Source organism: Sus scrofa, chromosome 2, assembly GCF_000003025.6.
Source record: "Sus scrofa isolate TJ Tabasco breed Duroc chromosome 2, Sscrofa11.1, whole genome shotgun sequence".
NCBI classification, from domain to species: Eukaryota; Metazoa; Chordata; class Mammalia; order Artiodactyla; family Suidae; genus Sus; species Sus scrofa.
The window spans coordinates 71,576,447-72,149,888 of NC_010444.4; the positions used below are offsets into that span (position 1 = coordinate 71,576,447).

Here is a 573,442-nt window from a genome sequence, read left to right on the forward strand (position 1 = left end):
TGGTTGGAAAACTCAAGAGGCCCAGGTAAGGCTGGAGTCTGGTGAAAGTAACACCTGATGAGGCACATACTCCAGCAGCCCCATTTCACAAGAGAAGCGACTGATGCTCAGAGGTTCAGTAACACATCTGAGGCCACCGCTGAGTGGTCAGACTGGGTTTCACCTCCAGGCAGCTTGGCTGTACAGTCTAAGCTCTTAACCAACATGCTGAGACAGTGAGAGAGGGTCCCTGGGGACAGGTCGCGGCACACGGTAAGGACTGGCTCATTCTGTGTGACTTCAGCAAAGCACACAGTAGGGGATTTCCTGGGAGCTTCCCAAGCCCCATGTGTGTGTACATGTGCAAGTGTATAGGGGGTCATCCTTTGGGAACCAAGCTCAGGAGTGCACGCAGTGGGAATACACAGAACACATGGAGTACCTGTGCACAGTAGGACCAGTTGAGGGGCAGGAGCTGTGGTAACCTAGTTCAGAAAATGAGGAGTACCAGAATGGGCATCTGTGATCGCCAGGGGGTGCACATGGCATTTGGAGACCCTGGCACATGGCAGGTCTACAGCCTGCGCTGAGTGGGACTACAGGTGATTTCTGAGATGGCCACTAACAGTGGGGGAGCACAGGTCATTGTGACAAGCTCAAGGCTATTTTAGACCCCAGCCATCCTGAGCAGGAAGCTGGGGCCAGGTGCCCCCTGAACCCAAAGATGACATAAGGCCACTTCCGAGAGGGGAAGGTTTATTGGAGTGACTGACCAAGGTCATCAGTGCAACACGACCCTCCCTTGGGGGACAGGGCAGTTCAGTGTGTGGGCCCTGGGGGCTGGGGGGGCCAAAGGGGACCCAGAAGGGGTGTCACAGGCATAGCAGCAGGCAGAGGGTGAGTGAGCCACCTCCACAGGACTCACCCCTAGTTCAGCCCCAGCCCCTCCCACCCACCGAGGTCCTCAGGCATCCGCAGCTGAGCTGGGGGGGTCCTGCGGCAGACAGCGCCGGTGCCGCAAAATCGACTTCTCCTCCTCCTGCAGGGACAGGAGTGCCCCCCATCACGTGTCACACAGCCCAGGACACTGCCACATGTCAGCCTAGTCTCCCCACCCCACGGGGGGCCCCAGGCCACCCACTCTCACCATCTCGGAGGCGGTGCTGGGGCTCGCGCCCTCGGGAGAGCCGCCTTCATCCCGTGAGCAATCAGGTCCTGCATCCTCCTCGTACTCTGTCAGGCAGTCCGACTCCTCTCCTGGAATGGCAGCAGCAATGGGTGAGGCGAAGAAGGCTTGGCTGGTCTGACTTCTCCCCACTCAGGGGTACCCTCGGCCCCTCACCATCAGCACAGCCATCAGAAACGTAGCTGGTGGGGGGCTCGATCCGGGACACGATCTCAGCCAAGTCGGTGAAGCCGGAGCTGGGGAAGGCGAGTACCTGCAGGGGGCGTGGGTGAGGCTCTGGGGGTGGGAGGGAAGTCCGCAGGGGCCTGAGGGGTGGGGGCTGGTAGTGTCCTGGGGTCTCAAAGACCCTGGGTGAGAGCCCTCTGGTCTAAGGGGCTCAGCAAAACCAGGGGAGGCCTGGGGTCACCTGAAGGAGAGACCCAGAGCGGCCCGCTGGAAGAGGAGGTCACAGGCTTACATCTGCACGGCGGCTCTCATTAAGGTCAGCAGATCGCTGGTCCGTGAGCATCTTTTCAATGATGTCGCCGCGGCTCCAGCCCCCAAAGACCGCCTTCCCGTATTGGTAGCCCACATCCTGGGGGAAACAAGGAGGCTGAGGCCATGTCTGCAACCTCCCTGATGTTCTTCTCTGCCTCTTACTTGCTGCTTATTCCCACCCTGCCTGCCCTTTCCCTGGTCCCTCAAAAGGTTGATGCTCTGGAGCAGCTGGCATTTGAGGCTACACCGATTTCAGAGTCAGCCTGTATGTAGCACACTCACCCCAAGTGCTCTGTCCTGTGCCCCTGCCAGACATTACCAATCGCTCTTTGCACATTCTTTCCCACTCAGGCCCATGCAGTGTGCCAAGTACTAAGTGATATAAGAGGGCTGTACACAAGCTTATTTCAAAGTCTGCAAATATGCAGTATACACGTATATATCACCACCTCCCATGCCTATAACAGGCATCACGAATCTGCCATGGCATGACTTCCCAATGAGCCCAGAAAGGGCACCAGACATTTTTACTCAGGGCTCTGGTAGCAGCTATGATCCTTTTCAGTTGGCACAGACTATGACACATTTTCCTGGGTCAGTGGTACACTACACACTGCTCCATTCAATGTATTCCAGACTTGTGGCAGACATCACTAGTTGATCACGGTTCTCATTCCCACCAACACACAAATGGCATTAGAAACCTCTACATAGTGCTTCAGGCAGTGCAGCTGGCACATAATAAGAACCTTAGTTCATACATGGCACATGCACAGAAACCTCCCCTTGCCACACTCACTGCAGACATCACTAATTGATTACTGTTCTATTCCCCATGGATCCCAAATGGAGCCCTAGAATCCTTCCCTTCATGTTGCTCTGGGCTTTCAGCAGTAAAGCTCTGCTGGCCCACTACACTGGCACCAAGTAGCTCCCAACCACTCACATAGATCTGGTCAAACTTCCCGAAGTCCATGGTCTTGAAGCAGTCAATGGGTGGGCGCAGGTACTCGCAATAGGAGCTAGACTTCACGACCTCCAGCTGCCGCACGCAGGACACATAGGCCAGGCGAGACTGGATCTCAGCCATGTCTGGAACCTTGATCTTGTCTGCCCAGGGGTTCAGCCGCTTCCACAGCAGCCACCAGCCAGACAGGCTGTCCCCGTAGGTGCTGAGGTCTGTTTCATCCTGGCTCCCCACGTCAATGGCGATGACTGTCTTGGCACCCATGCTGCGGGCAATGTCCGCTGTGGGGCCGGGGGATCAGTGAGCCGTTCCCAACCAGGACTGGGATGGGGAAGTTCAACCCAGACCCACAAATGCCATCATGCAGAGGGTCACGCCAAAAAAAAAAAAAAAAAACAAAAAAAAAACCCAAAAACAAACAAACAAACAAAAAAAACCATGCAAAGGACACACTGGCATGCAAAGGGCAGAGACGTAGATGCCAGTGATGTGAAGGAGGTGGGGTCGGGTATTGGAGCTTGGTGGTCTGGGGAACCAGGACCAGAGGGATGGAGAAAATGGAGGCAGAGGGACAAAGTTGCTGGAGAAAGAGACAGGAGGTCAGATACGTGGGGGACAGAGATGTGGAAGAAGAGTGACACAGAGAGCCAGAGGAAGGACACCAGGAAACAGAGATGAAGGGATCAGACTCACAGAAACAAGCAGAGGATCAGAGATGCTGGGAGACTGAGGTGTGAGGAAAGTGACAGTGAGAATAAAGACACCAGGTGACAGAGCTATGGGGAGAGCAACAGAGCTTTGTGGGAGAGAAAGCTGTCAGGGGCCAGAGATGTGGAAGGAAAGGGCATCTGGAAGGAAGGACCTCAAGACTGAGACAAAGGCCAGAGAGCAAAGAGCTCATTGGAGATGCAGGCGAGCAGGACGGATGGGGTGAAGGGTGAGGGGATGGCCCAGTGAGGAGGGCGCTGTGGCCATGGGTCCGCGTGCCTAAAAGACCTGAGTTTCCATCAGACTTAGCCTGTATCCCTCACAGGTGTGTGTGTGTGTGTGTGTGTGTGCGCGCGTGCGTGTGTGTGCTGTACGCACCCCTATCAGGCATGTGCATCTCCTGTCTATGCATCTGTGAACACATCCACTTCTGGGTGTGCTTTGCCTCTGTACACACACCCAGGCCTGTGTTCCTTTTAGTCCACATGTACCTGGATCAACGTCTCTGTATGCTTCCCTGTGTGTCCAAGTGTACCGGTCCACCTGTGAGTTCATGCACACCTGCTCACACCCATGGGGTCGTGTGAGTGTGTATATCTGTACGGAACACCTGTGCAGGAGTTTGGCAAATTGTAAAGGGCTAGAGGAAAAAGAACTTTGGCTTTGCGAGTTGCAACTATTCAGCTCTGCTGCAGACACAGCCACGGTCAGCTGTGGCTTTGTGCCAATGGAACTTTATTTACAAAATCAGGCAGGGGGCCAGATTTGGTGTGTGGGGTGTTGTTTGCTGATCCCTTGGCATGTGGGAACTCAAGCATCTGTGTAGCTGGCAAAGGTGTCTACTTGTGTTTGCATGCTTCTGGGTATGATTTTTTTTTTTTTTTTTTTTGGCCTCGCCTGCAGCATGCAGAAGTTCCTAGGCCAGGGATCAAACCCATATCACAGCAGTGACTTGACTCCCAGCAGTAAAACACCAGCTCCTTAACCACTAGACCACCAGGGAACTCCCAGGATGTGTGGAATTTTAAGTTGCAAACCCTGCTGCCTCTTATCCACATGCTTCAGATGTGTGAAAGAAAGCTGGTGGTGGGAGTTCCCGTCGTGGCGCAGTGGTTAACAAATCAGACTAGGAACCATGAGGTTGCGGGTTCAATCCCTACCCTTGCTCACTGGGTTAACGATCTGGCGTTGCCGTGAGCTGTGGTGTAGGTTGCAGACGCGGCTCGGATCCCGCGTTGCTGTGGCTCTGGCGTAGGCCGGCGGCTACAGCTCCGATTCAACCCCTAGCCTGGGAACCTCCATATGCCGAGGGAGCGGCCCAAGAAATAGCAAAAAGACAAAAAAAAAAAAAAGCTGGTGGTGGAGGTGGCCCACCCATCTGGGTGTGTCCACGCGGGTGTGTTTGAGAGGGTGTGCAGGGCCCATGCAGATAGCCTGGAGTGGAAGGACCTGTGCCCTGTCTCATCAACACCTCTGTTCATCTGTGTGCACGTGTGTGAGTGCCACACCTGCCATGTGAGCATCTGAGGGAATGTGTGTGTGAGCACATGTACCTGGCGTACATGACTCAGGGTGATCGAGGCTGGCTGCACATTTCCTGCCCCATGTGTGTTTGCGTGTGTGTCTAATATAGCACGTAGTGTGACTTTCACCCGTGCACCCCCGTATCTGCCATGAGTCCGCCATGTGTCTGTGCAAGAGGATGAGTGGGCGGCTACTTGCCTGGCAGGTTGTTGATGTAGCCGCCGTCCATGAGGAGGTGCCCGTCCTTGGGGTCGCACAGTGGCGGCAGGTAGCCTGAGAGGGTCATGCTGGCACGCACGTATCGCCACAAGGAGCCTGCCCAGCGGGACACACAGACACAGACACGCACAGGCACACTCAGACACACTGGGAGGCCTGGCCAGCCCTGTGGGCTCGCTGACCTGGCACGTTGTTGACATAGCACCCGTCCACCAGCAGGTGCCCGTCCCTGGGGTCACAGAGTGGGGGCAGGTAGGGGCAGTAGGAGGCACTGGCCCGGACATAGCGCCACACGCAGCCTGCGGGGATGGTGTGAGGGGATGAGGCACCCAACAAGCCTCCTGGTCCCCCACCCCCAAGGACAGACATACCTGGGGCCTCTGGGGCATTAGTGGGTGACGGTTAGTGCTCAGCAATCAGGCCAGGATGGATGGTCACTCATGTTAACAATGTCCCCGACGCTCGGCTGCCCTCCCTGCACCCACTCCCTACGTGGCCACAGTAGTTGCCGTGGGGCCGGCTGGGGGCACCCACCATCTTTGTGGACACGCATGGCTGAGGAGGTGATGTCTGTGGTGACGTTGAAGTATGGCAGCCACAGATCCTACGGGGATAGGGACCAAGGTCCAGGAGGGGTGGGGACTCCTGCGGGGAGGGGCGGTGGAAGGGCGGGCGTGAGGGGAGGGTGCACCTCGATTTGCTTGTCCTGGAAGACCCGGTGGACACTGCGGTTGAAGGCTGACCCCGTGAACATGGAGGTGACGGGGTAGGTGAGGTCCAGCATGGGCTCCAGCACCGAAGTCATGCTCTAGGGGCGAGGTGCCAGTCGGGATCAAAGAGGAGTCACTTGGGGTCACTGACTAGGTAGTCCCTCAGGGTTCTGATTGCTCTAGCTGGGAACTAGGGGCTAAGGTCACTTGCCAGGAGATGACAGGGGGTCATTCAAGGTTCTGGAAGTATCTCCCTCTATGGATCCAGGTGGCGGTCACAGATTCTAAGTCAGAAGGGTCAGGAGAAGCCCAGAAGCTCCCCCCCACCCCGGGGGCAGGATGCTCCTAGGGTGGGGGAACCCCTTTCCACAACACACACCTTGGCCCACTCCCGGGCACGCTGCTTAGTGCGGCTCGCGCTCCGCTCCTCCGCATACAGGGCCCCGATGAAAGAGCCGATGGACGTGCCGCCCACCAGGTCGACAGGGACCCCCGCCTCCTCCAATGCCTTCAGCACCCCAATATGTGAGCAGCCCCTGCAAGGTAAAGAAAACTCAGTGACCTGCTGGGGATTCCCTAACCATCCCCCCCATCTCCCATAACACCAACCAGCAAGGAACATGGTGTCAGCCGTCAGCCGGGCCCCTGTGGGATCCCACCCATTGAATAAGCCCTCAGGCACTCTAGCCCCGCCCCTGCCAGCATTGACCCCCACCTCTCACCTGGCTCCGCCCCCACCCAGCACAAGGGCGATGGTGTTGCCTGTGAGCACTCGCGCCAGGCGAGAGAAGTCGCTGTGCCGGTCCGCGCGCCTCGAGAAAACCTTCTCGTAGAGCTCATGCTGGTGTCGGGGGAGAGACGCGTGGCTCAGGAGGATGGGGGTGTAGGAGGCGGTGTGTGCACTTCCAGGACGCTGCCCCAGGCCCTGTGGTCTGTCCCTAAGCCACGCCCCTCCAGTAGTCATGCTCCTGAAAGGTCCCCAGAGCCAGCTGTCCCCAGGAAGCTCACCAGCTTGGCAGGGCTGCGGCGCGAGAAAAGGCGGCGCGGACAGCGCAGATGCAGGTGCCCTGAGCACCAGCTGCGCATGTTGAGCCACTCCACTGTGCGCGTGGGGCCCGGGCCTTCCTCACGGTGCAGCAGGACCAGCTGCTTGAGGGCGCGCACGGCCGTATTCTCCAGCATCTGCTCCAGCTGTGGGGGGCGGGGAGGAAAGAAGCTACTATCACGGGTGGTTTCTTCCCAACCCCCACACCTGGCTGAGTTTGGGTCTCCGGGTCATCTAGACCCACCAGTGAGGGTGCAAGTGGCCTCGCACAGGTACTGGGGTGTAGGGGTGGGGCGCGCGGGTGGCGGGATCCTAGAGATGGGGTCATTGCAAGTGGGTGTCCAGACCTGGCCGAGTGTGGGTTCCTGGTCGCCCAGGCCCACGATGAGGATGCAGTCGGCCTGGCGCAAGCAACGCACGGTCCAGGGCGTCAGCGATGTGTCTGTCTGGTAGAGCACGATGCGGTGCGTGTCCTCCTGCTGGGCCAGCCATCCTGACAGCCGGAATTCTTGGATGCTAGGGTGGGGGTCGGGGAGCATCATCCCAGGGCTGGTCAGGAATCCCATGCCCCCAGATACCATGTAGCTTCTTTGCTGAGGGGAGAGGGGGCTTGGACATCCAAGCTCCCACATGTCTATGCCCTCCAGAGGTGTATTCACTCCAATGTCTCCCCAGTGACCAAAAGAATAGGGACCCATGCTCCTTGTTTCATAGCCTAGAACTCAAATGAGATCTGAAAGAATCCTAGGCTGCAAGCTTATCCCTTTCTCCCCAACCTCCCCCAATCTCCTGCAGCCCCAATACACACCTGTCCAGTGCAGAAGCCCCCAGGCGCGCCCGGATGATGTCACTGTTGAGGAGGAGTGTAGGGCCTGAGGGTGGGTGAGGAAGCCAGTTTAGGAACCCAGGTCAACAGAGTCTTGAGACTGTCTCATAAGAGAATACCGTCCACTCCATCCCCATGGCCCTGTTCCAACTCCCTGCCCCGACTTCTGACCCACCCAGGGGTCTCCACTCATTGGCCAATGCCCCCAGCCAAATGCACCTTGCCCCACATAAACCAGAGGCCTGCACTTGCCCATGCCCCATCCCACGACTGACCGATGGCTTGTAGAGCATGCTGCAGCTCCAGCATGAAGGCCACCATGGGCACCTCGGCACACACAGGCAACACTGCCACCGTTGCCAGGTTGCTGGCTGGGTTGGTGAGCTCCGAGTGAGGGGGGACACCAAGTCCCGAGCCTGTTGAAACCCCAAAGAATGGTATTTGCTGTGCCTTCCTCTGTCTGGAAAGGTTGACTTCCTTCCATCTTCTCAGAAATCCCTGCCCCTGTCCCTCAGCCAAGGCTTAGTGATGCCATAGCGAAGGTCATGGCCCCAAACCTAAGCCCACAGCCTCGACCACTGTCCTTGATAATACCTGGCTAACTAACCTTCAGTTCTGGCCCAGTCTCCTCGATGAGATCCATTACACAACTCTATTTCTGCCTAAGTGGATTGACCCAAGCCCCTAGCCCATTCTGGCTTTGGTGCCTCTGTCCACTAAAGGAACTCAAACACAAATACACAGAAACAAATGTTTCTGACCCACCCATTACTTTTCTGCTTCTCCATTTACTCTTTTTTTTTTTCTTTTTCCCTTTTTGCCTGCTCTAGGGCCACTCCCACGGCATATGGAGGTTCCCAGGCTAGGGGTCTAATTGGAGCTATAGCCGCCGGCCTACGCCACAGCCACAGTCTCAGCAACACTGGATCCGAGCCGCATCTGTGACCTACACCACAGCTCACGGCAATGCCAGATCCTTAACCCACTGAGCAAGGCCAGAGATCGAACCTGCAACCTCATGGTTCCTAGTCAGATTTGTTACCCACTGGGCACAATGGGAACTCCTCCATTTACTCCTTAAATCAAGCCATTGACCCCCATCTCTTGACTGGACCTCTCACTGCCTCCTCACCTCCAACTCTTTCCATAACAGTCTGAATAACTTCAAATGCCTTTCCACGGCCCCCAGCCCCCACATGACCTGCCCCTGCCCCCATTCCTTGCTCATGCTCCTCCTTGAAGTGTTTCAATACCACCAAACCTTGCATGTGTCTGACCCCATCTCATTTACCAAGTTTCAGCCCACTGTCCTCAGAAAAGCCTTCCTCCCTCCGCTAGTCATATTCCATCAAGACCATCTTTTGTTTCCTTCCCAGTACCTTATCTGACACTGCACTCTTTCTTTGTATTTTAAAAACTGTTTTGCCTTTCAAGTTGTCAACCCCTCTAGGGGGCCTTGTCTGTCTTGTGCCCTCTCCCACCCCTGTGCCCAGCATAGTGCAAGCACACACCAAGTGCTCACCAAAAAATTCTCTTTTGCAAAGCATCAATAATGACATTCTTCAGGGTCTGCCATCCTAAAGTCCCTGCCCCCATAGCTGCCCTGGAATCACACCCAGGGTGGCCCTGGCAGCTGGGTGGGAGTGAACAGGTATTTGTATGCATGGTGTGGGACTAAGGGAAGTCTGTTGGGAAAGACCCTGGGCATGGAGGAAGTTCTTGGCTAAGGCTTACCCTCAACCCACCCCGGGGGGGACCCAGGTGTCAGGGCTGATAGGGCAGAGGCCCCTGAGGGAAAAAGGAGAGTAGGGATTGCTGGTCTGGTCCAGGGTCAAGTCACCATAACGTAGAAACTCCGGCCTGTATTTCTGCACACCTTGAATCTAACTCCATTTCCCAGTGTATCCTAGCTGATAAAAACTACATCTCCCAGCATGCCCTGAGAAGGGACCCACACCTACCAGCCTGCCCTAGGATGGGGAACCACATCTCCCACCATACCAGTAAACTATGAAGCCACTTCCCAACATGCCCTGCGCCCCCCAACCACCAACCTATATACTACATTTTCCAGCACACTTTAGTCTAGGACTCCCCTTCCCAGTAAGTGGGCTCCATCCCCCAGCAAGCCCTGACACCCAGAACCAAGCTTGTCCCTAAAGACTTGGCGTCTCAGCACGAACGATGCTTTATATTCCATTAACAAGCAGACCCCGGGTCCAGAACTCCGTTTCTCCACATGCCCAAGAATCGGAAGTCCATCCCCCAACATGCCGGAACTCGGATTCCCACTTCTTGCTTCAAGCCCCACCTACAGCGATTTACACACTGGACTCCATTTCCCAGCATGCCTTGGGTTCCATGGCTCCCTCTCCAGGCATGTTCTGGGCATCGGACTACATCTCCCAGCATTCCTTGGGGCCCGAGAGGCTCTCACCTGGAAAGGGTCCTTGCAGCTGCTGCAAATTCCCCAGAATTTTCTGGCTCAAAAGGTGGATAAGGCGAGTCACGACCTGTGATGTGGGAGGTCAGTAGCCCAGTGAGACTGGAGGAGCAACTCTGCGGTTGCCACTTCTTCCTCTATCAGGGCGCCTGGGTCCCCGTTACCTGGGCCCCATCCCAAAAGCCCCGCCCTCACGTGGAGGCCTCACCTCCTCCCTAGGGCTCCACCCACGCCCGAAACCCTCCCCACCTGTTTGGCCCTGCCTCCTCAGCGGCCCCGCCCCCACTCCCATCTGTCCCGCCCCATTGGGAGAACAGCCTGTAAACCTGCTAGCTGCACCTGTGGGTATCGACGTTTGATGTGGCCCAGAGTGCCCTCAGGGAGTTTGGCCAACTCCGTGTCACGCACTGCGTGCACCGTCGTGGCGCGTGGCTGCCTTGTCAGTGCTTCCACCTAAGGGACCACATGCATGACCACGACTGCTTGAGCCAAGAGGCTGAGAGATAAAGGGGAGGCCAATCATGGCTACAGAGAGGATGTGGTACCGAGTCCTCCATCCAACTTGGGGGTGGAGTGAGCCAAGCCTCGCTACCCATTTCGGGGCTCCAGAGAAAGGGAGAGAACAGGGATCCCCACCAGGCAGGGGTCCCCACTTCTGATGGAGAGAGGTCTGGAGATTGAGTCAGATGGGACTCACCACCCTGATAAGGATGTCCCCATTCCCCCGGCCCACGGAAAGGAGCTGGGGAAAGTGGATTGCTTGAGGTCAGAGGTGGGGGAGGGCATGTTCACCTCTCCATCAGGTTACCCAGGATGAAGTGTATGTTGGGGTTGAGGGGAAACGAGGCTGGGAGAGGTTAGAGGCCAGTGGGTTGGGGAGGGCGCTCACCACTCCTATGAGATCCCCGCGGCCATACTCGCCCACCAGCTCCTTCTTGCCGCTGCCACGCTGGATGACACTACGCAGCCGACCATTGAGCACGATGTAGGTGCAGTCAGAACGGTCTCCCTGCCTGGGATGGGGGCGGGTCAGACAGAGTAGGGGCTGTCATTGGCTTGGGCTTGAGGGGAGATGTGGGGGCCGGGCTGTACCTGTACAGAGCACGTCCTGCCTCCACTGCCGTCCAGTCGATGGCGAAGTCCATCTGGCGCACGAAGGGTGACATCCTCGCAGCCACAGTGTGCGCAGCGCTCAGCACCACACTGGGCTGTGCACGCATGATCCTATAGGTGAAGGGCACGGGGGAATGGGCCGGGGGCGCCCTGGAACCGCCCTTAGGGAGTGGAGAGGGCAGGTGATGGCCTGGAGGTGGGATAGGAAGGGTTCAGAGTTGCCCTGGAAAAGTGTGGGTGTTCAGAGATGGCTTCACTGAGGGTGGAATGGAATTGGCTGGGGGCCCTCTGAGTGCCACCCCCACCCCAACATTGGGCCCAGTCGTACTCATAGAAATCAGACTTGGAGATCCTCAGGAAGGTGCAGTCGCGCTGGGCTCGCAGTGTAAAGATAAGGGGTTCACCAGTGAGCACAGCCAGCTGCCCCACCAGTTCCCCAGGCTGTGCGACGAACAAGCACACGTCCTCAGCCTTGTTGATCATGCGCTGGTAGACGTGCAGGCAGCCCCAGAGCACAAAATGCAGGCTCACATCCTGTGGGGCAAGGGCCAGAGATGGGCACAGGGGAAACACTGCACTCACAGCTCAGGTCAGTACGCACCATAGGAAAGGTTAAGGAAGGAAAAGCTAGAGGGAGTGAAGGCTTTCTGTAACACTGAGCTGAGCAGCATATGTATCTATATTTCCATTCAGCACCCAGAGCAGACATTACTAATGGATCACCCAGCTCAGCCCAGATTAAGGCCCATGAATTCTTTTCAACAGAGCCAGCAAGAGGAACAAACCTGAGCCACATAGGAGCATACTGAGCTTAGATCCTCTTTGCTTGTGGCTTTGTTGGCTACTGCATAGCCACGTGGAAAAGAATAAGGTTGGATCCTCATCTTACATCATATTTCAATGGATCAAAGACAGGAATATGAGAGCGTAAACTGTAAAACACTTAGAAGAAATTATAGGAGTCAATCTTGGTCACCCTGATTTTGGCAGTGGATTCTTGGATATGAACTAAAAGCATAAGTAACAAAAGTAGATAAACTGAACTTTATCAAAATTAAAAAACTTTCTCTCTCTCTCTCTCTTTTTTTTTTTTTTTTTTTTTTTTTTGCATTTTAGGGCATATGGAAATTCCCAGGCTAGGGGTCCAATCAGAGCTACAGCTCCCAGCCTACACCACAGCCACAGCAATGCAGGATCCAAGCCATGTCTGCAATCTACACCACAGCTCACAACAATGCCAGATCCTTAACCAAATGAGCGAGGCCAGGGATTGAACCTGCAATCTTGTGGTTCCTAGTTGGATTTGTTTCTGCTGCGCCACGATGGGAACTCCAAAATTAAAAACTTTTTTTTTTTTTTGCCTTTTCTAGGGCTGCTCCCACAGCATATGGAGGTTCCCAGACTAGGGGTCTAATCAGAGCTGTTGTTGCCGGCCTAGGCCACAGCCACAACAACGTGGGATCCGAGCTGTGTGTGAGACCTACACCACAGCTCATGGCAATGCCAGATCCTTAACCCACTGAGCAAGGCCAGGGATCAAACCCAAAACCTCATGGTTTCTAGTCGGATTCGTTAACCACTGAGCCACGATGGGAAGTCCCAAAATTAAAAACCTTTGATCTTCAAAGAATACTATCAAGAAAGGACAACCAGAGAGTTCCCGTTGTGGCTCAGTGGTTAATGAATCCAACTAAAATCCATGAGGATGAGGGTTCGATCCCTGGCCTCACTTAGTGGGTTGAGTGAGGATCTGGTGTCGCCGTGAGCTGTGGTGTAGGTAGCAGACGCAGCTTGGATCCTGCATTGCTGTGGCTGTGGCATAGGGCGGCAGCTGTAGCTCCAGTTCGACCCCTGGCCTGGGAACTTCCACATGCCATGGGTGTGGCTCTAACAAAACAAAAAAGCAAAAGAAAAAAGAAATGAAAGGACAACTCACAGTCTGAGAGAAACTATTTGCAAATCATGTATCTGCTAAGGGTCTAGTATCCAGAATATGCAAAGAATTCTTACAACTCAATAATAAAGACAAGTAACTCAAAATATGGGTGGAGGGGAGTTCCTGCTGTGGTGCAATGGGTTAAGAATCCAACTGCAGCTGCTCGGATGGCTGTGGCGGCACTGTGTGGCTCTCAGATGCAGCTCGGATTCAATCCCTGGCCTGGGAATGTCCATGTGCCACAAGTGCAACCATTAAAAAAAAAAAAAAATGGGTGAAGGCTCTCAATAGACATTTCTCCAAAGGAAATATATGAATGACAAGTAAGCTCATGAAAAGATGCTCAACATCATGTATCATTAGGGAAATGCAAATCGCAACCACAATGAGATGCCACATCACACCCACTAGGATGCTAGAATCAAAAAGTGTTAGAGGGAGTTCCTGCCATGGCTCAGTGGTTAACGAATCCACCTAGGAACCATGAGGTTGCGGGTTTGATCCCTGGCCTCGCTCAGTGGGTTAAGAATCCAGCGTTGCCATGAGCTGTGGTGTAGGTTGCAGACATGGCTCGGATCCAGCGTTGCTGTGAGCTGTGGTGTAGGCCGGTGGCTACAGTTCCGATTGGACCCCTAGCCTGGGAACCTCCATATGCCACGGGAGCGGCCCTAGAAAAGGCAAAAAGACAAAAAAAAAAAAAAAAAAAAAAAAAAAAGCGTTAGAGAGGATATAAGAAATCGGAATCCTTATATACTGCTGGCAGGGATGTAAAATGGTGCAGCCACTGGGAAACAGTCTGGCAAAAGAATTTAAAACAGTCTTCAAAGAATTAAAAATAGAGTTGCAGAATGACCCTGCAACTCGACGCCTAGGTATCTACCCAACAGAAGTGAAAACATGCCACACAGACACTTGTACCTAACTGTACACCACATTATGCATGCTAGCCAAAAGGTGGAAATAACCCAATGTCCATCCACTGATGAACCAAGAAACAATATGGGGCCCATTCATATGATGGATAGTATAATAGAATGAGGCATCGACACACACAACATGGCTGAACCTTGAAAACATCATACTAAGTGAAAGAAGCCCAGACATAAAAGGCCATGTATTGTGTGATTCTACTGATATAAAGTGCTTACAACAGGCAAATCTACAGAAGCATAAGATTAGTAGTTGCTTAGGGCTGTGACTAGTTATGTGGTAGGAGATTGATGGCTTAAGGGTGTGGGGTTTCTTTTTAAAGTGATGTTCCAAAATTGACAGTGGTGATGGTTGCACAACTCTGATTACATTAAAAACCACTGAACTGTACTTTTTTTTCTTTTTCTTTTTACGGCCACACCATGGCATATGGATGTTCCCAGGCTAGGGGTGGAATCAGAGCTACAGCTGCCAGCCACAGCCACAGCAACAGCAATGCCAGATCCGAGCAGCGCCTGCAACCTACACCACAGCTCTCAGCAACGCTGGACCTTTAACCCAATGAGCAAGGCCAGGGATCGAACCACAACCTCATGGTTCCTAGTTGGATTCACTTTCACTGAGCCATGACGGGAACTCCTAAACTGTACTCTTTAAATGGGTGAATTGGATAATGTGTAGATTACATCTCAATAAAACTATCACACACACACACACACAAAATCCCCTTTGCTCTCAGTTCCCTTGTTCCACTCTATCCCTGTTGACTTCCCTTTGTTTCCTAGATATAGAATATCTCTACCCCAGGACATTTGCACAAACTGTAGCCTCTGCCTAGAATGCTCTTTTTTTCCTTTCGCACCTAGTAATTTCTCCCCACCCTTCCTCCTTCCTTGGAGGTCACTTCCTCAAAGACACTGCCTAGACTAACCAGATTCTGCAGAGCTGAGAACATCTTTGTTGCATTAGGCACATACGATTCAGCAATAACTTGTGTAATCCTTTGAGTGTAATGACTGTCAGAACTGTGAGCTTCCTAAGGGTGGGGGGCCCTGCTGGTGTTTCTGGCTTCTGTAACAGGCAGCACAGGGTCTGGGATATCAGCAAACACTCAGTAAACAGGTACCCTCTACCCTCTGGTTAGCCTGCCCAGCTAACACTCTCTGTACCACTTTTTTTTTTTTTTTTTTTTTTTTTTTGCCTTTTTAGGGCCACACCTGAGGCATATGGAGGTTCCTAGGCTAGGGGTCTAATCAGAGCTGTTGCTGCTGGCCTTCACATCTAAGCTGCATCCTCGACCTACACCACAGCTCACGGCAATGCTGGATCCTTAACCCACTGAGTGAGGCCAGGGATCGAACCCACAACCTCATGGTTCCTAGTCAGATTTGTTTCCACTGTGTCATCATGGGAACTCCTGTGCCACCATTTTAAATAAGGGACTGAGGAGTCTCCATTGTGGCTTAGTGGTAACGAAACTGACTAGTATCCATGAGGATGCCATTTGTCCTCGGATTGGGAAGCTTTTTTTTTTTTTTTTGTCTTTTGAGGGCCACACCCACAGCATATGGAGGTTCCCAGGCTAGGGGTCTAATCGGAGCTGTAGCTGCCAACCTATACCACAACTCACAGCAACGCCAGATCCTTAACCCACTGAGCAAGGTCAGGGATTGAACCCGCAGCCTCATGGTTCCTAATCAGACTTGTTAACCACTGAGCCACAACAGGAACTCCTAAATCTTTTGTGTGTGTGTGTGTGCATGTGTGTGTGTGTGTGTGGAGCATGTTTTTTTTACTATAGGACTTCTCAGAGCCTTGAATATACTAATGAGGTTCACTGGGAGCATCCAAGATGGGATAAAATAGCCATTTCCCCAAACCTATTTCGCATAGATTCCCCTCCCCCCCCTTTTTTTTCAGGCTGCACCTGTGGCATATGGAAGTTCCCAGGTTGCATCTGCAACCTACACCACAGCTCACGGCAACACTGGATCCTTAACCTACTGAGCAAGGCCAGGGACTGAACCTGCATCCAACGGCTACCAGTCAGATTCTTAGCCCACGGAGGGCAAGTCCAACACACAGATCCCTTTTGATATGGGTGTTCCCCAAAATACACTTGGGGAAATGATTGTGTAAAGTAGGGTTTCTCAACCTTGACACTACTGACATTTTGGGCTGGATAATTCTGTCACAGGGGGTGGGGTGGGGCTGGCCTGTGCCCTCTTGCATCCTTGGTCTCTGCTTACTAAGTGCTGGTGGCTCCCTCCCCCGTCGATCAAAAATGTCTTGATACCATCAAATCTTTCCTGGGGGGACCGAATTGGTATAAAGTTTTGGAGGAGGACAGAGCAGACCAGCTTTGTCCCTAGTGAAGTCCTGAAGCCTGTGTCAGCAGGCTGGGGCTGGGGCTGGGGCTGGGGTGGGTGGAGCCCAGCAGAGGCTTCCAGATAAGTGGGGCCCAGGAGCCTCTGTGAGAGCCATGGTGTAACCACACTTCCTCAGCTGAACTCAAGAAGCTGGCACCAAAATTCCTCTGCAGAAAGGCGCCCACCCTGCAATGGGCAGCTTATGGGGAAAACTGAGTTACCCGATCGAGTGAAAAAACAACCCAGCTCGCTAACGGAGGAAGCCAGCACCCCTCCCCTCCCAGCTGGGGCCCTCCCTCCCCTGAGCCTGGGGTGGTGCTGCGGTCTCAACACCTAAGTCATGTTACCCCCAGTGTCACCCTCCCACCCCCCACGAGCTATTGCTCCAACCCTACTCTGGCTGGTCACCCGTGCAAACCTTAGCAACTTTGTACTGAGTATTTCCTCTTTCATTCTCACCATATTGACAGATAGTGACTGTTATGACCCTATTTCACTGGTGAGGAAGATAAGAAGTTTCTAGAAGATTCTCCCAAGGTCACACAGGAAGTAAGGACAGAGTGCAGATTTCCTCTGGCTCTCTCCTTAACCCTCCTTCTCAGTGCTCCTGGCCTGTGACATCGCGATGGGTCTCAGTTTCCCAATGGGGGAAGGGAGGCATGATCAGGGTACAGTTCCCTCCACCTCCTGTGTGTCACGGGGAGGCACTGGAAGCCAGCTCGTGGGGCTGGACCTCGACCTCCAGGTCCAGAGTCTGATCTGTACCTGTTTACTGAGCGCCCAGCCCCGTATGGACCCAGGATGAGAACTAGAGCTACAGAGTCATGTTGTAGAGTTGAAAGGTCAGGAAGTAGAGGTTGCAGGGAAGGCCAGGCAGGTAAGAGACATCTTGGGCTGAGGGTCTTAGTGTAAAAAGTTCAGGGCTTGGAGGTGAAAGTCAGCAGGTCCAGAGGACATGGGGGGGGAAGGCTGAGGGTCAGAGTCATAGGATCCAAAGGTCAGGGGTGGAAATCATTAACTGAGAGGTCTACACACAAGGTGAAAAGGCAAGGGTCAGAGGTCATAGAAAGGTCAGGGGTCAACCTCACCTGGTCCCCCTGGCGGGCAATGATGGTACCAGCTTTGGCGTGATGCAGCAAGACTCGGCTATTGAGAAGGGCGGGGTCCTGGGGAAAAAAGGGGGCTGTCAAGACTGGCCTAGCCAGGCCTCCCTTCTTCATCTTGTCCCCCAGACCCTCTTGGCTGCCCACCTCAATCCGCATCAGCTTGGCCAGCTCCTGCTTTGCTGCCTCAAAGATGCTGCTTGTCTGGCGGCCCTGGTAGGGCCCGAAGGGGCACCTGCCGGTGGCCGACTCATCCTCGCAGTAGCTGTACTCGCAGGCACCTGCCGGCTGCTCCCGCAGCTCCTGAGTAGGGGTCTGCATGGGGCAGGGCCTGTGACTTCCATGCTCCCGCCACACTTTCCTCCTGGGGGGACCCCCACCTTTGGCCAGACCATGGTCCTAGGAGGGAGCTGGGGTGGGGGAGAAGGCAGGGCCTTACCCTAGCAGGGGCTGCCTGAATCACCCCTGAGGTCTCTTCCTGCAAGGACATGGAGATCCGGCCACGCTCATATGCCATGTCAAAGTCTGAGCGGGGGCCACCCTGCAAGCCTGCAGTGAGCAGGGAGCAAGAAATGCAACAGAGATGAATGTGACCATAGCTGGAGTCTAAGCAAGCACTACCTACTGGACCCCAGGCAACAGCTGTGCAGACATGGCTAATCGATTACGGCTCTCTCTCCCTCAAAACCCTCTTCACCAGTTGGTAAGACACCATCTCAATGAGTATCTCCCAAAAAAACGCATGAGGAAGTGCTGCCAATATTCCCACTTTGCAAATAATAAAAGCCAAGATGAGGAGTTCCCACTGTGGTGCAATGGAAATGAATCTGACTAGTATCCGTAAGGATGTGGCTTTGATCCCTGGCATCACTCAGTGGGTTGGGGATCTAGCGTTGCCATAAGCTGTGGTGTAGGTCACAGATGCAGCTCAGATCCTGAGTTGCTGTGGCTGTGGTCTACACCAGCAGCCGTCGCTCCAATTCGACCCCTAGCTTGGGAACTTCCATGTGCTGCAGGGGAGGCCCTAAAAAAGGCAAAAAAAAAAAGAAAGAAAGAAAGGAAGAAAGAAAGAAAGAAAGAAAGAAAGAGCCAAAACCAAAAAATAAAAACAAACAAAAAACAACAAAAAGAAAAGCCAAGACTGGCAGGCCTGCGTCCAACCCAGAAGCTCGATGGTCCCCCCACCTCCACCTGGTGCCTCAAACCTGAGATGTCCACTGGCATGGAGATGCAGCGACTCAGCAAGGGGGCCGAGGGGGCTTCCAGGGACGTGGGCTTCACCAGCTCCCCTGGGGGAGAAGCATGGTCAGGGTCCTGCCCCTTGGAGCCCCCAGGTCTAGAGCTAGGACCAGGGCAGGGAACTGATGGGATCCTGGGGAGGGGTCAGCTCAGAGTCCCTGGAGACTAGGAACAGTGATTCCAATGGGCCCATGGGACTGAGGCCAGGGGTCCTGGAGGAGCAGACAGGAGTCAGACCTGGGTGCCTAGCTCAGGGGTCCCTGGGGGGCTGGGCAAGTCAGGTGGGAGTCTCTGAGGAACTGAGAAAAGGATTGTGGGGCAGAGGGAGTGGACTGGGCCAGCCTAGTGTTCCTGAGAGCCAAGCAGCGGTCATCATGGGTACCTGGAGGTCCAGGCAGTGGGGCCCCAGTGGGGTCAGGCGGCCGGCCAGGAGTCTCCCTGGGCTCATCAGCAGCTGATGTGCTGATCACCCGCTTGGAGCCACGCACAGGGCTGGTGCGGGCTGGGAGCCCCGGGCTGGGGAATAGGCGCAGGGGCTGGATCTCCTGGGGGCAGAGAAGATCCTTGTGGCATATGCATGGCGGGGGGAGGGGGGCAGGCGCCATGAGCCCCTCCTGCCCTAGCTGCCCTTCCATGCAACTCACGTGGCTGAAGAGCTCATTGGTCAGACCCAGGTAGTTGTGAAGCGCCAGAAAAGTGACCCGTTGCAGCCTGACCATGATGATCTGCAGGGGCGTGGTCAGCGGCGGCGGGGGCGGGGGGGGGGGGGAGGAAAAGAGGGTGAGCCTCAGGAGCAAGGTGGGACCTAGTAGCACTAAGGGGGTGGGGCCAAAGATGGGGAGAAGATGGAGTGAAGGTCAAGGTCAGGAGCAGTAAGGGGCAGGGTGGGGCCAGAGGAGCCAGGGAGAAATCCACAATCAGGCAGAAGTCGCCTGGGGAGAAGAGGCAGAGCCCGGGAGGTGCAGGGGCATGGGCGAGGGCTGGCTGCTCAGGGCCGATAAGCAAAGCCTGAGCGCCCTTGGTTGCTGGGTCCCAGACCACAGGGGCCTGTGACAGGCAGGCGGCGGTTAGTGGAAGGAAGTGGACCGCCTGCTGACCTGCACCACCCGCACCAGGCTCTCAGGGTACTTGGTGAAGACTGCAGAGAAGGCTTCAACCGGCAGGCGCAGCACTGTGGAGTCTCGGGCCGCCCGGGCAGACACAGTCCGCTGGGGGTGCTGGTGACCCTGGGGACGCCAGGGTCAGGGGCAGGGGGGACGTGAGAAGGATCCAGGTCAAGGGCTGAGCCCCCTCCCTGCTCCCCCAACCCTTCCCAATACCAGTGCTTTGTAGGACCAACATTAGGAAGGTACCAGAGATAGGGACCCTCAGGATGATCCTTTCCAGCCCAGCCCAGCAGCTGTGTCCTCCTACCCAGCTACCCCACCCCGCTCCGCACTGGTCACTCACGGTGATGACATCCAGGATGCTAAGGAGGCTGTTAACACTGTCTCCAGGAACCACCTCCTTCACCACACACTCCTTCCCATCCTGAGACACATGGGGGAAGGAGGGAGACTGACCAGTGCTGTGCCCGCCCTGCCAGCCCAAATTCCATTCCAACCATGCCACTGGCCCTCATTCTTTTTTGCTTTTCTTTTCTTTTCTGGCCTCCCTGCAGCATACGGAGTTCCCAGGCCCAGGATCAGATCCAAGCCACAGTTGCAGGAACACTGAATCCTTTAACCCACTAGCCAGGGATCGAACCTGTGTTCCGGCACTGCAGAGACATGACCAATCCCATTGTGCCACAGCAGGAACTCCACGGGCCCTCATTCTCACTCAGCCCAGTAATCACTGACACCTCAATCCCAAATGAACCTTCCGACCGACATCCACCATTACCCATAACCGCTGACCGTGTGGACCACCCCACACACCTTTGGGCATCTGCTCCCAACTCCGCCAGCACACCCCAGAAGACTACCAACCCTGCTGACCCAAAGCAGTGCCTGTCCCCAGTGACCACTGCCTCACTGCCCAACCTGCGGTCCAGCACCCTGTGGTGCCCCCGGGGGAGCCCACTCACAGGTCCCGGCAGACAGAGCTCCAGCAGCCCGTCCTGTACCACGTAGATGCTGGCATCAGGCTGGCCCGGCCGGAAGACGTAGTCACCCTGGCCGAGCCGCTGGAAGACCATGTGCCGGCACAGCTCCAGGAAGAGCGGCTTCTCAAAGTGGCCCAGCACCCTGTTGGGTAGGAGGGGATGCGGAGAGATGCAGGAGGTCAGGTCAGCCCAGGGTCGGGCAGCCCCACCCTGCTGCCTGCACCTTGACACTGACCGGACGTTCTTGAGCATGTAGAGCACCTCAGAGGGCAGGTGGGAGTTGGCCAGGTCCCCCTCTGTCAGGTCAGCCTCCAGCACGCGGGTGGGGGCTCCTTCCGCTGCAGTGTTGGCGCCTCTTTCTGGATGCGCAGGATCCTGGTGGGAGGAGAGCGATGCAAGGATCAGGGGAAGCAGGAAGAGGGCTCAGGCAGACCCGAGACCCCCACAGAGACTTTCCTGAGGGTTACTAGAGCGGGGGCCAGCAAACTCTGGCCCCCTGGCCAAATCAGGCCAGCCACCTCCTTTAGTAAATAAAGTTTTATTGACACACAGCTCCATTTGTTCTTTTGCATCCTGTCTGTAGCTGCTTTAATGCTATGACAGCAGCGTAAGCAGACTGCTAAGCCCAAGTTGTGGCTCTATAAAGAGAAAACGTGGAGTTCCCATCCTGGCTCAGCAGTAAGGAACCCAACTAGTATCCATGAGGATGTAGGTTTGATCCCTGGCCTCGCTCAGTGGGTTAAGGATCCGGCATTGCCGTGAGCTGTGGTGTAGGTTGCAGACACAGCTTGGATCCCACAGCATTGCTATGGCTATGGCGTAGGCTGCCAGTTGTAGCTCCGATTTAACCACTAGCCTGGGAACTTCCATATGCCACAGGTATGGTCCTAAAAAGCAAAAATAAATAAATAAAAATAAATTAATAAATTAATTAAAAAAAGAAAAAACTTGCTGACCCCTGTTGTAAAACCCTGAGATCACCCTTCACTAGTCTCAGACCCCTTAGATGGCCCCTCTAGTGAGGCAGACCCCTGACATAGCTTCCAAGATACAGGCAGACCCCAGAAAAAGCACCTCTGTTCATCATGGGACCCCAGAGTGAGCCTTTACGGCAGTCACAGAATAGACTCCTGATGAGCCTCCATACGTAGGCAGATTCCTAGCGTAGCTTATACCAGGAGACCCCTGATACAGCATTTCTGCTCATTGCAAAGATCGCTGAGGAGTTCCTGCTGCGGCCCAATGGGATCAGCAGTATCTGGGGAGCACTGGAATGCAGGTTGGATCCCCAAACCAGCAAAGTGGGTTAAGGATCCGGCGTTGATGCAGCGTCAGTTGCAACTGCAGCTCGGATCTGATCCCTGGCCTGGGAACTCCATATGCTGTGGGGTAGCCAAAAAAGAAAAAACAAAGACCCCTGAGATAGCCTTTCTTCCCAAGTCGCAGACAGCCCTGAGACAGTTCCTCTGATGGTCACAGAGAGCCTGAGATCACCTTCATTACATGTGGAGAATTCAGATACACACCCTCTGCTAATCATGGACCTGGGAGAGCTCTTCCCTGCAAGCCACAGTTATTACTGAGACAGACCTTCCACTGTCACAAGATACTCAAAAGATAGACCCTCTAGTATGAGTGGAACCCTGAGTTAAACTCCATATTACAGAGTTCCCTTCTCTACTCTTTCTCCTCTTCTCCCTCTCCCTTCCCTTCTTCTCCTTTTTTTTAGGGGTGCACCTGCGGCATACGGAAGTTTCCAGGCTAGGGGTAAAATCAGAGCAGAAGCTGCTGGCTTTCGCCACAGCAACACAGGATCTGAGCCACATCTGAGACCTACACCACAACTCCCAGCAATGCCAGATCCTTAACCCACTGAGCAGCGCCAAGGATCAAACCTGAATCCTCATGGATACTAGTAGGTTTCGTTACTGCTAAGCCACAACAGGAAAACGCTCCTCCTTCTTCTTCTTCTTGGTCCCACCCACAGCACTCAGAAGTTCCTGTTCTGAGCCACAGCACTGACAACATCGAATCCTTAACTGTGAGGCCACCAGGGAACTCTTCCGATTAAGAATACTTGGGCTAGCCCTTGCCCAGGTCATGAAAAGCTGAGATAGCCCTCTGAAGGTCCGCAAGGCTGTACAGACACTGAGGCTGCCCCCCCATTGGAGGTAGAGAGACTCTCAACCTATCATGGAATATCTAGAAATAGCCCTTCTACTCATCATAGAAAACCTTGGAACAGCACACCTGTTGATCATAGATAGCCTTGGAATAGACCCTTGTGTGTAGAAACACTTGAGACAGACCTTCAAAGAGACCCTATGCAAGGACCTACTGTTCTGCACAAGGTCAACTATTCAATACTGTGTAATAACCTATATAGGAGAAGCATCTGAAAATGAGTGGGTATATGTATATATACAACTGATCTACTTTGATGTACACGTGAAACCAACACAACTTTGTAAGTCAATTATACTCCCCAAAAAATTTAAAAAGAGAGAGAGAGAGAGACCCTATGATGTCAAGAGACCCCAAAGCCAGCTCCCAACTCAGAAGGATCACTGGGAAAACCTTTCTCAGAGACCCTGAAGTAGCCCTTTGCTGATGACATATCCTAAGATACCCTTCCTCTGTCTCCAGCACAAAAATATTCTTGTGATAACTCCTGAGGAACAGAAACCCCTAATAGAGCCTCTGCAGTGTACGAAGAACTCCAAGGGAGGTGCCGTAGAGAGATGCTTTCTGATGGAGAGAGACTGATGAGATCAACCCGAGAAAACAAAAACTAGAGACAGCTCATCCAGCAGGTCCTAGAAACACCTGAGATGACCCCAATGAAACACCCTGGAATAAACTGTCTCATGTGGGAAGACCCCAGATTTGACCCCTAAGTGTAAGACAAGACATCCGAGATAGCTATTGGGGATTAAATAATTCACAGATACCACTGTGGCAGGGAAACATCACTCAGAGAGCCCTCAGGAGACAGAGACAGCCTGTCTAGTGCAGGAGAGCTCTGAAATAGTCCCTCTGATGTGAGAAGACTCCTAAGACCAGGCCCTGGGGTTCAAAGCAGCCTGAGATACGCCTTTCGTTGTGGGCTGACCACTCAAAAATCCCCGGATTTAGCCCCCAGCGCCAGGTGCCCACAGCATAGCCTTACTTCTTGGCGATGTTGAGCATCTTAAGTTTTTTCTTCATTCGTGGCCGGGAAGCGGTGGAGACCGAGGCGTCCACCAGGGAAGAAGTGGATTGTGATACCTGGGAGGGTTAAGCGGTGTGGGGGAGAGAGATGGGTCAACTGCCAATTCAGACCCTAGGGAAGGTGGGGCGGGGCGGGGGTGGGGCGGATCCAGAGGCCCTAGATCAAGGAGGGCGGCGGGCTAAGAAGTATTAACTAGACAAAAGGCGGGACCTCCGTGTGGCCAGTGGGAGCCCTAGGGGGTCCCAGACTCACCTTCCGCATAATCTTCCGGCCATAGAAAAGTACTTTGTCTCTCTTCCGGAATCGATACCTCGGGCCATCCGGGGCTGGGGTTTCTAGGGAAAAGTGCGGAGAGGGGCATTCTGAGCTCTACGCATACTCCGCCCAGGCAGTGATGGGAACACGGCGCGAAAACTCCAGCAAATCCTATCTCTACAGTCTCAGGGACCCAGGCGTTTCAGCTTCCCATCCCTCAGCACCCCCAGAAGGCCCTCCGGGTCCTCACTCGGCACTCGAAGCCTCCGCACCAGCAGGAGGATGAGCACGGCCGTGACCAGCACCGCGACTCCAGCCCCGATCATCACGCCCAGCACCTGAGGGACGAAAGGCACTGGCTGCGCATCGCATATACGACCTGCCGGGCCTCCCTCAAGGACCGAGACGCCCGAGACCCCATTCCACTGAGCCAGTTCAGGTCCCGAAACCACAGGCGATGCGGGCCTTGATGACCCCATCTGCAAAATGGGCAAGCGCAGCTCCCTTCTCTGGGGGTCAACTCTTTTTGCGGCTCAGCGGCCCGCAGTGCACGCCGGGAAACGTAGTTCCGCCTGAACAGACAGTCTGGTTATCGCGGGACCGCGATGATAAGCGCTGAGCACGTCGGGAATTGTAGTTCCCGCAGCGCAGCACTCCAACCTTACCACTCCGGTTTGCAGAGGGGCCTCCATCAGTTGCCTCTGGCTGGGCGTCAGGTCTGGTAATCTGAAGTCCTGAGGAATAAAAAGCAGGAGGAACCAGTGCAAATCCTCACTTTGGGCCCTCCCCTCCCCTGCTGAAAGCCCTGCCCCCTTTGTACTACAGCCCGGCTGGCTGCCAACTGGGGGACAGACAGCTCGAAGGGCGCTGCGGAACACAAGGGTGGGGCAAATTGATCTCAGGGCCCGAGCCAGGGAGTGAGGTAGGTCCCCGGCTCACAGCCAGGCTCCTCTTACCTATGCACTAGGCGGACCTCATGCCACACTTACCCAGCTCCACCCAGGGGCCAAAGGGCAGTCAGCTCGGCACTCACTGTCCGCAGCCAGTGAACAGGTCCCTGAAGGACACCGCTCCCTCCAGCAGGTGGCCCCATCCCCAGCCTCTGCGGAACTGATCAATCGTGACCCACCGAGCCCTAGGCCGCACCCCTGCGCCCCCTGCGAAGACTGGATGCCCTCCCTCAGGAAAATAGGACCGACGAGTCTTGGGGTTGGGGAGATGCCTGGCTCCAGGGAAGTACGGGAGCTGGAGCACAGCGGGAGTGCTGCTGGGAGCAGCCACACAAGGGGTCGTAGGGCAGTGTCAAGCGCTCGGAAGGACAGTGGGACGCTCGGAGTTGGGTGGGCTCTTAAAGTGTTACTGGTTGATGCTGGAGATTTACTGTCACATAACAGTAAAGTTACCGGGTCTTTGACGGTGCAGAGCATCATTGAGATTCTGCGAGCGATGCTGGCGCCATTGCTGGGATACGTAACCAGGGACGCTGGAATTACTCGTGATCGCTGGAAAGTTACTAAGATTCTGAGGACCACAGGACTATTACTGGGAAGACCGGAACCTGAATGGGCACGTCTCTGGAGTCATTCAAGCATGATACCGACGAATACTGTAATATTACTGAGAGTTTTCTGGGAGGCTGAGGCTGCTTCTGGAGTATTAATAGAAATTTGGGAGTCACTTGGCCCTTGAGACACTACCTGGAAAATTTGCGGGGGTCTAGTCCCCTTCTACTGTGGGGCGCACCTGGCTACCGATGCGAAAACACTTGTCGGGAGCTGGGGGGATGGGAGCGTCAGAACATCAAGGGCTACTGGGAATCGGTGGACAGATCTTGGGAATGCCAAGGACTCGCTAACGACCCCCGAAGGGACGCCACTGCGGGGGACGAAGGAAACCCGGACTCACCCAGGGGCTGCAGCCGGGGTCCACTCTGCGCCAACTCCACTAGCGTTCCGCCCAGCGCCGCCGGCGCGGCCCCTTTAAATTATTCACCGCAGGGCGCCCCGCAGCCCCGCCCCCTGCCATGCTTGGAAGGTCGCGTGGAGCGGGCCAAGCAGAATGTGGCGATGCCTTAAAGGGACCGAGACCAGGTGGCACAGGGAACGCCCCTCCCGCTAGAAATGAGAACAAGTTTATTTTCCCGTTTATTTAACACTCACCCTACCCCAGTCCCACTCTAATGTCCGACCCGACTGTCCCAGGCCCTCACAGGGCACAGTCGGGGGCCGATCCTTAAAAGCAAAGGCTAAAAATAAATAAGCATGGGTCTCCGCAGTCCGGGGGCTAATGTCCAGCTGCAGTCTGGTCCCAGTCAATTCACCAGCAGCGAATGCTCCTCCGAAGCATCTCTGGAGGAAAGGCAGTGTCAGCGGAGGCGGAAGGCATCAGTTCCCTCTGGCGCGCTTCCCTTCCCTCAGCCAATCCCAAACCCGAGCCAACCCAGTCTCTAACCGGCCGCAGCAGCAGAGGAGGCTGCAGGCAGAGCCGCTCCCGCGACGGAATTTGCCGGAGGTGGGGCTGTCCTGGCACTGTGCAATGTAGGCCTGGAGTTCACTCTCCTCCGCGCCTGTTCCGCCCGGGTGCTGGGGAGAGATGCCCGGTGGCCCGGCATGAAAGTGGCCTCGGACTTCCCAGGCTCTTAACATAGGCCCTCATCTACCCCTCCTCTCCAGTCTCTGGTTCCTCCCGGCCCTCTCACGTCTGCGCCTTGGCACTGGCGCCCTCCACCTGCTGTTCATGGTTTGCTTTGCTGACCACTGATTGTAGGCATACCCCTGACTCTCCGTCACCTGGTGCCTTCTGCTGTGACTCCAACACCGAGAGCCATACCTGACCCAATCTAGGTGCTTGACAACCATCTACTGACTTGGGAACACACAGCGGGAGCAAAGTCTGGGCTTGTACACCCAGCACTGACACACGTGTGTGATTTTTTTTTTTTTTTAAGTGTGTGATCTTTAAGTGCTAGACCAAGATCTGCTCCTTGAGCCTGGGTGACAGAAGCGTCCTGTGGGCTGGCTGTATCCAGGCATCTGCATCCCCGGTTCCAGTAAATGTTCTGACAATGTTATCCCAAGCTCATGGGGTCAGGGGCCACTCTCACTTCTCCAAGTCCTTTCTGGCTACAACAAAGGCTTGGCTTTGGCTATTCCTTCTCCCTGCTGCGTGCTCTCTCTACCCCCCCCCCCACCCCAGGGCTCCTGTCTCATCAATTTAGTTCTGACATGATGAAAATGTTCACTATCTCTGCTGTCCATATATGGTAGCTACTAGCCACATTGGCTTTGGGGCGCTTGCTATGGAGATGGTGTCAGTGAGGAACTGAATTCAGAACTGTATTTCATTTTCATTAGAATCAGATTTTTTTTTTTTTTTTTTTTTTTGTCTTTTTAGGCCCTCACTCAAGGCATATGGAAGTTCCCAGGCTAGGTAGGGGCTGAATCAGAGCTGTAGCTGCCAGCCCACACCACAGCCACAGCAAGGCCAGATCCTCATGGCAACGCCAGATCCTTAACCCACTGAGCCAGGCCAGGGATCGAACTCCAAACCTCATGGTTCCTCGTCGGATTTCGTTTCCACCTGAGCCATGATGGGAATTCCACAGAATCAGATTTTAAATAGTCACAAGTAGCTAAAGACCCGTGTTGGACAGCACATTCTAAAAACTTTCCTGGATTCACCCCAATACCAGAGTAAAGCAGGGGTCCTCTGTAACCTTCCATACCTCCTTTACGGTTGTCTTACTCCTGCTTGTGCATGATCCATCCTGCCCACGGTCTTGGACAGACCGTGTACGTCTGCTTTCCTAGAGGCCCAGTGCCCGGCACAAGGCTTGGCACACCAACAGCCCCTGGAACATGTTGGTTAAAAGATTCTATCTGCCACGCCCATGATCTACTCCGACCCCTGCAGCCTGCAGGATGACTGCTGGGTCCCTGGATCCAAGCAGCTCCCATAGGACAGAGGGGATGGGAGCAGGGCTTCCAGATCAGACAGTCCTGCACTGAGCCAGGTTCCACCGTGTGCTTTGTAGGTGACCTTGGGCAAGACACTGAAATTCTATGACTTGGTTTCCCTGTGGGTAAAAGCAGATGTAGGAGCCCTACCTGGCCTGGGCCCCACACTTTAATAAAACAGCATGTGGCGCCTATGACAGGGACGGTTATCAGCCCTTCCTGGGCCCCCCAATTCTGAGCCGCCCTCTCCTTTGGCCTCATAAAATCGACCACGTTCCCTCCCTGGGTCCTTCTCTCCACACCCAGCCATGGCCAATTGCAAGGAACTCAGAGTGTGGGGCTGTGTGTGCACACGTGTGGGTCGCCCCACCCCCTCCAGGGAGGCAGGCCAGGAAGAGGCGCGTGGGCAGGCAGCTGACCTTGATGGTGTCGTAGGCCCCAGTGATGAGCGCGATGAAGAGGCTAAGCACCATGTAGATGAAGAGGCTGATGAAGGAGTACAGGTAGAGCTGGGAGAAGAGCCAGACCAGGCTGCTGCGACCCTGCTGGGCCTGCATCGCTGCAAATGTCACGAACATGTCGTCCCCGTTGATGAGTGAAAACAGGCACTCGGACACCATGGACAGCGAGCGGAACTGCAAGGGGTTAGGGGGTCAGAGGGAGTTGTTGGCGTGGCTAGGGTGGGGGTTTGGGGGGGGATGGAAGGGTCAGTGGGGACAGAGTACCAGGAGCTGTGGGTGAGACTGGGGGTGAAGGGGGATTGGGGGTCAGAAGGGGCAGTGGGGAAGTTCCCGTTGTGGGACAGTGGAAACAAATCCAACTAGGAACCATGAGGTTTTGGGTTCGATCCCTGGCCTTGCTCAGTGGGTTAAGGATCCGGCGTTGCCGTGAGCTGTGGTGTAGGTTGCAGACGCAGCTCAGATCTGGTGTTGCTGTGGCTGTGGTGTAGGCCGGCAGTTATAACTCTAGCCTGGGAGACGCCTAGCCTGGGAACCTCCATATGCTGTGGGTGTGGCCCTAAAAAGACAAACCAAAAAAAAGTGGGGACAGGAGTCACGATGGGGCCACTTGGGAGGGTAGGTCACTGAAAAATGACAAGGCCATAGGGTCAAGGCCAAGGTCATTGGTGGTTAGAGGGGACAGTGGGCAGAACTGCTGAAGATTTGCTGGTAAGGTATCAGGGGTCAAGGTGAGTTGCTCAGTGTCACCAAGTCAACAATAGATAGACCAGGAGTCAGAGGGCTCAGGAGGTAGGAAGGGGAGCCAGAGACCCCTTGGCTATGGGTCATGAGTGCCATCCGCGGGTCCTGGCCAGCCCCTACCTTCACATGGTAGGGCCCCAACACGATCCAGCCACAGAAGCAATAGCCCAGGTAGATGACAGCCACACAGCAGCAGAAGCGCATGACGCTGGGCAGGGCCACTCGCAGTGTGGCGATGAGGATCTGTGGAGGGGCAGACAGGGGACTGCAGTGAGGGCACAGCCACAACCCAGGCAGGCTGTGAGCAGGATGGAGTGAAGCCCACCCAAGGGCATGCTGGGTGACCAAAATGGGGGAGCCTCCGAAGGAGCAGGATAACATGAGAAAGAGTATATATATGGAGTTCCCGTCGTGGCGCAATGGTTAACGAATCCGACTAGGAACCATGAGGTTGAGGGTTTGGTCCCTGCCCTTGCTCAGAGGGTTAACGATCCGGCATTGCCGTGAGCTGTGGTGTAGGTCGCAGATGCAGCTCGGATCCCGCGTTGCTGTGGCTCTGGCGTAGGCTAGTGGCTACAGCTCCGATTCGACCCCTAGCCGGGAACCTCCATATGCCGCAGGAGCGGCCCAAGAAATAGCAACAACAACAACAACAACAACAAAAAGACACAAGACAAAAAAAAAAAAAAAAGTATATATATGTGTGATTGGGTCATTTTGCTGCACAGGAGAAATTAACAAAACACTGTAAATCAACTATAATAAAAAAAAAAAAAAAGAAGAAGGGGCAGGATGGTGCTGAGAGGGCACCCATGGCTTGGGTATGAGAGCAGGCTCACATGGCCCAGGAGTAGTGACAGGTAGGCCTGGGGTGGGCAGGTTACTGGAGGAAGAGGCTCACGGTTCTGGGTCACCGGCAGGAGCTGGTGACTGAAATGCATGTGTGAATTGATTTGGGGATGGGGGTGGGAATGCAGGAACATGCGGCGCCACCTAGAGGGCCCTGCCTGTGTGTCTGAGGCTTACATTGTACTTATGGAAGAAGGTCAGGTAGCGGATGACGCCGACCCAGACGAGCAGTGTCGAGGTGCCCAGGAGGATGCTGCAGACATCGTAACTTGCCAGGTTCTAAGGGCGGGAGCAGCGTCAAACCCATCAGACCTGGCCCTTCCCTGGGGACGTGGTGCCAGGCAGGCATCCTGGGGGTGGAACAGAGGACCAGGGTCTGGAAGGAGATGAGGGGGGGCTCCGGGCAGGGCATGGGCAGGACCCACCTTAGCTTCGATGCCAATCTTCATGATGGTGCCTGAGATGGTGAGCACATCACTAGTGACCAGCAAGATGTACCAGCCGTTGACAAATTCCAGCCGCTCCCACAGGCTGACGACCCGACCCCGCTTCCGCCTGATGAACCTGACAAACTCCTGTGGGGGGAGGTTACGGGGGGGGGGGGGAGAAGGGTGGTCAGGTCCTGGGTACAGGTTATCCCAGAGCTGGGTGAGGATAGGGGTGTCTCTCACGTTCTGCAGCAGGAAGCCTCGGAGCAGCGAGCGGGCACACAGCAGGAAGGAGAAGGAGCAGGTGAGGATAACGACGACATCAAACAGGAGCCGGAAGCTGTTGTCTCCTGCGGGGAGGGGGCCCCAGGCAAGGCCAGGTGAGGCAGCTGGACCAAGCCTGAGGGGCTTCAGGGCTGGTTTTGGCTGGTCAGTGGGCTCATGGGTTTCTCTGGGTGAGTCAGGAGCTTGGCCCCTGCTGGTCTGGGGCTTAGGGATTCCTGGGCAAGTCAGGACCCCTGGTCAGTGCTGGCCTGGGGTATGGGGGCTCACCATGGCCGAAGACGCTGGGGTGCTTACACTCCTGGATGTGGGCCTGGGTCTCCAGGCTGATGGGGACACGCCCACTGTGTGCCTTATTGTCAAATGTGATCTGCAGGGGTGCGGGGGAGACAGGACAAGGCAGAGTAAACCTTGGCAGACCTAGGCTCCTAGACCCTCACGACGGATAGTCTCTCCAGCCCCAGCCTCCAACAGCACATCCTCACTGCCCTTGGTCAAGAGTCCCCAGGTCCAGGAGTTCCCATCATGGCACAGTGGTTAACGAATCCGACAAGGAACCATGAGGTTTCGGGTTCCATCCCTGGCCTCGCTCAGTGGGTTAAGGATCCGGTGTTGCCGTGAGCTGTGGTGTAGGTCACAGATGTGGCTCAGATTCAGTGTTGCTGTGGCTGTGGCGTACGCCAGTGGCTACAGCTCTGATTAGACCCCTAGCCTGGGAACCTCCATATGCCGCAGAAGTGGCCCTAGAAAAGGCAAAAAAAAAACAACAACAAGGAGTTCCCGTCGTGGCGCAGTGGTTAACGAATCCGACTAGGAACCATGACGTTGCGGGTTCGGTCCCTGCCCTTGCTCAGTGGGTTAACGATCCGGCGTTGCCGTGAGCTGTGGTGTAGGTTGCAGACGCGGCTCGGATCCTGCGTTGCTGTGCCTCTGGCGTAGGCTGGTGGCTACAGCTCCGATTCAACCCCTAGCCTGGGAACCTCCATATGCCGCGGGAACGGCCCAAGAAATAGCAACAACAACAAAAGACAAAAAGACAAAAGACAAAAAAAAAAAAAAAACAAACAACAAGAGTCCCCAGGTCCAGAGCTCAGGAGCCCTGTGCCCCATCACCCCACCACTGGCCCAGTCTGTCACCGCCCCCCCACCCCGCCCCGCCCCACCCCCGGCACTGCGGGCTTACCAGGATGCTGAAGGTGTAGCAGTCAGGGATTTCATTGTTGATCAGGCTCTGGAGGTTAATGGTCTTCAGCTGGAAGTGGATGGTGACGTTGATCAGCCTGGGGGGAGGCTTGGGTGAGGGGGAGGGGGCTCTGCCTGACCCTGCAGCCCCCAAGGGCCAGCCCTCAGCCCCGTGCTGACTCTGCAGCTGGCAGAGGAAGTGCTCACTTGGCAGCATCAGCGAGGCCGACCCTGCCCCCGCCTGTGGGGAAGTGGCCGCCCTTGGGAAGGGGGGGGTGATCCTGCCCCACTGAAGGTGCCTGTGGTCCTGCCTCCCCCCACCCTCCACCCCCTTGATTGGGCAGTACTTGTGGAATTTGAGCGTGAGGTTCTTGTAACTGGTGCTGCCATCCGAGAGGCCAAGATCATCACTGGGGGGCACAGGGGGTCTCTCGGGGGGGTCCACCCGGATACAATCTGAGGACAGGGAGTCAGGGAAGGGACACTGGGGGAGGCACAGGCAGGTCTCCCCAGAATCCCCAACAGCCCCCTTCCCTGCTTCCCTTCCCCCTTTGTATTTATTATTTTTAATTAAATGGTTTTTTTGTCTCTTTCCTGCAGCATGTGTAAGTTCCCAGGCCGAGGTCGAATCGGAAGTGTGGCTGCCAGCCTATGCCACAGCCACAGCTACTCGGGATCCGAGCCGCATCTGCAACCTCTGCTGCAGCTTGTGGCAACGCCAGATCCTTAACCCACCGAACAAGGCTAGGACGTCGTACATCCTCACGGAAACTATGTTGGGCTCTTAACCCGCCGAGCCACAACAGGAACTCCCCCCTTTGTATTTAAACATTTGCCATTTGTTCCTCTGTCTCCCCAACAGGGAAGAGCCTGGTCTGTTTCATTCCCTGCACAGACCCTAGGACCTGGTGCTCAGTGGGCTTCAAGTGTTTAGTGAATGAAAGACACTGACGTGTAACACTCAACTCTTTCCACGTGCCAAGGACTCTACTAATCATCAAATGCTTAATGATCACAACCACCCCATCTCCCGGAGGAACAGGAGGCAGACTGGGCTTTTAACCCCAGTAGCCGGGGCTCCCAAAGGCGCAGCCCTGCCCGGTCCACTCACCAGTGACGACCATCGGGTCGATGTCAAAGGTGTCGTTGGCTGGGTCCACATGGCCTCGGTGGTAGTAGCACTGGCAGAGGGCCAGGGCCGAGCCATTGGCCCAGGGGCCACCCCCGCCCCGCACATAGGCATACCGGCCCAGTGACATGTCAGGGAGCAGCAGGTACTGTGGGTGAAGAAGGGGAGGGTCCATCAGCCCCGCCCCCTCTGCCCCGCAGGCCCACCTGCCCACCTGCTCCTGGCTGTCCGCACCTGGTCCACGGCATAGAAGATGGACTGGTACAGCTGCTCCCGTGTGTAGGCTGCGAAGGTGTCATCAGCCCCGTCCGAGTAGCCCAGCAGGAAGAGGTGCCGGAAGGCGATGGTGTTCTCCTCTCGGAAGGTCACTGCCAGCTGGTTGCTGAGCCCAAACAGGATGAGCTGGCAGGAGGGACAGGGAGGATTGGCACTGCCACTGGGATGGGGTCTCTCACAGTGAATGAGTGGAGGAAGAAGAGAGGGCCACCCCCCCAACCCCTGGCCCCAGGACATGCCAGCCATGGGGAGCACATGGTGGCCATTCACCCACGGAACTCCTGGCAACTGCTAATGTTCATTAAATGTTTGCTGGCTGCTGGGTTGGGTGCTAAACCCAAACCTCCAGGGTAAGTACCACCACTGGGCCCCTTTGCCAAGGGGAGAATTAGAGGCCTGGTAACATGTCCAAAGTCAGAGCACTAGACCAGAAGCTCCTCAAAGCCAGGGCTGGGTCTGATTCATCCTGGAGTCTTTCGAGCCCAGCAGTTGTGGGCAGGGGCACCTCTATTCAACCACCGGGCCAGTTCTCTTTGAGAGTCTGTATGCCATCAGACTGCCAAGGTCCAAGTGACACTCCGAGTGTTCAGTGGCTGTGTGACTCTGAACAAGTCCCTGAACCTCTCTGAGCCTCAGTTATCTCATCTATAAAAAGAGGCAAAAGCGGTTGCCAGAACCTCAGAGGGCATTTGTGAGGTTTAAAGAAGCCGCTCCCGGAGTTCCCGTCGTGGCGCAGTGGTTAACGAATCCGACTAGGAACCATGAGGTTTCGGGTGCAATCCCTGCCCTTGCTCAGTGGGTTAAGGATCCGGCGTTGCCATGAGCTGTGGTGTAGGTTGCAGACGCGGCTCGGATCCCGCGTTGCTGTGGCTCTGGCGTAGACCAGAGGCTACAGCTCCGATTCAACCCCTAGCCTGGGAACCTCCATATGCTGCGGCACTGGCCCAAGAAATAGCAAAAAAAAAGAAAAAGACAATAAAGAAGCCGCCGCTCCCACGCAGATCCCACAGGACTTCCTGATTGATTCGTGCTACTATCACTTTCAATATGCTGCTGTGGGGTCAGGACTAGGCTTCAACTCCAAGACCCTCTTTCAGGGCACACATCGGCCCCAGGGGGCGTTCCAGGGGGCGTTCTATTGCGGCCCCTGAAGGTCTCACCTGCACAGTGACCACCAAGATCTTCACCACTTGCAGCATGAGCTTGAAGGGCTTGCGGCCCTTGGCCCGAAATTTGTCACAGGGACTCATGAAGAAGTACTTGAGCCGCCGGCGGAGGTCTTCCTCTTCTGGAGGGGTCTCAGGGGCTGGGGAAGCTCCCGCTTGGGTCCCATACCCAGGGCTGGGTGTCAGGAGGTGCTCAGTCTCTGTGGGATGGGAGAGGGCAGTGGGGACCAGACCTAGGCAGGGCCATCTGCCAACAGGGGAGGCAGATCCCAAGCTTCTGCCGAGAAAGAACTCTGGAGATCTAAGAAAAACCAAAAAATTCACAGCATTTTCTGGACACATGCAGCAGTGCTGCTCAGAGGTTACAGGTTACTCAAAAGGTCCTGAGTTGATTCCTGCCCCTGTCCCAGGGCACTCAGCCTCCCTGAGCCTCAGTCTCCTCCTCTGCAAAATGGGGCATTAATATCTCTCACCAGGAGGCTAAGGATCAGATCTTTACAATGCATTCAGTTTTTGAGCTTCAAAAGTTTCTCCACGAGTAGAGGTTGTTCTAAGAACTGCTTATTCCCTTCAATCCTGACCAGCCCAAGAGGAAAGTCCAAATTTTCAGCACCTGCTGGGGTCACAGCCAGTCATGGCAGCCAAGAACTGTCCCTGACACACCCCACCACCCCTACTTGGAGAACCCTGCTTCTTTCCAGGGCCTGGCTGGCCCCCTGCCTGGCACAGCCACCAGGATGAACATGGGCACTGTCAGAACCTGTCCTGCAAGGAGGGCCAGATCCTGGCTGGTTCCTTTGGAGCTCAGATGCTGTTGTAGTTTACAAAGCGGCTGGATGAGAAGCCGGAGGGCCAGCTGCCTCCCTGGCTGGGATCACAGCTAAGCCACCCAGACTCTAACAGCCAGGACACTTCTTAGATGTCTCCAGCTAGCTTACGAAGGGAAGATCGGGTGTTCCTGTCGTGGCTCAGCGGTTAACAAACCCGACTAGCATCCATGAGGATGCAGGTTCCATCCCTGGCTTTGTTCAATGGGCTACGGATCCAGCGTTGCCATGAGCTGTGGTGTGGGTGGCTCAGCAGTTAACAAACCCGACTAGCATCCATGAGGATGCAGGTTCCATCCCTGGCCTTGTTCAGTGGGTTAAGGATCCAGCGTTGCCATGAGCTGTGGTGTAGGTGGCAGACTCGGCACGGATCCTGTGTTGCTGTGGCTGTGGTGTAGGTAAAACTACAGCTCCGATTAGACCCTAGCCAGGGAAGCTCCATATGCCTCAGGTGCAGCCCTAAAAGGACAAATAAATAAATAAATGAATAAGTAACAACAACAACAAAACAAAAAACGAAGGGAAGACCAATGCAATCGGCCTTCCTCTAGGGTCCCCTATGAGAGGCTACTGAGGTCAGGAAAGCTGAGCTTCCATTAGTTTGGTGATCTGAAATTGAGTTAGGCACCTAGGTTTCAGGAGGCAATGACCAACACTCCTCTCTGGGTTTAGAGAAGCTGAACATTTGCCTCCTGATTTGGGGAAGGAAAATCTGAGATCTCACATGCAACTGGGGTTGTCTGAGTTCTGGCAGAGCTGAGCAATCCGAATCTAGACTCAGAATGCAAACCCTGGGACCCTGACCGCCAGGAGTCGCCTGAGTTGAGGCACGCTGAGCACAGCCTAGGTTCAGGAAGGGCGGTCGGGAGTCCTGCCACTCCAAGGTCGCAAAGCTAGTGCCCACCCGCCGCCCAGGTAATAGGAGCCGTCAGCCCGTATCGCCACCACGGGGAAGCTTGAGAGGTCAGCACCGGCGCTGAGGAATGAGAAACCCGGGGCTCCGCCGCCCTAGGTCGGAGAAGTCGGCCGCCGGCCCGCCGCCTGCGTTCGGCGACCCGCAGGGCCGCCTGCGCCCTCACCTGAGCCGCGCGGGCCTACGGGGACTGCCATGCCGGAGCGAGTAGCACCGGACGCGGGCGAGCGCCGCGGCGCAGCCGGGGTCCGAACGCCCGCCGCTGTCACTGCGGCCTCGCTCCCTCGCGGTGCAGCTTCAAACCCTCCCGCATCAGCTGACTCGCGCCCCCAGTCACGTGACCCACACGGTTCAAAAAGCAATCGACGCGATCCGGTCCCGCCCTCTGCGCCACGACGCCCCCTGCAGGAGCTGCACGCATGCGTGACTCAGCTGGCGATTTACAGCCCTTAGACGGCCGTGCGGTCCTAGCGCCGACGGGCGAAAAATGAATGTGCTGGGGGATGGGCTGGCTGTGAGGGAGCCAACTTTGCCCTGGCTGGGTCCTGGCTCCCTATCATGCCCGCGTGCAATGCCAACCTCTTGACTTCCATGTCCAGTGCTTGACCCCCTTACCCTCCACAGACTCTGGTGATGATCCCACATTTTATCTCAAGACTGCCCTGCTTCCTACCCCCCAGAAACCCCGCATTCCTCTTAAACCCCTCTCATCTGAACTACCATCAAACCCTCTATAATTTCGTAATTATATCCCAAACAGGACTACTTTTCCCCACTCCTATGGCTATCAGCCCAGAGTCCCTCAACACCCTGGCCCCTGCCATTGTACCAACGTCCCTGATCTTAGGCTCCCATTCTTTTTTTTTTTTTTTTTTCCATTTTATGGCTGCACATATGGCTAGGGGTCAAATTGGAGCTGCAGCTGTTGGCCTACACTACAGCCCCAGCAACACCAGATCAGAGCTGCATCTGTGACCTAAGCCACAGCTTGTGGCAACTCCGATGGATCCTTTTTTTTTTTTTTGTCTTTTGTCCTTTTAGGGCCACACCCTTGGCATATGGAGGTTCCCAGGCTAGGGGTCTAATCAGAGCTGTTGCTGCCAGCCTATGCCAGAGCCGAAGCAACACCAGATCTGAGCCACGTCCATGACCTACACCACAGCTCACAGCAATGCTGGATCCTTAACCCACTGAGTGAGGCCAGGGATCAAACCCACAACCTCATGGTTCCTAGTTGGATTCGTTTCCACTGCACCATGATGGGAGCTCCCCAACAGATCCTTAACTCACTGAGCAAAGCCAAAGATGGAACCCCCAACTTCATGGATGCTAGTCCAGTTCTTAACCTGATGAGCCACAACAGGAACTCCCTTAGGTTCCCATTCTTGATCTCCCCATTCCACTCTTCATCCAGCAGCTAGAAGGAGCTTCAAAAGATTATTCATATTAGTCCTCTGTCAGAACCTACTAATGTCTTCCTATTTCTCCAGGATGTCAAGCAAGCTCCCCACTTCAGTCTACCCGGCCCTTTGTTCCATGCCCCACCCACTCCTACCTCCTCCCCAGGCTCATCTCTCAGTAGCCCCAGGGCCTTTGCACAATCTTGTCCTAGAGCATAAAGGTTAACAACCCAGGCTCTGGAAGGCAGACAAAAGGAGCTTCGACCTAGGAAACTTCTGTGTCTTCCAAAAAGTCACTTAAACTCCATGTACCTCAGTTTACTCATTTGCAAAATGGCGTAACTTCGTCAAAGTTACCTGCCTCATGGAGCTGTTGAGAGAATTAAATGAGAAAATGCAAGAGCATAGCACATCTCAGGGCAAATAGCACTGATGATTAGAGATTAGTGGGATTATAAAGTCCTTCCTTAAGGAAGCTGTCCCCCATCTAAATCAGAAGTCTTGTTATGCTTCTTCTGGAATGTACCATACTGTAATTACTTTTTAAAACTTTCTGAACTGAGTCTCTGTGAGCTCTGTGAGGGCCAAGGCCATGCTTATCTTGCCCCCTGCTGAGACCGGAGCAATCAACAGATGTTTGTTAAATGCATAAATGAGGGACTCTTTTGTCCCACTGTGTATGCAGGCTTTGAAGGGCAAGGGTTAAGTTAGGGGAGCAGATGGGGCAGGGCTGCCCACATGGTTTCACATCAGCTTCCATTACCAGCCTGTTAGATGGTCCACATGACAGAAATCCCACCTTTTGTGGGAAAGCCAAGTCCAAGAGGAAATGATGCTGCTTATGCACCTGCAGGGTGTGGCTGCACCTGACTGGGGTGGCCAGATCTGGGAGAGCAGAGAGTGGTGACTGCTAGGATGGACCAGTGTGAGACTTGGTAGGGGAAGCTGGGAAGCCTGGAGGATGTTGGAGGGAAAGCCAGGACATGGAGGTTCCATTATGCATGGCTGGCTCAGGCCATACCCTCCCAGCTCCCAAGGAAGAGGCCGTGTATTAGAGGAAAAAAGAGCAACAGGAGAACCATGACACAGAGCCAGGAGGCAGTGGGAAGATTTTACTAACTGCACGACACACAACTTTCCCAGGCCCCTGTGGGTTCTCGCATGCCCTTCAGCCATCAGGCCCCAGCAGTGCCCCTTGCTCCTGCACCCACTCGGGGCTCTCGCCAGTAGGGAGGGCTGGGCTGACAGTGTCACGGGTGGGAGAGGTAGGGTCAGGGTGGGACTTGGAGTTGGGGTCAGGGCTGGGCACAGGATCCGGACCTGGGCTGGGACCAGATCCACGGTCAGGGTTGGCCACAAGGTCAGAGCTGGCATTGCGCCCAGGCTTAGGGTCAGAAGATTTGACAGAATCAGAGGTGGGGGTAGATCCAGAGCCAGGGAGGGGTTTGGGGCTGGGTTTGGGGAGGGAGCCCAGCACAGAGCCAGGGTCAGGGTCAAGGCTGGAGCTGGGGCCTGGGCTGAGGCCCAGGCCAGAGCCAAGCACAGAGACAGCATCAGGACCCAGGAGAGAGACCTGCCCCGGCCTCAACATTGAAGCAGGGCTAAGGCCCAGGCCAGCAGCGGCAGCTGCAGCTGCAGCCGCTGCAGCGGCCGCACCTTCATGCACCCTCTTGTGCTTGGTGAGGCTGGAGGCTTGGCCGAAGGCCTTGCCACAGAGCTGGCAGCGGTAAGGGCGCTCGCCCGAATGCACGTGCAGGTGCTGGAGCAGCGCCGAGCTCTGCCCGAAAGCCTTGGAGCAGTGGGGGCAGGCGTAGGGCCGCTCGCCCGTATGGATGCGCAGGTGGTGCTGCAGGTTGGAGCTCTGGCCGAAGGCCTTGCCGCAGTGGGGACAGCGGTACGGGCGCTCGGCCGTGTGCGTGCGCTGGTGCTGAAGCAGAGCCGAACTCTGCCCGAAGGCCTTACCGCACTGCGGGCAGGGGTACGGCCGCTCGCCGGTGTGTGTGCGTAGGTGCTTGAGCAGCGCTGAACCCTGCCCGAAGCCCTTGGCGCACACGGGGCACTTGTGCGGCCGCGGCCCACCGTGCGTACGCAGGTGCTGCGCCAGCAGCGAGCCGTGGCCAAAGGCTTTGCCGCACACGGGGCAGTGGTGCGGCTTCTCGCCGCTGTGGCTGCTGCGGTGCTTCAGCAGCGTGGAGCGCCAGCCAAAGGCCTTGCCGCACGCCGCGCACTGGTAGGGCCGGGCACCGGTGTGGATGCCGCGGTGCTGGGCCAACGTAGCGCCGTGGCTGAACGACTTGCCGCAGTCGGGGCAGCGGTAGGGCTTCTCGCCACTGTGGGTGCGGCGGTGCTGGCTCAGCCCCGAGCTGCGGCGGAAGGCTCGCCCACAATCAGGGCAGGAGAAGGCCGGGGCGGGCTGGCAGGTGCAGGGAGCACTGCGGGGCTGGTGGCCAGGACCTCGGGGGTGGCAGTAAGGTCGGATGAGAGGGGGTCCAGGTCTGGGGCGGCAGAGGGGCTGAGGGTGTCGCTGTTAGGGTCGAGAACCAAGGGGACAGGGCCAATGACGTCTGGGTCGTCGAAACTTGAAGACATGGGGTCGAGATCTTGGGGATCCGAGTCACGGGTGCCCGAGATGGAGCTTGGAGCTTCCACATCGGGATCCAGATCCTCAGAGACAGGCTCCAGATCTTCATAGCTGGGGTCCACATCTTCAGAGACAGTGTTGAGGTCTTCCGGGTCAGGCTCTGGGTTTCCAGAAACTGGGTCCAGCTCTTCTGAGTTGGGGTCTAGGTCTTCCGAGTCGGAGTCAAGCTCTTTATAGGCGGGCCGCAGGCCTTTGTGGCCTGGGTTCCTGACCAGGACAGAGCGCCGCATCCCCGGTGTGGAAGTGCCAGCCGTTTCTGGGGCAGGATCTAGAGGATGAGGACAGAGGGTAGGTGAAGGTAGGTTCTGGGGAAACGGGGGTCTCTTTAGGCACCTGGGTTGGGAAGGGAGCGATGTGGGGGGGCTGGGCCATGCCCCAGATTCACTCCAGGAAACATACACATGGATCCTTCTCTTGTCTCATACTGCAGGGAGACTCTGCACTCTTCCCCGCCAGGGCAGGGAGAAGAGGGACCCCAGTGGAACACGGGGGCCCCTCCCTTCTCAGCCCCACACCGGGAGAGAAAGCATGGGACCCGGCACTGGAGGTCTCCAGTACCCAGCTCCATGGCTCTGCCCCTCTCTCCATCCTGGGTTCCTCCTCTCGTGGGAAGCTTGGGTCCTGTGGAGGAGAGAGAGTCCTAGATGCCTATCCCCTTGATCATGGCCCCTTCATAGGGAAGACAGTGGCTGTCAGGGTTCCTGTGCTTGCTCCTAAGTACACAGCCTAAATTCTAGTCCTGTAGTTGGGGGTGGCATATGTGGGGGTTCCTGGGAAGGAGGGGGACCCTTGGCTCACCTCCTTGAAAGGAAGCAGCCTGATCTCTGAAGCCTCTATCTGGAGCGCAGAGGGCAAACAACATCTGGTACTCCTCCTGGGGGAACGCGGGGAGACCCCTGGCTTGCTTCCTGGGGAAGAGACCATGTGAATTCTAAATCTCACAGTTCTAGGGTAGGACTAAATGTCAGAACCCCTGCTGTCTATTGGAGAGAAAGGATCCTGAATGCAGATTTCTTTTCTTTTTTTTTTTTCTTTTAGGGCCACACCTGCAGTATATTCCAGGCTATGGGTGGAATTGGAGCTGCAGCTGCTGGTGCAGCCACAGCAACACAGGATCCAAGCCACATCTGCAGTCGCAGCTCATCTACACCGCAGCTCACGGCAATGCCAGATCCTTATCCCACCGAGCAAGGCCAGGGATCAAACCCACATCCTCATGGGTACCAGTCAGGTTCTTAATCCACTAAGGCACAACGGGAACTCCATGAATGCAGATTTCTAAAGCTAGAGAGAGGGTGGGGATATAAGATGTGGAACCCCAGGAAGGAGCAGGGACCCATTAGCCAGGAGGGTAGGAACAGATGTCTGTATACCCAAAGCAGATAATAGTTTGCTCAATTGGATAGAAGATCCCTAATTCCAACTCCTAGCTGGGAGGATGGGCAAAATAATACCTGGGGCTGTTCTTGGGGTAATAGGGGGGACCCCAGATCATCTCTTAGGAAGAATCCTGAGTGGTTGACCCCATGGCTGAGGTATGGTGGTGGTGTCAGGACCCTTTGGTCCCCTTCTGGAAGAAAGCTCCTGAATTCTAGCTCCATGGCTGGAGGTAGGGAGGGGGGCAGAGAAGCAATAGCTAGGACCCCTTCTGGGAAGAAGGGGGGAGCTCAGGATTCCCTGAAGGGGAGGTGGTGCTTAGAGCTACCCACCCTATGGCTAGGCCTTGGGGGGCAAACAACAAATAGATCTGTTCCTGGGAGTCAGGCTTTCCTGGGAGTCAGGTGGAGATTCAGCTCTCCTGCCGGGGAGGGGAACCACAGGAGCCACAACCCAGAACTGGGAGTGGGTTTGAAAACAGGGCTCAGTTCCTAGATTGCCTGCTCGCATCTCTTGAGGATGGGTAGGGGGACAGTGCTGGGTCCCTCCTGAATTCCTGGGGGCAGGGGGACCCTTAGACTGGCTCCTGAATGCCCATCTCAGAGCTGGAAGCAGTGAGGAGAAATAATTGGGGTCTTTCCTGAGCTCCTGGAGGGCAGGTGGGACCTTGGATCACATCCTGGGGAAGGGGCTTCCAGAACTCTGGACCCCAAGAGGGAAACAATAACTGGGGTACTGGGGGGACAGAAGAAACAGAATCAGGGCAGATTTTACCTGAAGACACACATCACTGGGAAGAGGCAATGAAATACAGCCTGGATCCCCCGCTTGAGGAAGGGCCTCCTGAACTCCCCACCCCAGGCTGGAGGGTGGGGAGAACAATACCTGGCGCCCCTCTTAGGTTTCTGGGGGGAGGGGGGTCTGGATCGCCTCCAGAAGAGGGGGCGTCCTGGACTCCCGCCCCCTATCTCAGCTGAGAGGTGCCCCCCATACCTCCCGATGGACGGCGCCGAGTTCGGGCCGGGCCCTCCCCTGGGGCCGAGCGGCCGAATAAGCGCGCTAGGCCCCCGGGTGGCACGGCCCCCTCCCATCGTGCCCACGGCCCCGCTCTCCCGGGCCGGGGCGGGCGGCGAGAGGGGCGGGGGTTGGTGGACAGAGGTCTCCCCGGGCCGCGCCCCGCGCCGGGGGCCCCCCGCCCGCCCCCCATCGCGGCCCCCGCCCGCCCGGCCCTCTCGCGGGGACACTCACCCGGCGCCCCTCGCCCCTGCCCGGCCCGCCGCGCCCGCCGCGCCCGCCGGCGCCCCCGGGGCCCGCAGGAAGCCCCCCGCCCGCCAGCCCCGCCGGCGGCCCCCTCGGCCCAGCGGCCCCGCCAGGCGCTCCCGGGGAGCGAGAGGGGCCGGCCGAGGGCCGCAGCGGGAGCTGCTGGGACTTGTAGTTCGCCCGCGCCCGCCTCGGCCGTCGCCATCGCTGCCCCCGCCCCCCGGGCCAGCCTTTGTCCCGGCCCGGCCACCCGGCCGCGCGGCCGCGCCTTTGTCTGCGCCGCGCTCCGCCCGCGCTGTCCCCGCCGCGGCCTCTCCTGTTCTGGGTCTATCTCAGGCGCTCCCGGTCCCTCACCGCCCCTTCTCTCTATCTGCCGAGGTCTGGGTCTCTCCCCGTTTCAATCTCTTTGCCTCTCTTCCTGTCACTTTTTCTTCCTCTCTCCCCCTGTCTCTGCCTCTTGCCCATGTCTCTGATTCTGTCTTGGTTCAAGAAACGCCAAACATCCTGTCTCTTTCCCTAGCCAAGTGGCAATGCACATCAGCATGGTCTAGCCGCTGAGAATTTACAAACTTGTGTATCTTTGCTCAGTCCAGCGTTTCCCTTTAAGACTCCTCCTCCAAGGAAAAGAGTTGGGGATACTGAGTGTTTCCTCCTCCTCCTCCTCGGTCACGGTCACTCACTGCTGTCACTGGTGAACTCCCCCTGTCTGATGCTCTTTCTGAAGCCTGAGCCAGGCCTGGGAAGCACTCAGGGCAGATTCTACCTGAAAACACATATCACTGGGAAGAGGGAATGAAATACAGCCAGGGCAGCCGGCAGCTGGGCTTCGATGTTCTTCCTGGAACATAAACAACAGTCACAGAATATAAACAGTGGTCACACAAGGCCGCTCTGTGGCCACATCTGAGTCCAAGAGAGAGACAAGGACGCTCTACAATCAAAAAATGAATACACATTCCCCCTCTGGATGACCATCGTGTCTTCCCAATGACTGCCCCACATCCATCCCTCCATCTCGGAGGTAGGAATCACCAAAATGCCTGATCATCAATCTGCTCCCTGCTTCCTGACAGCACCAGGCTAGAATTGCTTCTACTTTCAACACCTTAGAACTACCCAGCTTAAACCTGAATCATATAAGTTGCCCTCCTGTCCCCCCAAATCTCTCTTTTAGAGATGTTCCATGGTTCCCCTGCTCTGGGGATCTACGTTGCTGGAGCAAGCTAAAAAAAAAATAAAGCAAAACAAAATTAAAAAAAAAAAACAAAAGAATTTTGTTGACTACAGGTGTGCTTTGCTGGTCTTTGGCTGAATTTGGAGTGAATATTGACACCACTTACCCTCAAATGCCTCACTCTTCCTTCCCGAACCTTCTATATCTGCACTGAACTTATATCCTGAGACCTGCTTTCCACCCCTCTATGAAGAAGCCCGCAGCAGATCTGAGACTGCAATTGGATTATCTCTCTGGTTCCTCATCCTGCCACCTTCTGGATGATCCCATTACAAATAATACTTGTAAAGACAGCTGTCGTTTCTGTCTGCCCAGTATTTCTTTTTTTTTTTTTTTTCTGTCTTTCTTTTTTGGCTGCCCCTCGGTATATGGAGTTCCTAGGCAAGGGATCAGATCTGAGCTGCAGTTGTGACTTAAGCCACAGCTGTGGCAACACCAAATCCTTAACCCACTGTGCCTGGCGGGAGATCGAATCTGTATCCCAGTGCTCCCAAGACACCACCAATCCCATTGCACTACAGTGGAAACTCTGAGTCTGCCCAGTATTTCTATTAGCACTTTGTTTTCCCTTTATAGGTTGCCATCCTTGAGATGGATTCGTGTCTAACGTAGCCCCAAATACCATGTGATTTAAACTTACCAATCTGAGAACCCAACCCCGTGGCTACAAGAATGAGGTCTGGGATGAAGCCATGAAGTTGGAAGATCTCTTTCTTCCTCTGGGATCATGAGCTGTCTATAAGGTCCCATCTGCCAGCACTGGCCTTTCTCAGCTGTCTGGAAGAATAGTCTGCATCCTAAAGCCAATCTATACCAGGAGTTAGAGGTGAGAGTCAGAGAGTTGGTTCTGGCTATATTGGTTGAGCTCCTGGATATAGCTATACCTGAAGCCAAAAGTTCTAAGTCTTTCCCATACCAGGAGCTGAAAAATTTCCTGGGTATTTGAACTAGTTTAGTGGGTTTCTGTCTCTTGCAGCCATGACAGTCTTGATTAATTTAGAAATTTGTTTCCTAAAAAGGGAAGAGCATTAAAGGAAATAACTTAAAATGTGAAAATGGCTGAATAAAGGTGAGGTAGAGAGCCAGGGCCACCACATATGTATTCATTATAAAGTGAATAGGGCTTTAAATTAGTGCAGTGCACAACGTTTCCTGATGTATGCGGCAGCTCTATAGAAAAACCTCCCTCAGGAAACCAGAAATCTGTTATGTGGAAGAAAAAGAGCTGATTAAATTGTTGCTTATTTTATCTTGGCCCTCAGACAGTTTGTCACCTGTGGCTTGAGTGGTTTTGGAGGAAAATATCAAGATATTGGAATATGTGGGAATATTCATGAAATCTTCAACAAGGTCTTTTAAGACAGACACATGCTCCCTTTATATGTTTCTTCTTCTTCTTTTTTTTTTTTTTTTTTTTTTTTTTTTTTGTCTTTTTGCCTTTTCTAGGGCCGCTTCTGTGGCATATGGTGGTTCCCAGGCTAGGGGTCTAATCGGAGCTGTTGCCGCTGGCCACAGCCACAGCAACGCTGGATCTGAGCCGTGTCTGCAACCTGCACCACAGCTCATGGCAACGGTGAATCCTTAACCCACTGAGCAAGGCCAGGGATTGAACCTGCAACCTCATGGTTCCTAGTCGGATTTGTTAACCACTGCACCATGACGGGAACTGCACGTGTTTCTTCTTAAAGCAGAGACTAGCACCCGCTCATTTTTGTGAGCTTGCCAGAGCTAAATTCTCTACCTCAAAATAAAAGAGGAATTTAGTAATGAAGATTGGGATTATCCGAGGTCTGGTGGCCACTTGATGCCTCAGCCTGCTTTCAAACATTGAACACCAACACAGCCTGTCTATAAAGGCACAATTACCCTCATTAGGAAGAACCTATTGGCTGAGTCTTCACTCTCTGGATTGTAACCTGGAGAGAGATAGATGCTATGGTGACTGTCAGGCACAGGTCTGTTGCTAGGAGACATGATTCATCAAGATTGGACTCCAGACTCCAAGATCCTGGGGGAGGTTTGGGGAACCAGATCAACCAGGCATCCAATCACAGCATTCCACCCCTCTGGGCCCTGTGGTTGGTTCACCAGCTGGGCATGTGACTCAAACGGCCAATCAGAGTATTCCTTAAATTCCAATGTGAGGAGGTCAGGGTGAAGACCCCCCACCCCTTCCTTTGGGACTTTAATGGTATGGATTTGGGCTTTTTTCTTTTTGCTACTGCTCAGAAAGATGCAGGACTGAGAGGTGGTGAGGGAGAGAGCATGCCTGATGTGGAATCAGCATGCTTGATGTTATACCTGGTCACAGACTTTCTCATCTCTAAGTCAATAAACTCCCTTTCTGCTTAAGCGGATAGAGCTGGGTTTCTGTCACATGCAACAAAAATAACCTAAGATGTTAACAAAATTTAGGCACCATTCAGTGAGCTGCAGCCAAGTGCTGAGCCCTGTTTGAAGAATGGCACATGCACATGTTACTTACTCCTTGTAACCCCTCTATGAAGGAGGAACTGCTGCCGTCCCCATTTTACAGATGAGGAAAATGAGGGTGAAAGCATGACATCACTTGCTCAAGGACAGAAAGAGATAAGGCTGCTGCTTGGTGAAGATTACCGCTGACAAAATGTTTTCCTTTACAAATTCATCTGTTTTCCTAGGTTCAGTCATATTTTATTCAACTAATTTCATAAGCCTTTTTGGTTTTTGTAGTTCATATGAAAAGCCTTCTCTGGGGGGTAAGTGGGATATAGCAAGGATAGACATAAAAACCATAAAATACCTCCAGAATCATTATCTTTCTGGCAAACCATCCCGGGACAGGTCAGTTCCACTGTTAGAAAATGAACTTCAAGTTGTGCCCATATCTGCCTCCTTGTAACTCCTACTCATCATTTATCATCTGGTTTCTGGGTTGCTTTAAACCATTCCTAGAACCAGAGTAGAACACATAATCCTGAAGCTGGGGCTACATGGAACCAAAGCAAGCTTTCTGAGCTTCCTGGCAGTCAAGGAAACAAGGAAACGCCTTTTTGTACATGTAGTCTGGTCAAGAAGCAGAACGGTTACCAGGAGAGCCTGGTTTTATCCTGGGAATCACTATAGGATGAGTTTATTGCAGTGGTTCTCAACTCGGGGCATTCTTCCCACCCCCACCCCCACCCCCTGGCTCCCCAGAGGACATTTGCAATGTCTGGAGATGTTTTTGGTTGTCACAATTGGAGGGGTGGCTGCTGTTGGTGTCTAGTGGGTAGAGGTCAGGGATGCTGCTAAACATCCTACAACACACAAGACAGCTGCCAACCACAAAGAATGTTCCTATTCAGAATGTCAGTAGTGCCGAGATTGAGAAAGCCGGCTTTATGATGAGGTAATTCAGAAGAGTGTCAGCTACGTCTTTAGTGGGAGCAAGCAGAAGAGGTATTCTGCAGCCCGCAGACCCTCTCATAGTCAACACAGATACCATGACTACAGCCAAAAGAGCCCTCTTGTCCCCAAAGGATCCCAAACTGGACTCCTTTTCTTCCTGTGGAAATGGCAAGCTGGTCTCATAGAATTGCTGCCCATGGGGAAAAGGCTCCTGGCCAGGTTTGAGCTTGGCTCTTAATGGCCTATCGGATTGGGGCGGGGGGGGCGGTCGGTCTCTGAAGGTCTGACGGTGGAGTCAGGGAGCGGTGTTCATTCCTTGAAACCAGATTCTCAACAGCTGACAGATACGGGGCCCAGGCATGGCCACCAAGGCCCATCTTCTCGTCCCAGATGGAACTGGCTTCTTATTGCTGATCTCACAGGACCCCAAGTGCTTCAAAATGGGGGTGCTGTCCAAGGTACTAGTCCTTGACGTGCTTGCTACACCCTGTCACCCACCAGCTTCAGGGCTCCACCCCATCATCCTCTTTTCCACCCTTTCTCTTTTTTTTTTCCTTTTTAGGGCCGCGCCTGCAACATATGGAGGTTCCCAGGCTAGGGGTCAAATCGGAGGTACAGCTGCCGGCCTACGCCAGAGCCACAGCAACGCCAGATCTGAGCCATGTCTGTGACCTACACCACAGCTCATGGCAACGCCGGATCCTTAACCTGCTGAGTGAGGCCAGGGATCAAACCCGCATCCTTATGGTGCCTAGATGGATTCGTTTCCACTGCACCCTGACGGGAACTCCTCCACCCTTTCATTCTGTCTTTGCTGGACACCTCTCCCCTTGGACCTGATCACATCCTGATGATTTTTATTAATTTGCCTCTGGACCTGGCTGTCACTTGGGGGCCAGTTTCCCAGCCAGCCAGTGCACCAACCAGTCAACTTCCAGCCTCTGCTCACAGTAGGGGACATTGCTGGCTAGGCCATTCTGAGCATGTTCACCCCTCCATGCCCAGTGTCTCAACAGCAGAAAGCTCCATCCTCTACCATCATCTTCCTTCCCTCTCCTTACCTTCATCTTTGAAATGGAAGCTCTACCTTCTGGAGCCCCAGCCACACACACACACACACACACACACACACACACACACACACACACACACACAGAGAGAGACTAGGGTGTACATTTCTCATTTATAACAATCTAGTAAGGGAGAGTTATTATTTCTCTCCATTTCACTGATGAACAAAATAGAGGTTCAGAGGGGTTCAGTGACCCACCCAAGGCTACTTTCCAGGGAGTTCCTATTTGTGGCTCAGTGGTAATGAACCTGACTAGTATCCATGAGGATGTGGGTTTGATCCCTGACCTCCCTCAGGGGGCTAAATGATCCGGTGTTGCCATGACCTGTGGTGAAGGTCACAGATGAGGCTCAGATCTGGCATTTCTGTGGCTATGGCGTAGGCCAGCGACTACAGCTCTGATTCAACCCCTAGCCTGGGAATGTTCATATGCTGCGAATGCAGCCCTAAAAAGACAATAATATAAAATAAAGAAGACTACTTTCCAGGACATGGAAGAGTCAAGACTTGGACTCCATTCATTCAGCCCCAGAAGCGTGCATTCCTCACCCCTTGCCACACTGCCTCTGTTTCACACCAGAACTCCATCCTCCCCCACCATTCAGAACTTGTCCCTGCCCCCAAACACCTTCCACAAAGTCTGACCACTGAGCCTTGATCCAAGCTGGGATGGCCTCCCTGCCCAGACAGTGGGGTAACCCAGGGTCTGCAGAAGTGTCTGCTCAGGGCTTCTCCATGGAATCTTTCTCTCCTGTTTAGCCCCCTGCCCCATAAACACCCCATCTTCTTTCAGGATTGATGGATAGAAAGTGGTGGGACGTTACCAGAGCAGTGTTTATTGCTGGCTTCGGCATGGGTAGACAGGGCCCTGGGGGGCCCGAGGGTCTCCCTTCCCAGCTCCACAGCCCCAGTGATGAAGGGAGCCCAGTGGCAAGTGACTCTCCTGGAAGTTGTCCCTTCTCAACACGACTGGGCCCTGGTATTTGAAGGCAAACTTGTCCTTATTTAGGGTTGAGAAGAAGCGCTGTCTGCCCAGCGGGGGCTCCAAGTGGCTATCCTTGCACTGTGGAGTCAGGGTGGGGAGCCTGGTAGGGCAGCCCAGAGGATGGCTGATCCACCCAGGCCACCCTGTGGAACCTGCATCACCTTGGGAACATCAAAGAGTTGGGAGAGGTTCCGGCCAGTTTGGCTGATGACTGGGCCCTGGGGAGGTGGGTGAAGAGGGGTCCCAGATTGGGTTGCCCCAGGAGCTGGATGAGAAGCTGGAGAGAAGCCAGGGCAGACCCCCTGGAATGACCCCAAGGCTGGGTTGAGACTGGGGGACACTTGAACTGACCCTCTGTTTGGGGTATAACTGTGGCTGGTGTGATGATGTCCCTGAGCTGATCCTGACATGACCCTGGGGCTGAGCTAGGGATCATCTGAGGCTGAGACGACATTGAGGTGACCTTGAGCCTGGGGAGAACCAAGACGGCTCCTGAGCGGACTTGTTGCTAATTCTGAGCCTGAGGTGAGGTATAATCTTCCTGAGAGAACTCTACACTGATTTGGGGGGGGGTTACCTGATCGGAGGGTTACCCTCTTCCCCTCCCTCACCCGCTGTAGCATCTCCTCAGTCACGGCAGCAGGAGCTGTTCTGTGAGGCTTCAGCATCTTCTGATTCATGGTTAAGAAATCTGGTTCTGGAGATTTGGGTGGAGTGGCTGAAATGAGGGCTGGAGGGAGGATAGGCAGGGCCCAGGGGGAAGGGATGTGTGAGACTAAGGATGGGTGGGTTCAAGGGAGATGCCAGGCTAAGCATGGAAAATGTCACGGGAGGAGGATGGATTAGGAGGCAGGGAGGATGGAGAGCCAGGATGGGGCTCAGGAGGCCAGGGGCAGGGCAAGAGCAGGCGGGGATGTGGGGTTGGAGGGGCAAGAAGAGTAGGCTGCTGGTCAGGGGGCGGAGTCAGAGTCTTGCTGAGGAGGAGGGGTAAGTCAGGGGTGGGTGGATATGGAGAGGGGCGGGGCCATACCAGAGGGGCGGAGTCATGCATGTGGTCGCGGCCATGGCTGGTTGGGGATGGGGCTGGGAGTAGTTCAGGGGCGGAGTTAGGGCCCTAGTCCTTGGGGTGAGATCTGGTCGATCAAGAGGCGGAGCCAGAGTTTGGGCAGTGGGCGGGGGCTGGATTGACCCCGGCAGGGCAAAATCTATGGCAAGAGCGGAGCTTTTCGAGGGAAGATGGGGTCGCGCTCACCGCCGGTACCCTCGGGCAGGTTGCTCCGCTGCCAGTGGAGGTTGGGCGCTTTCTTTGGCTTTTGCATCCCAGCGGGGTAATAATCTGTGCCCATGGTGGTTTGGAAAAACTGCCCTAGTAGCGACGGCTCCCCTAGGGTTATATGACTCGGCAGTTCTTCATGAGGCACGTGGCGGCTGGGTTGCTTGGTCACCGGCAGCGGCTGTAGGATCATATGACATCTGGGGAGCTCCCCGGGTCAGGGATGTCCCAAGGCCGCGATTGAGGGAAGATGTGGATGCTGTGTGGCCTTGGATGGCTCACACACTTTCCATCCCACGTAACAGCGCAAGGGGTTGGTACTGTTATCTCATTTTACAGACAGAACCATTGAGGTTGGGAGTGGTTAAGGGATTTAGCCTACATCATGCAAATAGATCCAGGAGATCCCCTCACACATGCCAAGCTCACTCCCACCTCAGGGCCTTTGCTATTACCCATTCTGCTTGGGAAGCCCTTTTCCCCGAAGAACCCTGCCACTTTCTTCCGCTTCCTGCTGACCTGGCCGTGGAAAAAGTGCATGGAGGTGGTGAGGCTGCCTGGGCCCGGGCATCCGTTTCCTTCCAGGATGTGCGACTCCGGAGTCTGGTCGTGGTGAAGAACCAAAGGCTCTGCCGGGGTGGCAGAGGGGGTCCTGAGCAGCTCCGGGAGGCTGCTGTGGGAGTGAGGGGGCAGGGCCAAGCAGCAAGCTCTCACCTGGCTCCCGGGCATAGAAGTATTCTCCCATGGTGGTGCTGTCATGGAAGAGGCCATCTCCAGGACAAATATTCACACAGTGGATGTGGGCTGATGCCTGGGCTTTGTCATACCTGCAGATAAAAGAGGGGAGGGGGATCTATGCGATCTGAGCCCTTGCAACTCCCAGGAAAAGGAAGAGAAGCAGGCTTACCAATGGCCATGCTGTGGGGAGGTGTGGCCTAATAGTGGGCCTTGCCTGTGGGTGATAGGGACCCAAAGGCACAGTATTGGCCCTAGAGCCTTAGGTGGTACACCCCACATGTGGCTGAGAGCCCTTTTGCCTCATCTTGGTAGAAGGCCATGATCCCCTTGTACCTGTCCGGGGGCAGAACCTGGGGCCTGTAGGCTTGTTTCTGCTCTGCGCACATGGGCCCATAGCCAATCTTGAGGTCTCCAAGTTCGATGCTGGAGGAAGCCTGTGGGCAGACAGGCATGAGAAGGGCAAGACCACCCAGCCCCTATTACTGCTCACCCCCACCCCTACCCCCACCAGCTGCATCAATTTACCCTCTTACACATCAAGGCTGGTGGGCCTGGCAGGGCCCGGAACTGTGTCTGGTAGGAAGTCGTGTCAACCTCTCTCCTTTGGTCCCACTTGAGAGGACTGGGGCCCCCTGAGGACGAACAAGAGGAAAGAGAGAATGGGGTTGATTCCAGGTAGCCTTGGGCACGCTGGGATTTGATTCCTCTCCTGGGAAAGCAAAGTGGGAAGTCCTGACTAGCTTAGCCTCAGGCTTGTCTGGAAAAGAAAAAACGTAATTTAAAAAATAATAAGAACAAGGAGTTCCTGTCACGGCGCAGTGGTTAACGAATCCGACTAGGAACCATGAGGTCGCGGGTTCGGTCCCTGCCCTTGCTCAGTGGGTTACGGATCTGGCGTTGCCGTGAGCTGTGGTGTAGGTTGCAGACGTGGCTCGGATCTCATGTTGCTATGGCTCTGGTGCAGGTCGGTGGCTACAGCTCCGATTCAACCCCTAGCCTGGAAACCTCCACATGCCGTCGGAGAGGCCCTAGAAAAGGCAAAAAGACAAAAAAAAAAAAAAAAAAAAAAAAAAAAAGACTTGGCTCAGATTCTGCATTGCTGTGGCTGTGGTGTAGGCCCGTGGCTACAGTACTGATTAGACCCCTAGCAGGGGAACCTCCATATACCGCAGGTGTGGCCCTAAAAAAAAAAAAAAAAAGATTGCTACCAAGGAGTTTCCATGTGGTGCAGTGGGTTAAGGAGCCAGCATTATCACTGCTGTGGCTCACGAGTTCCTGGGTCCTGGCCTGGGAGCTTCCACATGCTGCGGGTGGGGCCAAAAAAAAAAAAGAAGTTACTACCAAGCACTGAGCCAGGTACCTAAGTTAAGGGTTTGCACCTCATTTGGGGGACTGGTATTATCCCCTCCTCACTTTATAACCTCCTTGAAGATTAGAGAGGTCAAATAACTTGCCAGAAATCATAGAAATTCAGAACCAGAACAGAGTCAATCCTGAGAGCCCAGCTTGGAGAGTCTCTGACTAGTGATGTCCACCAGAAGGTCCCCTGGAGTCACAGAAGTGGAAAATCACATTAATGACAGCGAACTTTTTTTGAGTGCTCACTATATGGCAAACGCACCATGCACTCTGGGCTCTTTCGGCTTCACCAGCAACTATAAAGTGAGAGCCTTGTTGCACCCACTTTGCAGATGAGGAAACTGAGGCTTGGAGAGGTCGACTGGCTCAGAGTCACACAACTACCAAGTTGTCCAGATTAGGGTGGTGGTGAGCGGGACCCTAGGCACATTTGTCTGACCCCAAGCCAGCCTTCATGACTTCCGCCCACCCGGAAGAGTTTCAGGAGATTTGCCCATCCCTTGGATGCAGAAACTGAGACTCCAAGAGGTTCCAAGTTTTCTCAGCCTCTGCACTACTATCATTTGGGGCTGGATAATTCATTGCTGTGGTGGTGCTGTACTATGTGTGGTAGGATTTTTTTTTTTTTTTTGTCTTTTTTGTCTTTTTTGCTATTTCTTTGGGCCGCTCCCGCGGCATATGGAGGTTCCCAGGCTAGGGGTCGAATCGGAGCTGCAGCCCCCGGCCTACGCCAGAGCCACAGCAACGCGGGATCCGAGCCGCGTCTGCAACCTACACCACAGCTCACGGCAACGCCGGATCGTTAACCCACTGAGCAAGGAAAGGGGTCGAATCCGCAACCTCATGGTTCCTAGTGGGATTCGTTAACCACTGCGCCACGACGGGAACTCCGTGGTAGGATGTTTAACAGCATCCCTGACCTCTACTCTATCCAATCCCTCTCCCCCGGATCGTAAAGACAGACCAAAAAAAAAAAAAGAAAGAAAGAAAGAAAAAAGAAAAACAAAATAAAACGGCGACAACAACAACAAAACCGACTCCCAAACGTTGCCAAATGTCCACGGGGGGAGGCCGCAGAATCCTTGCTCAATCCAGGAGAACCTCTGGGTTGGGCGAATCGCCTAGGGCGTCCGGGCGCGTGCTCACCGAGGTTGTAGCTGAGGTACCGGGGCTTCAGGCAAACGTCGCGGAGCGGGAAGAACTCCTGGTAAGTGGTGGACGGGAGGCGCAGCTTAGCTCGGTCGCCCGGAGGCACCGAATCGCGGTCGAAGATGAGGCGGGCGCCGCGGATCTGCTCGCTGGCACGTGCCGGCGGCTCAGGCCAGCCAAAGTCTGAGCGCATGGTGGAGAGGCCGGTGCGGGAGCGAGCGTCCGCATGCACGTGCAGGTGGGTGGCCTGCATGGTGAGCGTGCGCTCCCGCGTCAGTTCCCGCTCCAGCTCTCTCGCCGGCGGCGCTGACGGGGGCGCGTACCTGCAGTGCGTCTCCGACACGTGCTCCTGGCCTCCCCCGCGCGTGTCTCGTTGGAAGAGGGACGCGCAGGGCGGCGGCTGGCACAGCGGCCCGGGGGTAACGCCGGGGTAGGCGGGAAAGTCCCGGTGCGAAGTGGATTGCGTGGCGCCCACTTGCAGCCGCGGGTCGGGCCCCAGAGCGAAGTGCGAGGCCTTCAGGAAGTCCAGCCGGGACATTGGGCACGGAAGGAGGGCGCCTGTGGCCAACGCGGAACCCAGCGCCACCTGCGAGGGGGCGGAGACAGGACTGAGAAAGTGCCCCCAGGGGACAATGCTGCCTTTTATTCCTTTCTTTGTGCCAGGCATTGGGCTAGGGACATCATAAGAAACAGGTGCAGCCCCAGTGCCTGTCCCCCGAAATTACTCATGTGGCACGTATAGTGTGCCAGGCATGTTGTAGGCCCTCCGAGAGGGTCCGTTATTAACAGACCAAGAGCCTGCCTTTGTGGAGATCATAATGGGGCCCTGAGGAGACAGACAATAATGAATGAATGTAATCACATGAATTGCAGAGTAAGTTACAAGGTGATAAGTGCTGTGGGGGGAAGAAAAGTCACACAGGGTAGAAGGATGGGGTTTACGGTGGAAGGGTTTAAATAGTTAGGGAAGGCATTGCTGACGTGATAGTTGAGCAACGACCTGAAAGGGGGGATAGCAGGGCATTTAGGTGTTTGGGGGAATAGCATTCTGGGCAGAAGAATCAGCAGTGCAAAGGCCCTGAGGCTGGCGCAGAGGAAAAGAGAGAACTGCAGCATTAAGTACTGCAGTCTGTCTGTTACCAGAACCCACTATCCTCACTCTCAGTGGTCAAGGCCAGGCTCTGCTCCCTTTGATGTCTGGGAAAACACTTGTCTTTCTGTCTAACTCTGGCCACTGTCCCATTTCACCACCCCTCTTCACTAATCTTCCTGCCCTCTGCAGTTGTCCTGGGCTCTGACTTTTCTTCCTGTTCTCAAGCCGTCTGTGGTTTCCACACCCCCCACTCATTTCTCTGACCTTCAGCTCTGGGCTCCCAGCACCCCACTTAGCCAGCTAGAACCTTCTGACCTTTGCTCAGAGCTGAGTTGTCCCCCTCTCCCTCCTCTCTGCCCCTCAGACAGCAGACCCTCAGATGCCACCAACACCACTGGTTCAGGCTCAGCTCTTGCAGGAAGACCTCCCAGACCACTTTAGCCTACAACTGTTTGCTCATGTCAATGCATCATGCATTTTAACGAAACCACAGTTTGGGGAGTTTTTTTTGTTTTGGGGGGTTTTGTTTTTTGTTTTGCTTTTTCAATCATTTCAACCCCTAAACTAGCTGTGGGTCCGGAAGATTTCACATAGTTTATGGGAGAATCTGACAACTGAAATTGCCAGCTGTGTCCCCTTGGAATAAGTAACTGGGCTCCTGGGAGCTTCATTTTGTTTCCTCATCGGGAAGGAGAAGAGCGTACATACCTCGGGGGGGGGGGGCATGGGACCTAATGAGTCTTAGAAAACGTGTTTGGCATGGGCCTGACCCTTCAGACTCTCTCTGTCTCCAGTCTCCCAGAGGATGCTCAGATGTTCCATCCAAGGCCGCATCCAAGTGTGGTCCACCTCTGCCCATTGTGACCCAGAGAGCTGCCCCAGATAATGCTGTCACAATGGTCTCCCAGCAAACTCCAGTTTTAGCTGGGAGGAAAATCAACAATGAGGCCGGCAGAGTCCTTGTCCTGAGAGCTTCAGGGAGCCAGTGACTTGACTTCTCAAAGTCTTGCTTTGTTCATCTGGAAAATGGGGCTGAAAGTGGCAACCATTTCAGTGCTGAGTCACTGCACAGATGAATGCCGCTCCAGGGAGCCTTAGAGGCATCTGTGCTTCCCATCTCCAGCCCCATGACCACCAGGAACACAGTAGTTGAACACATAGGGCTTGTTCCTTGATGCAGTGGGGAGAACGCATTCCACGGACACATCAGCTTGGTTTTGTATTAGATGCTTCTGAGGAGGTTTAAGAAGTAGGGTTTTTGGAGTTTCTGCTGTGGCAGAGAGGGTTAAGGATCTGGCGTTGTCACTGCAGCAACTCAGTTTAGTGCTGTGGTGTGAGTCTGATCCCTGGCCTAGGAACTTCCACATGCTGTGGGTGCACCAAAAAACAAACAAACAAAAAAAAACAAAAAGAAAGAAAGGGAAGTGGGTTTTGCACTGTGTTGGAGACTTGACTTCATTTTTTGAGGTGTTCTGACAAATAAAAATAATATTGAGGAGTTCCCACTGTGGCTCAGCAGAAACAAGTCTGACTAGTATCCATGAGGACGCAGGTTCAATCCCTGGTCTCACTCAGTGGGTTAAGGATCTGGTGTTGCTATGGGCTGTGGTGTAGGTTGAAGATGCAGCTTGGATCTGGCATTGCTGTGGCTGTGGCGTAGGGCAGTGGCTAAAGCTCTGATCCGACCCCTAGCCTGGGAACCTCCATATGCCATGGGTGTGGCCCTAAAGAGACAAAAATAAATAAATAAATAAATAAAATAAATAAAAAATAATATTGAAAAACACAACAGGATGGGGGGATGGGAAGTTGATGCTTAATGGGGCAGAGTTTCAGTCTGGGAAGAGGAAGTTCTAGAGGTGGATGGTGGGGATGGTTGTACAAGAACGTGAACACGCTTAACGCTTAATGCTGAATACTTAAAGACGATTAAATGGTCAATTTTATTTTATGCATATTTTACCACAATACAACAATTTTTAAAAAGAGAAAGCAATTTAAAAAAAAGATGATATAAAGATATAAGGGTGGTAAACCTGTACTGGTTCATGATGTCCCAAATCACCTACTGAACAGGATTTTTTTTTTGTCTTTTCAGGGCTGCACCTGCGGCATATGGAGGTTCCCAGGCTAGGGGTCCAATTGAAGCTACAGCTGCCGGCCTACACCACAGCCACAGCAACGTCACGTCTGAGCCACATCTTTGAACTATACCACAGCTCGCAGCAATGCTGGATCATTAACCCACTGAGCAAGGCCAGGGATTGAACCCGCAACCTCATGGTTCCTAGTTGGATTCATTTCCACTGCACCACGACAGGAACTCTGGGATTTTTTTTTTTTTTCATTTTTGAAAGTTTTCTTGAAGTCCAGGTGATGTACAAGGATGTGCAAAGTTGTGATAATTTCTGTTGTACGACAAAGTGATTCAGTTATACGTGTTCACACATCCATTCTCTTTCAGATTCTTCTCCCAGATAGACTTTCACAGAATATTGGGTAGAGGTCTCTGTGCTATACAGCAGGTCCCTGTTGGCCAATCATTCCATATACCTCAGTGTGCATATGCCAGTCCCAACCCTCCAGTCCACCTCCCACTCCCACCCCCCACCCTCCTCCCTGTCCTCTTTGGTAACCATAAGTTTTTCAAAGATAATGAAATGGGATCTTTCTTTTCTTTTTTCTTCCTTTCTCCATCTCCCCCTCCATCCTGCCCTTCCTTCCTTTTTAAAATTTTTTTATTTTTTTATTATTATTTTTTTATTAGGGCTGCACCCACTGCATATGGAAGTTCCCAGTCTAGGGGTGGAATCAGAGCTACAGCCACCAGCCAACACCACAGCCACAGCAATGCCAGATCCGAGCTGAATCTGCAACCTACATACAACACAGCTCACAGCAACGCCAGGTCCTTAACCCACTGAGCAAGGCCAGGGGTCGAACCCTCATCCTCATGGACACTGGTTGGGTTCATTACCTGCTGAGCCATAGTGGTAATTTTTCATTCCTTCCTTTCTTCCTTCCATCCTTTCTTTCTTTCCTTCTTTCTTTCTCTCAATATAGTTGACATATAACATAGTGTAAGTTTAAGGTGTACAACCTATCGATTTGATACATTTATATTGCAACAGGGTTGCTATTGTAGTCTTTTTTTAAATCTACCTGACATTTATTTTATTTATTTATTTTTAGGGCCACACCCTTGGCATATGAAAGTTCCCAGGCTAAGGGTCGAATTGGAGCTACAGCTGCCGGCCTATGCCACAGCCACAGTAACTCGGGATCCAAGCTGCATCTGTGACCTACACCACAACTCATGGCAGCTCCGGATCCTTAACCCACTGAGCAAGGCCGGGGATCGAACCTGCATCCTCATGGATACTAGTTGGATTCGTTTCCACTGGGCCACAATGGGACCTCCTGCTATTGCAGCCTTAACCAATACCTCTATGGCATGGCATAACTATCATTTCTTCTGTTGTCTGGAACGATTAACATCCAGTCTCTTGGCAAGATTAATGCTTATAATACAGTCTTGTGGTCTGTAATTTGTACTTTGAACTAGAGCTCCAGGACTTATGTACTGAGTGGATTCCTTTTCACTCAGTTCAAGCAAATTGTTACTTTGTCCACTAGGTTGAGGTCCCCTGACCAGCTTCCCAGCCTGGAGCCCAGCGGGGAACTTTAGCTCAGCCAAGTTCATGGAAATCGACCTTGTCTGTGCTGCTGGGAAAAGGAGGACCCAGAGGTGGATCTTGGATGCTATCAGGAAGCAAGGGGACGAGGTAACGCTCTCCTGGGGAGAACTGAATGAATACTTTTGATCCAGACATCTAAGGAGTGAAGCAAGATTAAAGCCATGATTGGTAAAGGAACGGCAGTTCGCAGATTAGCTGGGAAATGTCTGGTCGCTCTTGTGGTTCATGTTTTGTCTTATTTCACCATGGTCACAGAGTGGCCTTGTCCGAGGTAGGCATTCTGTGAAATCATTTGTGTCCAGTGAGAGAGAACACCAGTGCCTGGCTGTGATCGCCTGGCCAGCTCCCAGCACCAACAAGGCCAGCTGTGAATGCCAGGCTTGTTCCTGTCTCTTGTCCAAAGGTCAGGCTCAGCTTTAACCAGATGATAGAGAATGCTGGGAGGGCTGGGATCTGCCAATGAGGCTCACTGCTGGCTTCCTGGTGCTTTAGAATCCATTCTAAGCACCTGCCTGGTGCTCAGCAGGCAGGCAGAGAATGCATTGTGCTCTTTCTTACAAGGCCCTTGCGGACAGTACAGGCTCAAGAGAAGGGACCTAGCTACTCATGCAGAGGCAGACTGCAGCCTGAAGCCCTTCTCCCTCTGCAGGCCTTGGGCTTGGCTTGGATTTTTTTTTTTTTTTCCTTTGTAGGGCCTCGTCTGTGCCATATGGAAGTTCCCAGGCTAGGGGTCAAATCAGAGCTACAGCTGTCAACATATGCCCCAGCCACAGCAACACTAGATCAGAGACGAGTCTGTGACATACACCCCAGCTCATGGCAGCACTGGATCCTTAACCCACTGAGCGAGGCCAGTGATCAAACCCGCATCCTCAGGTACACGATGTCAGGTTCTTAACCTGCTAAGCCACAATGGGAACTCCTTCAAGGGACATTTGGTGGCTGTTGGGACATGGAAAGCATGTGTGGTGGGAAAGAAGTGAGGGTGATGTCCAGGTCTATGGCTGGTGATGGGCAGGGGCAGGGGATGGGGGCTGAGACAGGGGTTCGGAAGGAAAGATGTTTGAGAATGATGCTAATGTCAGTCTGGGCCTTGCAGAGTGTGAGGGGCTTAAGGGATCAGCAGGGGAAATGCAGGGGGTGGGTGGGGACAGGAGACAGGGCAGCATGGGAGAGAGATGGGGCAGAGGCCAGAGAAAGGGTGGCTAGGGAAATCACTCGAGTGGGCAGGACCTTGCAGGACAATGTGGATAGAGCATGAACAGAGAGCTTTGGATGGGGGTGCTGAGCTCTGCAGGCAGCACCGCTTATTGAAATCTGTTTTGTGCCAGGCCCTGCGGATACAGCTGTGACCAAGACAGATTAAAATCCCTGCCCTGGTGGAGTTCACATTCCGTTGAGGAGAGACAAATAACCAGATAACTATAACAAGATGACTAGGTTAAGAAGCAGAGTATCCAGTTACATTAGATAGTGTTACATGCTAAGAAGAAAAATCAGGCAGCAAGGATTGTGGGTAGGAAGTGCCCAGGATGGTGTGTGTGCCAGGGAGGCCTCATGAGAGGATGACATTTGAGGAAACAGGAGGAGGAGGTGAGAGAGGGAGCCACGTGGATCTCTGGAGAGGGAGCCTTATAGGCAGAGGGAATAGCACATGCAAAGGTCCTGGGGCAGGTGGGCACTGCAGCTGCAAAGAACAAGATGAAGGAAATGTGGTTGGTTAGGAGTGAATGAGGCTGGAAGAGTAATAGGAGTCAAAATCAAGAGGAGTTGTTTTTGTGGGATTTTCCTGGTGGCCTAGAGCTTAAGGATCTGGCCTTGTCATTGCCGTGATGTGGGTTTGATCCCTGGGCTGGGAACTTCTGCATGCTGCATGCGTGACCAACAAAAAAAAAAAAAAAAAAAAAAAAAAAAGAGGAAATGTGCATTTATTTGTTTACTTATGTATGTATGTATGTATGTCTTTTTAGGGCTGCACCTGCAGCCTGTGGAAATTCCCAGGCTAGGGGTTGAATCGGAGCTGTAGCTGCCAGCCTACGCCACAACCACAGCAACGCTGGAACCTTAACCCACTGAGTGAGGCCGGGGATCAAATCCACGGCCTCCTGGATACTGGTCGGGTTCATTACTGCTGAGCCACAAGGGAAATTTTTTTTTTTTTTAAAGGAAATCAGTTGAGTGTCTGCTTCGATGCAGTGAGTTAAGAATTTGACTGCAGTGGCTCAGGTCACTGTGGAGGTGCAGGTTTGACCCCCAGCCCCACACAGTGGGTTAAAGGATCTGGAGTTGCTGCAGTTGCTGCAATTGGGTCACCATGGCTCAGATTCAGCCCCTGGCCTGGGAACTTCCGTATGCCATGGGTGTGGCCATAAAAAAAGAAAATGCATTGGATGTTATTAAAATTTGGAATTCCCTGGTGGCCTAGCTGGTTAAGGGTCCAGCATTGTCACTGCTGCTGCTCAGGTTCGATCCCTGACCTGGGAACTTCTCCAAGGATAATTCAAGTGTTGGCAAGAATATGGAGAAACTTTTTGTGCATTGCTGGTGGGAACCGAAAATGTCGTAGCCATTGTGTGGCGAAGGCGGGCAGCTGCATCTCAGATTTGACTTCTAGCCTGGGAACTTCCACATGCCACAGGTGCAGCCCTAAAAAGAAAGAAAAAAAGAGTGAACATTTAATCTCTTCCTAGTGACACCTAAAGAATGTGGCTTGTCATCTGGCTCTACAAGGATTGAGTCATTGGCTACTGCAGTTGCTGATCTTCACATACCCTGAAAGGAGTTCGGGGTGGAGATCAGGAATAAGTCTCTTGGTGTTCTGGGAGAAGTGGCAGGACAGGTTTTCAGTTAGGTATTTTCAGGACAAATTTTTTTATAAGCCTGGATTTTGGCCTCTAGGAAAAGCACTAAAACCCTTATCTGAGCTATCTGTTCCCAGTGACCAGCAGCAACCTTCTACTGAGATGTGTGCTCGATTACACATAATCTTCTCCAAAATCATGTTATGTACTGACCTCCCTCCCCCCATCTTTTCTGAGCAGCTCCTCAGAGCTGAGAGGCTGTCTCTTGGGCTATCGTCCTCAGTAAGTCCACAAGTAAAACTGAAACTGAGAGCTCTCACGGATGTGGGTTTATATTTCACTCAACACCAACCACCCAGTTTTCCTCTCAGGTGCCACTCTGCTAGGGAACTGTTGACTCTTGTCTATTCTTCTAGACTGATTCTGTAGCGTTTCCCTAACTTTCTAAAAATGTCTTATGTGAAAGGACAACAACAACCCATGCTCCCTATAGACAAACAGACAATGCGGAAAGGGGGAAGCAGAAAAATTAAAAAAAGAAAACTCCCTTCCTGGACCACAGCAAACACGTCGATGCTCTTGTTTGGATTTTTTTTCCTTTTTTTAATGTGTGTGTGTGGTTGGTTAACGTGGAAAACACGGGTTGCCTGGGGGCGGGCAGACGACAACGAGCTCCGAGGGCCGCCAGGGTGCACAAACCCGGAGAAGCGCGCACGTGCCAGCCCCAGAACTGCAAACCCTGTCTCTCCCAGAAACAGACAAAGGGCCGGTTCCGGAACAAAGAGTCGCAACCGCGTCTGCGCAGAACGTTCCGGGAGCGCGGCCTCGCGCTGAGTCCGCCCCCTGGCGCGCCGCGCAGACGTCACGGTGACGTCACAGCGGAGGCACCATGGCGGCCCTGAGCGGTCTGGCGTCGGCGCTGGAGTCGTATAGGGGCCGCGACCGCCTGGTGAGGCTGGGGTGGAACGCGGCCAGAGGTCCCGGAGTCGGATCAAAGCTCAGAGACTGGGAAACTGAAGCCAGAGAGGGAGCGGGGTCACTCAAGGTCCCCCATGGCAGAGGCCCTGTCGGAGCTGGGCTCCAACCCTGTCCCTTAGCGGTGGACATTTAGATTGTTCCGGCCGTCCCGTCGTGACTGGTCGGTTACAGTATCAACCAGATCCTGACGTTTGCACATTGGGATCCTACCAGATCACTGCAGTAGTTTGCATCCAAACAATATCATATGATTGAGGGTGTTGCAGGGCTCCCCCTATGGCTGGTCATTTGGGTTCTGACCAAACCCCCTTATAGTTGGACACTTAGGTTGTTCTGGCAGATTCAACCTGGCTGGACATTTCCATGCCAAACAGGCCTATGTTTTAGGATCTGACTAGGCCACTGTAGCTTTTCCCATGGTTATCCAAACAATCTCATATAGGAGAGTTCCCTGGTGGTCTAGTGGCTAAGGGTTTAGCATTGTCACTGCTGTGGCTGGGTTCAGTCCCTGGCCTGGGAACTTCCACATGCTGCGGGCACGGCCAAAATAATAAAATCTCACATAGGGATCTAAGATTTTGCAGGCCTTTCCCTGTGGCTGGATATTGAGGTTTGACCACATGACCTCTGGTTGGGCTTTTTAAAATTTATTTATTTATTTTGTCTTTTTGCCATTTTTTGGGCTGCTCCCGCGGTATATGGAGGTTCCCAGGCTAGGGGTCCAATCGGAGCTGTAGCCACCAGCCTACGCCGGAGCCACAGCAACTCAGGATCCGAGCCACGTCTGCGGCCTACACCACAGCTCACAGCAGTGCCAGATCCTTAACCCACTAATCAAGGCCAGGGATCAAACCTGCAACCTCTGTGGATTCGTTAACCACAGAGCCGCGACGGGAACTCCTGGTTGGGCATTTAGATTGTTTCTCCCAGGCCCCGAGGTCAGACTCTGAGCTCATCCCAATCAGTCTCCGGGAATGTACCAGTGGCAGGTATTTAGGTTCTAGTCAAATCCCCTATGAGTGGGTATTCAGGTTTTAAATGCCCCCAGGCTGGACATTTAAATTGCAACATTTTGCCATAACAAGGGTGCTGAAAAGGAATTATATGTGAAAATAATATATAGAACAATTAAAAAAGCAACTTCTAAAAGATGAGAGAGTTCTGTTGTGGCTCAGTGGTGATGAGCCCATGAACCCGACTAGTATACATGAGGATGCGGGTTGGATCCCTGGCCTCACTCAGAGGGTTAAGGATCCAGTGTTGCTGTGAGCTGTGGTGTAGGTTGCATATGCGGCTCAGATCCTGAGTTGTTGGCTGTGGTATAGGCCGGCAGTTGTAGCTCTGATTCAACCCCTAGCCTGAGAACTTCCATATGCCATGGGTGCAGCCCTAAAAAGCTAAAAATAAATAAATAAAAGCAGATGAGGAACTCCCCCGGTGCAATGGGATTAACGGCATCTTGGGAGCGCTGGGACACATGTTCAATCCCCAGCCCGGCACACTGGGTTGAGGATCTGACATTGCCGCAGCTGCAGCTTAGGTAGAGACTGTGGCTCCGATCTGATCCCTGGTCTGGGAACTCCATGTGCCACAGGGCAGCCAAAAATGAAAAAAAAGAAAAAAGCAGATGAAGTAAAGATATAAGGGTGGACACAGTTCACAATGCCCCAAATCATCCACTAAGTGGCTTCCTTCTCACTAAAGTAATAGCAGGTTATCCTTTTGTCCATTGGGTTAGGCCCGGTCACCTCCCCAATCCCCAGTCCAGCCGTGGATGTTGGTCCAGCCAGGCAAATACAAATATATATCCATTTCCACATAGACCTCTTGTCCGCTGGGAAAAGGAGGATCTAGGAGGTGGGAAATGGGGGTTTCTTTTTCTTGTCCCCATCACATATGTCTCCAAAGGCTGTGCCCCTCAGCAAACATGGGCCAGCCCTCTGTTAGCCTCCACAGTGCCTTTTAGCCAGTCATGTCATGTTTCTCCATTTGGCCCACCTACAAGTATCTTTTTAAACTTTTGGCTTTTACCAGAAGTTTGTTGATGTAGACTCTTCCTCCCACTTGATCCCACAGGGCCCAGGTCAGGGGTGATCCAAATCAGTCTTGCAGCACGGCCATGCTGACGACTTCTGGTTTCCCACAGATCCGAACGCTGGGTTACTGCTGCCAGCTGGTGGGCGGGGTCCTGGTGGAGCAGCGTGCTACCAGGTCAGAAGTGGGGACGCGCCTGCTGGTACTGTCCTCCCAACTCAGCCACTGCAGGACCATCCTGCGACTCTTTGATGACCTGGCCATGTTTGTCTACACTAAGCAGTACGGCCTTGGGGCAGAGGTAACAGGGGGCGTGGGGTTGTTGGGAGGGGGTGTGGACCCTGTGAAGTTGGCGTCTTATGGTCTGGTCTTTATGAGCATTTTATGATTATTTTCAATTTTACTTTTTTTGGAGGGGGAGACATGTTCTCATTTCAGTTTCAATTAAAAAATTAGCTGTGGAATTCCTGTTGTGGCTCAGTGGGTTAAGAACCCAACTAGTATCCGTGAAGATGCGAGTTCAGTCCCTGCCCTCCCTCAGTGGGTTAAGGATCCCACATTGCCACAAGCTGCAGCATAGGTTGCAGATGCAGCTTGAATTGGGCATCGCTGTGGCTGTGGGGTAGGCCTCAGCTGCAGCTCTAATTCGACCCCTAGCCTGGGAACTTCCACATGCCTCAGGTTCGGCCCGAAAAAGAAAAAGAAAAATAGCTGACTTCCCTGGTGGCTCAGCGGATTAAGGATCTGGCCTTATCACTGCTATGGCTCTGGCTACTGCTGTGGTGCGGGTTTGATCCCTGACTGGGGAACTTGTGCATGCCATGGGTGCAGCCAGAATCAGTCAATCAATAGTTAATACATTTGCACATCCAGAAGACTATAATAAAAAAAGTCTTTCCCTCCCAATTCCCATGGCCACCAGTTTTCTTCCTCAGAGGCAGCCACAATTTTCACCTCTTGTGTTTCTTTCATGAGATCCCCTTAGCTCCTCAGGCAGATATGCATTGCTCACATAAATAGTTGTATGCCATTTACACTCTTCTGCCACTTGCTTTTTTCACTTAAGAGTACAACTTAGAGGTCATTCCATATCAATCCGAAAGGAACTCTTCTTTAGGGCCACGTAATACTCTGCCATGTCGCTGTATGGTGATTTATGTAACTGATCCCCTGTTGGACATGGTGATTATTTACAACATTCTGCTGTTAGAACTGCATCCTTCCACAGGAGTGCTGGTGGGTCTACAGCAGTGTTCCTCCTGTGGTGTGTGTGTGGGGGGGGCAGGTGGTGCAGTCTTGTCCCCTCCCCCAGGGGATGAGAAGCTGCCCTGGGCCAGCATGGCTGAGTCACACCTGCTTCCTGGGCTGCCCTGCCCCATTCCCCCTGTTTTCCTGGGGTGTCTTCTCAGCCATTGGCTCAGATGCTCTCCCGTTCTGCCCCAGCCCCATGGCTCGATCATCCCAAATCTCAAGGGTTTCCTTGAACCCTCCTGTTTTGACACCCTTCTCTTCGGCCTCTTCTTTTTTTTTTTTTTTTTTTTTTTTTTTTTTTTTTTTTCAATCCAAGAAGATTTATTTATTTTTTTTTTTTTAATTTTATTTTCCCACTGTACAGCAAGGCGGCCTCTTCTTTGATTAGGGTATGCTTCCTGTGCATCCCCAGAGGATCTCCTGCCACTCCCCATCTCTGTGAAAACTCTCCCTAGTCCCCAGGCAAGGGGTGGGGGGCTCTTTGCATCTTGTATATCCCTTGGCCAGACAAGAACCTCTTTTGTTGGGTCTTCTCTTTATATGTCTATACCCCCCCAACCCCCATGGGATTCTCCTCCTCCCCCATTTAGGGTATGGACCTTGATGCTTCTCAGAAAACAGCGGACGAATGAGCACACTGGGGTGGGGGTGGAGGCCTATGGTCATGGAGGGGTGAAGTGTGCCAGAACACCCCAGGCAGGATGGGGGAGCTGGAGTGAGGTTCCAAACCCAATGGAAGGCTGGCCAGTAGGAAAAAAGGGGGGAAGCAAGCATTGGTGGGCCTTGGGAGGATTCCTGGGAAGACGGAGGTAAAGGCAGGGAAGTGAGGGCCTTGGCTGGGGACTCAACCAGCTTTGCGGCCTGGAGGGGGCTTGGCCCTGAGGGGCGGAGCCCAGGGAAGAGGCCCCTGCTGCCTCAATTGGCCTTGCCTTGCTGGCTACAGGCCAGGTTCAGAACTCAGGGTTGGAGAGTGTGGGATTTGCAGTTCAGTGCCCTGAGGCCCATCCCTGGATGAGATGGGGCAGGTGGCAGCTCACCCTAAGTGCCTCAGTTTGCCTATTTATGGGGCTGATTTGGGGGAGGTGACCTAAGCCTTGCAGCATAGTAGCTGCTTGGAGTTGGTACCCCAGTCTGCCTGGTCAAGCTTTGCTGCAGGGCTGGGTCCCCTGCTCCCCACTCAGGGTCCTGTACCAGAGAGCTTTGCCTGGAGACCCTGCACAGGAACTAGGAAGGCTCTGATGGAGGACGTCCCACGCTGTCCTATGCGAGAGTCATCTGGGAACTTAAAAAATAATTCCTGGAGTTCCTGCTGTGGCCCAGTGGGTTAATGATCTGGCTTGTCTCTGTGGAGGCTCGGATTCCACCCTTGGCCTGGGAACTTCCATATGCCATGGCAATGGCTGAAGAAGGAAAATTAAAAAAAAAAAAGACTTCCTGGAGTTCCCATCTTGATGCAGAGGAAATGAATCCAACTAGGAATCATGAAGTTGTGGGTTTGATCCCTGGCCTTGCTCAAGGGGTTAAAGATCCAGCGTTGCTGTGAGCTGTGGTGTAGGTTGCAGATGCAGCTTTTGTCCTGCTTTGCTGTGGCTGTGGTATAGGCCGGCAGCTGTAGCTCTGATTCCATTCCTAGCCTGGGCACCTCTGTATGCTGCGGCGATGGTCCTAAAAAGTGAAAAAAAAAAAAGAGACTTCCCAATGCCAGGGTGTACCCCAGCTCTGTTGAGGAATCTGGGGCTGGGGGCTGGGTGTGGGGTTTTTCGAACTCCCCGGCGGCTCCACTGTGTGGCTGAATTGAGACCCACTGCTCCAGTGGGCAATGTCGCCCCAACTGCTGAGAAGTCAGGCCTCTCTTCTCTTGTGGTGTCAGCCCTGGGCCAGCCTGCCAGGCCTAGGCATTGCCTTGGGACTGCCTCCTGGCATGGCCTGACTGCCCCTCCAAATGGGCGGTGGGTAGGTCCAACCCCAGGCCCTCCCGCCTCTCTCCTGGCCCCGCAGGAGGAGGACGTCTTTGTCCGCTGTGTGTCTGTTCTGGGCAACCTGGCCGACCAGCTCTACTACCCCTGTGAGCACGTTGCTTGGGCTGCTGATGCCAAAATCCTCCACGTGGACTCTGCCCGGTGGTGGACACTGAGCACAACCTTCTGGGGCCTCTCCCTGCTCCTAGGGATTGCTAGGTAAGCAGTGTCGCCGCCCAGCCCTCCAGGAGCCTGGAAGGGAACCCCCGAGATCCCCCAGGGCTGTCAGACATGCTGGAGGCACATGTGTCTTTGTCTCTTCTGCTTTTTCCAATTCCTGTCACCATCCCATTGTATTTGTTCCCCTATTGCTGTTGAAACATTTCCACGGACTTAGTGGCTTTAAGCAACACACATTTGATCATCTTAACAGTTCTGGAGGTTGGAAGACCAAAATGGGTCTCACTAGGCTAAAATCAAGGTGTGGGCAGGGCTTGTGTTCCTTCTAGAGGCTCCAGAGAGAAGCACCGGGCTTTTTCAGCTTCTAGGGACTGCCTGCCTTCCTTGCTGCCTGGTCCCCTCCCCTTATCTCTGAAGCACCTCACTCCAGCCTCTGCTTCTGCTGTCACATCTCCTTCTCTGACTCTGAGCCTCCTGCCTCCTTCTTTTTTTTTTTTTTTTTTTTTGTCTTTTTGCTATTTCTTTGGGCCACTCCTGCGGCATATGGAGGTTCCCAGGCTAGGGGTCGAATCGGAGCTGTAGCCACTAGCCTACGCCAGAGCCACAGCAACGCGGGATCCGAGCCGCGTCTGCGACCTACACCACAGCTCACGGCAAAGCCGGATCGTTAACCCACTGAGCAAGGGCAGGGACCGAACCCGAAACCTCATGGTTCCTAGTCGGATTCGTTAACCACTGCGCCACGACGGGAACTCCTCCTGCCTCCTTCTTATGAGGGTCCTTGTGATGACACTGAGCCCACCCAGATAACCTCCCATCTCCAGACCTTAACAATTTGGAAAGTCTTTTTTTTTTTTTTTTTTTTTTTTTTTTTTTTGCCATGTAAGGGAATTCACATCATAATCGTGGAGATAGGATGTGGACATTAAAAAAAAAAAAAAAAAGTTCCTGCTATGGCTCAGTGGTTAATGAACCTGACTAGTATCCATGAGGACTTGGGTTCAATGACTGGCCCTGTCAGTGGGTTAAGGATCAGGCATTGCTGTGAGCTGTGGTGTAGGTCGCAAACTCGGCTCTGATCTGGTATTGCTGTGCCTGTAGTGTAGGCTGGCAGCTGCAGCTCTGATTCAGCCCCTACCCCGGGAACTTCCTTATGCTGAGGGTATGACCCTAAAAAAAAAAAAAAAAAAAAAAGTGGACATCTTTGTGGGGCCATGATTGTGCCGGTCAAACCCAGGAAATAACTCTGGAGCCTGAACGGAAGTAGCTGGTGTGGCTGCCTTTACCCCAGTCCCTAAGTTCTGCTTGCACTGTCATCAGCAAACATCCTCGGATAAAACAGCCAGGAGTCTCCAGACTGGCCCCGGCTTCCAAAAACTGTAAGGTTTCTAGAATTTAAAAAAATAATGGTTTCCTCCCATTTTCTCCTCTGCAAACTTGCTGAGTTCAGAGTCTCCTGTCCCAGAAAGCAAGGGCAAAGCAGGGCCCCTCCAGTGCCCGTGTTTCATGGCAGCAAAGGTCTCTCAGCTCCTCGAAGGGAGGTGAGGCCACCCCTGACCTCCGGGTGTGGCGGGGCAGCGCTCCTGTCTGCTGTCACTTGTCCCTTGGCATACACTGACCTCCAGTAGCCCTTGTCTCCCCCATGCCCCCAATTATTTGTTTATCGGAGATGGCCTGGAAAATGACCAAACCCCAGGGTGGAAGATTCTGATTGCCCGCAGTCCCACCCAGAGACCCCCACTCTTTATACTCTGGTGATTCTTCCCAGCCTTTGATTTTTGATGCTCCGCCGACACATTTCTTGTTTCTGCTCTCCTGTTTCACAGACGTGGCTCCTGCCTGTTGTGAGCTCCCCTCTCCATGCCTGTCTGTGGAGTGAGGCCTGTGGCTCTTGGCATCGTCCTTCTCTGTGAGGTCCAGAGCCGGGGCTGGATGCGCTGAGGCCAGACCTCCTGGGGGCCACAGCTCATGGCCTCTCCTTAGGGTGCCTTGTGACTTCCTGTTCCTGCTTCAGGGGCATTCTTGGTTCCATTAATTAATTAATTATTTTTGGCTGTGCCCGCGGCATGCAGGAGTTCTGGGGCTAGACATCAAACCTGCGCCAGAGCAGTACCCTGAGCCACGGTAGTGACAACACTGAATCCTTAACCCACTGAGCCACTGGGGAACTGCCTCTGTTAAATTTTTTTGATAGAGACTTTATTTTTTTAGAGCAGTTTTAGATTCACAGCAAAATTGAGCCGGAAGTAAAGCGGGTGTCCACATATCGCCTGTACACGCACAGCTTCCCCCACCGTCAACGTGGCACCAGATCAATTTGTTACAGGCCAGTCAATGAACTGACACTGACACTATTATCACCCCAAGTCCATAGTTAACCTTAGGGTTCACTCTTTGTGTTGCATGTTTTATGAATTTGGACAAATGAATGATGACATGATTCACCACTGCGGCATCACACAGAGTATTTTCACCACCTTCAAAAGCGTATTTTTAGGATGAATATGTCCTACCTATTATTCCATTTATTTTTCGAGCATCTAGAAAAGACAGCCTTTCTCAGTATTTGGCATGAGCAGGGGCGTGGGGGTCGGGGAGCATTTGGTGTGTGCTCGTCATGACCAGGTATCCCTAAGACCCCAGGGTGCCAGAGAGTCACCTGGGAGGCCTTTGAAATATAGGTGCCCGGCACTCAGCGGTTCTGATTCTTTGGGTCCAGGGAATCCCGGGAATCATCATTTTGCCCGAGTCCCCAGGTGGTTCTGATACAGATCCACTGTCCTATATACCCTCAGGGGACATGTCACCCAGTGGGGGGGCACACAGTGGCCAGGGAGGTGGACCCCAGTCAGGAAGTCTGACCCAGGCCAGCACACCCAGGCTGCAGGGCGCAAGGGCCAGGCACAGCAGCCGGGGTGGACAGACACCATGCGGGCCCCCCAGAAACCCCAGGGAACACTAGGGTATGCCCGTCTGGTGGCCACCACCTCAGGCTGCAGTCACCAGCTCTCACACAGAGAAGGTCATTTAGCCTCACCTTAGACAGGTTCAGCCAGTGTCAGGGGTGCACGTGTGGGAGGGGAAGCAGCTTTCTCAGGCCAGTCCAGGTGGGGGCCTGCCTCAGTGTCCTTATCTGTAGAGGAGTGGCCTGTGGGATGGGCCATAAACACTGCATGTGGCCCAGTATTTCTTTGAGCTGTGGTTCTGGGCCAGTGGTTTGCAGAGGCTGGGCTGGAGCCTGGCTGGCTGGAAGCACTGGATATACCTGGGCAGATGGGGGAGGAGAGGTCTGCATTCAGAACAAGTCCCCAGCAGCCCGGGGCTCCAGGAGGGTGCGGGATGGTTGGAACCACCTGTTCAGCAAAGTTTATAGGGAACCTGAGGCCCAGTGGCAGGCGGGGAGCCCCCCTGGGCTTGAGCCCCCAGCCTGCTCTTCCCACCCCATCCTCTGCGGTGTTGCAGGTCCCTGTGGATGGTCCTGAAGCTGAGACGGAGGCTGAGGAGCCCCCAGGTAGCCTCCCTAAGGTATGATGTCCAGGGTTTTGCCCCAGTTTTAGAAAGGCCGACTTCCTGCAGGCTGGGGTCCCCCGTGGGTTTTCCAGCCAGGGAGTGTCCAGAGTCACCAGTGGTCAACCCTGCCCTGTGCAGGCCCTGTGCTGGGGTGTGATGTGGGCAAGATTGAGGGGCCTCAGGGCAACCTTGGGTGGATGATAGCACCTTTACAGATGGGGCACCCAAGGCCAGCTGGAGGCCTCACAGACAGGAAATGCAGAGCCACGACTCGAGGGTTGAGCCTTCGCGGCCGGATCCCCATCAGGGAGGATGAGCAGAGGTAGAGTCTGTCTTGAGGACCAAGGTTGGTCCTGTCTCATCCTGGGAAAGAACACGGGCTAGGGCGGCAATGGGTGTAGGCCCTGGAGCTGCCTGCCTCCAGAAGGTCGGGGGGCGGGGGTGGAGGTGGGTTAGGGGGGTTGGATCCGAGGCTCAGGCTGTGGGCCCTCTTCCTCCCAAGCACTCATTGCCCTACACGAGTGCCATCTCTCCTCCCACAGCTGGTGGCCCCGGGGCAAGCAGAGGGCCGTGGAGGCCCAGATCCGGTCGGAGGTGCTGACCCTGCTGAGCAACTTGGCTGACCTAGCCAACGCAGTGCACTGGCTACCCCCGGGCATCCTGTGGTCTGGCTGCTTGCCCCCGTGGGTGGTGGGCCTCCTGGGTACCATCTCCTCCCTCCTCAGCGTGTACCAGGCAGTCCAGGCCGGTGGCCAGGCCAACGCTGACCCCTGATGGGACCCAGGTGCCCATGGACTCGGCTGGAAGCCCAATGAGGGTCCCTTCCCAAGGGCAACGATGGCCCGGGTGGGAGCTGGGTCTTTCATGGAGCAAATCAAGGCCAGGTGCACCTGTGGCCCCCCAGGACCAGCGTCCTCTGGGTAGGCTTCTCTCCGGGGCAGAGCGGAAAGATCCCACGAGTCTGTGCAGAGAATAAGGGCACCGCAGGCTGGAGTACTGAATCCAGTAAAGGCGAGCGGGGGAGCAGGGACAGGTGGCCTGCACCAGGGGGTGCGTGAGGAAGGTCTGAATGAGAGTCAATTAAATGCTGTGGGGCTGCTGCAGGCTGGGTGTGAGCTTATTCCCGAACTCTGGGCCCTCCTGTCTGTGGCCACTTGCTCTTTCTCTGCAGAGGGGCCGGGGCGCCCCTGTGCCTTATCTTAGGGAGGCTGTGCAGGGGCTCCTCTGGACATGGCAACAAGCTGGGGTCCAGCTTCCCATGGGCTGGAGCTCTGGTAGGAAGTCATGCCTCCCCTTCTGCCTTCTGGAACATCCTTGGCCAGCACATTCGCTTCGCCTCTGCCAGCAGGCTCCTGCCCTGGGCGGTTCAACAGGTTGGCGTTCCTGTGGGCCTGGGACGGGGAGGGGCTGGACCCAGGGCTGCCATTGTCCATTCAGGGCCCGTCTGAGCAAGTCTTAGGCTCTGAGCATCCCTGGAGATGCCTGAGCTCCATCTCCCAGCCCATGGGGAGCACGGCAGGACCAGGCAAGCTTGTTATCCAGTCTGATGTTTGAGAATGCCGCGGGTCGGCAGGTGGTGGCCCACTCACGCCCACCCCTTGCTCTTGACCTGTCCTGTAACTCTCCACATCCCATCAGAGAACTGGCAGCAGAGGGAAGGGTGCCCCTCCCTCATGGCTCACAACACTCAGAAGAGCCAATGTAAAAGGCCATGTTTACAGTTCCTGAAGCCTCCTGTGGTTTCAACTGCGTTTTGTTCTTTTACTAGGAAGCTACCTGGTGGGGACAGCTGGATTGGAGGGCTGCTGGAGGCAGCATAGGATGCAGGGACCTCACCTGGTGCCTGGCTGGAGCCCCTTGCCCCATCCACCTGTCAGGGGGGCTCCCTCTGGGCTGAGTCGGTGGTGGGAATGTGCTCTGGCTTCCCATCACCCAGGGGCACTGGTGGGATGAGGGTGGGGTCACAGCACTGCCTGCCTGTCTGGAGGCCCGGTGACTTACACCTGGATCACAGGTACCCCACCCGACAGGTTGGCAGCCCTGTAGGCACTGGCTCTACCTGTCATGTGATCAGACCCCCTGCCCAGTGCCCCTCCCTGGGCTGCCTCTTCAGGTTGCGGGGGAGGGCAGGACCATTCCAGGGGACCAGGCCCCAAAGGATCTCTGGCTGTTAAGGAGGACTTGCTTGGGAAGCAAAGAGGCTGGTGGGCCCTGGAGCACCCAGAAGCCAGCAGGGCTCCCCCCCTTACTGAGGATGCTGACATCCCAGGACCACAGGGACTGGGCTAAATGGGACGGAACCCAGCCAGGGCTGGTTGGCTATGTACTCTGCACCTTGGCTTCCCCTGGGGGCCACTTTGGTCTCCGTGAGGAAGCCCCAGGCAGTGATTATATCTGGATGCTGACTAGATATAATCACTGCCTGGGGCTTCCTCACGGAGACCAAAGCAGGCCCTGGGCTCTCTGCGAGATGGCTCCAATCACCAGTCTGAGTTGGTGGTAAGTGGGGGGGCGGGCGCTGTGTCACTTGCCTGGGAGGTGTTCCCAATTCCCCACCCTAGCCTTGGGGCAGGGGGAGCAGTGCACTCAGCAGGAGAGGTGACCTGGGCCCACCCAGGAGGGATGGGACAGCATAGCCTGGCTGTCAGGCAGGCCCTGGGCCTGGGGTCCCAGGGGACCCCTACCCGCACATAGCAGTACAGCACCAACTCTTGGGCAGATGATTCTAAAACAAAAACCCAAAGAACAGCCGCTTCAGTATGCTCATCTTGGACACTTTATTGCTAGAGTCAGGTCTTAAGTTCTAGGGCGGTTCTGCAATGCCCTGCAGTGAGGAGATGCTGCAATCACTGGAAAAACAATTGTGGGTGGACTAAGATCACAGTCACGATGAACAAAAACGTGTACAGATCCCTCAGAAACAGGAACATCGGCCCCCAACTTGACAAATAAGACTGGGCTCTACCCATGAGTGACCTCTGGGTCCTGGTGAGGTGCCCAGGGCACCGCCCTGCTGCTGGCACCACCCAGAAACCTCCTCAGATGGCTTCCACCCCGTGGCCTTGAACTGCTTATCACCCGGGGAGTCATCTTGGAGGGTCTGCACAGAGCCCATGGGTGGAGGTGCACGGTCCCAGAAGCTCCTCTTCATGACAGGACAGGAACTTAAAGTCAAGTCAACTTTTCTAAAGTGCTCCAGTGAATCTCAGTCTCAGTACAAAACACAAACACTGATCACAGACATGGCACAGATAGTCCGGACGTGCACGGGGCGGGGCGCTGCTCCTTGCTCTCTGCTGGGGCCAAAGGCCGGTGGCCAAGGGTGAGGTCAGGGCGGTTCCCGAGGAGGCAGAGCCCAGCTCGGGAGACGCCGGGCACCACTGTCAGCTCCCTGTCACCGGCTGGCTGTGTCGCCCAGGACCCAGACCTCCCACCAATGCTTCTGGAGATACTGGGTTCCAAGTCCCATGAGGGGCTTGGGGTGCCCCTTCCCCACCCTGGCACCCAGCCTTGCTTTTGGCCAGGGCAGAACATGGGTCTGACTCCACTGCCACACCAGGCTGTTCCTGGACATGTGACACCATTCCAGACACCCATGGCTGAGCAGCTGGACTGGTGGCCCTTGCCCTCCTGGGGTGGGGTGGGGTAGGGTGGACAATATGGTTCGACAACCCACTGGACATGAGGTGCCCTCATGGCAGCCATCTGTGCGCTCACTGGCAACAGCCACCAACCAGGCCACATGTGGTCCCTCTAGTGTTCCACCCCACCTCTGGAGTTGTTATAACATCTGCCCCTGTCCTGGGACACCAGCCCTGGGGGCTACCCCCTAGTGACCCTGGAAAAACTGGCCTATCTCATAGGCACTGAGCACCCTCCACCTGGGGTTGGGACCCTCTAGAGGGTGTGCTGCCCTGGCTGAAGCTCTAGACTTGGCTTCCCTGGTGCCCAGTGTCCAAGAGGCCCGTGGAACCATGCCACCTTGGTAAGGCCCCTCGGGAAAGCACCGAGTGTGACAATAGCAGGTTTTGAAAACCTTCACAAGATGAAAATGAGTTGCAGTCAGTCCCTTCCAGATCAGCCCCTTTCACAGCGAGTGTCTGCTTCTACAGGGCCTGCAGAGCTAGCCAGCGAGCCACTGGCTGGACTCTCCAGCCGCCCTGCCCTGGGACGCTCTGTCCTGGGAGAGCTGTGTGCTGCCCCTTGCCTGGGCTCGCGTCCTGGCCTTGAAGTTCACCACGAACCCACGCAAGTCTCTGCTTTGGAAGTCCATTCTGCCTGATTCTGTGGACAAACAGAGCCAACATCACCAGGCCCCGTCTGGTACCACAGTGACATGCTCCAGTGTCTCCTAGTGGCTGTAGTGCCTGACCTGGGGGGCAGCACCTCCTCAGGTCAGGGTCTGGCCTGTCACTGTGCTCGTTGTGGAACCACCACACTCGGTCACTATCTTGGAAAGACAGTCTGGTGTTGGTCTCTCCTCTCCCCACGGGGGCGCTGCGATTACAGCTCTGTGGGTTAGCTCCGGTTCAGCTTCAATTAAAACCTTTTCTTTTTGTATTAAAAAATAGGTTTTCAAAGTTGCCCAGGCACCACTGCTAATCCTACAGATGGCAGGCCAGCCCCAGCCCAGTAGTTGGTGGCAGAGGCCTGTTTGGGAAGGGGAGAGGGATAGTGGCACAGGTCCCCAGAGAGCACGATGGTCGACAACACAGGGAGGGGTCTGCACCTTGAGCCACAGCCTCTAGAAGAAAATGACATCTTCCTTGCCGGCTTCTTCCTTGTCCAGTGGTGTGGAGGACAGGGCCACTGGTGGGAAGGCTGCCCCCCAGGCCTTGACAGAGAAGTACTCGGCGGGGACGTCAGCCGGGGCTGGGTTTGGGGCTGGGAGGCAGGGGTCTGGAAGAGAGAGGGGGGTTGTGGGGGTCAGCAGCTGCTGGGCACCGTTCGTGGCCCTGCGGCCGGGGGAGGCCTGGCTCACCTGAGGGGGGTGTGGAGCTGAGCAGGACAGGACTCAGTGAGCGGCGGTTCCGAGACGTGTTCTCCTCTTTGCCCATGAGCTTGTTGAAAAGCAGCGGCTGCTTCAAGTCAAAAGAGGCTGAAAGAGGGCAGAAGGCGCAGCCTGGGCACTCGACCTGGCTCCAGGTACAAGAGTACCCCGATCTCGGCTGGGGGCCTCGCCTGCTCCTCCACACATCCCCCAGCGCCCAGTGTGTCCTCTGTGGAGTGAGGACACCAGTGGACCCACTGAACGTGGACCAGCGCAGAGTGGAGCTCAGTGGGGGTGCGCTGGCATCAGTTGATGTGACTCCCCGCCCACGGCACCTGACTCCCCAAGTATTTCCAAGGCCCCTTTCTGAATCACCAAGATGCCCCCTTGTCCTGGATCCCACTTTTGAGGGCCAAGGCAGGAAAAGGAGCACGGAATTGAGGTTTCTATTTTGCCTTCTGAAGTGAAAGACCTCCCCGTGGGGGGTGGGCAGCCTCAGCCACAACACCAGCTGCGCCTTGAGGTTTCTTCCCAGCGCCACCTCCAGAGGCGAGGAGCCGGGGCAGTCCGACTCACCTGAGCTCTCCCAGCGCTGCGAGCCCCGGCTCTTGCTGCCCTTGTCCTTGCCACCCTTGGTGGAGGCGGCCAGCTTGGTGGGGATCTGCTGCTGCACGGCTGCCTGCCTCTGGATCTGGTTGGTGGCACTGAGCAGCTGGATGGGCACGTCACTCTTGGCTGGCCGGCCCTCAGCTGGGGCACTATCCCTGCGGGCGACCTCCGGGCGATCCAGGTACTCTGGCCCAGCGCCAGACAGCAGCGTGCTCACTCGGGGCCCTGGCGCTTTGGTTAGGGCTGCGGGCCCTTCCAGCCCTTCCCCGTTGAAGCTGGGAGAGTGGCTTGGGGGCTGGGCCTGAAAGATGGAGAGAAGACACATCCCAATGCCATTGTACCTGCTGGAAGCCCTCAGCGGGGTCCAAAGAGCCATGCCCCCCAGCAGATTTGCACGATGAAGCCACTGGCCAGCCTCGCCCTGCATCTGCAGGCTCCCGGCTGGGGCGGGGCCTCTGGAGATGGATGGACCTGACCTGCTCGGTGACTTAAGCCTCTTAGCTGGGAGGGTCCCATCTGGCTACAGAGCCACCATTCATTGCCTATCCCCAAAACGCAGATATACACACCCACACACATCCTCATACATTTTTACGGTAAGACTGTCACGTTCATGCGCACACCCACAACTCACACTCATCTACATGAACGCACTCACCTCTGCCAGGGCCTCAGGCGGCAGCGCCCCAGGCACCGTGTTCTGCTTCTTGAGCCTGCGCAGCAGCTCTAGCCGCTCGCGCTCCCGCTCCACCGAGCGCTGGGCCTCGCGCAGCCGCTCCAGGTCGTGCTGGTAGGCCTCCCGCTGGCGCTCCAGCTCCTCGCGCTCCTGGCTCAGCCGCTCCTGCAGCTGTCGCGATTCGCTCTCGCGCTGCTGCAGGCGCGCCGAGGCCAGGTCCAGCTCCCGGCGCTGGTGCTCCCGCTCGCGCTCCCAGCGCTGCTGCTCCAGGCGCAGCTGGCCCTGCAGCTTCTGCACGCCCGCCAGCTCCTCCCGTTGCTTCTCGAAGTTGCGCTGCCGCTCCTGCTCCAGCAGCAGGTTCCCTCGGGTCGACTGCAGCCGGAACTGCTTCTCACGTTCCTGGATGGTGGCCCTCTGCATCTCCACGTAGCTGTCCTGCTGGGCAATGACGGCCTGGGGGAGCAGAGGGCCGGTGTGAGGAAGAGCCTGGCCTCCTGCCCCTCTCTAAATTTTTGGGGGCTCGCCACGCTCCCCAAAGGTGTGATACCTGGAGGCTGAGGAGCAGCTGGGACAGCGTCTGGATCCGATGGACAAGCTACAGAGAGGAAAGGGGCACTAGCTCTCTGCACAACGCCCTACTGGGTGTGTGTGCCATCTGGGGCAGGGGGCAGGGGGTAGGGGGTGACAATGGACATCCATGCAGAAGCCCTGAGTTTACCTCTGACTCCACGACAGCAGGCAGCCGGGGCCCAGGCTCTGCACCTGGCACCTCTCCCTGTGGAGACAGCATCAATACAAAGGGAGTTTCTAAGGATCAGTCCACCTGAAGTCAGACCTGCTTACTTTTGCTAAGATGTCTCCTCAGCATGGGACAGGCCGTGCCTGCTCATCTGCTTGTGCCAGTCTCGGTGTCTGGAAACGAGGGCTCAAGGTGGCCACAGTGAGATGTGAGGGTTGCTGGCGTGGGCCTGCCCTGTGGGAGCCTCGGAGGAGCTCAGGCCTCAGAGGTGGCCAGAGGCAGTGTGCCTCTGACTCCTGAGGCCTGGCAGGGGTGGGCCTCCTGAGTGAAAGGGGAGGGACCGGCCGGTGACACCGGCATCTGTGGGCCTGAGGACCCCTGTGCAGACTGAAAGCTGTGGTCCCTGTCTAGTGTCTCTCATCCGTTGATGAGGCCCTGGCTGCTGCCCTATGCCTGCCCCTCCCCTGCCTCCCTCCTGGACACCACCCACCCTCCCGGGGCCTGCCGGAGAAACCGGGAGGATCACCGGCCCACCTGTCACTCTGCATATTAACTACCATGCACTGTAAAATGAGATGGTGCTGCTCAATATTTGCTGCAACACAGAGAAACTAGATACGCCAAGCACAGGCTGTTCTCCCTCACTGACGATGATTTAAAGGACTTGGGCTGACTGTGCACTGAGTCCAGAAACATCCCAAGGAAGCAGCGTACCGCCTGCGGCGCTTCCTCCGAGGCCCCTGGGGTGTCGCCGAGCTTCCAGTCTGGGCTGCCCGCGGGGCCCTGTGGGTCTCGGGGACCTGGGTCACTGCTGCAGACTTTCTTCTGATAACTGCCATCTGAAACCCAAGCCAGGTGCGTGAGATGCTGCGGGTCCCCTGGGGTCTGGACTCCAAGGGTGGCATCTGGGATTCAGAGACCAGCAGGAACTGGTCTGAGCGCTGCTGTGAGGACATGACTGATCACCCTGGGAAGCTCCAGAGCCCTAACCCTGGAGAGTTTATAGGTTGAGGGAAAACAGTAAGAGAGATGCTGAACAGCAAGCGTCCAGGCTCTGCCAAGGACCCCAGGGGAAGGGAACGTTCTGAGAAACTGCTGGTCTCCCCACCGCCTCTGACCTCCCCGGGTCCTGAAAAGCTCTGACCCCGGGAGGCAGCACCACTCACTCTTGCCGGGGTTGCCCGCGCTGTCGTGGCCCCCGGAGCTCTCCACTCTCCGGGCCAGGACCCCACAGCCACTCCCGTCTTCCGTGCTGCCAAGCTGCCGGCAGATCAGGCTCTGGATGTCCTCGACTGCGGAAAGAGATGGAAGGGGGACCAAGTCACCCTGAGGGCCCACCGTGGGCTTGGAGCAGGGCGCCAGGTCCCTCTCTGACCCGGTGCACTCCCTGCACAGGTAATGCACACAGGACATGCCAGTTTGAGTCTACAGAAGGTCAGGGCTGGTCACACAAGGTGCTCAAGGACAATATGGCTTCGGCCAGGTGAGGAGGTGGGAGAACATTCTAGCCCGAGGCACGGGACATGAGAGGGTCTCTGAGGCCCAAGAACAGTGGTGATTGGAGACACAGGAGGAAGAATGTCCGTGTGGCCAGAGGGAGACTGAGCACAAGCAGCGTCCACAAGGGAGCCCTCTGGCCTGGGTTCTCTTCACTCCGATGGAAAGTTCTGAAGGGAAGGCTACGTCTGTCTCATCTGCCATGGAAAGAGGAGTCCTGGCCATCCTGCTGGGCTGGATGAGCACTGGTCACCAGGCCTGGCGCAGGACTCGGCGGCTGCATGGAAGCTGCCAGGGTCTCCGCAAGGACCCTGACTGTGCTTACTGGCCAGGAACCCCTGAAATGACTGGTCAAATGCATATGTGTGCATTTTTCCGGAGGTGACCCACGTATTAGAAAGAAGAGGAACTGTCTCAGCTGGAGAACCTGGGGCCTAGCATGAAGCCTCACGTGTGGCAGGCCTTGGGAATGTTTGTTGAGTGAGTGTGAGACAGTACTTTAAGTTTGCAGAGAGGGGCTGGCACCTGATTGTGTCCTTCCAACTCTAGGAGAACAGAGGCAGATGGGAGCGCCTGGATAGGGTGATGTGAGGGCCTGGCCTCGAGGAGCCCACCAGGGGGGAGGGGGCTTGGGGGCCGCACCTGGCCTCAGTGCTGTGGCTACTCACTCTCGCTCATAGCTGACTTGAGAATCAGCTCCCCCTGCAGGTTCCCAGGGGGGTCTCCTCCCCGGAAGAGGAGCCGCGGCTGGGCAAGGTCCTCGAGGCCACTCATCTCGGCCATCTCCAGGTAGATCTGTTGCTTCTCGCTGAGGCTCTGTGCGATCTGCTGGTCTTTCACGTTCAGTTGCTCTGCAAAGTGGGGGTGGGGGTGGGGGTTGGGGTTGGCCTCCTCTGGGGTGGTCTCCCTGGAGAGGGGCTGGGGGTGGGGTGAGGATGCCTGGCAGGGCCCCGCTGACCCACGCCCTATCCAGAGGTGGACCTCTGCCTTTGTCTAACATTCCCAAGAGGCAGGTGCCAGTGTGGCCCTATCTCCTGGTTGACTCCAGTGATTAAAATCAAACACACTGGAGGTGTGGGGGAGGACCATAATGGGCTGATTTTTATTAGTCTGGGACAAATTGAGAGCCTGATACAGAGTTTTCTAATCTCGAAAGCCTTCTTACAAGTCTCTGGGTTTTATAACCTTTTTTGCTGCCATGACTATGACTTACTATCTTAGACTTTCGCACTGATTGCTAGTACATATACATTCATCCTGTTCCACTAAATTAGTGAGCTTACTTTACCATTTCCAATAGGTTTCCAGTTGAGTGTACTGATTTTTCTGGGCAAATAATCATGTCACCTGCAAACAATAATTCTGCCGCCTCCCTTCCAATCATGGTCTCTTCCTTCTGTTTCTTCCCTTATTACCCTGGCTGGAACTTCCACGGTGAAGATAATAATGGGGAGAGTCAGGGGCCCTGCCTCACTCCTGACTTTGATGGGAGTGCCCCTGACTTTCCAATGTGAAAGATGAGGTTGGCTTTTGGTCCAAGAGAGGAAAGAAGATCTTAATGAAGAAAACTCTATTTCTTTAGGGGTTCTTTTTTGGGGGGGGGGCGCCTGTGGCTTATGGAAGTACCCAGGCCAAGGATTGAACCTGTGCCACAGCAGTGACAATGCCAGATCCTTAACCACTAGGCCACGAGGGAACTCTGAAAATATCTTTCTTCCCTTTATTTTCTTTTTTCTTTTTAGGGCCGCACCTGTGGCATATGGAAGTCCCCAGGCTGGGGGTTGAATCAAGAGCTGCAGCCACCGGCCTATGCCACAGCCATAGCAGCAGAGGAACCGAGCCACATATATGACCTACCCCACAGCTTGCGGCAATGCTGGATCCCAGACCCACTAAGCAAGGCCAGGGATCACACCTGCGTCCTCATGGATACTAGCTGATGGATACTAGTTGGATTCATTTCCAACGCATCACAATGGTAACTCCGAAAAACATCAATTTCTAATTCACTAAGACTTGCTAGGAATGGTTGATGGAGAGAGATGACTGTCTGGCTCTGTGGTGGCCATGGAGATGTGTCTGTGCAGGTCATGTATTTTCCTACCATCAGGTAGAAGTAAGTGAAGAGGATGAAATGAATACTATTGAATTTATATGACTACTACGTTAGCATTATACTTTCAGGGGTCAGTGGGATTTTGGGTGTTTTTATCCCTTCACACCTTCAAACGTGCACTCTCTCCACAAAGAGAAATAAAATACACATCACCTAATTTTATGTACTGATTGCTTAAATGTTACCTAATTCAAAAATAAAGATGGTGGTGAGTGAAAGAGAAGAGGGGAGCTGATTGAGACTGCAAAGTACTAGGACTTTTACTCTTGGCAATGACCTCCCTGAAATCTCATGGGAACCTGTTAAAACTGGGGAGGAGAATGGATAAGCACAAGGTGGTCCATCCATACAACAGAATATTATTCTGCCTCAAAAAAAGGAGGGAAATTCTGCCATATGCTGCCACTTGGATGAACCTTGAAAATATCATGCTCAGTGAAATAAGCCAGTGATGAAGGGCTAAATGACCCCACTTATATGAGGTGTCTGGAACAGGTCAAGTCATAGACAGTAGAAAAGGGGTTCCCAGAGGCTGCGGGAGGAGGGAACAGGAGTGACCGCTGATGGGGATGGGGTTTCTTTTTTGAGGTGATGAGAACAGCCTGTGTTGGCTGTTGGCTGTGGGGATGGCTGCATAACCTTGTGTTGGATACTGAGAGCCCCCGCGTGGCCCACTTTAAATGGGTGACCTGGGGAGTTCCCTAGGGGCCTAGAAGTTAGGATTCCTCACTTGCACTGCTGCAGCCTGGCTTCAATCCCTGGTCTAGGGACTGAGATCCCACATCAAGCCACTGCACGCCTTGGCCAAAAAAAGAAAAAAAAAGGTATGTATGGTATGTGAATCTTATCTCAATAACATAGTTTCAAGAAAAAAATCCAAATGGAGGAGGAAGCCTGTGTCACTGGTTGCAAAGCCAGGATGGTCTGGGTCTGCTTGGCTCCAGAAGGAAGTTGTGGGGTCCCGGGCTACTACCAGGCTCCCTGGGGTTTGATGCACATGAACTGGGGCATCCAGGTGGAGGCCCAGCAGGCGTCTGGGGAAGGGACAGTGTGTGTCCGGAAGGGGCTCAGGGACCCTGGCAACCCCTCTCCCTTTCCCCCACGTCCTCTGGAAGAGCACTACAAACTGTTCTTGTGTCCTGTGCAGGACACAGGACAGCCCACAGCCAAATTCCTGGTCACCTGGATGGTGATCTGCTCCAAGGCCAGTCCCGATGGGACGGAACACAAATGCCACTGCTGGGCCCACGAGGGCTCCAGGGGCCCTGTCACCTGACGAGGGACCACACGGTGGGCACAGAGGTCGGACTGATGCCCCCTTACCTTGGAATTCCCTCAGCCTCATGGCGCGGGCCTCGCTGAAGGGCCCCTCCTCCTCGTCCGGACAGCTGTAGGGAGAAGGGACAGACAGCCTGCCGCCTCTGAAACAGCACTGAGGGGTCTGCCTGAAGACCCAGCTGCAGAGCATCCCTGGTGTGGTGGAGATTTAGCCTGCCACAGGTTAACCGTGCTGGAGAGAAACACAGCCCATCGAACTAGGGACCAAACCCCAGCCACAGCAGTGGCAACACTGGATCCTTAACCGCTAGGCCACCAAGGGAACTCCATGGTCACAAGTTTCAAATGCTTGGCTGAAACTTGGGAGGGGAAAAGGGGCAGTTCATTCCCTGGGGACCTCCCAGGGACAGGAGGCTGCCAGCCCAACAGAGCTGGAGTTGAGTATCAAGGGAGCTCCGAGCAGACTGAGGCTTCGGGAGGCTTCTAGGCATTAAGGGAGGGAGCAGCAGGCTGGGGGCAGGTGCTGGACCACAGGCCCCATCTGCCAGTGGACCAGAAGCCAAGCATCACAGAGCCACAGGGCTGGGGTCCTGAGGGATCCCCTGGCCTCGTGAGAACGGACAGCCCACCATGTCAGGTGGATACCCCACTGACACAGAAGGTATCACCTCTCCCGGCCAGAGACATCGGGCCTTTTTGGCCATTGTTGGAAGGAGCCGGAATGGCACTGTCTGGGCCCCCTTAGATGAGGGGATGGACAGAGCACTGATGTGGAATGAAAGGCCAAGGGACCTCCTGACCCCCTGCCTGCAATCCCCTGCACCCCTGCAAGCTCTCTAAGGTCAGTGCTGATTTGCCTGCCATCAAAGCCAAGGGCCAGGGTTCCCGTCATGGCTCAGTGGTTAACAAATTTGACTAGGAACCATGAGGTTGCAGGTTCGATCCCTGGCCTTGCTCAGTGGCTAAGGATCCGGCATTGCCGTGAGCTGTGGTGTAGGTCACAGACGCAGCTTGGATCCTGCATTGCTGTGGTTGTGTTGTAGGCCAGCAGCTATAGCTCCAGTTCGACCCCTAGCCTGGGAACCACCATATGCTGCAAGCGCGTCCCTAAAAGACCAAAAAAAAAAAAAAAAAAGAAAAAAAAGAAAAAACACACACACACAAAACAAGCCAAGGGCAAAGCCATCGGGGGTATAGGGGGAAGGCCCACACGGCCCCTCACCTCTCCACGGCCCTTCGGATGTGGGCCATCCACGTGTTCCTCTCCTCCTTGGAGCTGGTGTAAATCTCGTACATCTCAGGCCCGTGCAGGGAGGCGCTGATGAGAAACATGGCTTTCTCCTCGTTGGCCACTTCCCTCACGATGAGCTTTTGCAGCGAGATGACGGGGCGCTTGGAGTCCTGCATGGGTGGGATGGGGGGGTCACCCTATACCTGCCGCACCCCAAAAGCCCAGAGCCATAAGCCAGAGGGGAAGGGGACTGGAGGCGGGTACTGTGCATCCTGCTATTCTCAAACAATTCAAAGCAGAAAGATTTTACCATCTGGGGAAAAAAAGCCACTGGTACAGTGATATCCTCACATCCTCTTAATATGTCTGTTCGACATGCTTAACAGAGGTTTTAGAATCACTAACGCACGTACACTGTACACAACTCATACAAGAGGAGGTTGTCTAGACGACACAAGAATCTTCCTCCCAATCCTGTGCCCAGACACCCAGAGCCAACCAGTATACCCAATCTGCAGTGGATCCTCCAAGAGGTAAACGCTCTGACCGACCAGGAAAAGGCACCTTTTTAATTGGTTGTTATGTGCAGTATTGTTCCCCTGCCCCAACTCCCCAAGCTAAGGGCCTAACCTCAGAAGGTAACCGTGTTTGGAGAGAGGGTCTTTATGAAGAGGTGACTATAAAATGAGGTCATCAGGGTGGGCCCTAATCCCACGTGACCAGTGTCTTTATGGGAGAAGCGAGCAGGATGCAGACATGTGTGGGGTAGGGGGTGGGAGGCCCAGAGCAGGTGGCACAGCGGATTAGAGACGGCCCATTGTGCTCACGAGAGTGAACATGCAGCACGCACGAGACGTGCTGGAGTCAGGGCGAGACAACCGTTTGGCAAAACAGCTTGACCAGTTCCGGAAACTTCTTGAGAAGCTAGTTGCGACTCTGGGAAAGGGATGTAAAGCCACCTTCCTCTCCAGGTGAACCCGGAGGTGAATAGGCTCTCTGACCCCTTGGCGGTGGGTACCTGCGGACCACACAGATGAGCAGGGGAGGAAGCCAAGGTACTGGTGGACGTGGCCCAGGCAGGATGGATGGAGCCCCAGCCTGACGCCAGGTTAGGCTGACTCAGCCCTTGCCTGAACTCATGGCCTGCTTGGCTCCTGTGATGCGGGTGTTCTGGGACCAGCGGGCTATGGGGCCAACGTGGTCATAGCTCACAGGGCAGTGGCTGCCTGAGCACGCATCCTCAGGGAGGAGTTAGATCCCAGGGAGGAGAGGGCCATGGAGATACAGGGAACTGGCCCGGATGTTGGCACAACTCTGAAGCCCAGGATGGGGCAACGTGGATGTGCTTTTCCAGCCACCTTGCTCTCCAGCTGTCTGTCCCCTGCCTTGGCACTGGCCACCGCCTGCATTCAGTCACCTCAAACAAGCAGCCCTTTGTGTGAAGGGATAGGACACGTACCACAGAAGCAAAGACGTATTTTTGATCCTTTTCTTGTAGCAGCAGAAGCACGTCCGTCAAGAGGACGGCAAGGACATCTAAGGGGACAAGAGAGAAGGAAATGTCTTATGGCTCCCGTGGCTGCGTGGGTCCTGCTGGGCAGATGTGGAATCCCAGGCAGGCCTCAGCCCGCACCACAATGCTTCTGCAGGAGCCCGGGGGTGTTTTTTTTGTTTTGTTTTGTTTTGTTTTTTTTGTCTTTTTGCCATTTCTTGGGCTGCTCCCGCGGCATGTGGAGGTTCCCAGGCTAGGGGTTGAATTGGAGCTGTAGCCGCTGGCCTACACACAGCCACAGCAACGCGGGATCCAAGCCGATTCTACAACCTACACCACAGCTCACGGCAATGACGGATCCTTAACCCACTGAGCAAGGCTAGGGATCGAACCCACAATCTCACGGTTCCAAGTCGGATTCGTTAACCACTGAGCCACAACAGGAACTCCCCAAGGGGTGCTCTTTGACCTCAGTCCCTTTCCATCACCCTCCTGGTTTCAACTTTTTTGTTTTGTGGGTTTGTTTGTTTGTTTTTGTTTTGTTTTGGCTGTGTCTGCAGCATGCAGAAATTCCCAGGCCAGAGATTGAACCCACGCCACAGCAGTGACAACACCGGATCTCTAACCACTGAGCCACCAGGGAACTCACTAGTATCAACGTTTAATACCGATGCATGGCAGGAAGCCACAGCGGACTGAGCACGGCTGGGACCCACTCTCTCTGATTTCCCAAATGGGAACTAACCCCTATGTCCTTCCCGCTTCTGAGTCACACTTGCACCTCCTTCCACAGCAACGCTCTTATCCCCGAATGTCTGAGCATTCTGGTGGCAGTAGGCTCAGTGCCTTATCACTGTAGGGACATCGTGCAGCAACCTGCATGAACCAGCTGGTGCACATCCTGAACCGTGTTTCCGACAGGAGCACTCATGATGCAGGAAACACAAACACTGCCTTCTCGGGGAGCTGTTCACGTACCCCATCTCAACCAGGAGCCTTCTCCTCCCAGAATTCTCAGGCGAAGCAGTCTGTTGGGTTTCTCTAAAGCACATGCTGCACTTTTCACTAGTTTCCTGTTTACTTCTCTGCCTATGGACTGGAGCCCCATAAGGGCAGGGCATTCACCAGCCACCTCGGGGCCTGGCACATAGCAGGTGCTTAACTGTTTAACTCTATCTTTGGGTGGCTCCCCTGCTCAAGTTAGGGACAGAGTCTGTCATTTGGCCGCCTGCAACACTCCCCCAAAGATACCATCTGTAAAGGTTAGGACGGTTCTAGAGGCTCATGAAATGGACAGGAAACTCTGGGATCAGTCCCAAGTGCCCTCTTGCCTGGAACTGCACCACAGAGCTTGAAGGGAGGGCTTGGAGCTCGCCCTGAGCAGCCGGTGGGATGCTGTGGGACACTGAGGTCTGTAGCCTGGGTGGCATCCTCTAGCCCCACGGGGCCCTCACTGCTGTTTAGAACCCCGGGGTCTTTGCTAAACCTGGGGTGTCATGATACCTGGGGCTTTTGCTCACAAGACAATGACTCGGTGTGCCCCCTCCACCTGGCGGCCCTGCCTGTGTGAACCACACCATCTTAATCCCTTGAGAAAGAGGGTGCTGGTTCGACCACCTCCCTCTTGCTGTAATTCTGCTACAACTGCTTGTCCTGAATCAGTATGGTACCTTTTCTCAGCCATGAAGCGGCTGGGCTGCAGTGGCTCTGTGTCAGCTGGCACCCAGCAATCCAAAATGGCCCTCACAGATCCAAGAAGGCCCCCAAGACTCCAAGAGGGTGCCAATGATCCCAGATGGTGCCACCTTTCCAGGATGGTGTCCACCACTCCAAGATGGCACCTCCCAACTCAAGATGGTGCCCACCAGAGGTGACCAGGGACAGGCTTTACCTTTCAGGCGCCCTGACGTGGTCTTCCAGCACAGCGTGCCCTCCAGGTGGAGCTGCCGCTGCAGCATGTCCTCCTTGCGGAAGGTCAGCCCATTCTTGAGCTTGCTGGATGACTTCAGGTCCATCTTCCCTGTGATCTCCTTGAGGCGCTGGCCCTTCTCACACTCGCTGACCCTGGCGTCCACTTGTGAGATGATGTCTCTGATGAGGTTCAGGGCCTGGGTCAGGTCTTTGTTTTCCTCGGAGCCAGCTGCCACACACAGCAGAGTTAGCGCTTTCCTTTGCGGTCACAAACACAGTGGAGGTGGACATGCTACGGGGCCGAGGAGGTATGTCCCAAGGCCACTGCTCGGGGGGCCCTCAAGAATCACCTTACATCTCGAATCTCCTGAGATGTAAATGTTTTCTGTTTCTGTTTTGTTTGTTTTTTAGCCAAAGACAGTGCTTCTGTAGAAGGCAGAAGCTAAGGTGCAAATCAAGCTACAAAAAAGGCCCTGCACAGCATCGCTGGCCCCTCTTGGGTACAGAGACTCCCCCGTGCCGTCCAGCTCTCCGTAAGACTCCCTCCTCCTGCCATTACCAGGGCTGGCTCCTCCCACTCCAAGGACTCCACTCTTTTGTGGCGGGGAGCTTTGGTCATTCTCCCTCGGCCCAAATCCCTGCAGATGAGGGAGGTGTGGTCAGCACTGCCCTGGCCTCCGGGATCCCCTCACCGGGCTGCAGGCTCTCTGCCCTTCACGGCTGCAGGTGTGCGACACAGAGGTCATCCCAAGAGTGATCTTAGCAGGGGTTCTACCTCCATCCTTTCACCCCCTCTCCAATACGAACTGAGGGCTGCTCCAGCCCAGCCTGCGCAGGGACTGGCTGGAACAGCAGGCAGGTAAGACCAGGCATCCCGTCTTTCTTGAGTTGGAAACCCCAAGCATGGGGGGGTCCACCAGGTGGCAGCTCAGTTAGTGATCCCCGAGCCCAGCTGAGTCCGGAGCACCAGGACAGACGGCAGAGTGGACTGTCTAACCCACGGCTAGAACAGGGGGCTGGGAGAAAGAGACCACTCCCCAAGCACCGATGAGCAAGGCGGGAGAGCTACCGTACCTTCTGTGTTCTGAATAATGCGCTCCACCAGCACGGGGTACTTGGTTATGCGCTGGGTGACCAGAAGAATACACTCCTGCACGCCAAGCCTCCTCACGATGGAAAAGTTGCCGATTTTCTACAAAATGGAGAGAACAAAGCCACACCCTGTGGATACCTTATCACCTGCCAAACCACTTGGCAGTGGGACAGCAGGACTGTGGGTTCCTTCCTTTTTCAGCTCAGGGGGACCTTTTTTTCCGCCTCTGCCAGATACTTGAAAGCAGAGACCACCCGCTGTATACAGAAAAGCAGAGGCAGCTTCACCTGCTGGAAACGAGGGCTCCTGCAAAATCCACTATGGAGAAGCCAGCCTGGGGGGCAGGGGTGGCTACGGGTATCACCTGGAGATCTGGCCCACACACACGTGCACGTGCACAGACCCTAACCTTCCAGACCCCAATGGGCCTGTGTCTCTGGACTGGCTCTCTGGTGGCTGCTGGGAGGGTGCATGCTTCTAGCTAAGAGCCCGAGAACTGGTCACTTGAGGCCACTTCTTGGGGGAGGCTAAGGGCCTCTTCCTGTGCTCTCCAGAGCATACTGCACATTCTGCTTTCCTGTCCCCGCTGCTCTGGTGTTTGGTTCAGGAAGGTACTGATCACAGAGGGCCACTTTTTTTTTTTTTTAATAAATCCATTTATTTCACAGTTTACTCTTTTTTTTTTTTTTTTTGGCCTTTGTAGGGCCACACCCACGGCATATGGAGGTTCCCAGGCTAGGGGTCGAATCAGAGCTACAGCTGCTGGCCTACGCCACAACCACAGCATCACAGAATCCAAACTGTGTTTGTGACCTATACCACAGTTCATGCCAATGCCAGATTCTCATCCTCTGAGTAGGCCAGGGATTGAACCTGCATCCTCATGGATCCTCGCTGGCTTCTTCACCTGCTCAGCCACAACAGGAACTACAAGGGCCCCTTTTAAAGGGGACCCAAGGAGGCACTGGGATTTGTGAGATTCCAGGGGCAGAGAGCTGCCTGCTTCCTTCTATCTCATTGGAAACCTCCCACTATCCAGCTGTTTCTGGTTCATGATGACAGATGGTTTGTCCCTCTGCTTATCACCAAGAGACCCCCTCCCTTTCAGGTCCATCCACGGCCAGGACCATGGACTGAAATTTAAAAACCCATCATCCTGATCTCTAGACTGCTGGGTATCACTTCAGAATTAAGGCCTTGGGGTCCAGGCAACAGGAGGTGGAGCTGTTTGGGGATGAAGTGGGCCGGCTGCTGCAGAGTTTGCCTTCTTTTCTTTTTTAAATGATTTTTATTTTTTCCATTATAACTAGTTTACAGCTCCTGGACTTGACCAGGAGCAACTCCCAGGAAGTGGGAGGTGGAGCCTTACCCAACCTGCTGACTCAGCTTCTGGGCCCTGAGCACCTGTTCACTGTTGGGCAGAAGACAGGAGTGGGTCATTCCACCTTCGGCAGGGACAAATGGGGACCAGACGGGAGGAGGCAAGGGAGGGGCAAAAGCTTAGAGAAATGCAGGTCTTGCACCTGCCAGAGCATCTGAGGCAGAGGAGGTAGCTCCGGAAGGCTGGTTCCTGGGACAGGGAAGCCTCTCGTAGTGACACTTATGTCACCTCCACAGTCTGAGCAATGAGGGCCATCCACTGGGGCGGGGGTGGGTCATCTAAGGGCCTCCCTGGGATGAACAAAGCCCAAGGTTTGCTTTGCTTTCTTTTCTTTTAAATGAGTTTTATTTTTTCCATTATAGCTGGTTTACAGTGTTCTGTCAATTTTCTACTGTACAGCTTTGCTTTATTTTCCACCTTGGGCTTCTCCACAGATCCCACTGCCCTGTTGTAAATGGATTTGTGGTTAAAAACAAAACAGAAACTTGAAAATCACTGCTTTATGACTAGTCATTTATAATCCCAAGCTCTCCAAAAGCTTACAGTTCTGTGTGGAGGGGGAACACTCCAAAACATATCACGAAGTTGAGGAGTTCCTGTTATGGTTCTGTGGTAATGAACCCGACTAGTATCTATGAGCTCAGGTTCGATCCATAGGCCTCCCTCAGTGGGTTAAGGATCTGGTGTTGCTGTGGCTGTGCATAGGCCAGCAGCTGCAGCTCCGATTTAACCCCTAGCCTAGGAACTTCCATACGCTGCAGGTGCATCCCTGAAAAAAAAAAAAAAAAAAAAAAAAGAAGACAAAAAGCCTTACAAAAACCTTATCTTTGAATTTCCCATTGTGGCTCAGTGGTAATGAACCCAACTAGTATCCGTGGGACGTGAGTTCGATCCCTGGCCCTGCTCAGTGGGTTAAGGATCCAGCGTTGCCTTGAGTTTCGGTGTAGTGTAGGTTGCAGATATGGCTTGGATCTGGTGTGGCTGTGGCGTAGGTCGATTTGACCCCTAGCCTGGGAACTTCCATGTGCCATGGGCGCAGCCCTAAAAAGACAAAATAACAGCAACAACAAAGCCCCCCCAAAACAATGACTTTTTTAACTTTAAAAAAATTATTTTTTTTACCTTGATCAAGTTTTGAAATTTCTTGTTTTGTTGCAGCAGCAACTTGTAGTGATTGACGGCTTCGTTGTGGCCACTACAAAAGACACCGTATTTTTCTTTCATTCTCTCCCCAATTTCACCTGAAAACTGAAGAAAGGCCATGAAGATGTTACTAGAAGGAAACACGAAAACTGCCAGGGGAATGCTTTTATCTCGGTCACCTGGCTCTGCTAAAACACGGGCTGACCTTACTCGGGATTTCGCTTTCTTGTCTAGCTCGCTCTCAAGGAGAGAAACGGTTCAGGACGTGTGCCTCGTCACCAGGTGCAAAAGGGGAAAAGCAGAAAACTTTTACATGCCCCAAGTGCTTCGGAAAGCTTCCTGAAATCCCAGGAAGAGAATGAATGTAAGCCAAAGAATGTTAGAAGGATTCAAAGGCAAAAGGGGGCTTCCAACGAATCCTAGCAAGCTGACTTAGGATGCTCGGGGCTCTCTGAGGGCACACGGTCCCTTCTGTCAAGCTGGCCTCAAAAGAAGTCAGCACGGGGTCAAGAGACCTGCCACAGATGGCATCAGTCCAAAAACACAGCCAGCAAGACCAAAAAGTAGGGAGCTTCCTGGTGGCGCAGCACGTTAAGGATCCAGCATTGTCACTACTGTGGTGTGGGTTTGATCCCTGGCCGGGGAACTTGCACTGGCCAGAGGTGCGGCCAAAAAAAAAAAAAAAAAAAAATTCAGCCAAGCAAACAAATGAAAGCCCAGAACACACAGTGGACAGTGTTTGGACTGATGTTTGGGCCTGTTTCTAGACTGCTGGCTGTGTGCTTGGCTCTAAGGGGCCAGGATGGCTATCCTTGGGAGCATGTTCTTACAGTAAGGAAAGTGACAGGGCGGGGGCTGGTCCCGGCTGCGCCCACCTGCTGTACTAGGAGGTCCCCGATTTTCTGAATGATGTAGTTGCGGTCACTGCCCTCCTCCAGGGACTCCTGGCGGCGCTCCTTCAGCCGAGACAGGAAGTGGCTGTGCAGCTCCAGCAGGTCGTCCGCGCCAGGGAAGAGGTGGCTGACGGCCTTGGGGCTGAACTGCAGCTCCTCGCGCAGGGCCCGGGAGTAGACCTTCAGCATGATCTTGAGCGTGCGCACGTGGTGGGCCTCCGTCTGCATCAGCTCTGGGGGGACATGCAGGCAGGACTTACTGGTGCGGGGTGGACGCCCGGCTTGGCGTGCTGCCTGCCTGCTGTGTGCTAGGCCCGCTTCTCGGTTTCTGTGAAGCCTTCCCACCCTGGTGGTCTTACTGCACAGGGGCCAGGCCTCCTGGCCCTCCCAGCCCTGCTGGGGTCCCAGCTTAAGATGGCAGCGAGGGGAGAAGAGACAGCAGGAAACAGAGGACCCGGATGTACACTGGGACCTCATGATTCACAGGAGGGTTTCATGCCTTGAGTCAATCGAAGATGTTTCCGGGCTGTTTTATGCAAGAAGATTGTTCTGATGAACACCCCTCCCTGGGATGCAAAATGTACACATTTGTGCACATTAGTGACCAGACTACAACTGACAGAAAAAGCAGAGCTCAAGTGAGGATGTGAATTCACTCTTAAAGGTCAAAAGGATGAGATTTTTTTTTTTCTTTTAAGGGCCACACCCAGGGCATATGGAAGTTCCCAAGCTAGGGGCCGAATTGGAGCTACAGCTGCTGGCCTACACCACAGCCACAGCAACACTAGATCCGAGCCACGCCTGCGACCTGCACCACAGCTCACGGCAATGCCAGATATTTACCCACTGAGTGAGGGCTGGGATTGAACCTTCATCCTCATAGATACTATTTGGGTTTGTAAACCACTGAGCCACAAGAGTAACTCCAAGATAGATTAGATTTTGTAAGGGAGTTTTTCTGCCATTTAAGGCAAGGCCTCAAAGCTGTTAGGTACAAAAGTCAACAGCGCTGGCCAGGCCCAGGGCTGTCTGTGCTTGTCTAGCAAAGGGCTGTCCAGATGGCAGCAGTGGACTAGTCCCTCCTGGCCCTCTCTGCAGGGTCCCTAGCTGGGCTGGGGCTCTTCTGCCTACTCTTCTGCTTCCCCACACCCTGACCTGCTCTGGCCCTGACAGGGAGCTCAGTCTTTGAACTGTGGAAGGAGTGGGTGTCTACTGGTGAGTGGGGCAGGGGAGCTGGAGGGACTCACAGGGGGACTCAGGGTGGTACCCAGCCCAGGATGGGCAATGTCTGGGAGCTGTGGTTTCCATGGTGACTACAATATGCCGCCTCAAGGCAGTGGCTGCCCATGGCTAGGTTCTCTGGTCGCCAGTGGGAAGAGGCACCCACCTATGAGCCAGTGTATGGTCACGTGCAGAGAGAAAGACATGCCTCTGGAACCCCTACTACGGCCACACCTGGGCCTGTCTGTGGTCACCAGAGACGGCTAGGATGGGCCCTGGGAGGGTGGGAGGGGGTCTTCCCTCTCTAGGTCACCAGCAAGGTAAGGATGAGTCAGGACTGAGCACTCAGCCACCTGTCCCTGTGGGCAGGTTCTCACAAAGCCCGCCCCAGCCACCTCCTCCCTGGCCTGGAAGGCAGCACTGCCCTGGGGTGAGGAGTGGGGCAGGTGGAGTAGGCCACGCAGTCTCAGGGAGGGTTGGTAGGGGAGCCCAGGGTCCTAGATGGAATTAACTTATTTAAAAAAAAAAAAAAAAAAAAAAAAGGAGGAAAAGAAGAAGTAAAAGGAGGTGAAGGGCCTGTGTGGCAGGCAGTGCAGGCCTCCTTACCGTAAAGCACATCCTGCCTCTTCACCACCTCCCTCTTCTGTTTCTTCATGTATGCTGGGTCCACCGAGAGGCTCCAGGACTCGGCCTCGAACTCGTGGGCGTCTGCTTCAACCTCACTCTTCAGCGAGGCAGTGTAGGGGTCTGAGGGGAGAACAGGAGGCCACCGCTCTGGTGCTGGAGACCAGCTGGCCAGCTGGAGATCAGGGCCACCCCCACCCATGGACTCTGGGATGTGGGTCTGACCCCGCCCCATGGATGGAGACCCCGTGACACCCGCAAAGACGCGAGGGGACTGTACCTTCTACAAAAATGGACTCGGCATTCGAAGATGTAAGTGAAACAGAGTCATCAGCTGCCTGCTTAAATTTTAGAAACGCAGAGTCGGCTTCATCCATCTCTCCTGTGACTGGTCTGAGTACAAATCATGAAACCGATTATTTAGAAAAGTTGAATTATTCCCACCCACACCCACACACACACATTCTACAAAGGCAAATCAGGTTGTTACTCAATCTGATTAGATACTATTTGAGAACTTTCTGGATATTAAGACAAGCTTTAACTCTGTCACAGATCAGTTTTGAAAATGAGGAGACTATGTCAATGATACATCAGGGTTTGTTCCATCAAAGCTAACTTTTTTGGGGGAGGAGGGGTTATAGCTGACGTCCGATATTACAGAGGTTTCAGGTGGACAATATGGTGATTCACAATTTTTAAAGGTTATGTCCACTGATAGTTATTATAAAATATTGGCTGTATTCCCTGTGTTGTACAATATATCCCTATAGCTTATTTACTTTCTACAAGCAGTTTGTACCTCTTAATCCCCTGCCCCTATCCCACCCTTCCCCACTTCCTTCTCTCCACTGGCAACCACAAGTGTGTTCTCTATATCTGCCATCGAAACTCACTTTAATCTAATGTTCAAGTACGTTCTAAGGGTGTTAGTTACAAGCTTCCTTCACTGGCCAGCGGAGCCCACTGGGACCCCAGGATTCTTTCTAGACAGAGTAGGGCGGATGCAGCCTCCCTCCCAGTCCAGGGTGGAGGAAGAATCTTTTCTAGAGGAAAAAGACGATCAGCTCCTCTCCCCACCAACTAACGCAAGGACCCCTGCAGTGACTTTTTTTTTTTAAACATGAGGTTTTCTACCCGAACGTTGGTAGATGCAATACTACGAGAACCACCTTGAAGTCCTAGGAAAGCCAGACTGAGGCATAAATAAGAGGACCCCTACTCTGTGGCAACCTCAGCGGACTTCCAGTCTCATCTGGAGGACAGAAAGGAGCCCAGTCTAAGGGGCTTTACAGGAGCGTGAAGCGAACTGGCTCCAAATGGCGGTGGACATCCAGAACCCATCATTTTTGATAAAGGAAAAGGACTAAATCTCCAAAGCAGGTGTTAATGGGAATCTTGCCGCTCAGCTGGGGGTCCCCGAGGCACTACACCCCCGCTCCTTCCCTTCGCCCGCCCCTGATGGCAGAAGGAGGACCCCACTTACCCGAGTCTCGTCCCTGTTCCCGCCAGGCTGGGTGCTGGCTGTGGACCCCCCTTCTGCGAGACCGTCATGCCGACATTCCTGGATAGGCCCGGGCTGCCATCGGACAGGAGGGTGGCCCTTGGGTGCTCCTTCAGGGATGCTGCGACGGAGGCAAAGACGGAGTTGGTGCTGAGGAAGTGGGCCGGGTAGCGGAGGTGGCCCGGCCGCAGGCCCCGCTCCGACTGTGGCCGCAGCACGGACAAGATCTTGGAGGTCAGCAGCTCGTTATCCAGAAAAACGTTCTCGCTCCACTTTCTGGGAAGGGAGCCGTAGAACGAGAGCTCAGGGCAGCCTCGCAGAGCGCCGTCCCTGTCCCCGCTTTTGGAATGTGCGTTCCCCATGCTCATGCGCTTGGGGCTCCGAGACCCGGCGCTGCCGGGCTGTGCCGTTTTTATACCCCTGGGTGATCCTTCTAGAAATGTAGAGCTGCTTCTCTTACTGTATTGGCTGAAGCAGCGGGTCTGAAGGGCAGGAAATTGGTCCCCACTGTGACTGGTTAGTGTGGAAATCGCACAGTATTTTCTCCTTTGGTAAAACACCACCACCACCACCACCACAATAATGCCCCCAACCCATCTGTCTTAGCAGTGGGGTGAAGAGCAGAGAGCCATTTACACCCACTGCAAAGAATCTTCAGATCACGGAACAGGGAGCTCGTGCTGACATTACACGTGATCATGATGAATCTGAGATTGGCTGTCAGGATGATTCTAAGGCAGAGCGCACAGGGTTTCTGATGTTTAGCCACACGCGCCACTGTTCGTAATTGCTCGAATAGAATTTGAACCTCAAGGTGGACGAGAGGCTCTGATCCTATTTTATAAGGTGATCGTAAGATGACCTCACACGCGACAGGGCCTCCGAAGGGTTGTTCGCACTCATCTGCTCATTAACTTAAGGGCTGCAATACTGGGATGCGTTGTACACACTGACACCTTCCCCATGATGGGAAGACACCGCTCCTATTAAGCCAGGCTGTCGTTAATTAGGACGATGTTCCCCCCCCCCCCAACCCCCGTTTAAGTCAAGCCGAGTTGAGATGGGCTGCTTGGCTAATTCACTTATTCTTGGGGTGAAAGCCACATCTGAAAGCTCTGCTCTAAGCAAACAGCAGCACTGAAGAGAAATCTGCCCGGTGGCCTTTCCTACTTGGCTCCTGGGTTCCCAGAGCCCCATACCCATGGGTTTCTCTATGTCGTGTGAAGGAAGCAGCTGGGACTCTGGTGCTGAGCATCGGAGAGACTGTGCCCTTTGGGATGGGCTCAGTCTTCAAGGAAAATGCCATCTTTTCTGGGGGAGTGGGATTTAGCATGCTCAGTGAGTTTTAACTTGGGTGGAAATGGGGGGGTCACCAATGTGCAGGTGGGTCTGTTTGGGGAGAAAGCATCTGGTAGAGGAGTAAGAAGAAAGCTTGTAAACTGAGACTGAACCACTAAGTGGTGTGACGCCATCTGGTCAGTGACCTCAGACATCCCGACATCATGATCACGAATGGCAAAGGATGACTATTATCAGAGTGGACTAGGTGACAAGGCTGTCAGTCACATGCCAACACCCCTTTGCAATGATGAAAATCATAAATTGAGGCCTCCGTGGTCCAGAGCAGGCACTTCCTGGCATTTCTATACCCATTAAGCTCCACCCAGGCAATTATGATCTGCACGTACAAATATGGGACAAATGCTGAAATGAATCCTTTGCCTAAAGTCAGAGGATTCTGCTTTCATTCAACAGCCCATGGAAGAAAAGGTCACCACAAACACCCTCTAAGAATCACTAGTTCCTGAGAAATTTTAAAAAGTGATTAGAAAGGAGTTCCCATTGTGGCACAGCGGAAATGAATCTGACTAGGATCCATGGGACGCAGGTTTGATCCCTGGCCTTGCTCAGGGGGTTAAGGATCTGGCGTTGCTGTGATTTGTGGTGTAGGTCACAGACGTGGCTAAGATCTGGTGTTGCTGTGGCTACAGCTCCACTTCGACCCCTAGCCTGGGAACCTCCATATGTGGTGGGTGTGGCCCTAAAAAGCAAAAAAAAAAAAAAAAAAAAAAAAAAGTGATCAGGGAGTACCCCGGTGGCCTAGTGCTTTAAGAACCCAGTATCGTCACTCCTGTAGCTCAGGTTCGATCCCTGGCAGGAACTTCCAAATGCTATAGGCATGGCCAAAAAACAAAACAAAAGAAAATAGTGCAGGTAACAACTAGCATTAGATTGTGATGATCACCATACAACTATAAACATAATAAATTCATTGAGTAATTAAAAAAAAAACAACTAGCAAAACAACCAGCAAACAGCAAAGCTCTGTCCCTGTGTTGATAATTATCATCTCAATATCAGTGTCTTGGATTTGACATTGGACTATAGTTTGTGAGATGTGACAGGTGGGGAGTGCTCAGTGGAGTTCTATGTCTTGAACTATTCCAGAATAAAAAGCTGCAGTCCATTCTCATTTGTGGTGGTGATGTTCTGCAATCCCCCCTCCCATTTTTTCTTCGCTTATTTCCCAAAACAACATTATCTTTAATGTTATCTTTTTTATCTTTTAAGCAGATTAAATCTTTACAGAAAAAAGTGAATCCTGTCTTTTCAGATCCAAAAATATTAGCACACGGATATTTTGCTATGATTACATCTTAAATAACCACTTACCCTTTAAAAAAAATTTTTTTTTTTTTTTTTTTTGTCTTTTGAGGGCTGCACCTGTGGCATATGGAGGTTCCCAGGTTAGGGGTTGAATTGGAGCTGTAGCCACTGGCCTACACCACAGCCATAGCAACACCAGATCCAAGCCACATCTGCGACCTACACCACAGCTCACGGCTAATGCCAGATCCTTAACCCACTGAGCGAGGTCAGGGATCGAACCCACAACCTCGTGGTTCCTAGTCGAATTCATTTCCACTGCGCCACGACGGGAACTCCAAAAAAAAATTTTTTTTTGGCTATGCCCGTGGCATGTGAAAGTTCCCAGGCCAGGGATTGAAACCACGCCACAGCAGCAACCCAAGCTGCTGCAGCAACCACGCCAGATCCTTAACTTGCTGCACCACAAGAGAATTCATACCGCTTTATATCCGACTCATATCTTGATTTTTACTATCACATATGAATGAAGCCCTTACATCTTCTTTTGTTTATCTAACATTGTATCATACTCTTTGAAAATTGAGGTTGCTGGTCTTGAAAGATAGAAGGGAAAAGATGAAAGAAAGTTGTCTGTCTCCTGATTGCTTAGAAAGTACTTCCATAGTCAACAATGCAGTAAATTAGCTCACACAGCTACGAACCACGGCTCCCAAGGGAAAAACAAATGTAGGTTCCTGGAAGCTTTGGCCTACACTTTTGCCAACATCACTTGTTTCATGTGTGTTTCTATTCAAAGACGCCTTATTTAGCACATACTGTTGATTCATTAAATTGAACTCCTCCTGGCCAACAGCACCAGGATGAATGAAGCTCCTCTAAAATAGATTTTCTCTGTAAGGTGTGGGGCAGCCTCCCTGTGCTCAGGACCACTGGACTACACTTAAGCCCTATACCTGGGGGCCCCTTTCAAGAGACAAACCACCAACAAAAAGCCAACTCCCCCCAAAAAAAACCCAAAACCCAAAAAAACGTGGCACAAAATACACCGCCAAAAAGGACACGTGTTTACAGTAACCGAAGCAAGGAGGCAGGGTGTGGCCTGTTCAGCCTCAGCTGAGAATGTGTGTGTTGAGTGACTCACATTTTTCCCTGCACCTGTCTCTGCAAGTGACTGTGAAAACCCCCACGAGTACTGACTGAAAAGTTATAGATACATTTTAGCCAGTAGGTACATTTGCAAATTTGGAATCTGAGAGTAATGCCGTCCATCCGTCCACTGGAACAGTAGTCAGTCAAAGATGTAATGAGATGCTGAAGCATACCACAATATGGATGGCCTCGGGGAATACCACACTAAGGGAAAGAGGCCAGGCACACAGGACCACACGTGTGAGAGTCCATCTATAGGAAGAGTACGCAAATCCACAAAGAAAGTAGGTTAATAGGTACCTAGGACTGGGGGAGGTTGGAAGGTGACAGCTATGCAGTTTCTTTTGGGGTGGGGGAGGGTTCTAAAATTGACTGCAGTGACTCTGAATACACTCGAAGCCATTGCACGGAGCACTTAAATGGATGGGTCGTATGAAATGTGAATTGTATCTCAGTTAAACCTGTTCAACAGAATTCCTGTGAGGAAGAGCCATCTTTTGGCAGGAAAACAACTTGAGTGATCTGTGGGTTCGACACACAGTATGGGTTAATCAAGCTGCCCCAGATCTACGGAGAGAGGAAGATGTATTTATCTCGCCAGTGTGTTTTCCTAAACTAGATAGCGTGTTTTCCTAAACTAGACAGTTTTCCTAAACTAAACAGGGCAGACAGGCAGTGGCCGGGCACTGGGACCCAGGCCGAGAAGCCAACGGGATCAGTGCTCAGCCTCACACAGTCTGCACCGCCACTGAAGCCACTCTGGAGCCTAATTAGCACTGTCTGCCCACCGCTGGGAGGTGACATCGATCAGCGTGCTTCCGGCCCACCGTGGTGACCATCCACAGCACAGGGCACCCAGAGGAGAGGTGGGGATGACAATGAAAAGTGAACGATGAAAATGGAAAAAGGGCTTGGCCCAGAGGGAAAAACACCCCATTCCCAGCCACAGCCACAGACAGCAGCCTGTTCTGAATTTTTTTTTTTTTTAAAGCCTGTTTTGTCTTGGTTTCTTGAATTGAAGAGAGGTCTCCATAAACAAATTAGATGACTAAGCTGGTGTGACAGCTGTCAAGATTCCACAGGTGTGACTTTATTTGGATAAAGTCCATACTATGAAGTTAGGGTTAATGTGCTAATTTCTAGTGTACTTAGGCTCCCGAGTGACCCGCAGCCTATAAATTCTGATACACAAGCCCAACCCCTTCAGCTCTTGCAGGAAGCATGAGGGCCTGTGAGGAAAGCCCATGAACAAAACTTAATAGCCACAAACCTGTTGAAAGTCATTTTTTTTTCCCCTTTTTTTTTGGCTGCCCTGTGGCATATGGAGTTCCTGGGCCTGGGATCAGATCTGAGCCACAGCTGTGGCAACACTGGATCCTTAACCCACTATGCTAGGCCGGGGATTGAAATGTGCCCCAGAGCCACAGAGATGCTGCTGAACCCATTGTACCACAGCAGGAACTCCTGAAAGTCGTCTTTTTTTCCTGTCTTTTTAGGGCTGCACCTGAGGTATATGGAAGTTCCCGGGCTAGGGGTTGAATCAGAGCTACAGCTACCGGCCTATACCACAGCCACAGCCACTCAGGATCCAAGCCATGTCTGCACCTACACCACAGCTCAAGGCAATGCTCAGATCCTTAACCCACTGGGCAAGGCCAGGGACTGAATCTGAATCTTCATGGATACTAACCGGGTTCGTTACCACTGAGCCACTACAGGAACTCCCTGAAAGTCATTTTTGAAGGAAATCCATTATGACATATTAGGTGACCATCTTAATCAGGCTTGAATTCTGAAGCACCCTGGCTTCTAGAAATATTGACTTCCAACTAAGAAATTTACATTCAAAATGACAGATGCCTCTTGCTGCTAGATGGGAAAGCAACTGGAAACATCTTAGGAAGGCAGCTAGGAATTCTGTGGCGAAGTGAGTTAAGGAAGGATCTGGCACGGTCACTACAGCGGCTTACGTCACTGATGTGGCGTGGGTTCAATCTCAGCCCCAGAACTTCCACATGCCACTAGAGTGGCAAAAAAAAAAGAGAAAAAAAAAAAAGAAAGAAAGAAAAAAGGAAGGCAGCCCAGCCTGGGCACAGAGGTCCCTTCTTTTTTTCCTTTTTAGCCATGGCTGCGGCATGAGAAGTTCCTGGTCCTGGGATCGAACTTGCACCATAGCAGCCACCAGAGCCACAGCAGTGACGACGCTGGATCCTTAACCCACTGAGCCACAAGAGTCCCCAGAAGTCCCTGCAGGTTTCAGCAAAAGGGCACACAGATGGACCAGACTGGGGGTATCTTTAGGTGGGAACAGCCTTCCCCAACCTCCTAGCAGTTCTAAAAGCTTCAAAACAGCTGTCCCTTTCCTCCTATTTGGTGGGGTCTTGGGTCCCTGTCCCTGCCCCCATTCTTTGTGTGGGCGAAGACTTTTCGGCTGAGGGTATCGCCTGTCTCTGGAGAGTTCTAGCAAGCAAGGGCCCTGGGCGAGTGTTCGAGAGACAATTAAGAAAATCTGAGACAAAATGAAGTTTTCAGTTCACAGTTCCTGGCTTTGTGGCTACCTGAGAATAGACTCAATCGATTCCCAGACAACTCATTGATTTCTCTACCCTGCTCCGGTTTGATGTTACACAAGCAAGACAGCACAAAAAAGAATAAAAATATAGGGGAAAAAAAAAAAAGAACCCAAACACCCGAATCTTAACTCCGTGCCTCAGAGGGCAAAGACAAAAAAAGGTGGGGGGGCATGTGGGGCTTATCAGTGTAAGCCAGAAAGAAGACCCCTTGTGAACTGGAAACTACCCAATTAAAAACACACACACACACACAAGCCCCCCACTCCCAAATTACGTCAAACCCAGCAAACACCATTTAAATTTTTTTTTCAATACCCTCTTGACTGTGTGTGTAGAAAACTTAAAAATCATGAAATGGTGTAAAAGAAGAAATAATCCATAATGCCACCACCTACGATTAATTGTTCCTGGAACGAAGATAAGTTGAGAAATAATGTTTAATGAGAGATCCAGAGATCTGTGTGGAAAATCCTTCGCATATAGCAAAAGAAATATATGGTAGCAAATATACGTTTTCTGCATAAATATCATACAGGGGACATATGATTTATGCCAACAAAGCTATATGCTTGCAAATCATGATACTACAAAGTATTTTTTTTTTTTTGCCTTTTCTAGGGCCGTTCCCTTGGCATATGGAGGTTCCCAGGCTAGGGGTCTAATTGGAGCTGTAGCCACGGGCCTACGCCACAGCCACAGCAACTTGGGATCCAAGCTGTGTCTGTGACCTACACCACAGCTCACAGCCACGCCAGATCCTTAACCCACTGAGCAAGGCCAGGGATCGAACCTGCAACCTCATGGCTCCTAGTCGGATTTGTTAACCTTTGTGCCACGATGGGAACTCCACTACAAAATATTTTGTATCATTTTATGGATAATTCTGGCAGTTAAAGTAGAAAGGACAACTGTCCATATCCACAGGCATAAAAATGAATCTCAAACGAAACGTCATGCTTTTCATAAGAACTCACAATGGACTTCAAATTTAAATGGAAAATATAAAACTATGAGGCTTTTCATAGCTACTGTAGGAGAAAATCTTCAGGAACTGGAGCTTGAGTGGTTCTTTGCTATGGACACCAGAAGTCTGATCCACAAAAGGAAAAAAAAAAATCTTTAAATTGACTTCATCATAATTAAAAACATTTGCTGGTAGAAGACCTGTTAGGAGGATGAAAAAGATAAGCTACAGAGTGGGAGGTAATACTCACAAACCATTTATCTGACAAAGGACCAGAATTTATGAGTTTCCTGGTGGCCTAGTGATTAAGGATCTGGTGTTGGCACTTCTGTAGCTGGGGTAACTGCTATGGTGTGGGTCTGATCTCTGGCCTGGAAACTTCCACATGTCCTCCAAGAAGACAAGCATTTAGAATGTATAATAAATGAGCTCTTATAATCCAATGGTGAAAACACAAACAATCCGTTTAGAAAATGAGCAAAAGATAAGAGTTACTATTGTGGCTCAGCAGAAATGAACCTGACTAGTATCCATGAAGATGCAAGTTTGATTCCTGGCCCCAATCAGTGGTTTAAGGATCCAGCGTTGCTGTTAGCTGTGGTGCAGGCTACAGACATGGTTTGGATCCTGTGTTGCTGCAGTGTAGGCCTGCAGCTGTAGCTCCAGTTCAGCTCCTAGTCTGGGAACTTCCATATGCCTTGGGTGCAGCCCTAAAAAGACAAAAAAAAAAAAAAAAAAAAAAAAAAAAAGAGATACAAAGGGTAAAAAAAATAAATAAATAAAAAAGCACAGGATATGATGTTCAACAGAGAAATGCAAATTAGACCACCACGAGCCATCATAACCAGAATGGCTAAAATAAAAAACAGTGATGAAGCTAAATGCCGGCAAAGATGTAAAGAAATTGGATGATGCATACGCTGCTGGTGGGAATGTAAAAGGGTGCAGCCGTTCTGAAAAACAGCTGAGCCATTTGTAATGAAAATGAAGTAACTGCACTTCTGGGTAGGTATTTACCTAAAGAGAAATACAAAACTTACGTCCAGACAAAAACCCATACAGGACTATTCGCAGATGCTTAAAGCCAAAATTGGAAACAATAGTAATGTCCTTCACTGAGTAAATGGTGAGACAACTGTGGTCGATCTATGCCATGGAATACTAATTGGTAAGGAAAAGGAACCGGTGATAACCTGCGACTAGGGTGGACCTCATGGGCATTATACGGATACAAAAAAGCCAATCTCAAAAGGTCACCATACGATTCCATTTATGTAACATTCTTGAAATAACAAAATTAGAGAGATGGAGTAGAAGTTGCTGGGGTTAATGGTGGCACAGAGCAGAAGAGTGGATGCGTCTAACACGGAAGTTGGTGACAGAATAGTCCTGGATCTTAAAAGGGGTAGTGGTTGTGGGAATCTGCACATGTAATAAAATGGCTTAGGACTAGACTCACATGTTGTCTAGATGACAATTTCCTGGTTTTGATACCCTATCATAGTTACAAAGAAGTAACTGGTGGGGAAACACCTGACCTCTATACCAACTTGGCAATTTACTGGGAGTCTGCAATGATTTCAAAAGAAAAAGTCTGAAACAAACAAAAGCAACCACCACCACCACCACCAAAAAAAAAAAAAAAAAAAAAAAAAAAAGGAGTTCCCGTCGTGGCACAGTGGTTAACGAATCCGACTAGGAACCATGAGGTTGCGGGTTCGGTCCCTGCCCTTGCTCAGTGGGTTAACAATCCGGCGTTGCCGTGAGCTGTGGTGTAGGTTGCAGACTCGGCTCGGATCCCGCATTGCTGTGGCTGTGGCGTAGGCCGGTGGCTACAGCTCCGATTCAACCCCTAGCCTGGGAACCTCCATATGCCGCGGGAGCGGCCCAAGAAATAGCAACAACAACAACAACAACAACAACAAAAAAGAACACTCATGCCCAAAGTCCTAGTCAGCTTGGGCTGCCATAATAAAATTATATAGACTGGGTGGTTTAAACAATACAAACTTGTCTTACAGTCCTGGGGGCTGGGAAGTCCAAGACCCAGGTGCCAGTAGATGTGGCCCTTGCTGAGGGCTTGCTTTCTGGCTTGCAGATGGCTACCTTCTCCCTGTGTCTTCACAAGCTAACTGGTGTCTCTTCTTAAAAGGGCACTAATCCCATCATGGGGCCCCCATTTTCATGCCCTCGTTGAATCTAATTATCTCGAAAAGGCACCACCTACCTTTTCATTTGGTTTTGTTTTGGCTCCACCTCCTAATACCCTCATGCTGAGAGTTAGGGCTTCAACATGGTCATTTGGCGGGGAACACAATTCAGCCCTGAGCACAGTGAAAAAAAGAAGCTCTGTTTTCTGAGAACTCATTAAATTCCAGACCTTCTCTTCTCCCTCACTGGACACCTCTGCAGAAAGAAAGAGCAAGCAGCCTTCCTCTTCTCTCCTTCCCTTCACCTCCCAGAGCGAAGGCCAAAGGGCACAGCCTCTTAAGAAGACTTGCTGCAGGAGGTGACAGACAATGGAAACCTCAGAAAGCAGTTCTGGTGGCCAAGGAGGAGGCTAGGAACAGTTTTTTATAAGTAAGCAGGCTTTGAGATGTTCAGAGAGGGTTACCGTGAAAAGGAGAAATGCCCAAGGGCCTCATGACATACTACTTTATTTGGGAAACGACTGTGACAAGTATAAAAAAAGATGAGAGGAGTTCCCGTCATGGCTTCGTGGTTACCGAATCCAACTAAGAACCATGAGGTTGCAGGTTCGATCCCTGGCCTTGCTCAGTGGGTTAACGATCCGGCATTGCTGTGAGTTGTGGTGTAGGTTGCAGACGTGGCTTGGATCCCGTGTTGCTGTAGTGTAGGCTGGCAGCTACAGCTCCGATTAGACCCCTAGCCTGGGAACCTCCATATGCCGTGGGAGTGGCCCTAGAAACGGCAAAAAGACAAAAAAAAAAAAAAAAAAAAAAAGATGAGAAACAAGGAATGACAAACAGTGCAGCCCCACGGGATGTGGAGCTGCTTTGTTGGGAGCTGGTTAAACGCAAAGCCTTGTCCTGGGGACTCTGTGCAGAAGCCCCCTGGGGGTCATGGTGGAAAAGAGGAATGGGCAAAGGTGTGGCTAGGAAGAAATGATACCTGGCTGAGAGAGTGGCCAGTTGGCCATGGGTCAGCAGTCCCCTCCTATCCTCAATCTCATGGGAGAATGTGGCCTTAATGAGCCAACTTGCAAGGCAAAAACAAATTCTGTCACTAGCATGAATGTTAAATACGGTCGTTCCCTTGGTATCCAAGGGGGATTGGTCCCAGATCACAGGATGCTCAAGTCCCATATATGAAGTGGTGGAGTATATACAGTTGACCCTGAACAATACGGGTTTGAACTGCACAGGACCACTTATAGCAGATGTGTTTCACTAAATATGTGCTATAGTGCTATACAATCCGTGGTTGGTTGAATCTGAGGAAGCTGAGCTGCAGATATGAAGGGCTAACTAGAAAGTTATGCTTGGATTTTCTGACTGCCCAGAGGGTCAGTGCTCCTCCTGCCCCCCTGCCCCCCACACTGTTCAGCGGTCACCTGTATCTGCATATAACCTATGCACATCCTCAGGTATACTTAAGTCATCTCCAGGCTACTTACAGTACCTAATACAACGCAAATGCCAGGTAAACAGTTGCCTACGAGCAGCAAATTCAAGTTTTGCTTTTTGCAACTTTCTGGAATACTTTTCCCCAGTTTTGATCCTTGGTTGGTTGAATCAAGGATGTGGAACACGTGAATATAGAGGGCCCACTGTAACCTTGTCTGCTCAGCTAGAGAACTGCGTCCAAGTCACCGTCTGCTTGTGTCTAGAGAAGAGGAAACCATGTGATCCTTTACGTGAATCTGGTCAAAAATTAATCTTGATAAAATATTTCTTTGACAGCTCAGGTCTGAAATTACATTTCACTGGATAAGCCTGACATTTTGTGAATGTTACCTTACTGAATGAGGGAGGCTTGCAACTTAGGAAGCATACATGCCTTCAAATGGAGACAAAACCAAACAGTAACAAAAATGAATGGCCAAGAAGGGTCCATGTCTGAAATGGGGTAGATGGCAGATAACTCAGAGGAAACATTCTCCCCACCCCCTTCAGCATTTTCCTTTTCTACAATGATATCAAATTCATATGCTGATACCAAAATGCGATAATGTTTTATAATGAGTAGATGCTCGCCTATTGTTATTATAGATAATTCCTCCTTTGGCCTATCGTTTAAGAGTTTACTTTTGAGGGAAGAAAAGAGGGGTTTATTTCAAAGACCTGATACTGGAGAGTAAAGGGGGAAGAGAGGGTCTTAAAAATTCAGGAAAATGAAGTTCTCTTAGTGGCGCAGCGGAAACAAATCTGACTAGCATCTATGAGGATTCGGATTCAATCCCTGGCCTTGCTCAGTGGGTCGGGGATCCGGCACTGCCGTGAGCTATGGTGTAGGTGGCAGACTCCGCTCGGATCCCGAGTTGCTGTGGCTGTGATGTAGGCCAGTGACTGGGTCTAGGCCAGCAGCTGCAGCTCCGATTCAGCCCCTAACCTGGGAACTTCCATATGCCGCAGGTGCAGCCCTTAAAAAAAAAAAAAAAAAAAAAAATCGGGAAAATGATTTCATCAAGAATCATCAGGAGTAAGGAAAGGGGGTGGGATCTGAAGGAGGAGCGTGAGGTGCTGCCACAGGATGACTACTGAGTCCAGATTCTCAAAGACTTAGGACCAGACAGCACATAATTGTAATGGATGCTAACAGCAAGGAGGTAGCTCAAGAGTGAAATTCAGGAAGTGCAATGTGGGGTCCTGGGCTGGATCCTGGAACAGGGTGTGGTGAAATCTGAGTGCAGTATGGAGTTTAGTCAAAAGTAATGCACACATCAGGGGAAACTGAGCTGGGAGGATATGGAAACCCAGAGGTCTCTTTGAAAACTTTTTTTTTTTTTTGGCTGCACCCAAGGCATACAGAAGTTCTCAGGGAAAAAAAAAAAAAAAAAAAACTCTCAGGCCAGGACCAGAACCCTCTCCACAGCAGTGACAATGCAGGATCCTTAACCCACTGAGCCACCAGGGAACCCCTCTTTGCAAATTTGTTAATAAATTGAAATCTATTCCCAAACAAAAGACTCCCCCCCCCCTTTTTTTGAGGGCTGCACCTGTGGCATATGGAGGTTCTCAGGCTAGGTGTTGAATCGAGAGCTGCAGATGCCAGCCTGCACCACAGCCACAGCCACAGCCACACCAGATCTGAGTCACGTCTGAGACCTACACGACAGCTCATGGCAATGTCAGATCCTTAACCCACTGAGTAAGGCCAGGGATTGAACCCGCATCCTCATGGATACTGGTCAGGTTTGTCACTGCTAAGCCGCAACAGGAACTCCTCAATTTTAAGTTCTGGGAGTTCCCTGGTGGTCGGCCTACTAGGTTTAGGATCCAATATTGTCACTGCTGTGGAATGGGTTTGATCTCTGACCCAGGAACTTCTGCATGCTGTGGGAGCAGCAAAAAAAAAACAAAAAAAACAAAAAAAAACAAGTTAAGTTTGGGAGGAACTGAGCCTCGTTAAAAACAACAGATTTTTTGGGGGGGGGGACTCCAAGGTGTGCAACAGCTTGATGTGGGATCTCTGTTCCCAGCCTATGTACTGAATCCAGGCTGCAGAGGTCAAAGCATTGAGTCCTAATCTCTAGACCACCAGGGAACTCCCCAAAAGAATAATTTTTGGAAAGGTATGTGTGTGGGTGCTCTGAGGTGTGTTTAAAAAGAATAAGAATAGGCCAGGCCCCTACTGGGGCAGAGAGAAGGGGCTGACAAATAATTGGAAATATTTAGGGACACCCATATTCACAGCAGCATTATTCACATTAGGCAGAGGTGGAAGCAGCCGAAGTATCTACTGATGGATGACTGGATACACAAATGTGGTCCACCCACAACACTGGAATATTACTCAGCCTTAAAAAGGAAGGAAATTCTGACACTCCCTGCAACAAGGATAGACCTTGAGGACATGATGCTAAATGAAACAAGCCAGACACAGAAGCACAAATACTGTCTGATTCCACTTAACATGAGAGACCCCGAGTATCAAAGTCCTAGAGACAGAAGGTGAGATGGTGGAAGTCAGGGGCTGGCGGAGGGGCTGGGGAGGTGAGTGTTTCATGGGACAGGGGTGCCGTTCAGGAAGAGAAAGTTCTGGAGATGGATGGTGGGTATGGTTGCACAACAGTGTGAGTGTATTCACTGCCACTGAATCATGCACTTAAGGTGGCGAAGGTGATAAATTTGATGTATATTTTACCACTATTATAAAGAAAAAAATTAGGGACCCAGAGTGTGGGAAGAAAGAAGGCAACTCCTTAACTATGGTTTTCTGCTGTCTCTCCTGCTGGTGAGACAGCCCTTTGACCAGGAAGGGTCAGAGAAAACACATTGAGAAGGGTGTAGAAATTCAAGGTGGGACGAGGGATGTGTAGCTGACCTCAGCTTCCCAGTGCCTGGCACATGGCAGCCCAGGGGCACAGGCTGCACCAACTAAAGTCACCAGATCCGATGACATTCATGTCAGACACGGAGACAAGTGGTAGGGAGACGGGCTGAGCCTGTGTGGAGCACCTCTGGGGAGCTGTGGAGGGCAGGACACCAGAAATGACAGAAGGGCAAGGCGACCCTGCTTCCCGGGAGGAGGAAAGAAGTTACTCTTACAATCTTGATGTTTATCTGCGGCCAAAAATGGCTGATAAGCTGTGAGCATGGCAAACAGGCTGTGAATCCCAGGTTTCCTGTTTCCTTGATAAAATCAAGACTCAGCTCTGAGGAGTTCTCGTCATGGCTCAGCAGAAACAAACCCAACTAGTATCCATGAGGATGTGGGTTCGATCCCTGGCCTCGCTCAGTGGGTTAAGGATCCATTGTTGGCATGGCTGTGGCGTAGGCCGGAGCAGCAGCCCCGATTCGATGCCTAGCCTGGGAACTACCACGGGCTGTACCTGTGGCCCTTAAAAAAAAAAAAAAAAAAGACTCAGCTCTAGGAGGTGTGCTTTGCAGCCCTGGAGTGGAGTGACTAGAGAAGGCGTTTATAGCCACTACAGTGAATGGATGATCCTGGGTGGCTCTGGGCATAGTGGGAGACAATAGCTATGAACAACGGCAAGGTGCTGGCTGAATCCCTCGTGACATCCCTGTAAATTAATTTGAGGGGGAAATTAGGGACCAATGATTGCAGGTTGGGTGACTAAAATTTACCATGCATTCACCCTCAATCTTGGTGATGGACTGATCTTAAGGAGAAAAGGGGTCTCTAGTGGAATGCCAAAGGGCTCTGTCCTCAGTCTTGCCTGAGATGAGACAACAGGAGGCTCACTTATCAAATTCACAGATGACACGGAGCAGAGGAGCTGCCTCAAATTTTGTTTGGAAAATAGAGAGAGATGAGTGAACAAAAAACCATCCTGATCGGCTGCTATGAAGGCCATATCAAGAGATTCAGCAACGGTGGGGGCGGAGGGGTGCCCCACCTGGAGCAGCAGCATAGGTGGAAAAAACCAAGGGAGTTCTGGGTGCCTGTCAGCAGGCTCAGTAAATCAACAGTGTGGTGCATACAGGGCTGGGTCATCATCTTAGGTCACGTCTCTATGAGCGCGACAACCAGAGTCAGGAGGGCCGGGTTCCTGGCCGGCCAAGCCTGCCCTGGAGTTTCTCTCGGGCCTGAGTTCAAGGGAGTTCAGTGAGTTCATCAGCAGGAAGCAGCCCCCAGGAAGTCGTGTTCTAACGGGAACTTTGGAGGGTGAGATGCAGGCAGACTGAGGCCCGTCAAGGGCCAACTCCGGTGAGCGGGGCACATCCAGAGGGTGGACAGAACCCCGGAAGGCTCCCAGGCATGGTAAAAGGCGGTCCCATGAAGGACTGGCCCAGAGGCAGGTATGGGAGCAGGTATTGGGGGGGGGCTCCGTGATGCAGCAGGTGATGTGAATGCAGGTGAGGAATTTCCAGTTTTCTGTAATTATTAAACAGCAACCACCCAGGATTTCACAAACCAGACAGAACCACAACTCCTATTTGAGCGCATTCCTTTCCATTCTATTTCTGTTCAACAAGTCACGCTGTCGCTGGCCACCGACCATTTCTGACCTACAGAAACCATTTCATGCGGTTTGACCTTTTATGTGGGTGAGCTCCCGCTGAACTTACGATTGTACACCCTGCCTTTCCTTCTGCTTAAGATGTGTCACAAACATTCTGCCATGCTTTAAGACATACTGCGGAAACCTTTACAACTGCTTTCTTCTGCAAGGGCTATAACATCACTTATCAAAAGTGGACATTGCTCTAATGCAGGGTTCCTGGGGGTACTTGCAACATTTCTTGGGGTTATCCATTAAACTGTGAGGGACATCTACGTGACAGATTTTCATCAGCAACGGACACTCTCTAGGGATAAATTCATGTGATTAGCTGGGTCCCCTTGCCGACATTTCCACAGTCCAATGTTCCCCCAGCACAGCATGGACTGTCCAGAAGCTTTCTGAGAGAAGGCTGGTGGCTGTTCAGGCACTGTACCCTCAGCTGCTGGGGGGCATGCTGGGTTGCGCTCTGCAAGCATAGTGGAGGGTCTGGATTTGCGGATCCTTCAGATCCACACAAAAGATCTCTGCTGAGTGCTGTGGTGAGTTAGGAGCAAGGTCCCTCCGCCACCGGGGAATTTGAACTTGACACACGCCTCAGGAGGGGCAGCCTCCCTGCCGTACACACTCTTTCTCTCTCCCTCTGTCCCCAGGGCCCCTCCCCAGGCTCTTCTGGAGCCTCCTCCTCTCTGTGCAGGGCCCTCCCTCTGCCAATGGGACAAGCCCTGGCCATTTAGCCAAGGCTGCAACCTTCTTGGGTGGCTGCCTGTCCAGACTTGCACCTGCTGCCTGAGTGGCTCTCCATACACCTGATCAGCGTCCCCATGGCTTTGATATAAAGTCCTAACTCCCTGGCCTGGTTGTGCCAGACTCTCCAGGGTACAGGCCCCTCCCAAGCCTCACCTCTTGCCACCATTTGCACCCTATACCCCAAGCACACTGTCATGCAGCACCGGGGGGATGGGGAGGGCCCTGTGCCCAGGCGCCCCTTTGCTCCACCTGCTTTGAGGCAGGGCCAGAGTCCCTCTAGGCCACCCCGCCCTGCTCCCCACCCTCATGGCCCAGGCCTTCCTTTGTGCTTCCTTTAACCCCATGCACACCGCTTTCATTGCACTGCCTCAGCCCTCATCAAACCTTGACCTTCTTTGAGGGGGGCAGGGTCAGGAGTCACTCATCTCTGTGCTCAAGGTACACGGACAGACCTCATCCCTGCCAGAAAGGTCAAGGGCAGACACCCAAAAGTGAGGCCTGCAGAGGGCCAGGTATAAGCCACTTCCGGTCTATCTCACTTTAAAGACAAACTGCCACCTTCCCACTTAAAAAACCAACCAAACAAAAACTCCATGTAACAGATCGGGCTCTGCTGGAAGGGAGAAGGGGAAGGACATAGTCAGAAAATGAGGGACTGTCAATCCTCATGGCTCGTGTCTTAATGAACCCCCGGCCCCTTGGATCCTTATGCACTTTTTCACCCACACTCTCCCTGAAAGCCATTCGAAGCTGCTTTTCCTTACGGGAGTCAGGGATACTGCACTGCACAAAATACATATGCAGCTAACTGGAAATATTAATGTGAGAACTTTATCCCGGCAGAAGCAGGCCGTCCTGTCCCTATGCTCCAGCAAGCAGTACAGCATCATTTCAGTGAGGCGATGTATAGGAAAATATTACTTTGATTTTGCAGAAGGGGAAAAATGAGGTTGAGATGCTAGATTTTAGTGCCCAAATCACTAGATGTTGATTGAGTAGCTGGTACACTGTCTGGGAGTGAATTAGCATTCTTTCTTTTTTTCTTTCCATTTTTGGCCACCCCCTTGGCATATGGAGTTCCTGGGCCAGATCCGAGGCACAGCTGCAACCCAAACCTCAGCTGCAGCAACGCTGGATCCTTAACCCACTGTGCCAGACCAGGGATCGAATGCTGGATCTTTAACCCACTGTGCCAGTCTCAGGGCTTCCAAGACGCCGCTGATCCCAGTGTGCTGTAGCGTGAGCTCCAACATTCTTAACAAACCTTAGCCTCAAAGAGTTTTTTTCTTTGCAGGGGGGAGACAGGCTTGATTATTCCATCCATGAATAAGGCATGTCTCTAAATTAATATCTAATGCCAAGATGGCGTTTCTCTAAATTATTCTTGTTTAGTAAAGGTAAGAACTAACTAAGGCAAACTGCTACAGGTGAGTCATCTTGGGGTGGGGGAAGAATAAAGTGGAACATTCTTGGGCATAAATCCAGCTGGCTGTGTATTATGATCCCGAAGAACAAATGTGGTACAAACTCTTCACCTGCAAAGATTCCTGACTGATAAGAAATGGCCCTCACGAAACACTGATAAGGGCGCATGAAAAAAAAGGCCACTTATGTCACTGTTACCTGAATTTGATCCCTCAATAGTACAAGAGTGAACTTAAAATTTTGTTAAAGCTGCAACCTAAGCTTCAGGAGAAATTAAAATTAAAATCAACCAATATACTTGCCATCATTGAAATGACTCTGTGCCCTGATCTTTATTTGCCTGGGTGTATACACTGACAGTTATTGTCACAGCAAATATGAAATGTTCCACATTTTTCATGCTGCTATGTCGTTCTAAGCATCATTTTAATCACCTTCCTGGGTCAGACACTCCATGCATTCCAATCACATTCCAGCGGTCAAAGTGACAGAATCACAGAGGCAATGTTGGAAGTGCTTTACGGTTTTAGGTATGCATCACCAAACTGCTTTTCCAAAAGACTGTACCGATGAGGACAACCTTGCAGGAAAATAGGTATAAAGAAAGAAAATCCCGGGAGGTGACACACAAAATGACAATGAATTGTAGTTGCAAGGGATTATGTGGGTTTCTCCTCATGTTGCTATTTTACAAATTTCCTGCGATGGTTGTATGGCTTTTATAATCCCAAAAAAAAGGTTGGAGTTCCTGTTGTGGCTCAGCGGAAACGAACCCAACTAGTATCCAGTTCAATCCCTGGCCTTGCTCAGTGGGTTAAGGATCTATTGTTGCCAAGAGCTGTGGGCTGGTAGCTGCAGCTCTGATCCGACCCCTAGCCTGGGAATGTCCACATGCTATGGGTGTGGCTCTAAAAAAAGGACCAAAAAAAAAAAAGGTAAGCTTAGGAGGAAGCCAGGTGCAAGGTGTGTGGGAATTCTCTGCATGGTTTTGTGTTGTTTTTTTTTTGTTGTTGTTGTTCGGCTGAGCCCATCCCATGGCATGCAAAAGTTCCTGGGCCAGGGATCAAATCCCTGCCATAGCAGTGACAATGCTGGATCCTTAACCTGCTGAGCTACCAGGGAACTCCAACATGAGCTTTAAAAAAACTCTTTGTGGAGTTCCCGTCGTGGCGTAGTGGTTAACGAATCCGACTAGGAACCATGAGGTTGCGGGTTCGGTCCCTGCCCTTGCTCAGTGGGTTAACAATCCGGCGTTGCCGTGAGCTGTGGTGTAGGTTGCAGACGCGGCTCGGATCCCGCGTTGCTGTGGCTCTGGCGTAGGCTGGTGGCTCCAGCTCCGATTCGACCCCTAGCCTGGGAACCTCCATATGCTGCGGGAGCGGCCCAAGAAATAGCAACAACAACAACAAAAGACAAAAGACAAAAGACAAAAAAAAAAAAAAAAAACTCTTTGTAAATCGAAAACTATTTCAAAGGATTTGGCATTTGGATGGCTGGAAGTTTCTTTAAACTCTGACTAAATGGAAAATTAGAGAGCAGAATCTATACCACAGGTCCGATTTTAAGCAAGAAATGATGACTTTCCATGAAAAGGGAAGGCTGCTGGATCTACACCCAAAAAATGGCCAATAAAAGTACAATTTATCTACTTTAAGTGAAATACAGTATTGAAGGCATATGACTTAAAAATAACTGCTGGCCTTTTTTCATGAGTTGATCATCTCCAGTGCTCACAGGCTGGAGGGGAGGCCTTGGGCTGAGCTCAAGGGTCCTGTGGCAGCCACCCACTGCGGAGCTGAAAAAGCAAAGGCCACCTGGGCAGGCTGTGTCCCAGACTCCCCATGTGACAAACTGATGCCCTACAAGAACCTGTCCTTAAGCTGGCTGGCCTGGGGCACATGGAAGAATGCCCCAGGGGCCAGAATCCAGAATGAAGTGGTTACAAGCTGGTGGCTCCTTGGAATGAGGAGTTCCCAGTGAAAAGGGGTTTGGAGGAGGGAGGGTTGGAAGGTAAGACAGGGAGACAGATGCCTGTCCTGCAGCAGGCCTGGGAGAGGCATAGGCCTCCAAGTGAGGCCTGCTTCTGAGACAGGCTGGGGATGGGGAGGGCCCTTTGTGGAGGGTGGGGCTCTTCAGGGTGCAAGTAAGCCTGGGGTGCAGGGGACAAACGTGATTGGAGAGAAGACACTCCTGCAATGCAGAAGGGAAGGGAAAGGTCAAGGAGGCCCAAGCTGGGAGGTCTCTCCATCCACTTGGGCAGTAGTCACGTCTCTATAGTCACATCTATAAAGTTCCTATGCACGATGAGTTAGTGGATCTGAGCTGTTGCTTCTAGGGGAAATCTGGGGTTAGGTTCCACGAGCCTCTAGTCATATTTTTGTCAACCCATTAATATAGGACCTTGTGTGATGTATATTTCTGTTGAAAAGTGCCTTACTGAACATTGACGCATTGAAACTGAACTCGTGGCCAACAGCTCTAACTCACACCTGAACAGAGGTCTCATAACACGGACTGTTTTCCCTGCACAGCCTCCCTGCATTTAGGATACTAGACAGCGCTTCCCTGGGCCTAGGGGCCATTTAACAGTGAAACTCCCACTGGAAAGCATAAGGATACAGAAAATATGGTACTAAATACACCGCAAAAAGGATGCTAGTTTACAGAACAAGCTGAGATGGGAAAGGCAGACTGCCCCTCATCCAGTCTCAGCTAGGAATGGGCACAGGGGCGACTCAGGAGTGTTCTGCCACTCTGTGTGGCCAAGAAAGCTCTGTGAGCACTGGCTTGGGGCATTAGAGATAAACTTTTGCCAGGAGGTGAATCCGTGAACCTGGAATCCACAGATCATGAGAAAGGAACAGCATTTTCATGTTTACTTAGAGAGGAAACGCCAGAAACTGGGGAGGGGCGGGGGTAGGAAGACACTACACAACTAGACTCTGTGTTGTCAGCATGGGGCCTGGGGCAGGATGGATGCTCGACAAACATTTGCTGAAGGGGGAGAGGGAGGGATGTCTGGGAGGCACCCGGTGTGGGGTTCAAGAGGAGAGACAAGTGAGGGGAGGGGCAGGGTGGAGGGAATGCTTGGCGTGCAAAGGGTCCGTTGTGGGCTTTAGCAGCACCTGGGGTTTACGCTTTATTCTTTTTTTTTTTTTTTTTTTTTTTTTTTGCTTTGTAGGGTCACACCTTCGGCATATGAAGTTCTCAGGCTAGGGGTGGAATCAGAGCTGCAGCTGCTGACCTTTAACACAGGCACAGCAACATGGGATCTGAGTCATACCTGCGACCTGCAACACAGCTCATGGCAACACCGGATCCTTAACCCACTGAGCGAGGCCAGGGATCAAACCCACATCCTCATGGACACAAGCTGGGTTCATAACTCATTGAGCCACAACAGGAACTCCCACACTTTATTCTTGACACTGAGGCCACAACAAGATTTATGCACGAGGGTATAAGATCAGATTTGCTTCTGGAAGCAGCAGGTGCGACTGGGAACAGACTAGAAGGGATTGAGGGTGGCTGTAGGGAGACAGAAGAGGAGAGCCAAGGGTAGAGGGTGCCAGGACCTGACCCGGGTGACAGGAAGGGCACATTTGGGGCTGGGAGGGGGAGAGGAGGCAAGTTCAACTCTGAGTGGGAGTCACCTCAGCTGTTGGGGTGATGGCAGACACAGGCCCTAGGGGTAAAGGGCTAGAAAAGGGATGGAGATTTGGGCAAAGGACGGTATCTGAAGCCAAGGGGTGGATGAGATTCCAGGGCTAGGGAGACTGGTTTGCAGAGCTGCCTGGGGACTGAATGGGACAAGGCAGGGAAATGACTGACTTTAGGGTCCCTGCTTTATTTCAAGTAGCACCAGAACATGGGAGGGTGGGGGTGGGGTGGGAGAGTAGTTCCTCTCAGAACCACGGGTTCAAACTATTATTATGACTATCACCTGAAATCTCTAAGTTGTTTTCTCACAGGCTGTCACTTGGTCCCATTTCCCCACCCTATGTTTCCATAGCTGCTTATTTATTTAGACCAGTGGTGCTCACCTGGGGGTGATTCTCTCCCCTGGGGGGCGTTTGGTAGCATCTGGAAACATTTGTGATCCCTACTCCTGGAAGGGGTGTGTGTGTGCTCCTGACACGGAGTGGGTCACTGCCAAGGATGCTGCTTGGCGTCCCACAACCACAGAGAATCCCTCGGCCCCACACACGCCTGGCGCCCAGGCTGGAAGTGCGGGGAATCCGGAAACACTCCTGCCCTGAGATCCATCTTGCTGGCTTCAGCCAAATGCTTCAGTAGCTGAGTGGGGCCCTGATTCTACGACACAAGAGGTGAAGGCCACCCCTCCAGCTTTGATTTGAGAACATCCCACATCTCTGTCTTCCAAAATTACATGGCGAATGACGAGGCAGGACAGAGCAGAGGCTGGAACGGAGGTGGGGGGGTGTCAAACTCTAAGAAGTCAACACTCATGAATTACCGCACTTTGGAAAAACTTTGATTCAACTAGTTATAAGCGCGGTAATGGGTGATTAGCTCAGGACTGTCTTAACATCTCCATGTGCGTCTCACTTCTGCCCCTAAGAGTGCTGTCCAGGAAGTGATCTGACGCTTCCCACCTCCCCACACCCCACCCGGTCTTTCTGGTCTACCGGACTAGATGGTCACCTGCCAGAAGAGGAAATAAGGCTGGTGTGACACCATTTTCCCTAATGATTCAGCTTGGCCCTAAGGCTCATGACGGCAGCTCCTCTTTACTAACCCACCCTGCAGGGTGATGGGGATGAATCTTGAGGACGTCATGTTCCATGAAACAAGCCAGTCACAAAAGGACAAATACTGCATGATTTTATATAGATGAAGGATTCGATGTAGTCACATTCTTAGATATAGAAAGCAGAATGGCACCTGCCAGGGGCTGGGGAATTAGCGTTGAATGGGAACAGAGTTTGTTTGGGAAGATGAGAAAGTTCAGGAGATGGATGGTGGGGGGATGGTTGCAAAACAATGTGAGTCTACACTTAAAAATGGTTAAAATGTTTTCAGGAAAAAAAAAGGCACAGTTTGTGCTGCAGGAAACTTGACTTTCAGAGTAAGCATCTGTTCCTCAACCATCACGGATTAGGACTTTCTCCCGTGAACTTGAGATCCCCAGGACAGAAGGCAGATGCAAGCAGCACTTAAGAACTTCTTCCCGGAGTTCCCCGTTGTGCCTCAGCGGTTAATGAATCTGACTAGCATCCATGAAGGCACAGATTCGATCCCTGGCCTTGCTCTGTGGGTTAAGGATCCAGCGTTGCCATGAGCTGTGGTGTAGGTTGCAGACGTGGCTCGGATCCCAAGTTGCTGTGACTGAGGCGTAGGCCAGCAGCTACAGCTCCAATTCGACCCCTAGCCTGGGAACCTCCATAGGCCACGAGTGTGGCCCTTAAAAAAAAAAAAAAGAACTTCTTCCCGCTTTCTCTACTGACAGATGTCTTGCATAATGGACGGGACCCTGAGAGCTTCATGAAGTGACTGGTTCCGACATCCAGGAAACCCCACAGGGTTCTAAGAGGCCTGGAAGGTCCTTGCTGCCCTTTTCACTCACTCCTCCAAGCTCCCCTAGCATTTAACAAGGACGGTTCATGGAAATACAGGAACAAAACCACTCGGTTTGGCGTTCTGAGTTATTCTGATGAACAAGTTTAACCACTGCAGGGCGTCCCTGGAGCTTTTTGCCAAGAGTGAACCAGTAATTATCATATGATCCTGCATTCCTACTCTTGGGCATATATCCAGAGAAAACTCCAATACAAAAAGATTCATGTGCCCCAATGTTCATAGCAGCACTATTTACAATAGCTAAGACCTGGCAGTCTAAGTGTCCATCAAAAATGAATAATAAAGACGATATGATACACACCCACCCACCCACCCACAGAGGAATATTACTCAGGTATAAAAAAGAATGAAATAATGCCATTTGCAGCAACATGGATGGACCTAGAGATTATCATATTAAGTGCAAATAGGAAGAGAAAGACAAATACCATAATTACATCACTTATATGTGCAATCTAAAATAATGATACAAATGATCTTGCTTATAAAACAGAAACAGACTCACAGACATAGAAGGCAAACTTATGGTTACCAAAGGGGAGAGTGAGGTGTGGGGGGGAGTTAATCAGGAGTTTGGGATTAACACATACACACTACCATGTAAACAGCAAGGACCTACTATATAGCACAAGGAACTATACTCAACAGCTTGTAATAACCTATAATAGAAAAGAATCTGAAAAAATATGTGTGTATAACTGAATCACTTTGCTGTACACTTAAAACTAACACAACATTGTAAATTAACTATACTTCAATTTTTTAAACAAATTCTATAGTGCTTAAAAAAAAAAAGAGAGAGTAAACTAGTAAGAATCACTCCTAAAGGATGACATCAACCACCAATGGAAACAGTCTTTCCACGGGAGGTTGAAAAGGGGCAAACCTGGGTGTTCCTTTGTGGGGCAGCTGGTGAAGGATCCTGCACTGTCACTGTGGCGGCTCAGTCTGCTGCTGTGGCTTGGGTTCGATCTCTAATCCGGGAACGACTACATGCCGTGGGAGTGGCCAAAAAAAGGAAAAAAGAAAAGGGGCAAATCTGGTCTGGACGCTAGAGGTGTGACCTCGACGCTTCAATATCAGCACGGTTGGGAAAGAATGTGAGCGAGGCGCCCCTGCACTGTCCAGGCTTGTTCTAGAGCGTCGCCGCTCCCCTTTGCTCCATTTCATGCTACTTTCTGGCATCAGGAGGAGGCACCTTCAGCCTTATCCAGAGGGAGGTCAGACCCTGAAAAAGCATATGCCTTGTGAACGGGCATTCCTAGTCCCTCCCCGTAAGAGGCCAGATGCTGAACTGCAGGGACCCCAGCAAAACAACTGCATCCCTTGAGGCCTCGCCAGGAAGGGCAGCCGGCTTCCTCGTTGGCAAGTTTTAAACAATTACGTTAATCCACCTGACTGTCCAGAAATCAAAGTGACGTGACTGAAAAACACTTGAATGAAAACCAATGATTTTCAAAAGATTAATTCAGGTGCAGCTACTACACATGTGAAATCTTCCAGAAAACCACAACTGGCCTTATTATTATTATTTTGAAAAACTTTAATGTGGGAAATGAAGAGCAAATATGAGCAGAGGTGGCTGTAAGGAGGGCAGAGGAAATCAAACACTTGATGGAGGCCAGTGGGTTTCTCTTTCAGCAGATAAAAAGCATTCTGTTAAAGGCAGGAAAGAAAAATACACGCGTCCATTGCCAGAAAAAAACCTATTTGCTTGCACTGGCCTGGGGAACTATTCAAGGGCACTGCATTGCTGTCAAAAGACAACTGAAATGGTGGCAGGAGGTGGGGATGGTGAGGGGTGGGAGAGGCTTAGAAAGACCCTCCACAGGGAGTTCCCAGGGCAAAGTCACACCTGCGAGGAACTCCTGTCCCCTGCACCAAACTGATATGATCGGAGTCCTGGCCCTAGAAAGAGAACTGTTAAAAGCACAAGTCTATTGGAGGGGTTGGCAGACCCCAGCCCACAGGCCAGCAACATGTTTTTGTAAATAAAGTTTTATTGGCCCCTAGCCATGCCCACTGGTTTCCATGTCATCTGGGGCTGCTTCAGCAGGTACATTAGCTGTGACCCAAGCTGCGTGACCTGCAAAAACTATGATATTTGCTATTGGGCTCTTTATAGAAAAAGTCTGCTCAGGTTGTACAACTATAAATTAAAAAAAAAAAAAAAAAAGCCTGCTGAACCCTGTTCTACCTTATCTAATTGGTTTGTTTTGGAAAGGAGGGCCTATTCCCAGCAATCGAAATGCACCCAGCAAGGCTCATGGAACATGGGAAGCTCCCATTTTTAACCCCTGGCATGCAAGAGGGGATGGAATAAAGGAAGCCAAGTGGCTTAACTTTGTGGGGTCATTTCTGAATTCCAGGGCCCCGAAAGCACCGATGCTGTTAGCAGACAGGTGGAATGAGGTGGGTTTCTGGGCATTTCAAGGTCCCACCATCCCGAGAAGGCCGGCTTGAGCTGTTAAGTCGGCAAGCAGCTCCAATGTTAGGAAAATTCCACAACCTTGCAAAACCTTCATTAGTATTCCTTTCAGTACCACAACGGTGTGAGCTTGAATATATTTTAATATAGCTCATGTCTCAAGGTCAGGAAAAAAAACATTTTCGTGTACTTATGTAAGTTAGGTGCAGGACTAGGCAGACAGAACATTTTTTTTTCCTCTCTAAATCAACAAGACTTTTTTGTTTTTGTTTTTTGTTTTTTTTGGGCTGTGCCTATGGCATGCTAAAGTTCCCAGCCAGGGATCGAACCCATGCCACAGAGGTGACAATGCCAGGTCCTTAACCCGACAGGCTGCCAGGGAACTCCCAAGACTTTTGAATTTGATGGGGGGGTATCTGAAAGGATGGGAAGGTAGTAGATTTGTACAGAGTACAGGCAAACAGCCAAACATTCGACCCACTGTAATATATTGGGCACCTATTTGCACTTGATAGCAAATTACATTCACAGAGGATCGAGATTTAGAAGCTTTCCAAGTGAGAAACCAGTTCTTCTTAAGATCTGCCCTGGAGTTCCTGTCATGGCTCAGAGGTTAATGAACCTGACTAGGATCCATGAGGATGTGGGTTCGATTCCTGGCCTTGCTCAGTGGGTTAAGGATCCAGTGTTGCTGTGAGCTGTGGTGCAGGTCACAGACATGGCTCAGATCCTGAGTTGCTGGGCTGTGGTGTAGGTCGGCAGCTGTGGCTCCAATATAACCCCTAGCCTGGGAACTTCCATATGCTGTGGTGCAGACACAAGACAAAAAATAAAAAAAAGATCTGTCCTTTCTTCTCCTCACTTATGGTTCCCGAGAGTGAGCTGACGCTCAACACTGATTTTAACTTTAAATATCTGAAAATGATGATGTGTTCTAAAGCATGAAAGAATTAAGTACTAATGACTACTATAAACTTGTTCTCATTTACAAGTCACTGGAAACAGAAAGTTCCTGAGGTAAGTGGCATAAGGTCCCCCGCAAATTCAGGTCCTCCCAGAACCTCAGAATGTGGCCTTATTTGGAAACAGGGTCTTTGCAGATGTAATCAAGTCCAGGATCTCAAGATGAGGTCATCCTGAATTTGGGGTGGGCCCTGGATCCACAGGACAGTGTCTTTATAAGGAAGAGGGAGATACGGATGCACAGATACAGACACAGACAGACACACAGAAGGCAAGGCCAAAAGAAGATGGAGGAAGAGACTGGAGTGATGCCGCCAAAGCCAAGGACTGCCTAGGGCCACCTTCTAGAAGCTGGCAGATGCGAGGAAGGACCCTTCCCTAGAGCCTTCCGGGGGAGCGTGGCTCTGCAGACACCTTGATTTCAGACTTCTGGTCTCCAAAGCCATGACAGAATGTGTTTCTGTTCTTTTAAGCCACCTGCTTTGCAGTCATTTGTTACAGTAGCCCTAGAAAGCTAATATGTTCCTCAAAAGTCATAGCTGCTAATGTGTCACCAAGTGCTTCATCCTTTTCTAAACATTTCCCTACCATCTGGTATACCGGGACCCTGAGGTGGCATTCTGACATTGAGGACTGGTCCCATTTGTGAGTTGGGAAAAGAGTTTATGATAAAATAGAAAATACCAGAGTAAAACTTTGGATCCCATGGTGTGTGTTTGTGTGTGCATGCACACGCCTACAGAGTCACTGTGTAAAATGTTAGTTTTCATCATGGTCATGGTCAAAACCAAACACACGACAGTGTCCCAGAAGCCCCCATCTTCAAGCCTATCTACAAGGTGAACTTCCAGACCAAAGAAAAGCCAGTTTTTAAAATCTCCAGGAACAGTGTTAATTTAGGAGTTCCTGTTGTGGGTTAAGAATCTGACATAGTATCCCTAAGGATAGGGGTCTGATCCCTGGCCTTGCTCATTACGTTAAGGTTCTGGCTTTGCTGCAAGTTGCAGCATAGGTTGCACATGTGGCTAGGACCTGGTGTTGCTGTGGCCGTGGCATGGGCTCCGATTTGACCCCTAGCCTGGAAACTTTCATATGCCGCAGGTGCACTTAAAAAACAAAAACAAAAACAAAAACAAAAACAAAAACAAAAACATCTAGAAGGCCTTCAGATTTCACATTAACTCCATTTCTGCTTACTCTGACTGGTGATCAGTTGTCCAAGTCACTAAGTATTTATGGGACAGTGTGGCAGGCAGCCAGATGTAGAGGAGCCTTACCAGAGAGAGGACAGGAAACTAATCAATACCCGCAAGAGGACGCTGTCAGGTCAACTGACTGAAATGGGACGCTGCCCTGGGGCAGCCTGTGCACACCTCTGGCGTGGCCCATGTCCCTATTCCTTTAATGCTTGTGTTACACATTAAAAACAGCTAGACTTGGGCTACAACATGGATGAAACTTGAGAACGCTATGCTAAGAAGCCACATGCAAAAGGCTACATATTATTATTTTGTTTATATGAAATATCCAGCCAGAATAGGCAAATCCAAAGATGGGAAGTAGGTTTCTGTTTGGGGACAGGAAAATGGGGAGTGACTGCTAATGGGTAAGAGATTTTCTTTTGATGATGATGAGAATGTTCTAGAATGAGACAGTGGTGATGGCTGCACAACTCTGTGACTATATTAAAAACCAATGAACCATACTCTTTCGAAGAGTTATGGTATATGAAATGACAATACCCCATTTCAAAAAGCAGAAGCTGAATGGCCGACCCTGTGGATGGCGGAGCTCTCCCCAGCAGACGGGAAAGCTGGGGGCCTTCCCCTTCGATCAGAGCTCTGGGAACATTCTAGAAGAGGAAGGAACACCACAAGGAAGGTTTCAGCTTCCTGATTATGGGACAAGAGGGGGCTACTGACAAATTAGAAGCACTGAATTACCAGATGGGACTTACAATTGTTTCCCGGAATTTCTGGGGCAGACCACTGTAGTTGCATTTCATTTAAAAAAATGCACACACACACACACTCTCACACACACTCTTTCACACACACACACACACACACACACAATTTTGAAAGAAGTTATTATTTTTTTTTAAGGCCACACCTGCGGCATGTGGAGGTTCCCAGGCTAGGGCTCTAGTCAGAGCTGTAGCTGCCGGCCTACACCACAGCCACAGCAACATGGGATCTGAGCCACATCTGTGATCTGTACCACAGCTCACAGCAATGCTGAATCCACTGAGCAAGGCCAGGGATCAAACCTGCATCCTCGTAGATGCTAGTCAGATTCATTTCCACTGAGCAATGACGGGACCTCCTATTTCTTTATTTTTAATTAAAAAAAAAATTTCCCCCCTTTTTGATCATACCTTCAGCATATGGCAGTTTCTGGGCCAGGGATCAAATTTGAGCTGTAGCTGCAACCTATGTCACAGCTGCAGCCACGCCAGATCCTTAACCCACTGAACTGTTCTGGGGATCGAACCCAGGCCACTGTAGAGATAACGCCAGATCCTTAGCCTACTGTACCACAGTGGGAACTCCAAGAAGTTTTTTCCGGTTTTTTTAACGAAAGAAATAAAAGAGAGAGAGAGCAAAGTTGTGTTCACTGCTGCAACCCCAGTACCTGGTTCACAGCAGGTGCCAGGTAATAATCTGCTAAATGAATGACTGAACTAACGAACAAACACATCCAAATACCCAAACACTGTGAGCACCCCACAACCCTATGAAATAAGGAGTGTTACTATTTTCTAATGTGATGGACAGGAAACTGAGGATTAGAGAGTTGAAGCCACACCTCCAACACCACAAAAGCAGGCCTGAAAGGGAGGGGAGGCGGGGCAGGTGTGTATATGGTGGGGGGGGGGGCTCCCAAGTCAAATGAGAAGGTTGAGTTTCCAAGCAAAGGGGAAGGAAAACCAGGTGTGCAAGTTGCCTATGGCTTCTATATCAAACTACCACAGACAGTGGCTGAGAATGACCTAAATTTATCCTCTTCTGGTTCTGGAGGTCCAAATGGGTTGGCAAGGTCGGAGTCCTTCTGGGGGCTCTGGGGGAAAATGTTTCCTTCCCTTCTTCAGCTTCTAGAGGCTGCCTGCCTTCCTTGGCTTGTGGCGTCTTCCTCTGTCTTCTGAGTCAGCATCTTCTAACCTCTGTCTGACCTCTGTTTCCATCATCACATCTCCTTCTCTGACCCAGGCTCTCCCATCTCCCTCTCACAAGGCCCCTTGCAGTGACCCTGGGCCCATCCAGATAATCCAGGAGCATCCCCCCACCTCCAGATCCTTAACTTAATTGCACCTGCCAAGTTCCTTTTGGCCATGGAAGGCCACATACTTGAAGAACTTGGGGGTTAGGATGTGGGCATCTCTGGATGATATTTTCACAAGACTAATGTGGTGATAGTGGCCAGCTATAATTCCAGAACAGAGGGGAGACGCAGGTGTCCATGCATAACACACTGGGCGGGTGGGGGGAGGCTGATGTCTGCTGGGAATGGCCAGAAAAGCCCTAAAACTGCAAGGACGGGAAACCACTGAGGTGACTCCTGAGGCTTCGGCTGCTGGTTACATAAGCACAGTAACCAGATCACTCTTCTGCTATCAGATTTCATTTCTGATGGATTTTGCATCACTTAGCTACTGGGTTCTCAGCCTCTCTCCTCCCTCTTTCTCCCACCAACCCCTTGCTCCCAGTGACTGCTCTCTTTTTTTCCTCTTTTTAGGACCACACCCACAGCATATGGAAGTTCCCAGGCTAGGGGTTGAATCAGAACTGCAGGTGACGGCCTACACCACAGCCACAGCAACCAGGATCCGAGCCATATCTGTGACCTATACGCAGCTCACAGTAAAGCTGATCCTTTAACCCACGGAGAGGGGCCAGGGATCGAACCCACATCTCATGGATACTAGTCAGGTCTGTTACTACTGAGCCATAACAGGAACTCCAGTGACTGCTTTTCTTAATAGACACTGAGCACTATCCTGCCCTGCTCCCACTCCATCCCAAAGAGCTACAACCTCAGGGTCCCTGATGGTCTACGAAGGGCAACTCTTCCCTGTTCTCGGGTGGAGATGGGGGATGGGGGGAGACACCCTTGATCTGAGGGCAGGGGACACAGCCTGCCCCTCTCCAATGCAAGACAAGCTTCGAGAGGGGTCCAAAACTGGTCATACCAATGAGTGTCATCTGCTAACTGCATGTGCCCAGGATGTGTAACAGAGACCTCAGGGCCCATCATTGACCCCATCACCTCTGTCACACTCTCTCCCACACCGCAGGCACATTTATCTTTTTCGTTTGCTTATTTTTGTTTTTGGCCACACGCATGGCATGCAAAGTTCTCGAGCCAGGGATCAAACCCACACCACAGCCGTGTCCCAAGCCACAGCCAGATCCTTAACCTGCTGAGCCACCAGGGCACTCATCTATCTACCCTTGAAGTCTGTCCTCTTTCCACCATCTGTTTTGGGTCCAAAGCATCTCCCAACTTGCCACCGTATTGCCAGCCTCTGCCCTTTCCAAACCATCTTCCACCCACAGGTAGAAACAGCCAGTGAGTCCTCCACAGGCTCAGCTCAGCAGATAAAATGTCTGTTTCGGCTCTAGTCAACGGATAGCACGTGGTTTCCTGACTCTGAGCCTTGTACATGCTGTTCCCCCTCTGCTAATAGCCGCTGAGGCTCATCCCAGCCACCACCCCTCAGGAGAAAGGGCTTTCCAACCTGTGCCTGGGCTACAACCGCAGTGACATTCTGACCCTCACGTGCCTGTCACCATGGATGACGCCGAGGACTCTGTAACCATCTCCCACTCGGCAGGGACCCGAGTCTGTAATCAACTTTAGGAGAATGAGAATCTACTAATGTCAGTAATCCAGCCTCGCATCACTGGTATTAGTGAGTCATTCCCTTTTTCTTTATGCTGCAGCTGCAGCCAACGCCAGATCCTTTAACCCACTGAGCCAGGCTGAGGATCAAACCCAGGCTTCAGTGACCCAAGCTGCCGTGGTCAGATCCTTAATCCACGGTACTACAACGGGAACTCCCTGTTCTCCTTCCTCCTTAAAATTTTTACAGCCGCACCTGCGGCATAGGGACCACCTGCGGCAATAGGGACGTTCCCAGAACAGAGACTGAATCCAAGCCCAAGCTGCCACCTACACCACAATAGCAGCAACACTGGATCCTTATCCCACTGTGCCACAGCTGCAACTCCAAAAAAGGGTTAATTTTACAGTATTATTATTATTATTTTTTGGCCACACCTGTGGCATGTAGAAGTCCCCGCCCAGGGCCAGAACTAGAATCTGCACCACAGCAGGGACCCAAGCTGCTGCAGTGACTGCCAGATCCTTAACATGTTGTGCCACAAGCAGGTTAATACACTCTCATGGTTGTATTAAAAAAGAAAAAAAGTGACATGCATTTAAAATATACCACTCACAATGTATTAAAATAATATGAATGGGAGGTGGGAGGAGGTAGGAAGGATGGGAGTTTGGGGTTGGTAGATGCAAGCTATTACATTTAGAATGGATAAGCATGAAGTCCTGCTATATAGCACAGGGAATTCTATCCAATTACTTGCGACAGAACATGATGGAAGATAGTATGAGAAAAAGAATGTAGGAGGAGTTCCCATCGTGCCACAGTGGTTAACGAATCCGACTAGGAACCATGAGGTTGCAGGTTCGATCCCTGGCCTTGCTCAGTGGGTTGAGGATCTGGCGTTGCCGTGGGCTGTGGTGTAGGTCGCAGACACGGCTTGGATCCCACTTTGCTGTAGGCAGCTGTAGCTCTGATTTGATCCCTAGCCTGGGAACCTCCATATGCCTCAGTGCAGCCCTAAAAAAAAAAGCATCGATATATATGTATGACTAGTTCACTATGCTGTATAGCAGAAATTGACACAACACTGTAAATCAACTATACTTTAATTTAAAAAAAAGTACATGAGGGAACTCCTTAGTTAAACCTTTACAATATCTATCTCAACAAATGGTGGTAAATCAGCTGTGCATTTGCTACTTTGAACAATACCCAGCTGCAACTTTAAATCTTACAAATCTGCCTAAGAAAAAAAAGCAGAGACCAAGCACACAGGTTGAATTTAGTTTACACCCAAGGCAATTTTACCCACACTCTTTAAAAACTGAGCAAAGCTGCAGGGGTCCTCTCTATGAGACCTCCCCGAGGACATTATTTTAAACAGTTTGCTCCCCCCCTCCCCCCCACAGCCACATTCCTCCAAAAAATTCCTACAGGCTGCTCCGGAGCTGGGGCTGGAATTGTTTTGCACCACGAGAGAGGGTTTTCAAAACACAGCAGCTCTTCACCACTTTCAGGGGAAAAGTAAAGTTTAACTAACAAATAACAAAGAAACACTGATTGGCTGACCCAACAAAGGTCTCTGGGTTTTAAATTACTTAAGAGTGACGAGATGAAAAATGTTTAAAAAGTCATCGATGGAATTTGAGGAAGTGGAAACAGGATCCAGGATGAGGGAGGAAAAACGAAGGAGACCTTGACACCAGGAGCAGAAATATGCTAAACATGTGGAAGGTAAACACCAGGGAGGCACAGCTGGTGACCACAGCCCCAGTCCCAGCGGCTGGTGACAAGGGCAAAGGCCTTGCAGCTGTAATTGCTACTGTGTGACAAGAATGAAAATTATACCAGTTTCTGCCAGAAACAATGTATGTGCCACCACAACTTTCAACGTGGGGGCATTCTCAAATCAACCTAAGATAAAAGGTGAAAGAAAAGAATCCAAGGATGCCCTTTTCCCCTTTCTCTCATGTCTGCTGTTTAAAAGGAAAGTAAGCTACACAAAACCCAAACAAATTACATTTACAAGAATGAAACTTAGCATGCCTACTGGCTGTATGCTCTTACTTTAGAACAACTCCCCCCACCCCCCAAAAACGCTTGACCCATAGAAACAGCAAACTATTGACAGCGAAGTAAACGTTTTGAGATGCTTAGATTTTCCAGACTCTTTTATTACTTGGGACGTCAACTCAAAAATACAGGCCTGGGATTTTTAAAAAATGAAATAATGCCATTTGCAGCAATGCGGATTTTGAGATGCTTAGATTTTCCAGGCTCTTTATTATTTGGGACGTCAACTTAAAAATACAGGACTGGGATTTTTAAAAAATGAAATAATGCCATTTGCAGCAATGCGGATGGACCTAGAGATTATCATATTAAGTGAAGTCAGAGAAAGACAAATATCATATGATAACACATATATGGAAACTAAAAAAATGACACAAAGGAACTTATTTACAAAACAGACTCAGACACAGAAAACGAACTTGTGGTTATCAAAGGGGATAACAGGGGTCGGGGTCGGGGTGGGGGGAGATAAACTGGGAGTTTGGGGATTAACAAACACACAGATAAACAACAAGGACCTACTGCATAGCACAGGGAACGATTCTTAATATCCTGTAATAACTATAATAGAAAAGAATCTGAAAAAGAATATGTATGTATAACTGAATCACTTTGCTGTATACCTGAAACTAACACAACATTGTAAATCAACTATACTTCAATACAATAAAACTTTAAAAAAATACAGACCTGGGAGCATACCATATGCACAGAATATGTAGCATTCATTGAGCATTCACCATATGCCAGGCACTCTGCTATGCACCTTACACATATGATCTTATCAAATCCCCAAACAATCCTTATTCCCAGTTTAAAGGTAGGGAGACTGAGGCTTGGAGGTGAAAACTGGGACCAGAACCCAGATCTGAGCTGACACTCAAACCTGAGCTCTTGACACGTCTCCATACAGCTCCAGAATTAATCATTCACCAGGATACCTGCAAAATCATCCTCAAATCGCCCTTGGCCATAGGGCTGTTCACCTGTCCTGAACTCTCTCTAGTCAACAAGAAGAGACCGGCCCTTCAACACTCCTGGCTGGAGTTCCACTCTCCTGGAAAGGAAGCAAGGCGTGGGGGAGCTGTTTTCTCCATTTCCGTGGTAAAACTTCACGAATGCTTTTTACCCCCATGGCCAGCCATCTCTTCTACCTCTTCGATCTCAAGCACCAAAGCACCAGGTATAAAGGACAAGGGGAGGACGGCTACAGCAAACCATGAGAGGACCACAGGCCGCTCAGAGCTGCCCGCAAGGAAAGCAGCACCGCACCATCTAAATTCCTCCCCAAGAGAGAAACTACACACACACACACACACACACACACACACACACACACACACACGCCGCACCATCTAGATTCCTCCCCAAGAGAGAAACTACACCCCCCCCCACATACACACACCCCTACACACTTTGTGTGGTTTTGTTACCACAACGATCAACTTCTCCAAGGAAAGAGTTCTGCCCGGAGGCTTCAAGTACCCCAGCGCTGGAAATTGTTATGGTTATCACCACATCCCAAGTCCTGCCCCGGGCGCTCCCGAAACTGGAACCCACGTCCTTTCCTCCCTGAACAGGGGCGGCTGCACTGCCCGAAAGCTGGAGCTCGGACGGGGCCGGTGGGCAACGTCCGCACTCTGCATTCGCCAAACAGAGCCATGTGCACTAAAAGGGCAGCCTGCACAGCAGGACCCGCCAGCCAGCTCGGAGGAGACCAAGGGGGCCTGGCCTGAGGCCGAGGCAGCCCCGGGGGTCTCTCGCCGGAGGCCGCTCCTGAGGCTAGACGGCGCCTCTCCTGGGCCCCAGCCATCTCTGGAGGTCCTTTCTCCTCAGGCCCGCCCCGCCGCCCTCACCTGGGTCCCCCGCGGGCCGCTTACCGTCCGCAACTCTCCGCTAGCGTCCCTGAGTCCGCTGCCGCCCGGCCTCCCGGGATCCACCGCCGCCCACTGCGCGGAGCCGGAAGCGGGAAGCCTCACGGAGGAATTGCGCACGTGCAGCCCCGCCTCCGAGGGTGGGTCAGAGGGTGTGAGCCCGGAAGGGGGCGGGGCCTTGAGGATCCGAGGGTCCGGGGAACCCCGGACTCCGAACCAGAGCTTTGCCGCAAGCCGTGGTCTTTGTCTGGGGCTTCGGCGGGACGAGGGGTCAGAGGGGGAGGGCGATCCTTGAGGGGCGGGTCAGTGGAGCATGCGCGCGCCTAGAGGAGATCCTGAGGGAAAATCAGTGGGGTTGAGGGGCGTTTTTGGGTTAGAGGTCAACGGGGCTCTGGGGTATCTGCGGGATTGGCGGGGGGGCGCTTAGGGAGAGGTCCTAAGGAGAGGTCAGCGGGGTTGGGAGGCGTTTTGTGGGGTCAAAGGGGGCCTGGGTGAATAGCGGGGCTGGAAGGGGCTTCCGGGGATAGGATGATGGGGCTGGGGGGCGGCTTGGGGAATTAGAGGTTCAGGAGGCAGGCGGGGGGATACAGCAGAAGCCTGGGGTCGGGTAAGAGGCATGAGTCCGAGGCCGAAAAGTGTGAGAAGGGAAAGTACAAGAAATGGAGAGAACAGGTCTGTCACCTGCGAAAAAGGGGCAACATAGATTACAGGAAGTGTAGATTTACACATCTTGGAAAAAGGAGTCATACATTTATTTATCAAGTGTTCGCACACACCCCAACATAGGTACCACAGGTACCCCAAACGCACCAGACACCAGGCAGATGTCATCAGGTCCTCAAAACTCATTTTCAGGCACCCCAAAATAGGTCAGACACCCCACCCAAGTCTGTCAAATATCCCCAAACTCTTCAGAATCTGAAAAAACAACTGTCCCCAAAGCAGCAGACACCTTCATCTAGGAGACATCACATAGCCCCAAACATACCAGAGACCCCACATGGAAACTTTCAGATATCCTTCAAAATCTACACCAGATACCCTCAACACAGATGCTATCAAATACCCCCAAACAGGCGTTCAGAGTGTGAAATACATGCTAGACACCTCCACACAGGTGTTTTTAGACACCTACAGACATGCTAGATGCCTCTCCCAAGTGCCAGCACCCCTCAGGTGCCACCAGACTGTCCAGTCCTGTGGCTTCTTGTCTATTCCATCTCCCCCCTAGGTGGAAGGCATGGGCAGGAACCGGGAGAGGACCCAGGCGTCTTTTCCTAAGGTCCGAGCTGATCAACCAAATCAAGATAGCCCCAAACCAAACTCACTTCAAAACATAGAGTCAGCGTGTTGGGAGCTCTCAGTCCAGAAATTGGGTGGCAGAGTCCCCCAGGTGACCTGCCTTCAAATAAGTGCAGTGATCATGATCAAGAGAGGGAGCGTGTCCAGGGAACTGGAGGGTCCAGAAGTGCAAGGACATACTTCATCAGACACCCCACCCCAGTGGAGGTCTAAAGCCCAGACACAAATACTTTCGAGGTCTCAGCAGATCCATAAATGTTCACTCTCTGAATTGCTGTGACTTTTGGACTTTATTCTGAAGGCAATGGGGAGCCATTGAAGATTTTAAGCAGGAAGAGTGGCAGGATTCTCATTTCTATAGCCACTTTGGTTAAACTCTGTAGGTGGGCACGGTTCTCCCCTAAATGTAGGGACCAATTTTTCCAAGTGTCTGTCAAGGAAAGAGAGGTATTTCTGTTCTTGCCTTTATCCATGCAACCATCCTGCTTTTCTTTAGTTCTTATCATGGGCCAAGGACTCTGCTAAGAGCCAAAGAGTTTCCATCTATAGCAGCATTACTCAGTCTTGGTACTAATGAACAGTTGGAGCTGGATAATTCATCAGGGGCTTCTGTGCATTGGAAGTTATTCAACAGCAATCCCCGGCCTCTACTCTGGGGGTCAGGAGCACCCTCAGTCCTGACAACCAAAAATATCTTCGGGCATTGTCAAATGTTCCCTGGGGTGCCAAATGGCCCTTGGCTGGCAGCCATTGGCCTTTGAGACACTCAGAAATTAAAGTCACCTTATGCAGGCTTCCTGGGGGAGGTGGCCCTGCGCTTTGTCTGGGAGGGTGAGTAAGGGTTAGGTGGTGGAGGAAATTCAGGAACAGCCCTGAATGAACAAGACTCAGGTGATGGGCACGGGGAAGCCATGAGACCTCAGGGTGACAGGGCCACAGATCCTGATGGCTGAGCATTGGGAGAGTGGGATGGAAGGGCAGGCAGAGTCAGACCACAGAGGGGCCTCAAAGATCAAGGGCAGGAACGGGGCTGTCTGGAATGGCATTCCAGCAGCAGGGCTGGTCTCTAGGAAAGCATCTCAGCTTTACCCTGGAAATGCACCTTCCATAATTACCTGGAGCATGACTCATTCCCTGTTCTGTTTAACTTAACTGTGGGGCCGTTTCCTTAAGGTAACTTGTGGCTTTGAAGACCTCTGATGGTAGGTAGGCTTGTGGCGAGTTACACCTGGGCAGTGCCTGCTCTCAGCCTTCTGGGAGTGGGACCTGGCTGTTCTGGCCCCATATGCTTCCTTAGGTGTGGGGCTGTGGTCAAAGCCCAGGGTCAGGGTCTATGATTTAGATGCTGGCTTTGCCTCAATAACAACAAGGAATAGTAATGATAATGACAAGGTGTCACCATTGCCCCTGTGTACCAGGCACCATGCTGAAAGCTAGCCCCATCATTTCTTTTATACAAACTTCAATCTTCCTTGATCTCAAAGCGTTGTCCTGAAAGTCAAATGATGTCTCCAGGAGGTGGAATTGATCCCTCCCCTCCCTAAAGTAGGCTGGATTGAGTGACTCGCTTCTGAAGAATAGAATAGGGAACAGGAAAATTGGGAACCTGGTAGGCATTACCTTAACCAGGTGATACAAGTTAACCTGTCATGACAACAGCACTTACCCTCAGGAAGGTTCCCCAGACCTATAACCCCTTTCTAATTTTAAGAAAAATCAGACAAACCCAGATTAAAGGACAGCATACAAGATACCTTTCTCAAGACTGTCAAGGTCATGAACAATAAGAAGAGACAGAGAAATGCTCACGGACCAGAAAGACCAGGGAGACAGGGTGGTTGAAGATAGTGTGTAACGGAATTGGATCCTAAAACAGAGGGAGATCACTAATGGAAAACAAAAAACTTGGTGGAGTTCCCTGGTGGCTCAGTGGGTTGAGGACCTGGTGTTTTCACCACTGTGGCTTTGTTTAGTGCTGCGTGCAGGTTCAATCTGAGTAGTCTAGAATTTAGTTAATGGTACTGTACCAGTGTTGGTTCCAAAGTTGTGACAAATGTAGTGTGGTTATATAAGATATTAACATGAAAGGAATTTGGGTGAATGTTAGAAAGGGGTCCTCTGCTCTCTGCACTTTTCTATAAATCTGAAATGAAAAGTTTCAGGGAGCAAAGGGGTCTCCCCCACCAGTGGAGGGGTGGAGAGTCCTCAGATCATTGTACACTTGTAGGGTATAATGCCACAAGGTAGCAAAAAAAAAAAAATTCCAGTGCCAAGTTACAGATATTTTTGAAGTCTGATCCTTTGGTTTCCTATAATGTTGAAATTCCTAAGTAGGTGTTAGTTTCTCTAGAGTATTAGCAGTAGATTTTTCTTGAAACAAACAAAACATTGTTATCCCTCCTGCCTATTTTGCATCATACTCTCCACTTGGTTACTTGTTGGTTTATGCTAGCCACAGAAAGCAATCCCCAACAGTTTCATGCTTACACCAAAAATTAAATCTCATCCCTTAGTATCTGGTATTTTGGCCATAAGTCGACTGATAAGAGATTATCGGAAGCTAGTTATAGAATCTGAAAATAAACTCTGGTCTCTTCTTTGCTATTTTAAGGTTTTCATAGAAGCCAAGGACTCTGCCAAACATTTTTGCAAGTGGGACTGCTTAATATTTCATGCAGGAACAATACATTTTTGCCTGGTTTAAAATTACTGGTAGCTTATTTTAAAGTGAGAGAAAAACAACTGAGCACATGCTTGCTGTCTTTAGAAGAGTTTGCAAACATTCAGTACAAAAGTGTTTTCACAGACTCACAGACATAGAGAAAAGACTTGTGGTTGCAAGGAGTGGGATGGACTGGGTGTTTGGGGTTGGTAGATGCAAGCTATTACATTTAGAAGGGATGCGCAATGAAGTCCTGCTTTACAGCACAGGGGACTATATCCAGTCTCTGGGGCTAGAACATGTGTTCTATCTGTGTGCTGGGTCACTATGCTGTACAGCAGAAACTGACACAACACTATAAATCTATTATACTTTAATGAAAATGTTTTTCATTTTCCTGTTATTTTAAAAATTATTACACAGAGCTATTATTGATGCCATCGTGGGGTGGGAAACTCTCAAAAATTGCCCCGAATATTGACATTAAGGACATCGAACAGCAAAGTGTCTTTGATAAATGAAACTTCTGCTTTTCATGTATCTGTAATTTGATTTTCTTAAAATAGAAAATTTTGCCTTTGGCACAACTACAAAAAATTAAAAGCTTATTTTATTAAAAAAAACAGTGGCGTGATATGGCAGTGGATTGGCTATCAGGGCCTCAGGTTCTGAGTTCAAATATTGCTGTGTGACCATGAGCAAGAACTTAACTCCTCTGGGCCTCAGTTTCCTCATCTGTAGAAAGGGGGAGTACTAGTGCCTTACAGAGTTACTGTGAGGGTGTGGTTTTGTTTTGCTTTTTAGGGCCGCACCTGTGGCATGTGGAAGTTCCTGGTCTAGGGGTTGAATGGAAGCTGCAGCTGCCAGCCTATGCCACAGCCACGGCAAGGCAGATTGGAGCTGGGTCTGCAACCTACACAACAGCTCATGGCAACACCAGATCCTTAACCCACTGAGCAGGGCCAGGGATTGAACCCGCAACCTCATGGGTAGTCAGGTTGGTTACTCTGAGCCACAATGGGAACTCCCTTGTTTTGGTTTTTTGGGCTGCATCCTCGGCATGTGGAATTTCCCTGATCAGGGATTGAACCTGCACCGTAGCAGCAACCAGAGCCCCTGCCATGACAATGCACGATCCTTAACCTGCTGCACACAAAGGAACTCCCCCATTACTCTTATTATTTGTGCAAAGTCTTCTGTGATTGTCAAGTGACATTCAGAAAATCAGTCCCTGTCTATACCCTCGTCTTCAAGGTCAGATGTGTTTACTGATCTGCCAGCTACTATTAAGTCACTTCCTGGAGTCCTCCTTGCTGCTGGGAAACCTAGCTCAGGGGGTTAGCAAATTTTGGCTGTAAAGAGCTGTACGGTAAATAGTTTCAGCTTTGAGAGCATGCTGCAAAATACGCAGCTTTGCTGTGGCAGCATAGAGGCAGCCATTCATTTCTGTATTGCCCATGTATTCCAGATCTTTGACCTCACCCTTCCTTCTGCCAACCTCTCACTTGCCCTTTGAATTTGATACCCAGGTGGGCTGGATCCTGGCTCTCCAGGAAGGTCCCTGTATCCAGCAGACCTCAGCCTCCAAAGAAGAAGAAGGAATTAGGAAGTCAGCTGCTGTTTAAAAGGATGCTGAAGACTTTGCAAAGCCTGAGGTTGGAGACTGCTTGCTGGTGTGGCAGATAGTGTGGGTTGGAGATCTTCCAATGGAGAGAAAGCTCCAAACAGGCCAGCAGCTGCTAAGAGCCCCATTGCCAGCAACACGATGCTCCGGAAAGAGAGGGGAATGAGGAAGAAGGAAAATGCTCACGTGCGGGGCCAGGAAAGGAAGAAATGCAAAAGGTGTGGCTCAGGGCACGTGGAGGGAGGGCGCTCACCGCGCAGCCCACCCTGGGGCCAGGGTGGGCCAGTTCTCCATCTTCCTAGCCCGTTGGTGCTCAGCAGGGTGATCCTGGCCAGTCACCTGACCAGTCTAGAAACATTTTTGCTGTGGGATGGGTGTTAATAGCATCTGGTGGGTGGAGACCCGGGATGCTGCTCAAAATCTTCCTCAACAAGGCACGAAACAGCCCTCCCCCTCCCCCCAAGAATGACCAGACCTCAAATATTGATAGTGTCAAGGTCAAGGAACCCCACCCTAGCCCAAATTTGCTGGCCACAGAGTACTGCTGATTTTTCGCTGTAAACCGCACATCTCTTTTCTAACAAACAAGTCGCTGCTGCCTCCTCTCCATGTCTTACCGAGTGGGGCTTATTTTCAAAAAAGGCCAAGTGCTAAATCTTAGAAAAGACCAACGTCATCTCCCTCTATGGCCTCTGGAACCCAGTACTCTTTCCTTTTTATTTATTTATTTATTTAGGCCGTGCCCGCAGCACTCGGAAGTGCCTGTGCCAGGGATTGAACCTGTGTCACAGCAGTGACCGAGGCGGCTGCAGTAACAATGCTGGATACTTAACCCGCTGTGCAACAAGAGAACTCTGCAGTATTCTTTTGTGAGCAGAAACCCTTGTCCCTCAGAGTGCCCTGGGAGGCAGGAAATTGCCTCTTAGGGGCTGAATTGTGCCCCCACCACCTCCAATTTGTATGTTCCAGTGACAATCCCCCTCAATCCATCAGAAGGTGGTTTTGTTTGGAAATAGTGTCATTGCCAATGTCTGATGTATTTAGTTCAACGAGGTCATACGTCGTTAGGATCAGCCCAAATACAAGTTCTTAGAAAAAGGGGAGTTTGAGAGGTAGACATGCGCACAGGGACAAAACCACCTTAAAAGCTCAGTCCTGCTGCCAGAAGCAGCTGGATTTCCAGAAGCCAGGAGGGAGTCCTGGAGTGGACCCTCCCTTCCCGCCTTCAGAGGGAGCCCAGTCCTGCTGACACCTTGATCCTGGACTTCACCGGAACTGGGAAACAATGCCTCTCTGCGTTTAAATCCAACCAGATGATGATACTTTGTTATGCAGCCCCAGCTAACTAATACACTCACTAGCCTGAGTTGGGGTTTTGCCAAAGGATTTTTTTTTTTTTTTGGTCTTTTTGCCTTTTCTTGGGCTGCTCCTGCAGCATATGGAGGTTCCCAGGCTAGGGGTTGAATCGGAGCTGTAGCCACCGGCCTATGCCAGAGCCACAGCAACAGGTGATCCGAGCCACATCTGCAACCTACACCACAGCTCACGGCAATGCCAGATCCTTAACCCACTGAGCAAGGCCGGGGATCGAACCCACAACCTCATGGTTCCTAGTCGGATTTGTTAACTACTGTGCCACAACGGGAACTCCCTTTTTTTTTTTTTTAAGGGCTGTCCCCTTAGCATACGGAATTTCCCAGGCTAGGAGTCAAATTTGAGCTGCAGCTGCCAACCTACACTGCAGCCAGATCCGAGCCACATGTGCAACCTACACCACAGCTCACGGTGATGCCAGATCCTTAACTCACTGAGTGGGGCCAGGTATTTAACCCACATTCTCATGGATACTAGTCAGGTTCATAACCTGCTGAGCCACAATGGGAACTCCTGCCAAAGGAGTTTTGCAATGACAGAAGCTGAGACTTAAAGGGAATGTTGGGGGCCCTAACCAACCATATGGTCTCTGCTCTTGGGATGGATCCCTAGTGACTTCCAGGGAGCCAGGGGCGGCCATCACTGAGAAAGGGTGAAATGGGACAAGGATGCAAAGATCAAAGGAGGCTATGAGAGTAATTTAGGGGACATAAAGGAGAGCAAGTAACTGCCATCCAGGAGGATGGGCTGGGCCACCAGACTTACCAGAGCTCAGAAAAGGTTTGCCACACAGGGGGCAGCTGGAGTGGCCAAAGACGGTTCCTCGAGCCAGCTGGTGCCCGTTGACACATTCCTTCCTCTCTCGAGCATCCTGACTCTTGTCCTTCAGAAGCACTGGGCTCTTGCCCTGTTTGGGACAGAGGGAGGCATGAGGATGCCCTGCGCATCCAGTTCTACCTCAAACCCAGGGCTCTGGGGCCAGGCGCACCCTAACAAGCTGAAGATGGCAGAGGGGGTCCCCCAACCCCACACCATGACCCGGCCCCCTGACCTTCTCCTTCTGCCTGGTGACTCGACAGCGGAGAGAGCTCAGTCTGCGCTTCACCCTGGTGCCCCTGTCACTCCTCTCCGTCTTCCCCACGCTGTCCTCACTCCTAAGGGGAAGAAACTTGGGTGAGGAGGGCACAGCAGCCAGTCCTTCAGGTCGATCTTGGGACCCACCTGGAATCTGTCTCTCTGGGGTCCCCTCATCCTGTTTCAACTCCACTGTGGTCCCCAACTCTCTCCCTCCTCTCACGTACTTATTCACTCAACAAACATTTACAGAGGTTTGCAAAACTCCATGCATCTTGAGGACTGGGTTTGCAGAGATGAATATAACAGGGTCTCAAGCTTGAGGACCCTGGATGGGCCTTGTCCATCTCTGCCTCCTCCCTGTGATTCATGTCCCTTTCATACCTTTTTTTTCTCCCTGTCTTTTTAGGGCCGCACCCTCAGCATATGGAAGTTCCCAGGCTAGGGGTCGAATCGGAGCTGCAGCTGCCAGCCTACACCACAACCACAGCAATGCGGGATCTGAGTCGCTTCTACGACCCACATCACGGCTCACAGCAACACCGGATCTTCAATCCACTGAGTGAGGCCGGAGATGGAACCCGTGTCTTCAGGGATACCAATCAGGTTCTGAACTTGCTGAGCCACAATGGGAGCTCCCCCGCTTCATATCTGACCAGACTAAAATGCTTCCCATTCTTCCTATAGGATCTCTCTCAAACCCTGCTCCCTTCTTCCCACCCAACATTCCAGCCCCAGATCGCAGTCATGACCCTCCTGGATGACCAGTGCAAACTCATTTAACAAATACATACTAAGTCATTGCCAACCAAATGCAGCCCCTGCAGAATCTGTTCCCTGGAGGAAGATTCCACACCTCCAGTCTGCACCCCAACCCTTACTGTGCTTCTTTGCTGCCCAGAGGGATCTCACCTCTGCTAACTCCTCTTTCCTCCCCTCCTCCTGGCCCCACCCTGACACCGGTGCCCAGAAGTCACCTATTTCTTCCTCATCTCTGCATATTGGCAAACTCCTACTCTTCCACCGGAACCCAGCTTGAGTGGTCACCTCCTCCAAAAAGTCTTTCTCTGCCCTCCCAGGGCATGTGAAGACCGCTTCCCACCTGCCGCCCTCATCATTCTCCTGGTGCTTCTAGTGAAAAAGATGGGGGCCCCAACTCCTCCCTCCTCCCCCCTTCCCCCGGCTTAGGGTCGCGAACAGAGGGCCAGGGGTGAAGGCTTGTGGGAATCCAGTGCCAACCCCACCCAAGCTCTGCATACTCACTCAGACAGGAACTCAAACCAGGTGAGGTTCGAATGGGTCCCTCTGGGGCTGACTGACAAGCGAGCCCTCTGCCGGGCCCTGCAGGATCAGAGGGGATGGACATCTGGGTTGGCAGCCCTTCCACCCTCCCTCTTCCCCCAGCTGCCCCTTCTCCTGCCCCTCTCCTTCTGGGCTCCCATGGATAGGTGTGCACCCTGAGCTGAGACTCCCACCATCCCTCCATTTGTGGGCTTGTATACATGGTCAAAGTGATGGGTTTTCTTTTTTCCTTCTTCTTTTTTCTTTAATGGCTGCACCTGAGGCATATGGACGTTCCCAGGCTAGGAGCTGAATTGGAGCTACAGCTGCTGGCCATAGCAGTGGCCAAGGCCAAACCAGATCCAAGCCACATCTGCAACCTATGCTGCAGCCTGGGGCAACACCTTATCCTTAACCCACTGAGCAAGGCCAGGGATCAAACCCGCATCCTCATGGACATACGTTAGGTTCTTAACCCGCTGAACCACAGCAGGAATTCTGGTGATGAGATTTCCAGCAGAGGGTGGTAACAGGTCTTAGTTGGACAAAATCAGCATGTCAGGAAGATTTTCAAACAGATGGCGGTATTCTGGGCAAGAGGCACCTTTTCCCGTTTGTACAAAGGTACCCCGTGGGCTGGTGGCGGCTTGCAGCTGTACTTTGTCCTTTTCCACATCTGTGCCTCCTCCCAGTTTACCTGTCACTGTTTTCCTCCCATTTCTACCTGTCTTCACAACTGTCCCCCATACCTGTCCTCCTATACCTGTTCCCTGACACTCCCCCCACCTGCCCTTCCACACCTGTTCCATCATACTTAGTCCCCCTTCCCACTTACCCATGGTACTCTCGGAGTTCTTGAAGCACCTGCTGGACAATCAACCTGGGGTGGGGGATAAAAAGAGCCTATGGTTGCCCCTGATGACAGGTGTTCCCCAAGATGAGCTGTGATGGCCCAACCTGGTCCTGGGTCCTAACCCAGAGCCTCAATCCCTCACTCGATGTGGAGACCCTTTCTGAGGGCGCCCGGGTCCCTTGCTTGGGAGAAGGGTGCTGTGGGAGAGAAGATCAAGGTCATAGAGGAACTGGGAGGGACCGTGGCTGGCCCTGTCACTTAACTGCCAGCGAGGCTACACCCTGTACCCCTCTTCCCCAAGTCTCGAACCCTTGGCTGTCCACTGGGGTCCCTCTCCCATCAGTGGGCAGACACTCACACGTGATCCGGCTCCACGTGGTCTTTTTCCATGCACTCCAGCACCGGTGGAGCCAAGCCTGGAAGCAGCCCCATCCCAAGAGGCACAGGTATGAGGGGGGCTCTGGGGCAGGACCAGCTCAGCAATGCGCCCCCTGACCCCACCGCTGCAGAACTGGAGACTTTCTGGATGGGGCTTGCCACTCTTAGGAAGGAGAGGTGTAAGGAGGGCAGAGAGCCCAGGATGGAAGTGTCCCCCACATGTCACGAGTGCCTCTCATGCGCTAAGCACTTTACACAAACACACTCAGGGATCCCTCTAAGCCACCCTAAGGAAATACACTAATCATCCCATTCTTATAGAGAAAGCCGAGGAGGCTCAGAGACAGCCTGGAAAGTGGTAGATTCCAGTTTGACCTGTGGGTCTGTCTGATACGAGAGGGAGGCAAGCTCTCTTCAGTTAGCAATTCAGAGACAAAGAAGGAGATAAAGAGACAGAGTCAGAGTGAGAAGAAAGAGCCCTAGGGTCATTGCGATGGTGTGTCCACCCTGGACTAAGGCACCAGGGGAGGGGGAGGGGCAGGGGCTGGAGGAGCCACGCGCCCCCCCCCCCGCCCCCGCATTCTTCCCAGTTCCTGATCAGGGGACCCTGAGCACCCACCACCAGTGCCATGGGGTTGGGGGGGACCTCCAGGGGTTTGAATGAAGGAAATCCCCAGGCTGGGCTACCTTGAACAGCTGGAGCAGGCACTTCCAAAGCGGGAAAGATTTCTAGGGAGTTGATCTCATCGAAGGACATGGGAACTGACCGTGATCTCACTCTTTTCTCAGGGCTGTCACATTCCTGCTGGGAATAAGCATCACACTAAGCTTGGAGACTGCCTGGGCTGCAGGCAGGCTCACCAGGTGGAGGGTGCCTGGCCTCCAGCTGCAGACAGAGGCTACCCCCATGCCCCCAGCCACACAGATGGGTCTCCATAGCAGCTGAGGGCTAGAGCCATACCCTCCACAGCAGTCCGGCCAAGGCCCCCACCCCCCACCAGCTGTGGGCTAGAGCTCTGGCATTCTGAGCCACAAATTTCAGCCATGGCCAGGAACTTTCCCCCCAAGTTATGGTCATGGCTAAGATGCCCCAGGGGCAGGCCATCGCCCTGAGCATGCATTCCCCAGCTTTGGGCTATAATCCCAGACCGGAGAGATGAACCCTCCCCTAGTTGCAAACTCCAGTCATAGATGGGACTTCCTTCCAGCTGCAAAGATGTGGAGACACCCCCCAGCCCCCAACCCCTGCTCTCCAGGCCATGGCTTGCACTGGGAGTCAAGGATCCCCTATTGTGGACTCCACCCTAGCAAAGGACCCTCAGGCCTGGGCTGGAGTCTCAGGACTCAGAGACTCCCCAGTCAAGGGCTACACCTGCCACAACAGGCTCTGGGTAAGGCAGTTCCTTCCCACTGGCTGAACCAACTCCTGTGCCCACAGGTGTGTTATCTTCTGGGCGTGGCTGTGAGCTGCACCCACCTTGCTCGGTTGCTCTATGGGGGTGCTGCCCCCAGGCAGACACGCTTGGGTCCAAGCCTGTAGGCCCTCTTCTGGCAAGTTCAGGGCCAGGCTGGCCAGTGTCCTGGGGAGACAGGACCCCTGGGTCTCAGCTGAGGCATCAAGGCTGAGCCTGGTGGAGGAAGGTAGGGAGTCAAGTCTCTGCCACCTGGTTGCCGCCCTGACTCCAGCGTGCGAGGCATGGGGGGCCTGGGAGAACCCAAGGGTGCTCTTTGCGGGGGCGGGCAGAGACAGGTGCAGATTTCCCAATTCCAGAGGGGTGGGTGAGGACGCTGGTTGTGGAATTTGCTACTGAAGCTTCATTTGCATTGCAGGCCTGTTTTTTACACAGACTGGATTTATATTTGGGGGGAACTATGAGGAGCAGAGGGAACTGGGGTGAGCAGCTAAAGCATCCTTCTCCCCTGTTTAGGGCTTGCCACTGTGGTGTGTGGGTGGCACTGAGCACACAGTTTGTTTTGTTTGGTTTTTGGAAGTTCCCAGGCCATGGATGAACCTGCACCACAGCAGCACCAGATCCTTAACCTGCTGCACTGCAAGGGAACTCCATGCACCTGTTTGTTGTTTGTTTTTTTTGGTCTTTTTTCGGTCGCACCTGCAACATATGAGGTTCCCAGGCTGGGAGTCCAACTGGAGCTGCAGCTGCTGGCCTACACCCCAGCCATAGCCTCATCTGTGACCTATGCTGCAGCTCATGGCAACGCCAGATCCTTAACCCACTGAGTGAGGCCAGGGATCAAAACTGAGACCTCATGGATACTAGTTGGGTACATTTCCACTGAGCCACAATGAGAACTTCATCATGAAACTGTGTTTTGATCACAACTGCCTTGGTGGCTTTGTGCATGTGTGTATGAGGGACATGTTTCGGCTTCTCTGTTTGGGTTTGGGGGGTGGGGTTTGTGTACCCAGAGTGCGAGAGTGAGTGTGCACATCTGGGTCCAGCTGTGCCTGCAGGGTTCCCTTAGCCATCAGTTTGGCTGTCTTCTGACAGTGCAGACACCTCTGGTGGCCCTTGAGCTAGGTGACACAGAGGCGGGGGGTGGGGGGAAGGCAGTGTGGCCTTGCCACCCTGGGGGTGTGTCCTGGAAGGCATCAATGGGGATGGGGGAGTGAAGGGGGGTGGGGGTGGCGCTGACCTCTGCCAGGTTTCAGAGCAGCTCCGTGACCTCTCCCAGCTGCGTCTCCGCTGCAGGCCCTGGGATCCAGCCGAGGAGGAGAAGGGTGAGTCTGTTCCAACTTCTTTGCTAGGGGTGCCGCTGCCCCCGGCTCCTCCAGGTTGGCTGGGTGAAGGGACCTCCAGGCCCAGGTCCTGGAGATACACGCTGCCCTGAAGGGCCCCCAGATCCAGGCTGAGGTCCTCTGCACTCTTGCCGAGCGGCCCTGGAATTCCATCCTCCTGGAGGGCAGTGGGGAGAAGGAACTGACCAGGCTGCCGAGGCCCCCTGACACCCAGCCCCTGCCCATCCTCCTCCCATCCCGTCCAACCTGAGCTCAGCACCTATCTGGTGGCAGGCGGGGAAGACTGGGGGGTGGTCACCCAGCCCCACCCAGGCTAGGTCTAACCTAGGTCCTCAAGGTCTTATCTCCCCTTGAAAAGGGGCTGAAAATCTGGGCTCCCAGACCTGATTCTACCTCCCTGGTTTTCGGTCTGATTATCTTAGGAAACTGGCAAATTAACCTCTGTCTTGTCAGCTCAGCCGGCTTTTTTTTTTTTTTTTTTTGTTTTTTTGCCTTTTCTAGGGCCGCTTCCCGTGGCATATGGAGGTTCCCAGGCTAGGGGTCAAATCAGAGCTGTAGCCACCAGCCTATGCCACAGCCACAGCAATGTGGGATCCAAACCACATCTGCGACCCACATGACAGCTCACGGCAATGCTGGATCATTAACCCACTGAGCAAGGCCAGGGATCGAACCCGCAACCTCATGGTTCCTAGTCGGATTTGTTAACCACTGCGCCATGATGGGAACTCCAAGCTGGCTTGTTTTAAGCCTCATGGTCTGTGAATGCAATTTGTAAAAGCACGGAGCTGAGTTCTCCTGGTAGAACTTCAGGTGCTGTCAGGGCTTCTAGTTTTTTCCCTGGGCTGCTTAGACGTGTCTCCTTATGCATCTCCTGGACACTAAGTCTCCCTCCCAGGCTAGGACGAGGGTGAGGTAAGAGTGGCACTTGCCCGAGGCACAAAATTGAAAGTGGGGTGCCCCCCCAAATTCAGGAACCAAGAAAAACATACTTTAAGACCGACTTTTAAAAAAGCCTCAGAGTTCCCGTTGTGGCGCAGCAGAAATGAATCCAACTAGGAACCATTAGGTTGCGGGTTCGATCCCTGGCCTTGCTCAGTGGGTTAAGTATCTGGCATTGCCTAGCAGGTGCAGCTCTGAGTCAACCCTAGCCAGAGAAGTTCCATATGCTGCTAAAACAAACAAACAAAACCCCCCAAAACCCTCAATATAGTGCAAAGAGATCTACAATGAATAAATGATCAGAAGGTTAGTACCTGAGAGGATTGGACTCGGCACCTCGTTCACCTCCCTCTACTTCCGGCCCTGCTCAGTCCTAGTAGAGTATATACCCTGGAACCTCTGAGCTCCTAAATCCCCTGCAATACCTTCCCTTCCCCCACGGCAGAAGCCTGAGCTCACCACCGCCAGCACAGTACAAAGGGCACCAGCTCGGCTGCCTCCTGCTTCTGGCCCCTCAAACCCTCATGTTTCCACCCACGCACGAGGCAGCGACATGCCAAGTGCTCTCAGACAGAAAAGATACACAGAGGTGGACAATGATGTAACATCCAAACGCACCAACCCGTAGCCGCGCGGAACTACCAAGGCGTTATCCCTGATCCCACTGAAGCTCCACTAGGGGGCGTTGTCACCCCACTTTCCAGATGAGGAGACTGAGGCGCCGGGAGCAGAAAGGACGATGCAGTCCTGGGCCACACAGTCGGTAAACTGCAGAGCTAGACTCAAACTCAATAAACTCAGATGTGTCTAGGTCCAAGCTCTATGTTCCTTCTTACTTTTTTTCCCTCCTATATTTCTTTCTTTCTTTTTGTCTTTTTTAGGCCACACCCATGGCTACATGAAGGTTCCCAGGCTAGGGGCTGATTCAGAGATGTAGCCACTAGCCAATGTCACAGCCACAGCAATGCCACATCCGAGCCGAGTCTGCAACCAAAACCACAGCTCACGGCAACACCAGATCCTTAACCCACTGAGTGATGCTAGGGATCAAACCTGAGTCCTCAGGGATGGTAGTCAGATTCGTTTTCGCTGAGCCACGATGGGAACTCCTCCTCTATTTCTTTTTTCCTCTGCTTCCTTTGCCCTTCTCCTCTCTCTCCCTCCCGGTCATTCTATTTGTCTTTTTCTCCTCCCCCCCCCCATTCCAGGGCACCTGTTTTTTCCTCTCTTTGGGGACCCTCCTCTTCCAGGCCACCCACAGACAGCCTGGTGAACTCCTACTCATCCTTCAAAACCCAGCTTGGCATGCCTTCCAGGCATCCTTCCTGACTCCTCCAGTCTAGATGAGATATCCCTCCTTTGGGTTGTCAGGATCAGCAGGACAAGGTCAGTCCCTTTCCAGGACTTTTTAGCACTGTCTTCAGATGGTGACAGTATTCACACCTGCCTTGGAATGAGGGCAGGAGAGCTATGCAGGATCTAGCATTTTCTCTGATTGCCCCTGCTTGGAGCTCTTCATAGTTTTAACTCCTTCCTTCTTCTTATCATAGTAAAACATACATAATATAAAATTGACCATTTGAACCATTTTATGGGGCTGTGCCAATGGCACGTGAGAGTTACCGAGACAGGGATTGAACCCACACCATAGCAGTGACCCAAACCACTGCAGTGACAATGCCAGATCCTTAATCCATTGTGCCACAAAGGAACTCCTTAACCATTTTTAAAGGTACAGTTCAGTGACATTAAGTACACTCTCATTGCTGTGCGGCCATCACCACCATTCATCTCCAGAACTTTTTTTTTTTTAAATTTTCTGTTCCAGACCTGTTAAACAGTAACTCTTGGTTCTCACTTCCTCAACCCCTGGTAACCTCGAATCTGCTGTGTCTTATTGAATTTGCCTATTCTAGGGACCTCCTAAAGTGGAACGGTGCAGTATTTGTCCTCTTGGAGTTCCCATTGTGGCTCGGTGGGTTAAGAACCTGACAAGTATCCATGAGGATTTGGGTTCAATCCCTGGTCTTGCTCAGTGGGCTAAGGATCTGGTGATGTGGTGGGTTGCTGTGTAGGTTGCAGATGCAGCTTAGATCCCGAGTTGCTGTGGCTGTGGTTTAGGGCAGCAGCTGCAGCTCTGATTCTACTCCTAGACTGGGAACTTCCATATGCTGTGGGTGCACCCCTAAAAAGAAAAAAAAATTGTCTTCTTGTGTGTAGTTTTTCACCTAGCATAACTTTTTCAAGTTCATCTGTGTCATGCGTCAGAATGTCCTTCCTTTTTTAAGGCTGGATAACAGTTCATTGTGTGGATGGGCTACATTGTATGGATGGAAACAAAACTACGTTTCATTTGTCTAGTCTTTTTTTTTTTTTCCCTTTTTTCATGCCCCAAGGCATATGGAATTCCCTGGCCAGAGATCAGATCCGAGCCACACTCCTGATCTATGCTGCAGGGGTGGCAATGCCAGGTCCTTTAACCCACCGTGCCAGGCCACAGATTGAATCTGCATCCTGGTGCTGCAGAGAAGCTGCTGATCCCATTGTGCCACTGTGGGAACTCCCATCTAGCCAGTCTTTGATGGACATTTGGGTTCCTTCCACCTCTTGGCTCTTGTGGATAATGCTGCTATGAACATGGGTGTGCAAGTATCTGTTTGAGTCCCTGCTTTCACTTCTTTTGGGTAGATCTGCAGAAGCTGGGTTGCCAGACCATACAGTAATTTTCTGATTGACTTTTGGGACTCCCACCATACTATTTTACACAGCTTCCTATTTTATATTTTTTTGGGGGGCACAGCCTTGTCATTTGGACATTCAAGAGCCAGGAATTGAACCCGCACCACAGCGATGACCCAGGCCGCTGCAGTAACAATGCCTTAACCTGCTGAGCCACCAGGGAACTCCCACAGCCTTCTTTCTTGAATCTCTCCTTTGTATCCACTAATCTTGTCTCTCTCCCACCTCCCTGGCTGCTCCTTCTCTGCCTGCTGCTTCCTCCCTGGGTCCTTCATACTCCAGGGTCCCTCTTCTTCAGCCTGTGTCCCCAAACGCCACACCTCTGGCCCTGGCTGGTCTGGGTCCCCCTGGCCGTCCTGTGACTTCAGCAGCGGTCTCCCCTTTGTGGCTCTGATTCCCCTCCCTGGTGCCTGGACAACCTCTACCTACTCCTGTCTCCTCTGCCACAGCCCCAAAGATTTCCTTGTGTCTCTGGTTTTCATCCTCCTATATATATAAACACATTAGGACAGCCTCTTGGCCAGGATGGCGCCCCCCCAACCTCCGCCACCGCCTCACCCCCCGCCCCATCCCTCTCCTGCATCTGGCCTCCCTCTCAGGAGGCAGAAATGGGAGCCGGGCCAGAGCTGTGGGTAGAGGGGGTGGTGGGCAGCTACGGTACAGACTGTCCTAACCCCCTGCAGCAGGTACAGCGAGGGGTGGGGAGAGGCAGGGGGCTTCATCCTTTGCTTGAAAACCTTGTGTCTTTCTTCCAACATTTCCTGGGTGAGAAATGGGAGCCGGCCCAATGGGGGCGTTTCTGGGCATTTGACCAAACATTGTATGCTGGCCCCTACACCCCACAGAAGATGCAATAAATCCAGGCTTGGCTCCCTGGACCCTGGAGAGCTTTGGGGGATGGGTCCCTTCCCCCCGCCCCAGCAGATCCAGAGGCAAGATGTCTCAGGAATCCCCACTCCAGAAGGGTTTACTGGATGCAGATTCAGATAGTCCATGGATCAACTGCTTTTAAAGAAATGTAAATAGTTATTTATCTCCCTATATTGGGGGAAAAAATAGCACACCCAAGCAACCTCAAGTCTCTTGTTTCTCTGGTTCCATTTCATCATGTATAAAAGGGAACTGGTTTCAAACAAAACTGCAAATAAGGAGTTCCCGTTGTGGCGCAGCAGAAACTAATCCAACTAGTATCTGTGAGGATGTGGTTCCATCCCTGGCCTTGCTCAGCAGATTAAGGATCAGGCGTTGCCGTGAGCTGTGGTATAGGTCGAAGATGCAGCTCATCCTGTGTTGCTGTGGCTGTGGCTGAGGCCAGCAGCTGCAGCTCCCATTGAACCCCTAGCCTGGGAACCTCCATATGCCACAGGAGTGGCCCTAAAAGGTAAACAAACAAACAAACAAAAAAAACCAACAACAACAAAAAAAACCCAAAACCACGTAAATAACAGGTGAAGATGGTTTTTGGGTTTTCAAATGCTTGAGTTTTTGAATGGCTCAAGTTGTCAAGAGCCCTTCTTCAATGTCTGCATTCTTGGATGGCTTTTATGAGCTCAGTGTGACCTCAGTCAAGTTTCTAACCCTCTTAAGGCCTGGGTTCTCATCTCTTGTCTTTTTTTTTTTTTTTTTTTTTTTTTGCCATTTCTTGGGCCACTCCTGCAGCATATGGAGGTTCCCAGACTAGGGGTCGAATCAGAACTGTAGCCACTGGCCTACACCAGAGCCACAGCAACGCGGGATCCGAGCCGCGTCTGCAACCTACACCACAGCTCACGGCAATGCCGGATCCTTAACCCACTGAGTGAGGGCAGGGATCAAACCCGCAACCTCATGGTTCCTAGTCGGATTCGTTAACCACTGCGCCACGATGGGAACTCCCAGTTTTCTCATCTCTTAAGTGGGTGTTTTCTTGGAGGATTGCTGTGCAGGTAAAATAAGATAATGTTTACACACGGCAAGGCCTCCATCAATGGAAACAGATATTATGGTTGTTTTTATTTTTTTTCTTTTTAGGATTGCACCTGTGGCATGTGGAGGTTCCTGGGCTAGGGGTCGAATCGGAGCTGCAGCTGCCTGCCTACACCACAGCCACAGCAACGTGGGATCCAAGCCGCATCTGTGACCTACTGTGATCCAGCTCACGGTAATGCTGGATCCTTAACCCACTGAGCAAGGCCGGGGATTGAACCCACATCCTCATGGACACTAGTGGGGTTCTTAACCCACTGAGCCACAACAGGAACTCTGGTTGTTATTGTTTTTCCACTTTAGGAGTCAGTGCCATTCCTCGGAGAAAGTTGATGACCTGCCAGCTGAAGGCACACAGTCAATCCCCTGCCGTCCTGGGGCTAATTGGAGCAGACTGATGACTAAACCCAGGAGTTATAATCAAGTATGATCAAAAGTTCTAGAAAGTGAGCCAGAGAAATGAGTGGGGGCCGCTGACCTTGTCTGGAGGACAGGTATTCTGGGTTGGAGTTTTACTTAGAAACTAATAGCATTTATTGTTATTATTTTTTAAAATTTAAATTAAAATTAAAAAAAAATTTTTTGGCTGTGCCTGTGGCATGGGGAATTCCTGGGGCCAGGGACTGAACCCAAGCCACAGCAGTGACCAGGCCAGATCCTTAACTGCTAGGCCACGGAGAACTCCCTTATTTTATTTTATTTTATCTTATTTTGTCATATTTTATTTTTTGGAGTTCCCAGGCCAGGGATCAGATCTGAGCTGCAGTTTCAACTTTCACTGCAGCTGCAGCAACACTGGATCTTTAACCCACTATCCTGGCCTGGGGATCAAACCTGCAACCCTGCGCTCCAGAGGTGCCACTAATCCTGTTGTGCCACTGTGGGAACTCCTAATTTTAATTTTTTTGAGTTTGAAAAATAAGGTTTATTCTAAGCTAGATCATATAGAAAAATCTTTTTTTTTTCTTTAAGTACAAACCCTGGGATAATCATTGGTATGAAAAATCTACTAAGGGGAACTTCGGAAAGATTAGACAATCTTTAGGCAACTTCCACAGTCAAAATAAAACCAACCCTGCCCCGTTTCCAACTACGTAAATAGTCTGCATGACATGCAAATGACTTCTCGACTGGCTATATAGTTTAGGTTGCATATATTTTAAAATAATCAACATCTTACCAGTGTATATATAAATTTCAGTAGAAAGTCCTACTAGGAGTTTCCTGGTGGCTCAGTGGGTAAAGTGGTAAAGTGAGTCACTGCCACTGCTGTGGTGCGGGTTTGATCCCTGGCCCAGGAACTTCTACATGCCTTGGGTAGGGCCAAAAAATAAATAAAGTCCTGGTGAAAAAAAAAAAAAAAAAAAAAGAAGGAAAGAAATCAGGGAGATGTTCCTGGAGGAGGTGACAGTTAGGGAAGCCCTGAAGAATGAGTAGCAGTTAAGTCAGCAGAGGCTCCCAATGAGGGCATTCTGGGCATGAAGAGAACAGGATGTTTGGAAGCCTATGAGCTTGAAAGCTCATGGTGCCTTTCCCAAACTGGCAAGATTTTCTTGTGGCTGGAGGGTGTGTGTGTGTGTGTGTGTGTGTGTGTGTGTGTGTGTGTGTGTAGGGTGGAATGGGGCTAGATCAGCAGGCCTGGTAGGCCAAGGAAGGATTTAATCTCTTAAGTTCCAAAAAGTGATAATAGGGAGGGCAGGGGGCTCTGATCTGTCTTCAGAAAGATTATGCAGGATGCAGAGCCCAGGGGGGTTTGGATTGGGGGGGCAAGGCTTTGGGAATAGCAAGGACATCTGTGCAAATTATCTGGGGAAGCGATTACAGGTGCCTCCACCAGGACGCTGGAGAAGCGGGGAGAGATGCGGACAGACTTGACAGTTGTGCAGGTGGAGAGCTCACAGGGCTTGGGGAGGGAAGAGGCAAAGACATTGCCTTCTGCTGCCTCCAGCTCTGGAGACCAATCACATGAGGACAGGGACAGAGGTGGAGGCGCTTATTTGTTGGTGGTGGTGTAGAGGCTCCCTGCCTCCCCAGACGCAAGGTTTTTTCCCCGCCATTCTTTCTGTCCAACAGTTGCTATTCCAAGAGATCCAGAAGCCTAGAAGGATCCAGAGCTAAACTCCAGTCCCAGTACTATCTTTGTTTACCCTGTCTTCTCCCTGACACCTAGGCCCATTCTTTCCCTGCCTAGACCCCAGTGTGCTCTTCTATAAAATGCCAGGGGCAGATACACAGAACGCCCTATATAGTTTAACTGTAACAGAGTCTCCTTCCTTAGCGTGATGGGTGGTGTAAACTGCCACTCAGACCCTCCTTCAGTGAGCATGTGCTGTCCTAGATGCTGGGGAGGGGGCTGTCAGCAGATGCTGTCAAACGGTAGCCCCCCTCTGGAAAGTCACACCTCTTCCTGGGCAGCCCACAGGCCAAGACTGATTGATGTGGGGACGTAATGACTTGGCCACCTCAGCCTGATTTGGGACCCCTCCGCAGGGCTGTTCTAGCTCAGAGCTCCTGTGGGAGCTTTTCCTTCCCTTTTTATTCATCCATCTACTCACCCATGCATCCGTCTACCCATTCTTCCCTCCTATCTCCTTTCCTTCTTTCCCTCCATTAAAAAAAATTTTTTTTGGTCTTTTTGCCTTTTCTAGGGCCGTTCCCACGGCATATGGAGGTTCCCAGGCTAGGGGTCGAATCAGAGCTGCAGCCACCGGCCTGCACCAGAGCCACAGCTACGCAGGATCTAAGCCGCGTCTGCGACCTACACCACAGCTCACGGCAACGCCAGATCCTTAACCCACTGAGTGAGGGCAGGGATCAAACCCGCAACCTCATGGTTCCTAGTCGGATTTGTTAACCACTGTGCCACCACGGGAACTCCCCCTCCATTCTTTTTACATCATCCATCCATCCATCCATCCATCCCTTCCTTCCTTCCATCCCCATCCATCCCTTCTGTCAATCCTCCTTTCGTTCCTTTCTTCTCTCCATTCATCAACCCACCGCTCTATGCATCCCACCTTCGCTCTTCCTGTTCCAGAAAGGATTCATTTCCTTATCTGTAGAGTGGGAAAATAACTGCTTGGCCATGTTTTAATGAGAGCTCCCTGAATTAATGCACACAAAATGCCTTCTAAAATGCAGGTGTCAAACAAAGGGTACTTGCTGCCACTGACGGCATCAGCTCCTGCTCGTCTCAGGAGTCAGACACCTGCCTGCTCATCCCCCATGGCAGAGAAGTCTGGGCACTCTGGCCTCCAGCGTCCACTGCTGCTCTTGGTGGCGGAGTCTGCAGCTCCAGAGTCAAAGGGCTGGGCACATGGCTTGGACTCAGATCCTGTGAGGAAAGGAGAGACAATGTCAGGGCTAATCTGGGAGGCCTGAGGAGTCAGGGTCTGGGTTCTGCATCTGGGCCTCAGTTTTCTCATCTACAAAGTGGGGTGGTGGGGGAGGGTGGGCTCAATGATCTTGAAGCTAACACTCACACACACCACCACTTCCCACCACTCATCCTGAGCCTGGAGCAGACATTTCTGTTCAGTCACAGGGCTTTTTCCTGCTGAGTCATCATCCCCACGGAATTCTTCCCAGTGCACCTTATTTATTTATTTATGTCTTTTCTAGGGCCACACCCGTGGCATATGGAGGTTCCCAGGCTAGGGGTTGAATTGTAGCTGTAGCCGCTGGCCTACGCCACAGCAATGCCAGATCCGAGCCGCATCTGTGACCTACACCACAGCTCATGGCAATGCCGGATCCTTAACCCACTGAGCGAGGCCAGGGATTGAACCGGCAACCTCATGGTTCCTAGTCGGATTCGTTAACCACTGAGCCACGACGGGAACTCCTCCAGAGCACCATTTTTGTAAGCCATCCTCCAGCTGACCTGAGTTGGCTCATGATACAGAATCGATTTGTTTTGCCTGCTCTGGCAACAAGCCCTCATTTGATAGAATGGCTCCCTAAGACCAAATGCAAGTACCCAGCACCCACATTTTGGAGGATCTCTAACGGTGGAACTTCAGGCTGCCTCTGTCCCTATGTTGTACTTTGAGTTCTGGGGACTGCTGGGTGGCTCGGTAGAGAGGAGAAAACAAGGGCTTTGGGGTCAACCAGACTGTGTCCTTGCCTGGACCTGCCACTAATGGCTGCACGCCCTTGCGGCAGGCGCCTCTCCGAGCCTGTTTTCTCACCAGGGAGGTGGGTGTGATGGTGCTCACCTTTCAGAGCACAATCATGGGGTGCTTGGCCAAACTGGGCCACCTTCCTTGCCCTCCAGGTCAGGAGGGTGTCCTGACTTGACCTTGAGTCTTGGAGTGAGCCTTTTGCTGTGGGAGAAACAGATGCCCATGAACTCTCTCCCTGGGCCCCTCACACAGTAGCTGGAACACGTCACCCTTGCCTCTTGGAATTCCCACAGAGGTTCCCCACTGCCTGCAGGAAGAAGGTCGAATGTCTTGGCCCAGCCACTGATGTCCACCAGGATGTTCCTTCTGTGCCTTGTCCCTGTCCCTGCAGGGCCCAATGCCTAAGGGCCCCCCATTCTTGTCTAGGGCCACCTGCCTGAAGACCTCATCCTTTCTGCTCCAGAAATCTATGTCCACCTCCCACCTGTGGTGTCTCTCTTCTGTGCATTTCATCATTGCATTGCACTGCACTGCACTGATTTGCATCACACTGCATTGAATTGCACCAATTTGCATTGCTCTGCACTGATTTGCCTGACACCCTACTGCACTGCACTGATTCACATTGCACTCCATTGCATTGCCTTGACACCTGGACTCCCTTCGGTCCTCCGTGCCCCCTGCAAAGACACCACAGGTTCTGCTAAAATCAGGGAGGTGAGGGAAAAGTGCTTGGAGGTGAGGCTGGATGGGGTGGGGGAAAGTGGAAGTGAGGAGACCAGTGAGGGTGATACCTGGAGAGATGGACCAGCACGTTTTCCGTAAGAGCAATAGCAGCTTCAGGAGGGGTGGGGGTGGGGGTGGGGAGTGGGACAGCGATGCCTTTGGACAGTGCCAGTTAGGTCACCATTCACTCCTTAGCTTGGGTCCCTGGTGGCTGGGCCACCCCATGCCCCGATGTGCTGGGGACAGTCCCGGTTTATGCTACTGAGTCAATTTACAGTACAGTGTTACAGTACCCCTTTACCCCCTCCAAAGGATACGGGTGGGGCGATCCATTTTGGGGCTCCCCTGCCTATAAACGTTGCAGCTGGCAGAGGGAAGGGGTGATGTTGTCCTTCTCCATCCTGATGTGGGGTGATCTATGTTCTTCCCTGCCCAGCTGCGAAGATATAAACGTGGTCCCAAGGTTTTTTTGGAGGGAGGGGTGTTGATGCTTGTACAATTGGGGGAGGGGCCTTCCTTAAGAAAAAGAACACAAGATTATGAATGCAAAATTGTTGGGGCCTTTGGGAGGTAACCAGAACAGTGGAACATAGCTAAGGCAGACATCAACACATTTCATAAATAGATGAATGGAAGGGGGTTACATGGGCATAAAAAACACAAGAAGATGGGGAAACATTTTGGCAGCTCCTCAAATAAGCAGAGTTAGCATGCGACCTGCCATTCTGCTTCCAGGTCTATACCCAAGAGAATGGAAAACTTTAGGTCCACCCAAAACTTGTACATGGCTGTTTATGACAGTATTCTTTTTTTTTTTTTTTCTGGCTGCCCCCATGGCATATGGAAATTCCCAGGCTAGGGATGGAATCTGAGCCACAGCTGCGACCTATGCCCCAGCTGTTGCAATTCCAGGTCCTAAACCCACTGTGCCAGGTTGGGGATTGAACCTGTGCCTCATCAGGGACTTGAGCTGCCATGGAGACAATGCTGGATCCTTCACCTGTTGCACCCACAGCAGGAAATCCATGGCAGAATTATTCTAAATAGCTAAAAGTTGGAAACAGCCCAAATGCCCATAAATGGATGAATGGGTGCACAAAATGTGGTCCATCAGTACAACGGAATATTATTCAGCTGCAGTAAAGAATGGCGTTCTGATACCCCTACGATATGATTGAAACTTGACGACATTATGTGAGCCAGTTACCAAAGACCACATGTTAAATAATTCCATATATATGAAATGTCCAGAATAGGTGAATCTATAGAGACAGAAAGTAGGTTAGTGATGGTGTAAGGCTGGAGAGAAAAGGGAAACTTTGGGGTGATGGCTACAGGATACTATTTCAGAAGTTCCCTTGTGGCACAGGGGGTTAGGGATCCAGCATTGCCGCAGCTGTGGCACAGGTTCCATCCCTGGCCTGGGAACTTCCACATACCACGCATGCAGAAAAAAAAAAATCGGGGATACACATTTCTTTGGGGGTGGATGAAAATGTTCTAAAATTGATTGCTGGGAGTTCCCATCGTGGCTCAGTGGTTAACCCAACTAGCACCATGAGGATGCAGTTTCGATCCCTGGCCTTGCTTAGTGGGTTAAGGATTGGTGTTGCCGGGAGCTGTGGTGTAGTTCACAGATGCAGCTCAGATCCCTCCTTGCTGTGGCTCTGACATAGGCCGGCGGCTATAGCTCCAACTGGACCCCTAGTTTGGGACCCTCCATATGCCACAGGTGCAGCCCTAAAAAGACAAAAAATAAAAAATAAAATTGTTCGTGGTGATGGTTGCATAAGGCTGTGAATATTCTAAAAGCCATTGAATTGGATACTTTATTTATGTTTTTGTGGCCACACCCACAAAAGATGGAAGTTCCTGGGCCAGGGCCTGAATCTGAGCTGCAGTTGAGACCTATGCCATAGCTGCGGCAATGCCAGATCCTTAACCCACCGCCCCAGGCCAGGGATCAAACCTGCACCTCCGAGGCAACCAGAGTTGCTGCAGCTGATTCTTAATCCACTGCACCAGGGCAGGAACTCCTGAGTCATATACTTTAAATGGCTGAGTTGTATGGTGTGTGAATCATATCAATAAAATTGCTACCAAAAAAAAAAAAAAAAAAATCCCTGGAGCCCCTTGCAGAGCTCTGTTTGTTTGGTTTTGGCTGTGCCCATGGCATACAGGAGTTTCCAGGCCAGGGATCAAACCCATATCACAACAGTGACAACGCCGGATATTTAACTGACTGAGCCACCAGGGAGTTTTGATGGGGCAGGTGTATGTGGGGCTTCAGTTCCACCCACTTCAAGGTAAGTGAGGCTAGATGCCCTTGGCCAGCTTCAGTGCCTGGCAAGGCCATGGTTTCCACTGTCTCTGTTTTCCCAGCTGCCCTCCCAGGCTGGCGAAGGGCCTCTCTGTTCCACTGCCCTCATTCAGCCTTGCATCTCCCACCTTCCTCGCCCAGGAGCCTAGGCAGCATCTATGACTCCGGGAAATACAGGAACAAAACAAGCAAGCTTTGAAGGAAGAGAAAAGCCAGATGTGTGTGTGTGGGTGGGTGGAGCCCAGGAGGGGACAGGGAGCCACCCATCCCTCGGCCAAGTTCCCGGGGTGGTGGTGGGGGCTCAGGAGAGGCTGCAGGGTCTGCCTGCTTTCCTGGGTGGGGGCTGTATGGAGGCCTGGGGCCTCCCACAGTATGTAGACGCCAAAGGCAGAACTCCAGCCCCTGCATTTGAGACCCCAAAGGTCAGGGATCCAAAGGCTAAAGGTGAAAGGCCAGGGCTGAGTTTATTCTTTACACGTAAGCTTCTGACCCAGGAACAGGCCAAGTTTGACCCTGATGACAGATTTGATTCTGATCCCTGTGTCACATGTTGAGTCTCAAATTTTGTGTCACAGACTGAGCCCCTCTTCCAGCATCATAGAATGGATTTCAATCCTGGTGTTATAGACTGAGCCTCATCTTGACTCAGTCCCAATTGTGATGTCATTGAGTGAGCCTCAATACTAGTGTCATTGACTGTACCTCATCCTGGTGTCATGGACTGAGCCCTGAGCCTGGTGGCATTGACTGAGCCCTGATCCTGGTGTCATATACTAGGCCTTGATCCTGGTGGCATTGACTGAGCCCTGATCCTGGTGTCATAGACTGAGCCCTGATCCTGGTGTCACTGACTGAATTCCCATCCTAGAGCTGCAAGCTGAACCTCAACCCTCAACATACCTTGACCCCAGGCACAGACTGAGCCCTGATTCTGGTGACAGATTATCTCCCCCAAGCTCCAGACTTTGTCTACAGTGGCCTCTGGTCATGCTTGATATTCTCACCCACAATCCAACCTCAAGCCATCAAGACCAAACTCATTGTTTTCCTTCCTCCTCTGTGTCCCCGTATAAGTGTGACTGCACCGTCTTCCCAGTGACCCCATCAGAAACCTGGAAATGAGCCTTGTCTTCTCACTACCCCTCAGGACACCAGGCTCTGGCAATTTCAACCCCATGACATCTCTCCACTCCATCCTCTCTTCTTGCTGTCCCTGCCACTGTCTTTTTTTTTTTTTTTTTTTTTTTTTTTTAAGCCAGACCCATAGCATATGGAAGTTTCTGGGTCAGTGATTGAACTCGAGCTGCTGTTGGGACCTACGCCACAGCTGTAGCATACCAGATCTTTAATGCAGTGTGCCATAGTGGGAACTCCTTTTTTTTTTTAAACTTAATTTCTTGGATTAAATTTTCTAGTCCACTAAAATCTTTTTTAATTTTTATTATTATTTTTGGTCTTTTTACCTTTTTAGGGCCACACCAGCAGCATATGGAGGTTCCCAGGCTAGGGTCCAATTGGAGCTACAGCTGCCGGGCTACAGCTGCTGGTCTACACCACGGCCTCAGCCACAGCCACAGCCTCAGCCACGCCAAGATCCAAGCAACATCTGTGACCTACACCACAGTTCACAGAAACACTGGATCCTTAACCCCCTGGGTGAGGCCAGGGATTGAATCTGCATCCTCATGGATGCTAGTCAGGTTTGTTAGCCACTGAGCCATGATGGGAACTCCTTACTTTTTACATTTTACTTTTTTTTTTTTTTTTGCCTTTTTCGGGCCACACTTGCAGCATATGGAAATTCCCAGGCTAGGGGTCCAATCGGAACTGTAGCCACCAGCCTATACCACAGCCACAGCAACATGAGATCCAAGCCACATCTGCGATCTACACTACAGCTCATAGCAGTGCCAGATCCTTAACCCACTGAGCGAGACCAGGGCTCGAACCCGCATCCTTATGGGTGTTAGTCAGGTTCGTTAAGCCCTGAGCCATGACGGGAACTCCCTAAAGTGGTAAAATCTTATGCGTGCTGATCAATTCCAAGATGCCTAGCCTGGTGCTAAGGCTGTCATCTACTTTGCATCCTTCTATCTTCACAACAATCCTCTGAGTCCCCATATTATGGAAGGGGAAACTGATGCTCAGAGAGATATACTGACTTGCTCAAGGGCAAACCAGAATGGCAAGAAATAGTTGGGATGTGAACTTAGGTATTTCTTACTCCAAAGCAAGGGCTCACAATCACAAAGCTATTCGGCAGTGAGCTGATGAATGAAGAGATGGGTGAATAAATTGTTGGATGGAAGGGTAGATGGTTGGATGGGTGAATGAATGGATCGTTGGATAGATGGATAGATGGTTGGCTAGCTGGCTGGCTGGCTGAAAGGAAAGTTGTCTGACTAGATGGTTGGATGAATGAATGTTTATATGGATGGATGGTTACATGAATGGATGTGTGGGTGGTTAGATGGATGGAAGGATTTATGCATGAATGGCTAGTTGGCTGGCTGGCAGCTTGGATGGGTGGGTGGATGTTTAAATGGATGAATAATTAGATAGATAGGTGGATAGTTGGGTAGGTGGTTAGATGGACAGATGGTTGGATGGATGTTTAGATGGATGGATGGATGTTTAGATGGATGGATGGATAGATGGGTAGATAGTTGGTTAGTTGGCTGGTTGGATGGATGAAGGAGTGGATGTTATGTAGATGGATGGATAGTTGGGTTAAGTGGTGTGGCAGTGTCCAAGGGCAGTGATGCTTTACAGTCAGGAAATGACATTCTGAGAGGATGAAGAGGGGAGAGATATATAGGAAAGAAGAAAGGAGACAGAATCATGGCAGAGAAGCCAGACAAGAAGGAAACCAAGTCAAGACACAGAATGCACTCATTATGTACCACTTATGTGCTAGGGAATGAGTCAAAAAGTACGGTCAGTTTGTATTATGGGTAATTGGAGCAACTAAGGGGAAGGCACAGTGGAGCCCTGCCCCAGGGACTGTCACTGCAGGTCCCAACCCCCCTTCTTCAGCCTTGTCTGTCTCCCCAGACCGACTCCATTATTTTCCCAGGAGGTCCCATCAGGTGCCCAGACAGCCAGTTACAGAGATTAAGAGGGGCACCAAAAGGCTAAAGGCTAGAAGGATGCAGTTAGGCAGTCCCTCTCTTCTTCCTGCCTCCATGCTCCCCTCTAAAGAGCCGCCTATCAGCCTGCATTCAAGTTCTAGGCAGCCTCTTTCACCAGCAGCCCCCACAGCACCAGCCATAAAAGGATTTAAGAGTTGCCACCAGTTCCCACAGCTCACTCCCCCACCTTCCAGCCTATAAATCACAGCTTCAGCCTACCCGGGGCCGGGAGGACTGGGCGGACAGAGGGAGGTAGATCTGCATAAGAACCTAGGTTCCAGGTGGGCACCTTGGTGGTCTGTGACCATTGCTCTAATTTTCTAGCATTGCCATCCACTGATGGATGAAAAAATCCCTCCCCAAGCCCTCCAGCTGTCCACACGGGCAGCTTTGTTCACTGATCAGAATACACGGCAAAAGTGGTCTTGGAACAGAACCGCTTCCAAAATCCTGCCTCCTTCAACCCGTACTTGCTGTATGACTTTGAGCTCGTCACTCATCCTCTCTGACTTCACAAGGGCTCAGTAGCTGACAGCCGTTTCCAGCATTATGACTGACTGTCTATTGTATCTCAGTCCCCAGACCACCCTTTCTCTGTCTCCAGCCCCAGCCCCAGGTTTCCTGATATTTTGATCTCCTTCAGGATTGTGCCTGGCACACAACAGGTCCTCAATCTGAATGCATGTAATGAACAAGCTAGTGAAGCTGCTCATGGGCTCCTCCCCACCCCACCCCGCCTGGAAACTCACTCATGAACAAGTATTCAGTTAAGGGAGAAGGGACAGGGCTTGGGGGGGGGCAGGGAGGGGCTTCTATTTCCCTTCGCCCCAAGCCCCTTCGCCCTGGACAACATCTGGTTATCTTCCAGGACTAAATAGTTTGCTGAGATTTAAGAAGTGACTTTTTTTTCTTTTCTTTTTCGGCCACGCCAAGGCCTATAGAAGTTACCAGTCCAGGGCTCAGATCTGAGCCGCAGTTGTGACCTAAGCTGCAGCTGCGGCAAGGCTGGATCTTTAATCCACTTCGCCAGGCTGGAGATGGAACCTGCGTCCCAGTGCTCCCAAGATGCCACCGATCCCATGGTGCCAACATGGGAACTCTAAGAAGTGACTTTTTGCAAAAGCAATTCACCCAGATCTTGGGGGAGATGATCCAAAGGTATCTCCATCCCCCACAGAAATAAGCCGAGGCCCTGGGACCCAGGGGGCTACCAGCCTGTGTGTGTGTGTGTGTATGGGTGTGTATTCAAGGGAGGTGGCCACCAAGATCTCTGGAAATCTCAAACCTCCTTCCTTTTGCCGCCTCCCTGAACTTCTGACCTGCAGTCAGCCAGGAGCAAACAGCATCAGAACCCCTCTCCCCCCAGGAAGCTACCAGGCCGCCCCAGTTCTAAGGTGGATTCTTCTTCCACAAACTTAACCTCCCGAGATGACGTCATGGCTGAGTCTGGGGAGACGTTTCTTCTGAGACAAGAGGGAACCCACAAGTCCGGCATGTCCCAGGGGGGCCCTTGGGGAACCAGAGATCCTGGAAGTTGGGGCTGGCTCAGGCAGAGTCTGTGCCCCGGGCGGAGGGAAGGCTTCCGGCTGGGATGGTGGACAGGCTGTCCGGGGAGCCCTGCCTGCAGGGCCGGGGCCTGCTGCTTCCTGCCTGCCACCCCCACACCCCCTTACCTCTCTTGAAGGCCCACCGCTTCGGCCAGAACTTGGAGAGGGCTGGCCAGGAGTGGTTGAGGGCTGAGCTAGCCATGGGGCCGTGCGTGCGTGCGTGTGTGCGTGCGAGAGTGTGAGTGAACAGCAGGCTGAAGAAGGCGATCGGCTGGGAATCCCTGCCAGGATGGGGCTGCCAGCAAGAGGGGCGGAGACTGTCCTCAGGGGCTGCCAGATCCATCAGCTGATGGGAGCTGGGGGCTGGGGCAGGGGGAGCCCGGGGACCCCGTGGGACTCCCCTCCACCTCCCCTGCCCTATAAGCCTCTCACCCTGGCTGGACAAGACATTCTCAGAAAGAGCTGAGGAGTGCCGTGAGGGGTCTTCAGAGAAACAAGGACAGACCAGGGGGTGAGGTGGACCTGGGTATGCACGAATGTCTGAGTGTTTGTGTGTGTGTGTCATTGTCTCTGAGTGTTCATGTGTGTGTCATTGTCTCTGCGCCTTTTTTTTTTTTTTCCTTTTTAGGGATGCACATGTAGCATATGGAAGTTCCCAGGCTACAGTCGAATTGGAGCCGCACCTGCCAGCCTACGCCACAGCCACAGCAACGCCAGATCTGAGCAGCCTCAGTGACCTACACCACAGCTCATGGCAACGCCGGATCCTTAACCCACTGAGCAAGGCCAGGGATGGAACCCACATCCTCATGGTTACAAACCAGGTTCATTACCGCTGAGCCACAACAGGAACTGCCTCTCTGTGCTTTTGATAGGGCGTATGTGTGTCAGGGCATAGAGGGTGTTTCCAAATATTGAGTGTCAACGTGGCCACGAGGGGGGGTGTATATAAGCATTTGCGTGCTTTGCCCCAGTTTTCTTGAGATATAATTGACATCCAGCTCTGTATAAATTTAAGGTGTACAGCATGAGGACTTGACTGACATAAATTGTGAAATATTACCACATTAAGTTTCGTTAATATCATCTCATATAGATTCGAAAGAAAAAGAAGAAAAAGAAAAATGGGTTTTTGTTATTGGTCTGATGAGAACTCTTAAGATTTACTTTCTTAGCAACTTTCTTTCTTTCTTTCTTTCTTTCTTTCTTTCTTTCTTTCTTTCTTTCTTTCTTTCTTTCTTTCTTTCTCTCTCTCTCTCTCTCTTTCCCTTTCTTTCTTTCTTTCTTTCTTTCTTTCTTTCTTTCTTTCTTTCTTTCTTTCTTTCCTTCTTTCTCTTTTCCTTCCTCCCTTCCTTCCTTCCTTCAGAATTGAGTCTGACCCAGAGCTGTGACCTATGCCACAGCTGCGGCAATGCCGTATCCTTAACCCGCTGAGCCACAGTGGGAACTCTCTTAGCAATTTTCAAATATACCACACAGCAGCGTTAACTAAAATCATCCTGTACATTGTATCCCCAGAATTTATGCATCTTATTACTGGAAGTTTGTGCCTTTTTGACTACCTTCATCCAATTCCCCCACCCCCACCCCTGGCCTCTGGTAACCACACATCAGATCTCTTTCTCTATGAGCTTGGTTATCGCAGTTTTTTTTCTTCCAGATTCCACATATCAATATCACATAGTATTTGTCTTTCTCTGTCTGACTTATTTCACTTAGCATAATGCCCTCAAAGTCTATGGGAAGACTTTGCAAATGGCAATATTTCCATCTTTTTTTAATGGCTGAATATTATCTAGGTAGTTTTTAAAAAACCTCTGTGATCCAGGAGTTCCTGTTGTGGCTCAGTGGAAACAAATCCAACTAGTATCCATAATGATGTGGGTTCAATCCCTGGTTCACTTAGTGGATTAAGGATCTGGTGTCTCAGTGAGCGCTGATGTAGTTTGAAGACCTGGCTCAGATCTGGCGTTGCTATAGCTACAGGCCAGCAGCTGTAGCTCCGATTAGACCCCTAGCCCAGGAACTTCTATATGCCATGGGTGCGGTCTTAAAAAAAAAGAGTGGATGCTCATCAGCATCTGCAGTGTTGCATCTACATGACTCACCTGGGACTTGGGGAGATCCACTTTTGGTTTTTGTGAGGGGGTTTTGCCCTCTGCCTGGGTTTTTTGTGTCTGTCTGCATGTTTGAGTCTTTATTGCTGTGTGCATCTGTGCGGGTGCCAGCCAGCGCCTGTCCAATACAAGTGCTGCCTCCTGGTGGTGGAAGCCTCATTACTTGCATTTTCACTAATGTCTGAAAAATTCCTGGCTGTCCCTTCTCCCTTCAGCAACCTCTCAGCTTCCACCTTCCCTTCTCAAAGAGTTACCCACACTTCTGTGGGTAACTGCACACACCTGCTCAACTCTAGTGCTCTTATTCCACCCCCCTTCCAGTCTTCTAACTCTCTCCGGGGCTAAATCAAATGGGTACTTTTTAGTCTCACCTATACTGGACACTTTCTTCTTGAAATTCATTTCTCTTATGCTTTCTTTTTGCTTTTAAGGGCCACACCTATGGCATATGGAAGTTCCCAGGCTAGGGATCAAATCAGAGCTGCAGCTGCTAGCCCATGCCACAGCCACAGCAACACGGGATCTGAGATGAGTCTGCCACCTACACCACAGCTCACCACAACGCTGGATCCTTAACCCACTGAGCAAGGCCAGGGATCAAATCCGCATCCTCATGGATACTAGTTGGATTCATAACCCGCTGAGCCACAATGGGAACTCCCCTTCTTATGCTTTTTCTAACTCTGTCTGCTTCTTCTCTCTCTCCATTCCTGACTGACTCCTCCTCCTTTCTCTGCCTGACCTTTATTTATTTATTTATTTAGGTTTTTTTTTTGGTCTTTTTCTAGGGCCACACCCACGGCATATGGAGGTTCCCAGGCTAGGGGTCGAATCGAAGCTATAGCCACCAGCCTACACCAGAGCCACAGCAATGCAGGATCCGAGCCCCGTCTGCAACCCACACCACAGCTCACGGCAACGCTGGATCCTTAACCCACTGAGCAAGGCCAGGGATCAAACCCGCAACCTCATGGTTCCTAGTCAGATTCATTAACCACTGTGACACAATGGGAACTCCTCTGCCTTACCTTTAAACTCTGTGTTCCCTGGGGTCTGTCCTTGGCCACTTCATGTTCTCCCCACTGGCCCTGGTGATCCCATTTGCGCCTCCCTCACCACTTCTGCTAACCTATTATGGGGAGGTGGCCCCCAAATCCCTCAGTCACAGAAAGACATAAAAGCACACACGCCATACATCAGCACACACCCAGCACACTCTCCAGCACCTGTGGACAATGCCAGACATACACACGTGAATACTCAGACCCATATTCTCTCTCTCTCTCACACACACACATACACACAAGCCGTTATACACAAACAACCAAACACATAGATAGAAATCCAGAGACTAGCTCAAAGAGATTTTTTAAAAAATCACCTCTTGTGCCACACTCTAGATTCTAATTCCTCTTTTCCCACCACACACCTTTTCCTGGACAGGCTGCAAATGCCTCTAGGATCTTCCAGACCTCTGGGCAGAGAGCAGATATAAGAACTTCGGGGAAATCTAAGGCAGTGAGAAGCCAGGAGGGGCCTCCATCCAACTGATGACACCAAAAGCAGGGACCCAGGAGCCCAGAAACAGAGAAACACAGGGAGTTGAGCAGAGTTAGCAATGGAGGCTGGCTGAAAATCCTACATTAAAAATACAACATGGAGGCGTTCCTGTGGGGGAACAGTGGCTTAATGGTCCAGCTTGTCTCTGGGGAGATGCTGTTTTGATCCCCAGCCCCAGGGCAGTGGGTTAAGGATCCAGTGTTGCTGTAACTGTGGTATAGTTTACAGCTGCAGCTAGGATTCGATCCCTGGCCTAGGAAATTCCATATGTTGTGGGGGTGGCCAAAAAGGAAAAAAGAAATACAATGGGAATATAGATTTCTAGCTTATTGCATCTATTGCTAGCTTGTTGCAGATTTACCCTTCTGCCAAGAACAGTTTTAACAAAAACTGGATAAAATCAAAAGAAAAAAAACACCTTTGATTTGAAGGCGTTGACAGTCAGGGTTTGAGGTTTCAGGATCCTAGAGAGGTGAGATAAACATAATGCAGTGGTTTGTTTTTTTTTCTCACACGCAAGTTGTTGCTATAAATGTGGTCTGCAAAGCAGACCAGAAAGAGGCTGAGAAGCTGAGCATAGCTTCTGGCAATCTTCTGGGGCTGGCGAGAAACAGACCCTGGAATTCAGGGCTCACAAAGAGGAGAGAGTTGGATCGACAAAGACCACAGCCTAGGACCAGGAAGAGACCAGAAAGAGACCAACCCTCATCAAGACCCAAATCCAGCTCGAGTCAACTGAAGCCCTCATCAGCTGACGCCCTCTCACGCTCTGCCAGAAGCAAGAGTAAACCCTCTCCGAAAGGAAATAACACCATGAAGGGCCACCAATGTTCTCTAACGGTTTTTCAAAAACAATATCTGGCAGTCGATCAAAAGATCGAAACTCGTGACCTGAAACCAGAAGAAAACGAGACAATAGCAACACTCACAGAAGATATAGATACCGCGATTAAAAGTAGAGTTCTCGTTGTGGCTCAGTGGTGACAAACCCGACTAGTATCCATGAAGATACAGGTTTGATCCCTGGCCTCGCTCAGTGGGTTAAGGATTCAGGGTTGCCGTGAGCTGTGGCATAGGTCACAGATGTGGTTCAGATCCCATGTGGCTGTGGCTGTGGCTGTGGCATAGGCTGGCAGCTGCAGCTCCCATTCAACCCCTTGCCTGGGAACTTCCATATGCTGCGGGTTCAGCCCTAAAAAGCAAAAAAAAAAAAAAAAAAAAAAAAAAAAAAAAAAGTACAGCAGAATGTGGCACAGGGATGGGCTGGTACAAAATGTCACGGAAAAGGGAGATTTCCAGGTATCCCCTCCAGGGGCAGAAGCAAGGGTACCCACTTAGTGGAACTTCTTTTTTTGTTGTTGTTATTTTCCCAATACAATTTTTTTTTCAGCTGTACAGCATAGTGACCCAGTTACACATACATGTATACATTCTTTTTTCTCCCATTATCATGCTCCATCATAAGTGATTAGACATAGTTCTCAATGCTACACAGCAGGCTCTCATTGCTAACCCACTCCAAAATGGAATGTCTTTGATACAGAGCCATCCCTTGGTATCCACGTAGGACTGGTTCCAGGATGTGCTGTGAACACCAAAAACCTCAGATGCTCACGTCCCATTGGTTGTCCTCCACATTTGTGGATTCAACCAAGCCCAGATCATAAACACAGCACATGATCTGCCGTTAGCTGAATCCACAGATGCAGAACCCGTGGATACGGAGGGCTGAATGTATACAGCAAGTGGTGGAGGAGGGTGGTACTGTGGCTCCACCACCCAATCTCTCTTATTTCACCAGGACCAGAGTTGACCATGGTGGTGTTGCCAGAGTACTGGGTTGGGAACAACTGGTCCCAACCCTGAGGTGTTGGGCTGATCGTGAAGTCATTGGGAGGAGGAAGCCTGGGTGGATTTGCATGGGCGGGAGTCCATGAAGTGACCTTGAATGTCTCAGGTTAAAGTGTTCTGATTTGTCTGGGACCCAGAAAGAGATCCCAATGACCTTTGCCACTTGGGTTGTCTCCTCTCATCGGATGCCAGGCACTGTCAGTTGAAAATAAGCCTTTGGCCTGTCCAAGGGCAGTCCTTTGGTCTTGGCTGTTAATAGGTAGTAGAAAGAGCTTGTGGGGAGTCTGAATGGAGGGTATGAAATGTGTTCCACCCTGATAGAAGTATTTTCCATCTTGCTGGGGATGGGAGATAGCCTCCATGTTGGTGAGGGCATCTATTATCTTGGTGAGGGTCCCTGCCACTTTGGTGAGGTCATTTACCATTTTGTGGATGGTGATGCCATCTTGGTAAGGGTACTCCCTCTTGACACAATGGTGCCCTGACCCCTAGAAATGGCAGATTCCAGAGAAGGGTGCCGTGAATCTATGAGTGAGCCCAGCAGAGATTTACCGAGTGACCAAGGCCAAAAGAACCACCCAGCTGAACCAACGAATCATGAGATAAAAAATCGAATGGAGGCAGTCAAAAGATACAAACTTTAGCTATTAAGATAAATAAGGACTAGGGATATAATGTGCAACATGATAAATATAATTAATACTGTTGTATGTTATACTTGAATATTGTTCAGAGAGTCAATCTTTTTTCTTTTTGTGGTTGCAACTACAGATATGGAAGTTCCCAGGCCAGGGGTCTAATCAGATCGGCAGCTACCGGCCTATACCACACCCATAGCAATGCCAGATCCTTGCCACATCCTCACCACATTCTCGACCTATGCCACAGCTTGTGGCAATGCCAGATCCTTAACCCACTGAGTGAGGCCAGGAACTGAACTTGCATCCTTATGGATACTAGTCGGGTTCATTACCGCTGAGCCATCTTGCAGTCGGATTATTAACTTGGCTACATCACAGGGGGAACTCCTACCCCACATGTCTGATAGACACTGAGACCCACTATCTGTCCCTCTTCCTAAATGTGGCACAGAAATTTTCTAAGGATGCACCCATGTGGCACGGATGGGGACGGCTCAGGGAAGCCAGGCTTTGGGACGGGGACAGAATAGGAGAGAATGGGCAAGGCTGACAATATTTTCTGAGTGCCTATGGCGCACCGGGTTTCAAACACAAAGTCTACAACATGTCTTTTGCAGAGGAGCAAACGGAAGGCCAAAGAGGTGAAGTCATTTGCCTATAGCCGCACAGAGGCAGGGGAGTGGGGATTTGAAACCACAAAAGGTTGGCATATCCACACGATCACCTGCAACAACAGTATTGAGGGCCAGCCAGTATCCAGCCCTGTATCTGGGGCTGGGGTCGGGGGTCAGGGGGCATGCAGGGAATGGCCCAGACCCGATACCCTGATGGGTGTGCCGTTGACCATTCACAGGTGTTTCAAGGTCCAGTGAAAAGCCAGCCTCTGCCAGGAAGCCCTCCCAGAGTGACTTGCTCACGCTGGTGGTGAGGGAGCCCAAAGGTGGCTGACAGTAGGGGCAGTGCCTTTGGCTGCTCTTGGTTGGCAAGCCCTTTTCTCAGAACCACAGGCAACTTGGCCAGTTGAGCTCCATGGAGTGTCAACGCTCAGAGTGTAGCATTCAGATCTTCCCTGATGTGCCCCAGCCTAACCCCACCACGTCCCCCCCTCCCTGGCCCCAGCCTGTCCACTCCAAATTCACCCCCTCCTGGCCGCTCCCCGGCCACCTTCAGACCCCAGAGGGCCTGAAATCTGCCTGAGGGCCGTCTTGGTACCAGTGGGGGCGCCCCCCGGCACCCCACCCAGAGGAAGCAGCCGGCCTGGGTGTGCCTTGCAGAAACCGCAGCCTTCCTCCTCCCCAGGCCCCACCCCAGGCAGGCAGCGGGGTGTGTGAAGGTTCCTGTGGGGGGCCACGGTGGGAATGGGGGCGCATGCATGCGGGGTGGGGGTGGGGGTGCGTGCCTCCCCACGGGGAAGGAGCATACAATCTGGAGGGCTGCCTGGTGGAGGGTCCATCTCCTTGGATGACCTTGGAAGATGGGGTGAGGCCCTCCTGGGGACTGGCTCTTAGGCATCAGAGCCAAAGTGGGGGTTTGCTTTAAAAATCAGACTTCCAGTCCCCCTCCTCGAAATTCTGCTTCGGGGAGGTTTTGTGACCCCCACCTCCCATCCCAAACCTCTAGTTTTGGAAGCCAAGCATCCTGGGCAACTCTGCCATAGGGAGCCTAAGCAGCCCCCCCATTCGCCCCCTGGCCCTGGTCCCCCAGGCAGACTTTGGCTGCAAGGGGCTCCATTCTTCTGTCTCTCTGTTGCCTATCATGGTCCTCAGCCCCCACAGGGCAACCTCTTAGGACCACAGATCTTTGCAGAACAAACACGGGGTGTGGGGGGAGAGGGGCAAACAGCCTCCTCCACCCACTCTAGGAAGCACACTGACCAGAAGGGGGAGGGCAACTGTGGATGGTCTGCCTGCCTGCCAACCCACAGTGCCACCCCTCCCCCGGGCCCCCCTGCCGCTCTGTCCCTGTGGGTTCATCTGTCCCCCACACCCCCATAATGGTCACTCACCAGAAGGAGCGTCGTCGTTGTCGTTGTCGTGGCTGTGGTGGGTACCCAGTTCGGCCACTTAACTCCCACAGCCCCCACAGCCCATGGTTAGGGTTCTGAGCTGGCCCCGCGGAGGGGAGCATCTGTGGGCCAGAGCCCAGGGTAACCGCAGGGTGACCCAACTCTGCCCTGACTTCCTCTTCCTCAATTGCCTGCCTGCCCCCACAGGCAGGCGCCTCCACCCCCAGCCTCCGGCGAGGCAGGGGTCTGAGCACAGCCCAGGATGGGTTTTAGAAGATGAGGGAGCCCTCCCCACCTGCTCAGCCCCGAGCATGCAGGTGCCTTGAGGAGGTGGGGGAGGGCATGCAGGGGGGGAGCCTCGGCACCTTCACCGCCCCCCCAGTTCCAACGGCTTCCTGCGGAACCAGTTGCTAAAGAGGGCCTGGGTGCTGGGGCCTCACCGGAGCACGTGGGTACACACACAGATGCACAGGGACCCACCAGTCACATGTATCCACTTACACACACCCAGGAACACGCACGGGCGTGGGGGTGCACACATGGGTACGTGGGACACACGGAGGCGCCCCGGTCCCAATGGTGTGCTGGTAAAGGTTGGACAACCACTTCTCTCTCTCTCTCCCTCTAGCTTTTTTCTTTTTCATTTTTGGCCACCCCATGGCATATGGAGTTGCCGGGGCCAAGGAGCAGATCCGAGCTGCAGCTGTGACCTAAGCTGCAGCTGCAGCTGCACCAGATCCTTAACCCACTGTGCCGGGCAGGGATAGCACCCAAGATACCACCAATCCCGTTGTGCCACAGCAGGAACTCCAATAACCACCTCTTTTGACTTTGACCACAAAAAAAAAAAAAAAAAAAGAAAGAAAAGAAAGACCTGATGTGTAGCATTTGCTGATTCCTGTGATACAAATCCTCCCCCACGGTGGATTTCAACAGCCAACCTGATGTTCCAGGTGGAATTAAGAAGAAAGGCTTGGCTCCAGGATTGCCAAGGAGAGGGTACCTGGGCACATGGGTTCTTGCTGAGGCACACAGGTCTCCCAGCTTGCAGGTGTCTGAGGACATGGGGTCTGAGGACAGAGCTCTCCGCCTGCAGACACACCTGGGTGCAGGCAAGCCACACCTGGGAACCACATGCTTGGGACACACTCCTGGATGCCAAGGCCAGAGGGAGCCAGTGAGGGGACAGGAAGACAAACAGGGCCAGCTGCTCCCCCTCCCCAAGAGCCTATAGTTAAAAGTTTAGGAATTTCAGAAGTTCCTGTTGTGGCTCAGCGGAAATGAACCCAACTAGTATCCATGAGGATGCAGGTCGCACTCAATGGGTTAAGGATCTGGCATTGCTGTGAGCTGTGGTGTAGGTCGCAGACATGACTCTGATCTGGGTGTAGGCTGGCAGATTTGACCCCTACCTAGCCTGGGAAGTCATGAGCTTCATCTGTGGCCCTAAAAAAAAAAAAGGAAAAAATGGTTAATCTGGTAAATTTTGTGTTTACCATAATAAAATGAAAAAGAAATTCACCACTTCCTAATTATTTTCCAGTTTCTTTTTCTCTTATTCATGGTCCTGAGTTTATTTATGAATTTTTTGGTGGAAATAGTACATAAAGGCATTACATACTATTCCATATCTATATGTCTATATAGATTTCTCTATCATCTATCAAGATATATATTTATTTATGGAACTATACCTTTGCAATTCTGTGTTCGGTGTCATCACATTGGTACTTTGATATGGACCATGGTGAGGATTTTTATACCATGCAAATGGGCAAATGCTACAAATCAGTGCCCTTCACCTGAGAGCCAGCTGTTAACCATTTGCCAGCCCACCACTGCACAGCGGGCACATACCTGCACATGTGACACCAAGTATATGAATGTGGGAGCCTCCAGAGGCACACACAGGGCACCAGAGACACACACACAGGCACAACAGGCCCCTGGACCCCTGGAAACATGAACTTGCAGAGATGCACCCAAAGAGGGGCAGGCAAGGAGACATTAGCACAGACCCATGTGCTCATGGGCACGGGGGCATAGACGAGCCCATGCCATCATGTGGACACAGGATGGATGTGAAGATATGCACACATCAAACATCCACGGACATACATGGAGCCTCACAAGGATTCAAACACACACATACACGCAAAGGCAGATGCTAGGCATCCATGAAAACACACCTGGAAACAGGGACATATTGGTTGCCCAGTGATATCCCACAAAGCCACAAATACACAGGCCCAGGAGCCCTTCAACACAAACCCTCACTGACCCAGAACTCCACGCTTATCCTCAGGGATTCACACCGGACCATCCACAGAAATGTACAAATGCAAGGCACACTCAGGATACAAGGAGATAAAAAAGCACGCAGATTCACATGCACGACACATTCTGCAGCCAGTTGATGATGTTTCATGCCGCACACATTGGCTGAGCACCTTTTGCATGAAATGTACAAATGCAAGGCACACCCAGGACACAAGGAGACACGAAAGCACAGATTCACATGCATGACACTTTCTGTAACCAGTTGATCTGTTTCATGCCACACACATTGGTTGAGCACCTCTGTATGCCGGGCACTTTTGTAGGCATGGAATTACAGTGAACAAGACAGACATAGTCCCTTCTTCTGGGGAAGCTCACAGAAAAGTGGGGAAGACACACCTTGAACTAGGAACCAGACACACTGAGGTAACTTCAGATGGTGTTAATTGCCTTGACAGGAAGTAAACATTGTGATGTGACAGAGAATGGGTGGGGAGGGTGGCTGATTTAGCAGCGGGGAGGGGACAGGGAAGGTCACGGAAGCTGAGTGCCCAGGAGCCAGGCACGCAAATTAAGATCTGGGGAAAGGGCATTCTGAGTGGCAGGAAGTACGGGGACAAAGGCTAGGAGGCAGGACTGAGATTGATGTGTTTGCGGACTGGAGTTGCTGATGGGGACAGGGGCGGTGAGGCTGGTGGGGCTCAGATTTGCAGGACCCGAGGCACCAGTGGAGGCTTTAAGCAAGGAGTGAATGGGCAGAGGGGTCAAGATGACTCAGAGGGTGCAGGAGCCCCAGAGACCCACAAGGACACCCATGCAGACTCAGAGTGGCGCTGGGAGGGTGGGAAGGTAGGTTTAGGTTCCTATGTCCACCTGGGAGGGGCTGCTCTCTGCCTCTGTCTCTCACTTCATCGTTATCACTGTCTCCCCCCCCCACCCCGCATCTTGCTTTTCTTTCCATCCCTCTTCTTACTCCCCCCTTGTAGGGCTCCCCCTCCCCCAGAATTTAAACTCTCCCTGATTTAGCTTCTCCCCTGATTCCACTGCCCCCTCCCTGCCTCCCAGTCCTGCTTCTCCCTCTTAGAATGCAAGTGCTTGAGAAGGTTGTTTAGACACAGTCCAGGCTTCCTAACCCGCTGCACCTTGACCTCCATCCCTACTGCCCCATCGGCTTCCTGCTGAGGTCCCCACTGGCCTCCTGGAGGCAGATCCCACAGCCATGTGTGCCTGGCTCCCCTCTGCCCACCCACTACCCCGTCTCACCCCCACAAGCCTCTCCCCCTCGCCTGCAGTGCCTTTTCCTGCTTTCCCTGGTGGTGAAATCATGTAAGATTGACCATTCTAGTCATTTTTAAGTGCACAGCTCAGTAGCACAAAGGCCCTTCCCCTTGTTGTATAACAGTCCCCACAATCCATCTCCAGTACTTTCTCAACTTCCCAAACTGGAACTAGGTCCCCATGAAACACTGACTTCCCATTCCCTCCCCCAGCCCCTGGTGACATCACTTCAACTTTCTGTCTCTATGAATCTGCCTATTCTATGGGCCTTGCATAAGTGGAATCAAACAGTATTTGTCCTTTCGTGTCTGGTGTATTTCATTGATTGTAACCTCTTCAGGGTTAGGGTTAGGGTTGTAGCCTGCGTTGACATTTCCTTCCTTTTTAAGGCTGAATACTACTCCCCTGTGCAGATGGACTGTAACGTGTCCATTCATCTGCTGATGGATGCCTGAGTTGTTTCCACCTTTGCCTATTGGGAAAATGCTGCCATGAACATAAGTGTAAAAATATCTGTTTGAATCTGTAATCTGAGTGTTTGTGGGTATCTGCTGCTGGAGAGTTTGAAGCCGAGGCTTGTGAACAGATCCAGCTTTTAGCTTAAGAGATGGCTTTTTCTTCCAATTGTAACTGCTATCACTTTGGTAGCCACTAGAGGGCAGTGCTTTCCCGAGGCTTCCCTGGCGAAGCAAAGGCAGGTGGACATTGGGTTTACCTTTCTCCCATTGTTCATAGAGATGTGGTTGAACTAAATATTGCTGTGCTTCAGAAAAAAAAAAAAATCCGGAAAGGCTAAAGACAAAATGTAAAACAAAACCTCCCAAACCCAATACATGTCATAGAAAGAATTTCAAGTCTTCTTGTACAATGTGGGGTTAAAAATCTGCTTTTGGCTTTTTTTTTTAGGGTCGCACCCGGGGCATATGGAACTTCCCAGGCTAGGGGGTCAAATCAGAGCTGCAGCTGCTGCTGGCCTAAGACACAGCCATAGCAACAACGGATCCAAGCCACATTTGTGACCTACTACACAGCAGCTTGCAGAAACGGAGGATCCTTAACCCACTGAGCTGAGGCCAGGGGTCAAACCTGCATCTTCATGTATACTATTTGGGTTCTTAACCTGCTGAGCCACAATGGGAACTCCTGTTTTTGCTTTAAAAAGAAAACGAAACAAAACAGGAAACTAGGAAGGCATGAATGAAAGGCAGAAATGTGTGATTATATATATCTACAAAATTTTAGGGAAAATAATACCATAAACAAAACCAATAAGTAAAGCTCAATTAGCTGTATGAGAAGGGTTGGTACCTTCTCATAGAAATATAAGGAGTTTCGGAGTTCCCGTCGTGGCACAGTGGTTGACGAATCCGACTAGGAACCATGACGTTGCGGGTTCGGTCCCTGGCCTTGCTCAGTGGGTTGAAGATCCGGCGTTGCCGTGAGCTGTGGTGTAGGTTGCAGACGCGGCTCGGATCCCGCGGTGCTGTGGCTCTGGCGTAGGCCGGTGGCTGCGGCTCCGATTGGACCCCTAGCCTGGGAACCTCCATATGCTGCGGGAGAGGCCCAAGAAATAGCAAAAGACAAAAAAAAAAAAAAAAAAAAAAAGAGAAAAGAAAAGAAATATAAGGAATTTCCAAAAAAAAAAAAAAAAAAAAAAAAGGAGTTCCCATCATGGCTTAATGGTTACTGAACCCGACTAGGAACGAGGAGGTTGTTGGTTTGATCCCTGGCCTTACTCAGTGGGTTTAGGATCCAGCATTGCTGTGAGTGTGCTGTAGGTTACGGACCTGGCTCGGATATGGCATTGCTGTGGCTCTGGCATAGGCTGGCAGCTACAGCTCTGATTTGACCTGAAGGCTAGAAACCTCCATATGCCGCAGGTGCGGCCCTAAAAAGACAAAAGGCAAAAAAAAAAAAAAGAAAAAAGAAAGAAAGAAAGAAAAAGAAATATGAGGAGTTTGTAGACAAACAGCCTTTCCAGTGGTGACGATGTCCTTACAAGAACATGCCTCTTGCAAAGGATCTCTTTCATCCCTCTCCGGAAGAGAAGAGGGAACACATGAAGAAGTGCCTGGTGCAGGGCCCAATGCCTATTTCATGGATGTGAAATGCCCAGGACGCTATAAATATCACCATTATCTTTAGCCACGCACAATGATTCATTTTGTGTGTTTGCTGCTCTACTGTCCTTTGCCAGCCCAGAGGAGGAAAAGCAAGGCTTACAGAGGATGCTCCTTCTGATGGAAGCTCCCTTTTTTTTTTTTTTCTAATTTTTGATTTTCTATTAAAGTATAGTTGATTTACAATGTTGTGCCAATTTCTGCTGCATAAATTTGCATTTTATTTATGTATTTGTTTATTTTTGTCTTTTTAGGGCTGCACCCGAGGCATATGGAGGTTCCCAGGCTAAGGGTAGCATTGGAGCTGTAGCCGCTGGGCTATGCCACAGCCACAGCAACACCCCATCTGAGCCGCGTCTGCGACCTACACCACAGCTCACGGCAACGCCAGATCCTTAATCCCTGAGCGAGACCAGGGATCAAACCTGCATCCTCATGGATGCTAGTCAGATTCATTTCCACTGAGCCACGATGGGAACTCCTCAATTTGTATTTTAAAGGCGAAATAGCACCTACCCCCATTACAAAAATAGACCTACCTATATGCAAGACACATTATTTATGCAGACAAGAGTCCCTAGCACATCTGTGGCCTCAGGGTTGCCAGAGAAGACATAGACAACTGGGCATCTTATATTGTTATTTGCTAATGGTGGCAACCCTACTCAGGGACCATTTGGGGGGACTTTTGGATACCCCCCTCTCCGGGGCGGGGCTGGTCTCCAAACTCAGCAACATGAGGTGGGGGGAGGCTGGGCCCCTTCTCATGCCCACTTGTTACTCAGGACCCACTGCTTCCCCTGCTGCTGAGCCCCCAGAGGAACCGCAGAGGACTTGAGAGGCTGCAACAGGAAAACCGCATCTTAATATAACACAAGAACGCAACGTTCTCACAACAAAGATGCCCCCAGAAGCACAGTGGCATTTCCTGACAGACCTGGGGCCTTCCATTTGTAAACTGTGTCCAGAAGTGGCTTCCAAGGGCTGGTTAGGAATCATAAAGGGGAGTCACCATGCTTGGAGGGCTCCCAATGTGCACTTTTCATCTTCGCCGCTATCCCAGGAAGTGGGTCCCAATGGTCCCATTTTGCAAAGGCCACATTTTGCAGAGGAAGCGGAGCCAGCGGTTGGGGCCATAAAAAGAAAAAAATACATGCACAACCTAGAAGTTGCGAGTTCCATGATATTCGGTGGACAAACCTGAGAACTTAAGCCTGGGACACCGGATGGCAGATAATTCAGACAGACTGCTCTAAGGAGGCCAGGCAACAGGGAGGGTAGGATATGTAGGAGTTTTTGCAACAAAAGGCGGGTAGTCAGATCAAAAGATTACTGCTGATAACAGAAGACTAAATATCACAAGTTAAGGAATTTAGTGCTTTTCTTTGTATGGGAAGATGCGAAGGTCTGGGCTCACTGCAATCATTCCTTTGATAGACATCTCAGCTCTCTGGGGCCAGTAGCCTGTGTTTCCACGCCCTGAGTTTCCAAAGGCTCACCCCCTGGGGAGTGGCTGCAGTCCATAGGCTGCTAGATGGCAGGTCTTCTTTGTTTCCTTCCTGAGTTCCCTCAGGGCTCCCTCCTCCCCATGGGAGGTGGCTACAATCTTCCATGAAGGTGACATCTTTTGTTTACTGATATTGATAGGGATGGAGTAGGCTATTTACATGGGTAGTTGTACTACAAGTCCCAATAAGGGATCATTGGGTAGAGAGGGAAACCCAGGGAATGTTGCGAGACCAGTGTAAGTTAATAATTGCTCAAGAAAGCCATCAGAATTTCACAGGATTTCCATCCTATAACCTGAGCACAAAATCCTGTGAAATTGGATTGTTGTGATCATTATATGACTACAGATGTGATAAATTCATTTGAGTAATAATAATAAAAAAAAGAAGCCATCAGAACAAAACAGGCTTGCTTAACTGCAAAACCATAAATGACAAAGGCATGAGCTATGCCTCAGATCATTAAGTGAAAGAGAAAGTGAGGCCTGCATTCAAGTTCAGCAGGATAAGGATCCTTGGGAGCAAGGACAGGCGTTTAAGAGAGAGATGACCTTCCAAAGTAGGAGACCCTCATTATACAGAACCCTGAGATGATGCAACGTATTTTAGCCTCTGTGACCCCACTTCTGCTGATTTGAGTAAGTACCGTGACGGTCCTAGATTTACTTCATAGGGTCAAATACTCTCTTACCAGATACGAAGGAGGAGCTAGTGATGTCAGCCTGACGTCTACGCAAAGACTTAGGAAGAAGGTGGTCTTTGCCCACTTTCCTTGGATCATAAAACTGCAGCCCACCTAATCCTCAGGGCAGAGCCTCCTTGCCTGCCTGCTTGTATCTCTCACAAGCATCCTATCCTAATAAATCTATTTCTTGCCCATCACTTTGTCTCTCACTGAATTTCTTCTGTACTGAGATGCAAAGAAACTGAGCCTCAGTAAGTCCGGACACCAGATGAGTGATTCTAATGAAAAAACATGGCTTTGAGTCCCAATCTTGGTTTATCTACTTTTTTTTTTTTTTTTTGGCCTCCCAGAGGCACAAGGAGTTCCCAGGCCAGGGATCAGATCCGAGCCACAGATGCAACCTAAGCCACAGCTGAGGTAACGCCAGCTCCTTAACCCACTGTGCCAGGGATTGACCCTGTGTCCCAGTGCTCCCAAGATGCTGCCTGTACCTGTGGCACCACAGTGGGAACTCCAAAGACAATGTTTTGTTTCTCAGGTAAGAAGAAGACAAAATGATGTGTGCTCTAGTCAGAGTCCAGGCGAACTTGGACCCAGGAGTCCAGGAAGGCATCTTCAAGAAGAAATGCTTGGAGCTCCTGTTGTGGCCCTGTGGAAACGAATCTGACTAGGAACCATGAGGTTGTGGGTTCGATCCCTGGCCTCGCTCAGTGGGTTAAGGATCCAGCATTGCCATGAGCTGTGGTGTAGGTTGCAGACTTGGCTCGGATCTGGTGTTGCTGTGGCTGTGGTGTAGGCCAGCAGCTGTAGCTCCAATTCGACCCCTAGCCTGGGAACCTCCATATGCTGCGGGTGTGGCCCTAAAGACAAAAGACAAAAAATAAATAAATAAATAAATAAATAAAAAAGAAGAAATGCTTAACAGACACTTAAAGGATGTGGGAGGCTGAGGGCTTGTGACAAGTTGCAGAGGTACCAAAAGTGAGGGCAGAACCATTAGGGGAGAGGCCATAATGAAGGGGGCTAGACACAGAGACTATGGCGCGCTGAGTTGGAGGACGTGGGTTTGGAAAGTTTAGGCTTTGCTTTCAGGGCAATGGGGAGCCATGGGAGGCTTTATGTGGGGGGGGCAGGTGTCAAGGTCTGGGGTATGTATTATTATTATTTGATTTTATTTTTTTTGCTTTTTAGGTCCACACCTGCAGCATATGGAAGTTCCCAGGCTTGAGGTTGAATCAGAGCTATGACCGTCACCACAGCCATAGCAATGCAGGATCCCAGGCATGTCTGCGAACTATACTGAAGCTTGTGGCAACATGGGATCCTTTAATACACTGAACGAGGTCAGGGATCAACACGCATCCTCGTGGATACTAGTCGGGTTCAGGTTTGCAACCCGCTGAGCCACAGTGGCCACTCTCTGTGGTGTGTTCTAGAAAGATCCTTCTGTCTGGGTGGGGGCAGGATGGAGAGAGGGTACAGCCAGGAGAATAGAAAGCAAGTTAGGGGGGAGTTCTGTTATCTGGGGTGGAAGGGTGGTTGCTTAGCGCAGACACAGTGGGAGAGAAGTGGGTGGCTTTGAGGGAGATTCAGGAGGCAGATTGTGACAGATTTGGTATAGACATGTATGTGGGGCGGGGGCAGGGAGTAAGGCCGCCTCCTGGCTCTCAGCCTGGTTCCTTAGCATACAGGTCCTGGGGGAGGCTCCAGGGTCAGCAGTTTGAATCCAATTCCCGCCCGCCTAGGGGTGTAACGTCCCTGCGAGCTTCCCGACATTTGCCCGTTTGCATTTCCAATGCCTGGAATTGTCCAGCAAGCCCTGTGGTCACCCTGGAAGGGAGGGGGCTGGGAAGAAGGTCTCCCCACCCCAGCAGCTGGCCCATCCCACAAGGCAGAGGCTGCCCCCAGCTGACGCTCTTCCTTTTCCTGCGGGGCAGCCCGTGGCAGGGCGTCTGGGAACCCTGGAGGAAGGGCAGGGCGTCTCAGCCAAGGGGGCCTCTCTTCCCACGCCCTTGCAGACTCAGGGGTCAAGGAACCCCAGGGGCAGGGGCGCTGGTTATCCCGACACATGTATGCCTGGTGCCCTGGGGCTGTGTATTGTCCACTGGAGCTTGAGCAACTGCTGGGTTCCATCCTTCCTTCTTTCATTTGCCCATCACAGTTGGAAAAGCAGCAACAGCACCAGCCAGACTTAAATTTGCCCTCTCACCTCTCTCAGCTACTCTGCCACCCTCCAAACCCCCCTTCTTATATTTTCTCTAACATCTGTATTCTTTTGCCACTCTCTGAAATCCTTTCTTGCTTGACACATGTTGATCTGCCTTCTGCTTTGGATTGCAAAATTTGGGGGAGCAAGGATTTTTTCCATGTAATCAGCTTTTTTACTATTATTTTTTATTTTTCTTTTAAAATTATAGTTGGGAGCTCCCACTGTGGCTCAGCTGTAAGGAACCTGACAGTGTCCATGGAGATGCAGTTTAGATCCCTGGTCTCGCCCAGTGGGTTAAGGAACCCAAGCTGCCACAGAGCTGCAGTGTAGGTTGCAATGGGGCTGGGGCTGTGCCGTAGGCCAGCAGCTGTCGCTCTGATTCGACACCTAACCTGGGAACCTCCACGTGCTACAGGTGAGGCCATAAAAAGAAAAAAAAAGTATAGTTAATGTACTGGGTTGTGTCTATTTCTGCTGTAGAGCAGAGTGACCCAGTCACACACATATATACATTCTTTTTGTCAAGCGACCGTCCATCATGTTCTCTCCCAAGAGACTGGATATAGTTCCCTGTGCTATACAGTAAGACCTCATTCCTTATCCATTCTAAATGGAAGAGTTTGCATTTACCAACCCCAAATTCCCAGTCCATCCCACTCCCTCTCACGAGCAAGGATTTTTGAACATTTCTTCTGCCTGTTAGGTGCGTGTGCGCGCGCGCACACACACACACGTGCGTGCACAAACACAGAGTAGTTGTTCAATAAACTTTTTTGTTTTTGTTTTTTTGTTTTGCATTTTAGGGCCACACCCTCAGCATATGGAAGTTCCCAGGCTAGGGGTGGAACTGGAGATGCAGCTGCCAGCCTATGCCACAGCCACAGCCACAACAGGATTTGAGCTGTGTCTGTGACCTACACCACAGCTCACAGCAACGCCAGCCACAACAGGGACTCCCTAATAAACGTTTGTTAAAAGAAAGGAGAAAGACCCTGTCCACAGGGGAGTGACAGACAAATAAAGGTTATCAACAGCAACAACAATGTCTAAGATTTACCCAGCTTTAAGGAAGATTTATGGAGTACCTACTGTGAACCCACATCCTTTGGACAGGGACACCAGCAGAGCAGGAAGCCCAACAGACACCCTTGTTTGGAATGACCTTTCAAATGGTGGGGGACATAGAATAAAAATGAAAACCAAAGAAGGTTAAGGGAGTGAGACTGAATATCAGCAAGAAGAGAGGTCTGGATAGAGGGAACAGCCTGTGCAAATGTCCTGGGGCAGCACTGTGCCTACCTTGTTGGAGGAACAGCAAGGAGACCCATGCATTGGGAGCAGAGCAAGCCAGAGGGAGAGGAAGGAGGTGAGGGCTGGAGCAGGGCATGCAGGGTCTTTTGGGCCAAGGTGGAGGGACTCTGGAGGGCTGTGGGCTGAGGAGGAGCAGGACTTGACTCAAGGGCTTACAGGCGCCCTCTGGGGGCTGCTGCCCAGAGGATGGACTATGAGGGCACGGGCAGAAGGGACTGGGCTGGCCCAGGTGAGTGACGCTGGGGCCATCAGATGTGGCAGCAGGGGAAGGGGAAGTGGTTGGATTCTGGGTAAATTTTGAAAACTGAGCCAGTGTTAAGACTTGAGATTGGTTACAGTCCAAGACCGAGGACAGACTGTGGGGGGAGAACGACAGCTTGGGGGCAATGATGACCCTGAGGGTTTTGGCTTGAGCATGTGGGATGCTGGGGCTGCCCATCAACTGAGAAGATGCAGTAGCAGCTGGCGCTGCGGAGAAGGTCAGACCCTGAGTGTGAGCCTATTGGGTGCCAGATACTCCTGGGGCACTGAGGAGGCGGGAGATCCCAGGAGCTGGAGGCCCTGGGAGAGGCCTGGAGGTGCTTCTCTGTGAGTCATCTGCTCCACTCAAGTTCTTCCAGGCTTCTTCTGTTACATAGGGGATACATAGTATGCTGGGGTGGAGGATGCAGAGGGACCAGGGAGGTAGGGGTGCAAAGGGGTGTGTGTGCCTTCCAGCATGTGCACGTATCCCCAGGGTGGCATGCTGAGTGTGTTGGCAAACCACACTATTTGTCCAAGTCTCACTCTGACATCACCTTTCCTGACTCCCAAATCGAGTTAGGGTGTCCCCTGTCCCGCCCCCACCCCACTGCCTCGGTGGACCTCTTGGAACCCATGTGTCCCCCAGGCTCTTCTCCCCGGTTCAGGTCTGTTTGGGGGTGGTGGTGACTGGATTTGAGCTTGGGGTTCCCCTCTGGTCTTTGCACTCCTACAGGACAAGACTGACTTTTTCTTTCTTCCTTCCTTCCTTCCTTTCTTTCATTGAAGTATAGGTGATTTATAATGTGTTAGCTTCAGGTGTACAGCAAAGTGATTCAGTTATCTATTTTCTGATTCTTTTCCATTGTAGGTTAGTACAAGATATTGAATATAGTTCTCTATGCTTTAAGGAGGTCCTTGTTGTTTATCTATTTTATATACAGTAGTGTGTATCTGTTAATCCCAAACTCCTAATTTATCCTTACCACCCCTTTCCCCTCTGGTAACTCTAAGTTTGTTTTCTATGTCCGGGAGTCTCTTTCTGTTTTGTAAGTAAGTTCATTTATATCATATTTTATTTATTTATTTTTTGCTTTTTTTAGGGGGCTGCACCTGTGGTATGTGGAGGCTCCCAGGCTAGGGGTTGAATTGGAGCTGTAGCTGCCGGCCTACACACAGCCACAGCAGCAGAGGATCTGAGCTGCATCTGTGACCTACACCACAGCTTACAGCAATGTCGGATCCTTAACCCACTGAGCAAGGGATTGAACCTGCATCCTCATGGATACTAACCAGGTTCATTACCGCTGAGCCACAATGGAAACTCTCTGTGTCATATTTTAGATTCCACATATAAGAGGTATTACATGGTATTTGTCTTCCTCTGTCAGACTTAATTCATTCAGTATGATTATCTCTAAGTCCATCAATGTTGCTTTCCAAGGCAATATTTCATTCTTTTTAATGACTGAATAATATATATGTATATTATATAATAATATATGCACATACACACACACACATATATTTTTTCTGATCAGGCAGAGTAGCCCTGTGCAGCCTCAGGACCAGGCTTAGGGCTCACGTGCTTCCTACCTGAAGGAGGAACCTAGTTCAAAGGTCATAATTCAGGATTTTAAGTCCTTGGCTGGCATGAGCATCCATTAAAATGTCAATCAATGCTTTGGCTTAAGAACCTGCACTAATCAGCAGTCATTGCGGTGTGTTTTAAATATAGTTGATACCCACAAGTATTTTGAATAAAGATGTGTTTTGAACAAAGTTCTTCCTTCCTTTTTTTTTCTTTCTCTCCTCCTTCCTTCCTCTTTTTTTTTTTTTTTTTTTTTTTGGTCTTTTTGCCATTTCTAGGGCCGTTCCTGTGGCATATGGAGGTTCCCAGGCTAGGAGTTGAATCAGAGCCGTAGCCTCCAGCCTACACCACAGCCACAGCAACTCAGGATCCGAGCCGCATCTGCAACCTACACCACAGCTCACAGCAATGCCGGATCCTTAACCCACTGAGCAAGGCCAGGGATCGAACCCTCAACTTCATGTTTTCTAGTCGGATTCATTAACCGCTGAGCCACGACGGGAACTCCTCCTTTTTCTTTTTCCTTCTTTTTCTCCTCCTCCCCCTCCCACACTCCCCCCCTTCTTTTACTTCTTTTTGGTTGTTCCTTTCCTGGGTTTCACTATTGTCTAAAAGAGAGTCACTGACCTCTGACAGAGCTGTCTTGGGAGAGTGGGAAGCTGCTGCTGCCTCTGCAGCCCTGTTCCCGGCAGGTGGGTGGGGACCAGAGGAAGGATGCTGCACGGAGTGGTCAAGGCCTTCCCAGGCAGGGTCTTCCTGAGCCAGCTCCTGGAGAAGTTCCCACGGCTTCTACCTTGGCCACACCTAAAGGCCAGGGAACTTCCCAAAGCTCAGCCTCCAGGCAACAAAGGCGGTTCCCATCTTTCTGCCAGCATAACAATTGTTACACTTATTGAGTGTGGGCTGTGTGCCAGGCCCAGGGCTGAGATGCTATAAAGGCTGTTTTATATTTTGCTTCCTGCAAATCGGACCCCTTTCCTTAGGGCCCTCCAGCCACATTGGCTGCCTTTTGGTCCTTCAGACAGACCTCTCTCCAGCCCCAGGGCCTTTGCCCATGCTGTTATTTCTCCCTGGTACTCTTTTCCCTCCTAGATCTTCATGGCTGGTCCCTTCTCATTCTCTGAGTCTTAGGTCAAGTCTTAACTGTCCTTCCCAAAGTGGAAACCCCCCATCCCATTAGTCACTATCACATCATTTGATTTGATTTTATTACATTTATGGCACTCACTGAGTTTATTGTTATTGGGCTTATTCTTCTTCTCTCTGCAGTTGGAATGGAGGCTTTGAGTGGTCAGGGTCCTGTGTGGTCTATTTCAAACTGAATCTCAAATTCCACTGCTCACTATCCATGTGGATAAGCAATTGAACATTTCTTTTTTTTCTTTTTCTTTTGTCTTTTTGCCTTTTCTAGGGCCGCTCCCGCGGCATATGGAGGTTCCCAGGCTAGGGGTCTAATCGGAGCTGTAGCCTCCGGCCTACACCACAGCCACAGAAACGTGGGATCTGAGCCATGTCTGTGACCTACACCACAGCTCATGGCAACACCGGATCCTTAACCCACTGAGCAAGGCCTGGGATCGAACCCGTGACCTCATGGTTCCTAGTTGGATTCGTTAACCACTGAGCCATAAAGGGAACTCCCGATTGAACATTTCTGTGCCTCCTTTTTCTGGTCTATAGAATGGATATAATATTTCTTTTTTCCCCCCTGTACCCTCAGCATGTGGAAGTTTCCGGGCCAGGGACTGAACTTGCGCTACAGCAGCAACGTGAGCTGCTGCAGTGACATGCCATATCCTTAAATGAGCTAAGTCACCAGGGGACTCTTGATAATGTTTCTTAATTCAGAGTAAATCCATGGGAACTGATGAGAATGTGGTGTCTGATGTACATGTGTTAAAAAGTTATCTGTTATTATTATTTTGCTTTTTAGGGCCGCACCCAAGGTACATGGAAGTTCCCAGGCTAGGTGTCAAATCGGAGTTACAGCTGCCAGCCTACACCACAGCCAAGCAATGCCAGATCCTAGCTGTGTCTGCGTCCTATACCACAGCTCTCTTAACCCACTGAGCAAGGCCAGGGCTTGAACCTACATCCTCATGGATACCAGTCGGGCTCTTTACCCGCTGAGCCACAACGGGAACTTCCAAGTTATCCATTATTATTCTTACCAAGTACCTAAAAATATCTTCTGGAAGGAAGCAAGGAAGAGAGGGAGGGATACTCTCTAGTCAAATATCTCCGTTAATGCAGATTCATTCATTCCACAAATGTTTGTTGAGATCCTGCTATGTGTCAACTACAAAAGATCAGTAAGTTCACGCTGGAGAGGCTGAAGTTAAAAACAAAAACAAAAACATGATAACAGTGAGTATTTGCTGGGCACATACTATGAGCCAATCTCACTGAATCTTTTTCTTTTTGGACACACCCACGGCATGAGGAGATTCCCAGGCTAGGGGTCGAATTGGAGCTGCAGCTGCTAGCCTATGCCACAGCCACAGCAACGTGGGATCCAAGCCATGACTGAGAACTACACCACAGCTCATGGCAACCTCGGATCCTTAAGCCACTGAGTGAGGCCAGGGATCAAACCCTAATCCTCATAGATGCTAGTCAGATTCTTAACCTGCTGAGCCACAACAGGAAATCCTCATTGAATCATTATTCTCTCCTTGGGAGGTATTTTCATTACCAGGTGAGGCAGCTGAGGCTCAGAAAAGGTAGGTAGTTCCCACCATCATAGTCTGTAAGTGGCTTGAATCCTCTCTACTTGAACCCCTTCTGATGTGGTATTTTCCCTTGTCAACTAAGATTTGTTTAGAAAACAAATAAAAATAATATGACGATCAGGAGTTCCCTTGTGGCTCAGTGGGTTAAGGATCTGGCGTTGTCCCTGCAGTGGCTTGGGTCACTGCTGTGGAGCAGGCTCAACCCCTGGCCCAGGAACGTCCACATTTTGTAGGTTTGGCCAAAAAAACCCCAGTATGACAATTTGATTTTTAAAAATGGGTATAGAAACTAAATAGACATTTTCCTGAAGAAGACATCCAGATGGTCAAACCTGAAAAGATGCTTGGTTTCACTAATCATCAGGGAAAATGCAAATCCCTGTGACCGAGTGGGGCCCTGTGGGGCTTCTGGGCACAAAAGCCTTTCTGTGTTTCCCGTTTCATGTTTTTAGGAAATGGGCCTCATTCAGCTATCATAGCCTTCTCCAAGTTCCCAGGGGCAGGTTTAGACAGTGGCTGATCAGAGAAGGAAGGTGATGCAGAGACAGGGGAGGAAGAGTCAAGAAACAATAGTACAGCCTTGGGGCAGGAGCCTGGTTCCCTCTCGAGGGACTCACATAATAACACAGGCATCTTATACACCTAAGAGAAAAGTTATACTCCTGATGCTTCTCTTATTTATTTATTTTAGTCTTTTTGCCTTTTCTAGGGCCGCTCCCATGGCATATAGAGGTTCCCAGGCTAGGGGTCGAATTGGAGTTATAGCCGCCGGCCTACACCATAGCCAACGCAACGCAGGATCTGAACTGCATCTGCAACCTACACCACAGCTCATGGCAACGCTGGATCCTTAACCCACTGAGCAAGGCCAGGGATCGAACCCACAACCTCATGGTTCCTAGTCGGATTCGTGAACCACTGAGACACGATGGGAACTCCCTACTTATGCTTCTTTTAGAAATGAATACTTTAAAATTGAACAGCTTAGAGTCCTTCCTTGTCCTTCTCCCTGGCTTAGTTGCACCCTAAACACAATCACCCATAAGATGAAGATGGGGCACCCTGAGCACAACTGCCTCTGGGTTAAAGATTATTAGCACATGATGGTTTTCAGGGACTTTCCTAGTTTGTCCTAATCTCTGATCAATTTGGCCTTTTCACAAGTACTATTTTTCTAGGCAATAACCCAGAAGACCACCATCATAATCATGCTGTGATCTCCTGATGTCAGCTTTGGTGATTAAGATTCCCCCAAAGAAAGAAGAATACAGCTCTGCCCCCATCCTGATTCCCATCTGAAAACCTGGTTTTCTTCTTTTTACTATAAAACTCCCCACAATTCTTCCCAATGGAGGGCACAACCTTTAAGGCATCAGCCTGCTATAGCCTCCTTTGCCTGGCAAAGCAATAAAGTATTTATTTCTCCTTCACCCACAACTCTGTCTCTTGGTTCCTCTTCAGCACCGGTAGACAGAGGCCAACTTTTGGTAACAAAACCACAGTGAAATCATCTCACACCTGTCAGAATGACCATTATCAGAAAGACAGAGATAACAAGTGACGATGAGGATGTGGGGAAAAGGAACCCTCTTGCTCTGTTGGTAGGAATATTAATTGATGCAGCCACTGCAGAAAACTGTATGGAGGGGCCTCAAAGAGTTAAAAGTAGAACTTCCATATGATACACCAATTCCACTTCTGGGTAGAGACCCAAAGGAAATGAAAACAAAATACAAAAGAGATAACATGTGGCTGTGGTATAGGCTGGCAACCACAGCTGCGATTCAACAATACGCCACAGGTGTGGCCCTAAAAAGACCAAAAAAAAAAAAGGGAGAGAGAGAGAGAGATCTGCATTCCCACTTTTTTTTTGTTTTAGGGCCACAGCCACATGGTATCCAATCCCGGCTGCAGCCTACACCAGAGCTCATGGCAATGCTGGATCCTTAACCCCACTGAGCAAGGTCAGGGATCGAACCTGCATCCTCACGGATGCTAATCAGATTCATTTCCACTGAGCCATGATGTGAATGCCTGTTTTGTTTTGTTTGTCTTTCTAGGGCTACACTAGTGGCATATGGAGGTTCCCAGGCTAGGGGTTGAATCAGAGCCTACGTCACACCCATAGCAATGCCAGATCCAAGCCGTGTCTTCTATCTACAGCTCACGGCAATGCCAGATCCTTTAACCCACTGCACAAGGCCAGGGATTGAACCTACATCCTCATAGATGTTAGTCAGATTTGTTTCCGCTGAGCCATGGCGGGAACTCCTGCATCCTCATGTTTACTGCAGCACTGTTCACAATAGCCAAGATATGGAAACAACCTGAGTGCCCACATGGATAAATGGATAAAAAAGACATGGCATAAAAAGACTCCATTCCTCCATGAGAAAGAACATTTGGTCATTTACCACAACACGGAAAGGATCCTTGAGCACATTATGCTAAATGAGATAAATCAGAGAAAGACGAGTACTGTATGACAGTACTTCTGTGTGAAATCTAAGAAAGCCAAATTAGGAGTTCCCGTCGTGGCACAGTGGTTAACGAATCCGACTAGGAACCATGAGGTTGTGGGTTCGGTCCCTGCCCTTGCTCAGTGGGTTAAGGATCCGGCGTTGCCGTGAGCTGTGGTGTAGGTTGCAGACGCGGCTCGGATCCAGCGTTGCTGTGGCTCTGGCATAGGCCGGTGGCTACAGCTCTGATTCAACCCCTAGCCTGGGAACCTCCATATGCCGCAGAAGCTGCCCAAGAAATAGCAACAACAACAACAACAACAACAAAAGACAAAAAGACAAAAAAATATATATAAATAAATAAAAAAGCCAAATTAGTGCAAACAGAGTGTCAAGCCTTAATCACCTGGGGGAGGGGTGGGCTGGGAGGATAGGACAGATACCATTAAAGGGCACAAACTTGGAACTGAAATTGACAGCACTAATGGCTTGAACCTAGCCAGAACCCAGATTGGGACTTGAAGCCACGGTTTTAAAATTTTTAAAAATTATTTTATTTTGTCTTTTTGCTATTTCTAGGGCCGCTCCCGCGGCATATGAAGGTTCATAGGCTAGGGGTCTAATCAGAGGTGTAGCCGACGGCTTACGCCACAGCCACAGCAATGGGATCCGAGCCGCGTCTGCCACCTACACCACAGCTCATGGCAACGCTGGATCCTTAACCCACTGAGCAATCCCATGGTTCCTAGTCGGATTTATGAACCACTGAGCCACGACGAGAACTCCCTGAGGCCACGGTTTTAAATTAAAATCACTCACCAGTGTCTGGACTCACTAAGGTTCAGGTTTTTCATGCCTCCGCACAGAAGGAATTCAGCAAGACACAAAGTGATAGGCAAGAGAGGACGCTTGTGAGAGACACAAGCGAGCAAGCAAGGAGGCTCTGCCCCCAGAATTCAGTGGGCTACTGTTTTATCCTCCAAGGGGCGTGGGTGCTGGAAAAGCCCACCTCTTCCTTTCCGGGAGTAGTAGCTCCTCCTTAGTATCCAATAAGGTGTGTATTCAAATCAGCAGAAGGGCGGTCCTCACGCTCCCCCCTCCCCCACCCCCGGCCCCAGTCTGAATCTGAAGGCAGGCATGGTCCAATCCCCCACCCAACAACCTGAGGCAATTCTCCAGCACCTTCCCTAGGCAAGCAAGCCTGCCTTATTCTGATGGCTTTGTTGAGCAAGTATTAACTTACACAGATCCCCCAGCGTCCCCTATTTGTCCCTGTCTATCTATGGTCCCTTATTGGGACTTCTACAGCTACCTGTGCCTCCCTCCCTATCACAGTGAGTAATAAGTAAAAATCTAGGGACCTAATGCACAGCACAGTCAATATAAACAATATTATTATCATTATCATTATTTTTTTTTTTAGTGCCACATCTGTGGCATACAGAAGCTCCCAGACTAAGGGTCAAATCAGAGCTGTGGCTGCAGCCTATGCCATAGCCACAGCAACACCAGATCTGAGCCACATTTGTGACCAGCAGCAATGCTGGATCCTTAACCCACTGAGCAAGGCTGGGGATGGAACCTGAATCCTCACAGATATTATGTTGGGTTCTTAACCCAATGAGCCACAACAGGAACTCTGACAATAATGCTGGTAACCTAAAACCATTTAGATTTACACATTCACAATAGCCAAAAGGTGGAAGCAACCCAAGTGTCCACCGATGGATGAATGGATACGCAAAATATGATACCCATACAATGGCATAATATTGCCTTTTTTTTTTTTTTTTTTTTTTTTTGCTTTTCAGGGCCGCTACCTTGGCACATGGAGGGTCCCAGGCTAGGGGTTGAATTGGAGCGGCTGCAGCTGCCAGCCTATACCATAGCCACAGCAACGCCAGATCCTTAACCCTCTGAGCGAGGCCAGGGATCGAAACTGCATTGTCATGGATGCTTGTCAGATTTGTTTCTGCTGAGCCATGACGGGAACTCGTTTTTTTTTTTTTTTTTAATTCTGTCTTGAAAAGGAAGGACATTCTGACTGTGATACCTGCTGCGACATGGCTGAACCTTGAAGACATGATGCTCCGTGAAAATGGCCAGTGGCAAAACAAATACTGTGTGATTCCTCTTACACAAAGTCATGAGAGGAGCCAGATTCATAGTGACAGGAAGTAGATGGTGGGGCCAGGGGCTCGGGGAGGGGCTGCCGAGTCAGAGTTTCATGGCCACAGTTCCAGTTTGGGGAGATGAGAAAGTCCGCTGATGGACGGACAGGATGGTTGCACAACAATGTGAATGTCCTTAACACCCCTGAACTGTACACTTAAAAGTGGCTGAAATGGTAAATTTTGTGTTTTGTTTGTTTGTTTTTTCTTTTTACAGCTGCATCTGTGGTATACGGAACTTCCCAGGCCAGGGGGTGAATCGGAGTTGCAGCTGCCAGCCTACGCCACAGCCACAGCAATCCAGGATCCTTAACCCACTGAACGAGGCCAGGGATTGAACCCGCATCCTCAGAGAGACAGCATCAGGTCCTTAACCTGTCGCGCCACAATGGGAACTCCTGTTAGGTGTATATTTACCAGAATTAAAAAACAGAACAAAACAGAATGAGGAGGCATTCTGGTTCAGGTTCCTGGCTCTGCCCTCATCAGGAAGCTTCCTTGAATCTCATTCTGGCAAGTGACCTGAGTCTGAGGTTGCATACATGAAGGGCTTTGCTGGATGTATAAGGTTGGAGCTAATTTCATATGGAATCCCCCCAGCCTATGTCTAGGAAGGGCTGGAAGCCAAATCAAAACTGGGACACTGGGGTGAGCTTAGGAATGTGGTTCTCAGAGTCCCCACAGGGTCACTGCATGTACAGAGGAGGGACAGGGGAAGCAGAGAGAGGAAAAGCCTTTTAGAGCCTCTCAGGAGGGTCTGGGCTCAGCTCAGAAGGTGCTAGTTAGCACTTCTTCTCCCTACTGGTGGGAGAGACACTGGGCATCTGGGGAGGCTTCCTGGAGGAGGAAGCTACAAGTGGACCAGCCTGGGGTAGCACATTGTGATTTTGTGGTTTATAATAAGAAATATATATATGTATATGTGTGTGTGTGTATATATGTTTGGAGTTCCGATGTTGCTCAGTGGGTTAAGAATCCAACGAGTATCCATGAGGATGCGGGCTCAATCCCGGGCCTTGCTCAGTGTATTAAGGATCCAGTGTGGCCACAAGCTTTGGTGTAGGTCACAGATGGGGCTCAGATCCTCCTGCATTGCTGTGACTCTACTGTAGGCCGACAAATGCAGCTCTGATTCAACGCCTAGCCTGGGACCTTCCATATGCCATGGGTGTGGCCCTAAAAAGAAAAAAAAAAAAAAAGAAATATATATTTAGTCTTCATCCTATTTCTGATACAGAGCTCCTAAAATTCTGGGAATTTCCCAGCTCTTGAGAGCACAAAGGTGTCTTTTGTCATGTCCATGAGATGGCTTTGGGAAAGCCCCAGGTCACCTAAGGAGGGGGACAAGTCACCAGGGGAGCCAACTATGTGATGAGAAGGTTGGACCTTTCAGTCTCACCCCCCTGACCCCTGGGGAGGAGAGAGGGGGCTGGAGGTTGAATCAATCACCAACGGGCGATGATGTCGTCAATCTATGCCTCTGTAATGAAGTCTCCATGGTAACCTAGACGGATGGGGTTCAGAGAGCTTCCAGGCTGGTGAAGACACGGAGGTGCCAGGAGGTAGTGCACCTGGAGACGGCACAGAAGCTCCACCCCCTTCCCATGCTTTGCCTTGTGCATTGTTTCCATCTGGCTGCTCCTGACTTATTTCCTTTTCTCCCCCCCCCTTTTTTCATAATAAATCAGTAAGTAAAGCGAGTTCCTGTCGTGGCTCAGCGGTTAACAAAACCGACTACCATCCATGAGGACACAGGTTCAATCCCTGGCCTCGCTCAGTGGGTTAAGGATTGGTGTTGCTGCTGTGGTGTAGGTCGAAGACACGGCTCGGATCCCGTGCTGCTGTGGCTCTGGCGTAGGCCGGCAGCAACAACTCCAATAGGACCCCTAGCCTGGGAACCTCCATATGCCACGGGTGCGGCCCCAAAAAGACAAAAAGACAAAACAAAACAAAGAAACAACCAGTAAGTAAAATGTTTCTCTGAGTTCTGTGAGGGGCTCTAGCAAATTAATCGAACCCAAGGAGGGGGTCCTGGGAACCTTCGATCTATGAGTGGATGGGTCAGAAGCTCAGGTGACAACCTGGGCTTGCAATTGGCATCTGAAGTTGGCAGTGGCGGGTGGTGGGGAGTGGCAGTTTTGTGGGATGGAGCCCTTCACTTGTGGGATCTGATGCTGTCTCTGGGGAAATGGTGTCAGAATTGAGTTGAATTGTAGGACACCCAGCTGCCATCCGAGAATTGCTTGAGAGCAAAAAAACCAAAAAACAAAAAAACAAACAAAAATAAACACCCCACACTTTGGGATTGGTGTCAGAATCAGATGTATGTACATTTCAGGCTTGGCTGTATTTCTGAGCTGTGTGTTCTCAGGCTCCCCATAACGTTCCGATGTTCCCAGCCATAATCTCCAATGGAATGTCTTGGCTGCTGTGTCTGAGATTCTTAGCTGAAATGGGTTTGAAGCAGTGATCTGATTTATAGAGGCAAACAGACTCTCAATGGACACCCTCCTCCCCATGAAATGACCGCCTTCTGGGATTCACACCCCTGTGTAAGCCCCTCTTTTGAGTGGGAACTGGGTCAGTGACTTGTTTCTCACCATCCATACATGAGGCTTGTTTTAAGCTGCTAAGTGTGTGGTAATGACGTTATGTAGCAATAGAAAACTAACACCAAAGCTTACTCTCGCTGTGGTGCAGGGAACAGATTTTAGGGGCATGGGGTTTACTATCCATGGAGATGGTAAGGGCAGAAGAGAAGAACTATTGAAAATTTGTGCTCACTTGTTCTTTAAGGAAATGATGGTTTATGCTCAGTTCTTTAAAAAAATTTTTTTATTATAGTATAGTTGATTTACAATGTTATGTCAATTTCTGTTGTATAGCAAAGTAATCCAGTTATACGTATAGATACATTCTTTTTTTAAAAAAATTCTTATTATCGTTGATTTACAGTGTTGAGTCAATTATTGCTGCACAGCAGCGTGACCCAGTCATGCATATATATACATTCTTTTTCTCATATTATCTTCCATCATATTCTATCACAAAAGACTGGATATAGTTCCCTGTGCTATACAGCAGGACCTCATTTCTCATCCATTCTAAATGTAACAGTTTGCATCTACTGACCCCAAACTCCCAGCCCATCCCACTCCCTCCCTCCTTCCCCTTGGCAACCACAAGTCTGCCCTCTGTGAGTCCATTTCTGTTTTGTAGATAGGTTCATTTGTGCCATATTTTAGCTTCCACATATAAGTGGTGTCCTATAGTATTTGTCTTTCTCTTTCTGATTGACTTCACTCAGTATGAGAATCTCTAGTTGCTTCCATGTTGTGCATAGTCACAGTTCTTAGGGCTTGGATGGACTTGTCTCACAAAATTAATGATTTGGGACAGCAAACACACCATTTATCACTTTGGATTTTTTGTCAAGACAATATCTGTCCAAAGACTGACTTTGTACCTGGCACATAGTAGATGCTTTATGGGGGAAAAATAAACTCACAAGGTGAGCTGACGAGACCAAGCTTCATGCAAGGTCATACTGGCTTCTGTTTTTTTCTTATAACACTGTAAAAAAAATTGTATCTGGATATTTATTGTGAAAAAATACAATTGTACATAAAAGGAATAACATAAAGCCAGTTGTGATTTTGGGTTAACATTTTGATATACACGTCCAGAGTTTACCTACGTGTATATGGTAAATGTTTGAACCGTCTTTAAAAACTTATTTTGTAAAGGAGTTTCTGATGTGGCTTAATGGGTTAAGAACCGCAAGTATTCCATGAGGATGTGGGTTGGATTCCCGGCCTTGCTCAGTAGGTTAAGGATCTGGCGTTGCCACAGGCTCTGTGTGTGGTGGTAGATCAAAGATGCAGGTAGGATCCCATGTTGCTGTAGTTGTGGTGCAGGCTGGCAGCTGCAACTCTGATTCAAACCCTAGCCTGGGATCTTCTATATGCCATGGAGGCAGCCCTAAAAAGACAAAAAAAAAAAAAAAAAAAAAAAAAAAAAAACCAAAACAACAAAAAAACCCAAAACCAATTATTTTGTAAGTAATTTTAGATTTACAGAAAAGTGGTAAAAGCAGCACCATATATGCTGCACCCAGCTTCTCCTAAAGTTTAACCATGGTATTTTTATCAAAACTAAAAAATTGGCATTAGTATTAACTAAACTACAAACTTTATTTGGATTTCATCAGTTTTTCCACTAATGTCCTGTTTCTGTTCCAGGAACTCAATCCAGGACTCCATATGGATATTCCATGGTCTACTGTGTCAAACCTTGGTTATTATTTAGTTAGATTGTTCTAAATGATTCATTATTATGTATTGTGCTATGACAACCATCCATATGCTATGACAACCGGCCACAATTCTCCGCAAATATTCTTTCTTAGATGATTCTTTTTATTTTGTACTTTAATATTATTTAATATTAATAAAGTTTATTTTACTTCTGCCCACCCCTGCGGCATATGAAAATTCCCAGGCCAGGGATTGAACCTGTTCCACAAGCGGTGACCTGAGCCACAGCAATGACAACGCTGGATCCTTCACCTGCTGAGACACCAGGGAAACTCCAAGATGATTCTTTTAAAAATTATAGGTTTATTGAGATACAGTTTATACACAATAAGGTTCTCCCAGTTCACTCTATAATTTCGTGAGTTTTGACGGATACCTGCAGCATATAACCACCACTATAATCAAGATACCGAATATTCTGCCAACCATCCAAATTCCTGCAGGCTCTTTTGCCTTCGGTTTCTTTTCTCCACCCATGTCTCTGGAAACCACTGCTCTGAGGTCCATCACTACAGTTTTGCTTTTTCCATAATGTCGTATACATGGAATTATGCAATGTTGAACTTTTTGAACTTAGCGTCTCTCACTCAGCAACATGCATTTGAGATTTATCCTTGTGTGTATCTGCCATTTGTTCCTTTGGCTTGTTGAGAAGTATGCTAGTGTGTGGATTATGCTGTCTATCTATTCATCTGTAGAAAGACATTCTGGTTGTTTCTAGTTTCTGGCAATTATAAATAAAGCTACTGTACACAGTAGAATACATGAGGTTTTTTTGGCGAACATAGTTTTCATTTCTTTTGAGTGACTACCTACTGCTGGGTCACAGAGATAAATCTTTAGAAGACTTCAGGGTAGAACAGTATTTATGTTTTATATCTAAAGTGAAGTTGACCTCAAAAAAGATGCACCACATTTATTCTCTCATATGCAGTATATAACGTTCCCCACATGCTCACCAGCACTGGGTTTTATTATGTTTTGCTAAACTGATAGACAAATATTGCATCTCATTTTAATCTGTAGCATTTTGAAACCTAATGAAGTTGAGTATTTTATAATGTGTCTCTTGGCTGTGAATCTTTCATCTTTTCCTTATTGATTTCTAAGATTTCTTACATATAAAATATCCACTGGCAAACATGTTTCAAATAAGCCGTTTTTAGTTTCTCCTTTCTCTTTTAATTTCTTCTTCTTCTTTTTTTTTGTCCTTTTAGGGCCACACCCGAGGCATATGGAGGTTCCCAGGCTAGGGGTCAAATTGGAGCTGTAGCTGTCAGCCTGTGCCTCAGCCACAGAAATTCTAGATCTGAGCCACGTCTGTGACCTATGCCACAGCTCACGGCAATGCTGGATCCTTAACCCATGGAGTGAGGCCAGGGATCAAACCTGCATCCTCACGGATGCTAGTCAGTTTCGTTTCTGCTGAGCCATAACAGGAACTCCTCTCTTTTAACTTGGAAATAGTTTTGGCCCCAAGAATGTACAAAAATTTATCTAGTCAAATTTCTCAGTCTTTTCCTTTATTATTTACACCTTTGGTGAATATTCATGCTGTATTTTCTTTAGTAGTGTGTTATTGCAATATTTTTTTTACATTTAACTTCCCTATCCATCTAGAATTTATTTGGTTGTGAGGGTTGAAATGAAGGTCAAATGTAATTTTCCCCCAAATGTTTACTCAGTTGTCCCAGATCCATTTTATTGAGTGAGTAGCTGTTTGCAATCTGATTTCAAGTTCCTCACCTATAAATACCAAATAATCACCTATATTTAGGTCTGTTTAAGAATTTGCTTTTCTACGGAGTTCCCGTCATGGTGCAGTGGTTAACGAATTCGATTAGGAACCATGAGGTTGAGGGTTTGATCCCTGGCCTCGCTCAGTAGGTTAAGGATCCGGTGTTGCTGTGAGCTGTGGTGTAGGTCGAAGACGCGGTTCGGATCCCGCGTTGCTGTGGCTCTGGCATAGGCCAGTGGCTACAGCTCCGCTTGGACCCCTAGTCTGGGAACATCTATATGCCGCAGGAGCGGCCCAAGAAAAGGCAAAAAGACAAAAAAAAAAAAAAAGAATTTGCTTTTCTATAAATCTGTTTTTTTTTTTCTATAACTCAGTAGGTCTTCATAATATTCTTGCAGGAATATTTATTTGTTCAGGAATACTTATTTGTTTAGTTTTTTTTTTTTTTTGGTCTTTTTGCCATTTTCTAGGGCCACTCCCGCCGCATATGGAGGTTCCTAGGCTAGGGGTCCAATCGGAGCTGTAGCTGCCAGCCTACACCAGAGCCACAGCAACTCGGGATCCGAGCCGTGTCTGCGACCTACACCACAGCTCACAGCAACACCAGATCCTTAACCCACTGAGCAAGGCCAGGGATCGAACCTGCAACCTCATGGTTCCTAGTCAGATTCGTTAACCACTGAGCCACGATGGGAACTCCATGTTTAGTTTTATATTCCTTAAAATTTTAGTGATTTCATTCACATTAGCCCTGTACAGTTATTATCAAATTTGTTTCTAGATTATACATATTTTGTATAATCACTTAAAAAGAGCCATTTTTGGAGTTCCCACTCTGGTGCAATGAGTTAAGAATCCAACTGCGGTGGCTCAGGTCTATGTGGAGGTGTGGGTTCCATCCCTGGCCAGCACAGTGGGTTAAAGGATCCAGTGTTGCTGCAGCTGCAGCTTGGATTTGATCCCTCACCCAGGAACTTCTGTATGCTGTAAAAAATAAAATAGAGTCATTTTCACAGTATATTTTTGGTAATGTTTGGTCTCTAGGAAAGCGACGACTATTTATGTATTTTTTTGGTGCACTGTTGCCTTGCTGACTCAAATAGTTTTCAGCTAAATTTTCTAGAGCAAATAAGATTATTACCTGTAAGAGGATTATTTGTTCTATTTCCTCTTGATACTTATTTTTTCTTATTTCATTGTGCTGGTTAGAATATCCAAATATTAACTAGTAATTAACTAGTAACTAGTACATTCGCTCCTTAGTTGTAACAAGAAAGCTTGCATTTCTCTGTTAAAAGTAACAGACTGCTTGAAAAACTATTCCTTATCGGGAAAGTATTACTTTTTCATATTTAAAAATTAATAGCGATAACTACTATTGACTGGGTTATTACTGGTTGCTGACCACCTTTCCAAGTTTCATACCACTGTTTCCTTTTTTTTTTTGGCCACACTCACAGTATGTGGAAGTTCCCAGGCCAGGATTCAAACCCATATCATAGCAGTGACAATGCCGGATCCTTAATCACTAGGTTGCTAACTCCCTTTTCTTTCTTTCTTTCTTTCTTTCTTTCTTTCTTTCTTTCTTTCTTTCTTTCTTTCTTTCTTTCTTTCTTTCTTTCTTTCCTTCCTTCCTTCTTTCCTTCTTTCCTTCTTTCCTTTTCTTTCTTTCTTTCTTTCTTTCTTTCTTTCTTTCTTTCTTTCTTTCTTTCTTTCTTTCTTTCTTTCTTTCCTTCCTTCTTTCCTTCTTTCCTTCTTTCCTTCTTTCCTTTTCTTCCTCCCTCCTCTTCTTTTTCTTTTTTGATGAGCTTAGTCTTTAAACATTTTTTTCTGGGTTGTTAGGTTTTTCTATCAGGGTTGGGCTGTTTACAGAATGATTAGGAAAATTTCCATCTAGTTTAGAAATCTTTACCTGTTTCTTCACTTTTGAAGGTTGAGTGGCATAACCATTTGAGATTGACCTTCAGGGAGGGATTATTTTTGATAATATCTTTAGTTTTTCCCCATTCTTATTTGCTTATTCACTCAGGTGTTTTACTCCTTCTTGAGTTAGTGTTGGTAATGCATATATTTGTGGAAAGCTCAGTTTCACTGAGGGTTTCAAATTTTTCAGCATAGAATTTGTCATAATCTTTTTTTTTTTAAAGCTTTTTTTAAAACCTGGTTTTAGGTAATTGCATTTGTTTTCTTTCTCTGTTTCTTGAATAAATTGGCTAGAGAGATGGCTCTTCAGTTCCTGAATTCCTTTCTGTAGTGTTTTTATGTGTTCTCACTGATGAAGATCTACTTTGTCACTCTGTTATGTTATTCCTTCCCCAGCTTGTTTTGTTTCTCTCTGACTTATTCAATTAAAAGCTTCCGCTGATCATTTATCTCCACTGTAGCACAATGGAGGGAAGGTGTTCATCTCATGAAGTGTGGGAGAGAGAAATGAACTTTAAGCTGGGCTTTGATGGATGAATAGGAGTTTTCTAGATGGAGAAGAGGTTTTTCCCAGTCGACACCAGTCACAGGGGATGGAATACGAGCTGTGTTCCAGAACTGATCACTGACATGGTTCAATTGAATAGATAAATCAATAGCACTTTCAATGATTTATTATGTTTATAATATAATATGATTAATATATTTATATACTCCAACATATTGATATATTTATTTGAGTGGTTATTTGATTCAACTGTAAGCTCCATGAGGGCAGAGACCACTGTTTTCTAGTGCCAACCTGAGGACCTGGTCCAAAGTGGGATTTAGGGAGGAAACAATATATCCCAGGATGCCTGCTATATCCAATTATCCAACTCTGCTGTTGTAGGGCAAAAGCCATCATAGATGATCTAGAGATGAATGGGCATGACTTTGTGCCAATAAAGCCTTGTTTACAAAAAACCAACCCTTCTTCCATGGCTTGAGTGTTCTTTAGTGTTGATTTCCCCAATGCTGTTGGATTGTTCCTTCCCTACTCTCCCATCACCACCCTGCCTTTCAAGGGATGCTGCTGCAAATGTACAGATATTGCAGGGGTGGCAGAGGCACAAGATGGAAGGGGACTACAGCCCTGAATCATTATCCATCAATCCAGAACACCCATTTTAGAGATGTGGAAACTGAGGTCTAGAGACATTCACATAACCAAGCAAGGAAGAACTAAAATATTGGGGTTTATTTGTTATAGCCCCTGGTATTATCCTGATCCAGTGGTTCTCACCTGGTGGTCATTTTGCCTCCCAGAGGACATCGGGCAGTACCTGGTGACATTGCTGTCACAGCTGGGGAGGAGGGTGCTACTGCCATCTGGTGGGTGGAGGCCAGTATTGCTGCTAAACACCCTACAATGCCCAGGACAGGCTCCATCCACCACAAAGAATTATTTTACCCCAGATATTGACAGAAACCCTCTCCTAATTGAATGAACACCCCATTTGGAATCACTTTTTTTTTTTTTATTGTTTCCCATGCCCTTGAGCATTTTCATTTTTCTCAGCCAAGGAGAGAGGAGCGTTGTTTCTATTCAGGGCAAGGCAGGGCAGGGCTGGTGTGGGAATTTAGAATAGAGTCAGGTGATCAGCTTGCTTTGGGCTTGCCTGATGGATGGAGGGAGGAGGATGGACTTCAAGATTGACCTTTGGGTTTCCCTGGGATGGACACATGCCCTGAGTTCTCAGATGGACCCAGTTCTTGGCCTCAGAGGTCACTTGGAGAACAGTAAAGCTGAGGCTGACTTCCAGGAGTGTTCTTGGCTGTTGGCAATCTGGTGGTGTTGGTGGCACGTTACTTTATGACTGGGGCTATTTAGGATGGTCCATTTTCCAATGCAGTTTACACAAGCTGCCATTTTATTTTCTGTTGATGGTCTCGAGAAATAATCCTTGGCTGGAGTTTGCTGAACATCTGCTCTGTGCCAGGCTCTGTGTGATGGTGCATAGCCTGTACCAACTCATTTAATCCCCATGATGACCCGGGAGTCAGATCCGAAGTCCTTACCAGAGGCTATGAGAACCCGGGGGATCAAGAGTATCACTCCTTAACCTGTCTGATGTATCTGCTCTCACTCATTCACACTCGCTCTGCTTCAGCCACGCCAGTCTCCTGCTGTTCCTCCAACGTGCTGGGCACTATCCTGCCTCAGGGCTTTTGCACTGGCTCTTTTCTCTTTTTTGAATGCCCTTCCTCCAGATACCCACACAACACACAACACCCTCCCTCACTCTTCTTTTTTCCTTTTTTTTTTTTGAACAGTTGCATCCGCAGCACATGGAAGTTCTCAGGTTAGGGACTGAATTGAAGCTACAGCCACAGCAGTGCAGGATCCGAGCCACATATGCAACCTATGCTGCAGCTTACACAATGCTAGAGCCTTAACTCACTGAGTGAGGCCAGGGATCAAACCCACATCCTCAGAGACACTATGTCAGGTTCTTCTGAGCCACAATGGGAACTCCTCTCCCTCACTCCCTTTGATCTCTGCTCAAATCTATCACACCAGAGAAGGCGTGAGTTCCCGTCCTGGCTCAGTGGTTAACGAATTCGATTAGGAACCATGAGGTTGAGGGTTTGATCCCTGGCCTTGCTCAGTGGGTTAAGGATCCGGTGTTGGCATGAGCTGTGTTGTAGGTAGTAGACGTGGTTCTGATCCTGCATTGCTGTGGCTGTGGCGAAGGCCAGCAGCTACAACTCTGATTTGACCCCTAGCCTGGGAACCTCCATATGCGGTGGGCGCAGCCCTAAAAGACAGAAAAAAAAAAAAAAACGGAAAAAATTTCCCCTTCTACACACCCACTGGCACCTTCTACCCCTCTCTTTCTCTACACAGCATCCACTCTGGTCTGACAGAGTTTGTATATGTCATTCACACAGTTTATTGTGTTCTTCCCTCTGGTGCTGCCTGAGAAAAGGGAGTTTTAGCTGCTTTATATTCACCTCTAGATGTCCAGTCTTGGCCCACAGTCGGCACTTAATATTTGCAGAATGAATGTACAAGGTAGGTGCCATTTTATTTTACTTTACTTTATTTTTGGCCTATTTCCCCTGTGCTATGCAATAGATCCTTGTACCCTTTATAGTTATTTTTGATTTAAATTAAAAAAAATATATTTATTTAAAAAATTTTTGTTAAAGCGTAGTTGATTTACAATGCTGTGTCAATTTCTGCTGTACAGCAGTGTGACCCAGTCATACACAGAGATACATTTTTTTTCTCATATTATCTTCCATCATGTTCTATCACAAGAGACCGGATATAGTTCCTGTGCTGAACAGTAGGACCTCTTTGCTTATCCATTCTAAATGTAATAGTGTGCATCTACTATTTTATTTTATTTTTCTTTTTTCTTTTTTCTTTTCAGGGCTGCACTCATGGCACATGGAGTTTCCCAGGCTAGGGATCAAATCAGAGCTGTAGCTGCCAGCCTACACCACAGTCACAGCAATGCAGGATCTGAGCCACATCTGTGAACTACACCACAGCTCACGGTAACACTGGATCCTTTTTCTTTAAAAAATAAAACATAGGAGTTCCTGTTGTGGCTCAGTGGTTAACAAACCTGACTAGGATCCATGAGGATGCAGGTTGGATCCCTGGCCTCACTCAGTGGGTTAAGGATCCGGTGTTGCTGTGAGCGGTGGTGTAGGTCGGTAGGCTCCGCAGGTGCAGCCCTGAAAAGTAAAACAAAAACAAAGCAAGAATGCAGATGTTCCAGGGCTAGTGGAACACACAGCATCAACCCAAGCCACAGCAAGAACAATGCCAGATCCTTAACCTGCCAAGCCACCAGGGAACTCCTAGGTGCCATTTTAAAGATGAGGTTATAGCATAACTGAGGTCCTGCGATGTGAAGGGACTTGTCCAGGATCAGACTCAAATAAATGGCACAGTGGACTTGAACGACGCCTCTCCCTCCCCCATGCTTTCTTGCTAAGAGCTCACACCAGTGCCTTCAACACTGCCTTGGGTTCTGGAGGGTCTCTCCAGGAGGTGAGCCAGAGCGTCTGGAAGCCTCCTCCCCTCCTCCCCTGTTGTAGCCCATAGCTAATGACTGACTGATGCAGAGATGCAAAGCCCAGAAAATGGAACAATTTTTTTGTTTGTTTGTTTAAGGCCATACCTGTGGCATGTGGAAGTTCCCAGGCTAGGGGTCAATCTGAGCAGCTGCCCACCTACTCCACAGCCACAGCAACGCAGGCTCCAAGCTGTGTCTGCAACCTACACCACAGTTCACAGCAAAGCCAGATCCTTAACCCACTGATTGGGGTCTGGGATCAAACCCACATTCTCACAGATACTAGTCGGTTTCATTGCTGAGACACAACGGGAACTCCCGGAACAAATTCTGAGATGCAATTCACACTCCTAAGCCCCCCACCGGATCAGGCTGAGGCCAGGCTGGGACTTCATACAGAATCACTGCCTAACTTGCGTCCCCTTCTCTAATCTGCCTCCTTCACCCCCTTTGGGCTTTGAGCTCTTCTTAAATAAATCCTTGCATGCAAAGCCTTGGCCAGAAGGTGCTTCCTCTCCCTGGGGACCCCTGAATTCTCAAACCCCCGCTAGGGCTGGGCATGTTGTGTGAGCTTCCTGAATGTGGGTGTGTCAGGTGCTTCTGCCTCAAGGGCAAAGACAACTTCTCACTCCACACACCTTCCCACAGATGAAAAAGTGAAACGTAGAAAAAAATCTGGATTTTTTTGGTCTTTTAGGGCTATACTTGCAGCATATGGAGGTTCCCAGGCTAGGGGTCAAATCGGAGCTGTAGCTGTTGGCCTACACCCCAGCCACAGCAATAGGAGTGCCAGATGTGAGCCACATCTGTGACCTACACCACAGCTCATGGCAATGCCGGATCCTTTAACCCACGGAGCGAGGCCAGGGATGGAACCCGAACCTCATGGAGATTATGTTGAGTTCTTAACCTGCAGAGTCACATTGGGCACTCCTGAAGCTTATGACACAGTACTGTTGACTAATATCATTGTGCTGTGCATTAAGTCTCTAATTTATTTATATACTATATATAAGTTTAAAGTTTGTACCTTTAAACCACATCTCCCCGATTCCCCCATCTCACAGCCTCTGGAAAGCACCATGATGCTGTTTTCACAGCTTTTTAAAGATCCCACATATAAGTGAGATCATACAGTATCTGTCCCTTAAGATCTGAGTCACTTCCAGCTGGGGTCTCTAAGACTTGCAGCTGTTAGCATCTTAACTAATGCATGTCTCTGCTCTCAGCTTGCAAGCCCAGTGGAGATGCTAACAAAAGCACTAACAGAAAAAAACAAAAACAAGCTTGGGCAGAGGTAAGCACTGGGCATTGCAAGAGCAGAGAGGCACCTAACTGAGCTTTGCATTCAGGGAGGGTCAGGGGAGTTTTAACACAAAAGGTTCGAATTCACAGACATGTAAGAGTTAGCTGGGCTGAAGGAGATCGGTTTGTAGGCGGATGAAACAGCACGCGCAAAGGCTAGGAGGCTGGAAAAAGTTTGTTGCATTCACCTCTGTAAAAAGTCAGGAATATGAGGCAAAGGGTGCCAGTGCAGGGTGGAGAAGTAAAAATAAGATTCTAAGCTAACCAGGAGCCTTGAATGCCGAGCTAGGGATTCAGCCTTGGGGTTTTCAGCCTGAGGGTTAGCAGAGAGCCACAGAAGGTTTCCAGCTGGGGAGTGAGAAGGTCGGAGCCCCCCTGGAAGAGGCCATAACTTAATTGACTCACCTGCAGAATTGGGATAATAATAATAGCATCTGTCACATATGGAGGTTGGGAGGAATACATACGTTAATACGTGCAAAGGATTTAACGATGCATAGCACATAGGAAGCCCTCAATAGCTTTCAGGATGAGTGTAATATTTTCTCCACTTGACCAAATCTATTTTTACCTTCTTATTGTGGCAAAATATACATAGCATAACATTTACCATTTTTTTGGCCAAGCCCTCAGCATGCATGAGGTTCCTGGGCCAGGGATTGAACCCACGCCACCACAGTAACAAGAGCCACAGCAATGACAATGACAGATCCATAATTTGATGAGCTACCAGGGAACTCTGAAAATGTACCTTTTAAAATTTTTATTTTTTATTTATTTGTATTATTTATTTATTTATCTTTTTAGGGCATATGAAGGGTCCCAGACTAGGGGCCCAATCGGAGCTGTAGCTTCCAGCCTACACCACAGCAACATGGGATCCAAGCTACGTCTGCGACCTATACCACAGCTCACTGCAACGCTGGATCCTTAACCTACTGAGTGAGGCCAAGGATTGAACCTACATCCTCATGTAAAAAGTCAGGAATATGAGGCTGGATCCCAGTCAGATTCGTTACTGTTGAGCCACTATGGGAACTCCTTATTTTTAAAAAAATTTTTAAAAGTTTTACTGAAGTATAGTTGATTTACAATGTCATGATAATTTCTGTTGTACAACAAAGTGCTTCAATTATACACGTACACACATATATTCTTTTTCAGATTCTTTTCCCACGTAGGCTATCATGGAATATTGGGTAGTGTTCCCTGTGCTGTACAGCAGGTGAAATTTTACCATTTTAACCATTATTAAGTGCACAGTTCAGGAGTTCCCGCTGTGACTCAGTGAGTTAAGGATCCAGAATTGCTGCAGCTGTGAAGTGATTAGGTCGCAGCTGTGGCTCAGATCCTGTGTTGCTGTGGTGTAGGCTGGCAGCTACAGCTCCAAGTGGGCCCCTTGCCTGGGGCCCTTCATATGCCCTAAAAAGATAAATAAATAAATAATACAAATAAATAAAAAATAAAAATTTAAAAAGGTGCATTTTCAGAGTGTCCTCGTGGCTCATCGAATTATGGATCCATCATTGTCACTGCTGTGGCTCTTGTTACTGTGGTGGCGTGGGTTCAGTCCCTGGCCCAGACACCTCCATATATCTCAGGTGTGGCAAAAAAAAAAAAAAAGTGCACAATTTGGTGGCATTAAGTGCATTCACATTTGTGCTACCATCCCCACCATCTATCTCTGGGACTTTTTCAACTTTTGCAACTCAATCTCTGTCCTCATTAAATACCAGCTCCTCATTCCCTCTCTCCCAGCCCCTGGTCCCCACCATCTTTCTGTCGCTATAAATCTGACTCCTCTAGGGACCTCCTACGAGTGGAATCATGGAATGTTTGGTAGTGGTTTTCATTAAGCATCATGTCCTCCAGGTTCATCCATGTTGTAGCAGGTGTTGAAATTCTCCTCCTTTCCACGGCTGGAAAATGCTGCAGTGGATGGAGGTCCATGTTCTGCTTATCTATTCAGCTATTGACAGACTTTTGATTCGTTTCCACCCTTTGGCAGTTGCGAATCACGCTGCCATGACTATAGGTGTACAAATATCTGAAACTCTACTTTCGGTTCTTTTGCGAACAAACCCAGATGTGGAATCACTATATCATAGGATACGTCTAGGTTCAACTTTTTGAAGAACCACCAAACTGTTTTCTATAAGGACTGCACCATTTTACCCCCGATTTCACTCTCACCCCATCATGCATTCTTCACCAACAGCCAAAGTGATCTTAGGATAGAAACCATCCATTCCTCCATCTCGTGAATGCTTCTTATTCGCCAACTATACTCCGAGGTTAATGAGGCTTGACTAGGGGCAGAATCTCACGCCTCTTATGCCAGAGAGGAGGGAGCCAGGCAACAAACGGTAAACATACAAAATTGATGGCATGTTCAGATGTCATCAACAAGGAGAGACACAGAGGGAGGGGGATGGAAACCGTTAGGGGTGAGGGTGTGATGCAGATTTTAAATAGGGTGGTTAGAGAAGTCCACACTGAGAGGTCAACGTTTGAGTTGAGGTGAACGGGGAGAAAGGGGGCCAGGGGGCTCTGGTGGCAAGAGTGTTCCAGGCGGAAGGAACAGTTGGTGCAAAGGTTTTGAAGTAGGACTGTGCCTGAGTCGTTGGAGGAAGAGGGAGGGGGCTGGAACAAGAGCCAGTGGGAGAGAGGGTAGAGGCAAGCTCAGGGAGAGGATGACGACAGGTCCCAAAGGGACTCCTGGGCCATGGGGAGGACTTGGACTTTTTACCCTTAAGGGAGATGGGAGCGCTGGAGGGCTGTGGACCCAGGAGGGGCGGGGCCTGACGCATGTGCTCCCACGCGCCCTCTGGTGGTCGAGGGCGGGATAACAGACTGTGAGGGTGGTGGGCCTAAGCTTGGGGACCAGGGTGGAGGGACTGCGCGGGTCCAGGTTGGGGGAGTGTTCAGATGGTGGTGGGTGGATGTTGCAGGTGGAGTCAACGGGATCTTCTGAAGGATTAGACGTGAGTGATAAGGTGTCTCCAATGCCTGTTTTGGTCTGTGCCGTGGAAAGGGAGGAACCCTCCGTTGGCCAGGATGGGAAAGAAGATGGAGGAGAAGGTGGGTGTGTTCCATTTCTTTCTTTCTCAAGCCCTCCCACTGCTGCCTTCCCATCACATTCAGGATTGACTTCAAACTTCTCCCTGTCGGACTTCATAGGCTGGAGGTCCCTTTTGCATCTCCTCACCTAAGTAGGGCTCCAACACCCACTTCCTGAAGCTCTTGCAGGCCAGCCCCCTCTTTACTACCCGCCCCCGCCCAGGGCCGAACCCATGGAACATGGAAGTTCCCAGGCTAGGGGTCCGATCGTAGCTGCAGCTGCCGCCTACGCCACAGCCACAGCCAGGCCAGATCTGAGCGGAGTCTGCGACCTACGCTACAGCTCGCGGCAATGCCGGATTCCCAACCTACTGAGTGAAGCCAGAGATTGAACCTGCATCCCCGTGGACACTAGTCCGGTTCACTGCCGCTGAGCCACATGGGAACTCCCCAGCCTCCTCCTTAAACCTCAAATGTTATGCCTATGCATTGCCTCCCCTCCTCCACCTTGGGGGACTTGCACCTGCTCCTAACTATGCCCCACTCCACCCATAGCTGTGTAACTTTTATTTGGATTTTCATTGAGCTATTCTGTAACTAGAGATGCCGTATCAAAGCTGATATATTGTTATGAGTCATGGTGTTTTCTTTTTCCAGCTAGTGGTAGTGGCATTAATGTAAAAGCAGGGTACAGATTAGCCTTCTTTTCAGGACACTGTCACATCATCAGATGGTCTCTAGCAGTATTGCCCCTGGCCTCTTCCTTAACCCTCCAGCATGTAGTATTTTTGTGACTTCTTATGCGATCCCATTGTTTTATTTTGTTCACAGCTTCCGTTGCTCTCTGCAATCATCTTTATTATTGCTTCCACCTCCCCATTTTATGGCTTGTTTTCTACCACTAGACTGTCAGCTCTACAAACAAGGGCAGAGATCTTGTTTGTTTTACTTGAGGCCACATGCACAATATGGTAGGCAGACGAAAGGCCCCTCCAAATATGTCCACTTCCTTATCTAACCTGTGAATATGTTAGGTTACATGGCAAAAGGGAATTAAGGTTGTTAATCACCTGATCTTCAGATGGGGAGATAATTCTGGATTATCTGGATGAACCCAGTGTAATCACAAGTGTCCTTTAAAAAAATATTATATATATATTATATATACATAATATATATATGTAGAGTTTTTTTGTTTTTGTTTTTTGTTTTTTTCTTTTTTGCTTTTTTGGGCTGCACCTGTGGCATATGGAGGTTCCCAGGCTAGGGGTTGAGTTGCAGCTACAGCTGCCGGCCACAGCCACGGCCAGAGCCACAGCAGCCCAGGATCCAAGCCAAATATGTGACCCATACCACAGTTTATGGCAACACCGGATCCTTAACCCAGTGAGTGAGGCCAGGGATCGAACACGTATCCTCATGGATACTAGTTGGGTTTGATACCAATGAGCCACACGGGAACTCCACAAGTGTCTTTAAATGTGGGAGAGAGAGATGGGAGAGAAAGAACTAGAGAGTTGGCTGCATGAGGACATGGCCTGATGTTGCCGGCTTTGAAGACAGTGTAGTGATTTGTGGGCCAAAGAATGCAGGTGGCCTCCAGAAGCCGGGAAAGGCAAAGAAGTGTCTTTTCTAGAAACTTCGGAAGGAAGGCCACCCTGCCAACCCCCTGTTTTTTGCTTAGTGAGACAATTTTGGCCATCTGACCTCCAGAACTGTAAGATAATGTTGTTGTAAGCTCCCGGGTGTGTGGCAGTTACAGGAGCAAGAGGAAACAGATCCACTCGGCCTGACACCTAGTCAATGCTCAGTAAATATTTGTCAAATGAATGGTAGGAGGAGTGGCCTCGGGACTCAGAACTGGAGACAATACAGCAGAGCTTAAGTTAAAGGAGCTGAAAAGTTGCCAGGAGTGCAGTGGGGATCTTGGGGTCAACGTGGGCTGCCTGGGTCAGTCCCGCCCCAGGTAAACCTGTGCTTGAGGGCATCTGGAGTTCAGCACCCTTCATGGGAACAGTTCAGAAACAGGAAAAGGAGTTCCCCTTGTGGCGCAGTAGAAAGAAATCTGACCAGAAACCATGAGGTTGCGGGTTTGATCCCTGGCCTCACTCATTGGGTTAAGGATCCAGCATGTCCATGAGCTGTGGTGTAGGTCACAGACGCAGCTCAGATCTGGTATTGCTGTGGCTGTGGTGTTGGCCGGCAGTTGTAGCTCCGATTGGACCCCTAGCCTGGGAACTTCCATATGCTGAGAGTGTGGCCTTAAAAAGACAAAAAAAGAAAAGAAACAGGAAAGGGTTTTTAAAATATTTATTCTTTCCCATTATAGTTTATTACAAGTTGTTGAATATGGTTCCCTGTGCTACACAGTAGGTCCTTGCTGGTGATCTATTTTATGTGTAGTGATGTGCATATGTTAATCCCCAACTCCTAATTTATCCCTCCCTCTTTCCCCTTTGGTAGGATACATTTGTTTTCTATGTCTGCAAGTCTGTTTCTGTTTTGCAAATAAGTTTATTTGTATCATATTTTAGATTGTACATATACATCGTATCATATGACACTTGTCCTTCTCTGTCTTGCTTCACTTTGATAATCTCTAGGTCCATCCATGTTGCTACAGATGACATGATTTCATTCTTTTATTTATGGCTGAGTAATAGTCCATTGTATATATGTACCAAATCTTCTTTATCTATTCCTCTGTCAATGGACATTTAGGTTGTTTCCATGTCTTGGCTGTTGCACATTGTGCTGCAGTGAACATTGGGGTGCATGTCTCTTTTCGAATTGGAGTTTTCTCCAGATAGATGCTTAGGAATGAGATTGCTGGATCACATGGAAACTCTCTTTTCAGTTTTTAAAGGAAACTCCATACAGTGTTCCATAGTGGCTGCACCAATTTACATTCCCATCCACAGTGTAAGAGGGTTCCAGGAAAGGGTTGGTTTTTTGTTTGTTTGTTTCCTTTTGTCTTTTTTTTTTTTTTTTGGTCCTTTTAGGGCTGCACCCAAGGCATATGGAGCCTCCCAGGCTAGGGGTCTAATCAGAGCTACAGCTGCCAGCCTACATCACAGCCACAGCAACGCCAGATCTGAGCCTCGTCTTTGACCTACACCACAGCTCACGGCAATGCTGGATCCTTAACCCATTGAGCCAGGCCAGGGGTCGAACCTGAAACCTCATGGTTCCTAGTCAGATTCCTTTCCAATGTGCCACTATGGGAACTCCCAGGAAAGGGTTTTTTGATCAACCCTCCACCCCAACTGCTATTTTCCTTGCATGCCATTGATGCTAGCTGGGAGTCTGATATGTTATTCTATGTTCTTTTAAAAATATTTTAAAATTTAAAATAATTTTATTCTAAAATTTTTTTAATAGGGAAGTTTTAGGTTTACAGAAAAATTGAGCAGAAAATAGAGTTCCTATGTACTTTCTTTCCCCCACCCCTCAGTTTCTCTTATTTTTTAACATCTTGCTTTAGTGTGTTATGTTTGTTACAACTGATGAGCCAGCATTGAACTGGAGTTGATTGTATGCACAGGGTTCACTCTTGATGTTGCCTTTTTTTTTTTTTTTTTTTTGTCTTTTTTAGGGCCACACCCAAGGCATACAGCAGAAGTTCCCGGGCTAGGGGTAGAATCAGAGCTGCAGCTGCCACCTACGCAACAGCCACAGCAATGCCAGATCTGAGCCGTGTCTGCAGCCTACACCATAGCTCCCGGCAACACTGGATCCTTAACCTACTGGGCAAGGCCAGGGATCCATCAAACCTGCAGCCCTGTGCGGGTTTGTTGCTGCAGCGCTACCACAGGGACTTCATTGTTATTGTACCTTCTTTGATTTTAGCACAAATTCATCATTATAGCATTATATAGCATAGTGTCGCAGCCTTAAAAAGCCCCTGCATGCTGCATGTTCACCCCTGTCTCCTTCCCTCCACTCTAACCCCCAACGCCCTGGAAATCACCAATCTTTTTTCAATCTTTGTAATTTTCCCTTTTGCAGAATATTGCATGGTTGGAATCACATGTTGCCATTTCAGACTGACTTCTTTCTCTCAAGGCTGTCTATGCATGGAAGCATTCTTTTAAAAAATATAGTAAAGTATACATAATGTGAAATCTACCATTTTAACAATGTCTAAGTGTACAGCTCAGTAGCTTAAACACACCCACGATATGGCGCAAACCGTCACCAAGCTCCATCTGCAGAACTTTTGTTTTCCAGCTTTATTGACCCGTATAATGGACACATAAAACTGTATACATTTTAAGACTACAATGTGATTTGTCGTATGTACACTTTGTGAAATGATTGCCATAATCTGATGAACACATCCATCATGTCACATGTTACTGTGTGTGTGTGTGTGTGTGTGTGTGTGTGTGTTGAGAACGTTTACTCCTCCTCTCTTGGCAAATTCCTAGAAGTTAAAAAAAAAAAAAAATCCCAAACGCTGTACAGCTAAACAATTTCTCGTTATCCCCTCCCTCCAGTCCCTGATAACCTCCAATATACTTTCTACGTGTGATGTTAACTACCATGGATACTTTGTAGAAATGAAATCATATAATATTTGTCCTTTTGCATCTGGCTTATTTCACTTAGTACAGAATCTTCAAGTTTCATCCATGCCGTAGCCTGTGCCAGAATTTTTTTTAAGCTTGACTGGTAGTCTATCATATATATAGACTGCATTTTGTTTATCCATTCACCACCTGGTGGATTGTTTGTCCCTTTTGGATATTGTGAATAATGCTGCCATAAACGTCGGTTTACAAGCATGTGTTTGAGTACCTGCCTCCAATTCTTTGGTAGGTATATACCTAGCAGTGAAATTGCTGGATCATACAGTACTCTCTGGGTCGTTTTTTTTTTTTTTTTTTTTAATGTCCGAACCTGCAGCATACAGAAGTTCCCTGGCCAGGGATTGAATCTGAGCCACAGCGGCAACGTATGCTGCAGATGCAGCAAAGCTGGATCCTTTAAACTACCGCACTGGCTTTTGTACTTCCACAGCGACCCAAGCTGCTGCAGTCTGGTTCTCAACCTACTGCCCCACAGGGGAACTCCTTTGTGTCCTATTCTTAAGCTGGTGAATTTCATTGGTGAATGACGGCACCCACATAAATTGTTTTCACTCGTGTTTCTTTGTTTAAGTGTAAACCTGAACCCTTGAATCCTTGGCAGTTTTATTTTCTCTTGGAAACCGTCCCTTTGGACCATTTGCTTTTTATTTGGTAGGATCTGTTTCTTTCCCCCTTATCAACTTGTAAACACCCTTTATTGAATGCAGCTATGGACCTCATTTGCGTCATGCTTGTTGAATATATTTTCCCACTCTGCCACTTCTGTTTTCATTTTGGTCATTTCTTTTTGGAAATGTCAACATTTTAATTTTCCTGGGGTGACATCTTGAACTTTTATCATCATGTTCTGGGTGACTTTTGCTTAACAAGTGCTCTCTGAGAGGATTGATATACACCAAGTTCTAGATGCTTCGTGTTTGTTCTCGAAGAATAGGACAAGTTAAAATTCTCAGTTAAGCAAATTACATTTAAATGCACTTTTAGATCTAGGCTTTAACTCCTTTCATTAAAGACTCTATAGGGTTCCTTCTCACAGTACCAAACAATTATACCACCCTTTTTCTTGAATGATGATGTTGAAATGTTTCTCTTTCTAGCTGACTGGGAGTTCCCTTTAAAAATAAGTGATTAAAAATGGGGGTATGTTTCTAGATTAGTCCTTCTGATAAACAAATGCCTATGCTTGTGTTTTTAAAAATTTAGTTCAGCTTTGTCAGCTTTTAATATTTTAATATCTGAGTGTTCCTGCCTGTCTCAATTCCTCTTCTTTTCCAGATTTTTCTTCTCAATGCTGATTTAATTGTTCTTTTTGACCATGGTTCTTGGTCAGGATTTTGCATCTCAGGGGACATGCGCCAATATCTGGAGACATTTTTGGTTGTCATAGCTGAGGCAGCATCCCTGGGATGCTGCTAAACATCCTAAAATACATACATAGCACAGCCCCCATGACAAATAATTATCTGGCCTTAAATGCCTGTAGTTAAGGTTGAGAAATCCTTCTCTAGAGGGATTTCAGAATAATTTTCCTATATTCTTATAGGTACAGATTTTGATTTGAATTGGATTTTTAAATTTTTTTGGGGGGGAGGGATATTATTGTACAATAATCTGTTTTCTTAGCCAGAGATAAGGTATTTTCTTTCTTTACTCAAGTCATTTTATGTCCCCTTATAATTTTTTTTAATGGGTCAGAGCTCTTGCTATTCAAATTTTTCTTCTGTATCTTATTCTATTTTGCTTTGTAGTTATGGTGATGCTATTCTGAAAAATGTCTCTGTCTTACGCTGATTTTTAAGAGGAAATTAAACATACATGGTGAAAAAATCCAAAAAGACCAAAAAAAAAAAAAAAAAGATTTCCTGTGTCTTCTTGGAGAATATTTCATGAATTTAGAAACATTTGTGAATGTGTAGATGTTAATCCATGTTGCTATGCCTCTGCTTGCCCTTTTAAAATGCAAATGATTATATTCTGTTTACACTGTTCATCATTTAATTTTTTTTTTTTTTGGTGTAATGAAATATGTCTTGGAGATTTTGTCAGTAGCTTTAACTCATTCTTTTCTTAAAAGATCACAGACTGCCCCCAAACATCTTCTCATTATTTATTTACGTTAGAAAACAGTTTTCTTTGCATTGTAATTTTTACGGAATATTTTCTTCCTCACCCAGATTCAGGTAATTGTCACTCTCAGCCAGTGGGAAAGAGTCCTGAGCGTTGCAACAATGAAAGGAAATGCTTTTGAGAAATAAAAATATTTTCCATGAGTTCCATCATGTCTCTCATCTTTCTTGAAAACTACAGTGGGGAGAGGGAGAAAGATTGAGAGGTAAACAGCACAGCGGCCATACTTTCAAATAAGTTGGCTGTACTCCCTTAATAATTTTGTCTTATTCAGGTACAAATCATTCACCCTGGGAGCTTTTTCATCTCCTAGGCATTTTATTTGTTAAGTCCGGTCACAATCTAAATACTCTGAAACCAGTTAAGATGAAGCCCCAGTATTGGCAATGACCCCAACATCAGAAACCAGGAGAAGCCCATCAGTCAGAAAACCCCATAGGTTGCAAATTCAGCTACCACTGCAGGCTTCAGGAAGGGTGGGCTCAAGGGTAGGTGGCCAGATGGGATCCTGGAGCTGGTCTGATGATTCAAAATCCAATAGCTAAAGAATGTCATTCAGCCATAAAAAAGAATGAAGTCCCGTCCATGCTCCAAGATGGATGTATCTTGAAAACATTATGCTAAGCAGTGAAAGTAACCAGTCACAAAATGTCACATAGTACATGATTCCATTTATATAAAATGTCCAGAATAGGCAAATCCGTACAGACAGAAAATAGATTAGCACTTGCCAGGGGCTAGGGGAGGGAGAAGTGATTGCTTAATGGCTATGGAGTTTCCGTTTGGGGCGATGAAAAAATTTTGGAACCAGATAGTGGTAAAAGTTGCACAACTTTGTACTGAATGTCACTGAATTGTCCACTTTAAGATGGTTTCAATGGTACCTTTGACCTTACATGTATTTTATCACAATAAAAAAAAATGAAAACAATACCCAGTGTATTTGAATAAAGGTCAGAAATGGAGGTTTTACGAGTAACAGAACTATGTGCAAGTGTTGAAATAACCCCCAAGAGAAGAGGATGGGCAGACATCAAGCTGTGTCAGTAGAAGATGTCCTTTTTCTTATATCAACTTCACATGCTGCCTTTATAGCCTCCAAATTCCCCCCAAGGAAAAATAAAACCCAGGAAAAAAATCAGGAGAATAGTGCAAGTTTTCTTGCAAGAGAATATTGCAAATCTAACTTGTCCACACAAATCCTATATGAGTGGCATCAGAGAAGAAAGAAAAGGGAGGGAGAGACAGAAAAAGGAAACTTGGAAATATTTGGGTTTTTAAAGTTTTTTTTTTATTATAGTTGATTTACAATATTCTGTCAATTTCTGCTGTACAGCAAGGAAATATTTGAATTAAGGAAGCATTTTGAGGAGAATGTAGAGGTTTCCCTGTTTCTTGGGGGAAAAGTTATTTAGGTGGATTCCAGGCAAGGCTGCTATGAATATCTTTGAATATCTTCTTTTTACATCCATGAGAGGATATTTGTGCAGTGGTGTATAGTTTTCTAGAAGTGAGACCAGTGGGAAAGAGCATCCGTGCAGTTTCCATGTGGAAAGTCATTGCCAGATCCCCTCCCATTGGTTGCTGAACTCATTTATGCTCATTTATACTTGACGAGAGTGTATTTTTGCAAAACTTCACGTTGTATTGCCTGTTTTCCAGGTCTTTGGCAAACTCAGTGAAAACAGCAAGGGCATATCGCTAACTACGAGGAAATCTGAACATCCTTCTTTAAATATGTTTGACTATGTTTTGTATTCCTTCTTTTTTTCTTTCCAGTGGTCTGTTTCTACGAGTGGCCTCTTCCTGTCTTTTGCCATTTTTATTTTGGCAAATAAGAGCGTGGTTTTTTTTTTCCTCCCCTCTTGGACAAAATGAATCCTCTGTTTTATATTTATATCACATCATGTTACGCATTCCCTTCATCTGTCACTTAAGTTGCATATATTTTTCTTACCTTTAAAAATCTGATGTTCGCCACTTGCTTCATGGATTTTTTTTTTTTTGCCATTCATAGAACTTAATTTTTTAAATTACTCAAGGAATTTTAGTACATTTATAGTTGGATAACAATCATCACAACCAAATTTTATAGCATTTCCATCCCAAAGCCTCAGTGCCTCTCCCCACCCCCCAACCTGTCTCATTTAGAAACCATAAGTTTTTCAAAGTCTGTGAATCAGTCTCTGTCATAGAACTTAATTTTTACACAGCCAGATTTGTTATCTTTCGATTTTTCGATGTGGGATTTGGGACTCGCTGAAAGAGATGTTCCCTGCTTGGCATTTAGAAAACAAAATCCCCACATCCTGGAGTCTTATGGTTTCATGTATGAATGCTTATGGAATTTATCAGACACCAGGGGTTGCTTGTGTGCCTTCTGGCCGTGGATCTATGAATACAATGATCTCAATGGCCAACTTTCCTAGCACTGAATCATTTTTGCCTTCCTGGCCCAGGTTCCACTGGATCCGATGTAGGTGTGGTGTGGTTTTAATCTTCTGCCTGGTTCTGTTTGTCAATTCTTGACGCTGGGTTTTCACACTGTTACTCACAAGTAAAATCAGTTTTTGTTTTTGTTTTTGTTTTTCATCCTTCCTACTCCTAAATGTCATGTATGAATGAAGCGCTCCATGACAACCTAGGAGTCAGGATTTACAGTTGGTTTTCTGTTTTAATTAAACCACCTCTCTCTCTCTCTCTCTCTCTAGATGATGTCTTCAAAGTCCAATGTGCTTAAATGTCAAACCAGAGCCAATCTAAGAAAAAAACAATGCAAAACAAAAAGTCCCAAATGGCTTTTCCAAACTTTTAAAACTTAATGCTACAATGTCAGACTTCTAGAAATAGGGCAATCAATCCTTATGTAGACACTTTCAAAAAAACCAGATTTACCAATTCTATCATACTTTCTATCATATCTGCTTTGTTCCCTCTTCCTCTCCTTTTTTTCTTCTTTTTTTGAACACTGGAGAATAAGTTGCAGATAGTATGTTCCTTATCCCTACACACTTCCTTCTGTGTGGATTTCCAAGAGCCGGGGACATGCTCTCCCATCGCATCAGTGCACCGATTAAAATGAATACTGATGCTGGACCGTTATTGAATTGACAGACATTTTTTTAGTTTCCCCCAACTGTCCCAGTTAAAGTCTTTTATTACAAAAGAATATCCAGGAACAATACTTTTTTTTTTTTCTTTTTTAAGCCTGCACTCATATGGAGGTATGGAGGTTCCCAGGTTAGAGTCAAATCAGAGCAGCAGTAGCCCGTCTACGCTGCACCCACAGCAACATGGGATCCAAGCCCCATCTGCGACCTACACTCCTTAACCCACTGAGCCAGGCCAGGGATAGAACCTGCATCCTCTTCAAGCATACTAGTTGGGTTCTTAACCTGCAGAGCCAAAACCGGGAACTCCCTCCAGGTGCAACCTTGATCAGTTAGTTAAGGTGATGACTGCCAGCTTTCTCCTCTGGGCGAAGGTACTATTTTCCCTTTCTTTTATTATTGACCAGCACCCTGCAGGGAGATGCTTGCAGACTGTGGGAATACCTTGTTACTTTTCAAACTTCCAACCATTGGTTTTAACATTCTGGGGTGGCTCTGGCCAGAATCGATCATTTTGGAGATTAGCACATAATGATTTTCGACTTCCATTCCAATGATTTGAATAAAAGGCAGAGGTTGATTTTCAATTTTTAGGGCAGCTGTGTGTCTGTGTGGGTTTTTTTGGGGGGGGCGGTTTACAAAAGAAACTGAGTTTTTTTGGGGGAAATGATGGTTCTTCATTTTCTCCAAGCAAGTCACAACTGCAATGATTCTTTTGACTTTATACCCAGCATGGAAGTCTTGTGTCCTGAACGATTTCCAGAGGGTAGCACATCCCCTGGAATTTCGACACCTGATGCCTGCCTGGAATTGTTGGTGGTTTGGGGGGCTCCCATGGAATTCAGAGGGAAGCCCCCCCCAAAGAAGGGGAACAACATGGATCAGATGTACTTTTCTTTTTTTGGCCACCCTACTCGGCATATGGAGCTCCCAGGTCAGGGATCAGATCCGAGCCTCATTTGCCACCTAAGCCACAGCTGTGGCAACTCTGGATCCATAGCCCACTGTGCTGGGCCAGGGCCAGAATTGAACCTGCATCCCGGAGCTTCCAAGACGCTGCCAATCCCCTTGCGCCACAGCAGGAACTCCAGATGCAAAATTTTTGATACTTTGGAAAGGCAGCTGCCTCTTCTTTGTTCTCTGTGGGTCTTTTTTTTTTTTTAAACAGCTAGACTTATTCTTTTATTAAGTTAATCTCACTTGCATACTCTATGGCATTGTTTATGTAGGGGTTTTTTGGGGGGAGGGTGCAGAGGCACACAGAAGTTCGTGGGCCAGGGATCAAACCCAAGCCACTGCAGCGACCTGACAAGGCTGGATCCCTAACCCACCTCAGGAATGCTATTCCTGCCCCCTTGTTGACAGGGAGATATTATTAGAAAGAAAACCTGATTATGTTAACCCTTTGGTGTAATAAACCCTCTAGTGTCTCTTTGTTGCTTTTAGTGTAAAAGCAGTGGTGGAGAGAACCCTTTACATTGCAAAGCCACTGTTCTACCCCTTCTAGCAGCCAGCAGCCCAGCTTCCCCTCTTCCCTTCCTGTTCCAGCTGCAGTGCCTGGTTCAGTTGTGTGAACACTAGCCTGTCCTCTGGGCCTTAGCACATGCTATTCCCACCCCCTGGAGCCACCCCTTGGCTGGCTCCCCCTCCGTCTCAGATTTCAGTTCAAAAATCACATCTTCAGAGGATTCTTCCCTGTCTCCCGTCCCACCTTATCACCCACATGATATTTAGTTCATAGCCCTCTCCCCAACTAGACACTGAGGTCTACAAGGAAATGGATTGGATTTCTTTGACTTATTGTAAATCCTCACTCCTTATTGCATGTTGATTCTTCCCTTCAACAAATATTTATTAAGCAATGGATATGTCAGGCACCGAGTGTAAAACAGGGAACAAGACAGACGGGATTTCTGCCTTCATGGGGAGGGGCCAACACACACAAAAATAAGGCAGCATTTCAAGAAGACACACTGGTGTGATGTAAGCAACAGCGATGAGAAAAAAAGGGAGGAGGTATGGGGGGGCAGCATTTGCAAAGCATGGTCAAGGAAGGTTCACGGGAAAAAAAAAAAAAGAGGAAGGTTCATGGGAGCTGAGAGGTGGAGCCAGACCTTGGAGGTTCAAGCAGGGGGACCAGCCAGGGTAAAGGCCTGGAGGCAGGAGTAGGTGTGGGTTAGAAGGACAGTGCAAACTTCTATTTGTTTAATAGAGAAAGAATGAACACGCTCAACCAAGAGTGATGCTGGTGGCTTTCTCGTGCTTCCCCCCGCCCCAGCAACTCCCCACATCTGCCACGCAGGTATTATTACAGGCATCTTCCTGGTGAGGCCAATCCAGAGAGCAGTTACTCATTGGAGACCACACTGGAAGTGAAGGCAGAGGGAGCCTGATTCCCACTCCATTAGGAACGTCCCCTCTCCCCTCTCCAGCAAGGTGCTTTGATCACTATCATACCGAATTCGTGAATGACTTTTGCCAGACATTCAAAACACACGTGGACTCTAGGTCTGTGTACTGAAAATTGGGTGTGTCTACCTGTGCTTTAGCCAAGATCTCCAGCGCCTGCTTTGTATTTTGTCGAGGTTCTGGACATCGCCTCAAGGGTCAGTTCTCCAACTTGAATCACAGGCCGAGCCGGAGAGTGCCTGCCCACTGAGTACTTTGAGCTCCTGGGGCGAGCTTGCACGTGGCTGTCCCCAGGGGCCTGGTGTGGGGCAGGGGCGAGCTCCCCGTAGGACAGCTGGGGCGCCCGCGCGCGCTCTGGGACCAGCTTCCCCGAGCAGGACGGGAACGAGGGCGAGGCGAGCGTAACATTTAAAGGAGTACCCAAAAACCGTGGAGCCAAGATAAATAATATTTTAATGCATTTTTTTTAAACATCAAAACGAATCCTCCAAAGTCTACGGTGAACAAAATAGCAAAACGTTACTCGCGGGATAGGGCATCTGCAGCGCCCCCAGGCTCTGAGACGAGAGTCGCGGGGCTGTACGGGGCGCTCCGGCTGGGCAGGGACCTGGGGCGCCCCCTCGGCTAGGGCGCGCCGGGGGCCTCCAGCGCGGGGCCCTCCTGCGCGGGGCCCAGGATAGGGAGGCTGGCTGGCGGGCGGGCGGGCGGGGTGGTGCCTCCGCCCCCCGGCCCGTCCTCCCTCCACCCCTCTCGGGCCTCTCCCCGGCGCCGAGTCCCTTCCGAGTCCGGATCCGCGCCGTCTTTTGCGGCGGCCCGCACGGGGCCCAGCTGACGGGCCGCGTTGTTTACGGGCCGAGCAGCCCTCGCTCCCGCCGCCCGCCCGCCACCCGCCAGCCCAGGTGCCCGCCCGCCTGTCCGCACGTCCGTTTGTCTGCGCGTCCGTTTGTTGGCGCGTCCGAAGACCTCAGCCCCCGAGCGCTCGGGGCCGAGAGCCGGGAGGCAGGGGCGCAGCGCGGGGCTCCGAGCCCTGAGATCGCGGGACGGGGCCCGGCCGCGGTGGCCCGGAGTCGGGGCCGCCTCCACCGGGCCGCGCCACCGGATTTGTAGCGGCAGAGGCCGCGCTCCCCTCCTGGGGCTGTTTCGAGGGCCCTCCCGGGGCTGTTTGAGGGCCCTCCCGGGCGGAGTCTGTGGCCAGTGGTCCGCCGGCGTAGAAGAGAAGGACGTGCGGCCCCAAGTGCCTCTCGGGCGGCCGCTTTGGAGCATGCACCCCGCGGGCCAGCGCCGCGCGCTCTGATCCTCCCGGACCCCGCGCTCCCACAGCTATGGGCGCTGGGGGCAGGCGGGGGGCGGCGGCCCTGCCGCTGCTGGTGGCCGTTGCCGCGCTGCTGGTGAGCGCCGCGGGCCACCTGTACCCTGGAGAGGGTGAGTCTGGGGGTCTGGGAGTGGGCGGGAAGCAGCGCGTTGGGGAGGGGACCCTTTGCCAAAATGGAACCCCCGCTGTGGCCTGAGAACCCTCCTCTGTGGGAGGGCTGGTAGCCGGGACAGTCGCTCCAGCTCCGCGGCGGGGAGGGGGGGCTCGGGAAGCCGCTGACCTTGGCCTTTGCCCGCCCGGGCTCGCAGCTCCACGCCCCGCGTGCGGGCACCGGGCTGGAGGAACCTTGCCCCAGTGCCTGCCTCTCCGCGGGCCCCTCTGCGGAGCGCTCCTCGAACCCGTGCCTGGACCTCCAGGAGCCCAACTGGCTCCGGAGACGGCCACGCGTCCTCTCTGGGTCGCCTCCCAGAAGTGGAGGGTCACTGGATAGCCTCAGGCAGCCAAATGCCCGGGACGCACACGGTTTGGAGCCAGAGTGGAGAGTGACCGACTTGGGGTGGGGGGGCCCCTTGGGGGTCCCAGCTGGTAGGTGATGCGACCCAGGGCCGGTAATTGTAGCATCTACCCCTTTCTTCCTGGTGTCTGTAGACTCAGGGCTACTCCTGACTTCAGGTCCGTGTTTCCACTTTTGGGTTCTGTTTCCAGATGTCGGGAGGCAAACTCTAGCGCCTTGGCAACAGCACAGTTGCAGTGGCAGAATGGTGTTGCTTTTATGATTCTTCTGGTTAGTGTCACCAGATGCCTCTGGCTGGTGGGTATTACCTCCCTGGACCCCTGAAGCGAGCCCCTCGAGGCTGATACTGTTGTTAGTCCATTTCACAGAGGAATAAACTGAGGCTCAGGGAGGATACTAACTCCCTGGCCCCAAAGTCAGTGCCAGAGGGAGGACTTGAACCTCTCCAGTGACTCTGGCCCAAGGCTCTGTACTGCTGCCTATGCCCCATGTCTCTGATAACCTCCTTCTTCCAGCTCTGCCCTTTTACCTGTCAACCCCCTGGGGGTCTCTAAGCTGTGGTCAGCCAAGCCCCAGGAGCTTGGCTCCTGGGTGTCCTTGGATGGGCAGCCTGCCAAGACAAACCCCAGCATCTTTCTTGAGCTTGAAGGCAGGTCTGCGGGTCAAGGACAGGAGAAACGTGTAAGAGAATATAGCTGAGGTTTCATACCACGTATGGCTGAGGTCCTGCTTTCAAGCTCTTTGTTGGGTTACTTCTTCAGATTTCTCCATAAAAGGAAATCAGTCGTGATGAGGAAGGGGTCAGGGAGGGAAAGAGCAGAAGCTCCTGAGTTCCCTGACCATGGGTGAGGTGATGAGAAAGTACACGCAGGGTTGTGAGTTGACAAACCGGGTTTGCTGAGCACCTTGGCCAATTAGGCAATGTCTCCAGGCACTCGAGTGCGTGGTATACAGTGGGTGTTCTGTGAAGGGAGGGTGGCAGTTGGTTTGAGTTCTTGTTAAAAATAAGAAACTCAAGACCCGTTGTTAGACCTATGTCAGGTTTTGTGTATGTGTGGTTCCCTGCTCCTCTGTTCCTTGTAGCTTTGGTAATTCATTGTGGATTTGTGCCTAGGCTTTCAAGGGTTACTACATAGATTTACCACTTCTTACATGTTTACATTTTCCACAAGGGTAGAGGCTTATGTTTCTTTTGCTCACTGCTACCTTTCCATAGCCTAGGAGGTGTTTGATAAATATCTGTTCTTCTTTTTTTTTTGGCCACACCCTCAGCATATGGAAGTTGCCACTGCCAGGAATTGAATCCTAGCCGCAGCTTCGGCAACCCCAGATCCTTTAACCCACTTCGCTGGGCTGGGGATTGAACCCACACCTCTGCAGCCTCCTAAGCTGCTGCAATGCGATTGTTAACCCACTGCGCCACAGCAGGAATTCCTGTTCTTTTTAATATTTCCTTTTTTAATTTTTTTTTTTTTTTTTTTTTTTTTTTTTTTTTTGCCACAGTATCCAGTGGCTTGATGTGGGATCTTAGCTCAGGGATTGAACCTGGACCGCAACAGTGAAAGTGCCGAGTCCTACCCACTAGACCACCAGGGAACTCCCTTATAAATATTTGTCCTTCACTCCTATCCTTCCTGGTCTTGCCAGTAATCCAAGTCATCGCTCCTTAATGCTCTAGATAACACCTAACTCACAAGAAGAGGAGTAAACACTCTGCGGGTGCTATTCTGAGCACTTTACGTATGTAATCTAAGTCGTTTCCTCACCGCTGTGCTGTGGGATAAGGTTCATTGTCTCTTTCAAAGGTGAGGAGATGTGATGAGGTGGCAGAGCTGAGATTCAAACTGCAGCTCATCTAGCTGCAGAGCACCTGTTTCTTAATTAAAGTGTCTTCTTTTGGATCTGACCCTTCGCACTCCAACCCGGTGGTCAAGGTTAACGGAATATGATGGAATAAATGACACGTGATGTCCTTTGGAGGTTTGGGGCGGACAGGGGAAACTTTACAAATGGTTAATCCCCAACATCAGCTGGTACGGCAGTTTGGCTGGGTGGAAGGAAATCAGTGGGATTTTTAAGGAATGAGGAGCCTCTCGGAGACATCACGTGGGATGTACCACCCCCACCGTCTCGTCCGGTGGAGTCTCTGTTGCTCGGCTGAACTGGGCATTGGCTTTCCCGTCCATTTCTACTCCAGTGGACCCACTCTGAGATGACCTGGGGCCATCGCAAAGTCCGAGCATGAAGGCAAGGGGGGATTCATTGCAGTGAAAACCCAGAGTTCTTTTTTGTGGGGAGGAGGTGTCCGGCAAGTTGCTTCGTTGAGACATGAGAATGTTCCTTTCGGATCCCCCTCATTTCTCGAGGGCGGCCCCCAGGTGATTTTCTTGTGCATTCTCTTTTGCACCCCGGGACCCTCAAAGCAGAACTGCTGCTCGCTGGGTCACCTCCCCCGGGGTTGTTCCTAGTCTTTGCTTCCCTCCTGGTGACCCACTCCTTGTCCCTGCCCTACTCACTTGTAGAGGTCACTGGGGTGAGCCCCCTAGAGCTCCTGCCTCACCCCACTCGGTCCTTGATGTCCATTCCTTTCTCGTGCGAGCAAAACCTCTCAATTTTTGTGCTCTCGACACTTGGGGTTCTGTGTTCTTAGTTGCAGGGGGCTGTCCCGTGTACTGTAAGAGACTGAGCACCGTCCCTGGTCCCTACCAGTCCCGTAACACCTCCTGTCTCCAAGTCATGACCACCCAGAGTGTCCCTGGACATTGCCAACTGTCCTGAGTTGAGAACCACTGCATTTGGGGAGATAACATTTGCCTTGTCTAGGACACTGACCCCCTGGGCACCCCCCCCCAGTCCACTCTTTTTGTTCAGGGATCTTCGTCCACCCAGGAGCCTTTTCCTTTTCAGCCTGTGAACACTCAAGACTCCCCTGACCCCATCACCCACCACCTTGCCTTCCCTGGACAAGCCCCTCCCCTAGACCGGTCCTCACCACCCTCGCTCTTTCACCTTTCACCCACTGCTCTGCCCACGGCGTCTGGCTTGTGTCTCCATCACTCTGCTGATGGCTCTAGAAGAGGTCATCCCTCACCTCCCCATTGCCACCTCACCCCAGGTGACTTCTCTGGGCTTGCTTGCTGCCCTTCCCTCCCACTGGATGGCGCTCTCTCCTGGTGTGTTTCCACCCGCGCCTGGCTGTCCCTGTCCCCTGTCTTCCTTTCCTGGGCTAAAGTAAGAGATTAGCCCTCGCCTTCATAGAGGGCCATTCCCTACACTGACTCTCTCTCATTCACTTTTTAATTTATATGTGGCCAAATGCCTTTATCTAGAACAGGGGCCAAATCCTGCCCGCCCACTCCTGTTTTCGTAAATAAAGTTTTACTGGCACGTAGCCATGCCCCTTCCTTCATGCATCATCTATGGCTGCTTTTGTGCCTTAAGGGCAGAGTTGAATAGTTGCGATCGCGTGGCTCCCAACAATATTTACACTTGAGCCCTTTTTCAGAGAGAGTTTGCTGACTCCTGCTTGAGAAAAACTCCTGGAGCATGGTGATGACTTGCCTAATAGCCTGTGGGGTCACCACTTTGAATGAATCACATTCAATGCAATGCCCAGGGAGGCTGTTTTTCCCTTTTCAGAGCAAGCCCTGGTCAAGATATTTATACCATTTGCTCTCCTGAATGCATGGGTTCTGATGGTGAGAAAATAATAGTCATGTTCCCTTCTTATGGGTGTGTGTGCGTGTGGTCTTAGGATTTATTTGTTCAAACAGTCTTCTTGACATTGAATGGGGATTCCGTGCTATCAGCTCTGTCTCTAGTACCAAAACGAAGTGGTATCTGCCATGCACTGCTCTCTTGTGACCGCTCCTTATGTTAATTTCTATTAAGGACCCATCGGGGTGGCTTGGTTTATGTTTTGCTATTGGACCATACTTATGATTTTTAAGTTAAAATAATAACAGGTGGTGCATTCTCATTGCATAAAAAATTACAAAAGTATAGAGAGGAGAAAAACAAAAAATCCCTCTTTGTCCCTAAAATTGTTACATTTCTGTCCTGGGAGGGGACTATCAATTTAAGCAATTTATTTTATATTTTGGCCATGGCGTGCAGCAACATGATGTGGGATCTCAGTTCCCAGGCCAGGGACTGAACTCGGGCCAAGCAATGAAAGCATTGAGTCCTAACCACTAGACTACCAGGGAACTCTCTAAACATTTTATTTTTAAAATGGTCATACACTAAAATTGACTTCTCTCTCTCTCTCCCTTTTATTTTTTGGCCACCCTGTGGCCTATGGAGTTCCTGGGCCAGGGATCAGATCTGAACCCCAGTTGTGACCTATGCTGCAGCTGTGGCAACACTGGATCCTTAACCCACTGCTGGGCCCGGGATGAAACTTTCATCCTAGTGCTGCAGAGATGACGTTGATCCCATTGCACCACAGCGGGAACTTCAGAATGACTCTTTTTCTTTGGTGCACAGTTTCTGCATTTTAACCCCTGCATAGAGTTGTGTGGCCACTCTATCCATCCCCACCCAAACTCCTTCTGGCCATCCCAAGTCTTTACACTATCTCGCCTTGAAGCCCTGGCAACACCGATCTTTCTCCATCTCTAGACTTCAAAAAGTATCTTATAATTGGGTCAGTATTCTTTTTTATTTTGGCTGCCCCTGTGGCCTATGGAAGTTCCTGAGACAGGGATCAAATATGAGCAGCCACTGTGACCTCTGCCACAGCTGCAGCAATGCCAGACCCTTAACCCATTGTGCCATAGTGGGAACTCCTCAATATTCTTAAAATTGAAAACTTAAAAGTACTCATAAGAGATTCTCATTATTCCTGGATTCTGTATTCATGAATTCCCTTATTCGCTAAAATTTGTCACTCCAAAATAAACACTCAGTCCTTCAATGGTTATTCCCGGATATGCACTGAGCAGCGAAAAATTGGAATCACTTGACATAAGTGTTCCAGCTCAGATCAGACAATGTGACACCCTGCCTCTTGTTGCATCTCTCCTAAAGTAGATTCATAAATCCCCAAAGGTTAGGACAAGTATCCTTTAAACATTTTTTTCACAAGCCTACCCTTTATCGTTGTATTCAAGGAACATGAATTCGTCCAGTTGCTATACAAGTTTAAAAAAATTTTTTTTGAATTGACGTATAATTAATTTACAGTGTTATGTTGGTTCTGGTACATAGCAAAGTGATTCGGATATATATATATATATACACACACACACATATATGTTATATATAAACACATACACATATGTATAAAACATTACTTTCATAAACAAAGAGAATTTGCTGTAGGTGGTTTCCTATCACTGTGGTTTAAAATCTGTGAATTTGGCTTTGTCAACGCCCGTGTAGAAACCTTTGGAATGCATATCCCTTTTTTGTCATATTTTCATCCAGGCACAGATCCTTGGTTACCCCTTAGAAAGTTTATGAGATGGCACAAAACCCCTGGTCTGTGTTTCAAGGAGGGGTGTCTTGTGTTCTGCTGACCCTGGTGCTGGGGGAGTGCCCCAGTAGTTTTGGGGGGTTTTAGAAACATATTTTTGTTTTTTTGGCAGAGCAAGATTTCCTGCCTTGTGTTGCCAAACGCAGACTGGATATGAGTTCCAGTTGGAGTTCAAGGCGGACTGGCGAGGATTAAACTTTGATTTCATATCTGGATTTTCCTTCCAGTCCCTTAAGGGTATAGTGTCATAGTGGGTTTATAGGGTAACTTCTGTTTTCTGTTCAGGGATAGCAGCCTGTTACCAGGAGATTCTTGCTTCTGTCCTGTGCCTTGGTGGGAATGTGGAAAACACAGGTACTTTCCAAAAACTGCATTCGTTAACAGTGCAGAAAAAGGTAGTGGTTGGACACAAAGGCATTAAGAGAGCAGGTCTGCACCTGCTTTCTGATGGCCTTTCTATGATTTCTTGTTGCTCATCTGTTTTTGAAGCTGTCTTATTTCCTTGCAGAAGATCAGAAAAAGGGATGAGTGCTTACTGGGATGTTCCTTCCTAATTATATCCAGTTACACTGTTTCGAAGACATCTGTCACTTCTGTGTTCTTGCAAGACTTTTCTTGATTTTCTTTCTGGTGTCCTCTGTGGCGCTATCCATCCTTATCTGTATACATGAGGAGGTAGGACTCCTGAAATGGCACGGAAGCCCCTTTTTATCCTATGGTTTGATGTGTGGTGTCCTTGGGATTACAGAACGAGGGAATGGAGTGGAGGAATGAGCCTAGATGTTCCAGAGCCTTCCGACAGGCTCATAGAAGGTGTTGGTGTCAGGGTAGCTGTGGGTCTTTGGTCCTCTCTCTGGTTCCCTGTCCTTGAATATTATGCTCTCCAGACTTCTCTCCCCCTCTTCCATCTTTTTCTCCTCTCGGTTGCCTTGACCCCTCCTGATTATATCACCGACTGTCGTCACTTCTGCCAGCACCTGCCACTCTTCTCAAGCTCCAGGTCCACTTTTTCCCAGTGCCCACTGGACCCATATCTGGGAGCATCCCAAAGACCCCATAGACTCAGCATACCACAAACTGAGCCTGTTGTCCTTGCCCCCCTAAACTGGTCCTGTCTGGTCCTCTCCAGGTTCATCAATTACGATCCCTTACTTCTCCCCCATCGACTCCACCTCCCTGGGGACCAAGTCCCATTGATGCGAATTCCCTAGTGTTGCTATGGTCTCACCTGCTTTCTTGTACCCACTCCCATGACAAGCCCTTTACACTGTGCTGTAGAGGTGGTTCCAGAGTGTCCCATCCTGTACCTTTTCCTCCCTGCTGCCAGAGAGATGTTTCTACTTCCTCCTCCAGCTTTTCAGTAGCTGCCAGCTCAATCCATTCCCTTGGAAGCTGAGCCTGGCCTCAGCTGGATGGTGTGCAATCTCACTTCCCCAAGCTCACAGCTGTAGTTCCTTGGGGTTCCCTGTTGGTCGCGTGCTTATGTTTGCTTCCTGTGTCCCAAACATCCTTTTTCCCCCTTTTCACCCATGGATGCCTGCTGCTTCCTCATGGAACCAGGTCAGAGGCCCCCTTCCTGCCCTCTCTGGCTTCATCACCACCCCATTCTCCCTCCTTTTTAATATAGACCAGGTGTATCTGCCTGGGTCCTCGTAGACATTGGTCTGCCCATTGGAGGTGCATTCTGGTGAAATGTTGACTACACGGATAAATGAAGCCATACTCTTAAGTGTATGAGCTTGATACACATTTGTCCAAAGCAGGAAGCAAAGTGTAGCCTAGAGGAGGCAGGTTCTAGAGAAGATAGGATGGCTTGAAGTTGGGAGCAGAAGATTTAGCTGGAGGAAGGAAGTTCCTGTTGTGGCTCAGCTGTAATGACCCTGACTAGTATCCATTAGGACGAGGGTTCAGTCTCTGGCCCCACTCAGTGGGTTAAGGATCCAGTGTTGCCTTGAGCTGTGCTGTAGGTCACAGATGTGGCTCGGATCTGGCATTACTGTAGCTGTGGTGTAGGTCAGCGGCTGCAGCTCCGATTCAACCCCTAGCCTGGAAACTTCCATATGCTGCAGGTGTGGCCCTGAAAAGCAAGGGGGGAAAAAAAAGCAAAAAAGAAAGAAAAAGATTTGGCTGGAAAAGAACTGCTATGGTCTGAATTGCTACCTCCCTCCCCTTTTATGGGTTGAAACCTTAGCCCCCAACATAATCTGTGTTTGGAGAGAGAGAGCTTTTAGGAGGTAATTAAAGTTAAATTAGGTCATTAGAGAAGGGTCCCAAAATGATAGGACTAAGTGGCCTTAAAAGGAGGAGAGAGAGACCGCTCCCTTTCTGTACACATGCACCAAGGAAATGCCATGTGAGGACGCCATCAGCAAGCCAGGAAGAGAGCGCTCAACAGAAACTGACCACGCTGGCTACCTTGATCTTGGACTTCCAGCCTCCCAGCTGTGAGAAGTAAATGTCTGCTGTGTAAGCCAACCAGTTAATGGTATCTTGTGGCAGCCTGAGCTGACCAAGAAAAGAACTGAGGTCAGAAGTGGCTTTGAAAGACAGCAGCTAGGAACTCAGGCTGGGTGTGGGTTCAGCTTCCTTTGAAATTCATGGGGGCCAGTTCACCATGCTTAGGGGGTTCCCTCTAGCAAAAATCAACTGCCCCCACGAAGGTGTCTGATGACATTGATCCTGCAGCAAAGTGATCAGGGAATGAATGGGTGGGACAGAAGAATGAGGGCTGGAGAGGGCCCCTGCTGGAGAGATGACCCTGGTTGGGTAGACAGTATGCAGTATGTCTGTCCTACCCAAGTGCTTACCATATCCTTGGGGACTTTGTGTGCGTGTGTGTGTGTGTGTGTGTGTGTGTGTGTGTCTTTTTAGGGCCACACCTGAGGTATAGGGAGGTTCCCAGGCTAGGGGGTCTAATCGGAGCCGTAGCTACTGGCTTACGCCACAGCCACAGCAACTCGGGATTCTAGCCAAGTCTTCTACCTACACCACAGCTCACAGCAATGACGGATCCTCAACCCACTGAGCGAGGCCAGGGATCGAACCTGCATCCTCATGGATGCTCGTCAGATGTGTCTCCATTGAGCCACAATGGGAACGCCTTGGGGACCTCTTTTAAAAAGCAGATTCTTGGGTGGGCCTGGCTCAAAGAGGTATTGATTCATTTGGTCTAGAGCTGGGCCCAGGAATATGAATTTTAAAATACACCTCCCTCCTCCCCCCTCTGCTGCTTCCTCAGGTGATTCTGATGCTGGTGGTCCCAGAGCACACTTTGAGAAACCCTGTGTGATAGCTATGAATGGTGATCAAGGTAAAATGAGATAATTTAGGGTGGGCTCTAATCCAATAAGACTGGTGTCCTTATAAGAAGAGGAGATTAGGACACAGACACACCCAGAGGGAAGACCAGGCAAGGATGCCAAAAATACGGCTGTCTATAAGCCAAAGAGGGAGGCCTCAGAAGGAATCAGTCCTACCGATCGATCCCTTGATCTTGGACTTCTAGCCTCCAGAATTAGGAGAAAATAAATGTATCTTGTTTAAGCCACCTGGCCTGTGGTCCTTTTTTAGGGTAGCCCCACTGGACTAACTCACTGGGTTTAAATCCCAGCTCTGTCTTGTCCTTGCTTTGTGACCTTGAGGAGGACATGTTCTTCCCTGAGCCTCCATTTCTTTCCTCTTCTCTCTTGGTGACTGTGTCTTGCCTGTTGCCCACATTCCAACCTTGTGCATCTCACTTCTGGGGATATTTACTGCCCTTCCATGTCTAGCAGCTTCCACCGGAGTCCATCTCTCATGTTCTGGCTGAAGTCAATGTTAAGAGCTCATCTCGCAGGCGGGTGGAATCTTAAGAGTACCTGGTACCTGAATATGCCCACCTTCCAATTTCTGAAGGGAATACATCTGGGAACTTGTTCCACGTAACTTGGAATCGAGAACTAGTGCATAAACCTGGCCAGACCCCAGTTTCTCCTCAATTCTTCATACGTTGAATCATGCGATCATCATCATTCACAGGTGAGATTGGGTGCAAGGCTCAGGATTCTGCAGCTGGCAGGTGCCAGTGCTGGAGTGCCCTGAAACTGATGTGAGTGGTGGCCTGACACCTGAACTCAGGGCTTGTTGGCCAGGACTCCTGACATTTGGAGGAAGCAGTGTTAAGACTGGAAGGAGTGCAGGGAGGAACCTGTGGCCCCAGAATAGGTCACCAGGGAGCGTTTGAAGAACGTGGAGACTAAGGAATGAGTGCATTCAGGCTCGAAAGCAGAAAGTATAAAACTCTTGGAGTTCCCGTTGTGGCGCAGTGGTTCACGAATCTGACTAGGAACCATGAGGTTGTGGGTTCGGTCCCTGCCCTTGCTCAGTGGGTTAACGATCCGGCGTTGCTGTGAGCTGTGGTGTAGGTTGCAGACGCGCCTCGCATCCGGCATTGCTATGTCTCTGGCGTAGGCCGGCGGCTACAGCTTGGATTCGACCCCTAGCCTGGGAACCTCCATATGCCGTGGGAGCGGCCCAAGAAATGGCAAAAAAGACAAAAAAACAAAACAAAACAAAAAATAAAAATAGAAAGTATAAAACTCTGAGCGTTGTAAAGGAGTTTCAAAATCTCTATAGCTTCTTCCCAGCGCCTCAGGACTTCTCCTTTGCTGTTTTCGGGGTGGAGAGAAAACCAGGGGAGAGGGGATATTTTCTAAGACAAATGTCATGTCGGTCTTCTCTCCTTCTGGAAAGTTCTCAGATTCCTCTGGCCGAGGAGAAAATTCTAGAACAGCGCTGTCCAACAGGACGTTGTGCTTGGATGGAAATGGTCTGTAGCTGCCCTATCCAATATGGCGGCCACTGTCCACATGGGGCGCTTGAAATTGTGGCTGGGGTGACTACCTTTTTCACTTTTATTTAATTCATTGAAATGTAAATGTGAAACATGTGAATGTAAAGTTTGATTTAGCTTTAGTTGATTGAAATGTCAAAAAAAAAATCAATCCTTGATTCTGTTATTGAAAAACTCTTTAGTCTGTTGGGAACAACTTGGCGATACAAAGAACCTACATATTCAGTGATTCATTTTATGAAATCTGCCTACACAGATCGAGTATTTCGGATCAAAATTTAGCATCTGAATCGAAACATGGTGCAAGTGTGTAAAACACATGACATTTCGGAGGCATAGTGCGAAAAAAAATCCTGTAGATTTTTTTAGTTTAGCCTACGCGCTGAAGTGAAGTTTTGGAATAGATTGGATTAAATTACATATATTTCATTTCATTGTTTCTTTTGTACCTTTTTAGAGAAAAATTGAAATGAAAGTCCATATATGGCTCATATTGTTTCTGTCAGACAGAGCCCACACACCTTGGTGACCCATAAGGATGACCCATAGGGATGATGGGTGACCCATAGGGATCACCCATAGGGATGGCTAGTTTGCCATTGCCCTGACCTAACAGTGAAGTAGGCAGAACTGAATAATTCCTATTGCACTATTTGTGTAGGTTTTAGTCCTGGCATCTCCTCCTCCAGGAAGCCCTCCAATTGTCCCAGACTAGTCAGATGATTTGTTTTTAGGATCTCGTCTGGACCTTGAAGCTGTCCTTGAAGGTATCTTCCTCAGTTTTTCAGTTGATTTGGGTAGTTAATAGCAACTAGTAGTCTGTGAGATCAGGCAGCCTCTGTCCTATTCCTTGAAGCACTTCTAGTACCTGGAACAGCAGAAACAGGTCCTCAGCTGATAGTTGAAGGAGTGAAGGAAGCCAAGTGTGTTTAACAAGCTTCCTCCCTGTTATCACTGCATGAAAATGATTTCTGGGAGTTCCCGTTGTGGCTCAGTGGTTAATGAACCTGACTGGCATCCATGAAGACATGGGTTTGATCCTTGGCCTTGCTCAATGGGTTAAGGATCTGGCATTGCCGTGAGCTGTGGTGTAGGTTGCAGACGCAGCTCGGATCCTGCGTTGCTGTGGCTGTGGTGTAGGCCGGCGGCTACAGCTCCGATTGGACCCCTAGCTTGGGAACTTCCATATGTTGCGGGTGCTGCCCTAAAAAGACAATAAACAAAAACAAAAACAAAAAAGAAAATTATTTCAGGAGTTCCCATTGTGGTTCATCAGGTTAAGGATCCAATGTCTCCATGAGAATGTGGATTTGATCCCTGGCCGTGCTCAATGCATTTTGGATCTGGCTAGGTCACCAGTGCAGCTTGGATCTGATGTTTCTGGCTGTAGTGTAAGCCTCAGCTGCAGCTCTGATTGGTTTCTAGCCCAGGAACTTCTATATGCCATAGGTGCAACTATAAAAAGAAAAAAAAAATCCTTATTTTCTTATTCACCTGCTTTTTTCTTAGGTATGTTTTTGAAAGAACAAAGGTGGTGACACTGTAACAGAACATAAACCTGGCATTTGCTTGCTGGATTGGAATCCTAGTGTTACCACTTAAAACTCAGCTTGTGTGTCTTGATGTGCTCATCACAAAAATGGGTGTGAAAAAAATGGCATGTTCTCAGGGATTATTTTTAGAATTCAGCAAGAGACCATGGCTGGGAGTTCCCGTGTAGCACAGTGGTTAAGAACCTGACTGCAGAAGCGTGGGTCACTGTGGAGATTTGGTTTTGATCCCCAGCTGGTGCAGTGGGTTAAAGGATCCAGCATTGCCGTAGCTGCAGCTTAGGTTGCAGCTGCAGCTCGGATTCAGTCCCTGGCCTGGGAACTTCCATATGCTTTGTGCACGCCCATTAAAAAAAAAGAGAGAAAGTGCCTGCCAGAATGTGGCCAAGTGCTTTACATAGTAAGTGTATTAGCTGTCACTAGGACCCCCCCCTTTCCCCCATCCTCACTGACCTTCCCTACCTGTGTATAGAATGGCAATTAGCCAGGTGCCACTTGTTAAGACCCAGAAGCATCCTTCCATTCCCACCCAGAGGTAGTAAAAGCCAGTGGCAAGGTCTGACATCAGTTGCTGGCACCATTTGTAACATCCTCTGGATATTTTCTGTCCTAACATTAAATTGCTCTATTGTCTCAGGCTAATAGGGGCACATACGGCTGTAATGAGTTGCGTTAAGAGTCACTGGAGGTTTTTTTATTTTATTTTATTTTTTTATTTTTGTCTTTTTGCCATTTCTTGGGCCGCTCCCACGGCACATGGAGGTTCCCAGGCTAGGGGTCGAATCGAGGCTATAGCCGCCGGCCTACGCCAGAGCCACAGCAACGTGGGATCCGAGCTGTGTCTGCAACCCACACCACAGCTCACGGCAACGCCAGGGCCAGGGATCGAACCCGCAACCTCATGGTTCCCAGTCGGATTCGTTAACTACTGAGCCACGACGGGGACTCCCAGTTTTTTAAAAAAAGCAATTCTTTGTTGTCCCCTACAATTATAATCGTTTAACTTTTTAACAACAACTTCATTGAGATCTAAGTCAATACCATACAATTCACTCATTTAAAGTTTACAATTCGGTGGTTCTTAGTCCGTTAATCCATTCACAGCATTGTGCAACCCTCGCTACAATCAATTTTAGAATGTTTTCATCACCCGAGAGGAAATCCCATGCTTTTTAGCTGTCACTCCTCATTCCCCCCCCCACCCCGCCCCCAAGCCCCTGGAAACCACGAATATGCTTTCTGTGTCTGCGCATTGGCCTCTTCTGGACGTTTCATGTACATGGAATCATGGCTCATGCGGTCTTTTGTGACTGGCTTCTTTCACTGAGCATCATGTTTTCAAGGTTCCTCCCTGTTGCAGCAAGTGTTAGTGCTTCCTCCCTTGTTATTGATGAATAATCTTCCTTTGTATGGACATGCCATGTTTTCTTTATTCATTTATCAAGTTCATGGACATTTGGCTTGGTTCCACCTTTTTTGCTATCACGAATAATGCCGCCATGGGCATTTGTACACATATTTCTATGTGGACTTGAGTTTCCTTTCTCTTGGGTATCTACCTAGGAGTAAAGTTGCTGGGTGATACTCTTTGCTTAACCTTTTGAAGGATGGCTAGACTCTTTACCACCACAGCATCTGCTCCATTTTCCATTCCTATCAGTAACATAGGAGGATTTTGATTTCTCTATGTCCTTGTCAACACTTGTCGTTGTCTTGTCTTTTAAATTTTAGCCATCCCGGTGGGAGTAATGTGGTATCTCACTGTGGTTTGGATTTGCACTTCCCTGACACCCCTCAGCTGGTTAATCTTTGAATGCACTTTCATATATGGTTTTGGTCCTGCCATGGCTTGGGGAGGATGGTGAGCCAGTGTTCTATGCACCGGCACCAGTTTCACAGGTGTTTGTATGTGTGTGTGTTTGTATAACAAGAATATGAAGCTCAGGCTTGAGAAACCCAGATCTGTGGCCAATTCTAAACAGTGCATTGCTAGATATAATATAGGACACCAAGTTACATTTGAGTTTCATATAAACAATGAGTCATTTTAAGGATAAGTATATCCCAAACGTTGTATGGGATATACTTATCCTAAAAAGTACTTGTTGCTTATATGAAATTCAAATGTAACTGCATATCCTGCATTTTTGCTTGTTAAATTTGGCAACCCTGAATGTTACTGGTGGGCCATATGTCCTTGGGTGATTGGCTTTGCCTCTCAGAGATCTGTTGGGTGTGGATGGAACTTTTTGGGCACCGTCAGTGGTGCCTGTTCAGACCTCTGTATGTAGATGTTGCTGCTGTGACTGAAGTTGGAAGCCTTGGATAAGACTTGGGTGGCATGAGTGTGTGCGGCTGGAACTGGCATCCTGGTCCCCTTAAAGCTACCTCCCAACTTCTGAGTGAGTGAGTGTGTGTGTGTGTGTGTGTGTGTGTGTGTGTGTGTTTTGGCAAGGAGAGACTGTCTGAAGAATTCAGTTCTGAGGAATGTTAACTCCAGTATAAGGAGCACAGGAGGAGGGGAAGATCCAAATAAGTGTTTGGAGGAAAAGAGATCAAATAAGGCTGCCTGGAGGAGGGGGCATTTGAACGGCATCTTGAAGGATAATGAACTGGATTTAGAAATAGGGAGCAATGGAGTTCCCATTGTGGCTCAGCAGGTTAAGAACCCAGCATAGTGTCCAGGAGGATGTGGGTTTGACCCCTGGTCTTGCTCAGTGGGTTAAGGATCTGGCATTGCCACAAGCTGCAGTGTAGGTTGCAGATGTGGCTCAGATCCCATGTTGCTGTGGCTGGGTTGTGGGCTGGGAGCTGTGGCTCTGATTCCACCCCTGGCCTGGGAACTTCCATATGCCATGGGCACAGCCCTAAAAAGAAAAAAAAAAAAAGAAATATGGAGCTGAGGTATTAAGGACTTTGACAACCAAAGGGCATAGGGCTACTCTGTACAGTTGCCACTAGCCACATATGTCTATTTCCAATTAAACTAGCTAAAGTTAAATCAAATATTCAGTTCCTCAGTCTTACATTAGCCACCTTTCAAGTGCTTGACAGCCACAAATGGCTGATGGCCTCCATTGTGGCCAGTGCATGTATAGAACACCTTTAGCATGGGACTTTGTTGGACTAAGGCAAGGGTCACTAAACCTCAGGGGAAAACAGCAGCCCACAGCCTGCTTTTTAAATAAAGTTTTATTGGAACACAGTCATACGCACTTGCTCTCTCTGGCTGCTTTTGAGCTCTAACAGCAGAGTGGAGTAGTCTAGCTGGAGACTGTCTGACCGCAAAGCTGAAAACATTTACTATCTGAGCCCTTATAGGAAAGATTTGCCCACGCCGGTTTAGGGGCATGAGGGCACAGAGCCTCGAGGTGAGCATGATATGTTTGGGAGAAATAAACCACGACAAAATAAATAGCGGATGTTAATCCAGCCCCTCCTATGTGCCACCCCTTGTTCGGGTGCCTGCATTATTGCACCCACTCCTCTTTGTAGGTCACGTGCCAGGGAAGGCAACAGAGCCTTGGAACCTGTGTGAGAGTGGCACATGGGGATGGAAGGAGCATGACAGGAAAGTGCAGGGTCATGGGGAGCCATGGAGGGTGTTGGAGCACAGGAGGGACCACCTGCAGGAGAGTGTTTTGTCCCAGGGAGAGCAGGAAGCCCTTGCTACACCAAGGTGAATGGTCATGAGATCTCTGCTGTCTGCCTGGAAGACAGATTGGGAAAGAAAGGTGGGAGGGTTGACAAAACAGTCAGCTCTCCTTGCCCCATTTCTGATGTGGGCACCTCCATCCCCATAAATCTATTTCTTGAAGCTCTTCCACATTGACTCACTGGGGCCGGCTCCCTTTTCCCCTTCAGCACCTGCTGCATTACTCAATCCTCTGTAACCCCAGTGTCTTCATTGCATCACCTTGGATGTGATGCTTTTAAGGCTTCTAAACAGGAACTGCCAAAGGAATCATCATCACCATCATTATTTTTTTGCCTCTTAAGAGTAATTTCTTAGGCACAGACACTTTCCAGAGAGAGCCATTCATCAGGGCTGGCTCTGAATTTGGGGGTGGGGGGCGCACCCAAGGCAGAATGAAACCTTTGGGCCCCTGGCTCAAAAATGATTGAGGGAGTTCCCATCGTGGCGCAGCAGAAACGAATCTGACTAGGAACCATGAGGTTGCAGGTTTGATCCCTGGCCTCGCTCAGTGGGTTAAGGGTCCGGCGTTGCCATGAGCTGTGGTGTAGGTCGCAGACGCAGCTTGGATCTCGCATTGCTGTGGCTGTGGTGTAGGCCAGCGGCTACAGCTCCGATTAGACCCCTAGCTTGGGAACCTTCATATGCCAAGAGTGTGGCCCTAAAAAGACAAAAAGACAAAAAAAAAAAAAAAAAAAGATTGAGGATTTTAGAGTTCCCGTTGTGGCTCAGTGGTAATGAACCCCGCTAGTATCCATGAGGATTGGGGTTTGATCCCTGGCCCTATCTGGCATTGCCTCAGCTGTGGTATAGGTCTCAGACACACTCAGATCTGGCTGTTGCTGTGGCTGTGGCATAGGCTGGTGACTGCAGCTCCGATTGTACCCTTAGCATGGAAACTTCCATATGCCGGGTGCAGCCCTAAAAAAAAGAAACAAGATTGAGGATTTCAAGACGGAGAGAAGAGCCTTAGGCCAAGGGGAGGGCCCTTCTGAGTGGGCATGGGACCCAAGTCTCATGCCCCCTCTCTGGGATGGGGGGTGGGGGGCTGGCCCTGCCACTAACTCTGATAAACCTTCTTGGGGTGTTCACTTACCTGTCTTTTGCTCTCTGCTTGTTTGTACTTCTAGTGTGCCCAGGGATGGATATCCGGAATAACCTTACACGGCTGCACGAGTTGGCCAACTGCTCGGTCATCGAAGGACATTTGCAGATCCTGTTGATGTTCAAAACGCGGCCCGAGGATTTCCGAGACCTCAGTTTCCCCAAACTCATCATGATCACTGATTACTTGCTGCTCTTCCGGGTCTACGGGCTGGAGAGCCTGAAGGACCTGTTCCCCAACCTCACCGTCATCCGGGGCTCACGCCTCTTCTTTAACTATGCGCTGGTCATCTTTGAGATGGTTCACTTGAAGGAGCTTGGCCTCTACAATTTGATGAACATCACCAGGGGTGCTGTCCGCATCGAGAAGAACAATGAGCTCTGCTACCTGGCGACCATTGACTGGTCGCGCATCCTGGACTCTGTGGAGGATAATTACATTGTGCTGAACAAAGACGACAACGAGGAGTGTGGGGACATTTGCCCAGGCACTGCGAAGGGCAAGACCAATTGCCCTGCCACCGTCATCAATGGGCAATTTGTCGAGCGGTGTTGGACGCACAGTCACTGCCAGAAAGGTACGTCCGCGTTCGCGGAGTTAGCTGTTGCCTTGTTTATTCCAAAGAAGCTGCAAGCATTCCTTAGCTCAGGTGGTGGCAAACCTTTTCTGCAAAGGCTCGGGCGTTAAATCCTTTGCACTTGGCCACCTCTGTGGGCTCTTAGTGCAACTACTCAGCCCTGCCATTGGAGCCGGAAAGCTGCCAAGCGCCCTGTGCAATAAACAGGTGGGCGTGGCTATGTGTCAATAAAACTTTATTAACAAAACCAAGTGGCGGTCCAGACCGACAATTCCTGAGCTAGACAGTTGAATGTTCCTTTTGCTGGAGAGAGCAGATGAGTGTGGGCCTTGTTGTTGGAAACAGATTTATTTCTTATCGGATAATAGAAGTGAGATTGTTCATGGTAGATGTTTGGAGAAAGAAACGTGTTAAGGGAAAAACACAAAAGCAAAAACAAACCAGCAGCCTTTCTTTCTTTTTTTTTTTTAACTCCATGAATTTTATTATATTTATAGTCGTACAACCATTATCACATTTTACATTTCCATCCCAAACCCCCAGCCCATCCCTCTCCACTCAGCCTTTGGTAACCATAAGTTTTTCAAAGACTGTGAGTTAGTTTCTGTTCTGCAAATAAGTTCATTATATCCTTTTTTTAGATTCCACATATAAGTGATAGCATATGATGTTTGTGTCTCACAGTCTGACAAACTTCACTTAGCATGATAATTTCTAGGTCCATCCATGTTATTACAAATACCAATATTGCATTCCTTTTAATGGCTGAGTAATATTCCATTGTGTATATGTACCACATCTTCTTTATCCACTTCTCTGTTGGTGGATATTTAGGTTGCTTCCATGTCTTGGCTATTGTGTATCGTGCTGCCATGAATATTGGGGTCCATGTATCTTTTTGAGTCATGGTTTTCTCTGGATAGATGCCCAAGGAGTGACAAACCAGCAACCTTAATTCCACCATTACTTGGGGATACTTCCTGCTAGTGGCTCTGTTGTGTCTTAATTAACTTGACTTGTCATTGGGCATTTAGATTATTTCTCATTTACACTTTTCATCCCTCAATATTCAAGAGGGATGAATATTTTGGTGTCAAAGCTTTATCAAACCTTTTTTTTCCCCCTGCGGGTTTTGCTTTTCCAGAAGTGAAATTTCTGGGTCAAAGTTTCTTGATACCGATTGCCAAATGGCTTTCCGGAAATGTTGTACCAACAGGCACTCCTAGCATTGGCTGGGAGGGAACACCTTGGCCAGCTTCTAGTGTTGTTTGAAAAATCTTTCCTAATTTACTGAAGGGAGGAGCTGATATTTGCATTTCTTTGATCGCTATCAGGGTTGAACCTTTTACAACGTGTTTATTTATCACTGGGGTTTTCTCTTCCTGTTCATATCCTTTGTCCATGTATATTTTAGTACCTTAGTGGTTTTTGAAATATTAATCTGCGTGCAGTTCTCATAGATGAAGCCTGCTAACTCTATGCCAAGTACTCTGACGTTTTTGTTCTATGGTGAAAATACTCTGGCTGTCAGTTGTCAGAGAAACTTAAAATGTTGATGGTGTTCGGAGCTGGATTTTCACATGCTTCTCATATTATTTTATGCTCAGAAGGTCCCTTTCTATCCATAAAGTGAGTGTTTTTTCCTCCAAGCTTTCTATCTTAACTTTAATTACTATCATTAAAAAAATTTTTTGTCCTGGGCATTTGGGGTCTGTTTGTATTTCTGAATCAAAAACGGTATCCATTTTCTCCTGAATAACCAGTTGGGGTCTCAGTGCCATTTATTGCAGAAATTTACCCCTTTGTCATTGATTTGGGGTCCTGTTCTGGGTATCCACACTATGTCTGCCTTTCCTTGCACTGAGGCTCTTACTAATCTACTCGCTGTCATTTCATAATGTTTTGATATCTTGGAAGGCTAGTTCCACAGACACACTCGTTACAGGTTTATTGTTTTATTGACTCTTTCACACATTGTGCAAGTCCCCAGGGAAGAGTTAGGGAATGTGAGATGGAGAAAGTGAGAGGATGCCTTAAGGGTTATATCACAAAAGATGAGGGAAGAGAGAGAAAGGAGGGTCTTCTTACCTGAGCGTGAAGCTACGGGGAAGCCACACAGGGTGAGTCCTGAGCAAAATCCATGGACTCAGCAGGGCGGACTCCTTGGAGCTCTGGGGAGGAGTCCTTCTATGCCAGAGATGTTGGATGAGATGAAACAGGAGGTGAGAGAGCGGGAACCTCTCTTTTCAGAGCTTGGTCAGCAAAGGGAACGAGAACTTGGAAGTTTGGGAATGGGGGAGGGAACGATGGTTAGTATATTGTGGAAAAAAATCTTGAGGATGTCGGCAGGTCAGGGTCACAGAGAAACCAAATATGACTGAGAAGGAGGATCAAAGCTAGGGCAAAGTCTTGGCAGAAGTAGAGGACCACCCGTGGGTTTGGAATTTCTTAGAAGAATAGAGACTTTGGAGGTGGGGGTGGGGTGGGGGTGAATAAGTGGGGTGGGAGAGACCATCCAGGTGAATTTGGAGGTTGGGCAGTGGCATTCTCTGATGGTGAGGGGAAGAGAAGCTGTGTCAGACCTGCCTTATCAGGAGGACTCAAGGCTGGGCTGTGAGGGGAGTTCTTTTATCCTTGTTTTAGAGACCAGAGAGGTTACTTAACTTGTCTAGGGCCACACAGCTGGTAAAAGGCATCTGGGGTTTGCAGCACTTCTGAGACACAAAAACAGCGTGTGTGTGTGTGTGTGTGTGTGTGTGTGCGTGTGTGTATTTTATTGGGGGGGGCCTCTGTTTAGAGATGGGTGAGCTGCTTATAGTGGGGGCACCAGGGAAAACGGTGACCAGCCTTTTAAGCCAGTGCTCCTTTCTGCAAATTCTCGTCGTTTGAAATGCTCCAGGCCTCACACGTCTTGAGATATAATTTAAGACATTCCTCTAGGGATTTATTTTTGTACCCATTTTAGTCAAAATATCCAGGACAGTATTACCTGCAAAAATGTCCCTGATGTTTCCAGCAGGGTTTAGTTTTGTTTTAATCTTGTGTTTTTGAGAACAGGGCTTGTTTTTCCAGCACTGGGGGGTTTTGTCACCGGGAAAGGTGTGGCTTTGCATGTATGGCTTGGCTGAGACCTGCCAGGTATGAGGTCCCTGCATCTGGTATCGACGTCAGCTGCTCCTGGTTCGTAGTCAGTAGTGGGGTCCCTTAGGGGAGGCACTGTCCTTGTCGTGGTAACAGGTGTTGAGAAATGATTCTGTTTTGAACCAACACTCTTGTCTGTTGAATACAACTCAGCTCTGGCTTTTCTTTCTCCTTTGATTTCTTTAATTGTGCTTTTATATATATATAAAAACATAAAATTTGCCGTCTTAAGCATTTTTTATTTTTTTCCATTTTGGCTGCCCCGCAGCATATGGAGTTCCTGGGCCAGGGATTGAATCCAAGCCGTAGCTGTGACCTATGCCACGGCTGTGGCAACACCGGATCCTAAACCCACTGTACAGGGCTGGGAATTAAACCTGTGCCCTGGCCCTACAGAGATGCCACTGATCGCATTGTGCCACAGTGGGAACTCCTTAACCATTTTTGTCTTTTTTTTTTTTTTTTTTTTTTTAAATAGAGGTTCCCAGGCTAGGGGTCTAATCAGAGCTGCTGCTGCCGGCCACAGCCACAGCCACAGCAACGCGGGATCCAAGCCACCTCTGCGACCTACACCACAGCTCACGGCAACGCCGGACCCTTAACCCACTGAGCGAGGCCAGGGATGGAACCCACAACCTCATGGTTCCTAGTCGGATTTGTTTCTGCTGCGCCATGAAGGGAACTCCCACTGTGATATGTTTTGAGCTGCTTCCTTTCCATCCCTCTGTGGTGTGATATTTGGGGTGGAGATGCCAGCAGAGGTTAAATGCAAGGAGTCCTGGATGAGCTGAGTGGAGATGGAATCTAAGTAAAACCAGTCACGAAATGTGTTTATCGTGCACCTACTATGTGACAGGTTTGGGACGGGGGGGAGCGGCCGTTGCCTCCATGGAGAGGGCCTTTTGGTGGCAAATAAAGACACTGAATATGTAATTTGTTGGGGTGGGGGGGAAGTTACAAGAGGAAGATTGGGGGGTAGGAACATGGGGTGAAGCCCTGTGGTGTGTCATGAAGAGCCTGAAGGTCCGCCTCACTGAACCTGTTTCCCACTGGTTACAAGGGTGGTCCAGAGTCCTGTTCTGCTGTTTGGTACTCCTGAGCTGGACCAAACCCACGTTTCCCCATCTGTAGAGTGGCGATCCTTATAGGCGTTGCTCATCAGGGTTGCAGTTTGGGAGGTTAAATGAAATGATACATGGGGTGCGCTTAGCCCAGCCCCTGGCACTTTGTCAATGTTCTGGAAGCTTCTCCTTGGCACCCTGAGTCCACCACCCTGCCGGGGCAGACCAGCCGCTGGGTGAGTGCCTGCCAAAGCTTGGCTCCATTTCTTGACGTTGGTCTTGGAGCCGGCAGAGGAGAGCCTACTGTGTGATCGGCTGATGAGGGCTGGGGGCCCGGTCCTACAGCCCTGAGGGGAGGAGCATTCCGGTGCCCTGGGGACCTCAAGCTCTGGGCTTTTGAGGGGACCAGAGGCCAGAGGGCTTGCTGGACCAGCTGCACTTGCCAAACCCACTGGCCTTCCCCCACCCGCAGAGGCCACCCCAGCTGCTTGCTGCCAGTCAGAGGGGTGGGTGAGCCTGGGGCATGCTGGGTGCCAGGAAGCTGGTTGGTGATACCACATACGGACATGAGCAAGAAAGCAGGAGCAGAAGGCAGAGGGAGGCGGGTCTCTCCTTCCTGGAGTTTGCTCTTCCATTCGTGTTTGAAAGCTGGGGGGGGGGGCTCTCTTTACATTAAACACTAGATCTTTACATGCATGCAAGTCACTCTTGAAGGGTTCGCTTTTAGGCAGAGCTTTGAGCTTCATATTGAAACTTTTCCTCCTTTCTTCCATTTTTTAACTTTGCCTTTGATATTGTCACAATCAGAATCTTCTTGGCAGCAAATGCTTATTTTGTGCCAGATACTGTTTTAAGTGCTTTTTGGGGGGGAGGGTACAGCTAAAATATTTCTTTTTTTAAGAAAAAATTTCTTTTATTGAAGTATACTTGATTTACAATGCTGTGTTAGTTTCTGGTGTATAGCACAGTGAGATATATTATATATATATTCATATTCTTTTCCATTATGGTTTATTACAAGCTATCAAATGTAGTTCCCTGTTCTGTATGATAAGGCCACCCTATCATTTTATCCATTTTATATATAATAGTTTGCATTGCTAATCCCAAACACCCACTCCATCCCTCCCCCTTGGCAACCACAGAACTGTTCTCTATGTCTGTGAGTCTGTTTCTGTTTTGTAGATAAGTTCATTTGTGTCATATTTTATTTATTTTTATTTGCTTACTTTTTTTGGGCCATGCCTGTGGCATGCAGAAGTTCCTAGGCCAGGGATCAAACCCTCGCCACAGTAGTGACCTGGGCTGCTGCAGTGACAATGCCAGATCCTTAACCCACTTTGCCACAAGAGAACTCCCATTTATGTCATGTTTTAGATTCCACACATAAGTGATATCATGTGATATTTGTCTTTCTTTTTCTGACTTATTTCACTTAGTATGAGAATCCCTAGGTCCATCCACAGATGGCATTATTTCATTCTTTTTTAATGGCTGAGTAGTCTTCCACTGTATATATGGAATATACATGTCTTCTTTATCCAAATGTCCAAATGATGGACATTTAGGTTGCTTCCATGTCTTGGCCATTGTGAACAGTGCTGCTGTGAACATAGGGGTGCATGTATCTTTTCAAATTATACTTTTGTCTGGACATAGACCCAGGACTGGCATTACTGGATCCCATGGTAACTCTACTTTTAGTTTTCGGAGGACTCTCCATAGGGTTTTCCACAGTTGCTGCACCAATGCACATCCCACCAACAATGTAGGAGGGTCCTCTTTTCTCTGTACCTCTCCAGCAGGTATTCTTTGTAGACTTTTTAATGATGGCCATGCCGACCAATCTAAGGGCTCTGCTTAGGATACCACAGCAAGTTTTCCCAGCGATTCCTCCTTACAGATGAGGCCTCGGAAAGTGAAGCCACTTGCCCTCGGTCCCATCACTAGTAAGTAGTAGAAATGGGATTTGAACCCGAAACCCAGGTATTCTGACTTGGAATCTGAGCTCTTGACCAGTGTGCTTTCCTGCCCTCATTGTGGAACATTGGGGAACTGCAGAGAACAAAGAAACCTGGGGCAGGGAGATACCCTAGAACTTGCCTCTGCCAGCATGCTGGCTGCCTCCTCTTAGGACCCTTCTCATCCTACGTCAGCTGCCTCCCCAGACTACATTCCCTGGAAGACAGGACCATGGCATTTATTGCCGTGTTGCTAGCACCTGTCATGTAGATAAACAATGACATCTTTGACCACTCATTAGTAGCTCATGTGTATTGAGGACATACTATGTGCTAAGCCCTGGCTAAGCATTTGATAAGCTCTGCCTCATGGAATCTTCACCATAGCCTGTGAAAAGACCTGCCTCCCATTTTGCAGAAGGCTTGGGTAGCAGTTGAGAAACTTCCTCTAGGAGATCTTTCCTGGATGGGGTTGGACCTCAGTCTTGTCTGGTATAAAGCCCTTGCCCAGAGGTCAGCAAACTGTGACCCAAGGGCCAGTTTAGCCCTCTAGAGATTTTTGTATGGCCTGTGAGCTAAGAATGCTTTTTATACTTAAAAAACAAGTTGAGGGGACAGACAGAGAGAACAGACTTGGGTTGCCAAGGGAGGGGAGGGGGATGGAGAGGGATGGGGTGGGAGTTTGGGATTAGCAGATGCAAACTATTATATATAGAATGGATAAACCACTAGGTCCTACTGTATAGCACAGGGAACCATATTCAATATTCTGTGATGGGAGTTCCCATTGTGGCTCAGCGGGTTAAGAACCCGACATAATGTCCGTGAGGATGCAGGTTCGATCCCTGGCCTTGCTCAGGGGGTTAAGGATCCAGCATTGCTGCAAGCTGTGGCATGGGTGGCAACTCGGATCCTGCGTTGCCGTGGCTGTGGCGCAGGCCACAGCTGCAGTGGCTCCGATTAAACCCCTAGCCTGGGAACTTCCATATGCCGCATGTGCAGCCCTAAAAAAAAAAATATGGGATGAACCATAATGGAAAAGAGTCTGGAAAATAATCTGAAAAAGAGTATATACATGTATAACAGAATCCCTTTGCTGTACAGCAGAAATTAACACAACATTGTAAATCAACTGCACTTCAATCAAATAAATCAAAAAAAATAAAAACATTGAGGGGGAACTCTAAAGAATAGGATTTCAGGAGAAGTGGCAATCATATGTGATTAACATTTTGCTGTCCCCCCATAAAGTGTCATTAGAATGCAGACTTGCTCAGTCGTTTATTCCTTTATGTCTTGCCCATGTGGCTGCTGTAGTAACAGACCGTATGGCTCTCAAAAGAAAAAAGAAAGTGCCAACATTGGTTCTTGGCTGTGTGCCTTATAAAGGGGCACCTTTTAGGGTCAAGACTGTTTGTGGTGGAAGCTGGGAACAGCTCAGCATCAGGCCAGCAGGGTCCCTCTGCTCCTTGCTGACCCTGAGGGGAGGGGGCTGCAAAGTCAGGAGCTCTCAGTGTGGCTGGTGAGTTAAAGCCCAGCCAGCAGGAGATGTCACAAGGCAAGCTAGACCCCCCCCCTTTCCCCTCTAAGTGAGTCATCAGACCAGTGGTTCTAGACACGTTTGGTGGCGGGGCACCCAGAAAACATCATGTTCTCTAGATAACACTGCAGAATATTGACAAATTCAGTTCCTTTGTGGCTACGTCATTGTAGTGCATGCAGAAAGCAGACGAGGCCAACAAGTGCACGGGATCTTGAATAATAATAATTACTAGAAAAAGGCGGCAGATCGTGTAGCACCATTTGGGTGTTTTGTTCATGTTTATCCCTTTTTTGTTTTGTCAGAGATGGCTTTCAAAATCTAGGAGAGAATTTAAAGCCCTCTACAGAAAGAATTTTGTGGGTTTTGTCATTTCTCTGTCACTGAGATGATTGGAAATTTTTTTTTCTTTTCTTTTTACAGCTGCACCTGCAGCATGTGGAAGTTCCCAGGCCAGTGGTCACATCGAAATTGCAGCTGCTGGCCTACACCACAGCCACAGCAACACTGGATCTGAGCTGCATCTGTGACCTACACCACAGCTGGCAGCAACGTAAGATCCTTAACCCACTGAGCGAGGCCAGGGATTGAACCCGAATCCTCAGGGACACCATGCTGGGTTGTTAACCTACTCAGCCACATCGCAACTCCTGGAATTTTTGAAATGAACTTTCAGTTTGGGAGATGATTGGATTTTGTAGAGCAGGAAAGAATGAGAGCTCTAGCGGGTATGTTTCAGAACCTCTCCTCCCTTCCCGAGGATTGACAATAAGTTGCCACTGGCATTTGCAGCAGGAGAGAAGTTGTCCCACATTGGGATGGTTGAAAAGATGTGTTTTGGGAGTTCTCCTATGGCACAGAGGGTTAAGGATCCGGTGTTCTCACCTGCAGTAGCTTGGGTCACTGCTGTGGAGGGGATTCCATCCCTGGCCTGGGAACTTCCACGTGCTGTGGGCACGGCCAGTAAAAAAAGATGTGCTTTGGTTTGGGAGGAAAAGGATGCTTAGAAAGAGGGTAAGAGAGAAGGGTGTTCCAGATGGATGGAGAGAGAGGCAATGACAAAACACAGAGGTCTTGGCATCCCCTGTGGCTCAGACGGTTAAGGATCTGGTGTTGTCACTGCTGTGACTCTGGTTATAGCTGTGGGATGGGTTTGATCTCTGGCCCGGGAACTTCTGCATGCTATGGGTGCAGCAAAAACAAACAAACAAACAAACAAAAAACCCACAGCGGTCTTGTGGGCAAAAGTAAGGGAGGCTGCCTCGTGCTGTGAAGAGAGGCTTAGACCAGCATGTGCTCTGAACGCTGGAAGTTTGCGGGGCAGGTGTGATGGGGAGATGCTGGAGGTCACGTTTGGGGCCATATGCAGGTTGGGTTGTTCCCATTGTTCTTGAGTGGACAGCTGTGAGGAGCCAGGAATGTTGCTGGGACCCCAGAATCCTTGCTGAGTCTGGGAGAGGGTCAAAGAAATACCTATATGGAAACAAGCTAGGTAGGCAGAAAGTGTTTTGGGAGCTCAGGGATGCACCAAAGAGAGGTCGACCAGTTGGCTGCAGAATCACCTGGCATCCTGGGGACAGTGCTGTCCAAAAATTTATTCGTAGAGATCCAGACTTGACAGTTCTAGCACATGCTCGGTTTTCTGGAGGGAGCTTAGGCATACCCATGGATCTGCCATTTCACTTAGAGAAATAAATTGGCTCAATCCTTTGGCAGAAGGTAGGGTCGCGTTAAACACATAGTTATGGAAAGGTGCCTGTCTGGTAACTTGGTAACTGGTCTAATGAGTTTTTCTTTTTCTCCCTCCTACTTGACAAAATTCATTGACCAGTTCTTTCCCACCGTGTCGTCAGACCCTTTGTCAGAGTTCAGATCTGTTCTTTGTGGCTGAACACCTGAAGTGCCCCAGGGAGAACCATGGGGACCTCAGCGCCTGTCAGGCTGGGAGCCCAAGTGCTCCTTAGGTCAGCACTTCTCTCTCCACCCACCTGCGCCTGATGTAACATCCCCTTTCCCAGTAAAAGGGAATGGATGTGGGTGGTGGGGCAACATTGCTTGACCTCCTGTCTCTCTCATCATTGCCTCACCCTCCCCTTGACCCCTTTCTCCATTCCCCCTACCCACCCCCCCACCTCCCCTTCCTTCCTCTGCTGCTTTTCTTGGGCTTTTAGTTGGGCTTAGGGTCCGTGCTTGCTCAAGCTAAATGCCCACATTGAGAGATAGATAATGTCAAGAGTGGGAAACAAAGAGAACTGATTCCCATTGGGCCCCCGTCATCCATCATGGATGGGGCCATAAGAGCCACAGTACATCGGGCTCCTTTCCTCCAATGCCAGGTTTGGAAAGTGGACTCTAATCTCCCAACCCAGACTCAAGCCACAGGCCATGGAGGCACGGGTGGGGGGTGGGGGTGGGGGTGGTCATCACATTGGCTTTGGGGAGCACCTGGCAGATGAAGCCCACAGTTGTCAAGTGCCTGGAGGGCTTTTGGGTAGAGGATCATTTCACATTTTTACTATAGAAGTTTTGTATTCTTTCTTTTTATGGCTGCCTCTGTGGAATATGGAAGTTCCTGGGCCAGGGGTGGAATTGGAGCTGCAGCTGTGGCCTATGCCACAGCCATGGTAACACTGGATCCCAGCCACATCTGTGACCTGTGCTACAGTTTATGGCAGCAATGGATCCTTAACCCACTGAACGTGGCCAGGGATTGAACACGCATCCTCACAGAGCCAATGGCAGGTCCCTAACCCACTGAGCCACAGCGGGAACTCCAGAAGTTCAGTTTTGTTTTTTGCTTCTTGTTTGGTTTCGTCAGGGAGTTCTTGGGTCTTGAATGATGGCTGCAGTGTAGAAGGGGAGTTTGATTGACAGGCTTTACCTATGGTGTGTTTCCAAGTGCTCACCTCTGAAGGAAACTGTTCTCTTTGGAAAATCTGATCACGACAGTGTTTCATGTCCTGGCACTTAGTCACATTGGCACCGAGTGTGTGCAGCAGCGGCATTGTTTATTGACCACCTGCAATGCTTGTCCATAGGGAGTGGGACTCCTGTCACAGGTACTTTATTACTGGTGACAAGGTTAAGGGGTTTCACATGTGCAAAGAAATTGGCTATCAGAACAGGAGATATGCAAAGCAGGCTTGACCTGAAGCATTCAAAATTTCTTTTTTTTACATCACTGATATGTGGAATCTAAAATATGGCACAGACAAACCTACCTACAAAACAAACAGACTCACAGACATAAAGGACAGACTTGTGGTTGCCAAGGGGGAGGAGGAGGGAGTGGGAGGGACTGGGAGTTGGAGGTTAGTAGATGCAAACTATACATTTAGAATGGATAAGCAACGAGGTCCTGCTGTATAGGATATAGCAGGGAACTATATCCAATTTCGTGGGATAGAACACGATGGGAGATAATATGAGAAAAGAATGTATAAGAATTCCCGTTGTGGCTCAGCAGTAATGAACCTGACTAGTATCCATGAGGATGAGGGTTCAATCCCTGGCCTTGCTCAGTGGGTTAAGGACCTGGTGTTGCCTTGAGGTGTGGTGTAGGTCAAAGATGTGGCTCAGATCTTGCGTTGCTGCGGCTGTGGCGTAGGCCAACAGCTGCAGCTCCTATTTGACCCCTAGCCTGGGAACTTCCATACGCTGCAGGTGCAGCCCTAAAAGACAGAAAAAAAAGAAAGAAAGAAAAAAGAAAAAGAATGTATATGTGTGTATGACTGGATCTCCGCTGTACAACAGAAAATGGCACATTATAAACCAACTATACTTTAATAAAAAAATATATACATATAAAAAATAATTAGATTAAAAAGATTAAAAAAATCTGTTTCACTGTAGTAAAACACACATAAGACTTACATTAGTGACATTTAACACATTTATAGCGCAACCATCACCACAATCTAGTTCCAGAACTTTTCATCACCCCACAAAGAAACTCTGTGCTATTAGCTGTCACCCTCATCCCCCTCCCACCAGCCCCCGGCAGCCATTCATCTACTTTCTGTCTCTGCGGATGTACCTCATCTGCGTGTCTCATATCAATAGAATAATACAAATGGCTTCTTATGTCTTTCTTCTTTCACTGCACATGGATCGAAGGTTTATCCACATGGTAGCAGATACCAGGACTTCATTCCTTTTTCTTGCTGAGTGATATTCCATTATCTGGCTATACCATGTCTTATGTATCCATTTACCACCTGCGGACACTTGAGTCATTTCCACCTCTTGGCTAATGTGAAGAGTGCTGCTCCTGACATTTGTGTACCAGCTTTGGTCTGAATCCCGATTTTTCAGCAGAATTGCTGGGCCATTTGGTAGGACTATGTTTCAGTTGTTCTGTGTTCTTGGGTAGAGTCAAAGTTTCTTTCTTTTTTGCTTTCCTTTTTTTCTAAACATCATTTTATTATCAAAGAACACACAGATTCAGAGAACCACACAAAACGAATGCACAGTCTAATGAATTTCTCCAAGGTGAACAACCTAATAACCCCTCACCCTGGTTGAGCAATAATTCTTTGCCAGCAACTCTGCCTCCAAAGACCCTTCATGGTATTCATCCCAAACACAGCCCCCCTCTCCCCCTGCAGTGGCCACTGTCCTGTCTTTTATAGGGATCGCTCCCTTCTTTCCGCCTAGTTCTATCACTCGAGTGTGAATCTCTAGACAATATAGTCTTGCCCATTAAAAAAAAAAAATGGATATGTCATTTGGGGTCTATAACCAGTGATTCTCAACTGGGAATGCTTTTGTCCCCAAGGGGACACTTGGCAATGTTGAAAGACAATTTTATTTGTCGAAAGTTGCAGGGAGGGGGTGCTGCTGGGGTCGAGTGGGTGGAGGCTAGGGTTTTGCCCCCAACCCTGCAATACATGGATGGCCCTTGCCACCTAGAATGATCCGGCTGCAAATGTCTGTAATGCTAAGGTTGAGAAACCCTAGTTTATAGGGCCACCCCTCAGCCCTTTCTTTCCCTTCTACTCTCCCTGTTGGAGAACAGGCTCTTCCAGCTGGAGCATGTCACCTGGTCTGAGTGTTGTTGACTGCCCTCTCATGGCATAGTTCAGCATGGCCCTCTGTCCTCTGGACCCAGAGCCAGGGTCAGACTCAGGTTCCATTCCTTTGGCAGAACTATTTGCAACAGACTTTTTTTTTTTTTTTTTTTTTTTTTTTTTCCTTAGGGCCACACCTGTGGCACATGGAAGTTCCCAGGCTAGGGGTTGAATTGGAGCTGCAGCTGCTGGCACCACAGCCACAGCCACGTGGGATCTGAGCTGCATCTGCGACCTACACCACAGCTCACGGCAATGCCAGATCCTTAACCCACTGAGCAAGGCCAGGGATCAAACCTGCATCCTCGCAGAGACAATGTTGGGTTCTTAACCCGCTGAGCCACAACGGGAACTCTGCAACAGGCCTTTCCGAGAGGTGATCATTCTGACCACTCTTCCCGTAGTCCAGGTCTTTTTCAGTCCTCTGACAATTGTGTTATGCAGTCAAAGAGTGCTCATTAGCCTCCCTTTTTTTAGTTTACGATAAACAAGGCACAGACTGAACTTGGTTAACAAAACGTTGTGTTCTTTACCAAGGCAAGTTTTGCTATGAAAATTATTTTTATAAGCAAGGGAGGTATGAAGGTTATTTGCAAAGGAATTTTACAAGGGCGAGGGGAAAAAAAAAAACACCCAATGAGTTGATCTTAGGGTTCGTGGTTGGACAGAAGACAGTGTCGACAAAAGACCTTGAAGCCTAAGTCCGAAGGAAAACAACAGTTAAATCAGAGAAAGGAAAGATATCCTAAGTGGGGATGAAAACGATAAAGAAAAGGTTGGAGAATTTGTCTTAAGGATGCCCATGTGGTTCGGATGAGGGCATCATTCTTCGCAGATGTTCACAGTTTTGAAAGGATGTCTTTGAGACCCACAAACCTGGAGCTCTGCCTGATCTGATCTGGGGACTTCTGGCCATTGGGGACTTTTGATTTACACATGTCTCCAATTGGAGATTGTGAATACCAACAACGGGCATTTGGCAGAGTGAAAAATAGCAACTGAGGGACAGCGGACAAGTGGAGGACACGTTGGTATGGTGGCCCTGAGGTCTTGGAAGGAAGGATGAAGAAAGCTTCTGACTCAGGTCATAAGAGTTAGAAAGTCAGAATCAGGAGTTCCCATCGTGGCTCAGCCATAACGATCCCGACTGGTATCCATGAGGACTTGGGTTTGATCCCTGGCCTCCTTCAGTGGGTTAAGGAGCCAGCATTGCTGTGAATTCTGGTGTAGATCACAGATGTGGCTTGGATCCTGTGTTGCTGTGGCTGTGGCGTAGGCCTGCAGCTGCAGCTCTCATTCAACCCCTAGCCTGGGAACTCAGGGGCAGCCCTAAAAAGACCAAAAAAAAAAAAAAAATTCAGAAAAGAAAATCATGAACTTGAAGAACAGACTTGTGGTTGCCAAGCGGAAAGGAATGGAGTGGGATGGATTTGGAATTTGGGGTTAATAGATGCAAACTATTGCCTTTGGAATGGATAAGCAATGGGATCCTGCTGTATAGCACTGGGAACTGTATCTAGTCACTTATGATGGAGCATGATAATGGGAGAAAAAAGAATGTATATATGTATGTGTGACTGGGTCACCTTGCTGTACAGTAGAAAATTGACAGACCACTGTAAACCAGCTATCATGGACAAAAATAAGAATCATATTAAAAAAAATTTCAGAATCAAAGAAGTCAAAAAGGACTTCAATTCTTTCTCTCCTGGAGGCAAAGTGCAGATGTTGCCTACACAGAGGCAAACACCTGCCTAAGTTTTCCCTGATGCCGTGAAGAAGTTCTAGAAAGGAGTCCAGCCAGCCAAGAGTGGATAGTGGGAATCAGTTCTTCAAGACCTGTTCTTGCCAACTGAATAAGTGTATCATGGCATTTGCGGTCTGTTTTGTTTTATTTTAGAGCACGTTGGAATATGTACAGAGGGTTTTGCTAGGCTTGGTTGTAACCCATTTCCCTCCTGCTCTTTTCCTTTGAAAGCGTCTTTCAGTGGCTACTTCTCCAGGGTGGGTGACTGGGACTCAGTAGGGTAAGGGTGTTGAGGGGTGCCATCTTTGATGGTGGTGTGGAACCAACTTGGTGATGTCCCATAACCCTGTCCGATAAGGTAGGCCTGCTAGCCACTAAAATGAGTGACAATGAAATCAAATGAAGTGTTTCTCCCTTGGGCGCACTCACCACATTTGGGCAGCGTAGATGTAGGATGTTGCCATCACCGCAAGAAGTTTTATTGGGCAGCGCTTTCCTGCTGCATTTCATTCCAGGTTGAACGTGGCCCTGGAGTCAGAGTCACCTGGTTTTGAGTCCTGAGTCTATTGTGTGACCTTGGACAAGTTGTCTAGCTCTTCTCAGCCTCTGTTTTCCCATCTATAGTGAGGAAATGGTAAGGGAACATGTCTCAATTAAAAAAAATTTTTTTTTAAATTAAAGTATTGTTGATTTACAGTATTGTGTCAATTTCTGCTATATACACCAAAGTCATAGATAGAAAAAAAATTTTTTATGGCTGAATCTGAGGCATATGGAAGTTCTCGGGCCAGGCATTGAATCCAAGCTGTAGCTTTGACCTACGCTGCAGCTGTGGCAACACTGGATCTTTAAACCCACTGTACCAGGCCGGGGATAGAACCTGAGCCTCTGCAGCAGCCTGGGCCACTGCAGTTGGATTCTTAACCTGCTGCACTACAGCAGGAGCTCTAAGTCTCTCTCTTTTTTTTTAAACTTTAAACTGATATCCCTTCTTTTGATAACAATAAAAACCGCATTCCTCTTCTCTATTTAGAGTTTGATTTTTTTTTTTCCCCTTCTTAAACTTAAAATATAGCAACGCATTTTTTTTGTCAATCTTTGTAAGGCCTTGAGAGTCCCTGGAATAGAGGAGGAAGTGGCTTGGGAAAGTTGAACACGATAAAGAGGCTATTTTAGGGACCACTGAGCGAGAAGAGGAACAAGGAACGGGTAGGTGTGTCAACTGGGGCTGAGCGTGTCATCATGTCTCTGGGTGAGGAAGAGTGGGAATGTGTCAGCTCCTTCCTGGCTTCCCCTCTTTCCCTGGGGAACAGAGGGCTTTTCAGCATAAGCAGAATAGTATGGGTGTGGGTAGAGGGGAAATAGCCTCAGGATGGGTGAGGGACTGAGGGAGAGGACCTCGGCCCAGTTTGTCTCCCTGGCTCAGCCTTGAGTGTCAAAGTCAACTCATGATTGCAGGTGATGGGAATCTACTGGGACTAACTTAAACCACAAGGGGGCAGTTTACTGGGAGGATATAGGGTCTTTCCTTGCAACTTGTATCAGCTAGCTTTTGCTGCGTAACAGACCTCCCCACAACATAATGGCTTTGCACAACTGTCATTTATTTGGCTCATGATTCTGCGAGTTAGGTTGTCTAAATGGGTTTTCTGGGCTGGATCTCTCCTCCCCTGCATCACCTCTCACTTCCCGACTCTGCCCCAGGCAATCACAGACACGGCTTGGCTGTCTTCCCTATGTGGGATCAGTTGGGGAAATGGCTGGTAGCTAGATGGTCTAGTTTGGCCTCACTCATGAGGCTGGTAGTTGGTGCTGGCTGTCAGTGTGGATGCTTGGGTTTTTCTCCCTGGGATCACTCATCATCCTGTAGGAGCCTAGCTTAGATTTGGATCCTGTGATGGTCTTAAGATTCCAAGAGATCAATCCCCAGTGCTCAAGTACTTTTCATATCTCTTTTTGCATCACATGTGCTAATGTCCCACTGGTCAAAGCAAGTCACATGGCTAAGACAAGCTTGAAGGAAGACAATGGACATGGAGGGGAAGCATTTGTGGCTATTTTTTGGCCATCTCCCACAGAGTCCCAGGGTGGACTCTTCACACGTTTTTAGCCAGGACTTAGAGCTTGATCCAACACCCAAGACTGTGTATGGTATGACTGAGAATCTAAAATGATTTTCCTGAGTAGTTGGTTAATTTCCTGAATTCCAAGTGTTGAATAATCAGTTCTTTTCCCAAAGATTTTTTTTGAGCTTCTTATATCAAAATCAGCCTTTATTTAAAAACACATTGATCCCTAAACATAATTTTAGACAGGAAAAGTAATTGCTGCTACAAATATAGGAAAATGACTATAATAAATGATGTAACATTGTCTGATGCTTATCAACAGTGGGATAATCAAACCACCTTTTTATTCCTCAAAGATTTTTGATGCTTTCTTTGTCAGTTATTAAATTCAACCAAACACCGGGATCTGCTTCAGAGATGTCAATTCTATTTCCTTCACCTGTGTCTGTTCTTACCCCAGTACCATGCTGGTTTAATTATAGATTTAGAACATGTTTTATCAGTGGTAGATCTAGTTTTTTCCTCTTACAGTTCTTCAGTGTTTTTGTTCTTCTTGTTGAACTCGAGAATCTCCAAATCTACCTCTTGTAGTACATGTAAAAGCCATTGCAATTTTCTGTGGTAGGTTATATGGAGGAAAAATCTGAAAAGAGAATGGATATGTATGTATTTAATGGCTGATTCACTTTGCTATACACCTGAAACCAACACACCATTGTAAGTCATCTAATACTCCAATAAAATTTATTTTAAAAATTGAAATTTTGATTAAAAATGGTTAACACTGTAAATTAACTTGAGCAATTGATACCTTAATATTTTCCCTTTTCATACAGGCATACGATTAGTTTCTGTTTGTTCAAATCTTTTCATATCGTGCTTTTAAAAATATTTATCCCATATATTTCTTGCTGTGATGATTCCTGATTCCTGTAACATAGAGTTTTTTCATTAATTGTTGCTATTGTGAATAACTATATTTATCCTGAATCCAGATCCTTCAGTGAAATTGATTAGTAGGTTTTTTAAAAAATATTTTTATTCATTATGTGCAATTTTATTCTCCACAAAATTAAAAAAAATTGTCTTGATTTGTACCTCTCATTTCACTTTAAATCTTTTTCTGTTGCTCAGGGCTTCAAGACTAATATTAAATATTTAACAATGGCATTACCTGGCAATCGTGTTTAATAGATTTCCTAATATAAAATCACCCCTGCTTTCCTGTGTGGTAAACCCTCCTCGGTTGTGATGAATTATTCTTTTAGTATAATGTTGAATTTGATTTGCTAAATTTGCTTTTGTTTTGTTTTTATGGATCTTGGCCACCTGGGTTCATGAGTGAAACCGTGTTATGTTTTTGCTCTGTTTTATTTTGCAATCTCTTCATCAGGTTTTATTATCTGATATCTTAGCCACACAAAATGAACCAGGCAAGTTTCCATTTTCAGTGTTTTAGAATTACGGCATCGGGACTAACACTTCCTTGAGAAACCAATTATTTGTTGGAAAAAGTCATGTGGTACAATAACCTTTGAGGGAAGTCAGTCTTTAACAATTAAAAAAATTTATACTCGCTTGTTGTAGAATTTTTTTGTGTGTGTCTTTTTATGGCCACACTTGTAGCATATGGAAGTTTCCCAGGCTAGGGGTCAGATCAGAGCTGCAGCTGCTGGCCTACGCCACAGCCACAGCAACACCAGATCCAAGCTGCAGCTGTGACCCACACCACAGCTCATGGCAACGCCGGATCCTTAATCCACTGAGCAAGGCCAGGGATCGAACCTGCATCCTCGTGGATGCCAGTCAGATTCGTTTCTGCTGAGCCACGACGGGAACTCCTTGATTGGTTATTTTTAATCATTATTATCATGAAAGTTACTATTGAGTGCCTACTGTCTTCTTAATCCCTTTATATACATGAGCTCCTTCTTTTTCATAGTCACCCTAAGAATTAAATTTGTTTTACAGCCTGCTTTGAGAGCTTCAGAGGAGGTCAAGTGACTTGCCCAAGGTCACACAGATAATGGGATGGAGGCAGGGCAGGACTGGAATTTAAGTTCATGGTCTGTTTTGATTCTAAACCACGTGCCTTTTTGACTATGCTACACTGGCTCTCCAGTTGAGTGAGTTTTAATCACTTGTAGTTAGGGTTTTTAAAAAAAATTAACTCTTCCTTTTAATGGGTTGTCTCAATCTCCAGTTGGTGGGGTTTAAAAAAAATTTAACTTGTCCTGATCTGTAGTGTTTCTGCATTTTATACTTGCTTGGGGCCTCTTGGTAGCCGAATGGCTGTTCAGTCTGGTTTCTGCAAACGTTGGACAGAAGCTGGAAGAGTCGGTGAATGTGGGATCAGAGCTTAGAATCTACAGTTCCACAAGGAAACTTGCGACCCACATGCACGTGGAGTGTGAAAATAAAGGCTTCACTTCAACTGGCAAAATGTCTCTGTCCTCCCAGAGTTAGGGCTTTTTTCTGGAGAGTTCTTCTTCCAGGCAACCTCTGTTATCCCAGCTGCTCTGCTTCCCAAGACAGCTGGAACTAGTTTTTCCAAACACTTTCTCTCGCCTTGCCTCATCATGTGCTTACGGCTTTGTGATGCTGGCTTGAAAGAGCAAGGGCTGGGCCAGGGCCGAACCTGACCTGTGGGCTGACCTGCCATTTGGCCCTTGTTTCTATTTCTGGGTCTTGCTCTCAGCAGGAGGATGCTGCAGGCCATTGTGACTTGCTATGACGTAATGCAGTCGAACCTTTCTTTTTAAATGGCCGTGATTCATCTTTATTTTTATGGGACTATATCACGTTCGAAGTATTACAGTAGGAGTTTTCATTTGAAATCTAATAAAGGTTGTAATCTGCCATCTGGAATCTGTATTGCTTACTCTTTTTTTTTTTTTATTATTGTTCATGACTAAGTGTGGTGTTGGGGAGGGTGGGTTTGGCGATAGCCTTAATATCCACCCAGAGGACCAGTTCTTTCCTCCAAAACCTCATTTTTTTGTGTCTTGGCTACAGCCGGAGACTAAGGATGGGTTACTGATCCTACAGGAGTCCTCCCTTATATTTCTTTTCCTTTCCTTTTTCTTTTTAGACCCAAACCTTTTATTCTCAATAGCTCTTGAGGCATACTCTCTGCGGTGTTTTCAGTATAGATTTTACATTACACATTTTGTTTTATTTCTTAGAGATTCTTATGCTCAGTGAAGTAAGTCAGACAAATACCCTATGATATTTATATGTGGCATCTAAACTATGACACGGATGGACTTATCTATGAAACAGAAATGGACTCATAGACAGGAGAACAGACCTGTGTTTGCTGTGGGGGAGGGATGGATTAGGAGTTTGGGATTAGCAGGTGCAAACTATTCTATAGAGAATGAGTAAACAACAGTGTCCTACCGTATAGCATGGGGAACTCTATTCAATATCCTATGATAAACCATAGTGGAAAACAATATGAAACGTTTATACATACATATATATGTATAACTGGGTTGCTTTGCTATACAGCACAAGGAAAAGTGTCAAATCACCCCAACATCCACAGCCCCAAAGCTATGACTTCTTAATTCTTTTTTTTTTTTTTTTGGTCTTTTTTTGTCTTTTTGTTGTTGTTGTTGTTGTTGCTATTTCTTGGGCCGCTCCCGCGGCATATGGAGGTTCCCAGGCTAGGGGTCGAATCGGAGCTGTAGCCACCGGCCTACGCCAGAGCCACAGCAACGCGGGATCCGAGCCGTATCTGCAACCTACACCACAGCTCACGGCAACGCCGGATCGTTAACCCACTGAGCGAGGGCAGGGACCGAACTCGCAACCTCATGGTTCCTAGTCAGATTCGTTAACCGCTGCGCCACGACGGGAACTCCTTAATTCTTTTTTTTAATGGTACACCCATGACATACGGAAGCTCCTAGACCAGGGATTGAATCCAAGCCACAGCTGGGACCTATGCTGCACCTGCGGCAATGCCAGATCCCTTCACTCACTGCACCAGGCTGGGGATTGAACCTACACCTCCACAGCAACCATAGCTGTTGGATTCTTAACCCATTGCACCACAGTGGGAACTCCCCTATGACTTAATTTTGATGCACAATCTTCCGTAACTGTCTCTGCAAACATATATGTGTCATTTGGGATCCTGCTATGCATGAAAGAAGATGAGATGGTATGATGCCATGCGATACCAATGTGGCCTCTTAGATCTATTAAAACTCCTTCCATGTAAATACATCACCTTTTTTTTTTTTTTTTTTTTTTTGTCTTTTTGCTATTTCTTGGGCCGCTCCTGCGGCATATGGAGGTTCCCAGGCTAGGGGTCGAATCTGAGCTGTAGCCACCGGCCTACACCAGAGCCACAGGGGATCCGAGCCGCGTCTGCAACCTACACCACAGCTCACGGCAACGATGGATCGTTAACCCACTGAGTAAGGGCAGGGACCGAACCCGCAACCTCATGGTTCCTAGTCGGATTCGTTAACCACTGCGCCACGATGGGAACTCCTACATCACCTTTTTTAAACTTTATTTTTTTAAATTAAAGCATAGTTGAGGAGTTCCTGTTGTGGCTCAATTGTTAACAAATCCCACTAAGAACCATGAGGTTGCACGTTCGATCCCTGGCCTCACTCAGTGCGTCAAGGATCCAGCGTTGCCGTGAGCTGTGGTGTAGGTCGCAGATGCAGGTTGGATCTGGTGTTGCTGTGGCTGTGGCGTAGGCTGGTGGCTATAGCTCTGATTAGATCCCTAGCCTGGGAACCTCCATATGCCTTGGGTGCTGCCCTGGGAAAAAAAAAAGACAAAAAGACGAAAAAAACCACAAGATAGTTGATTTGCAGTGTTGTGCCAATTTCTCTTGTACAGCAAAGTGCCTCAGTCATCCATATGCATATATGTATACATTATTTTTTAAAAATATTATTTTCCATCATGGTCTATCCCAGGGGACTGGATATAGTTCCCTGTGCTATGCGGCAGGACCTCATTGCTTGTCCATTTTAAATGTAAAAGTTTGCATCTATTAACCACAAACTCCCAGTCCATTCCACTTCCTTCTTCTCCCCCTTGGCAACCACAAGTCTGTCCATGTCTGTAAGTCTGTTTCTGTTCTATAGATAGATTTATGTGTGCCATATTTTAGATTCCACATATAAGTGCTATCATATGGTAATTATCCTTGTCTTTCAGACTTCCTTCACTTAATATGAGAATCTCTAGTTGCTACAAATGGCACTAGTTCATTCTTTTGTATGGATGTGTAGTATTCCATTGTGTGTATGTATCACATCTGCTTAATCCATTCCTCTGTTGATGGACATTTAGATTGTTTCCCTGTCTTGGCTATTGTGAATAGTGCTGCCATGAACATAGGCGTGCATGTATCTTTTTGAATTATAGTTTTGTCTAGATAGATGCCCAGGAGTGGGATTGCTGGATCATGTGGTAGTTCTATTTCTAGTTTTTTGAGGAACCTTCTACTGTTTTCCATGGTGGTTGTACCAATTTACAGTCCCAACAACAGTGTAGGAGGGCTTCCTTTTTCACACCCTCTCCAGCATTTGTTATTTGTAGATTTTTAAAATGATGGCCATTCTGATATGTCACACCTTTAATTCCTGTGTTGGTGGGCTTTTTGAAGTTGTTTCCAGTTTGTCATTGCCGTGGAAGAATGCTGTGACAACAGTTTATGTATTTATTTTTGTTGACTTTTCTGATTGTTTCCGACTTCTATTTTTTCCTATCTTCATTGAGATGTAATTCAAACAATAAAATGCACACCTTTGAAGAATATGGTTCAAAGAGTTTTGAGGAAAGTATGTGCCTGTGGAACTTCCATCCTGATCAAGATAGAGATTCCTTCCCTCACCACTGAAAGTTCTCTTGTGTCCACCCTCCCACCCCCCAGGCCTTGGCAATCCCCCACTTCAGGAAGACCTGGCTTATCTTGAACGACACCCCTTCTCTGCCGCCCTGTGGGCACAGATGCCCCTTGACATGGGCCCGCAATCTCCCTCTGAGGCATTTCTTACATTTCCAACCTCTCTTCCCCAATGCACTGCACATCATGTTTCCTTCTTATAGGTCTTTGGAGGCTTTCATTTTCTTCAGGTTTGCCTCAGATCTGGATATAAAACTTGCCTTATTCTGGCAGTCCACATTTCCCGGGTGCTTACTCTATGCCCAACACTCTTCTCAGGGCTTTACAGGCAGACCTCAGCAATATTGTGGGTTCTGTTCCAGACCCTGCAACAAAGCAAATATCCTAAAAAAGCCAGTCACATGGATTTTTGGTTTCCCAGTGCATAGAAATTGACGTTTAGGCTAGACTCTAGTCTCTTAAGCATGCAATAGCATTATGTCTAAAAAAACAATGTACATGATTTTAAAACGCTTTATTGCTACAGAATGCTAACCATCACCTGAGCTTTCAGCCAGTGCTAGTGGTTACATCAAAGATCACTGACTGCAGATAATCATAACAAATATAATCATGATGAAAAAGTTTGAAATATTGTGAGAATTACCAAAACGTGACCCCGAGACACAAAGGGAGCAAATGCTGTCCGAAAGAAATGGTACCAATAGACTTGCTTGGTGCAGGGTTGCTGCGGATCTTTAATTCATTAAAAAATATACAGTAAAGCAAATCATGATAAAGCAAAGCACAATAAGATGAGCTATGTCTGTATATGAACTGCGGCATTTCATCTTCTCAACGAACCAAAGCCAATGCTGCTGTTATTCCCATTCTACAGATGGGGAAACTGAGCACAGAGAGACTAAGTAGCTTACCCAGGGTCACACAGCCAATACCTGGAGTTTATTACCTTTATGCTCCCCTGGTTCTAACATTCTGTAAAATAGGATAGCGCTACACCTTCATAAACCTGCTGTTAAGGTCCACTGGTCTTATAGGTGGTACCCGGCATTTAGTCTGTAACCCTTCAGTTCCCAACTTGAACCATCTCACCATCTGAAAGCTCCGTGCGCCACCAGCCCCCACTTCATTCCAATCCCAAATACCCCCATTAGACGGTCCCTGAGCATTTCTGCTTTAAGCATCAATTCCCACCCTGGGTTTCATCTTCAAGAGCAATTCCCGGTAGTCACCCACTGCCTTTAGCCAGTTTGAGCTGGAGGCTGGCTGATTCTCCTCTGCAGCCTCTCCCTCCCCTCAGCCTGATTTGGGGCTAGGCGTTCCATGGGAACCCCTTGAATTTTGCAAGGAACCAGCAACTGGGTGTTTTTCCACTCAGGGCACTGATGGAGGTAGGTCAGATACTGATTCCACTTGTTGATCCCTGGCAAGGTAACTTAGGGGGTTAACTTTGCTTCCTTCTGTTTTGTAAGACTTCTTCCCATGATTAGTGAGGCTTTGGGGATTTGAAGGATTTGTATAGCATTTGAAGTTAGAAGGAAGAACCACAGCAACAGGATTCAAAGCGCTGCCATTTATCCGATCCTTTCTATGTGCTCATAAGGGTGCTTATCCTCAGAACAGCCCTCTGAGGGAGAAGAGTTCAGTCTCCCCATTTTTTTTATGGGCACACCTGCGACGTACAGAAATTCCTGGGCTAGGGGTTGAATCGGAGCTGCAGCTGCCGGCTTATGCCACAGCCACATCATCACAGGATCTGAGTCTCATCTGTGACCTACACCTCAGCTCATGGCAATGCCGGATCCTTAACTCACTGAGCAAGGCCAGGAATCAAACCTGTGTCCTCATGGATCCTAGTCGGGTTCGTTAACTGCTGAGCCACAACGGGAACTCCTGGTTCAGTGAATTTTAGCAAGTGTATACACCACTTATTTTTACCACCATCACAAACAAGATGCCATCACCCCAAGTGTGCCCTCATTCCCCTTTCCAATGAATTCCTTGTCACTCAGACTTCTCATACCAGGCTTTTCATGGCCAAGCCTGAGATGCAGCCTAAGAAAAGTTTGGAAAAGTTTGAGGGATGTTGGCAGATTGTGGCTGATGGAATTCACTGCCATAACACATTAGGATTTGAAGGACCAAGAATTTGGTGGGTGTTGGGGAGGGGAAGATGTGCGGCAGATTGCTGGGTGGCAGGCATATAGATGCAGACTCCCGGTGACTTTGAACTTTATCAAGACAACAGGAAGCGCCTGGACCAGAGCTGTGCTTGCAGAAGCAATTTCAGGATCAGAAACGATTCTCCACCCCACCCCCGCCCCTTTGCTAAACAGCCAGAATGTTCCACGGAGCTTTTTCAGTTTCCTCGGCAGAGGCCGTGCAGATTATGTGGGCAATTCTGCGTTTCTGCAATTCAGCAGGCTGGTGTGGCTTGTGGCTCCTGGCTCGTGCTCTGGAGGCCGCCTAAGGTCTTGGACCAGCCAAGGCAGTGAGTGCCCTGAGCCAGGCGAGGAAGCTGGAGGCTTTTAAAGGCCACAGCTCCGGCTGTAGACACGTGTTCCTTTGGCATTAGCTTTGTTGAAAACACATTCCCTAGATAGTTTCTCGTCTGCACAGACCTCTGGGGTTCTTGGGCGTGCAAGAATTGCCTGATTTAATCTCTCTTAGGGGAGGCCGTGAACTAATATTGATGGAGGGCCGTGGGTTGTTCTGTAGCCTGGACCCTTTGTGCAAAGTATCTCACCAACTCTTTGGTGACTCCTTGAACTGGACACCATTAGCATTCCCATATTATTAATAATAAATTATTATCATCATGGTCATCATTATTATTTTATCTGCACCTGCAGCATGCGGAGGTTCTGGGGCTACAGATCGAACCCTCGCTGTGGCAGCGACCTGAGCCACAGCAGCAACAACGCCAATCCTTAACCTGCTGAGCCACCAAGGAACCCCCATCACTCCCATTTTAGAAAGGAAGAAATTGAGGCTTAGAGAAAAATCAAGGAGACCCAGCCGCTACTGAGATGGGCTGCTGCTCTGCCCCTTCCCCACCCCATCCCTTCCCCATCTGACCTGGGCCAGGAGCTAGAAACCCTTGTCTCCCTTATCCTTCTACCTGATCAGTCATTGAAGCCCATTTCTTTTCTTTTTCTTTCTTTTTTTTTTTTTTTTTGGTCTTTTTGCCATTTCTTGGGCTGCTCCTGTGGCATATGGAGGTTCCCAGGCTAGGGGTCTAATTGGAGCTGTAGCCACCAGCCTACACCACAGCTCATGGCAACACCGGATCCTGAACCCACTAAGCAAGGCCAGGGATCGAACCCGCAACCTCATGGTTCCTAGTCGGATTCGTTAACCACGGAGCCGTGACGGGAACTCCGAAGCCCATTTCTTTAACTCCTTAAATGTCCTTTGAATCCATCTTCCCTGCCCATCCATTCATTGACTTTGGCTTTCAATCCATCTGCTAAGTGCCAGTTACTGTTTTAGGCTCTGAGGTTGTGGCTGGGATCAGGAGTGATGAGAGTTCTTATTCTCGTGAGGCTGACATTCCACCGGGGAAATGATGGATGACATTGATAAGCTGTAGGCCAATGAGCTGCCACTCCCCACCCATTAGGATGGCTACTATCAAATGCACAGACAATAGCAAGTGTTGGTGAGGATGTGGAGAAACTGGAACCCTTGTGCACTGCTGGCATGAATGTAGTTTATATTTTTAAATTTTTTTATTCATTTATTTTGGCTGCACCTGTGGCATGTGAAAGTTCCCAGGCCAGGGATCGAACCTGTGCCTCTCTTGCAATGCGGTCCACAGCTGTGGCAACGCCAGATCCTTAACCTGCTGTGCTACAAGAGAACTCCTGCTCTTTCCATCTTTTATGTCTATAGTATTCATGGCAGTGGCTGTAATGTGGCAAGCAGCAGTGACATTCTGTGGATGAAGGAGGGAGAAATTTGAGTCTGTTGGGGGAAGGTCATAGGTTCTATTTAGTGTGCTCAGGTTAGGGGAGGGGCACTGGTGGGCTGGATGTGGTCCAGAGTTGGCATCTGCTGTAACCTTGGACCCTATCTGCCACGATGGTCCCAAAGGGCTCCGTTCCAGGTTAGATTGTGCCACCCCCCCCCCAAATGCCATGTTGGAGTCTTAATCCCCAGGACCTCAGACTGTGACCTTATTTGGAAGTAGATGTTTTAGAGAAGCAGTCAGGTCAAAATGAGGTCATGAGGGTGGGTCCCCATGGAATATGACTGGTGTCCTTATAAGAAAAGGAAATTTGGACACAGAGACCAGTACATACAGGAAGGTGATATGAAGAAGGATAGAGAGGAGACAGAACTAGGAGATGATACATTTCTGATGTTTTAGCCACTCGGTCTAGGGTACTTTGTTACAGCAGCTTTAGCAAACTGATACAGGCTCCATCTCTGAAAATAAGTAGGTTGGACCTTCAAGAGGTTCATGTGATCAGGTCTGGACTTTATGTTCTCATTTCTTAAGTCTCCTAAATTTGGAGCTGGGTTCCTGCCAGCTCTCCAAGCAGTGGTTCTGCCATTGTGTCTATTCTGAAAAGTTTTTTCTTGTAATGTGTGTATGAAACATCTGGGGTCTACTGTATCTTTGCTCAGAGATGAGGATGTGACATACATTTATATAGCAATGGTCCACCTCACGGGCAGGCATGTCACATGTCCTCTATCTTTTTTTTGGGGGGTGGGGGTGCTGCGTATTTACATAGCAGGACCTGTTGTTTTTTATTTAATTTGATTTAACTTAATATTTATTTCTTAATGTTTTATTGAAGTATAGTTGATTTACAATGTGCTAATTTCTGCTGTACAACAGTGATTCAGTTGTACATGTACACATATCCATTCAGGAATCTGTTTTGGGGGCCACTTATTCAATTTTTTTTTTTTTTTGGTCTTTTTGTCTTTGTTGTTGTTGCTATTTCTTGGGCCGCTCCCGCGGCATATGGAGGTTCCCAGGCTAGGGGTCGAATCGGAGCTGTAGCCACCGGCCTACGCCAGAGCCACAGCACCGCGGGATCCGAGCCGTGTCTGCAACCTACACCACAGCTCACGGCAACACCGGATCGCCAACCCACTGAGCAAGGGCAGGGACCAAACCCGCAACCTCATGGTTCCTAGTCGGATTCGTTAACCACTGCGCCACAACAGGAACTCCCACTTATTCAATTTTTTTTAATTGAAGTATAGTTGATTTACAGCGTTGTGTTAATTTCTGCTTATAGCAAAGTGGTTCAGTTATACATATGTATTCTTTTCCCTTGTGATTTATCACAAGATACTGAATATAGTTCCCTGTGCTGCATAGTAAAACCTTGCTGTTCATCTATTCTATGTATAATAGTTTGCATCTGCTAATCCTAGATTCTCAATCTGTACCTCCTCCATCCTCCCTCCCCCTTGGCAACCACAAGTCTGTTATCTATGTCTGCGAATCTGTTTCTGTTTCACAGGTAAGTTAGTTGGTGTCATATTTTAGATTCCACATAAAAGTGATTTCATATGGTGTTTGTCTTTCTCTTTCTTACTTCACGTAGTATGATAATCTCTAGGTCCACTCATGCAAATGGCATTATTTCATTCTTTTTTATGGCTGAGTAATATTCCATTGTAGGTATGTACCACATCTTCCTAATTCATTCCTCTGTTGATGGACATTTAGATTTCTTCCATGTCTTGGCTACTGTAAATAGTATAGATCCATGTATGCCAAACCATCAATTTTTGCATTCTTTTTGGCCCTCATATCCCAATGAAAATGGTTGTAAAAATGATCCTAAAAGTATCTTTCAGGTAATTCTTCCTTCCCATTTTTGGAAAGCACCCTAACCTTGGTTTATTCTTCTTCAAATGTAGAGAATGTAACCAAGTTCCAAGAAAGAAAAAGGAGAGAAAATAAGAGGGAAAAGCAGACCCAGAGGCCCTTGGAGGGTTTTCTTGTGGGATATTAAGCATATATAAGTTGATTCGGTAGAAATGACATTTTGACCATATTTTCTTGTGCCTCTCGGTTTCCCAGGGGCTCTTTCTATTCTTAGAAATTGTTTTGTGATTTTTCTTCAGACAGAATCTACTTCTATGAGTATTGTTCGTAGGTTGGCTGGCTTTCTATATATCCGTCCATCCATCTGTCTGCCACCTACTCATATACCTATTATCCACCCATTCTTTCATTCAGTCATCCATCTACATACTTCTCTATCTATCTATTGATCGATCCATCTATTGATCCATCATTTATTTAGTGTGGGAGAGATATTTTTCAAAAAAGCCTTCAATGAAATAATGCCATTTGCAGCAACATGGATGGACCTAGAGGTTGTCATACTAAATGAAATAAGTTAGACAGAGAAAGACAAATATCATATGATATTGCTTATGTGTAGAATCTAAAAAAAATGATACAAATGAACTTATTTATAAAACAGAAACAGATTCACAGACATAGAAAACAAACTTACGGTTTCCAAAGGGGAAGGGGGGGAGGGATAAATTAGAGGCTTGGGATGATACACACTACTAGATATAAAATAGATAAACAACAAGGTCTTACTATATTATAGCACAAGGAACTATATCCAATATCTTGGAATAACGTATAATAGGTAAGAAGCTGAAAAAGGATAAATGTATAGGAGTTCCCATCTTGGCTCAGCACGCTGAGAACCTGACTAGTATCCTTGAGGATGTGGGTTTGATCCCTGGCGTTGCTCAGTGAGTTAAAAATCTGGCATTGCTGTGAGCTGTGGTGTAGGTCACTGACACTGCTCAGATCTGGCATTGCTGTGGCTGTGGCGTAGGCCAGGAGCTGCAGCTCTGATTAGACTTCTAGCCTGGGAACTTCCATAAACTGCAGGGGCGGCCCTAAAAAAGAAGAAGAAGAAGAAAAAAGAACATATATATAACTGAATCACTTTGCTGTGCATCCGAAATGAACACAACATTATAAATCAACTACACTTTAAAAAAAAATCAGTTCGTATCTCAAGAAAAAAGCATTCAAAGTGGTAATTTTTCATCATATGGGACAGGGATTGTGTTTTCTCTTTTCACTGCTACCTTTATTAAGTGCTTATTCATTCTAAAGGCCGTACAGTTGGTTCCCTTCAATTTTCCAACTCTATAACCACAGCACCTGCAGATAAAGGATGATTTGCTGCCCTTTGCCAATAATGATGTCGGTTATGGCTGTTAACCTTGTCAGGGCAGGAACTTTCGGAACAGTGCTAAATGGCAGATTTGAATGTGGTCAGCCCAGGCCCGCTTCTAAATGGCATGGAATGCTGCAATTGTTTTACTGCAGAGGATAATTATATAATTGTTAAGACTCTTGACCTGTTTTTAGCCTCGCTCAGTAAATGGGATGCAATAACGAACTCTCGACTGTCTCATATATCCAAGAGATACAAATGGCATTTGTCCATTTATAAGGACAGAAGATTGAATGTGTTAAGCTGTGAAAATAGCCTTTAAACCCCGTCCCCAGTTTCTGAGCAGAGTGAAGTGTTGGTTTGTCACCTCCTGCCAAAGGGTTCCATCTCTTCTGGGGCAGCTCTCCAAGGTGGGTGGGCTCCAGGCCTGGGAACTCTTGGGACACTGTGTCCTCATTAAAGTTGGGTGGGTTTCCGAGCTGCCCTGCACAGTGGCGGCCAGGGAAAAGCTGCCTTTGTGAGCGGGACCTCTTGGGGTACTTCACCATGATTTCCGATGCCCTGAGAGAGGCCCTAGGCTTAGGTTGGTCTCATCCAGATTCGTCGGCGTTTTTTTCTAAGTGATGCTACTCTAATTCCGGCATTGAAATAGGATCTTTATGTGAAGGTCCAGGTCTTGGGCTACCTTGATCCAGGTATGTTAAAAAACAGAAAACCACCTTTCAGGATCTTATTAGCAACTATTAGCATAGTTGGCAATACATGTAGATTTGCAGGGAAGAAAACGGAACAAAACCCAATCAGGGAGTTTCCGTCATGGTGCAGCGGAAACAAATCCGACTAGGAACCATGAGGTTGTGGGTTCGATCTGTGGCCAAGATCAGTGGGTTAAGGATCGGGCATTGCCATGAACTGTGGTGTAGGTTGCAGACGTGGCTCGGAACTGGCATTGCTGTGGCTCTGGCTGTGGCCGGCAGCTGTAGCTCCGATTCGACTCCTAGCCCGGGAACCTCCCTATGTTGAGGGTGTGGCCCTCAAAATAAAAAACAAAACCAAAAACAACCCCCCCCCCAAAGAAAAACCCCAATCAGTCCTGCTGTTGCTGTGGTTATCATGGAGGTGGGCTGCTTTTCTGATCCATAGCCCAGTGTGGCTCCATGGAGAAACTATTGTGTAACTTGCAAGAGCAGCAGCCCTCTTGGTGAAAGGGGAGACTAATGTCCGGAATTGTTCTGAGCCAGCTAGAATTGCTCCGAAACTCCATGTGCTTTGGAAAACACAAGATGGGAAAGCAATGAAGTGGCCATTTAACACCCAGCTCACTTTGTTCCAGAGGGGCCAGGTAGAAGCCAACGGTGAATGCGTTCATTTTCTAATCTTTCACACCCAAGCCTCTCGAAAATAAACGGAGAAATATGTGTGCTAGGAAAGGCTTGCCGTTCTAGAAGCATCCATGTTGACCACCTCAAGAGCAAAAGTCACAGAAGGTCTAATGCTTAAGCAAGGAGAGGAAAGCCTTCCGCATGGCCCTGTGGCTAGCTTTCCCTTTTTCATGGGTTTCCAAGGTAAGATTTGAACTATTTACTAAAGGAAATTAGCGTAATAAGTTTCCTCTGGCATAATTTCCAGTGCCCAAGTGGAACTGCTGAGATGGTTCAGAGCAGCAGAAGAGGGAGGCACATTATGTCAGCTTAAGGGATTCTTTGTCTTTAATTTTTTTTTAATTGAAGTATAGTTGATTTACAATGCTGTGCCACTTTCTATAGTACAGCCAAGTGACCCAGTCATACATATACACACATTCCCTTTCTTATATTATCTTCCATCATGGTCTATCCCAAGGAACTGGATAGAGTTCCCTGTGCTGTACAATACGACTTCATTGCTTATCCATCCTAAATGTAATAGTTTGTATCTATGCACCAGATTTTTTTTTTTTTAAATCAGTGTTTTTGCAATTTGGAAAGCTGTTTGGAGTAGGGGTAAAATCGGGCTGGTTTCTAGGATTTACCTTTTCTTTCAGGATTTTTTTTTTTTTTTTTTTTTTTTTTTATGGTGGCACCTGCAGCACATGGAAATTCCTGTGTCAGAGACTGAATCCTAGCCTCGGCTGCATCCTACACCTCAGGAGTGGCAATGCCATATCCTTAACCCACTATGGGCTGGGGAATCAGATCTGCACCTCTGCAGCAATCTGATCCCCTGCAGTGGGATTCTTAACCCACCGCACCAAGGCGGCACCTCCAGGCTTTTTTTTTTTTTTTTTTTAAGCGTAGCAGCCAGCCCTTTGCAAGACACGAACTTTCCACCTAAGCTTGTTGCAGAGTTGGAAACGTTGATGCAGTTGAGAAGAGATCTTCTAACCCTCCGACAGAATTTCTCCACCTGGGCACTTAGGATGTTCACGGCAGGATAATTCTCCGTGGCGGGGACTGTCCTGTGCATGTCAGTGTGTTGAGAGACATCTTTGATCACCACCCTTTCAATGCCAGGAGCGCCCCTCCCCCAAGCTGTGAACCACAGATGCTTGCAGACGTTGTCAATGTTCCTGGGGGAAGGGGGGTCAGGCTCACCCCTACTCGAGGACCATTAAATGAAAATGATGGAATCTGGGGGGGAGAGGGCACTCTGCTCTTGTTTTCTGCCCCTTTTCACAGCAAAATGGAAAGCAGAAGCCAGTTGTCAGCCACGTGTGTGTAGAATCAGTGGTTTGGCATGGCCGTGCTGCCTGCTGACAAAAACCACATCTCCACCCATGGGGGACCAAGGAATCTGAGGAAATGTGCTTACAGTCCAGTGTGGGTGGGTGTATGGATTCCCCAGGTGCCGTGATGGGGGCAGGGAGGCCATGGGGGCAGGGAGGACATGGTGGCGGGGAGCAAAACAAGCAGGTGCCCGCCCTCTTGGAAGCCAGCCGTGAAACATCTGATCAGTGACATCGTAGACTAGAAAAGCCCAGGGTGCAAGTCAAGTTTATTTGGTTCAGGGGAGGTGCTGGGAACTTGAGCGCCCCTGCACTGATCTGAAGGGAGAGTCAGGGAAGGGAACTTTTAGCCATTTCCCCTGAGTGCATCAAACACAGTTGGGCAGAATAAAAAGGAATGATCTTGCAGAGTTCCTGCTGTGGCAAGATGGGTTAAGGATCAGACTGCAGTGGCTCGGGTCACTGTGGAGGCACAGGTTTCAGTGGGTTAAAGGATCCAGCTTTGCTGCAGTTGTGGCTCGGAGTCAATCCCTGACCCAGGAACTTCTATATGCTGCAGGTACGGCCATTAAAAAAAAAAAAAAGAAATCATTTCACACCTATGATGGCAACTGGTTCATGGCAACATTGTGTCTGACGGTGGCTCATTCGCTGTGTGACCATGGGCAGTACTTAACCTCTCTGTGCATCTTTTCTCATCTGTAAAAAGGGTGAAAACGGTCGTGCCTAAGGTTGTTGGGAGGAATAAAGGGTGGACAGTCAGAACAGTGCTTGGCACGTAGGAAACCCTGAGTTTTAGGCAACGCCTGGGGATGGGTTCTCCTTTCCCATGTTGCTTTGATGGGGCGATCACCTCTCTCCCCATGGTCCTCTTTTCTCTCCTCTGTCAGTTGTGTCCTCCCCACCCCCACTCATGTCCCCAAACCTTGCTGCTTCTCCCTCTCTCCCCACCCCATCTTTCTCAGCCAACCAACTTAGAGATAAACATAACCTGCATATTTAATGGAGTTTAGAATCTTCCACATGGGCCCCATTCCCTTGTGTAAAAGGCCCTGGTTTATTCGTGCCAAAGCCCATCTGCAATTGGTTAGCCTGGACCAGCTCCACTTTTGAACACGAGCTTCATCAAAATGCTCCCTGAAGGGTTCCCGCTGTGGCGCAGGGGTAAGGAACCAGGCTTGTATCCATGAGGATGTGGGTTCAATCCCTAGCCTCGCTCGGTAGGTTAAGGATCTGGCGTTGCTGTGAGCTGTGGCATAGGTTGAAGATGAGGCTCGGATCCTGCGTTGCTATGGCTGTGCATAGGCTGGCAGCTGCAGTGTCCATTTGACCTCTAGCCTGGGAACTGCCATATGCCGCGGGTGTGGCACTAAAAAAAAAAAGCTCCCTGCTCTATTTAAGTATGTCCTTCTGCCTCTTTGCCCCTTGCTGTGGACTGCCTAAGACCTCCGACCTCCGGCCGCGACACTGTCTTTGTGCATTTTTGCTCCTTTGGTCCAGGTGTGGCTTGGTGGCCTAGGAGCGGGGCCATCGGCAAATCTCCTCGATTTCATGGAGGCTCCTTGTCCCCACGGCTACAGACTCTTGCTGCATTCTCAGGCTGTCCGACACCTTGGAGCTGCCCATGAATGGGTTTTCAGAGCTCCTCTTGTTTACTTCGCTGCACGCCTCTCTGTGGGCTCTTGTGAAATCATTGGAGGAGGGAAAGCCAAGTGAAAAACAGCCCTGCTTGGTATCAGGGCTGGAGAGTGATGAGGAAAGACCGAAATGGAGATTTGCATTAACTGGTTCGCACATGTTACAAGATTTTATCTTTTTTTTTTTTTCCCTAATTGTGTGCTGTTTCCTAATGTGTTCCGGTGGTTCAGGGAAAGGAAGATGAGGAATTCCAGGTCTAATAGAGGGCAAGGGCAGCTAACAGACACAGCATGTTAAGGGCTCCAAAGCACCTGGGAACATTCACAAACCAGTATTTATTAAGCATCATCTACCAAGTTCATGGCCCTCATAATGATCTTTTTATGGACCTAGGATTTGAATCTAGAGTCTGGCTCCAGACCCTCAGCTTTTCCTGCCTTGTAGAGGAATGGTCCTTTTGCACTGGGTTCTGAAGGGCAAATAGGAGTTTGCTAAAGAAGAACCATATCCTGTACTGACTTTGGCCTCCTGCTTCCTCTAAAACTGGCCAGAGGCCAATACCTTGAAGCCAGAGTTAGGTCACTAGAGTGACCAAATTGTCAACTGGGACTTTCTTTTTTTTTTCTTTTTTCTTTTTTTGTCTTTTAGGGCCACACATGTGGCATATGGAGGTTCCCAGGCTAGGAGTCAAATCCGAGCTGTAGCTGCTGGCCTACACCAGAGCCACAGCAACGCAGAATCCAAGCCGAATCTGCGACCTACACCACAGCTCACGGCAATGCCAGATCCTTAATCCGCTGAGCGAGGCCAGGGATTGAACCCGTGTCCTCATGGATGTTAGTTGGGTTTGTTAACCACTGATTCACAATGGGAACTCTGGGACTTTTTAGTTTTAGTACTAAAAGCCCTGCTTCTTGGAAAACCCATCAGTGCCAGACAAACCAGAACAGTTGGTCACCCTAGGTTTCACCCAGCAGCAGACTCACACACCAGAGCCTAGAGACCTGTTGAATTCTCTTTGACTCACACCAAATAATGGTCATCTCCACAAATGCCCCGTGTATCTTGACGCTGGGCTTCTTTCTCTAGACCGTTGTATTTCTTGGTTTAGTCGTTGTTGGACAGTGACCTTCCTCTTTGCCCTGCATGGGAGCTGGCACCCCTGTCTCCGGAGTGAGCAGGCTTTCTTGCAGCGTAATTCCTCCAGCCTGGCCCTCCCCAAGGACACGGCTGCCTCCCTGCAAGAATGGGGGGTTGAGCATAATCACCATCACTCGGGAATTCGCATGTGTCAAGTGTCAGGACTCAGCAGAGTAAATAGGAAACAGGGTTAGGATTCAGGGCCAAGACAGCTCAAGGTCATCAGAGGCCAGGGATCTGAGTGTGGGCTGCAGCCCAAAGGCTCACCCTGGGTCAGATGTTGGTCCCTTCTCCTTCTCAGCCTTGCTGCCACTTTTCCTTTCCCAGAGCTGCTCAGCTGAGCACCGGGGACCCTGCTGCTTTTTTTTTTTTTTTATTTCTTAGTATTTTTTTAAAATTGAGGTGTACTTGATGTACAATGTTATATAAGTTTTGGGGGTGCAACCTGGTGATTTACAGTTTGCAAAGGTTATGTCTGAGCCATGAGCTCCTACTGCAAAACACCCTGCTGGGTTGTCGTTTTTTTGTTTTTTTTTGTTTTTTTGTTTTGTTTTGTTTTGTTTTTTACAGTCTCATCTGCAGCATATGGAAGTTCCCCAGTTAGGTGTTGAATCTGAGCTGCAGCCGATGGCCTATTCCACAGCCACAGCAACGCCGGATCCCAGCTGCATCTGTGACCTACACCACAGCTTGTGGCAACGCCAGATCCTTAACCCACTGAGCGAGGCCAGGGATCAAACCCACATCCTCATGGACACTATGTTGGGTTCTTAACCCACAACGGGAACTCTATCCTGATGGTTTTTTGAGGATGTGCCCTCCAGCCTTCAAGCCACCTGGACTCTGATGCAGCCTTTCCTAAGTGACATGCAGAAGAGCGAGGACTGTTTCTTGGGCGCTTTGCCTATGTGCCGGGTCACAGGTGAGAAAAAGTCATTTTTTCCTAACCTGAGTAAGCCCATCGGAGAGGAACAAAAAGACCTCAGGCCAGGTTAGGGACCTGGCTCCTTGACCTTGGGGAGGCTTTTAACTTTTAACAGGAGTGCATATGACTGGTTCCCTCCGGTCAGGCGGCTGGCGACCAATGTCTTGAGGTTTCTGTTGCCTCCCATCCATTGGTTTATTTGTTCAGTAAGTGTTGATGGAGGGCGGGCACAGCGGAAATCTGACCCAGGCCCCCGGGGAAGGGGTGGGGAGTCCAAGGGATTTTTCCTCTCTTACCTGGTTTGCTTCTTAGACTAAGTTTCCCATGTTGGATGCATCATTTAATTCCAATAAGAAAACACGTTCACCAGGTTGCCATCCTGAAATGGAGCTGATTTCATATAATGTTTGGCGAGGCTGATAGCCAGCTGGCCTAGGTCTTAGGAAGTTCAAGTTCCTCTAGCCTATGTATTAGCCATTGTTTTCTTTTCTTTTTTCTTTCTTTCTTTTTTTTTTTTTTTTTTTTTTTGGTTTTTAGAGCCGTTACCCCCGGCATATGGAGGCTTCCAGGCTAGGGATCTAATCGGAGCTGTAGCTGCTGGCCTATGTCAGAGCCACAGCAATTCGGACTCCAAGCCGAGTCTGTGACCTACACCACAGCTCACAGCAACGCCGGATCCTTAACCCACTGAGCAGGGCCAAGGATCGAACCTCATGGCTCTTAGTCAGATTCCTTTATGACGGGAACTCCAGCCATTATTTTCTTTAAATACTCCTATTTGGAGTTCCCACTGTGGCTCAGTGGGTTACAAACCCGACTAGTATCCATGAGGATATGGTTTCGATCCCTGCCTGGCCTCCATCAGTGGGTTAAGGATCTGGTGTTGCCACAAGCTGTGGTGTAGGTGGCAGACGCAGCTCTGATCCTGTGTTGCTGTGGCTGTGGTGTGGGCCTCAGCTGCAGCTTTGGTTCGACCCCTAGGCTGGGAACTTCCATGTGCCCCAGGTGTGGCCCTAACAAGAAAATAAATAAATAAAAATAAAAACCCCTTTTCACATGCACCTCTTCCAGAACTCTGTCTCTGAGTCCCATTTGAGTTCGTAGCTTTCTCCTCTTGATCAGAACTAGGATTGTTAGGTTTTTTTTTTTGGTCTTTTTAGGGCTGACTCATGGCACATGGAGGTTCCCAGGCTAGGGGTCAAATCGGAGCTATAGCCGCTGGTCTATGCCACAGCCACAGCAATGCCAGATCCGAGCCGTGTATGCGACCTACACCCCAGCTCACAGCAACTCAGGATCCTTAACCCACTGAGCAAGGCCAGGAATTGAACCTGCGTCCTCATGGATGCTAGTCAGATTCGTTTTTGCTGAGCCGTGACAGGACCGCCAAGATTTTTAATTGTGTAATATGATATGTGACAGTAGCATCTGTTGCTGACCGAGGGTTTCTGATTTTTCTAGGACCTGGGCAAGTTGTTTTCCATGGTTACACATGTTTCATTTTCTACACAGTTGCTCTGTAGGGAGGGTTATTCATTTACCTTGTTTGACAGATGGGGAAACTGAGGCTTAAGACTTGTAGGACCTCACCTGAGGACAGGTGGAGTTGGTTATGAACTTGGGTCTGTTGGTTGGTTCTGTCCGGCTCTCCACTGGGCTGGGAGCCCCTTTAGGCCCTCCTGTGCATCCCCACAGCCCAGCTCAAGGTCCATTGAACTTGAGAAGGAGCGTGTGTGGTCTGGCTGGGGGTCCTGTGATTGTCATGATTCCCATGTGTAGTCTAGGTGGTCACGGGCAGAAAGGCAGCAGTTGGAGATTCATGCAAGGAAGTGGGAGGAATTTGCTGGAAGGCAGGGGGTATTGGCAGCCTTAAGAATCAGGAAGCCTGCCTTTGAAGTTGCTACAACATGGGCTTTAAATGTTCTAACATTGGGAGTTCCCACTGTGGCTCAGTGGGTTAAGAGCCTGACTAGTATCCATAGGATGTAGGTTTGATCCCCGGTCTCGCTCTGTGGGTTAAGGATTTCCCGTTGCCACAAGCTGCTGTGGAGATTCTTGGATCTGGTGTTGCTGTGGCTGTGGTGTAGGCCGGCAGCTGCAGCTCCGATTTGACCCCTAGCCTGGGAACTTCCATATGCCCCAGATGTGGCCTTAAAAAGCCAAAAAAAAAAAAAAAAAAAAAAAAAAGTTCCAGCTCTGGAGTCAGACTGCCTGTGTTCAAATCTTGGCTCTATCTGCCATGACCTTGATGTATGACCTTGAACAAATGACTAACCTTCTGTTTCCTCATTTACAAAGGAGGATAATTTTGTACCTGATGTGGTGAATGAGAGGATGCAATGCCTGGCATGTCATTACTGTTCTTTGAGTTTTTTGTTTTTTAATTGTGGTGAAAGATATATAATGTGCAATTTATCATTTTAACCATTTGAAGTGCATAGTTCACTGGCATTAAGTCCATTTACATGATTATGCAACTGTCCCCACCATCCTTCTCCAGAACTGTCTCATCTTCCCAAACTGAAACTCTGTCCCCATTAAACACTAACTCCCCAGCCCCACCATCTACCTTCTGTCTCCCCAGCCCCACCATCTACCTTCTGACCCCTCTGGGACCTCATATAAGTGGAATCAGACAATATTTGTCTTTTTGTGTCTGACTTCTTTCACGGGGCATCATGTCCTCAAAGCTCATCCCTGTTGTAGCAGATGTCAGACTCCTTCTTTTTTATTTTTAATAAAAAATGTATTTGGCTGTACCCATGACATATGGAAGTTCCTGGGCCAGGGAGGATAGAATCAGAGCTGTAGCTGTGACCTGAGCCAGTCCAGAGACAATGCTGGATCCTTAACCTGCTGCACCACAGTGGGAGCTCCTCTTTCCTTTTAAAGGCTGTATAATATTCCCCTGCGTGGATGGTCCCCTACCGTGTTTATCCAGTCATCTGTCGATGGTGCTCCTTGGGTTTTAAAACCCAGCTTCTCACTAACATCTTGCACATGTGTGCCCAGGCTGTCGGTAGCTAGTAGATTTTCGACCACATGCCAGTAAGTATAGGATAAAGCCCTGCTCTTCCACCCCACTGGCTGTGTGTGCCCTCACTCAGGTCTCTATGAGACATGAGAAAACCCAATCCACTTTACAAGATGGCCTTGGGGAACAGAATGAAACAAGGTGTATGAAATTGCTCAGAAATGTCTAATCAGTGGGGACTCAAAGCTCCTGATGTCATCTGACATCACTTATATGTGGAATCCAAAAAAAAAAAAAAAAAGATACAAATGAACTTATTTACAAAACAGAAACAGACTCACAGGCTTCAAAAACAAACTTATGGTTACCAAAGGGGAAAGGAGGGGAGGGATAAATTTGGAGTTTGGGATTAACATATGCACACTACTGTATATAAAAGAGAGAAACAAGGACCTGCTGTGTAGCACAGGGGACTCTACTCGATATCTGTGTACAGTTTTTTCTTTTGGCCACGCATGTAGCAGCCTGATGTGGGATCTCCGTTCCACACCAAGGATCAAACTTGCACCACAGCGGTGAAAGCACCAAGTCCTAATCACTAGCGCACCAGGGAACTCCCCAATATCCTGTAATAAACTATCTGGGAAAAGAATCTGAAAAAGAATGCAGATGTATATATATCTGAATCACTTTGCTGTACACCTGAAACTAACACAATCTTGTAAGTCAATCATACTCCAATATAACATAAAAATTAAATTAAAGGACTTCCCTTGTGGCCTGTAGCATAACTACATAACATTGTTCTGGCAATGGTTCTGGTTCGATCCCTGGCCCTGGATCTTTTATATGCCACGGATGCCGCCGAACACTTAAAAAAATAAGTAAATTTTAAAAACCACACCTATTTCCTCCCACATCAAGCAGTGACTATTTGACTTTTTGACTTTTTCTGTCAGAAGCCTTTCCCTACTGGATTTGGGTTGCTGATGGTGTGTTTTCCCTCGTGAGTAATTTTAGCAGCCCATGCACTAGAGTAAGGATTATCTGACTTTAAAAGCGTGCAAATGGGAGTTCCCCTCATGGCTCAGTGGTTAATGAACCTGACTAGTTTCCATGCGGACTCGGGTTCGATCCCTGGCCTTGCTCGGTGGGTTAAGGATCTGGGTGTTGTCATGAGCTGTGGTGTAGGTTTCAGATACCACTCGGATCCCACATTGTTATGACTGTGGCTGTGGCTGTGACTGGCAGCTGTAGCTCCAATTCGACCCCTAGCCTGGGAACTTCCATAAGCCACAGGTGCAGCCCTAAAAAGCAAAAAAAAAGAAAAAAAGAAAAAGAAAAAAAAGTGCAAATTGAGTTCCCTGGTGGTCTAGTGGTTAGTATTAGCATTCAGAACTTTAACTGCCATGGTCCAGGTTCAATCCCTGGTCTGGGAACTGAGATCCCATATCAAGCTGCTGCATGCTGGGCAGCCCCCCTGCCCCCACCAAAAAAAAGTGTGCAAATGATTTGCATGCTTTATTTCTGAAATCATCCTCTCCAAGATACTCTTTTTCTCAATGAGTTAAAAACCCATAAAGGAGAATTTATCCTGAGTATTCCCCGATGAGAGAAGCTAAAGGAAAACAGATGCTTAATAATAATTCTTTGCATACTTCATCCCAGGTGGTTTCTTGCCGTGGTCTGTAGTAGTTTGAAGAATCCTCAGTGCTTGTTCCATGCCTTACTTTTCCTTGTTTGTTTTTTCCAAACATGTGGCTGCACCTGCAGCCTATGGATGTTCCCAGGGCCAGGGATCGAACCAGAGCCACTGCAGAGACAATGCCTAGTAGTTATGATGTGAGTCACAGGGGAAGTCCCATGCCTTAAGTTTTTGTTTTGTTTTGTTTTGTTTTTTTTAAGAAAGCTGACTTCTTTATTTTATTTTATCTTTTTGTCTTTTCTAGGGCCGCACACACAGCATATGGAGGTTCCCAGACTAGGGGTCTAACTGGAGCTGTAGCTGCTGGCCTACGCCAGAGCCACAGCAATGCCAGATCTGAGCCATGTCTGCGACCTACATCACAGCTCATGGCAACGCCAGATCCTTAACCCACTGAGTGAGGCCAGGGATCCAACCTGTAACTTCATGGTTCCTAGTCGAATTCGTTAACCACAGTGCCGCAGCGGGAACTCTGCATGCCTTAAGTTTTAAACATAGCTGAGAAAAGGAACCTCCCTGCTGGCCTGGGACCACCCTGCCCCCGCCGAGGGCCTGGGGCTGCTAGGGGTCTGGCAGAGGTGGCCAAGGGTGGCACAAAAGCAGGTAGAAATTTCTCTCAGACTCTGCCTGCCAGCTGGGCTGGAAGCATCACAAGGGCAGTGGCAACAGGACACCCTTGGTCTAGCATGTGTCTGGCTCTCAGGAAAATCCTGACAGGTGGATGGTGCTTCTACTCCCGTGTGCCAGTGGGGCCCTGAGCTGGAGCTCCAAGATTTGAGGTGTGGGGACAACCAGAAACTGTGGTGCAACTGCAGGAAGCCTGGGGGAGGGGTGCTGCAGCCTCTGAAGCTGTAACTCAGGACTGGATGGACAGATGGACAAGCTCAGCCCTTTCAGCCCCATCTGCTTTTACAAGAAATCTGTCCTTGCCATGGGCAATGCTCTAAGTCAGTGGTTCTTACCCAAGGGTGAGTCTGGCAATGTCTGGAGACCTTGGGGTGGGGGCATCTGGAGGGTGGGGGCCAGGGATGCTGCCCAGGACGCCCCCCTCTCCCATCACGAAGAATGATCCAGGAGTTCCCATCGTGGCTCAGTGGTTAACGAATCCGACTAGGAACCATGAGGTTGCGGGTTCGATCCCTGGCCTCGCTCCGTGGGTTAAGGATCCGGCGTTGCTGTGAGCTGTGGTATAGGTTGCAGATGCAGCTTGGATCTGGCGTTGTTGTGGTGTAGGCCAGCAGCTACAGCTCTGATTCGAACCCTAGCCTGGGAACCTCCATATGCCACAGGAGTGGCCCTAGAAAAGACAAAAAATAAATAAGTAAATAAACCAAAACCAAAAACAAAGAATGATCCATCCTCACCTCCCCCTCCCTCTATGTCAACAGTTGAGAAACTGAACCTAAGGCACAGTGATATCAGATCTTTCCAGGTCCTAGTGTGGGACTTGAGAAAGCACCCCCAGAGTCTCCAGGTGTGGAACTGGTTAAGATAAAGGGAGAGGGAGGGAGCAGGGGTCCTGTCTGCCAATAGTACCCCCCCACCAGCCTTGATTGGCAGAACATGGGTTTGATGGGTTTGTGGCCTCTCGACCCCGGCACCTCCCTTGATAAGCTGTGTGCGCTGTTCCATTTCTTGTTCATGGGGACAGCCTCCTACCCCTGTGGCTGTCCACCCCACAACTCGCCATCAGCCATCCACCCTCCGTGGGAGAGGAGGCAGCTGCTTGGCTTGTAACTTGGTCCCTGTGTCAATGTGCTTGTGCATATTTGGGTTCAGAGGGTCACTGGGTTGTGTGCTTTGCTTTTGTTGTTGGTTGATTTAATTTGTTCCTACTAATAAAATCTGGAACTTACCTGGTCGTGGAGCCACAGGTCATGGAGAAAAGCTTGGAACGCGCCTCCTCCAAGGCTGGCTTTGGGCAAAGCAGAGGACAGGGTAAAATTCTTGCCTGGAACAGAGGGGCTGGCGCTTTGAAGGATAGAGACTCAGCTCCTAAAAACGAAATTTAGCTTATGGCTCGATAAAGCAACACCTTGACCCCAGGGAGTCAATTTTTCTAGAATTACCTGGCTGTATCAAGTGCAAATTGACTAAAGTCTCTGAATAGGGACCCTGGGGCACAAAATAGAAGGCAGCACCTCCCCTCCCCGCCAAAAAAAAAAAAAAAACAAAAAAAAACCCTCAGTGTTTTTTTTTAAACCCTCAGTATTTTAATGCAGTATTTTCTTTCCTACCCCCCACCCACCGCCCCGCCAAATAAACCTCTGAAAGATGAAGATGCTATTAATGTGGATGTTTTGTGGGGGGTATTAATGCTTTTTTTTTTTTTGTCTTTTTAGGGCTGCATCTGCGGCATATGGAAGTTCCTGGACTATAGGTCGCACCCACAGCCACAGCCACACTGGATCCGAGCCACATCTGGAACCTATACCTTGGCTTGTGGCAAAGCCAGATCCTTCATCCATTGACCGAGACCAGGGATAGAACCTGCTTCCTCATGGACACTGTGTCGTGTTCTTAACCTGCTGAGCCACAATGGGAACTCCTTTCCTTTTTAAAAAAAAATTTATTGAAGTATATGTACAATATCATATCAGCTACAGGTATACAATTCAGTGATGCACAATTTTTTAAAGCTCATACTCCATTCAAAGTTATTATAAAATATTGGCTACATCCCCTGTTTTGTTCAATATATCCTTGTAGCTTATTTTATACACAATACTTTGGACCTTTTAATCCCCTACCCCATATACTGCCACCCCCTCTTCCATCCATTCAACCCTTTTGGGGGGGGGGTGCACACCCATAGCATGTGGATGTTCCCTGGCCAGGGATTGAACCCAAGCCACAGCAGTGACAACTTTAACCTGCTGGGCCAGCAGGGAACAACACCATGTAATACTTTTTAAAAAGACTATAATATGCAATGATCGAAATCATTTTAAAGAGATTTACAAGAAAAAGTAAGCCCTTCCCGCATCCCTCCTCTCCCTAGCAGCAAACACAATCCTGAGTTTCTTGTTCACCCCAGAGAGGAATTTTCTGTATACACGGGTGCGGATGTGCCACACACATCTGCCTGCCTCCTCCCCTACTTTTGCACAAATGCACTTTGCCTGTTGCCCTGTGCCGCGGTTTTCTCTCTTAATAACATTTCTTGGAAGTCATCTGAATCTTTTTCTTCGGTGGCCATGGCCACTGGTAATGTTTTTAATCCAACCCAAAATCAATGGACGTTTCCAGCCCTTTGTTGTTATCAGCGGTCAAGCAGCTGAGTGTCCTTGGACTTGAAATGCATAGGATTTTTGTTTGGAGGCTGCCAGGGGCATCTAGACATTGCCCTGGGACTGGAGAAGTGCGAGCAAAGTAGTTAGTATTCAAAGATGGGGAGATGCAGAACATTCTGAATTTTTTAATCTGTGTGTTATTCACGCATTCTTTTTATCCGCAACCCCTCTCAGCTCTTTTTAAAAATATTTTAAAATTAAAGTATAGTTGATTTACAATGTCGTGCCAATTTCTGCTGTACACCAAAGTGCCCCAGTCATACATATGTATACACTTTCCCTGTCTTATATCATCTTCCATCACGGTCTATCCCAAGAGATTGGATATAGTTCCCTGTGCTAAACAGCAGGACCTCATTGCTTATCCATCCTAAATGTAGTAGTTCTCAAGGTTCTTTTATGGGGTAAAAATACACTTTTTTTTTTTTTTTTTAGCTTTTTCAGGGCTGCAGCTGTGGCATATGGAGGTTCCCAGGCTAGGGATCAAATCGGAGCTGCAGCTGCTGGCCTACACCACGGCCACAGCAACACTGGATCCGAGCCGCATCTTCGACCTACACTTAGAGTTCATGGCAACACCAGATCCTTAACCCACTGAGGGAGGCCAGGGACTGAACGCGCATCCTCATGGATCCTAGCTGGGTTCATTTCCTCTGAGCCACAGGGGGAACTCCTCGACTTCTGCAGAGTTGATCTCAACCTTTGCGAACATTTAAGAGCGGAAGCTGGAGACTCCAAATGAATGTCTGGCTCTGCAGGCTGCTGGGCTGAGATATGTACACATCCATGACGCTCTGCAAGGCGTGCTTGGAGGAATTAAGCCTTCATTATTATGGTGATGCCAGGCTTGTGCTGAGACCCACACCAGCCTTGGGTGGGTCGTGCATCTAAGCTGCAGGTGGGGGCTGTTAGCCTCAACACTCCTACCGACTCTGAGTTATTGCCGAGCTTGTACAGTCAGCTCTGCTCTAAGGGTTGATGGATTGGAAGACTGGAATTTGAGCACGCTGGAGATTTCAAGTTTGCACAGTCTTGTCTCTGAGAAGCACTAGGTGAGCTGAACTCTGAAAACTGCACCCAGCCAGCACAAAAGGCGGGCGGGCATCTTGGTGCCCCTTGTGGGGTACCAGTCGCTACCATCCACATCTGAGTTTCCAACTTTGCATCCAATTTCAGACAAACCACCATCTCTTTGTGATCACGCACACGCTACAACCTCTGACACCCACTTCTGCACAAGCAAACATCAGACCCTTTTAAGGTCACCTTACTTAAACCTTGTAGTTTTGTATTTCTTAACTATTTAACATGCAATTGCAACTAGAGATTCTCCTACTAAATGAAGTAAGTCAGAAAGAGAAAGACAAATACCATATGATATCACTTATATGTGGAATCTAAACTATGGCACAAATGAACCCATCTACAGAACAGAAACAGACTCACAGACATGGAGAACAGACTTGTGGTTGCCAAGGCGGAGGGGGAGGGAGTGGGAGTTTGGGGTTAGTAGGTGCAAACTATTACATGTAGAATGGGTGAGAAATGAGGTCCTGATGTACAGCACAGGGAATTATATCCAATCTCCTGGGACAGAACATGATGGAAAAAAATATGTAAAAAGAATGTATGGATATGAATGACGGTGTCACTTTGCTGTGACACAACATTATAAATCAACTATAACTTTTTTAAAAAGCAGCAGCTACTGTTTGTGCAGCTTTCAATCTGTGTTGGGCTCTGGGGTCTGGCAGTGAATTAAAAAATGCAAGGGGGAGTTCCCGTCGTGGTGCAGTGGTTAACAAATCTGACTAGGAATCATGAGGTTGCGGGTTCGATCTCTGGCCTTGCTCAGTGGGTTAAGGATCTGGCGTTGCCATGAGCTGTGGTGTAGGCTGCAGACTCGGCTCGGATCCCACGTTGCTGTGGCCCTGGCATAGGCCAGTGGCTACAGCTCTGATTTGACCCCTAGCCTGGGAATCTCAATATGCCGCGGGAGTGGCCCTATAAAAGGAAAAAAGACCCCCCCCTCCAAAAAAAAAAAAAAAAAAAAAGGCAAGGGGCCTGCTTTCCTGCAGCCCACACTCCAGGGTGCCTGGCAGCAATAAACAGTCCACAGATACATGGATAAGAAAATTTCAAGTGGCAATGAGTCTTGGAAGGAACTCTATCAGGGTGACAAGATGGGATGCAGTGAGAGGGCTCTGCTTTAGTTATAGAGACTGAGGCTAATGTTTGAGCTGAAACCAGAAGGATGAAGGGGAAGCTGCCATGGGAGGAACTGGGGTGGGGGGCAGAGTGAATTCTAGGTGGTCAAAATAGCATGTGCAGGAGTTCCCATTGTGGCTCAGTGGTAACGAACCCAACTAGTATCCATGAGGATGCAGGGTCAATCCCCAGCCCTGCTCAGTGGGTTAAGGATCTGGCACTGCTGTGAGCTGAGGTGTAGCTGGAAGGTGCGGCTCGGTTCCCATGTGGCTGTGGCTGTGGTATAGGCCGGCAGCTGCAGCTCTGATTCGACCCCTAGCCTGGGAACTTCCATATGCTGCACCTGTGGCCCTAAAAATAAAACTAAATAAAAAATTTAAAAACAGCATGCTTAAAGGCCCTGGGGTTATCTGGGCTTATTGAAGGATCAGGTTTTTATTGCTGGGTTATTCCATGCTGCACCCGAGGCACAGAATGGACCTTACGGCAGCTCTACAAAGTGGGTGGCCTGATGAGCTTCCATTTCACAAAAGGGGAAACCGAGGCTCAGAGAAACTAAGACACTTGCCCAAGAGCCCAGAGTCAGGAGTGGCAGAGCCCACCTTTTTTTTTTTTTTTTTTTTTGCTTTTTAGGGCCGCACCCGCGCCATATGGAGATTCTTAGGCTAGGGGTCTAATCAGAGCTACTGCTGCTGGCCTACACCACAGCCACAGCCACAGCCACGCCAGATCTGAGCCGCTTCTGCAACCTATCCCACAGCTCACAGCAGTGCCAGATCCTCAACCCACTGAGCAAGGGCAGGGATCAAACCTGCAACCTCATGGTTCCTAGTTTCCGCTGAGCCACTACGGGAACTCCTTGTTCTCTGGCCTTATTTCTAACCACTGGCACATCCGACCTGAAAATGGAAACCCAGTGGGGTGTAAAGACAGCTTTGCTTCACACCCCTCCTTGGCTCCAGCACCAGTGGACCAGTGCTTACCTGCTGCGCCCCCCACCCTCTGTTTCCATGGCTCTGGCCCTTGGTTTCTCAAAGCCGTGAGACTTGTCCTCTGAAGCTGGTCAAGGTTATGACGTCTGCATATGCGTGTACGTGTGTGTGTGTGTCTGACCCCAGTTCTGAGGCAGAGTTGCTCTTGGGTATCTGCTGTTTAATTTTCCAAGGTTGTTTTCTTTCTTTCTTTTTTTTTTTGCTAAGGAAAAGTGCATTACATTTGATCTTTGCATCCTGTGGAACTCTGTGAATAATGGGCAGCTGGGGTGGGGGGTGAGGACTGCCAAGGAAACAGATAGGAAGGAAATTCCGGGTGGGGGGAATGTCTATTTGAGAATTAAAAGGCACTTTTGATCTTCAGATTTCAAAGTGGGAAAGTCAAGGTGAGGTGATGGGGGGCGGTTAGGATTTTAGGGCAAACTTAGGCAGGCCAGAAGCCCAGATCCTCCTAGTGGCCACACACGCTTTATGTGGCACAGGATCTGTGAGATCTTGGTGTGTGTGTATTGGGGGGGGGGGGGTGCTGTCTTTGCCTTCTGTTCCAAGAAGCAGAAGTCTGTGAGCCAAACATGAGGTGCTTTCCTGGGGGTACAAGGGCAAGAAGCAGGAGGGGGCAGGTCTTTATCATAAGTCTCTTTCTACGGCCAAGGCAAAACTCCTTGGAAAGCTCTTTTCCTTAGTCAGGGTGGGGACAAAACAAAACCTTGTTTTGTTTTCTGTTTTTTTCTCTTGTTTTTAGGACCACACCTGCGACATATGGAAGTTCCAGGCTAGGGGTCAGATTGGAGCTGCAGCTGCCGGTCTACCCTGCAGCTCATAGCAACACAGGATCCTTAACCCACTGAGCGAGGCCAGGGATCGAATTTACGTCCTTATGGATACTAGTCGGGTTCTTAACCACAACAGGAACTCCCTGGTTTTTGTTTTCTTTTTTGGCTGTACCTTTGGCATGCAGAAGTTCTTGGACCAGGGGATCGAACCGAGCCATAGAAGCAACCGAGCCACTGCAGTGACAATGCCAGATCCTTAACCTGCTGTGCCACAAGGGAACTCGCAGACCAGTGTTTTAGTTGAGGTTGTGGCTTCATTTCTCTGCGCGAGAATGCCTTCCTTTCCAGTCTCCTTTGTGCCTCGTCTCAGTGTCTGCGTGAAGGGATTCAGCTACACCTCTTGCTTTGGGTCAGACTCATTCCAGTTTGAGCCCAGAGTTGCTCATGGGCCAAATTCCCAACCTTTCCCGTCGTTCCATAATCACAGGCCTCGGGGAGGAATGCGCCCCATGGCCCTCCAATTATGGTTTCCTTAGGAGGCTATTAAATCTTGATTTCTGAGAGGAAAATTGGGCATCTTGTGTTTTCCCTTTCAGCCCCCAGTGTTCTGCTACTGTGGGCGAGCCCTTCTAGAAACTTCCAAGTGGTTTCAGAGGCCATTTAGATATCGTTGGGAAGCGCGGTTTATTTTACGATGTAGCTGGGCTTTGGAAAGAGCACGCCGAGTGTTTTATTTAGAGTCCTGGGCTGTTGCCTTTGGAGAAAGAGGTCAGCGTGGGGTTGATGGGAACGTGGAGAGATGGTGGATTCAGATCCAAATGGACAGGCGGGACCTTTCTGAGCTCAGTTGCGGGAATCCTGGAAGGCAGGGACAGCCCAGTCGTTGAGTCTGTTCTTGCCCTTCTTAATGGATAAAAATTGACAAGAGGCTAGGAATTCAGGCAAGGCTTTATCCTAGTTCCTGCTGTAGCAGGAGGGAGCAAAAACAAATAACAGGTTCCCTTTCTCACTCCTGAAGTAGGAGAGAGCCGGTTCCTTATGTGGGGTAAGGTCCAGGGGTCCCGCCAGAGGGATGGCTTAGGTGGTCTGCCCAACCCCCTTGGGTGGGGCCGTGTGCAGGGTGCATGTGCAGCATCCTGCTTTTGCTCTTGGCTCCTCAGAAGTGGCAGTTGGGGTTTTTGGCCCTTTTGTGTCTTGTTGTCCATAACGTGCCCCAACCGCGCATGCATGCAGCTATTTTCAGTCCTTTCCAGTGTTTTGTTTCTGTTTTTGGATTGTGTTGCTCAAGGAGACATTTGTCCAGATGCAAGCACTGTGGCAAAGGGCCCCAGGTCCCAGGTCCCAGCCTGTCTCACTGCCTCCTGTTTTGGGACTGGGGCTGCCTGGCCCAGAGCCGGTTTGTTGATTGGATGGAGCTCTGTGATGAGCTGGACTTGTGATAGACCAAGTCTCAGTCGCCCCCGCAGCACCCCACTACTCTCCACCCCCACCCCCGACCTGGCAGATTTGAGAAACAGCTTGCCAAAGTGAGGGTGAGCACGATTTCCCCAAGAACACCTCAAGGGGAAGGAAACGCATGTTTCTAGAGGCATGGTTTAAATTTGATTATTTAATCCACCCAATGCACCCCCTGCCCCACAGACGGTCAGAGATTGTTATAGCTATTTTACGGAGGAGGCTGAGAGGAGATGCCTGAAGTTATTGCTGGTGCCGATGACACCTTTGAAAATGCTGCAAGCTGCCAGATGCTGGGCTGAGCACACTTTATGCATCATTTCATTTGATGCTAAAGACACCCTACAGTACTTTTACTGTACTCATGGGGAACCAAGGCACAGAAAGTGGAGTCCTATGCCCAGGAAGTGGCTGTGTCCCCTCCAGATGCAGGACTACCCAGCTCCATACTTCTTTGTCCTCCACACTTGGGTGATAGGAAGCGGTGGATCCCAGGTCTGATGGGAGAGCTTCGAGAGAGCAGATTTGGACAATCTGAGCCCATCACACCTTCCTCACCCCAGACCTGGAGGTTGAGGGACTGGATGTGATGTCTGTCCGTCCATCAGCTTGATCACATGGCAGAGGGATACTGGCGGGGACTAAAGCAAGGCTGAGGGTTCAGCCAAAGATGACATTTGGCTTTCTGGCTGTTCAGTGCAAGAAAAAAACACTTGGAGTTCCCGTCGTGGCTCAGCAGAAACGAATCTGACTAGCATCCATGAGGATGCATGTTCAATCCCTGGCCTCGCTCAGTGGGTTAAGGATCCAGCATTGCCCTGAGCTGTGGTGTAGGTCAAAGACGAGGCTTGGATCTGGTGTTGCTGTGGCTGTGGTGTAGGCCAGCAGTTGCAGCTCCAGTTCGATCTCTAGCTTGGGAACCTCTATATGCTGAGTGTGAGGCCCTAAAACAAACAAACCACAACAAAAAAGAAAGAAACACCTTAGCTTTTACCGATTAACTTGAGGAAATGAACAGGTTAGAGCCGTTACAGCTGCCCTGTGGAGCATCATCATGATTTGTACCTCAATGTTCTGGTGCTGGTGGGCTGATTTCTGCCCGTCTCCCCAGGAGGTGGTGGAACTGTGTCCTCTCTGTTTGTCAGCTTGTGTGCAGAGCTCAGGATGGTGCCAGCCACCCCGTAGGTGCTCAGAGCAGTTGATCAAGGCATCGAGAAGGAAGACGGTAATGGGATTGGCACCCAGATGCATTTTGCTGCCCTGTCAACTTTTTAATTAAGAAACTAAGAGTTCAGAGTAGGAGAGCCCCTATCCATAAAGGTCAAAGGGGTTTCTAGGGCATCTCCATGGTGCAGAAAACAATCCACCTGTGAATAAATATTGGCCACAGAGTGAGGGTGTGGATGTTGTTGATCCTGGTGGGGAAACAAAATTCCTCTGTGGTCGAAGTCGGCATGTGAAAGAGGCTTTTTTTTTTTTTTAAACCAGTAAGTGTTTTCCCCATCACTTTGGTGGCTTAATTTGGACATTGAAATGCTATCCATCCTTCTTACAACTTTCTTGGATGATACCTTGCGTCCAGTCGGATGGGAAAGCATTTGCACAGCTTTAAATTTCCTTCATGCATTTCCCCCACGCGGGTGCCAGGGCTTAGCATCGTAAATAGAAGCGGAGCCAGGAAGTTCCAGGTGTACAGGCTGTTTACTTAGGTAGATGGAGGGCTGCAAAGTGAATCCTAAGAGCCAGTAAAGTCTGAGGATCCAGGGGGCAAAGGGACAAACTCATTCTTTTTTTTTTTTTAAAGTCAAAATAAACAGGGGCAGGAAATGGGTGCCCCCCCAACCCCATCAGGGAACTCATCTTTTTCTAATAGAAGAGCAGTGTCTGAAGTATACACACGGAAATGTCTTAAGAACAGCCATGGGGCTCCTGGAAGGGACACACCACACGGAGCTCCTCATTTCTTCTAGATGGAAAATAAAGCAGCCAGACTGGCTTTCTCAGTAAGGAAATAAGCAGAAAGTTGTCTCTCTTTGGTAATGATGGAGTTGAAAATAAGTTGTTTTTTTTTTTCATTCTGACACATGATTCCATCACATGCAGAAGTGTGACACCTTCGACTCTTTACTCTGGTCCTTTAGGAGGTGAGGACATTTTCTCCATTCCCTGTCATTGTTCCTAAACTCGGCCAGCCTGTGCGTATAGCAGCTCCTGGGAAACTGGTTTCTGTTGACCTGTACACTTTTCAAGACTACTGTGTCCTTGTTATCAAAAAGCCAGCGGTCTTGTGAGCAGCCCGATTTAAAAAACCTTTTTAAAATTATAGTTGATTTACAATGTTCTGTCAATTTCTGCTATACAGCAAAGTGACCCAGCCATACATATAAGTCAATTCTTTTTCTCACACTATCTTCTATCATGCTCTATCACAAGAAGTTGGATGCAGTTCATGTGCTGTACAGCAGGACCTCATTGCTTATCCATTCTAAGTGGAATAGTTTGCATCTGTTAACCCCAAACTCCCAGTCCATCTCACGCCCGCCCCCTTTCCCTTGGCAACCACAAGTCTGTTCTCTGTGTCTGTGAGTCTGTTTCTATTCTGCAGATATGTTCCTCTGTGCCATATTTTAGATTCCACATATAAATGATATCATACGGTATTTGTCTCGTTCTGATTTACTTCACTTCGTGTGAGAGTCTCTAGTTCCATCCATGTTGCTGCAAATGGCAGTATTCTGCTCTTTTTAATGGCTGAGTAGTATTCCATTGTATATATGTACCACATCTTCATAATCTTTTCATCTATCATGGACATTTAGGTTGTTTCCATGCCTTGGCTATTGTGAATATTGCTGTGACGAACATAGGGGGTGCATGTATCCTTCTGATGTATAGGTTTGTCCATATAGATGCCCAGAAGTGGGGTTACTGGATCCTATAGTAGTTCTATATTTAGTTTTCTGAGGAAACGTCATACCATTTTCCATAGTGGTTGTGCCAATTTACGTTCCTACCAGCAGTGTAGGAGGGTTCCCTTTTCTGCACACCCTCTCCAGCATTTGTTATTTGTAGACTTATTCATGATAATGGCCCTTTATTTATGGTTGAGATTGTCCCCAGGGAAACACTCCTTGCGATTTAGACCTTCCACAGCGATAGATTTCAGACTCTGACATTTCCCATTCTCACTTCCTCGTTGTCGTGGAGGCTGCGGTTCTGAGTCTCTGTCTCTCTCTCCCTCTCATCTCCCTGCCACTAGAAAACGGTCATATCTAATTCCAAAAACGACACGGAAAGCTTCAATGTGTGAGCGCATAGGAACAAGAAAAATATGCAAAGAATTCCAGGCAGAAGGCGTTATCAGGGAGAAAAGGAAAAAGTTTTCATGGTGGGTGAAGGGACGGTCCTTAACGAAGGTCAAGTATGCCTAGAGCCAATTTTAGAAAACAAATTGTAGGAAATACAGGGAGAATTGAGAAGCCTCAAGGGAGACACAAACACAGCCTTGATTGCGTAGATAAACCTCAATTAGGCAACAAGGAGTTTGAATAATATGGTTAATAAGATTGTGGTAACAGATATGGACTGAACTTTGTATTCTGCAAACAGTACACATTTTAAAGTGCTCTTGAAATATTTCGAAGAACTAATCATCTGTTAAATCTCAAAAAAAAAAAACCCCAAAAACAAAACCAATACATTCCAAAAAGCAGACATTGAACTACTGCAAGTAAACATAACTGGAAATTAATTTTTAAAAGCTTAACCAAACAAGCAAGACGAACTCCCACCATGTGATAATTAAAAACAAAACATAACTGTTAACTTTGGTCAAAGGTGAATGTCAAGGTGGCAAGAATAGATGTTTTAGAAGATGGGAGGAGTTCCTGCTGTGATGCAACGGGTTAAGGATCTTGCATTGCGCAGCTGTGGTATATGTCACAGCTGTGGCTCGGCTTTGATCTCTGTCCTGGGAACTTCCATATGCCTTGGGTGTGGGCAAAAAAGGAAAAAAAAGAAGAAAGAGAAGGAGAAGAAGAACAAGAAGGAGAAGACAGGGATGTGTGGACGCAGAGGCAAAGGCAGAGACATAAATGAGTATATTGAGAAATCACCAAAATGAAACAATAATGAAACACATCTACACAGGAAGAAGGAATTAGTAAGTTAGCAGGGACTAACTGATTAGAAAACTCATAGAACCGACCAATCCAGGAGCTGGATCTTTTCGAACTTCATTGTGCACCAGGGTAGCCACTAGCCACAGGGAAATAAATTCAGTTTCTCAGTCATTCTAGACAATTTCCAGCACTTGGTGACTATATATGGCTAGTGACTACCAAATCGGATAGCACATATGGAAGGTCCCAGGCTAGGGGCCGAATTGGAGCAGCAGCTGCTGGCCTATGCCACAGCCACTGCAACGCCAGATCCGAGATGCATCTGGGACCTATACCACAGCTCACGGCAAAGCTGGATCCTTAACCCAATGAGTGAGGTCAGGGATTGAACCTTCATCCTCATGGATTCTAGTCGGGTTTGTTACCAAGGAGCCACGATGGGAACGCCTCAAAGCAGACAGTTTATGGGACAGTGCTGTTTTAGCAGGAAGATTCTACAGTGTGCAACCAAGCAAAAAAGGGCATGGGAAAAACATATATAAAGTGAAGAACGAAGATGGAGATGTAACTTAAAATCTGTGAAAAAAATTATAAAGACACCTCTAGTAATAAATACATTGAGAAATAGTATTAAAATAACTTTCTTTACTGCTTTAAATGCCTATTTTATTTAGGCTACTCATTTCCTTTTGCAAGAAAGTAAGGCTCCGAATTTGCCCCTGAGAACGGCTATGTGTTTGTAAGTTGTGCTCTATGTATACTATTAATTTCTAAACAGCCTGTAAATTTTACATTGGCCCAAGAGGCAGAAAACATGAATAGGCTAAACCTCACCTTTTAAAAAGGTACTGCTATAGTTAATTGCCTAAAATATGTATGTAGTACATACATAAATGAGAGAAAACTTTAAAACTGTCCATAACAAACAAAGGCCCATGCACTCTAGGGAGAGTAGTTTTCAGAAGCGGACTGGGGTGATTTGAGGCATGACTTAGGAACCATGATGACACAACAATCAGTCATGTGCAGAAGTCCCAACATCCTAGACTCCACACCTCCAACCCAAATCATCCCAGTTTGAGCACCCGGCTTCTTAGGTTGTGGTTCTTTTTTTTTGTCTTCTTAGGGCCATATGGAAGTACCCGTGGCATATGGAGGTTCCCAGGCTAGGGATCAAATCGGAGCTGTAAGGATCCAGGCCGGGCCATGTCTGCAACCTACACCACAGCTCACAGCAACACCGGATCCTTAGCCCACTGGGCGAGGCCAGGGATCAAACCTGCATCTTCATGGATTCTAGTCGGGTTCGCCAGTCTGTGGTTCTTTTTGTGAGTCCTGTGCACCTGCCCAAAGTGGAAACTTGGGAGTCATCCACGTGATAAGTCTTGATGACCTCACCTCCCTAACGGCTTCAGAAGCCAAGCCTCTTCCTCTCTGTTCCCTCTGCCATTGCCTTCTTCAGCCATCCACCAGAGAGTCAGAAAAGTGGCCCCAAATGTGGATCTGGTGGTGTCTTTTCTGGTTGAAGCCCTCCTGTGGCTCCTCCTGTGATGGCAGAGTCCAAGCCCCTAGGGTTCCCAAACGGTCCTGTCTGGCCTGATGTCCCACACCTTTTCCTCTGTACTTTGCCCTGTTTATAGTTAAAGGCAGCCCTGATGATTCACCCATTCTCACGTACTGACCCTCTCCAGCTGGGATAAAGGCAGTCACCTGATTCTCTCTCCAGCTGGGATAAAGGCAGTCACCTGATTCCCCTCACCATTTTTTTTTTCTTTCCTATGAGCTTTATTGTGCACCTACTGTGTGTTCATGGCACTGGGACACAGCCATATGACAGATGTAGTAAGAAGCCTCCCTTTCACAGGGCTTGTCCATCTCTCTTGTGCCTATGGGGAGAGTAGAGCTGGGATCTCTAGACGTTTTTGGCATCTCAGTGCCAGGAAGGGGCCAAATCCAAGTGGGCCAGGATGGGAAACACTATGAATTAAACCCACAGTGTAAGCCCAGCCTCTCTGGGAGACCTGGGTTCCAGTTTCTGCTGGCATTAGCAAAGCAATCCTTTTGTGCTTCAGTGTCTCCATCTGTAATGGAGATGGTTGTTTGAGTAATAGGGTTATTAATAAGAGCTTTATTAACCGATGTGGGTTGAATGTTGTATTCTGCAAACGGAATATACATTTTAAAGTGTATTTCTGCGGGGGAGAGGGAGGCGTTAGAGAATGTCCATTCGTATGCCTCGGTCTTGGAACTGGCAGTTTAGGTGGACTTTTTCAAATACAGGAGGAACGTTGGCTGCAGGGCACCCCGAAATGAAACCCTGTAAGTTTTCGTAAGAATGTAATTTATGAGTATGGTTCTTGGTATTCTGGGCGAGTGGTGGGTGGAACATTGAGGGTTGGGTCCAAGAGAACACGGTCTCCGGGTGCGGACTCTTCTCTTGCCACACCCCCTTCGCCCCCAATTTGGGAGATTTTGCTGTATGACCTTGGCGGGCAGCTGCCCCTCTCTGGGCTCCTCCCGAATGAGGCCTGGAGCCACGGTGCCCCTCGGCCGTCCCGGGCGCTGCCTGCCACGCGGTGACCTGATCTGGGCACACGCCCAGCTCCGCGCACGGCCCAAGCCGCCCGGTGTTTGCTGAGGAAGCCCGCACACTCGCTTTCTCCTTTACTTTAACTTCCAAAGCTCCATTCTTTGCGGGCCCGCCCTGCAAGGTCTGCACCCTCGAGAGGCCCTCCCGGGGCTCGGGGAGCGGACCGACCAGCGACGGTCAGGGATCCAGCGCCAGTCGGGCGAGCTGAGCCCCGCGCGCCCGGGGGCGGGGCCAGCGCCCCGGCAGCACGCCCGCCCATTGGCCGAGCGCGAGGGCGGCGCTGCGGCTGCCGCCACTGCCGGGCATGGATTTCACGGAGCGGAGCGCGCCACGGGCTTTGTGCTTCGCGGGCGCTGGTGGCTCGCGGGGGCGGGGCTTAGCCCGCCCTGGATCCACCTTTCTTGAACACGCACATAGATGCCTGAAACTGACCAATCCTGAGGCTGTTTTAGTGGGGGGCAGGGCCCTCTTCCCCGCCCCCTGGGGGGCTCCACCTCTATTCTGGCTGGCCTGAGCCGTATTTCCCCGAAGAGCTCCGCAACTCCAAACGCATCTGGGAAGAGAATCTGAACGCGCGCGGGGGCAGCATTATTGGGGAAGGAAAGGGGGAGCTTCCTTGCTTCAAAGATGTGAACTCCTGTGGTCGCCACTTCTTGGGGGGACCGCACTCTCAAAAGGGCGTCTGTGTACCACCTGTCAAAAGTTCACCCAGCCCCCCACCCCACCATTCAATCAACCATATTCCAAAGGGAGGAATTTCCCGACAATTTGCTGCCCGCGCCCCGGGGGCTCCGGGGACTCGAACCTACGTTGTCAGGGTTTGGGGCGGGTGCGGCCCAGAAAGTCTTTGGATGGAAACAGAGTAAATAATTTTAAGGAGTTTATAAAATTCACACTTTCAGGGAGAGCCACGGGGCCCTGTGGTGAATGTGTCTGCAGCCTCATGACGCAACTGTTCCCTTTGGAAATTTCTGGAAAGCAGTACTTTTTGGAATAATAAATCTTGAGGTTTTTTTTTTTTTTTTTTTAGCTACAGGCTTTGGAAAGGAATGTAGCAAAATGTTATTAACATATGTCGTGCTATGGAAACATTTAATAGGGGGTTTTGAAAAAAAGTTTTTTTACCATGTAGCTTTTTTACCATGTAGCTTCTTTTTACCATGTAGCTTTTTAATTGAGAAAGACCAAATTGATTTGAACTTTAAAAGGCAAAGAATCAAAAAGTGGCTGTATTTTGTAAGCATGTTATTTACCGGGCTGCACTGCCTTTGTTTCTATTTCAGCTAGTACTCTTACCTGTATATAAATTGGTAACTTAATTTTGATGTCTTTTGCAAGTTTACAGAAAAGTTAGAAGAATTGTACCTAGATATTCATCAGTTATTTACATTACCCAATTTTTAAAATTATCTCTCTGACATATTTATATACACACATTATATACTTTTTTCCCCCTGAGTCATCAGAGAGTCAGATGTTCCTGTGCCTTTAATTCTTTGGGGGTTATTTTCTAAGAATAAGAAAATGAGGATGTTAACACTGAAGCAATATTTGAATCCACAGTCTCTTATATAAATCTCATCTGTTGTCTCTGTGTTGTCTATCATCACTAATATTTCTTCCTGGTCCAGGTTCCAATCTAGTAACCCACTTGGTATTTAGTTACTTTGACTGCTGATTTTGTACCAAGGCAGGAAATATCTTAAGAGAAACTTTTTAAAGTCATTGATACTGGTCAGCTATTCTGACACGGTCTCTACCGGAATATTAGGGGGTAGGATGATATAATTGATCAAAAACATTTATTAATCTTCTAAGAGTTTTTTTAATGTATGGAAGTGTAGTTAATTTACAATGCTATGTTAGTTTCAAGTGTACAGCAACATGATTCAGTTATGCTAAAAATGTGTTTTTAAATAGACGTCAGCTTTAGACCAGTAGCACACATACGAGTAAAAAAGAAAGAAAGAAAAAAAAAATCAAGTTGAGTTGATAGGTAATGGTGCCTCTCCTTACCCTTTCCTCCATCCTCGTCCCCTCCCCACAGGCAGTCATGGGGCACATTTCTTGTATCCCTTCCAGAGGGACACGTGTCCTGTTTGTCTTCCCCCCCCCCCATTTTTAAGATGTAATTTACACACGGCAGAATTCACCTGCTTTGGTGTATGTTCTGTGAGTTTTGACGGATATATATGGTCAGGTAACCATCACCACAGTCAAGATCTGAAATGATTCCTTTATGGCCCAAATTTCTCTGCACCTCCTGCAGTCAGTGCTTCCCCAGTTCCAGCCCCTGGTGACCATTAATGTGTCCACCATCCCTATAATTTTGCTTTTTCCAGGGTGTCATATAAATGGCATCGTAACAGTGTGTAGCTTTGGAGACCAGCTTCTTAAGCTCAATACGGTGCATCCGAAATCCATCCACATGTTATGAGAATCAGCACTTCATTCTTTTTTTTGACTGCTCAGCAGCATTCATTGTGTGAAGGTACAATGTTTATCCCTTCCCTGGTTGAGGGACTTTTAGATTGTTTCCAGTTTGGGGTGATTACAACTGTCGCCACTGTAAACATTCACAGACAGGAATTTGAGACAACATAAGTGTTTTGGTTTTGTTTTTCCATTTCTCCTGGGTAAACCCCTAGGTCCTGTGGTTCAGATCAGAAGTGTATGTTTACCCCTGCAAGAAATGATCAAACTCTTTACCGAACTAGCTGTCCATTTTGTTTTCCAACCAGGTATACCTCTCTTCCTTTTCCCCAAAACAAGTTATGTTCTTTAGACACTTTTTTACCTTCCTTTTTTTTTCTCTTTTTATTTATTTAATATGTATATTTACATTTTTATTATAGTTGATTTACAGTGTTCTGTCGATTTCTGCTGTACAGCAAAGTGACCCAGTCCTACATATGTATATATATATATATGTATTATATATATGTATATATTCTTTTTCTCATATTATCTTCTATCAAATTCTATCACAAGTGATTGGATATAGTTCTCTGTGCTGTACAGCAGGACCTCATTGACTATCCATGCTAAATGTAACAATTTGCATCTACTAACCCCAAACTGCTGGTCCATCCCACCCACCCCCCTCCTTGGTAACCACAAGTTTGTTCTCTTATGCTTGTGAGTCTGTTTCTGTTTTGTAGATAGTTTCGTCTGTGCCATATTTTAGATTGCACATGTAAGTGATATCCTATGTTATTTGTCTTTCTCTTTCTGATTTACTTCACTTAGTGTGAGGATCTCTAGTGGTGTCCATGTTGCCACTTTTTTTTTTCTTTTTCTTTCTTTCTTTCTCTTTTTTGGCTGCCCTGCAGCCAAAAATGGAGTTTCCAGGCCAGGGATCAGATACAAGCTGCAGTTGCAACCTAAGCTGCAGGTGTGGCAATGCCAGATCCTTAACCCACTGTGCTGGGGCCAGGAGTCGAACCCACATCCCAGCGCTCCCAAGACATTGTAGGTCCTGTTGCACCACAGTGGGAACTCCACCACTTTCTTTTTCTTAGTGCTATTTTGGAAGTGACTCCAACATCACAGTACACAGAACTGGCTCCCGTTTTACCGCTTCATACTATTCTATCTCCTTGATTCACAGTAATTTATTTACACAGTCTCTTGCTCGGACCTTTAGGTTGTTAATAGCCGTTTGCTGTTAAAGACCCAAATGGTTAATATCCTGTAGGGTAAAGAAGATCCTTGTCCAGGGCTAAGTGCCCATATGCTCTTTTGTCTGCAGGATAAATCCTGACAGTAGAAATGCGGGGGTCAAACTGCACCTTCCCTCTTTGCTTTACCGCATCTCTCTTAAACCAGTTGGCGTTCCTGTAGACCCCTCTGGGGAAAGCATCCTTTGGTGAAGAGCATGCCACTTACTTCAGAGAGTACCACCATAGGATTCTTTCTGCACTGCCGCCTAATATTGAGAGTTCAGTTTTTCCATCGGGGTGTAGGGACGAAGCCACTGGAGGTGAAAGTTTCAGGAGGGGGTGGCAGCTTCTGCTGGTGTAACTGGAAGCCAGGGGCTTTAGGAAATTTTAGGGAGAACTGGGAAGAAATTGGGGCCAGCAGCCCAAGGCAGCTTGGGGTGGGGGTGGGGGTGGGGGTTGGGTGATGGATGGACAAGGAACTTGTGTGTTTTTAGGGGGAGAGGTGGTCTCTGAGAGGACTAGGTGGATGGGCCCTACCTACAGGGAGGGCATGCACCTGTCCTGGGTAGGTCAGTAGCTCCCAGACTGCTTGGAGTTTTTCTCTAGTTTTATCGAAAAGGCTGCTGTCCTCTCAGGCAGAAACAGCCTCGAGGGGTCATCCCCTGAGCCAGCGCTGCTGGGAGGTAGTGGCTGGATTCAATATGCACCCCCCCCTCCAGGGGAGGTAAAGGTGGGGAGGGGGAGAGAGGGAGGTGGGTACTCCCAGTGGCATTTCTATTAAATAAGATAAAGTACTTGGAAACAGAGTGGGAGCCACCCAGAGGTGGCTTATCATTATCAAAGGAGAGTCTTCAAAAGTTTAAAAAAAAAAAACAAGCCCATCCACCTCTTATGCAAAAGAAGCAAACAAACAAAAAACACCAAAGAACACCTGTCAACACTTTTAACCCTTTGGTGAGGGCCACCAGTTGGATGGTAAAGCCAAAGTGTTTATCATCCCTGAAATAGGATTGCAGAGTTAGATACAGAGATGCTTAATGTCCCAGGGGCAGAAAACCTGTCATTCTTGGAGGTTATTGCTTCTACGGGATAAAAATGACTTACAGCATATCCATTTATCTGTTGATATCTGGCTTCCCAGAGTTGAGGCCCTAATAGAAATAGTAAGTCCATCACAGGTAAGTTTCAGTGGGGGAGAAGTTGTCGAAAGATCTTTGGTCAATAAAGTTTTATTGACACAATGTGCTTGGGTCCAAACGTTTGCCCTGGGATCTTCTACCTCCCCCCTCCCCCCAAAAAGGAAAATTGGTCAGCTCCTGCTCTGGAGAATGAAACCATTCTCAGATGGGCCTCTGAGGCAGGGCTCTGGAGGACTGAACAGCCCTGTCCCTAGGCTTTGGCCTTGTTTGCGAGTGTTGGATCATTTTTCTTAGCATTGTCTGGGCGGAAGGCTTATGTGTTTGGGAAGTTTTTGTTGGGTCTTTGCTGACCCCTCTTTTGAACTCAAGGGCTGATGCTCAGATGTGGCCCTAGCCCAGGAAACAGGCGTCTTCCTGTTCTCACATGTTCCTTCCCAGAGGCGGAGACTTCACAAGCCCTAGAAAATTCTCTGCCTCCTATATTGCTTCCTGCCATTGATTCCCAACCCTTGGAATGATCCAACAGGTTATTCATAATGATGGTAACAATTCTAAGGCCCTCAGAGCTGATTTATATCAAAGCTACGATGTGTTTAGCAAAGAACTCTACCCACATCTCACTGACAGGTGTGAGAAGGAGTCCAGAGGTTATTGTCAGTTGCCATTGTTCAGGCAAGAAAACTCAGGCTGTCTCTGGTCTTTTAGAGAACGCTTCCTGGCGTGCTTGTGGCGTGGAAAGCTGTGTGCATGTCACACACACACACACACACACACCCAGCTAGGTGGACCCTGTGGACAGCCGTGACCTTCTTTGGGCCCAGGAATGTCGGGTTCAGAGCCAGAAGATCAAAGTTCTGGTTGTGGCCCCGTGGCGTCTCAGCCGAGGAGAGGCGTCTCGTTCCCTGGCAGGGTCTTTGTTAGAATTAAGTAAGAATCTAAAAGGAGGAGTTCCCATCGTGGCTCAGTGGTTAACCAACCCGACTAGTATCCATGAAGATGTGGATTCGATCCCTGGCCTCGCTCAGTGGATTAAGGATCCGGCATTGCCGTGAGCTGTGGTGTAGGTTGCAGATGCGGCTCGGATCCCGCATTGCTGTGGCTGTGGTGTAGGCCGGCAGCTATAGCTCTGATTCAACCCCTAGCCTGGGAACCTCTGTATACTGTGGGTGAGGCCCTAAAAAGTCAAAAGACAAAAAGAAAAAAAAATAGACCTAAGGGGAAGGAGGTATATAAACTGTAAAAAGCTGACACCAACATTGGTAGGTTAACCCCAGCCTGCTCTGATGAACAACTTCTTCCTTCTTTTTGGATCCATGTAGAGAATCAGAATATGCACCTATGCATAGGTGCTCCAAAATTTCCCTGTAATTTTGCATGGTGTTTGTGGAGCTCCTGCAACTGAGAGTTCTTGGGTCAATTCCTGAGCCCCTGGCTAAACACTGGGGACCTAGAACAGCCCCAAAGGCCTTTCTCTGGCTTCCTCTCTGTCTATTTGGACATGGTTCTGCTGAATCCCTGCTGGGTGCAAGGCCCTGTCCTAGGAGTGTGTGTAAATGGAGCCATCGTGGCCCTGGCCCCTAGCTTCGTAGACAGACAGTCAACAAGCGCCCCAGATAACTTTCAAGAGTGATAATGTGCTGAAGGAAAAATGTTATAAGCTCATGTGTTCAAAGTGGTTTTGAGAAGGCGAGAGTGACTTCCAAGGGAGGTCAGGGGAGGTCTTTCTAAGGGGTTGAGACCTGAAGGTCGAGGAGGATATGGGAATAAGCCAGAGCAGCAGATGCAAACGTCCTGAGGTAGGGCTGAGGCTGGCTGTGGGAGGGCCAGGAAGGAGGCTGGAGTGGCTGCTGCCTGGGGCTGCGAGGAGGACTCAGAGAGGCCAGCAGGCACAAGACACATGACACCTGTAGCTTTGGTAAGGAGTTTATTTGTATTCTCTAAGCCTCTGCTGTGCTATTCTAAAACCAGTAGCCAGCCGTGGCTAATAAGATTAAAACTGAGGAGTTCCCGCTGTGGCGCAATGGGATGAGCAGGATCTCTGCAGCACTGAAATGAAAGTTCGATACCCCATCCAGCACAGTGGGCTAAGGATCCTGTGTTGCTGCAGCTGCCTAAGACGCAGCTGTGGCTCAACTCTGATCCCTGGCCTGGGAACTCCATATGCCACAAGGCGGCCCCAAAAGAAAGATAAAAAAATTAAAAGTGAAAGGCCGTTGAAAGTTTGGTTCCTCAGTAGAAATTGGAGCCTCGTGTATACTTGGCATGTAAAATGGCACAGCGGCTATGGAAAATGGGATGGTGGTTCCTCAAAAAAATTAAAAAGAGAAATCCCAGGAGTTCCCGCTGTGGCACAGTGGGTTAAGAACCTGACGGCGGCAGCTCGAGTTGATGTGGAGGTGCAGGTTCCATCCCCAGCTCGGCGCAGTGGGTGGCATTCAGCATTGCCACAGCTGTGGTGTAAGTTGCAGCTGCAGCTCAGATTCAGTTCCTGGACCAGGAACCTCCATATGCTTCTGTTGCGGCCATTGAAGAAGAAAAAAAAAGAAAAGAGAAGAAAAGAAAAAGAAAGTGCAGAAAGCTTCAGTTACAAAATTTGGGGAAATAATATCTGCATTTGGGGGCACAAATTACCACACAGCCTCTTCTCCCCACTGGCATTTTTCATGCTGTAATAACTAACATGATCACCCCAGAGATAAAAGAAAAGCCAACATTATCTGGATTTTATGAAAAATAATGGCCATCAAAATCTTACAAGATATGATTTGGCCGAAATCCAGGCAGGTCGACCAGATGATTCCCTTTTTAAACCTGTACAGGCGTTCCGTTGTGGCTTAGTGGAAAGGCACCTGAGTAGTATCCATGAGGACTTGGGTTCAATTCCTGGCCTTGCTCAATAGGTTAAGGATCTGGCATTGCTGTGAGCTCTGGTGTAGGTCACAGACATGGCTTATATCTGGAATTGCTGTGGCTGTGGCGTAGGTCAGCAGCTGCAGCTCTATTTGACCCCTAGCCTGGGAACTTCCATATGCTGCAGGTGTGGCCCTAAAAAAAAAAAAAAAAAAAAAAAAAAAAGAATTGAAAGTGGACATTTCGTACACCCATGATCACAGCAGCATTATTCACAATAGGCAAATGGTTTAAGTAACCTGTCAGTTGACTAGATAAACAAAATGTGGTATATACACACAATGAAACAGTATTAAGCCTTAAAAGGAAAGAAATTTTTTAAAATGGCAAAACCGTATCTCTTTATTAATCACTATTTGCACATTTCACATCTTTTATTCAATAGTACCCCCCCACCAGCCCAGCCCAACACTTTTGGATCATGAAAAGCTTGGAGATAGTTAAAATTCCAGAAAAAAAAAAAAAAACATGTTTGGGACCATGCCAGTGGCATGTAGAAGTTCTAGGGCCAGGGATCGAACCCTCCCCACAACAGTGACCTGAGCTGCAGCAGTAACGACGACAAAGTCTTAACCCGCTGCACCACCAGAGAACTCCAAAGCTCCTAGAAAATTTTGCGGAAGAATTTTTGCAAAGCTTGGATTCTCCCCTTCTTGACGTATGTGATTGACTTTCATTGAATAAATGTAAGCAGTTACAAGAATTCAAGCTTATTATTCATCTGATTGTGTATATAAGTTTTCCTCCTTATCAAGATATAGTCAAGTGCCCATCAATGATATTGCCAACAGGAATTCTGTCATTCTTCAAAAGGAACTTCTGACACCTGCTACCTTGTGGATGAACCTTGAGGATATGATGCTCAGTGAAATCAGCCAGACACAAAAGGACAAATACTATCTGATTCCACTTTAGCAGGTCCGTAGAGGAGTCAGATCTACAGAGACAGGACCTAGATGTCGGGGCCAGGGGGTGGGGGAGTCCGTGTTTCACCAGCACGGAGTTTCAGCTTGGGAAGATCAGAAGGTCCTAGAGGTGGATGGTAGGGATGGTTATACCACATGGTGAATGTGCTTAATGCCACTGAGCTGTGGACTTGAAAATGGTTAAGATGGTCAGTTTCACGCTATGCATATTTTGTCGCAATTGAAAAAAAAAAAAAAAAAGTTTGGTTCCTCGTTGCATGAACCACACTCAACAGCCACCAGGGAGAAGTGGCTACTGTGTTGGACAGCACAGATCGAGACCATTTCCATCCTTGCAGAAAGTTCCATCAGACTGTTCATGTGGGAATGTGGCTTAAGAAGCCGCTTCAGTTCCTTGGGTCCAGTCAATGGTTCCACATGGACTGTCATATTGACAGCAGCAAATCAAAGGGCCTGAAGATGTGGGGTGAAGAACACTCCCCGGTCTCCAAACCGTGTTCCCAGCTATATCTGGAGGAAGCAAAGAAGGGGCCCCTGGGAACAACCTCTGCTCTGGCCGAGATCTTTCCAGCCTCGGGGAAGCCATCTGTTCAGGGACAAATTTCCCTGGCAGCCTGGGAAGGGAGGGCTGGTCCTCGAGATCCAGGGCCAGATGTTGAGGCACCAAAGTCCAGGGGAATCAGGAAGTGATGATTGGTGAGATGTTGGGAGAAAGCGGGGGTGTAAAAGGTGCTGGAGGGGAGTTCCCATTGTGGCTCAGTGGGCTAAGAACCCAACATTGTCTTCGTGAGGATGTGGGTTCAATCCCTGTCCTCACTTAGTGGGTTAAGAATCTGGCATTGCTGCAAGCCGCAGCATAGGCTCGGATCCTGAATTGCTCTGGCTGTGGTGTAGACTGGCGGTTGCAGCTCCAATTTGACCCCTAGCCTGGGAACTTCCATATGCTGCAGGTGCAGTCATTAAAAAAATAAAAGCGGGGGGCTGGAGGAAATCAGGGTGGTGTCCAGCCGTTAGTGGACAAGTTCAGTTGCATCAAACAAGAAACCCACGAAATCCGTGCACAACCTCTGCCTCTCCATGTACATAGCCCTCTTCTTCCCCATCTGTAATCACCCACAGGTCACAGCAGAAATGCCACCTCCGCTTACCTCCATCTCGATGCTTGCTGTGTAGGTAGTTGTGCTTTTAAATAATGAATCTCTCTCCTCCATTAGACCAGGTGGTCCTGAAGGCAGGGTTTTTGGCCACTGTGTTCCCATGGTGGCTGCAGTATCTCGATCAGTGCAAGCAGATGTCTGTTGAAGCAGTAAATGAACTTTGGGCTATTTGCTTAACCTCCTTGTGCCTCAGTTTCCCCATTGGTAAAGTGGAGGAAGGAGAGATCGGGATGTATCTGCTTATCTACGGATATATATCTGCATGCTGGAGCTGGCTTGCTAGAGCCAACTGTGTAATTTTCAGGAAATGTGTAGACTGGTTCTTAAACAAGCTGTTATTAAAATTTAAATGATATCAATTTACAGTGAAACAAATTATGTTAAAAGAACCAAGGTAGGAGTTCCCTAGTGGCTCAGCCCATTAAGGATCTGGCGTTGTCATTGCTGTGGCTTGGGTCACTGCTGTGGTGAGGTTCAGTCCCTGACCTGGGAACTTGTGCCTGCTTGGGCATTGCCAAAACAAAACAAAACAAAACAAAAACGAAAGCAATCAATACTCAAAACTCATTTCTTAATATCTCCTTACATTGTTCTACTAGATATGCCTTTGAGGATTCTTGCTACTATTGTATCTATGTGATAGAGGTATGGTTTAATGCTGTGCTAATATGTATCTCTTACTGGCTCCACATGCAGTAACTTTAGGTGTGGGTAGCTTGAAAGGGACCATGATGGGGGTATTTATTTACACCAGGGTAATTGGCAAATGCTATAAAGCAGAACCTCTCTGCCCGACCCCCATCACTGAGGACATTATTAAACATTGGCAAGCACATCACTGGTTTGGGGGCTGAAGTGAGTTAATGGTTGTGCCTGGCGCAAAGCAAGTGCTGTTATTATTTTGTTTGGCTCACACGCCCTCATCCAGAATTGCCGTCGTGCAGACAGGAATTGGGCAAAGCCACTGACCAGCTGTTTTGCTTCTCCCTCTAGTGTGCCCGACCATCTGTAAGTCGCACGGCTGCACTGCTGAGGGCCTCTGCTGTCACAGCGAGTGTTTGGGCAACTGCTCTGAGCCAGACGACCCCACCAAGTGCGTGGCCTGCCGCAACTTCTACCTGGACGGCAGATGCGTGGAGACCTGCCCGCCCCCCTACTACCACTTCCAAGACTGGCGCTGCGTGAACTTCAGCTTCTGCCAGGACCTGCACAACAAATGCAAGAACTCAAGGAGGCAGGGCTGCCACCAGTACGTCATTCACAACAACAAGTGTATCCCTGAGTGCCCCTCAGGGTACACGATGAATTCCAGCAAGTGAGTCCGGGGTATGGGTTCTGGGGCTGAGGTGGGGCCGGGTAGCCAAGAGGGGAAGGAACTTGGGGTTGGTGTTGGGAGTGTTGCCTGTGAAAACTGTGTGAAAACCTAGAGTTAAGTGGCTATGAGTGAGGGAACCACCAGTGACTAGCGGTAGGCTTGGGTCTCTTGGGTGCCATTCCTGCTACCTGTGTTTGGCCCTGGCTTTTGGAGCAGACGTTGACAAAACTTCTTCTTGCAAAGGGCCAGAGGGTACATATTTTTGGCATATCGCATACCATTTTTCAAGCTTTCTGTGCTTAGCATCGGAAATAGAAGGCCTTGGTTTTGGATTCGGTCCTTTATATGGTCTGATGGTCCCCATGAATGTCTCTGTCTATCACAATCAAGATCAGAACTCGGGGAGTTCGCATTATGGCCAAATATTTAGCAGGGGAGATTACCAGCCCAGCACAGTGGGTTTAGGATCCAGCGTTGCCACACCTGTGGTGTAGCAGATTCAACCCCTGGCCCGGGAACTCCATATACCCCTGGGGAGCCAAAAAACAAAAGAAAGAAAAAAGAATCAGAACTCAGATTTTTAAATTAAAAAAATTTTTTTTTCCATTTTTTTATGGCCACACCTGCAGCATATGGAAGTTCCTGGGCTGGGGGGTCTAATCAGAGCTGCAGCTGCCGGCCTTCGCCACAGCCACAGCAATGTGGTATCAAAATGGCATCTGTGTTCTATGTCACAGCTTGTGGCAACAACGCTCGATCCTTAACCCCCTGAGCAAGGCCAGAGATCAAACCCGCATCCTTATGGATACGAGTGAGGTTCTTAACCCACTGAGTCAAAGTGGGAACTCCCAGATTTTTAAAAAATGTTTTCTCCAAGCTGGAGCTGGAAGGTGTCCTGAGATTAGCTCAGAATGCAAGGAGGAAGGACTCAATTCTAAGATTTTCCTCAAGGCTTTACTGCATTTTGACGACAGTACAAGGGAGCCATTTCCGACTATTTGGGTGAGAAAGAGCAGATTTTTCGGTCCCAGGGGTGAGTCAGATTTCCTACGCACTTCTCAGACTTTTTATTCACACTGTTAGCGTCTCAGATGAGCTATTCCGGTGTCTCAGGGCTGTAACCGAGTTTTAAAAAATCTGTTTCCTGGTTTTTGTGTGGAGGTCTGAAAAAGAAAACAACCCACGAAACGACACAAAAACAAACCAGAAGCAGACGCACCTCGAGGGGCCTTGAGCTGACCTGCTTACGTAAAAAAATCTTCCTCTTCAGACTTGAAAATTAGCCAAGCGAGAGTGTTCTGGTGGGAAATTTTATTTCCCTGGGTGGGGAGGGTGGGAAGGAAAACAATCTTTATTCCGGGTCCTAGGGACCTCTCTTTGAGTGTTTGTGAACCTGTAAGTACAGTGTGTTTTGTTTTGTTCATTTTTGATAAAACCTATCAAGTGACTTTGTTGACCAAAAATAGGCTTCTATAAATCACCTTGGCACACCAGACAGAGCTTTTTTTTTTCTGTTTTTTCTTTTTTGGGGGCCGGTTTATCAGTAAGTTTGGGAAAATGACCATATTCTTTTTGATTTATTTCTGTTTTTTTTTTTTCCTGTTGGAAATAAAGCATGGATATGAATATCTTCCGGTGAGAAGTTAGTCAAAAAGACATCGCCTTGCAGTAAAAGCTATTTTTTTCGGCTCATAAGTAATGTTGGAAAAATAGAGCAACCTCTTTTGATGGCAGTGGCCCAGGGATTGAAGCCCGAGGATACTGACACTTTGTCCTGTGGTGCTTGGGACCTTGACTGAGTGAACGACAAAAGTGAAGGGTGTTGATTGTGACCTGGGGTGGCGGAATTTTGCTTTATAGGTTTGCATTTCTTTTCCCCTTCTGAAGCTTTTCTTTTCTTGTGTGAAAGACTTGAGTGCCATTGAGTTTTCTAATGTGGTTTGCTATCAAGGAGGGCCAGATGTGTTTTCTTCCATTCTTGTGGCTTTATCTGGGAAGCAGTTCTTGAAGTTTTTGCTGCACAGGTCTGGGAACCCACAGGCGTTCATTAAGAGGCCTGCCCTCTGTCTACGGCCACACTGTGCTCCCTCACGGGGTGATCTTGCATGAGAAGGATTGGATATTTGGGGTGTGTGTTAAGGGTGGATGGGTGTGGAGCATCCCAATCCCCGCCCCCATGCTCTGCCCTTTGATCTTTGCATGGCTGGCTTCTCTTTGTCATCCAGGTCACAGCTTAAAGTCATTTCCTTTGAGAATCCTTCCCTGAGTGACTACCCTGTTTGAATTTGCCATCCAGCTCCTCTTGGGCACATCCCCCCATTGGAACTCTTTTCATGGCATTTTCATCATTTCATTTTCATGATATATACATTGTGATTTCATGATTATATATATATAATTTTATATATAATTATATATATTATATGAATATATATAATTATATATATGAGATCTAATGTTATATATATAATTTTTTCCTTCTCTTTATGGTTGCACCTGTGGCATATGGAAGTTCCCCGGCTAGGGGCTGAACTGGAGCTGCAGCTGTGACCTATGCCCCAGCTTGCAGCAACACCAAATCCTTAATACACTGAGTGAGGCCAGGAGTTGAACCCGAGTCCTCACAGAGACAATATTGGGTTCTTAACCCGCTGAACTACAATGGGAACTCCTTAAGCTTTACAGAGTTATCCCATAAAACCCTAGACATTCCACCCTCAGATCCTAATAAAAGCAGACTCCCAGGTGTTCCCCTCTTTCTCTCTCTCTCCCCCACAACGGGAACTCCACTAGTTGAGATATATATATTGTTTTTTAGGGCTGTACCTGAGGCACATGGAAGTTCCTAGACTAGGGGTCAGATCAGAGCTGCAGCTGCTGGCCTACACCACAGCCACAGCAACGTGGGATCTGAGCTGTGTCTGCAACCTACACCACAGCTCATGGCAACACCAGATCTTTAACCCACTGAGCAGGGCCAGGGATTGAACCCGAATCTTCAAGGATACTAGTTGGTTTCATTACCACTGAGCTACTATGGAAACTCTGTCAACTGGCTGATATTTTAATTGTCAACATATTAATTTGCCCCAATAAGACTAAACACTTCACAAGCATATCAGCTAGCTCTTGCTGTGTAACAAACCACCCCGCATTTAGTAAAACAATGCCCATTTAGGGCTTCTCATTATTTTGTGGGTTAACTGGCAGTTTTTCTGGCTCAGGCTGGGTCAGCTCTGACTGTACAGGACAGGCTAGCCTCTCATATCCTGCATGGGTGGCTGGGGCCCTGCTCCACGTGTAGCTGGGATGGGCATGCTTTAATGTGGAAGTACTTTTTCAGCCTTGGCTGTAGCGCATTTGCTAATGTCCCATTGGCGAAAGCAATTCATCAGGCCAAGCCCCGATTCACTGGATGAGGAAGCCGGTTCTGCTTCTTGGTGGGAAGGACTGAATAGAACATGTGGATTTCCCACAGGGAAAGCTGGTCGTTTGTTCACTCGTGTGTGCCTGTAGTTTACAACTGGCTTTGGCAGAAAGCCAGATAGTAAACATTTTCAGTTCTGGGGGCCATATGGTCCCTGTGGCAGCTATTCTTCTCTGGCCTTAGAGTAGCCATGGATGATATGCAAGCCATGGGTGTGGCTGGGTTCCCATATAGCGCTATTTACAGCAGGTGGCCAGCTGGAGTTGGCCCACTGGGCTGTAGTTTGCTTACCCCTGGTTCAGAGGATCCCCTATCACATGATTAGTGCTCAGTGAATATTTGTAGACCCAACAAAGGAACTCAAATATTCGGTCACTCTTCAGGTTCCATCCCAGCTGCTCTGACACCAGCTGGATGTCCTGCAGTCAAATTCAACATCACCAGCTCCCTGGAGTTAGCATCAGACCTGCAAGTGAAAGGCTTGGTCCTCCACCAGACTGGCTTTCCTTCAGATGCCAGACATAATCTGGGGGAATGCTAGACACAATCTGGGGGGGCCCCTGCCACCCCCACTTCTGATTGGCTGGCTATAAATTTGGGAGCTCCTACAAACCCTCAGGATTCAAGAATTTGCTAGGACAACTCATAAGGCTGAGGGAAAAAAAAGACTCTACTGTTCTGTTGGTCCAAGTGTCTCAGGGTTAGGGATGCCCGCAGAGTTCCCCAGGACACACAGCACTTGTGGTGAGGTCTGCAGATGTTTCTCCTCCAGGAGGAGGGCCCCTATTTATGGCTGGGGCGGCTCTTGTTGTTCTTACTCTGACCCTAGGATGCACTTTATCAAGGAACCATCAGGAAACTTGGAGGAACAAGATCTGTTACGGGAGAGGCACATAGTGAGGTGCTGGGGAGATGGAGACAGGAGAGAAGGGAGGGAGGGAGGAAGAGAGGCAGAGAGGGAGGGAAGGAGAAAAGGAGAGAGAGAGAGAGGGAGGGAGGGAGAGAGAAAGAGAAAGAGAGGAACACATGGGGGGCTGCTTTTATTAGGATCCTGGGGTGGGATGTCTAGGGTTTTATGGATTCACCCTTAAGGAGTTCCCGTTGTGGCTCAGCAGGTTAAGGAGTCAGTGTTGCCTCTGTTAATGATGTGGGTTCCATCCTCGGCCTTGCCCAGTGGGTTAAGGATCCTGTGTCACCACAAGCTTCAGCCTAGGTTGCAGATATGACTCAGATCCCTCGTTGCTCTGGCTGTGGTGTAGACCTGCAGCTGCAGCTCCAATTCAACCCCTGGCCTGGGAACTTCCACATGCCACAGGGTGTAGCCTTAAAATAAACAGGGGGTGGGCGAGCTTAAGAGCAGAAATTAGGGCACAGGAAGGGAAAAGCGGGGTCCATCAAGGGTTTGGTTATCTAGGTTTCCTAGGGTTTCTGAAAGAAACCTGGGTGGGGGCCACCTGATTCCTTATCTGGTTGTTTTGCTAGTGACTGTGACATAGAGCTGGCTTTACATTTATTCAAGATGGGTGTCTTTTGAAATAGATGCCTTGGCTGTCCCAAAGCTTCATGCCTGGCCCTTAGGACGACAGCTTTAGGAATTCCTGTTGTGGCTCAGCGGTAACGAAGCCAACTAGTATCCATGAGGAAACGGGTTTGATCCCCGGCCCCACCCAGCAACTGCAGCTCTGATTCGACCCCTAGCTTGGGAATCTTCATATGCTGCAGAAGTGGCCCTAAAAAAGACAAAAACAAACAAAAAGAGTGCACAGGGAGTGAGGGCTGGGGGTTCCAGGCTCAGGGCTCCCATCCCCTCGTGGGATCAGACATCAGCCTTTCAGTACCTCAGTGGTTCACCAGCCAGAATAATTGACTGAGTTGGTGGTGTCCAAGGTTTTCATTGGGGTTTTATTACATCGATGTGATGGCCTGAACCACTGGCCACAGGTTTGAACTCCAGCCCCCCTCTCCTCCGGAGGGCATATGGTTGAGGAAACTCTCCAGTCACACATCTAGTCTTTCTGGTGACCAGCCCCATCCTGAAGCAAGCGGCGCCCCCCACCCCCTCCAACCCCTCCCCCCTCAAGCAAAGTCACCTCATTAGCAAAACAAAGATGCTGCTGTCACTCAGGAAATTCCAAGGGCTTTTGAAGCTCTGTGCCAGGACCTGGGGCAAAGACCGGATGTGTTCTTTATTATACCAAATAATAAAAGACCTTTCTGAAGAATCGAATAGAATATGCAGGGGTGTGGAAATAACAGCAGGAGCATCAATGATATCATTAGTAAAACATGATCATCATAGCCAAAGACAAACAATTTTTGTTTTCTCTGTGCCTAGTGCTTTAGGTGGTGGATATCATTTCGTCCTCATCACCACCTGCCCTGTGAGGCAGGTACTCTTATTGTTTCTCTTTCACAGAGGAGGACGCAGACCTTGAGAATGTATCAGTTGGGAATATTGAGGTTTCATGCACCAGAATCCCAGTTCAAACTGGCTTGAGCAATATTAAAGGAGTTTATTGGTGATTGTAACCAAAGAGTTTAGGAAAGAGCCTCAGGTATAGCTGTACCAGGAGCTCAAGGGATGAACACGATCATTTTCTTTGCACCCCAAACTTTATTTTTCTCTCTGTCATTTTGTTCTCAGACAGCCTCTCCCTCACGCCTTGCCCCATGTTAGTAGTATAGCAATACCCTCTTAGGTACTCCAGAAGGAGGACAATTTCTCCTTTCAGGAAGTTCTAGCAAAACCTTCCCTGGATGAACTTGTGCCCACCTCTGACTCCCACGGGGATGGAAGATGTTGCTCAGCCTGGCCTGGATTTTGCGTCCTGCCTGGACCTAGGAGGGCTGTGCCAGTCAAGAACTGACCTCAGAGACCCTGTGTAGGGGAGGGCTGATTTCCAAAGGACTCCTTGGGGCTACACATTTGAGAACATTAGGCTGCGAGAAGGCAAAGCCAGTCTGCCTCCGGCCACCCACTGTCAAATGTGAGGTTGTAGTTATAGCTCATAGGTTGTATAGTCTCATATATAGTTGTGTGGCCATGTCAAGCCCCACACAAAAGAGCAAATGCCCCATCATCTCACAGTAGCTGCCCAAGTTCCACCAGTGTGTTGTGTGGGGGGGCAACAGCATCAGCTCAGCCACTTTCACGTAGCGACAGAATGGGTCCTACGTGACGTCCATAAGTTCTGCATCATCCCCGTCACCATGGTAATCAGGCATCCCTTGGGTTCCAGGTGATGCTATGAGTCCTACCTCTGTTACCCAACTCAGGTTCAACTGCTTGCCACTCAAAAGCCAATAATTCGAGAGGCAAGTTTCAGTAGAAAGGAAGGTGACAATCTGGGGAGAAGGTGGACTCATGTCCAGAGACCAACTCTGAAGATTCTGCTCAGCCATGGCAGTTTGTAAAGGGGGGTTGTCGGGTGTGGAAATCTCAGTGAACCATGGAGGCAGGAGGTTGGGTTCTGCATTTTTCTCCGTGGCATGTAGACTGGCTGACTCTCTCTTCAGATGTTATCTTGCCTGCATGATCTGCCTGCAGGATCACTAAGAGGGCTTTTGGGGGTAGACATCTAGTTATTTTTAAACTGCTTAACTCTTCATTCTTACTTCTTCTTCTTTTTTTTTTTTTTTTTTTTTTTGCTTTTTAGGGCTGTACCAACAGCATGTGGAGGTTCCCAGGCTAGGGGTTGATTTGGAGCTGCAGCTGCCGGCCTACACCACAGCCACAGCAATGTGGGATCTGAGCTGTATCTGCAACCTACACCACAGCTCATGGCAACGCCGGATCCTTAACCCACTGAACGAGGCCAGGGATCGAACCTGCATCCTCATGGATCCTAGTTGGGTTTGTTAACCACTGAGCCATGATGGGAACTCCCCATTCGTACCTCTTTTGATCTAGCAAAAGAATCCACAGGTTGGGCAAGGCATGATGTGCATTTAGGAGAGTGTAAGTCGGGTCAAACTGCCTGTGGATCACATTCCTATAATTAAGTTCTTTTAAGGTCAGAGGGGAATGGAAATGGGCAAACAGGGAAGGGGGGAAGGTTGATTTCATGTCTATGGGGTAGAAAGTGATTCTCCACAGGATGCAGAGTGGATCACTGTGGGGGTTAGGCAGGAGCCCTATCATTTTGAGGTAAAGGCATGAGTTCCCTGACTTCAGGGTGAAGCTAGAGACCTGCCACCACAAGAAATGCCATAACCTATCATGACCTGGGGGTCATTTGCCCCTCCCCACCCCACCAGGAGACAATGTTTGGAGATGTTTTTGACTGTCCTGCCTTGGGTGGCAGGTGCTGCTGGCAAGGAGCTTGCGGAGCCCAGGGATGCTGCTCGAAATCGCTAATGGGCAGGACAGCTCCCCACCTAAGGGAGAATTCTCCTGCCCAAATGTCAACAGTGCTGTGGTTGAAGCACCCTGACTTATGGCCACTTGGGACCCTGTGCAGCACATTCTCTGCTCTGTGTGTGTGTGTGTCTGTGTGTGTGTGTGTGTGTGAGAGAGAGAGAGAGAGCGCTCCTGGGTGCCCTGACCTCTCTCTCTCTCCACTCCTTCTGCAGCTTGATGTGCACTCCGTGCCTAGGCCCCTGTCCCAAAGTGTGTCACCTCCTGGAAGGCGAGAAGACCATCGACTCAGTGACATCCGCCCAGGAGCTCCGAGGCTGCACCATTATCAACGGGAGCCTAATCATCAACATTCGAGGAGGCAGTGAGTGCTCTTGGGTGGGGGTGGGGGGCACCTGCCACGATCCCAGGGAGCAGAGAAGGAGAACAGCCTTAATACCCACAAGTGGAGTCACGCACGGAGTTTGCTTCCAAACCTGAAGTTCACAGCTCAGTCTGCTCACCCCCCACCCCTCCACCTCCTCTGATCTTTCCAAGCTGGGAGCTGGCACATCAGGAATTTGCTTTTTTTTTTTCTTTTTTGGCCACCCCGTGGCATATGGAGTTCCCAGGCCAGGGGCCAGATCTGAGCCCCAGTTATGACCTACACCACAGCTGTGACAATGCTGGATCCTTTAACCCACTGTGCCCGGCTGGAGATCGAATCTGAGTCCTGGTGCTCCAGAGACCCTGCTGATCTTGTTGCATCACGGTGGGAACTCCAGGAATTTGAATTTGTAACAGGCAGGCAATGCACCCTCTTGCAGGTCTGAGGGCCTTGTTTCCAGAAATTCCGCCACAGGCTAAAAGGCATTCCTCTGGTTGTTTATTCTGGGAACATTTATTGAATACTCGTGGCTAAGGAGGCAAACTTTGTTTGTGGTGGATTTTGCAAATAAACAAATTAACATATAATGTAAACCCAGGCAGGGGTCCAGGCTCAGAAAGAAAAGCAAAGCAGGGTGACAGAAGGATCAAGGGTCAGCAAGTTTTTCTTCAGAAGGGCCTTATGAGAAATACAATCAGCTTTGCAGGCAGCCCGGTCTCCATCATAACTACTCAACTCTGCCTCTTAGGTGTATTTTGAGCAGAACGTGTCAAAATCATTTTCAGCTGGGAGGTTAACTCTTCACTGTGGGGAATTATGGGAAAGGTAAAATATTTTGGTAGAAACGCACTGGGTCCTCTCTCCTTTCCTTAGACAACCTGGCAGCCGAACTAGAGGCCAACCTTGGACTCATTGAGGAGATTTCAGGGTACCTGAAAATCCGCCGATCCTATGCCCTCGTGTCACTTTCCTTCTTCCGGAAGTTGCGTCTGATCCGAGGGGAGACGTTGGAAATTGGGTATGTGGGCCTGATGCTCTATCTGTGGCCTCACTAGGAAGTCTGTGAGTTAGAAAAACCAAGGGATTTTTGCCAAGATATGGAAAGAAACTAAGTGTCCTTCAGTGGGTGCATGGGTATAGAAAATGTGGTGTATATATATTTATCTAGTAATAAATGAATTTCATATTTATTTAATAATATGTACATATTATTTAGCCATAAAGCTGCCTTTTTTTTTTTTTTTTTGGCTCAGACCTTTTATTTAGATTGTTGCAAGACCTCTTTGCTGTTCGACAGAAACATAATGCAAGTTGTAGAGACTTTCAATTTTCTTTTCTTTTCTTTTTTTTTTTTTTGTCTTTTTGTTTTTAGTTGTTGTTGTTGTTGCTATTTCTTGGGCCGATCCCGCGGCATATGGAGGTTCCCAGGCTATGGGTTGAATCGGAGCTGTAGCCACCGGCCTATGCCAGAGCCACAGCAACTTGGGATCCAAGCCGTGTCTGCAACCTACACCACAGCTCACGGCAACGCCGGATCGTTAACCCACTGAGCAAGGGCAGGGACCAAACCCGCAACCTCATGGTTCCTAGTCGGATTCGTTAACCACTGCGCCACGACGGGAACTCCGAGACTTTCAATTTTCTAGTAGCCACATCTAAAAAACTTTAAAAGAGATAGGTGAAAGGAATTTTCATAATGCATTTTACTGAACCCATTACATCTAAAATGTTATTTTGACATGGACTTAATAGTAAAAAAAAAAGTATAAAGGTTTTTTACATTTTTTTCTTTGGCATGCCAAGTCTTTGTATTTCTGGTACAGTTCTGAATGGTCACATTTCAGGTGCCCAAACTAGAAGTGGCTAGTGGTTTCTGTATTGGATAACACAGGTCTAGACACAGCCCTTTTCCCGTTCATCATGTGCTGGTGGCCCACTAATAGTTCTAAGGCACAAGTTGAATTGACTTACTGAGTTATAAAACCTTCAGTGGTTACCTCCCCTTCCCACCCCCACGGTGAAAGGTCACGTGTCCTTGGTCTTGGTCTGGCATGCAGTATACTAGAGGGTTTGGCCCATTGCAGCTCTTCAGCCTTGCCCGGCCTCTCTTGGCCAGAGAAGGCTACTCTCTTCTTCCCCTGGGCCCAGTTCAAGTGTCTTCAGGTTTTCCCCTTTGCCAAACCCATATTGCAAACCATCACAGTCCTACCTTCCTTCCCACCAAGACAAAGCTCAGATATCTTCCCGTGAAGGCCATGAAGACTTCCTTCACTTCCCCTGTCCCTCCTACCCTCCATTCAAATTACGACAAGTATGTGTCAAGCGAGTGGTTAGGACAGGGGGCGGAGCCCTGAATGAGACCAGCTTGAGCAACAGTGCTGCCATCTTGGAGTTGCAGATGACCAGGTGATGAATGATTCGGTATGTGTGTATGTTTCCATAGGAACTATTCTTTCTATGCCTTGGACAACCAGAACCTAAGGCAACTGTGGGACTGGAGCAAACACAACCTCACCATCACTCAGGGGAAACTCTTCTTCCATTATAATCCCAAACTCTGCTTGTCGGAAATTCACAAGATGGAGGAAGTTTCTGGAACCAAGGGGCGCCAGGAGAGAAATGATATTGCCCTGAAGACCAATGGGGACCAGGCGTCCTGTAAGTGGCCAGGCCCCGATCAGATAACATGGCTGCCCTCCTCATCCCCCACCACACTGGGGCCCCAGGGGGAGTGTCACTTCCCCCCTCAATGAGCTGAAACAACTCTGTGGGTGATAGGCTTTCTGAAATACTAAGGACAGTTGTTATACATCTGATCTCTTTGCTAAATACCAAATATAGTGCCTCATCCTAGAAGATGCCACATAAGCATCAAATGAATGAATGAATGGCACCTGCTTTTTTTTTTTTTTTTTTTTTTTTTTGCTTTTTAGGGCTGCACCCACAGCATATGGAAGTTCCTAGGCTAGAGGTCAAATCAGAGCTGCAGCTGCCGGCCTACACCACAGCCACCGTAACATAGGATCCGAGCCACATCTGCCACCTGCCACCTATATCATACATAGCTCATGGAGACACCAGATTCTTAACCCACTGAGTGTGAGACAAGGGATGGAACCAGAATCCCCCTAGTTGGATTCATTTCTGCTGCACCACAATGGGAACTCTTCACCTGCCTTCTATATAGCCTTGGGCTCAAATGCTTCAGCAGCTTCTGCAGTTACTACCATTGGAGACTGTTGGCTGACTGCCCTCCTCAGACAGGGTTTCTCTGGAAGGGATAGCTGAGCACTGAGGTGCCATGGCTTCCATGATACCTTCCTGGGAAGTTTGTTCCTTATGGAACAACATGGCCCAAGCTGTGGGTATTCAGGGGAGGGAGAGACCAGGGTTGGGGTGGAGCTTAAGGGAGGGCTTATATTCCAGGCAGAGGGAATTATTCTCTCCAAGGCTCCGTCTCTCCAAGGAAGTGTCACTCTAAGGCATAATGGTCCGTCCACTCTCCAAACCCACTTGGCTTGTGTCCATTTGTACTGGAGGCATGAAAGTTACCATACAAGACAAAATTGTTTCAGGACAAATGTTACCCTTGAAAGTCCCTTTCTCCAGGAACTGTTGGCCATTTGTCCTTCTGGTGCTGGTGCTGACTGAGGTTCTCCAGTTGAGCATCTGGTCAAGTAATTGGCTTGCATGTCCTTTTTTGCCTGTTTTTTTTTTTTTTTTTTTTTTTTTTTTGCCACACTCAAGGCATATGGAAGTTCCTGGGTCAGGGATCAGATCTGAGCTGCAGCTGCCACCTACGCCACAGCTGCGGCATCGCTGGATTCTTTTAACCTACTGCACTGGGCCACACCGCTGCCACAGAGACAATGCCAGGTCCTTAACCCCCTAGGCTGCAGCAGGAACTCCCTACTCTTGCCTCTGAACACTGGGAGAGGCAGGTGGAAATGGGACCTCTCAAGGGAATAGCATGTGGCCATCTGACTCCTCAATAGATATTCCTGGAAGTCCAGGCTCTCCTGATTTGGGCTGAAGCAAATTATTCCATTCTGATATTGGGTGTGTTTTTTTGCTTTGTTTTTTAATATTTCTAGGTGAAAATGAGTTACTTAAATTTTCTTACATTCGGACATCTTATGACAAGATCTTGCTGAAGTGGGAGCCGTATTGGCCCCCCGACTTCCGAGACCTCCTGGGGTTCATGCTCTTCTACAAAGAGGCGTAAGTAGGAGAGGAAAGAGGTGTGTTGGGTGCCTGTGTGCTCAGAAGTTCCCCTATGGAGTTCCTCTCTGTCTCCTTCTTACTCTCGGAATAAATATCGGAGGTTCCTTTGGGGGGATCTCACCCAGTGGATGGTGAACGATGTCAGTAACATTCCTTTTGTGGAAAGCCAGGAATAGAAGCAGGCAGATTTCCTCTGGAGGTCCAGATCGGGCAGTTTCCTAGAGCAATATGCCATGTTGGTTCTGCTCTAGACAGCTTGCCAGACATCCTCAACCAAAAGCCACTCTGTCCACTTGGTGTTTCAAAGTTGATTTTTTAAAAAAATCTATTCTGTATTTTTTTCCCCAACCTTTAAAGAATTGTGATAAAACAAATCACATAAAATTGACCATGTCAGCTCTGTTCACGTGCACAGCTCAGTGGCATTAAGTACATTCGTGATGCTGTGCCACTGTCCTCACCGTCCAGAATTGATTCACCATCCCACATTGAAACTCTGTCCCCTCTGAGTAACACCTAGTCCTGCTGAATATACAACAGTGCTGAAATTTTATTTTATTTTTATTATTTTTTTTTATTTTTAGGGCACACCTGCAGCATATGGAAGTTCCCAGGCTAGGGGTCAAATCACAGCTACAGCGGCCAGCCTACGCCACAGCCACAGCAACGCAGGATCCAAGCTGCAGCTGTGACCCACACCGCAGCTCATGGCAACCGGATCCTTAACCCACTGAGCAAGGCCAGGGATCGAACCTGAGTCCTCATGGATGCTAGTCAGATTTGCTAACTGCTGAGCCATGATGGGAACTCCTGTGCTGAAATTTTAAAGGGAGACAATGGAAGTGGTGATCATATTAATATGAATAATTTTTCTATCACTCGAGGTGTATTATGGGATGAGAATTCATATACCTCCTCTCGTGTACACTTATCTGTCACTCCAGTAGTTGGTATTATCATCATTATCATGATTCTTACTGGGAAAGTGAGAAGAGATTCCCTTTTTGATTTGTTTGTTTGTTTTTTAGGGCCGTACCTACAGCATATGGAAGTTCCCAGGCGAGGGGCCAAATCAGAGCTGCAGCTGCCAGCCTATGTCACAGCCATGGCCATGCGGAATCCGAGCCACATCTTCGACCCACACCGAAACTTGTGTCAACACCAGATCCTTAACCCACTGAGTGGAGCCAGGGATCGAACCTGCATCCTCATGGATGCTAGTCGGTTAATTACTGCTGAGCCTCCATGCGAACTCTGAGAATAGATTCTTGCTATTACTGGGAAAGTAAGGGAAGAGGTCTCTTTTCCTTTGGCTGTCCCGGAGTCCTTTCTCCTTGTGGCAGAAGATCTTGGTGAACAGGATGCAACCCCGTGGGAGGTAACTTCCCCCCCGCCACATCTCTTTGCTCTGCAGAGCTCTAGTTGAGAAATGGTAACTGCCTTTTCTTATTTCGTTGTGAAAGCCCTTATCAGAACGTGACGGAGTTTGACGGGCAGGATGCGTGTGGCTCCAACAGCTGGACGGTGGTGGACATTGACCCGCCTACGAGGTCCAATGACCCCAAGTCCCAGAACCATCCTGGGTGGCTGATGCGTGGTCTCAAGCCCTGGACCCAGTATGCCATCTTTGTCAAGACTTTGGTCACCTTTTCTGATGAACGACGCACCTATGGAGCCAAGAGTGACATCATCTACGTCCAGACAGATGCCACAAGTAAGCATGTCTTGTGGATACAAATTTGTGTGTGACCCAGACGTCTTGCCTTGAACAGGCTGACCTGGTGATGTCATAAGAAATGCTTTTTTTTTTTTTTTCTTTTTTAACTTTTTGCATGGTTTTTAGCTTTTAAAAGAGCTGGGCCTGGAGGTTTATCATATCAGACGATGAAGCACTAGCAAAAAGATGCCAGAGGGAACACATTTCTTCTTCTCATTGTGGAAAATTTTCAAATATTTACAAAAGGAGGAAAAAAAGACACCCTCCCCCCACGTGCCCATCTAGCAGCTTCGATTTCAATATTTTGCCATTTGTGTTTCACCCCTGCACTGCTTCCCTCCATTTTACTGGAGTATTTGACAGCAATTTCGTTATATTTTCATAAAACACAGGTCCTGTCCAACCAATGTCATAGAAGATGGTGGTAAATGGGGACATTTTTGGTTTTCATGACTGGGGAGGTGGGGCTACTGGTGCCTAGAGGATGGGAACCAGGGATCCTGGTCAACATATGACAAGGGACAGGACGGTCCCCACAGCGGAGACCTCTTTAGCCCCACAAGTCGATAGTGCTGAGAGTAAGAAATCCTGTTGTATAGGATAGAGTCCAAAATTTATGACTCAGCCCCAACTTTTTCAGCTGCTTTCCTCTGGTCCTGTATCCTCTGGCACTTCCAGAGGACTTAGAGTTTCCAGAAACTTCCAACTTCCTGGCTTTTGTACACACTGGATCCTCTGCCTCAAGACCCTCCACCCCCACCTCTCACCAACCTCCTCAGCCACCTCCACTCTCGAAGGGAAGGTTTTGTGGAGCCCAAAGATGGTGCATTTTGAGGGATGTTCGATGGGCTTCCAGCTCAGTGACAGGACTGAATGACATCCTACTGCCAAAATCTCCCCCCTGACCGGATTCGGTTTGAGGCAAATGTTAACTGGAAAATGCAACTTTGTCCATTCCTACCATGCCCCTCCAGTGCCCAGACCAGAGAAAGGTTGATGTTGAGTTGGAGCGTGGTAACGTTTGTTGCAAAAATGGTGAAACATGAAACCTCCCTATGGTCCGCCTGAATTGGAATTTTGTAACCCATGCTGGTCCTGGGCAGGCGTTCCACAGCTCTCCAGTTTCCTCGGGTGTTAAATAGCACTGCAGAGAACATCTTCAGGATTCCTCTAGCTTGGGTGTTCCCTCTCACTCTCAGCCGAAGGCTCACACCCTCCTCCTCACGGTGGACCTTCTGGTCTCCTTTCTCCTTTCAGATCCTTCCGTCCCCCTGGATCCCATCTCGGTTTCTAATTCCTCGTCCCAGATCATTCTGAAGTGGAAGCCCCCCTCTGACCCCAACGGCAACATCACACACTACCTGGTGTTCTGGGAGAGGCAGGCGGAGGACAGTGAGCTGTATGAACTGGATTATTGCCTCAAAGGTGAGTGCAGGCAGAGGCGGGGGGAGGGACCGTTTTTACGCACATTTGATCTGCTTTTGCCCCCCCACCTGAGATACTTTTTTTCTATTTTTTAACTGAAGTATAGTTGATTCACAATGTTGCGTGTGTTTCAGGTATACAGCAAAGTGATTCAGTTATATGTACATGCATATTCTTTTCTATTCTTTTTTCTCTTCTTTTAAATTGCAGGATAGTTCATTTACGGTGCTGTGTTAGTTTCAAGTGCAGAGCAAAGTGATTCAGTTACACAGACCTATATTCTTTTTTTTCTCTTCTTTTAAATTGAAGCATAGTTAATTTACAGTGTTGTATTAGTTTCAGGGGTATAGCAAAAAAAAGTGATTCGGTTATACATACGTTACATTTAAAAAATGTTTTCTTGGAGTAGAGTTGACTTACAATGTTGTGTTCGTTTTAGGTGTACAGCAAAGTGAATCAGTTATGCGTGTAAGGATATCCATTCTTTTTTTTTCTGTACAGGTTTTTACACACTGTTGAGTAGATTTTCCTGTGCTATCCAATAGGTTCTTATTAATCATCTATTTTACGTAGTAGTAGAACACAACATTTTCAATCAATATTTCTATAAAAAGTAAAGAAGAAATCTAGTCTTAAAGAACAATGTACAGATCTTAACTAAAGAATATTTTATTGCTAAGAAATGCCCACACCATTACAATAATAACGGCTGAGATCGCTAAACACACATCACCGGTAACAAATGGAGTAAAAACAAAGACATTTGAAATAGTGCAAGAATCACCAAGTCGTGACCCAGAGATGTGGGCAAATGCTGATGGCAAAACGGCACTAGTGATCTGCTTCACGCAGGGTCGCCCCAAACTTTTGATTGGTAAAAACAGCACTGTACCTGCAAAGCACGAAAAGAAGAGGTCTGCCTGTCTGCAAGTTCACGGTTCTCACCCTCCCAGCGTGAGGACACGCTCTGAAGACTCCCGATGAAACCAGACACTCCCCATATCTTGGCACTATTGCCTTCTGGAATTTTCTTCTCCTCCCCTTCCTCCTCCCCTCTCCCCCTGGTGAGGGAGGGTGTAGCCGTGTTAACCCACGCAAGGCTTCAGGGCTGAGCTGGAAACCCGCCCAGCGTGTGGAGTGGGATTTGAGCACATCAGGGAAATTGTGCTGGACCCCAGTCCCAGATCCTACAAGTTCAAGGTTAGAGACAGCAAAGAACAGACCATCTCTGCCTGGGACTGCCATGAACCACTTACACTAATGACCTGTCTTCTTCCAGTCTTTTATCTCCTTTACTTCATGGGCTGCTTTCCCTCGACAGAAAAGTGGAAAAATATTTGAAGCCTCAAACGAGTGTCTATAAATTAGTTTAAGATGATTTTATAAACCTGCTTTCAAAACAGCCCATCAAACGGGAGAAACAGAAGTCATTTTTGTTTCAACAAAACCCCTTCTGTCGTTTTGTTGTTGTTGTCGGGTGGTGGGTCTGTATTTATGTTTCTTTGGCTTTCTTGGGTGAGTGGTGTCCTCAGGCCTTGGGGCTGCCGGCGAGGTAGGGCTGAGGTCTGTAGGGCTTTGGGCAAGTCACCGAGCTTGTCACCGGCTGCCTCCTTTTGGGGAGAAGGGGCGGGAAGCCAGATGATCTCTGGGAGCTGTCCCAGCTCTAGAATCATGTGCTATATGTATGCCTATGACCTCATTCCCTGCCTAGGCAGAGTGTTGCAAACGTGATTTATCTCCTTGGAGGCTTTATATAACTCGAGAGCAAGCGAAGTCATCGGTTCCGTTGTGAGCTGTTGGCCCTGACTTCGAGTAACCCAAACCGCCAGCTAGAACTGCCACCACCAGCAGCAGGGCAGGCAGTGTTTTTCTCTTCCTTCCCCCCTCCCTCCCTCCCTCTCTCTCTCTTTCTTTCTTTCCAACAACTTTTATTCTAAAGTCTAAGTCTATCATTACAACGTGACTATTTCAACATGGTTTTCTTTGTAATGATGCCAAATTTTCTGTAATTAAAAAAAAAAACTTACTAAGGATGGATATTGGATGATGCTACCCATAGGAGGTCCCTGAAGGAGTCAGATCCATAGAGGCAGAAGGTAGATGGTGGGGCCAGGGGCTGGGGCAGGGGGCTGGGGAGCCAGGGCCTAATTCGGGCAGCGCTGCAGTTTGGGAAGATGAGAGAGAGAGTCCTGGAGATGCATGGCCTGGATGGCTGCACAACAGGGTGGGCGTGCTTCATGCCGCTGAGCTGTACACTTCCTGGTTAAGATGGCAAATGTTTTGTTGTGTGCATTTTGCCGCAATTAAAAAGCCCAGATAAACACAGAAATAAATCAACTTTCTAATGCACAAAAGATAAATTATTTATTGATCGTGACCAGTCGTAGCTTCCTGTAGTGTCATGAGTGGGTTGGTTTTTTTTTTTTTTCAGCTTTACTCAGGTGAAATTGACAAGTAAACTTGTAACATACTTAAAGCGTAAATGGTGATGATTTTATATACATACATCCTATGAAAGGATTCCTCCCGTCTAGTTAATTAATACATCTATCTCCTTACATGTTTATGGCTTTTTTTTTTTTTTTTTTGGTGAGAACTTTTAGCTTCTCCGATACTGAATTGTATATTTAAATTATATAGTACAATCTTATCAACTATATGCCTTTAAAATTGTAACATATACATAACATACAGTTTACCATTTGAACCCCTGTCGGTGTACAGCTCACTGGCATGAAGCACCTTCACCCTGTTGGGCAGCCATCCCTTCCATCTGTCTCCAGAATGTTCTCACCTTCCCAAACCGCAACACCGTCTGCATTAGACACTGATTCCCCCCCCCTCGCCCCGCCCCTGGTCCCCACCATCGACTTTATCTCTATGGATTTGACTGTCCTAGATACCTCCCTACCCTTTATAATCACGGAAAATCCAGGGGGCCCCAAGTGTCACGAAGAAAGGCTGGCCGGGGTCAGGAGTTTTGTCTGTGCCTGATCATAAGCCCCTTTCTCTCCAGGGGAAAAAAAAAAAAGTATTGGGAGTCTTCCCCCCCCACACTGAGGAAATCCTAAGATTTTTTAAATTTTCCATCCATAATGACAACCATAGCCCCTCCGGTGGCCAGCCCATAGGGGTTACTACTCCACATCCATTCATACATGTAAGAAGTCTTTTTAAAGACTTGCCAAGCTTCCGAGTGGCTACTCACCATTCACAGGAAGATACTTGGGGCTCATTGTCTACTGCAATCATTAAAAGAGAGAGGAAGGGATGGAATTTCCCCTGCTCAACAGACCCTAGCAGGCACCTACCGTGGAGGTGCACTGCTTTCGCTTTAAGGAGTAGCCTGCATCCTCAAGTTTGTACCAGAAGCGAAAAGGCAGCAAGCATCATTGGGACTGGACCTTGGCGATCCAGACACACCAGCTGTAGCACTTTAAAAAAAAGTGTGTGTGTGTGTGTTTTCTTTTTCTTTTTTGACTGCCTGGGGCGTATGGTGTTCCCAGGCCAGGGGTCAGATCCGAGCTGCAGTCGTGACCTAAGCTGCAGCTATGGCAACATTGGATCCTTAAACTCACTGTGCCAGGCCAGGAGGGGATCAAACCTGCATCCTGGCGCTACAGAGATGCCACTCATCCCGTGATGCCACATCAGACATTCCAAAAGTGTGGTATTTTTAGGAGTGGTGACTTGAGAAGTTGTGGGCCCCCCCATACCTTGAAAAATACTCCCTTCTCTATGTTTCTTTGAGAACTTTCTTCCCCCAATTTCCTCTCATGTCTTTAGTCCTGGGTTTCTCTCCTCATCACTGTTGACTTTTGGGGCTGGATCATTCTTTGCAGGGGGGCTGTCCTCTGTAAGGTAGGGTGCTGAGCAATAACCCTGGCCAACACCCATTACAGGGCTGTAGTCCCCTCCTCTCCCCAACAGTCCCAATACCCCAAATGTCTCTAGACCATGCCTGATGTCCTGGGGGAGGGGCAGTGCAGAATCACTGCCCTTCTGGTGAGAACCACTGCTCTGCTCTGGTTACAGACTCTAACCATGGTGTCTGTAAGTCAGACCCCTTAGAATTCCATGTGAAATTTTGTTGTGCCCCCTTGTCCCTTTATCTTTACCTGGTTGATTGATGAGCCATCCATCCATGCATCTATTTAACTGTGACTTGGCCCCAGTCCTTTTCTAATCCCACCTCCCATCATTCTCTCCCTTATCCCCTTCTAGCTACACTGGGTCCTTGGTGTCTTCTGACATGCTAAGGAGATTCCTACCTCAGGGCCTTTGCACTTGCTTTTTGCTGTCTGAATTGCTTTCCCAAGATACGTGCACAGCTCATTCTTCTACGTCATTGGGAATCGCATAGTGGTTACTTTCTCTGAGACATTCCTTCCACCTCCAGACACCCTCTGTCCTTTCATCCCAACATTTGAGCCACGGCATCTGTATTTATCAGTTTATTGTGTATTCCTCTCACCCCCACATACCTTGTCCACTAGAATGTAAGTTCCATGAGGGCAGAGACATGCCTGGTTACCTGCAGTCTCCAGCCCTGGGGAAATTATGGTGTCTGACAGTTTCCCGTTGCATGTTAACAGGCACCTTCTCCATGGACAGGACTCAGATCTTATTTTTCCCAGTAGAGCTTGAACCCAGATCCCGGCCCCAAGCTCTGTCTTGTGTGCCCAGTGGCTCTGAGAAGGTCCCCCTGGCTCTGTGTGTGTGTGTGTGTGTGGCATTGGGGGGCGGGGAGGGACTTGAACCCACCTTCCCTGTCTCTCCCCAGGGTTGAAGCTGCCCTCCCGGACCTGGTCCCCACCATTCGAGACTGAGGGGTCCCAGAAGCACAATCAGAGTGAGTACGAGGAATCCTCTGGGGAATGCTGCTCCTGCCCAAAGACCGACTCACAGATCCTCAAGGAGCTGGAGGAATCATCATTCAGGAAAACGTTTGAAGATTACCTACACAATGTGGTATTCATCCCCAGGTGAGGGTTTTGTCATCGGCTTGGGGTTGGGGGACTCTTACTCAAGGAGTGAGATGAAGTGGGGATACAGAGGATGGGCAGGGTCCATGCTGAGCCGCTTCCCTGGAGAGAGGAAGAGACCATTCGGGTTCAACCAGTACCTTACCAGGAAGACAGAACAATGGTCAAAAAGTAGGGGTGGGGGAAAACGTTTAAACAAACACACACCTCAACCTTTGCTTTCTGATGTCTTTTGAACGCTTCACCCCAGCCTCCAGTGCCAATCTGAGTTCTGAAACAAACTCCACTAGATGATCGATTATTGATTATTATCTAATAGATGATGATAGATAATAATCAATAATCAATCCATCTGATTATTAGAAATGCCTGCCTTGCTCCATGCTTCATCTGTGGCTGAGTCTCATGCTCAGTGCATTCTTTTTCTTTTTTTTCAATCTATGGAAGCTTCTCCTCCTTCCAGAACTTCCAATGGCCTCTTGGAAACCCTAGAGGCTTCTCCTACTTAAATATGTTTCCCCTCGTGAATGAAGGGCCGTGCTTGCGGAGGTACCTCTGATCTACAGAGAGGCTTTGCAGTAAATATGACTCCAGGTTTTTCATGCATCTTTACTTTTCCTGCAAGCAGACACTTAGGTAAAAGGCAAGTTTCTGTGGGTTACGGGTTATTTCACCTCTCTTGGTGAAAACTTCAATTTATTCATCTGAAGAGTGGAGATAAAAGTGGTTCCTCATTTTTTAGGATAATGAGATTACCGTCTCTGGGGTGGGACGGTCCTGTACCTTGTAGGATGTTGAGCAGCATCCCTGGCCTCCAGCCACTAGATGGCGATTAAGCACTGCCTAAATCTTACGGGTTCATGAATTTTTCCAGTAACCCACTGAAGCAGTTACTATCTCCTTCGCTGCCAACCCCCCCTTAGCCTGTGTTTTTTGCTGACTCTGCCCAGGTTTTTGAAGCAAACATGTGCTGTGGACTTTCAGCTGCCCCCCGCCCCAGACATCACCAGGTGGCTACCCAGAAATGTCCAATACAATTGGCTGTTTGCAAAGTGGATCACCCCCCCCCCCAAAAAAAAGTTTACATTGGGATAAAATAAGATTCTAAAACGAGTCTCGTCAAAGGCCTGGCTTAGCTCCTGGTAGATGTTTCCCCAGAATTATCAATATATAACATTTCTTCTTTTGTCGCTTGCATTCTTATCCCTGACCCTGAGTCCAGAAGAACACTAAATGGCCCAGCGCAGGCACTGAGCCAGTTACTGTTTTACCTGTTAAAACACTGCCAGACTTAAGAAAGGAGCTGAGTCAGCTGTGAGGTTTAAAGGTGGTCAACTGTGACATCTCACAGGAACCTCAGGTGCCCATGTCTCTGGGTGGGGGGTGTTTTCTCTGATCATCCCCCTACTCCCACTGCTGCCACCACACACACACCCGCTTGCTGTGTTCACCGCACCTGCTGGAGAGGATGTGGTTCAAGTGACGGGGAGAAAGTGGTCCATGGCCAAGGGCAAGGCGCCCTTGGGCTGCTGGCATAGAATGTGGCTACCAGAGTGTCAGAAGCAAGAGGTCTCTCCAAGTTCTGTCTGTCCTCAAAGCGGCTGGTTTTGTTTTTACAGAAAATCCTCTTCAGGCCCTGCTGCCGAGGACGCTAGGTATGACTCACCTGTGGGACGACCGAGTGGCCCCTGGTGGCCACACAGCACGGTGGCCCGTGGGCCAGCAAGCATGTTGTGCTCCCTTGAGACCTCAGGGGCTTCTGTGGTTTGATGCATGCATGGTGCTGGTCTGCGGAGATGGGATGCTTCACAAATCCACACGTTAAATGCCTTTACCCTGAAACGGGGTCTGGGCATGAACGTGGGGGGAAAACATCTTAACTAACACACTCTTACTAAAACATAGAACCAAGGGAATACTTTCTAGGCACCTCCTAGATGCCACCCATTTTCTTCCATGCATTTCACTCACGACATTTATTTATCGATGCCCACCGTGTGTGCAGAACTGTACCTGGCACCCAGCGTGGACACCACGCCCTGCAGGTGGTAGGGAAGGCTGATCTGGGAGCTGACCCTTTTTATTTGGGGCGACAAGTTCAGGACGACAGCTGTGAGAACAGGTGTGCCGAAACCCTGAATTATACTGACAGCAGTCACGGAGGCTCCCCTTTCACCTGTGTCTTAAAGGCCTGTCCAGGCGAGAGAGCTTGGGAACAGGCAAGAGGGCAGAAAGAATCCTGGAGTCTGGGGAGGAACCGAAGAGGAGACTGGAAAGGCGGGGTGGGGGGGAACCATGCGGAGGGATTTTATTCTTTCAGCGGAGGGTTTATTTATTTCAGGCCGTGTGCGGCCCGGATCTGCCCTCTACTGGCCGCGTGGAGTATAATCTGTAGTAAAGAAAGGTCTAGAAATTTGATCCAGGCAAGGGTTTCTCAGCCTCGGACCTTTTGCCATTTGGGGGCCATATCCTTCTCAGTTGTGGGGATTGGCCTGCATATTGTAGAATGTTGAGCGACACCTCTGGGTCTCTGACTCCTTGGAAGCCAGTAGCACACCGTCCCAACCAAAATTCCTTCCAGACAGGCCAGATGTGCCCTCAGTGGTAGGGTCGAGGGCAGAATCACTCCTGGTTGGAGAACCACTGGTCTAGTGGGATTATGAGATAATAAAATGCTGAATGCGTGGGAGAGATTAGTTGATGCTTTGTCGTGGGGGGTCTTTTATGACCAAGGAGTGGTCTTTGGGGGTAAAATCCTCCAGGTGTATGTATATTTGGTCTATTTGAGACCATTTATGTTTCCCTTTGTTGAGATCAGTTTCTCAGTAGTTACTCATGAGGCACAAGTGTCTCCATCGTTTTTGGAAGGCCTGTTTGTATGTGTATAGACACGTGCTGAATCTTGCTAATTCAAGGGGTGTAGCTTTGGTTTAATAGGTTTGGTTCCCATTCAAAAATGTCATTGGTCTTTTCAGACAAAAAGACCACAAAGAAAATCTTAGGACCCCCTAAATAGGATTTGATTTCTGACTACAGGGCAATAAAAACTAAAGATAAAGTCGGAAGTTTGAACAAAAGACTCTACTGCCTGGTGATTAAAAGCGAGCCACTTACATTATCTATTGGGTGAAAGTTGAAATGAAAACTGGTTAAAATCTACTTGGAATATAACAGAAATGTGAATATCACGTACCCTCACTTGTAGAATATGGCCAAAGCTGAACTTCATTGCAAATTATTAGACTTAAATGGTTTCGTAACCATTTAAGAAAAAAAAAAAAAAACTTAGAATGTAAAATATAATATTTTGGGGAGGGAGGGAAAAGTCAATATAGCTAAATTTTTGGTAAATATAATCAAAGGGAAATACCCACAAGTAACTAGAAGTAAAGAAAGTGACATAAAACTTGTAATATGTTGAATTTTCTAGATAACCATGAGCTATTCAATTGGAAACTTTCAGAGAGGTGGGAAATATTAACTTTTCTAAGCTAATTCAAGAAGAAGTTCCCTTGTGGTGCAGTGGGTTAAGGATCTGGCTTTGCTGCTGTTGTGTTGCAGGTCACAACTGTGGTATGGGTTCAGTCACTGGCCCAGGAATTTCCACATGCCTTGGGGGCAGCCAAAACCCCCACAAAACCCCCAAAACACAAACAAGAAGGGGCAGAAAGATCAAATATCTTAATAACTTTGGGAAAAGACAAAAAAAAAAGTGTCAGTTAATTTCCTCAAAAAAGGCTTGGAGAGTTTTACAGATGAGTTCTTTCACACTCTCAAAAGAACAATTATTTTCTGTAATATAGAAACTTTTCCAGAGCATAGAAATCCATGGACACCTCCCCAATACATTTTATAAAAGTAACATAGCACCTCTTAGAGATCCCAACAAAGATGCCACATTGAAAGAAAACCCAGGTAATATGGGATTTTTAGATCCAAATGACCTTGATAAAACCTACTCTACTGACAATAGCATTTATTTCTTAAGTGCAAGGATGGTTCAAGATCAGGAGTTCTGGGAAGTTCTGGGAATTCTGTGGCACAATGGGGTCCGACATTGTCACTGCTGTGGCTTGGGTCACTGCCATGATGCAGGTTGGATCCCTGGCCCTGAGATCTTCACATTTCCCAGTGCTCAGGGTGCGGGGGAGGAAAAAAAAAGAGATAGAGAGGGAGCTCATCAAGAGGCTCAGTAAGGAAAATCATAGCATTTTATTAAATTGTTAATAAATCTCATTTAATAACAGTTTATTGAACTCATTTTAATAGCATTTATTAAAAATTACTAACTTAGAGAAAGGGGTGGGGAGGGGAGATCTTTTATAAATTACTAAGAACAGAGAACTTCTACAACCAAGATAAATATTACCTAGATGAGACTAACAGCCAAGCTGCCATCTTTCTTAAAACTATTCCTGTTAGAGTTGGAAGGAAGCCAGTCTCATCATTACTAATTAACATTACTCTGGGTGTCTAGCCAATGCAGTAATACAGAAAGTAAAATTGTAAAGAATGGATTGTGGGAAATAAAAATCATTGATTATTTTCAGATATTCTAGTGCAGAGACTACTTGTTTTTGTCAATCAAGTTTTATTGGAATGTAGCCACATTCATTTGTTTACCTTGTGTCTTTTTAGCTGCAATGGCTTGAAAGCCATTGGTTGAATACTAACTATCTAGCAGTTATTGGAAAAGGTTGCTGACCCTTTTTTCTAGTGTGTTCGTTGAAAACCTAAGAAATGCAACCTTGAAATTCTTAGAATGAGAGTTCAGGAAAGTAGTTACAATAAACATAAATGAAAAGCCGGTAAATATAGGAGCAACAATTAAAATGTAAGTCGGGAAAGATCTCTTTCCTAATTGCCCCCAAACCTCAGTAATCTCATCTAGAATTACCCGTAAAGGAGAAAAAAATGTAATTGCCGAGATACTAACTTTTACAGAGAAATGTGAGCAATTGTTTCCAGTCATTTGAAGAAAACTCACTGGCACACAGCCAGTGATAAAGGGCTAGTTAATGCCCTTTGTGAATGAGCAGCACAGGAATATGGATGAGGAAGGCCCTAGAACTTCCTGGAAACAATTGACAAGGGACAAGGAAACACAAAAGCGTCAATAAAGGGAAACGAAGTTCAGGAGTTCCTGTCGTGGTGCAGTGGTTCACGACTCCGACTAGGGACCATGAGATTGCGGGTTCGATCCCTGGCCTTGCTCAGTGGGTTAAGGAGCTGGCCTTGCCGTGAGCTGTGTTGTAGGTTGCAGACGCGGCTTGGATCCCGCGTTGCTGTGGCTCTGGCGTAGGCTGGCAGCTACAGCTCTGATTCGACCTCTAGCCTGGGAACCTCCATATGCCGAGGGAGCAGCCCTAGAAAAGGCAAAAAGACCAAAAAAAAAAAAAAAAAAGGAAAAAGGACTTCGTATGCAACAGACCGTGGAGGTGCAAATAAAGATCCAAAAAGGAAAAAAACAAAACAAAACACAATTAAAGCTCATTTTAACCCTCAGTGTGGCTGAGATTATCCTGAGACAGACCCCAAATCAGTACAAAGGGTCGAGAGGGCAGCAGTTTAGCCATACGTACTAAGAAGCCTAACTTAGTGATTTCTTTTCTCAGAATCCCTTTTGACGAATGAGCAAAACAATCAGACAATGATCAAAGGAATATTTATAAGAGGAAAAAATTGGGAATACGCTTATATTAAGAAAATAGGAGGACAGAGTTCCCTGGTGGCTCAATGGGTTAAGGATCTGGCTTTGTTGCTGCCGTGGCTCTGGTTACAGCTGTGGCTCTGGTTCAATCCTCGGCCCAGGAACTTCCGCATGCCACGGATGCGGCCATAAAGAATAAAAAAAATAGGAAGATGACTGACTAAATTATGGCTCATGCATTAGATGACATATCCTACAGTTTTCCAAGTTTTCTGCCATGAGTATATGGTACTTTTATAATGAGGAGGGAGAACGCTCATGGTGAAAAAGAAAAAAAAAAAAGTAAATTCTGTCCTACTTAAGATGTTACATTTTAAGGAAAATATTTGAGAATGCTTTCAATACAATTGAACCAAGTGGATTAGAAACCTAGCTTGATCCCCATCATACCCATACAGAAAAACTTACAGGAAAAAAAAAGTTCCAAAGGACACAGTGGGTGGTGGAATGTTGCGTAAATCAGATTTTCTTTATTACCCTTTCTTGGTTGTTTATCTTTTTTTAGGCTATTAACATTTTTATTCATCTATCTCTCCCCCCCCCCCCTCCGCTTTTTTGGCCACCCTGAGGCATATGGAAGTTCCTGGGCCAAGGATCAGATCCGAGCTGCAGATGCAGCCTATGCTACAGTTGCAGCAACGCTGGATCCTTTAACCCACTGTGCCAGGCCGGGGTTTAAACCTGTGTCCTGGCACAGCAGAAATGTTGCGGATCCCATTGCACCACAGCAGGAACTCCTCATCTTATTAAGGGGGGGAATGTGCCAATCACATAGGCATTTTTTGGAGGTACCCTCAGCAACCTTAGTGATAGATTCTTTTACCAAGAATTGATTTAATTAATCCCTTAGATTATGCAGGTGTGCTAAAGAGTCATAAGAATCAAAGGATGCCTTTCTCTTGCTTGAACTGGTGATGCTGTCCAGTAGCTTGGGCCATTTGGCAGGGCTTCCTGAAAAGCTAGACTCTTACACGCTTTGGGCATCTTATTTTTAACACGGACCCGGGTGGACTATTAATCTGCAAAATGAAAATCTGAAATCAAGCATGTTGAGGGTAATCTCGGTGTATCTCCTACTCTGGATGGTCCTGGAGCACCTGACATGATGCTTATCAAGGCATCTTGAAAGCTGCTGTGGATTGTAATTCCTGGAAATTTACATTGTAATCTACACACCCCCTTGAATCTGATTGCCCCACCATCTTTGGTTTTAAGCCTTTTGCTCTCTAGCAGCACTTTTTAAAAAGGTGGTGATTGTGTGACCGTGGGTGTCCGACTGTCATCCTACAGGCCATCCAGGAAACGCAGGGCCCTTGGTGACGTGGGGAACATAACGGCGGCCGTGCCCACCATTCCGGGTTTCTCCAACACCTCCTCCACCAGCACTCCCACGAGCTCAGAGGAGCACAGACCCTTTGAGAAGGTGGTGAACAGAGAGTCACTGGTCATCTCTGGCCTGCGTCACTTCACTGGCTATCGCATTGAGCTGCAGGCTTGCAACCAAGATGCCCCCGAAGAGAGGTGCAGTGTGGCTGCGTATGTCAGCGCCAGGACCATGCCTGAAGGTGGGTTGGCTCATCATGGGGCTAAGAGACCCAGGCTGACCAAGGAGAATCCACCTACCCTCTCTCTAGGCAGCGTATTTGTGACCTTAAATTATTTGCCTTAATTATTTTCCCCCAGCTTGATTGAGATGCAGTGGACATATAACATTGGGTAAATTTGAGGCATGCAGTGTGTTAATTTGGTACACTTGCATATTGTGAAATCATCACCACTATAACAGTAACATTAGCTCACTAGCTCACACCTCCTTCATGTCGCATGATTACCATTTCTTATTTAGGGATGAGAACACTTAAGACCTCCTCTCGGAGTTCCATTGTGGCTCAGGGATAACGAATCCGACTAGTATCCACGAGGATGCAGGTTCTATCACTAGCCTCACTTAGTGGGTTCAGGATCAGGCCTTGCCATGAGCTGCAGGTGTAGGTCGCAGACACAGCTCAGACCCTGTGTTGCCTTGAGCTGTGGTGTGGGCCGGCAGCTGTAGCTCTTATTCGACCCCTAGCCTGGAAACTTCCATGTACTGTGGGTGTGGCCCTAAAAATACAAAAACAAAAAACAAAACAAAACAAAAACCTCATCTCTTTGCAGTTTTCAAGTATATGACACAGTATTGTTAGCTATAGTCTCCAGGCTGTACATTAAATCCTGAGAACTTATTCTTTTTTTTTTTTTTTTTGTCTTTTTGCCTTTTCTAGGGCTGCTCCCTTGGCATATGGAGGTTCCCAGGCTAGGGGTCTAATCGGAGCTGTAGCTGCCGGCCTACGCCAGAGCCACAGCAACACGGGATCTGAGCTGCGTCTGCAACCTACACCATAGCTCACCACAATGCTGGATCCTTAACCCACTGAGCAAGGCCAGGGATCGAACCCTCAACCTCATGGTTCCTAGTCGGATTCATTAACTGCTGCACCACGACGGGAACTCTGTCATCTTATAACCAGATGTTTTTACCCCTTGACCAATATCCCCCCATTTCCCTCATCCCAAGCCCCTGGAAACCACCATTCTACTCTCTGTTTCTATGAGTTCGGCTGTTTTATAATCCACATAGGAGTGAGATCATACAGTGTTATCTTGTTCAGTCTGGCTTATTTCACTTAACCTAATGCCCTCAAGGTCACTCATGTTTACCTATATTATTTTTAATTCCATGAGTCATGTGTTGCATTATTTAAACCTTAGAAAGTATATGCAAACCATAAAAAAAATAGAGTTGAAATTAGGAAATACATATATGTAGTGTGTTGGAGTTCTCCAGAGAAAAAGAGCCAGCAGGATGTGGGATCGATTGATCAATTGATTGATCGACAGATAGACAGGCAGATGATAGACAGACAGAGACATAAACGTGTAGAGAATTCCAGGAGGCGACTTTTATATGTCCATTCTCCATTAAGGGAAACGGAACACAGGAAATTTATATAACCAGCTCAAGTCACTCAGCCACTAAGTAGCAGAGGTGGGGTTTGATCCAAGGATTGAGTCCCTGCCTCTAACCATTGCTCCTTACAGCCAAGGCAGATGATATCATTGGCCCTGTGACCCATGAAATCTTCGAGAACAACGTCGTTCACTTGATGTGGCAGGAGCCGAAGGAACCCAATGGTCTGATTGTGCTGTACGAAGTGAGTTACCGACGATACGGTGATGAGGTAAGATCCTTGACGCCCAACGCCCAGGCATGTGCCTTCAAGGTGGTCATTGATGCCTCCTTCCTCTTCTTAAACTCTGACCCTCATGCTTTTCTCCTTAGATGCTTTGTCCTGAGGACTCAAAACCTTGATATATGACTTGCCAGGGAGATGGGTCAGAAATGCCAACCTACACATTTTCTTTCTCTCCTCATTTTCTCATGGTGCATTTCCACCTTATCCTACAAGAGGAATGATGGCTGGCTGCATTCGTGTCCCTTCTGATGTGACAGGAGACTCATTTCATGTAGGCTTATTTCAAGAGAGTAGGAATGAATCGCTTAAAACCTTAATAAGTGGTTTTTCTGTTGGATGCTTCTCTTTACCACTGGACACTGTGCAAGGTGATGGCTAACCCAGAGGTGCACATAATGGAATCAAAGAACAACAACAACAAAAAAAATAGCTAAACTATCCCCAGGGCTTACCATGTGCCCCATGCTAAATGCTTTACACAAAGTATCTTGCGTATCCTATTTTACCTTATCAAAGATGTGGTAAAAGACCCTATTATTCTTAGGGACCTTGAAGAAAGAAAACGGTCCTGCCAATTCTAATTTTAAGATGCATTTCAAATTTCAGAAATGTTAAAATGTGAAAATAATATGTCTCCTGGGACCAGTGAAGTGCAATAAATCCTCAGAATAAACCAATGAGCTTGGTACTGAGGCATCCAGAATTTAAGTCGCATCCAAGCTGTATTAGAACAAAGTCAGGGTTCAAATCCCAGACTTAATGTTCTAATCCAGGGGTTGGTGATTTTTTTCTGTCAAGGGCCAGATAGGAAACACCTTTGGCTTTGTGATCAGTCTTTGATGCAAATACTCAACTCTGCCCTGGCATCATGAAAGCTGTCTTGTGTACCATATGTAAATGAAGGGGTCTGGTTGTGTGCCAGTAAAACTGTATTTGTAAAAACAGGCAGCAATCAGACTGGATTTGATGGCCCCTGTTCTCAATCGGTAACCACTGTGGGGCAGCTCTCTATCCCCAGAGAGGCCTTGGGGTCCACACCAAGCAAAGGCACTGCTGGGGCTTGGACCTGACTGGAGACAATTCTCCAATCCGGTGACTGGGTGACTTGAGGCAGATAAGTCAGGTCACCCCCCCCCCCCCGGTCTGACCCAGAGGTGTATCTTGCCCTCCCTTGAGCCATTTACACCTCACAATGACCTACAAGGTGGAAAATACTAGTGTCACCATTTACAGCTAAGAGAATGGAAACCCAAGAGTTGAATAGATTTGCTCAGGGTCACACATCCAACCCTTGAACCCAAACTGTTGGGCTCTGGCGCTTGCCACCTGCAATTGTGGGTGATCATGTGGGTCAGAGATCATTTTCTACAAGGGGCCAGAGAGTCAATATTTTCAGCTTTGGGAACTATACAGTCTCTGGATCAACTGCTCAACTTGGCCGTTCCAGCTCCAGAGTGGACGCAGACAATAGGAAAACACATGGGAGCAGCTGCGTGCCAATAAAACTTTATTTACAAAAGCAAAGGCTGGATTTAGCCTTTGGGCCGTGGTTTTCCAACCTGTAACAAAAGATGTAGCGAAACTGCCTGGTTTACTGGAGCTTTGGGGGAGAGTCATCCTGTAACCAAGTGGGTACAGTGTGGCTTCCCCAAGCCAGAGAGGACAGATGCCTTTGTGGATCCCTCTTGGGACCACCATCTGTTCTGGATGCCCAAATAGTCAGCTTTATTTTTCTGTACAAAAGTAATCGTATTCACAAATTTATTGTTCTCAAGTTGATATTTCAGTATTTTATATATTATTTATGTAAAACATTTTTGTTAGGGACTTCCCATTGTGTCTCAGTGGGTTATGAACCCCACTAGTATCCATAAGGATGTGGGTTTGATCCCTGGCCTCACTCAGTGGGTCAAAGGTCTGGTGCTGCAGTGAGCTATAGAGTAGGCTGGCAGCTGCAGCTCTGATTGGACCCCAGGCCTGGGAACTTCATGCTGCAGGTGCGGTCCTAAAAAAAAAACAGCAGAAAAGAAATGTTTTTTTAAATTAAAGTATAGTTTGTTTACAATGTTGTGATAATTTCTGCTGTAGAGCAAAGTGACTCAGTCATATCTATATTTACATTTCCTTTCTTATATTCTTTTCCATCATGGTCTATCCCAGGAGGTTGGATATAGTTCCCTGTGCTGTAGAGTAGGACCTCATTGCTTATCCATTCTAAATATAGTAGTCTGCATCAACTAACCTCAAACTCCCAGTCCATCCCACTCCCTCCCTCCTCCCCCTTGGCAACTACAAGTCTGTTCTCTAGTCTATGAGACTGTTTCTACTTTGTAGATCGGTTCATTTGTGCCATATTTTAGATTCCACATATAAGTGATATCATATGGTATTTGTCTTTCTCTTTCTGACTTACTTCACTGAGTATGAGAATCTCTATTTGTATCCATGTTGCTGCAAATAACATTATTTAATTCATTTTTAATGGTTAAGTAGTATTCCATCGTGTATATATACCACATCTTCTTAATCCATTCATCTGTCTTGGACCTTTAGGTTGTTCCATGTCTTGGCTATTGTGAATAGTGCTGCAATAAATATAGGGGTGCATGTATCTTTTGCTTTATAGTTTTGTCTGGATAGATGCCCAGGAATGGGATTGCTGGCTCATATAGCAACTCTATGTTTAATTTTTTGAGAAACCTCCATACTGTTTTCCGTAGTGGCTGCACCAATTCGCATTCCCACCAACAGTGTTAGAGGGTTCCCTTTCCCCAACACCCTCTCCAGCATTTATTATTTGTAGACTTTTTAATGATGGCCATTCTGACTGGTGTGAAGTGGCACCTCACTGTAGTTTTGATTTGCATTTCTCTAATAATTAGTGATGAGCATCTCTTCATGTGCCTATTGGCTCTCTGTGTGTCTATTTTGGTCTTCTGCCCATTTGTCAATTGGGTTGTTTGTTTTTTTTTTTTTTTTTGTTGTTGTTGTTGCCAAATATTCAGCTTTGATAGTTTAGATTTGATAATTTAGAATTGAAATCAGCAAACTGTGACTGATCGGCCAAATTTGGCCCTTGGCCTGTTTTTCTAGTTCTTGCAGAGCTGTTAAAAGAAACAAGAGGGAATGTGCACCAATGTGAGTCCAGTGGCCAAGTCCAGAATCAGTAGGAGGGGAGGGGAGTCTTCAGGGGTGTATAAACAGAGGCATGACTCATAGGGGCCCATTATTGCAGTTGATTAATGTCTTACCCTGTGTATATTAATCCCATATGTTCTAAAGCAATAATTCAGATTTGGGGTGTTGACAAATCTTGATGCATAAGATATTCATCACTAGCGCAAGCCACTGGGTGTCTGTCCATTGGAGAATGGATACATAGAAGGTGGTATAACCATAAAACAGGTGGACGTACAGCTTTTAAAAATGATGTTTGGGGAGTTCCCGTTGTGGCGCAGTGGTTAACGAATCCGACTAGGAACCATGAGGTTGCGGGTTCGGTCCCTGCCCTTGCTCAGTGGGTTAACGATCCAGTGTTGCCGTGAGCTGTGGTGTAGGTTGCAGACACGGCTTGGATCCCGCGTTGCTGTGGCTCTGGCGTAGGCCGGTGGCTACAGCTCCGATTGGACCCCTAACCTGGGAACCTCCATATGCCGCGGTAGCGGCCCAAGAAATAGCAACAACAACAACAACAAAAAAAGACAAAAGACAAAAAAAAAAAAAAAAATGATGTTTGGGAGTTCCCACTGTGGCTCAGTGGAAACGAACTGATGACCACTATCCATGAAGACGCAGGTTTGATCCCTGGCTCGCTCAGCGGGTTAAGGATCCGGCATTGCTGTGAGCTGTGGTGTATGTTATACATGTGGCTCAGATCTGGCATTGCTGTGGCTGTAGTGTAGGCCAGCGGCTATAGCTCTGGTTCGATTCCTAGCCTGGGAACCTCTATATGCCACGTGTGTGGCCTTAAAAAGTCGGAAAAAAAAAAAAAGATGTTTGGGGAGTTCCCACTGTGGTGTGGTGGGTTAAGGATCTGGCATTGCTACAGCTATGGCGTAGGTTGCAGTTCCAGCTCAGATTCGATTCCTGGCCCAGGAACTTCCATTATGCTGAAGGGGTGGCCAAAAAAAAAAAAAAAAAAAAAAAAAAATGACGTTTGGGTGACTTTGGTCCAGTATAATGTAGAGGCTGAGATCATAGACTCTGGATTTTAGATCCTCCAAGCTGTTATTCTCCATCTTCCACCAGCAGATAAGAAACACCCCCACCCAACTAGCTTGTGATAAAAGGGAAGCTTATTAGCTCCCATAAACTGAACAGTTGAAGGACTTCAGGCATAGCTGGATCCAGAATTCCTTCTGATTCATTGCATCTTAAGGGTCCTTGCCGTGAGTCCAGCAACTCCTGGCTGTCCTGTGATTTCAGTAGTTCCAATACTCATACCCTCTGAGACCAAGCTTGGAGGAAGGGAAAGTCTGTGTCCCCGCATTTTCAGCCAGGCTGAGGTCACGTGACACCCAGTGGCCAATCATTATGACAGTCAGTGCTGTGTGGTGATTGGCTGAGGCATGAAGGTTTTTTAATAACAGCTTAATTGAGATACTTTCACGGACCACAGATACATGCATTTAACATGCACAATTCAGTGGTCTTTAATCACTGAGTTATACAGCCATCACCACAATTTCAGACTATTTTCATCACCCTCTAAAGAAAATGTACCCCTCCTAGCCATCACCCCCCCCCCCCAATCCCTCATGCTTCCTCTCCCTCCAGCTCCTGGCAATCACTCATCTTCTTTCTGTCTCTATGGAGACAAGCCTCTGCTCCCGTGGACCAACTCATCCCTATTTGCCTGGAACTTCCCAGGTTTGAGCACTGAAGTCCTGCATCCCAAGATAACCTGCGTCAACTGGAACAGTCATAACCCCATCGGCATTGGACTCAACCCTAACTTCTCCCAGCCTGCCTGCCTCTCTCCTCCCTGGAGCCCAGGGGTCACCAGTACAAATCTCCCTCATTACCTCTGCCCTGCCAGCCTGGCCTGATCCCAGACAGGCCAGCCCTGTCTGCCCTTCAGGGAAACAGAGAGATGGAGGGAAAATTAGGAGCGAATGAGAGGTTATAATCACCTTTAGAAAAGACCTTTTCAGAAACAAGACTGATTATCGCCAGCATTTTTCTTACTTGGCTAGCTTCACTTTGATAAAATAAAAAGTAATGTGAAAAAAATTTTTATACCATTTTTATGATCGGGGTATGATTTTGCCAATTTTACAAAATTCTCTCCAGCATTTGGTGGGAGGTAATTCCCCCCCCCCCTTATTTGCTACTTTAATAGCCCCTATCATTCCTAGCTTCTTTGCTTTTGAGTCCCTCTCTCCTTGAACTTCACTTTAGAATCACTTATTCCCTCATCTCTTCCTCTCCCCCCCTGGGAGACCCTGGTCCTGGAGACCAGTCCCTCCCTGGAAAAAGCATTGATTTTTCCCTTTTTTTTTTTTTTTTGTACTTATATCCTTGGCTTCAGTATGTTTTTGAAGTTTTGAGCTATTTCTTCTTCTTTGCTTTTTAGGGCTGCATGTGCAGCATATGGAAGTTCCCAAGCTAGGGGTCCAATGGAGCTACCGGCTTATGCCACAGTCACAGCAACACAGGATCCAAGCCTTGTCTCTGACCTACACCGCAGGTTGGGTTTGTTACTGCTGAGCCACAACAGAACTCCTGTAATTGGCTTCTTTGCTCTTGATCAAGTCTGCTTCTTGCTTTGCCTTTTTTTTTTTTTTTTTTCCGGCTGCCCCTGGAGCATATGGAAGTTCCTGGGCCAGGAAGTGAATCTGAGCTGGAGCTGTGACCCAAACCACAGCTTCAGCCACGCTGGATCCTTAGTCCACTTTGCCACAGAGGAAACTCCTTGTTTTACTTTTTGGTTTGTTGGTTTGTTTGTTTGTTTTGCTGTCTATGGGGAGAGCTGCATCTGATTCCTTCTGTCATGCTTCCTTCTCTGCCCCCACCGCCCAAGGGTATCGGGGTACCTGGCCAGCATCAGAAGATGCATTTCCCCTTTATCCCCCATGACAGCTACCTTTGGTTTCTATATTTGCTTATTTGTCCCTTTCCCCTTGGTGACTCATCCTCCTTGGAAGAACCTTTGGACTAGACTTCCCCACCCCTGCCGCCAGCCCGATCTGTTTTCTTGCTGTTGTTGTCACATGATAAGCACGGGAGTTTTTGACGTTGTTCTCTCTCCCCACTGCCCCCTCTGAAATTTTCCAGTCCAGTTCCCTGAGTGCACGATTAGCTCAGAGCTGTTTTGGAAAGTGTTCAAAATTTGGCCAAGGCTCGCAGGTTTCGTGGTCATATTTCCCAAAGAGCCTCTCCAAACAAGCTCTGGGTTTCTCCTTTTTACATATTTATTGCTGGGGGATGTGCCCTTTACTTATTTCCTCTCTTCTTGCCAGATATTTAAGTAGATCCCAGCTCTTCGAATGACAGGAACATAATCAAATCAAAAGGCTGCACCACGGAGAGGAAGGAGTTTAAAAGCTTGTCCTGAAGCCATTAAGCCCACGCAGCCCTTGGCTCATGGGTGATTTAGTGGGTCTGGGCCCCTTCTTTCCTGCCCTTCTGGAGTCCTGGTGAAAATACCCTGTGACGGTCTCAAGGAAGAATTTTGGAGCCAGACCAGTTCTGGGTTCAAGGGCTGCCCCACCACTTACCAGTTGTGAGATCGGGAACAAATCATTTCAGCTCCCCCTCCAGGGGAGGGCAAACTGTTTATGTAAGCCTGTTTTTGTACAGCTCGTGAGCTAAGAATCACTTTTCACATCTAAAGATGGTTGAAAAAGAAATCCAGAGAAGAAGAGCATCTTATGACACATGTATATTTTTGCGAAGTTCAGCTTTCATCACCCGTGTGTGGTGGGCTTGCAGCCATGCTCATTTGTTTATGGATGTTATGGATTTGGGATTCAGGATTTGGGAATCTGGCTGCTTTGGAGCTATGATGGCAGGATTGGGTTAGTGACACTGATCATCTAGCCCCTTGAAGTGAAAATATTTACTGTCTTGCCCTTCACTGCAAAGGTTCTCTGCCTTCTGCCCTAAGCATCAGTTTCCTTGTCTCTGGCATGAGGCTCAGCACAAGGTTGTTTTAAGGATTAAATGACACCATCCAGGCCACGCGCTCGGCTGTGCTTTGGGAGGAATGACTTTACCAACAGTGATAACCTCTGCAGCTGTGCCTTATCCGTGGAGCTAAGGTTCTGTAATATCAGGAATTTCAAATTCACTCGGCTGTCACAGCCTGCATGTCTCACTCCCTCCGAGTCATTTTCTTTTCTTTTCTTTTCTTTTCTTTTCCTTTGTCTTTTTAGGGCCGCACCCACCGCATGTGGAAGTTCCTAGGCTAGGGGTGGAATCGGAGCTGTAGCTGCTGGCCTACACCACACCACAGCAGTGCCAGGTCCAAGCCGTGTCTGCAACCTACACCATAGCTCATGGCAAAGCTTGATCCTTAACACACTGAGCAAGGCCAGGGATCAAACCTGCGTCCTCATGGATCCTAGTCAGATTCATTTCTGCTGAGCCACGACGGGAACTCTCCTCTGTGTCGTTTCTGAGCAGGATCCTTGTCTTCCAGGAGCTGCATCTCTGCGTCTCCCGCAGGCATTTTGCTCTGGAGCGAGGCTGCAGGCTACGCGGGCTGCCACCTGGGAATTACAGCGTTCGAGTTCGGGCCACCTCCCTGGCGGGTAATGGCTCCTGGACAGAGGCCACCTATTTCTACGTGACAGACTATTGTAAGTCCGCAAGGTCACTTTGAATGGTAGGGTCTGTGCTTGGTGCTGGGCACAGCAGAGCATTTCTGAAGATGGTTGAGGAAGCATGGAGGCTATGGGTACTGGCCCTGTCTTGACCTCTGGATCCACTGGCTGCTGCTGTGTGACCAGGGCAAGGTGTGTGCCCTCTCTGAGCCTGAGCTTTCTCATCTGTCCATGGGTAAAATAATAGGACCACCTCTGAAGGTGAGATTTCAATGACATCATGAATGTCAAATGGCTGACACGGGGCACATCTGATAAACACATTAGCTCCTGTTACTGGTGTCTCAATCTTTGTTTTTAGCTGAGCCATGCCCTCCGAGGGGGGACCTGGGGGCTTAGCTACCCAGTCTTGGTGTGCTCTTGACTTGCAGGCAGTAAGTGCTGCTATTGGATGAGCTGGGCACAATGTAGACAGTAAGGTCAGGAGAGGTGGGAAGAGCTGAGCTGGTCAGGGAGCACTTCCTGGAGGTGGTGACCTCTTGGTGAGAACCTGAAAGAATGTTTGAATGTGGGCAAAAGATGATATTCAGCCCGACATGTGGTAGGAAACCAGAACTTGGATGAATGAACAAATGCCTGACTTGTAAGAGGAGGAAATTCTAGACTAGGAGGCGTGGGAATAAGGAGGCAAGCAAGATACCAAAGGTGCAAAATTAAAAGAGACACCTCAGGGGCCAACTCTGCCCTGGTCTGGTCCAGAGCAAATGTTCCTCTCAAATTTTGCACCCTGAGTGTTTTCCTTCCCTCACCCTAGCTTTGGCAGCCACTAGAATCTGAAGAGTGAGCAGTACAGTGGGGTCTGAGAAGCAGAGATGGGATGTGGGGTGCAGTGTGGCTCTCAGATTCTGTCCTGAGACATGCTGAGTCCTGACCACTTGATACCTCCAGCTTCCCCCCACCTCCACCAAAGGATGGGGAGGAGGGACATTACCGACCACTGCACTTGACCAAATAGTTTCCATTTCTCAAGTCCCATTCAATCATCAAATATTTATGGATGCCTTCTGGTGCCAGGAACCATCAGAGGTGGGAGGAGGCATTTTGCTGTCAATTCAGGGAGGTCTGGGAGGAAGGAACGTCTCAGGATGGAGCTGGCCACCAAACGCAGCATGGAGTGGTGGTCAAGAACTCTCTCAGATTGCCTGGGTTCAAAACCCTGCTCCAGAGATCAGCTCTGGAACTTGGGCAAGACCCCTCACCTCTCTGAGCCTCTGTTTCCCAAATCTGTTCTTGGCATAGGTCATAGCATCTCCCACTTTGGCTTATGAGATGATTAATTAAGTTCTCCCAGGCAAAACACTTCATCCAGTGCCTGGTGTGTTCGTAAGCATTCAGTAAACTGCTATTATTAAAGACCCAAAGGGCGAGGTAGGTTCCTTCTCTGACTTCCCAGAACTCACTTTCTTCCTTGGCTTGGAAGAGTCTGAATACATGGGTGTGTGTGTAATTTTAGACAATCCAGCCTTGCATATGAATTTAAAAAAAAAATAAAGGCAGGAGTTCCCTGGTGGCTCAGTGGGTTTAGGATCCAGCACTGTCACTGCTATGGCTCTAGTTACAGCTGTGGTGTGGGTTTGATCCCTGGCCTGGGAACTTCTGCATGCTGGGGGTGTGGCCAGAAAAAAATGCTGCATAACACTTCTTCAGTTGGCTTAAAAGGGCTTTTAGGGTGAATTTTCCATCTTCCAGGGTTGCTGTTGGGATTAAAATAAGCTATTTAGTGTGCAGAGCTCAGTGCAAGGTGAAAATGCAGGGCCCTTTGTTTGAAAATAATTAAGACTTTCAAACAGCGGCTGCAGGGTGTTAAACCGAGAGCAGGGCCTTCTGAGCATGGGGCTTAGATTGCATGCCTGTGAAGTTGGCCTTGGGTAGTGAAGCGAGAAAGCTGTAGTAGTGGTCTGGGGTCACCACAGGAGAGGCTCCAGGACTAGAGAAGGGGAACAGAAGTTCATGTGGCGCACTGTTAGACGTATATAGATGTGCTTTCTGATGTGACCTTAGATGCGAACACATTTTGATGTGAAATCTATATTTTCTTATTCTATTTCAGTAGACGTCCCATCAAATATTGCAAAAATTATCATTGGCCCCCTCATCTTTGTCTTTCTCTTCAGTGTTGTGATTGGAAGCATTTATCTATTCCTGAGGAAGAGGTGAGTGTGGGTGTGTGCTTGTAAATGGTTAATAACTGGCTCTCTGGAGGAACAAGATGCCTGCGTGTAGATAGAGCTATATCTAAATTTACTGTAAATTTTACTGATCTAAAGGATGCATAGCATGCAAGTTACAGATAATGATCATAATGCAATGTCCAATATTCATTATCACACATTCCCTCTAGCCAGTTGATTCTCATCAAATGCTTTTGTCATTTTCCCCCAAATCCTTTGTATCTATAACCAACTTATGGTTGCACTTGATGAATGTTAATTGATATTTTGTTTACATTAAAGAGCAAGACAGGACCCTGGTGGCTCAGTGGGTTAGGGACCTAGCATTGTTACTGCTGTGGCACAGGTTCAGTCCCTGACCCCGGAACTTCCTCATGCTACAGGCATGGCCAAAAAAACAAACAAACAAACAAAAAAGACCAGACAAAAATGAAACAAGACATGTATGTTCACTGACAATGGGAGTGACTTTGCAGAATCAGATAATAATCCTTAAATACTGAAAGCATATTTTCTTATGTTTTTGGTGCCATTTGCAATGTCATGGCGACAGAGATGACACACACGTTTAAATTTAATCTGCATTATCAATGTTTCCATCATCACTTTCTCAAGCCTAGACATAAAGCAGGACAACAAATCAGTCTCGGTTGGTAGTATTTGCCTATTTCCACAGCATGAATATTCCCACTGTGGCCAGTTTCATGCTGCAGACATGATGTCACTGGGCACAGAGTTGGGAAGAGATATGCAATCACTCACCGTCATATAGTATTTCTGCCACACAAATGTACCCATATAAATAAATGAGGTGACATAGATGGGCTCGAGAGTACTGACCGGAGAAAGAAGTAGCACTATAATTAGGAAGGAGTGGGTTTTGAGTATCTGTTACCCTTGCTTTGAGTATAATTTATGTAATTATAAGCCTACGTGATTTGACTTAAAGGGACTGTTGTATTTAACAACCAGCTTGCAAAATTCCATGCACATGGAACAGTTGTTTCTCATAAGCTGGAACAAGATGATTCCAGAACAGCAGTGGGCAAGTGGTTTTTTAGGTGTTAAAAGGACAACCGTAAGTTACAGTTTGTGGGGTGAGTTCCATGGTGATGCCCCCTGGAGAGCTGCTGCTAAAAAAAAACAAGGCTCCCCCATCCTCACCCCAGACGGTCTCCAGGATTACATGGGTGCTGCTACTAAGGGTGGTCATCTGCATCAGGGAGGCTGTCACCTCCTGCTAGTGACCCACAGAGTCTGGTGAGGATAACAAGCTGGAATGCTTCCATTTTTCTCATCCAGGCAGCCGGATGGGCCACTGGGACCATTGTATGCTTCTTCGAACCCCGAGTACCTCAGTGCCAGCGATGGTAAGTGCTGTCTCCTTTTCCGGGGTGACCAGAAGCCTGCTGTTCAGTTTCATTTGCCCTCCCCATCAAGTGACAGTCAGGGGTGGATGCCCTGGGGGAGGCTGCGATGAATTCTCTTGCTCCCTTGAGCTTGCAGAACTGCTCCTGGCTACAGAAACCCTGTTACTGGGAGCAGTCACACACCTGCCCTCTGGCATTGGTTTGGATGGACTGACCCAGCTAGTCTGGGACCTGTGTGTGAGCTGCACTCAGAGGCCAGGCAACTGGGGCCCCAGCTGTGAGGGCATGGAGCCTTGGGGCCTGTGCCAGAGAGATTGCTGAGGAGGGTCAGAGCCAGGAAGCGTTGACCAGACCCGCCATCTAAGCTGGGAGGTGGGAATCAGAGGCCAAGATGGGGGACTGGGGATCAGGGATGATGAAGACAAGAAGCAGGGGGAAGATGGGGAAGCGGGGGGAGGTCAGATGTATACCAGGGACACATTTGCTCTTGGTGGTCACTGAACATGGCTGTGATGCTGATGCTGGAGGCATGATGTAGCACCATTGCCCATATTCCCTTTGGTCGTACCAAAGGGCATTGGGCAATGAGAGACCCCTGTAGATAAGGCTTGGATATTGCATTTCAAGCTTCCAAAATGCTTCAAGCGGCAAGCATCAAAAAGTGACTTTGAGGAGTTTCCATTGTGGCTCAGTGGGTTAAGAACCTGACATCATGTCTATGAGGATGCAGGTTTGATCCCTGGCCTTGCTCAGTGGGTTAAGGATCCGGTATTGCCACAAGCTATGGTGTAGTTCGCAGATGCGGCTTGGATTCCATGTTGCTGTTGCTGTGGTGTAGGCCGGCAGCTGCAGCTCTGATTTGACCTCTAGCCTCGGAACTTCCATATGCCATAGGTGAGGCCTTGAAAATTAAAAAATCGACTTTGAAGGCATTAAACACCCTTGCTTGCAGGATGCTGCCTTGGGATACAGAGGAGGTGTTTTTAAGGGTACCTAGGATTTGTTTTAAATGAGTAGGACATGCAGACACAGAAGTGACTGTCACGAGGAAGATGTTTATACGCAGAGATCTCTAGAAACAGGAGGCTGGGCAACACGGGCTAGCACCAGGGTCAGTCAGGAGGCAGAGGGAGTGAGGGGCAAACGTGGGCAAGGGCCGTCATTGTGTTTTCCACGGGAAAGGCAGGGTAAGATGTATACTGGGCTAGTTTGAGCTATTTCAGCCAGGTCTAGGGCAGGGAGCTCTCCCTGGTGGTCTGCTACCTGGCCCTGGGGTTATCAGGGCAGGGAGCGGAGGGCCTAGAGTGTGAGAGCCTGATCGCAGAGAGGGGGTTGGGATGTGGGCTCTGGATCGGTTGATTTGCATATGATCAGAATAGAGAGCGTCAGAATAGAGAGACTAGACAGGGGGTTATTCCAGGTGGGATGATGCACAGAGCCCAGGAGCAGAAGTAGGGGAATGTTGACCTGGGGCCGCCTCTCCCTGTTTGGGAATGGCCTTGGTAAATGGCATCAGAGGTGGCGGAGCTTCCCTTGGGCAGGGTGAAGCCAGGCTGTCTGCTTAGGGCTACCTCTACACTCTACTGTCCTGCTTTATTCTGGGAATGCAGCAATGGCGTGGGGCCTGGGGTCACTCAGGGAAGGCTGCACATTGGAGCTTAAGGGACTTTGAGGCCAGGAACATCTGGGCTGAGGGATACATACAGGGAAAGGCCAGGCTCAGGGTCCAGGGGGGCAGGGTGCCCCCTGGGGACAGTCTGTGAGTTCATTTGGGTATAGAGCCCTTGTCTGATCCTGAGTCATTGCAAGAACCACTGGTGATTGTGCTGTGTCTGCTCAGGCTGCTGTCACCAAGTGCCAGAGACTGGGTGGCTTAGAAAACAATTTGATTTCCTCACAGTCCCAGAGGCTGGAATTCTGAGATGAAGGTGTCAGTGGGCTTGGTTTTCCTGAGCCCTCTCTCTTTGGCTCGTAGACTGCCACCTTCTCCCTGTGTCCTCTGTGTGTAGTGAGTTTCTGTTGTGGCTCAGTGGTAACAAACCCAACTAGTATCCATGAGCATGCGGGTTCAATCCTTGGCCCCACTCCGTGGGTTAAGCATCCAGCGTTGCCATGAGCTGCAGTGCAGGTCACAGATGCAGCTAGGATCTAGCATTGCTGTGGCTGTGGTGTAGGCCAGCAGCTGCATCCAATTCACAACCCCTAGCCTGGGAACTTCCATATGCGGCAGGTGCGGCCCTAAAAAGAAAAACAAAAAAAAGACTGGATTAGAGCCCACTTGAATGACCTCACTTAACCTTGATCACCTCTGTAAAGACCTGGTCTTCAAATCCAGTCGCATCCTGAGATAACCAGGTTAGGGCATTGTCAACATATAAATTTGTGGGAGACACTGTTCAGCCCACAGCAGGAGCAGAGGGGGGCAGGAAGCATCTTGGCTTTTTTTGTGAGGACTTGGTGCATTTGTCTGCAAATCATTTGCTGTGTAACAAAACAAACCACCCCGAGCTTCATGGCTCAAAACAAGTACCACACTACTATCTATTAGCTCACAGTTTGCTGGGTTTGCCACCGGGGCAGTGCTTGGCTGGGGGGGGGGGTTCTTCTGGTCTCATGGGGTTGCAGCTCATCTGCAGATCCACTGGACTGGGTGGTCCTGGGTGGACTGAGTCACCTATCTGATGGCTGGCAGGTTAGGTGTCCACCATCCTCCTGGCACTTTGCAAAAACAGCCAACAGGCTTAGATGGGAAGTAGCACGATTTGGTAGCAGGGCTCTCAAATCAGAGACAAAGGGTGGGGGATGCCGGCTCGGCTTGGGCACTTAACAGGGACCTGGACCGGTTGTGGCTGCTTCCTGAGCCTCTGCCTGTCTTGTTCTTGGCTCTGTGCCCACTGCCCTGGATCAAAGGAGTCCCTTCGTGAACATTTGCAGGGCAACGGTGGAGGGGCGGGGGCGGGAGGCGGCCTGGGACCCCCAGGGATCCGGAGGCTGCTGTGTAGATAAGTGAGGCGTAGTATTTCCATGTTCTGTGTACGTGCCGGACGAGTGGGAGGTGCCTCGGGAGAAGATCACGCTCCTGCGCGAGCTGGGGCAGGGCTCCTTCGGCATGGTGTACGAGGGAAACGCCAGGGACATCGTCAAGGGTGAGCCGGAGACCCGTGTGGCGGTGAAGACGGTCAACGAGTCGGCCAGCCTGCGAGAGCGGATCGAGTTTCTCAACGAGGCCTCCGTCATGAAGGGCTTCACCTGCCACCATGTGGTGAGTCTCCCTTCTGCCCACCCTTGCCTCCCCCGGGAGCAGACAAAGGCATCCTTTCCTACCAGTTACCTCGGTCCCCTCTTCCATCCTTCCTCCTACCGCGCAGGCAGAGCCTGAGGATGCTGGGTGTGGCTCCCCCTGCCCAGCCCCCACTCTGCTGAGCCTCCTGAAGCTGGTCCCTCCCTTCTTCATTCTCCAGCCCCATCCTCCCCCACCCCACCCAGAGCCAGATCCTTTCACTGTGCCATTGCTTTCTGGAATCTTCTCTCTCTTCCCTCTTCCTGCCTTCCTTTGTAACCTTTATTTGCCTTAAAAGTTTTTTTTTTTTTTTAAACTTTCTTGACATTACTTGTATTTTTTACAATTTATTTTCTGGACACATAAGTGATTTGCAGCAGTGTGTTCATTTCTCCTGTACAGCAAAGTGATTCCGTTTTTTTCTCACATTTTATATAAATGGAATAAAGGATGCATATTTTTACATTTTTCGCTCAGCATCATTATTTCGAGAGGATGTAAAATTTATCAGTGATTCATTCCACTTCGTGGATGAGTCATAGTCTGTATTCTATTATGTAGCGATAACAATTTGCTTTTGTTTCGTTGGGCCGACCCGCGACACAGGGAGTTCCCAGGGCCAGGGATCAGATCTGAACCACAGCTGCAGCAACGCTGGATCCTTAACCCACTGTGCCAGGCCGGGGATTGAACCCTTGTCCCAGCACTCCCAAGATGCTGTCGATCCCATTGTGCCACAGTGGGAACTCCAACAGTGTGCTTATTAATTCACCTAATAGACATTGGGTTGTTTCCAGCTTTCGTCTATAATAGCTGGAAACAACCCAATGTTTATTTCATATATATTTCATATTCTTTTCCATTACGGTTTATCATGGGATATTGAATATCCCGTGATATCCAGTGGGACCTTGGTGTTCATCCGTTCTATATATAATAGTTTGCATCTACTAACTCCAAACTCCCACTCTGTCCCTTTCTCCCTCTCCCCTTTGGCAACCACAAGTGTGTTCTCCATGTCCGTGAGTCTCTTTCTGTTTCATAGATAAGTTCCTTTGTGTCATATTTTAGATTCCACAGATAAGTGATAGCATATGGGATTTGTCTGTCTCTGTCTGACTTACTTCACATTGCAATGCAAATAGCATTATTTCATTCTTTCTTTGTAATCTTTCGACACCCTGGGATCCACCTCTCAAGTCAGCACAGACTCTCCCTGCCTTTCTGCTTCCACCATGGTCCCTTGGTTTCTCCTTAAGCCTGTGGCCTTTCACCCTTAGCCCACACCTATTCACAGAGCACCTGCTCTGTACTAAGCTCCATTCTCCTCTCGGATGCAGCAAATATCCGGTTTGCCTTCCCAGGGCTCCCAAACCAGCAGATGGAGACAGAATCTAAACCCAGTAGCCTGATGATGTGGTCCTTGAGCAGATGCCACCATGGCAACACAGGGAAGGAGGGCAAACCTGGGGAATTGGGAATGCAGCAGTGGCGAAAGTAAATTTGAGCCGACTTAAGGGTGTAGGGACTAAGCTGTATGGACAGGTGAGGGAATAGCAGGTCGGGCAGAGGGAATGGCTAATGCAGATTCCCGGAGATGGGCACTTGCCTGGTGTGCTCAGAGGTGCAGGGGCGTGCCTTGGCATGTTGCTGTGTATGAGCAGGTCCGTTTGCACTGCCCCCCATCCTTCAGATTGAGTCCTGAGGTCTCCCTCCCTCCCCCTCCCCCCATCCAGCAAGGCATGGACCCTGGTCTTTCAGCTGGACAGACCAGGGCTTCCCACAGTCCACTCAGGCCCAGGGTCCTATGTGTGATGTTCGTAACAGCCAGGGAGATGCAGCTGAATCAACATCTTCCCATAAACTCTCATCCAAGAACCCCCTCCTCCTTGCCTTGCAGGTCCGCCTCCTGGGGGTGGTGTCCAAAGGCCAGCCAACACTGGTGGTGATGGAGTTGATGGCTCACGGAGACTTAAAGAGTTACCTGCGTTCCCTGCGGCCGGAGGCTGAGGTGAGCTGCCGCTAGGTACCTGGCGAAGCAACTGCTCCCCAGCCCTTGGCACCTGTGTCGCTGAACACGACCCCATGTTTCGATTTTAGAATAACCCCGGCCGCCCTCCCCCTACCCTGCAAGAGATGATTCAGATGGCAGCAGAGATTGCTGATGGGATGGCATACCTGAACGCCAAGAAGTTTGTACACCGGGACCTCGCCGCACGAAATTGCATGGTCGCCCATGATTTTACCGTCAAAATCGGAGGTGCGTCTGGCTTGCTGCTTTGAAATGCATGACCCGGGGCTTTTGATTTCAGAAGGCGTTTCAATCTTTTCTTTCTTTCTTTCTTTTTTTTATTTGTCTTTTTGCCATTTCTTGGGCCGCTCCCGCGGCATATGGAGGTTCCCAGGCTAGGGGTCGAATCAGAGCTGTAGCCACCGGCCTATGCCAGAGCCACAGCAACGTGGGATCTGAGCCGCGTCTGCAGCCTACACCACAGCTCACAGCAATGCCGGATCCTTAATCCACTGAGCAAGGCCAGGGATCGAACCTGCAACCTCATGGTTCCTAGTCGGATTTGTTAACCACTGCGCCACGACGGGAACTCCCCAATCTTTTCTAATAGTGGAAAAGGGGCAGGGTTTGGGATGGGGGCCCTATCCCCACACAGTCATTTCATTGCATCTGTTCATTAATTCACTCATTCATTTCTTTATTTTTTATGTTTTTTTTCTTTGATGGCCATCGCTTGGCATACAGAATTCCCAGGCCAGGGATCAGATCCGAGCTGCAGTTGTGACCTATGCAGCAGCTGCGGCAACGCTGGATCCTTTAGCCCACTGTGCTGGGCCGGGGATTGAACCTGCATCCTGGCACTGCAGGGGCACTGCCCTTCCTGTTGGGCCACAGCAGGAACTCCACTCATTCACTATTTTTTTTTTTTTTTTATCTGTTTGCCATTTCTTTGGCCACTCCTGCGACATATGGAGGTTCCCAGGCTAGGGGTCAAATTGGAGCTGTAGCCGCCGGCTTACGCCAGAGCCATAGCAATGTGGGATCTGAGCTGCGTCTGCCACTTACACCACAGCTCACGGCAATGCCGGATCCTTAGCCCACTGAGCAAGGCCAGGGATCAAACCCCCAACCTCATGGTTCCTAGTCAGATTCGTTAACCACTGAGCCACGACGGGAACTCCCCTCATTCACTTCTTTAAGTTGTATTTGTGCCAGTTGCTGCAGGAGGCGCTCCAGGTGCAAGGCTGAATAAGTCACTATGATTTTTCTGCCCTTGTGCAGCTTGCAGTCTTTATCTGCACCAGCCACAGGAGGCCATTTATGTTCACATTAAATTCCGTAACGTAAACGTCAGTCACCCTGGGCACCTTGAACAATACTGGACAGGGGATGTAGACCACGTTCATCATCACAGAAAGTTCTACTCAGCAGAGCTGTTCTGGGTGCACAGTGAAATAGTTGACACATAGGTAAAGAAGATGATGGAGATGGGGAAAAGGACCCAGAAAGAAAAGAGGAGTTCAGTTCCATAATAGAGGAAAAGCCCCTCTCATTGTAGGGAGGCAATGGTTTAACCAAGGCTTGCAGGATTAGAAGTTGACCTGGGGAGTTCCCGCCATGGCTTCGTGGTTAGGACCCAACATTGTTTCTGTGAGGTTTTGGGTTCAATCCCTGGTCTCACTCAGTGGCTTAAGGATCTGGTGTTGCCATGGCTGTGGCATAGGCCAGCAGCTGCAGCTCTGATTTGCCCCCTAGCCTGGGACCCTTCATATGTTGCAGACGCAGATGTAAAAAGAAAAGAAAAAGTTGACCCAAAAGGCAGCCTCCTAGGGGAAGTGACAGGGCACACAGAGGCCGTGGGGTTGGAGGGATGGCTGATGTGAATAAAATTCATGATGAGGAGAGCAAAGCAGCATTGAGATGTGAGAGTAAAGGAGGGAGGCAGGAACCAGATACTGAAAGGCCTTGCAAGTCACGGAACATTATCTAGGCATTGCCCGATATAGCCGGTGCGCAGCAGCAGGAAGTGACACGGATTGATTTCTGATCCCCAAAGGCCTTATCCTACATGAGCCAGGGAAGCAGGATGTGATGTGATCCTATGTATGTAGCTTCTCTCGGGCAGTCGGGATGGAGGGAGGGTCCTGCAGGTGAGAGAGAGTGCTGGATCTGGGTGGGTCCAGGGCTGTGGAGAGGAAGAGATTACATTGGGGGCGGGGGAGGGGGAGGATGTGGAAGGTGAGTGGCTAGACTCACCCCTGTTGACGGTGGGGTGTGAGGAAAGGGAGGACCCAACCCTGGGTTTCTGGCGGGGTAGCTGAGTGGCTGGTGTGGCCACAGCCAATGGGGACGAGTAGTGTTGGCTACAGGGAGTGGAAGATTCAGTTTGGAATGCCTGTGAGGTCATCGTGGGTGGCAAGGCAGCGTTGAGAAGGCGCTTCCCCCTCTGCAGGCCAGAATGTCGCTTCTTTGCTACGTGGTGGTTCCTTTTCTTTCTCTTTAACTGGTGGCCCATGCTCCCCCTCCACGTCCCCGTGAGCGCCCTCAGAATCCACTCCCACTGGATTTGGCGCACACACCTGGGGCAGGTGAGCCCATCTGGGGCAGTAAAGACGGCAGCCAGCTGGGCCCCAGGCTGAAGGCTAAGCGCATGTGAATTGTTTGTTATCAGACTTTGGAATGACCAGAGACATCTACGAAACGGATTACTACCGGAAAGGGGGCAAGGGTCTACTGCCCGTGCGATGGATGGCACCCGAATCCCTGAAGGACGGGGTCTTTACCACTTCTTCCGACATGTGGTGAGTCGCGGGTGGGTTGGTGGACAGAACCCTGGGCTTGAATTCCCTGTTGCTCCACTAGGGGGACCAGCGAGAGGGGTCATTGAAAACCGCCTTCCTCATGGCCTTTCCACCAAGAAAGGGAAGAGGATGTCATGCTGGGGACCCTTGCGCAGCTACCAATGGAGACTAGTCTTAGAGTTTTATTTCTGAACTGCAACATGAATTGTTTTTTGGGTTTGTTTGTTTGTTTTTTGTTTTTTTTTTTGTTTTTTTTTTTGTTTTTTTTTTTTTTTTTTTTTTTTGCTTTTTAAGACCCAACCCTGTGGCATATGAAGTTCCCAGTCTAGGGGTCCACTCAGAGCTACAGCTGCCAACCTACACCACAGCCACAGCCACATGGGATCCAAGCCGCATCTTCGACCTACACCACAACTCACGGCAATACTGGATCCTTTATCCCCTGAGCAAGGCCAGGGATTGAACCCAGGTCCTCATGGATACTAGTCGGGTTCGTTAACTGCTGAGCCACGAAGGGAACTCCTGAATTTTTTTTCTTTTAATAATTTTTTTTTGCTTTTTTGCTTTTTAAGACCGTACCTAAGGCATATGGATGTTCCCAGGCTAGGGGTGGAATCGGAGCTATAGCTGCCAGCCTACACCACAGCCATAGCAACGCAGGATCCAAGCTGCATCTGCGACCTACACCATGGCTCACAGCAATGCCAGATCCTTAAGCCACTGAGCGAGGGCAGGGATCAAACCTGCATCCTCGTGGTTACTAGTTAGGTTTTTAAACCTGCTGAGCCACAGTGGGAACTTCAATGAATTGCAACATGAATTGTTTTAATGAACTGGCTGACCAGGTTCTAATAAACCAAGAAGGTGTGTGTGTGTGTGTGTGTGTGTGTGTGTGTGTGTGTGTATGTGTGTGTGTGTGTGTGTTTTGTGTTGTGTGTATTTTAATGGCATCTCTGTTCTACTCCCAACTGTCATTGACAGGTCCTTTGGCGTCGTCCTTTGGGAAATTACCAGCTTGGCAGAACAGCCTTACCAAGGCCTTTCAAACGAGCAGGTGTTGAAATTTGTCATGGATGGAGGCTATCTGGATCAACCTGACAATTGTCCAGAGAGAGTGTAAGTGTAGAAAGGAGGTTCGGTGTGTGGGGTGCTCATGCAAAAGTATTTGTCCTTTGCATGGATACTTGCATTTGAACATGATATATCTGCTTGGTTTGTGTTTGCAAATTTTATCTCTGCATGCACACTTGTATTTTTATATGATGCCTATATATGTGCTTGTGTTTGCATATTACGTCTTTTTTTTTTTTTTGGCCGCCCTGTGGTATATGGAATTCCCGGGCCAGGGATCAGATCTCAGATCCCAGCTGCAGTTGTGACCCATGCCACATGTATGGCAATGCTGGATCCTTGATCAACTGCACCTGGCTGGGATTGAACTTTCATCCCAGGGCTCCAGAGACACCACTGATCCTGTTGCACCATAGTGGGAACTCCTGCATATTATTTCTTTCTTTCTTTCTTTCTTTCTTTTTTTTTGTCCTTTTAGGGCCACACCCACGGCATTTGGAGGTTCCCAGGCTAGGGGTCGAATGGGAGTTGTAGCTGCTGGCCTACGCCACAACCACAGCAACACAGGATCAGAGCTGTGTCTTTGATCTACATCACATCCTGTGGCAACGCTGGATCCTTAACCCCCTGAGCAAGGCCAGGGATCGAACCCACATCCTCAAGGATACTAGTCGGGTTGGTTAACCACTGAGCCACGATGAGAACTCCCTGCATGTTATTTCCTAACATGTGTGCTTGTGTTTGCTAATTACATCTCTGCATGCGCACTTGTGTTTGCATAGCATGTCTATGTTCATGTTTGTGTTGTGTATTGTACCTTTACATGTATGCTTTACTGCATTTCATATCTGTGGAAGGTTGTCCAGGAAACCCCACAGCAGTGGTTACTTTGGGAAGGGAGCCAGGAGCTGGGGTGGGAGAATATTTAACCATTTATTCTTTATACACCTAACATTTTTTAAATTTATTTATGTATTTATGTGTGTATTTATTTATTTATGTATTATAGCTGTGGCCAGGCTAAAGGATTGAATCCAAGCCACAGCTGCAACCTACACCACAGCTTGGGCCACACTAGATCTTATAACCCACTGCACCACAGCAGGGATCAAACCCAAGCCTCTGCGGTGATCCAAGCTGCTGTAGTCAGATTCTTAACCCACTGTGCTACAGCAGGAACTCCTGTACACTCAGCTTTTTGTCAGGAAAAGAATACAGTGGTATATGCCAATTATATAGCTCATTAAAAGTGGAAAAAAGAAGTCACTAAGCATAAACACTAAAAGAAATTTGTCAGGGAATCTGTCTGACAGATCCCCAATGCTGATCTTTTTTTTTTTTTTTTTTTGTATTTTTGTCATTTCTAGGGCTTCTCCTGCAGCACATGGAGGTTCCCAGGCTAGGGGTCAAATTCGAGCTGTAGCCGCTGGCCTGCATCAGAGCCATAGCAACACAGGATCCGAGCCACGTCTGTAGCCTACACCACAGCTCACGGCAACGCCAGATCCTTAACCCACTGAGCAAGGCCAGGGACCAAACCCACAACCTCATGGTTCCTAGTCGGATTCGTTAACCACTGAGCCACAATGGGAACTCCCCAATACTGATCTTAAACAGGAGCAAATAGACCACACACACACCATGTGCCCATCATGAAACGCTTGCAAAAGTGTCCACCTTCGCAATAGTCCAATAAACATACAGGGAAATAAAGAGAAGTACCATCTTCCTAAATTAGCAATAAAAGGAAGAGAGAATTTTAATATTCATTGCTATCCAACGGTAAGCCCTGGTAAGACTCAGTAATCATTCTTACCACCTTGTTGTCATAGCCACTCAGAGCAACATTATTTAAAGTCTCAAGAAAAGAATTCTTGCTGTGGCTCAAGGGCATCAGCAGCGTCTCTGCCACACCAGAACGCAGGTTCGATCCTGGCTGGTACAGTATGTTAAAGCTGTAGTGTAGGTTGCAACAGAGGCTGAGATCTGATTCCTGACTGGGAAGCTCCATACACTGCAGGGCAGCCCAGAAAAAAAGTCTTAAAAAAAATGGAAATGATCTAAACAGCCACTTGCCCCTCTGTCCCGCAGCACCGACCTGATGCGCATGTGCTGGCAGTTCAACCCCAAGATGCGGCCGACCTTCCTGGAGATTGTTGACCTGCTCAAGGACGACCTGCACCCCAGCTTTCCCGAAGTCTCCTTCTTCCACAGCGAGGAGAACAAAGCACCCGAGAGCGAGGAGCTGGAGATGGAGTTTGAGGACATGGAGAGCGTCCCCCTGGACCGGTCCTCACACTCGCAGAGGGAGGAGGCCGGGGGTCGGGATGGAGGGTCCGCGCTGGGGCTAAAGAGGAACTATGAGGAGCACATCTCCTACACCCACATGAACGGAGGCAAGAAAAATGGCCGGATTCTGACTCTGCCCCGGTCAAATCCTTCCTAACAGGCCCTGCTCAGGACCGAGGGTTTCCTGTCTTCGCTTTCCTCTGGTTTGAAGGCCTTCAGACAACTCAGGATTTTCGCTGGACTCTGCCACAGTGTCACACGGAGCTCAGAGATCATTATTATCCATTTCTGCTCATCTTCTGACTTCAAACACATTGGTTCAATTGCCAATTTGACTAGTCATCTGAGAAGTTAACTGTGAACCTAGAGGGGAAAGGGGTCTCTACCGCTGCTGTCCTTTGGGGCCACTGCGGTTACTTTTTCTTCCCCTGGTAGATTGAAAGAAAGCACCTGTTTTTACAAATAATTTTTTTTTCTCTTCTTTTTTCTTTTTCCTTTTTTTTTTTTTTTTTTTTTTTTTTTGCTGGTGTCTGAGCTACAATATAAAACATAAATCTTGTTTGTGGAACAAAATTTGGAAAGAAAGAAAGGAAAGAAAAAAAAAAAAACCTCCAACCCTGTTCTGGTAGAATTCCACACTTGATGGAGTGGGCTTCAGGAAAGGTTTTCTCAAGCAGGTGGAAGGAGTTTTTTTTTTTTTCCAGCACAAAATCAGTTCCTCAAATTGACCAATAGCTGCTGCTTTTGTACTTTTGATATGGATCTGCAGTCCCGGCGTGTGGCTCACGTGTGTACTCTGTGTGTGTGTGCGCGCGCGCGCACGCGCGCCTGTGCTTATGTGTGTGTTCAAATTATGCGTGCCGAGTTGACTCTTTGGGGATCAGCCCAGGAAGGTTCTGCTCTTCAGGAGTGTGTGAGCCTCTGATCCCCTCCGCCTCCTTCTTATCTGCTGGGAGACTGTGCCCTCAATAGATCCTTCTTCTGTCCCATAGCCTCAGGAGTCTTCTCTCCCTACACTTTGATGAAAAATGTTTTCTGGGAGCCAAGGGAGTCATTTGGAGTGATCATGGATCTTTTCAAGACCAAACAAAGCCAGGACATTAAAAAAAAAAAAAAAGAAAGAAAAGAAAAAAAAAGAGAAGAAAGAAAGAAAAATGAAAAAAAAAAAAAAAAAGAACTGAGATGACAAGAGTTTTGAGAATATATTTGTAACGTATTTAATTTTTAAAAAAATCTCCAGCATCAGCCTCGTAAGTTATTGACCAAGTCCTGGGGGAGGGAGGGGGGCAGAATATGTGTGGGGGTAGGGGGGTAGGGCTTGTGAATTGGCCTGCTTGTGGGGGGAGGGGAAGCAAGGAACCCATGGCCCCTCAGCTTGGTCTTCAGAGGCATCCATTTTTTCTGGGACTGAAGCCACGTTAGCTGCTAACCCTGCCGGCTGTCATCATGAGGCCACACTGAGGGTGTGGGTGGTTGGTTGTGATGGAGGGTTTGGTGTGTGCTCTGGTTAAGCCGAGCCCTGCCTGTGAACCCACTCGGAGCTCCTGGATCTTCTGGTTCCCTGTACGTACCTCCCACACTCCCTCCACTGGGGGGTTCCTGGTCTCCCGTGACAGTGCAAACACAACACCATCAAGCCCCAGAGGGGGACGGCACCTACGGACCTTGAGAACACTAGCAATATGAAGATGTGCCTGTCGGTCCCCTCTGTCCTCAGGGCATCCGACTGTCCTCAGAACTGACTTCCCAGAAGCTGCTCTGCACCCAGTGACCTCAGCTGGGCCAGGGGTGGGGCCTGAGCTAAACTCTCAGGTACTCATGACATTGCAGCCTGAAGGCAGTAAAGAGGAGAAGAAACTGCTGGGAACCCACACTGCAGAGAACTTCCAGATCAGGCTCCAAGCCAGTTTCTTCTTGTGGGGGAAGAACCTACAGCTGCTCAAAGAACACGGGGAACTCATCGCTTTGGTTCATCCAAATCCTCACCCGAGGGTCATCCATTTCTTGCACCTTTTTGATGGCTTCCTTCTCTTCTTCTCTTAAGAGTCGTGGGCTTAGGAGCAGGATAGAGATGCAATGGTAACCTCCGCACCTTCTCAGTTCTTGCAGAAGGACCCAGGTAGACACACCTCCCAGTTGCCTATGGCGATCTTATTGATGTGATTTGAGAAATGACAGCATGTAAAAATATCTCTGGGGAGCCTCAGTGTTTGGGTACAAGGAGCACAGAAATTATTTTCGCCAAATTGATTTTGTACATAGAAGAAGGGTCCGGATATAAATTAAAACACATAGCTCTAGGTATTTCGTTCTTTTCGTAGGAAATTTGTAGTGGCCACGTGCTACACTAGCAGCAATTTTCACATTTTTCTAATTCAGAAAGGTTTTCTTATATTAGGGGAAAATTATTTATTTTAATATATAAAAGAATCACTGTACAAATCGCTTTCGTAAGAAATGGAGTGCATGTAAATTTTTTTTCAACGAAAAATAAACAGGTGAATGTGGGGTAATAATTTTTTTCCAGCACAGTCTACCTCAGTGTATTGTTAGGATGTGGTTCAATAATGGATATCTTTTGAGACTTCAGAATTCTGCCTGGATCCAATCTGAATCAGGAAAAATTCACATCAGCTGATTCTGAATGCCAGGGACCAGTAAGAATTTTGAGGGAGGGAGTCGGGCTGAAGTATGGCTTTCATGTGAGCATAGATACTTTTTTTCTGGCTGATAAGAGTCTCCTGAATTTAATCTTTTTTTTTTTCTTTTTTTGGGGATCCTCCATCCATTGATACCATGGCCCCCAAGCATGAACCAGGTTTCAGGCCATCATGGTATATCTGATGGGGGGGGGCATTCAGTTATGAAATACCCTCCACTGGAGAGGGACACTTCCTCCTCAGGGAGGCAAACACAGGCTTTGATATAGACCTAGCATCCTTACTGTCCCACTGCATTCTCGTGGTGTGAATGCCTAGGTGCCCTGGGCTCTCCATGGCTTATTTCCACTCCTTTGAGGCAGAGATGTTTTTTGGGAGTGGAACAAAGAACTTTCATGATCACCTCACACTCACCCCATGCAGGCTCTTTTTTATTCTCTGAGTGGGAAGGAGACCTGTTGAGAAATTTCTACCCCAAACCCATCAACATGCTCAACACATGTTTTAGCAGCAAAATCTTAGACCCCTGTATCTTGGATTGGTTGACCTCAAGCTGATAGTAGTTGACCTTGGGGGACTTTGAAAACCCATGTGTAAGTCTGAGCAAGGCCGGCAGGAAAGCTGTCATACTCACCAAATCTTGCTGCCCTTCCCATGCCTATAGGCACCACTGTTGCAGACTGACTTCTCCAGTTGCCCTGGTGGGGTACTGTAGAGTGCTGGGTCAGCCCTATGTAAATGGGACTTCCCTGACTTCATTTGACTGTCTCTGCTGCTACTGCAGTGAAAGAGCAAGTAGGCTGAGGTCACAGCCTCGTTTTGCATCAGGTAACATTGACTCTGTATCAACAGAGCTTTCATCCTAGAAAGTCAAGGGTGTCCTGGAGGGTTGTCGTGATGGGTTACCAAAAAAGCAACCAAGCCAACTTCTGTTGACACTTTTTGCTGTTTGTTTTTAAAGGCATCTCACTGTTTTAAAAAACAAAAAACTTTTTATTCGTGTGGCAAAATCCACATGGTAGTTTCTCCCTGGACCAGTGATGTCAAATACACATCTGAGAATGTTCGTATACTGGGAGCTGTCCTGGGTCCTTTTTTTTTTTTTTTTTTTTTTTTTTTTTTTTTTTTGGTCATTTTAAGCTAGTAGGAAGGGAGAAATGCTGCTGGTTCTCTGGATAGATGTTGCGCACAACTGAAAGAAAATGTGGGAATTGATGCAAAGGGCTGCATAAACTATTGGAACCTGCTTGCAACTGATGACCAGATCTTCCACTCTTTCCAGCCAGAGCGGACAGTCTGCCATGACGTATGCTCATTGGGTTGGGAGGTGTGTATTTGTAGCTGCCGTAACATTAGTCAATGGGCAGGAACACCATCAGGGCTTGGTCCATGCTCACCATCCAGGTACATGATTGAATGTGCTGTGGATCCCAAACAACAGTCTTTTTCTACTTTGTCATGGGTGGACGATTGGGGTTTGGATGCTGCTTGACACCTGAGACTCTTTAGAAATCGTGGTTTCATTGGGATTGGGGCATGGGGAAATGCTGATTGTATATATGTGATGCATATAGAATGGTGTTCTTTCAGAAAATGTTCTAGAGTGTTCTTCAGAATATCAGTGTACACCAGAGCCAAGACTGGGAATAGAAAGAACATTCATTCTTTCAAAACACATGTGAGAATGCAATGGATGTTCAGAGGCTATATCTGCAGGGGAATGTTTCCCTAGGGGTTCCCCCAGGAACAGAGGAAACAATGACTTTTTGAGCTCACTCCCAAGTTCTCTTACTAGGCAGGGTCCACAACTAGCCTCCAGTCACATTTTCCTTTGGGCATGAGCCCTAAAAACCCTCATTAAAACTCAGATCAGGAACCTGGGGCTCTCGGTCCCATTTGAGAAGAAGGAACAGCGCCCCCCACCCCCCACAAAGGGTGTGCATCCACGCACCCATTCAGGAATGGCTTGTTTACTCTCTACCTTGTGTGCCTGGGGTGGGAGGGGAGGGGGTCCAGGCCCTGCATATCAGCAGCAGACACCTCCCACCCGCTGACAGGTAGCAGGATCAAACGTGCCTCAGCCTAACACGGAAAACAACTCAACTCGGAGACACAAAACCCACCCAAAGCTCGATTCTTTTTTTTTTTTTTTTTCCAATATTTTCCTGCAAGAGCCAAGTAGCACCATGTACAGAATATGCCTTTTTTTTTTTTTTGGAATATCAAAATTGCTCTGCATGTAAAATATGGGATAATTACTTGTTTATATGAAAATTCGGAATAAATTATCTGAGAATACTCTTGTGTCTGTGTGGTATCTGGGCCGGGTCCTGTGAGCTGGGTGGGGCTATGACTATGAGGTGGGCTTCATTATGAGAGGAGACAAACCCCTGGCTTCTTCATTACAGGGAAGCAAGAGGTTACATAGTGCTGCCAGCAGGGCTGAAGCACCACTGGGTACACACCTGCACAGCTGAACCAGTGCTTTACGCATTGAACTATTTCTCTACAACTTGGTAAGTAACTGCTACCTCAAGGACCCCAGACCTCCCTGGGGATCCAAACAGTTAAGTGGTTCTGTACAAGTTCCAGGGATGCTCCAGGACCTTGTTCCAGTCCAACATAAATATTTGAAATGTCACCCTGGAAGTTCCCATTGTAGCGCAGCAAAAATGAATCCAACTAGTATCCATGAGGTTGCGTGTTCCATCCCTGGCCTTACTCAGTGGGTCAGGGATCCAACGTTGCAGTGAGTTGTGGTTTAGGTCACAGACGTGGCTCTGATCCCACGTTGCTGTGGCTCTGGTGTAGGCCAGCAGCTGTAGCTCTGATTGGACCCCTAGCCTGGGAACTTCCTTATGCCACAGGTGTGGCCCTAAAAAAGCAAAAATAAATAGATAGATAGATAAATAAATAAATAAATAAATATCACTCTGGGACAGGATAGGAGGCCCGTGTGGTGTTTGCTACCATCCTGTTGCCCAAAGTAAGTCACGCCAACAAGCCCGGAGTCAGCCTGGGGGGCGGGGAAAGGAGGACTGGCCGAAGGTGTAGATCCAGGGAGATGGGAACCAACTGAGAGTCAGACCTGCAAAATTCACCCTTCTCACTTTACCCTCCATGATTGAAGACAGTCAACCTTCCTTCATATGACCCTAATGTGAATCAAAGGAAGCAACGTCTATCCTCCGTCCCTCCAGGATGCCCCTCCCCCACCCCCAAATCCTTCCAAGTTCTCTGTCCTCCAAGAAATTGATGCCACTGCTAGGTGGCAGCCTGAATTGTGTCTCCCTGGCTTGGTGGACTTCAACAGAAGCCTCCAGGAAAATGGAAAATGCTTTTCTCCCCAGGAAAGAATCTCGGGGAAGCTTCGGTCTCATATGGGCAGGTGGGAGGGTGGTCTCTCTGCCCAGAGGGGCTATTCGGACGCCTCAAACTCCTGGCCAAGTGATGTCAGTGCAGCTTAGCAGAGGCCCTAAGGTCCTGGCTCTGGTTCCCACCAGTGTTGAAGGAGAAAGTTGTCACCAGCCTAGTGACAAGCCAGAGGAGACAGTTGTCACCAGCCTGGTGACAAGCAAGAGAAAGCCTGGAGAAGGTTTGGTATCGCCAAGATTCTCCATGGAACAGGGAAACGATATTCTTAACAGGGACCACAGGGTTGGCGGGCGGTCTAGACCCTGTGTGTTGAGATCCAAGTTTTCTAGCTGTTGCTCTCCAACCTCCATGGAGCGTTCCACCTCCTGAAGCTGACTGTGCTGCCTGGGATTGTGTCCTCAAGGTGATTTCCCCAGAATCTTCCACCCCCAGCTCCTCTAAAGCCCTTGTCACAATCAGAGACTCATGGACGCCACTTCGGTGGCCCGCTGTTGTCCGAACCACCCAGACCACCTCTTCAGAACGCAGGTGCTCACACTTCCAGCTGCCAGGGGGCCCACACCTGAGTCCCTTTGCCAGAACTTTCCTAAGCTTAAAGGACATGCTTTGTCCAAGGTTATGTCCCCTCCCTGGGGGAAGCCATATCTGAGCACTGGCCAGGGGGTACAAATGCCTGTCCCTTGTGGCTAAATGCATGTTATGGCTTCATTTGCGTCTCCCCCCCCCACAAAAAAAAACACAAAGAAATATGTTTTGGAGTTCTGCTATAAGGCAACGGTGTCAGTGGTGTCTCTGGAGCCCGGGAATGCAGGTTCGATCCCTGCCCAGCACTGTGGGTTAAGGATCCAGCATCGCCACAGGTGCAGCTTAGGTTGCACCTGTGGCTCATATCTGATTCCTGGCCTGGGAACTCCATATGTCACAGGGCAGCCAAAAAAGAAAAAAAAAAAAAAGATGGAGCATGATAATGCGAGAAAAAAGAATAGATACATATATGTGTGACTGGGTCACCTTGCTGTGCAGCAGAAAATTGACAGAACACTGTAAATCAGCTATAATGGAAAAAATAAAAAGCATTATATATTAAAAAAAGATATGTTCAATCCTAACTTCTACCTGGTACCTCAGCATGTGATCTTATTTGGAAATCGAGTCATTTGTAGATGTCATTTGTTCAGTTAAGGAAGTCATCCTGGAGTAGTTGGGCCCTTATCTGATATGACGAGTCCTTATAAAAGGGGGACATTTGGACACAGATGTGCACACAGGAAGAACACCATGTGAAGATGAAGGCAGAACCTGGGAAGACGCGTCTGCCAGCCAAGGGATGCCAAAGATTGCCTTCCAACAAGCTAGGAGAGAAGCAAGGAACAGGGTCCCCCTCCCAGCCCCCAAGAGGACCCAACACTGCCAACACTTTGGTCTTGGACATCCCGCCTCCAGCACTGCAAGAGAATAGACATCTGCTGTTGAAGTCCCCCCTCCGCCCCCCAGTCTGTGGGCTTTGTTACAGCAGCCCTAGTAAACGAGTACAATGTGGGACAACTCTAAAAAATCACCAGTCTTGGGAGTTCCCCTTGTGGCTCAGTGGTGACGAACCCAGCTAGGATCTATCTGTGAGGACTCAGGTTCCACCCCTGGCCTCGATCAGCGGGTTAAGGATCCAGTGTTGCGGTGAGCTATGGTGTAGGTCGCAAATGCATCTCGGATCCAGCGTTGCTGTCACCAGTCTCTGTGGGATCAGGTACGGTTTTGGTTGCAGCTGCTTTGAAGTTTAATCTCTCCTTTGTTCAGATGAACTTCCCTTACAGATGTTGAGGTTATCCCAGATAAACCTCTTCCTCTAAACCTCCCTCTCTGTTTACTGTTGTGTAACAAACACTCCGATACTTAGTGGCTTAAAACAAGCAATGGTGATTTCTTTCTCACTATGCCATGAACCAGTCAAGCTGTTCTTTTAGCCCAGGCTGGCATGTTTGATCTTTTGGGTCAGCTGATGTCGTGGTTAAAAATGATGGCAAGGGGAGTTCCCTTCGTGGCTCAGTGGTTAATGAGCCCGACTTGGATCCATGAGAATGTGGGTTTGATCCCTGGCCTCACTCAGTGGGTTAAGGATCTGGCGTTGCCATGAGCTGTGGTGTAGGTCGAAGAGGTAGCTCAGATCTTATATTGCTGTGGCTGTGGTGTAGGCCAGCAGTTATAGCTCTGATTGGATCCCCTATCCTGGGAACTTCCACATGTCCCTGGTGTGGCCCTAAAAAGCAAAAAAAAAAAAAAAATTATGGCAAGGTAAAAGAGCTCAGAGTCTTTTTCTCAGGGAGCCCAATCTACCACACATGTTGGGACCCCAAGGAGCCTCTCCTTGGCAGATTTAGAAATTGAAACAGAGAAGGACAGTGAATGCCCAAAGGTCACACAGCAAGTTGCTTTGTCTCACCCTGTGTTCTGTTTGATACACACAGGTACACTTGAAATTCCAGCATTAGAGCAACAAAGAGCTGCTTCTGTAGGGTTTCCGAGCACAGCCCCTCCATGGATGCCCTGGGGAGTATGAAAGGCTGACCTGTAACCCAAAGAGGAAGGGGAAGGAAGGGTTACCATGGTTAAAGGTATCATGGAGTATGGGAGTTTCCATCGTGGCACAGCAGAAGTGAATCCAACTAGGAACCATGAGGTTGTGGGTTCGATACCTGGCTTCACTTAGTGGGTTAAGGATTGGGCATTGCCATGAGCTGTGGTGTAGGTCTCAGACTGGCTTGGATCCTATGTTGCTGTGGCTGTAGTGTAGGCCGGTAGCTATAACTCCAATTCAACCCCTAGCCTGGGAACCTCCATATGCTGCGGGTACAGCCCTAGAAAAGACAAAAAGACAAACGTATATATATATAATATAATGTAACATAATATAATATAATATAAAATAATATAATCATATATATAATATAATTCCCATCTGTCAACATACAGTTACATTTTTTTCTCCTGATGAAAACTTTTAAGATTCACTCTCTTAACTTTCAGGTATGAGTCATTGATATCATTAATACAGCATCATTAATATCACTAACTATAGTCATCATGCTGTGCATGACATCCCCAGGATTTATTTATTTTACAGCTGGAAGTCTGTCCCTTTTGACCCCCTTCATCCGTTTTGTCCGCCCCAACCTCTGGTATCCACCAATCTGTTCTCTGTGTCTATGAGCTTGTTTTTTGTTTTGTTTTTTTTTCATTTGTTTTAGATTCCACATATATAAGTGAGAACATACGGTATTTGTCTTTCCCTGTCTGACTTCACTTAGCATAATGCCCTCGGGGTCCATTAATATTGTCACAAATGGCAAGATCTTGTTGTTTTTTATGTCTGAATCATATTCCATTGTCAATGTGTAGCACATTGTATGTTCGTGTATCACATTTTCTTTATCCATTCATCCATCAATGGACACTTGGGTTGTTTCCATATCTTGGCTACTGTTAAGTAATATTGCAGTGAACATGGGGGTCCCTGTGCCAGTCTTACTCCTTCTGCTGTTTCCCACGCCTCAGAGTGGCCCAAAGGTGCAGAATGTTACATGTGCAAAGTGCCAAAGCGCCTGCCTCTGGTCATTCCCAGCACTTGTCCCCTAAAGTCTTAAAAACAAAGCCCTCAGTAGACGTGCAAGGCTCTGAGGCCAACACTCTAGCTATAGCCTCATTTGACAAATAATGTTTTTCTAGAAATTTGCCCCCTTCGTGTCATTTCCGCAATTGGGGGGCTGAGGTTCAAAATAATCTCTCGTCATCTTTTTACATCAGTATTTTCCATGAATAATTTTGGGGGGGGGAGGGTGGCAGTTTTTCTTACCTAATCCGTCATGTTAGAAGCCCATGGATTTCATGAGTTATTTTCAGGGTCCACATTAACTTTCATCTTTGTTAGCCCCTCTATGGTACCTTTGTTTTAAATTTGGTTGCTGTGTGGTCTTTACTACTACGTTCATTCTACTCATTTATCATGTTGTTCTGTTTATAATTTCTTAAGCTGGATATTGGTCTCATTTGTTTTCAGCTTTTTTTTCTTTTCTTTTCAATCCATTTTAGGCATCTCAGGTTGTACATTTCTGACTATTAAAAAAAAAGTCAATTTTATGCAGTATGTTCGGAGTGATCTGTGCTAGGAGGAGAAAAATTCAGGGAAAGTGGGCAGGGAGGGTATTAATTTGCTAGGGCTGCCATAACAAAATGCCACCGGTGCAGCTTTAAAAAGAAAAAAAAAAGAAAAAAGTTGCAGAGCAGAGAATAACATCTGTTCTGTTGGAGGATTACAGGAATGTCATGACCTGGTCACTTGGACACCTGGTGACCTTGGACACTTGGTGACCTTGGGCAGCTACAAGAACAAAGGATTTCTACCCCCAGATGTTTGCAACAACTAACCACTTCCCTTCCCCTTCCAGTGTAAAAGGAGCCTGAATTCTGACTGAGGAGAGATAGTTCTTTGAGACGTTAGTCTGCCATCTTGGTCTGCTGGCTTTCCAAATAAAGTCATTCTTCCCTGCTCTAACTATGCATCTCCTGATTTACTGGCCTGTCATGCATCCAGAAGAGTGAGCTTGGACTTGGTAACAAGGTTTCAACATATGCATTCTGGGGGCACCTATTCAACCTGCTACAGGGAGGGCTAAGAGGTGTCATTTTCATTTATTTTAATTTGATTTTTTCCATTTTTCAAAGTTTTATTGAAGTATATAGTTGATTTACAAGGTTGTTTGGGGGGGTGCCATTTTAAGTAAGATGACCACAGAAACAGTGACTATTGAGCAAGTGATCATGATTTCCATGAATGCTGTGGCTATAACTTTTGTGATGTTTAAGAGATTTCCCTGGAGTTCCCGTCCTGGCGCAATGGTTTGGGAATCCGACTAGGAATCATGAGGTTGTGGGTTTGATCCCTGGCCTTGCTCAGTGGGTTAAGGATCTGGTGTTGCCATGAGCTGTGGTGTAAGGTCACAGACATGGCTTGGATCCTGCAGTTGCTGTGGCTCTGGCATAGGCCGGCGGCTACAACTCCGATTAGACCCCTAGCCTGGGAACCTTCATATGCCACAGGAAGTGGACCTAGAAAAAGGCAGAAAGTCAGGGGGGAAAAAAAAGAGAGAGAGAGAGATTTTCCTTGTCCAGAGTGAATCATTTTATAGTTGGATTCTAGAAGATCAATGTATGGCTCTTAAGGGGAGTATGGAAGAACTCAAGTGCTTGGTGGCTTAAATGTCTAATTCGTGGTGATGGGTTTCCAAAGATGGACCCATGTTAACCATCAGGAGAGTCATTGTAATAAGAACTTGAAGTCACAGAGAGCTGAAAATATGATTCCGCGGCCAGCGCCAACAGACAGTTCACTGCAATCATTAACTGTCTTTTGTTCTGTTATCTGGATTGTAAACAAAGAAGTAGACCTGAAATGTAGAGGCTTCCCATACATCGTAATCAGTTTTCAAGGTTGATGATCTGGTTTGTTTTTCAGTCATCCCACACCCATAGAACCATCTGAACCAAAACAAATGCAAGTGCACAGCCCTCATACTGATGAGTATAGGAAACATTCCTATTTCTTGCTTTTGTTTTGTTGCTCTTTGTTAAAAATCACAATGATTACTCTGGTGCTCAGAGCGATGAGGGGGATGGGAATTTTATTTGGCAGTTTGTCGATCTGGGTTTGGGTCTTTTGGTTAGTTGATACATATGTTGAAAGTGAAAGAAGATTCTCCCTGGGCTAGTTAACCAGTATGTGTGTTATAATCAAGTATCTGCAGGTTACAAAACAAAGTACTACCTCACTGGTTGCTACCCTTCTAGAGTGTCAAAACACTGCCATCTACAGGGCATATTTGGTAATGAAAAAGGACACTGGAGGGGTTTTCTTAGCCTTTGGAAAAATGGTTCAAATTCAACACTTAGATGTCATGATGGACATTTTGCTTCTACAAGTTTCTTCTCAAAAGTCATCATTAATCTTATTGTTTCTCCTTTGAAAGTAATGTGTCTTTTCCTTGGTTGCTTTGAGGCTTTGCAGTTTGTTCTTCATTTTTTACAATTTGTCAATGTTTCCTCCGTATATAGATATTTATATTATATATTTATATATAATATATACTAGTTATTCTGATGTGCTTGTCTGCTAACCCCCAACTCCTGGATTGTTTCTGGGTCAGCTCTGTTGCTTGATATAATGGGTAACTTCTTGCTTCCTTGCATGTCTGGGGATTTTTTTTATTGTGTGCTAGATATGGTTAAAGATAGTTTGTGGAATCTCTCCATTATGCTGTCTTCTTCTAAAGATTAAGTTTTGTGGTGGCAGGCAGTTATTAAACTAATGGATCACCTTGAGTACATGAAAGCTCGGTTTTACACGTTTTAAGAACAGGTCTACAGGCATACCTGGTTTTATTATGCTTTGCAGCTACAGTGATTTTGACAAATTGAAGTTCTTTGGCAACCCTGGGCCAGGCAGGTCTCCCAGTGCCCTCAATGCACACTCAGTAGTCAGCACTATGGTATAAACATAACTTTTTCATGGTGCTTTTGAAGGTGTGGACTTCCTAGGAGCTGAACTTGCCAGCGAGTGAGTTTTCTCGAGGTCACTCTTCTGCGGATGAGTCCAGAAAGCCATCCATCCATTTCCAGCATGTGTGTCTCTGAAATTTCTCCAGAACTCTGCAGCTTTCGGGAGATACTCTCTTCTAAGTCTCCTGGTGTCATCCTTGATAGATGCACAGTTTAGGTTATTCTATAACCCAAGGAAAAATTTTAGGCAGATTTTGGGGGGCTTCTTCTCTGTAGCTCCTTCTTTAGAGGATCCTTTAGGTTAACACCTGAGCTATTCCAACAAGAATGATTCACTTCTTCTTCTATTTTGCTTTTTAGGGCCTCTCCCTTGGCATATGGAAGTTCCCAGGCTACGAATCCAATCAGAGCTGTAGCTGATGGCCACGGCCACAGCAAAGTGGGATTGGAGCCACTTCTGAGAACTACATCACAGCTCATGGCAATGCCAGATCCTTAACTCACTGAGTGAGGCCAAAGATTGAACCCACATCCTCATGGGTACTATTTGGATTCATTTCCACTGCGCCACAACAGGAACTCCCAGAACCATTCACTTCTGTTTGGAACATTTCCTAATTTTATTATTATTTTTTGTCTTTTTGCCTTTTCTAGGGCTGCTCCCGCAGCATATGGAGGTTCCCAGCCTAGGGGTCAAATTGGAGCTGTAGCCACCGGCCTACACCAGAGCCACAGCAACTCGGGATCCGAGCCACGTCTGCGACCTACGCCACAGCTCACGGCAATGCTGGATCCTTAGCCCACTGAGCAAGGCCAGGGATCGAACCCACAACCTCATGGTTCCTAGTCAGATTCATTAACCACTTTGCCATGATGGGAACTCCACGTTTCCTAACTTTAATGCAGCTACTGTGTTACAGTCTTAGACCTGGTACCAACCACTGCTCCAGTGATCCTGGTCCTTACGCTCTATAGTCTTAGAAGGTGAACTGGGGGATCACTTGCTGTGCTTCCATCCTCTCTAGTTTTGGGGGATCCATTCAATGAGATTTTAAAAACATTATCCTTTTAAAAATGTTAGATTTCTATTGAAGTTATCAAACTATACAGGGTTTTTTTTTTATGGTCAATACTCAATTGATATTTCCTCACTTTTGATGTTTCCTGCTGATCTCCATTCAGTGCAAACGTTTTCTATTTCTTCTTTTGTCTTTTGTCTTTTGTCTATTTAGGGCCGCACCCACAACATATGCAGGTTCCCAGGCTAGGGGTCTAATCGGAGCTACAGCTGCCAGCCTACACCACAGCCACAGCAAACTCCAGATCTCAGCCACATCTGCGACCTACACCAGAGCTCACAGTAATGCCAGATCCTTAACCCATTGAGGGAGGCTAGGGATCGAACCTGCAACCTCATGGTGCCTAGTCAAATTGGTTTCCATTGTGCCACAATGGGAACTCCAAGTTTCCCATTTCTACATGGAATCATCTTCCAGCCTGAAGAACTCTTTTTAGTGTGTTTTGAAGGGCAGTTCTGCTGATGATTAGTTTTGTCAGCTCTCTCGCTCTCTCTCTCTCTTTTTAAGACCACTTTGGCAAACACCTTTATTTCCTTTTCATTGTAAAGAATACTTTGTCAAGGTAAACAACATTAGATTAATTCTCGTTAATTCAGATTTTATAAACTTAACTCTTTAGATGTCATTCTTGTCTTTGTGCTTCTATAAACTCTTCTAAAAGTTGTAATTAGTCTTTTTATTTTTCTGAAGCCTATAATAAATAACATGTTATTTAATGGGCCTTTTTTTCATGTTGAGGATAAAAAATGGAAATCTCTGCACTCTGGTACTGGTCCTTCACCTTTGCATTTTCCTTTGGCATAAGTAAAAGAAATAATTTTCCTCAGCAGTACTATATTGGATAGAGGTTTACCCTTAAATGCTAATCAAGTCAAGCATCTATTGATATGAAGAGTGGTGACAACGCAAATAAATATCCCATAGTGTTAGCCACAACAAAGCATGAATCTGTTTTCATTTATTATTATTATTATTTGCTTTTTAGGGCCATACCCATGGCATATGGAAGTTCCCAGGCTAGGAGTCAAATCGGAGCTGCCGCTGCCAGACTACTGCACAGCCACAGCAATGTGGGATCCAAGTCATGTCTGTGACCTACACCACAGCTCATGGCAATGCCAGATCCTTAACCCATTGAGGGAGGCAGGGATTGAACCTGCATCCTCAATGATTCTGGTTGGGTTCATTAACCAATGAGTCACAAAGGGAACTTCCACAAATGTGTCTTTGAAAATCACATCAGGAGTTCCTGTCGTGGCTCAGCAGTTAACAAACCTGACCAGTATCCATGAGGATGTGGGTTCAATCCCTGGTCTTGCTCAGTGGGTTGAGGCTCCCCTTTGCATTGCCGTGAGCTGTGGTGTAGGTTGCAGACACGGCTTGGATCCCGCGTTGCTGTGACTGTGGTGTGGGCCAGCAGCTGCAGCTCCGATTTGACCCCTAGCCTGGGAACCTCCATATGCTGTGGGTGTGGCCCTAAAGAGACAAAAAAAAAAGATCACATCAAGTTTAAACATCCTTATGAAGACTCTAATGTACACCTGCCCTCTGCTACAAATCATAGCTGTGAATTTGGCAGAGTCCCCAGCAGGGGCCATGCACTGCACACTTCTAATCTTCTAGTCCTACAATACTATTTGTCACACCTGCACCTGTCCTGTACATAGTAGATTCACTTTAACACATTTTCAAAATATATATAGTGCATTTTAAAAAAATTACCTTTTTGGAGTATAGTTGACTTACAATGTTGTATTAACTTTATGTGCACAGCAAAGTGAATCAGTCACACATATAAATATATCCATTCTTTTTCCTATATCGCTTATTACAAAGGATTGAGTAAATGTCCCTGTGCTAGACAGTAGGCTCTAGTAAATCAGCTATTTGATACAGCCGTGTGTATGTGTTATTGCCACTCTCCCAATTATTCCCTCCCTAGAACAGTTTTCACCATGGTAACCATACAATGGGTTTTGAAATCTGTGCATTTGTTTCTTTTTTGTACATAAGTTCTTTTGCGTCATTTTTATTAGAATCTACATATAAGCGATACCATATGGTATTTGTCTTTCTCTGTCTGACTTTCTTCACTGAGCATGAGAATCTCTAGGTCCATCCATGTGGCTGCACATGGTACCATTTCCTTCTAAAAAAGTCCTAATTTGTTTTATTGTTGCTCCTTTGAAAAAAATGTGTCTCACAGAGAACAGACTTGCGGTTGCCAAGGGGAGGGGAAGGAGTGGAATGGACCAGGTGTTTTTTTAGGGTTAGGAGATGCAAACTTTTGCATAGAGAACGGATGTACAACAAGGAGAAATCTGTAACCCAGAGAACTATATCCAAACAGGGGGGACAGCCTGTGAGATGGAAAAGAATATAAAAAAAGAGTGGGTATATATGTATAACCGAGTCACTTTGCTGTATAGCAGAATGTGGCACGATATTGTAATCAACTCTACTTGGAGAAAGTTTAAAAAGGTAACATGTCTCTTTTCCTTGGTTGCTTTGAAGCTTTGCAATTTGTTCTTCATTTTCCACAATTTGTCCGTGATACTTCTCTTTAAAGAAAAGGGTATATTTCATACTTATTTTGACAGGCTTGTCTGCTAACTCCAACCTCTACATTGTGTCTATGTCAGGTCTGTTTATTGATATACTCATAATGGGTAACTTGCTTGCTTCTTTGCATGCCTAGGAATTTTTTTTTCTTTTTCTTTTTTGGGCTGCACCCGCGGCATATGGAGGTTCCCAGGCTAGGGGTCCAATCAGAGCTACAGCTGCAGCAACACCAGATCCAAGCCGCGTCTGCAACCTACACCACAGCTCACCGCAATGCTGGATTCTTAACCCAATGACTGAGGCCAGGGATCAAACCTGCAACCTCATGGTTCCTAGTCGGATCTGTTTCTGTTGCACCACTACGAGAACTCCATCTAGGGATTTTTTTTTTAAATTTTTTATTGTGTGCTGGATATGGTTAAAGATATTTTTGGAAACTCTTCATTAAACCTTCTTAAGCTTTGTGATGGCAGGCAGTTTTTGAACTAATGGATCACCTTGAGCCCATGAAAACTCAGTATTCCATTTTATGTAAAATGGCAGGTCTCCAGGCACACTTGCTTTTATTGTGCTTTGCACCTATTGTGTTTTTCACAAATCGAAGTTCTGCAGCAACCCTGAACCAGGCAAGCCTCCCAGAGCCCTCAGCGCCCACTCCATAGATGGCGTGATGGTGTAAACATGAATTTTACATGTACCAGGAAACCAACAAATTTGTTTGATTCGCTTTTTGTGGTATTGACATAATTGCTGTGGTCTGGAACTAAACCTGTGGTGTCTTAAAAGCATGCCTGTGATTTGGTTTTCCACTTCGTCCCTGGGCATATTCCTCTCTCTCAGCTCACTGTGCTTAGGAGGGTGTGACCTTCCTCAGATCTGAACTTTCCAGCCAGCCGGTCTTCCCAAGGTCATTCTTCTCCGGATGAGTCCAGAAAGCCATCATCCATTCCCAGCACGTGTGTCCTCAGAAATTTCTCCAGACTCTTCCGCTTTCAGGAGCTATTCTCTTCTGAGTCTCCCAGTGTTGCCCCTGATAGATGGGCAGTTTAGGTTATGCCAGAACCCAGAGGAAATTTTTAGGCTGAATTTTGGGGGCTTCTCTGTGGCTCCTTTTACTCCTTTAAAAGATCCTTGGCACCTGTGCTTGGGAGGTTGGACAGCATGCTCGAAACCCCACCTCCAAAAAAAAAAAAAAAAAAAAAAAAAAAAAAAAGAAAGACAGACAAAGAAAAGAAAAACAACAAATGCTTTCTCCTGATAACCCAATCACAAGATTCTTATGGCACTGATCTGTTTAAAATGCATACCTGATTTACAATGCTGTGTTAATTTCTGCTGTACAACGAAGTAATTCAGTTACACACATATTCTGTCTTTTTCAGATTCTTTTCCCATATAGGTTATCACAGAATATTGAGTAGCGTTCCCTGTGCTGTACAGCTGGTCCCTGTTGACCATCCATTCCATACACAAAAGTGTGCACATGCCATTCGCAGACTCCTAATCCATCCCTCCTCTCCACCTTTCCCCTTCGCTAACCATAAATTTGCTTTCAAAGTCTGGGAGTTCATTTCCATTTTGTAAAATATGTCCATTAGTGTAATTTTTAAAAAAATTTCCACATACATCTCTTTAACGTTTCAGTCCTTCATTTTTTTTTTTTTGTCTTCAGCAGATATTTACCCAGGTGTCCTATTCGCATTACTATCGATACCCTCTTTATTCCCCTGTATATTGCAGTTTGGAGAGAAAATTATCTGGTCACCCTATTTTTTTTTTTTTTTAACAGTTGCATCTGGAGCATATGGAAGTTCCCAGACTAGAGGTCCAATCGGCCATTACCACGGCCACAGCAAAGCCGATACTTAACCCACTGAATCAGGCCAGGGATTGAACCCACATCCTCCCATTAAGCCACCATAGGAATTCCCGGACACGCTGTGTATAGGGCACCCACTGTGTGCAAAGCTCTGGTACAAAGCTTGTGATCCAGAAAGAAACTAAACTGACTCACTGCTCCTGTGTGATTTAATCTCTATGAGAGGAAAAGAGATCATAACTAGAGCAAAGAATTTATAACTGGGCACACAGAAATAACTGCTATGATCAATAGCAGAGAGAGTGTTAGCTTGAACATGTGTCTATTCATTTTAAGTGTGTTTTTTTGGGTGTGTTCCTGTGGGATGGATTACCTCCTTCTGGGGTGTGGGGGAAACTCCTCCCATGCCTTAGAAATTTTCCTTCAGGTGCACTTTTTTTGGGGGGGAACTTTATTCGTATGTATCATTCAGGGTTCTCTAGAGAAACAGAACCAATGGGAGATAAAGCATATAGAATAAGAGATCTATTTAGGTTATGAGGCAGAGGAGCCCCTCAATCTACCATCTGCAAGCTGGAGGAGCAGAAAAGCCAGTGGCATAATTCAGTCCAAGTCTGAAGTCCTGAGAACTAGGAGCTCTGAGTCCAAGGGAGTGAAAAATGGATCCCAAGTCAGGAAGAAAGAGTGAATTCACTCTTCCTTCACCTCTCCCCCCACCCCTCCAATTTGGGCCCTCAGCTAATTAGATAAGCCCCACCCACGCTGGGGAGGATAAATTTCTTAACTTAGTCTGTGTCAAATGCTCATCTCTTCCAGACTCACCCTCAGGAACACCCAGAAATGATGCTGAACCAGCTAACTGGGCAGCCCTGAGCCCAGTCACGTTGCCACATATAATTAAACATCAGACATTATATTATCCACCCAACACCATAGCAATAGAATAACGTAACCTATGTAATATTACATTTTGTAGAACACACTAAAGAAAGTGAACACACACAAGGGAACACTTCTCTTTAGCTGAAGAAATCAAAATAATCCCACTTCAAAATGTAGTCCACATCAGCACGAAGAACAAAGAAGCTATCTCCTTATCTTCTGTCTCAGTCTTGAAATACAGTGTTTTCCGATTAAAGTGCATTCTCAGTCCAAAAGCTAAATTTGATCCATTATACTTCGTCTGTTTGGAGAGTTCATAAGATTTACAATTGTGAGAGAATTCATGCAGACTATTTATCAATTTTTATGGACTCCCTATACTAGAATTTGACCCTTTTTCCTAGGGCTTTCAGCATTTTGTTTCATTCGAAAGAACTAATGTCGTTGCATAATTTAGCTTGCTGTACTTTATCAGACATACGAAACACAAATCTTTTCTCCCACTCAGGTTTTCCACCCTCTCTGTCTTACTGGCGAATTCTGATGAATTCTGACTCCTGTTACATCTTAATGTGATCCACATTATAATTTTCTCCTGAGTTTTACTGTATCAAAAGGAATAGAATCTCATCATGAAGCTGCTCTTTCTTTTTTAGAAAATTAAAGCTATCGATTGTGTTTAGATTAGAACTTGGGGCGTTCCCGTTCCCGTCGTGGCTCAGTGGTTAACAAATCTGACTGGGAACCATGAGGTTTCGGGTTTGATCCCTGGCCTCGCTCAGTGTGTTGGGGATCCGGCGTTGCCATGAGCTGTGGTGTAGGTCAAAGATGCGGCTTGGATCCCGGGTTGCTCTGGCATAGGCCAGCAGCTACAGCTCTGATTCGACCCTTAGCCTGGGAACCTCCATATGCCGTGGGAGCAGCCCTAGAATAGGGAAAAAGATCAAAAAAAAAAAAAAAAGATTAGAACTGAATATAAGAAACTAAGTAATTAAGAAGGTTTTGATCCCAAGAAAAGCCTGGTTTACTAAGCTACGAGGCAGTGGAAGTGCAAATATCCCAACAAAAGCATCGAATGGAAAATATTATAAAGCTTAGGGTAGAGTTGAAAGAGAAGTGGGATGTGATTAAAAGGGGAGCAGAGAGAAGGTGGGGGAGGAAGTGATATCACAAGTGGATGAAAGACATCAACCCAGAGATGCAATTAACTGGACATTCTTTAAGCAAAGCAAATACGCAGGAAACAATAATGAGTGTAAAGATGGCCTAAAGAACAAAGTCCATGTAAAAAGAATTTTAGCAAATACAGAGGCTAAAAAGCATGAAATGGCTCATCAGTGAGGTCTAGACATAAATTAAAAATAAATTAAGATAGATATCAACAGGGCACCTATTTAAAGTGCTAAAAAAATCTCACATGGGGGAGGGGGAGGGAGTGGGGTAGACAGGGAGTTTGGGATTGGTAGATGCCAACTATTCCATTTAGAATGGATAAGCAATGAGGTCCTACTGTACAGCACAGGGAATTATATCCAGCCTCTTGGGATAGAACACAATGGAGGATAGTATGAGAAAAAGAATGTGTATGTGTGTATATCTATATATGACCGGGTCACTATGCTGTAAAGAAGAAATTGGCATCACATTGTAAATCAAGTATACTTTAATTTAAAAAAAAAATCTCACATCAAGCCAGAATTCTATATCCAGCATCAATACTGTCCTAATTAAAGCTGATTTTCAAAATTTGGTAGAGACGACAAATACCCCTGCCCAAGTATTGAATTTTAAAATCTCTAACAGTAGCTGAGATGTCAGGGGTCTCAGATTCCTGTGTGTGCGTGTGTGTATAAAAATGTAGGAACCTCTCTAATCCCTTCAATCTGAGATAGGGCGTCTCCTCTCCTCACAGATTGGGTTATCCACACTCTTCCTCTATAAAAGGGGAATCAGAGGCAGAAGTCACTGAACTTTCCAGCAAGCCTCAGGCTGTCTGCAGCTCAGGAGTGGGTCCAGCTGTGGAAGATTGGACAACCTGAAAGGACCTGTTTTCCCAGTCTAGCTCTTCTGGTGAGTGTGGAATTCATATTGGGGGCAAGAGAGTGTTCATATAACATACTTTTTTCTTTTGTGAAATCTCTTTCAGTTAGCAGAGAGTAGCTCTTAATACAAGAAGTTCTCTTGTAGTTAATGGTCAAGGTTTTGTCTATTTTTGTATCATGAAGCTTTCTTCTGCTAAGAAGCCAGTTTATTTGTTTTGTTTTAAATCACTGTTGGGAGTTCAGGTTGGGGCACAGCAGAAACCACCCAACTAGTATCCATGAGGATTCGGGTTTGATCCCTGGCCTCAATAAGCAGGTCAAGGATCTAGCGGATCTGTGATGTAGGTCACAGACACGGCTGGGCTCTGGCGTTGCTGTGGCTGTAGTGTAGGCCGGCAGCTGGAGCTCCAATTTAACCCCTAGCCTGGGAACTTCCATATGCCACGGGTGTGGCCCTAAAAGGCCAAAAACAAAAATCCCGCTATGAAGTAGTAGTTTTTGATCTTGCTCTGAAAAGGGTTTTACCTACAATGTGCTCAGTCCTTTTTTCTTTCTTTTAAAAAATTCAGGGAGTTCCCTCTGTGGCTCAGTGGTTCCTAACGAATCCAATTAGGAACCATGAGGTTGAGGATTCGATCCCTGGCCTTTCTTAGTGGGTTAAGGATCCGGCATTGCCATGGCGTCTCAGATCCCGCATTGCTGTGGCTCTGGTGTGGGCCGGTGGCTACAGCTCTGATTAGACCCCTAGCCTGGGAACCTTCATATGCCTCGGGAGCGGCCCTAGAAAAGACAAAAAGACCAAAAAAAAAAAAAAAATACTCAGTTCTCTGCTTTATACGTGTCATCACTTTGGCCTTCCCCAATCTTTTCATCATCAATAATTGTCATCAGTGTTTTCCCCCTTCTTACATCTCCTCCTGCTCCATCTCCCCCTGCTCCTCTGTCTCTGTGTGGGCCTGATTGATTATCAGAGCACTTAATCATTCTTAACACTACAGGGGACGTTCTTTAGCCTATAACCCTATTCTCACCAAGATTAAACTGGAGCAATGCCTTTGTTAAGTGAAATTCTGAATTACGGCTTGTAGTCAGAGTAGGTGCTCTGTAAACAGGAGGATCACGGAATTTTCCCTCCAAACCGGGACATCTTAAGTAATGTAAGTGGTAGAAGTAATAATAATTACCGCAGGGCAAAAGAAATAAAATAATAGGTCTAGTTTCTCCCTTTAAAAATACCTCCTGAAGACAACAGATTGAACAGAAGGGGTGCACTGATCAGGTTTACATTTTAAACAGATTCTTGAGATGAGAGTTTGACTGGGATTACAGAGAAAGGATGTGACATAGTGACAACTAGCTGCACCCTACCGGAGAACTTATACCATACCCTTGTATGACTGTAGTGGAGTGGAGAATTTATTAGAAAAATTTACAAGGTAGTTTTTTTGGTTTTGGCACTTGAATAGTTTCTTTCAAAAAATTTATCTGAGCACCTTCTAAGGGCAAAGCGAATGCATATGTCCGTGTGAAACATTCAAGTCCATATCAGCCAACTCTTCATTGAGTATCCAACTTAGTGGGAAAAAGCCGTATAAAGGGATGACACGCAATTACACAGTGGAAAAATTAAAGGAGAAAATGCAATATGGATTTTTAATGACTGGATCAGGAAAGGTCACCCTGTGAAAATGGTGTTTTGCAGGAAAACTGAAAGGCGCTCAAGATTGATTCAAGGGCCGCAGCCACTCCAGAGGCAGTAGCAGTAGCAGCATCGCCAGGTCCCCTGCGGAGGTGCCCCTGGAGGGGCTGTTCCTGCAGCAGCGCAGGCTTTCAGCAGGTTTTCACTGCAGGGCCGGGACCGGTCCAGGTCTGCACTCATCCCTGAGATCTCTCACATCTTCCTCAGCAGTAGGAAATCAAGCTGAAGCAACTGACTGAGTCCGCAATGGAGAAAACTTCAAAATCTGTTCCCTTGAAGAAGAAAAAGAGGGAAAGCGAGCAATTCCGTAAACTCTTTATTGGTGGCTTGTGCTCCGAAACCAAAGAAGAAAGTCTGAGGAACTACTACCAGCAATGGGGAAAACTTACAGACTGTGTGGTCATAAGGGATCCTTCAAGCCAAAGATCGAGAGGATTCGGGTTTGTCATCTTTTCATCCGTGGCCGAGGTTGATGCTGCCATGGCGGCCAGACCTCATTCCATTGATGGAAGAGTGGTGGCCTCCAAACGCGTTGTCCCAAGAGAGGAATCTGGAAAGCCCGGGGCTTGTGTCACCACCAAGAAGCTGTTTGTTGGCGGAATTAAGGAAGACACCACGGAACGTCATCTCAGAGATTACTTTGAGAGATATGGGACTATTGACGCTATTGAGATCATTAGGCAGTCTGGGAGGAAAACAGCCTTTGGGTTTGTTACCTTTGACGACCATGATCCCGTGGACAAGATCGTGTTGCAGAAGTACCACACCATCAATGGTCATCATGCACAACTAGAAAAGGCTTTGTCTAGACAAGGAATGCAGGAAGTCCAAAGTTCTAGACGTGGAAGAGGACGCCACGTTGGTTTTGGAGATATTCCTAGTGGTGGTGGTGGTGGTGGTGGTGGTGGAAATTTTGGAGCAGGACCAGGAAGGAATTTCAGAGGAGGATCTGAGGGTTATGCAAGAGGCCCTGTTTTGGGGGATGGCTATTATGAGTATGGAGGAGGACCTGCAGGTGGCAGTTTTGGAGGTTGCCCTGGTTATGGAGGAGGATATGGTGATAGAGGAGCTGGATACAGCAACCTGAGTAGCGGCTTTGGCGACGGTTATGGCAACTATGGAGGAGGAGATTATGGAGAAGGAAATTACAATGCCTTTGGAAATTATAACCAGGACCCTTCTAACTATGGTCCAGTGAAGAATGGAAACTTTGGTGAGAGCAGGCACATGGTGGCTCCGTATGGTGGAGGAGACTATGGTCCAGGAGGCAGTGGAGGAAATGAGGGGTATAGGGAGGCCAGACCATATTGAGCTTCTTCCTATTTTCCATGGTCTTCACTGTATAAGTAGAGGATGAGAACTGAGAGGAAACAGAACAGCTTCAGGTTATCGAAATAAGAATGTTACACTCTTTTCGGTGATGCATAAATGTGCAGTGACGTAGAGAAGACATTGGAACAGATGCAGAGAAACAGTTTCTTAACTTTTTAGTTGCTTCTTTCTAGTGGTCTTTGTAAGAGTGTGGAAGTATTCCTTCTTTGACTATTACATTTGTAAGTTTCAGGTGTCGCGTGGGGAAGCGGTTGTATATTTGTGATTTAATAAAATAACTCTAAAGAAAAGAAAATCATGGACTTGGAGAAGAGACTTGTGGCTGCCTGATGGGAGGGGGAGGGAGTGGGAGGGATCGGGGGAAGCTTGGGCTTATCAGACACAGCTTGGAATAGATTTACAAGGAGATCCTGCTGAATAGCATTGAGAACTTTGTCTAGATACTCATGTTGCAACAGAAGAAAGGCTGGGGGAAAAATGTAATGTATACATGTAAGGATAACCTGACCCCCTTGCTGTACAGTGGGAAAATAAAAAAAAAAAAAACTCTAAAGGAAAAAGAGTTGTCGTTTGTCCTCTTTCACTTATAACCTTTCTGCACTTTTCGTTTTTATCTTGTAAATATTTTCTTCTAGTTTTATGAGATCATTGACATACAGTGCTATAGGTGTTTAAAGTATATATAGCATAATGGTATGACAGATACCACAAAATAAAGATTACAAAAATCACTTTAACATCCATTATCTCATATAGTTTATTATTATTGTTATTATTTTTTTGACTTTTTGCCATTTCTTGGGCCCATCCCGTGGCACATGGAGGTTCCCAGGCTATGGGTCGAACTGGAGCCATAGCCACCGGCCTACACCAGAGCCATAGCAACGCAGGATCCGAGCCGCGTCTGTGACCTACACTACAGCTCACAGCAACACCGGATAGTTAACCCACTGAGCAAGGGCAGGGATCGAACCTGCAACCTCGTGTTCCTAGTCGGATTCGTTAATCACTGCGCCACGATGGGAACTCCACCCATTATCTCATATAGTTTAAAAAGTGGCGTTCTTTGGTCTTTTTAGGGCCACACCCATGGCATATGGAGGTTCCCAGGCTAGGGGTTGAATCAGAGCTGTAGCTGCAGGCCTACACCACAGCCACAGCAACGCAGGATCTGAGCCGCATCTGTGACCTACACCACAGCTCAAAGCAATGCCAGATTCTTAACCCACTGATCGAGGCCAGGGATAGGACCCCACATCCTCACGGATACCAGTCAGGTTGGTTAACCACTGAGCTACGACAGGAACTCCCAAAAGGTTTTTTTTCTTGTGAGAATTCTTGGGATTTATTCTCTGAACATCTTTCACATACATCACACAGTAGTGTTCACTAGAGTCATGTTATACATTCCACCTTTTGTCCTTATTTTTCTTATAACTGGGAGTTTGTACCTTTTGACAACCTTCATCCTATTTCTCCTCCCACCCCCGGTCTCTGCCTTGGGTAACCATGACCTCTTTTTCTGTGCATTCATTTTGAATGTTTAAAAGAAATTTTTATTTTATCAAAGTATATAGTTGATGCACAATATAACAATGTTCCAGGTGTATAATATATTGATTCATAATTTTTAAAGGTTATACTCCATTTATAACTATTATAAAATATTGGCTTTATTCCCTGTAGCTTCTTTGATACATAACAGTTTGTATCTCTTAATCCCCATCCCTGTACTGCCCCTCCCCCTTCCCCCTCTCCACTGGCACCACTTGTTGTCTAGTTGTCAGTGCGGCTGCAATTACTTCAGTAATTTTATAACAGATCTGAATCACTACTTTTCATAAAGCTGCATTTGAGTGGTGAAACCTTAGTTTCTGAACAAGGAAGAATGTTTTTCTTTGGTCTGCATGTAAAGGCGTTTTTCCACAGTAGATAAGTGTGTGTTTGTTGCAAGGTATAGCAAAGAAATTTCAGACACAGTGTTCTCTCAGGAAAAGGAAGGTACCATCAGTTGCTAAGACATGTGATGAATTGTAAAGCAGACCTGTAGCCCTAGTCCTGCTAAAGCTACGCTGAAGTGGCAGAAAGCCTAGCCTTCAAAGAGGAAAAGGACGTAGCTTCCTCGTGGTTTGCATGTAAAGACTTGTTCCAACTTAGATATATGATGTTTCTGACCAGCTACATGAAAGAAATGTGGGGCACAGTGTTCTTTCAGTAAAAGGAAGTCACGCATGCTGAGTCACGCACACCTGCAGTGAGCTGCGTTAGGGACCTGCACCACGGCTGCTTCTAAGGCCACACTGAAGTTGGGAAAAGCCAAGTTCTCTCTTTTTTTCCCCCCTAGACATGGAGAACAGACTTGTGGTTGCCAAGTGGGAGGGAGGAAGGGGTGGGATGGACCAGGAGTTTGGGCTTGGCCAATGCGAGCTATTGCATTTAGAATGGATAAGCAGTGAGGTCCTACTGTATAGCACAGGGAACCATATCCAGTCTCTTGGGATAGAACATAATGGAAGGTAGTATGAGAAAAAAGAATGTATATATATGTATGACTGGGTCACTATGCTGTATAGCAGAAATTGGTACAACATTGTGAAGCAAGTATACTTTAATACAAAAATTTAAAAAAGGATTGAGTCTACTTTCATAACCTAGGAAGAATGCTTTCAGCTACAGGCAAGACAAAACACAGTCAGCCTGGACCTTCAGCATATGGTGGGTCTAGGTTGGCTCATCCTGGGGCTCAGCAATGTCACCAAGGGCATGGATTCTTCCCCACTCTTTCCCTACTGTCCCCAATGGCTTCCTCATGCTAAGTATTCTGCTGCCGTGGTTTCTGTAATTTTCCTGGTGAAATCAAAGATTTCCTTTACAATGGAATATGACTCAGCCATAAAAAAAGAAAATGCCATTTGCAGCAAAATGGACGCACCTAGAGATTCTCATGCTAAGTGAAATAAGAAAGAGAAGGACAAATACCATACGCTATCAATTATATGTGGAATCTAAAATATGGCATAAGTGAACCTATCTACAAAACAGAAACAGACCCACAGATATGAAGAACAGACTGTGGTTGCTAAGGTGGAGGGGGGGGAGAGTGGGATGGACCAGGAGCGTGGGGTTTGTAGATGCAAACCATTACATTTAGAATGGATAAGCAGTGAAGTCCTACTGTATAGCACAGAAAACTATATCCAATCTTTTGGGATAGACCGTGATGGAAGATAGTACGAGATGAGAAAAAGAATGTGTGTGTGTATATATATAAATATATATATAATATGACTGGGTCACTATGTTGTACGGCAGAAAGTCACACTAAATCAAGCGCACTTTAAAAGAATAAAATTTTGGAGTTTCCGTCGTGGCGCAGTGGTTAACGAATCCAACTAGGAACCATGAAGTTGCGGGTTCGATCCCTGGCTTGCTCAGTGGGTTAAAGATCCGGCGTTGCTGTGAGCTCTGGTGTAGGTTGCAGACTCAGCTCAGATCCTGCATTGCTGTGGCTCTGGCATAGGCCAGCGGCTACAGCTCCAATTAGACCCCTAGCCTGGGAACCTCCATATGCCATGGGAGCGGCCCAAAGAAATAGCAAAAAGACAAAAAAAAAAAAAAAAAAAAAAAAAAGAATAACATTTAAAAAGATTTCCTTGTTCATGCTCCTATGGGGCAAGAAACTTCACCTAATCTTCCTGGGGCATCCTCTTTTATCATTTCCCTAATTTCTGCTGGTTGCTCTGGTATCTAACTTGGTTCCTGGTAGAACAAACCTTTCCTCATTTTACCTTGTCAATTTCCTGTGACCATTCTTGTACAATTTTCCCATATAACTGTTGGAAATAGTTTGATGGAGTTGAAATAATTTGGATTTGGAATGGATCTGTGTTGCTGGTACCCAGGTATGGGACGGAGAGATACTGTAATCACTGAAGACTAAGGCGAGCTTTAAAATTTTTCCATTCATGTACACACCTTGAAGCATGGTTAATCTTTTTTGGTAAAGTGGCAGGTAGTAAATAGTTTCAGCTTCTCAGGCCATATAGTTTCTGTGGCACATATTCATCTTGGCTGCTACAGCATAAAATCCGTCCCAGACAATATGTAAGTTAATGGGCATGGCTGTGTTTTGATTCCATTTTATTTATAAAAATAGGCGATAGGAGTTCCTGCTGTGGTACGATGAGATGGGTGGTATTTCTGCAGTGCCAGGACCCAGGTTCAATCCTTGGCTCAGTGCAGTGGGCGAACGGATTCAGCTGCCTTGCCACAGTGGCAGCCGTGTAGGTCACAACGGCAGCGTGGATCTGATCCCTGGCCTGGGAAAGCCACATGCCCCATGGTGGCCAGAAAAGAAAAATCAATCCACCAATCAATCAAAAATTATTTAAAAAAATTTCTTGCCTACTCCTCCATTAAAGATCCTATTATTTTTCGGAGTTCCTGTTGTAGCTCAACAGTAACGAGCTGACTAGTATCCATGAGGGCTTGGGTTTGATCCCTGGCCTCACTCAGTGGATTAAGGATCCACCACAAGCTGCATCACGAGTCACCGATGTGGCTGTGGCATAGGCTTTGTGGCACTAGCTCTGATTGGACCCCTAACCTGGAAACTTCCATATGCCACAAGTGTGGACCTAAAAAGTTAAAAAAAAAAAAAAGACGAAGGAGAAGGAGAGAAAGAGAGAAAGAAAGAAAGAAAGAAAGAAAGAAAGAAAGAAAGAAAGAAAGAAAGGAAGGAAGGAAGGAAGGAAGGAAGGAAGGAAGGAAGGAAGGAAGGAAGGAAGAAAGGAAGGAAGGAAGGAAGGAAGAAAGAAAGAAAAGAGAGCCTCTTTGCACTCTGCCTGGATGATTCTATAGGTTATATTTTATGGCAGACTTCAGCCCGGTCCATGATGAGACTTCAGAGTGAGACTGTCCATTGGAATCAGTGCCACAGTGGAGCCTGATTGGAAGAGCACAGGCAGACAAGAGATTACCCATAACTGGGAAACAACAGTGATTGTAATATGGATTAGTTATATGTTTCCTACTTGTCTGATTGGAAATTTCTCTCCCTGGGCAAAAAACACAAAGGAAGCAGCAGATGGGCTTTCCTTCCTCTGGAATTTTCCTGAGTCCTGGAACACAGCTCTGGCTGCACACGGAGTGAGGGTCTGAGGGGGCAAAGAGAATCACTGGTCATAATTTTACACACCCTGAGCATCTCTGAGAGCACAACTGTATTTTTTGCCTCATTAGAGAGCACTTTAATTTTTAGGAGAAAGTTATCACTGGGTCTCCCCCAACCTCCACCCTTGACATGATGTAGACCCTCAATTATATGTCACTCTGGTTATCATTCCCCTTCTTAAAGGGTTTGCCAAATATTTTTGAGACATCAAATCCGTTTTACTTCATTCGTCAATGACAACATCCCCCTGGGGTTTTCTCTCCTTTATGATGCACTTTATCCAGGATCTTTCCAATGCAGGTTTCTATGTAGTGATGATTTTGAGAACTTCTATGTCTGATGACATTCTTTTTGTTTTGTTTTGTTTTGTTTTGTTTTTTTAGAGCGGCACCCACAGCGCATGGAGGTTCCCAGGCTAGGGGTCAAATCTGAGCTGCAGCTGCCAGCCTACACCACAGCCACACCAGATCTGAACTGTGACTCTGACCTACACCACAGGTCCTGGCAATGCCGGATCCTTTAACCTACTGATCGAGGCCAGGGATCGAACCTGCATCCTCATGGATGATAGTCAGATTCTTAATTTGCTGAGCCACAACAGGAACTCGCTGAATATATGTCTTGATCCCACTCAGAGACATACGAAAAGCTTGTTAAAAAGCACTGATCATTTCTGTATTTCTGACAGTCACAGAAAATTAGGAACACATCAAAAGTCCAAAAGTGGGTGAACAAGGCTTGACAAATCCAGGTGAAATGACATCTGACAGGCATAGAAATAAAATGTAAAGATACATTTAGTTACATGAAACTATGTTCAGGGTATACTGTTAGGTATGAGCAGTCCATTTCCAGAATGAAGTTGGCAGCCCTTCCCCCACTGTAACTTCCACAAATCTAAGGATAGGAAATCCCATGGTTTGATAACCACGTGATGCTTACACCAAAGATGCAAAGAGCTGCTGTTCTTTGTGGTGGAATTTGGGCTTTGTTTTCTCTCCTTTGCATGAGGACCTCTTCTGCCCCAAATGGAGGTGCCAGAAACTTCCCTGGCTGGAGGGCAGGAAATCGAGTGCACAATTTGGCTTCTCGTTCTGTGCATGACCACTCTCACTCCTCACCCCACACTGGCCTCATGGATAAGACAGGTTCTCGCTTTCCCCAGAGATTGAGGGCTCCACAACCCCTCAATTGCACCTCCTGTCATCCCAGCCCATCCCAGCCTTCAGAGGGTGAAACTATCAGTAGAGGACACCAAGGCAGAGAATGCATGCAATTGTTGCTGTAAAATCCTTTACTCCCTATTTGGGCTAATGATAGAGAAAGAGAAAAAGGGGGAAGGAAACTCGAAATGAAACAGCCAGAAGGGACAAATACTGGGCAGGGAGAGGTCCTCACATAAAGGAGAGAAAACAAAGCCCAAATTCCACCACAAAGATCAGCAGCTCTGCTGTCACCTTTCTCCAAGGCAAGGGCACCTGCTGAAGTGACAATGTTAACGTCAAACATTAACTGCTAAGGATAGAGATGCCCATGGAAACAAGTTGCAAAGTGCCTACCCCTCTTTTCAGGACATGGACAAGGTGATAACGCTTTAGAAGCACCGTCTGACTCGCCAAGTACTACATTTTTCTGTATATTAATCTTGAATTCCGTAACTTTCTGAATTTATTTATTAGTTCTAATAGTCTTTTTGTGGTGACTTTAGGTTTATCTATACAAAAGATCATGTCATCTTCAAATCATGACAATTTTATTTCTTTTTCAAGTCTTATTTCTTTTTCTTGCATGATTGCTATGTCTCAGACTTCCAATACCAAATTAAATAGCAATAGTAAGAGTGGGCATCCTTGTGTTCTTCCTGATTTTAAAGCTCTCAGTTTTTTTTTTTCTTTTCGACTATTGAGCAGAGTGTTAGCTGTAGGTTTATCATAAATGACCTTTATTATGTTGAGATATGTTCCCTCTATACCAACTTTGTTGAGAGTTTTAATCACGAATGGGTATTAAATTTTGTCAGATGCTTGTTCTGCATCTATCGAGATGATTATGTGCTTTTTATTTGTTTTAACATGGTGAGTCACACTGATTTGCGAATATGGCACTAACCTTCCATCTTCAGAATAACTCCCACTTGATCTTGGTGTGTGATCCATTGAATGCCTTGCTGAATCTGATTAAGAAATCTCTCAAATCTCATTGATGAGATGGATTGGATTGTCTACTTTCCATCTATTGATGGATCTATTATCCACATTCATCTATGGATGAGATGGATTGGCTCATCCAGGATGGATTGGATTATGTACTGATTGGATTATCCACTCCCTCTATATAAGGGGAAGCAGAGGCAGAAGCCAGTGTATTCTCCAGCAAACCACAGGCCGTCTGCATCTCAGCAGTGGGTCAGAAAACAACTCAGTGGTGTGGAAGATGGAGAACCTTGCATCCACTAGCTTTAGAAGCCGGCATCATCGTCTGGTGAGTGTGGAATCCATATCGAGGGTAAAATGTTCATTTGTATCCTTTCTCCTTTTGTAAAATCTCTTTTAAATTAGCGAACACTAGCTCTTAAAATAAGAAGTTACCTTGTTGAAGGTTATTTCCTTTGTGTTCGTATCAAAACTTCTTTGGGATTTGTATACTTTTTGTATAATAAGAACTAGGATATGAAGTCTAGGATAGTAGACAAAATGTATCTTTCTTTTTAACTAAAATCGCTGGAAAGTGGAAGTAGTTTTTGGTCCTACGGTATTTGGTCCTACTTTAAATTGTTTTCCTCTCTGGGAAATTCTTTACCCATAATGTATTTAAAATTCAGTTCTTTGCTCAAACATGTCCTTAGTTATTTAGGGCTTCCCTAACCTCCTCGTCCTCATTGGTAATTGCTGTTAGCCTTTCACCCTTTAACCCTTCTGACCTCTCTTTCTCCAGCTTTTTCCTCTCTTCTTCCACATCTTCTTCTTTCCCCCTGTCTTTGAGTTGGTCTTATTGTCATCACAGCATTAAATCAACCTAATACTCTTAAACATGCATTACTGTTATTTCCTCTCACCAAGATTAAAATAAACTGGGACAATGATTTTGTTGAGCGAAATTCTGGGTCACAGGTTTGGATATAACAACTTGGTATATTATAAGAGCTGCAGCAATTGAAAGATCAAGTAATTTTCCCACCAAAATGAGACACCTTGAGTAATAAAAAGGGCATTAATAGTTATGGCATGACAAAAGGAAAGATTTAAATGAGATACGGTTTCCTTCTTTTCGCGCCTTTTAGGGCCGCACCCGGGGCAAATGGAAGTTCCCAGGCTAGGGGTCCAATCTGGAACTGTAGCTGCCGAATCGGAACTGTAGCTGCCCCGACCTATACCACAGCCACTGTGGCAATGCCAGATCCAAGCTGAGTCTACAAACTACATACACCACAGCTCATAGCAACTCCAGATCCTTAACCCACTGAGCAAGGCCAGGGATGGAACCTGACTCCTCATGGATACTAGTCAGGTTCATTACCCACTGAGCCGAGCCACAACGGGTTTAGGTTTATGGTTTCCCTTTTTAAAAGATCTTCTAAAGAGAAATGAGGGATTTAAAAAGGAACTATACACTTATTATACAGTTTAAACAGATTAATGTGATTAGAGTCTTATGATGGATTACAGAGACAAAGGGTTTAAAATCTTAGTGACCATTTATTGCAAAAAGAGATTATGTCATTGTATACCTGAAGTTGGGCGAATTTATTTGAAAATTTATATATATATTTTTTGGTCTTTTTGCCTTTTCTAGGGCTGCACCCCTGCCATATGGAGGTTCCCAGGCTAGGGGTCTAATTGGAGCTGTAGCCGCTGGCCTACGCCAGAGCCACAGAAAAATGGGATCTAAGCCGCGTCTGTGACCTACACCACAGCTCACGGCAATGCCGGATCCTTAACCCACTGAGCAAGGCCAGGGATCGAACCCACAGTCTCATGGTTCTTAGTCAGCTTCGTTAACCACTGAGACACGACAGGAACTCCAAAAATCTAGAAAGTTTTTATGACTTTAAATCAGTTGCTTTCATCAAAGGTATCTGAGCACCTTCAAAGGACAAAGCGATACATAAATAGGGCATGGCAGAACCTTCAGTTTCCCATAGTCCTCTCTTCACTGAGTATCCAATTTAGTGAGAAAAACTACATGGAAAAAATTAACACAGAGTAAGGTAACCCTGTGGAAATGGTATTCTGAGGATTGAACGATGCTCACAAGTTATTCCAAAGTTGAAAAATTTAGGTGGATTCAGGATGGAAAGTGGACGGTTATGTGATAGGGGTGGCAGGGCGTCCAGAACGATGCTCAAGGGCAGATGGAGTTTTAGTTAGGATCACTGAGTTTAGCAGACGCTGAGATAAGGGTGGTTTATTTGGAAAAATAACTGGTTCAACTTGGGACCCAGCCACCCTGAGCTGAGTCATTGATATGATCACTGATGTGGTGTGTGGGCAAATGAGTATCTGGGTCTCAGATTTGAAACCAGCTCAGGCATTTGGGGAGATTTTCTAATTCATTAACAACGAATGTTGAAGTCAGGGAAGTGGATGGGATTGCCTAGAAGAAGGTGTGGATATAGAGAAGATGTGAGATCAGACCCACTTCTAAAAAGCATCCATTTCAGGTTCTTGTGGCTCAGCTCTGCATTGTGGCTCACTGGGTTAAGAACCTGACATAATGTCCGTGAAGATGCAGGTTATATCCCTGGCCTTGCTTGGTGGGTTAAGGATCTGGCATTGCTGTAAGTTGTGGTGTAGGCTGCAGATCCTGAGTTGCCGTGCCTGTGGTGTAGGCTGGCAGCTGAAGCTCTGATTCGACCCTTAGCCTGGGAAATTTCACATGCCACGGGCGGCCCTAAAAATCAAAAAAAAAAAAAAAAAAAAGAAAAAAAAAGAAAAGAAAAGAAAGAAAACAGTTTTATGTCTTGGGATCCTGGGATCCCCATGTCCAAAAGGTGGTGTGTTAGGGGTGCCAGCATATGTGTAGTTGGCAGTGAGAGGGATGGGAAGAGGAAAGCAGCTCCAAAGGAGGATGGTGGAGGGGAAGAGTCTGGAATTGGTGCTGGATAATGACCTTGACCTTTCTGTCCTTGACTTACATCTGCTGGATGTCCCAGGATCCAGTTCTCAGTGTGTGATGCCGGTACCAGCAGCATCAGCTGGGAACACTAAGGAATGCAAATTGTTGTTTCCATCCCGGACACTTGGGTGGAGATCCAGAAATATGAGTTTTAACAACCCTCTAAGAGATGGTGATACAGTGTCACTGGAGACCCATTTCTCCAGGGAAAAAGGAGGGTGGTTCTCCAAATGAGCCAAGAACATTCTCCATGAGGGATGGAGGTTTCATCTGCCCTTGTCTTCAAATTTCACATTTCCTTTTGTTTTCCAAGGAGAAGCTCAAGAGAAATATGATGCCCCAGGCACTGGAGGAGAAAAGACAAGTCCACTTAGCCAGGACCAAGCAGAGACATCGTGACAGATCCGGCCTTCCTCTAAGGCTCACCAGCTGCATTTTCAAGAGGCCAGTCACAAAGACAACTGCTCATCCTGGCAACAAGGTCAGGCGCAGTCAACAAGAGGAGACCCTGAAGAAGCCCCAGCAAGTCTGTGCATTCAGGAGACTGCAGGGGCTCCAGGCCTGCAGTCCAGAAGGAGACCTTTTCAGTACCTTGGACAGCGCAAAAGTAGTCCGCGACATTGCCCCTGGTGGTGCAGTTGAATCCAACAGCCTTGCTGGTGCAAGGTCACTGCACCCCAGCACCAAGGCCATCCCTGCCCAGTCTTCAGATGGGGCAGAGATGATCCCGGGATTGGGGCTCTTCCTCCCCGAGTCCCTCTGCAAACAACCAGTAATAACATATGGCCATATTCGCCGGCAGGCTCAGAAAGTGAAGAAAGCAAGAGAGAGGCTGGCTATGGCCTTGAGGGCAGACAAGCTGGCCAGGGAGGCAGAGAGAGCCAGGGGTCTCGGGAACTTAGGCGTGTCCTGAAGAAGCCAAGGAGTGGCGTGGCCCTTGGGACGTGGTCACTATGTGACAGCCCCCTACCCTTGTTCTCCTTGCCTTTGTGAATGTTAACCCTGTTTCTTGCTCTGGACTGAGATGCTTTGTTATATTAATATTGTCATCTATTAAACTCTTGTTTGACAAATATGTAAAGAGTAAGTGGTTTTGTGGATGAGAGATTGGGTTTTGGGGGAAGGGCAAGAAAAAGGACCTCTGCTTGTCCTTGTGCACCTTAATTTCTGTTTACTCTGATTTATTTATTGACTTTTATATGGAATTCTATAGAGGTAATATAGCCTGAGGGATTATTTCATTTTTAAAATATTTTCTGGTATTAGTTACACTCAAGGAAGAAATGACACTTGGAAGAGATTTTATTTTTAATGTGAAATTAGCTCCATAAACATCTTACTTTCTTCAGCTTGCTTTTACATATTGTTCTAACATATTCCATTTTTTTTTCTATTTTTGTGCTGAATGCTAAATAAGTCCTTTTTCTGTAGTTCACTACATGTTAAACCACTACATGTTATGTCCTTATCTGTTACCTAAAAATTAAGGGGGAGTTTTTGTCTTTTTAGGGCTGCACCCATGGCACATGGATGTTCCCAGGCTAGGGGTCAAATCAGAGCTGCGGCTGCCGGCCTACATCACAGCCACAGCAATGACAGATCTGAGTCACATCTGTGACCTATGCCACAGCTTCCAGCAACGCCATATCCTTTAACCCACTGAGTGAGGCCAGGGACCCAACCTCCATCTTCAAGGATACCAGTCTGGTTCTTAACCTTAGCCACAATGGAACCTCCGGGAATTTTTAAAAATTAGACTTTAACTTTCAATTCTTTTTTTCTTTTTTTTTTTTTTTTGGCTGAACTGACAGCACATAGAAGTTCCCAGGCCAGGGATCGTACCCAAGCCACAGCAGTGATATCCCTGGATCCTTATCCTGCTATGCTACCAGGGAACTTCTAACCTTCAAGTCTTAGGAAGGAACATGGTCTTTGGAAATAGTTTAGGCTGACAATGACTTGCTAGCAAGCTTATTGCCTTTGCACAGAAACACGTCCTCAGTCACTAAAATTTGCCCAGCTCACCGTGTGGGGCACATTGTAATCTGTAATATTCTATAAATAATTATTCAATAAACAAGTCATTTTCCTCATAAACAACTTATTCAGTAAACGTAATTATTTGTAAACACATAAAAAGTGGAATAAAAATATCACGCTACAGAAGTCAGAGGGGAAGACTGTTTCACTAGGTCAGAAGGAAAATGACCGATGTGGGTTTGGAAGGCATTTTCTGGACTTCCTTGGACCCCTTTGGTGGAGTAGTTTTTGTCACTGGTAGAAATGGAAGTCTGAGTACAGAGGGCCAAAGAGTGACTGAGAAACGGGGAGGGCAGAAGGCGAGTTAAGGTGGGCGGCCAGGCTTGTGCTTCCACAACAGGCTCTAGATTGAAATTGGGACGAATTCTCTCCCAGAGCCCACAGCTTTCATGGCGGGTGGGTTACTGGGGAGGGGGCAGCTGTCACCACCCTAGGACTAGGGCAGATCCTCACTTTTTTTTCTTTTTAGGGCCACACCTGTGGCATATGGACATTCCCAGGCTAGGGATCCAGTCAGAGCTAGTGCTACAAAGCCTGTGCCACAGCCACATCTGTGACTTGCAATGCAGTTTGTGGTGGATCTTTAACCCACTGAGCAAGGCCAGGGATTGAACCCTCATGGACACTATGCCGGGTTCTTAACCCACTGAGCCGCAACGGGAACTCCAGATTCTAACTCTTCAGCGTGAGATAAAAATCTGCATATTCCAATCATCTAGGGTTCTGGGAATGAGAGGTGTCACACGGCCTTTTCTGGCCCATCAGGTAGGTACCAGGCACATGATCCGTTAGGGAACGGAGGTGGAGACAGGTATATGCATGGTTATTTTTAAAAATTTTTATTGAAGTAGAGTTGATTTACAATGTTGTGTTAATTTCTGCTATACAGAAAACCTATTTCATATGAAGTCTCATTCTGAGGTTCTAGGAGGGCAGGAATTTTTAGTGACCACTCAATCCACTACATCTTCTATTCATGTTAGGGGTGGGGAAGTCTATCTTGGAGGTGAGGGTCCTGTGTTTGGTGACAAGTGGTTATGTTAGCATTGGACATACAAAGGATCCAGAGAGCCTTCATGACGCAGTCACATCTGAGTGGTAGCAATACTGCAGGGGTTGTTTCTTTAAAAGGACTTGATTCCAGACTTCCCATTGTGGCTTCATGGGTTAAGAACCCAACATAGTGTCTGCGAGGATATAGGTTCGATCTCTGGCCTCACTCAATGTGCTAAGTATCTGGCCTTTCTGTGGCTGTGCTGTAGGCTCACAGCTGCAGCTCCAATTCAACCCCTAGCCCAGGAACCTCCATATGCTGCAGGTGCAGCCCTAAAAAAGACAAAAAAAAAAAAAAAAAGAAAAGAAAAGAAAAAGAAAAGATTGGGGTGGATAACTATTTCACCTCATTTCATAGAGACAAACAGAAAGTTAAACAAAACTACAAGACTGAGGAATATGTTTCAAAGGCAAGAACAAGACAAAGCCTCTGGGAAAGAAACCTAATGAAACAGAGACAATTTATCTGATAAGGCGATCAAAGCCAAAGTAATAAGAATGCTAACTAAACTTGGGAAAGAATAGATGAACACAGAGAGAACTTCAAATAAAAAATCTTGAAAATATAGAAGAACTCAAGGCGGAAGAATACAATAACTGAAAGGAAAAATACACCGGAAGGAATGAAGAGCAGTTTAACTGGTGGAAATGAACAAATAAGCGACGTGGAAGGTAGAATAATGGAAATCGCCCCAACGGAACAGCAAACAGCGGAATTTAAACATGAAGATAGTTTTAGGCACCTTTGAGACAACCCCATGTGTATTAACATTCATAATTTGAGGGTTCCAGAAGGAGAAGAGAGAGAAATAGATAGAAAATGCTTTTAATGAAATTATGGCTGATAACTTTTCTAACTTGAAGAAGGAAACATCCAATTGCAGAAAGTACAGAGACTCAAACAAGATGAACCCAAATGCTCTTGGGTCATTGGATAACCAAGAGTAGATGAAAGAAAAGGAGATTTTATGGTGTCTGTCAGCTGAATTGGAAAGGGAAAAATAAATGAAAAATCCAAGTGGAAGATGACATAAAAGTGGTTACCAAAAACACAAATCAAAAAAGAACATGAGATCAACCTTATGAATATTTTCTCAGGTCAGTCTCCCAAAGCAACAGAAATAAGAGCAAAAATAAACCAATGGGACCTCATCAAACTGACAAGCTTTTGCACAGCAAAGAAAACCAAAAAGAAAACAAAAAGATAACTTACAGAATGGGAGAAAATAGTTTCAAACGATGCAACGGACAAGGGCTTAATCTCTAGGATATATAAGCAACTTATACAACCCAACAGCAAAAAAAGCCAACAACCCAATGGAAAAGTGGGCAAAAGACCTGAACAGACATTTCTCCAAGGAAGATGTACCGATGGCCAACAAGCACATGAAAACATGCTCAACATCCCTGATTATAAGAGAAATGCAAATCAAAACTACCATGAGATACCACCTCACACCAGTCAGAATGGCCATCATTAATAAGTCCACAAATAACAAGTGCTGGAGGGGCTGTGGAGAAAAGGGAACCCTCCTGCACTGCTGGTGGGAATGTAAGCTGGTACAGCCACTATGGGGAACAGTATGCAGATACCTTAGAAATCTATACACAGAACTTCCGTATGATCCAGCAATACCACTCTTGGGCATATATCCGGACAAAACTTTCCCTGAAAAAGACACATGCACCCGCATGTTCATTGCAGCTCTATTCACAATAGCCAAGACATGGAAACAACCCAAATGTCCATCAATAGACAATTGGATTAGGAAGATGTGGACTATAAACACAATGGAATATGACTCAGCCATAAAAAAGAACAACCTAATGCCATTTGCAGCAACATGGATGGAACTAGAGACTCTCATCCTGAGTGAAATAAGTCAGAAAGAGAAAGACGAATACCACGTGATGTCACTTACAACTGGAATCCAGTGTACAGCACAAATGAACCTTTCCACAGAAAAGAAAATCATGGACTTGCGGAATAGACTTGTGGTTGCCGAGGGAGAGGGGGAGGGAGTGGGAGGGATCGGGAGTTTGGGGTTAATGGATGCAAACTATTGCTCTTGGAATGGATTTACAATGAGATCCTGCTGTGTAACACTGAGAACTATGTCTAGATACTTACATCCCAACACGACAATGCGAGGAAAAATTATGTATACATGTATGTGTAACTTGGTCCCATGCTGTACAGCGGAAAAAAATAAATAAAAAAGAAAAAGAAAGAACATGAGGGAGTTCCTGTCGTGGCTCAGTGGAAACGAATCTGACTAGCACCCATGAGAACGCAGGTTCGATCCCTGGCCTCGCTTAGTGGGTTAAGGATCCAGCGTTGCCGTGAGCTGTGGTGTAGGCCGCAGACGCTGCTCAGATCCTGAGTTGCTCACGCTGTGGCATAGGCCAGCAGCTACAGCTCCGATTCGACCCCTAGCCTGGGGACCTCCATATGCTGTGGTGTGGCCCCCCCAAAAAAGAAAAGAAAGAACATGAAAATTAATTAGTAGATTTAGTGAGAAGAACCCAAAGTGAAGTGCAAGGTTGAAAAGTAGGATGGCTGAGGGGTACAGTGCCCCCCACAACTTTGTAAAGAAACAAGTGAGAGTTGTTTATTCATTGAAGAAAATAGATCACACCTGTAATCTCTCTGATGGTAAGAATTCTACAGCTTTGTCTTCTTACTCTATTCATTTTAGGAAACACATGAGTGAAAGCTTAAGAAGACTTCTGGCTCCCAGAATGTGTTTGATCCCTTAACCTACGCAGAGTGTTCTTATCAGGACTTAGGAGAATAATGTAGCACTTTGGGGCAAAGCTGCAGCCCAGCAGCCCAGCAGCCCAGCACTGGAGGCCAAGATGGAGAAGATCTCCATGCCACCATGACCTTGCCCTTGGTGCTGTGGTAGACGGGGAGGAAAGTGACCCAGACAGTGCAGAACACCAGCATGCTGAAGGTCAGGAACTTGGCTTCATTGAAGATGTCAGGCAGGTTCCTGGCCAGGAAAGCCAAGGAGAACCTCCCCAGGGCCAAGGAGCCCAGGCACCCCAGGACACAGTAGAAGGCAGTGACGGAGCCCTTGGTGCACACGATGATGATGTGGCCGTGTTGAGTGTGTATCTGTGTCAATGAAGGGAGGGGAGGTTCCCAGCCAGACTCCGCAAAGATTCAGTTGGATAAAGGAGCAGATGGGAATGACGAAGTTAGGTGCCCCTGACAACAACCACTGCCGCATCCTTTCGTCTGGAGCAGTGACCTTGAAGTCTACAACCACAGTGATGGTTTTGGCCAAGACAGTGGAAATAGCCACAGTGAAAACCACTCCAAGTGCCCTTTGTTGAAGAATGCAGGTGGCTGTGTTGGGACGGCCGATGAAGAGTAAAGAACAGAGAAAACAGAAGGTGAGGGAGAGGAGGAGGACACAGCTGAGAGTTCGATTGTTACCCTTGACAATGGCTGTGTCCCTGTGCTTGACAAAGATCCCCAGCACCGCAGCTGTGAGAGCAGACAGGCACAGAGCTGAGCAGGTCAGAGACATCCCCAGGGGGTCCCCGTATGCTAGAAAGGTTACAACTTTTTGAAGGCAGCAATCTCGCTTTCTGTTGGCATACTGATGCTCTGAACACTTCAAACCCCGATCCGCCTCTGGGGAGAAAGGCAAATTGTCATCAGCCCAGGTTCAGTCATTTTCTTTTATTCACTGGTCCCCAAAGATGGGCACTGGACAAGGTTAGCCTAATTTCCTTCTCTGTCGATCTAAACACCAAATATAAGATCCTCTGCAGGAGCTCCTGTTGTGGCCCAGTGGGTTAGGGACCTGATGTAGTCTCCTTGAGGATGTGGGTTCCACCCTGGCCTCGATTAGTGGGTTAAGTATCTGGCTGCAAGCTGCAGCACAGGTCACAGATGCGGCTCAGATCTGTCATTGCTGTGGCTGTGGTGTAGGCGGCAGCTACAGCTCCAACTCAACCACTAGCCTGAGAACTTCCATAAGCCGCAAGTGCAGATGTGAAAAGAAAAAAAAAAAAAAAGAATCCTCTGTAGATAATGATTTCCAATAAATACTGACCTTTTTTTTCAGACTATTGAAACACATTAAAAAAAATGTTTTATAGCATATGTAAGTTCCCAGGCTAGGGGTCGAATCAGAGCTGCATATGCAACCTACCCCACAGCTCATGGCAATGCCAGATCCTTAATCCACAGAGTGAGGCCAGGGATCAAACCCATATCCTCACAGAGACTGTGTCAGGTTCTTAATCCAATGAGCCACAACTTGAACCCCCTACTTTGCCCCTTTCTGCCAATTCAGTAGTTCACCAAGTATTCATTACTCTTTTTGTTAGACTCATATGATACCATGGTATTGCCCCTACAAAGAATTCTGTGACATCGCCTTTCCCTGAAGTGTAAACACTATCCCTTATTTTACCCCGCTGATCTCCGAATACCTTTACTGCAGTTCTGTCACCACCTGGAATCCCATTATTATACATCATCACCCCTGTTCATCTGTGAACTTGAGGACATCAAGACCAAGACTCACTCACTAAGAAGATGCTGAACAACAAGCATGTTGGGCACTGCAAAAATACCCACTTCTAACATCAAACACAACCTTTCTGGACTCCTGCTGTTTGTCAGGAACAATCATAGACACTGAAAGCACAAACATATTTAGATCCATTGCCTCACTGTGATCCGAGTGTAGTTTTAAAGAAGATGAAAAATAAGTACTTCTCATATTGTGTGAAATGCTGCAACAGAGATGAGTTAGGTTATTGTGGAGTGGTCAAGAAGGGCTTCCTTAAATAGTATGGAGGTTCTTCAAAAAACTAAAACTAGAGTTATTTACCATGTCATCCAGCAATCCCACTCCGGAGCATATATCCAGTCCAAACTATAGTTAGAAAAGACACACGCACCCCAATATTCATAGCAGCACTATCCACGATAGCCAAAATATGGAAACAACCTAAATGTCCACCGACAGATGAATGGAGAAAGGAGATGTTTATATATATATATATGCACATGCAATGGAATATTACTCAGCCATCAAAAGGAATGAAATAATGCCATCTGCAGCAACACAGATAGACCTAGAGATCATCATACTAAATGAATCGTCAGAAAAAGACAAATACCGTATGTTATCACTTATATGTGGAAAGTAAAATATGACACAAATGAACTTACTTACAAAACAGAAACGGACACAGAGACATGGAGAAAAGACTTGTGGCTGTCGAGGAGAGGGTGAGGACAGATGGACTGGAAATTTGGGATTAGCCAATGCAAACTATGATATAAAGAATAGATAAATAACAATGTCCTACTGTAGAACACGGGGAATTTTAATTTTATTCAACATCTGCGATAAACCATCATGGAAAAGGATATGAAGAAGAATGTGTGTATATACATACACACATATATGTATATGTATAACTGAATCACTTTGCTATGCAGCAGAAACTACCGCAACATTTTAAACTACCTAGAGTTCAATCAAATGCTTTTTTAAAAAAAGGTCTCTCGACATGGATCGTGCCAGCCGTGGGTCTCAAACAAGGAGTCAAGTAAGCTAGTTCAGGGCAGAGAGATCGAGTGTGTCATTTCAGGTGGAAATAATACTGCTTATAATGATTAAATGAATTAAATTCCTAAATGAAGAAAGAAAGAATTTTGACTCTGAAGTTCTCATCCAGAACCTCCCCATTTCCGTTGGTGAATGGCAGCTATGAAAGAGTGATGGAGAATCGCCTGCAAGGCGTACACTCACCTGTCTCACTGGAAATCTCATTCTCTGGGCAGGGAGTGCAGCTGAAGCAACAGATAGACTTTCCCTCCAGAAGGCTTTTCCTGAATCCAGGACCACAGCTCTCGCTGCATACGGTGCAGGGAGTCTGGAGAAAATGGGATACTTGTTGGTACCATCTGTGACTTTAATTCTGCAATAACTAGGGTGTTTCAGAGTATTGGATGATACACAGATTTCATATTTATTTTATTTTTGCATTTTTAATTAAAGTATGGTTGATTTACAATGTTGTGCCAATTTCTACAGCACAGCAGTGACCCAGTCATTCATATTTATATGATTATATACATACATGTGTGTAATATACATACATACACTCTGCTGCACAGCAGTGACCCAGTCATTCATATACATATGAAATATGAATGTACATGTATATATATGTACATATATGTACACACACATTGGTTGAATAAATATGTTCTGTTTCCATCCATTGGACAATTGGTAAACCAGAAAATTTCCCTTTTTTTAAAATTGAATTGTAGTGAAGTATAGTTGACTTACAATGTTGTATTAGTTTCAGGGGAGCAGAGCAAAGTGAATCAACCATGCATATAAATATATCCATTCTTTTTTTCCCATATAGTTTATTACAAACTATTGAGTAGATCTTCCTGTCCTATCCGGTAGGTTCTCATTAATCATCTTTTTCACACAATAGTGTGTTTATTTCATTCCAACCCTCACAACTATCCCCCTGAAACAGTTTCACCTATGGTAGCCATAAGATTGGTTTTGAAATCTCTCAGTTTGTTTTTGTTTTATAAATAAGGTTTTTTCATGTCTTTTTCTTCCCCCCGTCCCTGGGCATATGGAATTCCCATATGCCCATTCCAGGGATCAGATGCAAGCCGAAGCTTCGACCTACACCATTGCTCTGGCAGCACTGGATCCTTAATCCACTGTGCTGGGCCAGGGATCAAACCTGCATACCAGCGTTGCAGTGATGCCACCAATCCTGCTGCACCACAGCGGGAACTCCTTGTGTCATTTTTCATTAGATTCTTAAGTTAGAAGCAAGTTGTTAAATGCCCATATGTAACCTTCTACCATGCTCTGAAAGGAGGCAAACCACCCACAGCAAGATTTTGTGGGGGTTTTGTTTCATTTATTTTGCTAAGGCTGAATCCATAGGATATGGAAGTTCCCAGGATGGGGATCAAACCCATGCCTCCATAGCAGCCTGAGGCACTGTAGCCGGATTCTTAACCCACTGCACCAAACCCACTGTGCCACAGCAGGAACTCCAAGAACTTGGTCATTTGCATATAGCGTAAAGCATTGTGATTGGGTCCTACCCACCTCAGTGATTCCTGCAGCCCACTCTAGCATCTCCTCGGATAAAGATAATTCCTGGCCACACGGAGCATGTGGGGAATACTCTCCTACTTTGATTTTCAATCCCAGACCTTCCCGGAAATTCCAGAAGTTGAGAATGGCATGCTCTGCATCTGATTTTCTTTCTTCAGCCAGACTCCCTGGCTCACCAGCAGGATTGTGAAATTGGACATTCCTGAGAAAGGGGTGCAGCTAACAGAGCTACATTATCACCGTGTCGGGAAGTGCACTCAAGATGAAAAGCCTGCTTTGGGGTAAGGACCTGATCTTCTGCAGCCAATGCATTCATAGGGCAACCTCATGGCAAGAATACAGTGAGGCGGAGTTAGTTCCCATCGTGGCACAGTGGTTAACGAATCCGACTAGGAACCAGGAAGTTGCGGGTTTGATCCCTGGCCTCGCTCAGTGGGTTAAGGATCCGGTGTTGCCATGAGCTGTGTTGTAGGTCACAGACGCGGCTCGGATCCCACACCGCTGTGGCTTTGGTGTAGGTCGGTGGCTACAGCTCCGATTCGACCCCTAGCCTGGCAACCTCCATATGTCACGGGAAGCAGCCCTAGAAAAGACAAAAAAAAAAAAAAAAGAAAAAAAAAAGAAAAAAAGAATCCAGTGAGGCCAACACAAATGAAAAGTAGATGGGACTTTGAGATACCATAATGCTTCTGATCTACCAATGAGTTGCAAGAGAAAAATGCCCAGCGACAAACAGAGTAAGACGATCAGTGCCTATGGCATTAATTTCCCCATCCATTCACTCTGCCTTTTCCCAGATCATCAACCTGCAACATGATGTTATTAATCCCTAAAGGGGTTGCAGAATTAAACGAGGCCATTTATGTAGAGTGTCCTCCCTCACGTTCAGAACCAGAAGCACTTAAAGAACTAGTTATTTTCCTGGTGTCATTTAAGAGCTTCCCCAAGTCTGGATGCTTCCTATTGAAAACACCTGGCAGGCAGGATGTTGCCATCCTTTGCAACACTAAACACTGATATTTCCCCACTGCTCATTTTCCTTTTTGCCACTAGCATCTCCTTCTTTAAAGAAAAAAAAATATGGAAGTATAGTTGATTTGCAACATTGGGTTAGTTTCAGGTGTACAGCCAAGCGGATTAGTTACACCTTGACATATATCCGTTCTTCTTCAGATTCTTTCCCCATGTAGGTTATGACAGGATATTGAGCATAGCCCCTGTCGACTAAAAAAATACCACCTGAAAAGTTGAGAGTTAAATCTTCTTTGGGGTGAAATTAGGACTTAAGCCCAGGAGACAGCATCACAGGTAGCCCTGAGAAACCGCTCCGAGCAGTTGAGTGGGGGTGCTAGGATTTATGAATTTTGCAACAAAGGGAAGGTTATAGGCACGAACGATTGACAGAAAACCAGTTTCTATGGGAAGATTTAAAGGTCTGGGCTTACGGGAGTCACTCCTTGGAGATGCACCTCAGCTCTGGGTCAGTCTTCTCTGCTTCTTTCCCGAGTTCCCATGGGGATCAGCGGCCCACCTTTGGGAGTGGTGGTTGTCCCCGAGGACCAGGACATCTTTTGTTTTGTCCACTAACTATAGCCCAGGGGGCAGTAATCCAGAGAGCTCCAAAATACTGCCCTAAAGCGGAAAGGGGGACATATCAAGATCTAAGTCATAAAGATATATGCTCCTGAGCATATATCTAGACAAAACCATAATTCAAAAAGATAACATGCACCCCCATCTTCATCGCAGCACTATTTACAATAACCAAGACATGGAAGCAACTTAAATGTCCATCAACAGAAGGTTGGCTAAAGAAGATGTGGTAGGTTGAAGAAGAAGGAATACTCCCAAAGACATTCTATGAGGCCACCATCACCCTCATTCCAAAACCAGGCAGAGATACCACCAAAAAAGAAAACTATCGCCCAATATCATTGATGAATATAGATGCAAAAATGCTCAACAAAATCTTAGCCAACCGAATCCAACAACATACCAAAAAGATTATACACCATGACCAGGTTGGGTTCATCCCAGGTTCACAAGGATGGTTCAACATACGCAAATCAATCAGCATCATAGCCACATTAACAAAAAAAGAAGTCAAAAATCATATGATCATCTCAATAGATGCAGAAAAAGCATGTGACAAAGTTCAACATCCATTCATGATCAAGACCCTCGCCAAAGTGGGTATAGAGGGAACATCCCTGAATATAACCAAAGCCATTTATGATAAACCCACAGCAAATATAATCCTCAATGGGGAAAAACTGAAAGCCTTCTCACTCAAATCTGGAACAAGACAGGGATGCCCACTCTCACCACTGCTCTTTCTTCAACATCGTTTTGGAAGTCCTGGCCACAGCAATTAGACAAACAAAAGAAATCAAAGGCATCCATATAGGAAGAGAAGAGATCAAACTGTCACTGTATGCAGATGACATGATACTATACCTAGAAAACCCTAAGGACTCAACCCCAAAACTCCTTGAACTGATTCATAAATTCAGCAAAGTAGCAGGATATAAGATTAACATTCAGAAGTCAGTTGCATTTCTGTATACCAGCAATGAAACATTAGAAAAGGAATACAAAAATATGATACCTTTTAAAATTGTACCTCACAAAATCAAATACCTCGGAATACACCTGACCAAATAGGTAAAGGACCTATATGCCGAGAACTATAAAACTTTAATCAAAGAAATCAAAGAAGATGTAAAGAAATGGAAAGATACTCCACGTACCTGGATTGGAAGAAATTAATATTGTAAAAATGGCCACACTACCCAAAGCAATGTACAGATTCAATGCAATCCCTATCAAATTACCCATGACATTTTTCACAGAACTAGAACAAACAATCCAAACATTTATATGGAACCACAAAAGACCCAGAATCGCCAAAGCAATCCTGAGAAACAACAACCAAGCAGGAGGCATAACTCTCCCAGACTTCAAGCAATACTACAAAGGCACAGTCATCAAAACAGTGTGGTACTGGTACCAAAACAGACAGACAGACCAATGGAACAGAATAGAGAATCCGGAAATAAACCCTGACACCTATGGTCAATTAATCTTTGACAAGGGAGGCAAGAACATCAAATGGGAAAAAGAAAGTCTATTCAGCAAGCATTGCTGGGAAACCTGGACAGCTGCATGCAAAGCAATGAAACTAGAACACACCCTCACACCATGCACAAAAATAAACTCCCAATGGCTGAAAGACTTAAATATACGACAGGACACCATCAAACTCCTAGAAGAAAACATAGGCAAAACACTCTCTGACATCAACATTATGAATATTTTCTCAGGTCAGTCTCCCAAAGCAATAGAAATTAGAGCAAAAATAAACCCATGGGACCTCATCAAACTGACAAGCTTTTGCACAGCAAAGGAAACCAAAAAGAAAACAAAAAGACAACTTACAGAATGGGAGAAAATAGTTTCAAATGATGCAACTGACAAGGGCTTAATCTCTAGGATATATAAACAACTTATACAACTCAACAGCAAAAAAACCAATCGATCAATGGAAAAATGGGCAAAAGACCTGAATAGACATTTCTCCAAAGAAGATATACAGATGGCCAACAAACACATGAAAACATGCTCAACATCCCTGATTATTAGAGAAGTGCAAATCAAAACTACCATGAGATACCACCTCACACCAGTCAGAATGGCCATCATTAATAAGTCCACAAATAACAAGTGCTGGAGGGGCTGTGGAGAAAAGGGAACCCTCCTGCACTGCTGGTGGGAAAGTAAACTGGTACAGCCACTATGGAGAACAGTTTGGAGATACCTTAGAAATCTATACATAGAACTTCCATATGACCCTGAAATCCCACTCTTGGGCATCTATCCGGACAAAACTCTACTTAAAAGAGACACATGCACCCGCATGTTCATTGCAGCACTATTCACAATAGCCAGGACATGGAAACAATCCAAATGTCCATCGACAGATGATTGGATTCGGAAGAGGTGGTATATATACACAATGGAATACTACTCAGCCATAAAAAAGGATGACATAATGCCATTTGCAGCAACATGGATGGAACCAGAGAATCTCATCCTGAGTGAAATGAGCCAGAAAGACAAAGACAAATACCCTATGATATCACTTATAACTGGAATCTAATATCCAGCACAAATGAACATCTCCTCAGAAAAGAAAATCATGGACTTGGAGAAGAGACTTGTGGCTGCCTGATGGGAGGGGGAGGGAGTGGGAGGGATCGGGAGCTTGGGCTTATCAGACACAACTTAGAATAGATTTACAAGGAGATCCTGCTGAATAGCATTGAGAACTTTGTCTAGATACTCATGTTGCAACAGAAGAAAGGGTGGGGAAAAATGTAATTGTAATGTATACATGTAAGGATAACCTGACCCCCTTGCTGTACAGTGGGAAAATAAAAAAAAAAATAAAAAAAAAAAGAAGATGTGGTACATATGTACAAAGAATGTTACTCAGCCATAAAAAAGAATGAAATAATGTCATTTGCAGCAACATGGATGGACTTAGAGATTATCATACTAAGTGAAGTAAGTCAGAGAAAGACAAATATCATGTGAGATCACTAATACGTGGAATCTAATAAAAAATGATACAAAGGAATTACAAAAAACAGACTCAAAGATTTAAAGCAGGAGTTCCCGTCATGGTACAGTGGAAATGAATCTGACTAGGAACCATGAGGTTGCAGGTTCGATCCCTGGCCTCGCTCAGTGAGTTAAGGATCCGGCGCTGCCATGAGCTGTGGTGTAGGTTGCAGACACGGCTTGGATTCCACATTGCTGTGGCTCTGGCGTAGGCTGGCAGCTACAGCTCCAATTAGACCCCTAGCCTGGGAACCTCCATGTGCCGAGGGAGCAGCCCTAGAAAAGGCAAAAGACAAAAAAAAACAAAAAACAAAAAAAAAAACACACACAAAACAAAAACTAAAAAGAGAACTATCATATGACCCAGCAATTCCACTCCTGGGTATATATCCAAAAGAAATGAAAACACTGATTCAAACAGATACATTCACTCCAATGTTCACAGCAGCACTATTCACAGTTGCCAAGATATGAGGCACTGTAAGTGTCCATTAACAGATGAATGAATAAAAAAGATACATATATGTGATATATATATACATATATATATGATATGGTATATAGGTGATATATACAATGGATAAATATATATAGGATACATATATAATGGATATATATATATAGGATATATATATAATGGATATATATACATATATATATATATATAAATAATGGAATATTACTCAGCCATAAAAAGTATGAAATTTTGCCATTTGCAGCAACATGGAAGGACTTGGAAGGTATTAATCTAAGTGAAATAAATCAGAGGAAGACAATTACTGTATGATATCACTTATATGTGGAATCTTAAAAATACAACAAACTTGTGAGTGTAACGAAAAAGGAGCAGAGGCACAGACGTAGAGAACAAACTAGTGGTTACCAGTTGGGGGGAGGGGCAAGAGAGGTGGGGGAGGGGAGGTACAAAATACTGGGTGCAAGATAGGCTCAAGGATGTATTGTGCAGCATGGGGACTAGAGCCAATATTTTATAATAACTGTAAATGGGGAGTAACCTTTAAACACTGTGACTCACTATGCTGTACACCTTAACTTATATAATACTGTATAATAACTGTACTTCGATGAAAAAAAATCTAATGATAGTTCTCTGGTGGCCTAGTGGTTAAGGACCTGTTGTCACTGCTGTGGCACGTGTTCAATCACACTGGCCCAGGAACTTCCACATGCTGTGGGTGCAACAACAACAAAAAAACCTTGAAACCCTAATTCTGAAAGGTATAAATACATACATAGATAAAGAAAGAAATACTTTGTACTCATGTGGTTTTTTTTTTTAATTGCAAAATACAAACTACCTCAAAGGAGGCACACAAAATTTAAAACTATATGGAAAAAAAGAGCTTGATTCATGTACCAAGGTAAACTGGATCTGGAGAGAAAGAAAAGAAGGAAATGTCGAATTTTTCACTTACATTGAAGAGACAATGAGGCAAGACTTCAGATTCTGGGCTCTTCTGATTTTTCTAATTAAAAATATTCTAAAATAGAATGCCGAAAAGATGTATATACCAACTTGCTGGGGAAAAGTTTAATAAGGAAAATTATTGGTGGTGGCTTTGCTTCTGCCTTAGATAAATAGACTACTTCTCTCTGTGTGCTCTCCCACACTGTGCTGTGTCTCTAATAAGAAACTTTGCACCTGCTTTTAGAGTCTTTGCCTCCGTGCAACATTCTTGCTTTTAGTGAGGCCAAGAATCGGGGCAATTCTGCTTTGAGCCTCTAGCTGGTCTAGATAGAGGCTAGGGCTCGTGGTTCTCATCCAGGCTGCCCAGGTTCGATTTCTGAGCAGAGAATTAAGCTCTCGCTCCAAGCCAGTACTCACTGCTGTCTCTCCCGGAGCAGGGGCAGAACGGACGTTGACGAGATGCAAGAGCAGAGGCGGTACAAAAACCGGTGTGAATCAGAATCAGATGGGAAAGGACGAAATATTCCAGAGTCCTGTGACCTGAAGTTTGGCACCTACCATCAGCCTCTACATGGATTCAGCTATGAGCCACTGTAGCTGCCATCCCGCAACACCCCTGGAAGCAGAGCTCAGGGTGAACAGCCGGAGCGAGGCACTCTGTGCTCTGGGAAAACTGGAAGAACAGGTCTTCAGAGAGTTAGGTATTTTTAGAAGATGTTATGTGCCCGATTCTTGCATTTCTTCACATGTAGAAAAACATTAAAATCCTTCAGGCCGATCGATGTCTGCTCCTTGCACCGTCAGGTGATCAGCAACAAACTGGTGTAAAATGTATGTGCGCTGCATGCACCTCCCCCTCACCTGTATCATATCCCAATAAGTCCCCCTTTTCCTTCTTGGGTGGGATTTCAGCCCCGTCAGTAGTTAAGGATAAAGAATGTCACGGTCATCTGTGAATGGAGCCACCTCCAAGGGTGAGAGCCAGTGAGTCCTGCTGGCTGTGGAAACTCGGGATACCGGCCCTGACAGTGGAGGTGGATATCGATGGAGTGATTTCAGTGAGCCTAGGCCTGTTTTGTTCCTGCTCCCTGGCCTTTGCTGCAAAAACTCCTATGTATCCTAGCTCCTCTCTCAGGGCTACCTGAGATACTGTCGCAAGTGCTGAAGTCCTAATTTTGCCCCAATAAAACGTAACTCTCAACTTTCAGATTGCGTATTTTTTTTTTTTTAGTCAATACTACCCACCTCTTACTTCTGGCCTGGCCTGCAGCTCCAGGAGGCATGCAATACCCTCCTATGAAATCATGACATCATGATATTTCAAAGAGTAACTCCATGTCTGCAGGGAGAAGTTGTCTGCGCAGGTGGATTGTATATAAGTGGCAGCCTCTCTGTAGGGCTAGTAGGAATTATACACATGACAACAGAGACATTGGCAGGCCTTTGATTTTGAGGAAGGGACACTGGCTGTAGCCACTTCGCACTGAACTCATGCCAATGGGTTGTGTCTCTTTCTCTTTTTTTCTAGGGGCATATCTGTGGCATAGAGAGGTTCCCGAGCTAGGGGTCGATCAGAGCTGTAGCCACAGCAACACGGGATCCAAGCTGCATCTGTGACCCACACCACAGCTCACAGCAATGCTGGATCCTTTACCCCATTGAGTGAGGCCAGGGATCGAACCCACATCCTTATGGATATGAATAGGGTTTATAACTTACTGAACCACGATGAGAACTCCTGGAATGTGTTTCTAAGGGACCTCACTCTAGTCAGAGCTGGGGCACCCCAGAGAGGAAGGAGGCAGGGAGGGGGGAGTCTATGTCTCACTAAGCTTCCAGCCCTGCAAAGGGAGAACTAACAGAAAAAACCTAGAAACTTTAAAAACTCTCTTCCCCCCTCTGAAAGAAATAACAAAGTCAAGTGGATGAGATGAAATAAACTATGGCCAGTTCGGGGGAGGTGGGAGATTGAGGAGGAAGGACAGAATAGGTGATGCAGAAAGCCTTGGCCCATTCAGCCACCCACAGGTCCTAGAGGCATTGGTCAGCCTAACAATCAAGCAGAGAATAAAGAAACAAAAAAGTGCTTACTGCTGGAAAATGACATCCTTGCAGGGCCTCTGGTTCCCTCTGTCCAGGAAAAATGTGTAAAGGGGGAAAAAGCCACCAATAACCGCATCTCCATCCTTGTAGATGCTGGGTTTCATTCTCAAACAGCAGGTGGGATCAGCCAAACTGCACACAAAGGGAGGAAGCTGCAGGAGCAGGAGATAAAAATCAAAAGGAACATGTTAGACGCATTTGCAAAGCCCTAAGTCTGCCTGCGCAGAGGAGGAACCCGCAGCCTTAAGCTGATAGACATATGTCATGTACACATACACCCCCGCACGCACGCACGCACGCGAGCGCGCACACACACTCATTATTTTTGTGGACTGGCAAAGACACTCTAATATCCATCCCCCAACTCCTTTTAGCAAAGTCTCTTCTCCCTGGAAAGAGGCAGGACCGCTTCTGCCCCAGGGCTCTGCACCTGTGTCCCGGCGACAAACAGAAGTTGGAAAGTAAGTCTGAAGATCCTCCAGCCCCCCGGCGCTGTGATTTCCTCTGCGTCCCAGGATGGCAAGCCCCAAGGGAATACCCCGTCTTGTGCAGACTTGGTTCCAAGCTGGTGTCAAACCACCTGCGATGACACAGGGGAATGGAAGACGTGATGTAAGATGTAAAGTGAGAGAGAGAGACAGGCTGGGACCTGGGACCCTTTGCTGCAGTGGCTGCAGTGTTTGCACTTGGACAAACATCTCCAGCAACAAAATACAAAGAAACAATAAGGGACTAAAAATAACCGTGGACATGCGCAGTTGGGGCAAATTATAGGCAAGAAGATACAAAAAAACCCGAAAAAACCCAACCGCCGCTTCGGAAGAGCAGAGAGCAAAAGCAGGGTACTAGGCATGACCCCTGGCACACATCACCACCAAAGGGGTGGGCAGACCACCTAAACCACCCCTCTGCCCGACCCCCTGGACCCGCCCCTACTCGCTCCGCGGAGGGAACCAGCGGCCCGCCCCTGCCTGAGCTGCAAGAGTGGGAGCAAGCAAGGGAACCTGTTGTTATCGCATCCCCTGCTGCAGAAGGGGCCCTGATAACGCCTTGCCTGAATTCGCCTGTCTGGCCTCTTACCAATTTCCATTGATTAAGAAAGTCAAGGAGTCCCCATCGTGGTTCAGCAGTTAACAAACCGGACTAGGATCCATGAGGATATGTGTTCGATCCCTGGCCTCGCTCAATGGGTTAAGGATCCGGCATTGCCGTGAGCTGTGGTGTAGGTTGCAGACGCGGCTGGGATCCCGCGTTGCTGTGGCTCTGGTGTTGGCCAGCAGCTGCAGCTCCCATTAGACCCCTGGCCTGGGAACCTCTGTGTGCCTCCGGAGCGGCCCTAGAAAGAGACAAAAAAATAAATAAAACTGGGTTTAAGCCCCAATCTGAGTTTGGCTGGGTTCAAGTCCTGGCATGTGGGTTCAAGTCCCAGTCTGTGTTCTGGCTATGTTCAGGCCGTTAGTGCTGTCAGTTTCACAACCATCATCACGAAGTAATTTTAGAGCATTTTTATCCAAAATCCCCCCCTCCCTGCTACCCCCTGACACACACCTGTCCCCTTCGGTAATCATAAGTTTCTTAAAGTCTGTGTCTGTTTCTGTTCTGCAAATAAATTCATTTGTATCCTTTTTTTTTAGATCCTACGTACAAATATCATATGATATTTGTCTCTCACTGTCTAATTTCACTTCGTATGATAATTTCTAGGTACAGCTATGCTGCTGGCAATGCCATTATTTCATTCTTTTTTATGGCTGAGTGATATTCCATTGTATATATGTACCACATCATCTCCATCCATTCCTCTGTCATGGGCATTTAGGTTGCTTCCATATCTTGGCTATTGTAAATAGTGCTGCAATGAACATTGGGGCACATGTATATGAGTTCTTTTAACCATGTTAAACCCAGGTATCCATATCCATGGTGATCTATCTCTACACTTAGAAGACTCGTTTGTTCCATTACTAATGCTGTAGTGATGTTAGGGTATCATTGACTGGAACCACCCACCTTGGCCAGGCACCATGATAGTCACTTAGTAGTGACTAGTCTCAAAATAAGAGGCCCAGATAAGGAGCAAGGTGCTGCCCCGAAGACTAACTGGGAGGACTTGGGAGGGGCCAGTAGAGGGAAGGAGATGACCAACGTCCCAGAATCCTTGGTGCTGGAATCCATCTTGGCCGAGAGATGCACGTGCATCTCCAGGAAGGACCCTGGGCCAGGCCAAGTATGGCTGAGCAAGACGATGGACAGTTCAGCCTGGAAACTAACCCCACTCCCACACAACCAGAGACTTTGAGCCACATGGCAAAGCAGTTCCGGGTTCCCTTATCCTGCTGCTCTCTGCCCACCACGGCACCCCTTCCCAATAAAGTCTTTTGCTTTGTTGGCACGTGTGTCCCTTTGGGCAATTCATTTCCAAGTCTTAGACAAGAGTCCATTCTTGGGCCCTGGAAGGGGTCCCCCCTCTGGCAACAGTGAGAAAAGGTAGCTATAGGGGAAATACATTTATGTTTTCTTTCTTTCTTGATGCTTTTTAGGGCTGCACCAGAGGCACATGGAAGTTCCTAGGCTAGGGGTCGAATTGGAGCTGTAGCGGCTGGCCTATGCCGCTGTCACAGCTATGCCAGATCTGAGCCACGTCCGCAACCTACACCACAGCTCATGGCAACACTGGATCCTTAACCCACTGAGTGAGGTAGGGATCGAAGCTGCATCCTCATGGATACAAGTCAGATTCATTTCTGCTGAGCCATAACGGGAACTCCCTATTTTCTTACCTTAAAGCGGAGGATAATACTTAGAAAGTACTCCTCTGTTCCCCATGACCCTAAACGTTGATGGCAATGGTCACACCTATAAATATATATATGGCCCTGGAGCACAGGGAATTTTTATGACAACAAAGCAATTATTCTGTATGATGACATCATGGTGGGCACAGGATGTCTTTCTCAAAACTCATAAACGGTACAACCCAAAGAGTTAACCCTAGTGTCAACTATGGACTTCAGTTAATAATAATGTATCAATATTGTTTCATTACTTATAGCAAATATATCATGCAAATGAAAGATGTTAATCATAGAGGAAACAGTGGGGGGTAGGGTGAAAATGGAATGTGTGAGAAACCTTTGTACTTTCCATTTTTGTGTAAACCTAGAACTGCTCTAAAAAGACAGTATATTTTAATGTCTTTTCCCAACCTGGTAGACACTAGCCACACATTACTACTGAGCATTTAAAATGTGTCTTGTCTAGAGTTCCCGCTGTGGCACAGTGGGACCGGCAGCATCTCTGGAGCCCTGGGACGCAGGTTCGACCCCTGGCCTGGCACAGTGGGTTACAGCATCTAGTGTTGCCGCAACTGTGGCTTAGATCTGATCCCTGGGCCGGGAACTCCAGAAAAAAAATAAAATAAAATAAGGGTAATCCTCCACTTCCAAGGGTGAGCCGATCAGCTCTGAGGGAACTCAGGAAGGACACAAAAGAATACCTGCCATCTGGCAGCCATCAGACTGCAGCCACTCCTAATGGCAGGAGCCCTGAGGAAACTCAGGATGTGAGAACACAGATACAGGCCCCAGAGAGCTGAGGTGCATCTCAAGGGAATGAGGTCAGTTGTGCCCCGTCTTTTGCATCTTCCCATACATGGAAAAGTGCTAAATTCCTTAGCTTGAGATGCTGAGTTTTCTGTTATTACCAATAATCCTTTGTTCCTACTACCTGCCCTTCATTGCAAAATTCCTGTATATCTACCTCTGCACCCCTACCTCCTCAGAGCAGTCTTAGGGTCACTGAGTCCTCAGTTTTGTCCATGGAATAATACATAACTCTCAGTAAATAAATAAATAAATAAATAACTAAACTGTGGCTAATCCTAATAGTGATGGGCAGTGCATGTAAAATAGACAATGGCTAATTAATATGTATTAATTAGAAGAAAGGATGAAGAGAAGGGATAGATGGAGGGATGGAGAGAGAGAGAGAATGAGAGAGAGAAAGTGGGACAATGGGAGGAGTTGATGGATGGATGAATGAATGAATGAATGAAGGGAAGGAGGAGGAAAGGGAGTGGATACAGGAACAAAATTTTGAGATTGAAGGACCGAGTAGGGAGATAAATGGCAACCCTGGGTGTAGAAACAGATCGTGACACGGGACAAACAGGGAAATAACTGAATAGATAAAAGAATGTCCGTATCACTGTTGAGTTTTGATATAAAGATAGACCCAGGGACTGCTCCATAAATACTAGTAACTACAGAATTATTATATCCTTTGGGTTTATTTTGGTTGTACATAACAGAAAACCAAACTTAAGTTGGCTCAACAAGAACAAGACCTCTCCAAGTTATCATGCATTCTGCACAAACCATGGAATTTAATCTCTTCCATGGCCCTAACTGGGTCACATGCTCCTTCTGGATCCATTCACTGCCCCAGGTAGAAAGGAATCAGGTTAAGGCCGAAGAGCTCCTTAAGGATGTGGTCGGTCACACACGAACCACATCACTTCTACACCATGAGAAAGAAGTAATCCTCCACTCAAAAATCTGGAAATCTACTCAATACTCTGTAATAACCTCTACGGGAAAAGAATCTGAAACAGAATGGATATATGAATATGTGTTACTGAATCACTTTGCTGTACATCTGAAACTAAAACAACATTGTTAAGTCAACTATATTCCAATAAAAAAATCTGGATGTCCTAAGTGGAATAGGAGAAGGTAGATGACATGTAAAGAGACATTTAACAATTGTAACCACAACTATGTTTCTCTATGTTAAAATCCTCACCACATCGGAGTTACCTTGGGGCACAGCAGGTTAAGGATCAGCATTTTCACTGTGAAGGTTTGGGTTCTAGACCTGGCCCGGGAACTTCCACATGCCACAGGCATGGCCGAAAAATAAAAATAAAACAAAATCCCACCACCGTATTAATGTCACATACTGAACGTAACTGAAGTATAGCATGTCATACATAGCTCGTCTGTGTCATATCAGGACCAAGTCCACATTGCAGAGAGAACTAAAATCAGAACCAAAGACACCACATAAAATAGGAGACTGTTCGCAATCTAGGAGAAAAGGCTCTCAACAAGTGTACCCAACAAAGACTTGTATGCATTCTATATGCTCTTTTCCCCAAAACAACCCAAGTAAGTGTATAATGGTTCTGGGAGTTCCTGTTGTGGCGCAGTGGAAATGAATCCAAATAGAGGTTTACCCTTAAATGCTAATCAAGTCAAGCATCTATTGATATGAAGAGTGGTGACAACGCAAATAAATATCCCATAGTGTTAGCCACAACAAAGCATGAATCTGTTTTCATTTATTATTATTATTATTATTTGCTTTTTAGGGCCATACCCATGGCATATGGAAGTTCCCAGGCTAGGAGTCAAATCGGAGCTGCCGCTGCCAGACTACTGCACAGCCACAGCAATGTGGGATCCAAGTCATGTCTGTGACCTACACCACTGCTCATGGCAATGCCAGATCCTTAACCCATTGAGGGAGGCAGGGATTGAACCCGCATCCTCAATGATTCTGCTTGGGTTCATTAACTAATGAGTCACAAAGGGAACTTCCACAAATGTGTCTTTGAAAATCACATCAGGAGTTCCTGTCGTGGCTCAGCAGTTAACAAACCTGACTAGTATCCATGAGGATGTGGGTTCAATCCCTGGTCTTGCTCAGTGGGCTGAGGATCCCCTTTGCATTGCCGTGAGCTGTGGTGTAGGTTGCAGACACGGCTTGGATCCCGCGTTGCTGTGACTGTGGTGTGGGCCAGCAGCTGCAGCTCCGATTTGACCCCTAGCCTGGGAACCTCCATATGCTGTGGGTGTGGCCCTAAAGAGACAAAAAAAAAAAGATCACATCAAGTTTAAACATCCTTATGAAGACTCTAATGTACACCTGCCCTCTGCTACAAATCATAGCTGTGAATTTGGCAGAGTCCCCAGCAGGGGCCATGCACTGCACACTTCTAATCTTCTAGTCCTACAATACTATTTGTCACACCTGCACCTGTCCTGTACATAGTAGATTCACTTTAACACATTTTCAAAATATATATAGTGCATTTTAAAAAAATTACCTTTTTGGAGTATAGTTGACTTACAATGTTGTATTAACTTTATGTGCACAGCAAAGTGAATCAGTCACACATATAAATATATCCATTCTTTTTCCTATATCGCTTATTACAAAGGATTGAGTAAATGTCCCTGTGCTAGACAGTAGGCTCTAGTAAATCAGCTATTTGATACAGCCGTGTGTATGTGTTATTGCCACTCTCCCAATTATTCCCTCCCTAGAACAGTTTTCACCATGGTAACCATACAATGGGTTTTGAAATCTGTGCATTTGTTTCTTTTTTGTACATAAGTTCTTTTGCGTCATTTTTATTAGAATCTACATATAAGCGATACCATATGGTATTTGTCTTTCTCTGTCTGACTTTCTTCACTGAGCATGAGAATCTCTAGGTCCATCCATGTGGCTGCACATGGTACCATTTCCTTCTAAAAAAGTCCTAATTTGTTTTATTGTTGCTCCTTTGAAAAAAATGTGTCTCACAGAGAACAGACTTGCGGTTGCCAAGGGGAGGGGAAGGAGTGGAATGGACCAGGTGTTTTTTTAGGGTTAGGAGATGCAAACTTTTGCATAGAGAACGGATGTACAACAAGGAGAAATCTGTAACCCAGAGAACTATATCCAAACAGGGGGGACAGCCTGTGAGATGGAAAAGAATATAAAAAAAGAGTGGGTATATATGTATAACCGAGTCACTTTGCTGTATAGCAGAATGTGGCACGATATTGTAATCAACTCTACTTGGAGAAAGTTTAAAAAGGTAACATGTCTCTTTTCCTTGGTTGCTTTGAAGCTTTGCAATTTGTTCTTCATTTTCCACAATTTGTCCGTGATACTTCTCTTTAAAGAAAAGGGTATATTTCATACTTATTTTGACAGGCTTGTCTGCTAACTCCAACCTCTACATTGTGTCTATGTCAGGTCTGTTTATTGATATACTCATAATGGGTAACTTGCTTGCTTCTTTGCATGCCTAGGAATTTTTTTTTCTTTTTCTTTTTTGGGCTGCACCCGCGGCATATGGAGGTTCCCAGGCTAGGGGTCCAATCAGAGCTACAGCTGCAGCAACACCAGATCCAAGCCGCGTCTGCAACCTACACCACAGCTCACCGCAATGCTGGATTCTTAACCCAATGACTGAGGCCAGGGATCAAACCTGCAACCTCATGGTTCCTAGTCGGATCTGTTTCTGTTGCACCACTACGAGAACTCCATCTAGGGATTTTTTTTTTAAATTTTTTATTGTGTGCTGGATATGGTTAAAGATATTTTTGGAAACTCTTCATTAAACCTTCTTAAGCTTTGTGATGGCAGGCAGTTTTTGAACTAATGGATCACCTTGAGCCCATGAAAACTCAGTATTCCATTTTATGTAAAATGGCAGGTCTCCAGGCACACTTGCTTTTATTGTGCTTTGCACCTATTGTGTTTTTCACAAATCGAAGTTCTGCAGCAACCCTGAACCAGGCAAGCCTCCCAGAGCCCTCAGCGCCCACTCCATAGATGGCGTGATGGTGTAAACATGAATTTTACATGTACCAGGAAACCAACAAATTTGTTTGATTCGCTTTTTGTGGTATTGACATAATTGCTGTGGTCTGGAACTAAACCTGTGATGTCTTAAAAGCATGCCTGTGATTTGGTTTTCCACTTCGTCCCTGGGCATATTCCTCTCTCTCAGCTCACTGTGCTTAGGAGGGTGTGACCTTCCTAGGATCTGAACTTTCCAGCCAGCCGGTCTTCCCAAGGTCATTCTTCTCCGGATGAGTCCAGAAAGCCATCATCCATTCCCAGCACGTGTGTCCTCAGAAATTTCTCCAGACTCTTCCGCTTTCAGGAGCTATTCTCTTCTGAGTCTCCCAGTGTTGCCCCTGATAGATGGGCAGTTTAGGTTATGCCAGAACCCAGAGGAAATTTTTAGACTGAATTTTGGGGGCTTCTCTGTGGCTCCTTTTACTCCTTTAAAGGATCCTTGGCACCTGAGCTTGAGAGGTTGGACAGCATCCTAGAAACCCCACCTCCAAAAAAAAAAAAAAAAAAAAAAAAGAAAGACAGACAAAGAAAAGAAAAACAACAAATGCTTTCTCCTGATAACCCAATCACAAGATTCTTATGGCACTGATCTGTTTAAAATGCATACCTGATTTACAATGCTGTGTTAATTTCTGCTGTACAACGAAGTAATTCAGTTACACACATATTCTGTCTTTTTCAGATTCTTTTCCCATATAGGTTATCACAGAATATTGAGTAGCGTTCCCTGTGCTGTAGAGCTGGTCCCTGTTGACCATCCATTCCATACACAAAAGTGTGCACATGCCATTCGCAGACTCCTAATCCATCCCTCCTCTCCACCTTTCCCCTTCGCTAACCATAAATTTGCTTTCAAAGTCTGGGAGTTCATTTCCATTTTGTAAAATATGTCCATTAGTGTAATTTTTAAAAAAATTTCCACATACATCTCTTTAACGTTTCAGTCCTTCATTTTTTTTTTTTTTGTCTTCAGCAGATATTTACCCAGGTGTCCTATTCGCATTACTATCGATACCCTCTTTATTCCCCTGTATATTGCAGTTTGGAGAGAAAATTATCTGGTCACCCTATTTTTTTTTTTTAACAGTTGCATCTGGAGCATATGGAAGTTCCCAGACTAGAGGTCCAATCGGCCATTACCACGGCCACAGCAAAGCCGATACTTAACCCACTGAATCAGGCCAGGGATTGAACCCACATCCTCCCATTAAGCCACCATAGGAATTCCCGGACACGCTGTGTATAGGGCACCCACTGTGTGCAAAGCTCTGGTACAAAGCTTGTGATCCAGAAAGAAACGAAACTGACTCACTGCTCCTGTGTGATTTAACTTCTATGAGAGGAAAAGAGATCATAACTAGAGCAAAGAATTTATAACTGGGCACACAGAAATAACTGCTATGATCAATAGCAGAGAGAGTGTTAGCTTGAACATGTGTCTATTCATTTTAAGTGTGTTTTTTTGGGTGTGTTCCTGTGGGATGGATTACCTCCTTCTGGGGTGTGGGGGAGACTCCTCCCATGCCTTAGAAATTTTCCTTCAGGTGCACTTTTTTTGGGGGGGGAACTTTATTCGTATGTATCATTCAGGGTTCTCTAGAGAAACAGAACCAATGGGAGATAAAGCATATAGAATAAGAGATCTATTTAGGTTATGAGGCAGAGGAGCCCCTCAATCTACCATCTGCAAGCTGGAGGAGCAGAAAAGCCAGTGGCATAATTCAGTCCAAGTCTGAAGCCCTGAGAACTAGGAGCTCTGAGTCCAAGGGAGAGAAAAATGGATCCCAAGTCAGGAAGAAAGAGTGAATTCACTCTTCCTTCACCTCTCCCCCCACCCCTCCAATTTGGGCCCTCAGCTAATTAGATAAGCCCCACCCACGCTGGGGAGGATAAATTTCTTAACTTAGTCTGTGTCAAATGCTCATCTCTTCCAGACTCACCCTCAGGAACACCCAGAAATGATGCTGAACCAGCTAACTGGGCAGCCCTGAGCCCAGTCACGTTGCCACATATAATTAAACATCAGACATTATATTATCCACCCAACACCATAGCAATAGAATAACGTAACCTATGTAATATTACATTTTGTAGAACACACTAAAGAAAGTGAACACACACAAGGGAACACTTCTCTTTAGCTGAAGAAATCAAAATAATCCCACTTCAAAATGTAGTCCACATCAGCACGAAGAACGAAGAAGCTATCTCCTTATCTTCTGTCTCAGTCTTGAAATACAGTGTTTTCCGATTAAAGTGCATTCTCAATTCAAAAACTAAATTTGATCCATTATACTTCATCTGTTTGGAGAGTTCATAAGATTTACAATTGTGAGAGAATTCATGCAGACTATTTATCAATTTTTATGGACTCCCTATACTAGAATTTGACCCTTTTTCCTAGGGCTTTCAGCATTTTGTTTCATTCGAAAGAACTAATGTCTTTGCATAATTTAGCTTGCTGTACTTTATCAGACATATGTAACACAAATCTTTTCTCCCACTCAGGTTTTCCACCCTCTCTGTCTTACTGGCGAATTCTGATGAATTCTGACTCCTGTTACATCTTAATGTGACCCACGTTATAATTTTCTCCTGAGTTTTACTGTATCAAAAGGAATAGAATCTCATCATGAAGCTGCTCTTTCTTTTTTAGAAAATTAAAGCTATCGATTGTGTTTAGATTAGAACTTGGGGCGTTCCCGTTCCCGTCGTGGCTCAGTGGTTAACGAATCTAACTGGGAACCCCGAGGTTTTGGGTTTGATCCCTGGCCTCGCTCAGTGTGTTGGGGATCCGGCGTTGCCATGAGCTGTGGTGTAGGTCAAAGATGCGGCTTGGATCCCGGGTTGCTCTGGCTCTGGCATAGGCCAGCAGCTATAGCTCTGATTCGACCCTTAGCCTGGGAACCTCCATATGCCGTGGGAGCAGCCCTAGAATAGGGAAAAGGATCAAAAAAAAAAAAAAAAAGATTAGAACTGAATATAAGAAACTAAGTAATTAAGAAGGTTTTGATCCCAAGAAAAGCCTGGTTTACTAAGCTACGAGGCAGTGGAAGTGCAAATATCCCAACAAAAGCATCGAATGGAAAATATTATAAAGCTTAGGGTAGAGTTGAAAGAGAAGTGGGATGTGATTAAAAGGGGAGCAGAGAGAAGGTGGGGGAGGAAGTGATATCACAAGTGGATGAAAGACATCAACCCAGAGATGCAATTAACTGGACATTCTTTAAGCAAAGCAAATACGCGGGAAACAATAATGAGTGTAAAGATGGCCTAAAGAACAAAGTCCATGTGAAAAGAATTTTAGCAAATACAGAGGCTAAAAAGCATGAAAATGGCTCATCAGTGAGGTCTAGACATAAATTAAAAATAAATTAAGATAGATATCAACAGGGCACCTATTTAAAGTGCTAAAAAAATCTCACATGGGGGAGGGGGAGGGAGTGGGGTAGACAGGGAGTTTGGGATTGGTAGATGCCAACTATTCCATTTAGAATGGATAAGCAATGAGGTCCTACTGTACAGCACAGGGAATTATATCCAGCCTCTTGGGATAGAACACAATGGAGGATAGTATGAGAAAAAGAATGTGTATGTGTGTATATCTATATATGACCGGGTCACTATGCTGTAAAGAAGAAATTGGCATCACATTGTAAATCAAGTATACTTTAATTTAAAAAAAAAATCTCACATCAAGCCAGAATTCTATATCCAGCATCAATACTGTCCTAATTAAAGCTGATTTTCAAAATTTGGTAGAGACGACAAATACCCCTGCCCAAGTATTGAATTTTAAAATCTCTAACAGTAGCTGAGATGTCAGGGGTCTCAGATTCCTGTGTGTGCGTGTGTGTATAAAAATGTAGGAACCTCTCTAATCCCTTCAATCTGAGATAGGGCGTCTCCTCTCCTCACAGATTGGGTTATCCACACTCTTCCTCTATAAAAGGGGAATCAGAGGCAGAAGTCACTGAACTTTCCAGCAAGCCTCAGGCTGTCTGCAGCTCAGGAGTGGGTCCAGCTGTGGAAGATTGGACAACCTGAAAGGACCTGTTTTCCCAGTCTAGCTCTTCTGGTGAGTGTGGAATTCATATTGGGGGCAAGAGAGTGTTCATATAACATACTTTTTTCTTTTGTGAAATCTCTTTCAGTTAGCAGAGAGTAGCTCTTAATACAAGAAGTTCTCTTGTAGTTAATGGTCAAGGTTTTGTCTATTTTTGTATCATGAAGCTTTCTTCTGCTAAGAAGCCAGTTTATTTGTTTTGTTTTAAATCACTGTTGGGAGTTCAGGTTGGGGCACAGCAGAAACCACCCAACTAGTATCCATGAGGATTCGGGTTTGATCCCTGGCCTCAATAAGCAGGTCAAGGATCTAGCGGATCTGTGATGTAGGTCACAGACACGGGTGGGCTCTGGCGTTGCTGTGGCTGTAGTGTAGACCGGCAGCTGGAGCTCCAATTTAACCCCTAGCCTGGGAACTTCCATATGCCACGGGTGTGGCCCTAAAAGGCCAAAAACAAAAATCCCGCTATGAAGTAGTAGTTTTTGATCTTGCTCTGAAAAGGGTTTTACCTACAATGTGCTCAGTCCTTTTTTCTTTCTTTTAAAAAATTCAGGGAGTTCCCGTTGTGGCTCAGTGGTTCCTAACGAATCCAATTAGGAACCATGAGGTTGAGGATTCGATCCCTGGCCTTTCTTAGTGGGTTAAGGATCCGGCATTGCCATGGCGGCTCAGATCCCGCATTGCTGTGGCTCTGGTGTGGGCCGGTGGCTACAGCTCTGATTAGACCCCTAGCCTGGGAACCTTCATATGCCTCGGGAGCGGCCCTAGAAAAGACAAAAAGACCAAAAAAAAAAAAATACTCAGTTCTCTGCTTTATACGTGTCATCACTTTGGCCTTCCCCAATCTTTTCATCATCAATAATTGTCATCAGTGTTTTCCCCCTTCTTACATCTCCTCCTGCTCCATCTCCCCCTGCTCCTCTGTCTCTGTGTGGGCCTGATTGATTATCAGAGCACTTAATCATTCTTAACACTACAGGGGACGTTCTTTAGCCTATAACCCTATTCTCATCAAGATTAAACTGGAGCAATGCCTTTGTTAAGTGAAATTCTGAATTACGGCTTGTAGTCAGAGTAGGTGCTCTGTAAACAGGAGGATCACGGAATTTTCCCTCCAAACCGGGACATCTTAAGTAATGTAAGTGGTAGAAGTAATAATAATTACCGCAGGGCAAAAGAAATAAAATAATAGGTCTAGTTTCTCCCTTTAAAAATACCTCCTGAAGACAACAGATTGAACAGAAGGGGTGCACTGATCAGGTTTACATTTTAAACAGATTCTTGAGATGAGAGTTTGACTGGGATTACAGAGAAAGGATGTGACATAGTGACAACTAGCTGCACCCTACCGGAGAACTTATACCATACCCTTGTATGACTGTAGTGGAGTGGAGAATTTATTAGAAAAATTTACAAGGTAGTTTTTTTGGTTTTGGCACTTGTATAGTTTCTTTCAAAAAATTTATCTGAGCACCTTCTAAGGGCAAAGCGAATGCATATGTCCGTGTGAAACATTCAAGTCCATATCAGCCAACTCTTCATTGAGTATCCAACTTAGTGGGAAAAAGCCGTATAAAGGGATGACACGCAATTACACAGTGGAAAAATTAAAGGAGAAAATGCAATATGGATTTTTAATGACTGGATCAGGAAAGGTCACCCTGTGAAAATGGTGTTTTGCAGGAAAACTGAAAGGCGCTCAAGATTGATTCAAGGGCCGCAGCCACTCCAGAGGCAGTAGCAGTAGCAGCATCGCCAGGTCCCCTGCGGAGGTGCCCCTGGAGGGGCTGTTCCTGCAGCAGCGCAGGCTTTCAGCAGGTTTTCACTGCAGGGCCGGGACCGGTCCAGGTCTGCACTCATCCCTGAGATCTCTCACATCTTCCTCAGCAGTAGGAAATCAAGCTGAAGCAACTGACTGAGTCCGCAATGGAGAAAACTTCAAAATCTGTTCCCTTGAAGAAGAAAAAGAGGGAAAGCGAGCAATTCCGTAAACTCTTTATTGGTGGCTTGTGCTCTGAAACCAAAGAAGAAAGTCTGAGGAACTACTACCAGCAATGGGGAAAACTTACAGACTGTGTGGTCATAAGGGATCCTTCAAGCCAAAGATCGAGAGGATTCGGGTTTGTCATCTTTTCATCCGTGGCCGAGGTTGATGCTGCCATGGCGGCCAGACCTCATTCCATTGATGGAAGAGTGGTGGCCTCCAAACGCGTTGTCCCAAGAGAGGAATCTGGAAAGCCCGGGGCTTGTGTCACCACCAAGAAGCTGTTTGTTGGCGGAATTAAGGAAGACACCACGGAACGTCATCTCAGAGATTACTTTGAGAGATATGGGACTATTGACGCTATTGAGATCATTAGGCAGTCTGGGAGGAAAACAGCCTTTGGGTTTGTTACCTTTGACGACCATGATCCCGTGGACAAGATCGTGTTGCAGAAGTACCACACCATCAATGGTCATCATGCACAACTAGAAAAGGCTTTGTCTAGACAAGGAATGCAGGAAGTCCAAAGTTCTAGACGTAGAAGAGGACGCCACGTTGGTTTTGGAGATATTCCTAGTGGTGGTGGTGGTGGTGGTGGTGGTGGAAATTTTGGAGCAGGACCAGGAAGGAATTTCAGAGGAGGATCTGAGGGTTATGCAAGAGGCCCTGTTTTGGGGGATGGCTATTATGAGTATGGAGGAGGACCTGCAGGTGGCAGTTTTGGAGGTTGCCCTGGTTATGGAGGAGGATATGGTGATAGAGGAGCTGGATACAGCAACCTGAGTAGCGGCTTTGGCGACGGTTATGGCAACTATGGAGGAGGAGATTATGGAGAAGGAAATTACAATGCCTTTGGAAATTATAACCAGGACCCTTCTAACTATGGTCCAGTGAAGAATGGAAACTTTGGTGAGAGCAGGCACATGGTGGCTCCGTATGGTGGAGGAGACTATGGTCCAGGAGGCAGTGGAGGAAATGAGGGGTATAGGGAGGCCAGACCATATTGAGCTTCTTCCTATTTTCCATGGTCTTCACTGTATAAGTAGACGATGAGAACTGAGAGGAAACAGAACAGCTTCAGGTTATCGAAATAAGAATGTTACACTCTTTTCGGTGATGCATAAATGTGCAGTGACGTAGAGAAGACATTGGAACAGATGCAGAGAAACAGTTTCTTAACTTTTTAGTTGCTTCTTTCTAGTGGTCTTTGTAAGAGTGTGGAAGTATTCCTTCTTTGACTATTACATTTGTAAGTTTCAGGTGTCGCGTGGGGAAGCGGTTGTATATTTGTGATTTAATAAAATAACTCTAAAGAAAAGAAAATCATGGACTTGGAGAAGAGACTTGTGGCTGCCTGATGGGAGGGGGAGGGAGTGGGAGGGATCGGGGGAAGCTTGGGCTTATCAGACACAGCTTGGAATAGATTTACAAGGAGATCCTGCTGAATAGCATTGAGAACTTTGTCTAGATACTCATGTTGCAACAGAAGAAAGGCTGGGGGAAAAATGTAATGTATACATGTAAGGATAACCTGACCCCCTTGCTGTACAGTGGGAAAATAAAAAAAAAAAAAACTCTAAAGGAAAAAGAGTTGTCGTTTGTCCTCTTTCACTTATAACCTTTCTGCACTTTTCGTTTTTATCTTGTAAATATTTTCTTCTAGTTTTATGAGATCATTGACATACAGTGCTATAGGTGTTTAAAGTATATATAGCATAATGGTATGACAGATACCACAAAATAAAGATTACAAAAATCACTTTATTTAACATCCATTATCTCATATAGTTTATTATTATTGTTATTATTTTTTTGACTTTTTGCCATTTCTTGGGCCCATCCCGTGGCACATGGAGGTTCCCAGGCTATGGGTCGAACTGGAGCCATAGCCACCGGCCTACACCAGAGCCATAGCAACGCAGGATCCGAGCCGCGTCTGTGACCTACACCACAGCTCAAAGCAATGCCAGATTCTTAACCCACTGATCGAGGCCAGGGATAGGACCCCACATCCTCACGGATACCAGTCAGGTTGGTTAACCACTGAGCTACGACAGGAACTCCCAAAAGGTTTTTTTTCTTGTGAGAATTCTTGGGATTTATTCTCTGAACATCTTTCACATACATCACACAGTAGTGTTCACTAGAGTCATGTTATACATTCCACCTTTTGTCCTTATTTTTCTTATAACTGGGAGTTTGTACCTTTTGACAACCTTCATCCTATTTCTCCTCCCACCCCCGGTCTCTGCCTTGGGTAACCATGACCTCTTTTTCTGTGCATTCATTTTGAATGTTTAAAAGAAATTTTTATTTTATCAAAGTATATAGTTGATGCACAATATAACAATGTTCCAGGTGTATAATATATTGATTCATAATTTTTAAAGGTTATACTCCATTTATAACTATTATAAAATATTGGCTTTATTCCCTGTAGCTTCTTTGATACATAACAGTTTGTATCTCTTAATCCCCATCCCTGTACTGCCCCTCCCCCTTCCCCCTCTCCACTGGCACCACTTGTTGTCTAGTTGTCAGTGCGGCTGCAATTACTTCAGTAATTTTATAACAGATCTGAATCACTACTTTTCATAAAGCTGCATTTGAGTGGTGAAACCTTAGTTTCTGAACAAGGAAGAATGTTTTTCTTTGGTCTGCATGTAAAGGCGTTTTTCCACAGTAGATAAGTGTGTGTTTGTTGCAAGGTATAGCAAAGAAATTTCAGACACAGTGTTCTCTCAGGAAAAGGAAGGTACCATCAGTTGCTAAGACATGTGATGAATTGTAAAGCAGACCTGTAGCCCTAGTCCTGCTAAAGCTACGCTGAAGTGGCAGAAAGCCTAGCCTTCAAAGAGGAAAAGGACGTAGCTTCCTCGTGGTTTGCATGTAAAGACTTGTTCCAACTTAGATATATGATGTTTCTGACGAGCTACATGAAAGAAATGTGGGGCACAGTGTTCTTTCAGTAAAAGGAAGTCACGCATGCTGAGTCACGCACACCTGCAGTGAGCTGCGTTAGGGACCTGCACCACGGCTGCTTCTAAGGCCACACTGAAGTTGGGAAAAGCCAAGTTCTCTCTTTTTTTCCCCCCTAGACATGGAGAACAGACTTGTGGTTGCCAAGTGGGAGGGAGGAAGGGGTGGGATGGACCAGGAGTTTGGGCTTGGCCAATGCGAGCTATTGCATTTAGAATGGATAAGCAGTGAGGTCCTACTGTATAGCACAGGGAACCATATCCAGTCTCTTGGGATAGAACATAATGGAAGGTAGTATGAGAAAAAAGAATGTATATATATGTATGACTGGGTCACTATGCTGTATAGCAGAAATTGGTACAACATTGTGAAGCAAGTATACTTTAATACAAAAATTTAAAAAAGGATTGAGTCTACTTTCATAACCTAGGAAGAATGCTTTCAGCTACAGGCAAGACAAAACACAGTCAGCCTGGACCTTCAGCATATGGTGGGTCTAGGTTGGCTCATCCTGGGGCTCAGCAATGTCACCAAGGGCATGGATTCTTCCCCACTCTTTCCCTACTGTCCCCAATGGCTTCCTCATGCTAAGTATTCTGCTGCCGTGGTTTCTGTAATTTTCCTGGTGAAATCAAAGATTTCCTTTACAATGGAATATGACTCAGCCATAAAAAAAGAAAATGCCATTTGCAGCAAAATGGACGCACCTAGAGATTCTCATGCTAAGTGAAATAAGAAAGAGAAGGACAAATACCATACGCTATCAATTATATGTGGAATCTAAAATATGGCATAAGTGAACCTATCTACAAAACAGAAACAGACCCACAGATATGAAGAACAGACTGTGGTTGCTAAGGTGGAGGGGGGGGAGAGTGGGATGGACCAGGAGCGTGGGGTTTGTAGATGCAAACCATTACATTTAGAATGGATAAGCAGTGAAGTCCTACTGTATAGCACAGAAAACTATATCCAATCTTTTGGGATAGACCGTGATGGAAGATAGTACGAGATGAGAAAAAGAATGTGTGTGTGTATATATATAAATATATATATAATATGACTGGGTCACTATGTTGTACGGCAGAAAGTCACACTAAATCAAGCGCACTTTAAAAGAATAAAATTTTGGAGTTTCCGTCGTGGCGCAGTGGTTAACGAATCCAACTAGGAACCATGAAGTTGCGGGTTCGATCCCTGGCTTGCTCAGTGGGTTAAAGATCCGGCGTTGCTGTGAGCTGTGGTGTAGGTTGCAGACTCAGCTCAGACCCTGCATTGCTGTGGCTCTGGCATAGGCCAGCGGCTACAGCTCCAATTAGACCCCTAGCCTGGGAACCTCCATATGCCATGGGAGCGGCCCAAAGAAATAGCAAAAAGACAAAAAAAAAAAAAAAAAAAAAAAAAAAAGAATAACATTTAAAAAAGATTTCCTTGTTCATGCTCCTATGGGGCAAGAAACTTCACCTAATCTTCCTGGGGCATCCTCTTTTATCATTTCCCTAATTTCTGCTGGTTGCTCTGGTATCTAACTTGGTTCCTGGTAGAACAAACCTTTCCTCATTTTACCTTGTCAATTTCCTGTGACCATTCTTGTACAATTTTCCCATATAACTGTTGGAAATAGTTTGATGGAGTTGAAATAATTTGGATTTGGAATGGATCTGTGTTGCTGGTACCCAGGTATGGGAGGGAGAGATACTGTAATCACTGAAGACTAAGGCGAGCTTTAAAATTTTTCCATTCATGTACACACCTTGAAGCATGGTTAATCTTTTTTGGTAAAGTGGCAGGTAGTAAATAGTTTCAGCTTCTCAGGCCATATAGTTTCTGTGGCACATATTCATCTTGGCTGCTACAGCATAAAATCCGTCCCAGACAATATGTAAGTTAATGGGCATGGCTGTGTTTTGATTCCATTTTATTTATAAAAATAGGCGATAGGAGTTCCTGCTGTGGTACGATGAGATGGGTGGTATTTCTGCAGTGCCAGGACCCAGGTTCAATCCTTGGCTCAGTGCAGTGGGCGAACGGATTCAGCTGCCTTGCCACAGTGGCAGCCGTGTAGGTCACAACGGCAGCGTGGATCTGATCCCTGGCCTGGGAAAGCCACATGCCCCATGGTGGCCAGAAAAGAAAAATCAATCCACCAATCAATCAAAAATTATTTAAAAAAATTTCTTGCCTACTCCTCCATTAAAGATCCTATTATTTTTCGGAGTTCCTGTTGTAGCTCAACAGTAACGAGCTGACTAGTATCCATGAGGGCTTGGGTTTGATCCCTGGCCTCACTCAGTGGATTAAGGATCCACCACAAGCTGCATCACGAGTCACCGATGTGGCTGTGGCATAGGCTTTGTGGCACTAGCTCTGATTGGACCCCTAACCTGGAAACTTCCATATGCCACAAGTGTGGACCTAAAAAGTTAAAAAAAAAAAAAAAGACGAAGGAGAAGGAGAGAAAGAGAGAAAGAAAGAAAGAAAGAAAGAAAGAAAGAAAGAAAGAAAGAAAGAAAGAAAGAAAGGAAGGAAGGAAGGAAGGAAGGAAGGAAGGAAGGAAGAAAGGAAGGAAGGAAGGAAGGAAGAAAGAAAGAAAAGAGAGCCTCTTTGCACTCTGCCTGGATGATTCTATAGGTTATATTTTATGGCAGACTTCAGCCCGGTCCATGATGAGACTTCAGAGTGAGACTGTCCATTGGAATCAGTGCCACAGTGGAGCCTGATTGGAAGAGCACAGGCAGACAAGAGATTACCCATAACTGGGAAACAACAGTGATTGTAATATGGATTAGTTATATGTTTCCTACTTGTCTGATTGGAAATTTCTCTCCCTGGGCAAAAAACACAAAGGAAGCAGCAGATGGGCTTTCCTTCCTCTGGAATTTTCCTGAGTCCTGGAACACAGCTCTGGCTGCACACGGAGTGAGGGTCTGAGGGGGCAAAGAGAATCACTGGTCATAATTTTACACACCCTGAGCATCTCTGAGAGCACAACTGTATTTTTTGCCTCATTAGAGAGCACTTTAATTTTTAGGAGAAAGTTATCACTGGGTCTCCCCCAACCTCCACCCTTGACATGATGTAGACCCTCAATTATATGTCACTCTGGTTATCATTCCCCTTCTTAAAGGGTTTGCCAAATATTTTTGAGACATCAAATCCGTTTTACTTCATTCGTCAATGACAACATCCCCCTGGGGTTTTCTCTCCTTTATGATGCACTTTATCCAGGATCTTTCCAATGCAGGTTTCTATGTAGTGATGATTTTGAGAACTTCTATGTCTGATGACATTCTTTTTGTTTTGTTTTGTTTTGTTTTGTTTTTTTAGAGCGGCACCCACAGCGCATGGAGGTTCCCAGGCTAGGGGTCAAATCTGAGCTGCAGCTGCCAGCCTACACCACAGCCACACCAGATCTGAACTGTGACTCTGACCTACACCACAGGTCCTGGCAATGCCGGATCCTTTAACCTACTGATCGAGGCCAGGGATCGAACCTGCATCCTCATGGATGATAGTCAGATTCTTAATTTGCTGAGCCACAACAGGAACTCGCTGAATATATGTCTTGATCCCACTCAGAGACATACGAAAAGCTTGTTAAAAAGCACTGATCATTTCTGTATTTCTGACAGTCACAGAAAATTAGGAACACATCAAAAGTCCAAAAGTGGGTGAACAAGGCTTGACAAATCCAGGTGAAATGACATCTGACAGGCATAGAAATAAAATGTAAAGATACATTTAGTTACATGAAACTATGTTCAGGGTATACTGTTAGGTATGAGCAGTCCATTTCCAGAATGAAGTTGGCAGCCCTTCCCCCACTGTAACTTCCACAAATCTAAGGATAGGAAATCCCATGGTTTGATAACCACGTGATGCTTACACCAAAGATGCAAAGAGCTGCTGTTCTTTGTGGTGGAATTTGGGCTTTGTTTTCTCTCCTTTGCATGAGGACCTCTTCTGCCCCAAATGGAGGTGCCAGAAACTTCCCTGGCTGGAGGGCAGGAAATCGAGTGCACAATTTGGCTTCTCGTTCTGTGCATGACCACTCTCACTCCTCACCCCACACTGGCCTCATGGATAAGACAGGTTCTCGCTTTCCCCAGAGATTGAGGGCTCCACAACCCCTCAATTGCACCTCCTGTCATCCCAGCCCATCCCAGCCTTCAGAGGGTGAAACTATCAGTAGAGGACACCAAGGCAGAGAATGCATGCAATTGTTGCTGTAAAATCCTTTACTCCCTATTTGGGCTAATGATAGAGAAAGAGAAAAAGGGGGAAGGAAACTCGAAATGAAACAGCCAGAAGGGACAAATACTGGGCAGGGAGAGGTCCTCACATAAAGGAGAGAAAACAAAGCCCAAATTCCACCACAAAGATCAGCAGCTCTGCTGTCACCTTTCTCCAAGGCAAGGGCACCTGCTGAAGTGACAATGTTAACGTCAAACATTAACTGCTAAGGATAGAGATGCCCATGGAAACAAGTTGCAAAGTGCCTACCCCTCTTTTCAGGACATGGACAAGGTGATAACGCTTTAGAAGCACCGTCTGACTCGCCAAGTACTACATTTTTCTGTATATTAATCTTGAATTCCGTAACTTTCTGAATTTATTTATTAGTTCTAATAGTCTTTTTGTGGTGACTTTAGGTTTATCTATACAAAAGATCATGTCATCTTCAAATCATGACAATTTTATTTCTTTTTCAAGTCTTATTTCTTTTTCTTGCATGATTGCTATGTCTCAGACTTCCAATACCAAATTAAATAGCAATAGTAAGAGTGGGCATCCTTGTGTTCTTCCTGATTTTAAAGCTCTCAGTTTTTTTTTTTCTTTTCGACTATTGAGCAGAGTGTTAGCTGTAGGTTTATCATAAATGACCTTTATTATGTTGAGATATGTTCCCTCTATACCAACTTTGTTGAGAGTTTTAATCACGAATGGGTATTAAATTTTGTCAGATGCTTGTTCTGCATCTATCGAGATGATTATGTGCTTTTTATTTGTTTTAACATGGTGAGTCACACTGATTTGCGAATATGGCACTAACCTTCCATCTTCAGAATAACTCCCACTTGATCTTGGTGTGTGATCCATTGAATGCCTTGCTGAATCTGATTAAGAAATCTCTCAAATCTCATTGATGAGATGGATTGGATTGTCTACTTTCCATCTATTGATGGATCTATTATCCACATTCATCTATGGATGAGATGGATTGGCTCATCCAGGATGGATTGGATTATGTACTGATTGGATTATCCACTCCCTCTATATAAGGGGAAGCAGAGGCAGAAGCCAGTGTATTCTCCAGCAAACCACAGGCCGTCTGCATCTCAGCAGTGGGTCAGAAAACAACTCAGTGGTGTGGAAGATGGAGAACCTTGCATCCACTAGCTTTAGAAGCCGGCATCATCGTCTGGTGAGTGTGGAATCCATACATCCATACCGAGGGTAAAATGTTCATTTGTATCCTTTCTCCTTTTGTAAAATCTCTTTTAAATTAGCGAACACTAGCTCTTAAAATAAGAAGTTACCTTGTTGAAGGTTATTTCCTTTGTGTTCGTATCAAAACTTCTTTGGGATTTGTATACTTTTTGTATAATAAGAACTAGGATATGAAGTCTAGGATAGTAGACAAAATGTATCTTTCTTTTTAACTAAAATCGCTGGAAAGTGGAAGTAGTTTTTGGTCCTACGGTATTTGGTCCTACTTTAAATTGTTTTCCTCTCTGGGAAATTCTTTACCCATAATGTATTTAAAATTCAGTTCTTTGCTCAAACATGTCCTTAGTTATTTAGGGCTTCCCTAACCTCCTCGTCCTCATTGGTAATTGCTGTTAGCCTTTCACCCTTTAACCCTTCTGACCTCTCTTTCTCCAGCTTTTTCCTCTCTTCTTCCACATCTTCTTCTTTCCCCCTGTCTTTGAGTTGGTCTTATTGTCATCACAGCATTAAATCAACCTAATACTCTTAAACATGCATTACTGTTATTTCCTCTCACCAAGATTAAAATAAACTGGGACAATGATTTTGTTGAGCGAAATTCTGGGTCACAGGTTTGGATATAACAACTTGGTATATTATAAGAGCTGCAGCAATTGAAAGATCAAGTAATTTTCCCACCAAAATGAGACACCTTGAGTAATAAAAAGGGCATTAATAGTTATGGCATGACAAAAGGAAAGATTTAAATGAGATACGGTTTCCTTCTTTTCGCGCCTTTTAGGGCCGCACCCGGGGCAAATGGAAGTTCCCAGGCTAGGGGTCCAATCTGGAACTGTAGCTGCCGAATCGGAACTGTAGCTGCCCCGACCTATACCACAGCCACTGTGGCAATGCCAGATCCAAGCTGAGTCTACAAACTACATACACCACAGCTCATAGCAACTCCAGATCCTTAACCCACTGAGCAAGGCCAGGGATGGAACCTGACTCCTCATGGATACTAGTCAGGTTCATTACCCACTGAGCCGAGCCACAACGGGTTTAGGTTTATGGTTTCCCTTTTTAAAAGATCTTCTAAAGAGAAATGAGGGATTTAAAAAGGAACTATACACTTATTATACAGTTTAAACAGATTAATGTGATTAGAGTCTTATGATGGATTACAGAGACAAAGGGTTTAAAATCTTAGTGACCATTTATTGCAAAAAGAGATTATGTCATTGTATACCTGAAGTTGGGCGAATTTATTTGAAAATTTATATATATATTTTTTGGTCTTTTTGCCTTTTCTAGGGCTGCACCCCCGCCATATGGAGGTTCCCAGGCTAGGGGTCTAATTGGAGCTGTAGCCGCTGGCCTACGCCAGAGCCACAGAAAAATGGGATCTAAGCCGCGTCTGTGACCTACACCACAGCTCACGGCAATGCCGGATCCTTAACCCACTGAGCAAGGCCAGGGATCGAACCCACAGTCTCATGGTTCTTAGTCAGCTTCGTTAACCACTGAGACACGACAGGAACTCCAAAAATCTAGAAAGTTTTTATGACTTTAAATCAGTTGCTTTCATCAAAGGTATCTGAGCACCTTCAAAGGACAAAGCGATACATAAATAGGGCATGGCAGAACCTTCAGTTTCCCATAGTCCTCTCTTCACTGAGTATCCAATTTAGTGAGAAAAACTACATGGAAAAAATTAACACAGAGTAAGGTAACCCTGTGGAAATGGTATTCTGAGGATTGAACGATGCTCACAAGTTATTCCAAAGTTGAAAAATTTAGGTGGATTCAGGATGGAAAGTGGACGGTTATGTGATAGGGGTGGCAGGGCGTCCAGAACGATGCTCAAGGGCAGATGGAGTTTTAGTTAGGATCACTGAGTTTAGCAGACGCTGAGATAAGGGTGGTTTATTTGGAAAAATAACTGGTTCAACTTGGGACCCAGCCACCCTGAGCTGAGTCATTGATATGATCACTGATGTGGTGTGTGGGCAAATGAGTATCTGGGTCTCAGATTTGAAACCAGCTCAGGCATTTGGGGAGATTTTCTAATTCATTAACAACGAATGTTGAAGTCAGGGAAGTGGATGGGATTGCCTAGAAGAAGGTGTGGATATAGAGAAGATGTGAGATCAGACCCACTTCTAAAAAGCATCCATTTCAGGTTCTTGTGGCTCAGCTCTGCATTGTGGCTCACTGGGTTAAGAACCTGACATAATGTCCGTGAAGATGCAGGTTATATCCCTGGCCTTGCTTGGTGGGTTAAGGATCTGGCATTGCTGTAAGTTGTGGTGTAGGCTGCAGATCCTGAGTTGCCGTGCCTGTGGTGTAGGCTGGCAGCTGAAGCTCTGATTCGACCCTTAGCCTGGGAAATTTCACATGCCACGGGCGGCCCTAAAAATCAAAAAAAAAAAAAAAAAAAAGAAAAAAAAAGAAAAGAAAAGAAAGAAAACAGTTTTATGTCTTGGGATCCTGGGATCCCCATGTCCAAAAGGTGGTGTGTTAGGGGTGCCAGCATATGTGTAGTTGGCAGTGAGAGGGATGGGAAGAGGAAAGCAGCTCCAAAGGAGGATGGTGGAGGGGAAGAGTCTGGAATTGGTGCTGGATAATGACCTTGACCTTTCTGTCCTTGACTTACATCTGCTGGATGTCCCAGGATCCAGTTCTCAGTGTGTGATGCCGGTACCAGCAGCATCAGCTGGGAACACTAAGGAATGCAAATTGTTGTTTCCATCCCGGACACTTGGGTGGAGATCCAGAAATATGAGTTTTAACAACCCTCTCAGAGATGGTGATACAGTGTCACTGGAGACCCATTTCTCCAGGGAAAAAGGAGGGTGGTTCTCCAAATGAGCCAAGAACATTCTCCATGAGGGATGGAGGTTTCATCTGCCCTTGTCTTCAAATTTCACATTTCCTTTTGTTTTCCAAGGAGAAGCTCAAGAGAAATATGATGCCCCAGGCACTGGAGGAGAAAAGACAAGTCCACTTAGCCAGGACCAAGCAGAGACATCGTGACAGATCTGGCCTTCCTCTAAGGCTCACCAGCTGCATTTTCAAGAGGCCAGTCACAAAGACAACTGCTCATCCTGGCAACAAGGTCAGGCGCAGTCAACAAGAGGAGACCCTGAAGAAGCCCCAGCAAGTCTGTGCATTCAGGAGACTGCAGGGGCTCCAGGCCTGCAGTCCAGAAGGAGACCTTTTCAGTACCTTGGACAGCGCAAAAGTAGTCCGCGACATTGCCCCTGGTGGTGCAGTTGAATCCAACAGCCTTGCTGGTGCAAGGTCACTGCACCCCAGCACCAAGGCCATCCCTGCCCAGTCTTCAGATGGGGCAGAGATGATCCCGGGATTGGGGCTCTTCCTCCCCGAGTCCCTCTGCAAACAACCAGTAATAACATATGGCCATATTCGCCGGCAGGCTCAGAAAGTGAAGAAAGCAAGAGAGAGGCTGGCTATGGCCTTGAGGGCAGACAAGCTGGCCAGGGAGGCAGAGAGAGCCAGGGGTCTCGGGAACTTAGGCGTGTCCTGAAGAAGCCAAGGAGTGGCGTGGCCCTTGGGACGTGGTCACTATGTGACAGCCCCCTACCCTTGTTCTCCTTGCCTTTGTGAATGTTAACCCTGTTTCTTGCTCTGGACTGAGATGCTTTGTTATATTAATATTGTCATCTATTAAACTCTTGTTTGACAAATATGTAAAGAGTAAGTGGTTTTGTGGATGAGAGATTGGGTTTTGGGGGAAGGGCAAGAAAAAGGACCTCTGCTTGTCCTTGTGCACCTTAATTTCTGTTTACTCTGATTTATTTATTGACTTTTATATGGAATTCTATAGAGGTAATATAGCCTGAGGGATTATTTCATTTTTAAAATATTTTCTGGTATTAGTTACACTCAAGGAAGAAATGACACTTGGAAGAGATTTTATTTTTAATGTGAAATTAGCTCCATAAACATCTTACTTTCTTCAGCTTGCTTTTACATATTGTTCTAACATATTCCATTTTTTTTTCTATTTTTGTGCTGAATGCTAAATAAGTCCTTTTTCTGTAGTTCACTACATGTTAAACCACTACATGTTATGTCCTTATCTGTTACCTAAAAATTAAGGGGGAGTTTTTGTCTTTTTAGGGCTGCACCCATGGCACATGGATGTTCCCAGGCTAGGGGTCAAATCAGAGCTGCGGCTGCCGGCCTACATCACAGCCACAGCAATGACAGATCTGAGTCACATCTGTGACCTATGCCACAGCTTCCAGCAACGCCATATCCTTTAACCCACTGAGTGAGGCCAGGGACCCAACCTCCATCTTCAAGGATACCAGTCTGGTTCTTAACCTTAGCCACAATGGAACCTCCGGGAATTTTTAAAAATTAGACTTTAACTTTCAATTCTTTTTTTCTTTTTTTTTTTTTTTTGGCTGAACTGACAGCACATAGAAGTTCCCAGGCCAGGGATCGTACCCAAGCCACAGCAGTGATATCCCTGGATCCTTATCCTGCTATGCTACCAGGGAACTTCTAACCTTCAAGTCTTAGGAAGGAACATGGTCTTTGGAAATAGTTTAGGCTGACAATGACTTGCTAGCAAGCTTATTGCCTTTGCACAGAAACACGTCCTCAGTCACTAAAATTTGCCCAGCTCACCGTGTGGGGCACATTGTAATCTGTAATATTCTATAAATAATTATTCAATAAACAAGTCATTTTCCTCATAAACAACTTATTCAGTAAACGTAATTATTTGTAAACACATAAAAAGTGGAATAAAAATATCACGCTACAGAAGTCAGAGGGGAAGACTGTTTCACTAGGTCAGAAGGAAAATGACCGATGTGGGTTTGGAAGGCATTTTCTGGACTTCCTTGGACCCCTTTGGTGGAGTAGTTTTTGTCACTGGTAGAAATGGAAGTCTGAGTACAGAGGGCCAAAGAGTGACTGAGAAACGGGGAGGGCAGAAGGCGAGTTAAGGTGGGCGGCCAGGCTTGTGCTTCCACAACAGGCTCTAGATTGAAATTGGGACGAATTCTCTCCCAGAGCCCACAGCTTTCATGGCGGGTGGGTTACTGGGGAGGGGGGCAGCTGTCACCACCCTAGGACTAGGGCAGATCCTCACTTTTTTTTCTTTTTAGGGCCACACCTGTGGCATATGGACATTCCCAGGCTAGGGATCCAGTCAGAGCTAGTGCTACAAAGCCTGTGCCACAGCCACATCTGTGACTTGCAATGCAGTTTGTGGTGGATCTTTAACCCACCGAGCAAGGCCAGGGATTGAACCCTCATGGACACTATGCCGGGTTCTTAACCCACTGAGCCGCAACGGGAACTCCAGATTCTAACTCTTCAGCGTGAGATAAAAATCTGCATATTCCAATCATCTAGGGTTCTGGGAATGAGAGGTGTCACATGGCCTTTTCTGGCCCATCAGGTAGGTACCAGGCACATGATCCGTTAGGGAACGGAGGTGGAGACAGGTATATGCATGGTTATTTTTAAAAATTTTTATTGAAGTAGAGTTGATTTACAATGTTGTGTTAATTTCTGCTATACAGAAAACCTATTTCATATGAAGTCTCATTCTGAGGTTCTAGGAGGGCAGGAATTTTTAGTGACCACTCAATCCACTACATCTTCTATTCATGTTAGGGGTGGGGAAGTCTATCTTGGAGGTGAGGGTCCTGTGTTTGGTGACAAGTGGTTATGTTAGCATTGGACATACAAAGGATCCAGAGAGCCTTCATGACGCAGTCACATCTGAGTGGTAGCAATACTGCAGGGGTTGTTTCTTTAAAAGGACTTGATTCCAGACTTCCCATTGTGGCTTCATGGGTTAAGAACCCAACATAGTGTCTGCGAGGATGTAGGTTCGATCTCTGGCCTCACTCAATGTGCTAAGTATCTGGCCTTTCTGTGGCTGTGGTGTAGGCTCACAGCTGCAGCTCCAATTCAACCCCTAGCCCAGGAACCTCCATATGCTGCAGGTGCAGCCCTAAAAAAGACAAAAAAAAAAAAAGAAAAGAAAAGAAAAGAAAAGATTGGGGTGGATAACTATTTCACCTCATTTCATAGAGACAAACAGAAAGTTAAAGAAAACTACAAGACTGAGGAATATGTTTCAAAGGCAAGAACAAGACAAAGCCTCTGGGAAAGAAACCTAATGAAACAGAGACAATTTATCTGATAAGGCGATCAAAGCCAAAGTAATAAGAATGCCAACTAAACTTGGGAAAGAATAGATGAACACAGAGAGAACTTCAAATAAAAAATCTTGAAAATATAGAAGAACTCAAGGCGGAAGAATACAATAACTGAAAGGAAAAATACACCGGAAGGAATGAAGAGCAGTTTAACTGGTGGAAATGAAGACATAAGCGACGTGGAAGGTAGAATAATGGAAATCGCCCCAACGGAACAGCAAACAGCGGAATTTAAACATGAAGATAGTTTTAGGCACCTTTGAGACAACCCCATGTGTATTAACATTCATAATTTGAGGGTTCCAGAAGGAGAAGAGAGAGAAATAGATAGAAAATGCTTTTAATGAAATTATGGCTGATAACTTTTCTAACTTGAAGAAGGAAACATCCAATTGCAGAAAGTACAGAGACTCAAACAAGATGAACCCAAATGCTCTTGGGTCATTGGATAACCAAGAGTAGATGAAAGAAAAGGAGATTTTATGGTGTCTGTCAGGTGAATTGGAAAGGGAAAAATAAATGAAAAATCCAAGTGGAAGATGACATAAAAGTGGTTACCAAAAACACAAATCAAAAAAGAACATGAGATCAACCTTATGAATATTTTCTCACGTCAGTCTCCCAAAGCAACAGAAATAAGAGCAAAAATAAACCAATGGGACCTCATCAAACTGACAAGCTTTTGCACAGCAAAGAAAACCAAAAAGAAAACAAAAAGATAACTTACAGAATGGGAGAAAATAGTTTCAAACGATGCAATGGACAAGGGCTTAATCTCTAGGATATATAAGCAACTTATACAACTCTACAGCAAAAAAAGCCAACAACCCAATGGAAAAGTGGGCCAAAGACCCGAATAGACATTTCCCAAGGAAGATGTACCGATGGCCAACAAGCACATGAAAACATGCTCAACATCGCTGATTATAAGAGAAATGCAAATCAAAACTACCATGAGATACCACCTCACACCAGTCAGAATGGCCATCATTAATAAGTCCACAAATAACAAGTGCTGGAGGGGCTGTGGAGAAAAGGGAACCCTCCTGCACTGCTGGTGGGAATGTAAGCTGGTACAGCCACTATGGGGAACAGTATGCAGATACCTTAGAAATCTATACACAGAATTTCCGTATGATCCAGCAATACCACTCTTGGGCATCTATCCGGACAAAACTTTCCTTGAAAAAGACACATGCACCCGCATGTTCATTGCAGCTCTATTCACAATAGCCAAGACATGGAAACAACCCAAATGTCCATCGACAGATGATTGGATTAGGAAGATGTGGACTATAAACACAATGGAATATGACTCAGCCATAAAAAAGAACAACCTAATGCCATTTGCAGCAACATGGATGGAACTAGAGACTCTCATCCTGAGTGAAATAAGTCAGAAAGAGAAAGACGAATACCACGTGATGTCACTTACAACTGGAATCCAGTGTACAGCACAAATGAACCTTTCCACAGAAAAGAAAATCATGGACTTGCGGAATAGACTTGTGGTTGCCGAGGGAGAGGGGGAGGGAGTGGGAGGGATCGGGAGTTTGGGGTTAATGGATGCAAACTATTGCTCTTGGAATGGATTTACAATGAGATCCTGCTGTGTAACACTGAGAACTATGTCTAGATACTTACATCCCAACACGACAATGCGAGGAAAAATTATGTATACATGTATGTGTAACTTGGTCCCATGCTGTACAGCGGAAAAAATAAATAAAAAAGAAAAAGAAAGAACATGAGGGAGTTCCTGTCGTGGCTCAGTGGAAACGAATCTGACTAGCACCCATGAGAACGCAGGTTCGATCCCTGGCCTCGCTCAGTGGGTTAAGGATCCAGCGTTGCCGTGAGCTGTGGTGTAGGTTGCAGACGCTGCTCAGATCCTGAGTTGCTCACGCTGTGGCATAGGCCAGCAGCTACAGCTCCGATTCGACCCCTAGCCTGGGGACCTCCATATGCTGTGGTGTGGCCCCCCCAAAAAAGAAAAGAAAGAACATGAAAATTAATTAGTAGATTTAGTGAGAAGAACCCAAAGTGAAGTGCAAGGTTGAAAAGTAGGATGGCTGAGGGGTACAGTGCCCCCCACAACTTTGTAAAGAAACAAGTGAGAGTTGTTTATTCATTGAAGAAAATAGATCACACCTGTAATCTCTCTGATGGTAAGAATTCTACAGCTTTGTCTTCTTACTCTATTCATTTTAGGAAACACATGAGTGAAAGCTTAAGAAGACTTCTGGCTCCCAGAATGTGTTTGATCCCTTAACCTACGCAGAGTGTTCTTATCAGGACTTAGGAGAATAATGTAGCACTTTGGGGCAAAGCTGCAGCCCAGCAGCCCAGCAGCCCAGCACTGGAGGCCAAGATGGAGAAGATCTCCATGCCACCATGACCTTGCCCTTGGTGCTGTGGTAGACGGGGAGGAAAGTGACCCAGACAGTGCAGAACACCAGCATGCTGAAGGTCAGGAACTTGGCTTCATTGAAGATGTCAGGCAGGTTCCTGGCCAGGAAAGCCAAGGAGAACCTCCCCAGGGCCAAGGAGCCCAGGCACCCCAGGACACAGTAGAAGGCAGTGACGGAGCCCTTGGTGCACACGATGATGATGTGGCCGTGTTGAGTGTGTATCTGTGTCAATGAAGGGAGGGGAGGTTCCCAGCCAGACTCCGCAAAGATTCAGCTGGATAAAGGAGCAGATGGGAATGACGAAGTTAGGTGCCCCTGACAACAACCACTGCCGCATCCTTTCGTCTGGAGCAGTGACCTTGAAGACTACAACCACAGTGATGGTTTTGGCCAAGACAGTGGAAATAGCCACAGTGAAAACCACTCCAAGTGCCCTTTGTTGAAGAATGCAGGTGGCTGTGTTGGGACGGCCGGTGAAGAGTAAAGAACAGAGAAAACAGAAGGTGAGGGAGAGGAGGAGGACACAGCTGAGAGTTCGATTGTTACCCTTGACAATGGCTGTGTCCCTGTGCTTGACAAAGATCCCCAGCACCGCAGCTGTGAGAGCAGACAGGCACAGAGCTGAGCAGGTCAGAGACATCCCCAGGGGGTCCCCGTATGCTAGAAAGGTTACAACTTTTTGAAGGCAGCAATCTCGCTTTCTGTTGGCATACTGATGCTCTGAACACTTCAAACCCCGATCCGCCTCTGGGGAGAAAGGCAAATTGTCATCAGCCCAGGTTCAGTCATTTTCTTTTATTCACTGGTCCCCAAAGATGGGCACTGGACAAGGTTAGCCTAATTTCCTTCTCTGTCGATCTAAACACCAAATATAAGATCCTCTGCAGGAGCTCCTGTTGTGGCCCAGTGGGTTAGGGACCTGATGTAGTCTCCTTGAGGATGTGGGTTCCACCCTGGCCTCGATTAGTGGGTTAAGTATCTGGCTGCAAGCTGAAGCACAGGTCACAGATGCGGCTCAGATCTGTCATTGCTGTGGCTGTGGTGTAGGCGGCAGCTACAGCTCCAACTCAACCACTAGCCTGAGAACTTCCATAAGCCGCAAGTGCAGATGTGAAAAGAAAAAAAAAAAAAGAATCCTCTGTAGATAATGATTTCCAATAAATACTGACCTTTTTTTCCAGACTATTGAAACACATTAAAAAATGTTTTATAGCATATGTAAGTTCCCAGGCTAGGGGTTGAATCAGAGCTGCATCTGCAACCTACCCCACAGCTCATGGCAATGCCAGATCCTTAATCCACAGAGTGAGGCCAGGGATCAAACCCATATCCTCACAGAGACTGTGTCAGGTTCTTAATCCAATGAGCCACAACTTGAACCCCCTACTTTGCCCCTTTCTGCCAATTCAGTAGTTCACCAAGTATTCATTACTCTTTTTGTTAGTCTCATATGATACCATGGTATTGCCCCTACAAAGAATTCTGTGACATCTCCTTTCCCTGAAGTGTAGACACTATCCCTTATTTTACCCCGCTGATCTCCGAATACCTTTACTGCAGTTCTATGTCACCACCTGGAATCCCATTATTATACATCATCACCCCTGTTCATCTGTGAACTTGAGGACATCAAGACCAAGACTCACTCACTAAGAAGATGCTGAACAACAAGCATGTTGGGCACTGCAAAAATACCCACTTCTAACATCAAACACAACCTTTCTGGACTCCTGCTGTTTGTCAGGAACAATCATAGACACTGAAAGCACAAACATATTTAGATCCATTGCCTCACTGTGATCCGAGTGTAGTTTTAAAGAAGATGAAAAATAAGTACTTCTCATATTGTGTGAAATGCTGCAACAGAGATGAGTTAGGTTATTGTGGAGTGGTCAAGAAGGGCTTCCTTAAATAGTATGGAGGTTCTTCAAAAAACTAAAACTAGAGTTATTTACCATGTCATCCAGCAATCCCACTCCGGAGCATATATCCAGTCCAAACTATAGTTAGAAAAGACACACGCACCCCAATATTCATAGCAGCACTATCCACGATAGCCAAAATATGGAAACAACCTAAATGTCCACCGACAGATGAATGGAGAAAGGAGATGTTTATATATATATATATGCACATGCAATGGAATATTACTCAGCCATCAAAAGGAATGAAATAATGCCATCTGCAGCAACACAGATAGACCTAGAGATCATCATACTAAATGAATCGTCAGAAAAAGACAAATACCGTATGTTATCACTTATATGTGGAAAGTAAAATATGACACAAATGAACTTACTTACAAAACAGAAACGGACGCAGAGACATGGAGAAAAGACTTGTGGCTGTCGAGGAGAGGGTGAGGACAGATGGACTGGAAATTTGGGATTAGCCAATGCAAACTATGATATAAAGAATAGATAAATAACAAAGTCCTACTGTAGAACACGGGGAATTTTATTCAACATCTGCGATAAACCATCATGGAAAAGAATATGAAGAAGAATGTGTATATATATACACACATATATGTATATGTATAACTGAATCACTTTGCTATACAGCAGAAACTACCGCAACATTTTAAACTACCTAGACTTCAATCAAATGCTTTTTTAAAAAAAGGTCTCTCGACATGGATCGTGCCAGCCATGGGTCTCAAACAAGGAGTCAAGTAAGCTAGTTCAGGGCAGAGAGATCGAGTGTGTCATTTCAGGTGGAAATAATACTGCTTATAATGATTAAATGAATTAAATTCCTAAATGAAGAAAGAAAGAATTTTGACTCTGAAGTTCTCATCCAGAACCTCCCCATTTCCGTTGGTGAATGGCAGCTATGAGAGAGTGATGGAGAATCGCCTGCAAGGCGTACACTCACCTGTCTCACTGGAAATCTCATTCTCTGGGCAGGGAGTGCAGCTGAAGCAACAGATAGACTTTCCCTCCAGAAGGCTTTTCCTGAATCCAGGACCACAGCTCTCGCTGCATACGGTGCAGGGAGTCTGGAGAAAATGGGATACTTGTTGGTACCATCTGTGACTTTAATTCTGCAATAACTAGGGTGTTTCAGAGTATTGGATGATACACAGATTTCATATTTATTTTATTTTTGCATTTTTAATAAAAGTATGGTTGATTTACAATGTTGTGCCAATTTCTTTTTCTTTTCTTTTTTTTTTTTTTTTTGTCTTTTTGCTATTTCTTTGGGCCGCTTCTGTGGCATATGGAGATTCCCAAGCTAGGGGTCCAATCGGAGCTGAAGCCGCTGGCCTATGCCAGAGCCACAGCAACGCAGGATCCGAGCCGCGTCTGCAACCTACACCACAGCTCACGGCAACGCCGGATCGTCAACCCACTGAGCAAGAGCAGGGACCGAACCCGCAACCTCATGGTTCCTAGTCGGATTCGTTAACCACTGCGCCACGACGGGAACTCCTGTTGTGCCAATTTCTACAGCACAGCAGTGACCCAGTCATTCATATTTATATGATTATATACATACATGTGTGTAATATACATACATACACTCTGCTGCACAGCAGTGACCCAGTCATTCATATACATATGAAATATGAATATACATGTATATATATGTACATATATGTACACACACATTGGTTGAATAAATATGTTCTGTTTCCATCCATTGGACAATTGGTAAACCAGAAAATTTCCCTTTTTTTAAATTGAATTGTAGTGACGTATAGTTGACTTACAATGTTGTATTAGTTTCAGGGGAGCAGAGCAAAGTGAATCAACCATGCATATAAATATATCCATTCTTTTTTTTCCCATATACTTTATTACAAACTATTAAGTAGATCTTCCTGTCCTATCCGGTAGGTTCTCATTAATCATCTTTTTCACACAATAGTGTGTTTATTTCATTCCAACCCTCACAACTATCCCCCTGAAACAGTTTCACCTATGGTAGCCATAAGATTGGTTTTGAAATCTCTCAGTTTGTTTTTGTTTTATAAATAAGGTTTTTTCATGTCTTTTTCCTCCCCCTGTCCCTGGGCATATGGAATTCCCAGTCCAGGGATCAGATGCAAGCCGAAGCTTCGACCTACACCATTGCTCTGGCAGCACTGGATCCTTAATCCACTGTGCTGGGCCAGGGATCAAACCTGCATACCAGCGTTGCAGTGATGCCACCAATCCTGCTGCACCACAGCGGGAACTCCTTGTGTCATTTTTCATTAGATTCTTAAGTTAGAAGCAAGTTGTTAAATGCCCATATGTAACCTTCTACCATGCTCTGAAAGGAGGCAAACCACCCACAGCAAGATTTTGTGGGGGTTTTGTTTCATTTATTTTGTTAAGGCTGAATCCATAGGATATGGAAGTTCCCAGGATGGGGATCAAACCCATGCCTCCATAGCAGCCTGAGGCACTGTAGCCGGATTCTTAACCCACTGCACCAAACCCACTGTGCCACAGCGCGAACTCCAAGAACTTGGTCATTTGCATATAGTGTAAAGCATTGTGATTGGGTCCTACCCACCTCAGTGATTCCTGCAGCCCACTCTAGCATCTCCTCGGATAAAGATAATTCCTGGCCACACGGAGCATGTGGGGAATACTCTCCTACTTTGATTTTCAATCCCAGACCTTCCCGGAAATTCCAGAAGTTGAGAATGGCATGCTCTGCATCTGATTTTCTTTCTTCAGCCAGACTCCCTGGCTCACCAGCAGGATTGTGAAATTGGACATTCCTGAGAAAGGGGTGCAGCTAACAGAGCTACATTATCACCGTGTCGGGAAGTGCACTCAAGATGAAAAGCCTGCTTTGGGGTAAGGACCTGATCTTCTGCAGCCAATGCATTCATAGGGCAACCTCATGGCAAGAATACAGTGAGGCGGAGTTAGTTCCCATCGTGGCACAGTGGTTAACGAATCCGACTAGGAACCAGGAGGTTGCGGGTTTGATCCCTGGCCTCGCTCAGTGGGTTAAGGATCTGGTGTTGCCATGAGCTGTGTTGTAGGTCACAGACGCGGCTCGGATCCCACACCGCTGTGGCTTTGGTGTAGGTCGGTGGCTACAGCTCCGATTCGACCCCTAGCCTGGCAACCTCCATATGTCACGGGAAGCAGCCCTAGAAAAGACAAAAAAAAAAAAAAAAAAAAAAAAAAAAGAAAAAAGAATCCAGTGAGGCCAACACAAATGAAAAGTAGATGGGACTTTGAGATACCATAATGCTTCTGATCTACCAATGAGTTGCAAGAGAAAAATGCCCAGCGACAAACAGTAAGACGATCAGTGCCTATGGCATTAATTTCCCCATCCATTCACTCTGCCTTTTCCCAGATCATCAACCTGCAACATGATGTTATTAATCCCTAAAGGGGTTGCAGAATTAAACGAGGCCATTTATGTAGAGTGTCCTCCCTCACGTTCAGAACCAGAAGCACTTAAAGAACTAGTTATTTTCCTGGTGTCATTTAAGAGCTTCCCCAAGTCTGGATGCTTCCTATTGAAAACACCTGGCAGGCAGGATGTTGCCATCCTTTGCAACACTAAACACTGATATTTCCCCACTGCTCATTTTCCTTTTTGCCACTAGCATCTCCTTCTTTAAAGAAAAAAAATATGGGAGTATAGTTGATTTGCAACATTGGGTTAGTTTCAGGTGTACAGCCAAGCGGATTAGTTACACCTTGACATATATCCGTTCTTCTTCAGATTCTTTCCCCATGTAGGTTATGACAGGATATTGAGCATAGCCCCTGTCGACTAAAAAAATACCACCTGAAAAGTTGAGAGTTAAATCTTCTTTGGGGTGAAATTAGGACTTAAGCCCAGGAGATAGCATCTCAGGTAGCCCTGAGAAACCGCTCCGAGCAGTTGAGTGGGGGTGCTAGGATTTATGAATTTTGCAACAAAGGGAAGGTTATAGGCACGAACGATTGACAGAAAACCAGTTTCTATGGGAAGATTTAAAGGTCTGGGCTTACGGGAGTCACTCCTTGGAGATGCACCTCAGCTCTGGGTCAGTCTTCTCTGCTTCTTTCCCGAGTTCCCATGGGGATCAGCGGCCCACCTTTGGGAGTGGTGGTTGTCCCCGAGGACCAGGACATCTTTTGTTTTGTCCACTAACTATAGCCCAGGGGGCAGTAATCCAGAGAGCTCCAAAATACTGCCCTAAAGCGGAAAGGGGGACATATCAAGATCTAAGTCATAAAGATATATGCTCCTGAGCATATATCTAGACAAAACCATAATTCAAAAAGATAACATGCACCCCCATCTTCATCGCAGCACTATTTACAATAACCAAGACATGGAAGCAACTTAAATGTCCATCAACAGAAGGTTGGCTAAAGAAGATGTGGTAGGTTGAAGAAGAAGGAATACTCCCAAAGACATTCTATGAGGCCACCATCACCCTCATTCCAAAACCAGGCAGAGATACCACCAAAAAAGAAAACTATCGCCCAATATCATTGATGAATATAGATGCAAAAATGCTCAACAAAATCTTAGCCAACCGAATCCAACAACATACCAAAAAGATTATACACCATGACCAGGTTGGGTTCATCCCAGGTTCACAAGGATGGTTCAACATACGCAAATCAATCAGCATCATAGCCACATTAACAAAAAAAGAAGTCAAAAATCATATGATCATCTCAATAGATGCAGAAAAAGCATGTGACAAAGTTCAACATCCATTCATGATCAAGACCCTCGCCAAAGTGGGTATAGAGGGAACATCCCTGAATATAACCAAAGCCATTTATGATAAACCCACAGCAAATATAATCCTCAATGGGGAAAAACTGAAAGCCTTCTCACTCAAATCTGGAACAAGACAGGGATGCCCACTCTCACCACTGCTCTTTCTTCAACATCGTTTTGGAAGTCCTGGCCACAGCAATTAGACAAACAAAAGAAATCAAAGGCATCCATATAGGAAGAGAAGAGATCAAACTGTCACTGTATGCAGATGACATGATACTATACCTAGAAAACCCTAAGGACTCAACCCCAAAACTCCTTGAACTGATTCATAAATTCAGCAAAGTAGCAGGATATAAGATTAACATTCAGAAGTCAGTTGCATTTCTGTATACCAGCAATGAAACATTAGAAAAGGAATACAAAAATACGATACCTTTTAAAGTTGTACCTCACAAAATCAAATACCTCGGAATACACCTGACCAAAGAGGTAAAGGACCTATATGCCGAGAACTATAAAACTTTAATCAAAGAAATCAAAGAAGATGTAAAGAAATGGAAAGATACTCCACGTACCTGGATTGGAAGAAATTAATATTGTAAAAATGGCCACACTACCCAAAGCAATGTACAGATTCAATGCAATCCCTATCAAATTACCCATGACATTTTTCACAGAACTAGAACAAACAATCCAAACATTTATATGGAACCACAAAAGACCCAGAATCGCCAAAGCAATCCTGAGAAACAACAACCAAGCAGGAGGCATAACTCTCCCAGACTTCAAGCAATACTACAAAGGCACAGTCATCAAAACAGTGTGGTACTGGTACCAAAACAGACAGACAGACCAATGGAACAGAATAGAGAATCCGGAAATAAACCCTGACACCTATGGTCAATTAATCTTTGACAAGGGAGGCAAGAACATCAAATGGGAAAAAGAAAGTCTATTCAGCAAGCATTGCTGGGAAACCTGGACAGCTGCATGCAAAGCAATGAAACTAGAACACACCCTCACACCATGCACAAAAATAAACTCCCAATGGCTGAAAGACTTAAATATACGACAGGACACCATCAAACTCCTAGAAGAAAACATAGGCAAAACACTCTCTGACATCAACATCATGAATATTTTCTCAGGTCAGTCTCCCAAAGCAACAGAAATAAGAGCAAAAATAAACCCATGGGACCTCATCAAACTGAAAAGCTTTTGCACAGCAAAGGAAACCCAAAAGAAAACAAAAAGACAACTTACAGAATGGGAGAAAATAGTTTCAAATGATGCAACTGACAAGGGCTTAATCTCTAGGATATATAAGCAACTTATACAACCCAACAGCAAAAAAACCAATCAATCAATGGAAAAATGGGCAAAAGACCCGAATAGACATTTCTCCAAAGAAGATATACAGATGGCCAACAAACACATGAAAAAATGCTCAACATCGCTGGTTATAAGAGAAATGCAAATCAAAACTACCATGAGATACCACCTCACACCAGTCAGAATGGCCATCATTAATAAATCCACAAATAACAAGTGCTGGAGGGGGTGTGGAGAAAAGTGGACCCTCCTGCACTGCTGGTGGGAATGTAAACTGGTACAGCCACTATGGAGAACAGTTTGGAGATACCTTAGAAATCTATACATAGAACTTCCATATGACCCCGCAATCCCACTCTTGGGCATCTATCCGGACAAAACTCTACTTAAAAGAGACACATGCACCCGCATGTTCATTGCAGCACTATTCACAATAGCCAGGACCTGGAAACAACCTAAATGTCCATCGACAGATGATTGGATTCGGAAGATGTGGTATATATACACAATGGAATACTACTCAGCCATAGAAAAAAATGACATAATGCCATTTGCAGCAACATGAATGGAGCTAGAGAATCTCATCCTGAGTGAAATGAGCCAGAAAGACAAAGACAAATATCCTATGATATCACTTATAACTGGAATCTAATATCCAGCACAAATGAACATCTCCTCAGAAAAGAAAATCATGGACTTGGAGAAGAGACTTGTGGCTGCCTGATGGGAGGGGGAGGGAGTGGGAGGGATCGGGAGCTTGGGCTTATCAGACACAACTTAGAATAGATTTACAAGGAGATCCTGCTGAATAGCATTGAGAACTTTGTCTAGATACTCATGTTGCAACAGAAGAAAGGGTGGGGGAAAAACTGTAATTGTAATGTATACATGTAAGGATAACCTGACCCCCTTGCAGTACAGTGGGAAAAAAAAAAAGAAAAAAAAAAGCAGAGGATAATACTTAGAAAGTACTCCTCTGTTCCCCATGACCCTAAACGTTGATGGCAATGGTCACACCTATAAATATATATATATGGCCCTGGAGCACAGGGAATTTTTATGACAACAAAGCAATTATTCTGTATATGACATCATGGTGGGCACAGGATGTCTTTCTCAAAACTCATAAACGGTACAACCCAAAGAGTTAACCCTAGTGTCAACTATGGACTTCAGTTAATAATAATGTATCAATATTGTTTCATTACTTATAGCAAATATATCATGCAAATGAAAGATGTTAATCATAGAGGAAACAGTGGGGGGTAGGGTGAAAATGGAATGTGTGAGAAACCTTTGTACTTTCCATTTTTGTGTAAACCTAGAACTGCTCTAAAAAGACAGTATATTTTAATGTCTTTTCCCAACCTGGTAGACACTAGCCACACATTACTACTGAGCATTTAAAATGTGTCTTGTCTAGAGTTCCCGCTGTGGCACAGTGGGACCGGCAGCATCTCTGGAGCCCTGGGACGCAGGTTCGACCCCTGGCCTGGCACAGTGGGTTACAGCATCTAGTGTTGCCGCAACTGTGGCTTAGATCTGATCCCTGGGCCGGGAACTCCAGAAAAAAAATAAAATAAAATAAGGGTAATCCTCCACTTCCAAGGGTGAGCCGATCAGCTCTGAGGGAACTCAGGAAGGACACAAAAGAATACCTGCCATCTGGCAGCCATCAGACTGCAGCCACTCCTAATGGCAGGAGCCCTGAGGAAACTCAGGATGTGAGAACACAGATACAGGCCCCAGAGAGCTGAGGTGCATCTCAAGGGAATGAGGTCAGTTGTGCCCCGTCTTTTGCATCTTCCCATACATGGAAAAGTGCTAAATTCCTTAGCTTGAGATGCTGAGTTTTCTGTTATTACCAATAATCCTTTGTTCCTACTACCTGCCCTTCATTGCAAAATTCCTGTATATCTACCTCTGCACCCCTACCTCCTCAGAGCAGTCTTAGGGTCACTGAGTCCTCAGTTTTGTCCATGGAATAATACATAACTCTCAGTAAATAAATAAATAAATAAATAACTAAACTGTGGCTAATCCTAATAGTGATGGGCAGTGCATGTAAAATAGACAATGGCTAATTAATATGTATTAATTAGAAGAAAGGATGAAGAGAAGGGATAGATGGAGGGATGGAGAGAGAGAGAGAATGAGAGAGAGAAAGTGGGACAATGGGAGGAGTTGATGGATGGATGAATGAATGAATGAATGAAGGGAAGGAGGAGGAAAGGGAGTGGATACAGGAACAAAATTTTGAGATTGAAGGACCGAGTAGGGAGATAAATGGCAACCCTGGGTGTAGAAACAGATCGTGACACGGGACAAACAGGGAAATAACTGAATAGATAAAAGAATGTCCGTATCACTGTTGAGTTTTGATATAAAGATAGACCCAGGGACTGCTCCATAAATACTAGTAACTACAGAATTATTATATCCTTTGGGTTTATTTTGGTTGTACATAACAGAAAACCAAACTTAAGTTGGCTCAACAAGAACAAGACCTCTCCAAGTTATCATGCATTCTGCACAAACCATGGAATTTAATCTCTTCCATGGCCCTAACTGGGTCACATGCTCCTTCTGGATCCATTCACTGCCCCAGGTAGAAAGGAATCAGGTTAAGGCCGAAGAGCTCCTTAAGGATGTGGTCGGTCACACACGAACCACATCACTTCTACACCATGAGAAAGAAGTAATCCTCCACTCAAAAATCTGGAAATCTACTCAATACTCTGTAATAACCTCTACGGGAAAAGAATCTGAAACAGAATGGATATATGAATATGTGTTACTGAATCACTTTGCTGTACATCTGAAACTAAAACAACATTGTTAAGTCAACTATATTCCAATAAAAAAATCTGGATGTCCTAAGTGGAATACGAGAAGGTAGATGACATGTAAAGAGACATTTAACAATTGTAACCACAACTATGTTTCTCTATGTTAAAATCCTCACCACATCGGAGTTACCTTGGGGCACAGCAGGTTAAGGATCAGCATTTTCACTGTGGAGGTTTGGGTTCTAGACCTGGCCCGGGAACTTCCACATGCCACAGGCATGGCCAAAAAATAAAAATAAAACAAAATCCCACCACCATATTAATGTCACATACTGAACGTAACTGAAGTATAGCATGTCATACATAGCTCGTCTGTGTCATATCAGGACCAAGTCCACATTGCAGAGAGAACTAAAATCAGAACCAAAGACACCACATAAAATAGGAGACTGTTCGCAATCTAGGAGAAAAGGCTCTCAACAAGTGTACCCAACAAAGACTTGTATGCATTCTATATGCTCTTTTCCCCAAAACAACCCAAGTAAGTGTATAATGGTTCTGGGAGTTCCTGTTGTGGCGCAGTGGAAATGAATCCAAATAGAGGTTTACCCTTAAATGCTAATCAAGTCAAGCATCTATTGATATGAAGAGTGGTGACAACGCAAACAAATGTCCCATAGTGTTAGCCACAACAAAGCATGAATCTGTTTTCATTTATTATTATTATTATTTGCTTTTTAGGGCCATACCCATGGCATATGGAAATTCCCAGGCTAGGAGTCAAATCGGAGCTGCCGCTGCCAGACTACTGCACAGCCACAGCAATGTGGGATCCAAGTCATGTCTGTGACCTACACCACTGCTCATGGCAATGCCAGATCCTTAACCCATTGAGGGAGGCAGGGATTGAACCCGCATCCTCAATGATTCTGCTTGGGTTCATTAACCAATGAGTCACAAAGGGAACTTCCACAAATGTGTCTTTGAAAATCACATCAGGAGTTCCTGTCGTGGCTCAGCAGTTAACAAACCTGACTAGTATCCATGAGGATGTGGGTTCAATCCCTGGTCTTGCTCAGTGGGTTGAGGATCCCCTTTGCATTGCCGTGAGCTGTGGTGTAGGTTGCAGACACGGCTTGGATCCCGCGTTGCTGTGACTGTGGTGTGGGCCAGCAGCTGCAGCTCCGATTTGACCCCTAGCCTGGGAACCTCCATATGCTGTGGGTGTGGCCCTAAAGAGACAAAAAAAAAGAAGATCACATCAAGTTTAAACATCCTTATGAAGACTCTAATGTACACCTGCCCTCTGCTACAAATCATAGCTGTGAATTTGGCAGAGTCCCCAGCAGGGGCCATGCACTGCACACTTCTAATCTTCTAGTCCTACAATACTATTTGTCACACCTGCACCTGTCCTGTACATAGTAGATTCACTTTAACACATTTTCAAAATATATATAGTGCATTTTTAAAAAATTACCTTTTTGGAGTATAGTTGACTTACAATGTTGTATTAACTTTATGTGCACAGCAAAGTGAATCAGTCACACATATAAATATATCCATTCTTTTTCCTATATAGCTTATTACAAAGGATTGAGTAAATGTCCCTGTGCTAGACAGTAGGCTCTAGTAAATCAGCTATTTGATACAGCCGTGTGTATGTGTTATTGCCACTCTCCCAATTATTCCCTCCCTAGAACAGTTTTCACCATGGTAACCATACAATGGGTTTTGAAATCTGTGCATTTGTTTCTTTTTTGTACATAAGTTCTTTTGTGTCATTTTTATTAGAATCTACATATAAGCGATACCATATGGTATTTGTCTTTCTCTGTCTGACTTTCTTCACTGAGCATGAGAATCTCTAGGTCCATCCATGTGGCTGCACATGGTACCATTTCCTTCTAAAAAAGTCCTAATTTGTTTTATTGTTGCTCCTTTGAAAAAAATGTGTCTCACAGAGAACAGACTTGCGGTTGCCAAGGGGAGGGGAAGGAGTGGAATGGACCAGGTGTTTTTTTAGGGTTAGGAGATGCAAACTTTTGCATAGAGAACGGATGTACAACAAGGAGAAATCTGTAACCCAGAGAACTATATCCAAACAGGGGGGACAGCCTGTGAGATGGAAAAGAATATAAAAAATGGGTGGGTATATATGTATAACCGAGTCACTTTGCTGTATAGCAGAATGTGGCACGATATTGCAATCAACTCTACTTGGCGAAATTTTAAAAAGGTAACATGTCTCTTTTCGTTGGTTGCTTTGAAGCTTTGCAATTTGTTCTTCGTTTTCCACAATTTGTCCGTGATACTTCTCTTTAAAGAAAAGGGTATATTTCATACTTATTTTGACAGGCTTGTCTGCTAACTCCAACCTCTACATTGTGTCTATGTCAGGTCTGTTTATTGATATACTCATAATGGGTAACTTGCTTGCTTCTTTGCATGCCTAGGAATTTTTTTTTTCTTTTTCTTTTTTGGGCTGCACCCGCGGCATATGGAGGTTCCCAGGCTAGGGGTCCAATCAGAGCTACAGCTGCCGGCCGACACCACAGCCACAGCCACACCAGATCCAAGCCGCGTCTGCAACCTACACCACAGCTCACCGCAATGCTGGATCCTTAACCCAATGACTGAGGCCAGGGATCAAACCTGCAACCTCATGGTTCCTAGTCGGATCTGTTTCTGTTGCACCACTACGAGAACTCCATCTAGGGATTTTTTTTTTAAATTTTTTATTGTGTGCTGGATATGGTTAAAGATATTTTTGGAAACTCTTCATTAAACCTTCTTAAGCTTTGTGATGGCAGGCAGTTTTTGAACTAATGGATCACCTTGAGCCCATGAAAACTCAGTATTCCATTTTATGTAAAATGGCAGGTCTCCAGGCACACTTGCTTTTATTGTGCTTTGCACCTATTGTGTTTTTCACAAATCGAAGTTCTGCAGCAACCCTGAACCAGGCAAGCCTCCCAGAGCCCTCAGCGCCCACTCCATAGATGGCGTGATGGTGTAAACATGAATTTTACATGTACCAGGAAACCAACAAATTTGTTTGATTCGCTTTTTGTGGTATTGACATAATTGCTGTGGTCTGGAACTAAACCTGTGATGTCTTAAAAGCATGCCTGTGATTTGGTTTTCCACTTCGTCCCTGGGCATATTCCTCTCTCTCAGCTCACTGTGCTTAGGAGGGTGTGACCTTCCTAGGATCTGAACTTTCCAGCCAGCCGGTCTTCCCAAGGTCATTCTTCTCCGGATGAGTCCAGAAAGCCATCATCCATTCCCAGCACGTGTGTCCTCAGAAATTTCTCCAGACTCTGCCGCTTTCAGGAGCTATTCGCTTCTGAGTCTCCCAGTGTTGCCCCTGACAGATGGGCAGTTTAGGTTATGCCAGAACCCAGAGGAAATTTTTAGGCTGAATTTTGGGGGCTTCTCTGTGGCTCCTTTTACTCCTTTAAAACATCCTTGGCACCTGTGCTTGGGAGGTTGGACAGCATGCTCGAAACCGCACCTCCAAAAAAAAAAAAAAAAAAAAGAAAGACAGACAAAGAAAAGAAAAACAACAAATGCTTTCTCCTGATAACCCAATCACAAGATTCAAATGGCACTGATCTGTTTAAAATGCATACCTGATTTACAATGCTGTGTTAATTTCTGCTGTACAACGAAGTAATTCAGTTATACACATATTCTGTCTTTTTCGGATTCTTTTCCCATATAAGTTATCACAGAATATTGAGTAGCGTTCCCTGTGCTGTAGAGCTGGTCCCTGTTGACCATCCATTCCATACACAAAAGTGTGCACATGCCATTCGCAGACTCCTAATCCATCCCTCCTCTCCACCTTTCCCCTTCGCTAACCATAAATTTGCTTTCAAAGTCTGGGAGTTCATTTCCATTTTGTAAAATATGTGTAATTTTTAAAAAAATTTCCACATACATCTCTTTAACGTTTCAGTCCTTCATTTTTTTTTGTCTTCAGCAGATATTTACCCAGGTGTCCTATTCGCATTACTATCGATACCCTCTTTATTCCCCTGTATATTGCAGTTTGGAGAGAAAATTATCTGGTCACCCTATTTTTTTTTTTTAACAGTTGCATCTGGAGCATATGGAAGTTCCCACTAGAGGTCCAATCGGCCATTACCACGGCCACAGCAAAGCCGATCCTTAACCCACTGAATCAGGCCAGGGATTGAACCCACATCCTCCCATTAAGCCACCATAGGAATTCCCGGACACGCTGTGTATAGGGCACCCACTGTGTGCAAAGCTCTGGTACAAAGCTTGTGATCCAGAAAGAAACGAAACTGACTCACTGCTCCTGTGTGATTTAACCTCTATGAGAGGAAAAGAGATCATAGCTAGAGCAAAGAATTTATAACTGGGCACACAGAAATAACTGCTATGATCAATAGCAGAGAGAGTGTTAGCTTGAACATGTGTCTATTCATTTTAAGTGTGTTTTTTTGGGTGTGTTCCTGTGGGATGGATTACCTCCTTCTGGGGTGTGGGGGAGACTCCTCCCATGCCTTAGAAATTTTCCTTCAGGTGCACTTTTTTTTGGGGGGAACTTTATTCGTATGTATCATTCAGGGTTCTCTAGAGAAACAGAACCAATGGGAGATAAAGCATATAGAATAAGAGATCTATTTAGGTTATGAGGCAGAGGAGCCCCTCAATCTACCATCTGCAAGCTGGAGGAGCAGAAAAGCCAGTGGCATAATTCAGTCCAAGTCTGAAGTCCTGAGAACTAGGAGCTCTGAGTCCAAGGGAGTGAAAAATGGATCCCAAGTCAGGAAGAAAGAGTGAATTCACTCTTCCTTCACCTCTCCCCCCACCCCCCCAATTTGGGCCCTCAGCTAATTAGATAAGCCCCACCCACACTGGGAGGATAAATTTCTTAACTTAGTCTGTGTCAAATGCTCATCTCTTCCAGACTCACCCTCAGGAACACCCAGAAATGATGCTGAACCAGCTAACTGGGCAGCCCTGAGCCCAGTCACGTTGCCACATATAATTAAACATCAGACATTATATTATCCACCCAACACCATAGCAATAGAATAACGTAACCTATGTAATATTACATTTTGTAGAACACACTAAAGAAAGTGAACACACACAAGGGAACACTTCTCTTTAGCTGAAGAAATCAAAATAATCCCACTTCAAAATGTAGTCCACATCAGCACGAAGAACAAAGAAGCTATCTCCTTATCTTCTGTCTCAGTCTTGAAATACAGTGTTTTCCGATTAAAGTGCATTCTCAGTCCAAAAGCTAAATTTGATCCATTATACTTCATCTGTTTGGAGAGTTCATAAGATTTACAATTGTGAGAGAATTCATGCAGACTATTTATCAATTTTTATGGACTCCCTATACTAGAATTTGACCCTTTTTCCTAGGGCTTTCAGCATTTTGTTTCATTCGAAAGAACTAATGTCTTTGCATAATTTAGCTTGCTGTACTTTATCAGACATATGTAACACAAATCTTTTCTCCCACTCAGGTTTTCCACCCTCTCTGTCTTACTGGCGAATTCTGATGAATTCTGACTCCTGTTACATCTTAATGTGATCCACATTATAATTTTCTCCTGAGTTTTACTGTATCAAAAGGAATAAAATCTCATCATGAAGCTGCTCTTTCTTTTTTAGAAAATTAAAGCTATCGAATGTGTTTAGATTAGAACTTGGGGCGTTCCCGTTCCCGTCGTGGCTCAGTGGTTAACGAATCTAACTGGGAACCACGAGGTTTCGGGTTTGATCCCTGGCCTCGCTCAGTGTGTTGGGGATCCGGCGTTGCCATGAGCTGTGGTGTAGGTCAAAGATGCGGCTTGGATCCCGGGTTGCTCTGGCTCTGGCATAGGCCAGCAGCTACAGCTCTGATTCGACCCTTAGCCTGGGAACCTCCATATGCCGTGGGAGCAGCCCTAGAATAGGGAAAAAGATCAAAAAAAAAAAAAAAGATTAGAACTGAATATAAGAAACTAAGTAATTAAGAAGGTTTTGATCCCAAGAAAAGCCTGGTTTACTAAGCTACGAGGCAGTGGAAGTGCAAATATCCCAACAAAAGCATCGAATGGAAAATATTATAAAGCTTAGGGTAGAGTTGAAAGAGAAGTGGGATGTGATTAAAAGGGGAGCAGAGAGAAGGTGGGGGAGGAAGTGATATCACAAGTGGATGAAAGACATCAACCCAGAGATGCAATTAACTGGACATTCTTTAAGCAAAGCAAATACGCAGGAAACAATAATGAGTGTAAAGATGGCCTAAAGAACAAAGTCCATGTGAAAAGAATTTTAGCAAATACAGAGGCTAAAAAGCATGAAAATGGCTCATCAGTGAGGTCTAGACATAAATTAAAAATAAATTAAGATAGATATCAACAGGGCACCTATTTAAAGTGCTAAAAAAATCTCACATGGGGGAGGGGGAGGGAGTGGGGTAGACAGGGAGTTTGGATTGGTAGATGCCAACTATTCCATTTAGAATGGATAAGCAATGAGGTCCTACTGTACAGCACAGGGAATTATATCCAGCCTCTTGGGATAGAACACAATGGAGGATAGTATGAGAAAAAGAATGTGTATGTGTGTATATCTATATATGACCGGGTCACTATGCTGTAAAGAAGAAATTGGCATCACATTGTAAATCAAGTATACTTTAATTAAAAAAAAAATCTCACATCAAGCCAGAATTCTATATCCAGCATCAATACTGTCCTAATTAAAGCTGATTTTCAAAATTTGGTAGAGATGACAAATACCCCTGCCCAAGTATTGAATTTTAAAATCTCTAACAGTAGCTGAGATGTCAGGGGTCTCAGATTCCTGTGTGTGCGTGTGTGTATAAAAATGTAGGAACCTCTCTAATCCCTTCAATCTGAGATAGGGCGTCTCCTCTCCTCACAGATTGGGTTATCCACACTCTTCCTCTATAAAAGGGGAATCAGAGGCAGAAGTCACTGAACTTTCCAGCAAGCCTCAGGCTGTCTGCAGCTCAGGAGTGGGTCCAGCTGTGGAAGATTGGACAACCTGAAAGGACCTGTTTTCCCAGTCTAGCTCTTCTGGTGAGTGTGGAATTCATATTGGGGGCAAGAGAGTGTTCATATAACATACTTTTTTCTTTTGTGAAATCTCTTTCAGTTAGCAGAGAGTAGCTCTTAATACAAGAAGTTCTCTCGTAATTAATGGTCAAGGTTTTGTCTATTTTGGTATCATGAAGCTTTCTTCTGCTAATAAGCCAGTTTATTTGTTTTTTTAAAAATCACTGTTGGGTGTTCAGGTTGCGGCACAGCAGAAACCACCCAACTAGTATCCATGAGGATTCGGGTTTGATCCCTGGCCTCAATAAGCAGGTCAAGGATCTAGCGGATCTGTGATGTAGGTCACAGACACGGGTGGGCTCTGGCGTTGCTGTGGCTGTAGTGTAGGCCGGCAGCTGGAGCTCCAATTTAACCCCTAGCCTGGGAACTTCCATATGCCACGGGTGTGGCCCTAAAAGGCCAAAAACAAAAATCCCGCTATGAAGTAGTAGTTTTTGATCTTGCTCTGTTTAAACAGTTCTCTCTGAAAAGGGTTTTACCTACAATGTGCTCAGTCCTTTTTTCTTTCTTTTAAAAAATTCAGGGAGTTCCCTCTGTGGCTCAGTGGTTCCTAACGAATCCAATTAGGAACCATGAGGTTGAGGATTCGATCCCTGGCCTTTCTTAGTGGGTTAAGGATCCGGCATTGCCATGGCGTCTCAGATCCCGCATTGCTGTGGCTCTGGTGTGGGCCGGTGGCTACAGCTCTGATTAGACCCCTAGCCTGGGAACCTTCATATGCCTCGGGAGCGGCCCTAGAAAAGACAAAAAGACAAAAACAAACAAACAAACAAACAAAAAAAAAAACACTCAGTTCTCTGCTTTATACATGTCATCACTTTGGCCTTCCCCAATCTTTTCATCATCAATAATTGTCATCAGTGTTTTCCCCCTTCTTACATCTCCTCCTGCTCCATCTCCCCCTGCTCCTCTGTCTCTGTGAGGGCCTGATTGATTATCAGAGCACTTAATCATTCTTAACACTACAGGGGACGTTCTTTAGCCTATAACCCTATTCTCATCAAGATTAAACTGGAGCAATGCCTTTGTTAAGTGAAATTCTGAATTACGGCTTGTAGTCAGAGTAGGTGCTCTGTAAACAGGAGGATCACGGAATTTTCCCTCCAAACCGGGACATCTTAAGTAATGTAAGTGGTAGAAGTAATAATAATTACCGCAGGGCAAAAGAAATAAAATAATAGGTCTAGTTTCTCCCTTTAAAAATACCTCCTGAAGACAACAGATTGAACAGAAGGGGTGCACTGATCAGGTTTACATTTTAAACAGATTCTTGAGATGAGAGTTTGACTGGGATTACAGAGAAAGGATGTGACATAGTGACAACTAGCTGCACCCTACCGGAGAACTTATACCATACCCTTGTATGACTGTAGTGGAGTGGAGAATTTATTAGAAAAATTTACAAGGTAGTTTTTTTGGTTTTGGCACTTGAATAGTTTCTTTCAAAAAATTTATCTGAGCACCTTCTAAGGGCAAAGCGAATGCATATGTCCGTGTGAAACATTCAAGTCCATATCAGCCAACTCTTCATTGAGTATCCAACTTAGTGGGAAAAAGCCGTATAAAGGGATGACACGCAATTACACAGTGGAAAAATTAAAGGAGAAAATGCAATATGGATTTTTAATGACTGGATCAGGAAAGGTCACCCTGTGAAAATGGTGTTTTGCAGGAAAACTGAAAGGCGCTCAAGATTGATTCAAGGGCCGCAGCCACTCCAGAGGCAGTAGCAGTAGCAGCATCGCCAGGTCCCCTGCGGAGGTGCCCCTGGAGGGGCTGTTCCTGCAGCAGCGCAGGCTTTCAGCAGGTTTTCACTGCAGGGCCGGGACCGGTCCAGGTCTGCACTCATCCCTGAGATCTCTCACATCTTCCTCAGCAGTAGGAAATCAAGCTGAAGCAACTGACTGAGTCCGCAATGGAGAAAACTTCAAAATCTGTTCCCTTGAAGAAGAAAAAGAGGGAAAGCGAGCAATTCCGTAAACTCTTTATTGGTGGCTTGTGCTCTGAAACCAAAGAAGAAAGTCTGAGGAACTACTACCAGCAATGGGGAAAACTTACAGACTGTGTGGTCATAAGGGATCCTTCAAGCCAAAGATCGAGAGGATTCGGGTTTGTCATCTTTTCATCCGTGGCCGAGGTTGATGCTGCCATGGCGGCCAGACCTCATTCCATTGATGGAAGAGTGGTGGCCTCCAAACGCGTTGTCCCAAGAGAGGAATCTGGAAAGCCCGGGGCTTGTGTCACCACCAAGAAGCTGTTTGTTGGCGGAATTAAGGAAGACACCACGGAACGTCATCTCAGAGATTACTTTGAGAGATATGGGACTATTGACGCTATTGAGATCATTAGGCAGTCTGGGAGGAAAACAGCCTTTGGGTTTGTTACCTTTGACGACCATGATCCCGTGGACAAGATCGTGTTGCAGAAGTACCACACCATCAATGGTCATCATGCACAACTAGAAAAGGCTTTGTCTAGACAAGGAATGCAGGAAGTCCAAAGTTCTAGACGTAGAAGAGGACGCCACGTTGGTTTTGGAGATATTCCTAGTGGTGGTGGTGGTGGTGGTGGTGGTGGAAATTTTGGAGCAGGACCAGGAAGGAATTTCAGAGGAGGATCTGAGGGTTATGCAAGAGGCCCTGTTTTGGGGGATGGCTATTATGAGTATGGAGGAGGACCTGCAGGTGGCAGTTTTGGAGGTTGCCCTGGTTATGGAGGAGGATATGGTGATAGAGGAGCTGGATACAGCAACCTGAGTAGCGGCTTTGGCGACGGTTATGGCAACTATGGAGGAGGAGATTATGGAGAAGGAAATTACAATGCCTTTGGAAATTATAACCAGGACCCTTCTAACTATGGTCCAGTGAAGAATGGAAACTTTGGTGAGAGCAGGCACATGGTGGCTCCGTATGGTGGAGGAGACTATGGTCCAGGAGGCAGTGGAGGAAATGAGGGGTATAGGGAGGCCAGACCATATTGAGCTTCTTCCTATTTTCCATGGTCTTCACTGTATAAGTAGACGATGAGAACTGAGAGGAAACAGAACAGCTTCAGGTTATCGAAATAAGAATGTTACACTCTTTTCGGTGATGCATAAATGTGCAGTGACGTAGAGAAGACATTGGAACAGATGCAGAGAAACAGTTTCTTAACTTTTTAGTTGCTTCTTTCTAGTGGTCTTTGTAAGAGTGTGGAAGTATTCCTTCTTTGACTATTACATTTGTAAGTTTCAGGTGTCGCGTGGGGAAGCGGTTGTATATTTGTGATTTAATAAAATAACTCTAAAGAAAAGAAAATCATGGACTTGGAGAAGAGACTTGTGGCTGCCTGATGGGAGGGGGAGGGAGTGGGAGGGATCGGGGGAAGCTTGGGCTTATCAGACACAGCTTGGAATAGATTTACAAGGAGATCCTGCTGAATAGCATTGAGAACTTTGTCTAGATACTCATGTTGCAACAGAAGAAAGGCTGGGGGAAAAATGTAATGTATACATGTAAGGATAACCTGACCCCCTTGCTGTACAGTGGGAAAATAAAAAAAAAAAAAACTCTAAAGGAAAAAGAGTTGTCGTTTGTCCTCTTTCACTTATAACCTTTCTGCACTTTTCGTTTTTATCTTGTAAATATTTTCTTCTAGTTTTATGAGATCATTGACATACAGTGCTATAGGTGTTTAAAGTATATATAGCATAATGGTATGACAGATACCACAAAATAAAGATTACAAAAATCACTTTATTTAACATCCATTATCTCATATAGTTTATTATTATTGTTATTATTTTTTTGACTTTTTGCCATTTCTTGGGCCCATCCCGTGGCACATGGAGGTTCCCAGGCTATGGGTCGAACTGGAGCCATAGCCACCGGCCTACACCAGAGCCATAGCAACGCAGGATCCGAGCCGCGTCTGTGACCTACACCACAGCTCAAAGCAATGCCAGATTCTTAACCCACTGATCGAGGCCAGGGATAGGACCCCACATCCTCACGGATACCAGTCAGGTTGGTTAACCACTGAGCTACGACAGGAACTCCCAAAAGGTTTTTTTTCTTGTGAGAATTCTTGGGATTTATTCTCTGAACATCTTTCACATACATCACACAGTAGTGTTCACTAGAGTCATGTTATACATTCCACCTTTTGTCCTTATTTTTCTTATAACTGGGAGTTTGTACCTTTTGACAACCTTCATCCTATTTCTCCTCCCACCCCCGGTCTCTGCCTTGGGTAACCATGACCTCTTTTTCTGTGCATTCATTTTGAATGTTTAAAAGAAATTTTTATTTTATCAAAGTATATAGTTGATGCACAATATAACAATGTTCCAGGTGTATAATATATTGATTCATAATTTTTAAAGGTTATACTCCATTTATAACTATTATAAAATATTGGCTTTATTCCCTGTAGCTTCTTTGATACATAACAGTTTGTATCTCTTAATCCCCATCCCTGTACTGCCCCTCCCCCTTCCCCCTCTCCACTGGCACCACTTGTTGTCTAGTTGTCAGTGCGGCTGCAATTACTTCAGTAATTTTATAACAGATCTGAATCACTACTTTTCATAAAGCTGCATTTGAGTGGTGAAACCTTAGTTTCTGAACAAGGAAGAATGTTTTTCTTTGGTCTGCATGTAAAGGCGTTTTTCCACAGTAGATAAGTGTGTGTTTGTTGCAAGGTATAGCAAAGAAATTTCAGACACAGTGTTCTCTCAGGAAAAGGAAGGTACCATCAGTTGCTAAGACATGTGATGAATTGTAAAGCAGACCTGTAGCCCTAGTCCTGCTAAAGCTACGCTGAAGTGGCAGAAAGCCTAGCCTTCAAAGAGGAAAAGGACGTAGCTTCCTCGTGGTTTGCATGTAAAGACTTGTTCCAACTTAGATATATGATGTTTCTGACGAGCTACATGAAAGAAATGTGGGGCACAGTGTTCTTTCAGTAAAAGGAAGTCACGCATGCTGAGTCACGCACACCTGCAGTGAGCTGCGTTAGGGACCTGCACCACGGCTGCTTCTAAGGCCACACTGAAGTTGGGAAAAGCCAAGTTCTCTCTTTTTTTCCCCCCTAGACATGGAGAACAGACTTGTGGTTGCCAAGTGGGAGGGAGGAAGGGGTGGGATGGACCAGGAGTTTGGGCTTGGCCAATGCGAGCTATTGCATTTAGAATGGATAAGCAGTGAGGTCCTACTGTATAGCACAGGGAACCATATCCAGTCTCTTGGGATAGAACATAATGGAAGGTAGTATGAGAAAAAAGAATGTATATATATGTATGACTGGGTCACTATGCTGTATAGCAGAAATTGGTACAACATTGTGAAGCAAGTATACTTTAATACAAAAATTTAAAAAAGGATTGAGTCTACTTTCATAACCTAGGAAGAATGCTTTCAGCTACAGGCAAGACAAAACACAGTCAGCCTGGACCTTCAGCATATGGTGGGTCTAGGTTGGCTCATCCTGGGGCTCAGCAATGTCACCAAGGGCATGGATTCTTCCCCACTCTTTCCCTACTGTCCCCAATGGCTTCCTCATGCTAAGTATTCTGCTGCCGTGGTTTCTGTAATTTTCCTGGTGAAATCAAAGATTTCCTTTACAATGGAATATGACTCAGCCATAAAAAAAGAAAATGCCATTTGCAGCAAAATGGACGCACCTAGAGATTCTCATGCTAAGTGAAATAAGAAAGAGAAGGACAAATACCATACGCTATCAATTATATGTGGAATCTAAAATATGGCATAAGTGAACCTATCTACAAAACAGAAACAGACCCACAGATATGAAGAACAGACTGTGGTTGCTAAGGTGGAGGGGGGGGAGAGTGGGATGGACCAGGAGCGTGGGGTTTGTAGATGCAAACCATTACATTTAGAATGGATAAGCAGTGAAGTCCTACTGTATAGCACAGAAAACTATATCCAATCTTTTGGGATAGACCGTGATGGAAGATAGTACGAGATGAGAAAAAGAATGTGTGTGTGTATATATATAAATATATATATAATATGACTGGGTCACTATGTTGTACGGCAGAAAGTCACACTAAATCAAGCGCACTTTAAAAGAATAAAATTTTGGAGTTTCCGTCGTGGCGCAGTGGTTAACGAATCCAACTAGGAACCATGAAGTTGCGGGTTCGATCCCTGGCTTGCTCAGTGGGTTAAAGATCCGGCGTTGCTGTGAGCTCTGGTGTAGGTTGCAGACTCAGCTCAGATCCTGCATTGCTGTGGCTCTGGCATAGGCCAGCGGCTACAGCTCCAATTAGACCCCTAGCCTGGGAACCTCCATATGCCATGGGAGCGGCCCAAAGAAATAGCAAAAAGACAAAAAAAAAAAAAAAAAAAAAAAAAAAAAGAATAACATTTAAAAAAGATTTCCTTGTTCATGCTCCTATGGGGCAAGAAACTTCACCTAATCTTCCTGGGGCATCCTCTTTTATCATTTCCCTAATTTCTGCTGGTTGCTCTGGTATCTAACTTGGTTCCTGGTAGAACAAACCTTTCCTCATTTTACCTTGTCAATTTCCTGTGACCATTCTTGTACAATTTTCCCATATAACTGTTGGAAATAGTTTGATGGAGTTGAAATAATTTGGATTTGGAATGGATCTGTGTTGCTGGTACCCAGGTATGGGACGGAGAGATACTGTAATCACTGAAGACTAAGGCGAGCTTTAAAATTTTTCCATTCATGTACACACCTTGAAGCATGGTTAATCTTTTTTGGTAAAGTGGCAGGTAGTAAATAGTTTCAGCTTCTCAGGCCATATAGTTTCTGTGGCACATATTCATCTTGGCTGCTACAGCATAAAATCCGTCCCAGACAATATGTAAGTTAATGGGCATGGCTGTGTTTTGATTCCATTTTATTTATAAAAATAGGCGATAGGAGTTCCTGCTGTGGTACGATGAGATGGGTGGTATTTCTGCAGTGCCAGGACCCAGGTTCAATCCTTGGCTCAGTGCAGTGGGCGAACGGATTCAGCTGCCTTGCCACAGTGGCAGCCGTGTAGGTCACAACGGCAGCGTGGATCTGATCCCTGGCCTGGGAAAGCCACATGCCCCATGGTGGCCAGAAAAGAAAAATCAATCCACCAATCAATCAAAAATTATTTAAAAAAATTTCTTGCCTACTCCTCCATTAAAGATCCTATTATTTTTCGGAGTTCCTGTTGTAGCTCAACAGTAACGAGCTGACTAGTATCCATGAGGGCTTGGGTTTGATCCCTGGCCTCACTCAGTGGATTAAGGATCCACCACAAGCTGCATCACGAGTCACCGATGTGGCTGTGGCATAGGCTTTGTGGCACTAGCTCTGATTGGACCCCTAACCTGGAAACTTCCATATGCCACAAGTGTGGACCTAAAAAGTTAAAAAAAAAAAAAAAGACGAAGGAGAAGGAGAGAAAGAGAGAAAGAAAGAAAGAAAGAAAGAAAGAAAGAAAGAAAGAAAGAAAGAAAGAAAGAAAGAAAGAAAGGAAGGAAGGAAGGAAGGAAGGAAGGAAGGAAGGAAGGAAGGAAGGAAGGAAGGAAGAAAGGAAGGAAGGAAGGAAGGAAGAAAGAAAGAAAAGAGAGCCTCTTTGCACTCTGCCTGGATGATTCTATAGGTTATATTTTATGGCAGACTTCAGCCCGGTCCATGATGAGACTTCAGAGTGAGACTGTCCATTGGAATCAGTGCCACAGTGGAGCCTGATTGGAAGAGCACAGGCAGACAAGAGATTACCCATAACTGGGAAACAACAGTGATTGTAATATGGATTAGTTATATGTTTCCTACTTGTCTGATTGGAAATTTCTCTCCCTGGGCAAAAAACACAAAGGAAGCAGCAGATGGGCTTTCCTTCCTCTGGAATTTTCCTGAGTCCTGGAACACAGCTCTGGCTGCACACGGAGTGAGGGTCTGAGGGGGCAAAGAGAATCACTGGTCATAATTTTACACACGCTGAGCATCTCTGAGAGCACAACTATATTTTTTGCCTCATTAGAGAGCACTTTAATTTTTAGGAGAAAGTTATCACTGGGTCTCCCCCAACCTCCACCCTTGACATGATGTCGACCCTCAATTATATGTCACTCTGGTTATCATTCCCCTTCTTAAAGGGTTTGCCAAATATTTTTGAGACATCAAATCCGTTTTACTTCATTCGTCAATGACAACATCCCCCTGGGGTTTTCTCTCCTTTATGATGCACTTTATCCAGGATCTTTCCAATGCAGGTTTCTATGTAGTGATGATTTTGAGAACTTCTATGTCTGATGACATTCTTTTTGTTTTGTTTTGTTTTGTTTTTTTAGAGCGGCACCCACAGCACATGGAGGTTCCCAGGCTAGGGGTCAAATCTGAGCTGCAGCTGCCGGCCTACACCACAGCCACACCAGATCTGAACTGTGACTCTGACCTACACCACAGGTCCTGGCAATGCCGGATCCTTTAACCTACTGATCGAGGCCAGGGATCGAACCTGCATCCTCATGGATGATAGTCAGATTCTTAATTTGCTGAGCCACAACAGGAACTCGCTGAATATATGTCTTGATCCCACTCAGAGACATACGAAAAGCTTGTTAAAAAGCACTGATCATTTCTGTATTTCTGACAGTCACAGAAAATTAGGAACACATCAAAAGTCCAAAAGTGGGTGAACAAGGCTTGACAAATCCAGGTGAAATGACATCTGACAGGCATAGAAATAAAATGTAAAGATACATTTAGTTACATGAAACTATGTTCAGGGTATACTGTTAGGTATGAGCAGTCCATTTCCAGAATGAAGTTGGCAGCCCTTCCCCCACTGTAACTTCCACAAATCTAAGGATAGGAAATCCCATGGTTTGATAACCACGTGATGCTTACACCAAAGATGCAAAGAGCTGCTGTTCTTTGTGGTGGAATTTGGGCTTTGTTTTCTCTCCTTTGCATGAGGACCTCTTCTGCCCCAAATGGAGGTGCCAGAAACTTCCCTGGCTGGAGGGCAGGAAATCGAGTGCACAATTTGGCTTCTCGTTCTGTGCATGACCACTCTCACTCCTCACCCCACACTGGCCTCATGGATAAGACAGGTTCTCGCTTTCCCCAGAGATTGAGGGCTCCACAACCCCTCAATTGCACCTCCTGTCATCCCAGCCTTCAGAGGGTGAAACTATCAGTAGAGGACACCAAGGCAGAGAATGCATGCAATTGTTGCTGTAAAATCCTTTACTCCCTATTTGGGCTAATGATAGAGAAAGAGAAAAAGGGGGAAGGAAACTCGAAATGAAACAGCCAGAAGGGACAAATACTGGGCGGGGAGAGGTCCTCACATAAAGGAGAGAAAACAAAGCCCAAATTCCACCACAAAGATCAGCAGCTCTGCTGTCACCTTTCTCCAAGGCAAGGGCACCTGCTGAAGTGACAATGTTAACGTCAAACATTAACTGCTAAGGATAGAGATGCCCATGGAAACAAGTTGCAAAGTGCCTACCCCTCTTTTCAGGACATGGACAAGGTGATAACGCTTTAGAAGCACCGTCTGACTCGCCAAGTACTACATTTTTCTGTATATTAATCTTGAATTCCGTAACTTTCTGAATTTATTTATTAGTTCTAATAGTCTTTTTGTGGTGACTTTAGGTTTATCTATACAAAAGATCATGTCATCTTCAAATCATGACAATTTTATTTCTTTTTCAAGTCTTATTTCTTTTTCTTGCATGATTGCTATGGCTCAGACTTCCAATACCAAATTAAATAGCAATAGTAAGAGTGGGCATCCTTGTGTTCTTCCTGATTTTAAAGGAAAAGCTCTCAGTTTTTTTTTTCTTTTCGACTATTGAGCAGAGTGTTAGCTGTAGGTTTATCATAAATGACCTTTATTATGTTGAGATATGTTCCCTCTATACCAACTTTGTTGAGAGTTTTAATCACGAATGGGTATTAAATTTTGTCAGATGCTTGTTCTGCATCTATCGAGATGATTATGTGCTTTTTATTTGTTTTAACATGGTGAGTCACACTGATTTGCGAATATGGCACTAACCTTCCATCTTCAGAATAACTCCCACTTGATCTTGGTGTGTGATCCATTGAATGCCTTGCTGAATCTGATTAAGAAATCTCTCAAATCTCATTGATGAGATGGATTGGATTATCTACTTTCCATCTATTGATGGATCTATTATCCACATTCATCTATGGATGAGATGGATTGGCTCATCCAGGATGGATTGGATTATGTACTGATTGGATTATCCACTCCCTCTATATAAGGGGAAGCAGAAGCAGAAGCCAGTGTATTCTCCAGCAAACCACAGGCTGTCTGCATCTCAGCAGTGGGTCAGAAAACAACTCAGTGGTGTGGAAGATGGAGAACCTTGCATCCACTAGCTTTAGAAGCCGGCATCATCGTCTGGTGAGTGTGGAATCCATACATCCATACCGAGGGTAAAATGTTCATTTGTATCCTTTCTCCTTTTGTAAAATCTCTTTAAATTAGCGAACACTAGCTCTTAAAATAAGAAGTTACCTTGTTGAAGGTTATTTCCTTTGTGTTCGTATTAAAACTTCTTTCGGTTTTGTATACTTTTTGTATAATAAGAACTAGGATACGAAGTCTAGGGTAGTAGACAAAATGTATCTTTTTAAACTAAAATCGCTGGAAAGTGGAAGTAGTTTTTGGTCCTACGGTATTTGGTCCTACTTTAAATTGTTTTCCTCTCTGGGAAATTCTTTACCCATAATGTATTTAAAATTCAGTTCTTTGCTCAAACATGTCCTTAGTTATTTAGGGCTTCCCTAACCTCCTCGTCCTCATTGGTAATTGCTGTTAGCCTTTCACCCTTTAACCCTTCTGACCTCTCTTTCTCCAGCTTTTCCCTCTCTTCTTCCACATCTTCTTCTTTCCCCCTGTCTTCGAGTTGGTCTTATTGTCATCACAGCATTAAATCAACCTAATACTCTTAAACATGCATTACTGTTATTTCCTCTCACCAAGATTAAAATAAACTGGGACAATGATTTTGTTGAGCGAAATTCTGGGTCACAGGTTTGGATATAACAACTTGGTATATTATAAGAGCTGCAGCAATTGAAAGATCAAGTAATTTTCCCACCAAAATGAGACACCTTGAGTAATAAAAAGGGCATTAATAGTTATGGCATGACAAAAAGAAAGATTTAAATGAGATACGTTTCCTTCTTTTTCGGCCTTTTAGGGCCGCACCCGGGGCAAATGGAAGTTCCCAGGCTAGGGGCAAATGGAGGTTCCCAGGCTAGGGGTCCAATCGGAACTGTAGCTGCCGAATCGGAACTGTAGCTGCCCCGACCTATACCACAGCCACTGTGGCAATGCCAGATCCGAGCTGAGTCTACAAACTACATACACCACAGCTCATAGCAACTCCAGATCCGTAACCCACTGAGCAAGGCCAGGGATCAAACCCACAGTCTCATGGTTCTTAGTCGGCTTCGTTAACCACTGAGACACGACAGGAACTCCAAAAACCTAGAAAGTTTTTATGACTTTACATCGTTGCTTTCATCAAAGGTATCTGAGCACCTTCAAAGGACAAAGCGATACATAAATAGGGCAGGGCAGAACCTTCAGTTTCCCATAGTCCTCTCTTCACTGAGTATCCAATTTAGTGAGAAAAACTACATGGAAAAAATTAACACAGAGTAAGGTAACCCTGTGGAAATGGTATTCTGAGGATTGAAAGATGCTCACAAGTTATTCCAAAGTTGAAAAATTTAGGTGGATTCAGGAAGGAAAGTGGATGGTTATGTGATAGGAGTGGCAGGGCGTCCAGAACGATGCTCAAGGGCAGATGGGGTTTTAGTTAGGATCACTGAGTTTAGCAGCCGCTGAGATAAGGGTGGTTTATTTGGAAAAATAACTGGTTCAACTTGGGACCCAGCCACCCTGAGCTGAGTCATTGATATGATCACTGATGTGGTGTGTGGGCAAATGAGTATCTGGGTCTCAGATTTGAAACCAGCTCAGGCATTTGGGGAGATTTTCTAATTCATTAACAACGAATGTTGAAGTCAGGGAAGTGGATGGGATTGCCTAGAAGAGGGTGTGGATATAGAGAAGATGTGAGATCAGACCCACTTCTAAAAAGCATCCATTTCAGGTTCTTGTGGCTCAGCTCTGCATTGTGGCTCACTGGGTTAAGAACCTGACATAATGTCCGTGAAGATGCAGGTTATATCCCTGGCCTTGCTTGGTGGGTTAAGGATCTGGCATTGCTGTAAGTTGTGGTGTAGGCTGCAGATCCTGAGTTGCCGTGCCTGTGGTGTAGGTTGACAGCTGAAGCAGCTCTGGTTCGACCCTTAGCCTGGGAACTTTCACATGCCACGGGCGGCCCTAAAAATCAAAAAAAAAAAAAAAAAAAAGAAAAAGAAAAGAAAAGAAAGAAAACAGTTTTATGTTTTGGGATCCTGGGATCCCCATGTCCAAAAGGTGGTGTGTTAGGGGTGCCAGCATATGTGTAGTTGGCAGTGAGAGGGATGGGAAGAGGAAAGCAGCTCCAAAGGAGGATGGTGGAGGGGAAGAGTCTGGAATTGGTGCTGGATAATGACCTTGACCTTTCTGTCCTTGACTTACATCTGCTGGATGTCCCAGGATCCAGTTCTCAGTGTGTGATGCCGGTACCAGCAGCATCAGCTGGGAACACTAAGGAATGCAAATTGTTGTTTCCATCCCGGACACTTGGGTGGAGATCCAGAAATATGAGTTTTAACAACCCTCTCAGAGATGGTGATACAGTGTCACTGGAGACCCATTTCTCCAGGGAAAAAGGAGGGTGGTTCTCCAAATGAGCCAAGAACATTCTCCATGAGGGATGGAGGTTTCATCTGCCCTTGTCTTCAAATTTCACATTTCCTTTTGTTTTCCAAGGAGAAGCTCAAGAGAAATATGATGCCCCAGGCACTGGAGGAGAAAAGACAAGTCCACTTAGCCAGGACCAAGCAGAGACATCGTGACAGATCCGGCCTTCCTCTAAGGCTCACCAGCTGCATTTTCAAGAGGCCAGTCACAAAGACAACTGCTCATCCTGGCAACAAGGTCAGGCACAGTCAACAAGAGGAGACCCTGAAGAAGCCCCAGCAAGTCTGTGCATTCAGGAGACTGCAGGGGCTCCAGGCCTGCAGTCCTGAAGGAGACCTTTTCAGTACCTTGGACAGCGCAAAAGTAGTCCGCGACATTGCCCCTGGTGGTGCAGTTGAATCCAACAGCCTTGCTGGTGCAAGGTCACTGCACCCCAGCACCAAGGCCATCCCTGCCCAGTCTTCAGATGGGGCAGAGATGATCCCGGGATTGGGGCTCTTCCTCCCCGAGTCCCTCTGCAAACAACCAGTAATAACATATGGCCATATTCGCCGGCAGGCTCAGAAAGTGAAGAAAGCAAGAGAGAGGCTGGCTATGGCCTTGAGGGCAGACAAGCTGGCCAGGGAGGCAGAGAGAGCCAGGGGTCTCGGGAACTTAGGCGTGTCCTGAAGAAGCCAAGGAGTGGCGTGGCCCTTGGGACGTGGTCACTATGTGACAGCCCCCTACCCTTGTTCTCCTTGCCTTTGTGAATGTTAACCCTGTTTCTTGCTCTGGACTGAGATGCTTTGTTATATTAATATTGTCATCTATTAAACTCTTGTTTGACAAATATGTAAAGAGTAAGTGGTTTTGTGGATGAGAGATTGGGTTTTGGGGGAAGGGCAAGAAAAAGGACCTCTGCTTGTCCTTGTGCACCTTAATTTCTGTTTACTCTGATTTATTTATTGACTTTTATATGGAATTCTATAGAGGTAATATAGCCTGAGGGATTATTTCATTTTTAAAATATTTTCTGGTATTAGTTACACTCAAGGAAGAAATGACACTTGGAAGAGATTTTATTTTTAATGTGAAATTAGCTCCATAAACATCTTACTTTCTTCAGCTTGCTTTTACATATTGTTCTAACATATTCCATTTTTTTTTCTATTTTTGTGCTGAATGCTAAATAAGTCCTTTTTCTGTAGTTCACTACATGTTAAACCACTACATGTTATGTCCTTATCTGTTACCTAAAAATTAAGGGGGAGTTTTTGTCTTTTTAGGGCTGCACCCATGGCACATGGATGTTCCCAGGCTAGGGGTCAAATCAGAGCTGCGGCTGCCGGCCTACATCACAGCCACAGCAATGACAGATCTGAGTCACATCTGTGACCTATGCCACAGCTTCCAGCAACGCCATATCCTTTAACCCACTGAGTGAGGCCAGGGACCCAACCTCCATCTTCAAGGATACCAGTCTGGTTCTTAACCTTAGCCACAATGGAACCTCCGGGAATTTTTAAAAATTAGACTTAACTTTCAATTCTTTTTTTCTTTTTTTTTTTTTTTTTTTTGGCTGAACTGACAGCACATAGAAGTTCCCAGGCCAGGGATCGTACCCAAGCCACAGCAGTGATATCCCTGGATCCTTATCCTGCTATGCTACCAGGGAACTTCTAACCTTCAAGTCTTAGGAAGGAACATGGTCTTTGGAAATAGTTTAGGCTGACAATGACTTGCTAGCAAGCTTATTGCCTTTGCACAGAAACACGTCCTCAGTCACTAAAATTTGCCCAGCTCACCGTGTGGGGCACATTGTAATCTGTAATATTCTATAAATAATTATTCAATAAACAAGTCATTTTCCTCATAAACAACTTATTCAGTAAACGTAATTATTTGTAAACACATAAAAAGTGGAATAAAAATATCACGCTACAGAAGTCAGAGGGGAAGACTGTTTCACTAGGTCAGAAGGAAAATGACCGATGTGGGTTTGGAAGGCATTTTCTGGACTTCCTTGGACCCCTTTGGTGGAGTAGTTTTTGTCACTGGTAGAAATGGAAGTCTGAGTACAGAGGGCCAAAGAGTGACTGAGAAACGGGGAGGGCAGAAGGCGAGTTAAGGTGGGCGGCCAGGCTTGTGCTTCCACAACAGGCTCTAGATTGAAATTGGGACGAATTCTCTCCCAGAGCCCACAGCTTTCATGGCGGGTGGGTTACTGGGGAGGGGGGCAGCTGTCACCACCCTAGGACTAGGGCAGATCCTCACTTTTTTTTCTTTTTAGGGCCACACCTGTGGCATATGGACATTCCCAGGCTAGGGATCCAGTCAGAGCTAGTGCTACAAAGCCTGTGCCACAGCCACATCTGTGACTTGCAATGCAGTTTGTGGTGGATCTTTAACCCACCGAGCAAGGCCAGGGATTGAACCCTCATGGACACTATGCCGGGTTCTTAACCCACTGAGCCGCAACGGGAACTCCAGATTCTAACTCTTCAGCGTGAGATAAAAATCTGCATATTCCAATCATCTAGGGTTCTGGGAATGAGAGGTGTCACACGGCCTTTTCTGGCCCATCAGGTAGGTACCAGGCACATGATCCGTTAGGGAACGGAGGTGGAGACAGGTATATGCATGGTTATTTTTAAAAATTTTTATTGAAGTAGAGTTGATTTACAATGTTGTGTTAATTTCTGCTATACAGAAAACCTATTTCATATGAAGTCTCATTCTGAGGTTCTAGGAGGGCAGGAATTTTTAGTGACCACTCAATCCACTACATCTTCTATTCATGTTAGGGGTGGGGAAGTCTATCTTGGAGGTGAGGGTCCTGTGTTTGGTGACAAGTGGTTATGTTAGCATTGGACATACAAAGGATCCAGAGAGCCTTCATGACGCAGTCACATCTGAGTGGTAGCAATACTGCAGGGGTTGTTTCTTTAAAAGGACTTGATTCCAGACTTCCCATTGTGGCTTCATGGGTTAAGAACCCAACATAGTGTCTGCGAGGATGTAGGTTCGATCTCTGGCCTCACTCAATGTGCTAAGTATCTGGCCTTTCTGTGGCTGTGGTGTAGGCTCACAGCTGCAGCTCCAATTCAACCCCTAGCCCAGGAACCTCCATATGCTGCAAGTGCAGCGCTAAAAAAGACAAAAAAAAAAAAAAAGAAAAGAAAAGAAAAAGAAAAGATTGGGGTGGATAACTATTTCACCTCATTTCATAGAGACAAACAGAAAGTTAAACAAAACTACAAGACTGAGGAATATGTTTCAAAGGCAAGAACAAGACAAAGCCTCTGGGAAAGAAACCTAATGAAACAGAGACAATTTATCTGATAAGGCGATCAAAGCCAAAGTAATAAGAATGCTAACTAAACTTGGGAAAGAATAGATGAACACAGAGAGAACTTCAAATAAAAAATCTTGAAAATATAGAAGAACTCAAGGCGGAAGAATACAATAACTGAAAGGAAAAATACACCGGAAGGAATGAAGGGCAGTTGAACTGGTAGAAATGAACACATAAGCGACGTGGAAGGTAGAATAATGGAAATCGCCCCAACGGAACAGCAAACAGCGGAATTTAAACATGAAGATAGTTTTAGGCACCTTTGAGACAACCCCATGTGTATTAACATTCATAATTTGAGGGTTCCAGAAGGAGAAGAGAGAGAAATAGATAGAAAATGCTTTTAATGAAATTATGGCTGATAACTTTTCTAACTTGAAGAAGGAAACATCCAATTGCAGAAAGTACAGAGACTCAAACAAGATGAACCCAAATGCTCTTGGGTCATTGGATAACCAAGAGTAGATGAAAGAAAAGGAGATTTTACGGTGTCTGTCAGGTGAATTGGAAAGGGAAAAATAAATGAAAAATCCAAGTGGAAGATGACATAAAAGTGGTTACCAAAAACACAAATCAAAAAAGAACATGAGATCAACCTTATGAATATTTTCTCACGTCAGTCTCCCAAAGCAACAGAAATAAGAGCAAAAATAAACCAATGGGACCTCATCAAACTGACAAGCTTTTGCACAGCAAAGAAAACCAAAAAGAAAACAAAAAGATAACTTACAGAATGGGAGAAAATAGTTTCAAACGATGCAATGGACAAGGGCTTAATCTCTAGGATATATAAGCAACTTATACAACTCTACAGCAAAAAAAGCCAACAACCCAATGGAAAAGTGGGCCAAAGACCCGAATAGACATTTCTCCAAGAAAGATGTACCGATGGCCAACAAGCACATGAAAACATGCTCAATATCGCTGATTATAAGAGAAATGCAAATCAAAACTACCATGAGATACCACCTCACACCAGTCAGAATGGCCATCATTAATAAGTCCACAAATAACAAGTGCTGGAGGGGCTGTGGAGAAAAGGGAACCCTCCTGCACTGCTGGTGGGAATGTAAGCTGGTACAGCCACTATGGGGAACAGTATGCAGATACCTTAGAAATCTATACATAGAACTTCCATATGACCCTGCAATCCCACTCTTGGGCATCTATCCGGACAAAACTCTACTTAAAAGAGACACATGCACCCGCATGTTCATTGCAGCTCTATTCACAATAGCCAAGACATGGAAACAACCCAAATGTCCATCGACAGATGATTGGATTCGGAAGATGTGGACTATAAACACAATGGAATACGACTCAGCCATAAAAAAGAACAACCTAATGCCATTTGCAGCAACATGGATGGAACTAGAGACTCTCATCCTGAGTGAAATAAGTCAGAAAGAGAAAGACGAATACCACGTGATGTCACTTACAACTGGAATCCAGTGTACAGCACAAATGAACCTTTCCACAGAAAAGAAAATCATGGACTTGCGGAATAGACTTGTGGTTGCCGAGGGAGAGGGGGAGGGAGTGGGAGGGATCGGGAGTTTGGGGTTAATGGATGCAAACTATTGCTCTTGGAATGGATTTACAATGAGATCCTGCTGTGTAACACTGAGAACTATGTCTAGATACTTACATCCCAACACGACAATGCGAGGAAAAATTATGTATACATGTATGTGTAACTTGGTCCCATGCTGTACAGCGGAAAAAATAAATAAAAAAGAAAAAGAAAGAACATGAGGGAGTTCCTGTCGTGGCTCAGTGGAAACGAATCTGACTAGCACCCATGAGAATGCAGGTTCGATCCCTGGCCTCGCTCAGTGGGTTAAGGATCCAGCGTTGCCGTGAGCTGTGGTGTAGGTCGCAGACGCTGCTCAGATCCTGAGTTGCTCACGCTGTGGCATAGGCCAGCAGCTACAGCTCCGATTCGACCCCTAGCCTGGGGACCTCCATATGCTGTGGTGTGGCCCCCCCAAAAAAGAAAAGAAAGAACATGAAAATTAATTAGTAGATTTAGTGAGAAGAACCCAAAGTGAAGTGCAAGGTTGAAAAGTAGGATGGCTGAGGGGTACAGTGCCCCCCACAACTTTGTAAAGAAACAAGTGAGAGTTGTTTATTCATTGAAGAAAATAGATCACACCTGTAATCTCTCTGATGGTAAGAATTCTACAGCTTTGTCTTCTTACTCTATTCATTTTAGGAAACACATGAGTGAAAGCTTAAGAAGACTTCTGGCTCCCAGAATGTGTTTGATCCCTTAACCTACGCAGAGTGTTCTTATCAGGACTTAGGAGAATAATGTAGCACTTTGGGGCAAAGCTGCAGCCCAGCAGCCCAGCAGCCCAGCACTGGAGGCCAAGATGGAGAAGATCTCCATGCCACCATGACCTTGCCCTTGGTGCTGTGGTAGACGGGGAGGAAAGTGACCCAGACAGTGCAGAACACCAGCATGCTGAAGGTCAGGAACTTGGCTTCATTGAAGATGTCAGGCAGGTTCCTGGCCAGGAAAGCCAAGGAGAACCTCCCCAGGGCCAAGGAGCCCAGGCACCCCAGGACACAGTAGAAGGCAGTGATGGAGCCCTTGGTGCACACGATGATGATGTGGCCATGTTGAGTGTGTATCTGTGTCAATGAAGGGAGGGGAGGTTCCCAGCCAGACTCCGCAAAGATTCAGCTGGATAAAGGAGCAGATGGGAATGACGAAGTTAGGTGCCCCTGACAACAACCACTGCCGCATCCTTTCGTCTGGAGCAGTGACCTTGAAGACTACAACCACAGTGATGGTTTTGGCCAAGACAGTGGAAATAGCCACAGTGAAAACCACTCCAAGTGCCCTTTGTTGAAGAATGCAGGTGGCTGTGTTGGGACGGCCGGTGAAGAGTAAAGAACAGAGAAAACAGAAGGTGAGGGAGAGGAGGAGGACACAGCTGAGAGTTCGATTGTTACCCTTGACAATGGCTGTGTCCCTGTGCTTGACAAAGATCCCCAGCACCGCAGCTGTGAGAGCAGACAGGCACAGAGCTGAGCAGGTCAGAGACATCCCCAGGGGGTCCCCGTATGCTAGAAAGGTTACAACTTTTTGAAGGCAGCAATCTCGCTTTCTGTTGGCATACTGATGCTCTGAACACTTCAAACCCCGATCCGCCTCTGGGGAGAAAGGCAAATTGTCATCAGCCCAGGTTCAGTCATTTTCTTTTATTCACTGGTCCCCAATGGTGGGCACTGGACAAGGTTAGCCTAATTTCCTTCTCTGTCGATCTAAACACCAAATATAAGATCCTCTGCAGGAGCTCCTGTTGTGGCCCAGTGGGTTAGGGACCTGATGTAGTCTCCTTGAGGATGTGGGTTCCACCCTGGCCTCGATTAGTGGGTTAAGTATCTGGCTGCAAGCTGCAGCATAGGTCACAGATGCGGCTCAGATCTGTCATTGCTGTGGCTGTGGTGTAGGCGGCAGCTACAGCTCCAACTCAACCACTAGCCTGAGAACTTCCATAAGCCGCAAGTGCAGATGTGAAAAGAAAAAAAAAAAAAAAGAATCCTCTGTAGATAATGATTTCCAATAAATACTGACCTTTTTTTTCAGACTATTGAAACACATTAAAAAAATGTTTTATAGCATATGTAAGTTCCCAGGCTAGGGGTTGAATCAGAGCTGCATCTGCAACCTACCCCACAGCTCATGGCAATGCCAGATCCTTAATCCACAGAGTGAGGCCAGGGATCAAACCCATATCCTCACAGAGACTGTGTCAGGTTCTTAATCCAATGAGCCACAACTTGAACCCCCTACTTTGCCCCTTTCTGCCAATTCAGTAGTTCACCAAGTATTCATTACTCTTTTTGTTAGTCTCATATGATACCATGGTATTGCCCCTACAAAGAATTCTGTGACATCTCCTTTCCCTGAAGTGTAGACACTATCCCTTATTTTACCCCGCTGATCTCCGAATACCTTTACTGCAGTTCTATGTCACCACCTGGAATACCATTATTATACATCATCACCCCTGTTCATCTGTGAACTTGAGGACATCAAGACCAAGACTCACTCACTAAGAAGATGCTGAACAACAAGCATGTTGGGCACTGCAAAAATACCCACTTCTAACATCAAACACAACCTTTCTGGACTCCTGCTGTTTGTCAGGAACAATCATAGACACTGAAAGCACAAACATATTTAGATCCATTGCCTCACTGTGATCCGAGTGTAGTTTTAAAGAAGATGAAAAATAAGTACTTCTCATATTGTGTGAAATGCTGCAACAGAGATGAGTTAGGTTATTGTGGAGTGGTCAAGAAGGGCTTCCTTAAATAGTATGGAGGTTCTTCAAAAAACTAAAACTAGAGTTATTTACCATGTCATCCAGCAATCCCACTCCGGAGCATATATCCAGTCCAAACTATAGTTAGAAAAGACACACGCACCCCAATATTCATAGCAGCACTATCCACGATAGCCAAAATATGGAAACAACCTAAATGTCCACCAACAGATGAATGGAGAAAGGAGATGTTTATATATATAAATATATATATATATATAAATATATATATATATGCACATGCAATGGAATATTACTCAGCCATCAAAAGGAATGAAATAATGCCATCTGCAGCAACACAGATAGACCTAGAGATCATCACACTAAATGAATCGTCAGAAAAAGACAAATACCGTATGTTATCACTTATATGTGGAAAGTAAAATATGACACAAATGAACTTACTTACAAAACAGAAACGGACGCAGAGACATGGAGAAAAGACTTGTGGCTGTCGAGGAGAGGGTGAGGACAGATGGACTGGAAATTTGGGATTAGCCAATGCAAACTATGATATAAAGAATAGATAAATAACAAAGTCCTACTGTAGAACACGGGGAATTTTATTCAACATCTGCGATAAACCATCATGGAAAAGAATATGAAGAAGAATGTGTATATATATACACACATATATGTATATATATAACTGAATCACTTTGCTATACAGCAGAAACTACCGCAACATTTTAAACTACCTAGACTTCAATCAAATGCTTTTTTAAAAAAAGGTCTCTCGACATGGATCGTGCCAGCCATGGGTCTCAAACAAGGAGTCAAGTAAGCTAGTTCAGGGCAGAGAGATCGAGTGTGTCATTTCAGGTGGAAATAATACTGCTTATAATGATTAAATGAATTAAATTCCTAAATGAAGAAAGAAAGAATTTTGACTCTGAAGTTCTCATCCAGAACCTCCCCATTTCCGTTGGTGAATGGCAGCTATGAAAGAGTGATGGAGAATCGCCTGCAAGGCGTACACTCACCTGTCTCACTGGAAATCTCATTCTCTGGGCAGGGAGTGCAGCTGAAGCAACAGATAGACTTTCCCTCCAGAAGGCTTTTCCTGAATCCAGGACCACAGCTCTCGCTGCATACGGTGCAGGGAGTCTGGAGAAAATGGGATACTTGTTGGTACCATCTGTGACTTTAATTCTGCAATAACTAGGGTGTTTCAGAGTATTGGATGATACACAGATTTCATATTTATTTTATTTTTGCATTTTTAATAAAAGTATGGTTGATTTACAATGTTGTGCCAATTTCTTTTTCTTTTCTTTTTTTTTTTTTTTTTTTGTCTTTTTGCTATTTCTTTGGGCCGCTTCTGTGGCATATGGAGATTCTCAAGCTAGGGGTCCAATCGGAGCTGAAGCCGCTGGCCTATGCCAGAGCCACAGCAACGCAGGATCCGAGCCGCGTCTGCAACCTACACCACAGCTCACGGCAACGCCGGATCGTCAACCCACTGAGCAAGAGCAGGGACCGAACCCGCAACCTCATGGTTCCTAGTCGGATACATTAACCACTGCGCCACGACGGGAACTCCTGTTGTGCCAATTTCTACAGCACAGCAGTGACCCAGTCATTCATATTTATATGATTATATACATACATGTGTGTAATATACATACATACACTCTGCTGCACAGCAGTGACCCAGTCATTCATATACATATGAAATATGAATATACATGTATATATATGTACATATATGTACACACACATTGGTTGAATAAATATGTTCTGTTTCCATCCATTGGACAATTGGTAAACCAGAAAATTTCCCTTTTTTTAAATTGAATTGTAGTGAAGTATAGTTGACTTACAATGTTGTATTAGTTTCAGGGGAGCAGAGCAAAGTGAATCAACCATGCATATAAATATATCCATTCTTTTTTTCCCATATAGTTTATTACAAACTATTGAGTAGATCTTCCTGTGCTATCCGGTAGGTTCTCATTAATCATCTTTTTCACACAATAGTGTGTTTATTTCATTCCAACCCTCACAACTATCCCCCTGAAACAGTTTCACCTATGGTAGCCATAAGATTGGTTTTGAAATCTCTCAGTTTGTTTTTGTTTTATAAATAAGGTTTTTTCATGTCTTTTTCCTCCCCCCGTCCCTGGGCATATGGAATTCCCAGTCCAGGGATCAGATCCAAGCCGAAGCTTCGACCTACACCATTGCTCTGGCAGCACTGGATCCTTAATCCACTGTGCTGGGCCAGGGATCAAACCTGCACACCAGCGTTGCAGTGATGCCACCAATCCTGCTGCACCACAGCGGGAACTCCTTGTGTCATTTTTCATTAGATTCTTAAGTTAGAAGCAAGTTGTTAAATGCCCATATGTAACCTTCTACCATGCTCTGAAAGGAGGCAAACCACCCACAGCAAGATTTTGTGGGGGTTTTGTTTCATTTATTTTGTTAAGGCTGAATCCATAGGATATGGAAGTTCCCAGGATGGGGATCAAACCCATGCCTCCATAGCAGCCTGAGGCACTGTAGCCGGATTCTTAACCCACTGCACCAAACCCACTGTGCCACAGCAGGAACTCCAAGAACTTGGTCATTTGCATATAGCGTAAAGCATTGTGATTGGGTCCTACCCACCTCAGTGATTCCTGCAGCCCACTCTAGCATCTCCTCGGATAAAGATAATTCCTGGCCACACGGAGCATGTGGGGAATACTCTCCTACTTTGATTTTCAATCCCAGACCTTCCCGGAAATTCCAGAAGTTGAGAATGGCATGCTCTGCATCTGATTTTCTTTCTTCAGCCAGACTCCCTGGCTCACCAGCAGGATTGTGAAATTGGACATTCCTGAGAAAGGGGTGCAGCTAACAGAGCTACATTATCACCGTGTCGGGAAGTGCACTCAAGATGAAAAGCCTGCTTTGGGGTAAGGACCTGATCTTCTGCAGCCAATGCATTCATAGGGCAACCTCATGGCAAGAATACAGTGAGGCGGAGTTAGTTCCCATCGTGGCACAGTGGTTAACGAATCCGACTAGGAACCAGGAAGTTGCGGGTTTGATCCCTGGCCTCGCTCAGTGGGTTAAGGATCCGGTGTTGCCATGAGCTGTGTTGTAGGTCACAGACGCGGCTCGGATCCCACACTGCTGTGGCTTTGGTGTAGGTCGGTGGCTACAGCTCCGATTCGACCCCTAGCCTGGCAACCTCCATATGTCACGGGAAGCAGCCCTAGAAAAGACAAAAAAAAAAAAAAAAAAAAAAAAGAAAAAAAGAATCCAGTGAGGCCAACACAAATGAAAAGTAGATGGGACTTTGAGATACCATAATGCTTCTGATCTACCAATGAGTTGCAAGAGAAAAATGCCCAGCGACAAACAGAGTAAGACGATCAGTGCCTATGGCATTAATTTCCCCATCCATTCACTCTGCCTTTTCCCAGATCATCAACCTGCAACATGATGTTATTAATCCCTAAAGGGGTTGCAGAATTAAACGAGGCCATTTATGTAGAGTGTCCTCCCTCACGTTCAGAACCAGAAGCACTTAAAGAACTAGTTATTTTCCTGGTGTCATTTAAGAGCTTCCCCAAGTCTGGATGCTTCCTATTGAAAACACCTGGCAGGCAGGATGTTGCCATCCTTTGCAACACTAAACACTGATATTTCCCCACTGCTCATTTTCCTTTTTGCCACTAGCATCTCCTTCTTTAAAGAAAAAAAATATGGGAGTATAGTTGATTTGCAACATTGGGTTAGTTTCAGGTGTACAGCCAAGCGGATTAGTTACACCTTGACATATATCCGTTCTTCTTCAGATTCTTTCCCCATGTAGGTTATGACAGGATATTGAGCATAGCCCCTGTCGACTAAAAAAAATACCACCTGAAAAGCTGAGAGTTAAATCTTCTTTGGGGTGAAATTAGGACTTAAGCCCAGGAGATAGCATCTCAGGTAGCCCTGAGAAACCGCTCCGAGCAGTTGAGTGGGGGTGCTAGGATTTATGAATTTTGCAACAAAGGGAAGGTTATAGGCACGAACGATTGACAGAAAACCAGTTTCTATGGGAAGATTTAAAGGTCTGGGCTTACGGGAGTCACTCCTTGGAGATGCACCTCAGCTCTGGGTCAGTCTTCTCTGCTTCTTTCCCGAGTTCCCGTGGGGATCAGCGGCCCACCTTTGGGAGTGGTGGTTGTCCCCGAGGACCAGGACATCTTTTGTTTTGTCCACTAACTATAGCCCAGGGGGCAGTAATCCAGAGAGCTCCAAAATACTGCCCTAAAGCGGAAAGGGGGACATATCAAGATCTAAGTCATAAAGATATATGCTCCTGAGCATATATCTAGACAAAACCATAATGCAAAAAGATAACATGCACCCCCATCTTCATCGCAGCACTATTTACAATAACCAAGACATGGAAGCAACTTAAATGTCCATCAACAGAAGGTTGGCTAAAGAAGATGTGGTAGGTTGAAGAAGAAGGAATACTCCCAAAGACATTCTATGATGCCACCATCACCCTCATTCCAAAACCAGGCAGAGATACCACCAAAAAAGAAAACTATCGCCCAATATCATTGATGAATATAGATGCAAAAATGCTCAACAAAATCTTAGCCAACCGAATCCAACAACATACCAAAAAGATTATACACCATGACCAGGTTGGGTTCATCCCAGGTTCACAAGGATGGTTCAACATACGCAAATCAATCAGCATCATAACCACATTAACAAAAAAAGAAGTCAAAAAACATATGATCATCTCAATAGATGCAGAAAAAGCATTTGACAAAGTTCAACATCCATTCATGATCAAGACCCTCGCCAAAGTGGGTATAGAGGGAACATCCCTGAATATAACCAAAGCCATTTATGATAAACCCACAGCAAATATAATCCTCAATGGGGAAAAACTGAAAGCCTTCTCACTCAAATCTGGAACAAGACAGGGATGCCCACTCTCACCACTGCTCTTTCTTCAACATCGTTTTGGAAGTCCTGGCCACAGCAATTAGACAAACAAAAGAAATCAAAGGCATCCATATAGGAAGAGAAGAGATCAAACTGTCACTGTATGCAGATGACATGATACTATACCTAGAAAACCCTAAGGACTCAACCCCAAAACTCCTTGAACTGATTCATAAATTCAGCAAAGTAGCAGGATATAAGATTAACATTCAGAAGTCAGTTGCATTTCTGTATACCAGCAATGAAACATTAGAAAAGGAATACAAAAATACGATACCTTTTAAAGTTGTACCTCACAAAATCAAATACCTCGGAATACACCTGACCAAAGAGGTAAAGGACCTATATGCCGAGAACTATAAAACTTTAATCAAAGAAATCAAAGAAGATGTAAAGAAATGGAAAGATACTCCAAGTACCTGGACTGGAAGAAATTAATATTGTAAAAATGGCCATACTACCCAAAGCAATGTACAGATTCAATGCAATCCCTATCAAATTACCCATGACATTTTTCACAGAACTAGAACAAACAATCCAAACATTTATATGGAACCACAAAAGACCCAGAATCGCCAAAGCAATCCTGAGAAACAACAACCAAGCAGGAGGCATAACTCTCCCAGACTTCAAGCAATACTACAAAGGCACAGTCATCAAAACAGTGTGGTACTGGTACCAAAACAGACAGACAGACCAATGGAACAGAATAGAGAATCCGGAAATAAACCCTGACACCTATGGTCAATTAATCTTTGACAAGGGAGGCAAGAACATCAAATGGGAAAAAGAAAGTCTATTCAGCAAGCATTGCTGGGAAACCTGGACAGCTGCATGCAAAGCAATGAAACTAGAACACACCCTCACACCATGCACAAAAATAAACTCCCAATGGCTGAAAGACTTAAATATACGACAGGACACCATCAAACTCCTAGAAGAAAACACAGGCAAAACACTCTCTGACATCAACATTATGAATATTTTCTCAGGTCAGTCTCCCAAAGCAATAGAAATTAGAGCAAAAATAAACCCATGGGACCTCATCAAACTGAAAAGCTTTTGCACAGCAAAGGAAACCAAAAAGAAAACAAAAAGACAACTTACAGAATGGGAGAAAATAGTTTCAAATGATGCAACTGACAAGGGCTTAATCTCTAGGATATATAAGCAACTTATACAACCCAACAGCAAAAAAACCAATCAATCAATGGAAAAATGGGCAAAAGACCCGAATAGACATTTCTCCAAAGAAGATATACAGATGGCCAGCAAACACATGAAAAAATGCTCAACATCGCTGATTATTAGAGAAATGCAAATCAAAACTACCATGAGATACCACCTCACACCAGTCAGAATGGCCATCATTAATAAATCCACAAATAACAAGTGCTGGAGGGGCTGTGGAGAAAAGGGGACCCTCCTGCACTGCTGGTGGGAAAGTAAACTGGTACAGCCACTATGGAGAACAGTTTGGAGATACCTTAGAAATCTATACATAGAACTTCCATATGACCCCGCAATCCCACTCTTGGGCATCTATCCGGACAAAACTCTACTTAAAAGAGACACATGCACCCGCATGTTCATTGCAGCACTATTCACAATAGCCAGGACCTGGAAACAATCCAAATGTCCATCGACAGAGGATTGGATTCGGAAGAGGTGGTATATATACACAATGGAATACTACTCAGCCATAAAAAAGAATGACATCATGCCATTTGCAGCAACATGGATGGAACCAGAGAATCTCATCCTGAGTGAAATGAGCCAGAAAGACAAAGACAAATACCCTATGATATCACTTATAACTGGAATCTAATATCCAGCACAAATGAACATCTCCTCAGAAAAGAAAATCATGGACTTGGAGAAGAGACTTGTGGCTGCCTGATGGGAGGGGGAGGGAGTGGGAGGGATTGGGAGCTTGGGCTTATCAGACACAACTTAGAATAGATTTACAAGGAGATCCTGCTGAATAGCATTGAGAACTATGTCTAGATACTCATGTTGCAACAGAAGAAAGGGTGGGGAAAAATGTAATTGTAATGTATACATGTAAGGATAACCTGACCCCTTTGCTGTACAGTGGGAAAATAAAAAAAATAAAAAAAAAAAGAAGATGTGGTACATATGTACAAAGAATGTTACTCAGCCATAAAAAAGAATGAAATAATGTCATTTGCAGCAACATGGATGGACTTAGAGATTATCATACTAAGTGAAGTAAGTCAGAGAAAGACAAATATCATGTGAGATCACTAATGCGTGGAATCTAATAAAAAATGATACAAAGGAATTACAAAAAACAGACTCAAAGATTTAAAGCAGGAGTTCCCGTCATGGTACAGCGGAAATGAATCTGACTAGGAACCATGAGGTTGCAGGTTCGATCCCTGGCCTCGCTCAGTGGGTTAAGGATCCGGCGCTGCCATGAGCTGTGGTGTAGGTTGCAGACACGGCTTGGATTCCACATTGCTGTGGCTCTGGCGTAGGCTAGCAGCTACAGCTCCAATTAGACCCCTAGCCTGGGAACCTCCATGTGCCGAGGGAGCAGCCCTAGAAAAGGCAAAAGACAAAAACAAAAAACAAACAAAAAAAAAACACAAAACAAAAACTAAAAAGAGAACTATCATATGACCCAGCAATTCCACTCCTGGGTATATATCCAAAAGAAATGAAAACACTGATTCAAACAGATACATTCACTCCAATGTTCACAGCAGCACTATTCACAGTTGCCAAGATATGAGGCACTGTAAGTGTCCATTAACAGATGAATGAATAAAAAAGATACATATATGTGATATATATATATATATATGATATGGTATATATGTGATATATATAATGGATAAATAGATATAGGATACATATATAATGGATATATATATATATATATAATGGAATATTACTCAGCCATAAAAAGTATGAAATTTTGCCATTTGCAGCAACATGGAAGGTCTTGGAAGGTCTTAATCTAAGTGAAATAAATCAGAGGAAGACAATTACTGTATGATATCACTTATATGTGGAATCTTAAAAATACAACAAACTTGTGAGTGTAACGAAAAAGGAGCAGAGGCACAGACGTAGAGAACAAACTAGTGGTTACCAGTTGGGGGGAGGGGCAAGAGAGGTGGGGGAGGGGAGGTACAAAATACTGGGTGCAAGATAGGCTCAAGGATGTATTGTGCAGCATGGGGACTAGAGCCAATATTTTATAATAACTGTAAATGGGGAGTAACCTTTAAACACTGTGACTCACTATGCTGTACACCTTAACTTATATAATACTGTATAATAACTGTACTTCGATGAAAAAAAATCTAATGATAGTTCTCTGGTGGCCTAGTGGTTAAGGACCTGTTGTCACTGCTGTGGCACGTGTTCAATCACACTGGCCCAGGAACTTCCACATGCTGTGGGTGCAACAACAACAAAAAAACCTTGAAACCCTAATTCTGAAAGGTATAAATACATACATAGATAAAGAAAGAAATACTTTGTACTCATGTGGTTTTTTTTTTTTAATTGCAAAATACAAACTACCTCAAAGGAGGCACACAAAATTTAAAACTATATGGAAAAAAAAGAGCTTGATTCATGTACCAAGGTAAACTGGATCTGGAGAGAAAGAAAAGAAGGAAATGTCGAATTTTTCACTTACATTGAAGAGACAATGAGGCAAGACTTCAGATTCTGGGCTCTTCTGATTTTTCTAATTAAAAATATTCTAAAATAGAATGCCGAAAAGATGTATATACCAACTTGCTGGGGAAAAGTTTAATAAGGAAAATTATTGGTGGTGGCTTTGCTTCTGCCTTAGATAAATAGACTACTTCTCTCTGTGTGCTCTCCCACACTGTGCTGTGTCTCTAATAAGAAACTTTGCACCTGCTTTTAGAGTCTTTGCCTCCGTGCAACATTCTTGCTTTTAGTGAGGCCAAGAATCAGGGCAATTCTGCTTTGAGCCTCTAGCTGGTCTAGATAGAGGCTAGGGCTCGTGGTTCTCATCCAGGCTGCCCAGGTTCGATTTCTGAGCAGAGAATTAAGCTCTCGCTCCAAGCCAGTACTCACTGCTGTCTCTCCCGGAGCAGGGGCAGAACGGACGTTGACGAGATGCAAGAGCAGAGGCGGTACAAAAACCGGTGTGAATCAGAATCAGATGGGAAAGGACGAAATATTCCAGAGTCCTGTGACCTGAAGTTTGGCACCTACCATCAGCCTCTACATGGATTCAGCTATGAGCCACTGTAGCTGCCATCCCGCAACACCCCTGGAAGCAGAGCTCAGGGTGAACAGCCGGAGCGAGGCACTCTGTGCTCTGGGAAAACTGGAAGAACAGGTCTTCAGAGAGTTAGGTATTTTGAGAAGATGTTATGTGCCCGATTCTTGCATTTCTTCACATGTAGAAAAACATTAAAATCCTTCAGGCCGATCGATGTCTGCTCCTTGCACCGTCAGGTGATCAGCAACAAACTGGTGTAAAATGTATGTGCGCTGCATGCACCTCCCCCTCACCTGTATCATATCCCAATAAGTCCCCCTTTTCCTTCTTGGGTGGGATTTCAGCCCCGTCAGTAGTTAAGGATAAAGAATGTCACGGTCATCTGTGAATGGAGCCACCTCCAAGGGTGAGAGCCAGTGAGTCCTGCTGGCTGTGGAAACTCGGGATACCGGCCCTGACAGTGGAGGTGGATATCGATGGAGTGATTTCAGTGAGCCTAGGCCTGTTTTGTTCCTGCTCCCTGGCCTTTGCTGCAAAAACTCCTCTATGTATCCTAGCTCCTCTCTCAGGGCTACCTGAGATACTGTCGCAAGTGCTGAAGTCCTAATTTTGCCCCAATAAAACGTAACTCTCAACTTTCAGATTGCGTATTTTTTTTTTTTTTTTTTAGTCAATACTACCCACCTCTTACTTCTGGCCTGGCCTGCAGCTCCAGGAGGCATGCAATACCCTCCTATGAAATCATGACATCATGATATTTCAAAGAGTAACCCCATGTCTGCAGGGAGAAGTTGTCTGCGCAGGTGGATTGTATATAAGTGGCAGCCTCTCTGTAGGGCTAGTAGGAATTATACACATGACAACAGAGACATTGGCAGGCCTTTGACTTTGAGGAAGGGACACTGGCTGTAGCCACTTCGCACTGAACTCATGCCAATGGGTTGTGTCTCTTTCTCTTTTTTTCTAGGGGCATATCTGTGGCATAGAGAGGTTCCCGAGCTAGGGGTCGATCAGAGCTGTAGCCACAGCAACACGGGATCCAAGCTGCATCTGTGACCCACACCACAGCTCACAGCAATGCTGGATCCTTTACCCCATTGAGTGAGGCCAGGGATCGAACCCACATCCTTATGGATATGAATAGGGTTTATAACTTACTGAACCACGATGAGAACTCCTGGATTGTGTTTCTAAGGGACCTCACTCTGGTCAGAGCTGGGGCACCCCAGAGGGGAAGGAGGCAGGGAGGGGGGAGCATATGTCTCACTAAGCTTCCAGCCCTGCAAAGGGAGAACTAACAGAAAAAACCTAGAAACTTTAAAAACTCTCTTCCCCCCTCTGAAAGAAATAACAAAGTCAAGTGGATGAGATGAAATAAACTATGGCCAGTTCGGGGGAGGTGGGAGATTGAGGAGGAAGGACAGAATAGGTGATGCAGAGAGCCTTGGCCCATTCAGCCACCCACAGGTCCTAGAGGCATTGGTCAGCCTAACAATCAAGCAGAGAATAAAGAAACAAAAAAGTGCTTACTGCTGGAAAATGACATCCTTGCAGGGCCTCTGGTTCCCTCTGTCCAGGAAAAATGTGTAAAGGGGGAAAAAGCCACCAATAACCGCATCTCCATCCTTGTAGATGCTGGGTTTCATTCTCAAACAGCAGGTGGCATCAGCCAAACTGCACACAAAGGGAGGAAGCTGCAGGAGCAGGAAGATAAAAATCAAAAGGAACATGTTAGACGCATTTGCAAAGCCCTAAGTCTGCCTGAGCAGAGGAGGAACCCGCAGCCTTAAGCTGATAGACATATGTCATGTACACATACACCCCCGCACGCACGCACGCACGCGAGCGTGCACACACACTCATTATTTTTGTGGACTGGCAAAGACACTCTAATATCCATCCCCCAACTCCTTTTAGCAAAGTCTCTTCTCCCTGGAAAGAGGCAGGACCGCTTCTGCCCCAGGGCTCTGCACCTGTGTCCCGGCGACAAACAGAAGTTGGAAAGTAAGTCTGAAGATCCTCCAGCCCCCCGGCGCTGTGATTTCCTCTGCGTCCCAGGATGGCAAGCCCCAAGGGAATACCCCGTCTTGTGCAGACTTGGTTCCAAGCTGGTGTCAATAAACCACTTGCACAAACCACCTGCGATGACACAGGGGAATGGAAGACGTGATGTAAGATGTAAAGTGAGAGAGAGAGACAGGCTGGGACCTGGGACCCTTTGCTGCAGTGGCTGCAGTGTTTGCACTTGGACAAACATCTCCAGCAACAAAATACAAAGAAACAATAAGGGACTAAAAATAACCGTGGACATGCGCAGTTGGGGCAAATTATAGGCAAGAAGATACAAAAAAAAACCTAAAAAACCCAACCGCCCCTTCTGAAGAGCAGAGAGCAAAAGCAGGGTACTAGGCATGACCCCTGGCACACATCACCACCAAAGGGGTGGGTAGACCACCTAAACCACCCCTCTGCCCGACCCCCTGGACCCGCCCCTACTCGCTCCGCGGAGGGAACCAGCGGCCCGCCCCTGCCTGAGCTGCAAGAGTGGGAGCAAGCAAGGGAACCTGTTGTTACCGCATCCCCTGCTGCAGAAGGGGCCCTGATAACGCCTTGCCTGAATTCGCCTGTCTGGCCTCTTACCAATTTCCATTGATTAAGAAAGTCAAGGAGTCCCCATCGTGGCTCAGCAGTTAACAAACCGGACTAGGATCCATGAGGATATGTGTTCGATCCCTGGCCTCGCTCAATGGGTTAAGGATCCGGCATTGCCGTGAGCTGTGGTGTAGGTTGCAGACGCAGCTGGGATCCCGCGTTGCTGTGGCTCTGGTGTTGGCCAGCAGCTGCAGCTCCCATTAGACCCCTGGCCTGGGAACCTCTGTGTGCCTCCGGAGCGGCCCTAGAAAGAGACAAAAAAATAAATAAAACTGGGTTTAAGCCCCAATCTGAGTTTGGCTGGGTTCAAGTCCTGGCATGTGGGTTCAAGTCCCAGTCTGTGTTCTGGCTATGTTCAGGCCGTTAGTGCTGTCAGTTTCACAACCATCATCACGAAGTAATTTTAGAGCATTTTTATCCAAAATCCCCCCCTCCCTGCTACCCCCTGACACACACCTGTCCCCTTCGGTAATCATAAGTTTCTTAAAGTCTGTGTCTGTTTCTGTTCTGCAAATAAATTCATTTGTATCCCTTTTTTTTTTTAGATCCTACATACAAATATCATATGATATTTGTCTCTCACTGTCTAATTTCACTTCGTATGATAATTTCTAGGTACAGCTATGCTGCTGGCAATGCCATTATTTCATTCTTTTTTATGGCTGAGTGATATTCCATTGTATATATGTACCACATCATCTCCATCCATTCCTCTGTCATGGGCATTTAGGTTGCTTCCATATCTTGGCTATTGTAAATAGTGCTGCAATGAACATTGGGGCACATGTATATGAGTTCTTTTAACCATGTTAAACCCAGGTATCCATATCCATGGTGATCTATCTCTACACTTAGAAGACTCGTTTGTTCCATTACTAATGCTGTAGTGATGTTAGGGTATCATTGACTGGAACCACCCACCTTGGCCAGGCACCATGATAGTCACTTAGTAGTGACTAGTCTCAAAATAAGAGGCCCAGATAAGGAGCAAGGTGCTGCCCCGAAGACTAACTGGGAGGACTTGGGAGGGGCCAGTAGAGGGAAGGAGATGACCAACGTCCCAGAATCCTTGGTGCTGGAATCCATCTTGGCCGAGAGATGCACGTGCATCTCCAGGAAGGACCCTGGGCCAGGCCAAGTATGGCTGAGCAAGACGATGGACAGTTCAGCCTGGAAACTAACCCCACTCCCACACAACCAGAGACTTTGAGCCACATGGCAAAGCAGTTCCGGGTTCCCTTATCCTGCTGCTCTCTGCCCACCACGGCACCCCTTCCCAATAAAGTCTTTTGCTTTGTTGGCACGTGTGTCCCTTTGGGCAATTCATTTCCAAGTCTTAGACAAGAGTCCATTCTTGGGCCCTGGAAGGGGTCCCCCCTCTGGCAACAGTGAGAAAAGGTAGCTATAGGGGAAATACATTTATGTTTTCTTTCTTTCTTGATGCTTTTTAGGGCTGCACCAGAGGCACATGGAAGTTCCTAGGCTAGGGGTCGAATTGGAGCTGTAGCGGCTGGCCTATGCCGCTGTCACAGCTATGCCAGATCTGAGCCACGTCCGCAACCTACACCACAGCTCATGGCAACACTGGATCCTTAACCCACTGAGTGAGGTAGGGATCGAAGCTGCATCCTCATGGATACAAGTCAGATTCATTTCTGCTGAGCCATAACGGGAACTCCCTATTTTCTTACCTTAAAGCGGAGGATAATACTTAGAAAGTACTCCTCTGTTCCCCATGACCCTAAACGTTGATGGCAATGGTCACACCTATAAATATATATATGGCCCTGGAGCACAGGGAATTTTTATGACAACAAAGCAATTATTCTGTATGATGACATCATGGTGGGCACAGGATGTCTTTCTCAAAACTCATAAACGGTACAACCCAAAGAGTTAACCCTAGTGTCAACTATGGACTTCAGTTAATAATAATGTATCAATATTGTTTCATTACTTATAGCAAATATATCATGCAAATGAAAGATGTTAATCATAGAGGAAACAGTGGGGGGTAGGGTGAAAATGGAATGTGTGAGAAACCTTTGTACTTTCCATTTTTGTGTAAACCTAGAACTGCTCTAAAAAGACAGTATATTTTAATGTCTTTTCCCAACCTGGTAGACACTAGCCACACATTACTACTGAGCATTTAAAATGTGTCTTGTCTAGAGTTCCCGCTGTGGCACAGTGGGACCGGCAGCATCTCTGGAGCCCTGGGACGCAGGTTCGACCCCTGGCCTGGCACAGTGGGTTACAGCATCTAGTGTTGCCGCAACTGTGGCTTAGATCTGATCCCTGGGCCGGGAACTCCAGAAAAAAAAATAAAATAAATAAAATAAAATAAGGGTAGTCCTCCACTTCCAAGGGTGAGCCGATAAGCTCTGAGGGAACTCAGGAAGGACACAAAAGAATACCTGCCATCTGGCAGCCATCAGACTGCAGCCACTCCTAATGGCAGGAGCCCTGAGGAAACTCAGGATGTGAGAACACAGATACAGGCCCCAGAGAGCTGAGGTGCATCTCAAGGGAATGAGGTCAGTTGAGCCCTGTCTTTTGCATCTTCCCATACATGGAAAAGTGCTAAATTCCTTAGCTTGAGATGCTGAGTTTTCTGTTATTACCAATAATCCTTTGTTCCTACTACCTGCCCTTCATTGCAAAATTCCTGTATATCTACCTCTGCACCCCTACCTCCTCAGAGCAGTCTTAGGGTCACTGAGTCCTCAGTTTTGTCCATGGAATAATACATAACTCTCAGTAAATAAATAAATAAATAAATAACTAAACTGTGGCTAATCCTAATAGTGATGGGCAGTGCATGTAAAATAGACAATGGCTAATTAATATGTATTAATTAGAAGAAAGGATGAAGAGAAGGGATAGATGGAGGGATGGAGAGAGAGAGAATGAGAGAGAGAAAGTGGGACAATGGGAGGAGTTGATGGATGGATGAATGAATGAATGAAGGGAAGGAGGAGGAAAGGGAGTGGATACAGGAACAAAATTTTGAGATTGAAGGACCGAGTAGGGAGATAAATGGCAACCCTGGGTGTAGAAACAGATCGTGACACGGGACAAACAGGGAAATAACTGAATAGATAAAAGAATGTCCGTATCACTGTTGAGTTTTGATATAAAGATAGACCCAGGGACTGCTCCATAAATACTAGTAACTACAGAATTATTATATCCTTTGGGTTTATTTTGGTTGTACATAACAGAAAACCAAACTTAAGTTGGCTCAACAAGAACAAGACCTCTCCAAGTTATCATGCATTCTGCACAAACCATGGAATTTAATCTCTTCCATGGCCCTAACTGGGTCACATGCTCCTTCTGGATCCATTCACTGCCCCAGGTAGAAAGGAATCAGGTTAAGGCCGAAGAGCTCCTTAAGGATGTGGTCGGTCACACACGAACCACATCACTTCTACACCATGAGAAAGAAGTAATCCTCCACTCAAAAATCTGGAAATCTACTCAATACTCTGTAATAACCTCTACGGGAAAAGAATCTGAAACAGAATGGATATATGAATATGTGTTACTGAATCACTTTGCTGTACATCTGAAACTAAAACAACATTGTTAAGTCAACTATATTCCAATAAAAAAATCTGGATGTCCTAAGTGGAATAGGAGAAGGTAGATGACATGTAAAGAGACATTTAACAATTGTAACCACAACTATGTTTCTCTATGTTAAAATCCTCACCACATCGGAGTTACCTTGGGGCACAGCAGGTTAAGGATCAGCATTTTCACTGTGGAGGTTTGGGTTCTAGACCTGGCCCGGGAACTTCCACATGCCACAGGCATGGCCAAAAAATAAAAATAAAACAAAATCCCACCACCATATTAATGTCACATACTGAACGTAACTGAAGTATAGCATGTCATACATAGCTCGTCTGTGTCATATCAGGACCAAGTCCACATTGCAGAGAGAACTAAAATCAGAACCAAAGACACCACATAAAATAGGAGACTGTTCGCAATCTAGGAGAAAAGGCTCTCAACAAGTGTACCCAACAAAGACTTGTATGCATTCTATATGCTCTTTTCCCCAAAACAACCCAAGTAAGTGTATAATGAACTTAAGCATCTTCTGACAGGTGATATGCAAATGGAATAAACACAAGAAAAGGTGCTCATTTTAAAAACGACAATGAGATACCTCATTTTACCTACAAAAAAAGAGCTAACCATCAAAGAACTGATACTATCAAGTGGTGTCAAGGATGTGAAGGAACTGGAACTCTTGTATATTCCTGGTACTTGTAAACTTATAAACATTTTGAAGATCTGTTTGTCAGTTTCTTTTCAAGCGGATCATTAACTTCATATATGACTTAGCAACTCCACATCAAGGTATTTACCCAAGAAAAATGAAAACATGTGGCCACATATACACATACAAATCTTATATAAGAATGTCTGTAGCAACTTTATGATAGAAAAAATGGAAATAACTGAAATATATATCAACAGGACAATGAATAAGCAAATTTTGGTATACAATATTGTGAAATACTACTCAGCAATAAAAGAACAGATTGGCAACATATGCTTGAAATGGATGAATTGAAAAATCATCATGATGAGCAAAACAGGACAGACACCAGAAGAACATACTGTATGATTGATTCCATGTATATGTATTTAAAGAACTGGCAAAACTAATCTGTTGTGATAAAGTCAGTACCAAATGCTTTTGGGGTGGAAGACCAGGAATACATGATTTAAAAAGATCATGAAGGAACCTTCAGGAGTGATGCAAGCATTCCATATCTTTTTTTTTTTTTTTTTTTGCTTTTTAGGGCCACACCTGCCACTTATGAGGGTTCCCAGGCTAGGGGTCCAACAGGAGCTACAGCTGCCAGCCTATGCCACAGTTACATCAGGTCTGAGCCATGTCTGTGACCTACCCCACAGCTCATGACAATGTCAGATCGTTACCCACTGGGATCGAACCCTAAACCTCTTGGTTACTAGTTGGATTCGTTTCTGCTGCACCATGATGGGAACTCCAAACATTCCATATCTTGACTTGATTGACATAGTTGATAGATATCCATGTACATATATTTGCAAACTCATCAAATATAAAACCTACATGTCTGTGTGTGAAATACTTGAACTGAAAACATAGAAGGCTGTTAAGCATAACACTGCACAAAAAAACTACTCAACAAAAGCCTACATTCTGCTAACAGTTCTACTAATATGATGAAGCCATTCTCATGGATATTTGAGTCAGATGTCTTATTCTTTTTCCAGGCCAGTTGGGATGATGGACATGGAGCATCCTGTAATTTTCAGAGTGAAGTATTGCTGCTGCTTCTCGGTAAATATGACGATTTTTCCATCTACATATGTGAGTTTGTGGGAGAGAAATAAAGAGAATTAATGCTGAAATATTCATTAAAGCCATTTAGAAGTCACTTGTTGGGAATTTCCTGGCAAAAGGATAAGATTCATATTAAAGTGTGGATCCCAGGGTAAGTCTGAATGTTTTTCTTCCACATTTAATGTCCTTAAGTTTGCTTTTTGTATCAGAAAATCCAAGATCTCAAAGTAAGCATGGAGCCTGGCCTCCTTATCTCAGAGATGATGACGCTGACCTCAAAGTCACCCCAAATTAATTGCATTAGTAGGACTGAAACCTAGGTCTCTCGCCCTCTCTCTCTCTTTTTTTTTTTTTTTTTTTTTTTTTTTTTTTTTTTTTGGCTACGCCCATGGTATACAAATGTTCCTGAGCTAGGAGTTGAACCCATGCTATAGCAGCTATTGGGACCACTATAGTGACAACATTGAATCCTTAACCCACCATGCCACAAGGGAAATCCTAGGTCTTCTAATCTTAAATCTTATCTAAACCCATCTTATTTATCCCTTCATTCATTTTTCCTTCATCATTATCAAGTAAAAGAAGAGAAATAGTTTGAAATGTCTTATCTCTTTCTTCCTGTACTACTTTGCCCATGTCAACAACCCTTAAAGTTTTTGTTTTTTTGTTTTTGTTTTTTTTAAAAACACTAATACTCCATAAAGTATCAAGATGTTTTCTACAGGAAAAAAATTCTCAGCCAAAGTGTTTGGTGAGTTCTCAGTCCTGTGGCCTGGTTGGAGGGTTACAAAGCCCATGCATGTTGAAGGCTCAGAACAAAGCAGCAGAAAAACACCTGTTTGGCAAATTTGTGAAACTCATGAACCAATATCATTTAACTAAGAGAGAGTTTCATTCATGTTTCTATAACTCTGCAATTTGGACTCAGAAACCAATAATTCCTAGAGTTCCCCTGTGGTACAGTAGGTTAAAGACTCAGCATTGTCCCTGCAGCAGCTCAGGTTCCTGCTGTGGGGCGGGTTTGATCCCTAATTTGGGAACTTCTGTATGCCACAGGTGAAGCCAAAAAAAAAGGCAACCAATAATTCCAGAAAATCATTTGGTGTGCAGATAGTACATGGGCCTGTGTAGGATCACCCTGCCCTAGAGATGCACATTAAGCTGAGACAGAAATGCTAACAGGTTAACCAAGAATCACTGTGTGGTTCCATCACAGCTGGGGAGGCAGACCTAGCTGCAGGCAAAAGAGAATATCTCAAACTAAGACACAGCATGGATGGGGAGAGGGATCATCTTACCTCCTGGGTGTGGGTGGTAGTGGCAGAGACTGTAGAGATGTCAAATCTGGTTGCTTTATTCATCGCCCTAAACCACTTTATATATTCTGCTTTCACCTGAAAAAGATTGACAATGAAAATCTTGCCTTCATTATTACATATATATATATATATATATATATATATATATATATTTTGTCTTTTTGCCTTTTCTTGGGCCACTTCTGCGGCATATGGAGGTTCCTAGGCTAGGGATCTAATCAGAGCTGTAGCCACCAGCCTACGCCAGAGCCACAGCAACGCAGGATCCGAGCTGCGTCTGCAACCTACACCACAGCTCACGGCAACACCAGATCCTTAACCCACTGAGCAAGGCCAGGGATCGAACCCGCAACCTCATGGTTCCTAGTCGGATTCGTTAACCACTGAGCCACGACAGGAACTCCCATTATTATTTTTTTTTAATTTAATTTGATTGGATTAGAGCAGGCTTACCATGTGGTATTAGTTTCAGGTGTACAGCAAAGTGGATTAGTCATGCATATAAATATAGCCATTTTTTTCCATGTAGGTTATTACAGACCATTGAGAAAACCATCCTGGTGCTGGACAGTAGGTTCTTATTAATCATCTATTTGATACAGTAGTGTCTATATGTTATTTACATCCTCCCAATTCTTCCCTCCCCCACCACTATTTCCCCTATGGTAACCATAAGATTGGTTTTGAAATCTATGAGTTTATGTTTTGTAAATAAGTTTTTTTGTACTATTTTGAGATATAAATGATCTCATATGATATTTGTCTTTTGTCTGACCTACTTCACTTAGCATGATAATCTCTAGGTCCATCCATGTTGCTGTGAATGGCATTATTTCATTCTTTTTAATGGCCAAATAATATTCCATTGTTTACATGCACCACATCTTCTTTATCCATTCCTCTGTCGATGGACATTTAGGTTGCTAAGCAACCTGAAAATCTTGCGTCTAAATGCTTTCTGGCTATCTGCACAAATGCTACAAATAGGTTTTTTTTCCATTTATATTTGCAGATCTAGATTTATTATGATTGTTAACAGAGATATTATTTATTGATCAGCTCATTAATAGTCATGTTAATAATAACACAGCATTTCTTTATCACTAAGGACCTGAGAAATTTTCTGTAACCATTGAGAACTGCTACCTCTTTTTTTTTTTTTTTTTTTTTTTTTTTTGGCCGTGCCCTCAGAATGTGGAAGTTCCCAGGCCAGGGATCAAGCTGGAGCCACATCAGTGACCAGAGCTTCAGCAGTAATGATGCCAGGTCCTTAACACATTGGGCCACCAGGAAACTCTGAGAATTGCTGCCTCCTCTTAATAAAGCAATTTTAATTAAAAGATAAGTAAGTAATGATTATAACTTAAAATTTTCTGGGTCATTTTGCTGTACAGCAGAAAATGGCGCAACACTATAAATCAACTAAAAATGAAAAAAATAAAAATTTAAATCTTGCATAGTGAAAACACTGACATGAAAGATGAGATCTGATTTTTTTTTTTTTTTTTTTTTTTGCTTTTTAGGGCTGCACCCACAGCATATGAGGTTCCCAGGCTAGCTGCCGGCCACAGCCACAGCCACAGCCACAGCAATGCAGGATCCTTAACCCACTGAGCGAGGCCAGGGATCAAACCCAAAACCTCATGGTTACTAGTTTCATTTGTTTCCACTAAACCACAACAGGAACTCCTCCAAGATCTGATTTTTTTCATCGCTTTCCGTCTGAATCTCATGGAACCTGGTCAAATGTATGGCCATTATTATTATGGAACCTTCATTTACTCTTCTATGAAATGACACTATGAGTTTAACTCCTTCAATTTTTCAGAGAAAATGCTTTATATGCACAGAGCCTGGAGCACAGCAGATGTCGATCATTTCGTTGAATAGATATTGACTAAATGTGAATTGTAGTATATCGTGACTTTCATCCTTCATTCTGTATGCATGTATTATTCAAAGGGCCTGCACTAGTGTATTTTGAGTGTTGGGTTCTGTGCAGATCCTGGAAGGGTCCACTAACATGCCGCTTTGGCATAAGGATAAATTTGAGCTGAAGACAAGTGAGAATCAATTGGTACAAGAGGAATTTTCTGCCTTCCTCTCATTTGCCTACAATTGGGGCATAAATCTCCCGTGTGAAGGTGGCCAATTTCCTATCCATCTCCAGTACCAGGAGGAGTAAAATGACCCCTATCACTGGAGATGGAGAGTCAGCACCAAGATGAGCTGAATGTATTGGGTTTTTTGGGAACACAAGTGGCAGGCTGTTTCTATGTAATGATTTTGAGCCAGTTTGACCAAGCTACTGACCTTACCACTCCTACATTTCCACTGTAAGATGCATTAATATTTTTGGGGTTTCTTGTTTGTTTGTTATTTCTTTTCACATCTGCTCCTGTGGCATATGGAAGTTCCCCAGCTAGGTGTCGATTTGGAGCTGCAAGTGCTGGCCTACACTATAGCCACAGCAACACCGGATCCCAGCTGCATCTGTGACCTACACCACAGCTTGAGGCAATGCCAGATCCTTAACCCACTGAGCAAGGCCAGGGATCGAACCTGCATCCTCATGGATACTAGTTGGATTCTTAACCCACAGGAACTTAACAATGGGAACTCCCAGTATTTATGTGGTTTCTTGTTTCTCATTTCTCCACTCTTCAGAAAGCAGCTACTGGATCCTCCCAAAGCCAGGCAAGGAATAACCATTAAAATACAATTTGAATATTAAGCAATGGAAAACATCGTCCCCCAGACTTTAGTCCTATTGCTGTCAGACCCCACATGCGTGATCTGAGATGATGAAGGAGAAAGCTACTATCCGGTCCTCATGGCAGATTCATGTCTGGAAAACCGGCTTGAACTCCCTTGACTCAGAGGAGAAGGCTAAGAAGGGGAAACATGGGAACAAAGCATCCATTCAGTAGGTGACAGAAAGGAGGGCACAACTGTGGGAGGAGGATCAGCCATGCAAACAACCTGAAAGGACCTCAGGTGGGAGCTGGGGAAAAAGACACAGAGGGTACGTTACCTGCTGATTGAGAAGGCAGTGGACCAGGAAGATGTAGACCCCTTGCAGGACATTGGTGATGGTGAAAGCGTAGGCAATGATTGATATGAAGGGCTCCTTTACAACTTCAACAAGAAAGAGGCCTAAACACCAGGAGCAGCCCAAGAGGAAGAGCTGGGCAATGGCTTTAAACGTCAGCATCCTAGTAACACCAAGGAGGAAAGTCACCAACCTCATCACCTGCCCTCCTGAGCCGTGCGTGGTCCTGCTTTCAGATATTCAGCCGCCTTTCTCCCCAACGACTGGTGAACCTTCTCAAGCTGGACTGGACTTGGAGAAACTATGGTTCTGAGGGCAATCCTTGGAAGCAAGGACTATTGTTTTAAATGTAAAATCTCTAGTAACAGATAGATATGTGTTTATTCCAAGAGGTGTTCTTCTTCTCCTTTTTTTTTTTAATTTGGCATAAGTTTTCTTTCTTTCTTTTCCTTCCTTCCTCTCGCTCTCTTCCTCCTTTTCTTTCTTCTTTCCTTCTTTCTCTCTCTCTTTTCCTCTCTTTTTCTTTCTTTCTCTTTCTCCCTTCCTTTCTTTCTTTTTCTTTCTTTCTCCCTTCCTTCCTTCCTTTCTTTCTTTTTCTTTCTTTCTTTCTTTTCTCTCTTGCTCTCTTTCCGTCCCTCCTTTCTTTCCTTCCTTTCCTCACCCATGGCAAGTGGAAGTTTCTGAGCCAGGGATTAAACCTGTGCCATGGTAGAAACCAGAGCCACAGCAGCGACAACACCAGATCCTTAACCCTCTAGGCCACCAGGGAACTCCCCATCATGTGTTCTGATACGAATGTTTACACTAGGATGGTATTTTACATCACTTTTTTTAAATGTGGAAAAACACACACACAATTTATGACACTTACATTTAAGAATACAGTTCAGAAACATTAAGCACATTAACACTAGTGGTGCCACCATTACCCCTATCCATCTACAGTACTTATTTATCCTGATGAACTAAAACTCTGCAGCCATTAAACAATAACTCCCTATTCCTCTCTCGCCCCAACCCTTGGCACCCACAATTCTACTTTCTGGCTCTATGAATCTTCTCGTTAATTTTAAAGTTGCAAATACACATGATTTTAAGGTAGATCTTACTATGTTTTTGGCAATGCCCATGGCATGCAGAAGTTCCAGGGCCAGGGATCCAACCTGCACCATAGCAGCAACCTGAGCCACAGTAGTGACAACACTGAATCCCTAACCAGCTGCGCCACCAGGGAATTCCAGGTTGATCCTCATTTGACAAGTGGTTCCTAATATTAGCCAACACTCTACAAAAGACTGTTTATGAAGTTCATATACATGTTAACTAAACATGTACACATAAATAGATCCACAAATTTTACCTTGTTCTTTAGAGCAGGGTTTAGCAAATTTTTGTCTAAGGCCAGATGGGACATTATTTTCAGCTACAAGATCTCTGTCTCAGCTATTCAACTCCACCATTGTAGGGCAAAAACAGCCATAGATCACACATAAATGAATGATTGTGGCAGTTTTCCAATACGACTTTATTCATGGATGCTGAAATTTGAATTGCATATAACTTTCACATGTCATTAGATGTTCTATTTGTTTTCAACCATTTGAAAGCACAGAAATTATTCTTAGTTGTTTTGTTTTGTTTTTTTCTTTTTATAGCGCACATACGGTATATGGACATTCCTGGGCTCGAGGTCAAACTGGAGCCACAGCTGCCAGCCTATGCCACAGCTTCGGGCAACACCAGATGCTTAACGCACTGAGCGAGGCCAGGGATCGAACCCGTATCCTCACAGACACTACATCAAGCTCTTAACCTGCTGAGCCACAATGGGAATTCCTCATTTTTAGTTTAAAGGCTGTATGAAAACAGACAGAGGGTCAGATCCAGTCCATGAACTGTAGTTTGCTATACATGAACTTGAAGGACTTTAGAGGAAAAAGGAAGACTCTTTATATAAAGTGGAAACCATTCTCTGATACAGATTGCTGTCATCCTTACCTGTCTTCTATCCCATCTGTACAATAGGATAAATATATCTACTTCCCAGGTTTCTGATACAGTGCCCGATGCATACAGTAGGTGCTCAGTAACTCTTTCCTCCCTCCACCTATCCCCACCTATACTTGTCTCTCTCCTCAGACGCACACTCAGTTTCATGGATCTCTGGAAAATACATATTGCATTGCCTACATTGGAAAAAATCCTATAGAATTGCAACTCATGCCAAACTCTTCTCACTACCCAAACCTATCTTACCTTGTGTTTTGTATCTTGGACACTTCTTTATTGAGGGATGAAAGTCGATCTCTCAAAATCCATAGGGTTACCAAATAAAAGACTAAGTTCATCTGAAAAGAAAAAAAAAAAAAACATAAGAACAGACTCACGGACATAGAGAACAGATTTAGAGAACATAGAGAACTTGCCAAGGGGTAGGAGTTCGGAGTGGGATGGACTGGGAATTTGGGGCTGATAGAGGCCAACTATTACATTTAGAATGGATAAGCAATGAGGTCCTGTTGTACAGCACAGGGAACTACATCCAATCTCTTGGGATAGAGAACATGATGGAAGATGGTATGAGAAAAAGAATGTACACACACACACATATATATATGTCTGGGTCACTATGCTATATGGCGGAAATTGAAACAGTATTGAAAATCAATAATACTTTAATAAAAAATAAAATAAAAAATAAGATACTGTAGAACAATATATACAGTTGATCTAGAGAGCACTTAAAGCCATGGGGAAAGCTGTGAGTTTTTATAGGTAGAATATGTCGAAACTCATTTGGACCAGACTGGAGATACTTGTACGATACCACGTGCTGAAGGCTCCTGAAAGCTCACAAAAAAAGCATGGGTGGATAATTAGGTGGCATAGGGACTATGCAATGTGATGGCCCCATCAATTCCATTCCTTGTGCATGTGGCCCATGGGAAGACATTTCCCAGGCTCTTTTCAGACAGTCTGGGGCATGTGGCTGAATTCTAATAAGTGAGATGTTGGTGGCAGTGATGTATGCCTGAGGCCTCCACAGGTATAAAGAGCTACATTCTCTTCCTCTCCAGAAACAACCAAAGAGGCCCTGTATCAAAATAAGAGAGTCACAAATTTAAATCTAAATCCCACATGGGGGAGGGCATCTTGATCCACATTGGACTTTGCAAGGACACACAAGAAAAATATTTGTCATGTTGAACCAATGAGAAACCAGGACCTATTTGTTGCTGCAGCATCTTTTAGCCTATACTGACTGATCACTGGACTAGATTCTAAGTGTAACAGGCATAAGAACTGAAGAAAATTTAAGGATACTTGGTGACATGACTTCCAAATCTCATTAATATTATCACATTAATACTTATCTTATTCCACATCAACTCATTCCTTTAATCAACAAATATTTATTAAACACATATGATATGTTAGATACATATGGAGATACAGAGGTTATTTCCTCTCTACTCATCAGCATTTAAATATGCTTGAAAAAACATTTTAAATACATAAAGAAATATGCTCAAACATCTGCTGTTTAAAGAAAACAAATGACTGTTAAAAGAGTAGCTATTTGCCCTCCAAACTGTTGGTGAGAATGTAAATTGGTGCAGCCCCTATGGGGGACACTATGGAGGTGCCTTAAAAAACTAAAAATAGAACTACCATATGATGCAGCAATCCCACTCTTGGGCCTATATCTGGAGAAAACCCTAGTTTGAAAAGATACACGCACCCCGATGTTCCTAGCAGCACTATGTAAAATAGTCAAGACATGGAAGCAACATAAATGTCCATAGATAGATGAATGGATAAAGAAGATGTGGTACATATATATAGTGGAATATTACTTAATCATAAGAAATGAAATAATATCATTTGCAGAAACCTGGAAGGATGTAGAGATTATCATCTTAAGTGAGATAAGCCAGACAGAGAAAAAAAATCATATGATATCTCTTATATGATATTTTTTGATATATGATAGATTATAGGTGGAATCTAAAATAAATTGATACACATGAACTTATATGTAAAACAGAAATAGACCCAGATATAGAAAACAAATTTATGGTTACCAAGGTGGAAAGAGGGGGAGGGATAAATTAGGATTTGATGATTAACATACATTACTATATATAAAATAGATAACCAACAAGGACCTACTGTATAGCACAGGGAACTATACTCAATATTTTGTAATAACCTATATAAATACAGATATAGGTATGGATATAAATAGATGTATAACTGAACTGAATCACTTTGCTGTACACCTAAAATTAACACAACATTGTAAATCACCTATCCTCCAATATAAAATAAAAATTAAATTTAAAAAATAAAAATAGGAGTTCCCGTTGTGGCTCAGTGGTTGGTGAACGCGACTAGCATTCATGAGGACGAGGATTTGATCCCTGGCCTTGCTCAGTGGATTAAGGATCCAGCATTGCCGTGTGCTGTGGTGTAGGTCGAAGATGCGGCTCAGATCCTGAGTTGCTGTGGCTGTGGCTTGGGCTTGTGGCTGCGGCCTGGGCCGGTGGCTGCAGCTCCAATTCGACCCCTAGCCTGGGAACCTCCATGTGCTGCTGGTGTGGCCCTAAAAGACACAAAGACAAAAAAAAATTAAAAAAAAAAGTCGTACCTACTTTGATCTTCAAAGGAAGCTGAATACTACATACTATACACACATAGTCTGTATACACACAGTGCCCATAGCACACACAAAATACAAACCTACCAAGATGACTGCAGCTATGGGTCCTAAGAAACTAAAGATAAATCCCTCCTGTAGGCTGATCCAGCAACTGAAAAAAGAAAACAGTACTAGTAGCACTTAAGAAGGCAATGCGATACAATAAATGATGTTAATAGAGACTATTTATATAGCATTTACATTACAGGTACAGTCCTGTGAAGTAGAGGGGGTCACTATCTTTATTTTACAGACGAGGAAACCTAGGAAAGAATGGAATTAACCTTCTCCCGGAGTCGCCCTGCTGGTAAGTGTGGGACCTTAACTTTGGAACCAGGCAGTCAAGCCCAGCATTCACGCTCCTTCAAGTTCATTGTGTTACTTCAGACCAGCTGTTCACCCTTTGGCTAAACCTCAGTTTGCTTGGTATACAAACAAAACGTGGATAATAGGAATTCCTTCCCCGAGGTCTCTTTCGAGAGAGATGAAAAGTTGTGCCTATGAACCGCCTCACATGGGGGCTGGGGGAGTAACTGTCCAGCCTTGTTATGATTTATGTTGTGTTTTCTGTCCTCCCTCCATGGAGGCAGATGTGTACACCTAGCCCCCCTGGCATGAGCTCAGCACCGTACTCACTGCGTAGGTGTACCATATCCATGGGGTTTGAGTCCTGCAGACACAGCCACTATCACCGCTGGGATCCCATAGCCTAAAGGGTATATAAATCTCTTCTTGAATTTTCCTGCACTGGTGTAGTTGGCCACCTTGAGGTTCCGGACAGTGAGGAAGAGGTGGAGACCTTCAAAGAGCATCCAAGCGAAGGCGGCCAGGTAGAGATAATGCAACACACCTGCGATGATGGAACACAGCACCTGGAGGGGAGGGGGGAGCCATGGAGTGTCGGATGGGCAGAGAGATCTCACCATCTGCTCTACCCTGGGGTTGTCTCCAGATACGCTGGGTGGGGATGCTTGCTTAGCCTTCTTTGCCTGTCTTTCTTTTATTGAGAGCCTGTCTCCAAATGGATTGGAGGGCCCCCTTGTCTATTCCCATGCCTTAGGCTGAGTGTCATTTGGGCCACCCAAGAAAAAAATGAAAATGTATCATGTCTAAAGTTCAATGAGATCGTCATGTCTTATAAACCATCTTAAAATGAAGAAGACAAGATTTGCCGGGGGTTGAACACTCCAGAAAGTAAGGGATCCATTTGCTGGGGGAAAGAAGGAGAACAAATTTGATTAGCAGATATACACTGCTATACATAAAACAAATAAATGACAAGGACCTACTGCATAGCACAGGGAACTACACTCAATAGCTTGTAATAATCTGGAATGAAAAGGAATCTGAAAAGAGGAGTTCCCTTGTGGCAGTGTGGATTAAGGATCCCAAGGTGTCACTGCAGCAGCTCGGGCCACTGCTGTGGTGCAGGTTTGATCCCTGGCTGGGGAACTTCCACATGCCACAGGTTTAGCCAAAAAATTTTTTTAAAAAAGAATGTGGAGTTCCCATCGTGGCGCAGTGGTTAACGAATCCGACTAGAAACCATGAGGTTGCGGGTTCAATCCCTGCCCTTGTTCAGTGGGTTAAGGACCCAGCGTTGCCGCAAGCTGTGGTGTAGGTCGCAGACGCGGCTCGGATCCCGCGTTGCTGTGGCTCTGGTGTAGGCTGGCGGCTACAGCTCCGATTCAACCCCTAGCCTGGGAACCTCCATATGCCGCGGGAGCAGCCCTAGAAAAAGCAAAAAGACAAAAATAAAAAAAATAAAAATAAAAAAGAATGTGAAAAGAATATGTATATAACTGAATCGCTTCATTGTACGCTTGAAATGAATATAACATTGTAAATTAACTATACTTCGATTTTTAAAAGTCTGAAAGAAAGAAGAAAGAAGGAATGAATGAATTGTGGCTAACTCTCTCACCTTGGGCTCCGTCCGGTCAATGCCTATGAGGAAGAGGAGGTGGGCCACGAAGAGGCAGATGGAGAGCTGCAGGTGGAGGGAGGTGCTGATGTTCTGGATGGGTCGACACAAGAGGAAGGTGAGGGCGGCCAGGAGCAGGCACAGCAGAGAGAGGCTCAGCCCCAGGTAGGTGATCACGGTCAGCACAGGATCCTTCTGGATCTATCAGGAGAAAAGAGATGCCAACACATTTTCATTTTGGACACTATGGTTCCTAATAATCCAGGCCTTAGTCCCCTAATTGCATGGTGTTCATTTCTTCCTGAGAGACTGAGTATCCAGAATGTGGCCAGATCACCTATCAATAGAGAACTCAGGGAGTTCCCTTGTGGCTCAGTGGGTTAAGGATCTGGCATTGTCACTATTGTGAGTTGAGTCACTGCTGTGATATGGGTTCAATTCCTGGTCCAGGAACTTCTGTATGCTGCCAATGAGGCCCCAAACCCCCTCATGATGAGATACCACCACACACCTCCTAGAAACGCTAATTATTTTTAATAAGAAAAAAAGAGTAATTTTTAAAAGGAAGAAAAGAAAAGAAGAAGGGAGAGGGAGATATACATATATTACTCTGTAATAATTTTTTCATCTTCCTTTTTTAAGGTCCCAGTCCCCTCACCCCACGCCACGCTGCAGCAGAGCTGACTTCAGTGACAAATGCGTTTATATACATACCTCCTCCAGCTCGACCGAGGCCACGAGGATGGCAAAGGTAGACAGATGACTGCAGCTGCATATGGTATGATTTCTGTCATAAAAGATGTTTTGGCACCCTTCATTCGACCAGACCGTCTCATCCCAGTAGACACAGACAGGCTTCTGGCTTTCCTCTAGCATCTGGAAAGAGAATTCCTCCTTCATGAGACATTATTTATTTATTTATTTATTTAGTCTTTTTGCGATTTCTCGGGCCGCTACAGCAACTCAGGATCCGAGCCGCATCTGCGACCTACGCTACAGCTCACGGCAACGCTGGATCCTTAACTCACTGAGCAAGGCCAGGGATCGAACCCGCAACCTCATGGTTCCTAGTCGGATTCGTTAACCACTGCGCCATGACGGGAACTCCGAGACATTATCATTTAAAATCAGAAGCTAAGCAACCTAAGTGCCCATCAACAGACAATTGGATTAAGAAGACGTAGGGGAGGAGCTCCTGCTGCGGCGCAATGGGATTGGCGGCCTCTTGGTAGCACTATGACTAAGGTTCAATTCCCCCTCCCAGCACAGTGGGTTAAGGACTCAGGGTTGCCACAGCTTCAGCTTAGGTTCAGACTGCTGCTTGGATCTGGTCCCTGGCTGGGGAGCTCCATACGCCATGGGGTGGCCAAAAACAGAAAAAAAAAAAGAAAAAAAAAATGGCCAACCAAAAACGAAAAAAAAAAAAAAAAGATGTGGGGAGCTATATATATATATAATATTTATATATTACATACTCCATTATATGTAATAATATTCCATCATATATAACAGAATATAATTATATGAAATTATGTATATTACATATTCCATTATATAATGGAATATGTATTATATATAATGGAATATAATTTTATATATTGCAATATTACTGAGCCATAAAAAAGCATGAACACTGCCATTTGCAGCAACACAGATGGACCTAGAGAATATTATGCTTAGTGAAATGAATCAGACAGAGAAAGACAGACACTCTATGTCATATCTTATATGAGGACTGTGGCGCAGTGGGTTAAGAATCCACTGCAGTGGCTCTGGTTGCTCTGGAGGCACAGGTTGGATCCCTGGCCTGGCACAGCAGCTTAAAGGATCTGGCATTGCTGCAGCTGCTACATAGCTCACAGCTGTGGCTCAGATTCAATCCCAGGCCTGGGAACTTCCATATGCCATGGGTTCAGCGTTAAAAAAAATAATAAAACAAATGAATGTATACATAAAACAGACACAGACTCACAGGCCTAGAAAACAAACTTGTGGTTTACCAAAGAGGAGAGGGAAGAGGGCAGGGACAAATTAGGGGTATGGGATTAGCAGATACAAACTACTATAGATCAAATAGATAAGCAACAAGGACCTAGTATATACCACAGGGAACTATACCCATTATCTTGTAATATCCTACCATGAAATATAATCTGCAAAAATACTGAATCAGTATGCCATACACCTGAAGCCAACACAATACTGTCAATCAATTACATGTCAATAAGAATTTTTTTTAATTTTTAAAAATAAAAAATAGGAGTTCCCGTTATGGCTTAGTGGGTTAAGGACCCAACATAGTTGCCATGAGGAGACTGGTCTTGCTCAGTGGGTTAAGTATCTGGCGTTGCCGCAAGCTACAGTGTTCATCACAGATGCGGCTTGGAGCTGGTGTTGCTGTGGCGGTGGTGTAGGCCTGCAGCAGTAGCTCTGATTCGACGCCTAGCCCAGAAACATCCATATGTGGCAATAAAAAAAAATCAGAATCTTGCACTCAAGGTCCTTACCATCCTGATTCATGATAATATTTTCTGACCTTTGACAGCTACCTCCTACCACGTTGCACATGTTTCTTTTTTTCCCTTGACATTCCTGGATGTTTTGTTCTTGTTCTATGTGGAAGTCCTATAGCCAGTACTTCAAAAGGAGACTGTGTTTGGAGATGAGGTCTTTAAAGAAGTATTTAAGGTAAACTCAGGTCACCAGGGGTGGGCCCTCATCCAATATGATTGGTGTCCTTGTAAGATGAGAATATCAGACACACACAGAGGGCGACCACGTGAAGACCCAGGGAGAAGGTAGGTGTCTATAAGCCAAGGAGAGAGGCTTCAGAAGAAACCAACCCTGGCACCCCTTGATCTCCATTTGGCCTCCAGAGCCTTGAGAACATACATTTCTGTTCTTGAAGCCATCCAGTCTGGGGTCCTTTGTTATGACAACCCTGGAAAACTCACTAAGCTTTTCCTCCCACATTGGTCTTCGCTTAAACTAGAAGACTTTCCCAAGAGATTTTGTGGCAGGTGATCCAAGGACCAGGCCATGCGAAACACAGCTTGAAACCCTGTTTGCTGAGAAAGCCCCTCCAGACAACGACACTTGCCATCTGGGAAGGAGCGCATTCTTGAGCCAGGCCCTGCCTAAGTCCTTTCCAGAGGCTAACACATTTAATCCTCAGAACCATCTTATGGCATAGGGACTGTCCTTGTCCCCATTTCATGGATGAGGAAAGCTGAGGCTCCCAGAAGGAGAAGCATTCATCAGAGGTCCTACAATAGGCAAGATGAAGCTTCTGGCAATGGACCCTGTGCTTAAGTAGCTCCCCATCTATCATCTCTCCTGACCGCTGCTCCATGGTAAAGGAGGTGTTGGTCATTTGCAGAAAGTCAGTGGAATGAGAGTTCAGTTTTTGAGACTTTTTAAAAATTATGGCAACAGTTTGTGATAACCCAGATGGGAAAAAAAGAATGGCTGTATGTCTATGTAGAACTGATTCGCTTTGCTGTCCACCTGAAACTAATACAATGTTGTAAGTCAACTATTCCACTGAAAATTTTAAAAAATGAAAAAAATTATGGCATTCTGTTTTCTTTTTTGTTTTTAGCTTTATAGTTGATGTACAAAGGACTACACATATTTACTACGTGCAACTTGACAAATTTGGACATTTGAAACATTTGTGATAGTATTTCCACTGTCAAGGTAAAAAACACAGGAGTTCCCATCATGGCTCAGCAGTTAACGAATCTGACTAGCATCCATGAGGATGCAGGTTTGATCCCTGGCCTTGCTCAGTGGGTTAAGGATCCAGCGTTGCCATGATCTGTGGTGTAGTTTCCAGACACGGACCAGATCCTGCGTTGCTGTGGCTGTGGTGTAGGCCAGCAGCTGCAGCGCTGATTTGACCCCTAACCTGGGAACCTCCATATGCCGTGCACCCCTAAAAAGTTAAAAAAAAAGGTGATAAACACACTCTCACTCAACCAAGAGTTTCCTTGTGTTCCTTTCTTTCTGTTTTTTGTTTGTTTGTTTTTGTGGAAGAATCGTTCGCATGAGAGCTACCCTCTTAACAAATTTTATAGTGCACAATACCATGTGAACTATATGCTTTGTTATAGAAAGTATTTTCTACTTAGAACTGGAAGCCCAGGGAACACATTTTAAAATTCTTCTTCAGTTAGTTGGAGGCTCAAGTTTCATTTCTTAGAGGCCCCAGAAATCCATCAAAATGTAAAAAAAAAAAAAACTTTTAATATGACAAGCAATTTTTTAAGGTCATTCTTTCATTTCCCCTATCTTTATTGAGGAGTACTGGCCAAATACAGTTGTCATATGGTGTGATGATTTGACCTGAAAATTTCTTACTGAGAACAGCTTATGCATTTTCCCTTCCCAACAATAAACATGGCTACAGGTTGTATTGCTTCTTCATCTGTTGAAGAAACAATTTCCAACATGTAATATTTTGGAGTAGCTGTTAATCAAGTACCTGGCTTGATTTCCAGTCTCCATAAGCCATCCCTGGTAAACCAGCTCAGCCAGAAAGAACTGACTGTAAAAATGACACTTTTCTTTTCTTTCTTTCCTTCCTTCCTTCCTTCCTTCCTTCCTTCCTTCCTTCCTTTCTTTCTTTCTTTTTTGCTTTTTAGGCTGCACCTGCGGCATATGGAGGTTCCCAGGCTAGGGGTCGAAGCAGAGCTACAGCTGCTGGCTTACACCACAGCCACAGCAATGAAGGATCCGAGCTGAGTTTCCCACCCACACCACAGCTCAACGGCAACACCAGATCCATAACCCACTGAGCAAGGCCAGGGATCGAACCCGCAACCTCATGGTTCCTAGTCAGATTCGTTTTTACTGCACCACGACGGGAACTCCATGATACTTTTCTTTTTCTCCTATTATCTTCCATCATGGTCTATCCAAAGAGATATGGTTCCCTGTGCTGTACAATAGGACCTCATTGCTTCTCTATGTATGACTGGGTCACTATGCTGTACAGCAGAAATTGACTCAATACTGTAAATCAACTATACCCTAATACAAAATAAATGTACAAAAAATGATACTTTTCCATTACTGGGTTTAAAGATGTCATAAAGAGAAATTTCCAGGTGTTCAAACAGCTTGATTTTTTGCCCACCTGTATATGCTGAAACGTGAAGTTCACAGGTATGGTCAGAGAGCATTTCTCCATACATCCTATGGAGGTGCTTATCACCTTGGAGTTCAGTTGAAAGCGATTCCGGTTTTCATCAAGAACTAGGTTTTCCTTAGCCACAAACGAGCCATCTAAGATGGGCCCAATAGAATCATAAGAAATAAAGACCACAGCACCTGAAAGGAAGCAAGGAACCAATCAACCTAAGGAGGAAACTGGGGAAAGTCTACTTAGAAATAAGTTAAGAGAGGCGTTCCCGTCGTGGCTCAGTGGTTAACGAATCCGACTAGGAACCATGAGGGGGTGGGTTCAATCCCTCGCCTTGCTCAGTGGGTTAAGGGTCCGGCATTGCCGTGAACTGTGGTGTAGGTTGCAGACGCGGCTCGGATCCTGCGTTGCTGTGGCTCTGGCGTAGACTGGTGGCTACAGCTCTGATTTGACCCCTCACCTGGGAACCTCCATATGCCTCGGGAGCGGCCCAAGAAATGGCAAAAAGACACACACACACAAAAAGAAGTTAAGGGAGTTCCCATTGTGGCTTGTGGCTTAAGGACCTGACATTGTCTAAGTGAGGATGAGGTTTGATCCCAGGCCCCAATCAGGTGGTTAAGGATCCAGTGTTGCCACAAGTTGCCACATAGGTCACAGATTCGGCTCAGATCCTCTGTTGCTGTGGCTATGGTGCGGTCCCAGCTGTGGCTCCAATTCGACCCTTGGTCAGGGAACTTCCATATGCTTCAGGTACAGCCCTAAAAAGAAAAAAAAAAAAACCTTAAGGACTTAACTTTAAAGTCTCTTATGAGTCTAACACAGAATGTAGGATTCTGAACTCTGCTTGACTAAACCATTAATCCATGAAAAATTGATTTGTAGTAGATTTCTTTTTCTTTTTTTCTTTTTTGCCTTTTTCTAGGGCTGCTCCCGCGGCATATGCAGGTTCCCAGGCTAGGGGTCCAATCGGAGCTGTAGCCACCAGCCTATGCCAGAGCCACAGCAACGCGGGATCCGAGCCGCGTCTGCGACCTACACCACAGCTCACGGCAACGCTGGGTCCTTAACCCACTGAACAAGGGCAGGGATTGAACCCACAACCTCATGGTTTCTAGTAGGATTCGTTAACCACTGAGCCACGACAGGAACTCCTGTGGCAGATTTCTGAAGTGTTTCCACTTGTAGGATGTTAAGGCTATTTCTAGATTCTATTAAAGAATTCCACTCTGGTCCTTGCAGCAGGATTTATAATAGCCAAGAGATGGAAGCAATTTAAGAGTCCATCCATAGACAAATGGATAAAGAAGATGTGGTATTTCTCCATAATGGAATATTAGCCATAAAACGAATAATGTCTTGCCATTTGCAGCAACATGCATGTGGAGGGGGACAAATGAAATAGGCGAAGGGGATTAAAAGGTATAAACTTCCAGCTGCAAAATATATGTCACAGGGATGTCATTACACACAGGGAGTATAGTCGATAACCCTGTAACAGTTTTATATGATGAGGTGATCATTCCTAACGTGTAAAAGTGTCACTATGTTGTACCCCCGAAATTCATATAACATTGTATGTGAATTATAATTTCATTTTAAAAAGTGAAGTTCAGGGAGTTGCCTGTGGCTCAGCAGGTTAAGAACCTGATGTTGTGTCTGTGAGCATTTGGGTTTGATCCCTGGTCTCGCTCAGTGGGTTAAGGACCTGGCGTTACTGCAAGCTGAGGCATAGGTCGCAGCTGCAGCTTCAGTTGGACCCTGACCCAGAAACTTCCATATGCTGCAGGTACAGTCGTAAAAAGAAAAAAGAAAAAAAGAGAAAGTACATTTCCCCTTCCCCCAAACTCTAGAGACTTCTAGATAATCTAGGTAATTTCTGTTACCTCTGGTTCCTCCTCCAGTGATGACGGTGCAATCAATCTCCATGGATGCCTTTTCAGTTTGAATGTTAAATGTCACGTTTTCTTCTTGGCAGCCATTCTTGATGGTCAGCGCTTTGATAGCTAAACAACAACAGCAAAGCAGAAAATCTGTGTGAAGACTGGATATCCTTTTGTCATTTATTTTAAAACAGAGTTTCATTGTCAGTCTCATTTAAAAAGTGACAAGAAGCTTCAAATAAAAACTGGAGCTTGGGTGATGGACGTGGAATGCACACATAGAGGGTAGGGTGTTGGCTTTGTTTGCACACCCAGGCTCTCATTGGAGGGAAAAAAATCCAATATGGTGGAGTTGAGTGGGGCTGGCATGGGAATTTGTCACCTCTTCTAGCCATGAGACCCATGCTCTTTCTTTTTGACCATGCTGCCATTCAAGGGGAGTGTCTACACTAGAGTTTGAGGCCATTACTTACTAATCAAACACTTTTCTACTTCTTCTGATGCATGAGAAAGAATCACAAGGCATCTAACTCTGTCGCTTCATCTCCCCGACCCCCCCACTATTTTGTCTCTTCTGTTTTGAATGTCATCTACATATGAATCCACTTTTAGCTTCAGCCTCCCTCTTTCTCTCCACCTCCACAAAAATAAGGTTAAAAACTAAGATTTAACCTGGCAGCAAATCCAGACTCTTGGCCGGAGGACACACCCAGAATCTGATCTCGGCCACCACCCTGGTCTGAAGGGCCTATGGTCAAATCTCTGCTGGCTTACCCCATTCACCTCTAACTGCATTCATTGTTGCCCCAGAGCAGCCAGTGGGATCCTTTCAAAATGTGAATCAGATCACTAGTAAATCCTCTGCTCAGAAGCCTGCAGCATCTCCCTGAATAAAGGCCAGTGTGGTTACAATTCCCAGGAAGGCCCTACCTGACCGTGTCCTGCATTAACTTGACCAGTCACCTCCAGCTCCTCTGCAGGTATCTCCATTACACCAGAAATGCTCTCCTCAAGGCCTTTGCACTGGCTTCCCTCTGCCCAGGATCATTTTCTCCCAAATATGCACACAGCTCACTCCTCCTCTCCCTTCTGGTCTTCTTACAAATCTCACCTTCGCTCCAAACCTACTCTGATCACCCCAGGTAGCATCACGACCTGCTTCCCTGGCATTCGCTAGCTCCCTAACCTCAGCTCCAAGACGCATACATTTGATTCCATCAAGAGTGAAAACTTCATCCAAAAGTCTTTTAAACCAAAAATTGTTTCAATGAAAATCTTACTATTTATTAAGTGAGAACCAAATAAAGAGTAAAATAAATTTTTAACTTTTTTAAAAAGCAAACCGGAGGTGCCTAAAACATCAATAGTCAATTTTAAGAGAATTCAAAATGCAAGACTAGAAGAGTACGTATTGCTTTAAAGCCACAGCAAATCTTAGGATTTGGTGCTTTCACTGCTGTGGCCTGGGTTCAATTCCTAGCCTGGAAACTTCCAAAAGCCGTGGGTAGAGCTGAATTTAAAAATAAGTAAACAAAGCCACAGAAAATCTCAATTTCATAATATAAGCTTTTTCTAAGTGTTTCAATGGCATCGAATGTACCAAAACATTTTAATATGATAATTATGAAAACGGGAGATTTTATGGTATAAATACTTAAGTCCAGGTGGTTCCTTATATTACATAATAAGCAAGCCTTAATAATTCAACCAAATGACCAGTTAATTATTTTTGCAAGAATGAGCAAATATTAAGTGATATAAGAATTAAGATTTAAGGAGTTCCCGTCATGGCTCAGGGGTAACGAACCTGACTGGTATCCATGAGGACATAGGTTCAATCCCTCGCTTCACTCAGTAAGTTAAGGATCCTGAGTTGCTGTGGCTGGGGAGTAGGCTGGCAGCTGCAGCTCCAATTCAACCTCTAGCCTGGGAACTTCCTAATGCTGTGGGTGCAGCCCTAATAAGACAAAAAATATATATATTAAGATTTAAAACAAACTCTTTTTAAAAAGTTTTCCTTTAAAGGGACTTTTTTCTGTAAGTCCTCAGATCCAAATTAAAAACACTTTTACAATATTGAAACAAAATTAAACAACAAACCACAGTTGGCAGAGGATGTTTAGAAACATAAATGGGATCCATAATATATAAAGAGCTCCTAAAGATCAATAAGATAAAGACTAAAAATACAATGGACAAGGAAAAGTGGATAAAGAAAAATGGAAAAAGAATATGAATCAGAAAAACAACAGAAAAGAAACCCGATGGCCAGTATAAAATAATCCACTGGTAATCAGTGAAATTCACATAAAACTATAGCAAGATAACATTTCTTATTCATCATCAGCAGGGGGGGAAAAAAGCCTGAAAACTCAAGGGTTGGAAGGTTGGCAACTGGAATGCTAATCCACAGAGTCAGAGTGTAAACTGGTACAACTACTAGGGAAAGCAACTTAGCAATAACCACAATGGTCAAAAATGCAAGTTCCTGGATTTCTCTTGTGGCTCAACAGGTTAAGAAACCACATAGTGTCCATGAGGATACAGGTTTGATCCCTGGCCTTGCTCAGTGGGTTAAGGATCCAGCATTGCCACAAGCTATGGGGTAAGTCACAGCTGCGGCTCAGATCTGGCGTTGCTGTGGCCGTGGTGTAGGCTGGCAGCTGAAGCTCTGATTCAATCCCTAACCTGGGAACGTCCATATGTCGCAGGTGCAGCCCTAAAAAGAAAAAAGACAATAATGCAAGTTCCTAATATCCAGGAATTCTGACTATAGAATTTCCTAGAAAGAGTCTTCCACGTGTACACCAGAAGCACATATGATAATGTCCATTTAATAACTGTGCGCAACAGCCATTCAAAGAGCATGTCCAGGTCTAAAAGAGTAAAAGTCAGCTTAAATTTGAAGAGAAAAAGGAAGCCCCACCCTCAGACACAGAAAAAGGCAGCTTCCATGGGAACAGGAAACATTACTCCTTTTCAGTTCGTGCAATAGCTGAAAAATATCATGATGACCATTCCCTTGAATGACCACTGTCTTCTGACCAATGACTCCTCAGACCTGCTCTGCTATGTTCACTTATTACGAGGGACACGCATTTGCTAAGCCGTCCTTGCCTTATGGCAGCACCCGATCCCTAGTTAATCCTCCCTTCTCCAATCCTGCCTCAGAAATAGCAAGCGATCCAGGACTGACCCGTGCTTCACTATGGCCTCTTTAGGTCTCTTCAGCAGGAACCCCAATCCTGCAAAAGAGACTCCTATTCTCTTGCTGATTCAGAGGCATTTCACTCATCTTCTGGAATGTTCTCCCTTGAGTAAAATCTGACTGTCCCTGTTGATCTTTGGCTGATGAAGCTTTAATAGCCAGATACTAAAACGATCAAATAGCCAACAGGAGAAGAGGGGAGAAATAAATTGGGATACGATCATGAGATGGACTATTACAGAATAAAAAAGAATAAACTAGACAAGGAAGATAGACTGTTGACATCGAGTGGAGAAGCTAGAGCGCTTGTACCCTGTTGGTGGGAATGCAAAATGGTGGAGCACCTGTGGAAAACAGGTTGGTAGTTCCTCGAAAGATTAAAAATAGAATTGCCATACTATTTAGCACTTCCACTTCTCAATCCAAAAGAACTAAAATCAAGATTGAGAAGAGATATATGCCCATGTTGGTTGCAGCATTATTCACAACAGTCGCCATATGGAAACAATGTCAATACACCCTGACAGACGAATGGATAAAGAAAATGTAGTATATACATGCAATGGAGTATTTTTCAGCCTTAGAAAGGAAGGAAATTCTGCCATATGGGACAGCATGGATGAACCAGGATGACTCTGCCAAGTGAAATAAACCAGACACAGAAGAACAAATACTGCATGTTGCCACTTATATGAGGTATCTGACATAGGCATCAAGAAACAGAGAATAAAACGGTCATTTCCAGGAGCTGGGTGAGGGACATCAGGAGTTGGGGTTCCATGTGTGCAAAATTTCAATTATGCAAGATGAGTAAAAGTTCTAGAACTGTGCCCTACAATGGTGTGCCTATAGTTAATAATACTGTACTGTGCACTTAAAATTTTGTTGAAAGGACACATCTTCAGTTCACTGTTCTTATCACAATAAAAAATGCAAAAAAAAAAAAAAGGGGGTAGACTAATGAAAGCAACTTGGAGAATCATAGGGAAATCTTATTTACAGAAAGTTATAAGCACTCCTAAGTAGTACCTATCGTTCAGGGAATATAAACATAAATATGTAATAAAAAATATCAACACACAGACTCAAAGGACACACACAAAATTGATGAGACTACGTTTCTATATGACAGGGCTGGAAGAAAAATATTCTGTAATATTCTATAACCTTCTACTTCATAAATAGAAAATAGTATAGTTAAATATGGCAAAAGGCATAATAACATTTGCTAATTCTGGGGGAGGTCAAATACATTGTTATAGTATTCTCTGAGATTTACTGGGATTTTTTTTTTTTTTTTTTTTGCTTTTTTTTAGGGCTGCACAGGCGGCATATGAAAGTTCCCAAGCTAGGGGTCGAACTGGAGTGCAGCTGCCGGCCTACACCACAGCCACAGCAATGCCAAATCCGAGCCGTGTCTGTTACCTACACCACAGCTCATGACAACACTGGCTCCTTAACCCACTGAGCAGGGCCAGGGATCAAACCTGTATCCTCATGGATACTAGTCGGGTTTGTTTCCACCATGCCACAACAGGACCTCCCTACTGTGATTTTTTTAACCTAAAAAAGTGAGATCTTCTTCACTAATTGATGATAGGATCACAATTTTTTCCCTGTCCTTATATTTAGCCATGCATTCATTCGTTTGACAATTACCAAGCCCTTCTAGGTACCAGACACTTTACTTCCTAGGCGGTGTTGATTTATTTATTTGTTTTTATTTATTTTGGCCATGCTCACAGCATGTAGAAGTTCCCTAGCCGCTGACTGAACTCACACTATAGCAGTGATGAGGGTGGATCCTTAACTGCTAGGCCACCAGGGAACTCCACTAGGTGCTATTTATATCTTTTTTTGCCCATGGAAACCTTGTTGCCTCTAAGAGTAAAGACTTTTATCCTTCAATGTATCGTTGTTAAAGATTTGTACCTAACAACTACAAGGTGACACAGACTGAAAAATGACAGTACTATAGCTACAAAAGATTCACTATGGAAATAGGTTAGACTTGACTGATGGATGGATGTTCAGCCAAATGAACTTTCAAGCCTCATCCAGTGCAAGCTTAGGATTCTAAAGAGAAACAGGAGGAGTTCCCTGGCAGCCTAGGAGTTAAGGACCTGGCAATATCACTGTTTTTGCTTGGGTCTGTGCTGTGGCAGATTTTTGATCCCTGGCCTGGGAACTTCCACATGCCATGAGCAGGGCCAAACAATAATAATAATAATAATAATATATTTTTTTAAAAGATAAATAAAGAAAAACAGGATATTTTGTGTCAAGTACATACACAGGTCTCGCCAGTGTAAGAACAGAGAAAGCCGTTTCCTGCCAAACGTGGCTCTTGAATTTTAGCTCCACCAGCATTTCCTAAACCCAAATTAAATTCAAATGTCTGGCACTGCTATGTTCATAGCAGCACTATTCGCAATAGCCAAGACATGGAAACAATCTAAAATGTCCATTGACAGATGCATGCATTAAGAACATGTGGTACATATACACAATGGAATACTACTCAGCCATGAAAAAGAACAAAATAATGCCATTTGTAGCAATCTGGATGCAACTAGAGACTCTCATAGTGAAATAAGTCAGAAAGTGAAAGACAAATACCATATGATATCACTTACATGTGGAATTTAAAATACATCACAGATGAACCTATCTACAGAACTGAAACAGACTCATAGACCTGGAGAACAGACTTGTGGTTGCCAAGGGGGAGGGGGAGGGAGTGGGATGGACTGGGAGTTTGGGGTGAGTAGATGCAAACTATTACTTTTAGAATGGATAAGCAATGAGGTCCTGCTGAACAGCACAGGGAACTAAATCCAATCACTTGTGATGGAACACGATGGAATATAATGTGAAAAAAGAATGTGTGTATATATATACATGTATAACTGGGTCACTTTGCTGTATAGCAGAAATTGACAGAACATTGTAAATCAACTATAATATGATTTTTTTTAAAGAAATTCAAATGTCTGCATGAGTATCCATGACCATGGCTTACCCATGTATGATGATTGTACATTCACTGTCCCTTCAGTGGGTTGCTCCAGGGCAGCTTTATACGCGGCCGACTCCACACTTTGAAGATAATGCTTTGCTAAAAAGTTCGTTTCTTCCTTGCTTCTCAGAGATGACTCGTTCAGGATGTTGCTGACTTCAGGGTAAGAATTAGCCACTTCCTGCCACAGAAAATAGTGAGTGTGAAAACAGCTCTTCTTTGGGAGGAAATCATAAAAGGAAACTGAGTACAGATTCACTTTTCCAGACTGTGGGACTTCAAGGCCTCTCTGAGGAGGCTGAACTCAAAGCCTCTGGCCAAGACAAGAATTACCAGACCCAAGACACATGCACCCGCATATTCATTGTAGCACTATTTACAATAGCCAAGACAAGGAAACAACCCAAATGTCCATCAACAGATGATTGGATTAGGAAGGTGTGGTATATATACATAATGGAATACTACTCAGCCATAAAAAAGAATGGAATAATGCCATTTGCAGCAACATGGATGGAACTAGAGACTCTCATCCTGAGTGAAGTAAGTCAGAAAGAGAAAGACAAATACCATAGGATATCACTCATATCTGGAATCTAATATGTGGCACAAAGGAACCTTACCACAGAAAAGAAAATCATGGACTTGCAGAACAGACTTGTGGTTGCCTAGCAGGAGGGGGAGGGAGTGGGGTGATTGGGGAGCTTGGGGTTAACAGATACAAACTATTGCCTTTGGAATGGATTAGCAATGAGATCCTGCTGTGTAGCACTGGGAAGTATGTCTAGTCACTTATGATGGAGCATGACAATGTGCAAAAATAGAATGTGTACATGTATGTGTAACTAGGTCACCATGCTGTACAATAGAAAAAAAATTGTATTAGGGAAATAACAATTTTTTTAAAATTGCAAGAAAAAAAAAAAAGAATTACCAGACCCTTATCATCGGCTCACCCGTCTCATTGCAATGTCCCCTCCCCAACCTTGAGTGACATGGCCCACTCCTTCCAACCCACTACTAGGAAAGATACATGGCCCACTCCTCACCCTGCCCTTACGGGGCCTTATATGCCCCTAACCAACAGCAGGGGTATCCTAAGACTCCCCCTTCCCCCATCCAATCAGCAGGTCAGCAGGTGTATCGTGAGAACTCTGCTCTCTCCCTGGGCTATAAAAACAGACAAGACCACACGCTGGTGGTCAGCTCTCCCTGATCATCAGCAAGTTGTCCCAGCTAGCAGCATCTTGTCTCAATACACTCTTCTTTCTCGTCACCTTGCTATGCCGGAAAATCCTTTTTCCAACCTACGTGCACAGACCTTTCTCGAAAGCTTACTAAGCAGCCATGACCTTTCTCTGGGGCTACTTCCATTTCCTAATCGTCGAAGAAGGGAGTGATGCAAAGCGTAGGGAAAGGCTTAGGAAATGAGGTGTGAATGTTTAAACAGAGGCGGAAGGAAACTCAGATTGTTTCCTTCCATGGTGAAGTAATTGAGTATTTTTAAATCACTTTTTTTTGCTTCACTTTCTGCCTTATTTCGCTTTTGCTTTTCTTTGTAACTCATTTGTGCTCTCTCCCCCAGCTTTCTAGTGTACCTCTGCAGAAACAATCAACTGTCATCCAATATAAAAAATCCAATTTTCGGAGTTCCCGTTATAGCGCAGTGGTTAACTAAACCGACTAGGAGGTTGTGGGTTCAATCCCTGGCCTCGCTCAGTGGGTTAAGGATCCGGCATTGCTGTGAGCTGTGGGGTAGGTCGCAGACGCGGCTCGGATCCCGCGTTGTTGTGGCTAACAGCTCCGATTAGACCCCTAGCCTGGGAACCTCCATATGCCGCGGGAGCGGCCCAAGAAATGACAAAAAGACAAAAAAAAAAAAATCCAATTTGCATCCAACCCTCCCCCATTTCTACCCTCCCCCTCCTCCTTAGAGAAGTAGGAAGGGAGAGGTCTATGGCTAATAGACTTGAGACAAGGAGTTCCCTGGTGTCTTAGCAGTTAAAGGATCCAGTATTGTCACTGCTGTGGCGCAAGTTCAATTCCTGGCCCAGGAACTTATGCATGGGGAAGCTGAAAAAGAATTGAGGTAAAGGAGTTCCCACGGTGGCTCAGAGGGTTAAGAACCCGACTAGTATCCATGAGGATGAGGGTTTGATCCCTGGCCTCGCTCAGTGGGTTAAAGATCTGGCATTGCCACAAGCTACAGTGTAGGTCACAGATGCAGTTTGGATCTGGCATTGCTGTGGCTGTGGTTTGACTCTTAGCCCTGCAGCTCTAATTTGACTCTTAGCCGTGGAACTTCCGTATGCTACGGGTGTGGCCCTAAAAAGAAAAAACAAAATGAAACAAAACAGAAGAGAAGAGAAGTTTTCTTAAAAAAAGAATTGAGGTGAAAATCTACCTGTGAAGCAGAAGTTGGCACAATATTGTAAATCAACTATAATTAAAAAAAATCCGCATATGAGGTTTGCATTTCTCCCGTGATGAAGAGACAGAAAGGAAAAAATCTTGTCCCACTTAAGGATGATTAGTTCCCTCGGGTGTATTGGAGGAAGGAAAAAATGGAGAATCATCTAGCCTGAGAAAACATTCACAAAAACTGGGAACGGTCTCAAACCTTTAAAGAAAGTGTGCCATTTCTTCCTTCAAACACACTTTTTATCTCCTCCAAGTCAGAGCAAATCCTCTTGCTGTTTTTCTGGTCCTTGGGGGCGTCCAAAGAAGGAAAGAATACAAACATTTGATTGGTTTCCATTAAGCTCAAAGCATCCAAAGGTTGGTCTTCAATTCATGGATGCTTTATTGAAACAGTTGGTCCTGGCAGAGAAATACTCTTGCATATATGTGAATGCAAGACTGCAAAATTAAACATTTGTTGGAGCTTAACATAATAAGTAAAGGCTTTTAGAGTACACACACACACACACACACACACACACACGCACACGCACACGCGCACACACACACAATGTAAATAAAGTTCAATACATTGTTTTGAGGAGTTTCTGCCGTGGCATAGTAGGTTAGGAATCTGAATGCAGTGGCTCAGGTTGCTGAGGATACACAGGTGCAATCCTCACCCCTGCTCAGTAGGTGAAAGGATCTGGCATTGCCACAGCTGAGGCATGGGTCACAGTTGCAGTTTGAATTCAAGTCTCAGCCCGGGAACTTCCATATGCCATCGTCGTGGCCATAAAAGAAAAAATATATATATATATATATGGTTTTGAGACAAGTGTATTCATTTGAAAAGAGTAAATTAGTTCAATAGCCTCATTATCTTCAAAAATAATTTCAAGAGAGCTAAAGTGCCCCTATGCTTAAATATAATAAAATCCCATCTCTCAGGCTATTCACTATTTTCCCACTGAGAAGATTAAGACAAATTAAAATTGGAGAAGGAGCACTTCAAACATAACCTTGGGAGACAGAGGCAAAATATTCGAATGCCTTTCATAATAGTCAAATATTAAATTTTATTTGTTTGTATGAAAAGATTTCTATAACATGTTCGTATTTAACCTAACATTATTTCTTTTTTGTTTTTTGGTTGTTTTTTTTGTTTGGTTGGGTTTTTTTTTTTTTTGTCTTTTTAGGGCTGCACCTGCAGCATATGGAGGTTCCCAGGCTAGGGGCTAAATCGGAGCTGTAGCCACAGGCCTACACCACAGCCGCAGCAACACCAGATCAGAGCCCCGACTGCAACCTACACCACAGCTCATGGCAACACTGGATCCTTAACCCAATGATCGAGGCCAGGGATTGAACCTGCGTCCTCATGGATGCTAGTCAGATTCGTTTCCACTGAGCCACGACAGGAACTCCTCAGTTTTCATAAAAACAGTCTTCATAAGCATATTCGTCTTTACTCTCGGCCATACTAGAGTTACTCTATTTTCCAAAAGCACACTTTCACTGAAATTGTCTGGAAGACAGCATTTTTAAGTCCTGTACGACGTTGGCTCTGGACAATTTAGATCAGAGTACAAATGACTCTTAAACAAAAGACCGGATTTTGAAAATTCATGTGGATGTTCCCAACATAGGTTTCTTTTGTAAGTCATCTTTAAAAGATTTGTTTACAACAACAGACAGCACTTGCGACAACGAAATTATAGCTACCATAAGGATGATTCAATTGAGGTGGTAGGGTAGGCGTTGCCTCTTTTTTACGATAAATTCTGTACAAAATTAATGTTGACTGAGGATATTTTTTGGCTCCCATGTACTCCCCCAAATAATAATTTGTTGCTCAAAATGAAAGTAATTGAGAGCACATAAAATACAGAAGACATATGAGAGGATGTAAAAATATTAATTATCAAGAAGCTCCTTTTCTTTCCAGAGATTATGTGGGGGTGTGTGTGTGGAGATTTGAACCTTTGTTTGATAGTTAGGCATATTCCACTTGGAGAGTATTTTGTTTGTAATTATTGCTTCCTTCTGCATATTGAAGGTAGGCATGGTACACAAATTTACAAAGATGGGAGCTTACCTGTTGTCTACAGTCTCCTGAAAATGTACTTTGGGTGGGGACAGCAGAAATAGGATTGATTCCTATAAATAGAATGAGAGTTCAGGGAAAAAAAGAGAGATTGGGGTTAGTAGATGCAAACTGTTACATTTAGGATGGATAAGCAGGAGTTCCCGTCATGGCTCATTGGTTAACGAATCTGACTAGGAACCATGAGGTTGTGGGTTTGATCCCTGGCCTTGCTCATTGGGTTGAGGATCTGGCATTGCCGTGAGCTGTGGTGTAGGTCGCAGATGCGGCTCGGATCCCGAGTCACTGTGGCTCTGGCGTAGGCTGGCAGCTACAGCTCTGATTTGACCCCTATCCTGGGACCCTCCATATGCCACAGGAGTGGCCCTAGAAAAGGCAAAGAAAGACCAAAAAAAAAAAAAAAAAAAAAAAAAACGGATAAGCAATGAGGTCCTACTGTATAGCACAGGAAACTATATCCAGTCTCTGAGGATAGACCATGATGGAAGATAATATAAGAAAAAAAAAATGTATATATATGCATGGCTGGGTCCCTTTGCTGCACAGCAGAAATTGATTTGACACTCTAAATCAAGTATAATAAAAAATTGTTTTAGGAGTTCCCGTTGTGGCGCAGTGGTTAACGAATCCGACTAGGAACCATAAAGTTTCGGGTTCGATCCCTGGCCTTGCTCAGTGGGTTAACGAGCTGGCGTTGCCGTGAGCTCTGGTGTAGGTCACAGACGTGGCTTGGATCCTGCCTTGCTGTGGCTCTGGGGTAGGCCGGCGGCTACAGCTCCAGTTCGACTCCTAGCCTGTGAACCTCCAAATGCCGTAGGAGTGGCCCTAGAAAAGGCAAAAAAAAACCCAAAAAGACAAAAAAAAATTGTTTTAAGAGAATCCATCTATATGTATGACTGGGTCCCTTTGCTGTACAGCAGAAATTGACATAACACTGTAAATCAACTGTAATAAAATAAAACAAAGTTAGAGTTAACAAGGCGGACAGGTGGAGGATGGGAGGGATGGGCTGGGGGGTTGGGACTGGCATATGCACACTGAGGTATATGGATTGACTGGCTAACAGGGACCTGCTGTAGAGCATAGAGAACTCTGCTCAATTCTGTGATAATCTATGTGGGAAAAGAATCTGGAAGAGAATGGATGTACATGCATGGCTGAGTTGCACGGCAGAAACTATCTCAACACTGTAAATCAACTATACTTAAATAAAAGTTTAAAAATGGGAAAAGAAAAAGAAAAGTGTCTATTCAGGTTTTCTGCCCTTTTTTCAATCAAGTTGTTTTGGCTTTTTTGATATTATATGGCTGTTGAGATATTTTGGATATTACTCCGTATCTGATATATCACTTGTAAATATTTTCTCCCATTCAGTAGGTTGTCTTTTCAGCTTTTTGTGGTTATTGTTGTTGTTGTTTGCCCTTGCCTGCAGCATGTGGAGATACCTGAGCCAGGGATCGAACCCACACCACAGCAGGGGCCCAAGCTGCTGCAGTGACAATGCTGGATCCTTAACCTCTGAGCCACCAGGGAACTCTCCTAACCAATTTTTTAGATAAATATTTTAAAATTTTGGCCTAGATCTTTACTGAAGACAGGTCTTTTTTTCAGGTTTTAAAGTTTGTATTGCTGTTGGGGAAGAGATTTCTCACAATAAGATTTGTTATAACTGGAGTTCCCGTCGTGGCGCAGTGGTTAACGAATCCGACTAGGAACCATGAGGTTGCGGGTTCGGTCCCTGCCCTTGCTCAGTGGGTTAATGATCCGGCGTTGCCGTGAGCTGTGGTGTAGGTTGCAGACGCGGCTCGGATTCCGCGTTGCTGTGGCTCTGGCGTAGGCCGGCAGCTACAGCTCCGATTCAACCCCTAGCCTGGGAACCTCCATATGCCGCGGGAGCGGCCCAAGAAATAGCAACAACAACAACAACAAAAAAAAGACAAAAAGACAAAAAAAAAAAAAAAAAAAGATTTGTTATAACTAAGAGCCAGGTAGGGTAGTTATATCCTGTAACATGAGAACTAACAGTCAAAATGCTATGAAAAGGAACACTCAATGAGAGGGAAAGAACAGGATGACACTTTTTTCTATTACAGGAAATTTGGGAGAAGAAGAAAAAGACACTATAAGCAATGTAGAGCCTAAAAATGAAGGCATGATTTAGATAAACATAGAAAGCCTACATTTTCAGTACCTCTATTTTTCAAGGTATCTCAATGCCTCTTTTTTTTTTGGTCCTCTCTGTAAAAAATAATCTTGTTTTGTTTCACTATAATTAATTGAGGCAGTGGTTGGAGTTTCCTGGTGGCTCTAAGGGTTAAGGACCTGGGGTTGTCACTGCTGTGGCTTGGATTGCTATTGTTGCACAGGTTAGATGCCTGGCCCGGGGAACTTCCATGTGCCAGAGGGATGGCCCCAAAACAACAGAGGCTATGGTTGAAGGGATCTCATTAGGTTTTATAGAGAGAAAATTTTGCTGACTCCAACTGGATAGCCAGCCTTGAAAGTTAGGCATAACATGGACGTAAGTCTTAATCTCGACCTTGGGGAGTTCTGAAGAGAAAAAGGGGAACTGGGGGTGGGGATGGATCTGCATCTACTGAAGAGGATTTAACTGTCAAAACCTCACCAGCTCCAGACACAGCTCCAACCACACAATGGCCAGGGGTTAATGAATCTGACTAGGAACCATGAAGTTGCAGGTTTGATCTCTGGCCTTGCTCAGCAGGTTAAGGATCCAGTGTTGCTGTGAGCTGTGGTGCAGGCCGGCGGCTACAGCTCTGATTCCACCCCTAGCCTAGGAACCTCCATATGCCACAGGAGCAGCCCTAGAAAAGGCAAAAAGACGAAAAAAAAAAAAAAAAGAATAAGAAGAAGTTCTTCAAAACAGAGGGACAAGTCACTGAAAGAAGGTCCACTTCAAGAATAAGAATCGTTAGACTACGGAAAGAAGAGCCTACGGGCTTCCAGTTGCCAGGAGGCAACCAGGCAAGAACCCCTCTCACTGCAAGGGAGACAATGGGAATCCCGAAATCAAGTCCCCTCTCTGCAGACACTCATCAGTGCCTGGGAATCAGGGAGCAAGAGACCATCGGTTTGGAAGCCCCACAGCCAGGGACAGATGGTCACCACTGGGAGGAACCACTGGCCTTACTGTGATGAAATCTGCACATCTGGAAGGGAACTCGGCTGTTAGGAACGCAAGACTGTGTAGGACTAAAATGATGCTCTTAACCATAGCATTCTAAGGCATCGATCTCACATCCATTCAGATGGGTATATATATATTTCTTAAAGAGAATAACCAATGTTGATGTTGGTATGGAGCCACCAGAATCCTTGTGTTCTTGCTGGTGGAAACGTGAAATGAGGCAGAGCCTAGAGAAAACAGTATGGCGGCTCCTCAGACAAATGAAAAGAGAATTACCATATGCTCATTCACTATAATGTATCTGGGAATATTATGTCTTAGAGTCAAAATTATGAAGCAAGATTTAAAATAAAGACTTGATTTTTCAAAATTTTTTGAAGGAGTTCGCTTGTGGCCCAGTGGGCTAAGGATCCAGAGTTGTCACAGCAGCTGCTTGGACTCCTGCTTTGGCGTGGGTTCAGTACCTGGCCTGGGAACTTCCACATGCCTCAGGCATGGCCAAAAAGAAAAGAAATAATGTTTTTTTTGGAAACTAAGAATAGTAGGAAAATGTAATACGTGATCATATTTAATGGAAGAGAACATTAGGCTTATAGATATCATCAACGGGTTATATATAATTTGCTCTGTTTTGTTTAAATCTTTTTTGGCCTTGTCTGCTTTATGCAGAAGTTCTCCAGGCCAAGGATAGAACCTTCACCACAGCAGGGACAATGCTGTATCCTTAACCACTAGGTCACCAGGGAATTCCTGTTTTATATATTGATTTTTTCTTTTTAGAGTTGCACCTTTGGCATATGGACGTTGCCAGGCTAGGGGTCGAACTGGAGCTGCAGCTGAGGCCTACACCACAGCCACAGCAATGCAGGATGGCAGCCACTTCTGTGACCTATACTGCAGCTTGCAACAATGCTGGATCCTTAACCCAATGAGCGAGGCCAGGGATCAAACCCACCACCTCATGGAGACTATGTCAGATCCTTAACCTGATTTGCCACAAGGGGAAGTCTCTATTACTTAGATTTGAAACATCTACACACACACACACACCCCAAATACGGATGTTCGGGAACTGAGGAACTGAATTTCAAGGTTATTAGAGTAATTTAAATCAAACCCTTAGTGATGAGTTTTTTGTCTGTTTGCTTGTTTTTGTTTTGTTTTGCACAACCCTCGTATAAGAACATTTTCATCTGATGCAGGTGGAGAATCTGCTCACCTATGCAAGTTGCTCCAGAGCCAGTGAACCGATCTCTCCCATCAGTTGACACAAATCCAGGATTGCAGAGGCAGTAGTAGCTTCCTGGGGTGTTCTTGCATTTGGCTGTAGGTGGGCAGATGGAGGAGTTCTTGCATTCATCCTTATCTGTGGCAGGAAGGGGTAAAAAAGCCTCCATCAGTGATAGGCCTCCATGGGGTCCCTCTAGCCTGAATTCACTTCTTTTTTTTTTTTCCTTTTCGCCACGCCCTCTGCATGTGGAAGTTCCTGGGCCAGGGATTAAACCTGTGCCACAACAGTGACCCAAGCCGCCAGAGTGACAATGCTGGATCCTCAACCCGCTGGGCCATGAGGAAACGCCATAAAATCCCTTTTGATGTGTAAGGTCATTGCTATAGATAGGACCTTGGTATCCCCTCAAAACATAATTGTTGGAAACCTAATTAATGCCCAAGGCAATGTTATTAGGAAGTGGGGCCTTGGGGAGGAAATTAGGGCCTGAGGGTGGAGCCCTCATGAAGGGGATTGGTGCCCTTACAACAAAGATCCCAGAGAGCCCACTTCCCCCTTCCCCACATGACTGATAGCTAGAGGATGCCATCTATGAACCAGATATCCAATCTGCTGCTGCCTCGATCTTGGACACTCAGCCTGAAAATGGTGAGAAATCCATGCTCACTGTCTATAAGCCACAAGCTATAGGATATTTCATTAGAGCAGCCCAAACAGACTGAGATAGTAATATGGTCACAGGTTTGAAGGATTAGCCTGTGGGCATTTGGGGACGTTGTCCATGCTGGCAGAGTGATGTCCTCAGCCGGCACAGTGCTGAGGGCTGCCTTCTAGGAAGTTGAGAATCTCCAGGGAAAGAGGATTTGCGGGGATGGAAAAAGATAAAACTAGGTATCCAGAGAGGCTCCCTTTAGGGTTATTTGGCCACACATACAATGCAAACATCTTCAGTTCACCAAGAGTGGCACAAAATTCAATGTCCATATCTGAAAATCAAACCATCTTATTAAGCTGATGGCAGAGGGGAAAGACCTGGAAATGACAAAGCATCCTTGGCTCCACCCCCCTCAACAGCATGTGTCTTACTTAAGTATAGTTACTAGGAGTTCCCTGGAGACCTAGAGGTTAAGGATCTGGTGTTTTCACTGCAGCAGCTTGGGTCACTGCTGTGGCCCAGGTTCCGTCCCTGGCCCAGGAACTTCTGGATGCTGTCAGCACGGCCAGAGAGAGAAAAAGATAAAAGAAATGGTACTACTGACATTTGCATTGAAACCAAGTAGACAAGACTGGATATTTGCTGCCTCTTGTCCAACTTCATTCTGGAGGTTTCAGTCAATAGACAAAGAACAGGAAAAAAAAAAACTCTCTATAAAAATATTAAAAGATAATGATTCTTTTAGTATGATTGGATTTTCCCATGTGAAAACTTCAGGAGCAACATTTGAGAAATCCCTTGTGTGCTGTAGGAGTTGAGTTCTAGGAAAACAGTTTTTAGAAATTATTTTTCTCAACGCCAGCACTAGCCTGGTAGAAAATACAATGCAAACAAATTCCCACACCCAAATCTTTGTAACCTCTTCCTTTATTGTTTCCAATCAGTGTATATTTATGCACTGAGAGAGGGTTTTTGAAACCCCTAAAATGCAAAATGTGAGCAATAACATTTTTCCATGAAGTATAGTTTTGAATGTATCAGGAAGCTTTGGCTACGAATGTAAAATAGTTTTTGAATCAATGGGGATGTGTTTTGAAATGAGGAAAAACTCATTTTGATAAACGTGGTTGATCTTCCCTTATTAATATTAACATTAAAAACATTCCATAAGTTCCGTGGTGGCTCAGCAGCTTAAGGATCTGGTGTTGTCCCTGCTGTTGTTCTGGTTACTGCTGTGGCACAGGCTCAATCCCTGGCCTGCGAACTGCCACATGCTACAGTCGTTACCAAAAAAAAAAAAAAAAAAATCCAAATTGAGGCATTTTATATATCCCTTTTATGTATCCCTGGCTACCATCTCTTCCTACGAAGAACAAAAGAGAATAGATCCAGGCTGCTCCTATCTAGTATTTGCAGAGAGCTCCTGAGATCAAAATACTGTGTGATCTTAACCAAAAAGATCCTCAAGCTAAAGAATTTCAGAACGCTTTATGCTCCTGAACAAAAATATTGGTCACGCAGAGCATGTAGATCTCCCATGATTTGATCAGTTATTATCAAAATTTGGGTCAAAGCCCATACACTTCCTTTTTTCTAGAATGTTCTTACCTAAATAACACTCACCTAGGCAAGTCACTCCAGAAGAATTAAAATGTTTTTCCCCGGTGCTGGATGTGTGCCCGGATTTACAGGTGCAGTAGTAGCCTCCCACAGTGTTAGTGCAAGTCGATGTTGACGGGCAGGTCCTGGTATCCAGGCATTTGTTCACATCTGAGACTAAGGATGAAGCAAAGGTCAGACTGCTGAATTCACTCCCCGTCACCATCCTGTCACACAGGCATTCAGTCATCAGATACATACGGAGTATTCCCTGGGGGCCAGGCACTGGTTTAACATTCTTTGTGCTATCAGTTAACAAATATTGTAAAAACACTTTCTAAACTGTGACGGTATTCGGTAAAGGAATACATACACAATTACCTGTGTGTAGATGTCAATGAATATACATATTTTATGTACATACTCTTACATACTCTTTAACAGTCACAGGCTACTGGGAGTTCCTGTGGCTCAGCGGATTAGGAACTCAGGCAGTATCCCTGAGGATGCGAGTTCGATCCCCGGCCTTGCTCAGTAGCCAAGGATCAAGCCTGAATCCTCCCTGGCCTGCAGCTCAGATCTGGGGTGGCTGTGGCTGTGGTGAAGGCCAGGGGCTGCAGCTCTGATTGGACCCCTAGCCCGGAAACTTCCATATGCTGCAGGGGTGATCTAAAAAAAAAAAGAAAAAAAAAGTAACATACACAGGCTATTTGCAAAAAGAACTCACAAATCTTAGGAAAAAATTATATGGAAATAATAAAAAATGATCACTTTTTATTATGACTTTTATAGGTTCAAATATACACAAATTTACCTATTTATATATAAAATATATATTTATATAGGTCTATACCTATATACATGTAATATATACTTATATATACCTATTTATCCATTTGTATTTATATAAATAGATATTTACTTTTTTTGTTTTCTTTGTTTCCTTTTCTTAGGGCCCCAGGTGCAGTATGTGGCAGTTCCCAGGCTAGGGGGTCAAGTCATAGCCACAGCTGCAGGCCTACGCCACAGCCACAGCAACGTCAGATCCCAGCCTCGTCTGCAACCTACACCACAGCTATCAACAATGCTGGATCCTTAACCCACTGACCCGGGCCAGGGATCAAACCCACATCCTCACAGATACTAGTCGGGTTTGTTTCTGGTGAGCTACAACGGGAACTCCTATATTTACTTTTATATATGTATATAAATAATCAGTATATGTATATACATGTAAATACATATTTATATCTATTTAAATATATACAAATAAATACATATTTTATATATTTATATGTGTAAATAGATAAGTATCTGTAGATATATGTATGTATTTTTCTATGCCTTTATATCTATGCTTATATACACATATATGCATATATACATATAGGCATGGATATATGGAAATATTTATAGGTCTAGGTGTATGTATATGCAAATAGGTAAAAGATTATGTGTATGCATGCCATAACAAAAAGAGTGGTTTTCTCTTCATGTTTCTCCATCACTGTTCTCCTGATTTTGGTGGAGTCTTTGTGTAAATAGCCTATGTAAGTTAAACAGTAAGAATCAAACAGTAATTCTATTTCTTTTTAAATGTCATAAGTATAATGTGGTGGGAGAAATCATGAGGGTAGAATGACCTGGCTAGGTACACGAGTCGGAACAAATGCCCACCATGTCCCTACTTCTCTTTCTAGGTCTGAATCTGGGGGACCGCAAGATTTGTTCTGCTTATTTCAAAATTGCTTTATAAGTTAAATACCTGTAGAAACAAGGCTACGCTCTTGCCTCCTCCCTTCACGCACATACCTTGGAATGATGAATTATGAATATTCATGAAGAAAATCAAGCAGGAAATCCCTAGAGGAGAAAACAAAAGAGGGATTTCATTTTTTTTTTTCCCTAAAGATCTGAATCTTTCGAAGTGTTGTTCCCACCCTCTCCTCCCGCCTCCCCTGGTCCCCCCCCACCACCTCCCCCTGCCCACAGCTCTTGGATGCTTAGTTCCTCCAAACACATTGGGCACACCTAATAGGATGTTGGCCCTCTAGCAACTGTTTTACCACTTAGAGCTTAAAGTGTTCACAGTTCCACAAGCATATTTGAGACCCCAGGGGGGAAAATAGATTAAAACATAGGGGGAATATTAGAAAACCGAACAGTAGCCATGAACAGAGGGTCACTTGAATGTCTGTAAAAGGTAACAACAGCAGTGACTTAGTCAGCTGTTGAATTTAATTTAGTCTCATTAGCAGTCTATTACATAGGTTAGGTTTTCTGCCTTGGCAAGTGTTTCGTGAAAGTCCTAGGTCTTGGGTAATTAATCCTGGGCCAATAAATTAAAAAATAAAATGATATAACAAGGACCTCCTGTCCAGCACAGGGAAATCTACTCAATACCCTGTAATCTCCTCTATGGGAAAAGAATCTGAAAAAGAATGGAGAGCTGATAAACTAACACAATACGGTACGTCGACTAGACTGCAATACAAATTTTAAAAGTCCATGAAGTCATAGAAATTCTCTTGGATTTTAGAGCCAAAACATTAAATAATCAAAAAAAAAAAAAAACCCAAATCAACAAAATGAAATGAAGAACAATTTTAGTATGTTTTATATGATATAGGTTGGGCCTTCCAAAATTAGGAGCAGGATATGAAACTGCACCTTCTCTGGAACAGACGAAGCAGTTCTATCCATTTTCAGTTCCAACCATGGCCTGTTCAGACCGAATGAGAATTGTGGTACTTAGCTCTTTGGACGCCAAGGTCAGCTCTAAAACCTGGAGGACCCACACTGTGGAAATCCTGGCTTGCTAAGTAAATGGATCCAGAAGAGAGAGAATCCACGTCAGTTTCAGCGAGAAAATGAGCCTGGGACAGCCTTCCACGCCAAAAGTCTGCCCCTGACATAAAAGAATCCATTCTTAGAAGAAAGAGATTCATGTTTTGCAGAGTGATACCCGGCGGCTCGCTGAAACGCTATCCTGGTATAACTGAACATAAGGGTGTGCAAGCTTTGAAGAACCCTGTTTCCTGATGAAAGCATTCTGAATTTGCTGCCTTTTGATTCCTTCAGGTATTTCCATAGGAGCTGTACCTCAGTCATGGTTTAAAGGAGCAAACCAGGGGAGTTCCCATTGTGGCTCAGTGGGTTACAAATCCCACTCGTACCCATGAGGTCGCAGGTTTTATCCCTGGCCCCACTCAGTGGGTTAAGTATCGGGTGTTGCCCTGAGCTGTGGTTCAGGTAGCAGATGCAGCCCTGTGTTGCTGGGCCTGTGGCCAGCAGCTGCAGCTCCGATTGGACCCCTAGCCTGGGAACCTCCATATGCCATGGGTTCAGCCCTAAAAAGCAAAAAAAAAAAAAAAAAAAAAGAGCAAACCAGAAGGATGCCCCCCACCCCCCACAGGGTCACAATGTTGAAGACAAAATAAAATAGGTGAGATGATGTGGCCTCGCTCTTTATTTCAACCTAAAATATATGTTTTAAAGACTTACCTCCCCAAGGCAAGAAGCAACTTCTAGCCATGATGACAAAGGTTAAAACATAGGAACTTGCCTCGTCTTCTAGTTTCTCTGGTGTTTCTCAAGAAGTACTGGGGATTTTGTAACAGCCTGCGTGGTACAATCTTCTACTACTATAATGGGCAACTGAAGAGACTAGCAATTATATTTTTGCTCTTCTTTTTTTTTTTTTTCCCTTTTTGGGGCCGTATCCACGGCATATGGAAGTTCCCAGGCAAGGGGTCCAATCAGAGCTACAGCTGCCAGCCACAGCCACAGCCACAGCAACGTGGGATCTGAGGTTCCTCTGCGACCTACACCACAGCTCACAGCAATGCCACATCCCTGACCCACTGAGCGAGACCAGGGATCGAACCCAAAGCCTCACAGATCCTAGTCAGATTCGTTAACTGCTGAGCCACAAAGGGAACTCCCATGTTCTTCTTTTTAGAAGGGAAGCAGGGAAAGTCTACTGAAGGCTGAAACTTACTCTGAAATGCATTTTTCAACCATTTCTCCTGGTTGAGAACCACTGTTCTAGATTATAATTGTCTTTCCATAATAAAATACGTATATACCAGAAGAAAGTGATAAAAATCAATTAAAGATATAAAATATGATTTAAACCAAAGGAAAGATGGTATGCTAGAATTGAATGATTTGATATAAACACATCTCTTGTACCAAAACTGATATAAAAAGTGAACACAATTACATTTAAAAACACAGTACTAAGTTTTCATTTTATTTTATTTTATTTTTTTCTGTTGTCTTTGTTTGGTTGCTTTTGTTTTGTTTTGTTTTCTGGTGCCAGGATAGGACAGAATTATTTTAAGTTCATTTAAGAAGATTAAATGCCTGAGACTTGCCAAGAAAATTAGAAGGAAAAACAGTGGGCCTGGGAAGAATATGATGTGTGAAACTGAGGTTATGAAATTATTTTTAAATTTATATTAATTTATGTGCGGTTTTTTTGGCCACACCCATAGCATGCAGAAATTCCAAAACCAGGGACTGAATCCACACCACAGCAGTGACCAGAGCCACCAATGATGACAACACCAGATCCTTAATTGCTAGGCCATGAGAGAACTCTTGAAATGACCTTTCTTAAAAGAGCAGAATTTAAGTGAAATAATTAAGTTATTAGGATAAAAGATAAATCTAGAGATAGAGCGCCATCTTTGTTAATGCAAAAATGTGCTTTGTATGGATGGTATGTACCATGTGATACAGGGAACTTAAAAAAAATTGATGTACTAAGTAAAATAGAATTTCTTTTTACCAACACTGCATTATGTTAGGAGGAAACTGGTTTTGATTATTGCTATTTTTAAATCTTTTTCAAAAATAAAAGCATTGTTGAAATATTGGAAAATACCTAAAAACAGAAGTATTTAAATCATCACATGATCATCATTCAGAGAAAAGCCCATGAGAACATTGTGGTAAACACATTTTTTCCTTGTCCTGTTTAATGAGTATTTGTTGGCTTAGAAAGAATGAGTTGAGAATCAGGCATGGAGAATTGAGGAAGCCTCTTAATAAATGGATCTTAGACATGCAGGTCTGATGCATCTCAAAGGCAATACAAACACAGTCCAACCATTTTCCTTTAGAGTGAGGAAACTGAGGTTCATAGCGGACCACTGACTGATCCAAAAATCACACTGGAAGTAGGAGATCAGCTGGAGACTGAATCCAGCTCTCTAAGGGTTTGTTCCCCACTTTGCAAAACCAGGTCCACAAAATGCATTGTATTTTGCAAGAATCTATTTGCTCACTTGATTCTCAAATCAACCCTCATAGAAGGGTGAGTCCCATTTTATTCTGCCTCAGTAACTAGCTGATATGATAGATCCCAATGGAGAGCTGGAAATGCATACATCAGTCTCTGCTCTACAAGGAGTTCTAGAAACAGATATTCCCATGTTTAAGTGATGTGTAAGACACCAGGTACTAAATGTTTGAATTAAGATAAAACGAAGTGGGAGTTCCCATTGTGGTGCAGTGGTTAACGAATCTGACTAGGAACCATGAGGTTGCCAGTTCGATCCCTGGCCTCACTCAGTGGGTTAAGGATCCGGCATTGCCGTGAGCTGTGGTGTTGGTCACAGATGTGGCTCGGATGCCACGTTGCTGTGGCTCTGGCGTAGGCTGAGGGCTACAGCTCCACATTCGACCCCTAGCCTGGGAACATCCATATGCTGTGGGAAGCAGCCCTAGAAAAGGCAAAAAGACAAAAAACAAAAAAAAAAAACAAAAAAAACCCATAAAACGAAGTGATGTACAGCAGAAATTATCACAACATTGTAAATGAACCGTAGTTCAATAAAACTTTTAAAAATGAAAAAAACAACACTGTAAACCAGCTATAATGAAAAAATAAAAATAATTCTGTAAAAAAAATGAAAAAAGAAAAGATAAAGTGAGTGAGGAGCATAGAAATAAAGAGGGGTGGTGACTGCAAAGGAAACAAAAAAAGGGGAGTTCCTTGGTGGCCTAGTGAGTTAAGGATCTGGGTTGTCACTACTGTGGCTCAGGTCACTGCTGTGGCACGGATTTGATCCCTGTCCCAGGAACTTCCACATGCCACAGGCACAGCCCCCAAAAAAATTTTTTTAAAGAAATAAGTTCCAATGGCTGCTATAACAGACTACCACTAACTGGGTGTCTTAACACAATATTACACTATTATCTCAAGGGTCTGGAGGCTAAAAGCCTGAGATCAGCTGTCAGCAGGGCCACGCCCTCTCTGGAACCTGAAGGGGAGGGTCCTTCCTTGAATCCTCTAGCTTATGGTGACTGCCAACAATCTTTGGGGCTCCTTGGCTGGAAGATGCATCACTTCCATCTGTCATCACATGATCAGCTTCTCTCTTGTGTCTTTCCATCGTCTTCCCTCCATGTGTGTCTATGTCCAAATGTCCCTCTTACATAATGAATTAGGGGCCCACTCTACTCCAGGATGACCCTATTTTATCTAGCCACACCTGCAGCATATTTATTTCTAAAAAAGGTCATATTCTGAGGTCCTCGGGATTAGGACTACAACATATCTTTTGGGGGGAATGCAATTCAATCCACAAGAAATGTTTTCTTGCTTATTTTATTTTATTTTTGTTTAATCAAAGTATTGTTGATTTAAATGTTGTGTTAATTTGTGTTTCTTTTTTAAAAAACATTTTAACGTAATTTTTTTAGGGCCACACCTGTGGCACATGGAGGTTCCCTGGCTAGGGGTCAAATCAGAGCGACAGCTGCCGGCCTACACCACAGTCACAGCAACGTGAGATCTGAGCCGTGTCTGCAACCTACACCACAGCTCATGACAACGCTGGATCCTTAACTCACTGAGTGAGGCCAGGGATTGAACCTGCATCCTCACAGAGACAACGTCGGGTCCTTAACCCACTGAGTCACAATGGGAACATCCCAGTCTGTTATTTCTGATCAAAATAAACTTGTAAACAGATGCAGAGACATGGAGACTTGTGGTTGCCGAGGGGTAGGGTGAGGGAGTGTGATGGATGGGGAGTTTGGGGGTAGTAGAGGCAAACTATTACGTTTAGAATGGATAAGCAATAAGGGCCTACTGCATAGCACAGGGAACTCTATCCAATCTCTTAGGATAGAACATGATAGAAGATAATATGAGAAAAAGAATATATATATATATTGCATATATATGTATGAATGACGGGTTCATTTTGCTATTGTAAATCAACTGTACTTTAATAAAAAAATTTTAAAAAACTGAATTTGACTTTTGTAGGGACCAGGGGGGCAGGAAGGGAGGAAGAGAGAAGTCTCTTCTCTTCTGCTTTTTTTATTTTGGCCCACTGCTTTTTTTTTTTTTTTTTTTTTTTTTTCGCTTTTTGCCCACATCCTCACCTCAGCACATGAAAGTTCCCAAGCTAGGGGTCAAATCGGAGCTGCAGCTATACCACAGCTCACAGCAACACCAGATCCTTAACTCACTGAGCGAGGCCAGGGATCAAACCCACCTCCTCATGGATACTAGTTGGATTCTTAACACACTGAGCCACAACAGGACTCCGGATATTACTGTTTGTTACTGTTTTTTTTAGGAGTCAGTGGGCCTCCTCTGAGGAAGTCATTTGACCTGCCAGATGGTGCCAGGTGGAGTCACATAGTCAATCCCCTGCTGTCCTGGGCGGGATTGAACTTCCTAATGCCAACATGGGAATTGAGCCACATCTGTGACCTACACCACAGCTCACGGCAACGGCAACGGCAGAGCATTAAACTGCTGAGCAAGGCCAGGGATCAAACCCCTGTCCTCATGCATCTTAGTCGGGTTTATTAACCACTGAGCCACAAAGGGTTACTTGAATGGGAAAACGTTATACTTTGAAAGGTCAGAGAATTGAGAATGGGCTCTCCTGTTTACTTCAGGCTATAGGCAACGTTCTTTACTTGTAGCAAAAAAACCCCAAGAGAATACAAAGATTAAAGAAACAGATTCATTATGGACTCAGCTTTGTTCTTCCCTATGACATAGCCTATCTTGGGGCTGCCAGAGGAAAGAGATTGGGAGGGAAAGGCCAATCTGTGGGTGGCAAAAGAGCAGGAGGGAGGCCAGAGGCAGGGGCTGAGGAGGGTCTTGGGACAAAGAATACAGCCTGTAGCCAGGACACCCCTGGCCTCTTATCAGCATTGGAACTGAGTGAGCCTTCCTGCTTGTGGCCAATGAGTGCCAGGTCTGGGCCAAAGGAGAGGTTGGCAAAGCCAAGGCTGTAGAGAGGCCTCCTCCATTGCTGCTTCCCTCACCTCTGATGGCCCTTCTGTAGTAGCCCCTGCACTCTGCTCGGAGGCACTGAAACTATGGGTTTCTGTGAAGGCCTGTCACCAAGGGCAACAATGTTTCCACTGGGACACACTCTGTTTCCCCAGTCAAGATATGGAATATTTCCAGGCTCTCAGAATATTCTCCAATGCCCCCTTCTGGTCAATACCATTCCCCCAACCCTGGAATTCATCACTCTCGTCATTTCCACTCCCATAGATCATTTTTTTCTGTTCTTGAATTTTATATAAATAAACTTATATCATATGTTGTCTCTTTGATCTGCCTTCTTTTGCTAATAATGGTGAGATTTATCCATGCTGGGGCATGTAGCTGTGCTTTGTCCTTTTTCATTGGTGTGTAGTATTCAATTCCATGAATAGGTTCCAATCTGTTTAGCCATACATACCTATTGGTGTACATAGTTACACATTTCTCTTGGGGTTATTAACAGGAATGAAATTGTGCATGCTCATGCACACACCCAAATATATATATATATATATATGTATGTATGTATTTACATATATGTGTGTGTATGTATGTGTATATGTGTGTGTATCTATCTATATATATATAGATAGATAGATAGACACAGCAAAATACATAAGCTAGCTAGTGATGGAAGTATAGAGGTAGAAATGATTAGGGATGGGAAAAAAGGTAACAGAGCTATCATAGATGTGCCAAATAACTTTCCAAAGATTTGTACCAGCCGTCAGTCTTTCCCCACATTTCTTAAATGATCTGCACCAAGAAATGCAGTGCTTTAATTACATGCTATCTGGTTGCTATACTTGCTTCCTGGACACTGATGTGTATTTTCTCCTCGACTAGATTGTTTAGTTCTGATATATGCTCTTGCAAAAACCTACTTCCTCCATTCTCTTCCTGTGGGTAACTAGCCGAATACTGGGTGCAAACAAATAATCAGTATGTGTTTGGTTATTAATCATAATATGGAGCATGACATTGCCATTTTCACAGACTTCATCTTTAAAGACCAGTTTGACTTAAAAAAATAGGATGGGGTTGCCAGAGGTCACAGGTAGGAGCAGCATGGAGGACTTTTAGGGCTGGGAAAATATTCTATATGATAGCATAATGATGGATACAGGTCATTATACATTTGTCCAGATCCATAGAATGTACAACACCAACAGAGAACTCTAGTGTAAACTATGGATTTGGGGTGAACTATGATGTAATCATGTAGGTCCATCAGGTGTAAAAAATGTACCACTTTGGTGGGAGATGCTAATCATGAGGGGAAGTGGTGGGGGGCAGGGAATATACGGTAAATTTCTGTAATTTCCTCTTCATTTTTCTGTGAACCAAAACCTGCTCTAAAATGCGAAGTTGTATTTTTTTTTTTTAAAGCGACCCATATCCATAGAAAGGTAACTGATTTTTGCAGTTTCGCACATTTTTATTATATAGTCTGTTCATCCTCCTAAACATTTTATGTGGGGAAATAGGAGAACAAAGTAAACTGAGTATTTTTTTCAATAATGATTAAATGAAAGAGCTTCAGCAATTCTAATATATATACTATATATATATATATTATTATTATTATTATCACTCTGGCTATGATGATAACTTGCAAGATGACTTTCCAAAACAGGTACTAAACTTTTTAGCACTGTAATACAGGCAAGCTTCTCATACACACACACACACACACACACACACACACACACCAATTCTGTGAGGTTTTGACAACAAAACACAACTTTAGATTGTAAATAGAGCTAAGAATATGAGGGCAGATCGGACTATGCAAGTAATTGGCACCCAAAATTTTGCCATTAGAGAAAAACTGTAAGTCATTCAGTTCCCTTTGTAAATTATGGTCTTAAAAAAAAAAAAAAACTACATTGTTTTGAATCATGGAAAAAAGTTCATTTCAAATACCTGAATGCCAAGCCACGGATGTGTAAGTTCTACCCTATAGATAACTTCAAATTCTAATATTATGTGAGTAACATGTAAAAGATGGAGTTCCCTGGTGGCTCAGTAAATTAAGGATCCAGCACTGTAACTGCTGTGGCTCGGGTTGATACTGTGGTTCCATCCGTGGCCCAGGAACTTCCAGATACTGTGGAGTGGCCAAAAAATAAAATATAGGTAATTAGAGACAACATTTGCTAGGAGTAGCAATAATATCAGTATCAAGTATTTCCCAGTTGGCTTTATATGCTCAAACCAACCAGGGCTTTTAAAACATTCTCCCCCACCCCCAAATTTTCCTCTTGCGTCTCTGGCATCAAAGACCAGCCCTTCTTTCAAATTATCAGACTATCTAATTCATGAGCGATAAGGTAGAATATAAAAATGAAGAGATAAAACAGGCTAAACCAGACTAGCATGCTAGAAGAATCTGTAGACAGACAACACTATGCCCTAATATATATTTTTTTAAAGTAAACAAAGAGTTTGCTTCCACAGAGAAGAGGGTTTACGTAACAAGTGTGAGGTAGGCGTCAAGATTTTACGATAAAGCATCCCAAGCCACACTATAGAACAAAAACAAAGTTTCTGTTCCTACATCCAGTGTATGAAGGAAAAGTTATCTGAATGCATTTTAACAAGGGGCTTGATTCTCAGTCTTCCTTTTTGCTTTCAGAAAAGCCAGGCGATGATGAATCTGGAGCTTTTGTTAAGTGATATCATGAAGATGCTTGGCTGCTTTTTCCAGGAAGGACCACTGTTTTTCCGTCTTTTGGGGGGACATGGATAGAAGGGAAAGAAAATACATTACTAACATGCCAATTATAAATGAAAGAATAAGTGAATGAGTACTTTCCAGATTAAAATCTGAAGCATAGAAATGTATCGCAGCCAAAAAGGATCTGCTGTGGGTTTCTGCTGCCACAAAAATAACTTCTGGAGTCCTTATGTGCAAATTAGTCCATTGCCATCTTTCTGCTGACTGTGACCTCTCTGGTGGCAAGAACATCATCTGTCCTTTACTCTTGCCTTCTCAAGCCTCGGAACATCAGTGAGAACTGGTTAAAGGCGTAAAGGGCTTTCCTCTCCTCATTTGATGGAAGGTGCTGAGGACCACAGAGGTGAAAACACCAACTCAAGGTTAGATAAACGGCTTGGATAAACCACAAGGTCCTACTGTGGCGCATAGGGAACTAGAGTCAACATCCTGTGATTAACCCCTGAGGGAAGAGACGATGCAAAAGAACGCATGTTGTGTGTATAACTGCTTCGCTTTGCTGAACGGCAGAAATCAACACCACCTTGTACATCAGCTATACTTCAAGACAAAGTTTTGAAAAAGAGAGAGTGAGGGCTGAGGAACTGAAACAGAAACCGTTTCACTTGCAATCACGTCTAGAGGTCGCTGAGGACCACAGAGGTGAAAACCATTCTGTGGAGCCGTCCACTGGTTTCTTACTCTCCATGGAAACACCTCACGTTGGACTCTTTCTTTTCTCCGCATGCTGGGTCCCCTGCATTTTGCTCTTCCACTAAACCACACTCTTCCAGATTGCTGCTAGAGATCATGCTCGTAGAGGATAACGCATATTGCCTCTGCGTGGCCTCATTCAAGCAGGCTGCTCATTCATCCCCACTGAGCTTTTTCTTTTTTCTTTTCTTTTTTTTTTAACTTAAGGTATAGTTCACTTACAATGTTGTGCTAGTTTCAGGTGTACAGAAAAGTGATTCACTTATACATACGTATATGGATCTATTCTTTTTTAGATTCTTTTCCATTATAAGTTATTTCAAGAGAGTGAGTAGATTCCCTGCCAAGACCAGCTCAGCAGGATGGGGCTGAAGAACGGGTGCTGTGAAACTTAAGAAAAAAAGCTAAAACAAGACACAGAAACATTTCTTAAGTAAAGGTGGGAACCGGGAGAGTCAAGGTCTCAGGGACCAAGAGCACCACCTTAAGAAACCATACTGCTTTTACTGTGTTCTTTAGGATTACGTCAAGTGAGAAGGGGGTTATAGGTGCAGGATATAGATTTTTTAAGTTATTTTACAAGTCACATAGCTGGTTACTGATTAAGCTTTTACTCTGAACTTTAGGCATTTAACAATCATTAGCATTTGAGGAAGCTTGGCATCAGCTATCTATGCATAGCATCCAGACAATCACCATTGGGCTCCTGCAGACCATGTGCCTATCTGCTGCAACCCGGCATGCCTAGGTTTGCAGCTCCTTGCTAATGCATACCCTGCTAACGACCCCTCATAAACCCTTTAGGGCCATGAGGCTCCTCTTTTATTCTTAAGAGGACGTATCATGCTGTGCAAACGGTGTGCTAATCTGCACAGGTCCAGCGTGCCTAGATCAAGGCATTAAGTCCTCATTCAGCTGACCCTATGAGTAATTTATGCCTTTAGGTCTTTGTTCTTAAGCTTAAGTCATTTACCAGCACTGTGACTGTTTTCCAAGCAGGAAGATGGGATAAAGTAAAGCAGACAAGATGGAGTTTTCAGCAAAGAGGCTAAGAAAATATTGTAGAAACACGTCTCGTGACATTTCCCTGTGCTATAGAGTAGGTCCTTGTGGCTTATCTATGTTATATACAGAAGTGCATATCTGTTAATCCCAAACCCCTCATTTATCCCTCTCCCCTGCCTTCCCCTTTGGTAACCATACGTTTCTTTTCTATGTCTTGTGAGTCTCTTTCTGTTTTGTAAATAAGTTGACTTTTATCATTTTTTGAGATTCCACAATTAAGTGATATCGCATGACGTTTGTCTTTCTCTGTCTGACCTGCTTCATTTCGTATGATCATGTCCAGGTCCACCCATGTTGCTGCAAACAGCATTACTTGGTAAAGACAAAGAAATGCCTGGCTGAGCCCTGAAGGGCTCTGGGACAAAAGATCTAAAAATGTATATCGTGTGGAAACACATTTTTGATCATGGATTTCAGGCACCACAGTCTCCCCGGCTTTATCAAAGAAAGCCAGGGACAGGACTCCTGGATGGGCCAGATACATTCATACCCATAACCTCCATTGTAGAGATTGCATGTATCACCCAGTCTTATTTATTGATGCCTTTATCTAACAAACACTTACCTGGCTCCTATTGTGTGCCAGCATTATTCCAAATGCTTTCCTAGTGTTTACTCTCTGAATGTGAAGATTTTAATCTTCAGGGAAGCTTTGACTCCCCATGATTTAGCACAGTATGTGTCTACTGTCAGCCACAAAACAAAAACAAAAACAAAAACAAAACAAAACAAAAAAAAAACCACCGCTGGTTGGTTTCTGCGTTTTGGGGTGAGTCACGTCAAAGAAAACCAAAAGCAACAGATTCTTATTGTAGGTTTGATGTGCATTTCTCGAATAATTAGTGATGTTGAGCATTTTTGCATGTGCCTACTGGTAATCCATATGTCTTCTTTAGAGAAATGTCTATTTAGATCTTCTGCCCATTTTTTGATTGGGTTGTTTGTTTTTTGTTGTTGAGTTGTGTGAGTTCCTTGTGTATTTTGGAGATTAGGCCCTTGTCAGTTGCATCGTTTGCAAAGATTTTCTTCCATTCTGTGTGTTGTCTTTTCAGTTGTTGGTTTTGTTTTTTGTTTTTTGTTTTTTTTTCTTTTTGGGGTTGTACCCGTGGCATATGGAGGTTCCCAGGCTAGGGGTTGAATCAGAGCTACAGCTGCTGGCCTACACCACAGCCACAGCAACATGGGATCCAACCCTCATCTGTGACCTAAACCACAGCTCACAGCATCACCAGATTCTTAACCCACTGAGGGATAGAACCTGCAACCTCATGGTTCCTAGCCGGATTCATTTCTGCTGCACCACGACGGGAACTCCTTTTCAGGTTTTATATGTTTATATAGTTATAAACATATAACTATATATAAATATAATATATATATTATACATATTATATATAGTTTAGTTGTTATAAATATAATATATATATTATATATAGTCTTATATATATATACGTGTGTGTATATATATATATATATGTATACGTGTGTATATATATATATATATATATGTATATATATATAGTTTCCCAGTCAGAATGGCCATCATTAACAAGTCTGGAGAGGGTGTGGAGCAAAGAGAATCCTCCTACACTGTTGGTGGGAATGTAAATTGGTCCAACCACTACGGGAAATAGTGTGGAGGCTCCTCAGAAAACTAAAAATAGAACTACCGTATAGTCCAGCAATCCGACTCCTGGAGTGGCATGAACTCCCACAAGGAGTGGTGTGAAAAGGGAGCAGGGAAAAATCCTACTGTCTTGGTGTGGGTGGTAGAGCCAAACAAGTCGCAGCTCTCCGTTTCTGTCCTCTTCCTCTTCTTGAACCAGTTCCTGTATTCCTCCTAAGCACACGAGAACACAGAGATGGGCATGGTTTCAGGGATTGTGTGAATTAGAGATAAGAGTTGGTGTTCCCATTGTGGCTCAGTGGGTTAAGAACACGACTTAAGTGTCTGTGAGGATACAGGTTCGATCCCTGGCCTCGTGCAGTGGGTTAAGGATCTGGCGTTGCCCCAAGCTGTGGTGTGGGTCACAGAGGCAGCTTGGATCCCGTATCGCTGTGGCTGTGGCGTAGTCTGGCAGCTGTAGCTCCACTTTGACCCCCTAGTCTGAGAACTCCCATATATAGTCTTAATAAAATAAAAAAAGACATGAGAGTTGTAAAATAGGTGCTCAAAGACATGAGCTCCTGCCTAACCTCTCTCCAAAGTTCTTTAGGTCACCTTGGCAGTCTTGGTGTCAGTGAGGAGGTGAGGAATTGGAACTCTTGTACATTGCTGGTGGGAATGGAAAATCGTGCTGCCTCTGTGAGAGACGGTCTCTCAAAATGTTAAACAAGGAGTTGACATATGGCTAAGAAATTCCACTTCTAGGTCTATACCCCAAAGACTTGAAAACAGGGATTCAAATCTATGCTTGTATATCAATGTTCATTGCGATCCTATTTCTTTCTCTCTCTCTCTCTGTCTTTTTTTTTTTTTTTTTTTCGGGCTTTTGTCTTTTTTGGGCCACACCCATGGCATATGGAGGTTCCCAAGCCAGAGGTCTAATTAATCAGCACTGTAGCCGCCGTTGCCAGATCCGAGCCATGTCTGCGACCTACACCACAGCCCACGACAATGCTGGATCCTTAACCCGCTGAGCAAGGCCAGGGATCAAAACCACAGCTTCATGGTTCCTAGTCGGATTCATGAACCACTGAGCCATGACAGGAACACCTTTTTTTTTTTCTCTTTTGTTGGCTGTACCTACAACATGTGGAAGTTCCCAGAGCAGGGATGGAACTCATGCCACAGCATCAACAGAAGCCACATCAATGACAATGCAAGATCCTTAACCCGCTGCACCACAAAGTAACTCCAGCAATGCTAAATTTGAGAGAGGGTACTGCCTGCTCAATTCCTAGTAGAGATTCAAGCATTGGTTGAATAAGTGATAATACGTGCATATTAAAGAAATTATCTATGATTTTAGATGTTTAGTGTAGCATTGGAAACGTCATGAAATTATAACTCATTTCAAATCATATATATTGTATTTGTACATCACATTTGTGTTATAATATGCTATATTTATATATCACTCTTCAGATGAGAAAATGTAGGACTTTATTTTTTTATTTTTTTTAATTAAAGTATAGTTGATTTACAATGTTTCAGGTGTACAGAAAAATGATTCAGTTATATATTTTTTCTTTTTCATATTATTTTCCATTATAGATTATTACAAGATATTAAATATAGTTCCCTATGCTATATAGTAGGTCCTTGTTGATTATCTATTTTATATATAGCAGTGTGCATATGTTAATCCCAAATTTCCAACTTATCCCACACCCTCTTTCTCCTTTGGTAACTATAGTTTGCTTTCTATGTCTATGAGTCTATTTCTGTTTTGTAAATGTGTTCATTTAATTTATATCATATTTTAGATTCCATATATAAGTCATGTCATATAATTTTTTGTCTTCCTCTTTATGACTTAGTTCACTTAGTATGATAATCTCTAGGTCCATCCATGTTGCTGCAAATGGCATTGTTATTCTTTTTTATGGCTGAGTAATATTCCATTGTATATATGTACCACATCTTCTTTATTCATTCATCTGTTGATCAACATTTAGGTTGCTTCCATCTTAGGACTATTTTAAAGCTTACAATGTGAAAATAATTTTAAACATTTCCTTAAAGGAACATGACTATTCATTTGACCAAGACCTCATTACCCATGCAGTACAAATAACGAGGAGGAATATGAGGAGTGACTCTGCCAGGTGAATGTTTGTAATCTGATGCCCTCCCACAATATTCCCTAATAAACAGAGCACTCAAGTTTATTGAGGGACCCCCCCAATTCAGATGCCCCTGACTGCTAATACTCGCCCTTCCTCCATCATGTCAGTGTGGGTTAATTTTTCGCCTAAAATGACTTTGTGGAAAACACATAAGGATTACAAAAAGGAAAAGGATTCAATTACAGGCATGGAAATTTTACTTGTTTTGTGATTTTTATGATATATAATAATATGTGGTAAAATGTTAAATATGTAAATATAAAGATATTGATATATTGATCTATAGGTTAAAAAAGAAGATAAACATTTTGATGTATAATCTTCAGGGGTGTCTACATGCAGTCACACATGATATATACACTATGATCATTTTGCAGAAATGGGATCATATTATACTTTTTATAGCAAAATTTGCTTTTATTTTTTAATGCTGATAAATGCAGATTCTCACATTTTCGTTGTTAATGGCCAAGTAGATTTCTAATATATGCCTACATCCTCTTTTAGGAACTAATTTCCTCTTTTTAATTTTTTTTGTATTAAAGTATAATTAATTTACAACGTTGTGTCAATTTCTGCCCTACAGCAAAGTGACCCAATCATACATATGTATATATTCTTTTTCTCATACTAGCTTCCGTCATGTTCTATTACAAGAGATTGGATACAGTTCCCTGTGCTGTACAGCAGGACCGCATTGTTTATCCATTCTAAATATAACAGTTTGCATCTACTAACCCCAAATTCCCAGTTAAATTCTTCTTAATGAAGTTTTAGTTGGTGTCCAGTAGTGGGTTTTTTTTTTTTTGATACCTCTAATGAACACCAAATGGTCACTTTTCCCCCCATTTTTCTTTAAACATCAATCTCATTAATTTCTTAGGAAAACATTCTAGAAATGTAACTGGTTGGAGACGTATTTATCATTTTAAAATCTGGGAAATTGTACACTATACCTTTTTTTTCTTTCTTTCTTCTTCTTCTTCTTTTTTTTTTTTTTTTTAGGGCTGCACCTGCAGCATATGGAGGTTCCCAGGCTAGAGGTCAAATTGGAGCTACAGCTGCCAGCCTACACCACAGCCATGGCAGTGCAGGATTTGAACCATGTCTGCGACCTACACCACAGCTCACAACAATGCCAGATCCTTAAACCACTGAGTGAGGCCAGGAATCGAAACTACCACTTTATGGTTACTAGTCAGACTCATTTCCAGTGTGCCACAATGGGAACTCCTATAACATTTTTTTAGATTACAACTTTTCTTGAAAATGGCCTTTAAATGTTGTCTTATAAATCATATAGCTTTGCTTTTTTTTTTTTAATGGCCACACTTGTGGTATATGGAAATTCCTGGATTGGGTATTGAATCTGAGCCACAGCTGTGAGCTACACCACAGCTGTGGCAATGCTGGATCCTTTAATCCACTGTGCTGGCTGGGAATCCAACCCTCACCTCTGCAGTGACCTAAGCCACTGCAGTCAGATTCTTAACCCATTATGCCACAGCAGGAACTCCAGCTTTGCATTTTTAAGGATAGGAAAATGGCTCAAATACCTTTGGAAGGACTCCCGAGGTTTACCACTGAAGTTCAAGCTGCTTAGATTCCTGCCCCCATAAGCAGGAAATACCACCAGGAAGCCTTGGGAGAAAACTTATCATAGAGACATTGGGACAAGTGTGTTTATTGAAGAGGAAATAGAAGTCATGGTTGCCTGAGACTAGAAGGTAGATGGATAGAAAGACTGGATGATGGTTGCTAAGGAGTGCAGGTTTCTTGGGCAGAAAATCCTCTAAAATTTGTTCTGGTGATGGTTGTACAAATCTCTGAATAACTAAAATAGCCATTGAATTGTACACCTTAAATGTTTCAGTCATATGGTATATGAGTTATATCTCAATAGAACTGATAAAGGAAAAACAAAAAGACATTGGCTGGATTTGGCTGACATGCTTGGTTGATCCTCTAAATGGAATCCAAGATTTTTGAGCCTTAAGACAGTGTAAAAACCATCTAGGAGTTCCCTTGTGGTGCAGCAGGTAAAGGATCTGGTGCACTGAAGCGGCTCGGGTTGCTGCTGTGGCTCAGGCTTAATTCCTGGCCCAGGAACTTCCACATGCTGTGGGTTCAGGCAAAAAATAAAATAAAAAAATAACAAAAACCAAAAAACAAAAGACCATCTATTCTAACCCCTATGCCTCTGTTTTAAAATGGGGACAGTGAGGCCCAGAGAGATCTGAATGACTTTTTCAAGGTCACACCGCTGGTTGGTGGCAAAGCTGTGTCTTGGTGGCCAGTTTTAAGCTATGTGTTTGGGGCTCATCTACCAAAACTACTGAATAGGCAGCCCCAGCTGCTAAAGAAGAAAAAGAATAGACTGGGAGGCTGGGGTTAATAGATGCAAACTGTTACATTGAGAATGAATAGGCAATAAGATCCCACTGTACAACACAGGCAACTATATCCAATCTCCTGAGATAGACCATGATGGAAGAAAATATTTTTTTAAAAAAAGAATGGGCTGAGTCAATTGCTGTACAAAAGAAATTGGCACAACATTTTTTTTGGTACTTTTTTGTCTTTTTAGGGCCACGCCCGCTGCATATGGAGATTCCCAGGCTAGGGGTTGAATCGGAGCTATAGCTGCCACCCTACGCCACAGTCACAGCAACATGGGATCCGAGCCACGTCTGCGACCTATACCACAGCTCACAGCAACACCGGATCCTTAACCCACTGAGCGAGGCCAGGGGTCGAACCTGTGTCCTCATAGATGCTAGTCAGATTCTTTTCCGCTGGGCCATGACAGGAACTCCCTGGCACAACATTTTACGTCTACTATACTTTAATTTAAAAAAAAGAGGAAAAATAATAAATCTCCTATGTGAGATGGAACTAAATTCTAAAAGGAACGAGTTTCTGGCATTGAACTGTAAATATCAACATGAGCCCCCAAAATCCAACTTTCAGCATCACCTGGTGACCATAGAGGGCTCCTTTGGGTGTGGGCAATTCCATACCTTAAAAGAAATTTTAGGAGGGTCTAGAATATCTCACATCCAAGACACAAGGATGCTTTCAAAATATGACGATGGTTTGGAAAGAAAAAAAGAGCCAGCTTAAAGGAAGTCCCACTGCAAAGTCTGCAATAATTTGAGCATAAAAAGGGAACAATTAGTTCCAGCCCTTTGAAACCCCTCTGAGTCTGCAAAAGTCTGTGAATCCATACTGCTTTTCAGAAGAGAAGAAGTTAATATAAAAACATGCAAAGAGAGCCAACTAGGAAAGAAGATGAGAGTTCCCTGGCGGCCCAGCAGGTTAAGGATCCCACACTGTCACTGCTGTGGCATATGTTGATCCCTGGCCTGGGAAGTTCTGCATGCAGAACTTATTTTCACAGCATAGAATATAGGATTTTGATCTTTTCCCAAGATAAAATCCTAAGAAAAACTCTTTCAGTACTTACTATGTTGTGACCATTTTTTATTCTTTTCTTATTGTCAGATAACACGGACCGTACATTGCCGAGGTCCAGCCCCAGCAGCCAGGGAGTGCGGAAGGAGAGGATGGGCTACAAACGGCGCGGAAAGAATTGGAGCCAACTCCTCAGCTGCATGCTGCAGATGACCCAATTTATTAAATGAAAAGCATCAGTTTTTATACCCTATCACAATCAGGTTTCGTGTAAGATTTGACATTAACATTTGATTTAAAGCCCTTTTGTTCCCTCCACCCGAGTTACAAAAAAAGAAGGTTAGTTAAAACATGTTCCTTTCAACTTCAGATTTTCCTTCAAGATTACAAACTTAAAGTTTCACACTGTATTTTTCTTAAAAGGTCAACAACAGTAGCTATTCTATTCTATATTAAGAACAAAGCTTTAATAAGTAATAAACTATGATACCTAACATTCTTTAACTAAAGGTGTATGTGGTTAACAAAACACATGAAAGCCTTGGGCTCATGGCATTCTTAAAACCACGATTTATTTGGCGCCAGCAAGCTAAGCATTTAACCTATTGTGCTGATTTACGTAAGTTCCAAACCACCAATTTCAATAGAAAGGAGTATTATACCCAAAAATTAACAAATGCCCCCACAAGGGATGAAAGCTACAAGTGACACTGTTAAAAAATATATCTATTATAGAAAATAGCAATTTATAGGCCAAACAACATTTTCCCAGCCCCAAACTTCTTTTTAAGGAAAGGGACTGAAATCATAAGTTTCCCCTGTATACTCTCACAAAATAGGTGCCATAAATTGTTACTCCAAAACAAAGGCTTTTTCCATTACATTGTTTAAATAACTTCATTCTGTTTTGGTTCGAGTGTTTTACGTACCCAGGGCAAATCTTTAGCAGTAAGAAAGCTGTGAATAGAGATAGAAAAGGAAGGATAAACACAGAAAAATAGATTAACATATTTTTTAGGGGATATCATTTTTATTTTCCTGGAGCCGATGTCTTTCAAGGGATTGCTCTGCAATCCTTCTTCTTTCTTCAGCTTGTCTGTAGCTCTGCTAACCAGACAAGCCTCATGCAGGTGCCGACTGTGGCTTTGCTTTCTTCACTGAAGCAGCCCTATGGCTCCCGACAGTACATGGCTCCGGAGAGTTTCTATTCCTTTGGTGCAGATTCAAAGGACTGGAAACAAGAAAGGCATATCATGAAAGGGTGGTACCTGGGGCACATATAAAATATGGAAGAAAAGACTCTCCATCCTCACCCCCCAGCCCCCAGCCAATATATCATCACCACCCAAGAAATGGAAAAACCCAAGAGAATAGAAAATACTGGTAAAGAATGACACCAGAGTTCCCGCTATGGCACAGTGGATTAAGGATCTGGTGTAGGTCGTGCCTGCAGCTTGGATTCAGTCCCTGGCCCAGAAACTTCCATATGCCATGGGTGAGGCCACACCAAAAGTCTGGATGGGCAGGTTCGCTTACCTTGTGAGAAGGCCATAGACGAGGAAGATCTTGACATCCATTGATGATGGTAGAAGACTAGGCAATCACCGTTCTGATGGGCTCCGTGATTTCTTCCACCAGCCCCAAATGAAAAGCTGAGTGATGGCTTTAAACATCAGCATCCTGCCAAATACACGATGCAGAAGGATGGCATTCATCTCAATGCCAAGTTCATCTCAATACCTCTCATCACAGAGGAGGATGCTTTTACAGTTGTTTCAAGGCTTGGGGACACGTTAAAATATCACACTGTTAAACACGATTACTGTTGGCAAGCATATTAAGAAAGTGAACGGATATATTACGCAGGCATCGTGTGATGGATAATATCTCTCAAGTAATTATTTATAGAGGATAATACATTATATACCTAAGAAGAAATACATATATTTATTTATTTATTTATTTATTCATTTTAAGGCTGCCCTTGCAGCATATGGAGGTTCCCAGGGTAGGGGTCAAATCAGAGCTGCAGCAGCCGCCCCTATGCCACAGCCACGGCAACACCAATCGAGCTACATCGACAAACTATGTCACAGCTTGCAGCAACGTCAGAGCCTGATCAAGGCCAGGGACGGAACCTGCACCCTCACAGAGACAATTCGGGTCCTTAAGATGCTGAGTCACAACGGGAACTCCGTGTATCTTTTATACAAGGAAATAGCATATGTTCCAGTGTTCATAATATTCACACGATGGCATTGTATTATCATTATGCATTATAAGTATAAGTGTATTAACTAAGTTTGTTGTGGTGGGTTTTTTTGTGGTGTTTTTGGCCACATTCCCCCACCCCTACCCCCAACATTCAGAAGTTCCGGCAGTGACAATGCCAGATACTTAATCTGCTGTGCCTCCAAGAGAACTCTTTAATTTTTATTTTATGATTAATTTTAAAATTTATCTTGTTGCTTTGACATCTGGTCGGCCAGTGGAGGGACTGCACCTCCCAGGATTAGCCAATTCCAAGAGATAGTAAACAATTCACCCACTGCAGGACTCTCGAATGCAAACAAACGAATCCAGAGCCCACACCCTCTTTATGAGGCTCTCACACTCCAGGCCATGGTCGCCCTGCCCTAGTCACCCCACAGCCAGGTATGAGACAACTCAAGACAGCCCCCACACCCCAGAGCCTGCTGAAATTATTCAAACCAGCCCACTTACCCTGCCTTACCCATCCCGTCTCACAGACACCAGAATAGAGGTTCTTACCCACGATTTCCCCTTTCCCCTCTGCCTTCCTCTTAAGATCTCTTGAATATAACAGTCTCTTTTCAATGGCAGCCAGCTCCTGTTCTATTGTCCTTATTATATCTAATTAACATCTTCATAAAGCAATAAAAGAATAATATTAATTACCATATATATTTCATAATATTAAGTGCTGAAAATGACTGTAGAAGTACATTTTCAGAGGTTCATATAGTTTTCACATGGCCCATAGAATTCCGTGACTGAAAAATGTTGCCTGTCATAGCAGTGGACAAAGGATGCTACGGCCATGAAGCCATCAGCCATCAAATCATCGAGCCACTACCCCCGCCCCTATAGTGAGCCCTGAGGGAGCTCAGGATGGAGACAAAAGGGTAACAGACGGCCAAACCCTCAGCCACCACAGCCACCCCCAACGGCGCACCCTGAGGGTGGGAAAGAACAAGATACAGGCACTAGATAGTTGAGGTGCATATGCAAGGATTGATTTCCATGAGCCCACATTCTTACATCTTCCCATACAAAGAAAAGCCCTAAATTCATGAACCCGAGATTCTTTAATTAACTTATCTCTTGATGTGCCAATACCCTAGTTTTTGTTGCAAAAACTCCTATATCTCCCGGCTTCTCTCTTAACTCTTTGAAGCAGTCTCAGGCTTAAGAGGCTTGAGTGCTCAGTCTTCTTCGCCAGTAAAACAGAATGCGCACCTTTTAGGTGGTGCTTTCCCCCCCCCAAATCATAAAAATAGGGAAAACTGCACAGGCATTATTCCCCTAATTTAGGGCTTCTCAACCTCAGCATTATTAGCATCTTGGCAGGATCATTGCGATGGAGGCTGTCCTGTGCATTGTAGGATGTTTAGCCACAACCCCAGCCTCCACCCACTAGATGGCAGTAGTGATATGGAGGGAGTAGGCACAGGTAGTTGTAGAAGTCCCAATAAAGGATCATAGGTAGAGAGGGAAATCTTGGGGATTTGGGAGGTCACTGCAAGTTAATAGTTGCTCAAGAAAGGCATCAGAGTGAGGCAGGTTTGCTTGACTAATGGAAGCACGAGACGTTGGGTGGGGAGTGGGATGAGACCTGCATTCAGATTCAGACCCAGGACAGGAATCTGAGGACCTTCTGCTGATTTGAATACACATCTTACAGGATACTAAGGAGGGCTACTGCTCAAAGAAAGAGGAAGAGGCAGTCTTTTCTGACCCCCACTCCCCATGGATGATAAAATTGTAGCCCACCGGATCCTGGGGTCAGAGCATCCTTGCATGCCCGCTTGCATCTCTCACAAGCATCATATGTCAATAAATCTATTTCCCGCCTATCACTTTGTGTCTCGCTGAATTCCTTCTGCGCAGAGGCACCAGAAGCTGAACCTCAGTAATTCCAGACACCAGGTGAGTGATTCTAATTTAAAACTGTAGGTTCAAGTCCCAGTCTGGGTTTAGACTGGGTTCGAGTCCTGGCATGTGGGTTCAAGTCCCTATCTGGGTTTTGGCTGAGTTCAGGCCCTCAGTGCTGTCAGTTTCAGTAGAAGCCTCTCCACCCCCCATCTGGAGTTAGGACAACCAAAAAATGTCTCCAGAAAATTGCATTAACTTTTTGTTTTGTTTTGTTTTTGCATTAACTTTTCATTGCCTTCATTTTGTGCAGGGAATAATTCTGAGGGGAAAAAATTCCTTCTTATGCATTTTATGGCTCTGTGCCTACTGACCTTGCATTGTGCATCCTGGTTACTTCATTATTAAGGGAGCCAAGTTGGTGTCTTAAAATCCACCAGGTGTTTAGATAGAAGGACAAGTTGATCTGCAGAAGTGATAGGAAGGATAGAGCTTAAGCTGACACCCAATATTTATAACGAAATAAAAATATAGTGAGGCAGAAAAATAACGCAGGTAGTTAGTGTAGAAACATGGGCTTCGATACACTCTTTTTTATAGTTGGTGATCAATATCTCGATGTATTCTTTGCTATAGCTGTTGATTAATGTCTATGATTCAGGAGTTCCAGGAAACAGCATTCTCACAGGCCTTGTTTCCTATAGAAAAAAACATCTGCTTTACAGCTAGGTGAACATTTATCTCTAACTCACCCCTTGACTGATGGGGAGGGAATGAGAGGAATGGTGACTGACTCCCAATCTAGGGAAAAGAAGGACAAAGTAGCCATAAAACTTAATGGGACATATCCATCTCTAAAACCCCTATTGGATAAGACTTGATTTAGGTGACTGGACAAGGCCAATGAGAAAAAGGAATGATGTTTAGATCCCACGTTGATACCCCCATCCGTCGGAAATAAAAACTCCATAAAACAACAGAAAGGGGGATTCTTTCTCCCCCTCCCAGTGTTTGTGCTGGGAGCTTTTTTGCTTTCCTGTAATGAAGTCTTTTGCTTCCTGCCTGTGTGAGTGTGTTCATGAAGTTCATTCTTTGGCTCGGTGAACAAGAACCCAGATTCTGGTAACAATAGGAATTTCTTGGACCCCAAGCCTGGGAACTTCCATATGCCGCGGGAGTGGCTCAAGAAAAGGCGAAAAGACAAAAAAGACAAAAAAAAAAAGGAATTTCTTCCAGAAATATAAAATATGCTTCAGATTTCTTTCTTTCTTTCTTTCTTTATTTATCTTTGGCCACACTTGCAGCATGAGGGAGTTCCTGGGCCAGGGACTGAACCCAAGCCACAGCAGTGACCTGAGTCACAGCAGTTTCAACACCAGGTTCTTAACCCCATGAGCCACCAGGGAACTTAAAGGTTTCTGAAATTCACTGGAAAAGTACACATTGATTTTTTTTTTTTAGGGCCACACCCTCAGCATACGGAAGTTCCCAGGCTAGGGTCGAATCAGAGCTGCAGCTGCCAGCCTACACCACAGCCACACAACGCCAGATCTGAGCTCTATCTGTGACCTACACCACAGCTCTTGGCAATGCTGTGTCCTTAACCCACTGAGTGAGCCCAGGGATTGAACCACATCCTCATAGATTCTTGTCTGGTTCATTTCCACTGAGCCAAAATGGGAACCCCTCACACTGATTCTTTTAATTAGTTTCCCTTTTTTTTTTCTAATCAGAGAAGTAATATATAGTTATTACCAAAAGTTAGAAACATGCAGAAAAACCTGCAGAACTTACGGGTAATTTCACAGACAGAGATAAGCACTATTTCCATTCTGGGGTTTATCTTTTCAGATTTTTTTTTTTTTTTTTGGTCATTGTTTCCTTTTACATATGAAAATGTTCTAATTATGCACTAAAGGTTTTTGCATGGCCATTAAAGACCCCAAGATTGATGATCAAATTCTGTCTGCAAAATACATGCTATTAAATTATAGATCAAATCTGAATAAGGTCTGTAGTCTACTTAATATTATTGTACCAATGTCATTTTCTTGGTTTTGATATTGTACTCTGGTTATATAAAGTGTTACCACTAGGGGAAAGGTAACTGGAGCTTTCTGTACTATGTTTGCAACTGCTTGTGAGTCTTAAATTATTTGAAAATGAAAAAAATGATAAACGTTGGCGACAGTGTGGTGAAAATGGAAACTTTGTAAACTGTTGATGGGAATGTAGAATGGTGCAGCCACTATGGGAAATAGTATGAAAGTTCCTCAAAAAAATTCAAACTAGAATTGTCCTATGATTCAGCAATCCCACTTTGGGTATTTAGCCCAAAGAACTGAAATCAGAATCTCGAAGAGATATTTGCACTCCCGTGTTCATTGCAGCATTATTCATAGTAGCCAAGATGTGGGAACAACCTAAAACGCCCATTAACAGATGAATGGATAAAGGAAACATTAGCTAGATAGAGATGGGTGGGTAAGTAGGTAGATAGATAGATACTTAGATAGATAGACAGACAGGTAGATAGATAGCTAGAAAGACAGACACGTACAATGGAATATTATTCAGCCTTACAAAAGGAGATCCCCCAATATGTGATGACATGGATGAGCCTTTAAGACATTGTGCTCTGTGAAATAAGCCAGTCACAGAAGGATGAATACTATATGATTCCACTTATATGAGGTATCTAATATAGCCAAACCAAGTCCAATTCATAGAAGCAGAGAGTAGAATGGTAATTGTCAGGGGCTGAGGGGAGGGTGAAATGAGTTGTGTTTCAGTAAATATAAGGTTTCGGTTATACAAGACAGTGACCTCTAGAGTTCCACTGTACAACATCATGTCTAAAATTAATAATAGTGCATTGTACACTCACATTTTTGTTAAGAGGATAGATCTCATGTTAAATGGTCTAATTTAATTTTTTAAAAGCTGATTGGCCTTGTCCAATTTTTTTTTTTAAGTCGAAGCATCAGCGATCCAGGGAAGGTGCATATCAGAAACTTTCATGTAACACCTCAGTTTCAACTCAGACATGTTCCATGTGATTTCTTCCATAAAGAAAAGGGTCTATAATTTCTCAGCATGGTCTGCCTGAAGTCCAAGAACTCGCAGGAAAATTTAAACAAGTCTTTATCACGTTAACCCGTCATCCCTCAACTACATGTGGTATTATTTTATTTCCAAAGCAAAATGAAAATTATATAGTCACCAAAATAATAACAAAAACAGGTCCCATGAAATTCCAGACAGAAGGTCTATGGAAGTGAAGACAGAAGCTGGAAAAGACAGTGCAGTTCCCGCCTCTTCATGAAAAGAAGCAAATGCATTAACATTCTAAAATACTCCCTTCTTGGAGTTCCCGTCGTGGTGCAGTGGGGGGGGAAACGAATCCGACTAGGAACCATGAGGTTGCGGGTTCGATCCCTGGCCTCACTCAATGGGTTAAGGATCGGTGTTGCCGTGAGCTGTGGTGTACGTCGCAGACGTGGCTCAGATTTGATGTGGCTGTGGCTGTGGCTCCAATTAGACCCCATAGCCTGGGAACCTCCAAATGCCATGCAGCCCTAAAAAGCAATAAATAAATAAATAAACAAACAAACAAATAAATAAATAAATTACATACTCCTTTCTTAACTGAAATATAGGAAGAAAAATTGACACACAAACTGGGTCAGGGAGGACTAAATAACAATACTAATAATAACAAGTAGCATTCATTGAAGAGGTATTATGCTCTAGGCATTGGGGCCCAAGCCTTTCCATCAAGCATATAGAAGCCACTGAATGTTGTAATGCCACTATGTTATTAGAATTCAATTACCAAATCAAAGCAGTTTGGTTTGGAATAGACCAGAGTTCTTCAACCTGGGCACTACTGATTATAATCGTGGCTGATGATTCTTCATGGTGGGGCTGTCGTCTGCATTACAAAACATTTAGCAGCATCTCTGGCTACCCCCGCCCCCCAAGTTGTGACAACCAAAAACATCCCCAGATGCTGCCAAATGTCCCCTGCTGGGGGCAAAATCACCCCAAGTTGAGACCCACTGGAATAGACCACTAACAGGGTAAATATATATGGATTTTAGTAATAATAATTTTAGATTTTCTTCTGATTTTCATCCATAAACTACACGGTGCCTTTTTCTCAAGGTGTATTTCAACTCGTTTGGACCTTGTCTTGTTTCCAAAAGTTATCTCTCCCCTAAACCCAAGATGATGGCTCACTTGTTGCTAAATTTAATTTTGCAAATGAGGAGAAATGACAAGAAGAGGTAAATCTGTAGGTGTGGTAGACAGAATAATGTGACCCTCTCCCCACCCCAAAGATGTTCAAGTCCTGATCCCCAGAATTTTGTATGGTACCTTCTGGGGCAAAAGGAAATTTGCAGGTGTGATTAAATCTAAAGACCTTGACATGGAGAGATTGTCCTGGATCACCTGAGCAGATCCAGTAGGATCATAGACATTCTTAGATGTGGGAAAGGGAGGCAGAAGATGAGAGGTGACAAATGGTCATAGAGCTAGAATGTTTTGACTTGGAAGACAGAGGAAGGGGCCACTAGCCAAGGAATGTGGGTGGCCTCTAGAAGCTGGAAAATGCCAGGAAATGGACTTTCCCCTCCAGCCCCCTAAAGGAATGCACCTTTGCTCTTAGCCCAGCGAGACCCAGTTTGGATTTCTCATCTGCAGAACTGTAAGATCATAAATTTGCATTGGTTTAAGCCACCAAGATTGAGCTTTGTGATACCAGCAATAGGCCATGAACACGGTAAGACCTAATAATGAATGACATTCAAATTACCTCTCTGTGCCTCCTCCCTCACTAGTTTAAATATCAGCCTGCTGTATTCCCATTTCCCTAGCTTGTTTCTCTTCAGTGGTACCTTTCATGACTGAACATTATTTGCAAGTCTATTTACTTATATCTGTTTTGCTTCCTGAGGTCCCCATAGCACCTAGAACAATGCTAGCAGCAGATGTTCAAGACACATGAGTTCATACACATGTTATTACTTCCTCATTACAGACACGTCATGCTTACTGAATACGTGTTCTGTAATCATTGTGTTCCATCCCTGCAGACGGAGCAACAATCGCTGCTGGGATCCCATAGACCAGAGGATACATGCATCTCTTCCTGAACTTCCCCACACCGATGCAGTTGGCCACCTCGAGGTTCTTGACAGTTCAGAAGAGCTGCAGTCCTTCGAGAAGCATCCAGGTGAGGGAGGCCAAGAAGAAGGAATGCAACACACCTGCGACGATGGAACTCAGCACCTGGAGGGATGGGGGGTGGGAAGTCGGAAGTATTGGATGAGCACTTGGAGACCAAGGCCCACCCTTCCTTTGCACAGATGGGGCTCAAGGTAAATGGAACATAATCCTACAAGATGCTTCCATTGTGTTCTTGCAGTTTTTTCGAGTCAGTCCATGGGCCTCAAACTCAAATATTTACTGAGGGCTAGGCAGGCAGAATATATTTGTGAAGATTTAGGGAATAATCACTGATTGGACCTGTGTCACATGGCCTTTCATTTTTTTTTAATTTATTTTATTGATCTACCTCTCTGTCGATGGACATTTAGGTTGTTCCATGTCTTGGCTATATGTGGTACATATATACACAATGGAATATCACTCAGCCATTAAAAGGAATGAAATACTGGCATTTTTAGCAACATGGATGCACCTAGAAATTATCATGCTAAGTGAAGTCAGCCATACAATGAGACACCAACATCAAATGCTTTCATGTGGAATCTGAAAAAAGGACAGACTGAACTTCTTTGCAGAACAGATGCCGACTCGCAGACATTGAAAAACTTATGGTCTCTGGAGGAGACAGCTTGGGGGATGGGGGGATGTGCTTGGGTTATGGGATGGAAATCCTGTGAAATTGGATTGTTATGATGTGATAAATTCATTTGAGTAATAATAAAAAATAAAATAAAATAAAATTTATTTTATTGAAGTATAGTGGATGTACAATGTTGTGGTCATTCCTGCTACCCAGCAGGGTGACGCAGTTATATATATACATTCTTTGTCATACTCTTTTCCACGATGGTTTATCAGAGGATATTGCACATAGTTCCCTGCTCTCTGCAGTAGGATCTTGCTTGTTCTCTATTTTACGTATAGTAGTTTGCTAACCTCAATCTACCCCTCCCCCAGGCCTCCCCCTTGGCCATCACATGTCTGTTCTCTGTTCCGTGAGTATGTGACCCTTCTTTTTCTTTTTCCTTTTTTTTTTATTGCAGTACAACTAATGTACCATGTTGTGCAACATGACCCTTCTTAAAAGCAACAGTTGTTCCTCAGTGCCAGCAATGGTTTCCCAGCAAGAATGTGAGCCCCAAATTGCCAACACATCCATTCTTTCCAAAAAGGCAGAGATCTGGATGGTTGTCCAACAGCTCTCTGTTTGTTTGTTTGTTTGTTTCTGGCTCTGCCTGCAGCGTATGGAAGTTCCTAGGCTAGGGGTCTAATCTGATGCAGCCAATTAGCCACAGCCACAGCAACACCAGATCTGAGCTGCCTCTGTGATCTATGACTCCGTTTGCAGCAATGCCGCTTAACCCTCGGAGCAAGGCCAGGGATCCAACCCGGAACCTCACAAACACTATGTCAGGTTCTTAACCCACTGAGCCACAACAGGAACTCTAAAATCTCTCAATTTTTAAGTGCTGGCATAACACAAATTTTACTGACCTAGTCACTGTTGAGTGGACAGTTCGATATTATTCTGTACATTCACCTTGCTGTGTGTCCATCACCAGCCTCCATCTCCAGAGCTCTGTTCATCTCATAAAACAGAAACTCTGCATTTTTTTTTTTTTGGTCTTTTTGCCTTTTTCTAGGGCCACTCCCATGGCATATGGAGGTTCCCAGGTTAGGGGTCTCATTGGAGATGTAGCCGCCGGCCTATGCCACAGCCACAGCAACGAAGGATCCAAGCCACGTCTGCGACCCACACCACAGCTCACGGCAACGCCGGATCCTTAACCCACTGACCGAGGCCCGGGATCGAACCGGCAACATCATGGTTCCTAGTCGGATTCGTTAGCCACTGAGTCATGATAGGAACTCCAGAAACTCTGTATTTATTAAACAACTTTCCATTCCTCTCCCCCAGACCCTGGCAACCACTCTTCTACTTTCTGTCTCTGTGATTTTCATCATGTAAGTGGAATCTTACAACATTTGTCTTTAGACTGGATTATTTTACTGAGCATCATGCCCTCAAGTTTCATCCATCCCTGTCATAACCTAAGTCAGTATCTCTTTCCTTCTTAAGGCTGAATAACCTGCCATTGTATGGATGGACCACATTTTGTTTAGCCATTGACACTTGGATTGTTTTTGCCTTTTACCTCCAGTGGATGTGCTGTTGTGAACACAAGTGTACAAACATCTCTTTGAGATCTTGCTTTCAATTCTTTGGGGGATAGACCAAAGACGCTGGCCACTCTTTTTTCTTTTTTTTTTTTTTAGGGCCACACATGTGGCATATGGACATTCCCAGGCTAGGGGTCAAATGGGATCTACAGCTGCTGGCCTACACCACAGTCACAGCAACGCCAGATCCTCAACTCACTGAGCGAGGCCAGGGATTGAACCTGCATCCTCATGGATAGTAGTTGGGTCCGTTTCTACTGAACCACAATGGGAACACCTGGCCACTCTTTTTTAATTAAAAAACACTGCAAAGACTCAATTAGAAAAAAAAATTATATACAATTAGGGCAGCAAAATAATTTGGTGAACTTGAAATTCCTCTTGCTGATGCATATCAAAAGTGTCTTCAGTAAGAGAAATGAACATCCTGTGTTTCAACTTCCCGTTTAGGAAAATAACCAAAGATGACCTCATGGCCTTGGATAAACCATATTGTCCTGAAGTCACAAAATAAACATTTCAATTTCCTTCTTTGGAGAGGGAAGAGATTCATGCTTATAGATCTGCATGGTCTACTATGGTAGGTATGAGACACTCGTGGAGTTATTTACACTATTTTTAAATTCTATTAAAGATGGTTGATTTGAAATGTCATGTTAATTTCTACTGTACAGCAAAGTGACTCAGTTATACATATATATAATTCTTTTTTATCCTTTCCCATTACAGTTTATTATGGGATATTGAATATAGTTCCCTGTGCTATGTACTAGGCCCTTGTTTATTTTATACTTAATAGTGCGAATTGGCTAATCTCAAACTCCTAATTTACCCCCCCCTTCCCCTTGGGTCACCATAAGTTTGTTTTCTATGTCTTTGACTCTCTTTCTATTTCATAGCTAGGTTCATTTGTGCCATATTTTAGATTATACATAAAAGTGTTCTCCTATGGTGTTTGTCTTCCTCTGTCTTACATCACTTAGTATGATCATCTCTAGGTCCATCCATGTTGTTGCAAGGGGCATTATTTCATTCTTTTTTATAGCTGAGTAATATTCCATTGTATATATGTACCACATTTTTATCCATTCATTTGTCAATGGACAATTAAGTTGTTTCCGTGTCTTGGCTATTGCAAATAGTGCAGCAGAGAACATAGAGCCACAAGTTAATCTTTTCAAATTATAGTTTTCTCTGGGTATACATGCCCAGGGGTGGGATGTTACATGGTAGTTCTATTTTTAATTTTGTTTTCCATAGTGGCTGTTCCTACCAATTTACATTCCCACCAAGAGTGTCAGAGGGCTCCCTTTCCTCCACACCCTCTCCAGCATTTGTTATGTGTAGACTTATTAATGATGGCCATTCTGACTGGTGTAAAGTGGTACCTCATAGAAGTTTTTCTTTGCATTTCTCTAATGATTAGTAATGACGAGCATCTTTTCATGTGCCTATTTTATATTTCAATTAATTAAAATGAAGCAAAATTTATTTTTTTTTTTTTTTTTTTTTTTTCTTTTTTTTTTTTTTTATTAAATTTTATTTTCCCACTGTACAGCAAGGGGGTCAGGTTATCCTTACATGTATACATTACAATTACAGTTTTTCCCCCACCATTTCTTCTGTTGCAACATGAGTATCTAGACATAGTTCTCAATGCTATTCAGCGGGATCTCCTTGTAAATCTATTCTACGTTGTGACTGATAAGCCCAAGCTCCCGATCCCTCCCACTCCCTCCCCCTCCCATCAGGCAACCACAAGTCTCTTCTCCAAGTCCATGATTGATTTTCTTTTCTGAGGAGATGTTCATTTGTGCTGGATATTAGATTCCAGTTATAAGGGATATCATATGGTATTTGTCTTTGTCTTTCTGGCTCATTTCACTCAGTATGAGATTCTCTAGTTCCATCCATGTTGCTGCAAATGGCATGATGTCATCCTTTTTTATGGCTGAGTAGTATTCCATCGTGTATATATACCACATCTTCCGAATCCAATCCTCTGTCGATGGACATTTGGATTGTTTCCATGTCCTGGCTATTGTGAATAGTGCTGCAATGAACATGCGGGTGCATGTGTCTCTTTTAAGTAGAGCTTTGTCCGGATAGATGCCCAAGAGTGGGATTGCAGGGTCATATGGAAGTTCTATGTATAGATTTCTAAGGTATCTCCAAACTGTTCTCCATAGTGGCTGTACCAGTTGACATTCCCACCAACAGTGCAGGAGGGTTCCCTTTTCTCCACAGCCCCTCCAGCACTTGTTATTTGTGGATTTATTAATGATGGCCATTCTGACTGGTGTGAGGTGGTATCTCATGGTAGTTTTGATTTGCATTTCTCTTATAATCAGCGATGTTGAGCATTTTTTCATGTGTTTGTTGGCCATCTGTATATCTTCCTTGGAGAAATGTCTATTCAGGTCTTTTGCCCATTTTTCCATTGATTGATTGGTTTTTTTGCTGTTGAGTTGTATAAGTTGCTTGTATATTCTAGAGATTAAGCCCTTGTCAGTTGCATCATTTGAAACTATTTTCTCCCATTCTGTAAGTTGTCTTTTTGTTTTCTTTTGGGTTTCCTTTGCTGTGCAAAAGCTTTTCAGTTTGATGAGGTCCCATGGGTTTATTTTTGCTCTAGTTTCTATTGCTTTGGGAGACTGACCTGAGAAAATATTCATGATGTTGATGTCAGAGAGTGTTTTGCCTATGTTTTCTTCTAGGAGTTTGATGGTGTCCTGTCGTATATTTAAGTCTTTCAGCCATTTGGAGTTTATTTTTGTGCATGGTGTGAGGGTGTGTTCTAGTTTCATTGCTTTGCATACAGCTGTCCAGGTTTCCCAGCAATGCTTGCTGAATAGACTTTCCTTTTCCCATTTGATGTTCTTGCCTCCCTTGTCAAAGATTAATTGACCATAGGTGTCAGGGTTAATTTCCAGATTCTCTATTCTGTTCCATTGGTCTGTCTGTCTGTTTTGATACCAGTACCACACTGTTTTGATGACTGTGGCTTTGTAGTATTTCTTGAAGTCTGGGAGAGTTATGCCTCCTGCTTGGTTTTTGTTTCTCAGGATTGCTTTGGCGATTCTGGGTCTTTTGTTGTTCCATATAAATGTTTGGATTGTTTGTTCTAGTTCTGTGAAAAATGTCATGGGTAATTTGATAGGGATTGCATTGAATCTGTAGATTGCTTTGGGTAGGATGGCCATTTTCACAATATTGATTTTTCCAATCCAGGAACATGGAATATCTTTCCATTTTTTTACATCTTCTTTGATTTCTTTGATTAAGGTTTTATAGTTCTCGGCATATAGGTCCTTTACCTCTTTGGTTAGGTGTATTCCGAGGTATTTGATTTTGTGAGGTACAATTTTAAAAGGTATCGTATTTTTGTATTCCTTTTCTAATGCTTCATTGCTGGTATACAGAAATGCAACTGACTTCTGAATGTTAATCTTATATCCTGCCACTTTGCTGAATTTATTAATCAGTTCAAGGAGTTTTGGGGTTGAGTCCTTAGGGTTTTCTAGGTATAGAATCATGTCATCTGCATACAGTGACAGTTTGATCTCTTCTCTTCCTATATGGATGCCTTTGATTTCTTTTGTTTGTCTAATTGCTGTGGCTAAGACTTCCAAAACTATGTTGAAGAGCAGTGGTGAGAGTGGGCATCCCTGTCTTGTTCCAGATTTGAGTGAGAAGGCTTTCAGTTTTTCCCCATTGAGGATTATATTTGCTGTGGGTTTATCATAAATGGCTTTGATTATATTCAGGAATGTTCCCTCTATACCCACTTTGGCGAGGGTCTTGATCATGAATGGATGTTGAACTTTGTCAAATGCTTTTTCTGCATCTATTGAGATGATCATATGATTTTTGACTTTTTTTTTGTTAATGTGGTGTATGATGTTGATTGATTTGCGTATGTTGAACCATCCTTGTGAACCTGGGATGAACCCAACCTGGTCATGGTGTATAATTTTTTTGATATGTTGTTGGATTCGGTTGGCTAAGATTTTGTTGAGAAGTTTTGCATCTATATTCATCAATGATATTGGGCGATAGTTTTCTTTTTTGGTGGTATCTCTGCCTGGTTTTGGAATGAGGGTGATGGTGGCCTCATAGAATGTCTTTGGGAGTATTCCTTCTTCTTCAACCTTTTGAAAGAGTTTAAGGAGGATGGGCACCAATTCCTCTTTATATGTTTGATAGAATTCACCTGTGAAGCCATCTGGTCCTGGGCTTTTATTTGTAGGGAGTGATTTTATGACCTCTTCAATTTCATTTCTAGTGATTGGTCTGTTCAGTTGGTCTGTTTCTGCTTGATTCAGTTTTGGCAGGCTGTAAGATTCTAGAAAATTGTCCATTTCTTCCAGATTGTCAAACTTATTGCCATATAGTTGTTCATAGTATTCTCTTATGGTTTTTTGTATTTCTGCTGTATCCGTTGTGATTTCTCCTTTTTCATTTATAATTTTGGTGATTTGGGTTCTTTCTCTCCTCTTTTTAGTGAGTCTGGCCAGGGGTTTATCAATTTTGTTCACCTTTTCAAAGAACCAGCTCTTGGTTTTATTAATTTTCTCTATTGTTTTTTGAGTCTCTATTTTATTGATTTCTTCTTTGATCTTTACAATTTCCTTCCTTCTGCTGACTTTAGGACTTCTTTGTTCTTCTTTTTCTAATTCATTTAGGTGGAGGGTTAAGTTGTCAATTTGGGATCTTTCTTCTTTTTTGAGAAAGGCCTGGATTGCTATAAATTTCCCTCTGAGCACTGCTTTCGCAGCATCCCATAGATTTTGAGAGGTTGTGTCTTCATTATCATTTGTTTCAAGGTAGTTTTTAATTTCCTTCTTGATTTCCTCATTGACCCATTGGTTTTTTAGTAGCATGTTGTTTAGTCTCCATGGAGTAGGTTTTTTCTCTTTCCTTTTCCCATGGTTGATTTCTAATTTCATGGCATTGTGGTCAGAGAAGATACTTGAGATAATTTCTACGCTCCTAAATTTATTGAGATTCGCTTTATGTCCCAATATGTGGTCGATTCTTGAGAATGTTCCATGAGCATTTGAGAAGAATGTGTATTCTGATTTTTTTGGATGTAGTGTCCTGAAGATATCAATTAAGTCTAACTTTTCTATTGTTTCCTTTAGGATCTCTGTTGCTTTATTGGTTTTCTGTCTAGAGGATCTGTCCATTGATGTGAGGGGGGTATTTAGGTCTCCTACTATGATTGTATTCTCATCAATATCTCCCTTTATGTCTGTTAATATTTGTTGTATGTATCTGGGTGCTCCTATGTTTGGGGCATATATGTTGATGATAGTAACATCCTCTCCTTGGATGGATCCCTTAATCATTAAATAGTGTCCTTCTTTGTCTTTCTTTATGTCTTTTGTTTTAAAGTCTATTTTGTCTGATATGAGCGTTGCAACTCCTGCTTTTCTGTCATGTCTATTGGCATGAAATACTTTTCCCCAGCCTTTCACTTTCAATCTATATGTATCTTTTGTCCTAAGGTGAGTTTCTTGTAGGCAGCATATTGAAGGTTTTTGCCGTTTTATCCACTCAGCCATTCTGTGTCTTTTGATTGGGGCATTCAGTCCATTGACATTTAAGGTGATAATTGATAGATGATTATTTATTGCCATTTGATCCTCGTGTTCCAGTTGATTCTATGGTTCTCCATTCTTCTTTTTTTTTTTTTTTTTTTGGTTGGATGGTCTCCTGTTATTATCTGCTTGAGTGTATTTTTTTTTTCATTTTTTGCAAATGCAATATTTGGTTTTGGCTTGTGGTTGCCCTGTTTTTTAAGTATGCTAACCCCTTCCCATAATTTTGTGTTTTAGCCTGATGGTCCTGTAAGTTCAAACACTTCATTATTATATTAAAATTAAGAAGAGAGACATACATACAAACAAAAAGGATTATTTACCTCCTAACATCCCTTGCCCACATTTTATGGTTTTGATGACTCTTTTATTTTTTTCTTTTTAATTTTATTTTGTTTGAAGCATGTTCATGATTAAATCTGTATGCTGGCTTATTTGAGTGACTGCTCTCTGATTGTATCTTCCTCAGTCCTAGTTCTTCCTCTTCTTCTTCTTCTTCTTTTTTTTTTTTTTTCTTTTCTTTTTTCTTCCCTTTCCTTCCTTTCTTTTTGGTTTAGAGAAGCCCTTTCAATATTTCCTTTAACCTGGGTTTTGTGTTGCTGTATTCTTTAAGTTTTTGTTTGTTGGGAAAAATTTTTATTTCCCCTTCTATTTTAAATGATATTCTTGCTGGATAAAGTATTCTAGGTTGCATATTTTTTCCTTTGAGCACTTTAAATATCTCTTGCCATTCCCTCCTGGCCTGTAGTGTTTCTGTAGAGAAATCGGCTGATATTCTTATGGGGGTTCCCTTGTAGGTAACATTCTGTTTTTCTCTTGCTGCCTTTAGGATCCTCTCTTTATCACTAACTTTTGCCATTTTTATTATGATGTGTCTTGCTGTGGGTCTGTTTGGGTTCAGTTTGTTTGGGGCCCTCTGTGCTTCTTGTATCTTGAATCCAGTATCCTTTAGATTTGGGAAGTTTCCAGCGATAATTTCTTCAAATATATTTTCCATTCCTTTATCTTTTTCTACTCCTTCTGGAATTCCTATTATGCGTAGATTGGCCCGTTTTATATTATCCCATAGGTCTCTTATATTGCTTTCCAGTTTTTTGATTCGGTTTTCTGTCTGTTGACCAGATTGAGTGATTTCCATTATTCTATCTTCCATATCACTGATTCGTTCTTCTGCATTATTCATTCTGGTTTTTACTGCCCCTAGTTCAGTTTGCATCTCTGCAAATGAATGTTCTAGTTTTTCTTGGCTCCTCCTTATATTTTCTAGCTCCTTTCTGAGGGTATCTGCATTGCTGTTCATATCTTCTCTTAATTCCTTCAGTATTTTCACTATTTCTCTTTTGAACTCCAGGTCTGTCAGACTGCAGAGATCAGTTTCATTGTTGACTGTTTTAGGTGAGTTCTCCTGTTGGTTTGACTGGGGGTGGTTTCTCAGCTTCTTCATCTTGCTTGTTGTCTTCTTTCTCCTGAGGGAGTTGTACTCTCCGTTATCGGGTAGTGTTTGCCTTGTCACTGCCCTGGAATATTTCCTGAGGGCTGTCGTTGTTGGTCAATCTTTTTTTGAGGCAGTGTGGCTTTTCTGGAGTGTTGATGGGACTAACAGTGTTTCTTTGAAGCAAAGGAGGACTTCCTGAGGGCAGACAGGACTGGGAGGTCCACCCCACGATGGTAGCAGATTTCACTTGGTTCTCAGCACCCCCTGGGGTCTTGGGCGGGTAGCAGGGCCCTTGGAGGCTCAAGAGGCTCCTCCCCAGGGCAGCCCGACTCAGAAAGACCGTCTGAGATCTTTTCCCGATTCCGCCAGGCTTGTTGTAGCTTTTCTGGGCTGCAGGGGGTCCTACCTGGAGCTGGCAGTCCTATGGAGCTGGTCCACTAGGTCTCAGCACCCCTTGGGGTCTTGGGTGGGTAGCAGGGCCTTTGGAGACTCAAGAGGCTCCTCCCCAGAACAGCCCGACTCAGAAAGACCGTCTGAGATCTTTTCCCAAGTCGGCCAGGCTTGTTGCAGCTTTTCTGGGCTGCAGGGGGTCCTGCCTGGAGCTGGCAGTCCTATGCAGCTGGTCCACTAGGTCTCAGCACCCCCTGGGGTCTTGGGCGGGTAGCAGGGCCCTTGGAGGCTCAAGAGGCTCCTCCCCAGGACAGCCTGACTCAGAAAGACCGTCTGAGATCTTTTCCCAAGTCGGCCAGGCTTGTTGCAGCTTTTCTGGGCTGCAGGGGGTCCTGCCTGGAGCTGGCAGTCCTATGCAGCTGGTCCACTAGGTCTCAGCACCCCTTGGGGTCTTGGGCGGGTAGCAGGGCCCTTGGAGGCTCAAGAGGCTCCTCCCCAGGGCAGCCCGATTCAGAAAGACCGTTTAAGATCTTTTCCCGATTCGGCCAGGCTTGTTGCAGCTTTTCTGGGCTGCAGGGGGGTCCTGCCTGGAGCTGGCAGTCCTATGCAGCTGGTCCACTAGGTCTCAGCACCCCCTGGGGTCTTGGGCGGGTAGCAGGGCCCTTGGAGGCTCAAGAGGCTCCTCCCCAGGACAGCCCGACTCAGAAAGACCGTCTGAGATCTTTTCCCGATTCGGCCAGGCTTGTTGCAGCTTTTCTGGGCTGCAGGGGGTCCTGCCTGGAGCTGGCAGTCCTATGGAGCTGGTCCACTAGGTCTCAGCACCCCCTGGGGTCTTGGGCGGGTAGCAGGGCCCTTGGAGGCTCAAGAGGCTCCTCCCCAGGACAGCCCGACTCAGAAAGACCGTCTGAGATCTTTTCCCAAGTCGGCCAGGCTTGTTGCAGCTTTTCTGGGCTGCAGGGGGTCCTGCCTGGAGCTGGCAGTCCTATGCAGCTGGTCCACTAGGTCTTAGCACCCCCTGGGGTCTTGGGCGTGTAGCAAGGCCCTTGGAGACTCAAGAGGCTCCTCCCCGGGGGAGCCCGTCTCAGAAAAACCGTCGGAGAATTAGGTCGATCTATTCACGGCCTGGCTAGGCTTGTTCTAGCTTTTCTGGGCTGCAGGCCTTTTCTAGGGGGCTGGTGGTGTTTGGTGCTGCTCTGTGGAAGTGTAGCCCCTCCAAAGGGCAAGCAGGCCTGTGCAGGGAGAGCCCCTGCGGTGGTAGGCTTCAGGCAATTGTTGAGGCCAGCCCTCCTGGATGGCAGGCAGCCCCAGGTTCGGCGAGAGCGTAGGGGGTGGCGGGGGTGGGGGGAGGGAATGCACTGGGAAGCACAGCTTTCTGCTAGCTAGCGGGCCTGTAAGCTTGTTGTGGCGTGGGGGGTATTCTATGGGGACCCACCCCTTCTTCTCTCCCCTCCCCAGCACGGGCGCAGACCAGGCTCTTCTCCCAGGTTCCCTCTGAGGCGGCTTTCCACTTCCCCGCCCCTAGAGTATTGCTCCTTTCCTCTGCGACAGCTTT

General features: G+C 46.7%; 13 protein-coding genes and 3 pseudogenes across 34 annotated transcripts; 7 read left to right on the top strand and 9 right to left on the bottom strand.

Annotated features, from left to right (window-relative positions):
* PNPLA6 (patatin like phospholipase domain containing 6) lies at positions 719 to 26,310 on the bottom strand. The gene is given in 35 exon segments (XM_013987341.2): positions 719 to 1,018; positions 1,127 to 1,236; positions 1,322 to 1,418; positions 1,623 to 1,739; positions 2,589 to 2,890; positions 5,040 to 5,156; positions 5,595 to 5,664; positions 5,752 to 5,868; positions 6,150 to 6,306; positions 6,493 to 6,611; positions 6,779 to 6,961; positions 7,163 to 7,331; positions 7,624 to 7,687; positions 7,917 to 8,057; positions 10,079 to 10,154; positions 10,424 to 10,537; positions 10,974 to 11,097; positions 11,177 to 11,308; positions 11,526 to 11,731; positions 17,521 to 17,598; positions 17,683 to 17,850; positions 17,975 to 18,084; positions 18,741 to 18,824; positions 19,157 to 19,319; positions 19,419 to 19,499; positions 19,872 to 20,000; positions 20,224 to 20,304; positions 20,843 to 21,002; positions 21,096 to 21,180; positions 21,183 to 21,235; positions 24,030 to 24,127; positions 24,324 to 24,406; positions 24,577 to 24,664; positions 24,992 to 25,060; positions 25,730 to 26,310. Coding segments are annotated over 35 exon segments (4,047 nt in total). The 5' UTR covers positions 25,757 to 26,310; the 3' UTR covers positions 719 to 943.
* On the bottom strand, positions 26,442 to 36,885 carry MCOLN1 (mucolipin 1). 3 transcript variants are annotated; one of them, XM_003480808.4, is made up of 14 exons: positions 36,703 to 36,878; positions 34,791 to 34,996; positions 33,589 to 33,756; positions 33,337 to 33,502; positions 32,573 to 32,681; positions 32,227 to 32,323; positions 31,314 to 31,413; positions 31,005 to 31,111; positions 30,759 to 30,908; positions 30,511 to 30,612; positions 29,605 to 29,727; positions 28,702 to 28,917; positions 26,778 to 26,908; positions 26,442 to 26,674 (listed from the first exon to the last, which is right to left on the bottom strand). In XM_003480808.4, exons 1-14 carry the CDS (start codon positions 36,731 to 36,733, stop codon positions 26,638 to 26,640), a joined length of 1,743 nt encoding a protein of 580 aa, XP_003480856.1. In that variant the 5' UTR covers positions 36,734 to 36,878; the 3' UTR covers positions 26,442 to 26,637. The 3 variants fall into 3 exon arrangements, with proteins under 3 accessions (XP_003480856.1, XP_020939578.1, XP_020939577.1); XM_021083919.1 differs by having other exon boundaries at positions 26,458 to 26,674; positions 32,227 to 32,681; positions 36,703 to 36,883; XM_021083918.1 differs by having other exon boundaries at positions 26,458 to 26,674; positions 30,759 to 31,111; positions 32,227 to 32,681; positions 36,703 to 36,885.
* ZNF358 (zinc finger protein 358) lies at positions 39,029 to 43,237 on the bottom strand. The gene is given in 4 exon segments (XM_005674492.3): positions 39,029 to 40,336; positions 40,339 to 40,845; positions 41,376 to 41,485; positions 43,203 to 43,237. Coding segments are annotated over 3 exon segments (1,803 nt in total). The 5' UTR covers positions 41,440 to 41,485; positions 43,203 to 43,237; the 3' UTR covers positions 39,029 to 39,104.
* Positions 49,423 to 56,212, bottom strand: TEX45 (testis expressed 45). The gene is made up of 9 exons (XM_021085138.1): positions 56,195 to 56,212; positions 54,391 to 54,979; positions 52,411 to 52,517; positions 52,219 to 52,319; positions 51,862 to 51,974; positions 51,667 to 51,776; positions 51,127 to 51,328; positions 50,486 to 50,571; positions 49,423 to 49,952 (listed from the first exon to the last, which is right to left on the bottom strand). The coding sequence occupies exons 1-9, from the start codon at positions 56,210 to 56,212 to the stop codon at positions 49,725 to 49,727; spliced, it is 1,554 nt and encodes a 517-aa protein (XP_020940797.1). The 3' UTR covers positions 49,423 to 49,724.
* Positions 62,843 to 72,999, top strand: PEX11G (peroxisomal biogenesis factor 11 gamma). Of its 4 annotated transcripts, XM_021083938.1 has the most exons (6): positions 62,847 to 62,934; positions 65,110 to 65,298; positions 68,247 to 68,425; positions 71,849 to 71,911; positions 72,101 to 72,218; positions 72,439 to 72,567. In XM_021083938.1, exons 1-5 carry the CDS (start codon positions 62,875 to 62,877, stop codon positions 72,210 to 72,212), a joined length of 603 nt encoding a protein of 200 aa, XP_020939597.1. In that variant the 5' UTR covers positions 62,847 to 62,874; the 3' UTR covers positions 72,213 to 72,218; positions 72,439 to 72,567. The 4 variants fall into 4 exon arrangements, 3 of the variants coding, with proteins under 3 accessions (XP_020939595.1, XP_020939597.1, XP_020939596.1); XM_021083936.1 differs by lacking the exon at positions 72,101 to 72,218 and having other exon boundaries at positions 62,843 to 62,934; positions 72,439 to 72,999; XR_002341677.1 differs by having other exon boundaries at positions 71,849 to 72,218; positions 72,439 to 72,999.
* On the bottom strand, positions 74,650 to 171,067 carry ARHGEF18 (Rho/Rac guanine nucleotide exchange factor 18). Of its 14 annotated transcripts, none has more exons than XM_021083931.1 (30): positions 170,671 to 171,046; positions 153,861 to 153,982; positions 144,900 to 145,159; positions 143,722 to 143,872; positions 142,932 to 143,046; positions 142,225 to 142,282; positions 141,849 to 141,893; positions 140,996 to 141,073; positions 139,710 to 139,812; positions 139,424 to 139,565; positions 96,277 to 96,415; positions 95,071 to 95,183; positions 94,773 to 94,913; positions 92,928 to 93,178; positions 92,032 to 92,157; positions 89,510 to 89,627; positions 88,416 to 88,664; positions 86,492 to 86,568; positions 85,024 to 85,202; positions 83,847 to 83,911; positions 81,076 to 81,258; positions 80,077 to 80,202; positions 79,625 to 79,749; positions 78,890 to 78,946; positions 78,719 to 78,766; positions 78,154 to 78,624; positions 77,463 to 77,796; positions 76,878 to 76,994; positions 76,626 to 76,795; positions 74,650 to 76,180 (listed from the first exon to the last, which is right to left on the bottom strand). In XM_021083931.1, exons 2-29 carry the CDS (start codon positions 153,873 to 153,875, stop codon positions 76,641 to 76,643), a joined length of 4,041 nt encoding a protein of 1,346 aa, XP_020939590.1. In that variant the 5' UTR covers positions 153,876 to 153,982; positions 170,671 to 171,046; the 3' UTR covers positions 74,650 to 76,180; positions 76,626 to 76,640. The 14 variants fall into 14 exon arrangements, with proteins under 14 accessions (XP_020939590.1, XP_020939592.1, XP_020939591.1 ...); XM_021083933.1 differs by having other exon boundaries at positions 140,710 to 141,073; positions 170,671 to 171,001; XM_021083932.1 differs by adding an exon at positions 131,703 to 132,031 and having other exon boundaries at positions 74,650 to 76,795; positions 140,710 to 141,073; positions 170,671 to 171,000.
* INSR (insulin receptor) lies at positions 220,763 to 363,477 on the top strand. Of its 4 annotated transcripts, none has more exons than XM_021083940.1 (22): positions 220,763 to 221,332; positions 238,421 to 238,972; positions 305,931 to 306,252; positions 314,252 to 314,400; positions 315,277 to 315,421; positions 316,847 to 317,061; positions 318,498 to 318,624; positions 320,091 to 320,341; positions 321,602 to 321,769; positions 326,553 to 326,754; positions 328,374 to 328,409; positions 333,755 to 334,029; positions 335,546 to 335,685; positions 343,343 to 343,502; positions 345,577 to 345,679; positions 347,000 to 347,067; positions 350,085 to 350,329; positions 352,248 to 352,358; positions 352,448 to 352,607; positions 355,030 to 355,159; positions 356,141 to 356,275; positions 358,322 to 363,477. In XM_021083940.1, exons 1-22 carry the CDS (start codon positions 221,233 to 221,235, stop codon positions 358,674 to 358,676), a joined length of 4,149 nt encoding a protein of 1,382 aa, XP_020939599.1. In that variant the 5' UTR covers positions 220,763 to 221,232; the 3' UTR covers positions 358,677 to 363,477. The 4 variants fall into 4 exon arrangements, with proteins under 4 accessions (XP_020939599.1, XP_020939601.1, XP_020939600.1 ...); XM_021083941.1 differs by having other exon boundaries at positions 220,809 to 221,332; positions 345,580 to 345,679; XM_021083942.1 differs by lacking the exon at positions 328,374 to 328,409.
* LOC100522980 lies at positions 363,611 to 382,841 on the top strand (annotated as a pseudogene).
* LOC102167984 (putative methyl-CpG-binding domain protein 3-like 5) lies at positions 388,253 to 393,936 on the top strand. Its single transcript, XM_005654751.3, has 2 exons — positions 388,253 to 390,169; positions 393,117 to 393,936. Exons 1-2 carry the CDS (start codon positions 390,122 to 390,124, stop codon positions 393,714 to 393,716), a joined length of 648 nt encoding a protein of 215 aa, XP_005654808.2. The 5' UTR covers positions 388,253 to 390,121; the 3' UTR covers positions 393,717 to 393,936.
* Positions 398,615 to 413,389, bottom strand: LOC102157462 (vomeronasal type-2 receptor 116-like). The gene is given in 8 exon segments (XM_021085139.1): positions 398,615 to 398,730; positions 398,733 to 398,774; positions 398,777 to 399,012; positions 399,014 to 399,542; positions 401,683 to 401,806; positions 403,027 to 403,237; positions 411,179 to 411,322; positions 413,292 to 413,389. Coding segments are annotated over 8 exon segments (1,500 nt in total).
* Positions 422,437 to 426,235, top strand: LOC100522063 (annotated as a pseudogene).
* On the top strand, positions 436,346 to 437,060 carry LOC110259658 (putative methyl-CpG-binding domain protein 3-like 5; the record flags this gene model as incomplete). The annotated part of the gene is made up of 1 exon (XM_021085140.1): positions 436,346 to 437,060. A coding segment is annotated over one exon (495 nt), but the record flags the coding sequence as incomplete, so codon positions are not given.
* On the bottom strand, positions 441,733 to 447,993 carry LOC102167856 (vomeronasal type-2 receptor 116-like). The gene is given in 8 exon segments (XM_021085141.1): positions 441,733 to 441,848; positions 441,851 to 441,892; positions 441,895 to 442,130; positions 442,132 to 442,660; positions 444,791 to 444,914; positions 446,420 to 446,630; positions 447,571 to 447,649; positions 447,957 to 447,993. Coding segments are annotated over 8 exon segments (1,374 nt in total).
* On the top strand, positions 459,504 to 463,169 carry LOC110259351 (annotated as a pseudogene).
* Positions 478,228 to 493,282, bottom strand: LOC110259659 (vomeronasal type-2 receptor 116-like). Its single transcript, XM_021085142.1, is given in 9 exon segments — positions 478,228 to 478,343; positions 478,346 to 478,387; positions 478,390 to 478,625; positions 478,627 to 479,155; positions 481,317 to 481,440; positions 482,947 to 483,157; positions 489,370 to 489,492; positions 491,051 to 491,214; positions 493,130 to 493,282. Coding segments are annotated over 9 exon segments (1,698 nt in total).
* LOC100522787 (adhesion G protein-coupled receptor E3-like) lies at positions 495,358 to 536,589 on the bottom strand. The gene is made up of 17 exons (XM_005654746.3): positions 536,423 to 536,589; positions 534,731 to 534,781; positions 532,943 to 533,095; positions 530,653 to 530,799; positions 526,277 to 526,338; positions 524,399 to 524,485; positions 521,782 to 521,959; positions 515,555 to 515,674; positions 513,663 to 513,856; positions 509,237 to 509,398; positions 508,523 to 508,723; positions 507,235 to 507,470; positions 506,644 to 506,710; positions 504,153 to 504,244; positions 501,879 to 502,059; positions 498,824 to 498,919; positions 495,358 to 497,544 (listed from the first exon to the last, which is right to left on the bottom strand). The coding sequence occupies exons 1-17, from the start codon at positions 536,451 to 536,453 to the stop codon at positions 497,494 to 497,496; spliced, it is 2,109 nt and encodes a 702-aa protein (XP_005654803.1). The 5' UTR covers positions 536,454 to 536,589; the 3' UTR covers positions 495,358 to 497,493.

Coding starts and splice junctions, on each gene's coding strand:
- ARHGEF18 (XM_021083922.1), bottom strand. CDS start 163,061: ATGACACACACACACAAACACTCAGACATTCGTGCATACCCAGGTCCA. Junction 153,983..162,622: donor GCGGTGGGCCTTCAAGAGAG/GTAAGGGGGTGT, acceptor CTTTCCTCACAG/GATCTGAGTCCAAGCCATGT. Junction 141,074..141,848: donor GAACTCCGAGAGTACCATGG/GTAAGTGGGAAG, acceptor CTGATCCTGCAG/GGCCCGGCAGAGGGCTCGCT.
- MCOLN1 (XM_021083918.1), bottom strand. CDS start 36,733: ATGGCAGTCCCCGTAGGCCCGCGCGGCTCAG. Junction 32,682..33,336: donor CGACCCGATGGTCGTCACTG/GTGAGTGGACCG, acceptor CCCTGTCCTCAG/ATTGTATCCGGGTGGACCCC. Junction 26,909..28,701: donor GGGCCTACGACACCATCAAG/GTCAGCTGCCTG, acceptor ATCTCTCCCCAG/CACCCGGGCGGAACAGGCGC.
- PEX11G (XM_021083936.1), top strand. CDS start 62,875: ATGGCGGCCCTGAGCGGTCTGGCGTCGGCGCTGGAGTCGTATAGGGGC. Junction 68,426..71,848: donor CTGCTCCTAGGGATTGCTAG/GTAAGCAGTGTC, acceptor GCGGTGTTGCAG/GTCCCTGTGGATGGTCCTGA. Junction 71,912..72,438: donor CCCCAGGTAGCCTCCCTAAG/GTATGATGTCCA, acceptor CTCCTCCCACAG/CTGGTGGCCCCGGGGCAAGC.
- TEX45 (XM_021085138.1), bottom strand. Junction 52,320..52,410: donor CAGCCTTGATGTGTAAGAGG/GTAAATTGATGC, acceptor GTCTGCCCACAG/GCTTCCTCCAGCATCGAACT. Junction 51,329..51,666: donor TGCACTTTTTCCACGGCCAG/GTCAGCAGGAAG, acceptor ATGATCCTACAG/CCGCTGCCGGTGACCAAGCA.
- INSR (XM_021083940.1), top strand. CDS start 221,233: ATGGGCGCTGGGGGCAGGCGGGGGGCGGCGGCCCTGCCGCTGCTGGTG. Junction 320,342..321,601: donor CGTCCAGACAGATGCCACAA/GTAAGCATGTCT, acceptor TTCTCCTTTCAG/ATCCTTCCGTCCCCCTGGAT. Junction 356,276..358,321: donor GACAATTGTCCAGAGAGAGT/GTAAGTGTAGAA, acceptor TCTGTCCCGCAG/CACCGACCTGATGCGCATGT.
- LOC100522787 (XM_005654746.3), bottom strand. CDS start 536,453: ATGGCTAGAAGTTGCTTCTTGCCTTGGGGAG. Junction 513,857..515,554: donor CACTGGAGGAGGAACCAGAG/GTAACAGAAATT, acceptor GCTTCCTTTCAG/GTGCTGTGGTCTTTATTTCT. Junction 507,471..508,522: donor TTGACCGGACGGAGCCCAAG/GTGAGAGAGTTA, acceptor CCTCCCCTCCAG/GTGCTGTGTTCCATCATCGC.
- LOC102167984 (XM_005654751.3), top strand. CDS start 390,122: ATGGAGAACCTTGCATCCACTAGCTTTAGAAGCCGGCATCATCGTCTG. Junction 390,170..393,116: donor GAAGCCGGCATCATCGTCTG/GTGAGTGTGGAA, acceptor TTGTTTTCCAAG/GAGAAGCTCAAGAGAAATAT.